Source organism: Zootermopsis nevadensis, unplaced genomic scaffold (assembly GCF_977971745.1).
Source record: "Zootermopsis nevadensis isolate Lab colony 2312 unplaced genomic scaffold, Znev_1.0 Znev_ptg000002l, whole genome shotgun sequence".
Classification (NCBI taxonomy): domain Eukaryota; kingdom Metazoa; phylum Arthropoda; class Insecta; order Blattodea; family Termopsidae; genus Zootermopsis; species Zootermopsis nevadensis.
Genome location: NW_028259134.1, coordinates 2,480 through 579,195, shown reverse-complemented (window position 1 = coordinate 579,195; position 576,716 = coordinate 2,480). Strand labels below are relative to the sequence as shown.

The 576,716-nt window shown below is 38.8% G+C and overlaps 18 protein-coding genes, 3 long non-coding RNA genes and 1 pseudogene across 79 annotated transcripts in view; 9 read left to right on the top strand and 13 right to left on the bottom strand.

The window, feature by feature from the left end:
• hppy (MAP4K3-like protein hppy) overlaps positions 1–45,640 on the top strand; it is a 58,346-nt gene extending 12,706 nt beyond the window's left edge. For 3 of the 13 annotated variants that reach the window (XM_087357360.1, XM_087357339.1, XM_087357348.1), the window contains exons 10-24: positions 974–1,095; positions 3,569–3,642; positions 9,611–9,760; positions 18,062–18,100; positions 22,068–22,118; positions 23,610–23,704; positions 29,453–29,587; positions 31,233–31,390; positions 35,502–35,706; positions 36,662–36,930; positions 37,518–37,710; positions 38,526–38,609; positions 39,438–39,530; positions 41,224–41,350; positions 41,691–45,640. In XM_087357360.1, the coding sequence (XP_087213486.1) occupies positions 974–1,095; positions 3,569–3,642; positions 9,611–9,760; positions 18,062–18,100; positions 22,068–22,118; positions 23,610–23,704; positions 29,453–29,587; positions 31,233–31,390; positions 35,502–35,706; positions 36,662–36,930; positions 37,518–37,710; positions 38,526–38,609; positions 39,438–39,530; positions 41,224–41,350; positions 41,691–41,799 (1,904 nt within the window). In that variant the 3' untranslated portion in view covers positions 41,800–45,640. The remainder of the gene's footprint in view (positions 1–973; positions 1,096–3,568; positions 3,643–9,610; positions 9,761–18,061; positions 18,101–22,067; positions 22,119–23,609; positions 23,705–29,452; positions 29,588–31,232; positions 31,391–35,501; positions 35,707–36,661; positions 36,931–37,517; positions 37,711–38,525; positions 38,610–39,437; positions 39,531–41,223; positions 41,351–41,690) is intronic. The other 10 variants (XM_087357351.1, XM_087357353.1, XM_087357354.1 and 7 more) reach the window with 10 other exon arrangements.
• LOC147875023 (uncharacterized) lies at positions 17,773–47,835 on the bottom strand. The gene is made up of 3 exons (XR_015537479.1): positions 46,406–47,835; positions 19,176–19,346; positions 17,773–18,976 (listed from the first exon to the last, which is right to left on the bottom strand). It is a non-coding gene; the product is annotated as an uncharacterized LOC147875023 (long non-coding RNA).
• Positions 47,836–48,158: 323 nt separating this feature from the next.
• On the top strand, positions 48,159–175,632 carry RyR (Ryanodine receptor). 5 transcript variants are annotated; one of them, XM_087357335.1, is made up of 104 exons: positions 48,159–48,466; positions 55,581–55,685; positions 56,031–56,129; positions 59,925–59,939; positions 64,147–64,224; positions 64,870–64,945; positions 65,531–65,643; positions 66,330–66,435; positions 67,108–67,201; positions 67,889–68,071; positions 68,910–69,081; positions 69,541–69,710; positions 70,742–70,866; positions 71,297–71,497; positions 72,198–72,367; positions 73,134–73,324; positions 73,715–73,855; positions 74,885–74,982; positions 76,495–76,690; positions 77,864–78,074; positions 79,033–79,241; positions 79,943–80,183; positions 81,472–81,545; positions 82,294–82,373; positions 82,740–82,827; positions 83,652–83,772; positions 87,249–87,348; positions 92,742–92,940; positions 94,044–94,268; positions 94,423–94,556; positions 95,650–95,838; positions 96,249–96,369; positions 97,366–97,525; positions 98,268–98,560; positions 99,037–99,211; positions 100,374–100,520; positions 101,118–101,329; positions 102,426–102,623; positions 103,719–103,856; positions 104,069–104,221; positions 104,884–104,999; positions 106,204–106,367; positions 107,139–107,237; positions 107,775–107,927; positions 108,031–108,154; positions 108,769–108,859; positions 109,784–109,966; positions 110,895–111,075; positions 111,896–112,110; positions 112,330–112,484; positions 113,029–113,153; positions 114,147–114,347; positions 116,237–116,515; positions 116,966–117,186; positions 118,166–118,256; positions 118,686–118,826; positions 119,717–119,886; positions 121,601–121,769; positions 122,135–122,272; positions 122,966–123,119; positions 124,435–124,558; positions 125,339–125,543; positions 126,189–126,307; positions 127,611–127,721; positions 128,894–128,996; positions 129,091–129,226; positions 129,783–129,864; positions 129,951–130,114; positions 130,962–131,151; positions 131,654–131,769; positions 131,947–132,104; positions 132,408–132,587; positions 133,034–133,162; positions 133,722–133,880; positions 134,397–134,606; positions 142,354–142,466; positions 143,949–144,042; positions 144,350–144,519; positions 145,625–145,694; positions 148,638–148,817; positions 149,634–149,865; positions 150,319–150,407; positions 151,821–151,990; positions 152,835–152,980; positions 153,805–153,875; positions 154,060–154,125; positions 155,572–155,651; positions 156,877–157,038; positions 158,212–158,368; positions 159,042–159,241; positions 159,386–159,589; positions 160,335–160,526; positions 161,549–161,701; positions 162,524–162,650; positions 163,571–163,690; positions 164,030–164,305; positions 165,281–165,411; positions 166,729–166,887; positions 167,791–167,851; positions 169,125–169,271; positions 170,427–170,558; positions 171,098–171,254; positions 172,139–172,304; positions 173,446–175,632. In XM_087357335.1, exons 1-104 carry the CDS (start codon positions 48,413–48,415, stop codon positions 173,600–173,602), a joined length of 15,393 nt encoding a protein of 5,130 aa, XP_087213461.1. In that variant the 5' UTR covers positions 48,159–48,412; the 3' UTR covers positions 173,603–175,632. The 5 variants fall into 5 exon arrangements, with proteins under 5 accessions (XP_087213461.1, XP_087213451.1, XP_087213442.1 ...); XM_087357325.1 differs by lacking the exon at positions 142,354–142,466 and adding an exon at positions 136,919–137,031 and having other exon boundaries at positions 48,162–48,466; XM_087357316.1 differs by lacking the exons at positions 87,249–87,348; positions 142,354–142,466 and adding exons at positions 85,105–85,204; positions 136,919–137,031 and having other exon boundaries at positions 48,162–48,466.
• Positions 175,633–176,939: 1,307 nt separating this feature from the next.
• LOC110838952 (glycosylated lysosomal membrane protein) lies at positions 176,940–185,930 on the top strand. 2 transcript variants are annotated; one of them, XM_022082650.2, is made up of 6 exons: positions 176,940–177,012; positions 177,803–178,060; positions 179,085–179,297; positions 181,138–181,368; positions 183,344–183,621; positions 183,949–185,930. In XM_022082650.2, the coding sequence occupies exons 1-6, from the start codon at positions 177,010–177,012 to the stop codon at positions 184,118–184,120; spliced, it is 1,155 nt and encodes a 384-aa protein (XP_021938342.1). In that variant the 5' UTR covers positions 176,940–177,009; the 3' UTR covers positions 184,121–185,930. The 2 variants fall into 2 exon arrangements, with proteins under 2 accessions (XP_021938342.1, XP_021938341.2); XM_022082649.2 differs by having other exon boundaries at positions 176,960–177,111.
• Positions 185,931–188,755: 2,825 nt separating this feature from the next.
• Cdc6 (Cell division cycle 6) lies at positions 188,756–206,772 on the top strand. Of its 2 annotated transcripts, none has more exons than XM_087357288.1 (10): positions 188,756–188,906; positions 191,428–191,780; positions 193,803–193,997; positions 195,535–195,734; positions 196,874–197,040; positions 197,230–197,476; positions 198,094–198,259; positions 198,715–198,935; positions 202,696–202,836; positions 206,386–206,772. In XM_087357288.1, the coding sequence occupies exons 2-10, from the start codon at positions 191,444–191,446 to the stop codon at positions 206,476–206,478; spliced, it is 1,767 nt and encodes a 588-aa protein (XP_087213414.1). In that variant the 5' UTR covers positions 188,756–188,906; positions 191,428–191,443; the 3' UTR covers positions 206,479–206,772. The 2 variants fall into 2 exon arrangements, with proteins under 2 accessions (XP_087213414.1, XP_087213420.1); XM_087357294.1 differs by having other exon boundaries at positions 188,771–188,906; positions 191,415–191,780.
• A 41,376-nt stretch (positions 206,773–248,148) lies between these two features.
• On the bottom strand, positions 248,149–256,118 carry Fam92 (CBY1 interacting BAR domain containing protein Fam92). 2 transcript variants are annotated; one of them, XM_022086298.2, is made up of 8 exons: positions 256,003–256,118; positions 255,242–255,294; positions 254,936–255,037; positions 253,199–253,327; positions 251,771–251,951; positions 250,129–250,353; positions 249,325–249,507; positions 248,149–248,604 (listed from the first exon to the last, which is right to left on the bottom strand). In XM_022086298.2, exons 1-8 carry the CDS (start codon positions 256,009–256,011, stop codon positions 248,476–248,478), a joined length of 1,011 nt encoding a protein of 336 aa, XP_021941990.1. In that variant the 5' UTR covers positions 256,012–256,118; the 3' UTR covers positions 248,149–248,475. The 2 variants fall into 2 exon arrangements, with proteins under 2 accessions (XP_021941990.1, XP_021941991.1); XM_022086299.2 differs by lacking the exon at positions 256,003–256,118 and adding an exon at positions 255,515–255,975.
• A 1,148-nt stretch (positions 256,119–257,266) lies between these two features.
• On the bottom strand, positions 257,267–271,102 carry Miox (Myo-inositol oxygenase). 2 transcript variants are annotated; one of them, XM_022086295.1, is made up of 7 exons: positions 270,954–271,102; positions 269,498–269,684; positions 267,053–267,261; positions 265,668–265,804; positions 264,329–264,463; positions 259,082–259,177; positions 257,267–257,715 (listed from the first exon to the last, which is right to left on the bottom strand). In XM_022086295.1, exons 1-7 carry the CDS (start codon positions 271,077–271,079, stop codon positions 257,607–257,609), a joined length of 999 nt encoding a protein of 332 aa, XP_021941987.1. In that variant the 5' UTR covers positions 271,080–271,102; the 3' UTR covers positions 257,267–257,606. The 2 variants fall into 2 exon arrangements, with proteins under 2 accessions (XP_021941987.1, XP_021941988.1); XM_022086296.2 differs by having other exon boundaries at positions 269,498–269,681; positions 270,954–270,980.
• Positions 269,545–305,242, bottom strand: su(w[a]) (suppressor of white-apricot). 9 transcript variants are annotated; one of them, XR_015537431.1, is made up of 17 exons: positions 304,994–305,240; positions 298,004–298,179; positions 296,629–296,825; positions 295,011–295,230; positions 294,125–294,198; positions 292,135–292,454; positions 290,861–291,024; positions 290,310–290,573; positions 288,581–288,898; positions 286,760–286,924; positions 285,362–285,485; positions 283,713–283,795; positions 282,291–282,441; positions 280,678–280,782; positions 278,633–278,832; positions 275,336–275,580; positions 271,882–272,428 (listed from the first exon to the last, which is right to left on the bottom strand). XR_015537431.1 is itself a non-coding variant. In XM_087357219.1 (16 exons), the coding sequence occupies exons 1-15, from the start codon at positions 305,179–305,181 to the stop codon at positions 278,637–278,639; spliced, it is 2,745 nt and encodes a 914-aa protein (XP_087213345.1). In that variant the 5' UTR covers positions 305,182–305,240; the 3' UTR covers positions 269,545–269,684; positions 278,633–278,636. The 9 variants fall into 9 exon arrangements, 8 of the variants coding, with proteins under 8 accessions (XP_087213345.1, XP_087213318.1, XP_087213328.1 ...); XM_087357219.1 differs by lacking the exons at positions 271,882–272,428; positions 275,336–275,580 and adding an exon at positions 269,545–269,684; XM_087357192.1 differs by having other exon boundaries at positions 271,882–275,580.
• A 627-nt stretch (positions 305,243–305,869) lies between these two features.
• beag (IC cytokine homolog beag) lies at positions 305,870–309,942 on the top strand. The gene has a single exon (XM_022084362.2). It carries the CDS (start codon positions 306,050–306,052, stop codon positions 307,640–307,642), a length of 1,593 nt encoding a protein of 530 aa, XP_021940054.1. The 5' UTR covers positions 305,870–306,049; the 3' UTR covers positions 307,643–309,942.
• LOC110839830 (protein I'm not dead yet) lies at positions 309,056–334,641 on the bottom strand. 2 transcript variants are annotated; one of them, XM_022084356.2, is made up of 13 exons: positions 334,429–334,641; positions 328,940–329,111; positions 326,275–326,368; positions 325,456–325,570; positions 321,974–322,092; positions 319,586–319,714; positions 316,244–316,366; positions 315,616–315,819; positions 314,679–314,770; positions 313,455–313,541; positions 312,301–312,494; positions 311,749–311,886; positions 309,056–310,605 (listed from the first exon to the last, which is right to left on the bottom strand). In XM_022084356.2, the coding sequence occupies exons 1-13, from the start codon at positions 334,525–334,527 to the stop codon at positions 310,462–310,464; spliced, it is 1,710 nt and encodes a 569-aa protein (XP_021940048.1). In that variant the 5' UTR covers positions 334,528–334,641; the 3' UTR covers positions 309,056–310,461. The 2 variants fall into 2 exon arrangements, with proteins under 2 accessions (XP_021940048.1, XP_021940049.1); XM_022084357.2 differs by lacking the exon at positions 334,429–334,641 and adding an exon at positions 329,445–332,963.
• A 4,554-nt stretch (positions 334,642–339,195) lies between these two features.
• PIG-S (phosphatidylinositol glycan anchor biosynthesis class S) lies at positions 339,196–352,325 on the bottom strand. Of its 3 annotated transcripts, none has more exons than XM_022084358.2 (10): positions 352,119–352,325; positions 350,367–350,432; positions 348,350–348,580; positions 348,061–348,267; positions 345,995–346,252; positions 344,997–345,188; positions 343,673–343,953; positions 342,381–342,503; positions 340,747–340,970; positions 339,196–340,518 (listed from the first exon to the last, which is right to left on the bottom strand). In XM_022084358.2, the coding sequence occupies exons 2-10, from the start codon at positions 350,422–350,424 to the stop codon at positions 340,398–340,400; spliced, it is 1,695 nt and encodes a 564-aa protein (XP_021940050.1). In that variant the 5' UTR covers positions 350,425–350,432; positions 352,119–352,325; the 3' UTR covers positions 339,196–340,397. The 3 variants fall into 3 exon arrangements, with proteins under 3 accessions (XP_021940050.1, XP_021940053.1, XP_021940051.1); XM_022084361.2 differs by having other exon boundaries at positions 345,995–346,213; positions 352,119–352,323; XM_022084359.2 differs by lacking the exon at positions 352,119–352,325 and adding an exon at positions 351,495–351,670.
• Positions 352,326–355,531: 3,206 nt separating this feature from the next.
• RFeSP (Rieske iron-sulfur protein) lies at positions 355,532–361,069 on the bottom strand. Its single transcript, XM_022084353.2, has 5 exons — positions 360,756–361,069; positions 360,285–360,428; positions 359,503–359,680; positions 357,877–358,025; positions 355,532–355,878 (listed from the first exon to the last, which is right to left on the bottom strand). Exons 1-5 carry the CDS (start codon positions 360,961–360,963, stop codon positions 355,739–355,741), a joined length of 819 nt encoding a protein of 272 aa, XP_021940045.1. The 5' UTR covers positions 360,964–361,069; the 3' UTR covers positions 355,532–355,738.
• A 2,953-nt stretch (positions 361,070–364,022) lies between these two features.
• Positions 364,023–388,508, bottom strand: chinmo (Chronologically inappropriate morphogenesis). 3 transcript variants are annotated; one of them, XR_015537421.1, is made up of 7 exons: positions 388,425–388,508; positions 387,577–387,720; positions 387,260–387,477; positions 386,271–386,976; positions 382,887–383,066; positions 365,594–378,676; positions 364,023–365,499 (listed from the first exon to the last, which is right to left on the bottom strand). XR_015537421.1 is itself a non-coding variant. In XM_022084350.2 (6 exons), exons 2-6 carry the CDS (start codon positions 387,692–387,694, stop codon positions 378,447–378,449), a joined length of 1,452 nt encoding a protein of 483 aa, XP_021940042.1. In that variant the 5' UTR covers positions 387,695–387,720; positions 388,189–388,508; the 3' UTR covers positions 364,023–378,446. The 3 variants fall into 3 exon arrangements, 2 of the variants coding, with proteins under 2 accessions (XP_021940042.1, XP_021940043.1); XM_022084350.2 differs by having other exon boundaries at positions 364,023–378,676; positions 388,189–388,508; XM_022084351.2 differs by having other exon boundaries at positions 364,023–378,676.
• Positions 388,509–400,728: 12,220 nt separating this feature from the next.
• spir (spire type actin nucleation factor) lies at positions 400,729–474,782 on the bottom strand. 5 transcript variants are annotated; one of them, XM_087357153.1, is made up of 15 exons: positions 474,459–474,781; positions 467,826–467,860; positions 461,047–461,164; positions 440,073–440,191; positions 438,368–438,559; positions 436,261–436,290; positions 432,681–432,923; positions 432,143–432,263; positions 417,175–417,266; positions 413,874–414,051; positions 412,224–412,453; positions 411,413–411,550; positions 408,676–408,777; positions 406,627–406,928; positions 400,729–404,230 (listed from the first exon to the last, which is right to left on the bottom strand). In XM_087357153.1, the coding sequence occupies exons 1-15, from the start codon at positions 474,727–474,729 to the stop codon at positions 404,050–404,052; spliced, it is 2,352 nt and encodes a 783-aa protein (XP_087213279.1). In that variant the 5' UTR covers positions 474,730–474,781; the 3' UTR covers positions 400,729–404,049. The 5 variants fall into 5 exon arrangements, with proteins under 5 accessions (XP_087213279.1, XP_087213281.1, XP_087213286.1 ...); XM_087357155.1 differs by having other exon boundaries at positions 417,175–417,263; XM_087357160.1 differs by having other exon boundaries at positions 413,922–414,051; positions 474,459–474,780.
• Positions 474,783–476,571: 1,789 nt separating this feature from the next.
• Positions 476,572–505,211, top strand: LOC110839133 (uncharacterized). 8 transcript variants are annotated; one of them, XR_015537402.1, is made up of 6 exons: positions 476,572–481,192; positions 482,669–489,881; positions 494,276–497,955; positions 498,197–498,464; positions 499,855–500,067; positions 504,552–505,206. It is a non-coding gene; the product is annotated as an uncharacterized LOC110839133 (long non-coding RNA). The 8 variants fall into 8 exon arrangements; XR_015537401.1 differs by having other exon boundaries at positions 476,575–477,274; positions 479,883–489,881; positions 504,552–505,204; XR_015537397.1 differs by having other exon boundaries at positions 476,575–477,274; positions 477,664–489,881; positions 504,552–505,204.
• Pcif1 (Phosphorylated CTD-interacting factor 1) lies at positions 486,428–514,433 on the bottom strand. Of its 4 annotated transcripts, none has more exons than XM_022083012.2 (12): positions 514,299–514,433; positions 513,655–513,895; positions 509,317–509,472; positions 504,063–504,199; positions 503,810–503,964; positions 503,491–503,722; positions 502,631–502,751; positions 501,103–501,244; positions 500,263–500,438; positions 497,199–497,470; positions 493,864–494,133; positions 486,428–489,811 (listed from the first exon to the last, which is right to left on the bottom strand). In XM_022083012.2, the coding sequence occupies exons 2-12, from the start codon at positions 513,853–513,855 to the stop codon at positions 489,550–489,552; spliced, it is 2,124 nt and encodes a 707-aa protein (XP_021938704.1). In that variant the 5' UTR covers positions 513,856–513,895; positions 514,299–514,433; the 3' UTR covers positions 486,428–489,549. The 4 variants fall into 4 exon arrangements, with proteins under 4 accessions (XP_021938704.1, XP_021938705.1, XP_021938706.1 ...); XM_022083013.2 differs by having other exon boundaries at positions 489,755–493,503; XM_022083014.2 differs by having other exon boundaries at positions 489,755–491,489.
• Positions 514,434–514,654: 221 nt separating this feature from the next.
• On the top strand, positions 514,655–531,242 carry LOC110839132 (uncharacterized). Of its 3 annotated transcripts, none has more exons than XR_015537392.1 (7): positions 514,655–514,941; positions 516,711–516,787; positions 518,771–518,852; positions 520,552–520,735; positions 523,489–523,607; positions 524,605–526,615; positions 529,340–531,242. XR_015537392.1 is itself a non-coding variant. In XM_022083017.2 (6 exons), exons 1-6 carry the CDS (start codon positions 514,882–514,884, stop codon positions 525,994–525,996), a joined length of 1,914 nt encoding a protein of 637 aa, XP_021938709.1. In that variant the 5' UTR covers positions 514,655–514,881; the 3' UTR covers positions 525,997–528,572. The 3 variants fall into 3 exon arrangements, 1 of the variants encoding a protein (XP_021938709.1); XR_015537391.1 differs by lacking the exon at positions 529,340–531,242 and adding an exon at positions 528,071–528,572; XM_022083017.2 differs by lacking the exon at positions 529,340–531,242 and having other exon boundaries at positions 524,605–528,572.
• On the bottom strand, positions 526,513–528,098 carry LOC147875022 (uncharacterized). The gene has a single exon (XM_087357138.1). It carries the CDS (start codon positions 528,096–528,098, stop codon positions 527,148–527,150), a length of 951 nt encoding a protein of 316 aa, XP_087213264.1. The 3' UTR covers positions 526,513–527,147.
• A 1,474-nt stretch (positions 531,243–532,716) lies between the features above and the next one.
• Positions 532,717–533,730, bottom strand: LOC147875021 (uncharacterized). The gene is made up of 2 exons (XR_015537390.1): positions 533,627–533,730; positions 532,717–533,045 (listed from the first exon to the last, which is right to left on the bottom strand). It is a non-coding gene; the product is annotated as an uncharacterized LOC147875021 (long non-coding RNA).
• A 3,406-nt stretch (positions 533,731–537,136) lies between these two features.
• LOC147875020 (uncharacterized) lies at positions 537,137–540,456 on the bottom strand. The gene is made up of 2 exons (XM_087357118.1): positions 539,710–540,456; positions 537,137–537,842 (listed from the first exon to the last, which is right to left on the bottom strand). The coding sequence occupies exon 2, from the start codon at positions 537,772–537,774 to the stop codon at positions 537,346–537,348; it is 429 nt and encodes a 142-aa protein (XP_087213244.1). The 5' UTR covers positions 537,775–537,842; positions 539,710–540,456; the 3' UTR covers positions 537,137–537,345.
• A 1,180-nt stretch (positions 540,457–541,636) lies between these two features.
• LOC147875019 (peroxisomal multifunctional enzyme type 2-like) lies at positions 541,637–564,385 on the top strand (annotated as a pseudogene). The gene is made up of 19 exons (XR_015537365.1): positions 541,637–541,883; positions 542,062–542,145; positions 542,668–542,805; positions 543,033–543,182; positions 543,656–543,800; positions 544,239–544,366; positions 544,608–544,724; positions 545,119–545,318; positions 545,707–545,767; positions 545,841–546,001; positions 547,324–547,442; positions 547,621–547,793; positions 548,196–548,372; positions 549,121–549,282; positions 551,710–551,851; positions 552,220–552,315; positions 552,839–553,001; positions 554,343–554,450; positions 564,235–564,385. The product of XR_015537365.1 is annotated as a peroxisomal multifunctional enzyme type 2-like (transcript).
• On the top strand, positions 560,248–570,689 carry LOC147875018 (transcription-associated protein 1-like). 9 transcript variants are annotated; one of them, XM_087357092.1, is made up of 8 exons: positions 560,915–563,429; positions 565,278–565,427; positions 565,912–566,009; positions 566,474–566,561; positions 566,806–567,026; positions 567,392–567,603; positions 568,138–568,351; positions 570,547–570,689. In XM_087357092.1, exons 4-6 carry the CDS (start codon positions 566,537–566,539, stop codon positions 567,452–567,454), a joined length of 309 nt encoding a protein of 102 aa, XP_087213218.1. In that variant the 5' UTR covers positions 560,915–563,429; positions 565,278–565,427; positions 565,912–566,009; positions 566,474–566,536; the 3' UTR covers positions 567,455–567,603; positions 568,138–568,351; positions 570,547–570,689. The 9 variants fall into 9 exon arrangements, 8 of the variants coding, with proteins under 8 accessions (XP_087213205.1, XP_087213215.1, XP_087213212.1 ...); XM_087357079.1 differs by lacking the exons at positions 567,392–567,603; positions 568,138–568,351; positions 570,547–570,689 and adding exons at positions 560,248–560,415; positions 564,540–564,677 and having other exon boundaries at positions 560,909–561,007; positions 566,806–567,016; XM_087357089.1 differs by lacking the exon at positions 566,474–566,561 and having other exon boundaries at positions 560,909–563,429; positions 566,832–567,026; positions 567,395–567,603.
• Positions 570,690–576,716: the final 6,027 nt, after the last annotated feature.

The following is a 576,716-nucleotide window of genomic DNA, read 5'->3' as shown; positions in this document are numbered from 1 at the left end:
ATTTGTAGTGATCCTGGTTTGATTACGTGAATGTTACATGTTCATTCAGAAGGTAATTGCTTGAAAGTTGAGAGATGTGCTTACAATGTAAGATTTGAGGTTTTCACAGCGGTGAGTATGAAGATTTCTGTCTTCTGGGTTGTTGCGCTGTGTAGTCTGGTCGATGTTAACCAACGTTTCAGAGGTCATACTGCCTCCGTCATCAGGGCGATGAGTATGAAGATTTCTGTCTTCTGGGTTGTTGCGCTGTGTAGTCTGGTCGATGTTAACCAACGTTTCAGAGGTCATACTGCCTCCGTCATCAGGGCGATGAAGGAGGCAGTTGGTTAACATCGACCAGTCTACACAGCGCAACAACCCAGAAGACAGAAATCTTCATGTGCTTACAAGCTTACAAATTTCTGCAGATTGTTCCATAGTGAGCTTACAAAGCCAATTGTGCATGAAAAGCTTAAAACACTAAAAAATTTCACATTCTTGTGCTGTCTGTTCAATTATAAAGGCAAAATTATCTAAAATGTGGTCACGGTTGTGCTTTAATATTGACAGTTATGAGGACATTATTCATGTACTCAGAAGGGAAGTAAACAATTGTATTTGCACTGGAACTGTTTTATACCATACAGCATTGAAGAAGAATGTCTATTTCACGGATTTATAACACGCTACATGAACGTGATGTACAAATTCACATCAGCCATGAAAATAAACTGGTGTGCATAAGTTTCTTGCTTATGTGTCTTTGAATGAAAAAGGAGATTTATTTTATAGGGATGCAATACGCAACCTTCTGTGGAGATAATGAAAGTATTAGAGACACTTTTGGAAGCACGTGGCTTTTGGCCGTAGAGAGGCACATTTTGGAAGAGTGACTTTGCAGAATGTGGGGCATAGAACACGTTTGTTGCTGCTGTTTGTCTCCCTGAATTTAAAGAATGATATAGTGATTGTGAAAAACCTATCTATGTTGCAGGGGTATGTTCACACAGTGATCAGACTCTTCAAAGAGACATTGATGCTGTGCAACCCATGACGTCTCATTATGCAGATGTCTCAAGAGCATGGGACATCATGGATATTATGAATAACATAGAGGTAACATTTGAGAGCATGAAACTGGGAGGAATATTTGGACCAAAGAGGGGGGTGGGGAAATAACAGGGGGCTAGAGAATATTGCAAAATGTTTATTTATACTCTTTATAAAATTAGATGATAAAATCAAGGAGGGTGAGATGGGTTTGGCGTGTAGGACGCATGGGCAAGATCAGAAATGTATATATATTTTTAGTTGAAAAACTGCTTTGAAGACCCAGGCTATAAAAAAATTACATTAAAATTGATCTTGATGTCAGGTAGTGAAGATGTGGATGGGATTTATCTGGGACTAAATGAGGATTGGTGGTGGGCTCACATTGTCACAGTAAAGAGCTTTTTGATTCCTTAAAGGGAAGGGGATTTCATAGGTAGCTTAGTGCCTATTAGCATCTTTTAATATCAATTTATTTTAGTATTGACAAGTTTAATTTGTGCATAGAACTGGATATATGAAAGAGATAATGCAAAGAAGTTTTGTATTTGTGTTCATATAAGCTGCACGTAGCTTATAAAGTAATTTATAAGCCATATCAAAGTTTAGATTAATTTTATGTCACATTGCATTCAAACTTAAAAAATAAAATTTACCAATCGTACTGCACATGGTGTCACACATTGCCTGCTGCATTTTCATGTAGAGAGGTTGGCATGACATCCGTGACGTCCTTGTTTGAATGTTTAACATCATTTTAATTATCTGAAGATAAACATATTGTATCTAGATTATACACTCCTCAAAACAATTAAGGGGTCAAGTTTTCAAATGGTTGTAAAGTTTCTTGGACTGAATTTGAAATAAACGCACTCTGCGGGGTTGTAAACAATGCTAATACAAGTGCAATTGTGAAAGGTGGGATCAGTTACGGTTGGTTATTTCAGGAAGAGAAACCTACGAGAGCAAAGGTATTGAAAACAGGAATGAAGGAGAGCAGTGCTTGTGTTTGTTATTGACGATACAGGTTTACTGTTGTTATGCAGCGCAATGTGCAAGTTAGGAAGGTGTAAGGAGACATTTGACAGCAATAGAAGCAACACAGGCTGTCATGCTTCTGCAAGAGGTCCAAACACAACGGTATGTTGCCGGACAGCTCATTGTGGTTCAATCCTTGATATGGCGACTAAGCCCCAGATACCAAGACACTGGAATGGTCATTCGACGTCGAGGACAGGGTTGTCACAGGGCAACAACTGCTAGGGATGATTGTTTTCTGCGTCTACAAGCCTTGAGGCACCGCAGAGATACCGCACTGACCTTGCAAAATGACCTTTCCCGAGCTACAGGTCGACAAGTGTCTGACCAAACAGTGATAAACCGTCTTTGAGAGGTGGATCTGATGTCCAGGCGTCCCGCTAGAGTGCCCCGATTGATGAGGGAGCATAAACGAGCGTGAAAAGTTCGCCCAGGAACATGAACATTGGCAACTGTGTCATTGGCGCAATGTCCTTTTCACCGACAAGTCCAGATTTCTGCTGCAGGGCAACAATGGACATGTCCGAGTTTGGCGACGGCCAGGAGAGTGTTTTCTACCAGTCACAGTCCAGGAAAATATCAGTTTTGGTGGTGGCTCCATAATGGTGTGGGCCGGTATTTCGATTGACGACAAAACCAACCTCGTCATCATCAGAACTGTGCGGCGTTACATTCATGAGGTGCTGGAACCTCATGTGCATCCCCATGCATTGGCATTTGGAGAAAATTTTCTCCGAATGCATGACAGTGCCCGCCCTCACGTTGCAGGAATCATCAGGGAGTACCTCCAAGAGCACAACATCGCCATTTTACCATGGCCAGCTCGCAGCCCAGACATGAACCCTATTGAGCATGTGTGGGACGTACTGGGAAGAAGCGTCAGAGACCGTCAGAACGCACGTACCACACTGCGGGACCTGGAAGATGCCCGTTTGGAGGAATGGGTGCAAATTTCCCAAATCGACATCCGGAGGATTGTCCGGAGTATGCCTCAACGCTGTATAGCTGTCCTTCGAGTTGAAGGGGGTCCAACTGCCTACTAAGCGCAAAAGAAGCTTGAAATTTTGTCACAAAAACTTGATGCAAATAAAAGTTCCATTCCTTTTTGTGACTAGTTCAAAACTGTTCAGTGTAACAAGGCTTTAGTTGTGTTTGCTGTTACAAAGAGGTCTGTTTTTGTTTAAATAAAGGTCTATTCTCTAAACTACCCACATTTCAATAAATTAACAAAGCCCAAGAAAATTTACGACCATTTGAAATCCTGACCCCTTGATTGTTTTGAGGAGTGTAATTTTGTTTCAAAATGACTAATCAGTTGAAATTATATATATTAGTCTTATTCTCTGTACTTAATGCCCATGTAATGATCAGACATGCAAGGCCCAAATGAAGTACAACGTTACATCTTTATTCACACTAGTGTTCAGTGTGTCCCCTAAATAAAAACACTAAAATATTATATTAGTGTGTATGTATAATGTTGTTTCTTTTTCTCTTGCAGACGGTACATAACTGTGATAATACGGATTGGATGAAAGAGAGTGTTTTTGAAGAAACTAGCCACACCCATGAAAAGTAAGTACCATGTCACTTCTTTCGAGCAGGGATATATTTTGTTAGTTATTTGAACATCACTTTTATTGAGATTTGCTTCCTGCCTCGTAGTTTCTGTGTCATATTGCAGTCTTTATTACTGCATTTTATCAATACTAGTATCCGTTTTTTGTGTCATTGTAGCCACATAAAAATCACAGATCTTTGAACCTAAAATGTATATGATTCTTTTACATTAAAATAATGGGTTTCTCAAATGCCCTTTAATATAGTGTTTTAGAATAATTCATATTGGTAGTGGTCTACAAAAGGTTTTGGGAGGAATAAATTACAGTTAGACCCCAATACAGTGTCCCTCTGTATACCACCACCCTTGTATTGTGTCTACAAAAACCTGAGAACAGAAATTCCATATGTAATTTCAGTGAGCATTCCCTGATAAAGCACCACCCCTGTACTTGCCATCCACCAATATTTGTGGAAATACAAATGTACTGTTAAGCGTTATGATCATATCCGATACAGCACCGCGCCATTTTGTCTTCACCAGCTGTACACACAAATCCCCGGATGATTCAGTTGTACAAATATGGCATGCCAACAATTTTGCATTACCAAATGAAACATATTCAGGTAAGAAACCACTTGCAGTGACTCAGGAAGGAAGAAGCATTGCTACGTGTGGTCAGTGGTACGCGTAATGACATTCCAAATCCAGGCAATTGCAATAAATGCACCAGCCATGGGAGGGGAATTAATTTGATAGTGGAAACAGTCGAGTATAATACACAAAAATAGAGGTGTTCTTTTGTGACATGGTGAAAGCCAGCAAAATATTGTCGGCTATTCATCTCATTTACTGATGCTATGTGTGAAAAGAAGAAAGGATGTAATGAAACATGTAGAAGTGTGAAATGGTTGAAGGCGCAAAAATTGATCTTGAGGATGTGCTAGTTATTTGGCAATTGAATGTGAAAAATGGAACAGCTGCTGATGAGAGAAAGTAGTTGGTCGGCAGATGAGGGTGACAAATTTTGTAATTTGCTCCAGAAATGAGAGTGTGGTAAAAATGATATACCCAAAGATAACAAATTCAGTTTGCTCTCAGCCCCACTTTAACACCAATAGTTCCTTAGAGACATGTTCCTACCCCAATGTAACAATACAACAAGTACTCATGTCTCACAAGTAGAACAAAGATAAAATCTTACCTTTTCTACAGGCTCTAGCATTTGTCATATACATTAAAAAATACAACATTAGGTAAATAAAATGTTAACACACTAACACAGAAAAGAGCAATTAATATATTTTTAAATTTTCATTTAAATATTTCTTAATTTGAAGTGTTAAGAATAATATAATTTTTCTTGACTCCAGGAAGTGATTTGTTTGTCTTTAAGAAGGTGATGGATATCTGCTGTAAAGCCATTCTATAAGTTGTATGATCTGAAGCTTTCACGGCAACGAAGTATAATGAATTATTTTTGGGCAACCAGCCATGTCGTGTGGTTTAATGGAGAAAACACCAACATTTTGAGAATCATCTTCATCCTCATCCTCAGGGTACTGAAGGTCCCAAAACGGTGGTGTTATCTCCATTAAACCACACGACATGGCTGGTAGCCCGAAAATAATTCATCATTCCATAACTTCTTCCTAAAAACTAAAAAGAGCTCATTTGTCTTGTTATATTGATGTTACCAAAGCTTACAAATACTGTTATAATTTGGGTTATGTTTTGATTGGAACCGCGTTTACAATTTTTGTTGTCCAGTGAGTAAACTTCTAAACTTTCTTCCAGTGATGTTTTACCCTGTAAATGTAGTTTGTATTATTTTAGTACATGGATGTGCTGCATCTGTCATCGTTTATCAGTGGTTTGAGCAATGAGTTCAGATTACCATTAATTATGCTCTTCACTCCTAAAGAGATTCCGTTATAGCGTATTAAAAACCAGTTATAATGCCAGTGCATGAACATTTTTACTTGTGTACTTAAAACATTTTCTTAAATTGCTTTAGCAAATGTATTTTAATTTCTGCATGAGTATACAGACAGGTGTGTGAAGTAGTAGATGTTTAACCTTGATCAGCCATGTGTAGCGTCTTGCATGCAATGCAGCTGGCCATGTCTGGCTTTGTGTTACAGTAGCATGCTGCTAAACTGTTAAATCCTAAAGTTACAGTCCAGCCAGCAGGTCCTTAATCCGGGTGTTAAAGTCCTCTATTCATATGTAAAAGTAAAGTAAAAAGTAAAGTTTGTCCCACTATACGCCATGTAGGCGCTTGGGGGGAGTGGAGGTATAGCTCCTCTCTTCCTTGACCCCGGCACTAGATGGGGGTGAGTGGTCAGCATCACGCCCCAACCGGCTTTACCCCCGGGAAAGGACCCAGGTACCCATTGTAGAGGAGGCTGGATGGGCCCCAGAGCCGGTCTGGACGCAGAGGCTAGAGGAAAAATCCTCTGCCCCTGTAGGGGATCGAACCCCGGTCGTCCAGCCCGTAGCTAGTCACTATACTGACTGAGCTATCCCGGCTCATTCTATTCTTATGTAATAAAGGATAACATCTTATAATAATGGAATAATGGTGTCCTATACATACATGCATGCGTGCACGTGCACATACACACATTTTTATTCTTGTGTCATTATTTGAAGTAAGGTGTCTTAATTTTCACTAATTTTAAATTAATACTCCCACTGTATAAGTCCTAAATATATTATCAGATACCCGTTTTCTATTATGGTCTAACATGCATAGTCCCGTCATCCCGGTTTGGATGAAATACTAGGTCTGCAGCATCTGATAAATCACTGTTTCATAACTTAAAAAAAAAGTTGATGAGAATAAAAAATCCATGGATGAAATCATGATGACTGTTTCGTTCAAGTTTTAATTCTTTTGACAGAAACATAATATGATAAGGTGAACTCAGGTGATGTGAATGGGATGCTGCCATAGACACATCCAAACCACAGCCCAGTTTCTGTAACAGTACGAACATGAAAATGGCTCTCACTCACAGAGATAATAAGGACACAAGATATTGTGAGAAGATGTAATGAATGTGTAATAAATTAGTTGATTCAAATAGTAAAGGAGGTCATGACACATAGACACACTGACAAATGACAGCTGTCAACACAAGTGTCGGTGGTGTCATTGAAAATTGAGTATGCAGTGTCTGAAGCAACGAGGCAGCAGCCAGAAGAGTGTAACAAGTACAAATAAGTATAAATTAAAAGCTGAGGCATATGAATAAAAAACCAGGGAAGTGACTGAACAAAATCCACAGGGGATGCTTTATCCAGAGGTGGGCTTAAACATAGGATTACAAGCGAGTTTTAAATACACAGACCAAATGGAATTTGGAATCCCTGCCTACCTTTCAAGCCAAAGTAAACCAACTGCAGTCTGGCCTAGTTTCCTTTTGCTGGCCCATTGATGTCGCTTCCAAAGCCAGAACACAGAATGAGGTCTTCATCTCTAGCATGCCAACAGCAAGCAACGTCAACAGAGAGAGTGAAGCGAAAATTCCACGTAGAAGGAACGAGAAGGGATCACAGTGTGGATAGGAAGTTGAGGAGGCACCAGATCAGTCATGATGAAGCTGAGGTGTAGCTTGCTGAAAGAAATTTCTGAAATGAGTATGCCGTTTCACAGAAGTTGTAACTAAGAATAAGTAGCCATGGAAATATTTCTCTAGACGTCAAACGTGGGGCAGACACGTCTTCACTGAGTATTTAGTACTTCTGTAATTGTCCTAGTCAATCACCTGGCTATTCCAGCTGTCCTTTCTTGACTCAGCTTCTGCCTAATTAATCCTTTAATTTCATAATTATGTTAACTTCAATTTTTAACTTTAGTTTTAAAATTAGCCATTGGGCAAACCCACACGGTGGTTTCCTGTTTATATTCTGATTCCTTAGCTTTTTAATACTTAACTTTTCAATGCTAGTACCAAGAGGCTTTCTACACAGAGGTACTTATGTATGCTTCTACTGCAGTTTATGTGGAAACTCCCTTAGGAACCATGCATGGATCCCAGCATCTTTTACCTTACTTAAAAGTACAGTTGATTCTCGTTAGTTGGGCCATCGGTTAATCGGGCAGCAGTTTATTTGGGACAAATCTTAAAGAACAAACCTTTTTTACCTTTTATGTGGAACTTCAGATAATCGGGGCAGGCGCTTAATTGGGCCGAAGTGTTCTAGTCCCGGTGTATCCCAATTAACCGGAATCCACTGCATATGTGCATACACATCAATGTATCGAGCTATTCACATATCAGAATAACCTGATTAGGCTAAAACATGTACGTAGCAAAATAATTGCTGCAGAAGAGTAAGACTTGTGTAGACAGTTATCATCTTAATACTGTTTATTAGCTTTTTGAGTAAACTGCTCTTCAGAAGGCCACACAGATAGAAGTTGGCAGGTATGAGATTGGGTGATCACGGAGGTCATAAAGCTGGTCCATTTCATCCCACCCATTGATTGGGGAGTGAGAATCCAAAAACTGCATTATGTCGTGGCTGAAATTAGCAAGAATTCTATCGTGCTTTGTACCATGCAGTTTGTTGCATCATCCGGTAGTTGAGGCAAATATTTTGTTAAAAAATGTAACAAAATAACTGTTATAGAATAACGATTGTGTAGACAGTTATTCTTATTATCCAAAATACAAAACAGGATGCAAATGCTAAATTTAATAAAAGGGAGTCAACATCTGAGATGAGTTTTGGCATTTGATTCAAGCGACTGCACTGACAATAGATCACATGCCTGGAATGTTTTGGCGTACTAGGGATTCTTGACATTACAGGGTTCATTTATGCATTCAAACTAATGCAGAAGATTTTAAGCAACTTCTGTAAACATTTTTTTACATTAAGATGCTGTTATGTTGAAGTCTAATATGTACATTTTCTCATAAAATAATGTTACTTGTCTGATTTGATTTCCAAATGCTTTTCATTTTCACTAACAAAGCATTTGTGACCATATGTTTAAGAACTAACTTGTTGGCTTGGTGTTAGACGTAGAACATGATCCTAACATTTATTGTGTGTACTCAAGAGTCACCCTGTATTGTAGACTGGCATAAGTTATGTACAGGAACACCTATCTTGCAGAAAATGTACGTTGCACTAATACTGGTAACGCTTACTTTGATAAAGGCTCATTTTAATGAAGAAAGTTATCACAGATATTTTGACTTGTTATATTTCCAGTAGCTGGGTCTTGCTTCGGAACTTTTATATTTGTGCATAATTACCTTTATAATCTTAACATACTTTTGTACTGTTTGCAGCTGGTAAAGTTTTTCAGATAACAATTATAGAGTTTCTTCTTTGGTCTTTCTTGTAATGCATTTTTCTTTATGTGGATTGTTTGGTATTCAGTGACTTCAATATAAATTTATTTAACATTATCTTTGGGTACATTGTATTTCTTTGGTACCTTTGTAGTGTAGACGAGTTTTCTGTAACGGTGTTGATAAGTACAAGAAGTAAGATGTATATTTTTAATGATTACTGCTATTATTTTTTATTACTTGCAATGTTGGAGGTTAATTTACCAATGAAAGTGATCTCTTTAGATAGAAAAGTGTGTCAGCTACACAAAACATTGTAGCTTTTACAAACTTGATATTCATTATGAGGACAAAGTTGTTCTTGGTTGTGATGCGGTGTAGACTCATGTACGAGTAGATACCAACATTTTCAAGAAACATGCTGTTTGTGTTTTATTAATACCTGTGAGGAATGTATTCTGTGATGGGCTGTTTGTCATAGGTTATCATATCTTACTACTTATGTGTGAAGCATTGTATTATTTGTCACAAAAAGAACAGGAACACTTAACTGTATTATTATTATTGTCTGTTCTTCTTCAACAGTGTTTGATGCAGAAGGAGGTTGCATTATATAGAGGTTTGTGTTTGTAGTCAGGGTGCTAGAGGTCGTAACATTTCACTGTAGTGTTGTTCTCGATATTGTTGTATTCAGAAGGCCCAGCTCTTCCGAACACTGTGCTAACCACTTAAATTGTGAGACGGAATGTCAGGGAGACTTGATGCATTCCTGCAAACCTCGTCTTACTGGGACAGCCATCTTTAGAATGTCTCTCAGGTAGGCGGGAATCACCTTTGGTGTGTCTGGTTTGGCCTTCCTGCATCAGTTAGTGTTTACCCTAACATAGTATTTACCAATTAATATTTAGTATTACAGTAGCAGGGGAGGGTTTGGTGGTTTATATTTGAATAATGTAAATAAAGTGGTTTTGCATTGACTGCATGTTAGACTGTATGTACTGTAAACATGAACTCATTTCATCTTATCTTATGTACATCATCATTTATAAAAGCTTTGATGCAGTGCGTGCAAAGCCATTGTCCGCGAGGCAAGGCTCGTATATCCTGGTTTGTGTAAACGCTTTTGAACTCCTGTTAACAGCTTTGTGCTGATGGGATTTGAATGTATGAAGGTCTAAATTTGTTGGTGGATTGGAAGGAGAACTTTTTCCCCTCTTGATGGGTAGCAGCTTCAGTCTTTTTGTTTGTACGGTGTTTTTTTGGCGATTGACGTGAAATTACGGAAGTAATGTGAAAGGTTCTTAATTATTTACTTACTTGAATTTACTGCGCAAATCTAATTTCTGTGAAGATTCAGGTAGTCGTATTTATTTCACTGTAGATTCTGCTGGCTGTCATGCCATGTCAAAATCATAATTACCAGCATTTTGGAGAAACTTGCTGCCTTCCTCCTTTGTGATATTGTAGACTTGTTAAGTATAAACAAGTTGCTCATTGTTTATAGAGCTAATTCCATATAAGGTTGTAAGCTTTACAAAATCGCCATGTGTTAAGTCTGCCTGACATTATAACTCAAACTGTTGATTCTGTCTCGGTAACATTTTGCAGTGCAAGTCACAGTTTGGCTTAGACCCTGTCCACATAAAGGAGACGTAAGACAGGGTGTTGTGTACAGAGGTTATTGTAAGAATGACGTGGGATTGGTGGTGTACCATAACTTCAGTAAATAATGGTGTCTTCTGCATTGTTGGTATATTTATTTATGTCAGTATTAAAATTAGGGACATGGATACGTATTTTCCCGGCCTCGTAATTCCAAAGACTATTTCGTGGTGAGATACAGATTTTATAAATAGCTGAGGTGACACTAGGATGTTACATGTCTTAGGTGGTGATCCTCTTGTATAAGATATTTGAGTTCATTATATGAATGTTGATTAAACTGTGGTGTAGTGAGACTTGGCATTTTTCATGTATTCAGTAGAGATAAAAAAATCTGACATTGTTTGGTAACCCGATTTGCGAATGGTAGGGGCAGAGTGAGGTAGTAAGGCACAAAGTCACGTTTGCCCAGTAACTTATATTGTAGGCTCCTCAGTACCAAATTGCTTCGTAATTTAAGGGTTTAATCTCATTTGTTAATCGGTAATGAGTAGTGAGTTTATTGTGTGCATTTTGTGCAGGGAACACATACAATATTCTACATGTATTTCAGCTGTGGCATCCATTTTATTTGAACTTTCAAGTAGTCACTAATTTTTCATTAATTGAGCTGCATTATTTTCAGTATCCTTAATGAAACTTCATATTAGGTAATCTTGTGTGGGCCAGGCTCTAGTTACAGGTTCTGAATGCAAAGCAGAAATGATATTGAATTTAATCAGTCTTTTGTGTTGGCGTTCTTATAGTAACAAGCGTGAGCGATGTATTCTTTTGTGTCTGTATTTGATGTTGTGTGATGTAGGCAGTGTAAGTCCACTTTGCCATGTGAAGCAAAAGTTTCTGTGGTCTTTCCAATGGTGAACCTGTGGAATTATGGTTAACAATGTGTGGTTTGAGATAACACATATGTGGGTGCATGTAGTTTGATTTTTCCTGCAAACCCTTTTTTATGCAAAATATCGCTATGCACAATGTTAAATTAGTAGACGGGTAATATTCTCATAGCCATAATAATGAAACTTGAATTTCAAACAGTTTGCTAACATTTATGTAAAGTAATGAACAGATTTTGTATTACAGTCATTTAATACGTTACATATGCATAAAAGGTTATATATAGTGTCCTTTCAGCAGTAAACTATAGAGAGATGTTTTGTGGAGGAGGGGTGTACGTATGATAAACCACTAGTAGTGCATAAGCAGTCCCCCAGAGCAAGCTGGTGCCTACAGTCTAATAGCAGTACAAAAATGATAACAATATGAAAGGAATGTGCTAATCATTTGTTATAATTTACGTTGTGTTTGGCTCAGGCAAGGTTTAATAATATGTTTTGATATTTGATAGATCTTCTGAGTTGTTGCACCTTGTACTTGTATGCCAGTGTTCCTCTGAAATGTTAGGGCACTTGGCCAAAATGCTACATGACACAACTACCCAGATCATCTTGTTCACATTGCCACGAAAATATAAAATCTTTTGTCGCTTTCTTTAAAAATTAGCGTTTATAATGATGGATAATTGTTGGAAATTGTACTTCTTTAATGTCTGACTGCAGTTTACTTTTAAAAAGAAATTTTTATTTATTATTTCATAAGGTTGGTATTTGTGAAAAGAGCATTCAGTATAATGTGCATGGGCTGTTGAGAAATTCCTGGCAACTCTGTTCCTGCAAGTGTGAATTCTGTGTTAAGCGTCATTTAGTGGTGTCGGGCATTCTTTACGTTGTGAAATTTCTGTAAAAACATGTTCAGTAAATTCACGCAACTTTTCTTTTTGAAAATCCGTGTTGTGTGAGCGCAGAATTTATGTCGTCGTTACAAAGGACTGCAAGAAACTCTATTTTATCACACTGTACCAAAATGGGCGCATGTTTTCAAGACGCTTTCACACCACTGTGCGACACTTAACAATGAACACACACTTGTGAAAACAGACTGGCAGATAACAGCAGAATTCAGTCTGTCACAGCTGTTATATATATATATGTTTAAAAGGTTTTGATTTTTGGTGTTCTTGTCTAAAGTAAGCCTAAGCCATTAAAAATTAAATTTTAAATTTAAGTGCCTTTAAGCAATACTAAAACATAATGTCTTAACTTGAAAATTATTATTTGAGTTTAGACTACATGATTTATGGGTAAATTAATTCTTACATACATAATAGGCACATGTATTCCAAGAACAAAACTTCAGCTGTGTCATGTCCCTGCATGTATGAATTGTGAGTTATTTAGGTGTTTCCCCTAGAAATGGATTTTAGGAATAATGTAAACCGTTAACAAAACTACGGCATCCAACTGCGGTTACACCATATCAGTGATTTTATACAATTTTTGTGTATCACATGCATTTTCTTTTCTGCAATTTCTCATTCTAATGGCATTGTCAAGATAATACGAGTTTATGTGGTGACTTGTGTTTAAGGGGAGATTCTTTATGGAGACGATGAAGTTATTTTGAGCTGGGGTATAGATTTGTGGTGTCGTCATACTTCACTGATAAGAAGATGTTTCTAACAGTACAAATGTTTTAAATTGTAGTTTCATTATTGTGGGTGTTGTGAGCATATAATTTTATTTGTGTCATTAAATAACAAATATCTGCTTCTCCCTACCAAAGTAAAATGGTAATGATTAATTTAGTGTGCTTCATTGTGAGTATCTATGAAACCATGTTATGTGATGTATGAATGCGATGCAAGCCAATGTGCCTCTCGTCCTTCGACTTTCAAGGCTGGAGTTCAGCGTATAACTTTGGCGTTTGGGTGTGAGCCATGCAGAATTTTAGCAAATATGGCATTTGCCTTCTTTTGGATGGAAGTGTTGTGGGACGAGTTCCGAAAACCTGGCCTGGCTTCCAGAACTTAGCTACACGTTTATCCTGAAGATGGCAACTGAATTGTTTGCCAAAATGTTGGTTAATACTCAACATTTCATGCACCTCACACTCAAAGGCCAAAGTTATGCAAGTCAGTGTATTGTTTACATGAACACTAATATACGTATATTTTTTAAGTATATGGCGCCAAGAATTGTTTTATTTGTAACTGAGATGCGTTTGTAGCTTGAATCTCTCTCTCTTTTTGCATGAGCTTGGTATGAACTGAAATAATGGAATATTCGGTCTGCTTAGTAGAGTATCTCTGAAATGGTGCTGAAGTGCAGGGGAAAATATTTATGTTAAGTACCTAAATTATTTGCATGTAATTTAATAGATTTGTGAACATTACACATTCCTTCCTTGGTCTTGCAATATATGACTTCTGTACATTACAGCGAATAGCAGGCATTGTGAAATACATGAATTACAAGATGACTGTGTCAAAAGTCTACAGCTGTAATTACACAAAAATAATATTTTTGATGAAGTTCTGTTTGTTGCTTGGAACAGCTCGGCCTCTCCTAACATGCCATAAAGATTTTCCCCACGCACGTCATCACCGTCATGTGAATTGGTGCACTTTGCAACTTGGACATTTCCCTTTACATTTATAAGGGCACCTGGTTGATTGAAATTCTCTGATTTGGCTTTGGTTCTGCAGTGGATAATGGACCCTCTGAATTCATGGCCAAAATATTAGGTGTCGACTCTCCACCGTTTCTCTGTAATACACAATTTTGTTTTCGACTTCACTGTTAGTTTGTCTCGTAACAGGACGGCAAGTACATTACCCACAATAATTCAGTTGGTACCACGTTTTCCTGTGCTGCGGGTGGCCAGGGTTAAGAGTGCTTATGTCTATGACACTTACAAAGCAAAAGTGGAAGAAGTTGAAATTAAAATTGTGCATTGCAAGGAAACAGTTGAGTGTTGACGCCTAATATTTTGGCCAGGTTGTCAGAGGAGTGTCCGCCGCCATTCTGCAGAACCTGAGCTGAATCGGAGCATTTGTCTACTGGGTCCCCTTGTCAAAGCTGCGGTGTGTGTTTTGTGCCCTTACACCATTGACAGACATTAGTAACATAAGGCCTGATGTGAAATCTTTATGATATTTTGAATTATGTTTGTGTGTTTTGAGTCTTGTGACTTATTCTGTGTCCTGTTGTCATTCTGACTAACTTTTGGATACATGAAATGTGTATGTGCGTGTATATTGTATTTCTTCCATGTTGTCTTTGGAAGCAACAGATGTTTATGGGGTGCCTGATTTGAAAATATGCATTTTCAAATTATTGTCCTGGTGCCGCGGTTGTGTCGTAGCTGCCTCCAAGGTTAATAAGGCTTCCAGCAGGAATTCCATTATTTCCAGTCAAATCTTTGGAATCTTTGGCGTGAATTTCTGGACACCTGTATGAGGGATATTCTTTTTTAAATTTTCAGCAAATGCCTTCTATAATTTTCCATTTATAGTCGGATAAATGCTGCAAAAAGCTACTCAATCTTCACCTGCATGTCTATAAAAATTTAGTGAAGTTTATCAACTTGAGCAACTGGAAAATATGTAGATTGTGATATTTAAAACAGAACGTGTAATTGTTTATTAATGAGTGAAAAGTTGTCACTATTATTATTCACATTATCAGCGAATTATTTCTGTTGCATTGGCAAGGCTGTAAATGCGAGAAGCAGATAATTCTATTATTTGTCCATTGGTTTTCTGATTTAAAGGTTATGTATAGAAATCTGGCTGCAGACAAACAGTTTTATTTGCAAAAAGCACGTACGTCTCATGAAAGCGCTGGAATATTCCATCATATAGAGTACACAGCTTCAATATAAGCTCGTCTTGAAGAATGTAATGGCGTTATCTGTGAGACTGCTGTATTCTAATGGAGTAATCCACTCCCAGCACGATCATTCCATTCAAGAATGCCTATCACACAGTCTGATGTCAGACCACCACGATCACCTGATATGTACCCCGTCGAGAATACGTGAAGTGGGGGTGAAGACCTCTGGCCCGAACTTCCTCCAAGAAATACGGATGCTCTTTGGACTCTTGGGAAGAAGATACTGCGTGGGATTTGAGGTTTCACAGCGCAACAGCCGAGAAGACGGCCATCTTAAGATACTTTGTCTCGACTTGTGTTTGGTCTCTACTCGAGTCATTGGATGAGATCTGTGGTTGAAGCTCAAGGACTTTGAAGGTGCCAGGTCTTGAAAGTAGCCCTCTCAAGGGATAATGTACATTTTGTGTAAGTAATTGGCATTTTTCGAGAAACAAATACGATTTTTCGCTCAAACGTTGCTGGACTGCGTGTGCTCTCTGTGTTATTTCTGATTGCTCTGTATGAGTTGCTGACAGAAATTTTGAAACGTGTACTTGAATAATGTACCGCCGCACAGTTTATATTTGTGGGATGTAAACCAGCAGTTAGTTGACTTTGTGCATTCTACATCTGGCTTTTGATTTACGAAGGGGTAAATCATAAACATTCCTGCAAATTCTGCATCAAATTTTAGTCACATGTCAACAGTCAACAGCTATTGCAAAACTGCGACACTGTTTTATGTAGCTGAATTCTGTACTAGTGAAAATTATGCGTATTATTAATGTTTTATAGTTATCAGTAACGAACATAGGCGTCAATAGTCCTTGAGTGTGAACTTTTGTGAATACAGGGTGCGCCAAAAATACCCGTAATTTCAAATTAGCGTCGTTTTTATGTTTACTGCGGGAAACAGATGTTTTAATTTTATTCTGTTTTGCACTTACTAATACCAAACATAATAACATTTTCATTTGATTTAGACTTTTCATACGGCAAAAGAAGGCCTCAAAACAGCTATAAATTTGTTTAAAAAAGGTTTTAAGGCAAAAACAATATCGAAGATGGTCAAAAGGTAACTTTAAACCGTCTACGATGCGATAAAACGTTTCAAGGAGCCTGGGAAAATGAGGATGTGGAAGGACGAGGACGAAAATCTTCCGCAGTTGCAAAGAGGAATATCCGGTACAGTCACAGCGAAAGATGACAAAAAATACCCGGTATCAGCGAACAATCAGTTCGAAGAATCACAAAAGAGAAGCTGAAACTCCGTTCTTACAAACTCGGAAGTGGTCATCGCCTCACGGACTCAAAAACGCCAAGAAACTTCGCCATCCAGCCGCTCCATCGTCAGTTGGCGCCACTAGGCTCAGGCAACTCGCCGAAACGTCTTTCGAGGTTTCTGTGATGGTCTGGGCCGGCATCAGCTCCTCCGGACCGCGGCGTCTACCAACAACGAGTCTTAAGAGATGAATTGGAGCCGTGGGCACGCAGGCGTTTCGGAAACAAACACTGGGTCCTTCAACAGGACTGGGCTCCTGCACATGCAGCGAAATCTTTAGTCAGACTCTGCAAAGAGCTGTTTCCGCAGATTTTGGACTCGCCTGATCTGAACGCTATGGACTTCGGAGTTTGGTCAATTCTGGAGCAAAATCTCCTCTTCAAGATGCGCTACGTGGATCAGCTGGAACGAGCTCTGCACAAACCCTGGAATGAAATAACCTTCGTCGATAATTTCATGAAACGTTTTGATGCTTCTATTAAATTTAAGGGTGGTCATTTTGAACATGGTTTGTAACCATTTGTTTTTGTTAAATAAAAAAGTTTGGTTTCAATTCGTTGATTATTCGTGGAGTTATGATCTCTTAACTATTCCGGGTATTTTTTGGCGCGCTCTGTATATGATATTTGCTAGTGTAAGAACATTGATCTGATGTTCCGCACTTGGAACAGTTTTATTATTTAACAGTGGATTTAAGCGATGTTACAGTTTTGAACACCAAATTTCATGTGAGAGCTACGCATGTCATATATCCGACGCGGCTGTCCCCTGAAAGCCGAAGTCACGCATTGAATTTCAAACCCCAAAAATGTACAGACAAGAAAATTAATGTTGCCTGTCGCGAAGGCCTCCATGAAATAGCCGTTGTACCTGCGTTTCAAAAGAATATTGTTGCCATTAAATTCCAGTATGGCTACACACATGGATTTTGTTTGTTTTTTGTGAGAACTGCTAAACAGGGAAGTTTTCACAATTACGAGCCATGTCATTTAAGTTGTTTGTTGGGTAATAATTCTTTAGGCAGAAACATGACCGTAGACTTGTAAACTTTGTTGTAATTTGAAATATTCAGAAGACTGATCAACCTTATTAGCTGCCAGCGAGGAAGGTGGTCATGTTTCATCGTTACACAACACGAAGAACTTATTATCATGCCTTGTGGTTTATTCTCGAGAACTGACATTTCGGTGTGTTAACTTTATTTGGTATTATGTGAAGTACTAAGCGTTTGCCACTTATGAAGCATTTATGTGACATAATTCACAAGCCTTGACAGATATTTATGCTAGAATATACATGAATCATTACTTTAAATTATCTAAATAAATACCTTGGTAAATTGCTTTTAAATTTTCAGTGTTTGCTTACAGATACATGTTCTATACTTAGTTTCTGGAAAGTTCTTGTAAATTCTCTGTTAATTCTGTGCTTAGAATTTCTTTTTTTCTTTTCTTTTTACCAACAGGAGTCTTTTGCAGTACATTGATGAAGAACTTATACTCAGGTACTGTAATAGATTTTTTAAAACTTATTCCTCTTGCTACTGTAAATATATTGGAATAGTTCAGAATTAAGATGAACATCATCCTGTGCGTTTGTGCGCGTGCATGCGCGCTACTCATGTATGAAGAGAGTGCATGTTGTAATTGCTTCAGAATGTGAGAAGAGTTTTCAGTGTCAGTTATCATGTAATATGTAACTTTAATTTAAGTCATTCATGATATCGGAAACAACATACAAACTTCGACAGTTGAAATAAGAATTCACATCTTTCTAAAGTAAAAATTATGCACTGAACTGAAAGTTAAATGTGTTTAAATACATTTCGAAAAGAATGTGATATTAATTCTTTGAATTGTGTACTCTGGAAGTTTCTTTAGAATATTCTCATTGTATTTTCCATTTTTGTGATATCAGTGAAGGAATGAGAGTTTCAATTTCATGTTGTTCTATCATGTTTACTTACTGTTTTATGAACATGTTCTTCTTGCGCTCGTCATCAAATCCCTGTCTTGTGTGCATTGTTAAGAGCCAACAAGTTGCATGTTGTATTTTCAAAAAAACAAAAACATTTATTCCTTCACTTTGCTATGTGAGTTTGTAGAAAAAGTTTTTATGACAAGACCATCTAATTAACCCAGCTACTGGAATCTTATTACTTGTGATCTCTACATGTCTCAATTTCTGTATTTGCTGAAACTTCTTTGGTCACCTTAGCTCCTCACACATGTGCCCCTTAAAATACATTTTCCTCAGTCACATCCTCATTGCCATTTTGATAGCTCACTGTTCTGCTGTACCAATCAGATCCATCACATTCCACTCATCGCCTACTGTCTTCCCCTTCTTAGGCTCTCACAGACCACCCAACCAACATATCCTGAAAATAGCAATCGCATTGTTTGCCAAAATTTTGGATAACTTTCACCGTTCAGAGTTTTACATTGATTCTGAATGTGAAATTTCAAGGTGAAGACCTAATAACAATTGTAGAATTTGGTTTTATACATAACTTTGGTCATTTATTGTAACTGGCATGTTATAAAAATGTGTATGTAATTTAGTATTGTGACACTAACCTTATCTATTTATGAAATGAAGCGTGTCCCTCGTTGATTTTGTGATTCTCTTCAGCTCCGAGACTTTAAATTCTTCCTGTAGCCGTGCACAACTCAACTTTCATCAATGCATCTTGCCTATGAACTTGCAGTGTGTCTAGTCTTGTAGGGTTCATGTTTGGTGGTGATGGCCTATTATAATGTAGGAATATTATTTATTTATTCTTCTGTCCTTAACACACGCCCATCCCTTCATTTGCAGTCATAGTCACATTCGAAAAATTCTGTAATGTTCTCGTAATCCATAAAATTGTATACTAAGATTATATTATCTTCCCTGTATCAGACTTTGAATTATATATGTTTGGATTGTCTGAGACAAGTGCATGAAGCCTTTTCATTCTAATTGCTGAATCACTAGTAGAAGCTGTTCTTTTCCTCATTTGTACTGCAGAGATGTTATGTACTCAAATGTTTTTTATCCACCAGTTATGTAACAGGAGTGGAGTTATGATTTGAATGAAGATTGTGTGGTCACAGTAAGCTAGCATGTGCGACTCCCTGTTAACTGTTTCGGCTGTACTATCACATGGGCCTTTCCTGTTGAATATTGCATAAACGTACCATTAAACAGTGACACGAAACTCACGGAATTGGGCTGATGAAATTCTTTCTGTTTTTATACTAAGCATCAGATCTGTCTGTAGGGGAAGTAACGTACAGTTTGGTTTGATTTGATAACTTTTATTAGGTGCTACTGATAAGAATGTGTAGCTGCTGTGTCATGAGACACATTTTCTGTGAAATTACCTCGTAACTAGCTTGGCTTGTTGAAAAAAATCACAAATTGGTGAATTGTGGCTTGGGAATTATTTCAGTGAAATGGCTGACTTCATCTGGCTGAATAAAAGAATATTTTCAGTAACATTGCAGGAATATGTTTATTTGTGTTAAGGGCTAACTTGAGTTAGTTTTGGAAAGTTCACTGTTGTGTTGCGATTAATGAGTGAATTGCATGGCAGAACCTATGATTCTTCAAAGAAAATGGCCAAAAATTCTTTTGTTCAATGAATAATAGTATCTAATGTTGATCTGTATATTGTTAACCATTGTTATATGTTACTTCGTCAATTGCATTTCATTCAAGCAAATCTGCAAGTTTTTGTTTCTCTCTCTCCCCCGCTGGGACAGTATTCACAGTAACTCAAGTGCCATTCTGGTACTTCAGAATTACATACGATAGGATATGATGGTCTTTGTAGGAAGTTATCCCAGTACTGGACACAGCTGTAAGTTCCTACACTTTGCTTTCTATTAACATTAATTTTGCATTTTGATGTGTGCTGCATGAGCACTGCATGCTCCAGGTGTAACTATATATTTGTTTACACTTTGAAAAACACTTAGTGCCAAATGCGTTTCGACCTCAAGAGGTCGTCATCAGTGGCAAAAACATTAATTCATTAGTCTGTCTATTAAATCGTACAATTCATAAGACAATGTTTTGTTGTAAGGCACTGAGCGTACTGTTGTATGAAATGCGAAATTATGATGAAAGTGGAGTAATTCTTGGGATGCCACGGAGAAACCGGGGAAACCCCGGAGGAAAACTCCCGTGTTCTCATTTAATAGAATTTGATTCTGTATTTGGTATAAACTTTACCAATTTGTTTCACAGTACTTATTAAATTTATCATCCACAGTTGAATGGGTCTTGAACTTTTTCCAACATGTGAATGTCTTTCTTCATTAAAATGATTATAACAAAAATCTTTTTACTCACACTTACCATTTGCTATAAAATATGATGCACTTCACATTTAAATAGAATGTATACTTATTGTTCAAGCATGTCAAAACAAATCTATTTCTGAAATTCAACACGCCATGTTCTGCATTTGTTTTGCTATCTGCGGGGAAACTAATTAGACTCTCTTTAAATTATTTAAACTTGTCCTACAATCTGTTGAGAGAAAGCCTAGCAAAATTTTCATGAAGCCCTACTTCTACATGCCATGTCCTGTGGGTTTTTTTTTTTTTGTAACCAGCTAACAAAATATTTAATTCTCTGAAATGTTTTAGAGGTCTGCTTTCAAAGTGCAATAGAACACTGATTATCTGGGGCCCACTTATACATGGCATGGATTATCTGCGATCTCGGATTGTCTCTAATATGTAATTATATTTTTATTGACTGCTCACAGAATCAAACGAACACTATGAACGTTCTGTAAAAGAAATTCTTCAAGACAGAATGTTTAGTTTTTCAACATGAATATGTATGTTTTTACATACAGATATGTAAAGTTCCTATTTTGCTTACATTTATGATGATAATACTAATAAAATATATTGTAGTATCTAAAACCTTCATTGTATGTGATGCAGGTATTAACATGTAACATTTATTTTTGGGGGGAATTTTTAAATTGCGGTTATCGGAAAATTTAAGGTCAAATTCAAAATTTAATGAGCTTGAACTGTTTTGTTATGGTAATGAAATTCTATCATACATCATTTTAAAGTTCATTGCTAGCGCTTCAAAACAAATCCAATTCCAGCTCTGCGTGTCAAAGTAGAACCAGTTAGGATCAGATTTATGAATGTTCGTAAGGCAAATTTTCTCAGTTTTTTAAAGTTTTAAATGGCAGTATCTTCTAAATAAGTGAAATAGAATTATGAAAGTTTGCACACATTTGTTTCTAATTGGTTATAGTACGTGACCTAAATTTAATTAAAATCAGAGTGGTTAAGGTTGTAAACTGTGTTGATTTGAGGTGGATGGTGCTACTCGTATGATCATATATGTGGTACTTCTGTTTTACTTTCCCCTCCCATAGTTTATGATTTACTGAAATAAAAGTGTAAAAATACTTTCATTTCATCTTATTTCCTTTTTTTTTCCTCAATTAGGGGAAACCGAGTACACCAACTGTCTGCACAGGAAGATTTGTATTCACAACAGTAAGTAGGTTATGTAAGATTTGAAGCGTAGATGATGAATAAATGAACCAGAATATGTTTGGGTGATAACCTAATCAGAGTTGAGTTGAAACCCTTGTTTTGAAGGCCTCCTGTCTCTTCATTGTCAGGGTTGAACATATACTGATGATTGGGACAGTGCATGTCTTTGAAACACTGACTTTAAATCAACTTGCATGTGGCTAAACACCCAAGAGGATTTCGGTTTAATAAGTAGGTTAATTACTTCCTGTGCACATCAGTTGATCTGCACAAAAGAGAGAGTTGGGCTCAATGTTATTGCCATCATAGTTTGGAATTTTGTAGACCTGTATATAGATTTTTTATTTATATGACTTAAATTTAAATTTAATGGGACAGTGGTGTTATAGAACAGAAGAATCATACTGTTACACACATGCGCACTCCCACACCCATGCGCGCACACCACACATACAGACACTTTTGTAATGGTATAAATACTAATACAAACAAAATAACAATAGCTTATACTTAAAAAATGTTTCCGAAACCTCTTTGGGATATTGCACCATGTACTCTTGTAGATATTAACCAGTGTTTTATAGCGTATTGCCTCCATCATCAACCATCTGCTTACTTGTCCCCATGTGAATCCCAAATCTTACCTGGATAATGAATTTGGTAACTTGTTCTCATATTCTTGTTTTTATGTTGTTTTTTTTGTTTTTTTTTGCATGCAGGTATTCTGCTGAAGTGGCATGTTCTGGATATTGTTGTTGGTGTGTCATTCATAGATGCAATTCAAGGAATTTGAATTATTTTAATGGTAGCCTTGCTAGTTCTGACCAGTTTCCCTTTAAACTTATGTTGCGTTCTATTCTACTGTATGTTTATATATAAATATCATATTTTCACAAAAAGACATCTGGGAACAAGATTTGTTCAATTTTTGTTTTGAAAATTGTAAAATGTTCACATAATATCCTGTTGCAAGTATTTTACCAGAGAAACATAACATTCTTCCTTACTCTAATTAGTGAGATATTGTCTTTCTCTGCACACATAGAAAATGTCATTATATTAGCCCAAGATGTGCTATTTGAATATCTGTATGCACAGTCAAGGGAAAGCAAATGTATTCTGATTTATTCAGTTACCATTGGCAAAAATCTTATCAAGGAACAAGGTCTAGGTCTCCCCAGCGGTCTCCTGCCATCAGGTTACTCATCCAATACCCGGTGCACACCTCTTGCCCCATCCATGCATGCCACATGCCCCGCCCATCTCATTCTTCTTGACTTAATCACCCTGACAATATTGGGGGAGGAGTACAGATTTTTATAATTACTTTTAATGTACAGTGTACACCCTTTTAGCAGCAAATATACTTCTGTTTTCTGATCTTTCAGAATCACTCTATATATGTTTTATCAATTTTTATTGTAGTCATGTGTGAATACTTGAAATAATTAAATTTTGGAAAGCATAATGCAGCATGTGCTGTTGTTTCAGGGCAACATTGCCAGTTGGGGACTCTGCAAATTCAACTAGTCATGAGCGCCAATGTGACATTCACAGAGGCATCAACTACTTCAGTCATGTTTCAGGTAATCATCTGCACAATGTTCATGTTATTAGAGCATAGACAAAGTGAGATAACTATTTTGTTTCTGTATCTGACCATGCACGAGAATAAGTAACATTTATTATGTATGGCAGTATACGTACATTTAATATTATAAAGGGAGATGAGTTTGTCATGTGTTACAGTGAATAGATATGTCAGTTTGATAGATAGTGTGTTGGGATCCACATTTGCACAGCTGTGAAATTGTCATATCTTATTCTGCTTTATTAGTAAAATTTATTCCTTTAAACTAACAAATATGTTTAGGCGATTAAGCACTTTGTATATGAAATCATATTTCTGCTGTTAATGGAGCTATTGTCACTTGGCATTATACAATCTGTATGTTTATTTGAATGTGAAAGAATGTTTAGTTTCAGAAGTTGAACTGTTTCAATGTCACTGTGTAGTGTATTTATCCCCGCTTTTGTTCGAATGTGAAGGCTCTTTACTATATTCACAAGAGCCCACTATCATTTCCCTTCCTCAACCACATGAATCCAGTCCACACCCTCCCCTCCCTTCCCACCCTTTTTCAGAGCATTCTTACATTATGGTGGGATTCTTAGTTAGGTTTACTGTGAACATGATCCTACTTTGGTGGTTTGCTCTGACTTGGTTAGTAATGTAATTCACAACCCAAATGCATGACATCCTGCTTCAGCAAAATGTGTGTTGCTGCACTTTGCTTGTCCATGGAAAATGTTAATGGTGCATGTGATAGAATCATCTGTCTGAATCCTCTCTGTTTGCTTGTGTATCATTTTGGAATTATGGGTTTGTGTAATACTTCTTTTTTTATTGTTCCAGTCCCATGAACACTAGAGTTTGGTAGTTGTCGTAATATCATGATAAAAAGTCTGTGGTATAAAAGAATAGGACATATCAATTTTATACATTATCAGAATTAATAAACACTGCAAAATATTCTTATGTCAATTTTTTGTTTTAGGAAAGTTTTTTTCCAATTGTTTCAAAATTTGTGGAATTAAATATGTCTTGGCTTTTTCGATGTCATTTTAATGTCAGAAACATAAAAGCACATACTGTTTTTATGACAATAATTAAATTATCTCAGTGCAGAATTTAGTTACACAAAGTGCTTAAAAATAATACTTGTTAAGTTTGTGACTATAAAAAATATATTTCTGTGGATTGTGGTCTTCTGGGTTATGAAACTTGTAGACTGCACAGTGTCACAACCCAGAAGTCCATCATTCACATTTTAAGTGCCGTGAAAGTCTGAAATTTCATCAATATGCTATATTCTTTTTTGAAGGACCTGTCTGTAGAGTTCACGTTTGGTACGAGGTTTCTACTGAACATATTTAATGTGGTGGGTGTGGTTTACTTGGGTTCCTACATAATTCAAAGTGTTATAAGAGCAGTTCTTATGAAAATGAAGCATGACAGCTTATATTAAACGATTACATTATGCCTAATAATATACAAGGCCTTGTAAATGTCAATGATGCCGCTAGCTTCCATGACAAGTGTTGCACCCTTCAAAGCACCAGCAATGCACCTCAGTTTTAAATTAATCAGCACACATGAATGTTAAACATACTGCATGGCAGGATGTTGATTATAAAAGTATGAAGACACATTAGTATATGGATTGGTATTTCATTTGAAAGTTCACTTATTTATCAGCTGCTTTTAATTAAACTCTTTGCTTTTGATTATGTATTGTGGTTAACAGCAATATTAGAGACTTTACCAGCACTCATTTACAGACATTCAGAAGCATTTGTGGAATTGAAAATCTTTGCTCTATCGGTCTCCTTTAATTAGACAAAGTAAAGAGAAGTAGAAAAAATATACTTGCTGAAACATTGTGACTGTGCTGAAAAGTAATGCCTCGATTGCTTCTCTAAGTGATGTGAACTAAAACTCATTCAGTTAGGCTTTCGTGCACTTTGTGTGAAGTTTCATACATCTGCAACTAGACGCCTCTGAATTACACATATGCAAATGGTGCGGTATAAGGAGAGTGTCAATGTGGACTAACCTTGTGTGAAATGATTCAGCTTTTGACTGCAGAAAATGTTCCACCGATTGACATTCATCAGTGCATACAAGTTGTTTGTGCAAATGATTATGTAGACATCGGTAATGTTTGATGCTGGGCTGCATGTGTCCTTGCTTCAAGCCTCGGACATCCCAACATGAATGACCGGCAGCATAGAGGGAGACCATGAATAGCAACCTGTGAAGCTCGCCTAAATTATGTTGATGAAATAATCAGTGTTTCTTGGTGTCAATAGCCACCAAAATTGCAGTTTCATTGTAGTTTCATTGTAGTGATTGCAGGGAGTAATTGCTAATCCTGAGTACCAAAAACTGTGTAACTGATAGATTCAGCGAGTGCTCACTGAGGAATTGAAACAGAAGTGGATGGACATTTTCCAATGGTTGCTACAATATAACTGTGAAGCCATCATATTCTTATAGAACATTGTCACCAGTGATAAAAACTAGTGCATGATTTGGCACCGAAAAACAATAGACAGACAATGTGATTCCATCACAAAGGTTCACTAGCGTAATTCTTCGTCTTCTATGGCGCAACAGCCCAAAGTCGAGCCTTGGCCTCCTCCCACGTGAAAGGTTTCTTTGTCTTTTGATGTGTGCATTTGTGAGTAGTGAGTGACCAGCCCACTGCCTCTGCACAATTTCTACTCAATCCTGATTTGTCTGCTAGAGCCATCTAGTAGTGAATCAGGAGAGGCTTGGGTGAGAAATGGCCGCTGGATTTTGCTTACGAAACATCTCGATCATGCTCAGGAGGTTCTTTTGCATGCCATAAATCTACGACATGGGACCACCGGCTTTACTTCCCCTCCGAAGGAAGTTGTGCAGCTGATTTTTAACACCTTTAAAAATCCATCGACCTCGGCCAGTTTTGAACCCGTGAACCTTGGGTCCAGTGTCAAGCACGCTAACCACTAATAGTCCACTGAGGGCGACCAGTAGCGTTTTGAAGTTCATAAGTACATCTTCTGCTGGAAAAGTCATGCCCTCTGCTTCCTGATGTGTTAACGATGTAGTGCATTCAGAATTTATGCCTCATACCACCACCATTAACTCTGAGCACTGAATTAGAATTATGCAAATAGTGTAGGCATGTTTTCAAAAAGTTCATGCTGACACATAGCAGGATTCTCTGTGACATGACAATGTAAGGTCTCGCACAAGCACACAAATTTCTGCAGAGATTCGCCACCGTGGATTCACTGCTTTGGACCATCCACCATAGAGCCCAAGTTTGGCTCCATCTGACTGCTGTCTCTTCGTGAAACTGATAAACCATTAAGAGGACTTCCATCACTTCTTTTCAAAGAATGAAGTCAAGACAGTAATGATGATGTGGTTCCATCAACAAGACACAGTTTTATCATGACAGACGCAGAAAACAACCGGAATTTTGGTGGAAGTGTGTGGACCACGGATGATTATGTAGAGAAGTAATTGTATAAAATTAAAGAAAATAAAATTAGGAGGCATTACTTTTCAGGATACCATTTTATGTTTTAAATCAAGGTGAATCAAGTTGTTGCGCTTGAACATAATAGTTTTGTTCATTGTATAAAATTATGATCCAGTTTGCTTTCTTTATTTCTTGATTTTATTTTCAACTTCAGCCATGAAACAATCCATGAAGACTTATTTTAACAGCTAAATTTCTTCAGTGTCTTTTGATAACTGGATTTTGATTTGTTGCTTGTGAAGATGCATGATATTCCTTATTTACCTTATTTACAAAGGATACAAATTTACTGTCAGTCTTTAGACATAATTAATTTAAATTAGTGTTACAAGAATAGGTATAATTTATTAAGGACAGAGTTTCTGTGGATGGTATTTCATGAAGTTCTTCTGCCAATTGAAGAAGCCCATGTATTTGTCCAAGCAAGTTCATGCTGAATGTTATGAATTATCTTCTGTATAATTGCTGCTTCTATAAACAAATTTTAAGACTGAATAAGTATTGGTCTTTATTCACTAAAACTTGTGTTTTAGTGGTACAGGGACTAGCTTCTATAGTTCATTAAAATCATTTGTGTTGAATCTAAGCAAATGGATCTCAAGTACCTTCACTGATAGCTCTGTCCTACAAAACATAAATTTAAAACTTGAAGAAGCTGTACAAAATACCTGATTCTTAAGTCACGTAGGTTATGTTCCTGCTGAGCAGTGTGTGTTGTGTCTTTGTAGAAGGTTAAATTGGACAGTATCAAATTTACAGACACTATTGAAATGTCAGATTGGAATGGTCTACTCTTTTCATATCTCATTTGTATTTTGCAATTAGTTACGATTTCTTTATGGGTTGACTGGCACAAGATATGTTTCTGATAGTATGAGTGACTGTTTCATCTGGACATTATTATGTGTGATCTTCTGATATACTCACAGTTTTAATTGGGTATTCTTTATGCTGAAACATGAGAAAAAACATGATATGGGCCTGTTCATGTCTGTCTGTCTGTCTTTATCTTTTATTACATTGTTAGAACAGTGATCTTGTCTCACACTCTTATAACAATTACCTTGGATAAAATTGTTGTCTTTGGTTGTCCTGCTGAGATCATTGACCATAATGTGGTGTAAAGAACACCTTTGGAATTTTAGTGCACTCCAAAATGTATACCTTTCCAATCCTGTTATCTTTTATGAATGTTTTCTTGATTATGCTCATTCAGAGCCAAAATGAGAAAGTTGTGCTATATTTACTCAACTTATTGTATTGTAAATATCTTAATTAGTTCATTTGGAAGACATTGTAATTTAACATGACTGAAGCTCCATAGATTTACTGTGTAGGATGTTATTTGCAGTCGACCTTAATCTAAACATGGATAAATGTACAAACATAGAATGAGTTAATTCTTCCACTTGGTTTTGAGGCTGAGTAGAGGTATAAGAAGTATACGTTGTGAAAGGGAAGGATTTGTGTTTGTGCTAGTTTTAGTACGCCTTATAATTTTGATTTTTAAAGTTAAACTTGTCTTTCAGTTTTCATTCATTTGACACGTGTTTGTATGTGGTCCATTCAGAAATTACTGGCAGTACTGCAACAGCCTGTCTTCACAAGTGTGTGCGTTAATTTTTTTATGGTGGTTTGAAGCTCTAAGTGTCGTGTGAAACTGTCCTAGAAACATGTTCATTCAGGAAGTATGCGCAACAGTGCTTCATCAAACTCCAGGTTGTATGAGGGCAAAATGCATGTCTGGTCTGTGTTAAATAAGATTGCAGGAAGTCTGTGGACCATAAGGCCATCCACACATACTGTGGCAAGATTAGGGGTGCCTATCCTTTTTGGCTTCATGCAATCTGGATTTTGATGAAGAAGTGTTGCTCGTACTTATCGTACGTGTTTATAGAGTCATTTTGCGTGATATGTAACGTCTCACATCGCTCAATATACTCGTAACAACACTTATCACACAATTGTCAAAGCAGATTGGTGCCTGTGGCATGGACGACCTCACAAGAGCTGCTTCCTGCTTATGGCATTATGGACACTGCACTATTGCAGTATTGGAAATAATTTTTGATGTGTCTCATATTGTATGTATATGATTTATGGATTTTTCTTGCAAGAGATGTTTGTGACACTTTCCCCTACAAATATTAGAAGTTTAAAATTGCTTCTCAACATCCTGCCTTCTCAAGAGGCTTAAATTATTACATAATTATATGTTAATTACCCTCCATTACTCAGGGGCGGGAGGTTCCCCAAGAAGGCATAGTTCAATGGATGAAATGTTTGGACTAGTGGCAACATTGACATTGAATGGCCAGCGTCAACGATCTCTTAGTGATAGTGGTGCAACCGGCAAGGACACTTGCACCAGTGGTAAGTGCAAGTATGAATTTACAACTGAACTGTCAAGTTAGGTACCAGTATGGCAATTAGGGGAGTGTAATATGTTAGTAGTCGTACTTTAGTTAAAATGACAGATAGAAATAAGTAATGCTCATGATTGCTGTCTTTTGAGTTGTTGCACTGTAGTCTGGTAGATGTTTACTTATGTATCAGAGGTACTTTCTACCTTCATCATCATTGCCCTAATGATGGAGGTGACAGGCACCTCTGAAACGCTGCTGAACTTCTATCAGACTACATGGCATAACAACCCAGATGACAACCGTCTTCGTACTTGCCACTGTGAAAACCTGAAATCTCATAAATAATCATGTTTTCTTTGTTTGAATGTTATTTCTTTCAAGGCAGTTGACACACAGATATACCATATAGCAGTAATGTGATGGAAATTTAAAGAAGTTGGAATTTTTTTTTTTTAAATGGTTGAGCGGTTAAGGAAGTACCAGTATATGTGCTGGGTCGGTTGGATAACTGTGAAGTCAAATTTAATTTTCTTCATTCTTGTCATTGTGTTCTTTTTGATATTAAAAACCAATCTCTGACATCCTTGAAATTAATTAATTTACTGTCTACCTGTCTAGTCCCAAAACATTTTCTGGTGTCTCAGTAAATTCCATAATGACTCACATATAAATGAAGGTTTTCATTATCATTGAACTTGTTCAAATTGTATGTAACTTTTTATATAATATTAATACATTTATATTATCATCTTAAAAACAAAATCTTATATTATGATATGACATTTCTCATAAATGGTTTTTTCAGCTGCTGCTAAATTTGATAGTAAAAGTTTATATTGTGGCAGAACGTGCTTCCTTTTCTAATATAAAGACATTTTAAATTAAGTATTTAAATGTGCATAAATTATAAATTCTGTACATTTTTATATGATTTCACAAAGTATTTTGATTTGCGTTATACGCTGGAACTTGCTATAGAAGTTTCTTAAATATTCCCAGTCTCGTGAAGAACACAGTTCCTCAGACTGGGACTTGAGTCCTTGTCAGTTGTTCATCTCTATAGCAATTATACACAGGTTCTATATCAGTAACTAATTGCATTGATGTACACATACATGAGTCAAGAAACTTGTACCATAATATACGCACTTTGATCTTAATCTGCATAGCTTGTAACTGGTACAAATTTGTCTTTAATTTATACCAGAAGGTGCTGAAAATGTGTGCCCTTAATGTGTAGACATTTTCAGTATGAGTTTTTAATGTGTTAAATTTTTCTGGCATTAATTTGACATAATGCTGTGATGAAACACAGCTTGTGCCTTTGTAGTTCTAGCTGTGTTCAGCATTCAGGTTTGCTGTCTCCTCTTTTGAGCACAACAGGTAGAAAGGGAGCAGCATGTATTAAGTATGCTGCTTCTGTGTTAAGTGATCCTTTCGAGTTTATCTACATTGAACATATGTATATAATAAAATATTGCCTCTGAACTGGGGGATTTTGTTAATTTGTGCTTCAGAAAATTGAAAAGTAGTAATACTGAAAACTGCAGAAAAAGTATGAAGATTTTGTAGGAAAGTTGAGACATTACTTTTAAAGTTAAAGTTCAGTCCAAGATCTGAGTTGCACTTTTAGATATGTAAATATCTTTCAGGTGATGGGTTGGGTTCTGGCCCAGAACCTGACCTTCTCTCTGACACTCCACCAGTACCGCCTAGACGAAGGGAGAAGAAACGGCATACTCCTCCACGGCCTGTCAGTAATGGACTTCCTCCAACCCCAAAAGTCCACATGGGGGCTTGCTTTTCCAAGGTAAATGATTTTGTTGCATGGCTAGATGATGGAAGGATTTTTCTTCTTTGTAAAGCCTAAGCAGGGCACGTGGTGTAGTGGTTTGGGGTACTTTCCTTCTGCCTCAGAGAGCTTCAAAGATTCCCAGGCCTTACAAAATATGTTGGAAGATATCTTCAGGATCCCATTGACTATTTACCATAAACTGCTACAGCACAGCCCTTAAAAAGAGTGGAGGTTCAACAGTTGTGGCCATGATGATAAATACTGAGAAGATTAAATGTTAACCCACATCATACATTATGCTATAAATTAAGTGTAAAATAATTGTTGTTGTAGTTATAAAGTCTCTAGTCACCCTCATGAGTAAATCATCTCAGAAATAAACATTGTTATAGTGTACAGTAATCCCCACTTAACATACCCCATACAAACCTTTTCCATTCATTGTACAAGAACCCATTATGGGTTGGTCATGTCTGTGTGTCCATCCGTCTGTCCAGTCAGTTCAACTTGAGAACCACTGGATGGATTTGGATGAAATGCGATTTGGAGGTTGTGCCATTCTGCATGACCTCTGAATCATACTTTTGAATATCCTATGAATGGTGACAACAAAATGGCAGATTAGAAAATTCATGAGGTTGACACTGAGGTGTTGTGATCTGGTGGCCATAGTGGGAATTTATTTACAATGGTTACTAATGGTGACCACTGTTATGCGATCTTTGAATGTTCACCATTTTTACTGTGGTAATCATGGATCATATTGATGTAAGGGAAATCAGCCAAAGTGTTTGTGTATGTTCATGTTTTTTGGGGTGAGGGCAGGTTAGGTTAGAAAAGGTTGGGAGACGTTAGTTTCAGTTATGTAAAGTTAGGTTAGGTTAGGTTAGGTTAGGTTAGGTTAGGTTAGGTTTGTTTAGTTTCAGTTAAGTATGTTTAGATTAGGATAGATGTTTAAATATGAATTTTAAATGTTGGATTTTCGAATGTGGGAATTGTAAATACAAATGTTCCCTGGTATTTGAATTTTATTGCATCTTTATATGTGTTTGTATTTTTTAAGTTTTCTTCCTTAGCACAGTGTATTATTTTTACAAATATTTCACACCAATATTTTTTCGTATTTGCATTGTGTTGGCTATGCTAATACCTGAATCAACTAAACAGCACTCTCAGAGTTTTCTTTTGATAAAATGGCAAAGCAGTTGAAGTGTATAAGATCCAAATTAACTGTCAGAAAGTTAGGACTATTAACTTCATTTCTTATGCATTTATTCTTTATTGTCGTAGGCATGACATACTTTTCAGTGGGTCATATTGGAACACCATCACCTAAATACAAATTTGTGCCATGGTGTGTACATTATTTCTACCTCTTTTCCTGCTGTTGAAGGATCTGCCTTGCTCCTGTAGTGTCGGACAGTCATGAGTTAAGACCAGGGCTTTGAATCAAACTGCATAGTTTTACCGTACCTGGACATAGAGTGAATCTTGAAAATTAATTAAAACTGAACCGTCAACCTGAACTAATAATATCTTAAGAACCAGTTTGGAATTTATCTAAAGCGCTTCATCTAACATTGTGATAAAAAAAAAAGTAACATGTCTCAATTCCTTCTTGGACCTGTTTCAGCTGGAAGTATTCAAGAAACATTGTAAAATAATGTAATCTCTGAAACACTCTTTTTCTGGTATCTCTGCTTATTGTTGATGCTGTTAGCAGCAATTGACTAGCCAAGGGAAGAGATGAGTCTTCTTTCAGAAAAGATTTGTAAGTGAGATGTTATGTTGGACAGATTTAGAATAGACTAATACAATAAATACAAATGTTCTGTGGAGTGTGGCAGTATTGGTTGACCGCAACATTAATGAATCGCTGTAGAAGTAGTGATTTGGGCAAAGCTTTGTGAGATGCTGAAATCAACAGTCCTTTTTTTCCCAGGTCCAACAAAGAATAGACTAAATGCAGTAAACATAAATGGTGGTATTTCTTGACTAATGATTAATGAATCGTTATTGTGACTGCCAGTGTCGTTAAATTTCTGTGTTAGGCTGCTTTTTTGTGCTAAGGAGTACCAGTGAGTTAAATCATTGTTTGTCAGTTGTAACCAAGTGAGTGACTAGTATTAAAAACAAAATATAGGAAATATCTTTTTAACATCATTGTTCAATTCTTTTGTAAACTGGGTTTAAATTTTGTGCCTCCACTTAAGCCTAGGAACAAGTTTTTTAACAAATTGTTAATATTTTTTAGGCAAATCTTGCATTGCTAGCAAATGTATTTGTGAGACTATGTGTATGCTAGTTTGACTAACCATGAGACTGGAAATTAAACTAATTAGCATTTCTAATAATTCCATTAGCTATGTTTTAACTATACAGTCACCCGGTTCAGCCCCCAATTTAGTATGATAGCTGTAAGCACTCCGGTTTGGTAGTATTTGTGAAACGATAAAATAATTGGATAATGCCAAAATTTGGCGTGGCTTTGTCTTGAAAATGGCTACACGTATTTACTAGCAAGCTGTGATATCAAAAACAGAGTTTTTGCTCTTTTAGTTGGTGTGTCAAATACTACAGTGTTGTTGTTGTTGTTATTTCTTTGTCTTGTTATCATAGCTTATTCTTTTCCTTGTTATGTGCGGTGTTCATGGTAAGGCTGTTTTTATGCAGAGAATTTATTGAATGCTTTCCTGATATGTTTTCAGATATTTTTTACTTATTTAGCTGCAATTCCCATGGCCTCAGTGATTCCTGGTGTGTCAAAGCATTTCATATTCCACATTTGCTGAATTCCCATACTTACATTTCTGTATCTAATTTATTTTTGGTCTCAATTACATTTCAATTCAATTCTATTGCTGTATGTATCCATAAGCAAATTTTACCTTTCTTGTTTTTATAAAAGATTTGTGATGAAATTAAAAGCAGAATTCATTCGGGGAACGCTTGTTTTTACTCAATTCAAAAACTGTTATCATCTCATTTACTGTCCAAAACTCTGAAGATCAGGATATGTAAAACAATAATTTTTCCTGTTGTTTGGTATGGCTATGAAACATGGTCTCTTACTTTGAAAATTACAGGTGTTTTGAAAACGGTGCTCAGGAAGGTATTTGGACCTAGGAGGGATGGAATAATCGGGGAATTTAGAATATTACATGACAAGGAGCAGTGTGAAGTGTACGGGTCACCTGGCATAGTGAGGAGGCAAGGGGTGCATATAGAATTTTGGTAGGGAATCATGGAAAATGACCACTGGGTAGACCAAGAAGGAAATCTAAGGATAACATCAAGATGGATCTTAGGTAGGCGGGATGTGAGGGTGGCAAATATAGTTGGCTCAGGATCGTGGCCGGTGGCGGGCTTTGGTGTTGTCGGTGTTGAATCTGCGGGTTCTGCTACCAGGGAGTTTGTTAGTTGTGTCTGGGGTATTTTCCATAACCCCTTGATTCCACTATACTGTTATATCGTCCTGTTCACATACTGACATCAGTATGAGTAGTATTTTTCTGTGTTTCAGTGCCCATTGTCTTGCGGGTTGAGTAATGTATATGCGTAGACTTTATTGTGTATTTCTATATATTCATTCTTAGCCAGAATAGGAGATCCTGGTGGTAGGTGTTCAATGGTTCCTTCGTATTCTTTTACACGGTTGGCATCTACGTCCAATTTCTTCTTTCACAATTTTTCTCTCAGTGTAATTTGTACCGATTGCCTGATCCCTGCCCTGTTTCTCCCTTAGTGTCTTCAGTATATTGATATTCAGTTGGTTTTCTGTCCTGTTTAACTGTAAGTAATAAATGTAATGCCCACAACTGACAAGCGTAATCCATGTTAAAACATTCCTATACTGATCAGGCTGAAATAGTAGTAACATGGCTGGCTTTTTCATGATTTTCGTCGGTCATTCTTGGCAAATGTTGGGTTAGTATTTTGAAATAGGCTACTACCATTTCATTCCCAGTCCATTCCTGTTTTTCTCCATAAATGATTGTCTTCTCATCGCATTTGACATTGTGTCCTCTTGCAGTTGGAACAGCACCATCATCAAATTTACAGATAAATTAGCACACAACATAATTGCAGTTGAAGTGAGCTCTAAGTATTCCATGTTACTCATTAGGTGTTCAATGGTTGTCCTCTACGTATCCACTGCACTGCAAGCTGGATCCACCCAGACACAAGAGACCAGCATATACTCATAGGTGCTGAGGAGGGTATCTACAACCTTAACCTCAATGAACTCCATGAAACTGCTATAGATCAACTTTATCCACGCAGAACAATATGGATGTATGTCATCAAGGACGTTTTGATGTCGCTCTCAGGTTAGTGATTTCCATCTAGGGTTTTAGGGATCCCTGGCACCTGAAGTATGTGGCGACTGTTTTTTCTGTCAAAAATTATCATTGACATGTTTAAACAGTGCTCTGCGGTGATGCAGGCAGCAAATAAAATTCATACCCCACGTTTCTGTTGCAGCAATTAAGAGTAGGTATTACAAGTCGAGGAATAAGTAAAGCTCAGTGCAGCTTTAATTTTCGTACGCATTGAGTCCCTTTCATTTAGTTCAGAGACAAAAATACGTGTTAATCTGTGATTTCGTATCTTTTGTGTGCTTTTTGAAATTTGTTTATCTGACACTTGTTATAATGTATTTGTATGATATGGATTACAGAGTTTTGGACATGATCTTCTGCCATGATAGTATGAAACTGAAAGGAAATAATTTAATAGTCTGAATATAGTTGTGTGTTTTTAAGCAGTGACATGAATGGTAGATTACAATGACTTTGTGGCATAACATCTTTAAAGTCTGGATGTATTAGTAGTGCTTTAGCAAATATGACATTCTTTCAGCGTTGCTTTGAAGGCCACATTCATCATAATGTAGCACATTAAGTGAGAATATCAGACCAAATACCTGTACACAGGACAGCACAACACAGAAAAACGCGGACAAACATCCATGGCTTGAGTGGGATTCGAACCCACGGTCCCAGCGACCAAGCGGCACAAGGCCCACGCCTCAGACCGCGCGGCCACTGCGGACCCCTACAGTGTCATAAACTTGATTATTATTACTTTTTGGACACTGTCCAGGAAGTGATAATAATGTCATCAAAAACATTCAGATTTAGTGTCACGGTCTGTTTAACTAATAGCGGCTGCCCAGGTGGTCTCACCTGCAGCAGCGAAGGTAAGTGCTGGTAAAAGCTTCTGCTCAGAACTTGGACATCGGAATCATCACACACTCAGTGAAGTGTTGTGTTTTGATTACAGGCAAAACACCTCAGCTCTACCGACATGACTTACTAGCATTACAAAGCAAGCAGACACACAGGTTCTCACTTCATATGAACAAAATTCCAGAAAGACTAGTACCCCGCAAGTTTGCGCTCACCACCAAAGTCCCTGATACTAAAGGATGTACAAAATGCTGTGTTGGCAGAAATCCTTATAATGGTTACAAGTACCTCTGTGGGGCTATGGCATCTGGAATTTTCCTTATGCAGTGGTATGATCCTCTCAACAAATTTATGCTTTTAAAGGTGAGTAATTTCATTGATGTATCTTAGTACAGTCCCATCTGAATTTGGTGATGTTTGAAGTGTGTGTGAAGTAACAATCCCCAGCACTGGCGGGGAAATTTATTTGCATTTGTCAGATCCTTGAGTATTGGATGGCGATACATGTTGTCACAAGCGTACACCAGAGTAAGCCAGGAAAATTATGGTATTTCAACAGAACTCACAAGTGTGGCTTTCGACCAATACTGTTAGAGGTGGATGGAAACTTGGTGGGACTAGTTCTTATCCAAGTTTGGCAATGTCAGACTCTGCGACTTACATAGATTCCTGTAGCCATAGCTTGAAATGTATGGGTTCTCATTCAGCTGAGTGAGTTTTGTTATTCTCTTCATTATAAAGTTCTCTCTAATTAAGGTTGAACTGGCATATTTTCACTTGATATCTCATTTTTTACGTACTTATGAAAAATTTTAGCAGAATATGAAATGGTGTATATTGCAGAAATTCTGTCTAAAAAATTAAAGATTATGATGATTACACTTTGAATTTTGAAACTGTGTTTACAAAAGTGAGGTTTTGTAAATTTCTCTCCCTGTTATTTGCTACAGCATTTTGAGTGTATTCTGCCAACACCACTCTCAGTATTTGAGATGGTCATCACCCCTGAAATGGAGTATCCTATGGTGTGTGTCAGTGTAAAACAGGCTTATGAGCAAAATAGACTGAAGCTTGATCTCATTAACATGAATTCGGGTGCTAGTTGGTTTCATAGCGATGAACTGGAAGACATGGACGGAACAGGTATGTTGAACTGCTGTTGTTTTTTGTAGGCTTAAGGGTTTCTGTCTTGCCGTGGTTTTAATTAGAACATCTCTGAAATTCTTACTTTTCTCTACACCACAACAAGAGACCGGCTGCGGAGCCCACTCAGTAAGTAGTGGGAGTACTTTCCTCAGGGGCAAGGCAGCTGGGACATGAATCTAACCACTCATCCCCATCTGTTGCCAAGTTTAAGACAGTGTGGAGCAACATCTGTATAGTGTGGTGCTTAATTAAGCAGCAGAGGCAACTTTATCTTACTTTTTACTTATGTGCTATGGCTGATAGTCATCAGTAAATTATTTGCTGTTAATAAAAGATAATTTAATGCAGTGTATTTACTCGCACCATGTTTTTATTTCACAAAGACATCTTCAAGGCTGAACGCATATGCATTTAAAGATTAACGTAGATAGTTTAAACCTTTCCAAACACATTCTTAATGTGGACATGAATGTGACCCCGTTGGTGAAAATTCCACCGAAACACGTAATTTGAACATTTTTAATTTGTTTCTCTCTCTCTCTGTCTTTGTTGTCATCTGAAATGCATGTGTGAGGTTATGTTGTGTGCGCGCACATTTGTATGCATATGCTCTGTAATACAGTTTTGAATAAAGTCTGATGGTATATTCTATTTATTCATGTGTGGTACAGGCTTATTGATGGTGCTTGGAAAGTGTACTATGCTAAATGTGGTCTTCCATCTTACTTTTGATGTGTATAAATTAGTGGTTGCATCTGTTTTGTTTATGCATATTCAGTGACTTAAAGTACAGTAATTTTATTCTTTTACAGCTACAGTTGTACCTCGACGAGAATACATAAATGTCATTAATGTTTCACAACTGGAGAAAGACGCCATCTTAGTTTGCTATGACAGTAAGTTATACAATGTGTAATTCATATTTTTGAGTGAATGTTTTCTGCTGATATTCAAACTCTGTGGTGGACCACCAAATTGTGGTATCGAAAAAGCAAATGCTAGTATTGGTGATTGATTTGTGGGAAATTAATGATGTTGTTTTGAGACTGATACACAAAATTCCTGTAAAATTACATTAAAGTTGTGAATTGATTAATTAAATAAATATAATTCTTAAAATTCTATGCAGAATAGCAGCTAAAAATTAAGGTCCCCTCAAAATTTTATGTTTTTGAAGCTTTACTTCATGAATTACTAGTATTATAATAGGAATTAATTTAATTTGTGGGATCAAATTACATGACTTACTACAAAAGTTTCAGATTTGTGAAATTCCTGAGACACACAGGGTGTACTTAGGTGAAGCACGTTGTTAAATTTTATGACAGTGAAAATTATGTTACAGATCCTTTAATTTTGACACATTGCATATGGAAAAATTGGTGCTATAATATGAACACATTTTGAATATGTGGCCTCACATCACACATACATCATATCTTAAGAAATTCTAGACTGCTATGACAGTCTAAACCAGCAAAACAAACTTTATTTTAAAATCAAATGCCTGTCTGTTTTAAGTGCTCTTTAATTTCTGTTAAAATTAAATTTACAAGGGAATGTCTTGAAAAATTAATAATGAAATTTAAGTATAATGTTTTGCTGTAAAATATATCCTAATTAAGTACATCCAGCTGTGTAATATGTTTTAATAATATCAATGATAGTATTTAATTTTATTAATATTATTACTGTAAAATAGCTCATTGGTTCTTGTTTTTCAGATATGGTTAAAATTGTGACACTTCAAGGTAGACCAAAGTCTAACAGAAAACAGATACCACAACTAAACTTTGATTTTGCAGTGGAATCAATTGGTAAGTTAGACTGTTTTATGTTGTCATTGTAACAGCTTCGACTGGAGCCACCTCTTACATATTTGTAGATTTTATTTCTCTCGAGTCATGATTGTGTCTGGTTTTTCTTCAGCCAAGATGTATGGTCTTCGTGGTGAATTAATTTAGATTATGTGTATGAATCTAAATTTGTTTAGTATTGTGTTGAATATCCAGTTCAAAGTTTGAACAGACATTGCCTAATGCAGCTTAAAAATACGGTGGTGTGGCGTTGTTCTGGCCCAAATCAACGCAGCAGTTGATATGACCACCTTGGACTTCATTGGAACTTTGTAAGCCTATTCTGATGTGTAAATGATAAATACAAAGTTCTTCCTTTCATTGTCATTTAATTTCAGAAATTTTTATTTTGAAATTCTCTACATTCTGATTCGCTTAAATGCTTATAACTGTGGTCCTAATTAAGGTAGCACATACTTTCTTCCAATTGAATGCTCTTATGTGGGACTTTCATTTGGCATTGCTTTCATATTTTAGGGCACATTAACACTTTGACCTTGATATTAATAAAAAACATCCTGGCTTAATTAAGTTTTCCCAAATACATTTTGTGGTTCTCGAAATGCATTTTTGGAAAATTTAATGGTAGGTCATGAATGGGTTGAGAGATATTTTATAACCACAGCTTACACACACATTGTTATTGATCACTTTTATTAAAGATTACAGTAAGCCACACAGTTAATAAGGAAGGGGAGAACATAAACCTTGCAGACTCATTCATTAAAATATTAAAATTAATTTTTCATTTCAGTAAGAAATATTGTCTGTAAGAGTAGTTGTTCACAGTTTGCATAATCTGGTTTCTAGTTCCTCAGTGGTACAACTGGAACCCACAAAGTGTCTGGTGGTGAAGGACACGTGAATTATTTAGTAGGGCCAGGGGGATGCAAAAATGTTGGTTGAATTTTGCTGTCATTTGGCTGTAACACAGCTGCAAGCCACCACTCTCTGTATTATTTGCAAGTCGCATATCGTTTAATGTCTTCCAGTAGATGCCCTTCATTTTGCAAATATGCTGTTTGCGTGGTGTTGAATGCATCTGTTTCCAAAAAAATTTGTTGTCTTCTGAATTTGGTTTTTTGAGGCAGGATGACGCAGAGGTGTTGGAGCTTTAGTCAAATATTTAAGTTTACCACAAAGAAAGCCGCACAGTCTCCTTTTAAACAAATGCGCAAGTTCAGTCTCAAGTTTAAACAATCTGATATAACGGCAAAACTGACGTTCTTTGTCGTTTTGTTCTGTGAATAGTAAGAGTAGTCCATAGTTTTTTTATGTGTTTCTTAAATCTTCGGCAGACAATATTAGATTAGTCAGTCACTCTCAATAAACAGTTGTTTGCAAATCTGTGCAATTTAACGTGTAACAAAATAATCTGACCATCTTCCACTTTACCATAACAAATAGCCTATCAGACCCTGATGCCCTGTGTCATATGATCAGTAACATTGCTGCAGATGATAACTAAATTAATACCTTTGAAGCTGAGAGCAATAAACGTAAGTAATGAAACTATCCCGAAGTTTCAAGTTCTTCTGAAGAGTGAGACATGAGAAACTGTTTATAAAGACAGTGATGCCAACACTAAGTTTAAATAATTTTTGTTCTTTTTTAAATATATTTGTAGTTGGTAAATGTTCCGGAATGTTTTCAGTCTGCCTGCCCGATAGTGTATTGGCGTTTCACAAGCATGGAATGCAGGGTCGCAGTTTTAAGAATGGAGAAGTAACGCAAGAAATCGTGGACCAGAGCAGAGTTTACAGGTTGCTCGGTTCAGATAAGTAAGTTGAAAGTGCATTTTATTAATTGCCTTGACAAGATTATGAAATATATAATGTAACATTTGGTGTGACTTTTACTGAAAAGTCAAGTTTTTTGTAATTTCAGCTAAAGGAGTGAGTCAATGTTATGATTCCTGAGTAGGAGTCGTGAGTCACGGCTTGTGTAGCGTCACACTCTGCTGTTAAGATACTCAGTTCGGTTGTCATGGATTTAAGAACCTTGCGCTGCTGCTATGTAACAGAAGAGTCTTTAGCCCTAAGGCGATTTAAGTGTGGTTGCAGAGCTGTCTTTCAAATTTGAGGTTGAGTGCATTATGTGTTATGTGCTTTCTTTATGTAGGATTGTAGTTCTGGAAAGTCACCTCTGTCAGGAAGTAACCAGAGGAGGCACACTGAGTGAAGAGGGTGCAGACCTCTATATCCTTGCAGGGCATGAGGCAAGCTACTGAATATGCTGCAAGGATGGTTGCCAGTGCCGCGTATTTTTAGTTGTGTCCTACTGGCTGTGTATGAAGTGCGCTACGGACAAAGGTTTGTTGGGAACACGAGCGTTTGGACCAGTAACATGGTAACTGGTACATGCAGCATACTCAAGGTCGGATTAACGTGAAACTGGAACACAGCATCAGAATATCATGCTAATTCTTATTTATTTCACTAGAACTATGTCACAGTTTGAGATATGAAGGATTTCCATTTTAGTGTGTTATTCAGTGTCACATCCTCGTAAGAAGACATTATTTATTTGTTTCTTTGTGTTACGTGTGGGAATTCCCGAGACTGCTATTAGAATGTGAGTTTGGAAGTGTGAGTGTGTGTCTGTGAGTGGCGTGAGAGTAATTACCAATTTACCCAACAGTGCAATAGATACGGTGATACATTGATGACCTGAGATTAGATAGGATGCTGCCAAAATTTCTGTTATTTTCTGTATAATAAGAAAATTAAACGTTTGTCATCATATTGCATGCTCTTGTAATAGCTCTGCTTTTAGCCCAATTTTGCTCAAAGAATGTTATATCAAAACGTTTGCGTAAGAAAATGCTTCCACTATCCGGTACTGGTACAGAAAAATACTCATCATGTCTGCCGAGTAGTTAAAACTTGTTTGTGCTTGTAAGATTTGAGGTTTTCACAGCGGTGAGTATGAAGATTTCTGTCTTCTGGGTTGTTGCGCTGTGTAGTATGGTTGATGTTTACCAACGTTTCAGAGGTCATACTGCCTCCATCATCAGGACGATGAGTGTGAAGATTTCTGTCTTCTGGGTTGTTGCGCTGTGTAGTATGGTTGATGTTTACCAACGTTTCAGAGGTCATACTGCCTCCATCATCAGGGCGATGAAGATTTCTGTCTCCTGGGTTGTTGCGCTGTGTAGTCTGGTCGATGTTAACCAACGTTTCAGAGGTCATACTGGGCCTGATGACGGTTGCAGTATGACCTCTGAAACGTTGGTTAACATCGACCAGACTACACAGCGCAACAACCCAGAAGACAGAAATCCTCTTGTTTGTGCTTTATTGCAGGAGATGTATTATTACCACTTCTTTAATATGATCCTTTATTGGAAGATAGACTGTTATCTGAATACAGGGTGTCCTGAAATGGTGTATTAACATTACAATAAGGAATCCTTTTATGATTTGCTGCATATTACTCTACTCCCCCAGAAAGAATAAATTATATTTTAAATCATGTCTGGCAATGCCATCAGTGTTCTCTGACCACAGTTCTGAAGTTAGTGAATAGGAGATACGAAATTTCATCTTACATGATCAAAAAGTCACACAACCCATCCTGACATGTTCTGTTTGTCAAAAAATAAATTTCATTGAAATCAGAAAACAAAAACAATGTCGTATTAAGTGCTGGAAATGTGTCCATTGCATTCAGTGATGTATTTGTTCACTGTTTTCCTCGTTTCATGTGTCCCTGAACTCATTCTGGCAAGTTTAGTGAGAACGAGATTCCAGGCAGTGTTTGACGATGAACATTCACTGCACTTGTGAAAAAGACATCATTGCAGTTCGACTGTTTGAAGACAGTTGATGGACTGGTGAGAACAGGTCACAGCATGACGTGACCTGCGTGGGCTCTTGTATGGTTGCAGCAATATTGTGTGTCTATGAATCCAGTTGCAACAATCCATAAATATTTTAATGTGGGTTGGCGTAACTTTTTCATCGCCTTGTAGTTTGAAAGGTAGTGTCTACGCAATAAATTAGAAGTCATGATTATTTTGTGACATGTTTCCAATTTCCTGCTGATCTGTTTCAGTTCACAGGAGAACCATGACATTATTTGTAAGCCTTGTCATTGTGAAGAAACCTGACAAAACTTGCGTATGTGCTCATTAGTTAGTTAAGCTCCTTTTACAGGCAACCAAAGAAAGTGCATTATCTTAAATAATTGTGGTTTATTAACTTGGTGTATGTGTGAACTTAATGTAGATCTGTGAATATTATGGGGTAGTTTTTGTGCATTATTTTAAGTAACATATACTTGCTGCATTCAAAGTTTTGAAAGGAGGATGATTTGGAAAGAAAATGCAGCTATTGCACGAGCATTCCATACGTTCTGTAGTGGTCCTCTTTCTATATATGTAATTTTTTATTCAACTAAATTTGACCTTCGGCTTTCTAGCATGCGGTTTTATGGTCTGTTCCTCGTTGGTGTTGCCCATTTGCAGTTAATCCGACCCTGAAAATACCTTACAAAAAGTTGTGAATAAAAAGCTTTATATTTTGCCAAAAAATATAAATGTTACATGTATATAAATATACTTTTAAATGATTACTTCTGTGGATTGTACAGTTTCTCTTATGTGAAAGTGTATTTAATTTGTTCTGATTAATAGAGGTAGTGACCAAAAGACTTCCTTTTATATTAGTTTGATTATATTAGAGAGACATTTATAAAATTGAGGGAGAATCAAAAGTTACATTTATTTTCCAATGTCAGATGTTTTGAAATTTAATTTAATTTAATTTGAAATGAATACCAAATCAGCACTTCCAAATTTCTCTCTAGAAGGACTGGCAATCCGAGAAAAATAAATTTATCTCTTGTGTGACTTGAAGTTTTCAAAATATTGTTCCAGCCAAAATTAAATTTATGTCCGCGTGGGATAATCTTGTGCATATTGAAGCACTTTGTTTACTGTAAAGTTTGTAGAAAATGTGGCAACACAATACTGCTCACTGCCATTATTTTTGACTGTCTTTTGATTTTTTTAATTAAAAAATATAAATTCCGAATTTGTAACACTGTATTTAAGAATTTAATTTTGTATTACATATTGGGTGGCAGTATATGCACAGATGCCAATTTCCTATTTACCTTTCAGCGATCACAGTGACATTTGATTTGCCACTGATCCAGTATATGATATACATTAATAGTATTTTATGTATGTATGAGACATATCTTGCTCAGACAAAGGGAAGAGATGGGATTAATAAGGTTTATTTATCACTTTATGTGCCTTTTATTTGGGGGGGGAGGGGGACAAGAGAAGCAAACTATTCTTTGGATAAAATCAAAGATAACTTTATACTGAGTTCGTTACTGAAAATGTAAGTTGGAATGACGACTTTCACTGGTGTTGATATTTATTTTTGTCACAAATAAATAGAATTTCCTTGATTTTCACCATTTAACACAACATTATAAGGCAAAACAGGACTTAATGATGCTAAATAGTACTGTCAGATGCAGTGGGATTATTTCAACTGTGACTTAAATAATTGTTATTTTTAATTTTCATTGTATGTAAGTGACTGACCACAGTTCTGAAGTTAGTGAATGGTATACAGAAATGATAAAACTGCAGGTGTGTATTATCACAATATAATACATTGTATTATTAGATATTAGCCATCCACCTAGAATTAGGTGTGGAACGTACAGTAATTCATTCAGCCTCTATAAAGAATTCTATCTTATTACATTTTGGGGCAATCTTTGTGTGTACTATTCGCCAAAGAACTGGCATACAGTGTACATATTGTATATTTAAAACTTAATAAAAACTAGAACATTGGTTGTAATTTTGACGAAGTAAAGACCGGATGAGTTTACATGCTAGTAGACTGTCATTCTTACATTTTTTCAGTTGGATCATTTTTTCCATGAGGCTTAGTTTCATATGTTGTCTTTTTAATGTACAGTATAAAATAAATGCTGTGATTATTATTTTCAATATATATATTTCATGAGATTGTTAATTTACCATGAGTGTATTAAATCGCCTTTCTTTACTCATCCTATGAATAAAAATTATTTCTATCTGAGTATTTGGTATTTCTTATCCGAGATAATATATCATGTACAGAAGAAAAAAAGTTCTGAACTGGTAAGTGTAACTCATATTTTTCGTGCAGTGAACATGGTGCAGAATTACTATACCATTATGACAAAAATAAATGTTGTCTCAATTGAAATAAAGTATAACACTTTCTCTGACTGATTACAGTGGCTGTGTTTTTTGAAGTGTGCATGGTTGTTGGCTGAACAAATGCTGGGGTTGTGGGTCCAAATCCCACTTATGACATAGACACACACACATACTTCATCACCATAATCATAAAGTTAGGTTAGGTTCTGCCATAATCTGGCTCCACATGCAGGTGAAACATTTTTTAACGTTTCTGGAAAACATTCTCCAGGACTAAGCAAAACAAGGAAATCTGAGAAAATAATTCTTGTGATTTAGATGTGACACTTTATTTCTAATCCCTTAATTTTTATTATTTATATTTAATAAATTTATTTTGCCATACGAGGCTGATATGCCTCTAAATTCAGGTTGCAAAGAACGCATGGGGGTTTGATCTGTATTCGGATGCAGAATCAAATTTTCCGAGCTTGTTATAACAACTTCTCGTCTAGTTCGGCAATTCCTCGACTTTTATGGAACCCCGAAGGCCATTATCGTTCACAAGATCTTGGAACTTGCCCTGTCGTAGGCCAGATGAATGTAATTCACAACTCCATCTCCTTGAAAGCCATTTTAATATTCTCTCATTTGCACCCAAGTATTCGAAACGGTGTCTTACCTTCATTATTTCAAATTAAAATTATATATTATGCATTTCTGATCTCCTATGCGTGCTTCATGCCCCGTTCATCACATCCTCCATGATCTGAGTACTTTTAAAACACGTATTGTACAGTACTTCGTAAATGTTATGTCGCCATGTTTGCTTGTGTTTATAAACACACAAACGTGCTTGTGTGTGACGCCACACGAGACGAAGCGCCTTGTGTTGGGTTTTTTGCTCCTTATAGTCTAGTCTGCTGGAAGTTTACCGACGTTTCAGAGGCCCTTGCTACCTCCATTAACACTCCAAGAACTAATTAATAATATTGAACATCGTACGTAACCATCACAGCCGATATTTCGGTGAACGTTTGTCACCCTGTCGTTTACTGCTGTCGGCGGATGCTAGAAGTCAAAGAGTGGTCGTTTCTGAACATCTGCAGTTATTTCCGCACGTACCAAAAAAGTGTTGCAGACACAAAATATCAACGTGACGGGTGTTTCTTCTTTATTAAAGTATATAAGCGTTTCGGGACACTCCCTATACGTGTCTATACGTTTTAATCCCTTTCGGAAGATTCTGTTGAAACTTGATGTACGGAACTTTTGTTCCGGAGAACGAACATTATCAAGCGCAAGTGTCATTTGAACTTAACCTAACTTACGTTATGAGGCTAAATATGCTGGATCTTTCGAGCCCTTCGATAGACTTAATGATATATTACAAGTATAAAGGACGTAAATGCACGTTTCGTCTTATTTCGCTTGTTCTGAGTGAAGGTCACAGGAATTCATTAGACGTGTGATATATGGCGTAGACCTCACAATATTTGCATCAAGGCCAATTCTTTGGAAGAATTGACGATACAGTGACCGTAAAATCTGAGTGACAAATGCGCACCATCGACCCTGATAACTGATTCAGTGTTCCACCGCTCACCCTACAGCGTTTCGCCTCATAAAAAGGGATTAAGAAACTATTTATGTATCTGCATGCAAATCCTTGTCCTATAAGGGAGCAGGCATATAACAATAAAACGTAACTCATATTGAATAAAAGTATCGACAATGAATCAGTGCGTGCGTGTTATGAGTCGTGTTACGGAAGATAAGATACTGCACTTTTCTAAATGACGTGCGATCATACAACTTTTGTTGTCAAAGCTTGCAGCACACGGCACTCCAGTTGCGGAACACCTGTCCATTTTCCTGCTACCGAACCACCACACAATCGAAACGCAACTTTCAGTGCCGTGCCAAGTGCATTTGTCAGATTTTGCTTGTAAGCAGAAAGCAAGTTTGGGAACCTTGTCTGAGAGAGACAGGCAGAGTTAGAGAATAGTTTCCTGGGATGAGTGTACAACAGCAAATATCGCCGCTGATGCTGCCTGAACCAAAAATAGCTCGCTCACCATCTTTCCTTATTCATTTCGCCGGCAGCACCTGATAGTTCTCCGCCAGGGGCTCTCTAAAGGCTGATCCCTTTACCTTCCCAACGTGCTTGCTGATTCTGAAGCTTAGAAGAGAAAACAGCAGGGAAAAATAGGGATTTTTGAATGATTTCAAGCCTTGTGTAAGTTTACTGGCAGCAATACGCAACTACCGTCCTCACGCATCAAGAATTATCAGTATTTTGCAGGGGGGCAGCGACACGCGCAACCGGCCGACGGCAACGAGCGAAGACTGCGTTCTGAGGGGGTAGGTGCACTGAACAGATCGGCGTTTCTGCAGTGGTGGCCCACTTCGACGCTGCAGTCGCGGGGAGGCGGTGGGGCTGGAAGCACGGGTGTTAGCAGATCATCATCGATCCCCTCTCGAACGTCTGATTCTCGAACTCTCGACCTCAGTCCGGACTAAAACAATTCCGATCACAGGAGAAAATTATTGGCGTAGGACAGTGGTTATTTTGTGAATCAAGATGCCGTTAATTGTGATAAACAGTGCTTATCCCTAGGACTCAAACCGAGTTTCACTTTAATACAAGAAAATCGTTTCTTCACTGAAGTAGAGGAGTTTCTTCAGGATGGCTGACAGCGAAGGAGGTTCTGAGCAAGATGATGTTTCATTTCTTCGTACTGTAAGTTGCATTCTTATTTTTTTAATTCAGTAGCCTGTTGAATCCAATCACATGGAGCGGTGAACACCTAGGTGACCAGATGTGGACAGGTCATGTGTTTTTCTTACTTTTTCGTTCAAGACGAAACATTCTTACGTCATTTCTTACTGTTCTGCCATTACTAATTTTCGTTGCTTCGGAACTGATTAATAAAATTATAATTTACTACTTTATTATCAGTTTTGACTTTAAGGTACTGAATCGTCAACAGCTATGATGCGAGTGTCTTATATTTCTAATATTGTGATCGTAGAAGAACTGCATTGGAGTTAGGTTAATATTCTCATACTTACCCTCATTTAAAAGAAAACATTTTCAGTACCCAGTCCATTTTCATTCTGCTATTACATTGTGTTTCGGACACATAACAGGCGAAACTGGTCAATGCGCAGACTGAGGTAAAATTTAACAATGGATTTTTACCTCGTCGTTACTTCCTACCTGTTGAATGATTCGTATCATTACACTTTCATGATGTTACTTACTCACCACATTCTCCCGAAGATTATGCAAAATTGCGAGTTGAGAACAATACAGTCACATAGTGGCTTTGGTGATTTGGGTTTATCTGTGTATCCTCTGAATGAATGTCGACGCCGACTGGTTAGCTCTAGTGCTTGTGTTTCATGAGGTGCCGGGTTCAAAACTTTGCCCGGGTGCCTCCTAGTCTGATTGAGGTTTTACGTAGTATTCCTCATTGTTAGATAGTTCCCACCTCTGGCACCAGAACAGAGCACCGATGTCCACCTCACGACCTTCATCGTCCCCTCGTAGGATACTCAAGAGGTCGTGCAGAGTAGAACAACTTCGACATCAAATTTAATCCAGATCCGTCCGAGTTGTTCTCGTGTTGAATCGATCGGACAAACGGGCGGACACGAGGTCCAACCCGCACTGCATTCCTCTATTCCACTTTTGCACGTGGCCTGTCCTTGGTGCGAGCAGTCTTGCTCTCTCGCCGCCACAAACGGACTCTGACTTCGAGCTGCGGCGAGCCCAGGTCTCAGCTGTATCGCCGTTCATATAAATAAACTGTTGCAGAATTTCCCTTACTTTTGTAATCTCATTAATATCGTCAGAGTCTTTTGACAGATTTTGATGGGGTTTGATGTAATACAGGTATTAACGTATACAGCGAACTCAAAAAAATTGAAATGTACTAATTTCAAGGCAGTTATAAACTCAATGATTTAACCTCGAAGAATGCGAAATCACATGCGCAAAGCAGGAAAAATATTGTAAATTTGAAGATTATTTTAGCCATGAATGGCGATGGTCCTTTCGAAGTGGGGGCTTGATCGCCATCAGGAGAGTGCACCATTGAAAATACCAGTGCCCCCCTCCCCCGGGAGGGGCAGAGTTACAAGCTCGCAAGTCTTTTCTGTTGCAACAGCGTAAAAGATGTAAAATAGCCTTACTGAGAGCCTCAGGCCAAGAGCAGCTGTTGAGGGGCGGGGGGGGTTCCTGCTCTGAATTTCATTCTCCCGAAATGATCGGGACACGTGTTCTGGTTATGACGACTTGTCATGTGCGCGGCCACGTGTGATGTGCGCTCACCGGCCATGTTCATTATCTTCGTATTAGAGTAACTCAAGGAGGACAGCAAATGGCCCATTATTTTTGCCTCGGAGACACGGCGCTGTAGAATCAAGATGTCTCCTTCCGGGACGTTATTTTGTGGACTTGCCAGGGAAGCCTCGAGAGTGCTTCGTGGTTGTTGCTTCTATTTTCTACCGTGGGCGTCTGTCCAACTAAATCGAACCGAATTTGTTGAAGCGATTCCACATTGTTGGATTTATGTTAAAAGTAAGCTGAGATTTTATTAAGCGTCTCATAATAATATACCAAAGCGGAAGGGAAGTAGGTTCAGACCGGAAGTTCATCTGATCCACGCATGGTACGTACTTTGCCCGCAAGAGTGCAGTAAAATCTGTTTCAAATTTTAAGCCCCAAGTGCCGTGATTTTCAAAGGTTTCGCTTTCCAGGCAGCCATAATAACGGACTGTAAATGTGAAGGTTATTATGCAAGTCACAACTCGTAATAATGTTAGACCACGCACATGAAACAAAATGCGAGATCATTTCTGTATAAAATAACAAACTGCTACATGATGATGATGATACCGGCGACTATGACGACGAGTGATGTGGCTCTCGGACAAATTCCCACCCCGAGAGCAGAGCACAGAAATTTCCTTTAGCGGCTAATCAAGAACTGACGTGTCTTTCGAAAACCTGTTTATTGTTCATGGCTGCAATTACTGAAGTCCCCTTACACTGGACGCTGTTCTGAGCAGACTCATTTTAAGTTTGTGTCATTACAAGATCCACCAGGATGAATAATTGGTGCATCTCCGTTGAACTTCATGTTCAGTGGAAGAATCTGACGGTGGATTAGGTTAGGTTAGGTTAGCTTAGGTTAGATTAGGTTAGATTACTTTAGGTTAGGTTAGGTTAGGTTAGGTTACTGTAGGTTAGGTTAGGTTAGGTTCTTACCACAAACTCTTACGAGCTATAGGGTGGGACCACAAAGTATTAACGCCTTTCCTCTCTTTATCCTGGGTTCGAGTACAGTTTTTGCTGAATTTTATTTGTGACAACACTGTTTTGGAGAAATGAGAGCTTTACTGTATCCGGAAGGTGCGTTAAGCCCCGCAGTCTTCGTCACGATATTAAGCGGAGGAACGTTCCATCAGGAGGCCCGAGTCGCGTGTCATGAATGCATTAATTTTGCTTCTGACAACACAAATTAGATCCTGCGCGTGTCGTCACTCGGAGCACCGAGCAGGAAGTTAATTCCCACGCGTGCAAACAACTTTGAAGTGCCTTAACTAAAGCCGATAGACAAGAACTATAATACAAAGACTAATATTATAATTAAACAAAACGTACACATTCAGGATTGTTTATAGCAATGAGGTTAGAGGCTCGAAGCATTATCAACTCGAACAATTTCGTCTGAAGTCGAAATGAGCACCTAATCGATGTCATTCGAGTTGCATCTTCGTGCCCGTCGACACCTGCGATTAACCGGAATAATTTGTATTATTTAAAAAAAAATATGGGCTTGATAATACATAAGCGACCTCTTCACTAGAAACGAAACTTGTCTTAATGTTCATTTCTGATGACTTTTCAGCGTTGATTCACGTTTCTCTGTCACTGCGTCGATCCACCGACGTCTAAGTGATTGGACACTCATGCGTGTGGGCGTGCCTGGTCTTGCACTAGAGAGGAATTATCAGTCGCGTCAGAAAGACGCACAGAAGAAGGAGTCGTGTGAACGCGGAGAAAGCTGATAATGTCTACAAAGCCACTCGACTGGCGCCTGCTTTTAGTTGCAATTGAACGGGACACATCGACTATCGGCATTTGCGGATGATGTTAATTTATTGGGGGACGACGTAAATACAATAGAGAGGAACGCAGAAGTTTTACTAGAGGCTAGTAGAAAGGTGGGGCTAGAAGGAAATTCAGAAAAAACTAAGTATCTCGTCGTCAGCAGACAGGCGGGAAAAATTCACTTAGGGTGGCTCCTCCCCTAGTATTGTCGGTGAATGAGATGGGCGGGGCATGCAGAGCGCATGGATGGGACAAGAGGTGTGCACCGGGTATTGGTTGGGAAGCCTGAGGGGAAGAGACCTCTGGGGAGACCTAGACGTAGATGGGAGGATAATCTCAGGCGGGATCTATGGGAGATAGGAGTTGAAGGAGACTGGATTTTGTTGGCCCAGGACAGGGTCCGGTGGAGGGCTTTGGTTAATTCGGTGATGAACCTTCGGGTTCGGTAAGCCATTTAGTTGGTTGGGTCCACTATTTGGGAAGCCTGAGGGGAAGAGACCTCTGGGGAGACCTAGACGTAGATGGGAGGATAATCTCAGGCGGGATCTACGGGAGATAGGAGTTGAAGGAGACTGGATTTTGTTGACCCAGGACAGGGTCCGGTGGAGGGCTTTGGTTAATTAGGCGATGAACCTTCGGGTTCGGTAAGCCATCTGGTTGGTTATGTTGCATCAGATGGCCAAAAGTGACGAGCTCCACAGAAGAAAGCCATAATTCTGCTACAAAAGGAAGGCAAAGAACATGTCGGGCGCACGAATTCTGTTTCACCTGTAAACACGTGGACGGATTGTGCATTTGTGTCTTGGCCTCTTGTTTTTTAAATAAAGACTACGTTAATTAATACGCGATTCACGAATCGAGTGGTGGCAAAATGAAACTGTCCTCGTTGCTTCCAGTCAGTGTTTTGTTTTTCTTCTGTTGTTCGCGTGTCTGCGTTAAATCTGATATCCACCGCACGTACTAATCAGTGCTCGAAACACTTTATAAACAGGCGGCGGTGGAAATGACATGCAAATTACCGCTTTTAAATCGATATTAAAATTGCGTCTCACGAAATCTTAATTTTCACACCAAACATTACTAAAGTCACTAATCGATTTTCGATGTCGAGTCGTTATCTCGATTCGAAGCCTCACATCGTACATTAAATAAAATTATTTTTAATTTCAGCCAATAACATTCATTGAACGAGAAGGCGTGGTTCATCAGACACTCAGTGAGTTCGCATTTTCGCTGCTCTCTTTTTATGTGTTAAAGATCGAAGTTTCTTCGAGTGTTAACTGGAATTAAGACGGAAAGAGAACTGCTCTCTGACAGTTGTTCAGATCTTCTTAACTTGACATAGACGCAGGGGAGATTCTGGAAAGAAATCATTTGGAAGACCTAGGTGTAGATGGATGGACAGTGTTGACATTAAGCTTGTAATTCTAAACACGGTGACACTGGTGTCGTGTAAATCGGGGAAGTTGTTGACCAGCTGAGCGAATATCAGCTTATGAAGAGAGAGAATTTTGTTTAGAGAAGTTGTGTCATGTAAATTATCGGCGAACGATCGTTTAATAGGCCATTTGAATTCTCAAAATGTAATTCTTTTTGTGTTATGCGTGTCGGATTCTTTAATACGCGACTACGATTGCCTACGATTTCCTGATCAGGTCTGTCGAGACCTCGGTCTTAAAAGACTTTGTTCAGATCAAGGAAGTCCATTCATGAGTTTCGATAGCGAGCATTATTAAATATGTCACAGCCTCTGCTTGGCAGATGCACTAAGGTCATCGGCCACAAATAGAACGCAGATGTGCTGGCGGTCACACTCTCGGTATGTGCTGTTACAAAACAACAAAGCGTCTCGACCTGGACTTTGGCTCAATCCGTGGTTCTCAGACTAATTTCCGTCCACCTGCACTTTCTTTCTTGGGTCCCCCACCCCCTGCCACCGCTTCGTAATGATTCCCAGTCTAACGAAGTTGTTTCATTAGTTTTTGCGTGCGTGAACTTGCGCCTGGAACATCTGTTTTGTTTTAGACAGTTTCCGAAGTTCCAGTATTACCAACTATACTCAGGGTTTTCTTAAAATTGCCTCTCCTGAACCTAAGGCGCGGGAAATTTCGGGCAATGTCTTTGTCTACGTTCGGTACGAACTTCGACGGAAGATTCAGCTGCCCTGACTAAGGCTTCATTTTCCCCTGCACATTCAAATGAATAACAGAGCAAAACCTCGAAATAAGTCACAACGCCATCTTGTATTTCCTACGGGGTCACTAGGCGTAATCATCTTTAAATCTAATTCTAAGTGAAAATTAACTCTGCAGTTGCCAAAAAATTAGGTCTACGAGGGAATTTGAGCAACAATTAATAAATCTACAGTTTCGACACTCATTTTGAACAGCCTTTTATTTCATCAGAACGCATTTTACGAGAAAACTTTTACGGTTCTAAGTAATTCTCCACAAATGCGCAACTCTCGTGGCTTCCCATCATGCATCACCGCGATCTTCACTCCAGGAATTACAAGTATTTCTCTGCTATCGCTTACGCGGTCGAGCCTAAGTCTTTGATAATAATGTGTTTTATGAGTTTAAACTAAACCACGAGTTCTGAACACATTTGCAGCCATTAAGAAGCACGCCACGCTGTCTCGTGCAATGTCAGATGCAGCAAAGTCGTTTTGGTCGAATTTACCGTCGAATTATCATTGTTTTTAGCTCAGGGTAATACGGTAAATGCTATTACAGAGTCAAAGTAATTTAACCCTTAAAGTATTTCTGCGTCTGTCAGTAATGTCCGCTCCTAAAATCCTCAATACCAATTCGTTATTAATACGAAGTGCACATGCGAGCCTCTGTAGTATTATTATTAGTGTTCTGTCTGACGACAGCCATTTTATTGTCCACGATATCGGTAATTTTGAAATGATTTTGCCACGTAGGAGTGCGTCACCAACAGCAAGGAAAATAAATGCCGAGGGATCAGACTCCATCTCCGAAATAAAATGAACGATATTGCACGGACGATTTAGAAACATTTGATTGGAACAAACCCTGACACAGAAGAGTGCAAACACCGTCTTTGTCCATGCGCCTTACGAAGTTGGAATACAAAACACTCGCGTAATAATTAAACAAAGAAGTTGGTCGCCTTGCAAAAACCGAACGAATTAAAAAAATAACAAACGGGAAAGAATAAATGTGTATGTTGGCACCAACAATGGCACTTGGTATCGAAAGTCGACAATGCGACCTGCAAAACGCGTTGCCTCTCGAATCAGATAATCAACAATGGACGAGTTAAACAAACCGGAAAGTGTCAAAGAAAGACAGATTTAAAAGTTAAATAATGTGAGGGATTTTACGAGTTTCAGAGGATGAAGACCTGACATCGCGTGTTACAAACGTGCGTGGGAATGTTATGGGGCTTCCTTGACGTCCATACACATTCTTGTTTCACTGTAACCTATACAGAACTATGAAGGACAAATACAAATTACAAGAAATATACGACTCGGTCCTGGTAATTCAGCAGCTCAAAATGAAATGCACACCCGAGACCGTTTGGTCCTAACTACAAGTTAGAACAGCAACAATTGCACACGTAATGCATTCGGAACATTGCATATATTCACAAGATACTCTTTATAAACAGGCAGTTTAATGTTTCAGTGCTTTTTTAAACATGCTCTGCTCATTCATTCCCCGTTTCCACTAACTCTATCTCTCTCTGTCTCTGTTCGTAGGAAGACATGGTGTGTCTGTCGTGCACTGCCACCGGCGAGCGAGTGTGCTTGGCGGCCGAGGGCTTCGGAAACAGACATTGCTACCTGGAAACGATCGCAGATAAGGCAAGTCCTCATTCGGCTTTCTCTCTCTGCATGCTATGATCCACAAAGCACTGGATTTCCCCTTCATGTTGATACGAAGGGCTGTTTTTAAAGTGACTAAACTTTGGGTGTTTGAACAGATAACGAAGTGACATAACCTCGTTGTTTGTCTCTGAAGTGACTGGCTAGAGTGTGGAATGCCGATGCTCGGTTTCCGGGAGATTTGAATTTGATTTTGTGGACGGTGACTGCACTTTTAGGGCCCCTGTGCCCTGTATTATCTCCAACTAACTTACGTGATTAGACACAGGCGTAAATGTGTTGGCTGCTTTCGTGGCCAATCAGCAATTTTCTTCCGTGTTCCAGAACATCCCACCGGACCTGTCGCAGTGCGTGTGTGTGATCGAGCAGGCCTTGTCCGTGCGAGCTCTCCAGGAACTGGTCACCGCTGCTGGGTCGGAGACGGTGAGTTGCCCTCTCGGCACCCCGAACTTTGAAAATTGCTTTTTTTGGGGACGATCGCCACGTGCATTAGAATTAATCTGGACGATTGTGTCGAGCAATTTATATATCGGCGTTAATCAAGAAGACTTTACTTATTTTAGAGGAACAAAATTATATTATAATTACAGTGTATCAGTGATTAACATTGCGGGTTCTCAAAGCGAAATATGAATTTATTAAACGCTCCCTATTACAGTTACGGCGGCGTAAACTAAGTTCCTCGCCTCGCTAACCGCGTAGCTGCAAGTTTCTAGCTTTGCCGTCGTTCCGCGATGTGTTCACTCGCCATGTTTCAAGGGTGTACGACTTTTCTGTGGCACTGAAGCTTGCCTAAACTCGCAGCCTTGACGAGTCCCCGTCTCTAATGCTCTGTGTGCCACTCTGCTGTATCTTATGCTGCAGTGGAATGTCCCAGTTCTTCGTCGTTGGAGCTCATCACTTTTCTGTTTTCTTTGGGGCTTTGAATCTGCCATAACAAATGCAGACCGTTCCTCCTCTGTCATCTGCTTCTGATAACCAAATATGCATTTGATACGACGTTTGGATTCAGTAACTGAATGTTTTACTGTTGTTAATTTACACACAAATACTTTTGGGTGTAATTTTCAATGTAATATTAAAAACGCATTATTAATTTTCAGTTCATATAATACATTATATCCCATATATTAAATAAATTCCACATATTCCACTGTAAGGATGAGTGCAAATTATGATTCTGATTGGATCGTAAATAAAAGCAAGACGTGTCGAAGGAAAAAAGATCATCTCAAAGCACGTAAAAATTTGTATGCTTGAAACAAATGTGAGTGAATTGTTTGCTGTAAGTTCACTGAATTTCAAGTCTGTCTGTAGTATACCATCCTCGTGTGCTAGGTTCAATTCTCGGTTTTCCGGCCTATCACTTTTCACTTGAACGTGCTTTGACCCAGTACAGCCATCGCCATGTTAAATTCTCTGCTTCAATGCTATTGTGCTAAGGATGTCCTCCCGAGTGCCCAGAAATGAGAACTGGTTATAGTTTAGTGAATTCGGTTAGAAATTAAAATCATAATTTTTTTTATCAAGCTGTTGCTTTGGGCACGGCCCGGTGAGTCTCGGTGTATTTTAGGTGCGTCATTGTGGAGTGATGAACCACAACACACAATTGACTAAATCATAAATTGTTTTTCTATATATTTATCATTATTTTTGGACATTAGGGAGGAGAGTCTTAGTGGCTCAACTCAAAGCATGTCGTGCTTAGTCTGCAAGCTGATTATTGAATTAAGATGACAGGGAGACAATAAAACAACTGCCTGCTAATCCTTGTGGTTTTCCATGCACCAGAAGTTGTATGAAGGTATTTTCCGTGTATTCACAATGTTATTTACTCCTCGTAACAGGCTTAGGAAGCTTTAGATTGACCTTTGTCGTTTAGGAAGAGGGGATTCGAACCCCTGTACTGTTGGATCGCCAGCTTGACTTTAATTCCTGGCTTAGTTGTTTGCTGGTGTTGCCAGCTGGATTGTGCGTAAGCCACAATACGAAGGCGATGTCCCCAGGGATGGTCTTCGATCAGCAGAGATCCTAGGCAAATCTTTAGTCGGCGTCTGAGGTGTGAGAATGTGTGCGGAGGATTATGATGCTAATTGTTGGCAGAGAGAACCTACAATGTAATGTGGGCTCTAAACCTCAATGGAGGCCTAGTAAGCATCCGTTCACATAATAATTTTTATCTTTCGTAAATACATAATGCATTGCTAAGTTAACTGATGAGAATTCTACAATATGAAAATTGCTTGAATACAAGTTTTATTAAGTAATTGGAGCTCTTCGTGATCTGAACGTTCTTTATTTATCCGCTCATACATAAACTAACTTCATCGGAGTACCAAACGCACAACGCAAGTGGCATTTGAGTGGCTGCATTGTCTAATTTACTGAGCAGTCTGTTTGTGATGAACTCATATAAAAAATGAGCGAGTGTGTTCTTTATTAATAAACAAATGGTAAAGATTATTTAAGCCATACATTTGTCAATATGTACACTTGTTTCAAAATGAATAAGATGGTTACATGTAAGACTTGAGGTTCTCACAGCGGTGAATATGAAGATTTCTGTCTTCTGGGTTGTTGCGCTGTGTAGTCTCGTCGATGTTTACCAACGTTTCAGAGGTCATACTGCCTCCGTCATCAGGGCGATTCATCGCCCTGATGACGGAGGCAGTATGACCTCTGAAACGTTGGTTAACATCGACCAGACTACACAGCGCAATAACCCAGAAGACAGAAATCTTCAAGATGGTTACAATTGGCTGTACTTAATACACCAGACCATTTACAACAACCAAATAACTTGGTACATGCACAGAAACACTTCAGGTTTGTTTACATGATAAATGTCCACCCACGTGAGCTGTTGCATTGCTACGTCGACTTGAGCAAATTTGTCTGGGTTCAAGTAAGGACTGTGTCATCGGTGGTCTGTAGATGACAACCCAGTAGAAGAAATTGAGAGGTGACAGGTCTGGGGATGATGACGATGGCTGTCTTCTGTAACGTCGGTAAACTTCTACCAGACTACACGGCGCAACAACCCAGAAGACAGCCATCTTCGGACTCACTGCCGTGGAATCTGCAGGTCTGGGCGTCTTTGTGACCAAGGTGTTGGTCTATCCAACTTTATGCAATTGATTATTTACAAATGCTGTCACGGTTAAGTGAAAAGATAGTGGTGTCCCATCCTGATGGAAGAGTGAACGGCCTGCAGCTGGGGTCACAGCCATCGCTCTTGCATATCTCTGTATGTAATACCAGTAACAGTAGCCTCAGCAAAGAGGAAATAACCATAAAAAATTTGGTTTGTATTGTGCGCACAAGACACACTCACCTTTGGTGAGTCAATCACAAATTCAACGCTAACATGAGCTTTCTCACTTCACTAGATGCACACATTCTTCCTGTTTACGAATCCGTTCAGGTGGAACGTGAGCTCATCGCTGATGACGATATACAAATTAAGTGCCTCATCTTCTTACAACTGCGCAATTGGTTCTCAAAGAACGCCACCTTTCTCACCTTGTCCTCTTCTGATAAGGACTGCAACATCTGTATCTTGAAGATCTGAACTGTGGAGGAATCACCAAACATTGATTCATGTTATTCTGAGTTCATTGCTGGCTTTTCTGGTTGACTTCTTGGAACTTTGAACAGTGCTCGGATCTCGACAGCATCATTCAGATACAACCAGCAGTCAAGAGGTTGTTATACTAACATCTGATAGTCTCTCTTGAAAGTGGATTCTTCCTGAATAATTTTTGGAGCCAGCGCTGAACTGCAATCACGGATTCTGAATCATGAAACCAAAACAACAAAAACCCTTCTGCTGTTATGACTCTTTTGTGTTAACTACAATGGCAGGCAGCGCTGCAGTGGAAAGTGAATGAACTACGTCATCTTCACGTGACTGATTTTGGAGTGTGTCTGTATGAACTAGGTTGTTGATTGTTGTAACCACTAAAGCGTCAATTGCAATCATTGCATTTATTTTGAAACACGCTGTATATTACTGCATTTTACACAGTGTTATGGTGGTCTGTGTAACACGGGAATAATTAATTTCACTCCCACTAAACCCCTAAAAATGACCCATTGTTTTGGTTGTGTTAATCTGTTGGTTGAAAATAAAAATGTGCTTCTATGAGTAATCTTCATTGTACAGGACGTGCTACCAAATAAGAATTTTTGTTCAACACACTATATTTTCTTTTTCAGGAACAGGATTCACTTGTAAGTATTTTTTCTGAGGATAGAAACATCAGTTGCAGTTTAATTTTTAACATGGGGCTTTTATTCCGTTTCTTTTGTTCTCTTTTTGATTTCTCACGCTGTTCTCAGAGACAGACATAATCATCCGTTTGGCATCTGAAAAACGTGGCTTAGATTTCGTGTCGAAACAGTCAGTTTAACAAAATTTAGGTCCAGTATGAACAGAAATGTACTAACCATTTTTTTTTCCATAAATGTTTTCACGCCAGGAACAAAATTTTCTAAACTTTTTTATAAGTGAGCATAAGCAAGATTAGTGAGAGTAAAAAGTTATTAAATTGAATCCATACAAAAATAATATAAAGAATTGGAACTTTCGAATTAAATATGACAAAACTGTCTCAGGCAATCAGTCGTCCGAATTAGCAGTTGACTTCTGCTACAGACTGGTACGACTAATTACCAAAAAATTCTTTAACACAAACAATATTCTCTTTTCTTGAAAGGATACCATATTTTAATTCACAACATCTTTCAGATTTCTACTAATGGCTGCAGAATATTACAAGTCTGTGAATGTGCAGTTCAAATTATTAATTTATTCCTTGTTTTGTATCGTCAGCATAACTTCTTAGAATCTTTTCGATTTTTATGGACCAGATTTTTGTTTTATTTTTTAAATCTGGTTGGCTCCAGTTTCAGAGATGTTTTCTAATGCAAACAGCATCAACTGTATTCAAAAGTTACCTGATTTCCTTGTCCATTGGACAGACCAGTCTTCTAGCTCTGAGAACCGTTCGTGCTGGGTAACGCAACTCACATTCCGCCTCCCATTATATTAGTAGTACTCTTTCCTACAGCAGTGCATGGCGAAAGTTAAATACGTTTGTATTTCCAATAACTTCCTTCAAAGCTAATAGTGTAATTTGCTCAGCCACTTCTAGTACGGTGATTTGTAAATATTCAGAGACGTGTTTCAAATCTTTGGGTGAATATTTATGAGTGAAACAGCGTGTAGTACCTCTGTTAATTCATAGGTTCTTTAATTTTCTCTGATACGCTGGGCTTTCATTGGACCCACACTAACAAGATCTCACATTTTCAGAGAAAACGAAATTTTACTCAATGTCTGGCTCTGAGTTGCCGTTTTCAGTGATACCCGATAATTATTTTTCTCTAGTAGTGTATGAGTACATGAAAGTATCCTAAAGAGTTCAAAGAAATAAGCAAGTACTTCTCTTCTCTAACCATTTTTCAAAACTAAACCGCTGTGTGGTTTGTATACTTAAATTTTGATGTGAACTGACAATATAAATAAGCTTCACTAATATTATATTTGCTTATATAAATCATTAACTGTTGTGCAGCTGTTGAATTATTGTACAGAGTGAATGTTCAGTGCTTTAGAATTATTTACGTTACGCAGTCCCACACAACCTGCTAAAGTACTCTTGTTATTGATTAATGAAGTATCGCAGTCTGTGCTGTCATTAACCATTCAAGAGCCACTTGCTGGTTTGAACACGTGCGGCCTTCATAAGAACAGTGTAATGGAGTATAGTGACACTCAGAAGTGAAGGCTTGTACAACTTTTGTTGTGTGGGGTTGCGTAACAAAAGAATTTGAAGGCACATTCATTCTATGTAACTTACACAGAGAAATTGCATGTCAGTCATACAGTGGCTTTGTGGTAAATATTGCTTCAAATTTTGCAACTTAGGAACCATATGGTTTAACTTTTGAAAATGTTTCTGTGCCATTGCAAAAAAAAAGCACTACCATAATAATTGTATATTCACATATTAATAAAAGATATACAACCTGTGTCCGTTCTACACTAGGGAAGAAACTCTTATAGCAGGCACGGTTAAAACTGTGGGAAGGCAGATTGTCGCTCTGTTAAAATTAACATAATGATCTGTAGGCGCACAGAATATGCTGGGAAATTTAGTTAATTTCTCAAATTCTTGTATCCTGATATCTGTTTTCAGCATGGATGAAGTCATACTATATTAGTAAATTATAAATACTTTCACCTCAAGGGAAATGTAAGACATTTATTTCGAGGAGGATTTGCCTGTTGGAGTGTCATCATTTTGGGTTAGAATTCTTTGTTAAATTGACACATACCTATTCCTGCAAAATATTTTCTAATTTTTCAAATATAACCTAGCAGTTTCAGATTCAATTCATATACTTACATTAGATCATTAAAATACATAAAATATATTGTTATATATTAAGACTTCCCTTTCTGACATAAACGAGCAAATAAAGTCTGAACCCAAGTACACATTACTGCAGTCACAGATGGCGTGGTTTTTGCTCTGTTTTTCGTGAGCTGGCACCAATTCTCGATTTCTATAGAACGTGCTAAAACTGAGATTGCAACTTACGTTCTGTCTTCATAGGAAGACCATACATCTGAACATCCGATGGAAGCATAAAACTGTTACCAGCTAACATTTTTAAAGCTGACACTTATAAAAAATTTGGCTTCTCTGTCACAAAGTACATTTCAGTTTGTCTTAAAATACAGTCTCTTAATTACACACAACTAGCTTTGGGGGATACTAATTATACTACAATGCTTCTAATTGTTTGGTATAGTAATCTGTAACAAATATTGGTTTCGTTTACTTCTGTATGGTTTTTCGTGTGTGTAGATGGAAGATTATGATGAGAAACTGAGTTTCTGTCACGTGGGTGTGGCAGAATAAAATTATTAATAATGATGTTTATAGGGCAGCTACTTGAATGAATGATGAAATGGAAAAGACATGGCCATGCCACAGTATCCTGACATTTGTCTGGAGGGACTGAGAAGAACCACTAAAACCTCAGTCCGAAAGAACGGCCATTCTTCAGGCTGAGATTCAGCTCAAGATATTCAATTTTCAAAGAAATATTTGTAAAAGCTACAGTGCAATGTTTGGTACAACTGTTTATAGGTTACAAAATATGATGCGTATAACTTTGTATTCTAAATAACTGAAAGAGCTTCATAATTCCCTCCAAAATTGATTTCTGCATTACATTCTCTTGACTCTTTCTTCCTGTTACCATTGTTCCAGATGGCACTCTGTCTTTCGCAACGTACCAAATTCCTCGATACATTGAACAAGTTGCTGAGTGTTGAGCCCAGTATCCAGCTTTATTATCATGGGCATTGATCCTCTTGCCACACTTGGGAGACCTAGGTGTAGATGAGATGATAATATTAAAATTGGTTATAAAGCATTAGGGTGTGGACTGGGTTCAAATGGCTCAGAGTAGGGTCCAATGGCAAACTTTCATGAAGAGAGGGGAATTTTTTTGGTAGCTGAGAGACTGCTAGGTCCTCAGGAAGGACTCTGATCCATGGAGTTGATTGTGACTAAGGATGACAGGACTATACTGCACTTTTGAAAGTGCCCTTTTGTGTTCTCATGGCACTGGAACTTCTTTAGGAACTGTAGGAGAAAATTGAAATCCTTGTGTCGATGCTTGCGGTAAATGTGTGCTCTTTAAAGGTCTGTCAGGTGCATTTGTAAACACCCTTTGAAACCAAGATTTGGTTTTGAAAGTTAATAAAGTATCCTGCTTCAGGTCATAAATCTTCTGTAACTATTTTTCTGGATTCATTGAGTTTGCATTTAAGTGCTTTATGTCATGACAGTTGAAAAGATTAAACCAAGACACAAAATGTCTCTCTTTTTTTTCTGATTGGTTAGAACACAACTCAGAGTTGGATTCTGGATTTACAAATTACATCATGTCACCATGTGTTTTGATCACGAGGTTTCAAATATTTTGTTTCAAGAAGTCGCGAAGTAATGACCTGAATAGACGTTCCCATCCGAATAAAGGCTCTCGGCTGACGGAATCGATTCTGATATGAAAACTCTGTCCCTGAAGTAATTCTTTATTTTGAGTTAAGTACGTAATTGAGAAGGAAAATCTCTGCTGAGGAGAAATTTGCACCACATTGTGAGCATTGTACTGTGGTTGTGGATGCAATTGGTGGAAAATACTGGTGTGTTTGCTGGATAGACATGTGGAGGCCATAATATTCAGTTATGGCTGTAAGAGTAATAGAACCCTTTGAAAGGAAAATCCATTGACCAAAATGTTTAACATTTTGTACTGTGTAATAACTTCTTGGAACATAAATTTCTTTTGTGTACTGAAAGTGAGATTCTGTAGCTTTGTCTTGTATAATTTATAATGACATTCTTGGCTTCCGCAGGGTAAAGGTACCGGATCAGGTCACAGAACTCTGCTCTATGGCAATGCCATTCTCCTGAGACATCAGAACAGTGATATGGTAAGAATCAAGCAATGACACTATTTTGTTATGAAATTAAGATTATTATAACAGAAAATCTTATACGCCATTTATTATAACATGAAATTGGGTAGTGGAAATGATTGCAGAAAATGCATTTTAATATCAAATGTATTTTCCTTATCAGTGTACAGCTTGAAAGTGAAGTGGTAAATGTGAGAATATGATACGGCTCGTATTTTGAAACATGAGAGATGAGTTGTGGTAAGGGCCATATGATGGGAGAAAGTGGTACATGAATCCACTTTTAAAAAGCAAACATGTGTAATAAAACCCATCCACAAAAAGTTCATGTGAACAAACTAATACAGGAATAGAAACAGCTGACAAGTGCATAGATTGGCCAGAAATTAATATAATCGTATGTTTAGGTATTTATTTTAGGTGACATGATTTCAGTATCAAAACCTGCATGGATGTAAGTCGACTTTTCACATATCACAGCAGAAAGTCGATTTTACTGGCCTGTGCTAGCAATCTGTCATGAAGACAAAAGCTACGAACAGTGATACAAATGATTACCGTGACATCCCAGTATCTCTTCTGCAACCAAAATTCTGTAGATTCATTTTGATTCTTGGAACAGTGCAGACTTTCCTGACAGTATTCATATTTCATTTGCAGTATTTGGCCTGTTTATCAACAAGCTCTTCCAATGACAAATTAGCCTTTGATGTGGGTCTCCAGGAACATTCCCAAGGTTTGTACTCGACAGTTTACATTTTAAGAGAAAGCACTCCTTTTAAGCACAAATTACAGAATTGTTCTCATACAAGGTATAATTATGCCTGACTAGAAAATTAACATGATTGCTGTTACAATAAGTACTTAAGTATTGGATAAGGCAAGAGGCTACATGGACCGCATCGTGAAGGAGGCAGTTTAGAAAAGTAAGTTTCATGTTAAGCCGGGCCTGGTATCCTGTGTTGAATATGTTGTCTAATCGGCAAGTTCGTGACGTCATCCAGCAGTCACACAGGGCCAGAGCAGGTGTATATGACAGGGTTTCTGAGGACAAGGACAGAGATGGACCTCGAAACGTCGGTCTCTTCATGTTTTAACCACTTTACGCGGCTGATAGTTCGAAAGGATTTTATTGTATAATAAAACTTGGTTATATAGATGCAGCAGGTGGTCTGATCATGTCACAGTAGCTGCTGGAGTTATTCTTAATTGTTTCAAATGAAGACTAAGAAAATTCTGTAATGATTTAATAGATCATTTGATGAATCAAATTGTATTATGTCAGCATATAAGCTAATTTCAAGTTTATTTTTTGACGTAGGTGAAGCGTGCTGGTGGACTGTACATCCTGCATCCAAACAAAGATCTGAGGGTGAGAAAGTGAGAGTTGGTGATGACCTTATTTTGGTGTCTGTAGCTACAGAGCGATATCTCGTAAGTTATTTTATTGTAGATCTTCTGTGACCATTTCTGTTGTATTTTGATGACTAATAATCAAACTGTCTTTTGAAATAACTGATACAGGAGACAGTGGTTACTTTAAATAGGAACCAAAGACAGTGGTCTTTGTTATAGAATCATTCTACGAGAATCGATTAATGTGATTCGTAGTGTATAAATCACATTTAAGAAGTACATTGCAGTAACCACCCATTACACCTTTTTACAGTAAAAGTGATTATCATTGGAGTTGTAAATATTTCAGAAGATGTAGTGGAATTAACCATTCACAGATTGGAATATTGCATTTCTTTTTGGTTTAAAACTTTGTACCATTTTTCTCATATGTATTTTCCTCCCTGTAGCAATCTTTAATTTACACATTTGCAGGTGTCGATGCATGTCACATTTTTGCAGCGCATTACAAAATATTTATATCTTCAAACGTCGATGGAATTTTAAATACTATTTCCACATTTACTTGACTTAATATGATTACATGTACGCTGGCATAAGAGTAATTTTTGACCACGTGGTGTTACTGGTAAAGGAAAAGCACACAACGTAATATGCAGATTGCTGAGGTCTTTATTCTGACGAAAGCTTCAAACTGGTAGCTTAAAACGTGGCCGTAATATTGGAATACAACCTGTAATTGTCTCATTCTTGCCATTTTAAAGCACACAGCTAAAGAAAATGACCTGTCTGTGGTGAACGCATCTTTTCATGTGACTCACTGGTCTGTGCAACCGTATGGAACTGGTATCAGCAGGATGAAGTATGTAGGTATGTATACAGCACTTACGCTCACTAGAGAGTAATTATAATTAGGCATACTATAAAGTATAGGTAGGAGATGATGGTGTTGTTCTTCCAAGTTGTGGTGCTCTGTGGATTTGGAGAAACTTCTTTGAAATTTGGTGTCTTCCTATGAGTCTTCATGATGTCACAACCCAGAAACACAACATTGTCACTTTCAAATCTATAGTAGCAACAAATGCTTCATTTTACTGCCAATTTTCAATTTTATACTTCAAATTCATCACTTCACTTAAGTTGGTAAATGTGATTTCAGTGACAATGTCAACGTTGTTACCTCAGTAGAGCACTGTCAAAAATAACTTCAAACTCTGATTCTTAACTTGAAGAAATTCTGTTTTATTATATTATGAACCTGCATTAAAATATAGTTGTATTTTACTGTGGACATGACAACTGTTATATATGTGTGTGTGTGTGGGGGGGGGGGGGGGGGTGCGCGCGCGCGCTCGCGCTTGTAATTACACAAAACTGACTGCTCAGTCTGAATGGTCTATAATTTACTACCTGCAGCATATACATTTAGATGATATTATTATAGGTTGTATTTGTTAACGGAAACTGAAGGCAGATACACGAATGGTTTAGTGCTATCTGAAGCAAGATGCGTAACTGAAACATTGCACATTCATATTTCAGGTTATGTCTTTGGTGGTGATGTGTTAAGGTTCTTCCATGGGGGTGATGAATGCCTCACGATTCCATCTACTTGGACCGATCAACCTGGACAAAAGTAAGATTTATGTTATTGGAAGGGATGAAATACAGTTATGAGGTATGGTCCTTTATATGTTTAGAAAGGAATTGTTTTTAAAGAAGATGGCTATCTGCTGGGATGTGGAGTCGTGTAGTCTGGCAGATATAGACGTGTGTTTCGGAGGAGCTTACCATCTCCGTCATCAGAGTGATGATGCAGGCATTAAGCTCCTCTGAAATGTTGGTTGATGCACACCATATTACATGGTGCTATATCCAAGAAACAACCATCTTCATACTCATCTTGAAAATATCAGATCTCACTGGAATATTTTTAATTTTTATAATTAAATTTTTTCATTCTAATTGTGTTAGAAATTGATTATTTAGGAAAACGGGATTTACCCTTCATGTCCAAAGTGTTAGGTTTGTGATGGTCAATTTAAATTTTTAAACAGCTGGTATGGTAATTCTGTGTAGCCAGTCATGGTACAAGTCTGTAACAGAAACCTGGGGTATGAAGACAAAGAGTGGCCACGTGATAGTTACTCCATTGGCAGACGCACGTGGAAATGAACACAGAAATTGTTTTTTTTTGTGTTATGTACTTAGAAACATGCTTCAACCTGAATTGAAACCTGTGATTCCAGTCTGAATGGTCCATATCATAGAACGCACAGCCATAGTGATCTGTTGTATGCAATTAATTGTTAATTTCTTTCAGCATTGTTGTTTATGAGGGTGGCAGTGTAATGAGTCAAGCTAGATCGCTGTGGCGACTGGAATTGGCAAGAACCAAATGGGCAGGCGGCTTCATCAACTGGTATCATCCGATGAGGATCCGCCACCTTACTACTGGTCGATACTTGGGAGTTAATGAGAACAATGAGCTCTACCTAGTAAGAAAGTATGTTAACTATGGAAGATAAATAGCATAACCGTAGAATAAGAGAAGTATGGATTTTACAGAAATAGGTTGTGAAGTTGGAACTGGCTCAGGGTTGTATCCAGTGCATTAACAGTGTTGAACCATTGGATTCTACTGCCAGTAGAGATGGCTGGCAACTGAGAAGTCACACAACCCATATTAAAGTATTTGCTGATGGTTGCAATTCGATACAATTTAACTGGATTAATAAAAACACAATACTGCTGTGACTGTACAAGGCCCACACATGGCACGTCATGTTTTAACCTCCTCGTACTAGTCCGTCAGTCGTCTTACAGCAGTTGAAGTGCAAGGATAATTTCTTCAGAAGTGCAAAAAGTGTTCGACCATTTCGTTCTTACTTAACATGGCCAGCATGAGTTTATGATTACATTTCCAGATTCTCCTGTGCCGAAGAAATTGACAATTTCTTGTTTGGTGAACTGTTTTTTCTGTAACAGGAACTCTACACTGCAGTTCATTAAATTTGAGCGAAAGCTTGAGTTCGTGCATCACCGAACACAGTGGACATTTGCAACATATAATATAAAATGTATTTTTGTTTGTTTTCTGATTTCAGCTTAATTTATTTTTTTTTAGAATAGAATGTGTGTCAGGAATGGGTTGCATGACTTTACAGTCGTTCTGTGCATATGCTCATATAAACAGAACTTGGCAGAGGTGGTAATGATGTTTTAGATTTTGTTCCTCAGAATCTGAAGCAGTTTCATTTCTGTATTACATGAAAGTCAGGATGAGAGTATATTCATCTCTGTATTGGAAAAATGCATGTAACATTTTACATTTTTGCACGCAGAGATGATGCTACACTTGCCACGTCCACTTTCTGCTTGCGACAAGAGAAGGATGACCTAAAAGTGGTCCTGGAAGAAAAGGATCTAGAAGTGATCGGAGCTCCCATCATCAAATATGGTGACAGTACTGTCATTGTGCAGCACTCAGATTCAGGGCTGTGGCTCTCGTACAAGGTCTGTATACGTATTGTCCGTCGACTAAATTGGGTCATAAAAGATATGGTTGAAAGTAAGGTGTTTACTTTTCAAGTTACCAGATTTGTAACATAAGAATTTGAAATTATTATATTATATTATTATTATATTAAATAAGTGTTGACAAAGAGAGTTGCAGTTTTACCTGACAGTCATTGCACAATGAATAATAATGCGGCATTGTAACATGCAATTATGGAGAAACTAAGTACTGTCTTACTGAAACTGTTCAGAAGCAAAATTTAAAATGTTTCTTCAAAGAAAAAAAATCTTGTTAAGGACACCATAGAATCATTGCACTAATATGAAGTTTAATAAAATAAATTACAATAAATTGTAAAATATTTATAGCAGATTCTGTCACAGCCTAGCATTCACACTAAGATAAATTAATTTTTATAAAATATTTATTTCAATACTGCACTTTCTTTCTTTCAGTCATATGAGACAAAAAAGAAAGGCGTCGGTAAAGTTGAGGAAAAGCAAGCTGTACTCCATGAGGAAGGAAAGATGGATGATGGTTTAGACTTCAGCCGTAGTCAAGAGGAAGAGTCTAGAACGGCCCGTGTGATTCGGAAGTGCAGTTCTCTTTTCACCAACTTCATTACGTATGTGTCTTCTGATATACTGCAACAAGGAAAAGGCGAAACAATTTAAATATACGGGAATCTAAATGAACATGTTAATGAATGAGTGAGGGAGAGTCTTAACCTTTATTGTCCTTGCATCATGGCTTATGCACAATTCATTTGGCCATGCATTGCAGTGGTACAATCATTGCTGAATCATCAAGCCAGTAATCTGATAATGCAACATTTAAATTCTGTATTCCTGTGGCTTTGAGATAGCTTTAACATTATATTTAATCGTATAATCTTTTTGTTGTTACTTTCTTATATTTATTATTGTGCTGTATCTGTAATTGGCCTTTTGGATGTTGATGCAGCACACAAATAATAAAGAACTTAATTAAAATGAGACCAAAGGGCTGTATTTCGTATTTAATTTTTATAGGATAGTCTGGACTTATACTGTACGTAAATGTCTGAATTAATGTCATCTTTATTCGATCAATAATTATTTATAAAAAAATGTACAAGCATTAATTTGCTGTGGTAAACTTCTGATTATCCAGGCTAATGAAGAGAAGATGCATGAATAATCAAAATACATGGATATTCAAAAATATTTCTTACTGCATTCACAGAACTTCACTAATTTCTTTACATTATTTTACATAAGATGCATTGTTTTGAGAATTAGTTTGTAATGGCCACTTGTTTCTGAGAACTGTTTAGACTCATAAAAGTACAAATGTCATTCTGATTCCCCGCAACTTCTTTTTCTCTGCCCTGTGTGGGTCTGGAAAATACTCGGCAATACATACGCACGCTTGCGCGTTCACAGAGAGAGAGAGACATGCACACACGTGCATGTGATATTCAAATGTAAATACGTGCATAGACAGGCAGGCAGACAGACTGACGCATGCCATTTTCAGTGTTTTTAAATTTAATTTACATCTAAGACATTGATGTCTTAGATTTCTTCTTACCTGAGGAATTTTCAAAACAAAAAAATTGGTGTGTGTATTTCCAGTCTGCGGCTTCCTATTGTAGCCGTTGTGCTTTTGTTCCAGGGGCCTGGAAACTCTGCAGGTTAACAGACGTGCGTCCTTGTTCTTCCAGTCTGTGAATCTAGGTGAAATGGTGATGTGCCTTGAAGACTTGATTAACTATTTTGCTCAGCCTGGAGAAGAAATGGGTAATTAAAGTTTATTATTAATAGTTCTATCCACTTTGTATTTTACAGATACAAGAACATGAAAGTACATAATTTCATATAAAATCAGTGGGAATTTTGTTGCATTGTTTTTCTACATAAATACTTCTGAGAGTTGGTGGTTGGCGAATTAAGGCTTGGTTATTTTATATTAGTAATTTATTTTCGTGCTTTGTTCATATCCAGTGGATACAGAAACACAGCACATTTCTATACAATTTTGAAGAAGAGGAGATTGGAATTATTTAATAATAAAGAATCTAAAAGCACTATTAATATTTAATGATTATTAATATAGATTATTGTTAACATATTGCACTATGAGGAGCTTTAAATTTAAGAAGCGGACTAAAGTATAATTGCATAATTCATACTTTGAATTTTATATATGTTTTTACATTCAAAATTCCAGAACATGAAGAGAAACAGAATCGTCTCCGTGCCCTAAGGAATCGGCAGGATCTGTTCCAGGAGGAAGGAATACTCAATCTAATTCTAGAAGCCATAGACAAAATTAACGTCATAACCTCTCAAGGTTTCCTAGTGTCTCTGGCAGGTGATGAAGCAGGCCAAAACTGGGATGTTATATCCGGCTACTTGTATCAGTTGCTCGGTGAGTCATCATGAATATTATATTTACATTATTATTATAAAAGTTCATAATATTATCTGAACACATGCACATTGTATTCTTAATTTATTGAATTTTTATTATGTAATAACTGTTATTCTTATTCTGTTTATGTATTTGTAGAAGTGTTCTCAGATGCGGGAGGTCTGATTTTGTATTAGCATTAATAATGCAAATATGTATTCCAGTAGTTTGATGACTGAACAGCTGCTTACACAGCATATTCATGTATTTTCATTTGAACTCACTATTGCATCATTTTTGTGCTCCATTTATCTGGCAACAGATTTTAGGGTGCTTTTACAGCGCTGACTGACTTGCTTTGTCTTTGAGTATCAGATGCCACATTTGGCATCTTGATGATTTGGTAAGGCCATTTTGTGATTGGTTTCTCATAATTTAAATAAGATTTAGATAATAAGACTGTTCAAAAAATGAGTGTTTTAAAGAGTGAGATACAAATCACAATACAATGTAATGTAATATTTTTCACCGCACAGAATATCAGTGCCCGTAACTACAAGAATAAGTATATTAAGAGTGCAAAACCAATATAGAACTACAAACTGCATTACGTGTCTTACAAATAAAATGTTGGTGCACACGTTTACTCCGATTCGGTATGCATTATGTGCGCAAAGTGATAAGCTAACACACTGACATTTGTTATTGCTTTGTGCAGCTGCGATCATCAAGGGGAATCACACTAATTGTACCCAGTTTGCCAACACAAACAGATTGAACTGGTTATTCAGTAGATTGGGCTCACAGGCTTCTGGGGAAGGCACCGGGATGCTGGATGTACTGCACTGTGTGCTGATTGATTCCCCTGAAGCTCTGAACATGATGAGGGTAAGCTTTGCTTGTGAACTGAGAATGCACAGATAGTCAGTAGGCTAATGCAGTAAGTCCTTGTCGTACGGAAGTAGTTAATGTAAATAGCATTTATTGAAGTGTTATACTCTGTACAACATTAGCATCATATGCAAAAACTTGTCAGTGAAAGGAGAAGTGTGCGTCAAGTATGGATCCCTGTACAAGTCAGATAATAGTAACTTATGTAGGTTTAAGGGGATTTTCATACTGTCCTGCCATTTCTGTAAGTGTTATGGTATTTTTAAGTTTCTGGATTTGCCATATATTCATCTCTGTTCTGGTGAAAATAAAAATTTATGCTCTTTCCTTCATACTTTTCTGTTTAAGAATTACAGGATGTAAAACTTAAATCACCTATTTATTAAGCCATTAACAAATTTTAATTGATTTTTTAAATGTACTTTTGAAGCACATTGTGGCTTAACTTTGCAAATTTGACAATTATGTTATTTTCTTGGTAGAGCTTGATGGATGTAAACATTTTTATATCTTGTCACTTTTCTCTGCAAATTAATGTTGAACTGTCCTATGGGTAAAACAGCAGTGTCAGTTATATCTTTGTCTGGACCAATTTTGCTTTTTCCATTTTTTCTCAAACTTCCTGTTTTTGAAGCGTGAAATTCAATATCAGAATTTTTCACTGTAATTGTAGTTATGTATATTTCTCACCACAATGACACAGAATAGATCTGTTTTTATATTATTGCACGTACTATTTGAAAGTATATTGCATTTATTTCAGGATGAGCACATTAAAGTCATCATTTCTCTGCTGGAGAAGCATGGCCGAGACCCCAAGGTTCTCGATGTATTGTGTTCACTATGTGTTGGTAATGGTGTTGCAGTCAGAAGTTCGCAGAACAATATCTGCGACTTCCTGCTTCCTGGCAAGAATCTGCTATTGCAGACACAACTGGTGGACCATGTTGCAAGGTCAGTCACAATTTCTTTGATTATATAAATGTGTTCTAATTGTTTAATTTAGTCACTAAATGTTATATCAGCAGCCTCTTATCAAAGCCCAACCTGGAAGGCCAGTGCTTTGATTTTGTGTTGGTTTTTCACCATTTCCTCCGACCAGAAATATGAGGGGTTTTTCAACAAGGCAGTGTAGAGGTTATGTAATATGAAGAAATATTTTGCATGCAAATGTGTGTACACACAGAAAAAACACAGAGACACATGCACAAGGACACGCAGAGATATTCTTCTATACATCCCAAGGATCAAAAAGTTAGACTTATAATTCCACATAAAATGTTTAATAATTGATAATTTTATGTTAAGGTTATGATACATAATTGAAAACTTTTGTACCTCCAGCGTGAGACCAAACATCTTTGTGGGAAGAGTGAAAGGATCTGCAATGTACCAGAAGTGGTATTTTGAAGTAACAGTGGACCATGTTGAACAGACAACCCATATGATGCCACACCTTAGGATTGGCTGGGCAAACACTGCCGGGTAAGAGAGAAAATTACTGTACGTCTTCCGTGTATTCTTAATACACATTGAAAATATAGATATCGTGTATTAGTCCATGAATTGACGTTCATCTGTGTGATGTTTGTGCTTTAATGTACGTTTCCTTTTGCGTATTTATATGTGTGTGGGAGATGGTCAGAAAATTCATATACTGTTTCCCATGTGGTCACACATTCAAAATAGTAGTGTCCTTTCATTGCCATAAATTTTTGTGAGTGACCGTGTCACTGCTGGAAGAATTCCTGTGACCTGATGTGCCAGCGTTGTAGCTGTCTCACCTCCTGTGCTTGATAGAACTTACATGTCTTCAAGAGGGTTTCATTCTTGAAAACAGTAACTTGCAGGGACTAGATCTGGAGAATAATGATGTTGTGGAAAAAGAAAAAGAAATGGTCAGAAACTCCGTATGAAAGCAGACTGATGAATTGGTCCGATGTTATTGTGAGGTAGTAGTTCCCAAATTCCAACGTGAGGGTGTTCGTGGTGGATGGTTCTTACAGACAGTAGAGAATATGTCCGCATATGGTATTGATGAAAAACCATCGTAGATACGTAGACGCGCGCAGCATCGCCTTCGTCTCTAGCAAGCTGCTCCCTGGGTGATAAGAGTTTCTTGCAGTTTCGGACTTGACATTTGGGTTGCGGACCACATTACGTTACATTTATTGTTCATTATATTATAACTCTGTTCAGAACACTTGGAGCAGTACCAGGTCTGTTAGAAGTCACATTTCCTCTAATGAGGCTCATTATTTTTGCTGATAATATGTTATAAGTTCAAATGATATGTAGAAATATAAATATAAAGTTATTATTTACTTGTTTTCACTACACTTGCTTTGTATTTGAACTTATTATGTGACAGCGGTTATGCATTTTGTACATGTTAATGTGGTTAATAAATAAATGAAACTAAATTCCATTATTTCTACAACCATTTGAAGGTCTCAGATGCATTTTGGTTCTTTAAATATTTAATTACGACTGTGGATTTTTTTTTATATACAGGTATATACCTTACCCAGGTGGCGGTGAGAAATGGGGTGGCAATGGTACTGGTGATGACTTGTATTCCTATGGATTTGATGGAGGAAGCCTTTGGATGGGTAAGAACACATAAATCATATTCCAGATTTCATACATCATGTTATATGAGGTCCACATACGTAAAGTAATGTGCATGTAGGTGAGATGGATTAATGGCTCGGTTTTAATAAAAATTAATATGAAAAGGCCAAAATGTAAGCTCTTGAAAGGATTTCTCGCATGTAGTTAAGAGTGTGAGACTGGTAAAAAGGGAAATTGAAAACAGCATTGAAACATTTTCTTTGTTCAGAGAATCCTGAGAGGAGGTAGACTTATTCAGGGACTTCAGTTTATCATGAGACCAAGAGCTTTGAAGTATGAGGTTGACAGGCTATCTGTTTCTTCCCAGAAAAATTACCACAAATTCAGAACGATGTACTACCGTTCTTTGAAATATGGATTCGTCTGTGCATATGATAAGAATGTAGTGTGATGAAATACAATGTTGAACAAAGGGTATTCATATAGAGTACATTTTTTTAAAGCATAAGCCAGAATGTTAAAGAAGGTTTCATAGAAATTTCTTTGAAGGTACAGTGCCTTCCACACCTATAATTTGCAGGATAATGGCAAAGTTTCATGTAATAGAATCAGTGTTGGACAAAACAAAAACCTGAAAAAGACATGTGACAACCAAAGAAACTCTTGATAATATTGTGCTGAATTATGAGCAAGCCTGGAAATGTCTTATCTCTTGGCTTTTAAATGTGAAATGTCAAGAAGTACGCTCCGTGTGGCAACAGATCTGTTAAACTTTGGACCCCACAGAACAACAACTACACACATTCTGCTTCCAGACTACGAAGCAAAAATTTGATACTGCAGGTTGTTTCAGGAATCGTCTTCATGACCTAGAACTTGCATTTTATTTTAATGAAGCAGTTATTCTGACTGTTATGTTACATTAATACTGACACCATTTTTTTTATCAATTGACTGAAAACAAAATAAAATGTATAGGTATGTTATGTAGGACAGCACTATGGCCTACATAGCTGCATAGAAGCAGCTCTTCAGGACTCTAATCTGAAATATACGCGATAAATTGATGGTAAATAATCAGCTTCTCATGCTCCAATATATGGAGAACTTGCCATAACATTATGGACTTGAACTCATGATAAGACTAGGATGCTGTATTAACCATCTCACATAAAAGAATGTGCACATGTTATTTTGAAATTTAGAAACACTCAAAATGAATGTTGTGTGTGCGCGCGCGCGCGTGCATGTGTGTCCCCCCCCCCCCAAGATTTCAATTTCCTTTCTGTAATCAAATTTCAAATTCTTGCAACTGAACTATATCCTTCTATAAACCTGAAATGTACGGTACTGGTTGACAGTTAATTTTTACATCATATTTTAAACTTATGTTAACAGCTGTCTGGCGTATGGCCAGAATGTGCAATGAACGTTTTCTGGGCTTGCATACGCACCTTTACTCTCTTACACACAAAGACCATTTATTATTGTCACTATAAAATATTCATAATTGTATACCAACAATTCTAACAAATATGTGTTCTGTACAGGTGGCCGAAATACGGTTGTGATACCAGAAGCAACGGAACCTTACATCAGGAAAGGCGATGTGATTGGCTGTGCACTGGATTTGACAGTTCCAGTCATAACATTCACATTCAATGGACGCATTGTGAAAGGGTCATTCAGGAATTTTAACTTGGATGGCATGTTCTTTCCAGTAATTAGCTGCTCTTCCAAACTTAGGTATATTTAATCTCAAAGTGTTGGACATTACTCTGTCACTGGTGTATTTCAAACATTCGCAGTTTCCTTGGTACTTACGTAGCACCAAACCATGAAAACATGTGGTAGTGGAGTTACGTAGCTCCACTCTTTTCTTGCCTTCAGCACCAGATGGAGGGGAGCAGTCAGCTTCGCGCTCTGGTGACTTTACCCCTAGGGAAAGGGCCGCAGGTACCAGAGTCTGTCTGGAAATGGAGACTAAGAGAAAATATCTTTTTCCCCTGCTGGAAATTGAACCCTGTTCATTCAGCTCGTAGTCAGTCACTACACTGACTAAGCTACCCCAGTTCTTTTAGAAGTGCAATGTTTTTGTAGTGCAGTCCAGGAGAAGGTTGAGAGCCGAGTTGATGTGTGTCTTCATTTACGGAAAAAGTGCAGAGTAATGCATAGATAATCTGCACGTGGATATTTGGGATTTTACTGTATTCTCATTTCTGTAATGGGAAATCTTTCTGCTCTTCATACAGAGAAAAGTATTTGCCCATATCTTCACATTAGTCTTAATGATCTTTCATTTGTGACTTGTCTATTTAATACCATGTCTGTGCTGTACAGTATTCAGAGACTATTTCTGCAGTATTTATAAACATGTTTATAGAAATTATTTACATATTAATCATTGTAGTTTTTATGTTACTGTGTATTTTCCATGCAATTTACCTTTCCATATTTTTAATGTCTAATTTAACTTCAATGGAATTTTAAGCTGTGTTTCTGTTACATACTAAATTTTACATTTGTGTTTTACAGAAAGAGATACATACGTTTATTACTATTAATGTAATAGACTCTATCAGAACTGTAAATTCATCTTTTAAATTGGGTTTATTCTTAAAATAAAAGTAATCCATTATGTAAAGAACAAAGATTAACACGCCCCAAGTCCCATATGCCAGAAAATAGGAAAATGTACATACTGTATTGTAAGTATTGTTGTGTTTTTAGGGCATACCACACAATAAATATAGGAATTATATCATTTTCCCTCCATTTGTAAGATGGATTCATAATTTTCATGTAACAATTATACAGAACAGCATTCATTTTTCCAGCGTATCTTCATTACCCATTGTTATAGATATTTGTCTTCAAGAACAGATCTTGGTAGTTGCACCATTTGTTCTCAATTTTTAGCTGCCGATTTCTTCTCGGTGGTGACCACGGCCGCTTGAAGTACTTTCCTCCTGAGGAATTCTCGCCACTGGTTGAAAGTTTACTGCCCCAGCAAGTGTTGTCAATTGATCCATGCTTTTACTTTGGAAACCTTAATAAGGTTGTTATTTCTGGACCTTGGCCTGTGGAAGATGATACTGCCTTTGTACCAACACCCGTTGACACTACAGCTGTAAGTGAACTGCTAGTTAATTACTAGATATTCGAATATTTCTGTGGTACATTTTCTGATTTCAGGTGTATTTTATTTTGAACTATTAGTACTTTAACATGTCTGATTTACAATATACACATTTTGGTACATTGAGCTATCAACAGTGCTTAATTATTTGTGTATTAGAAGAGGTTGTTGTTGTTGTTTGTGTTAGTACATTTCTCAATCTGTTACTTCACATGTCTTGTATGTAATAATTATTATTATGTAAGATTGCAGTTAAAAGTAGTAAAATATTCTATTGGCCATTGTCATCATAATTATATTTCTAAGACGCAGACAAACATCCATGCCTTGAGTGGGACTTGAACTCATGGTTGCAGCGGCCAGGCGCACGAGGTCCATGCCTCAGACCGCGTGGCCACTTCTAATAAAAAGAAAAGGATATATTTTGTCTGGTTTGCAAATGCTGTGAGGGAAGCTTTATTTTCTTTGTACAGAGAAACGTTTTGATGCTTTAAAAATAATAGTGCAAAAATTACAGGAACATTTAAAAATGTTACAATAGGCTGCATTCTAGAAGAATATTTAAATACCCATAAAAGTAGATTCTTCTGCGGGACATAGCATCATCCGTTATGTCCTGCTTTTCTGTCATATATGAGAACACACACTGTGCTGGGAATTTTTATTCTGTAGATAAATTTAGTATTCTAAAATATTACATTATATAGCTAAGGTGTGGACGCAGGCTAGAACAGATTGTAATTGAACTCTGTGTTGCAGTATACACAAGAAACTACTTCCTCTATTCATCCGTCAAATAAAATAAAGCTCTTTGTACTGTGCAGAAAGCTTGAAGTGTTTATACAGCTACATGTGATGGCAATTTGTGTGGCGATTTGTTATAGCGATTAAATTTTATTAGATAAAATTTTATGCATCTTTTTGTAAATCAATTTCCTTTCTGTTGTAGGTAACACTTCCAACTTACGTGGAGAGTATAAGAGACCATCTAGCAGAAAACATTCATGAAATGTGGGCTATGAACAAAATTGAAGCTGGCTGGCAATATGGTGAAAGACGAGATGATGTGAGAAAGATCCATCCGTGTCTCATTCAGTTTGAGAGGTTGCCACCAGCTGAGAAACGTTATGACTCCCAACTTGCTGTACAAACACTGAAGTAAGTTATCAAAAACTTATATTGATTTTACATTATACAGTACAATTTAGCTAGTTTAAAATTTAGGAGTTAAATTTTCCATTCAGGCCTGTAATTTAAAACTATGCAAGTTTGTAAAATAAGTCAATCCTGTTTATTATGATTTGCTCTCATAATGAATACATTCAGTAACCTAATAAGGGATACTGGAATATGTGCATAACAAAACATTCATGAGATTATTGAGTTTTGTGGTCATATACCAGGAGAACATGCTGCTGCCTCCATCTTTAGGGTTAAAATATAAGGAAGTCATTGTGTTATACTGAGGTAAGTGCAGGATTAGGCCAGAGAGAAAATTACTTTTTGGGCAGTCAGACTTGTTTGATCGATGGAGAGGTGGAGGAGGTTCCAGAACATTAGGAGTGGGGAACAAGAAATATTTCTTTTCTGAACCAGAAGAGGGAATGGCCAGGTCAAAATGTTGCATGTTTCTTATCCATAGATAGAACCTTGAAGATGCCTGTCTTCTGGATTGTAGCATTGTGTAGTCTGGTAGAAGATTACCGATGTTTCAGAAGTCCTTGCTACCTCCATCATCAGAGTGATCACCCTGACATATGTGAACATAAATATGATAATTTATGACAATGTACTTAATGAAAGTTGAAGTGTATTTGCAACAAATACATATGAATGTGTAAACGCTATTATTATTTTAGAACTGTAATGGCTTTGGGCTACTACATAACAATGGATAAGCCTCCATCTCGCATCAAGTCTGTTCGTCTTCCAAATGAACCATTTCTACAGTCAAATGGCTACAAGCCAGCTCCATTGGATCTTAGTGCTATAGCTCTCACTCCTAAGATGGAGGAATTGGTGGATCAACTGGCAGAAAATACCCATAATCTGTGGGCAAAGGAACGAATTCTGCAGGGGTGGACGTATGGCTTGAATGAGGTAATTATGCATCTTAACCTTTAAAATACAGCTATTTAATGTTTTTTGCGATGTCACTGAAAGAAACCCATGCCTCAAAGTTGATTATTCAATTACAAATAAATCTCTGACAGTCTTAGAAGCTCATAAAAGCATTTCAGACAAAAGAGTATCTTATTTTATATGTATATAAAGCTTTTAATAATGTCATGATGTAATGGGGCAGCAGTGCCCCATTTTCCCATTTGGATATTCCTACTGGGCCACATGTCCCATTTGGACTTCAGAGGTTAAGTTTGCCTACTTATTGCAGTGGGTTTATGAATTTTTATTTTGTTGTGTTTTCTGAAAACATGATTCTCTCATTAAATCTAATTTTGCATTCAGAGCGACACATTTATGTAAGATGCTGCACTGACGTACGTACATATTTTATTACATTCCATGGATCCATAAGAGTCAGATGACAATAGGATGTGGAAAAGGTCATAATAATAATACAATACATATTATAAAGTACAATTCATACTATTATATAAATTACAATACAAACAAAGGGTTCACCTAAAGAAATGATAAGTTACAAATAAATCCACCCATTATATATAATAGAATAGATAAATTATGACTTACTTGTAAACATTAGAAATTCATCGACAGAGTAAAAGGAGTGTGTAATTAAGTATCCTTTTAATGTTACCTTAAATTGCTCCTTCTTATTTACAAGACTGACTGGACTGAGACATAAAGAGTAATTTTAGTTTGAAGGTATTGAATTTTTATAAGTGTAATTTCAGTCGGGGTCACTAAATTCTTGGACTATGTCCATCACCTGTGTTTTTAAAAAGAACACCTACTCAGTTGGGTCTCATTGAAAGAGCTAACCTCAACAACTGTTTCTATTGGACCCAACTGAGTAAGTGTCCCTCCCCACCTTTTAACCTGAGGGCAGAAGATTCAGCTTCTGAAAGGTAGCAGTTTTTTTTTAAAAAAAAACATGATGGGCATAGTCCGAGAATTCATTGTTCTCGATTGTAAAACACCATCATCAGTACCCTTTAAAATTGACTTGTAATTTCAGTGTAGATCAATATTTAGCATACAGTGTGATCCAAAGTATTTTCTTTGTACAGTTTAAATAAGACAAAGTTTACCTGCTTTGTTCATTAAAATATATAAATGTGAAAATTATACCAATAAATAAAGTATAATCATTCTGCCTACATTACATGACTGATACAGTGTAAATGGCAGCTAGTTTTTTGCTTATGTGACCATAAATTTTTTAAAAAAATGTAATACCTTTCAGGATTCTGATATGAAGAGGAGTCCACATTTGGTTCCTTACAGTAAAGTGGATGATGCTATCAAGAAAGCAAACCGGTATGTATTAAATTGTAGCTGTGGCATTTGTGTTTTCTGTGTATGTAGTATGGCTGTAGCCCATTGTATTCTAATACTAAGCCTTACATCTCATATGAAGAGGCCAGAAAGTAACCACCATTGAATTTTGATTGTAATCTTAGCCACTTAACCTTAATGCTGCAGCATTCAACTATAGTTGAATGTCTGTGAATTACCATAATCTGTGAAAGACAACAAATAATAATTTTCTCTCAGTACCGTGATATTTTGCTTTGCTCCCTGAGTTATAAAAATGCATTTTTGATGGTGTGCATAGACACGCCATCTAATTTGAGAAATTTCAAATTGTGCATGTCACATGGCTGTAACCTAAACCACCTAAAGATTTCAGATTTTATCTTAAAATTACATTGTTTTAGGAAAGCATTGAAACAATAATTTTTAGCAAAAGGATGTTTGGAAACTTTCAAATCTATTGGCATTCTTGACCACGGTTTTTACATTTATTATTGGGTTTTCTTATTCTCTCTGTTTGTCCTTTGGAAACATTTGCCTTGCATAATACTTTCTAAATTTCTGTCTATGTTGTCATAATATGAGGTTACAGTGTGTCTGAATTTGGTTGGTAGAAGTTTCGATATGGCGGCAAAAGATTGAACTGATATTTATATTCCCACCAGTGAACGTGTTAGAAGGTAAGCTATGAAGCTCAGAAAATTTCCCGAAAGTTGTGGGTGTACATAACTTCACTATTTTGTATTATCAGGGACACAGCAAGTGAGACTGTTCGAACATTGCTGGTCTACGGATACAACCTTGATCCTCCAACTGGAGAGCAACATGAAGGTATGTTTTAAGGAATTGGTCGTTCAGAGGTGCGTTGGAAACAAAAATTTTAATTCTGTGTTGATTTCCATCATGTGCACTGTTCAACAGACTTTATATTTGGTTTCTTCTCTGTTCTTAATTATGCAAGGATTTTTTTCATATAGCTTTGGAACAACGGCTAAGTGACACTGAATTTAACGCCTTAAAGCCCTGACATTAAAATGTTCTAATTATGCCTTGTAACAGTCAAATGTTCAAAGATTATCCTGCACCATGGAGTGTGTGATGTTTCGAATTAGGAATATAGGCAGAGGAAGGAGGTTTAGAAGAGTTTAATTTGCGAGTTAGGAGAACAGAAAATGTAACAGCATCATTCTGTTTCAGCCTTACTTGCTGAAGCAGCAAGAAGTAAGCATATGGCATTCAGAACATACAGAGTAGAGAAGAATTATGCAGTCAGTACAGGAAAGTGGTAAGTTACTGTATAGCAACTGAAAAGCATGAATGAATCAAAATATAACATGTTATATTTTTGAGGATATCAAAATAACATGTATAGACAATTTTGACTCATGTTAATTTTATACAATATATTCATGATGACAGTAAAAGTAGATGATTCTAAAAAGGTTATCAACACACAGAAGTTTTCTTTTTTGATAATATTGTTTAGTTGCAAAAAACTGCTGCTTTTGATGGAATAAAAAAAAAGTGGTAACTTTTAAATGACATTTCTTGTTCCCCATAGAAAATTTTTTGATTTATAAGAATTGGTACTAAATATTATTACCCTTTCTACACAATTTTTACATGTAGTTTTGTCCTGTAAAATTACAGTATGTTTCATTCACATTCGTGTATTCAGTACATTTTTATATGATTTGGCAATAAAATATCCAATACAAATTATGCATATGCTAGTTCTATCAGTGGGCACACTGTGCTCTGTTATCATACGTGTTTATCCTGATTTTATAAATTATTACAAAATCTAATATCTACTGCACAGCTGTTATAGTTTTATTCCAAATAGTTCTTGCTTTTTTGGGATGTTCTACTATAAATTCATGGCCAAATTTTGTGTAGGGTGGTGGCCTCAAATGGCTCGTCATAATCTGAATTACTCTACCCCTGTTTCCCCTTTTATGTTGTGTCATGCTTTGTGTCACAACAGTATCGCCACTTTGTTCTGAGGTTGCTTGCATTCTATATCAGAGACATTTGAGGTACATTGTTTTTCAGAATCAGAATTAAATACCATAATCCATTACTTTTGTGTGGTCGTTAATCCGGCAGGTACTTTGAATTTGAGATTATGACTGCAGGCCCAATGCGCGTTGGTTGGGCACATGCTGATTGCAGCCCTGGATGTCAGCTTGGCAGTGATGAATACACTTGGGCATTTGATGGCTATAATGTAAGTACCTCGTTGTCCAATTTTTCTGAAGTTACATTAATAATTATTTTGAGACCCAAGATTCTCACAGCTGTGAAACATTGGTATTTATCTAAGATCCGACATAATGTGACAACCCAGAAGAACTACACTATCAATAATCATTGTGTTGCTAGATCTGTTACTGATACCACAGTAATCAGTGACATCTGATCTATAAATCTGGACTCATTTTGGTGAAGCTGCATTCAGTGTAATAGAAAAATAACGTGTCACATACAATATTGCATAAAAGTCACTGATCTAAAAAATATCAGTAATATAACAATTGTACCTGTTAAGTGTACAATGTCAAAAGCATTGTCCAACTTTCTGCTATCACTCTGCCATGTAGCTTATATGTGCTCAGTTTATGATGCATTGCACATAATTATCCAGCAGACAGATGTCTTGCAAAAATAAAATATGTATTCTTAGCGGCAACACAAAGGTGCACTTTGCGCAGTAAATTCTGGCATAATACTGTTGTTCTAATTAGTTTGACTATTCTTTTGGATAAACAGTTGGAATTATTAGTGTCCTTATCATATGTCTATGTAAATCAATTTTTAGGATACTCGTTCTTTTATTCATATAAAAATATGGTGATATCAATTACTTAACATTTAATTGGTAAAATTATCTTCACCATTCTAAATATTGTCTGTGATAGGCTTCTTAAAAAGATGCCTTTAAATTGCACTTATTGATAAAAAGGCTGAAATTGTATGTCTGTACTTAAGTACCATGAGGATAAAGAGTTATGCATTCATTAAAGCTGTTAAATGTGATCAGATTAAGTTTGCATGGCAGTGGATTTTATGAAGATGACTGTCTTCTGGGATGTTATAACGTGCAGAACTTGACTGATGTTTCAAAGGTACTGACTGCAACTATTATCATCACCATCCATTGCATTACCTGGTGATGGAGGCAATAAGTACCTCCAAAATGGTGAATTTCTTCCACACTACAGTGTGCAATATCTTAGTAGACAATCATCTTCACTATTATACTTTTCAATTCACGTGTTCTATAAAGTACCAAAATGTTTCATTCACTGAGCAACAAAATGACTATATACAAAATTTTGCAAGTGTTCAAGCACAGAGGATCAGTTATTCATATTCAGATTTATAAATCTGCGCTGAAAAATCAATATTATATTCCAATGTTACGATGTATAATGAAAGTATTGAATGACAGTGAAACTTTAATTTGACATCACTTAAACTGTGGTGACAATTTTTCACATGCAGTGTCTATGTTTTTTTTGTTTTTTTTGTTTCTTGGCGTCACTTGGTGATTACGTAGGCCATCAAGATACACTTTGGTGCTAGTGATCCATTTGGCAGGCAATATCAAGTAGGAGATGTAGTGGGCTGTTTCCTAGACTTGTTTGATAGAACTATCAGTAAGTAAATAAATGTCTTGTGTTAGGGACCTGATGTGGTGTGTGGGTTGCACGCAGCCCATATGAATCATTTAACATTATTAACTAGGTAACTGCATTTCAAATAGAATGTGACTTTCATGGATAATTCAAGGTATATCAGAGGTGATCCGTATGGATATAAATATGTATGCTTGCAATGTGAATTTTTTGTTATAATAACAAACGTAAGTATCTGCGTAATTGAGCTAAACGGTGCCTGAGTTTTGAATATGCCTTGTTTTATGTTTTAGTTTATATTATAATTTCTATTTTAGTATGCATTGCTGCCACCTTGAACCTAAGTAAATGAGCCTTTCAACTTGTGTGTAGTTAATTTATTTTGACATTTGTCTATCTTTGATTTATTTAGAAATAAATCTTAGATTGCAGACAAAAAATGATGATTTCTGAGAAACTGTAGAGTTTCACAAGTAATGTCACAAAATTATGAACCTCATTCTTAAACATCTTTCTTAATGATTTTATTTTGTGGTTATTCAGTTTTAAAGTGTAGGTCAGTGGCATTCAGTTCAGGCACACGAGTGCATGACCTAATTTATGTGTATATATCCACTGTTTGAGTGATGTGTTTAACACCACAACAGTTATCTTATTGTGAAACAATGTAAACAGTCGTGAAGTCCCTGTAAGAGAAGCTCGTGCAGCCCACCACCCATAGCAGTTTTGAGTAGCCCCATTACATGTAATCAACTATGCACCTCAAGGATTACCTGCATATGTGATTAATTTTCTTTACTCCAGTGACATTCTTCCGCCATTTGTTATAGAATTTGTTTGCCTATATGGATGCATATTTTAAGACGTTTATCCCTCCATATCCTTGTGAATTTGTTGTAATCAAATCTGTTTGTTGTGGCCTTTCTAAAGGGATATTTTATTTTAATATCACCGCAGTTAAATATTAAGTAGTTGAATGATTAAGAACAATTATAAATAAAATAGCAAACATTTAAACACAGTTATTTAACATTTAAGTCTAGAAACATACAAAAGATTGATTTTGAAACATGGCAGATGATTGCTGATATTCTGCAAATGATTTATTTAAACATGCTGTCATTGGCTCTGACTACGTAGCATTGAGTGATTGGATGATTAATGAATAATGAATTGGAAATGATATGGAAGTGATCCTGGTCTAATTTAAGTTACTATCCTCGCAATTCCTGGAAGGACCTCGCTCATGATTGTTTGGTCACCGGGCTGAGATTTAAACCTGGAACCTCCAAAATACAAATCAGGATTGTTATCCACTTGGCTGTAACATTCAGCAAATATTTCAAACAGGCAAAAGTATTTATTTTTATTATGAAATTCCTTTCTTACTGAGAAGGTATGCGAAAAGGATTATAAGTTTAACCCAGAACATGTAACAACTTTTTTCATTTACATAAAAGCAAAATTGAATGAAATGAAAACATTTTAAAATTGATATTTCTTACAGTTTTCTCATTGTTTAACTTTCTAAAATGAGTATATCAAACAGAATATTGACATATTGTAATTGAATGCCAGGTTGGTTCTTTAGTATGATTCATACATTTCCAATTCTTGTTCACTATTATCAGTTCTGTCATCCCTTAAGTGCCAGATCACATAAAAAACTTAAAAGGCCCCAAAACTTAGAAAAATTACATGAAACATTATCATCAGTATCATGCAATGCCTTCAATGATTGATCATTTTACACACAAATTACAAATGGTCATGGGGTTTGGGGGGGTGGAGTGCAGTTGGAGTACAAGGTTTGTTAACTGAGGATGCAGGTTTTCTTAAGGCTGGTCCTGATTACACTACTGTGCATTCTGAATGTCGGAGCATTGCGGTGTAAGAGTAATGCTGTGTTAATTGTTCAGGTCACTATAAAGTTGTCTGTGGCCATTAGTGAATACAATAGCAACTTATAAGAATGGCTTCCTTTACTGCACATAAAGGCAAATTTCAGTATGATAATTAGAAAATGTTAGTTTAGACGTGATTTGATATTCTCTTTGATTTAAAGGAAGAAAAGATTTGTTGTGGGGCAGCTGAGTCATTTGGCAAACAATGGCTAGTGGGAGATGTGGTCGGAGTATTCCTCGACTTAATTGATCGTACGATAAGTAAGTCAGGAAAATAAAGTAATTTGCCACGTGTGCCGTCATCAAGTAGTAATTCAGTTCATTTGAGTACAAATTATTTGAGTTTATTAGGGTTTTAATATCTGAAAACTTATAATTTGCACTCACAGGAACGCTATCTTTGGTTGACCATGCATTTGCTCATGAAAGTGGATGCAGTTTGTAAATTGTGGGCTGATGAATGCAGTAGTGATAGCCATTTGCCTGCTAGGTCACACTTGCTTCTGGTGCAGCCCACCAATGGATGTACGGTCAACTGGATAGAGGTGTTGGATTGAGATCGATTGAAATGTCAGAAATATTTATTGAAAGTTGTCAACACAGTTGCGAAGGTCATGCTGCACATGAGAATAACATGCCATGGTCAGCATCAAAGTGCAAGTGTAGATTGGGAATAAAATGCTGAAAACAGTTAAAGCAAGTCCTTTAACAGCATTTAATAAAGGCAACAGTGAGACATGTCTCCAATCCAAAGTTGAATTTTACTTTGTATTTACAAATGCGTCACATGTTTTGTGGATAGCATAACCAGGTTTCTTCCATGCAGAGAAACATACAAGCAGACTCTTACATGATCTCCAGCCTGCCTTATGTAAATTTTATACTGCTGAAGGAAGATGTTGTCCCGTGCCGTAGCTGCGCAGTCCGAGGCATCATGCTTCGGACTGGTGATACAGAATGCGCGCTGGTTCGAGTCTCGGGAAAGAAATTTCTCATGAGATTTTTGACCGGTGTATGGGACCGGACCGGTGCCAACCCAGCATCGTGAGGAAATTGGGGAGCTACAATGAGTAGCGTAAACCGGTCATGGAAACTAGCAATGGCTGGAGGTTCGTCGTGCTGACCACACGTCACCCTATATCTGGTTGGATGATCGTTCACCTCTGCTTAGGCATGTGAACGTGAGGCTAGCAGTCAAGCTAGCCGGCTTTGGCTCTCTGGAGCTGTTACGCCACGGATTTTTATTATTATTATTATGAAGGAAGAAGATGAACATATTTTGTTGTTCTCTCAGCAATGATTAACACATCAAAATATTTAATGGCTGAGTGAGTTTCGCTGTCTTTGGATCTCTGTGACCAGTCCAGGAAACAAGTGTAATCAAGGCTCTTTCATCAATATTTTCTCTACAGATGTGTTCATAAAATTGTTGCAAATGACTTTTTGTCATTTAATAGCTCGTGCTGGCTTTGATAAAAATATTTTTAAGCTGGATTCATGGGTCATTTGAACAGTGTTTTTCTCTGGATGATCCCTTCAAAACTTTCATGTTCTTGGAAGTAAATATATACTTTCTGGTGCAGTTTTTCTGCTATAGATGTAGCCATGTCAATGGCATATGGATGCATTAAACTGGTGGACGTGTGGGTAGTAGTGAAGGTCCTCGTTTTACTTGCATAATTAAAGTTCACTATTTATGAATCAGCTTTGGCACCTTCTCATGATACACATATATTACTTTTCATGGTCTGTAGAAGGCGTGAGAGTGACCTGGCAGGGAAACGGCTATCACCACTGCACTCAGCAACCCACAATTTGTCAAATGCACACGCTTTTGTGTGAAACTACATGGTTGACTGAAGATACTGCCCTCGTCAGTAAAGGAGTAAAAAAGCATATAGTGCTATACTAGAAATTATATGATCTGCTCATTTTTGTAGAGTTGAATTAATTAGCTATTCTAGACACATTAATTTTTATTTGTTTTGAAGGTAGTTAACTGTAGAAAGTACGCAGCTGAATAACACCATTACGTAGAGCATCTGCAAAATATTAATTTCTGGATTACAATCCCATTTAAGAAGTAGTGATATGAAGGCATTGGTTTGATGTTAAAATTTGAGCTATTATACTATTGTGTTATAATATGAAACCCTAAATATAAAACATAAAAATGTATCTGTTTTACAAAACTTTACACTTGACTTCCCTTTTTAGAATTTTTATTTAAAAGAAAAACCAAAGTGTCTGCTTTGTTAGTATTTACTTGGATTTAGTGACACTTGTTTATAGCACACACTTAAAATTAACATTTTTATTGCCTATATCACCACCTCTTTAACTGGTTCTCATGCATGAATTATGCCGTAGAACTTCAGCTATTGACCACTAAATCCAGACTGGTTTAGGGAGAATCTGAGTACAACTTGTTAATTGCATTTTTTCTGAGAAGAGGTAAAATTGTCTTATAATTACTTGTATATTCTTGAAGCAAGTATCCATGCAGCCAGCAGTCTACTATTCTGAAGTATATTCAAATGAAGGTGTCTCTGAAAATGTAGAATTTCCTTACCCACTGTTTCATCACAAATAAAGTGGATGGTATATGTAATGCATGTGCACATATATGCAGTACATATACACAAAATAATGTGTATGAATAACATGGACAGTCCATGACATTAAGACAATTCCAGGCTGAAGCTTATTTAGCAGTTGTAGTTCTCGTGTGAATTTTTATTTAGTGAAGATACTCGTTGTAAGTAGTCTCATGGATGGGACATGGACTAGGACAGCTTGGTTGTAGGACAAAAATACTGATAAGAAATATAAATTGATGTATTTACTCTGATTTGTGACTGTAAGGAAAGTTAATGAAAAGTATCTTGTTTGGTCCATTGTGGCATCTGTCAATCGTGAAACATCTTGTCAAGTAAAAAATAATTGGTTTGAGTACTTTTTATATATCTTGTATAAATTGTTGTATTGTGTAATTTAGTCACAACAGACAAAATGTATATTTACATGATTTTGATAGGTTCTGTTTATGTGGTTTATCAGTACAGGATAGGATGCAGCATGCCAAGGGAAGTGTTTATTACTACATTAAATTTTCAGTATAATGAACTCCACTGTAACAAAATATCAGTATAATGAAAATATTGGTCATTCCCTACGCAAGATGAACAATTATTTTTCCATTTGCAGATATTGTTACAAATACATGATGTGCCACTCATTTGAACAAAACACATTGACCTTTGTGTATTAAAATGTGATGTTATTAATTTATTTATTGCATTTCACTATAACAGAACTTTATTATTATGAATATAGTAAATTAATCCAACAAGATTATAGTAGGGTTTTCCTGTAAATTAAACTGACAACTTAATGAATATAAATAGCTTATAGAATCAGAGTTTTTATATTGATTATTCTGTGCGTTAGAATGTTATGGACCGAAATGCCCTAAGCACTCATATGAAATTATGTTACCTCTTGCTATATCTCTTCTGACAAATTGTGACTTCTATAATTTTTTTTGTGTTTTTTGAAGATGTTAAATGTGTTTTGACTTTAAATTGGGAAAATATATTATTATAACAGATACTTCATAGACTTGATCTAGAAACTATACATAAGGTATAAAGATTATGGATAAGAGACGAAGCCACAACCAATCTGTCCTCAGATGTGCCCTTAAAGTACCTTGACCAGTTCTAATTCTCCTTTTATCTCTATAAAGACATGAGTCTTAATGAATATCTCTTATATACAAAGAGTGTGAGATAAAATTGGAGAAATATATTATAATAATTAGGCATGGCTGAGCTTCACCATAAACCAGCTAGACATAACAGGTCAGTAGCATTCCTTGCGTAGATTGTAGTCTTCTGCTATGCTCCAGCTTCTCGTTCTACAAAGTTCTTTGTGTTTGCAGGAATGATTTATTGTCCATTTCTTCACTCTTCTCAACTTGTGGTAACTTTATTTTTTATTCATTTAAAACAAGCAAATGTGTACTTTAAAATTCTGTGTTAACATTATTATGTTATTATTTTTATTATATTTCAATACTTAAGTGTAGGTACAATGTTAATATTAATCAATATGTATTTTATCTAATGTTTACATGGCAACAATTTTTAGAAACCCACCGAATGTTTTAAGTTGCAGGAACAATTTCACTTGCAGCTTTTTTGATAAAAACTTGGGAAAGTTCAGATATTTGGGAATGTCAGTAAGGATCCAAAATTACATTTATGCAAAACTTAAGAGCAGATTAAATTCAGAAAGTTTAGAATTTTTAATCTTCCTGTCTTCTTTATGAAAGCGTATGAATTAAAATATACAGCACTACAAATGGGTCTTTTATTATGTACGGGTGTTTTAAACTCGATCTTTCACTCTGAGCGAGGTGCATTTTTTTGGTGTGTTTAAAACAAAGTGTTAGAATATTTGGAGTTAAGTGAAAGCAGTGGAAGAAAGTAGAAAATATCATTTATAGCAGTAGTGGTTTAGCATATCAGAGGAGAAAGGTTCAGTCTTTACCTTTTAACTCACCAATCACTCAGATTTTAGAATGCGAAGGATACTACAAAACACATTATGTGGAAGGATAGGAGAGAGGCGAAATTTAATCCACAAATACCTTGGTTGTATAAAGTTTCAATAATTCCAGCCACTGACAAAAATAATATACATTGTTAATACAAAAAGTAAATAATCTATACATGGAAAATTAGTGTATGTCATATTTAAAAAATAAGCAAATTCACCACTTATTTAATTCCATTCAGTAAGAGAATAACATACATTTATAAACATTTTTTATTTACATCGAACACTGGGTATAATGTATCATACTTTGTTATAAAATGCATTCAGGTGATCAGCCAATGTTTTGAAGATTAGGTCTGTCTCCATCATCAGGGTCTGTGTCCATGGGCATGGACACTTATGATGGAAACACTGAATTTTAATTCAACACAGACACCACTGATTGTGTGAGAGGATGTTATAAAATTAACACACTATGAAACTTTTAAATCTTACATATCAATTTTATTTTTCACACTGGAACTGCTAGACACATTACTTAACACTGAACTATGCAATTTTATGTGATCCTACTGTATGTTATTTTGTATGCATGGATGTTGTAGTGTGCCAATATAACTGTGACAAAACAGATTTCTGTAAATGATGCATGAAGTTTGGCATGCGTTTGTTGTTTGTATGTGAATGTCTGTAGTCATTGTAACTATGATGTAGATTTAGTAATGAATAGAGTAATGTGTATTTTAACAGTCTGATATGCTGTTTTGTATTTTAATGGAAGCAGAGAAACATTTATACATTTCATCCTAACACAATTTCCTATATTGAGATAATTTGTTATAATTATTGAGAATCTAGGATTTATATAGAAGGAGAAAGAGATTGATGTTGACTAAGTATTTAGTATTTGAGGTAAAGTGTAATGTATTCAGTATATTATAAAGCTTTTTATATAGTTTGTGAATTTTAAAATCTCTGATTGGCTGTTGACTATCAAAACAAATAATTTTTCAATGGCAGTAGATTTATTTTAGTTGTATTATAAGACACATTCATGTTTGACTAACATTTATGGATATTTGTAACTTCAGGCTTCTCACTAAATGGTGAGCTTTTGATGGATGCGTTGGGCGGTGAGACGTCGTTTGCAGATGTTCAAGGCGATTCTTTTGTTCCTGCCTTTACATTGGGAGTCGGTCAGAAAGGCAAGCTTACATTTGGTCAGGATGTAAACACGCTGAAGTTCTTCACTATGTGTGGTCTTCAAGAAGGATATGAACCTTTCTGTGTGTAAGTATCATAGCAAGACAGTAAGTATTTCAGGTTTTTGTGATGGTTTGTTGTTAATGTGGGTCCTGTTTCTGGGTGACGACACTGTATAGATGCAGGCTGCATGTTTTTGAGCATCTTCAAATTCAAGGCCTGAAAGTCAGATTATAGCAGCACAAGACCAGGCACTAAACACAAAATATTACGCAACAAAAATACTGAAAACAGATACAGGCAGCAAATGCAGACTATGTCAGCAATTTGATGAGACGACAGATCACGTTATGTCCGGATGCCCCGTGCTGGCAAAAGAGCAGTATATACAGCGACATGATCGTGTCTGTACTCAGTTACATTTTAACATATGCAGGAATGCTGGGGTAAAGCTAGAAGAGAAGTACATAAGAAGTTATAAAATAATTTAAACATTTATTTGTGGTAATTTCCGTTTGGATGGCACCCTCACTCCTCGTTTGTCCAATCAAGTTATTCACCTCCCACACATCAGTCACTGGATTTGACTTATCCCTGAAAGCTTAAGTTGCAAATTATATGACAAGAGTTACGTCTTTTTCTATGTGTGGTTCAAATGGTAACAGTAAGTAATTTAAATTTGCTTACTGTGCTTTAGATTGTCTACGCTTAAAGTGATGGACTCTTTGCCATTAATTTTGGAATATATCTTAGAATGATCTTAATAAAGAAGACACATTAGAAATAATGTTTATTTTTATTATGGAGTACATCTTAACATGCTCGTTAAACTTATTGTGTTCTGCTTCATATCCATCTGTAAAATGTCAAATTTTAAATTACTCCTGCACAAAAACATTACTTGAACAACTATAATGTATATTCACATGTGTCAAACTAATTTACTGAATTAAACATTCTTGTGTCCACAGATTCCCAGCAAACAGTCAACTTTTGGTGAAGTTCTCTAAGATCTCATTAAATCAGTTTTTGGTATTGACAATAAGTTCAGCAGAATACTATTAAATTATATCCACAATGTTCATACATTTGAATAATTACGTGAGATTGTTATGTGTAATATTTAAATTTTGTGATATTTTTAGTAAAACATTAGAGTTTTGAGACTAAGTGATTGATGTTTTCTCCAGCAATATGAAGAGACCTGTTACGTACTGGTACACAAAGGACCAACCAATATTTGAGAACACTGAAGATTTTGTTGACACAAGGATTGATGTGACGAGAATCCCAGCAGGCTCAGATACACCGCCTTGCTTGAAGATTAGCCATAATACTTTTGAGACAATGGAGAAGGCTAACTGGGAGTTTCTGAGGCTGTCATTACCTGTCATATGTCTACCAACATTCATAGAGTAAGTAATTGCTCGAGGTTCAACTCTAAGATCTGTTTATCCATTTTCATCGCTTATCATAAATCATTGTTTTAAAATATAATTTGAGGTGATTTTGAAGTATCTGAAATTGTGAATGAACAAATTCCATGTAGCGTCTTGTGTGTTTACATAGTGAAACAGAGAAAGTCAGGCGATGGCAGGAGATTAAGATTCGTCAGCATCGACTTCTAGCTGAGGCTGACCACAGTCAACCAGCACATATAGAACAAATCATGAAATCTGGTTTCACAATGAGTGATATTAAAGGTTGGTTTTCCTCTATAACATTTAGTAATATAAGCCATCTTGCACCATTGTTATCAGTAATTGTGCAACAGTGTTTTTTATCGGTTGCACAAACGTGTATTCCGACAATGAACCGACAGTCATGCAAGGTTTCCAACCCCTGTGGGAAGTACATGACAAACAATGGCCCTCTGTTGTGTTCTTTGCTCACACTAGAGCGTGAAGAATGCCTAAAAATATTTCTGGCCTCAGGTAGACATTCACTTTTACTGTTGTTTATTCAAAGCTTAAAAGGAGTGATCATGAATTGTTAGAGAAGCCTAGGGGTTACACTGAAAATCAACTCAAAACACGTGTCTTGAAATACTTGTAGGCATTTATCTGAAGTTTAATTACTACAATCCTAGCAGGCAATTTTCTTAAAGATTTGGTGATCAGAGATTGTGAATTATCTGACAGATTAACATTAAATATAAGATGTATACTTACCTTTGTCATTGGTTGTAACTTTCTGAAGTCTGTAGTGTTGCATCCTAGTGTGTTATATAGATTCTTGGTTTTTATTGGTCGTCTTGTTCTTTTTTATTATTATCCTTTGATATTGAGCGGAGAAAAAATGATCCCCAATGCATTGGCATAAAAGCAGGGAATTGAACCTGATGATGGCCACATTGGGCTGAAACATGCTGTTCTAGAGAAATTACATTGAACTGAGTGTGTGAAAAGTGACAAACAAGGAAAACCAAGGAGTGAAATCTCATCAACACGTGTTTCTTTATAGAGCTGAAAAGTTGTAAATTAAATCGGAATTAAATCGGCCAACATGTTGATCATTTTATAAATACAAATCAAGAAGTGATTTGCAACACATGAACTAACAGTGGTGCTGGGAATAAGAAACTGTCTTCACACTTGTCAGTAGTTACCAGTGCAGGAAGGAGGTTGCAGCACTCACCTTGTCCATTTATGGTATCTGTTTGTCCATTAATAAGACCTTCCTTTCTTTGTAACGAGTTTAATGACACACTCGTGGCTTCGGAACTATCCACATGGTCTTGTGTAATAACCCTGTAGTTAAGAGAGTCTTGGCTTACTTCAAGTCTGTTTCTATTAGGCCTCCAGCGTGGTTATTCAGAAGATGCTGTTGAAGCAGATGAACTTATAATGAATGGACCATCACCAGAACCTTCTGCAAGCAAACTGAAGCATAAACCATCCAGACCTCCGAGGAGAGGCTCGCTCTCACGAAATGTCACATACGACAAACTGGAAAATGCACAAATGAATGGTACATTAGAACGAGGTAGGTATTCGTGGTTCTTCTGAAAATAATTAAGAATTGGTTATTAAACATGGTTAAATTACATGTGCATTTGCAAAGGCAGTTGACTGAATTTCACACTTACTGCATATATTATCTGATTATTAGTAGCTACATGGCACCACAATCTAGAAGACATGATCAACCTAACATCTGTTACTTACAATTCAGTATTGTAATACAAAACATTAAGTACATATCTGTGTAAGCTGCCATGCATTATAAGCATATTCAATGCTACTGCTGTTTGTTTGTGTGTGTCAAATTTTTTAAAAGTACTGTGTTTTCAGTAGAAGCTTTCCTTTTTATGATTTTTATAAAAAGTAAAAAGTACATTTGAAAAGTAATCAATATCTATTCAATGCTTATCTCATCTACAGTCTCCGTTGTAGGTAAAATGCATCGGTCCACAAGTGATGTAGACTTAAATCAATATAATGGTGTGCAGGGAATGGTTAATAACCAGGATTCACTAAAAGACGACAAGAAGAAACGAGGACGTTCTCCTTTCAGGTTAGCGTATGTTGTCTGTCATAAATAAGTATTGACACACAAACTAACAAATTGTAATTTAACTTCATAATGCATTTGTTACTTAACACCATGGCTTTAAACCACTGAAATAAAGTCAGTTTGGAGAGAAATCTCATGCTCCAGTTCTGTTCCTATTCAGTGTTTTAGGAGCTGTTTTAAAAGGTTTGATAATTGATTCAAACCAGTCCACAAAATCTAGTAAATAACAGGGAAATGTCTTAATATAACTTTAATATTAAGGAACTAACTCCATGAAGTACAGTACTTGAGAAACTGATAGTCACTGAGGTGGTCAAATTTAGTGGCTTTTGTAGAAGCGAATGTTCATTACCATGTTGACAATAGCCCACCACCAGTCTCTGCTCTGAGCCAAATAATCCATCCCACAACTTCCCACCTTATTTTCTTAAGGATCCATTTTATAAACGAAAGACTGCAATACAAAAAATATGCACAGGTTGTTGTAGTGCATGTGTGGTAAAATTACTGCACAAGGACTTCCTAATAATAGTAGCAGATTACTTTTGCATCGCACTTCTGTTTTTTTATAAAGGCATAATTTTCATGAAAGTGTGTTAAAAGCCCACAATAATTAAATGTTATATTGTTACTAAAACGTGCTATTAAACATTAAGAGAATACTTAAAATATTCTCAGAGAAATAATTTGGTTCACATTGAACATTGTTTATATGATAGCTGGGAATATTGTACAATGACGTGACTGTGTCTCTGTGGGACTGTGGCTATTAACCGGCCCATTGGCCACCCCCAGATGATACATGAATGAAAATGGAGCATCAGTGAAATGATATTTGCAGGTAAAAACTGGAAAACTCGGGGAAAAACAAGTCCGAATGCGAATTTGTCCCCCACAAATCCCATATAGGCTGCCCTGGGCATGAATAAATTAGTTTATTAGAGTTACATGTAATTGGAACTGTCAAATTATTTTAAAATATAAATTTTATCATAGATTCTTCTCTCGTAAACGTGATGCAAGCAATGATCGTCTGAAGAAGGGAAGAACTCCAGAACCAGCTATGGATGGAGATGTCAGTCCTGAGAGAAAACCAGTTGGCATGGGCCGCACTAGTACACTACATGTGCGGACACCACAAGTGAGGGTCTCGCAGGTGAGCTTCTATACAATAAGGTTGTAATAAGAGGTACATGAAATATCCATTTGACTTCTATTTAATAAAAGGTTATGTTTTGGAACTGGAAGTAAGCTGTAAGTCCAAATGCTTTAGAACTGATAATGGACTAGGACTGGCTAACTCTTAAGAGGTGTGACAGTTAAGTTCCCAGAATGCCTGCATACATTTTACATCGAGTAGCGAGTGAGTAATAACTAAGCAGCGATATGTGTTTTTTTTGCTGGTGAAGGAAATAAGGCAGTTGTGGTGAAACAGTGGCTTAGTTACACAAGCGTGTGTTTTTGTCTTGGAAGAAAAACTAGTGATAGTTTGTTGGAGCAACACATTTACATCAAGTTTCATGTCAAGTTAAGCAGAAGTACGAGTGTCAACAGAGGCTTCTGGTGCTGTTGCTATGGAAAAGTCAGTAGAAACAGTTTGATTTTATTTCTCTAAAAAGAAGAATAATGGCTTCCTTATCCATCTTCAGGGCTTGTTACAGATGGTGTTTAATTTTGATATGACAGACTTTAAGACTTTTGTTCCTCTGTGCAGAAATTTCTCATGTACTTTCTTTAATTCTTTTGGCATTCTGCAGTTAGGGGCTAAGCAGAAAAACACTTCCATCTACGGTGTTGAATTTATGCCCTCTTATTCAGTTGCGTGTTACTTCATATTCTGCTAATTTTATTTTAGTAATAAATATAAATTAATTAGTGAGTAAACAAATTGCTTTCAGACGGACTTGAAAATTACTCCACCTACCATCCCAGACAGAAGTCCAAAGGTAATGTCTGTCCCAGCTGTCTCAGGAGTGGAATCTATTGGCAATGAGATATTCGATGCTGAATGTCTCAGACTCATCAATGAGTACTTCTATGGTATAAGGATCTTCCCTGGACAGGACCCAACTCATGTGTACGTGGGCTGGGTAACAACGCAGTATCACTTCTTCAGCAAGGATTTCAATCAGAGTAGTGTCCGCAAGGCTTCTGTTATGATTGTGGATGACCATGACAGAATTATTGAAAGGTGACAACATAATCCTCTGTGTTCTAATTTTCTTGCCACGTAATGTTAGAAGTAACTATTTAAGTTTATTCCAATTAAAACTTAGCTGTTACGCATACATAATTAAGTTTATAGTCTTTTGAATTTAAAAACATTGGAATGCCTTTTTTAGCCTGCTTTTATTTTTTGTAAGGAAAGGTGGTCTTATGTTATTATTACACTGTTTAGCTCACATGTGTACATCCCACTAATTATTTTAGATTCATTTTGTGATATCACTAAATTTGGTATGTCTGTCATGCAATTAAAAGCCATACCACCTTTATACCCTCTAATTTCCCACAACCAGTAATGCCGTCTTGGCTGCATTACAAACATATGAGGTGGGATTCATTTCCTTGTTCACAAGAGTCCTCCTCATTGTTCACTGGTATTAATACTTTTTATCTTTGAAATTATGAAATTTGAAAGCAAACTATTAAGTTTTGTTACGATAGCATTGATCGTCAGAGTTGCTACATGGTCCGAGCTGACGAACTCTACAATGAAGTAACTCATGATTCATCAGGCAAAGGGGCATCACAGGGAATGTTTGTTGGTTGCTTTGTTGACACAGCAACCGGCTGGATCACCTACACTTGTGAAGGAAAGGAAACCAGCCGCAGGTTCAAGGTAATGTTTTACTACGTGTATCTTAACCCTTATCATGTAGTAACAGGGAATTTAAATTACCATATTATAGGCTGCTGGCCTGACTTCATTCTGGGGTTAGTGGCTTGGTTAGGTTGCTAGGGCAACATGCAGCCAGCTGGATCATGTGTAAGCAGTGGCACAAGGACATATAAAGTTTTAGAGCAGAATTATGGCTTGATACATTACTGTTACGTGCAGTCCATGGCAATATCATGTGCTTTGGTACAGTGACAGTATTAACAGAAAATTTGTTTTAACAATTAATAACAACAAAATAGATCCTTGATGTATTACAGTTTCACACTTACGATTTCCCTTCATTTCCATAACAAATAAGGACATTTATTATTTCAGTAGAGTTTATTTTAAGAAAATTTGGGCAAAGTATAAGTATTTTTGATATTACTTGTATGTTTAAAGTTATGATTGTTCTTGTCATTACCCTTCAATTTTAAATTGCTCATTCTCATAATCTAATCTGAAATTATCAAAATCTAGCTTTATGTAGAGAAAGAAGGATTTTATTTCTCTTGGTAATGAAATTGTTTGGCGCCACGCCTTCAGACGTACGATACTTCTTTAATGTTCCGACATGTAGTGTTTTCTAGCATAGTATAAAAAGTATAAAATGTTGGTCCCTTTACAGTATTTTTCTCCCTTATTATGTGGTTTGGGGTGAGACATCCACAAACAAAATGGTGTCCCAGTGAGGTTGCCAAGATTGCAGCAGAAATAAATTATGTTTTTGAGGGAAATTGCCATATTTAATAAATTTTGTAACTATAACTCCCTTAACCTTTAAAGTGCTAGTTTAAATCTGTGTATCCCCAACTGGCCCAATTTAAAACCAACAGTGTTATGCTATGCTGTGCATGTATTTTGATAAAACAGTGTACATTTCTTAAAAACCCACACAGAACAGTGAAGTAAAATACACATTGATCAGGAAATTGTACTTTGTAACTTAGAACATTTCTCAAGATATTGTTCACAAGAATTCTTATAATTGGAAGGAATGTTACACGTATATTATGCTATTATTAGATTCATATTCTGAAAAATATTGTGAATTTATTGATGTGTTTAGTGGGAAATATGAACTTACTGTGTAAACGTCTCTTCTCCTATGTTGTTTTGATAGATGGAACCTGAAACAAAAGTTTTCCCTGCCATCTTTGTGGAAGCAACGAGCAAGGAAGTGTTGCAGATAGAGTTGGGCAGGACATCAACCACCCTGCCACTTTCAGCTGCACTGCTTCAGAACTCTGAGAGGCATGTTATACCACAGGTTAGGTTAGGTCTATATACACTTGTTGCTTTTAAGAGGTATCAAGTTTTAAGTCACATTACCAATTTCAAGTGATATGCTGCATAAAATGAGTCAGCACTGTAAGGAGATGCAGACAGAAATTTAGTTACAGAACAAAACCAAGTACAGAATTTTGCACTAACATTTTCATAATTTATTTATAAAATCTAGATTGTAGGGCATTTTTCAGATTCCTTCATTATTATTATATGTTTTGTGTGTTGTTACTTTAATACATACTGAGGAGATGGACAGGATTTTCTCTGAGTACAAATATACAGCTGGCTCTTCTTAATGTGATATTTAACAGATACATCATCCAATATTTTTTTCACCTGGCTAAATGCATTAAATTATTTTAATTCATAAAAGTCTGCAAAACATTATTATTTACCAAAGCAAAATAATGAATGTAATAATCATCAAACTCAAGAATGAAATCAGTCACTTTCAGGTCTTATTTTTATACAGTTCCTTCAGAACTTGCAACTACATGTGTCAGATGGCCAAAACTTTTGTGACCACATGCTTATTAAAATGCACCCTTTAATAAATCATTGTTTCTCTTTTATGCAGTTTCCACCAAGACTTAAAGTACAATGCTTGAAACCTCATCAGTGGGCACGAGTACCTAATCAATCTCTGCAAGTGCATGCCCTGAAGCTGTCAGACATTCGTGGTTGGAGTATGCTGTGTGAAGACGCTGTGTCCATGTTGGCACTTCACATTCCAGAAGAAGACAGATGTATCGATATTCTGGAATTAATTGAGATGGAACGATTGCTGAGGTAAATGTGAACACCTCGTGACAGACGATAAATATTCATGATACAGGACACACACAATCTTCCTTTCTGTTCACATTCGATACTATGACAGATAAAGGACTTCATGGCATGGAGAAAGGAAACCTGTGATTATGTAATGATTCCAAAACCATGCCTAGATGTTAACCACAGCAATGGAACCAACGATTTCTTTTGTCAACACTGCATCTCAATACACTCATCTTAGCTCTGGTGCTTTGTATTTAAACTCTTTGAGCAAGGCAGCTAAAGTCAGTATAGTGACTGACTACAGGCTGAATGATCAAGATTTAATTCCTAACAGGGACTCTGCATTGAGACTATCCGTGGGTCCCACCCGGCTTTCTGTCCAATGGGTACCAGGGGTCCTTTCCCCAGGAGTAAAGCGCGGCCAGGTCGTGACACTGACCACTTGCCTCCATCTAGTGCCAGAGTTGAGAACGAGTGGGAGCCACACCTCCTCTCCCCCCAAGCACCTACATGGCCCGTAGCAGTTTAGCTTTACTTTTAGTTTTACAAAATGTTTAGTCTAATAGTTTGAAAATACCCCAAGAAAACATTTCCTAAATTTGTCTGTCAAGAAATAACAATTTGAATTGAGCAATCTGAAAGCTGGCTAATTAAAAAAAAAAGACTGCTTTATCTTTCACAATCCACAATTTAGCAGTGAATGTGGTGTCATTAATTTTAGAGCCTGTTACTGCAGTTGAAGGAACTTACGCACTGGAGATGATATTCTGGAAAGTTTACAGAATGGATGAAATATTAAAGCCCCTTGCAGCATAATTGATTATGGGATGATCACTTTTCAAATTATAACCTGTACCTCAAGGAAAAACTTAATAGTCCGCCCAGTGTAACCCAGAAATCTGTAGCAAATAAGAGTCTTATTTGGCTAGAGAGCTCATTGCAGTTTCATTTTAAAGGTGACAGGATTACAGTTTCCTATGTAGAGAATCTGAGTATAAATATTGTAGTGTACTTGTTTCCAAAATATTTGCTTTAGCTAATTAATACCACTGGAATATAATAGAATTTCCTGCAAGGCTTTTGTCTAATTATTCTATTTGTCTTACAGTTTTCATTCCCACACTCTCACTTTGTACGCCGCGCTCTGCTACCAGTCCAATTATCGTGCAGCTCATGCCCTCTGTCTCCATGTGGACCAGAAACAACTATTATATGCCATTTGCTCAGAGTATATGTCGGGGCCCTTGCGACAGGGTTTCTATGATCTGCTCATAGCGCTTCACTTGGAATCACATGCTACAACGATGTGAGTAGTTCTTCCTGCTTTGTTCATCCTAATACTTATACAATATTAGTGCCATAATTAAATTTATAATTTTAAACTGTATTTTATAATAGTTTATGTAAACAAATTCTTCTCGTTGTTATTCAGATTATCAATTTTTAAGTGTTGTGTAAGGTTTTTGCATGCTTGTCTTAAATTCATTGACTCCCATTCTGCTGTAATTAAAATGAATTTTAATTCTCATCTGTAAATTTTATATCAGTTCTGACATGGTGCTTTATCCTCCTTATGCTTTTTGTTCATACATGTTACGTATTTTTACATACTTCAGACCTACAAATCATCTTCAAATATTTACGACAAAAAATCTGAACACAAGATGGAAGAGGAGGCACAGACCCCACAGCAGTAGAATCTTACTTCTGTAGTTTGACTTTGAAGACATTTTGTTGTGTTAAGTGTGCAAATAGGAATTAGAAGCAGCACAGCACATAATTATAAAACATAACTTTGCTAATCTGTTAACAAGAAGTTAAGTATGACTTTGAATTATAAGGTATTCAGGAAAAAAAAAACATGCAACAGGTAAAGTTGATTCAACACAATGTGGCTACAAAACACATCATGTAGGATATAAAAGATGACATTCACTGAATGAGGGTGTGCGCCATTCCACTGCCAACTTGCATAGTGCGCATTGTTTACTTGACTGCAAACTCCTGACATTTCCACATCCGGTGGTACCGCGTTTCAGTGATCCTACTACTTGTTCCGTAGTGGCACGCGTTTCAAACTGTTGCACATTTTTCTAATACCCTGTAAATGAAAGCAGTGAGGATTTCAACTGAACTATGCCTATGGGCTTTCAGAATGAACAGAATTGGCATTCACTGACTGCTTATTCAGTAAATGTGTTCTTCTGCAGTTGTCAAACTATTGTGTTTTTCCATAGCAGTCTTGTGTTTCCATATGATTTTTATTTTGTCAGTGTCGATTCTTAAAAAAATTGTGTTCATCTGTTTGGCCTAATTTGATTGTACATTCATAAGTTACTGTAGTATATGTTAATTAAATTTGAGTTTGGTAATCATCTGAAGTAATGATTTTGTCTTTCAGGGAGGTTTGTAAAAATGAATATATCATTCCGTTGGGTCCAGAGTTAAAAGAATTATATGAAGATCCTACAATGGACCATAGTCTATGCTGCCTAAAAACAGAATCAGTAAGACCGCAGATGAATATGACAGACATTGCGTAAGTACATTTTTAAATTATTGTAAGAAGAATAGAAATATTATTAGAATTCTGTTTTGCTAATAAAAGGTTGTTAAACTTGTTTAATGTAAGAGTGTATTAATTATTGACATACACATTTTGAAGTTATCTAATTATTTGTTGTAGTAGATCTAGGAACATTATTGAATGCAACATCTGTTTTTTAAAACTTTGTATTTTTCTTCTTACAGTGAGACAGTTGACAACATCAAGAGTTTGTACAGCCCCTACTTCCCTCTTGACGTGGTAAAGAATTTTGTAATGACAGCTCTAGATGAGGCTGTTCAGATCAATCAAGTACACAACAGGGATCCCATTGGAGGCAGTAATGAGAACCTATTCCTGTAAGTACAACTCTTTTTGTTGTGTTGTACTCTGTGAAAAAGGAGAAAATATGTACACACACACGCGCGCGTGCATGTAAAAACTTTATAATGCTGAATCAGGATTACATTTTTTTGATATTGGGAAGTTTTATTAAAATTTGTTGTCATTTTCCAATTTTGGTTACAATTGCATTATATTAATGGACACTTTACTGAAAGATATCCATGCATTTCTGCACATGAAAATGACTGGGTTGGGAACCCCCAGTCTACCTTCCTGATTTGAATTTATTGAAGTCTGTGATGTGATTGGTTCTTATTCTCGCAGTTACAGTTGAAACCTGTTTGTAGTAAAGCAACAAATTGGATAAAATATTTCTTAAACTGCATGTTTGAATACAAGTACAGTGATCCCTTGGTTCCACAGGGTCCAATTTTTATATTAATGATAAATTTTTAATAAATGATATGTATTGTATCATATGGCCAGTCAGATTGCTTCTAAGTCGAATATTTATGTATTCAATAAATTCAATTAAAGATAGTTTTTGTGGGACCAGTTACAAGAGACTACTGCATATAAATTGTATAAACTTGGGCATTTGTGGAATGGTTTGATTCAATTTATTCTTTATAAAGAGCTGTGCGTGTACTAATGAAAATGTTCAATGTTATTTCAGGCCCTTGCTGAAATTGGCGGACCGTTTGTTGCTGGTTGGTATGCTGACTGATGAGGATGTTGTTAAGTTGCTGATCATGATTGATCCAGGGACTTGGGATGAATCATTTCAGAAAGGTAATTTTTGTATGTGTATAATAATTTGAGATAAACGCTACCTTAACCATTCAGTGCTGGGAAGAGAGAGCATTTAAATATTAACCTTTCTTGGCCTTGCATTATGGCTTATGTGCATTCAAGCTGGCCACTAGCATACAACTAAACCATTAATGTTTTAGGTATGACCTTTAAATTCCCGTGGTCTACGCACATGTACCGGTTTAAATGGAATATAAACCATGTAAAAGTGATCCTTGTTACAAAATACAGTGTATTTATTGCATTTTTAAGCTTAGAATGTCAAATGAAAGCTATATTCTTGAGACTGAACCCATTTTCCTGAACATAAAGTTTTGTAAAAATCTGTCTTTATATACATAACTACTTTACATTTATTTTCAGTTATTTCAGGTTTCTTTAGCCCTGAACCCTCAGTTTTGTAGTCGTGTTGTATGACCTGACTGTTCTTGCCTCGACACAGGGTCTGTGAAGTTATTTTTAGACTGAGTTAGCTGTATGAATAACTTTTAATCTTTTCCTGTCAATTCAAGATACAAAAATTCCCACATTTTCCATGATGATTTGATATCTGAAATTAACTTTAATCACATTGGAGGGAGTGAAATGAAATTTATTTCCTCAGGTAGAAAGAAGGGCTTTGATTCAAATTCTGCGCAGGCTCCTGACACTAGCTGGAGCAGATTGAGTCACAGCTGAAATAATCTTTGATGAATCTTACTCATTCACATGACATGTGCCTGCGAAAGGGATACCTGTGTGCCTTGTGCCATTTTTACTTTTCTGATTTGAAACTACTCTTTGTTGATAAACTGTTCTGTAACCAGACCACTGACAAAGAACCCTGATAAAGACTAATCATTTTGCTGTGAGGCTTGGCAGGCCAAACATTATTACTTCTTCTTACATTCAGAGTTTGTTGTCCTGCTGCTGACAATATGACTGCATCTTGACAATTTATTGGTAAAAATTGTCTACATGATAAGTAAGTCACTGCAAACATAACAGTGAACAGAATTACTGTGTCACGACTGTTTAATATGGTCTTAAATAAATAAAAAAACCTACTTCAGTGGTACACTAAGCCAGAATTTATCTGGATGGATTGCTTGTAAGAATTTTGACAAAATTTAATTGTCTGTATGTACCTGCCTGTCCCAAATTTCAGTAAAAAATATGCTCATATATAAAATGTGCCTTGCAGATGGTAAGGATGAGCATAAGAAGGGCTTGTTACAAATGAAGATGGCTGAAGGAGCAAAACTTCAGATGTGTTACTTGCTTCATCACCTTTGTGATATTCAGCTTCGGCACAGAGTGGAATCCACCATCGCCTTCAGTCACGATTTTATTGGTGATCTTCAGACTGTAAGTTCTACTTCTAGACAGTAATAGCCAGAAAACTATAATTTATTCGAATTACATGCCATAGTTTGCTGGTTCAAATTTCTATTTAAAGCAAGAAATTTGCATTCTTTAAAATCATGAAAGATGTCAAGTTTTTTATGAACCTAGCGTATAAATTACAAACTACTCCATTTTCTAAATAATTGTCTAAACTTTGTACACAAAATACCGTTCTTAGTACTTGGAATTTAGAGTGAAAGAATGTTTCAAGCTTATATTGAAATGAAGTTTTAAAATTATCATAGAAACACTGACTAAACTAAACTGAAGTAATTTATCTTTCTGACTGATTAAGTAACTGCTTACAAGTTATCAAGATTACTGAAACCACGTAGTTTTTAAGGGGACCTTTCGTGAAAATGTCACAGAACGTTAAATATATTTTTCAGTGGGAAGAAAAATACTAAATTAATTATTTCTTCATTACTTGTTTGTTCTTTGTGTAGGTTTTACTATTATCCTGTTGTCGTTAAACTTTAGAATGATATTGAAGCTTCGTAGTTAAACAGAATAAGATGCAATTTGTTTGACTTAAGTGAGTGAGCCTTCAATAAATTTTTTAAGAGAATCGAATATTAGAATTATAATAAGAAACCTAACTCTCTGTTTCATCATATAGCTCAGTCTAAGAAGGGATGTTACTGTGGTTCTTACATAAGATTGGTCATAGCAAATCTTATGAGTAATGTGCTAGTTTCATTTTATTGTTTCCTATAATGTTTTTTATTATAGGATCAACTGAGAAGATACGTTGAAATCAAGCAGTCTGACTTGCCATCAGCTGTTGCAGCTAAGAAGACCAGAGAATTCAGATGCCCACCTCGAGAGCAAGTAAGTGCTTTCGTACTTTCAGTTTTTGCTGGAATTCTTTCTCTCTAACAATTCAGCATGAATTGTATAAAACAAGCTAGAACTGTTGGTCACTATGGATACTGTTCGGAAGTTAAACAAATCTTGTCTTGCAATATACTTTTTTTTCAGGACTAAGACATTATTCAGAAGGTTTGTTTTATTTTATGCCTTGTTTTAATTTTATATCCATTACTGATGGAAAGGTATGAACTTCAGTTGAATATACATAGCTGAAGTCTGTGAATTATAATTGCTACGTAAAACATTTATACATGACGCTAAACAGCGTATAGGACATGTTTCAACATCTGAGCTCATATTAATAAATAAAATATAGGATTACAATATAATGCCATTCATCCACTCACACACATCCCTTTCAGCCTTTGAAGATTAATCATAAAATTGGAGAACATAACTTGTACAAAAATCATTGTTAAAAAGATTCTTCATTTGACAGAATTCTAAATTTGTGGAAAAATTGCAGAATAATTGTGTTTTATTGATTTTTTGCAGATGAATGCAATTCTTGGCTTTAAGAACTTGGAGGGAGAAGAGAGGGAGAATTGCCCCTGTGGAGAAGAGCTGTCCGAGCGTCTGGCTAAGTTCCACGACAGGCTTATGTCCTATGTTTCACTAAGTGCTCTGCAGGAGCCTGAGGAACCTGAGGTGAGGTGAAGATGGTGTATTGTTTTGATGTAAGGGAAGTCCATATTGCTGTGATAAGCTGTCAAGAGTGGTCAACAGTTAAGAATTTTCATGTTTTCTTCAGGAACTCGCAGCAGATGTGGCGAAGTCTCGCCCATTCAAGCGTTTATTTAATTTTATCAACGCTGTGAAAGAACTGGAAATAGAACCCAAAGAAGTAGAAGAACCTTTAAAGAAATCACCAGAAGGTAAACTGTTAGTCCTAAGTCTTATTACATAATCCCAGCAATGTGTTAGGGACAGTTTTAATGCTTATCATGAGCTGTGATTGTTTTGGTATTTATCATTATTTATTATCCTGTTTAGGTGTGTTTGCAACTTTGAGGAACACCTTCTAAAACCATTTCAGTCCATTTGCCCATATTCATGAAACAACTCAAGAACAGAATAAGTGAATTTTGATTAAATTTGATAATTTCCACATTATGTAGCATCTTGAGATTAAATTTTTCCTTATCAAATATCCGCATGATGATAATTTGTAAAAGTGAAGTAGTCACTGTGATGTGTTGTGTTAACTAAAAAGAGGGGTTCGGTTATTACGAAGGATGGGAAGGTTCAAGGATACTGATATGTGAAAGGGATTGGAAATGAATACGAGTAAAAGAAGGAAAGAAGGTATGAAATGGTTTAAGGAAAGTAAGAAAGAGAGATGGGAGAAATGTTTGAAGAAGATACAAAAGGATAAAGGAGAAGAAGAGAGAGAGAGGGATTTGGATATGAAAGATTCCCCATTGAATTTAAATGGGCTTTTTACTAGTTTTATTATATCTTGTTTAACCATCTTATGTAACTGTTACAGAGGTTTTCAGAAAAATATTAATTAGTACAATTGTAAGGTGGGCTGAAGAGTCTCAGATTGAAACATCTAAGCTTGTACGAGAAATGTTCAGGTAAGTTGACAGTTATTGTTTCTTCAGACACTTTTCCTGTTGCCGGTTGCCTCCGTGACACAAACCCTCTTCCACGCGTCCCTCTTGTTCATGAATATTTCATTTTCATTTCATTTGTTTCCTCTGTTTTATTTTCTTTCTTTATTCCAAGAATTGCTTGCTTATAATGCAATTATGCTTAGTAACTTGATTCTTCTGTGAAAATTTTTTAACCTGCTAGTATAACTAGGCAGTTTATGCTCTTGGTTCTGCAAATGTGTTCCATTGGAAAGTGTTTAAATTGAAGTCAAAAAATTCTATAAATATTTTTATTCCTTAGACCAGTCCTTTGGTTCCGTGAATCAAGTTATTGTCACGCGAAATAATGAGACTTATAATACACTAGATGAATATTCTACTTACTGACACTGTCTTAATAGCCCATGGTTGATAACACTTAGTGTCAATTCGTAATTCATAAACTGAGTGGATGTCCAAGCAAACTTCAAAAAATGATTTTAACCTATTCACGGTATTGCAGTATAGCAATGACATAATGGCGAAAGTATGAAGTCAGAAGGCACGTACATCCTTTAAAATTTCCGTGTGGGAATACAGGATTTAAACCCCTGTACTGCAGGGCTGTTAGGCTTATTTCAGCTCCTGGGGTAATGATTTAGCGGTGTGTTAGCGTGACAAACGACCATCTGAATTGTACATAAGCTGAGACATACAGACAGTAGAGATTAATGTTGACGACATGACTAAAGGTTTCTGATCCCCCCCAGAATCAGTTATGGTAACTGTCATATGTGGTGTTACATAACACTCATTCTCCTAAAGTTCCTATTATTTGCAAGATACGTAACATTGTACTTTCATGTACACATAGCCATTTTTTTGAAAAAGTCTAAGCTATGAATTAAGCATTGTTTAATATTTCAGCTTGTTGGTGCGACAGTATGACAGCATTGGTGAGCTCATTAGATCATTACAGAAGACATACATAATTAACAGTAAGACAAAGGATGATGTCGCTCAAATGTGGGTTGGTTTGAGTCAGATAAGATCTCTGTTGCCTGTGCAGATGTCGCAAGAGGAGGAGGGCCTGATGAGAGAACGACTATGGTAAGTTGGTTTCACCAGTAATTATGGTGATTATTCTTATTGTTGTTTATTTTTTCTCAGTTTTTCTCCCGTAATTATACACAACAAGCCACGGTGGTCTAGCGGTTAGAACGCTGGCCTTGTAATCCTGGGGTCTCGGGTTAGATTCCCGGCGGTGCCCGAATTTATAACTTGCGTTGGGCAAGGCCGTGGTCTAGGCAACACGGAGTTTTCCTCCGTGGCATCCCAACAATTACTCCATTCACACACAGAAGAAGGCAATGGCAAACCACTTCTGGATCATCTGCCAAGAACGTATATGAACAGGTCCCAGTCCGAGAAAAGGATGGAAGGATCCTGTTCATATGGACCTGTCCTCAGACAGAACACTAAATAAATAAATAAAATAAATTATACACAACTAGTGGACCTGGCAGTTTCCAAATAATTTCAAGGGTTAAAAAGAGATATGATTGATTTTGTACAAAAGTAATGTAGTGTAATTAATATTCAGAAAACTAAAATTATATCTTTCACACTTGAGACTAAAAGTATAATTTTAATTACTATGTAAATGATGTTTCAATTTTCCATTTTGACTGTATAAAAGATTTTGGAGTTATGTTAGATAGTAAATTGTGTTTTTACTTTTATGTTGTCCCACAGTGGGAGTAGAGATAATTGTCGGAACACATTTTTGCACAGCAATGACACTGGGTTACGTTAGTGCAAGGATGACATAATGCCGTTATTGGAATGTGTGCAGCAATGACGCACTTGAAGTGGTGTGTAAAAATTATAATGAAAAGTTTATTATCTGTTATAAAAGATGCCACTGGGGTCGTATATTCTTTCCAGACTACTATTTGAACATTCGTAATACTGAATCCATTATTATGTTAACTACTGTACATTGTTCTAAATGCACTTAATATATATTATTTTTTAGGAAACTGGTGAACAACCATACATTCTTCCAGCATCCTGACCTGATTAGAATCCTACGTGTCCATGAAAATGTGATGGCAGTGATGATGAATACTCTTGGCAGACGAGCTCAGGCCCAGTCAGACACCCAGACACAAACTCAAGTCACGGGACAAGAAGGAGAATTGCCTCAAAAGGAGAAGGTTGAAATTCAGTACCACTTCTCAGTATTTGTTTAGCATGCAAAGGGAACGTATTTCATCCTTCTTTTAACCCTGTTATCAAGCTTCTCACGTCTGTCTACATATCCTATTATTCAGTGTGACCACTGCTGTTGTATACCACTGGAATCTGCACTGAACAGAACAAAGAGTGCTACCATGAAAACTTATGGGCCCTGATATATACACAGGTTGATCCTTTAAGGAAATGGAATATAACAATATGGCGGCCAACAGAATGTTTTGATTTGATGTTTTATTTCATCTAAATGATGACATGTAAACGCATCTAAACGTTTCTTATGAAATACTAGTGTCTGCCTACTAGAACTGCATGCGTATGATGTTGTTCATTACACTGTTCCATGTCATGTTGAAAATACTGCATTTACTCCCATAATTGACTTATTTGTTCATATCTACTTATTACATGTAACAGTTGATAAGACAATTGCATGTTTTTCCCATTTAATTATCAAAATGTCATACAAAAATGAATTATAACACTAATGGAATTGACGGTGGTCATCTTCTGGGTTGCTGAGTAATCATTGCCCTGATGATCGAGGCAGCACCACCTCTCAAACGTCAATGAACTTATGCCAGACTACATGGTGCAACAACCGATAAGACAGCCATCATCATGCTTGCTGCCATGAGAACCTCAAATCTCACTTAGTAATGGAATTGTAAAATATTTACTGGTGTTTTTTCTCTGTACAAATTAGTAAAGGACACTAATTTAATTTAATGTAAGTTTTATTTTATTTTTATCTTCACATTTTTGTATTGTTCAAATCAGGACACCTCTCACGAGATGGTCGTAGCTTGTTGCCGATTCCTGTGCTACTTCTGCAGGACTTCTCGTCAGAACCAGAAGGCTATGTTTGACCATTTTGCATTTCTTCTGGAGAATAGTAACATTCTTCTCTCGCGACCATCTCTGCGTGGCAGTACGCCTCTGGATGTGGCTTATTCCTCACTCATGGAAAATACTGAATTGGCTCTTGCACTTAGGTCAGTACTCTTGATTAGCCTTCTGCCTTAATCTTAAGTTCCCTTTCATGATACAGATTGTGCCATGAAATATGGCAGATACAGATTAATGTATTGCTTAGTGAATGATTTAGATTGTTTGGATTCCATAGACAGCATACTGTGACAGTTATTTGAATATAATTATTTGAAAATTTGCCATTCATATGATTCTATGTGAAGCATATACTTGTTTTTCAGAGAACATTACTTGGAGAAAATTGCCATCTATCTTTCCCGTTGTGGTTTGCAATCCAACTCTGAGCTTGTTGAGAAAGGATATCCAGACTTGGGATGGGATCCAGTGGAAGGAGAGAGATATTTAGATTTCTTGAGATTCTGTGTCTGGGTCAATGGTAATTAAAATTCTTATATCTTTTCTGTATGAGAAACATATGTAGAGCCCTATTCATAGATAAAAAGGTAAACTCTGATGACCTTAGTTAACATTATCTTCTCTTCCATTTGTATGCGAATTCTGTTTTTGCCTTCTTTTTACATACCGATTTATTTAATTGCATACTGTGAACGCATTTATTGCAAATATTAAAAGAGCATGATTCTGTTTAATTTTGATTAATTATACCAATGTATGATCTGAAGCTTTCATGGTGAGTTTGTATAATGAATTCTTCTTAGACCCTAGAAGAATTTATTATAATTTATGGATGTTTTCTACAGTTTCATTTCATAAAACTTCTTTATTACATATGACCAAATTAATATGAACAGACTTTCAAAATATGTTTTTAAGAATAATTTTTCCTGCATCTAGATATTACAATGTGGAATCCTGTAGATGTGCTAGCTGTACATAAAATAACTTACTGTAATATTCAATCATTCACAAACCCACAATACAAAGGTCAAAATTATATGAATAATGTATTTTATTTGTAGGTGAGAGTGTAGAAGAAAATGCTAACCTTGTAATCCGTCTTCTTATACGTCGACCAGAGTGCTTAGGTCCGGCGCTAAGAGGAGAAGGAGAAGGCTTGCTGAGAGCTATCATGGAAGCAAATAAGGTTTGCTCATAAGTTCATCATATCAAGCACATATACAGCAGTCAATGTTAAAGCATTAACAGTCTTTAACGCCCTTTAACTAGTAATATAGCTCTTTAAATCTGTTGTATTCTGGTGATACTTGACATTTGATTCAAATTACTTTATATACTGTTATAGTGTTACATGCAGCCACAGACATGATCTACTGCAGGGGTTCTCTACGTCTTGGTGCTTGCGGCATACTTGGGATATATTTTTTTAGGGGCACAATTTATAATAATTCTTTTCTTCAACAGAAATTGTTTTTAACAAAGTTCATTACCTTCAACCCAACCTGTGTAAGAACTGAAGCTGCAGAGTCTGAAATTTATTGTGGGGGTAGGAAGTGACAGGAAAAATTTTGAGTAACTTTGGTGTTTGTTGGTGGGTGTTCTAGCTGTTATTGTCCAAAAATGTAGAAATTTTCACAGTAGTTCTAGTCTTTCTCTCATTATGTTCCCAGAACCTGCTATAGCTATCACTCTTTTGATGTTGAAGGCTTATGAACATCATCAATGGGATGATATGATTTAATAGATTACAGCAGAGAGTAATGATCAGGTTTCAAAGTGAAGAAACGAAAAGAAAAGAAAGAGGGAGCAGAACGCTTACTTGAAAATCTGTAGTTTATTGAAAATTTGTATCATAGAGAGCAAAATGTTCTGTGCAGGGCTGTTTGTTGTAAGACCAGTATTCCAAGATGCTAATTATGAAATTATACAATTATCACATTTTGGGTGTTACAAACCAGAATTTACACAGTTTTTAAACATGAATATCCAGGAGTTAATAGGGCCTATTAAATATAATGACGACTGTTTTGTATGTGTGTACATGCTTGAAATATCACTCCCCTTGAGTGAATCAATATGTATACATTGAGAATGTTTATGAAAGAGAAGTGTCAGATTTGTTTTATATTTTGTTGGTATTGTGGTTCTTTTGGTAATCGGCGAGTTTCTGTCATTCCAGATGTCAGAGCGCATTGCTGATAGGAGGAAGCTGATGGATGAAGCAGAAGGAACGATGTCCATATTACAGTTTGAACATCCACTGCCTGAGAGCGATGAAGATGAAGACTACATTGACACTGGATCTGCCATTCTGAACTTCTACTGTACTTTGGTGGATTTGCTGGGGCGCTGTGCTCCAGATGTTTCTGTTATTGCGCAGGTTATTTAACAAAATTTATGCTCTTTTCATAAAATACATTAAATGCTCATTTCATGGTGTCCTGTTAAAAGTAGTTCTCTTGTGACCTGTTACGGAAAATTCAGTGTTTCTGCCTTTGTTGGTAAGCGTCCGTGAAACTCCTGTGCTTTCAGCTACACAATTTTTCTCTTAACAGAGTAATGTTAAACCTGTAACTTATCAGGTGGCTGATAGCACATAACACATTATTTCTAAATGATGCATCTTATATTTTTAAAAATGGAAAACAATTCAACAGATTGTATTATACCTTCATTAAGGAGAAATTTTTACAGACTAGTAGTGTCACCTTACAGCCAATCTGGAAATTTTTTTAATCACACGTTATAAACTGTAAGACCAGACACTCTTGTTTTGAATGTTTTACGTTGATACCTATGAGGATAGGAGATTAAAATGTCTGTCTGATGAAAGTTATATTTTCTGACAAAGCAGTATTCCATGCCTTTGACTGCAAATAGGCATAACTGTTAAATTTTTTGTCTAGTCCATTTAACATATACATACAACATGTAAAAGTTATTTGTGAGATATATATATGTAGTGAGCACTCACACGCACCAAAATGATAATTTTTCTTCACATGTAACATGAAACTGCATTTTGTATTAGAACACACTAGAAAGCTTTGCATCTACAAAGCTTGTGGGACAGGTTAACATATCTTTCAGTAAGATGGTGTACCCTCATGTTTTGATAACGTGCTCTGTAGCAAATACTGAATGCCAAGATACTAAATACCTGATTGTGAGAACCAAGGACCAATTTCTTGACTTCTCATTTCTTTTTCTTCTATGGCTCTCCGGTCCGTGTTCGGTCCATGGCCTCCTCAATTCACCTCTTCCATTCGGTCCTACTGTTAGGTCCATTCTATCCGAGGCTTTGATTGAGGTTTCGAAACATCTTCCTTTTTACGGTGCAAGGTTGTTAGCCTTGCGACCAACCCCCAACCTGGAGGACCAGGGTACCTGTCTTAGTCTGACCTCTCCCCCTCGACCAATCTGGCTAGGGAGGCCCTACCAGTAGCTCTGGGGGTCACTGAGGTACTCGAGCCCCACCACCACGAGAAGGTGCAGCTACCATTAAGTGAGGTGACTTCTCATTTACCTGATCTCAATCCATTAGGTTTCTTACTTTGAGATTGTGTACGGGATAAATGTTCTTCTCAAAACAATGTCTTTACAACAATTAAGAGGAAGAATAACAGAAGCTACAGTTACTATGCCAAGAGCAACTAACTGGCAGAAGTCAGCTCTTAGTTCAACATGGAATGAGTGTAACAAATACAGTGACATCTCTGTAAAAAACATGCCGTGACTTATTTACATTGTCGCAGTTGGTACCACGTGTCGTGCGCATTTTGTGGTATGAGAAGTGACAGATGCAAAGAAATAGAAACACCAATTACTTCGGTCTTAGAGTTAAAATGTGAAACCTTTGAAACAAACAAAATAAAGCTATAAGACAATTTTTTATATCTGATATATAATTTTGCTCAGAAACTGATAGTAATTGCTGAGTGATTACAGGATGTTGAAAGTTTTGTTTTGTTTCAGAGATATTGCTGTTTTTGATTAATAATGAAAATCAAAATACAATAGGACATACGTTGTTCTCTTCAGTCTTGGTCATGTTAGCCTTCCTTATCCCTTCCTGTCTGTCAGGTTGAAGAAATCTATTTCTGGAGTATCAGGATCAATGAGCGAAATTCCACTGCTTGCAGTGATAAGATGACAGTGAAAATTATGCCTAGCAGACACGACTTACAATTTAATATAGACAGTTGATGGTTTGGTGTGATAAAAAGGTGTGTATGTTGCTTAATCAGGTCTTTGCTTGTTAATGCCCAGGGCAAAAATGAGTCTCTCCGAGCAAGAGCCATTCTGCGGTCGCTGGTGCCTCTGGAAGACCTACAGGGGGTGCTGAGTCTGAGGTTCACCCTTACAAATCCTGCAGCAGGAGAGGAACGGCCTAAGAGTGATATGCCATCTGGTCTCATTCCTGGCAATAAACAAAGCATAGTACTCTTCCTGGAGAGAGTTTATGGTATTGAGACCCAAGAACTGTTCTACAAACTCCTGGAAGATGCATTCCTTCCTGATCTCCGTGCGGCGACTATGTTGGACAGAGTAAGCTGTTTGCTGTACAGTTAATTAATATATTTTATTTTTGAAATCGCAAATGATAGCATTTTTATTTGTTAATAAAGTTGTAAGTATTATAATTTTAGAAATGATTATGGAAAATTTTGTTCCCATAGCTCTTTCAATACTAAAATCTTAAAACCATTATTTGTAATTAATAAGTTTGTCATATATATTCCTGTTCTCTGTACTAAAAAGCGCCAATTCTCATGTCGTCTAACATCAACACTGATCCTTGTCCTTGAAAAACAGAAACATATAATTGGAATTATGGGTGCGGAAACAGTAACATTTCTTATGAAGTATATCATGATAATTCTATAATGAAAAGAATATTTGTAATTATGGCTGAGTTGCTGTTACAGTATACACCTTAACTGGTTTCAAAGATTTTCAGCTGTTAAACCATATTCATTAAGTTCTGCTTGATTTCAGAATGATGGCTATGAATCTGACATGGCACTGGCAATGAATCGTTACATTGGTAATTCCATCTTGCCACTCCTCATCAAACACTCCTCGTTCTACAATGAAGCTGATAATTATGCCAATTTGCTGGATGCCACTCTGCATACAGTGTACAGACTGTCCAAAAACAGAATGCTTACCAAGGGCCAGAGAGAAGCCGTGTCAGACTTCCTTGTGGCTCTTACCAGGTAAGTATCATAATTAAGTACGCTTATGACAGTCAGATTTAATTAAAATTGGGTGAAGTGGAAATTTGTAAGAATGATGCACGGCATGTTTCTGTTGCCTCGCCTTGTTGGTTGAGCCTTTCTTATGCAACCTACTTGTAACACAGCAAGAGCATACAGAGAAAGACGCTGTCAATGCAGATACATCGCTCTGAAGAACTACTGGAGAGAATTTAATTTTGTATAAGTGCAACCTGTTCACAGGCAAATATGTTTTAGAGGTGTTCTAGTAGTTAGCACTGACATAGTATTTAAATAGTCCTGGGTTCATTCCCAACCACTGTCACTAAGAATTAAAAAAGTTATTGAACATCTGTCTGCATAATCAGCTGAAGGTGGGAGTAGAGCCAACTACTGAAAAAATCACGTGTGTTGAGTGTACCTCAGGCATGACCAATGTCTAACACAGTATTCCTTTAGTATTTTAGCGGTATTAAACGTTCATTTCAAAGATATTTGGTGTACCATTTCCAAAGTTTTAGGAAGATTTTAATTTTAATGTTATTATACAAAATATGAAATGAACAAACCTGTGATTTTGGACTTTGCTTAGTGGCTGATACAGTGTTGATGTTGATAGCAAGGCAAATAACTCGTGCAGTCATACATATGAATGAACAGATTTTTTGAAATGGGAAGCACAATGTTACAAAGATGGTGCGGCGATGACAATTTGTCTTGATGCTGGCCAACAGCAAATACATTCTCAGTGTCACTGATAAAGAGGATTCTAGCTGCAAGTATGCTCTTGGGTTACCAGGTTCAAAGGTCGATAGGTATGGAACCTGAATTTTATACTGCTGTAGAAATGTCAGTCGTGGATTAACATTTGTTGCTGGAAGTATGCTGAAATTTTTAAACACTGTTTTCTTTATCAGACAGTGAACACTCCATTTCGTGTTTAAAACACCTATTTCTTACAATATAATTTCTATTACAGCCAAATGCAACCAAGCATGTTACTAAAGTTACTGAGGAAGCTTACCATTGACGTTTCCAAGCTGTCAGAGTACACCACTGTAGCCCTCAGAGTATGTATACATAGTGTGAAATGTTTTTTCTTCATCATCATATTTTGGGGAAGAACTTGTTAGTTATATGCAGATTCTTGACCATTTATGTTACTACTACATAAGAATTCCAGAGTGTAAATTCACGAAAAATTTATTTTTGAAGAAAAATATTTTTTATGTAAACTGAAGTCAAGTAAAATGAAATAAAATAAAATAGAATATACGTTATTTTAATACAACCATCAAAACTAATCTTTGTTGTCTTTCGTTGTTATAATAAAATAATTTATAATGAATATACAGTGAAAATGGATTTGGATATCAAGGTAATAAGTAATTTCTGCAACATATTTAAACAATTTTCTTCAAAATTTTATAAATTATATTTATCACAGTATTAAACAAAACTTAGACTCTTATAATTTTCAACTAACTTGTGTTTTCCAGTTGCTGATGCTGCATTATGACCGATGTGCCAAGTATTACGGTTCTACTTCAGGGCAAGGGATGTACGGCGCATCCAGTGATGAAGAGAAGAGGTTGACCATGATGCTGTTCAGCAACATCTTTGATTCTCTGTCCAAAATGGTAATTTATAGTTTCAGAATTTATCATCTGTCCATCATACTGTTGAGTGCATTCCAGTAGGATGTGTGTGTCACCCTACATAGGCCTTTACTTGGAGCCACTTTATAAAAGTTATGACACTGTTCACAGTCTTGTGCGTTATTCCTTCATGTTTTATGGCTGTTTTTTGTTTTGTAGTTATCAACCCTATATACTGAGAAGTTGTATCAGGCATTCAAAATCTTGTCAGTGGTATGTGAATGTAAGCCACAAAGAATATTAAAAGATGCCAGAACAAATAATAATCCACTCATGTGTTTGTAGTTTACCATTGGTTGGTGAGTTTGAGGTGGGTTAAACCAGAACATTATAATTTTTTAATATAGAGTCTGACCTATATTATGCATTTGTAGTTTGCTGCATGTAAAGTTTACAGTGGGTGAATTTGAGGGGTGGGAGTGGTCGTAGATGAGAATGCTATTGGAAATTTTGAATACAGGAACTGACCTATGTGATATGTTTGTAGTTTACCATATCTAGTGTCTGTAATCCGCTTGGTGGTGAGGAAATGAGGTGGTCTGTATATTTTGAGGGTAGTAGACCCATAATCTGATATATGTGTTCCAGTTATGCTAGTGAGAAGTAGCGTAAAACTGCATTTCTCTCAACAAAACACAGTTTTCTTCTTCCCATATTCGAGCAAATTTTGAGGAATAGAATAGCTACTGGTTGCGGAGCTAATTCAGAAGGTCAACTGTGATGAGTTGAGCTCATCTGACATTAGAAGGGAGCTTGTAGTCTAGACTGCATCCACTAGTATTTATTAGTATTTGTTTGACAGTATTTACATGCTGTGAAGATGTTACTCAGCTGTATCAATAGCAAATAGACAAAGTGTTTGTTTATCTTAGGATTATGATCCAGAGCTGTTTGGAAAAGCGCTTCCATGCTTGACTGCCATTGGTTGTGCCTTACCACCAGACTATTCTCTGTCCAAAAATTATGATGATGAATGGTACAGCTCAAAGACAGGAACAGATCCTGATGGTCCGTACAACCCACAGCCCATAAATACCAGCAGGTATCTATTGTTTTTGCAAGTTTCTGTTCCACAGTAACAACTGCAAAAGTTACATGTTTGGACACCATTGTAAATTATTAGACATTATTTTTTTACCTTAATTTTATACATTTCTACGACCCGTTACATTCTTTCGACACATGCAAGGGCAATGTGACAAATAGTTCTGTATCTTGGGGATTTCGGAAGATGAGCTAACGAATGCCATAAATAAGTGAAAATCTTATAAAACATTACTATAGAGAGAGTAAATAAAAAAGAATGTGATGGGTAAGGCATGTAGCTTGCATTATGTCAATACCGTATGCTTACAACATTTTTGTTGAAAATCTAAAATTCATAGACCACTTAGGAGACCTAGGGAAAGGTAGGAAGATTTTTTGAAAATAAATCATCAAGAAACAGGGTTTCAGGACATGGACTGGATCCATCTGGCTCAGGAGAGGGTTCAGTGGCAGACTGTTGACTGGTATGAACATGGTAATGAACCTTAAGGCTCCATAGAAGGTGTGGAAGTGGAACGAAGTGAGAATTAGTTTCTGAAGAAGGGCTTCCTTTCCTTGGGTTAATTAATTATGGAGACTTTTGTAAGTTATGTTTCCAACATCTTTGTTTCCACAAGTGGTCAATGTATAAAAAAGTAACTTTTTTATTAAATTTGTATCTTATATGCGTCATGTTTGTGTTTGATTAAATATATTTATTTTGTACAGTCTATACACAAACGTTTGAAGTTTATTGGTGTTGTAAAAATTATATAATATTAAAACATTTTATTGTGTAAAATCTAATAGTTTTTAAAATATTTTAAATTGATAAAAACCTGAAGACGACGGTATTACCCGTCGAAACATGTCGTTTTAATAAAAGCGCTAAAATCGTATTTACGATTAAGAGCGCTAATATAATATTTTACACAATAAAATGTTTTAATATTATATAATTTTTACAACACCAATAAACTTCAAACGTTTGTGTATAGACTGTACAAAATAAATATATTTTTTATTAAAGTTGTATACTTGGCCAAAAAGTAAATATAAACAAAACTATGGTCAGAAAATCTCAGAGACCAAATAACATATGAGACAACAATATTAAAACTGATCTTAAGGTAATCGGCTGTGATGTTGCAAAATATTGTGACGAGAATTTTCCACCTAATACGTGTGCCGCAAGATCTCCTCTCTCCCCACAACACATCTTGAGTGACATTCTGCCAGCTGGCAGAGCAATGCGCTTGCTTAGGTCTAGGCTTTTGTACCCCCCTCTGCTTTCTCAAAAATTGTAGTAAGTCCATTTGCAGAGTAGGGAGAAGTAAGTAGACCAGTAAGTAGTAACACCGTTTAATACTGAGAAACATTTCTAGTTGATGAAAAGTTATCTTGCAGTGGCATGAGCAAAGTAATATTGTTAAGTTAGTGCCAGATAAGATCATGAACATTTAGTGTAATGTCTTGAATCAGTGGTTCTTAGCTAGTACAGGCATCACATTGTGTTCATGATCAGATGGTTTGGGCAGGAACCACAAATTTAGATACTGTATTAGTTAATATGACTTTTCTTATAATCAGTTTGATTCTTTCTTATAATACATTACAGAAAACTGAGAATATGAATCATTCCTTGGCTAGGTTATTTTATATGCATTCTCACAATTTGATGGCATGGATTGAATTCTCTCATGTTATGTTTTGCTGTAACTTTGTTTCAGTGTGGTTTTGAACAATGATCTCAACAATATTGTCCAACAGTTCTCAGAACATTATCATGATGCATGGGGCAGTAAGAAATTGGATAATGGTTGGGTATATGGAGAGCAGTGGTCTGATGCGAATAAAGCTCACCCTCGCTTGAAACCATACAGCATGCTGAATGACTATGTAAGTAAAACTGTAATGGACGCTTCACTATGACATGTAAGATTATATTTCAGCTTCTAACAACAAAGAACTCCTACACTGGGAGCTTAGCCCAATCAGTCAGTTCCGTTACCTTCCATTCTGTCAACTTATCAGTTCTCCTAAAGGCCGTTTTCCAAGAGATGTCCGTACAAAAGTTCTGCATCCATTCTTTGCCTCACCAGCTGCCCAGAATTCACTTTTATAATGCAAGGTGACAAATATAAATCATTGTATTAATTCTAAACTAGTTGTACAGTTGATATCATGGAAACTTCTGAACACACATGAATCTGTGTATTATGTGGAAAATATTTTCTAAAATAAAGCTGTTGTCTTATATTCAGGAGAAAGAACGTTATAAGGAGCCAGTGAGAGAGTCCTTGAAAGCCCTGCTTGCTATTGGTTGGACTGTGGAACACTCAGATGTTGAAGTACCATCAAACAATAGAAATTCCACAAGAAGATCTTCCAAAACAAGCCCAGTAAGAATCACCTTTAAGTATTAATTCATTTATGATACAGTATGCGCTCTTATTTCACCTCTTCCAGTGCCCACAGAAGTGTGACAATTCAGCACTTGTTTTAGCCCTTAAAGCCAGTATTTATATATCCACTAAGCTAACACTGTGACAGTATTTAAATGGCCTGTCAGTAACAAATTTGTTACATACGAAGTGTCAAGTTTTTCCCTCTTCCAACCCTGCAGTTGTTTCAATAGAAAATTGCTCACTAACTTGTCTTTTGCGTCCCTCACAATATCTGCTTCACTCTGCTCACTATCTGGTGGTTTCTCAGCCACAACACTCTTTTCATCTTCAGCACTGTCTAATTCGCTCACACTACCACAAATCCTAATGTCTCTGTTAACGGGTTCCGTCATTTCCAAATTCAGGCGGGGTGAAAGGCCAGGATAGGCCGTGTTGCTTCCTGGTTTAAACAGCAGGAGTGTCAAGAAAGCAAAGAAAATGCCTCGTGTAAAGTCGTTTCTATGAACAAGCCGATGGAAGATTTGGGAAGTGCAATGTTTTGAGGACTCATGACCTAAATAGTATAACAGAAGTCAATAGAGAGATGATTTGTCATGGGCAATACAAGGTCTATTCAGAGCTTTAATAATAATAATAATAATAATATGTAATAATTTTCCATTGAACATTCAACTATGTTTCTTTAAGGTTGATAAAGCTACACCATTTAACTACCACCCACACCCAGTGGATATGACTAATCTGACACTAAGCAGAGAAATGCAGAACATGGCTGAGAGGCTGGCGGAAAATGCTCATGACATCTGGGCAAAGAAGAAAAAAGAGGAGCTAACAACTTGTGGTAAGAACTGACAAGCCAGTGTGAGATTGGATAGCCTGATTTATGAAACCGTATTACCCAGATTTCAAAAGTGCATCCTCTGCTGTTTGTAGATTGTTGAACGTCACAAGAAATTCACTTTTTGGTCAATCTCTGTTTACCCTTTTAAAGACTTGCCTGATATACTAAGTTTAAATGTCCCACATTAACTTACCTATCTTTTCTGTGATGCCAGAATAAATTTGGATTTGGTCCACGAGGCTTCATGAATTTTACATAGAACATATGGTCTTGACTTCCTTAAAAACTCCCGACCACCAATAGCCATTATACTCACAGGCGGTATATGAAGATATAATAATTTGAGATACCAGTATGTCTGAGAAAGATGTGGACAGTAAAGTAGTATCTATAGTGGCTGCCCTGGAATTTAATGGCTTGAAACATTGATAAACTTGAGTTCATTCTGCAAGTTCCTTATTTTTAATAAAAATTTGTTCTTCTTGGACATAAAAGAATGTAATGTTTTGTATGTTGCCTACCATAAAAGTCAAACTTCATGTTATTTTTCTGAATTGACACAGATACATGGAAATCTTAGTATTTCGTTAACTTTTTTCAAACTTAGAACTGTAGTTGTCTCCTACTATAACTATTTTATTTACTAACTGTTGCAGTATTAAATGTTATATATTTAATATTTTACTCCATAAATCATAAATAAAACAATACTGTTAAGTATTTGGTACTTTTATCTATATTTATATTTGAAGATTTTGGGTTTAATTACCTGAGGTCAGACTGTTCTTACATATATATTTTCTTGAAGTTCTATATAGTCCTTCCAGTTGAATCCTGTGACAGTTGCCTTAAAATTGGCCACAATCACTTTCTTCCATATCCTCCTCCTCAACTCATTATCCCATAACCTGTACAGCTGAGAAAAAACTATAAACTAAGAAGCAGAAATATCCAACAGGAATGCACTGTGACTTTGTTTCCAAATTACTATCCAAATTATAATTTTGAGGATGCAACTTGCACGTAAAGCCACTAGCATTATTGTTAGGAAGTGTAAATTAGCTTGAAACTTTTGTTCTAACAAGTCTTGAAATAAAAGACTTTAAATAAAATTTTAGGCATTATGCAAGAGATTCGAGATCTTTGTTCAACCTGTTCTGCAAATATATTTATCACCATAAAATAAAACTAAATTCAAGATATTCAGGTGCTACATGGACAGAAAAATATAGCATTTTTATTATATCTAGTCTCAGCTTTTAAATCCTAATGAAATGAATAACTGAACTAAATAAATAATTTTGCTGGCGTATAGGAGGGGCCGTCAGTCCACAGTTGGTGCCGTATGATTTACTGACTGACAAGGAGAAGAAAAAGGACAGAGAGCGTTCACAGGAATTTCTGAAGTACCTGCAGTACCAAGGCTATAAGTTACATAGGTAAGTAATTCACGGAACTTAATCTGGCAATTTACCACCTTTCTCTACCTTACTTTCAGGCTTGCATAGTATTAGGTATTTATTACTTAAAATTATTGTGTGAGACTGAAGTTGACCTGTCCCAAGTATTTTCTGTGTATATAAGAGAAATATTATTTGTTGAAAATTAAGATTTTTATAAAACATGCATAAAACTATTAAAAATAACTGAATTAGAAGGTGACTTATGGACCTGGAGTTTATCTTCTTGATGCTCCATTACCAGCAAATTACTTTCATAACATTATGCAGAAACTTTCATGTAATTATCCACTTGTGAAGATGACACACATCTCACTGCACTCTTAACGAACTATAGAGCAAAGGCCTTCTTGAGAAGATAACAGTTTTCTGAACTAATAAAGAAATTCCCTGTCTGTTTTCATGAAAGTGTTTTCCTTTTTCTTTAAACTTTCTGTTTTTAGTCACCAATCATTTATCATTTTTCAAGAATGTACAATATCATATTGCTAGTTGTGTTCTGTGTCAGTTTATTTTTCTATTTGTGATGGGAGCACATTTTTAATTTCTTTTTCTTCAAATGTTGTTCGAAAGAAAACAGTGTTTTGTGAAGACTTTTCTTAATTATTTAAACTGTACTTCGAGTTATTTCGTTTCTTGAAATGAATATGATATTACACAAAGAGTCATTGTTCTTTTTTCAAATAAATTCTTAAATTCTGTTTATATTGTATAAAAACTTTATATGACGTTAATATCACAAATGATTCTTCTGTTAAGGCCAATCCGTGGCGGTGGAACTGAATCAGAGCAGGCTGCTGCAGGAGCTTCTGTAGAATTGAGGTTTGCGTACAGCCTGCTTGAGAAACTTATTCAGTACCTGGACACGGCTTCCATCAATATGAAGCTTCTCAAACCATCAAGTACTTTCAGTAGAAGGAACAGCTTCAAAACTTCCACTAGAGACATTAAATTTTTCTCAAAGGTACTTAATAATTGTATAAAAGATACTTGTACCTACATATTTTATTTGTACTTTATTAATATTTTCAATAGCTAAGATTATATAGTATCTAACGAGAGGATTTGACTACACAGAAAACAAATTATACAACAACACAAGCAAAACAGTTCTCTTTCACAGTGGCAGACATTGGTTTCTAACAGCCTTAAATTTCCCAACCCCCTTCCATTCATCGCAGTTCCAGGGGTTGTTTTAGTGGCGCACAAAGTTTTAGCAAGAAAACCAGCCAGCTAGACTGCATCTGCTGATGGTAAATGACTGGCATAGTGGATTTTAATATGAAGAATACTTTTAGAAAATGCAGTTATATGTCTCAGCCTGACATCTATAACAATGTTTTGCTCTTTGCATTAAAATTAATCATGGATATCACATTCGGTATGTGCCCTAACTAATCCATGTAAGCCATGAAGTTCTATACTGCCTTGTTTCTATAATGTTACGTTAAAAAGTGTCTTCTCAGTTATTTTGTTTTGTAGCGTAAATGGTATGGTTATTATGACATAGATTATGAATTACTTACGACGTGGGAGGAGGTAGTCATCTGTCTTTAATATTTTGAAATTTTATTGGGGTTAAATATAAATTGTTCCTCTTTTTTTACAGGTAGTGCTCCCATTGATGGAAAAATATTTTAGCACTCACAGAAATTACTTCATTGCTGTAGCAACTGCTACCAACAATGTAGGGGCCGCATCTTTGAAGGAGAAAGAAATGGTGGCCAGGTAAATAAGGTGTTTCAAGAAAATTAGTTGAGGTACAGGTACATTGTGTTGATATGCAAGAGTTTGACTGACAAGGATTTAAGGTTTTATGAACTTTCAGTACCTTCATGTATTAACTTTACATGTGGTCAACTCTACTGGTATTTAAAATAATTTACTTACACATTACTTACCTGTTGCTTTATATCAGTATGAATCTTAGTCTCTGAAGGAAGAACATACCAAAAATGAAGTTCTGAGGGGATTATGTGCACCTGAGAGAGATGAGGTAACAAGGAATTATTAAGTATCACAGCCAAATAGGATTCCTGCTTCATATTTGGGAGATCCTACATTAAAATCTGAGCCTGGAGACCAGGTTCATGGGGTTTCTTTTAATCTTTCCTGGCAAATTATGTGGTGTTATGTGCGTCAAAAGCTGTGCGTTATGCCTTCCACATCTTCTTCATTGTAGTAATCGTCATTTCATTCAGTGTTTCCAAATGTAGCAAGTTCTTCACTTATTTGATTAAAACTTTTAAGACCCACCTGAAAATCCATCAGTCACTGTGATAAATAGACAAGTCTGTCTTCAGATACATTTGGATGCAGTGAAATGTTTAGTTTTTAAGTTTTTTTGCAATCATGTGGAGCACTACTAAAAGTTCCCTGTCTGTCTCTCTGTCTGTACACATGAAATAGCTCGATAATGGACAAACGAAGTTTTATTGAGTTTGACGTTTCAGAATTTTGTAATAAATTGTTGTGCCATATCAGTTTCCATTTAAGTCAGACTATTTTAATGACCACATTTTACAAGAGCATAAAATATTTTGTATTGTAATCTTATCAGAATAGATCAATAAATTGAAACACTTTCTTCGATTTTGTTAGCATCAAACCATAATAATAAATAAAATGTGAAGAAACGAAGTCTCAGATGAGCTGAGACTGCACTAAAATCAGATTTGTTTTATTTTTTTTAGTTTTGGTCCCTGTTAAAAAATGACTTTAAAACAGAAATTTAATTTTGTTTTAGTGTGTATAATAACAATAATTAGTGAAAATCTTAATATAGATTGTAATTTTGTATATAGTTCTGACTTCAGGAATTTGAATGGTTATAATCTAACAGTGAATAGTTTCATGTGAATTTAAGTCTGGAAAGATTTCATCATAGTTATAATTATTAAGTTTAGTTAACAGCTTTATTTTCGTGACTCATATCAATGTAAATGAGTTATCAGATAGTTTAATATTGTGTGTGTCCATATATACATACATATGTGATTCTACAAAACTGTTTTCCATTCTGATTTTGTAGTTTGTTTTGCAAACTCGCCAACCTACTGCGTTCCCGTCTGGCAGCATTTGGAGCCGATGTGCGTATTACTGTCAGATGTTTACAAGTATTAGTAAAGGGAATTGATGCCAAGTAAGTGTTTGATTTTATGCTAGTGTTTGATTTCATATGTCATTTCTTTTCTTACATTTAACACATATGACCTTATAAATGTAAAGGTTAATGAATGTTTTCATTCATTCCAGCATACCAGAAACAATCATTAGATTCATGCATTATTCATATTTCTGTTCTTATATGACTTTGATTTTTGACCAGACCTCTTCAGAGGGCTTTGCCAACAAGGCTTACTTGCTCCCTGTAGCATGATCCCCCCCCCCCGCCCCCCAACTTGCTCTCCGTACTGTTCTTTACTCCACTAACTTTCTTATCATGCTTACTTCCAACTACTTGGCCTCCTGGGATTGGCTACCTCCAGGCTTTTCCCTCATCCCCAAGGCTTTGCTTCCACTTCCAAAGACTTTGCTTCTCAGGCCTCCTTTTGTGTGCCTTGCCACCATGACCCCCCCCCCCCCTCCCCAGGCCCTGTCCTCCGTCCTAGGCTTTATCTTACTTTTTTCTGCTTACTGCCACTTAATTTAAAGTGGCATAGCTTCATAAGATTGCCCACATCTGGACACCACCCTCCTCCCAAGGCTTCCTCCCCTCCAAACATTCAAAATCCGTGGCTTTTCTCTCCCTTGGCTTTGAAACCCGAGTGCTTCCATCATCCTGGGTTGTCAGACCACCCTGGGCATGCCACTCTCAGAACTGCACCATTCACAGTGCTAGGCCACCTCCAAGCCTTGAATTTCTTGAGGACACACCTGAGCTTTCCCACTAGGTTTGACACCCCTGGGGTTTTAGCATATAATCTTTTCCCAGGGCTTAGGCCCTGTACTTTCTGCTCCCAGGGCTTGAATAGCAGACTTTATCCAATGATCTTGGCCCATACAGGGTTGCCACCAGTATTCAGTTTGTTGTTATCTATCGCATCTTTCAGCTTAGAATGTGCTACCATCTATCTGTGTTCTTACAAACTACATGTTCTTCTGTACGGTAACTCAAGAATGGCTAATAGTATTTTCATGTAATTTGTCATCATCATTATCTTCAGGGGCTGGGCCTTTGGGTCCATTCTGATCCCAGGATTAGTCGAACTGGTCCCTCCGTCTCTTCAGTGGTCAACATTTTTATGGGTGTTCTCCTTATCTCCCTCACAGATTTTGTGATCTTTTACTGTTATTGAACAATTTTTTACCCAGATCGCTGGTGAAGAACTGTCCCGAATTTATTCGAACCTCAATGTTGACATTCTTCAACAACACGGCAGAAGATTTGGGACATACTATACAGAATCTGCATGATGTAAGTTTAATTGAAGAAAATGCAGACCTCTTTTAATTTTTTCATAAAAATTATTGATCGTCTTTGACTGATATGTAATATTTGGTATGTCTAGGGCCGTTACAGCCATTTGCGGGGCGCCCACTTGAAAACGTCTACATCCCTTTTCTATATAAATGGCGTCATTTTGCCAGTCCTCACTTCTATGTTTGACCATCTAGCAGCCTGTGAATATGGAAGTGACCTATTACGTAAGTATTTAGAACACGTATGAAATTGAGAATCATGTGAGGAGGGAATTCTAAATTCTTTGTACAGTAGATTTGATCACTTACTAGAAGCATAAAAATGTACCAGAGAAGACAGCGAGTTGTGTCCAAGTGGATGAAAGAAAGATAATCTCCTCTTAAGAACGAAGAAATTTATTACATGGCCTTGTAATCCTGGGGTCTCGGGTTCGATTCCCGGCGGTGCCCGAATTTATAACTTGTGTTGGGCAAGGCCGTGGTCTAGGCAACACGGAGTTTTCCTCCGTGGCATCCCAACAATTACTCCATTCACACTCAGAAGAAGGCAATGGCAAACCACTTCTGGATCATCTGCCAAGAACGTATATGAACAGGTCCCAGTCCGAGAAAATGATGGAAGGATCCTGTTCATATGGACCTGTCGTCAGACAGAACACTAAATAAATAAAAAATAAAAGAACTAAAATAGTTACTGCAGTTCCATCTACAGGTGAATGTCGTGAGCATATCCACATATTTCAAGAGTAGTCCTCGTTAGTATAGTTCTCTTTTGTTACAGTGGATGAGATACAGGTTGCTTCTTATAAGATGCTCGGCAGTTTGTTTACCCTGGGTACTGATGGATCTTTGACAGGAGACAGGTAATTTGTTTTTGTTTATAAAAGCAAAGCATATGAAGATGTCATTTGAAATTGACATTTGTATGATGATGCGAAATTAATTTCAGGAAATATTTGAAGACCGAATTTGAGAGGCATCGTCCTGCTCTCGGAAGCTGCCTAGGAGCTTTTTCTTCAACATTCCCAGTGGCTTTTTTGGAGCCTCATCTCAACAAACACAACCAGTTCTCCCTTCTCAACCGCATTGCAGACCATTCCCTGGAGGCACAAGGTTAGTGGTTTTAAATTGTTAAAAACAACCCCTTTTCTGTATTAGGTGTATCAGAATATTTCCAGACATTAATATTTCTGTGCTTATTATATTTAGAGGCTTCTTCATGCTAACCTCTTGTAACCTTTTACATTGTTGGAAGGATTTATTAAAGTCCTGTGTTTTGAACTCCACAAGTGCAATATGCAAATTCCTTTGATTGTAATGACATCATCAACTATCTTCCCTTTGGGTAATAAGTTCAGTTTTGGGGCAAGAAATACATCAGACAAAGCTGGATCAAAGAAGTATGAAGGCTCTGGAACTACACGTATGCAGTTCCTGGCCAGAAATTCATGCACATGCAAAGCGGAGTGAGCTGGAGCACTGTGGTTTTGAGAAACCAGTCTCCATTTTGCCATTTTCAGGATAGTTTTACAACAAATCTTTCCACTGACACTAAGACTGCATGTAGGAATTTTGATTTACAGTTTGTCTTATGGGAGATGTTCATGATCAGTGTTGAGAAACAAAATATCAAAGGCCCTTCACACTGGAAGAAACATGTATCTGGCTTTCTCTGGTGTAGTGATACTGGCTGGACTATTACACTGTTTCGCTGCTTAGTTTAAGGGCTGTACCATAAACTCATGTTTCATGGATCACTGTGAAAATTGGAATTGCTGTATGTGGTTCAGTTTCCATATAAAACTGTAAATGTTGTACTAACAGTCACATCAAGTGACTGAGGAAAAATGTGAGGTATAATGTGAAAAACTGTTGAGCACTGTCTGGACTTCTAGTGTGTGACTGTTATACTATATTTCACAGATCAGACTCTTACATATCATACATTTCATTGCTTCAGATGTGATGGCAAAAATGGAGGCCAGCATGCCAACTCTAGAAGCTATTCTCACAGAGGTGGACCAGTTTACTGAATCAGAGAAGACTTATGCAGATGCTCCTCATATCATTGATGTCATTCTACCTTTACTGTGTTCATATCTTCCCTTCTGGTGGTCACAAGGACCAGACAATGTCAGTCCAACAGGAGGGTGAGTACTGCTATTTGAGGGTAACTTTTGTAATGCAACTGTTTGCAAAGACTATTTAAGCATCGCCTTCCACATTTTATTGCATGGTTTTAGCATAAACAAAGCACATCCTGTGGACCAATTAATGTCTGGTGGTCTTGTGTAATATATGTTTATGAGCTGGGAATGTCTGCATAGTTTTCATGAATGTTATGTCATTACGTCATTAGAGGCTAGTACAAACTCATACATATTCATTTTCTACAGAAAATTATTCTAGATATTGGCATTGCCTTCGATCAGGTAATTTCCCATGATGCTCTTCTGTACAGATGTTATTACTAGAGAATAGCTGGACAGATGTGTATGAAATCTGATGTTGGAGTTAAGCCATTAGAGGCAGATCCGAACTTGTACATTTTTGTTTCCAGAAGTTGATACTGTCATCATTAAAGATTAAAGATGAGGAGGTACTTTATGATCTAAATATGGGTAAGATTTAGTGATTAATTTTTTTGTCCAGAACTCATGTGTCCATGGTGACAAGTGAACATATGAACCAGTTACTGAAGAATGTTCTCAATCTTATCAAGAAGAACATTGGTAATGAAAATGCTCCTTGGATGACAAGAATTGCAGGTAAACATGTAAGCTATTGAATCATTTGTTAACAGTAGTGCCATATTTTCTTCATTCATTTGCTTTGATTTTATATATATATATATATATGCAGTTACCTACTGAGAAATGGATATTTTTAAGTTATTTAGCTTTGCATTATCCCAAGTTACATGTAACTTTTCTTATCTTATTTAGCATACACACAGCAAATTATCATCAATTCATCTGAAGAGCTGTTGAAAGAACCATTCCTACCATTGGCTGAACGTGTTAAGAAACGAACAGACAATATGTTCCACAAAGAGGAGTCTCTGAGAGGATTCATCAAGTCATCCTCTGATGACACTTCTCAGGTAAGGAGCTGGTGAGCCTTGTATTCTTGCCTATCTTAAGAGCTAAATGAACATAATTTTTCCTAGTCCTTGAGGCTTTCATCTATTCACCATTTTATAGGGTATTTACTTCTGTGTACCTGAGACAAACCTTGCCCCTGAGGTACATAGTGCAGCAGCTATTTATGAAATACATTTTGTTTCTAATACATGCTACGTGTATTATATACTTCTATTGTGAGGCGTGACTATATATTTTACATCAGTTATTATTATTAAGTCATTAAAATGCATTTTTAAAATTTGTTTTAATATTAACTTTAGATTGAGTCACAAATTCAAGAAGATTGGCACCTGCTAGTGAGAGACATCTATGCTTTCTATCCACTTCTTATTAAGTATGTTGATCAGCAACGCAACCACTGGCTGAAGAACAATGTGGTGGAAGCTGAAGACCTATACAACCATGTTGCATACATCTTTAACATTTGGTCTAAGTCACAGGTACTGAATTTTAATAGTTAACTCTTTTGAGTCTTATGTTTCACTGAAACAGTATATCCAGGGTGCAGCTGGCTGTGTGTCCTTGTAGTGTCATGCTATAGGGTGGCTCACAAAGAAATTTACCCATTTCATGTTGCACAAAATCTGAATTTGTAAAAAGATGTTACATATCACATATACCCTGAAGCACAAGAACATTGAATGTTACTTTTAGTGCACGTGTTCGTTATGATTCCCATTCTACTCCATGACCTCCTAAAGATGATTATGTGTATTTGTGATCACCTCATGGCATAAATCTTCTGAAACAGATATCCCTGATAATTCCCTGTTGTGATTTATCAATAATATTGACCCTAGAAGGATCATTGTTAGCAATAACGTATCAGTATCCAGTCACAAGCTGGAAAGTCATATAATGCAAAAACATATTTGTTTTGTTTTAGTACTTCATGCGTGAGGAACAGAATTTTATATCTGCCAATGAGATAGATAACATGGTGCTGATCATGCCTACGGCAACTCGTAGATCGGCCGTTGTGTCTGAAGGTGGACCAGTTGCTGGAGGTAGCAAGGTGAGTCTGTCTTATAACGAAATGTTAAGCTCTTAACATTTTGATCTTCTTTCTTTGATAGGTAGTGTAATGGCGTACTCCATGCTAAGAATGTAATATCTTCTATTCCAATCTGTTCTCATACAGGGGTCAGGTATTTAAAACCTTAATAAGAATACATATGGGAGAAGATTTTCTTTTCAGTTATATTTATTTATCCAACAGTTTTTGGTTCGTTAATTGCTGTTATGTTATATAAAGAAACATAAAGACATGCAAGATGTTTCAAAATGTGAGTGGTCATTTTATTATGACATTTAATTGCCTAATTATTTTATTATATTTATAATGATGGTTAATGAACTTCACAGAAAATCTGAAGTTATAAGCAGCACAATAATGCTGTTTCACACTGTAGATGTGTGTGTAGATGTTGCTGTGCTGTTATTACTTCAACACAAAATTCTAATCATGAAGGGTGTTATGTACTGTCTGAACAAAGAATGTGTTTGGCTTGTAAGTCAGATATATGAGAGTAATGCAACTCATAAACAATAAATTTCTTCATTTGGATGAACAGAAAAAGAAGAAACATCGAGATAAGAAGCGTGACAAAGATAAGGAGCTGCAGGCTAGTCTGATGGTTGCCTGCCTCAAAAGACTGTTACCAGTTGGTCTCAACCTGTTTGCTGGCAGAGAACAGGAATTGGTTCAGCACTGCAAGGATCGTTTCCTCAGGGTAATTACAATAATATTTTTAAGTAGGTTATCATATTACAGAAATAGAATTTTTGGAAGTAAATCAGATTTACCTGTCGGAGGACATCATACAGTTGTGGGCTTTTGTGAATACAGTAATGAATCTTTGGGTTGATCATACTATATGCAAGTGATTATGCAAAGCCAGTTAAAATCTAGAGGAAAAGTTTGTCTTGTTTCAGGGATTCTTTTCTCAATTTCTGGTCACATGGTTTGTGTAGCATTAACTGCTTATCAGCTCATTGCAGAGCTGTAAATCGGGGGTGGGGGAGATGATTGTAATTAGAATGATGATTGACAGCAGTGCAATTAATGTGAATATGCTTTTACTTAAGCCTGTGACAGCATGCCAGAAACTTTAGTGGCTATGCATTAATGTAATTCTTTTCCCCTCAGTTTTTGTTTACATTGTAATTTGTATTTCTCAAATTCTTGACATATACAGGGGACATTTTAATGCTTGTGATAAAATAAACTACTTACTACTGTATTTCAGAAACTGCCAGAGACTGACATAATGGAATTTGCCAAGATACAGCTCACTCTCCCTGATAAGATTGATCCAGCAGATGAAATGTCATGGCAACATTATCTTTACTCCAAGCTTGGACAGAAGAAGACTGATGAGGAAGGCAAACCCATGAAAATTGAAGATGTTGTTGAGAGGATTGTTGCGATGTCAAAAGTACTTTATGGGCTGCACATGGTGAGTCATGATTATGGTATATTAAATGGTATTATTATATGTACAATTTCTTATATGTTTATAATATTAGTAAATATGTTCACTTATGTGTGTAGGGAATATTATCTAGATGTAACATATTTCTTGTGTTCAGGTAGGCACATTTTTAAAATATCACTAAAGTAATTTGATAAAATGCTGACCTCAATAAAATACACAGATCTAATGTTTAAAAAATGCCTAATCTATTATTAATTTAATCAGCAATATTCATTAATTAATCTTTTATCTTTAAGAGATATAACAATTTTAAGAAGTTATATTTATATCTTACAAATAAACTTCTACTTAATTTTTGTCCTCCATATTTTATTGACATCATGATGAATATAATTTATAATTTTATATAACTTTTTGGCCCATGATAACAATTTGTGCAGAAATACTCATTCACTTCTGATTTAGAAGCCTGATGTGGTAAAGCAGGAGTATGTTATGGTGTCTCAAAGTGATCAGGACATGTTTCATTGAATGTGAGCCAAATCAATCAGATGTTTGTGTGCAGGTATATTATCTTTTATACATATACAGATTTATATAATAGATATCTTATGAAGGCAACATAATTAATAGAAATTTGATAAAGTGTGATGCTTATCTGAATCACAGATCAAAATATGTGGCAGATACAAAGAGAGATCGTAATCAAGTTCTACTTCAGTCAAATTTGTATTATTATGAAAATTTGTTAAGTTTTGCTTGCACTTGAACTTTTTATATTTTCTCATTGCTCTGTTTTATTAACACATTGAAGGTAATTGTAGGATGTCTAACATTTTTTACAAATGAAATTAACTAGAGAAATGGTGTGTTGAAATAAATGGGGCATAGTAATAAGAACTACTAATATCATATGTAGTATATCCAGTTCCAGAGGAACTTACTGCAAGTGTTATACAATTAAGAATGAAATCTTCTAGTCAGAAGAGTAAAGTTCAGATATTAGATGCAGTAAGTGGTGATTTAATTGTGTTTATTTAACTGACAACATGATTTCTATTCCAATAACTTGTAAGCACTGCAGTATCTGAAGACTGTTTGTATGTAATTGCTTCTACACATTATATTAATAAAACAATTGTATGGCAGGATCTGAGGTTCTTATGGCAGTGAGTATCAAGATGGCCGTCATCTGGGTTGTAGCACTGTGTAGTCAAGTTGAAATTTACCAGTGTTTCAGAGATACATGTTGCCTCCATCATCGCCTTAATGGTTGAGGCAGCAAGTTCCTCTGAAACATCTGTAAACTTGTACCAGACAACACATTGCACTGCAACCAAGAAGACAGCCATCTTCAGTTGCGTGGAAAATAAATAATGCTGCTGAAAGTTTCGGTGAATAAGTCTTGGCAGACAGGTTAACATGTATCCAAATGTAGACTTTACAGAAATAAATAATAAAGAAGACTTAGTTCCCATCTAGAATTTCAACTAATAGAGTATATAATATATTATGTTGTCGCAACGTATGATCAAAATTTGTAGGAGCCATATACAAATATATGATCTTCATGGAGATTACTGCAATTAAGCATTCATAAATATCATTAGTATTGTCTCTGTAATGTGTACATACCCAGTGGAACTGCATAGTCCTGCAAATGTCTTCACCCTATATATATCGTATTAAGAATATCAGGAATCTGTAGTAAGTGACAATGTTTCCTTCTTGTTACATATTTGAAGAAAATTTTTCAAATTTTTACAAACTGATTTGCAAAGCTGGTTGCTACCTGTTAATGCTCAGAAATGTATAGTGATCTACCCACAAGCAATTGAAATGTCCATTGTGCCAGTTAAGATGACACTGAGGCGTGGTTGAGCTTGTCCACTAGATTCCATAGCATAATTTCACAGGCTTTGTAAGTCTTATCACAAGAACTTTAACATCAGGGATACTAGTTTTAAAATGGGTGGTTTCACACCTCCATACCTTCTTTCAACCTCTCACAATTTCAGTTAGTAATAATTGCTTACAGAATTTTGTATGTAGGAATGTATTTATAAGTTCAAAATCAAATCTTCTTTTTGTATTTACAAAATATGTGTTTTATATAGTTCTGGGTGATACGCTTTTGAGTAAAATTTTTCAGTTCCCTAAATCTTTCATTTCTCTATAATTTTGCTTCTTATTTTATATTTCAATTTGTTATATTGTTCCCTTTCCTCCTATCATAGATGAACTTTGAGCTGACAACAGATGGATGAACTTACCCACAACTAAACATGTACTTATTTACAAACAAGGTCCCACTTTATTATTTCCTTGTGTAGATTGACCACCCCCAGCAACAAAGTAAGGGCAGCTATCGTTCAGTTGTTTCCACGCAGAGGAAGCGTGCTGTCATTGCCTGCTTTCGACAAACATCACTGCATTCTCTGCCAAGGTATAGCAATCAACCATGAGATGTTCTTGTGCCAGTGTAGATTTTGCCCTTGTATGTTATATGTTTTATATTTTTATCTGACTTAACAATATGTTTCAAGAAAGTGTTAATAGCAGGCAGTAGGAATGACACAAAACTAACTAACCTTATCATTTATTTCCATAATTTATTTCCATTTATAAGAATATTTACTTTTGTCCCCTTCTCCCCATCCATAGGCTATTTTTTTTAAAAATCTGAACAGTTAACATGTACTGACTAACATACGCATCTTTAAAAAATTATATGTTTAGAAGATACTATAATATACCACTAGAAATCAGTGAACATAACTGATAAAACTCATGAAAGAAACAGATATTTCAGTGAAGTAAACTATGATCTTAGTAAGAAATTAATCTCTTAAGGTAATCACAAAATGTGAATGTTTAAATATATGACAAAAACACTGGATCAGTTTAGGTGCAGTCAGAGCACTGTAAAATAAAATAGTTTGGCTGATAAATTGTTATCCCCTGTTTTCGTACAGTGTGACTTACCTTATTTTGTGTAAAGGATGATTTTCTGCACTCCATTAGTTATTATTTTGACTGTTTTCATAACCACTTGAACTACTCCTCATTAGAAATAAAATAGTATACAGGGAGAATTTTTATCACTGGTTTATTAAATCATTTGCAGTACTTCACAATCTTAGGGCATAAATTCCTTTTTCACTGTAGTTCTCTAGGGACACAGTTATTTTTCTGCCTAAGTTAATCTTCTAACATGTTACATTGACCATCCAAGAGGTGCAAAATATTTTTTGGACCTCCTTCTAATTGTGTTTCATTGCCACCCATTTTCTCTTTAGTCAAACATTATTTTCATGTTTTCTTTTGTATCCAGCACCGAATTTTCTGTATGAATCATTCCCTTATTCGTTCATGCTTCTGTGAGATCTGGGTATTTTCATTGACATTTTTGCCACAACAAATGCTATATGAAAATATAAAAATTCTTAGTTGGAACACTTCATTTAAACTAAACAATTTATTTATGATTATCTATTATGTAATCTGTGAATGACCTAATGTCTATGGAAGTCTCAAGTAAGAGGTCGACACTGTATTAGCACAGGACAACAGAAAGTATCAGGCATCTTTCAGCAGTAAGAAAGACACATTTATTTAATTTGCTTCATATCGCCTTATCAAGAACAAGAAAGAATAAGGACAGTTATAAAGTTTCTGTTATCATCAATCTTACAGTCTGTCATGATCCTTTGGGAAAAAGAGGGAGAAACTTAAAATATTGCTTGAGATCTGAGGTTCTTACGATGGCGAAGATGGAAATGGTGGCAGTGTTTTTCTCCAGACTGCTGGTATCTGTGTATCTGTCTTCAAAGTAAACACAATGTTCCTACCTAGAAGTCCAACACATTTGATATAATCATTCTAGTTCAGAGATTAGTATTTCTAAAATTGTATATGCAGTCTGGAATATAAAAAAAAATTAAGATGGTTCAAATGAAGTTTCATAATTGTGGCCCTAAGTATTCTATAAGACCATTATCTCTGTATGAAAATTTATATCAGCACTCAAGGATTAGACCTTATAATTCATTCTATGGGCATGATTAATCTTTGTTGGATAGTTTTAGACACACTGATATCTGGAATATAATTCCTGGGCTGCTGAGATTTAAGGAAGTATGTCAAGTTTTGCAGTGTGAAAGTCCCACTCTACGTTGTGTCTACTTTAAATAGTAACAAGTTGATTGAGGTATTATATCTGCCATTTCAGAAAAGATAAATACTACAGAAGTGTTGTTTGATGTAGTTCCTTTTTCTTGTCAGTAATCCATTCATCAATTTCATAATACTTGCATATGCATAAGCTTTCATTTGCACTTTCTGTACATTGCCTCTTGCTTTCCTGTGTTCATTTTGATTATGTTATTTCTTGTTTACTTTAAATCTAATATTTTTACAGATGTTTGCAGTAGTATTGTGCAGTAATTATTATATCTAGCATCCAAGTAATGAGATTGGTACCTAATCTGACCTCAGGCTTGGCTATATGTATGAACTTTAATGATTGCTGTTTTTGTTAGTCACAAAGGTTCTAGTGGAAGCCAGAAAGGAGTTTGTGATTCCACTTGTGTTCTGTATTAATAACCACTGTGAACACTTGTTAACTAATGCTAAACCACGCACACCCACACCCTCTATATTCAGTACATTTTATACATGTTTCTAAGTTCCTCTAACACAAGAGTTTTTCGATTTGCAACCTGTTGATAAGTCTGTGTAGCCCAGGTACACTTTTTAATAATCAATTAAAGCACAGTAGTTTACCAATTGTTTAGCATTCACTAATTGTGCATTTTTTTGTGAACAGTGCATATTTATGGGTTTTGTATGGCTTTTCAATAAATGTCCTAATTTCTATACCTACATGTCAGTGGGTTGATAAGAAATGGTTATTGTGGCCCCAGACCTCCAAATGACTGATAATCCTTGCTCTGATATATTCTTTGCCATTACACTTGATGTTATATTAAATTAAATGAACTTCATTATTCAGTTATAAGATAATAATATCAACAGTAGAATACACCAGTTTGAACATACCTGTCATACGTAAGTCGGTAAGACATCGCAGGTTGTGTAACAGAACATCTTAATAGCATATTAAAACATTACATTCAGTTTCAGATACACCCATACTCCTTATATAATTATGAATTAAATTCTTAGACATTATACAATTGGTATACAATATATATATATATATAGTATAGAATTTCAGCTGAAGTTTGAGGTTAGGGAAGACCAACAGTTTTTGTGAAATATACTCACCAAAAATAATATTTTTAAATAACCAATTTACTCTTCTGTGCACTGTGCAAAAGAAATGGAATATCGGTAATATTACAACATTTTTATAAACGAAAGCATTCATATTTTTTGTGGAGTATATTAATTAAAAGAGCCATAGTTCTTTATTATTTTTATACTCCTTTGACACACTTATAAAGGAGAATAAAAGTATAATAATGATATAAGAATATTAACAATTAAGTTTGTATTTTTCTTAGATGGCTTTTGTGCAGTGCATCTGGCCAATATATCACAGTTAGATACCTCTAAACCATCATCCTGCAAGCTAAAGTCTGGCCAAAAGTCCAACAGTCATGTAGATATTATGTTATATTATAGGTGTTATACCAGAGGAATATATTAATATGTACATTTTATTATCAAACTTATAACAAAAATGTCAAAAAAATCTTTTTTATTTTGTTTGCAGACAGACACATACATACTGACACTTGATAGACATAAGATATCAGTTCAAGTAGATTTCAATTAGTGAAATACATGTTTAGGATGGTGGAATTTTAGAATATTGTATGCCTGTTGCAATGAGATTTAAACTCACTACATCTAGTGTAAATCTCAAGATATGGGCTAAAAAGTTATTCTCAGGTATATATGATGTGAAATATAATTTTCACACAAATGTTCATAGATTCTGTTCTTTTTTTCCCTCTTATATATATATATATATATGTGTGTGTGTGTGTATGTGTGAAGGGAAAATGTTACTTTTACATGATGTGTTTTCATTGCAGCTCATGAATATATATGAATATATTACTCTAGTTTATTGGAATGTTTACAGCTTAATTTGTGACAGTATTTACTAACATGAATATAGGTTTGATTATGATAAGATAATAAATATTTATACTTTGTTGTACTACTTTGAAAACGTTGTACATTTGGTATGCTTTCTGTAATTCATGGGTTTAACAACATTTTATGCTAAGATTTGAAACACTTATTACACTATGTACAGAAAATCACCTGCTGGCAATACAACTATAAAACATAACCAAAATTTATACCACATATTTTGGTTTATGAACACTTGCACAGGACAACAATTTCCTGATTATATGGATTCAACACAGTGAAGCTTCAGTCTATAAAACATGAAGGCATTTCATGTCACTAAGCTGCTTTTGTTTAAACCTGTGAGCCTTATTTTGGTCTGTTATCTTATTTAATGATTTTTCATCAGCAGCACAAGTTATATAGTGTCCACTTTGAAGGTGGCAGTAAATGATGAATTGTGAAGGATATGTGGTCATGACCTGTTTTAAGATTCTGACCTTTCTTTAAGTGTAGGAAGCATACAAATGCTCATTCAGGACAACCAGCCTCCAGGCTCAGTTTTGAGCTTGTGACCTGCAACATACAAAGTGAGAATGCTAACTGCCCGACTGCAACGTTGAAACATGAAGGGGGAAAAAAGAAATAAAGAAATTAAACTAATGCTTTAAATGAGAGAAATGTACTAGGTGAAGTCTGTATTTGGTATATGAGATCTGAGGTTCTCATGACAGTTGCCTTCTGGGTTGTAATGCTTTGTAGTCTTGTTGGTGATAACCAACATTTAACAGGAATTAATTGCCTCCATAGTCAGGGTTCGGTGTATCACCTCCATCTTCATCTCTGCAGTTGTACGAGCAATACATTCCTCTTGAACACTGGTAATCATCTTCAAGGCCTCATGGCATCACCACCCAGAAGGCTACAATGGACATGCATTTTGGCATGTTCTTTGCATTGTATAATTTTACGTTTTCTGTGGTTCAAATTGATTATTTTTATTCTCTGAATTAAAGAATATTCTGTAATGGTGCACTACAACACGCGCGTCTCAGAAGAAGCTGTGCTAGAAAGCATTTAAAATTGGCATTTTAACTTGTAACTGACTTACGTAAATTTAAGGCATTTGTGGACATTGTGGATTAGATCCTTATTGCAGACACATAGAAGCAGGGAATTAAATTTAACGATGGCCACATTGGTTCAAAGTATGTTATTCAAGTGAACAGAGTGTGTGAAAAGCCACACGCAAAAACACCAAGAATTAAATAATATAACTAATATGAACCATAAGTTATTAAAAACATTGTTTAAGTTCTGATTTATTTGTTGAAACATTTCTTAGCATGGAAGAAATCTGAAGATATATTGTAGGTTACAGAAAACAATCTCTCCACTTTTTTAGAGCAATTCATAAGCATCTTCTTCCTCTATGTATATATTTTATTGTTCTGTAGGATCCTGTAGAAGATAAATAGTGCATAAGAGAGTGTGATGTGTCCCTTGGCTGTCACAAATTAAGCACTAATTGCTTTGTACTGAGAACAAAAAGTGTAACAAAATTGCCTTTGACTTTGCGTGCGTGCATGCGTGTGTGTGTGTGTGTGTGTCCTCTATTCTAACAAACATGTTCCTGTGTAACATTCATGCTCTATAACAGCAAGCAAACAAACCATCACCTAACCGTTCATGTTGGAAAAGAGTGTTGTCAGCAGCACGCAAAAGAGCAGCCATTGCCTGTCTTCGCAGTGAACCCCTCTACATGCTCAGGAGGTAAATCTATAACTTCTTGCATGTATTTAGTATAGAGGTGACTTTTTCTTCTACAAAATGTCTTGCTTTAACAGTAATATATATTGTAAGGCAGGGTACTATAAAAACAATTGCAGAGACTGGTAGTAAGTAGAAATTGTTCTATAAACCATGCTGTGATAAAGTGAATTATGTCAGCCTGTAGATATAAGTTGTATTTCCAAAGCCCTGTTAAGTACATAGACACAATTTTTATTATATTTAACATGTACACTGTTCGCTCCCAGCTGTGTAGTTGAGGCTGTAATTTGCACTGCTTATTGACTTATAAAACAAATAATGCTTGAGGGAGAAAAGAAGATGGTGCTGTATGACCATGCAACTCAGATGGTAACCAGTTTGAAATATGTGAGAGTTGAGCAGTGGACTATGATGATTCATATTTGAACTTTAAGAATTCAGACACAATTTTATTAAGGCCATTTTAAAATGGCTTCAAATCTAAGGTGTTAATGTTTACGTACACATGAGTGTACAAAGACGTGAAATGTACAAGCGATGCTGATATCTCTGAAAAATATTCTCCAATTTACACACAGATTAGGTTTCCATTGCATTTTGAGTCATGCTAATACTGTGTCATATTTAATGTGTCAGCATCATTGATAGACTGTTCCATAGATAGACAATAATGTGTGATCCAATTTCTGTCTCAGAGTATCGAAAACTAGTAAAATTTGTTAAAGAATTGCAGTTCAGTATTTTCATAATGGTGTATTAGTCAGAAGAAAGTTTAAGAATAGGTGGAAGATTTCAAAGAGGGCATACAGGTGTTGCTGATAATGTCCTTTCTGGATGGTCGTAGACTCCAACACATGTTGAATTTAAGAAGTAGATAAAGAGAGGAGCAGTGCAAAGGCAGCTTAGTGCCACAAAAGTAAACACATTATTGTGAGCAAATTAGGAAATTTTTGGGCTTTTGAAACAAATGTATTGAACAATAGGGTTATTAATTTCAAAATTGTTAAGCACTTTGTAATTTTTTTTCTCCAAAATTTATAGCAAAATTGTCTTACCTACATTCAAGTATTACTAAAACTAAATTTTTCTGCAGTTATTTTTGTTCCTTGCTGCCTGCAAGAAGTTTTCAAGTTCACCAACTGAGTTTATGAATATGAAGTGACGATACTTTTAATACATTTGTCCTTCTGAATTGTCCTCATTCCAGTTATGGAACCGTCCATAATAGATGGATGCTTGAGAGAATCATAACAAATTTTAGTTAGTATTTATGTGAGTCACTTGATATCATTAATGCAAATATCTATGAATCTCACTCTAAAGCACCAGATCTCTCATATTACATACCACTGAAAGTTTGTTTACATATTATGTAAGAAACACGCTCCTACATATGTTAGATAATAATTTGAAAATTTGAACAGTAATATTCACTAGTTATGAAGAGTTTATTTTAAACTCATTTTACATTTTTGTTCTTAGGCATCGAGCGATCAACATTTTCATTCGAACATATCATGAACTGTGGTTGCAAGATGAAAATGTGGGTCAGGAAGTCATGATTGAGGATCTCACAGTGAGTATCATGGATGCGCTTTCTTACATATGAATTTTCCTTTACATATGGCTGTAGTTCTTTCTTGATAATAAAGTTTAGAAATGAGTTTAAACTGTGTTTCTTTCTAAACAAATAAAGAATAATTTCTTGCTTGTATATCTCTTAGTAGGCCAGGAAATAAACTAACATATTCACCCTGCATGAACATTTGGGTGGATGTCCACATAAACATTTATACATGTAATATGACTTTCAATAAAAGTAGCTATAATGTTTGTAGTAAGTCAATAATATTATATTGAATGGTAATTACTGTATGTATTAGCAATCGTTTGAAGACTCAGAGTTGAAGAAAAGTGATGCAGTACAGGAAGAAGGGAAACCAGATCCCCTGAACCAACTGGTTACCACGTTCTGCCGAGGGGCAATGACGGAGCGCAGCGGAGCTTTGCAAGAGGACCCACTGTATATGTCGTATGCTGAAATCTCTGCTAAGTAAGTGTAAATGGCATTTGTTTTCTGAGATCTCTGTCCAAAAGCAAAGTCGGGGAATGCACGTATAATATACATTGTTTTGCTTAGTCTGCTTTCATTTGAATATAAATATAGATGCGTGCTCATCAAAGAATTAACTGACTTAACTATTTACTAAGAACTTTTTAGTATAGGTGTGAAATGTACGGTACCATTTTCAATAGTGGATCTCTCCATCCTTGCTATGTGCTTCTTGCCTTCCCCATCAAGGCACCGTCACTCTTACCTGTTATGAAAAGTTGGGTGAAATCAACAATTACCATCATCATCATCATCATCACAGGTTCTACAGCCTATTACAGGCCTTGACTGCCCCAATCAACAGTTACACAAGGAATAAAACTGGAAAGATTGCACTCTCTGGACTACACACAAATCCGAGTTTGTTCTTTATGCAATTATGTAAAATATTTACAGCATATTCTGCATATAATGAGTTCTCATTCCCATTGCTGTTAATCTTGTTTTTTTTGTCATTATTTATGTGAAACCAAATTTGATACTAAGTATGCATATATGTTTCCAAAATTTAAAAATATACAGTCTAAAATGTTTAAACATAGAGTTAATAAAATATTAACTAATATAAATGGATGATTTATAAGCATGTGAGGTTAGGTTATTGCTGTTTAGTATAGGACAAAACAGAGTTTATTATTTGACTTGGAAAAAATTGTGCCAATTTTTAACCTGTACTAAAAGCCACATTGAACAAACTGAAATCCCAGAAACTGCTCGTTAAGTAATTTCTAATAGTGTTTATATTTACGAAATGAGAGTGTGTGTTTTTACACACACACACACACACAATTTAAGAGCTTTTCCTAGTAGTTCTGTCATTTAAGTCACTTCATCTATTTATTTATTGTTGTGTGTTAAAAAATACCAACATGGTGGTAGTGTAAACCTTTGAGGCTTCATTTGACTTTTAGGCACTGAAAGCCAAAATGAAAGTAAATTTTGTAAAATATTTTCATTAAATTGTGTGCTGAGGCTTAAGTAAATCAGACAAATATATGAAGAAAATTGTTCACTTTAAAATTAATGTAATGATATTTGTCTTTAGGTCCTGTGGTGAGGAGGAAGAGGAAGGAGAAGAAGAAGGTGGTGATGAGGAAGGAGGTGCTTCTATCCACGTAAGTTTCCAGTTGAATTTACTTTGACTGATACTTGTTTGGTACAGTAGGCGTTGATACACTGGGTCCTTCATCACATAGCGCAGTGGGTCATATCATAAGCTTGTATTATAGTTGAGATTCTCTTCTGATGTTCTCCTTTCTTTGCTGATATTTTGGGAATCTGTATGAGCACGCATTATAAAATCTTTTGCGCTGATGAAAATTATGCACATTGTATTTTAATATTGGTGGAGGAAAAATAATATATAAATATGTATTAAATAGAAGCAGCATTTAGACAATCACAGAATATGAACGTTTTTGTTCATATTGTCTATGGCATTCATAGAAGTTAATATGGTTGATTGAAAACCTCGGATTCATCAGTTGATCCTCTGACTTTCTGGCCAGTTAGGTATCAATTCTCCACTGTTTCTTCATAATACACAATTTTATTTTATACTTTCTGTACTGTTATTTCATAAGTCTCATAAAAGGATCTGTACTTACATTAACCACAATAAATAGCTCATGATAGTGTGTTTGCCTATGGTATGGGTTGCTGGCTGGGGTTTGATTCCCAGTGAAGTGATTTTCTTTTAATTACTGTGTCTGTAATGGCTTCGGAGGCCATGATTTCTTTTAAGTCGTTGCTTTCATCTGTGTTTTTCTTTCTTTCTTTATTCTTTTTGTCCTGTATTCCTTTATTACATTTGAGAATGAAATTACTGCAGTTGCTTTCTCATCATGAATGGTTGAAAATACACCAATATTTTACATCAGTCACGCTTGACTCAATAGTATTTGCAGACAACATAAGTTTTTATCCCTTTGTGAGACTTATGAAGAAACCATAAAATAAAATCATGTATTACAAAGAAACAGTGGAGTGTCAACACCCAATATTTTGGCCAGAAAGTCAGAGGAGGGTCCATTATCATACTACAAAACCTGAGCTGAATCAGAGGCTTTAAGTTGAACCGGTCCCCTTGTTAGTTCTTATGTAATATTTTGTGCTGTAATATTAAAAGTGTTTTAGGAAAAAGAAGAAGGAGAATTTCTCAGATGAGATTTGTGCATATAGTTCTTGAAATGTTATTGCATCTTCAAATCAAACATGCATACTAATTTGTAATTGTTTACAATTTTAAAGAGAACAATGGATACATTAATGGTATGTATAATTCATTATTATTTTTTCCATGCACATTCATGAAGCAAGATTTTTCACTCTGTAATTATGCCAAGTTATTTTGTTATGATATTATATAATTATGGTTGCACAAAGAATAAGTTTAAAAAAGGGAGATAAAGCAGTTACATGTTTCTTGCTTCATGTAGGCTCATCTCTGTGGTGTACATAATCAAAACAACCTCCCCTAGCCTCACAATTCATATCATGGCAATAAAGTTATGTTTATAATAATTTTTAATAAATTAAATTTTAGTAGTTGATGAGTAGATGTTATTGGAAGCTACTAAACCATATGACTGAGAACATCATTGTGAAGATTTCTGTCTTCTGGGTTGTTGCGCTGTGTAGACTGGTCGATGTTAACCAACGTTTCAGAGGTCATACTGCCCTGATGACGGAGGCAGTATGACCTCTGAAACGTTGGTTAACATCTACCAGACTACACAGCGCAACAACCCAGAAGACAGAAATCTGAGTTTGTTGATCATCGCCCTGATGACGGAGGCAGTATGACCTCAGAAACGTTGGTTAACATCGACCAGACTACACAGCGCAACAACCCAGAAGACAGAAATCTTCATACTCACCGCTGTGAAAACCTCAAATCTTACAACATCATTGTGCATTTCATTATGCAAATGCAAATGAAATGTCCTTGCTAATTAAGGCGGACAAAAACTTTTAAGGCTTATTATGCGTTCTTTGCACAGTATGCATGAAATGAACACGTATGGTCATGGTCATGTCTGTCTGCATGATTTAACTTGAGAACTAGTGGACAGATTTGGATTAAATTTGGTGTAGATGTATGCCATTGGGGAATACCTTAAAAATTGTACTTTTTAATTTTCTGTGATCATTAATATTAACATCGTGGATGATCAAACTTGCGAGGTGGAATCAGCACTACTGCCACTTGCAATGCGGCCATACAATAATGTATGTTTATAGATTTTTTAAAAATACGCAATTTTGGTATGTTAATTTTTTACACAATGTAAAATGTCAAATGACAACTGCATGAAAAAAGATGTTTTGTCTTAACCAGGATTCAATCCTATGAACCCATATGCATGAATCCAGTGCTCTCTCACAGAGGTAACACATGTTGTGACATATTGGTATTGATTTACATTGTTTATAAAGACCTCAAGACTAGATGATTTGTATAATTGGAAACTAAAGTTGTCTAAGTAAGGATACAGACACAATTTTTTATTAATAATTTAGAATTTGAAAAGAATGTGCTTATCCTGCTACAGACTACAACCATATATTGTTTATATGTCATATGTCAATAGTCTGACAAAAAAGGATAAATAAATAAAATTAAAAGGAACAAAATATTCTTCATTTGTGGGAATGTAATACAGCTCCCTCATAATCAATCAGAATATTTATTTATCGTAGCAGTTTTGGAATGTAAATCATTTTATAGGGCATGAATGAAGATTAGAACACATTTGTATCTTTCTTAGTAATGAGGAAACAAGAATGAAGAAATATACACAATACAACATCACAATCTTTTGCGTTACAGCTAATTCGTAATTCACTATGAAACTTTTGAGGCTTTCCATCATGGTTCTTTTCTTATTGTACATGTTCCTTGTAGATGGGGAATCAGGTTAATAAATTAATACACGTTTGCTTCTACCAGACTACATAGCGCTACAACCCAGAAGATAGCCATCTTCGGACTTACCGCCATGGAAACCTCAAATCCTACTAAGTTAATAAACTAGCTACAATTTGTTGTATTACAGGAACAAGAAATGGAGAAGCAGAAGTTACTGTTCCACCAGGCAAGATTAGCAAATAGGGGTGTAGCTGAGATGGTACTCCTCCACATCTCAGCTTGCAAAGGTGTTCCTAGTGACATGGTTATGAAGACATTGCAACTGGGCATTGCAGTTCTTCGAGGAGGCAATGTTGACATTCAAATGGTAAGTTAGTTCATACATATATCATAAATCTTGTATAGTAAAATGTGCATGTGGTAGTGAAATTCTGTTGGTACGGTTTTAATTAAACAAGAAATAGAAGTTTTATTAGACCTTTGTTTTTGTACGAATGTAAAAACTTGTTACTGTCATTGTCCCTTGGAGAATTAAAAGAGTGTAGTTTTAGAAAAATAATTTTATCTCCTTTACTTTTAAGTTTTTTTTTATGAAACAAAAAATGGTATGAAAGAGGATACATATTCCTGCATGTTCCAGAAAGAAGTAGCCCAAATGTGTGCAGAGTCCAGAAATGTTTTCTTGTATTTTGAGTATTGTCACACTTTCCACAACTTTTGTCTTATATTTATATTGATAATGTTTTAATAACAATTCTCTATAACCAGTCGCAGAATAAATATTCTGATATTAAGTTATCAACTGCTGATTATATAAATTCTCCATCCATAAGATACAGTGAACAGTTTTGTGCATTAGAAATTCTCTGTACATAATTGTGAAAGGGTTTGTTTGAAGCAGAACTTATGCACACTTATTCTTTAAATCTATAATTTATTTTAAAAACCAAAGAAATTAAAGTTAAAATTGAAGATGACATTACACATAACCTTACAAACATTACCACTGAAATACACACACATTTGTTTCTAAACCAATGGTCAGAGGAGCTTCATACAAACTGTTTTAGCATGACCCTTTAAGGCAATCTGTCAGTTTAGACATGCATACCAAATTGCATTGCAGACTCCTGTAATATCAGCACTTTTCTTTTGCATAACCAAGTATCTATGCTTCTTTCAGGGAATGCTGAATCACCTCAAAGAAAAGAAAGATGTTGGCTTCTTCACTTCCATTGCTGGTCTCATGAATTCTTGCAGTGTGCTCGATCTGGACGCCTTTGAGCGCAATACCAAGGCAGAGGGATTGGGTGTGGGTTCGGAAGGAGCAGCTGGAGAGAAGAACATGCACGATGCCGAATTTACCTGTGCTCTTTTCAGGTTCATTCAACTGACCTGTGAAGGTCATAATCTTGGTAAGTTTATTTGTAGCCTTCATTTTGTACTAACCTTTAAATGATGGATATGTAAATCCCCCAGTCATGGGACCTATTTTACATCACATTTGTTTTAAAAACAACTGTTTTGTTTATACTGGTATTACAGTCTGTACAGGCATATGACATGTCTTACTCAGTCTCTCACCCATTCTCATTTACTCCTTGGCACAGGAAATTCTTTGAAAAGTCGATCGTATACTCAGCTTTCCAAAGAATAGCGACATATCTTACTGTGGTCTGGATTTCTTTGTTGTAGGGGACCTCAGGTACCTGATTCTAAAATGTTTTAAGTAAAATTCTTAGGAAATACTACCTGATTAATCTTTTAATACACTGATAACTAGTACAATAAGTATTCTGTAAAGTGTTATGTGAATAAAAGTTGTGAATATCTGAATGCCATGAATATTTGTATTTGTATGTTGACAGAGTGGCAGAATTACCTAAGAACACAGGCTGGAAACACGACTACAGTTAATGTTGTTATCTGCACAGTTGATTACTTGCTGAGACTTCAGGTATGGTCCATTTGTTGCTCTCAAAGGAAATATGAAAACATTTTCTATATGTTTTCCTGTAGTAACTGTATGAAGAGGTGTACCATCTTATTTGTTCTGTAGGTTATCATTTATATTATATTTGCTGATATGTCTATTTTACTGTGCCCTTCCATTATATATAGGATGAAAATAGCTTTATTCAGTGTCATGTTGATTACATTCTGTTGGATTTTCTGCCTGATTCTGAGTGGTCACTGTGCTGACTTTTGTCAGACTCTAGTTCAACGTAGTGCTCTGATTCAGATAAAAGTATACAGAAATTTTCAGAGCTTGAGTTCTGTTTAAAGGGTTATCTCGGTATATTTTATGGATCTTGGCATGGACCTCGTGCTACTAGTGACCATCCCATCTTAGTATGTCAGTAATATCTGCGTGGCATCCATATGAACTTCTGAAGTAAGAGTGGCATAGTAGCACTGTTCGTTATATTCTCCAATTCTGTGCAGTAACTGATCTTAAAGAAATATGCAACTTTTATTTTATAGAGTTAGGCATGTGAAATTTTGTCTCAAAATGTATACGTTCTTTATGAACCTTTTCCTGAGGATACATCTGACCAATTTAATGTCATGAAAATCTGTACTAGTATAAGTTATGTACAGAAAAGACATTTTAGTTATGCAGTTATTAATTAGTTTTTGCTAACTTCACCATCCATATTGAAGGAAAGTAGGTCTAATTAGTTTTTCTCTGAATCTCCTGTTTTCTGTCTTCCAAACTAACCTAAGATGCAAACGTCTGTTGACTAGAACTTTCAAGGCCTTTGACGAATTGGTGTTGGACAGTTTCAGATATTTCTTATTAGTTAAATCTGCAGAGACTTCAGTATTTTCTGCATTCTCTTTACATACGTATTTACAATCAAAACCATAGCAGATTCTTTCATGAAATAATAAAAATAATAACAACATTAATGTTACTTTTTAGACTTAAAGTTCTCATGACAGTGAAGATAAACTGTAATGCCATGTAGACTTGTAGCTACAAGTCCATAAATTCTTATAACCATGAATACCATCAGCTTTGTCCTTGTTTGTTTCCAAGTGCTATACATTAGTTCGTCATGTGTCTACAAGAATCCATGCAGTATATTTTTTATAAACATATTTATGAAGGACAAGCAAAGTAAACAACACACCTGTCACTATAAACTGCCAGCCTGAAGACTATTATTCTCCACTACATGGTACATACAGGCCATTAAATTTAGTTCACATATGTGAAAGTTAACAGTTAACCTTTGAAGACCCACCATAGACTTCAAGACATGGCAGGAGTTCAATCTGCTAGGAAAATTTTCAAGTGTATTTCTGTTTTATCATGCACAATGTACCTTGTACAATTTTATCAGCTGTGTTATACATGTTACAGGAATCTATCATGGACTTCTATTGGCATTATTCTAGTAAGGAGATTATTGATCCAGCTGGTAAAGCCAATTTCTTCAAAGCTATTGGTGTAGCAAGTCAAGTATTTAACACACTTACTGAAGTAATCCAGGGTCCTTGTACTCAGAATCAACAAGCATTAGCCCACTCAAGGTAAAGTAAAGAGGGCATTATTACAGTAAAATCTCGGTGTAATGAACTTTCGTGGACTGACAAATTATATTTGTGATGAAGATAACTGCTGTCTCAGATCTTGCACCATTTAGTTTGGTAGAAATCTATTGATGTTTCAGAGACTTCATCACCACCCTGCATTCTCACTGCTGTGAGAATATGAAGTCTCACACGCACGCGCACACAGACGTACTTACATATACATTAATTAAATGTGATTATAATGAAAGGCATTTTTAAATAACTTTTATTATTTTACATAGAAAAGTGGTACATTATGCGTTCATTATGATATTTGTGAAAGGAATAGTTTATCGTGCTTTTACAACATAAAGTAGAATGATCTATCTAACATTTATGTGATCATGTAAATGATCCTTCATTCAGCTTGCACTGCGCATCATGTAGCGTACTGGTAAACCACTTAGACCCAAAGTTAATATCTTGTTGGCAACCCTGATGGTAGATTTAAATCCCTTGTTTCTGTTTGATAATGATTAGCATGAATTATTTGTACAAGTGCATATACACAGACTATTTTGGTGATATTTGTTGTGGCTGTCATGCGATTAGCAGAGACCCAGGGGCCAGATTTTTTATTTGCCCTGTAATGTCATCCCAGAAACTAACAACTCGAGTCCCTTTCTAACCCATCATTCAATTCACTGTCTGATGTGCTGTTTTTGTAATCAGAGTCTTTATTTTCACCAATTTTATTACCACTGTCACTAAATTATATGTCTGAAAGATTTCCTTCACACACTCCAATTACAGAATCTATTTATAAACCATATTCTTCTTTATGCTCTGTTTCTTTTTGCAGGTTGTGGGATGCTGTTGGAGGTTTCTTGTTTCTGTTCTCTCACATGCAGGACAAACTATCGAAACATTCAAGTCAGGTTGACTTGCTGAAAGAACTTCTCAATCTTCAGAAGGACATGATCACTATGATGCTGTCCATGCTTGAAGGTACAGATATCTGTGATAAAATTATAATAAAATGTTTGTAACAAATATGAGAACAAGGACTTAATAAACTTGAATATGCACAATAAATAGAGGACATGATAAATTCAGAAAATGAGACATGAAAGAAAACTGTTGTATATGTTAAATTATAACAAGAGGAAGCTTATTTCATGAGAAGCACCAAACTTTTCAGACATCCTTTCACATTAGGAAAGAACTGTTTGGAATGTACGTTTTATCTGATTCATAAGAGAACTGAACTGAATATCTTGCAGGTGATGATATGTGGGAGCTGAAATAGTATTAGACAGGTACAAGGATTTATAAGATCCAGTGTTTGAGTTGGCTTGTAATACAGCACCCTATATTAAGGATTATTTTTAGTGCATTGCATACTCCAAATTCTTGGCCATAGTTCAACATTTTAGAGACCTTCTCTGCCTCGATCATCAGGGTATCATGATATGTGACTACTGCTTGCTTATATACATGATTGGTGCCCCTTCTTGTATGATCTTTGACCAATGGGGTTTGTGGATAAACCAATTTTGAAACCATTCACTCAAGAGTCACTGCATCTGGAACTTGGTGTCAGAGCGACCCAGTGATGGCTCTCTAGGAATAGCCAGTCATCTGTCTTCATTCAGGAGGTCCCATTATCTTTACCAGCAGTAACTCCCCCCCCCCCCCCCCCCCCCACATACACTTTTTCTTTTGAAGGTGACAGGGGTTCTTGAATGAAGACAGATGATTGGCTGTTCCTAGTTCCTTCACTTTGTGTGTGCTTAAAACAAAATTATTCAACTTTTATTTTTCATTTTCAGGCAATGTTGTGAATGGCACCATTGGAAAGCAGATGGTGGACACGTTAGTGGAGTCAGCATCTAATGTCGAGGTGAGTCTTTAGATGAGTATGGATATTGTTTTCTTACATGAAGTGCACAGTTATAGTGAAAGTTTGAGGGGCATTAAATGTAATGTATTGAATGCAGGAATACATTTTGAAGTACAGAATTAGAGTATTATAATGTGTTTTACACTCTCATAATTTAAAATCACATTTGTACTGTCTCTTACAGTTGATCCTGAAATACTTTGACATGTTCTTGAAGTTGAAAGATCTGACGTCATCAACTAGCTTCCAGGTGTGTAATCTAATATTATAAGCTGCATAATTCAGTTATTCATGCTCAAACTTCCAGTTACCCAGACTAATTTTGGATAGAAGATGCATGAACATTAAAAGAAAATGGTAACCCAAAATATTTCGTTTGGTGCTTTTATTGCAGTTTTGCAAAACTTCACAAATTACTTTACTTTCTTTGCATAATTGATATTTATTTTGGGAAATAGTTTGTAATGTTCCATTTGTATTTGTGAACTGGTTAGACTCCTCACGGCAGAGATCATTTCACTCTTACCCTTTGGACCCTCTTGTTCACACTCTTGTTTCACAGCACAGATATGTCTGTCTGTCTGTCTGTCAAGTGCTGGAAGGCCAGTTCACATACGTCACTTTGTAGTCATTCTTCAACATTATCTTTGTCAATGCTTTTAGACACACGCCATATCAAGAATTTTGGACTTACTGATTTCTTTGTTACAAGTACTTTACAAATCATGCTTTTCTACATCTGAAAGAAGTTTTCTCCATGGTTGAATTAGCATTACACGATTTATGGAAGAGCATACCAGAGATACACCATATCCAGTTCCATTATTTTATTCCTTAATACTGTTATGTTGTTATCTTGATCAGCAAGAGTTCTGAGCTCATGCTGGTAATGTAATTTCATGGACGCAATCACTCAACCCCTATGCCATAATCTTTGGCTAATTCTGTCACAAATTCTTCATCCTCAATTTTTTAAATTAATTCAAGCTTTGTTTTCTGTCAGTACAAATTTCTTATGATTTTCTACCATCTTACTTATGAAGATTTCTGTCTTCTGGGTTGTTGGAGGCAGTATGACCTCTGAAACGTTGGTAAACATCGACTAGTCGACACAGCGCAACAACCCAGAAGACAGAAATCTTCATACTCACCGCTGTGAAAACCTCAAAACTTACGTATCTTACTTATGATCCACAAGTATTAACCATAATTGTTAACTAGTCAAGTCAGTACATTGTAGCAGAAGCAATTGCAAACCACTAATATTTTGCAGAAAACATGCACACCTGTAGCATTCCACTTCTCCACCACCATGACCATTGGAATAAACCATCCCAACCCACCACCAATACTGACTGTAAAACACTGAAGAGAAAGGTATTGTCTGGCCATTACCTTGTGTAGCCAACCTACCTTCTCCCCACTGAACTGGGCAACGTGGCACAGAACGATATTGAAGCTAGTTTATACATGTCTGCATTTATGTAAAAGAAATCCTGCAAACCAGATAATCCATACACAAATAATAAGGAATTTGCTGTACTGACTTTAATTTTCGTATTATGTAATACTAAATAAAGGAAATTATTGTATATGTCATATATTTTACATTTTAATGAATGTGAAACAGTGTTTTTGTATGTAATATGTATAACGAAATGTTTGTTGCTTTATTTAGTATAATATTTTATTCTAGGAAATTGACATTAACCATGATGGATGGGTTCTGCCAAAGGATTTCAGAGAAAAAATGGAACAACAAAAGAGCTATACTCCGTAAGTTATGTCTGCACCAATGTTCCAATACTTACTGTAGTTTATAATGTTGAGGCATATTCTGAATAATAAGTCTTCTATATCATTTGGCCAAACTTCTGGAGAAAGTTTCATCACTATCTGTTATTTCAGTCTGTTATTGAAGTCTTTATTGCAGTTACATATTTATATGTAAATTATATTTTTATGCAATCTTTCACTTATAAGTGACTTTAAAATATTATTGTGTAAATAATAAAGTGTATACATATACACTGGTTCTTGTATAGAACATTATTAAACCAGCTGTAAAATAAGATACAACAGAATTTTAGAGAGTTTTCACTTCTTGCAAATTGAAGTGATAGTTGAAAAATAAATTAGTGTGAAAAGTGGAATACAAAAGGATTTAAGTTTCTGCTCACTTATTCCATTAACCATAATAGGATTATTGAATTAATAAAATTTGGCAGAGTGCCTCAAAAATATTAAAGCAAGATTATTTTATGTCCTAAATTATATGTAGGGCAGAAAGTGGAAGAGAATTAGAATGTCTGTTTTCAGATGCCCATACAATAAAACATAAGGTAATTTTTTAAATTCTCCACAGGTTGCCTCAAAAACATATCCACAAGAAACTTGTCAGTCATTAAACAAAAATAAAGGGTGACGGAGATTTACCTTAATGATACACACTGTTGAATTATTTTACCCATGGGTTTGCTAAATGTTAGAAGATTCCTGAAATGTTTTTGTGAAATATTTTACAGATCATGTATCAAAGACAAAAACAAATATAAGGAACAAATGTGCTTATATTTGTATTTATTTGAGAAAAAATGTTATTTTTAAAATTCTGACAGAAGATTCTTTACCTTTATTGCCCATGCATTGCTAGGATACTACTAAACCGTTCAGCCCTGAGCAGCAATGCAGTATGGGAATTTAAATCCTGTATTCACATATGACACAAGTTAAAACTGGGTCTGGTTCGCGTTTTATGCTTATTATGCTCTGTGATGCACATAAATGCAAAGTAGAGAAGCACAAACTGATTACTTTTTAACAGCCTTTAGAAGAAACATTATTACAGAAGTTGTAAAACCAAAGTTCTTAGTATCCTTATTTTTACAGTCACTGTTCTGACTCTATACACACACACACACATGTGCGCACATGCACAGACATGCACACACAGAGATATTTTCATATATTAATAAATAAACATTGTTTTTTGTATTTGCAGTGAAGAGATCAACTTCTTGTTGATGTGTTGTGACACAAACCATGATGGGAAGATAGATTATGTGGAATTTACAGATAGGTTCCATGATCCTGCCAAGGAAATTGGCTTCAACCTTGCTGTACTACTAACTAATTTGTCTGAGCATATGCCTAATGAGCCAAGGTAATGCTGCACTCTATTCCTGACATTTGTAGAAGTTAACAGAAAATATTTTGTGAATGGCATTGTATTATTTTACATTCAAAATTCGGTAACAACAACCCAGAAGATAGACATCTTCAGACTCGCTGACATTAAAACCTCAAATTGTGCTTAATTCATGATAAATCCAGATGTATGCCTATTAAAATGTAAGTAAGTAGAATCCTGAGTAGTTCATGAATGTGGGTGGTTTGATGAAGAACATTATATCTAAATAATTTTTCCGTGAACATATTCCTCTGAATACTTTACAAATGGAGGTAACTCAATGAGGCAAAACCAGAAAGTAAGATGAGACAGCATGTTCTTGCTGAAATTACCTTACATGTTACAAATACATGTAGTACACTAAATTTCGAATTAAAATTTAATAAATTATATATAAAAAGTGTTGAAAATGCTGAGTTGTGAAAGTGGGGGTCATTTTAAATTGGTTTCAATTTCTTGATTGCAATTGCACGAATGGTCCCCACCTGGTAGGTATTTACTGAAAGCTGTCTCCCAACTTAATTGGTTAAGTTAATATACACATGCATTATTTATTTCTTATTTAGAAATCTATCACACTCCTTTTATATTCTGTATTGCCTTGAAAGGCGGCCGCGCGGTCTGAGGCGTGGGCCTTGTGCCGCTTGGTTGCTGGGACCGTGGGTTCGAATCCCACTCAAGCCATGGATGTTTGTCTGCGTTTTTCTGTGTTGTGCTGTCCTGTGTACGAGTAGAGGTCTTGCGACGGGCCGATCCCTCATCCAAGGAGTCCTACCGAATGTCTATAGATCAAGCCAACGAAAAAGTTGGGACCCACAGTGCTTAAGCACTTGAAGAACGGGTAATTTCCAGTATCCCCCAGTATCCCAGTATTGCCTTAAAAACATTTAAAATCAATTTGGTCACAAATTTTAAAATACTTAGCTAGTTTACAGAGCTCCTGTTAATAACAAATTTATCAAATGGCCTATTCAGTGACTATGTGACTGGCCCTGTCCTCCAAAGAATTATGAATTAAAAATACGGTTTCTGTTCAAAATAAACTGATGCTACACTTTTGACAAATATATTTTCTTCATACTACCAACAGAATTAATGAAAATTTGTGATATTGGTGCCTTACATCAACATTCATTTATGTGTCAGGTTGGCCAGATTCTTAGAAACTGCTGGCAGTGTCCTCAACTATTTTGAACCATTCTTAGGACGTATTGAAATTCTTGGTGGTGGCAAGAGGATAGAAAGGGTGTACTTTGAAATCAAGGAATCCAACATTGAACAATGGGAAAAGCCACAAATTAAGGTATGACTAATCTCTTTACTTCAATTTTAACAGGGCCTCCTATCCAGTGAGTACAAGGGAGATCTTTCCCCGTAGATAAAGCAGTTGGTATAGATCATTACCTCCACTCTTCACTGTATCTTTATTATGTCATTCTTAAACAGAGAGGTGACACTTACAATTGTGTATTTATTTTCAAGGATACAGACGTAGAATGAAGAAAGAATAGAAAAAGAATGATTTAACATCCGATTTCCTTCTGACCATTTAACATTTATTTTTTGCTTCAAAACCAAGCTGATCAGATTTCCATGGTACCCTCACTTCCAATTGTCAGTTTTACAATATCTCTTCTCTTTACCTTTGCACTGAAATCTTGTAACAAATGTTTTGTGTGATACTGATAATGGTCAAAGGCATGGCTTAGTTACTCATAAAAGCTATAATTTTTATAATCACTTTTATTCTCAGATTGACTATGCACATTCAAAACAATATCACATCAATGATGTCTTGGTTTTGTATGTGTCATCCTGAGAGCGACAAACAAATCTGCTAATTACTGCTACGATTTCCTTACGCACAATTCTTACTGAAATGTACAGTTGCGTCTCAGTGCATTCTGTCCTGACATCACAGTAGTCTGGGTAATTAATTATACAGGCATTTACTTAATATGATTGTTTCCACACAGGAATCAAAGCGAGCATTCTTCTACTCCATTGTTACTGAGGGAGGTGACAAAGAAAAGTTGGAGGCATTTGTCAATTTCTGTGAAGATGCCATTTTTGAAATGACGCACGCCAGTGGATTGATGGCCGTGGTGGAAAGCTCTGGAGGAGGAAAGGCAAGGGAAGCTTCATACAGTTACATGACTGAAGAGGATGAAGAACGGTGAGCTCGTTGTTGTGTGCTCTGTTTCTGGAAATTAAATTAAATAATCCAGTTAGCAAATGGCATGATTGAGAGAAAGAATGAGGAAACATGGAAATTCATTTTTCTTATGAATTATTAACACTTCATTTGCTCTTATTCTAGAGCCGCTAGGGATCCCATCCAACGAGGCATCCAAGCTACGAAGGATGCTCTGTACTTTTGTATAACAATGTTGTCTCCATCACATATAAAAGCAAAGATCACTGAGCTGCAGCAGATGACAATACCAGAAATCTTCATTGCCTTTTTCAAGATGATCTTCTATGCTTTCTACTATTCTGGATTTGGTATCTCAATTGTCATACGGTAAGAATACATACTGTAATAGAAATTATTCATAATTATTATAGCTTAAATTAATCTTTATTTCTTTTACATTACCAAGCAATGGTTTTATACTAATGATGAGTAATATGTTCTTACAACTTTGCAGTACTCTTGGTTGCATTGTCATATCTTAATTTGTTATCAGAATATGACTATATTACTAAAGGTAATACGAAAAGACACATTTAATTCCATCCAGGTATTATGTGTGGGACACTCAACTTAGCATACTGCTGAGACAAGCTTTGCAGTATTTAGTGCGTCTTCAAGGAATAATACTAGATGTGTTCTCTGTGTATGGTGCAAATTAAATATATTTTAGACATCGGATTGATTAATCACACTTTTCTAACAAATATATACAGAAGTATATGTGGTGACCCATAAAACTTGTTTACAGTATGTATTAAATTTAAGATCCATTATTACTTTATAAAATATTCCTGACAGAAGAAAAATTCTGTGACATGCTCTTAGTTGTGTATTTTTATTTTTCTACATTAATTTTAAAAATTATCAAGTTTAATGTAATGTAAGAATACTTCAGATTTTGACCTTTATGGTAGTGTCTTTGAATTTCTAGCACTTATGAAAAATTAAATAGAACTATAGACAGAGTCAAGGAACTATGCAATTGATAACTACATCAGCACTGATTTATGGAAATATTGTTACAATGCAGTTGATAGACACAGGTTCATAGTTTTCTTGCGTTTCATTTCAGGTACTTTGTGGGAGTTCTGATGTCACTGATGCGAGGTCCACAAGTAGAAGAACCAGTGGAAGAAGTGAAAATGGAGGGAAAAATAGGTCCATTACGAGTGTTACCAGCATTACCAGCAACACCTGATGAAGCTTCTTCACCAACACAGTTACAGGCATTTGGACTTGATATAACCAAGGAGGACAATGGGCAGTAAGTTTGTGTACAAAAAAAAAAACCTTTCATTTACAGAAATCACTGGAAAATCACAGAACAAAATCATATGATTAGACTTTTCTTTTTTGCAAAACTCCTTGTATTTTTTACACTGATATATGCTGTTGAGATATGAAACTTTACTGTTTCAGTCCACAGATTAGTTATTCTGTGAAGCTGGTGCATTTATCATTTGAAATTATTTCCCCTTCATTTAACACTTTTTTATTATTGTCATCAGTATTACTGCCTCTATTAGGATGCATTACGATGCCAACTATTTTCCGTCTGTGAGTTGGAGGACTACTGGAGCATCATTATCTACATTCGAGATATACCTCAACAGCTTCTTCATCTGACAATTTCACTTCTTCAGATGTCAATTCTTTTGTGTTTTTCAACAAATTATTCACAGTTTGAGAAATAAAAAACTTCTAAAATCTGGTATCCTATTATCTTCATCATCTAAAAACCACAAAAAAATCTCACAACTTACGCGATCCACTCATTAGACAGACGCAAAGAAGCTACTTTCCGCTAGCAGTAAAATATCATTGACAGTGGTGCCTCTCGCACATGGTGGTGAGTTGAAGAACTGTGAAGTGCCGGTTTCAAACATAACAAGCGCAAGAAAATGCCGCCACAAAAAATTACTGGGAAAAATTCAATTTTTTTGTAATTTCTGATTTTTAGATGACTGTTATTATTTTCCACATTACTTCACAATTTTTAATTATTTGTTGTGTCTTCCTAATGTTTGAGAAGAAGCCTGGGAGTGACAAATATCTTAGCTTATGTTCAGGAAAAGGTAAATTCCGTTCAAAAGCAGTGATTTTTGTTATACTTCTTCACTTGCACAACATATCTTTTGCACTACATCATTGGTTTCTTCTTTTGTATAGTGTGACTATACCAGTGAATGATTCTTCAGTCTTATTTTGTTTTTGTCTTGATATTGTGATGGCAGCGATAATGATAATGATGATAGTGACAGACATAATAGTACAGTTGTTTGTCAGGTTTCACATGGCTCCCCATGAAAGTGCTCCACCATCACCACAGTCAAGTTTGGAAGAAGGTGGGGAGTCTACCCCAGAAGAAGGGGGAGAGGAGCATCTGAAGCCTGAGGGATCTGAAGGAGAACCACCGATGTCCTTGGTCGACCTACTCGGGTTAGTTAAGATATAAAATTTCATATTCATTTTGTTACAGTACATAATTATATTTCTTGTGTGACTTTGTATTTTTTTTCTCTGAAACATTGGTCATAACTTGCAACTGTAGAACTGCACGTGGTTGTACCGTTCTAATAATTTTGCTTCGGAAAGTATATAAAATATTTGTACAACTGTGCTGCATTCGGAAGGGAAAATAGTGACTGGCTATATCTGATAATTGATAGTAACAAAATGCAGAACATTGTCTCTGCAACCAAGTGTAAAATGAAGCAAGCATATACTTCTGAGTCGTAACTTGATGATACTACATAATAGTAAGGGTAAATAGGCCTAGACTGCTACAGTTGTGATGATGCTAATAACTGTTTGCATTCAGAGAAGCAGGTAGGAAAATTATTTGTATAATTAATTCTTCTCAGGCTACCAGATACGTCAGGTCGTTGAAAGGTGAAAACACTAACGGTTCAAGAATCATCTTTGTCCTTGTTCTCAGGGTACTGAAGTGGTTGGAGATTTCAGGTCACACTAATTATGTGTAGGTACAGCCTATAGTAACAAGAGGAGAAGGAAAACATAAAAAAGGATAAAATAAACTCTTGTGCTGGAAGCCCACTTCACATGCATAAGAGTGAAGCAAATGTGTGCAGTAATGTAATGTATTCATACACATTTTGACCACTTTCTTCCAGATTATAGATGAATAACTTGTAGACTCAGGACTGATATGATGGCTTCATGTAGGCTGTTGCACTGTTTGATACATTAATAACACGTGCCATTACTGATACTAAATTTTGCTCGGTTTCAATTTTGCAGGGGTGACGCGGCTCGTAAAGCTGCAGCCGCAACAGCTGAAGCAGCAGCTCAGCAGCAGGCGGTAATGGCAGCAGTGGAGGCAGAAACAAAGCAAGAAGTCGTCGTGGAACCATCTGCTGTGTCTCAGGTAGTTTCCATATTGATTGGTCTTTGTGCACAATTATAAAATTCGCAGATAACTTATTGGCAGTCTCATACGTACAAGATGCTCTCTTACAAGTTACATTGCAGTAGTCTCAGACTTGCTTGTCAGATGTACTTTTTGTGATGTTTTAGTTTGAATAATATTACTCAAGTATGGATTATAATTATCTTGTGTAACATTCACAACTCCGTTCTTTTCTGGATGTTCAGGTTTCAGGTTTATGTATGAATTAACAATTTACGTCATATAGGAGCCAGTTTGTTGCCACTCTGGGTTTTTGTCTGAAGGCAAGACTGGTTTATTCATGAAAACAGTTGTGATGTGTCTGCTACATCTTTGGCTTCAGATGTAGGCTACTGTTTCTTTTTCATTTGTAGCCAGTGTATGATATGAACTGTTTCTCATAAAACCAATAAAGAATTTTAAGAATAAATAAGAGTCTATGTTATGGACTTCTATGTTAATTAGAGCTGTCAGAATCAACAGGGAGTGAGAAAAGATGAGCATTTATGACTACATATATTATGTCATATTTTAAGCTGTGGTATAGGTGTCCCCAAAAGTTTCTCATACTCCAAATCAATTAATTTGTCAATATTTTGAAGAATACATAATTGAAATATGCAAAAATAATCATAATATTCATGAAGAAGCATAAACTATTGTGTGCACATAAAGACTGATTATTTTTAAATCTTGAATACAGAGAAATGAATTTGTTCTTATTAACCTAATATTATTTTTAAGATTCTAGCTTAAAATGCAACAAATACAATTTATGACTGTCTGTGCGTCAGGCATTTAAATTCCATTTTAATCCGACTGTGAGGTTGTGCAAGTAATTTAAGTTTCTATACCATACAGGTTAAAGACATTTTAAAACTAATGGTCACTGGTTTTAGATTAACTTCAATGAGTACACAGCAAGGGCTGTTAGTTTTCTGGCTCGGAATTTCTACAACCTGAAGTACGTGGCTTTAGTACTGGCTTTCTGCATCAACTTCATTCTTCTGTTCTATAAGGTTTGTAACTTTTATATTTTCTTAGTGTTACGAGAGGCGGTTTACTTTACAGTAGGGCATCTGTTTGGAATCAGATCTTCAGAACATGGGGTAATCCAGTTCTGTCCATTTCTTCTTTCAAATTCTTCGCCCAGCTCTGAGAGTCTTGTAATTTTGGAATCTATAATCAATATAAGAATGGGTATACTTCTGCTTATAATTATTTTATATTGTAAAAATCTATTTATTTATTTATTACTTTGTTGATGTATTTTTAGATTATTTATAATTCATCTTTAATGTAGGAACATACTATGTGCTAAGTATTACAGCTTTTATTGCATTTGTAATTTAAATTAGGTAACAACTCTTGGTGAGGATGGTGATGGCGATGACAATGGCAATGGCTCTGGTGGAGAAGAATTAGCTGATCTGATGGAAGAATTGTCCGCTGAAGTTAATTCAACAGAAATTCTGAGTGGAGAGGAAGGTGGAGGAGATGATGATGTGGAAGATCCTATAGAACTTGTTCATGTTGATGAAGATTTCTTCTACATGGCCCATGTTATGAGGTTGATGGCAGCGTTACATACTCTCGTGTCTTTGGCCATGCTTATTGCTTACTATCATCTCAAGGTGAGCTTAGAATTTTGTCCACAAATCAGTAGAACAGTAATTTATGGTGCTCTGCATTGAACTAGACAGATTGTATGTATGTGCTTCATGAATGATAAGCAAACTTTGGCAGATGACTCTGGCCAGCCGATGTCTGTAATAGCTAAATGAAATTTTGTTTGGCCTTGTTCTGTAACATTTAGCTATGTAGATACTGTACATGTTGCCCTGATGCCTAATTTATATGGTTTTGTGCTTAGAATTTGTATATTTCACTAAGCCTTTCTGCATATTCGTGTTTAAAATATTTGTAACACAGATATTTATGATGGAATCTTTTAACATTTTGAAAAAACTTTTAGCTTTAAAATGTACCAGAATGTCATCAAAAGATAAATGAGTTGGAATTACTTGCGGCAGTACTACAAGAACAAATCATTTTCCAACATTCTTAAGACAATTGATTCTCTGCATCATACAAGATCTCTACAAATAAAAATCAGTCACTGTGGCAAGACTGAACACAGAGAAGTGACATCATTGAGTCACAGCAGATAGGGGCCTTTTTCATAGCAAGGCCCACATTACATCAGATTTGTGATCATGCAGTGTGAAGCATGAATTATATAACTATTACAATAAAAAATACTAGTTATATTGTTTTGTATTTAGTACGATGCTTGTCTAGATGTAATTCTTTAATGTATGTATTTTATGCTTTTATACTTGAGTTTGTGACGTGTTCTATATCCACTATTGGATTTCTGGAACTTGTAAATAATAATAATAATAATATAAGTATATGTTTATAACTAACTCCATGGAGCAGAGAAATTTCCTACCATTTAAGAAACCTGGAGGTTGCCCCAATATTATTTGGTGAAGAATGTAAATTGTGAAGTTCCTTCATATATGATTATGGCATATGTATTTATATATACATGTATATACAGTAAGTATGATTTCCATATTTTTGATATGTAAACTGCTATATAGGTGCCACTGGCTATATTTAAGCGGGAGAAGGAGATAGCAAGGCGACTGGAATTTGATGGTTTATACATAGCAGAACAACCAGAGGATGATGATATCAAGTCACACTGGGATAAGCTAGTCATATCAGCAAAGTGAGTATTAGTTTGATGTCATACTACACACTATCATTGAGTTAGGGGGTGAATTGTGAATTACTGATGACTAGAGAAGAAAGTCATTAGAAACTAATATTAACAACTATATACAGATATAATCTTAGCTTATAATAGAATATATTTAACTTTTAAAAATGCTTTATACAGCAGCTTAAGACATTTATGTACTACAAAATTTATATATTTTTTTTAAACTTCTGTTTTGGCCGTGAGTAAAATATGATGAAGTTTTTTACATGCAAATGTATTTTTGAAGTGTTTATTTTGACTTGTCATATATTCTACCACTAATTTTTCCAGTCCAGAATCAACAAAGAACACCTTCATAACTGCTTGATATTTCATTATACTAGTCCTTATTTTTAAAAGGATCATTAATTTGTGCTCCATTTCCCCAGTCCAAATCAAGATAATGCAGAGTGAATATATTCAATGAGTAGCATTTTAATGTAACATTGCTCATGAACCAAAAGGCACAAGAATCAAGCTAAATGCATTTGAGTATGTCTGATCAAGGTTATGTTAATTAACATTACCTAATAAAATGGACCGTGACTTGATCACTGAAGAAAATTTTAACTGTAAAAAGTCTGTTGTTTTAAACCTAGAAAAAATAAAGTGGGAGCAAAATGTGTAGCGAACGTCTTTGTCTTGGGCAGTTACATGTTATAACAGTTGGTACTTATAACTTTTAAATGATTCCACAGAATTCTTTGCACTGTTGTATGTGGCATGTTTAATTGTCAGGCAGAATTCCTAGTTGATTTACATGGACTACGAATGATAGCCACGTGAACTGTATCCACCCAGGCTTCAGTGACTGGTCATCTTCCAGGTCTTTTTCCTTTACAAATGCAGTCAGTCGGATCAAACTGTTTACAGCACTGTAAATTAACATTTTTGTCAGCAGTCTGCTTCCAGACACCATACGAAATCTCCTTTGCATTGTAAGTGCAGACCCTGACTTAAGAAACCACCACACACACTTAGCTTTTTCTACTTTAGGCACAATTTTGACAACTATTTGTGTAGTGCTTCAGATGGAAAGATTTGGAAACTCAACTGGCATGAATTATGTACTTGATCATATAACATGTTCAAATGTGTTTAGTTTTCATTCCTCTTACTTTTGGTTCATGAGCAGTGTTAACATCCTGTATATAGAATGAATTTTAGTTACAATCTACAGTGATATGACAGTATTTTACAATATGCAAGGTTCAGTGGTTTTAAAAATATTTTTTGTCTTCTGTGTATGAGTATTTGACAAATATATTTACTTCATTAATTCAGGTCATTCCCTGTCAACTACTGGGATAAATTTGTGAAGAAGAAGGTACGCCAAAAGTACAGCGAGACTTACGATTTTGACTCAATCAGTAACATGCTGGGAATGGAGAAAACATCTTTCAGTGCTCAAGAGGAAGAGACAGGAAGTGGCTTTTTGCATTTGTAAGTACGAAAGCATTTTTTGTTTTCTGGCTGATGAAATTTCAAGTATTGCCAGCCTTCGAAAGCAGCTTATTGAGATCCAAAATGATGAGACACTTTTCAAAAACAAGGAGAAACACTGAGTGTGTTCTGGACCAAAGTGAAAAAAGAAAAACCAATTCTGGGAAATGAAACTCCTGAAGTTTTACTTCACTTTTCTACAACCTATTTATGTGAAGCAGGTTTTTAAACATTTACCTCCATGAAAACAAAGCTTCATAGCTGACTGAAACCAGAGAATAATTTAAAACCCAGCCTTTCAAATTTACAATCTTAGTTCGAAGAACTTTAAGAGCTTGTGCACAGCCAAGGTTCAAATTAATATACTGACATCTGTTCTAGTGTTCTACTGTTCTTCCAATAATATTTGTGCTTTTCTAAACTGCTGTGTACTACAAACTTATAAATTAAGTATTAATCATTTTGTTTTGTATAAGTACCTAATTTTGTAATCATAAATTATATTTTAATAACAATAATATACTTAATTTGCAGAGAAGAGTAACGTTATTAAAAGTAAATGCACTGTTAATTCAAAACTGAATCATGGGTTGTGAAGCTAACTCCCAAACTTATCGTAGGTCCTTGGTTGAAGAGGTTAAGAACTCCTATATTATATAAAATGGTTTCAACATTTCAAAATGAATGCCTGAAAATTGTCACAAAACTTTGTTTTAAATATACTACCATATGTGTGTTGTTAAATAAGCAAACTGTTTTCTACTTTTATCTAGTAAAATTTCAAACACTGTTAAAGTAACTTGACTCAAGCAGAAAGACAGCCTACAACCATCAAATTATGACAAAAGGTCAAGATTGAATTTTTGTATTAATTTGTGTGCTCTTTGTTTTATTTTTATGTAGTATCATAAATATTGACTGGAGGTATCAAGTATGGAAGTCGGGTGTCACAATCACAGACAATGTAAGTGCAGGTAACAGTATATTGTATGTGATATCTTTTCTTGTACATGTAGGATTTCAGGTTGTCACAGCAGTGAGTCTGAAGATGGCTGTCTTCTTGGTTATTGCACTGTGTAGTCTGATAGATTTCCACCAACATTTCAGAGGTCATATTGTCTCTGTCATCAGGATGATGAATGTGCCAATCTAGTGGAAAGGGCTAGGTTCATAGGGACCAGACAGTAACCGGAGTATCATGATCCTAGCCAATGGGAGCTGGTGTCAAATCAAATGTGGGTGGGGACCATAGGATTGCATGGGCGTGTCTTGGGGTGTGTGAGAGAGATGGAGAGAAAGGAGAGAGAGAGGTCCAAGAACCAGCCCTATTTGAGGGACTCAGGGAGTCTGTCCAGTGAGATACAGGACATCAGGAATTGGTTGGAGAGTGAAATCGAACACAGGCCCAGGGCGCTGAAAAGGGGGAGGTGGAAATCTAACAGACTACATGGCACAGTAACCCAGAAGACAGCAATCTTGTATTAATACCAGTTCAAGAAGTAGTAGTCATGATAGTGCCTTCTTGTTTTCCTTCCTCATCCAGTCTTGAGATAATTCATATCACCTAAACATACATTTTTTTACAAGAAATCATGAAAATTTATATAGATATAAAGGTTTGTATGCAAGGTGCCATCACAAGAAACAGCTGGAATCATACCAATCAGTATAGAATTCTTTACCTTACAGTCAAGAAGAAGTTTGTATGACTTTGTCAGTATAATCTCACAACTTCGTACACATGGAATGACAGACAAAAGCATCAGCTCAACAGATTACTGTTTAAGTACAGAAGATTATGTGTCACTTCTCAGGAATGGACACAGCAAGAATTACCTTAAAATTAAACATGCACGTACAACATAATGATATTCATATTTTGCTTTGCTTGGTTAAAAGAAAAAAAGTACACTATTAATAACTTTTTGCAAAATGTCAGCCAGTTTGGCACCTCCTTCATCTTGCACCCTCGGCAGCTGTCCAGTTCATCCACTCCTAAGGCTGGTCCTGCTCAAATATAAATATAATACAAACAATTGTCCTATTTCCATATTATCTAAATTTTGGAATGTATTTGGATCTTCTGTTTACAGATGTATTTAACTTACATTTTCACAGAAATTATTGACATTTATTGTAATAGTTAAATGTTATGAAAGGGAGCTTGATTTATCTTGTAACATACATAACATCCTATTATAACTATAGGCAATAAATTTTTTATTCTCTGTTTTCAGGCTTTCCTGTACAGTTTATGGTATTTCATATTCTCCATCCTTGGAAACTTCAATAATTTCTTCTTTGCAGCTCATTTACTTGATGTTGCTGTAGGTTTCAAGACGCTACGCACTATTTTACAGTCAGTAACCCACAATGGGAAACAGGTAAGATCTTAAGTTTTTGTGGCTGCTGTCTAATATGTGGCATTGGTCTCTTATATGTTGGTATATAGTGTTTTGGCAAACACCTTCTCTTTCATTTATTCATTCTTTTGTCAGTGAGTCATTTATCTATTGTGGTCAAACTACTGACACAGGACACATCAGTAAGGTACATGGTCCTAAATTTGCATGAATTCAAGGTTTCAACTAATTCTAATCAGACACAACATAATACAAAAGAAAATAAGTAGTCCTTCCAATATAAAGAGAGCAGAGCATCGCATGCTACTAATGAATAGTTAATTCATCTATAAAGTAGACTATGTGGTGTATTACAAATGATCTCTGCTCCCTCTTGGAATGTTGAATTTTCTCTAATTTGCTTGTTTGATTTGGTAATCAATTATACAGTTTAATTCCTTTGTTCACTACACTTCTTTTAAAATCATTCTGCAAAACTGATTATGGAGATCCAACCATTGATGTTTTTGAGGTTATGAATTTCTCTGTTTTGTTCCATCTTTTCTATATAATTTTTTATGGTGCACACCTTTCACTTATATACATGCAAGCTATTGGAAAGTTATCTAGTTCATTAGAGAGTTGCTGCTTAAAGGCTAGCCAGGGTATGTTGCTGGCCACTTATCCTCATCAAGTACCAAGGTTCAGAATAAGAAGTAGCTGTACCTCCTCTCCTCACAAGTACCTCCATGCTGTGTAGTGGGACAGCTTTCCTTTATACGACATAAAATTAAACCATACTTCAGATGCATGTGAAAATAAGTGAATAAATAGAATTGCTTCTTTTTAATGGACTCATGCATACACATATGCATGTTTGCACACATTACACACACTACACATTTGTGTATGCACATACACATGTTTAAACCATTCCACTGCACAGTTACAATGCCACAAATAACCTAACATAACCTGAATTTACATGCACTCAGAGAAAAACTAGATTAATTCAGTAATTACTTAGCTTAAAATATTTACACTTTATCTTTGAACAGGTCTATTTTAATTAAGGCACAGCTCACGGCATGCAGTTCCACACTAAAAATACTCAGAAACTAATTTAAATGTTTCACTCCCATCTCGGAGACAGAATTTCAGTGATGATGAAATAATTGTGTGCTTGTTATTTTTCAGCTTGTCCTGACTGTGATGCTGCTGACAATTATTGTGTATATATACACTGTTATTGCCTTCAACTTCTTCAGAAAATTTTATGTTCAAGAGGAAGATGAGGAGGTGGATAAGAAATGTCATGATATGTTAACTGTAAGTTTTGTCCTGCTTTATTACTAAATTAATTGCAATTTAAAAGTGCAGCGTCAGTCTTAAAATGTAACCAGAATGTTTTCATAGAAATTTGTATAACATAAAACATTAATCATATTGCGGGGGGGGGGGGGGGGGGGTGATCAAAGTGGTATATCCGAATCCACAGTATAACCGGGAATGTTAGACAAGGTCCTGTTGTACTTTCATTGGTAAATTTATAATACACGTCAAATCATTTTCCTCTTAATCCAAACAGAACATTTCTGTACTACACATAGATATAATATTTTGAGGTAAGTTTCTTGGATAAGTTATGCTCATAATATGTTTGTGTTACTATTTCTTTATAAAGAGTACTAAGGGACAAAGTTATTGACAATTACTTTGTAGTATAATTTTACACGCATATTATGTATGTATTTAGGCAAGAAGTTTGAACTAAACAACAGAATGTGCAGTATATTCTGAAAGAATACTGAATACTGTGATAAACATGTACAATGTGATGTGTTCTTATGAAGCTGTATTTGTTTCAGTGCTTTGTGTTCCATTTATACAAAGGAGTGCGTGCGGGTGGAGGTATCGGTGATGAAATTGGATCCCCAGATGGTGATGACTATGAAGTATATCGTATTCTCTTTGACATCACCTTCTTCTTCTTTGTCATTGTCATTTTGCTTGCCATCATCCAGGGTAAGAAATTAAATTAACTAGATAATATTAAAAATTCAGTACAAGAATTCAAATTAGATTTATTCTTTCATCATTATTTCAGAAATGTTTAGAAGCAGCTAATGTGCTTACATGTGCCTCTGCTATTTTATACAGAATGTTTCCTTATGTGATAAAATATTTTAATTTTAAAATCCTAATATTGGGATATTATGATCTGCAATTTCCACTTCCCTAATTGAGCCTGAAAGTATGAAGAGTGAAAAAAAAGTGACCACTGTCACTATCTCAAAAGAGATTTCTTTCCTGCATTATACTCAGTATTGCAGGGTAATAGTTATTACTCCTACTTCATATTTATGAGGTACTCAAATTTTAAATCTCTGGAAATCAGCCATCCTGGCTAAGAATTCCCATGGTTTTCCTCATTCCCTGCAGGAAAATGGTTTTGTTATACCTTAAAATAGTCCATGACATCTTCCATCCACATGTTTCTCATCCTCTGATTCATTGCTAGACAGTTAATAATATTTTGATTTCTAACAGCAAATGAGTACTGACTATTGGGGTTAATATATGTAATGTTGTTTACATACATTTCAATTTATTTCCTAAGTAATGTTCATGTTATATGAATTATTTATTCCTTGCTTCCAGTTTGCTCCTGACATCCCCTCTCACTTAGTCCATTCAAATGATATCTTGTGCCTTCCCAATAACTTCTTCCTGCACTCTTCTGCTTCTTTTCCAATGTTTGCCTAATTGCTATTGTCTGTGGTAGATAGCAGACTTGCACCACGTCAGTCTGATAATTCACACATTGGTATAATTGAAAGTTTCGGGTGGAGTTGAGCCTGGCAAGGGTTCTCACAAGAAAGAATCAAATAATGTGTCTACTATTTCAGGTTTGATCATCGATGCTTTTGGTGAGCTGAGAGATCAGCTGGATAGTGTGAAAGAAAACATGGAATCCAACTGTTTCATCTGCGGCATTGGTAAAGAATACTTTGATACAGTTCCACATGGTTTTGACACACATGTTGCAAAGGAGCACAATCTAGCCAATTATATGTGAGTACAATTTATTATACCTCAAATTAGATATCTGTAAAATAAGCATTTTACTGCAATGAGTCGTCACTATTATGCTGTTCATTAGATTGCATTCACATTCTTTAGTAAAAAAAATAAATGTGTCACAGAATGAATGAATGGAAATACATGAGATAACAAGAGATACGATATGTAAGACTTGAGGTTCTCACAGTGGTGAGTATGAAGATTTCCCTGATGACGGAGGCAGTATGACCTCTGAAACGTTGGTTAACATCAACCAGACTACACAGCGCAACAACCCAGAAGACGGAAATCTTCAAGAGATACGATGATTCTGGAAAGTTCTATCTTGGCAATGGAGCAGGTTGTTGCCCTAGAACGGGAGGGTGTACGAGGATGAAAACTTTTAAAAACTTTGTTTTGGCAGTAGTTACTTATAGTGGGTACACAAAATAATTTGTGCAGGAAAACCATGTTTAATCTCTTTATTCCAGTCTGTGCCTTGTTTTAATGCTTGTGTGACTACAACGCACGAAGTCTGAGCTGGTAACCTATGTCATCACTTTGATGGTACTTACTTACACTGCATTCCAAAAACATTATCCTTGGCCTAAATGTATAAGTGGCAGGTGCTGCACACTTTCTCTTTTTCAGAGCCTGTTTTAGAAGTTGTCATCCATTTGCATGTGAAATATACACAGGTGAACTATATCATTACTTGAGTGGAGGCATACACTGTGTTTCCAAAACATCATCAGCCAAACGTGCTTACGGAAGAGTATAGTGGTTTTGTTGCATAAAACGCTACTATTCTGATGGACATTGAGCAGAGAGCAGAGATTGTTCTCAAAACAATGGCAGAAGATATGGTTTAGTCACCGTTCAGCCACCTGACGCAGCTTGTAACCTGAGAGTCTTTCATCAAAAACTAACACTGTTACAGGTTTTGAATATTTGAAGAAAATACTAAAGCCTACAACAGTCAGAAATTGTGCTTTTAACCCAGTAAGACTGCAGTGCTTATTCAGTAATATTGTACTGCTCTAGCTGTCATGTGTTTATTGTGTCTTCTTGACAATATATATGTTTCTTTGAACTTTAAACGCTATCAAAATTGACATCCAAGAACTTACACTAAATTGTTTTTTGGTGACAGGTTCTTCCTCATGCATCTCATCAACAAACCAGATACAGAATACACAGGTCAAGAGACATATGTATGGAATATGTATCAACAGAGGTGTTGGGATTTCTTCCCAGTTGGTGACTGCTTCAGGAAGCAGTATGATGAATTAGGAGGTGGTGGCGGCTAAAATAAAATATAATTAATCTTCACTTCTCTGGAGTTCAAGCAGCATTGAGTTGCAGCTGTAGTCATGAACATTACTGACTGTATCCAATAATCTAGTGAAGAAAATTGATCATCACTGTTTGTCTTTTAACACTTACCTGTGTGCTACAATCTCAGAATTTATTTTGTTTTGTACTCCAGATCCTACATTTACAGTTTTTTTTATATTAAAAAAATGAACATCACTGCATACTTGCTCCAGGATAGGTTAGGTTAGTAGACAGAAAGAAGGAAACAAAGAGACAAAATAAAATGAGAGCCATCAGTTGTCTGTATTGAAGAGATTAAGAGTTAGAAAATAAAACATGGTAAATGCCCTGTCCCAACGTTACAGTACATGTGAATTTTTATGCAGTTTTCAGGACTTTTTCATGCTGTAAGAGCATTTACACATTTCTTCCACATAGAATTATCATATTTTTAGATTAAAAAGTTTAATATAAATATACTCTGTTTAATGTGAGACAGATTCTAATTCTGTCTTCACTGTGCGCACAAAGACATCATAAGAAGTGCATAGCTAAAACCAGTCATAACTTATACTGTTGCCTCTCTTTGTACTAAAGTGTGGTTTAAATTTTAAAAATAGTTTAATTTCTGTATTTTCAATCAGCTTTAATCACAAAGTGGAATTTTTGGGTTAGGTAATATCATGGAAATGAAAGTGTATCTGTGAAAAGTTTTACAGTGCAAATTATGCAGTATTGCTAAGTGTGTACTATGAAATAAGAAGTGATATATACATGAAAGATAGAAATATTTTAATAACTACAAGTAACCAGTGTCCACAAATCAAGTCAATGTTTCTTGTACATACAGTTTTTAACCTAAGATTACATTAACACTGAGCCTTAATGAAAACTGAGTTCATCTTAGGCTGGGGCCACACGACCGTACAAAGTACGTCCGTTGAAATGGACATATTTTTGTACTGACGTAGGTGAGAACACCACACAAGCGCAGTGTGATGCGTCAGTTGCCCCAATGGAGCCAGAAAAAGCTGTTGCGTTCTGTGGTCTTGCCCCTTCATAATTCTATGAAGGACGTCATGATGTGTGTTACAATGGATGTACTTTGTACGGTCGTGTGGCCCCAGCGTAACCAGCAGATTGAAAACACTTGAATAAAATATTATCCCTTTTAAATATGGAAAGACATGTATATTTCACTTTTCATACTGTAAGTTTTATTTCATGTTTGAATCCTAGATACATACATTTAATAATTCTTTATCTCCCAGTTGCATGCATGTGTATGCTTGCACAAATATTATGAGGAAACTGTGACTTCTTCAAGCTCTTGGATATTGAGAAATTGTGTTCCCAAAGGTGGAAAAACTTGCTCATCTTTTAGAGCCAGTTTTGAAATTAGACACCTCTTTCAAAACATGCAAAGTTGCTGAATGCAATTGAAATTTCACTCTTTCATCTTAAATACAATGGGATAATATGAAAAATTATTACTAGTTGTAAGATAGCCAAATGACTTCCCATTTTTGTTACCTGCATTAGATTCATGAAGAAGTTTGGTCCTAATGAAGGGAGACTTAGTGTTTACATGGCAATAAGAATTTAATCTATAAATAAAATAGTATTTTGGATGGTTACCATATTCATGACTGGTTTTGAATTTTGATACTAATGTGTTTATATCACGTTAGACGTTTGCTATCTAACCTGATCCTCAGTTTATCTTCAGTCGCTGACAGTTTATTCCATAAAATATGAGGAGTTTGAAAATTATATTTTTCCAGTACATATATAAACATAATTTTTACCACAGAAAGAATGCAGCTACTTTGGTTTTGAGCTTAAATATGTTGAGTATGAAGTTATTGTAATGTATTTGAGTGTCTTATTTAAGTTGCAATGGAGTTCCCAGGTAAATTAAAAAACAGAATTTTACATTGTGTCATCACAACTTTGGCATCTTGGTTTTTGTATCCCATGTACATCTAAACTTGTAGTTTAATAAAACGTTGTTTTAAAATAACAGTGGTTATGTATACTCTGTTATATGTTGGTACTAACAAATGTACCTTAGTTGTAACTCTTCTGAATAGTCTTTGTCATAGGTAACTTACACATTCATATGTAAAAACCAAATTCCCAAACTATGAGTATTCATATGTAACTAAGTTTTATAATTTATACCATGTGCTGGTATAATTTTTGCTCACAATCTCTGCTGAAAATAGTTTTAGGCTACACAAAAGAAATTCCTTTCTACACTCACCCAGTACCAGAATTGTGTGAGCAAAAACATCTTAAATTCCTCCCATGTAACAACTGCTATGCATGGTGCATTAGTTTAAAGCATGATGTACAATTTTTAAATACACTAAAGGCCTCCAAAAGCATATGACATCCATAGCATCACAGAAATGAGACTGAATGCCAGAGAGAAATTTTGAATAAGTCACCACACTTAGAATTAATTTATTCAACTACACTTGTTCATTGTAATGTTACTAGCTAGAAAGAAAAATCATGAAAGTCAATGCAGTTAACCTGTGTTAAAATGCAGCAAATTAATTGCTAATAACGTAATATAATTATTTATAATAATATAAATATAATATATTATATTTAATGCCTCTAAGTGAATTCCAGTATATAATTCGTTTTCTGAGTTTGTTTGTTTTATTTGAGTTGTGTCTGTGGAAGGGAGAAACATTGCATGTAGGTTAACTAACTTAACTTGATGGCTTACCAAACCCGAAGGTTCTTCACCGAATTAACCAAAGCCCTCCACTGGACCCTGTCCTGGGCCAACAAAATCCATGAAGATTTCCGTCTTCTGGGTTGTTGCGCTGTGTAGTCTGGTCGATATTAATGCATCCGTCATCAGGGCGATGAAACGTTGGTTAATATCGACCAGACTACACAGCGCACCAACCCAGAAGACGGAAATCTTCATACTCACCGCTGTGAGAACCTCAAGTCTTACAACAAAATCCAGTTTCCTTCAACTCCTATCTCCCAAAGATCCCACCTGACGTTATCCTCCCATCTACGTCTAGGTCTTCCCAGAGGTCTCTTCCCCTCAGGCTTCCCAACCAGTACCCGGTGCACACCTCTTGTCCCATCCATGCGCGCTACATGCCCTTCCCATCTCATTCTTCTTAACTTAATCACCCTGACAATATTGGGGGAGGAGTACAAAATTTTAAGCTCATCATTATGCAGTTTGCATGTCGGTTAAACAGAATGTAACGTTTTTACTGACTGAACAACGTTACCATCACTCCGTCACCTTGTGATTTTTATAATGGAAAATAGATGGCCAAACAGGCGTATACAAGGAATGTAAATTGTATCATCTGTGATTGGATCAGTATTTGATGGGTGATGAAGAAGGAAGGCTGCAATGGTGTGTGTTAAGAATAGTAGTTCATGTCGAATGATAGTGTCATGTATTACACTGTATTGTTTTATTTTATTAACGAATGCGAATGAATTTGTAAGAAAGGTATGATTTATTTTAAATTGTAATGCATGTGTCATCATTTACTTGAAATTTCTGTTGGTGTATATAATGTATGGGAATTCGCTGGAAGATCACTCGCCTTAGATTTTCGGACCAACAAAATACATTTAAAGTCATATTTAAGTGTGGTAAATGTAGGTCTGTTGCGATACGTTTTTCGTTTGCCGGTTACGTTTTTGTAAAAAAAACATTTATTTTTGCTGACGTTTATAGCTCGTTTGCTGTACACTGCGTTATGAGATAAAAGGTGATTCAGGCATTCCCAGCTTTACTGCCAACGTTTGGGGATCATACCGTCTAAATCTTTGTCAAAAGAGAATCAGTCATGAGTAAAAGGTGCAATATTGTTGATATTCATGTCACCATATAGTTGTATGAAAATGTGCAAGTAGAAAGAAAATGATCCCTATGGGCCTGAAAACTCTCAAAGAACTGATTGGTAAAATTTTATATTTCTTGAGGGAGGTCGTCATTGGACGTTGTAAGAAAATAACTGAGTGCAGTGAATGATTTAAGCATACCTTTTTTGACAATGTTCTGACCACAAATCTAATTTCATAATCATAGCTTTCACTTTATGTTTAACTTAAAGGGGGTTACAGCTCTCATTTCATCTTTCAGATAGTACTTGTGTTCAGATGTCTTTTGTAGTAACAAGATCTTGTATTTTCAGCTGAGTATGTTTCATAATCCAGGATGTGAACACCCAATAAATTGCAGCTCTTTTAAGGTAGGATATGTGAAAGCTGAAGGGCCAAATGACACCTTGCATTACTTGTGGGACTTCACACAAAAGCCATCAATTCTCGTGGCGGCAGCACCTGCAGGATCAAATTTGACCATTTCTTGGAGTCAGTTTAAAGCGGGAAATAACAAGTCCATAATGTTTAGTGAAGAGCCTGTATACAGTTTTGGTATTGTATTGGACAGGGTAAGCATAAGTTATGTTTCTTTAAAACAGTGAGGTCTCTTAGCACATTATTATGTTCTACACATGTTGGTGCATCCGATCATCATTGCAGTAATGCATACTGCTAGTAGTTTTCATTATCAGCAGTAAATGCCCTTTATTTTATGGATTGGTCTCATCTAGTATCATGGATTCATGGTTAAGTTTCAGAGGTTAAAGCATCATTCAGTGTGAACAATCACTCTTTATTGATGATGTAAAAACTGTATTGTTTATAAATTCTAAAAGTCTATACACAGACATGTTTCTGCACAGCATAGCATATAGTGACACTACTAGGTGACCTTACTTTGGAACATAGTTCAGTTATGTGCAATAAAATGTTGCCACAGCAGGAAAAACTGTAGGTCTATGTAATTAAATGATAAATTAAGTTTGTCATATTAATTCAACTTATGTTGTTTAAGTGTGTTACATTGAAGGTACAAGGTTGCTGAACTAAAGCTTGAAATTTAAAATAAAGGATCGATCATCTACTACCAAGAATAAGACTTGTTCATTTTGAATCAGCAGCTAACTGCCATTTCTGAAGTGTGTTTTTCATTGTGACTAGAAGACCTGGCTTGAGTAAATCTTGTAGCGCACTAGTTACCCCATTTGATTGTGACTAAGCATCTGAGTACATGTGTTGTATAACATTTTGGACATTTTTTTAACAAGGTAATCACACTACAGAGAGCTTGTATGTGATTTTTTCATTATATATATAAAATATTAATATAATTTCCTTTCATATAAATTTCTGTAAATGTTTCATGATATCTTGCAGACTTCCCATTAACAACTGTGCTTGCTGTAAGTAAGCTTGGTATTCTGTGACATACAACATGGTTGATCTAACATACCAACTCATTGCCCAATGAAAGTTTTACCTTTTCCTTCAATTTTGAAAATGTTGCTGTTCACTGAATATAAGGTCTGTCTCATCAGTTACAAACAGTTCAAAACTTTTTAGAATGTAATGTATATAAATATTTTATTTTAGATCTGGGAGTACAATGACGTAAATGACAGCGGTTTAATGGACCGTAAAAATAAAAACAGCAGTTATGTCAGAGCACTTGACATGGAGAACTTTAACTGGACCCTGTCAGATTTCGCAAATGAGAGTATGGACACTGTTGACCTTAAGGTTGAGTCGTCTTCATTCACTTCAAAGAATTCAAATGCTCTCATCAGTGGAAGCATCAGATTTGTGGTATATTGCATTATGTTAATATAAGTAAAATGCTTGACGATTCTCCAAGTGTTTTTAACATTCATTCATTCGTTATACTACAGTTATGTTTGTCATTATCCATTCCCCACTTGATATTTGAGAGTTTTCTTTGGGAAATTAAATGAGCTATATCATCTATCGCATGCATTGCTCAGAATAACAACATCTTGATTATTTTCTTTTAGCTTAGGCTAGCTAGACATTCCAAATTTTTTTTAAATAAAGTGATATTTTTCTGGCAATCAGAATATTTGTCTGGCTACCAGACCTTCAAAAATACTCTAAGCCCTCAACGAAAGAAAACATTGCATGTATATATTTGCTGAATTGCTGCGTATGAGAATATTCACACACGTGCATGCATGTACCAGTTTAACCCTAATGCTGTGGCCGTGAACTAGTAAAAAGTCCATGCGTTACTGTTTTCTGTGAAATTCATCTTTAGTGCACGTCAAAGAATATTCTCTTTTTGCTGCATAATTCATCTTTATTCTGTGATGTATAAAAATGCATTCTTATTGTTTTTCCTGGTGCTGCCATCTAGTTTAATGAATTTGTATGTAAATGTCACCATGCAAGTGACTCATGCTATCTTTTACAAGGTTAGTCTTGAGTGAAATCAACACAATCAACTTTACCTTCTTTGACGTCGGTGACATTTGGTGTATGTGCTGCCACATATCAGAAATAAGTGTATACAAAATTTTTGGTGTGTGTTTGACATATTTTAGAAGCTATTGCTGTCTCAAATTTTGAAATAACATTTTACTCATGGATTATCACAAATTTTATCATATATTTGGTTCTACCAGACGTACATAGCTGAACTTCACCACATTTTAAAGCTCATAAAATAAATTTTAAAATGATCTATCATACCACTGCATTAGCACAAAAAAGAAAACTGTTCCTGGTCATTAAAGGTACTCTGAGCTTGAATTTTTCAGAAATCTAAAATTTCAAAACTTTGACAAAATTGTGCGTCATAGTTGAGTACTTGCTTAATATACATTAAATTTGCAGATGGAACTGTTAATATGTTTAGAACTTCAAAACTATACTTCTTGGCCTCTTTTCGCAGAATTTCAAAAATTCAACATTTACGTTTGGATACACTGCGAAATAATGAGTATGCTTCATTCAAGTTGCATGGAAGTAACGATTTTTGTTTGTGAACTATTTTTCCATGTTTTTTCAGATGCAAAATCTTTTTTTCAGTGGCACATATCTGCTAATTTTGTCATCATAAAATTCAGGAACAGGCTTCATGGTATGATCTTTCAGCATCTTATCCGGTTTAGAGTTTGGAGTAGATAGTATTCCTGTAGCTTCTGTAAGTTCTTTAGTTTAGGAAATCAAGTAAATTATTAAATCTAAAACTTCTCGACGATGGTGAAGAGTCAATTGAATAAAAATTTCCTTGGATATTATCCATCGTCTAGTAAATATAAAACGTAAAACGACATTTCGGAGATGGGTCTCTATCTCCGTCTTCAGGTTCCTACGCAGTTGGGCCCACTAGATAGAGCTAATCCCTATCTCCGGACTTTCACTTTTTTACTTTGTTGTTTTTCCAGAACAACTTGGATTGTGACCTCTCATTCTACAATTCTGTGTAATCAACAAAGTTCACTGAATGTTGTTAAGTAAACCAAGAACTAACCAGCTGCATGTTTAATGCATAATCAGAAGAGGCTAGCTGGAATAGCTGTCAGTAAAGTGGTAGTGAACCTTTGGTTTCCCTAAAGTGTAGGGAATATCTTGATTATCTCTGCTCCCTGCCGTTACATTGATTGACTATATGACTTTATCTTTACAGCTGAGTGCGTTTAGCTTTCGTGATCATTTTGGAGAACTTCCTCACCTCTTGCATTCAGCAAACAGCACTCAGGTTGACCTGGTGCTTGACAAGCTGAAAACAAACTCCAGTTTCTCAAATTCTCGATTTGCTCTGGAGGTTCTAATTGCAAGCAGTGACAAGGTTAATAGTACAGCTTCCATTGTGTCACAAAAAAGCTTGGATGATGAATACAGCCCTGGAGTTTTTACGGTAAGAACCCTTTTAGTTAATTGCAAGGTGTGATGTTGAAGCAGAATTTGTAGGTGTGGGTACAGGTACCTTGGTTTCTCTGTTGTATGTTGGACCCATACACAACAATGATTTGGAACACTTATTATATTTAATTTGTTAATGTCTTTGCTCTTGCTGAATGAATTTTCATGAAATGAAATGTTATACTTTTTTAACTTGCATATTTATTTCTTCAGGTACTTTAGTTTCCAGTGCCATAACTTTAATTGTGAAGTTATGTAAAATCAGTGTAATTTAGATAATTTACAGAGCTCGAACTGTCAATCAGTCGTGTTACATTGGCATACTGATTAACTGGGAAACAGGATGAGAAACCGTTCACGCTTAGAACCATTTTCTTAGCGTTCAGGGTGCCCTCCTTGCCATATTTATATGGAGGTTGACAGAGCTGAAGAATTTGAGTGTGTCTGTCAGTAGTAGTACATCCATGTGGCTGGCAGTTGAAATTAAGTACTGCCATTTGTAAACTTGAAGGTGACTGACTGTGCTCTGAAATGGTAGGAATTATTCTTTATGTTAGTAGAGGAGAAATGAATAGGGTTCACAAAACTCCGGTGGTGAGTGAATGTGAACGTGGTCAGTTGTGCTATAGATATGTTTGTTGCTGGAAGAAGTATGACAACATATTTTCTGTGGTTTTGTAAAGTAATGAGTGTTAACTTTGTTCATAATTCATTCATCTTTGAGGTGTATGACTTAAAATGTAACAAAGGAATGATGATAATAATTTTGTATAATAAATATTACATTTCCATGTAGCAATTAGTGTATGAAATAAGATGGGGCATTCCAGAAAAAATAGTTTCTTGGGTGCACCTTGCAGTTTGGAGTTAGTCATTGAGCGTTTATTGCAAGTTACAATTGCAATTGGTCGCAACTGAGTTACAAATGCAACCAAATCATTTTATAGCTTCCAGTGATATAATGCAAGTTCTAAATTAATATTTAAGCTCTCAGTAACCACATGGCATTATTTCAATTTCAAATCCTGGCAACCGACCTACATCAAATAAGCCAGTTGTCTGACACAGGTCAGTCACTGTTTAAGCACTGAAACTGAAACATAAGTTCTGTGAATGTCAAATACCATTTAATATTAACAATAATTGTCACCAGATAACATCAGTACATTGTGTAATTTGTGGAACCAAGTGTGTCAGCTTTTCTGTACACCATCTGTGCAATGATTGAAGAACGGGTCATAGTTCATCGTCAGCGTACGTTGTTGAAGGAGCAGTGCCATGGCCACCTCCCAATATTGTCTTACTAACATGTTTGAAAACCAACCCACCAGCAAAGAAGGTTCCCCCAGTATCCACTGATATACAGGAACTCATACAACACCTGACTCCTACCCTCACATATCTAATCCAGTGCCCATCCATCATCTTTAGCCTCTAGCCAAGTTCAAGGTAACGTAAAAGCAACATCCGTTTCGTCACCCACTTACTTCAGCCTGGTCAGAGCTGTTGTGGGAGGGGGGTAGGAAGAAAAGAATACATCTGTACTTTAAATATAATGTTTTCTACTTTCTTCGGCTATCTACATTTTTACGCACTGTGGCTTGGCAGTCTTAGTGGGTATTTCAGATAATGGGTTGGCATGAAGAGGGTTAAGAACCAGACGAGCATTTCCAAGTATGAAGATGGCTGTCTTCTGGGTTAAAATGCTGCGTAGTCTGGTAGACGTTTGCCAACATTTCGGAGGTGACGCTGCAGCCCGGAAGACAGCCATCTTTATACTCGCCACTGTGGTCAGGGTAATTTTGTTCACTTCTGTGTCCTTTTGTGTGGATGTTCAGCTCATATATTTGCTGTTCCTCTATTATATCAAAGCCTGATTTTTGTATATGAGATATGAAATTCAAATGTATGAAATGAAAAGTAATTTGTTGAAAATATCAAAATGTTGTTAATGTATTCTTCCCTTTCAGTTGGTCCATCTTCAGACTCCAATGGCTGAGTTAGGGAAGGGTGGGTATTTGCAGTGGAGACCAGTGGCTTATGTTGCCAAGGAACGGGATATCTCATATTCCACTGAAACAAGCTCATATGGAGTGACAAATGTTAAGAATCGTAACGCACGTCTGAACCACACGCTTCTTTATGCCTACTACTGCTCTCATTTGGATAACCTCCTTGTGCAGTCAACCATAGTATCATTTGGTCTTAAAGAAGATGGCTTCTATAAGAAAACAAATTATACTTCATGGTAAGTATTACTCTGAATATTTGGCTACTCTCATAATTTATATTTTCTGATACTACATACATAAATTCGAGAAAGAATACTGCCTTATGAACTTTGCTGGCACATGGGGAAAAGTATCAAAAAATTTGTCAGCTGTGAAGCTGTGAATAATGAATCTCTGGGTTAATGTAAAGATATGGATTTCCTTAATGAGCCAAATATCTATAAACTTTTCAAGGAAGACCGTCTATGTTGGAGTTTTTTGATAGGTGCTCTCCAGTAACCATAAAACTTTCACAGTTGCCATATTTACCTTTGTTTCTATACTAAAAAATTAAAACATTACAGGACATTTGTGGTGGGTTATGGGACACCTCCTAATGAAGACTTCTCACTTCTCGTAATATTCGTCATCAGCATCGGTCTAGGCTTGCCTGCATTGCTGATTATCATCAGCGGAATAGTCGTGGCTGTACGAAGGATCTCTCAGAAGAAGGACGACCTCTTCCTAAACAGATAATTGTTGTGTTATATTTAGTTATCTTGCCAGTCTCCTGTGTGTTTTGATATACTCACTGTTGAACATTCCAGGATTAATTTCCAGGCTGAGGTGCAATATTTGATATACCTAGTCATAAAGTATGCAGCGGGAATTGTTTCCGTATGTGGCAAGAAAGAAGTACATGAAAGGAAATGCGAAAGGCATCATAAATGAAGGTATTTGCTTAAAACTGAAATAAGCATTTCGCTCCTTTAAATACTCATGCAGAATTTAAAAAAAAAACAGTACAGTGGATAGACAATGCGGTCACAGCATAATTCACTGCATATTAGGATTTGTTTCTGCTTTTGACGTTATAACCATGGGAGTGCACAGTATTTTTAGTTGTGTTGTAGAGATCAAAGACCAGGTGTCTCATGTATGTCCATATTTGTGATTACAGCTTATTATTTTAAAAATGTTGTTTCCCCCTACTGAAAGTTATGTGCTGCAATATATGTGTTATCTACAGAGACTGGTACAAGTTGCATTTAATTTGTAAGCATGTTATTATAAGGGATGAGTTTCCTAAAGGAAAGAAACAAACCAAACTGGAAACGGTACTGGATTAGCTGAAACAAGTCTTCTCCGTGAAGTGACACATTCATCTACTGCTGCCAAAATTCTGATTGATCTAAGTAGGTAAGTTAGACTGCGTGATGTTGTTCATATTCCATTTCAGAATGTTATAGATAATGACCTTGCTGGAAATCAGCCCTGATGATACCATTTATATTGCAGATTTTGATTAGGGAATTAAATGTGTGGAAAATACATATGCATTTACCTTATGTTTTAGCACAAATAAGAGAATAAATGTGTGTTGAGTATTTTAAGTAGTTTTAGGGACAATACATTGTGTAATGTTTGATTTTGTCTCAAGAGTATGTGGTCCACTGGCACATGTGAAGCAGTGCACAGACCCATGCATTGTCCAATAAGAAAGGCGTAAACTATGTGTTCAAAGTGCGTTCTGAAAGATGAATCATCATCTCACGGTGTTACTAGTCAAACTGTGTCAGATATGGCAGTCTGTAGATAACACTGGTAATGACCAAGCATGGATGTGAGAAATGTTGTAGGACTAAGGCTTTTGTTCACAATATTTAGTATGTGATTCATGTTCTTTGTTTTTATATTTGTCCATAAGTTTCCTGTTGGAAAATTAGGTCTCAGGATTGATAAGGCCTCTCATACTAGTGCAGTTAGTTAGTGAAGTGTGGTTTATTTTCAAGTCATGATTTCATTACATTCTCTTGATTTGATTTGGGGCATTAACAGAATATCTTAATTTTAATTTCCCGTTTTATGTACCATAAATAAGCTACCTTGTTCTGTCCTTTCTGTATATGCAACTGTTAATTTTGGCATTTTATTAGTTCCTCTGATTGTAAGAAGTAGAATATGTCATGTCTCAGTCTGCATGGTTTATTTCCCATATTAATTGCAAATTTTACACAAAGCTCATCTGTACAATTATATAGAGTGTACACTTTTCATGCACATTCAGCAGAAGTAATTATAAATGTCATGACACATTAATTCTGTTGAAGTTATTTATAAAAGAACTAAAACGAATGTGACAAAGGGAAGTGATTAGTTCTGGGGTGCCTTATTTTATAAAATGGATGGATCCTAGTGCAAAATATATGTAGAAAATTACTTCTGATGCACTAGTTTGGCCTTCAGTAGATTAAGATTACCTATATATAAACATGTATGTATAATTGTAAAATACATGCAACTAAGTGCATAGATTTTGATAATAAATAAAAAAACATTGCCCTTATAGCAGTAAAATATTTCCTTGTGATGCCAAGGTTGGGTGATATTTCTTTTTTCAGTTCATTGTAGATAATAATTGTGGTGGTACATTGGTTATAAACTTGGCAACTCATAAAGTGTATGTTATAAATGAGTGTATAACGTTTGTGATAACTGATCTAAGCTTCATAATCATGCTTCCACGTCAGTTACGTCAAGTGGCATCAGCTACTGTATTTTCATTTGTAGTTCATATGATGTAATCAGTGGATAATGCTGAAGTAATTCAGATTTAGGTTGAAGTCTCCAGCTTGAAAAAAGATAAGTCCAAGCAATATGCTCTTTAAAGTACATTCTGATGTTCATGGAGATAAAGTCAGTAACTAACTAACCAACCAACCAGATGGCTTACCAAACTCGAAGGTTCATCACCGAATTAACCAAAGTCCTCCACCGGACCCTGTCCTGGGCCAACAAAATCCAGTCTCCTTCAACTCCTATCTCCCGCAGATCCCGCCTGAGATTATCCTCCCATCTACGTCTAGGTCTCTCAAGAGGTCTCTTCCCTTCAGGCTTCCCAAATAGTGGACCCAACCAACCAGATGGCTTACTGAACCCGAAGGTTCATCACCGAATTAACCAAAGCCCTCCACCGGACCCTGTCCTGGGCCAACAAAATCCAGTCTCCTTCAACTCCTATCTCCCGCAGATCCCGCCTGAGATTATCCTCCCATCTACGTTTAGGTCTCTCAAGAGGTCTCTTCCCCTCAGGCTTCCCAAATAGTGGACCCAACCAACCAGATGGCTTAGCGAACACAAAGGTTCATCACCGCATTAACCAAAGCCCTCCACCGGACCCTGTCCTGGGCCAACAAAATCCAGTCTCCTTCAACTCCTATCTCCCGCAGATCCCGCCTGAGATTATCCTCCCATCTACGTCTAGGTCTCTCAAGAGGTCTCTTCCCCTCAGGCTTCCCAAATAGTGGACCCAACCAACCAGATGGCTTAGCGAACACAAAGGTTCATCACCGAATTAACCAAAGCCCTCCACCGGACCCTGTCCTGGGCCAACAAAATCCAGTCTCCTTCAACTCCTATCTCCCATAGATCCCGCCTGAGATTATCCTCTCATCTACGTCTAGGTCTCCCTAGCGGTCTCTTCCCCTCAGGCTTCCCAACCAATACCCGGTGCACACCTCTTGTCCCATCCACGCGCACTACATGCCCCGCCCATCTCATTCTTCTCGACTTAATCACCCAGACAATACTGGGGGAGGAGTACAAATTTTTAAGTTCATCATTATGCAGTTTTCTGCATTCCCCACACTGGAATTTTCTCTTCAATGTTTCTTGCTCATGTTGATGTTCTGTTTTCTGAGATGCTCTGGTTTTTACATTCTCCATTTTTTAATTTCTCTCGCTGAATGTCATAAGTTTTGGAACCCATAGGAAGAAACAAGAATTTCTGTAGTGCCACAAAAACGAAATTCTGTAGAACTCGTTTAGTTTTGGTTGAATTGTAACAACTGCATGTTTGAAGTTAGGAATAAAAGTACGCTAACCAGAATCCCTTACCAACCTTTAACCTGCTTTAGTAGTCGGTAACTATGCATTTTGCCCACAGAGTATATTTATGGGTTTTCAGTAACTATACTTCCCTAAATAGCATTAACCAGCTAGTCTTCATATTTATAAGTCCATGTGTTTTCTCTGTAGTCGGGATTGAATTGTTACATTACTTTGATGCTGTTTGGCTTCAGAGGATTAGAACAGAAGGAGCTATTGTTTGAGTGATCACTGCCATTGTACCATCTGAAGATGTTATGTTCTACATTTTATTACTCGTGCATAGATAGAACTAAGCTGACATAAAATTTGTTCACTTTGAGATGATCCATGAAAGTAAAGCTCTTCACTAAACTGAATAATTATGACTAGTGAACTCCTTTAAAATTAACAAACATTATATTCACATGCAACCACTCACTGTTGGCTATTTATTCAAACTGGCAAGAAGCCAGAACTATATTGTATGACTTAAGCAATCAATTCTAAGGCTTCGGTGTTCACCATTATAGCGAACATTAAAAGATAATTGTAAATATACCAGATGTCCCATCTGACAGTGCACAGCTTTACACCATGGATTATATAAGTAAAAAAGTTCCTATAAACAAAATGTCTCTGACTGAGAGATACAAGTGATTATTGCTATTTTGCAAATAAAATTACTGAGATGCAAACATTTTCCAGAACATTTTTATTGCAGGAAGATTCATTACACTTGACAAAACACTACAAACATCATATTACTAACACTAGTTTTTCTGTTAGGACCCTCTGAGTTCTGACCAAACCTCATTGTACAAACATTGCTTACAGGAACTGTATTCACCCTGAACTCCTGAGATGACTTGTCTTCTGGAATGTTGCGCCATGCAGACAAATAGAATTTTACGGATGTTTCAGGGAGGTGCTTACTACCTTAGTCATCAGGGCAATGAGTAGTTGCATGCAAGGAAACAGTTTGAGATGAGGTAATTGGTCAGACAATGGCGAAAGGGTGAGGTGAGGACAGAGCAAAACAGCTAAAGGGAGAAGGGGTGGGGGAGAAATAGACTAGGAAAGAGCAAAATAAAGGAAATGCAGGATACAGAACTGAACAAGGGTCAAGCAGAGGCCTTCTTCCCTGTCCATGTTACGGTGCAACCCAATATCAGTGGCCTCCCTGACACCTGGTCCATGTATATAGTTTACTATACTATCGGCATGAAAACCTCAAATCCTACACAGAAAAACAATTGTTTAGCGAACGGTTTACTGCTCTGTGGACTGCAAATTGTTATCTCTGTAACGTTGGTGAACCTAGCACATCCCGTGACGCCATACATTTCGCGCGTAAATTCAGCTGATTACTGTTTTCTGATATTGAATAAGTTGCTGTACTGTGCTACTTTAAAGAGTGAGAACGTATAATATTCACAATTTGTACTTCACGTTGGTAAGTTTCTTTATGTACGTGTAGGCCTTTAATTTTGTTGCAGGGTTGTGAGAAAGAAAGAAGTTGATCTTTTAAACCAAATTAACGAAAGTTACGTGATAAAATTTGTCGAGGCTGGAATGTTTCTAGCGCAGACCACCCAAGCTGAGTCCGATTTATTTAATCTGCTGGTGATAAGAAATTATAATTACTTGTTGGACGTAAATTTGATCACTATTGGAGTTCAGATATTTAATGACAGAATAACTACCAGTATTTATCTCGAATTAGAATAGAGGAATTGGGAAGGGTGGGAAAGGAAGCGGTCGTTGCTTTCGATGTCGTATACCGACTGAGGGCAACTGCGACGTCTGTGTCGGCCGGGATTTGAATAGGATGCATCGTAATGATGAGCCAGGCTTGTTAGCATTTAGTCATTTAGCTTGATCAAATGGTATGATGAAGCATATCTTTTCTGATTTATTATTATTATTAAGTGTTCTGTCTTACGACAGGTCCATTGCTCTGCTCAAAAAGAGCTCTCCAGTTGTCCCTATTCTCGGCTTCTCGCTTTAATTCCTGGAACGTCATCTTCTTTCCTTGTTTAAGGTCGTCAGTTAGCTGTATCAATCTTCTTCCTAGTCCTCTCTTTCCTTCAACCTGGCCTTCGATGATATCACTCAGTAACCCATTCCTTCTCATAATATGTCCCAGCCAGTTAGCTTTCCTTCGTGTAATCGCCTGCAGAATGTTTCTTTGCTCGTTGACTCTCCTCAATACTTCTTCGTTGGTCACTCGATCCGTCCACCTGATCTTCTCTATTCTTCTCCAACACCACATTTCGAAACTCTCCAGGTATTTCTGTTCCTTCTTCCTGAGTGTCCAAGTCTCTGCTCCATACGTAACACTTCACTAGTTTCTTCTTCATCTCCAAGCCCAACTTGCTAGTGAGAAGTATCCTCTTCTTGACGAAAGCTGCCTTGGCCATGGCTATCCTTGCTTTTACTTCCTTGGTGCATAGGGCGTCCGTCGTGACTATGCTTCCCAAGTACTTGAAATGCTCCACATTCTCCATCTGTTGGTTTCCAATTACAACGTTCAATGGTTCTGCTCTCGGTGCTATCCTCATCACCTTTGATTTTTCAATGTTGATTTCCATTCCATACTCTCTACCTGTTTCCACTAACTTGTCCATCATGTTCTGTAATTCCTCATCTTCCTTCGCCAATACTACCAAGTCGTCTGCATACTTTACAGTCGTTATGACTCTTCCTCCAATTTTGAAGTCTCCAGAGCTTCCTTGGCAAGCCAATCCCCGTACAGGTTAAAAATAATTGGTGATAAGCAGCATCCCTGTCTTACACCTCTATCTATCTCAACGCTGTTGGTGTCTCCTGAGTCCAGTCTCACTTTGACTTTTTGCTGCATGTACAGGTTTTTGATTTACAGAAATAAATACAGGTTATTTACCTTTGTAAAGCTAAACGTATTGCTTGTTCTCGAGGTGACCGTGATTGTAGAATAGTGGAAAGTAAACACTCACAGTGTCTTAATAATGTTTTGTAATTACTGGAAATAATCTCTTCAGACTGACAAATACATTGATTCATCCAACAGAGGTAAGCAGGATGTAGGACAAGTCAGAGTATATTACATCACATTCATAGAATACCTAGAAATGCATTACTCTTACAGAAACATACCTCAAGAAGAAAATAGGCTACAGTAGATAATTACATTAAATTATTAATACCATATCAGTTAAATCATATATTTTGAAATTTCTAAAATTACACTGTACTCAAAGTTTGTTCACTACCTAGGTATGTACCAAATAAATAAATATTTACATGTGGTTTATTTCCCATATGCTTAATGTAGAAATACGTACAGCCAAACATCGTTAGAGTGTTGCACTTTGTCCGACAATATTAGCATTGAAATGGGGGTGGCGGTAAATTGAAACTGTTCTTTCTCCTCCATCCCAGAATATCTCCAAAACAATGCCGACTGATGGGTTTACCCCATTGGTTCCCTCTGGAAAATTGTTTTTTGTAAGGCACCACCAGCACTTATCTATCATTGTGCTTTTGCCCAGGTAATAAGGTCATGATTATATAGTGTGCACTTGTATTTTTGTAGCACATAACTTTCTTACTGCGACTGGTCTGGCAATTTTATTCAAACTAAGGTGAGTAAGTATTATGGGATGTTGTTCCATGTAATCTTGTTGAAGTTACCTACATTTCAGAGGTGCAACATGTTCATACTTGCTGCCATGAGAACCTGAAATTTTACAAAAGTAGTCATGTTATCGTTATTGTGTATTGCGTTTACTTGTAGTTGCATTCAGATGCATTTTGATTCAACAAGAGTGTCATAGAGATATCGAATAAATAATAGCATTCATCATGGCCTCTCTTGTAACTGAATTGGCCTTTTAAGGAAATGTTTGCTGCATTTATGTCACTGGACACACTTACACTTAAAGAATTGAATGAATGGTAATGTTAGTTTAATAATTCTTAGATCTTTGTTTCAGGTCTTTATCATCACACATGGCAACAGTCCAGACAAGGCTTAACTTTAATGTTAGGAAGAAAAGACTGAATAGTTCTAAGTTAAACATTGGAAAAGAAAATGCAGATTTTGGGAACAAGAGATCCTCAGCAGTGAGTGCTTGTGTTGAACAAGGGAGGAAGTTTTGTAAAAGTAAAGATCAATCCAAATGTGAGGAATCATTATCAAGATCACATTTGTTGTCTGTTGATGACAGTGACAACAATTTAGATACAGAATGTGTTCTGAGTAAACAACATGGGAACAAAGCTGATGGAAGTTTTGCTTCTCAGTGCACAAAAAGATTACACATTGGAAATGGTGATAAACCCATAGGTTTGTTCATTTAATTTTACTGTAGTTTGTGGGTACCCACATTATCATATTTTTAATTGATGGTTAAGTGTCTAAAAAAATGAATGCCTTAATGTCAGCTAGAGTTAAATTTCATTAAAGTCAACTGCATTGGATTTCAATTTATTTGTAAAACTAATTTAATCTGTATGTAGAAAACTTACAAGAGGTTTGTAAATTGTGTATATACATTTACCATGTGCATCTGCATGGTACTGTTGGGCTTTTCAGGCTCATTTTACCAGTTTCCTTGGCCATGTCCACTCTTCTACCTCTACATACACGTATAACTGTGGTATTTCGTATTATGGAAATTTATGATACGTTGAAATTTACCAACAAAATGTTAACAGTTAAGGTTTGTTGGGACAACATTACATGGAGGCCAGTATACATTTTATTATAGTAAATGCATGGAGTAGAGCCCTTGAAGAACTGAAACTCAATCTGCTAGTCAGATTTTGTAACTGAAATTTTATATGCGTTTCTTATTTCCCCAATGTGTTTATGTGCCCCACCCGTCTCATGTCCCTTGATTTTATCGCTGTAATAATATTAGTGAAGAGTGCTACAAACTCTGGAGCTTATTTTGTGTTGAAGATTTGAAGATCCCACAATTGCAGGCTGATGCCATCAATTCTGGAAGAGGGGGGGGGGGGGCATTTCATTGCGGCCACCTCATGCTTTTAAAAAATCACAACATGCATCTGACAGAAATGACTCAGATGTTTAAGATTTATCCTGTAAAAGTGCTGGTCCCCTTGTTTGATAACTTTCAGACTAAATTGTACCAAAAAGGATGAAAACACCAGTCCTTTTTATAAACAGGTGGCTCTGGATGAAATCATTGGTAAGGCAAGGAATACATTGCAAGTGAAGAATGAGCTGCTGTTTTTGAGATATAAATGCACTTTTCATTCTACATAAATATTTTATCCCACTCTGACCAGCAGGTGACAGAACATTTTGTTTAGACTGACTTTTCATTTGAGGTAATTCTGATGATTAGCTTGAAATGATGTTCTCAGAACCAAAGTGGCGTAAACTCAAGTATAAGTCTGCGTGGGTTAGGCCACTTTTTCTTCATGGATTACCAGTCATTCAAATCAGAGCTTCAGTGTCGAAGGGTGTTTATCAGTGCACCAACAAAGAATTGTAAGACCAGATGCAAGAGCTTGCATTATTGGCATAACTTGACTAGTTGTGTTCTAGCTGTGAGTGTAAGAAGGTGGCCTGATTGTAATACAGCATAAGTTGCGTCATTCTGAGGCTGTGGTACAATGTGTTAAAGAATTTCTCCACTCCAACTCATCTATTTTCTAGTATTTCAAAAAATAAAGAAAAATGTAGGAACAAAATGAAAAATGTCTGATTATTTTGGGATATTGGTATGGGGAAAACTGATTCATCCTCAAAAGTATATATACACTTTATTTGAATGCTTTAGGTTAAAAATTTCAATGAATATCCTGCAATTTATTGTTGAGTATATAAATGCCAATTTAATTAGGCTACGAGGTGCGGGGAATTTTAAATTTCTGTGTTTTAAAGGTTAGTACATTATTTCCGAGCCGGGATAGCTCAGTCAATATAGTGACTAGCTACGGGCTGGACAGCCGGTGTTTGATCCCCGACGGGGGTAGAGGATTTTTCCTCTAGCCTCTGGGGCCCACCCAGCCTCCTCTACAATGGGTACCGGGGGTCCTTTCCTGGGGGTAAAGCCGGCCGGGGCGTGATGCTGGCCACTCACCCCAAGCGCCTGAATGGGACGTAGCGGGACAAACTTTACTTACGTTATTTCCGATGTGTTTTCCACTTCATGATGGCAGCAACTGACTTCATATTTATTCTTAATTTTAAAGGTGTCCTCTTACGTGATTTAACATTTGATATTTTGTGCATTATTCCTCAGTGCTTTGTTAATTATAAAACTGTATGTAGGTATGTGAAATTTGAGTCACGTTTTTCTTAGCATTTGTCTTTGATTATTAATTTTAATTTCAGATGAATTGGAGAATGTCTCATCTCCTCCAAAACGTGGTAAGATATTAAATGAAGATTGTGATGATGTAGGAGTTAGTGCTCCGTCACAGCACACACCATCTCAGCTTATAACACGCCTACATTTAAATAGTCCTCGTGGTTCAGCAGTCACATTTACTGAAAAACGCCTTGCTCCCAAACAGTTGTTTGTGTCAGGTATGTTAAGAAACAGTGTTATTAGTTTCTTATTTGCTTGAATGTTTGCAAAGTTTTAGTAATTATTGATGTAACACATCCCTACATTTTAATAATGTAATTAAATTTTCTTTGGAACTAGATATTTTTCATTTATTTTAAAACTGCTTAAATTTATTCACAATTAACATGTTAGTTTATTTCTGATCCTTTTCTTTGTGTCCCATCTTTTAGATTTTCTTCCTTGAGATATTCCCCATCCTTTTATAAATATTGTGTCCATCCCTTCCCGACTGGGGTTTGATTCCCGACACGGCTAGAGGATTTTTCCTCTGCGTCGAGACCGGCTCTGGGACCCATTTAGCCTCCTGTCCAGTGGGTACCGGAGTACTTTTCCAGGGGTAAAGTGCAGCCGGGGCATGATGGTGACCACTCACCCCTGTCTAGTGCTGAGATTAAGAATGAGTAGGAGCTATACCACCTCTCCTGCCAAGCGCCTACATGGCATATAATGGGCCAGCTTAATGTTGTGTCCATTCTTTTATTCATTTCACATTTATAGTTGCAGAATGTTTGTAGGTCTGCATTGGTTAAAATATTCCAGGCTTTGCTTGTCTTATAAAATCCAACAGAATGATAAAATTATCTACATTTTGTAAGCAAGCTTCATTCAACATTTACACGTTTTTCTTTATTTTCCTGCTTGGTGCATTGTATTCTTTCGTACATCCAGTTTCTTTGCTTTTTTCTCTCTTAACCCTTCAACCCCATAGCCCAAGAACATACTTGCAGCTAGAAGTCTCCTTTATCAGCAGCATCCTGAGTACATGCCGTTTGCAGGCACTGAGACAAATTATTGCTGCGCTATCTGTTGGATTTTTGTCATACTATTTAGATCATGAGTCCTCAAAACATTGCACTTTCCATTTCTTCCATCGGTTTGTTCATAGAAACGACTTTACACGAGGTATTTCCTTTGCTTTCTTGACACTCCTGCTGTTTAAACCAGGAAGCAACACGGCCTATCCTGGCCTTTCACCCCGCCTGAATTTGGAAATGACGGAACCCGTTAACAGAGACATTAGGATTTGTGGTAGTGTGAGCGAATTAGACTGTGCTGAAGACGAAAAGAGTGTTGTGGTTGAAAAACCACCAGATAGTGAGGAGAGTGAAGCAGATATTGTGAGGGACGCAGAAGACAAGTTAGTGAGCAATTTTCTATTGAAACAACTGCAGGGTGATCGGAAGAGGGAAAAACTTGACACTTCGTATGTCACAAATTTGTTACTGACAGGCCATTTAAATACCGTCACAGTGTTAGCTTAGTGGATATATAAATACTGGCTTTAAGGGCTAATATTCCCATATACTTTGACATAGTTCACATTTACTTTTGTCCTATTTCTGTTTGATTCTACATCTGTTTCATTGCAGAGAGGTGAGATAAATATGTGATCTGCCCTTTTCTAAATCCATTCTCTTCATCTACCAGTATTCTGTCCGTACATGCAAATTTTATATGCTCATAACATATTATTTTGTATGACTTTTTCATCAGGGTCAACTTATCAACAAGTCCGTCAAGCTCTCCAGAGTAATTCGCCAACAAGTCTGCCTGGTCGCGAGGAACACTTAAGCAGGATCCACGCATTTCTGCATGATCATTTAATAGCTGGCTCATCAGGCACTCTGTATATATCTGGACCCCCAGGCACTGGAAAAACAGCCTGTTTATCCAAAATTATGGAACTTCCAGAGGTGTAGTATGGAAATTAACTAATTTTAGTCTATTTCTGTAGATATATCTGCATCAGTGCATTAACAGAATACTGATTCAGAAGGAGAAATATTTTCACTGCTACTGTTTTAGGGTTTTCTGATGCAATAAGCAAGGATAATTAATTGTCATGATAAATGTATTTGTAACTACAGCCATATTAGTGTGGAGTAGATCTGTCTTGAGTAAGAACCCACTGTGTGATCAATGATTCCATCAGCGTGTTATTGGTTAGTAACAGTAGTTGATCTTTCGGAATTTTGTTTTGTGTTGTTTAACTGTTAAATTAAGTGTAGCATAATGTTACTTCCAGTGGTGACTTGTGAGTGGACGACTGAAGCTATCATGGCAGTCAGCTGCGTCAGCTGATAATAAAAAAAACCTACATTTTGAGAACTGTCTGGTCCTCATCATCAGGGATCCAGAAAGTCACATATTAATGGCTCCCTGGACCAGTTGCTGCAAGACTGAGTGGCTGTTGGGGCTAGTCGGCAGAGTCTGCTTGGCCTTGCTTTGGTGCATCTGTAGACCATTTGAGTAGATCGATTACTGGGTGCCGTGTGTGACGGAGTAAAACCTTTGTGACTGTTAAAGTTGCTGGGATGTAGATCAATCTCGATGGCTTCCCTCACGAGACGGTCCATGCACCTAGTAGCCATAACTTGATTGGAGAGACCATCAAAATTGATACAGTCCGCTGTATTGACCCAGTGTTTCCCCACTGCTGACTTTTCCAGTTATTTGAGGTGGACATGCCTCATATGCTGTGTCTAGCCTCGTTGGTTCTGCCGGTCTGCCCCACACACACTTTTCTGCATTCACAAGGGATGCGGTAGATACCGGTAGCTCTCAGACCTAGTTCGTCCTTAACCAGTCTGAGAAGATGGATATTTTTCTTGGCTGAAATGTAGATGGTCTGGATGTTTTATTTATCAAGCAGACTGCTGATCTTGTGATCTTGCTTTTTATAGCAAATTAAACTCTTGTTAGGGTGAAAGCATGTGAAGCTATGCATACTTTTTGTGACAGCCGACACATTATACCCCATTTATGTTTTGACCTACTTTAAACAAAGTGGCCAGTTTCATTGTTGATTAAAAAAAATTTCTTCTCATTTCAGTTTAAAAGTGGCTACAAAATCGTGAACGTTAATTGTACCTCCATGAAATCATCTGGTTCTATTTATGCAAGAATTGCTCAAGAACTTGCCTTGAAAGTGTCAAAACAAACTGAGAAAATCTGTTTGGCAAGTATTGAGCGATATTTGGCTTCAAATCATAAAATGATGTAAGTATATGTTTCGCACACATTTAAAACTTCTTGCTTTAAACCCTGTGAAGAAGAATAGTTCCATTATTTTTTGCAGATAAATATTTTTTTATGTGTAGAATTGTTCTTTTAGACTTTGTCCATTGTCTGAAGTATGTATAAGATGATAATGTGCCATTATAAACCTTCAGATATCTTTGCTTGCAGTTTATTGGTGCTCGATGAAATTGACCAACTTGATAGTCGGAAGCAGTCTGTTTTGTACACAGTTTTTGAATGGCCATCGGCACCCAATTCAAAGTTAGTCCTGATAGGAATTGCTAATGCACTAGATCTTACAGACAGGATATTACCTCGCCTACAAGCGCGACTTGATCTCAGACCTGAGCTCCTCCACTTTGCACCGTATACAAAGTTGGAGATTGTTAGTATCCTCACAGAGAGATTAAAGCAGGTAAATATTACAGTAAAGATTTGGTGTTACAGTACTGCCAATCTAGAAAACTTGGATTGCAAGGATTGTTACTGTATTTACTTGAACTATATGAGCACAGTTTAAAGTATGGCAAGGTTTATAGATTGCTTTTATTACTGTCCAATTTAAGGTTTTTGGGTGCTGTATTCCCCTCTAACTTTCAGTCAAGAAGGAAAGTGTTAGTTTGAATGAATAGAGGTCATAGCAACTAATAAGAGTATCTTGCAGTTGAGAGTAAATATAGACCTCTGTTCTTGTGTTTGCTTCTCAAGTTCTGAAGCATATTTTTTCTGTAAAGTTTACAGCATAGATTATACTGGTAAATGATAGGCTGTGCCGTACTGTTTGAGAGATGAATGTTTCCATAAATACTACAAATATAAATATATCAACTGTTATTTTTAAATCTTTTGATCAGTTAGGTGTGTTACTATTCATACTGTTTATCATTCTCCAGTTTATTAGATTCAAAATTGGGAAGATTGTTGTGTGGATGAAATATGGGCGAGAAAGTAAACAAATGGTTGGAAATCGATACATTTCCTTCACATAAAGTTTGTTCAATTCAAAAATTGTTTTTGAAACTTTATTTGTAGTCTGGTGTTTCTGCAATGTTCCCATCAGTTGCTCTTGAGCTGTTATCTGGGAAAATAGCATCTACTTGTGGAGATGTAAGGAGAGCGCTAGATATTGGCCGAAGAGTAATAGAATTGGCAGAGGTTCGGAATCAGACAGTGCCCCTGCAACCAACTGTGGATCATGGTATGTATATATGATATGGGGTTTTAATTATATCCATTATTTATATTGTCATCTGGGACCATGTATGAACTTAAAGGGATGTGTTTCCTTAATAAAATAACTCTGAATTTTTTTAAAAAAGTTGAAATATTTGTAGTTCTCCGCAGCCAATTTTTCTTTGTTCTGCCACAAAACGTCAAAATCAAACAAATATCTGAAAACACTTCAGAAAAGCATAAATTCACCTCATAATCCCTCTCATAAAATCCACACCCTCTTAGGCACCTTATTCCATCAATTGAAAAATATTGAAGTCTTACATGTGAAATTGGAATGATAGATATGTGCGAGAATGGATAAACGTATTTGCTCCAGACTTGGCATCCTTACATTGCCACCTTATAATTGAGGCTGACCACAGTTTTGCTTAACTTCGTTGTTCTCAGTCTCTGAATTTTATGCTTCTCAATTTTCAGCTTCCAACACATCAAGCCCCAGAAAATCACCTCGAAAGAATCCTTATGCAGGATGTGTGGCTCTCAAGGAAGTCATGGCAGTCCTGAACAGTGTGTATGGTACTTCACAGTCATTTGTCACTGACTCTGATGAAAGTTTTCCGTTACAACAAAAAGTCCTTGTTTCTACATTGCTTCTTATTCTCAAGAAGGGACACAACAAAGACGTCACTGTGGGGAAGGTACAGTAAATTAATTAGAGATTATGTTTTGTTTAGAGATCCCAGCTGTGATATACAAGTATATAACACACACACAGATGCACGGTGATCTTATATTAGACATACAAATTTTAGTGGTGAATTTCACATCCAAAAACAATTATGTAAGTTCATATAAACTTGATTCTGCAGATCATTGGCTTTTGAGCTGGGGCCAGAAGGTTGAATAAAGTAACTTAATGTATGCTGCGTATTCATTTTCCTTGTACACTTTGTGCATTAAAGGTAACAGCAATCATTTTATTAAAGCAAATGCTTAAAATGTTGACCACTCACTTCAACACAACACTTCGCACTTCGCATAAATGTCTGCCACACCAGTAAACGTCCTTGGAGTATTCTGAATGACCCAGCATCCATCTGCAGCAAACTGCTGTAGGTCTGCCACATCATTGCCTGTACTAGCATATGCCAAACATTTCGTATATCCCCACTCACAAAAAATAAATCCAGCAGATGAGTGCGAGGGAAGCGCGGGGGCCATGTGATTGTTCTGCTGTGTCCTGCCCGTCATTAAGTGAAGATGTTCTCTGGCTATGGTGGTGAAATGAGGTGGACCACCGCCATGCATAAACCACATCTGTACTCCAGCAGACTGTTGGCTTTGAAGTTGACATAAGAATGCCCTCTCGACCTTTGCGGCCAATCAATTTGTTTCCTAGTATTCCTGCCCACTGGTTTATTGAGAATTGATGCTCCTGTCTTGATTGGAAAGTGGCATGAGGATTCTATTCACTGTTGTTAATATATTAACCCTCATCAGTCTTATTTCTTACATCTCATGGGTCTCAGACCTTCATATGCAGATGGAAGGTAGTATAGTTAGATGATGACTGATTAGTGCCATCTGGTACACTTTTAATGCTGTGTACATACATTTTAATATTAATAGTATGCACCACCATTGTGTGCTGGGCAATTTGACATAGAGCTATGCTGTGCTGTGTGTGTGTGTGCAGGTACTATTTATGCTCTCTAGGAACTTTGTCCATCAAATTTCCAGCTTGTAAGCAGGGCCCTAACTCTGAAACCAAGTATTTATGGACCCATGTCTGTATGAAATTGTATCATTGTTTTTGCATGTGCAGTTCACCACTAAAACCTTTATGTGTAATATCGATTACATTGTGTTTAGGATTAGTTTGTGTTTAGCTTAGGGTGAAATAGGTTTAATTTGGAATTTGAGTCGCATGTGGTATGTGTTTAGTTAATTTTATAATGAATAGACCAGGCTCTGAAAACAATTATGAAGCCATTCTAGCAGCATTGTTGAAATTAATGTTTCCAACAAGTGGAAGAAATTTGCAACTTATTTTAAATTGGAGGGAATTGACCTTTAAAAAACAAGCAACCCATATGTTGGGCTTAAAATTCTAGTACCTCATCCTATGGGAGACGCATATACTGGGCCCCATGTATTTCAGTACTGATGTGTTTCAGTCAATGGAACACATTGTAAAATACATTAAATTTTCTTTGTGGCTTCAAAAGCTACTACGCACCTTCCACTGTTGTATGTGAACATCTATAACTAATGAAGCAAATGTTTATTTATTTATTTTATTATTTATCCCAGCCCTTTTGGTGAATGGTGTCATGGTCACTTCACAGGATGAGGTGGCTGAGTGTTCTAAAGTGAACACGTGCTACACCTCCATGGGACTGATACCATTCACAGTCAAATACTGAGACATCTACCTCCTTTATTGCTGAACATATACAACCAGATTTGTAGTTACGCCTTCTTTCCATCAGAATGAGGAGATGCGATCATAATCCGTACCTTAAAAGCGGGTGAAAATCGTTTGCTTTCTTCCAGCTTGCTCATTTCCTCAGTATGTCTCAGTAGCTGCGTCTGCAGGTTCAGCATGGCGATTCGTACGGGTTTCTCATAATCCTTGATCACTTGACAGCTAAAGGGCCAACTAAAATCATTTTACACAAGTTTGTCTCTTAGATAATATCAAATGCAATGTGATACAGTCCTGTCTCCTCCATGCTCACAGGAAAACTGCATCCCCTAGGGCTTAGTCCTCAGTGTTACCCTGTTTGCCATTGCTATCAGTGGCCTCACAGGTACGGAACGTTGTCATGTTCTCCATATATATCGGTGACTTCAACATTAATGACAGTTCCCAATTTCTGCCAGCCACTGAACAACTCCAGTTACTACATGAAATGGGAACCACACATACAACAACTCAGATTGCCAGCAGTCACTCATAATTTAAGTATTTTAACTAGAGCCATCTGGAGAGCAGGCAGAATGGCATTGCTTTGGTTTTATTGTTGCCTCATTCATTCAGCACTGAACTATGGGCCCTGTATCTATGCCTCTGCATTGAAGATAATTTTATTTTAACAGTCGTATCCACAATTCTTAAATACGTATCTGTTTAGGGTTCTTAGAACAAGCGGTGTTTGGTTGTGAATCCTTGTTCAAGACTACGTTGTTACAACCCAGAATAGAACAAATTGAATCTTTCTTTTGTTCCAAACTTTTATGTTACCCCAGAATTGTCCCATTTTATTACATGACCTGACACTATCCCCAGTTTGATTTTAATTCTATTTTTCTTGTATATTTAAATTGTTTGCAGTTTTTTGCGACTGAACTGGAGCCCAGTTACTAGTAAAACACACTGCCTTATAATTATGCCTATGCTGTTTACAAAATAGTAAATTAGTTACAGACTGACATTTTTTCTTGTGATAAAGATATTTATAGAGTAGGATGTAATAGTCTCTCTCTCTCTCTTTAAAAAGATAAATAACTTGTTCTACTGTAACTATGGGTTTGATTGTGTCTTCTCTTTGTTGGTCACATGTTGAAAAGTGTTTCAGAATTCACTTATGTGTAGTCATTTAAATATATTTCAAACTCTGACTGACTGACTATGGCGCACCAGCCCAAAGCCGAGCCTTGGCCTCCTCCCATGCGGGAGGTTTCTTTGTCTTTGAAGTGTGCATTTATGAATAGCGAGTGACAATCCCACTGCCTCAGCACGATTTCTACTCAATCCTGATTTATTTGCTAGAGCCATCTAGTGGTGAATCAGGACAGAATTGGGTGAGAAATGGCTGCTGAATTTTGCATACAAAACATCTCGTTAGGTTCTTTTACATGCCTTAAATCTACAACATGATACTGCTGGCTTTATTTGCCCTCCGAAGGAAGTTTTTATCACCCTCAAAAATCCATCGACCTCGGCCAGGTTTGAACCCGCTAACCTTGATTCCAGTGGCAAGGACGCTAACCACTGGTCCACTAAAGATGACATATTTCAAACTCACTATTTTTAAATGGTCAAAGCATGTTGACCTTCAGCAATTAAAGGTTTCTCATATCTCAGCCTCGTCAGTTATTTCATGAGTACTTACTGTTTTGTTGCTCTGTTCCAGTTTTCTTTAGTATATTCAGTCACTTCTAACTCAAAAGACATTAAACTGTTTTTGTGAACTGCTGTACCCATAAGCACTTTACTTGCAATACTACCAATAGGAGGCACGTTTGCAACTGACATTTGTGTGAGAAGTGACATGGATACTTTCCAAAAATAAACTTATGTTACAAGCACATTGGTCATTTACTGCAGCAATAGATTAGAAGTGAAGCTGTGACTTCACTTTGTATTATGAAGTCTGCGTGTGACATATATGCATGCATGCATACTTCTACTAGCTTATCTGTAACAAAACTTTCATATCTTTTTCTTGACAGCTTCATGAAGTTTATTGTCGTATTTGCAAGAAGAAAAATATACTTTCAGTGGACCAAGCAGAATTTATCAGTTTATGCCAGCTTGTTGAGACGAGGGGTATCCTGAAGGTCCAAGGACGCAAAGAAACAAGGCTGTCAAGAGTAAGTGTTTTCAGATTTTGTAAGTTATAAGTAACTAACTAGATGGCTTACTGAACCCGAAGGTTCATCACCGAATTAACCAAAGCCATCCACCGGACCCTGTCCTGGGCCAACAAAATCCAGTCGCCTTCAACTCCTATCTCCCATAGATCCTGCCTGACATTATCATCCCATCTACGTCTAGGTCTCCCCAGAGGTCTCTTCCCCTCAGGCTTCCCAACCAATACCCGGTGCACACCTCTTGTCCCATCCATGCGCTCTGCATGCCCCGCCCATCTCATTCACCGACAATACTAGGGGAGGAGCCACCCTAAGTGAATTTTTCCCGCCTGTCTGCTGACGACGAGATACTAAGAAGAACTTAGTTTTTTCTGAATTTACTTCTAGCCCCACAATTTCTACTAGCCTCTGGTAAAACTTCTGCGTTCCTCTTTATTGTATTTACGTCGTCCCCCAATAAATTAACATCATCAGCATATGCCAATAGCTGATGTGTCCCGTTCAATTGCAAACCCTCCTGCCTATCTTGGACTTTCCTGATAGCATATTCTAGCGCAAATTTAAAGAGCAATGGAGACAAAGCATCTCCTTGTTTCAGACCGTTCTTGGTGGAAAATGACTCAGATGAATATTTACCTACTCGAATTTTGCTACAGGTTTCATTTAAGCACATTTTTATTAGACTCACCAGCTTCTTTGGTTTGCCAGATTCAATGAGAATGTTATATAGCACTTCTCTCTTCACAGTCATAGTTTCTTTTTGAAATCAATAAATAACTGATGTACGGTCCCAATGAATTCCCATTTTTTCTCTAGTGCCTGACGAATGCAAAGGATCTGATCAATCGTTGATCTGTTACGTCTGAACCCACACTGATGATCCCTGATCATTTAATTCACATATGGAGTTAATTTTGCCAAAAGAATGATTGATATAATTTTGTATCAGGTTGATAGCACATAAATTCCTCAGTCTTTTCCCCCTTTTTATGAATAGGAATACAGTGAAACTTCTATCCATCGTTCCCGGAACTATCGTTTTCCCGGATGCATCGTCCGTTTTGTTCGGTCCCGGATACATCCCATATAAAATAATGTTACATTTTCCCGCTTCTATCGTTCCTCGAACTATCGTTTTATCGCATCGATCGTTCAAAAATCTTAGTCCCGGCCCACAATTTTCCCGCAATGATCGTTTCTGAGAAATTAAAATGCTGGGTTTTGAGATAAATTAATACCGAAAGACGCAGAATGTTTTTGGAATACACAGTAGCGGTAACCTGTTATGTCGCCCAACCAGCACAGATCCTTTTGGAATGAGGGGACAGTGGTGCAGGGGTGATAGTTGGAGTGAATGGCGGTGCTCATTGTCAGAAATTTTACGATTTTAATTAGGGTGCACTCATATTTCGTTCCAGCGATGCCAAATGGCATGTGCACTGTGAATTTCTTCACAAATGCTTTTATTACAAGTACAAAGGAAAGGCGAAAGTGCTGCTGTGGATGTGGAAATAACGGAGCTGTGGCTCGAGAGACTGCCAACACTGCTGGAGGGATATGAGCCGCGGGACATTTATAATGCGGATGAGACCGGACTTTTCTACAACGCCCTCCCGGATAGGACTCTGGCATTGAAAGGTGAATCTTGCCACGGGGGAATACGTGCAAAACACCGAATTACTGTTCTTCTGTGTGTTAACAGTGACGGTAGTGACAAACGGGTTCCGATTGTAGTTGGAAAATCACGAAAACCGCGTTGTTTCAAAAACATGAAAAAACTTCCGGTGAAATATCACGCCAACAAAAAGGCTTGGATGACAACAGACATCTTTACGGCGTTTTTAAGTTCTCTAGATGCCTCCATGGGCGCACAAGGCAGAAAGATTTTGCTGTTTGTTGATAATTGTGCCGCTCATCCGAAGGACACGACATTTCTACGAAATGTGAAAGTCGTGCAGTATCCAGCAAATTGCACGAGCGTCTTGCAACCGCTTGATTTGGGCATCATAAAATCTTTCAAGCAGTTGTATAGAAAGCGCCTTGTGCAAACAGCTGTATGTGCAATGGATGCTGGGAAGGATGTCAACATGAAAATTGACGTGCTACAAGCAATTCATTTCACAGTGGCAGCTTGGCGGCATGTCTCCCAACCAACTGTTCTGAATTGTTTTCACAAAGGTGGCTACGGGTGTGAACTTCGCGCAGAAGCAGACTCTAACGTCAGTGTGGATGAGCATGATGGCTTTCACGAAGACTGGAATAGATTTGGCGCCGTGAAAGACGTGGTTAAATTTGGTGACTACGCGGCAGTAGACAGCGAGCTTACTACATGCGGAGTCGACACGATTGATGAGTTGTGTGACGATCGCGAAAGGGGTGGGAGCGGTGAGGAAGACGACGAATGCGAGCCCGAAGCTGTGCCGAGTTTTGCCGAAGCACACGCTGCATTGGCAAAAGTGAAGTCGTTCTTTTATGCCCATAATATTAGCGAACGTGACGAGGAAAACATTTTGAACGTGGAAAGTACTCTGTTTGGTCTAAAACGTAAAGTTTCGACAAACCAGTTGTCCATTAAAGACTTTTTTGGTAAAAAGAAGTAACTTTGAAAGAGAAACATTGTTTTTTTTTAAATTTTTAATGCTTTCCCGCATCTATCGTTTTTATTTCCCACCCCCGCCGAAAACGATGCATCGAGGTTTCACTGTAATTATGGATTCCTTCTATTGAAGTGGCATCTCTTCCTTATCCCAAATTAACTGAATACGCGTATGGATCTTCAAATGCAACCTTTTGCCACCTGCTTTAATTAATTCTGCTAGAATTTGATCAATACCTGGAGATTTATAACTTTTCAACTTCCAAATGGCTAGTTTAACTTCTTCTAAACTAGGTTCTGGCACTGACAGTTTAGCTGTATGTATTTTAATCTATCTAACATCATCAGTCTCATGAACATTTAAGAGCTGGTCAAAGAAATTTTTCCACCTATTCAAAATTTTGATTGGATCTGCAAGCAAACTGCCATGATCATCCTTTACCAAATTGGTCTGGGATTGATATCCTTTCTTAAAATTATTTATGCCTCTGTACAGGTCTCTGATATTTTTTCCTTATTATTTTCCTCAAGTTCAACAATTCTGCCCTTCAGGTATTCTCTTTTCTTACTCCTAAAGGTTCTACTAGCTTCTTGTCTCACGTTACAAAGTTATTCTGAAGTAAATAGAAAGTTGACATAAGAATTCCATTAATATGGTAAATCCATATTAATTGCAGTTGAATAAGATATCACATGTTCAGGAAATTTACTTGCCTAATTAAGATATTAAGAACACAAAATTTGTAGGCCTGGGAGTCTGTGTAGTAGGTGATAGGAGTTCTGCTTGGAATGCCTTGTTGAAGTTATAAAGTTCCTCTGATGTGGGAAAGAGAGGAAATTGTTTCTGCTAAAATAGTGAAATATCCCACTTTTTACCCTCTTTTTATGTAGGCTTTAAGTTTCAGTGTGTTAGTGTCTATATTATACAGTGCTCGTTATTCTCAATTGAACAGGTGTGTCTGCAGTGGGATGAAGAGGAAGTGTGTGCAGCTCTCAAGGATAAGCAGTTACTGGCATCAATACTGAATGACACGTCATGTTTGTAATGATCTTGCATGGCTCGCAGGGAGGCCAAGGCTTGTGAACGGTGTCATGAGATGAAAACATATGACATTAGCTAGAAATTGTCATGTAAAAGAAGAGTGAGAGTTTTCTCAAGAGAAAGCGCATTTTATGAGAGGTATGGTTTAACTCTCACTTGTGTCTAGTAAGTGGTTGATCATATGTTTGGACATAATTATATATTTTATTCTGATCTGTTTTAAATGAGATGGTCCTGCATGGATCAGTACATTTTGCTGTTATGAAAGAACCAAATTAAAGCTAAATTGTAATGCAAAGCTCAAAACACTAAATTATTAAAGTCACCATATTTCACATTTCATACATACACTCCCCACCATCACCAAATTGTCTGGTGGAACGACTTTTAAAATTCTAAAATATTTCAAAGTTTTTCGAAAGTTTCATAAATGTCATAAAAACAAAACAATTCGAAATTTTCTTAATAAAAATTTAAGTCAAAATTTTTATCTGAACTTTTCAAAAAAATTTAAAAATTTTCAAATTTCTCCACACCCCGTCTGCCGAAACCAGTCTCTGCCGGCCCGGGTGTCTGGGTGAAAGACTTCCAAAATTCGAAAGGTTTTCAAAGTTTTGAAAATTTTTAAATATTTTCAAAATGTTCATAAATGTCATAGAAATAAAAATAATTGAAATTTTAGTCATTTTTCTGAATTTGAAGTCTCAAAAAAATTTAGTTTTATGCGATTTTTGAACATTTTCAAACATTTCTACTTTTTTCAAATTTTTTTAAGAATTGTTTTTAAAAATCTCCACACCGGGTCCCTGGTGGAGGCGGTCTCTGTCAGACCTAGTCACTGTTGGACCCAGTCTCTCTCGACCACTGCCAACCCGGTCTCTACCGGTACCGTCTCTGCCAGACGCGGTCTCAGGAGTACACTGTCTGCCTGACCAGACCTCTGCCATTCCTGTTCTCTGCCTCACAAGGTCTCCACCTGATATGGTCTCTGCTGTACGGAGTCCTTGTCAGTCTGGGAGTATGGTGGAACAACTTTCAAAATTCGAAAATTTTGTTAATTTTTAACAAATTTCAAGAAGTTCACAAATGCCATAAAAAACTAAATTAACTAAAAAAATTCGGAATTTTTGAAAAAAGTTTGATGTTGAAGTATTTAAATTTTTTTTTAGTTTTGTGCTCTTTTTGAACATTTTACAACAGTTTTCATTTTGAAAAATTTGAAGTTTTTCTTCAAAATCCACCGCACCAGGTCCCTGGTGGAGACGGTTTCTGCCGGATCAGGTCTCTGTAGGACCCAGACTCCCTTGTCCAGATTTCTGCCAGACCCTATCTCTACCGGACACGAACTCTGCCAATCACAATTTCTCTCGGATCCGGTCTCTACCGGAACCGTTTACTGCCAAACCCGGTCTCAGGTGTGTACGGTCTCTGCCTGTCCCGATCTCCATGTCGGACCCCTTCGCTGCCCAGGTCTATATAGAGACGACTTGTCTGTGCCTCACCTGCCTGTGTTGACAGTGTCTGTACTTCACACCTGTGCTCGACACGGCCTGTGTCACACAGGGACTCTCCTTGATGCGCTCTGTGCTTCACCCAGTCTCTGCCTCTCATGTTATCAGCTTGCCTCATTCTGTCGAACTAGGTCCTTGCAGAGACGGCCCGTTAGACGTCGGGGCACATTATGAACGATTCGTACAGAGAGAGTTCGGCAGAGGCCAGGTACATCGGAGATGGTGCAGCAGAGACAGCGTCATCTAGATACCGGTTCTGGCAGGTACCGATTGGGGATAACTTTGAAAAAAATTTCATATGTCGGGTGATACAGAGAACGTATCTTGCAGAGAGCGAGTCCGTTAGACACCGCGTCCGACAGAGAAAGGGATCGGCAGTGACAGGGTCGTCCAAGACAGGTCCTGGCCTGGATATTGTGGAAAAACTTTTGACGAAAAATATAAAATTTTTCGAAAAATCTAAAAACGTAGGACATCGTCCAGAAAGCGCACAAAACCAAAAATTTTTGAAACATTCCAAATTCAATTTTTTTTTCGAAAATGTCGAAAATTTTTAGTTTTCTATGCGTTTCATGGCATTTGCAGCCATTTTTATTTTTTTTAAAATTTCGAAGATTTTTGAAAATTTTCGAAAAATCAAAAAACGTGGGAAATCGTCCAAAACGCGCACAAAACTAAGAATTTTTGAAAATTTTCAACTTTTAATTTTTTTTCGAATTTTCCGAAAATTTTTGGTTTTGTGCGCATTTCAGAAGGTTTGCAGCGTTTTTTGATTTTTCGAAAAAATTGAAATTTTTTTCTTCTAAATTTGACACGGCCCATCCCTATCAGGACTAGACTCCGTCGGACTGTCTGCTTAACACAGTCTCAGCCGTACTCAGTCTGTGAGGCAACCGGTATCTGCTGTACACGGTGTGTGATTCACCAGGTCTGTGCTTGACTCTGTCTCTGGTTAACAAGGTCTCTGCGTCACTCGTCCTGTGCCTCACCGGTCTCTGCTTGATGCGGTGTGTGCATCAGCCTGTACGTGCTTGACTCGGTCTCTGCCTCACCCGATCTCTGCTTCCCATTTTCTGTGACTCACCACGTCTTCGCCTCTCTCTGTCTCACACCTCTCTGCTTGTTTCGGGCTGTGCCTCACCCGCTCTCTGCTGAACCAGGTCTGTGCACAGACGGCCCGGCATATGTCGGGTGATACAGAGAACGTATCTTGCAGAGAGCGAGTCCGTTAGACACCGCGTCCGACAGAGAAAGGGATCGGCAGTGACAGGGTCGTCCAAGACAGGTCCTGGCCTGGATATTGTGGAAAAACTTTTGACGAAAAATATAAAATTTTTCGAAAAATCTAAAAACGTAGGACATCGTCCAGAAAGCGCACAAAACCCAAAATTTTTGAAAAATTCCAAATTCAATTTTTTTTCGAAAATGTCGAAAATTCTTAGTTTTCTATGCGTTTCATGGCATTTGCAGCCATTTTTAATTTTTTTAAAATTTCGAAGATTTTTGAAAATTTTCAAAGGGGTACCCCTTTGAGAAATTTCAATTTTTTCGAAAATTTTCGAAAAATCAAAAAACGTGGGAAATCGTCCAAAACGCGCACAAAACTAAGAATTTTTGAAAATTTTCAACTTTTAATTTTTTTTCGAATTTTCCGAAAATTTTTGGTTTTGTGCGCATTTCAGAAGGTTTGCAGCGTTTTTTGATTTTTCGAAAAATTTGAAATTTTTTTCTTCTAAATTTGACACGGCCCATCCCTATCAGGACTAGACTCCGTCGGACTGTCTGCTTAACACAGTCTCAGCCGTACTCAGTCTGTGAGGCAACCGGTATCTGCTGTACACGGTGTGTGATTCACCAGGTCTGTGCTTGACTCCGTCTCTGGTTAACAAGGTCTCTGCGTCACTCGTCCTGTGCCTCACCGGTCTCTGCTTGATGCGGTGTGTGCATCAGCCTGTACGTGCTTGACTCGGTCTCTGCCTCACCCGATCTCTGCTTCCCATTTTCTGTGACTCACCACGTCTTCGCCTCTCTCTGTCTCACACCTCTCTGCTTGTTTCGGGCTGTGCCTCACCCGCTCTCTGCTGAACGAGGTCTGTGCACAGACGGCCCGGCATATGTCGGGTGATACAGAGAACGTATCTTGCAGAGAGCGAGTCCGTTAGACACCGCGTCCGACAGAGAAAGGGATCGGCAGTGACAGGGTCGTCCAAGACAGGTCCTGGCCTGGATATTGTGGAAAAACTTTTGACGAAAAATATAAAATTTTTCGAAAAATCTAAAAACGTAGGACATCGTCCAGAAAGCGCACAAAACCAAAAATTTTTGAAAAATTCCAAATTCAATTTTTTTTTCGAAAATGTCGAAAATTCTTAGTTTTCTATGCGTTTCATGGCATTTGCAGCCATTTTTAATTTTTTTAAAATTTCGAAGATTTTTGAAAATTTTCAAAGGGGTACCCCTTTGAGAAATTTCAATTTTTTCGAAAATTTTCGAAAAATCAAAAAACGTGGGAAATCGTCCAAAACGCGCACAAAACTAAGAATTTTTGAAAATTTTCAACTTTTAATTTTTTTTCGAATTTTCCGAAAATTTTTGGTTTTGTGCGCATTTCAGAAGGTTTGCAGCGTTTTTTGATTTTTCGAAAAATTTGAAATTTTTTTCTTCTAAATTTGACACGGCCCATCCCTATCAGGACTAGACTCCGTCGGACTGTCTGCTTAACACAGTCTCAGCCGTACTCAGTCTGTGAGGCAACCGGTATCTGCTGTACACGGTGTGTGATTCACCAGGTCTGTGCTTGACTCCGTCTCTGGTTAACAAGGTCTCTGCGTCACTCGTCCTGTGCCTCACCGGTCTCTGCTTGATGCGGTGTGTGCATCAGCCTGTACGTGCTTGACTCGGTCTCTGCCTCACCCGATCTCTGCTTCCCATTTTCTGTGACTCACCACGTCTTCGCCTCTCTCTGTCTCACACCTCTCTGCTTGTTTCGGGCTGTGCCTCACCCGCTCTCTGCTGAACCAGGTCTGTGCACAGACGGCCCGGCATATGTCGGGTGATACAGAGAACGTATCTTGCAGAGAGCGAGTCCGTTAGACACCGCGTCCGACAGAGAAAGGGATCGGCAGTGACAGGGTCGTCCAAGACAGGTCCTGGCCTGGATATTGTGGAAAAACTTTTGACGAAAAATATAATTTTTTTCGAAAAATCTAAAAACGTAGGACATCGTCCAGAAAGCGCACAAAACCAAAATTTTTTGAAAAATTACAAATTCAAATTTTTTTTCGAAAATGTCGAAAATTCTTAGTTTTCTATGCGTTTCATGGCATTTGCAGCCATTTTTAATTTTTTTAAAATTTCGAAGATTTTTGAAAATTTTCAAAGGGGTACCCCTTTGAGAAATTTCAATTTTTTCGAAAATTTTCGAAAAATCAAAAAACGTGGGAAATCGTCCAAAACGCGCACAAAACTAAGAATTTTTGAAAATTTTCAACTTTTAATTTTTTTTCGAATTTTCCGAAAATTTTTGGTTTTGTGCGCATTTCAGAAGGTTTGCAGCGTTTTTTGATTTTTCGAAAAATTTGAAATTTTTTTCTTCTAAATTTGACACCGCCCATCCCTATCAGGACTAGACTCCGTCGGACTGTCTGCTTAACACAGTCTCAGCCGTACTCAGTCTGTGAGGCAACCGGTATCTGCTGTACACGGTGTGTGATTCACCAGGTCTGTGCTTGACTCCGTCTCTGGTTAACAAGGTCTCTGCGTCACTCGTCCTGTGCCTCACCGGTCTCTGCTTGATGCGGTGTGTGCATCAGCCTGTACGTGCTTGACTCGGTCTCTGCCTCACCCGATCTCTGCTTCCCATTTTCTGTGACTCACCACGTCTTCGCCTCTCTCTGTCTCACACCTCTCTGCTTGTTTCGGGCTGTGCCTCACCCGCTCTCTGCTGAACCAGGTCTGTGCACAGACGGACCGGCATATGTCGGGTGATACAGAGAACGTATCTTGCAGAGAGCGAGTCCGTTAGACACCGCGTCCGACAGAGAAAGGGATCGGCAGTGACAGGGTCGTCCAAGACAGGTCCTGGCCTGGATATTGTGGAAAAACTTTTGACGAAAAATATAAAATTTTTCGAAAAATCTAAAAACGTAGGACATCGTCCAGAAAGCGCACAAAACCAAAATTTTTTGAAAAATTCAAAATTCAAAATTTTTTTCAAAAATGTCGAAAATTCTTAGTTTTCTATGCGTTTCATGGCATTTGCAGCCATTTTTAATTTTTTTAAAATTTCGAAGTTTTTTGAAAATTTTCAAAGGGGTACCCCTTTGAGAAATTTCAATTTTTTCGAAAAATCAAAAAACGTGGGAAATCGTCCAAAACGCGCACAAAACTAAGAATTTTTGAAAATTTTCAACTTTTAATTTTTTTTCGAATTTTCCGAAAATTTTTGGTTTTGTGCGCATTTCAGAAGGTTTGCAGCGTTTTTTGATTTTTCGAAAAATTTGAAATTTTTTTCTTCTAAATTTGACACGGCCCATCCCTATCAGGACTAGACTCCGTCGGACTGTCTGCTTAACACAGTCTCAGCCGTACTCAGTCTGTGAGGCAACCGGTATCTGCTGTACACGGTGTGTGATTCACCAGGTCTGTGCTTGACTCCGTCTCTGGTTAACAAGGTCTCTGCGTCACTCGTCCTGTGCCTCACCGGTCTCTGCTTGATGCGGTGTGTGCATCAGCCTGTACGTGCTTGACTCGGTCTCTGCCTCACCCGATCTCTGCTTCCCATTTTCTGTGACTCACCACGTCTTCGCCTCTCTCTGTCTCACACCTCTCTGCTTGTTTCGGGCTGTGCCTCACCCGCTCTCTGCTGAACGAGGTCTGTGCACAGACGGCCCGGCATATGTCGGGTGATACAGAGAACGTATCTTGCAGAGAGCGAGTCCGTTAGACACCGCGTCCGACAGAGAAAGGGATCGGCAGTGACAGGGTCGTCCAAGACAGGTCCTGGCCTGGATATTGTGGAAAAACTTTTGACGAAAAATATAAAATTTTTCGAAAAGTCTAAAAACGTAGGACATCGTCCAGAAAGCGCAAAAAACCAAAAATTTTTGAAAAATTCCAAATTCAATTTTTTTTTCGAAAATGTCGAAAATTCTTAGTTTTCTATGCGTTTCATGGCATTTGCAGCCATTTTTAATTTTTTTAAAATTTCGAAGATTTTTGAAAATTTTCAAAGGGGTACCCCTTTGAGAAATTTCAATTTTTTCGAAAATTTTCGAAAAATCAAAAAACGTGGGAAATCGTCCGAAACGCGCACAAAACTAAGAATTTTTGAAAATTTTCAACTTTTAATTTTTTTTCGAATTTTCCGAAAATTTTTGGTTTTGTGCGCATTTCAGAAGGTTTGCAGCGTTTTTTGATTTTTCGAAAAATTTGAAATTTTTTTCTTCTAAATTTGACACGGCCCATCCCTATCAGGACTAGACTCCGTCGGACTGTCTGCTTAACACAGTCTCAGCCGTACTCAGTCTGTGAGGCAACCGGTATCTGCTGTACACGGTGTGTGATTCACCAGGTCTGTGCTTGACTCCGTCTCTGGTTAACAAGGTCTCTGCGTCACTCGTCCTGTGCCTCACCGGTCTCTGCTTGATGCGGTGTGTGCATCAGCCTGTACGTGCTTGACTCGGTCTCTGCCTCACCCGATCTCTGCTTCCCATTTTCTGTGACTCACCACGTCTTCGCCTCTCTCTGTCTCACACCTCTCTGCTTGTTTCGGGCTGTGCCTCACCCGCTCTCTGCTGAACGAGGTCTGTGCACAGACGGCCCGGCATATGTCGGGTGATACAGAGAACGTATCTTGCAGAGAGCGAGTCCGTTAGACACCGCGTCCGACAGAGAAAGGGATCGGCAGTGACAGGGTCGTCCAAGACAGGTCCTGGCCTGGATATTGTGGAAAAACTTTTGACGAAAAATATAAAATTTTTCGAAAAATCTAAAAACGTAGGACATCGTCCAGAAAGCGCACAAAACCAAAAATTTTTGAAAAATTCCAAATTCAATTTTTTTTTCGAAAATGTCGAAAATTCTTAGTTTTCTATGCGTTTCATGGCATTTGCAGCCATTTTTAATTTTTTTAAAATTTCGAAGATTTTTGAAAATTTTCAAAGGGGCACCCCTTTGAGAAATTTCAATTTTTTCGAAAATTTTCGAAAAATCAAAAAACGTGGGAAATCGTCCGAAACGCGCACAAAACTAAGAATTTTTGAAAATTTTCAACTTTTAATTTTTTTTCGAATTTTCCGAAAATTTTTGGTTTTGTGCGCATTTCAGAAGGTTTGCAGCGTTTTTTGATTTTTCGAAAAATTTGAAATTTTTTTCTTCTAAATTTGACACGGCCCATCCCTATCAGGACTAGACTCCGTCGGACTGTCTGCTTAACACAGTCTCAGCCGTACTCAGTCTGTGAGGCAACCGGTATCTGCTGTACACGGTGTGTGATTCACCAGGTCTGTGCTTGACTCCGTCTCTGGTTAACAAGGTCTCTGCGTCACTCGTCCTGTGCCTCACCGGTCTCTGCTTGATGCGGTGTGTGCATCAGCCTGTACGTGCTTGACTCGGTCTCTGCCTCACCCGATCTCTGCTTCCCATTTTCTGTGACTCACCACGTCTTCGCCTCTCTCTGTCTCACACTTCTCTGCTTGTTTCGGGCTGTGCCTCACCCGCTCTCTGCTGAACCAGGTCTGTGCACAGACGGACCGGCATATGTCGGGTGATACAGAGAACGTATCTTGCAGAGAGCGAGTCCGTTAGACACCGCGTCCGACAGAGAAAGGGATCGGCAGTGACAGGGTCGTCCAAGACAGGTCCTGGCCTGGATATTGTGGAAAAACTTTTGACGAAAAATATAAAATTTTTCGAAAAATCTAAAAACGTAGGACATCGTCCAGAAAGCGCACAAAACCAAAAATTTTTGAAAAATTCCAAATTCAATTTTTTTTTCGAAAATGTCGAAAATTCTTAGTTTTCTATGCGTTTCATGGCATTTGCAGCCATTTTTAATTTTTTTAAAATTTCGAAGATTTTTGAAAATTTTCAAAGGGGTACCCCTTTGAGAAATTTCAATTTTTTCGAAAATTTTCGAAAAATCAAAAAACGTGGGAAATCGTCCGAAACGCGCACAAAACTAAGAATTTTTGAAAATTTTCAACTTTTAATTTTTTTTCGAATTTTCCGAAAATTTTTGGTTTTGTGCGCATTTCAGAAGGTTTGCAGCGTTTTTTGATTTTTCGAAAAATTTGAAATTTTTTTCTTCTAAATTTGACACGGCCCATCCCTATCAGGACTAGACTCCGTCGGACTGTCTGCTTAACACAGTCTCAGCCGTACTCAGTCTGTGAGGCAACCGGTATCTGCTGTACACGGTGTGTGATTCACCAGGTCTGTGCTTGACTCCGTCTCTGGTTAACAAGGTCTCTGCGTCACTCGTCCTGTGCCTCACCGGTCTCTGCTTGATGCGGTGTGTGCATCAGCCTGTACGTGCTTGACTCGGTCTCTGCCTCACCCGATCTCTGCTTCCCATTTTCTGTGACTCACCACGTCTTCGCCTCTCTCTGTCTCACACCTCTCTGCTTGTTTCGGGCTGTGCCTCACCCGCTCTCTGCTGAACGAGGTCTGTGCACAGACGGCCCGGCATATGTCGGGTGATACAGAGAACGTATCTTGCAGAGAGCGAGTCCGTTAGACACCGCGTCCGACAGAGAAAGGGATCGGCAGTGACAGGGTCGTCCAAGACAGGTCCTGGCCTGGATATTGTGGAAAAACTTTTGACGAAAAATATAAAATTTTTCGAAAAATCTAAAAACGTAGGACATCGTCCAGAAAGCGCACAAAACCAAAAATTTTTGAAAAATTCCAAATTCAATTTTTTTTTCGAAAATGTCGAAAATTCTTAGTTTTCTATGCGTTTCATGGCATTTGCAGCCATTTTTAATTTTTTTAAAATTTCGAAGATTTTTGAAAATTTTCAAAGGGGCACCCCTTTGAGAAATTTCAATTTTTTCGAAAATTTTCGAAAAATCAAAAAACGTGGGAAATCGTCCGAAACGCGCACAAAACTAAGAATTTTTGAAAATTTTCAACTTTTAATTTTTTTTCGAATTTTCCGAAAATTTTTGGTTTTGTGCGCATTTCAGAAGGTTTGCAGCGTTTTTTGATTTTTCGAAAAATTTGAAATTTTTTTCTTCTAAATTTGACACGGCCCATCCCTATCAGGACTAGACTCCGTCGGACTGTCTGCTTAACACAGTCTCAGCCGTACTCAGTCTGTGAGGCAACCGGTATCTGCTGTACACGGTGTGTGATTCACCAGGTCTGTGCTTGACTCCGTCTCTGGTTAACAAGGTCTCTGCGTCACTCGTCCTGTGCCTCACCGGTCTCTGCTTGATGCGGTGTGTGCATCAGCCTGTACGTGCTTGACTCGGTCTCTGCCTCACCCGATCTCTGCTTCCCATTTTCTGTGACTCACCACGTCTTCGCCTCTCTCTGTCTCACACTTCTCTGCTTGTTTCGGGCTGTGCCTCACCCGCTCTCTGCTGAACCAGGTCTGTGCACAGACGGACCGGCATATGTCGGGTGATACAGAGAACGTATCTTGCAGAGAGCGAGTCCGTTAGACACCGCGTCCGACAGAGAAAGGGATCGGCAGTGACAGGGTCGTCCAAGACAGGTCCTGGCCTGGATATTGTGGAAAAACTTTTGACGAAAAATATAAAATTTTTCGAAAAATCTAAAAACGTAGGACATCGTCCAGAAAGCGCACAAAACCAAAAATTTTTGAAAAATTCCAAATTCAATTTTTTTTCGAAAATGTCGAAAATTCTTAGTTTTCTATGCGTTTCATGGCATTTGCAGCCATTTTTAATTTTTTTAAAATTTCGAAGATTTTTGAAAATTTTCAAAGGGGTACCCCTTTGAGAAATTTCAATTTTTTCGAAAATTTTCGAAAAATCAAAAAACGTGGGAAATCGTCCAAAACGCGCACAAAACTAAGAATTTTTGAAAATTTTCAACTTTTAATTTTTTTTCGAATTTTCCGAAAATTTTTGGTTTTGTGCGCATTTCAGAAGGTTTGCAGCGTTTTTTGATTTTTCGAAAAATTTGAAATTTTTTTCTTCTAAATTTGACACGGCCCATCCCTATCAGGACTAGACTCCGTCGGACTGTCTGCTTAACACAGTCTCAGCCGTACTCAGTCTGTGAGGCAACCGGTATCTGCTGTACACGGTGTGTGATTCACCAGGTCTGTGCTTGACTCCGTCTCTGGTTAACAAGGTCTCTGCGTCACTCGTCCTGTGCCTCACCGGTCTCTGCTTGATGCGGTGTGTGCATCAGCCTGTACGTGCTTGACTCGGTCTCTGCCTCACCCGATCTCTGCTTCCCATTTTCTGTGACTCACCACGTCTTCGCCTCTCTCTGTCTCACACCTCTCTGCTTGTTTCGGGCTGTGCCTCACCCGCTCTCTGCTGAACCAGGTCTGTGCACAGACGGACCGGCATATGTCGGGTGATACAGAGAACGTATCTTGCAGAGAGCGAGTCCGTTAGACACCGCGTCCGACAGAGAAAGGGATCGGCAGTGACAGGGTCGTCCAAGACAGGTCCTGGCCTGGATATTGTGGAAAAACTTTTGACGAAAAATATAAAATTTTTCGAAAAATCTAAAAACGTAGGACATCGTCCAGAAAGCGCACAAAACCAAAATTTTTTGAAAAATTCAAAATTCAAATTTTTTTTCAAAAATGTCGAAAATTCTTAGTTTTCTATGCGTTTCATGGCATTTGCAGCCATTTTTAATTTTTTTAAAATTTCGAAGTTTTTTGAAAATTTTCAAAGGGGTACCCCTTTGAGAAATTTCAATTTTTTCGAAAATTTTCGAAAAATCAAAAAACGTGGGAAATCGTCCAAAACGCGCACAAAACTAAGAATTTTTGAAAATTTTCAACTTTTAATTTTTTTTCGAATTTTCCGAAAATTTTTGGTTTTGTGCGCATTTCAGAAGGTTTGCAGCGTTTTTTGATTTTTCGAAAAATTTGAAATTTTTTTCTTCTAAATTTGACACGGCCCATCCCTATCAGGACTAGACTCCGTCGGACTGTCTGCTTAACACAGTCTCAGCCGTACTCAGTCTGTGAGGCAACCGGTATCTGCTGTACACGGTGTGTGATTCACCAGGTCTGTGCTTGACTCCGTCTCTGGTTAACAAGGTCTCTGCGTCACTCGTCCTGTGCCTCACCGGTCTCTGCTTGATGCGGTGTGTGCATCAGCCTGTACGTGCTTGACTCGGTCTCTGCCTCACCCGATCTCTGCTTCCCATTTTCTGTGACTCACCACGTCTTCGCCTCTCTCTGTCTCACACCTCTCTGCTTGTTTCGGGCTGTGCCTCACCCGCTCTCTGCTGAACCAGGTCTGTGCACAGACGGACCGGCATATGTCGGGTGATACAGAGAACGTATCTTGCAGAGAGCGAGTCCGTTAGACACCGCGTCCGACAGAGAAAGGGATCGGCAGTGACAGGGTCGTCCAAGACAGGTCCTGGCCTGGATATTGTGGAAAAACTTTTGACGAAAAATATAAAATTTTTCGAAAAGTCTAAAAACGTAGGACATCGTCCAGAAAGCGCACAAAACCAAAAATTTTTGAAAAATTCCAAATTCAATTTTTTTTTCGAAAATGTCGAAAATTCTTAGTTTTCTATGCGTTTCATGGCATTTGCAGCCATTTTTAATTTTTTTAAAATTTCGAAGATTTTTGAAAATTTTCAAAGGGGTACCCCTTTGAGAAATTTCAATTTTTTCGAAAATTTTCGAAAAATCAAAAAACGTGGGAAATCGTCCGAAACGCGCACAAAACTAAGAATTTTTGAAAATTTTCAACTTTTAATTTTTTTTCGAATTTTCCGAAAATTTTTGGTTTTGTGCGCATTTCAGAAGGTTTGCAGCGTTTTTTGATTTTTCGAAAAATTTGAAATTTTTTTCTTCTAAATTTGACACGGCCCATCCCTATCAGGACTAGACTCCGTCGGACTGTCTGCTTAACACAGTCTCAGCCGTACTCAGTCTGTGAGGCAACCGGTATCTGCTGTACACGGTGTGTGATTCACCAGGTCTGTGCTTGACTCCGTCTCTGGTTAACAAGGTCTCTGCGTCACTCGTCCTGTGCCTCACCGGTCTCTGCTTGATGCGGTGTGTGCATCAGCCTGTACGTGCTTGACTCGGTCTCTGCCTCACCCGATCTCTGCTTCCCATTTTCTGTGACTCACCACGTCTTCGCCTCTCTCTGTCTCACACCTCTCTGCTTGTTTCGGGCTGTGCCTCACCCGCTCTCTGCTGAACGAGGTCTGTGCACAGACGGCCCGGCATATGTCGGGTGATACAGAGAACGTATCTTGCAGAGAGCGAGTCCGTTAGACACCGCGTCCGACAGAGAAAGGGATCGGCAGTGACAGGGTCGTCCAAGACAGGTCCTGGCCTGGATATTGTGGAAAAACTTTTGACGAAAAATATAAAATTTTTCGAAAAGTCTAAAAACGTAGGACATCGTCCAGAAAGCGCACAAAACCAAAAATTTTTGAAAAATTCCAAATTCAATTTTTTTTTCGAAAATGTCGAAAATTCTTAGTTTTCTATGCGTTTCATGGCATTTGCAGCCATTTTTAATTTTTTTAAAATTTCGAAGATTTTTGAAAATTTTCAAAGGGGTACCCCTTTGAGAAATTTCAATTTTTTCGAAAATTTTCGAAAAATCAAAAAACGTGGGAAATCGTCCGAAACGCGCACAAAACTAAGAATTTTTGAAAATTTTCAACTTTTAATTTTTTTTCGAATTTTCCGAAAATTTTTGGTTTTGTGCGCATTTCAGAAGGTTTGCAGCGTTTTTTGATTTTTCGAAAAATTTGAAATTTTTTTCTTCTAAATTTGACACGGCCCATCCCTATCAGGACTAGACTCCGTCGGACTGTCTGCTTAACACAGTCTCAGCCGTACTCAGTCTGTGAGGCAACCGGTATCTGCTGTACACGGTGTGTGATTCACCAGGTCTGTGCTTGACTCCGTCTCTGGTTAACAAGGTCTCTGCGTCACTCGTCCTGTGCCTCACCGGTCTCTGCTTGATGCGGTGTGTGCATCAGCCTGTACGTGCTTGACTCGGTCTCTGCCTCACCCGATCTCTGCTTCCCATTTTCTGTGACTCACCACGTCTTCGCCTCTCTCTGTCTCACACCTCTCTGCTTGTTTCGGGCTGTGCCTCACCCGCTCTCTGCTGAACGAGGTCTGTGCACAGACGGCCCGGCATATGTCGGGTGATACAGAGAACGTATCTTGCAGAGAGCGAGTCCGTTAGACACCGCGTCCGACAGAGAAAGGGATCGGCAGTGACAGGGTCGTCCAAGACAGGTCCTGGCCTGGATATTGTGGAAAAACTTTTGACGAAAAATATAAAATTTTTCGAAAAATCTAAAAACGTAGGACATCGTCCAGAAAGCGCACAAAACCAAAATTTTTTGAAAAATTCAAAATTCAAAATTTTTTTCAAAAATGTCGAAAATTCTTAGTTTTCTATGCGTTTCATGGCATTTGCAGCCATTTTTAATTTTTTTAAAATTTCGAAGTTTTTTGAAAATTTTCAAAGGGGTACCCCTTTGAGAAATTTCAATTTTTTCGAAAATTTTCGAAAAATCAAAAAACGTGGGAAATCGTCCAAAACGCGCACAAAACTAAGAATTTTTGAAAATTTTCAACTTTTAATTTTTTTTCGAATTTTCCGAAAATTTTTGGTTTTGTGCGCATTTCAGAAGGTTTGCAGCGTTTTTTGATTTTTCGAAAAATTTGAAATTTTTTTCTTCTAAATTTGACACGGCCCATCCCTATCAGGACTAGACTCCGTCGGACTGTCTGCTTAACACAGTCTCAGCCGTACTCAGTCTGTGAGGCAACCGGTATCTGCTGTACACGGTGTGTGATTCACCAGGTCTGTGCTTGACTCCGTCTCTGGTTAACAAGGTCTCTGCGTCACTCGTCCTGTGCCTCACCGGTCTCTGCTTGATGCGGTGTGTGCATCAGCCTGTACGTGCTTGACTCGGTCTCTGCCTCACCCGATCTCTGCTTCCCATTTTCTGTGACTCACCACGTCTTCGCCTCTCTCTGTCTCACACCTCTCTGCTTGTTTCGGGCTGTGCCTCACCCGCTCTCTGCTGAACGAGGTCTGTGCACAGACGGCCCGGCATATGTCGGGTGATACAGAGAACGTATCTTGCAGCGAGCGAGTCCGTTAGACACCGCGTCCGACAGAGAAAGGGATCGGCAGTGACAGGGTCGTCCAAGACAGGTCCTGGCCTGGATATTGTGGAAAAACTTTTGACGAAAAATATAAAATTTTTCGAAAAGTCTAAAAACGTAGGACATCGTCCAGAAAGCGCACAAAACCAAAAATTTTTGAAAAATTCCAAATTCAATTTTTTTTTCGAAAATGTCGAAAATTCTTAGTTTTCTATGCGTTTCATGGCATTTGCAGCCATTTTTAATTTTTTTAAAATTTCGAAGATTTTTGAAAATTTTCAAAGGGGTACCCCTTTGAGAAATTTCAATTTTTTCGAAAATTTTCGAAAAATCAAAAAACGTGGGAAATCGTCCAAAACGCGCACAAAACTAAGAATTTTTGAAAATTTTCAACTTTTAATTTTTTTTCGAATTTTCCGAAAATTTTTGGTTTTGTGCGCATTTCAGAAGGTTTGCAGCGTTTTTTGATTTTTCGAAAAATTTGAAATTTTTTTCTTCTAAATTTGACACGGCCCATCCCTATCAGGACTAGACTCCGTCGGACTGTCTGCTTAACACAGTCTCAGCCGTACTCAGTCTGTGAGGCAACCGGTATCTGCTGTACACGGTGTGTGATTCACCAGGTCTGTGCTTGACTCCGTCTCTGGTTAACAAGGTCTCTGCGTCACTCGTCCTGTGCCTCACCGGTCTCTGCTTGATGCGGTGTGTGCATCAGCCTGTACGTGCTTGACTCGGTCTCTGCCTCACCCGATCTCTGCTTCCCATTTTCTGTGACTCACCACGTCTTCGCCTCTCTCTGTCTCACACCTCTCTGCTTGTTTCGGGCTGTGCCTCACCCGCTCTCTGCTGAACGAGGTCTGTGCACAGACGGCCCGGCATATGTCGGGTGATACAGAGAACGTATCTTGCAGAGAGCGAGTCCGTTAGACACCGCGTCCGACAGAGAAAGGGATCGGCAGTGACAGGGTCGTCCAAGACAGGTCCTGGCCTGGATATTGTGGAAAAACTTTTGACGAAAAATATAAAATTTTTCGAAAAGTCTAAAAACGTAGGACATCGTCCAGAAAGCGCACAAAACCAAAAATTTTTGAAAAATTCCAAATTCAATTTTTTTTTCGAAAATGTCGAAAATTCTTAGTTTTCTATGCGTTTCATGGCATTTGTAGCCATTTTTAATTTTTTTAAAATTTCGAAGATTTTTGAAAATTTTCAAAGGGGTACCCCTTTGAGAAATTTCAATTTTTTCGAAAATTTTCGAAAAATCAAAAAACGTGGGAAATCGTCCGAAACGCGCACAAAACTAAGAATTTTTGAAAATTTTCAACTTTTAATTTTTTTTCGAATTTTCCGAAAATTTTTGGTTTTGTGCGCATTTCAGAAGGTTTGCAGCGTTTTTTGATTTTTCGAAAAATTTGAAATTTTTTTCTTCTAAATTTGACACGGCCCATCCCTATCAGGACTAGACTCCGTCGGACTGTCTGCTTAACACAGTCTCAGCCGTACTCAGTCTGTGAGGCAACCGGTATCTGCTGTACACGGTGTGTGATTCACCAGGTCTGTGCTTGACTCCGTCTCTGGTTAACAAGGTCTCTGCGTCACTCGTCCTGTGCCTCACCGGTCTCTGCTTGATGCGGTGTGTGCATCAGCCTGTACGTGCTTGACTCGGTCTCTGCCTCACCCGATCTCTGCTTCCCATTTTCTGTGACTCACCACGTCTTCGCCTCTCTCTGTCTCACACCTCTCTGCTTGTTTCGGGCTGTGCCTCACCCGCTCTCTGCTGAACGAGGTCTGTGCACAGACGGCCCGGCATATGTCGGGTGATACAGAGAACGTATCTTGCAGAGAGCGAGTCCGTTAGACACCGCGTCCGACAGAGAAAGGGATCGGCAGTGACAGGGTCGTCCAAGACAGGTCCTGGCCTGGATATTGTGGAAAAACTTTTGACGAAAAATATAAAATTTTTCGAAAAGTCTAAAAACGTAGGACATCGTCCAGAAAGCGCACAAAACCAAAAATTTTTGAAAAATTCCAAATTCAATTTTTTTTTCGAAAATGTCGAAAATTCTTAGTTTTCTATGCGTTTCATGGCATTTGCAGCCATTTTTAATTTTTTTAAAATTTCGAAGATTTTTGAAAATTTTCAAAGGGGTACCCCTTTGAGAAATTTCAATTTTTTCGAAAATTTTCGAAAAATCAAAAAACGTGGGAAATCGTCCGAAACGCGCACAAAACTAAGAATTTTTGAAAATTTTCAACTTTTAATTTTTTTTCGAATTTTCCGAAAATTTTTGGTTTTGTGCGCATTTCAGAAGGTTTGCAGCGTTTTTTGATTTTTCGAAAAATTTGAAATTTTTTTCTTCTAAATTTGACACGGCCCATCCCTATCAGGACTAGACTCCGTCGGACTGTCTGCTTAACACAGTCTCAGCCGTACTCAGTCTGTGAGGCAACCGGTATCTGCTGTACACGGTGTGTGATTCACCAGGTCTGTGCTTGACTCCGTCTCTGGTTAACAAGGTCTCTGCGTCACTCGTCCTGTGCCTCACCGGTCTCTGCTTGATGCGGTGTGTGCATCAGCCTGTACGTGCTTGACTCGGTCTCTGCCTCACCCGATCTCTGCTTCCCATTTTCTGTGACTCACCACGTCTTCGCCTCTCTCTGTCTCACACCTCTCTGCTTGTTTCGGGCTGTGCCTCACCCGCTCTCTGCTGAACGAGGTCTGTGCACAGACGGCCCGGCATATGTCGGGTGATACAGAGAACGTATCTTGCAGAGAGCGAGTCCGTTAGACACCGCGTCCGACAGAGAAAGGGATCGGCAGTGACAGGGTCGTCCAAGACAGGTCCTGGCCTGGATATTGTGGAAAAACTTTTGACGAAAAATATAAAATTTTTCGAAAAATCTAAAAACGTAGGACATCGTCCAGAAAGCGCACAAAACCAAAAATTTTTGAAAAATTCCAAATTCAATTTTTTTTTCGAAAATGTCGAAAATTCTTAGTTTTCTATGCGTTTCATGGCATTTGCAGCCATTTTTAATTTTTTTAAAATTTCGAAGATTTTTGAAAATTTTCAAAGGGGTACCCCTTTGAGAAATTTCAATTTTTTCGAAAATTTTCGAAAAATCAAAAAACGTGGGAAATCGTCCAAAACGCGCACAAAACTAAGAATTTTTGAAAATTTTCAACTTTTAATTTTTTTTCGAATTTTCCGAAAATTTTTGGTTTTGTGCGCATTTCAGAAGGTTTGCAGCGTTTTTTGATTTTTCGAAAAATTTGAAATTTTTTTCTTCTAAATTTGACACGGCCCATCCCTATCAGGACTAGACTCCGTCGGACTGTCTGCTTAACACAGTCTCAGCCGTACTCAGTCTGTGAGGCAACCGGTATCTGCTGTACACGGTGTGTGATTCACCAGGTCTGTGCTTGACTCCGTCTCTGGTTATCAAGGTCTCTGCGTCACTCGTCCTGTGCCTCACCGGTCTCTGCTTGATGCGGTGTGTGCATCAGCCTGTACGTGCTTGACTCGGTCTCTGCCTCACCCGATCTCTGCTTCCCATTTTCTGTGACTCACCACGTCTTCGCCTCTCTCTGTCTCACACCTCTCTGCTTGTTTCGGGCTGTGCCTCACCCGCTCTCTGCTGAACGAGGTCTGTGCACAGACGGCCCGGCATATGTCGGGTGATACAGAGAACGTATCTTGCAGAGAGCGAGTCCGTTAGACACCGCGTCCGACAGAGAAAGGGATCGGCAGTGACAGGGTCGTCCAAGACAGGTCCTGGCCTGGATATTGTGGAAAAACTTTTGACGAAAAATATAAAATTTTTCGAAAAGTCTAAAAACGTAGGACATCGTCCAGAAAGCGCACAAAACCAAAAATTTTTGAAAAATTCCAAATTCAATTTTTTTTTCGAAAATGTCGAAAATTCTTAGTTTTCTATGCGTTTCATGGCATTTGCAGCCATTTTTAATTTTTTAAAATTTCGAAGATTTTTGAAAATTTTCAAAGGGGTACCCCTTTGAGAAATTTCAATTTTTTCGAAAATTTTCGAAAAATCAAAAAACGTGGGAAATCGTCCGAAACGCGCACAAAACTAAGAATTTTTGAAAATTTTCAACTTTTAATTTTTTTTCGAATTTTCCGAAAATTTTTGGTTTTGTGCGCATTTCAGAAGGTTTGCAGCGTTTTTTGATTTTTCGAAAAATTTGAAATTTTTTTCTTCTAAATTTGACACGGCCCATCCCTATCAGGACTAGACTCCGTCGGACTGTCTGCTTAACACAGTCTCAGCCGTACTCAGTCTGTGAGGCAACCGGTATCTGCTGTACACGGTGTGTGATTCACCAGGTCTGTGCTTGACTCCGTCTCTGGTTAACAAGGTCTCTGCGTCACTCGTCCTGTGCCTCACCGGTCTCTGCTTGATGCGGTGTGTGCATCAGCCTGTACGTGCTTGACTCGGTCTCTGCCTCACCCGATCTCTGCTTCCCATTTTCTGTGACTCACCACGTCTTCGCCTCTCTCTGTCTCACACCTCTCTGCTTGTTTCGGGCTGTGCCTCACCCGCTCTCTGCTGAACGAGGTCTGTGCACAGACGGCCCGGCATATGTCGGGTGATACAGAGAACGTATCTTGCAGAGAGCGAGTCCGTTAGACACCGCGTCCGACAGAGAAAGGGATCGGCAGTGACAGGGTCGTCCAAGACAGGTCCTGGCCTGGATATTGTGGAAAAACTTTTGACGAAAAATATAAAATTTTTCGAAAAGTCTAAAAACGTAGGACATCGTCCAGAAAGCGCACAAAACCCAAAATTTTTGAAAAATTCCAAATTCAATTTTTTTTCGAAAATGTCGAAAATTCTTAGTTTTCTATGCGTTTCATGGCATTTGCAGCCATTTTTAATTTTTTTAAAATTTCGAAGATTTTTGAAAATTTTCAAAGGGGTACCCCTTTGAGAAATTTCAATTTTTTCGAAAATTTTCGAAAAATCAAAAAACGTGGGAAATCGTCCGAAACGCGCACAAAACTAAGAATTTTTGAAAATTTTCAACTTTTAATTTTTTTTCGAATTTTCCGAAAATTTTTGGTTTTGTGCGCATTTCAGAAGGTTTGCAGCGTTTTTTGATTTTTCGAAAAATTTGAAATTTTTTTCTTCTAAATTTGACACGGCCCATCCCTATCAGGACTAGACTCCGTCGGACTGTCTGCTTAACACAGTCTCAGCCGTACTCAGTCTGTGAGGCAACCGGTATCTGCTGTACACGGTGTGTGATTCACCAGGTCTGTGCTTGACTCCGTCTCTGGTTAACAAGGTCTCTGCGTCACTCGTCCTGTGCCTCACCGGTCTCTGCTTGATGCGGTGTGTGCATCAGCCTGTACGTGCTTGACTCGGTCTCTGCCTCACCCGATCTCTGCTTCCCATTTTCTGTGACTCACCACGTCTTCGCCTCTCTCTGTCTCACACCTCTCTGCTTGTTTCGGGCTGTGCCTCACCCGCTCTCTGCTGAACGAGGTCTGTGCACAGACGGCCCGGCATATGTCGGGTGATACAGAGAACGTATCTTGCAGAGAGCGAGTCCGTTAGACACCGCGTCCGACAGAGAAAGGGATCGGCAGTGACAGGGTCGTCCAAGACAGGTCCTGGCCTGGATATTGTGGAAAAACTTTTGACGAAAAATATAAAATTTTTCGAAAAGTCTAAAAACGTAGGACATCGTCCAGAAAGCGCACAAAACCCAAAATTTTTGAAAAATTCCAAATTCAATTTTTTTTCGAAAATGTCGAAAATTCTTAGTTTTCTATGCGTTTCATGGCATTTGCAGCCATTTTTAATTTTTTTAAAATTTCGAAGATTTTTGAAAATTTTCAAAGGGGTACCCCTTTGAGAAATTTCAATTTTTTCGAAAATTTTCGAAAAATCAAAAAACGTGGGAAATCGTCCAAAACGCGCACAAAACTAAGAATTTTTGAAAATTTTCAACTTTTAATTTTTTTTCGAATTTTCCGAAAATTTTTGGTTTTGTGCGCATTTCAGAAGGTTTGCAGCGTTTTTTGATTTTTCGAAAAATTTGAAATTTTTTTCTTCTAAATTTGACACGGCCCATCCCTATCAGGACTAGACTCCGTCGGACTGTCTGCTTAACACAGTCTCAGCCGTACTCAGTCTGTGAGGCAACCGGTATCTGCTGTACACGGTGTGTGATTCACCAGGTCTGTGCTTGACTCCGTCTCTGGTTAACAAGGTCTCTGCGTCACTCGTCCTGTGCCTCACCGGTCTCTGCTTGATGCGGTGTGTGCATCAGCCTGTACGTGCTTGACTCGGTCTCTGCCTCACCCGATCTCTGCTTCCCATTTTCTGTGACTCACCACGTCTTCGCCTCTCTCTGTCTCACACCTCTCTGCTTGTTTCGGGCTGTGCCTCACCCGCTCTCTGCTGAACGAGGTCTGTGCACAGACGGCCCGGCATATGTCGGGTGATACAGAGAACGTATCTTGCAGAGAGCGAGTCCGTTAGACACCGCGTCCGACAGAGAAAGGGATCGGCAGTGACAGGGTCGTCCAAGACAGGTCCTGGCCTGGATATTGTGGAAAAACTTTTGACGAAAAATATAAAATTTTTCGAAAAATCTAAAAACGTAGGACATCGTCCAGAAAGCGCACAAAACCAAAAATTTTTGAAAAATTCCGAATTCAATTTTTTTTTCGAAAATGTCGAAAATTCTTAGTTTTCTATGCGTTTCATGGCATTTGCAGCCATTTTTAATTTTTTTAAAATTTCGAAGATTTTTGAAAATTTTCAAAGGGGTACCCCTTTGAGAAATTTCAATTTTTTCGAAAATTTTCGAAAAATCAAAAAACGTGGGAAATCGTCCAAAACGCGCACAAAACTAAGAATTTTTGAAAATTTTCAACTTTTAATTTTTTTTCGAATTTTCCGAAAATTTTTGGTTTTGTGCGCATTTCAGAAGGTTTGCAGCGTTTTTTGATTTTTCGAAAAATTTGAAATTTTTTTCTTCTAAATTTGACACGGCCCATCCCTATCAGGACTAGACTCCGTCGGACTGTCTGCTTAACACAGTCTCAGCCGTACTCAGTCTGTGAGGCAACCGGTATCTGCTGTACACGGTGTGTGATTCACCAGGTCTGTGCTTGACTCCGTCTCTGGTTAACAAGGTCTCTGCGTCACTCGTCCTGTGCCTCACCGGTCTCTGCTTGATGCGGTGTGTGCATCAGCCTGTACGTGCTTGACTCGGTCTCTGCCTCACCCGATCTCTGCTTCCCATTTTCTGTGACTCACCACGTCTTCGCCTCTCTCTGTCTCACACCTCTCTGCTTGTTTCGGGCTGTGCCTCACCCGCTCTCTGCTGAACGAGGTCTGTGCACAGACGGCCCGGCATATGTCGGGTGATACAGAGAACGTATCTTGCAGAGAGCGAGTCCGTTAGACACCGCGTCCGACAGAGAAAGGGATCGGCAGTGACAGGGTCGTCCAAGACAGGTCCTGGCCTGGATATTGTGGAAAAACTTTTGACGAAAAATATAAAATTTTTCGAAAAATCTAAAAACGTAGGACATCGTCCAGAAAGCGCACAAAACCAAAATTTTTTGAAAAATTCCAAATTCAAATTTTTTTTAGAAAATGTCAAAAATTCTTAGTTTTCTATGCGTTTCATGGCATTTGCAGCCATTTTTAATTTTTTTAAAATTTCGAAGTTTTTTGAAAATTTTCAAAGGGGTACCCCTTTGAGAAATTTCAATTTTTTCGAAAATTTTCGAAAAATCAAAAAACGTGGGAAATCGTCCAAAACGCGCACAAAACTAAGAATTTTTGAAAATTTTCAACTTTTAATTTTTTTTCGAATTTTCCGAAAATTTTTGGTTTTGTGCGCATTTCAGAAGGTTTGCAGCGTTTTTTGATTTTTCGAAAAATTTGAAATTTTTTTCTTCTAAATTTGACACGGCCCATCCCTATCAGGACTAGACTCCGTCGGACTGTCTGCTTAACACAGTCTCAGCCGTACTCAGTCTGTGAGGCAACCGGTATCTGCTGTACACGGTGTGTGATTCACCAGGTCTGTGCTTGACTCCGTCTCTGGTTAACAAGGTCTCTGCGTCACTCGTCCTGTGCCTCACCGGTCTCTGCTTGATGCGGTGTGTGCATCAGCCTGTACGTGCTTGACTCGGTCTCTGCCTCACCCGATCTCTGCTTCCCATTTTCTGTGACTCACCACGTCTTCGCCTCTCTCTGTCTCACACCTCTCTGCTTGTTTCGGGCTGTGCCTCACCCGCTCTCTGCTGAACGAGGTCTGTGCACAGACGGCCCGGCATATGTCGGGTGATACAGAGAACGTATCTTGCAGAGAGCGAGTCCGTTAGACACCGCGTCCGACAGAGAAAGGGATCGGCAGTGACAGGGTCGTCCAAGACAGGTCCTGGCCTGGATATTGTGGAAAAACTTTTGACGAAAAATATAAAATTTTTCGAAAAATCTAAAAACGTAGGACATCGTCCAGAAAGCGCACAAAACCAAAAATTTTTGAAAAATTCCAAATTCAATTTTTTTTTCGAAAATGTCGAAAATTCTTAGTTTTCTATGCGTTTCATGGCATTTGCAGCCATTTTTAATTTTTTTAAAATTTCGAAGATTTTTGAAAATTTTCAAAGGGCTACCCCTTTGAGAAATTTCAATTTTTTCGAAAATTTTCGAAAAATCAAAAAACGTGGGAAATCGTCCGAAACGCGCACAAAACTAAGAATTTTTGAAAATTTTCAACTTTTAATTTTTTTTCGAATTTTCCGAAAATTTTTGGTTTTGTGCGCATTTCAGAAGGTTTGCAGCGTTTTTTGATTTTTCGAAAAATTTGAAATTTTTTTCTTCTAAATTTGACACGGCCCATCCCTATCAGGACTAGACTCCGTCGGACTGTCTGCTTAACACAGTCTCAGCCGTACTCAGTCTGTGAGGCAACCGGTATCTGCTGTACACGGTGTGTGATTCACCAGGTCTGTGCTTGACTCCGTCTCTGGTTAACAAGGTCTCTGCGTCACTCGTCCTGTGCCTCACCGGTCTCTGCTTGATGCGGTGTGTGCATCAGCCTGTACGTGCTTGACTCGGTCTCTGCCTCACCCGATCTCTGCTTCCCATTTTCTGTGACTCACCACGTCTTCGCCTCTCTCTGTCTCACACCTCTCTGCTTGTTTCGGGCTGTGCCTCACCCGCTCTCTGCTGAACGAGGTCTGTGCACAGACGGCCCGGCATATGTCGGGTGATACAGAGAACGTATCTTGCAGAGAGCGAGTCCGTTAGACACCGCGTCCGACAGAGAAAGGGATCGGCAGTGACAGGGTCGTCCAAGACAGGTCCTGGCCTGGATATTGTGGAAAAACTTTTGACGAAAAATATAAAATTTTTCGAAAAATCTAAAAACGTAGGACATCGTCCAGAAAGCGCACAAAACCAAAAATTTTTGAAAAATTCCGAATTCAATTTTTTTTTCGAAAATGTCGAAAATTCTTAGTTTTCTATGCGTTTCATGGCATTTGCAGCCATTTTTAATTTTTTTAAAATTTCGAAGATTTTTGAAAATTTTCAAAGGGGTACCCCTTTGAGAAATTTCAATTTTTTCGAAAATTTTCGAAAAATCAAAAAACGTGGGAAATCGTCCAAAACGCGCACAAAACTAAGAATTTTTGAAAATTTTCAACTTTTAATTTTTTTTCGAATTTTCCGAAAATTTTTGGTTTTGTGCGCATTTCAGAAGGTTTGCAGCGTTTTTTGATTTTTCGAAAAATTTGAAATTTTTTTCTTCTAAATTTGACACGGCCCATCCCTATCAGGACTAGACTCCGTCGGACTGTCTGCTTAACACAGTCTCAGCCGTACTCAGTCTGTGAGGCAACCGGTATCTGCTGTACACGGTGTGTGATTCACCAGGTCTGTGCTTGACTCCGTCTCTGGTTAACAAGGTCTCTGCGTCACTCGTCCTGTGCCTCACCGGTCTCTGCTTGATGCGGTGTGTGCATCAGCCTGTACGTGCTTGACTCGGTCTCTGCCTCACCCGATCTCTGCTTCCCATTTTCTGTGACTCACCACGTCTTCGCCTCTCTCTGTCTCACACCTCTCTGCTTGTTTCGGGCTGTGCCTCACCCGCTCTCTGCTGAACGAGGTCTGTGCACAGACGGCCCGGCATATGTCGGGTGATACAGAGAACGTATCTTGCAGAGAGCGAGTCCGTTAGACACCGCGTCCGACAGAGAAAGGGATCGGCAGTGACAGGGTCGTCCAAGACAGGTCCTGGCCTGGATATTGTGGAAAAACTTTTGACGAAAAATATAAAATTTTTCGAAAAATCTAAAAACGTAGGACATCGTCCAGAAAGCGCACAAAACCAAAAATTTTTGAAAAATTCCAAATTCAATTTTTTTTTCGAAAATGTCGAAAATTCTTAGTTTTCTATGCGTTTCATGGCATTTGCAGCCATTTTTAATTTTTTTAAAATTTCGAAGATTTTTGAAAATTTTCAAAGGGCTACCCCTTTGAGAAATTTCAATTTTTTCGAAAATTTTCGAAAAATCAAAAAACGTGGGAAATCGTCCGAAACGCGCACAAAACTAAGAATTTTTGAAAATTTTCAACTTTTAATTTTTTTTCGAATTTTCCGAAAATTTTTGGTTTTGTGCGCATTTCAGAAGGTTTGCAGCGTTTTTTGATTTTTCGAAAAATTTGAAATTTTTTTCTTCTAAATTTGACACGGCCCATCCCTATCAGGACTAGACTCCGTCGGACTGTCTGCTTAACACAGTCTCAGCCGTACTCAGTCTGTGAGGCAACCGGTATCTGCTGTACACGGTGTGTGATTCACCAGGTCTGTGCTTGACTCCGTCTCTGGTTAACAAGGTCTCTGCGTCACTCGTCCTGTGCCTCACCGGTCTCTGCTTGATGCGGTGTGTGCATCAGCCTGTACGTGCTTGACTCGGTCTCTGCCTCACCCGATCTCTGCTTCCCATTTTCTGTGACTCACCACGTCTTCGCCTCTCTCTGTCTCACACCTCTCTGCTTGTTTCGGGCTGTGCCTCACCCGCTCTCTGCTGAACGAGGTCTGTGCACAGACGGCCCGGCATATGTCGGGTGATACAGAGAACGTATCTTGCACAGAGCGAGTCCGTTAGACACCGCGTCCGACAGAGAAAGGGATCGGCAGTGACAGGGTCGTCCAAGACAGGTCCTGGCCTGGATATTGTGGAAAAACTTTTGACGAAAAATATAAAATTTTTCGAAAAGTCTAAAAACGTAGGACATCGTCCAGAAAGCGCACAAAACCAAAAATTTTTGAAAAATTCCAAATTCAATTTTTTTTTCGAAAATGTCGAAAATTCTTAGTTTTCTATGCGTTTCATGGCATTTGCAGCCATTTTTAATTTTTTTAAAATTTCGAAGATTTTTGAAAATTTTCAAAGGGGTACCCCTTTGAGTAATTTCAATTTTTTCGAAAATTTTCGAAAAATCAAAAAACGTGGGAAATCGTCCAAAACGCGCACAAAACTAAGAATTTTTGAAAATTTTCAACTTTTAATTTTTTTTCGAATTTTCCGAAAATTTTTGGTTTTGTGCGCATTTCAGAAGGTTTGCAGCGTTTTTTGATTTTTCGAAAAATTTGAAATTTTTTTCTTCTAAATTTGACACGGCCCATCCCTATCAGGACTAGACTCCGTCGGACTGTCTGCTTAACACAGTCTCAGCCGTACTCAGTCTGTGAGGCAACCGGTATCTGCTGTACACGGTGTGTGATTCACCAGGTCTGTGCTTGACTCCGTCTCTGGTTAACAAGGTCTCTGCGTCACTCGTCCTGTGCCTCACCGGTCTCTGCTTGATGCGGTGTGTGCATCAGCCTGTACGTGCTTGACTCGGTCTCTGCCTCACCCGATCTCTGCTTCCCATTTTCTGTGACTCACCACGTCTTCGCCTCTCTCTGTCTCACACCTCTCTGCTTGTTTCGGGCTGTGCCTCACCCGCTCTCTGCTGAACGAGGTCTGTGCACAGACGGCCCGGCATATGTCGGGTGATACAGAGAACGTATCTTGCAGAGAGCGAGTCCGTTAGACACCGCGTCCGACAGAGAAAGGGATCGGCAGTGACAGGGTCGTCCAAGACAGGTCCTGGCCTGGATATTGTGGAAAAACTTTTGACGAAAAATATAAAATTTTTCGAAAAGTCTAAAAACGTAGGACATCGTCCAGAAAGCGCACAAAACCAAAAATTTTTGAAAAATTCCGAATTCAATTTTTTTTTCGAAAATGTCGAAAATTCTTAGTTTTCTATGCGTTTCATGGCATTTGCAGCCATTTTTAATTTTCTTAAAATTTCGAAGATTTTTGAAAATTTTCAAAGGGGTACCCCTTTGAGAAATTTCAATTTTTTCGAAAATTTTCGAAAAATCAAAAAACGTGGGAAATCGTCCAAAACGCGCACAAAACTAAGAATTTTTGAAAATTTTCAACTTTTAATTTTTTTTCGAATTTTCCGAAAATTTTTGGTTTTGTGCGCATTTCAGAAGGTTTGCAGCGTTTTTTGATTTTTCGAAAAATTTGAAATTTTTTTCTTCTAAATTTGACACGGCCCATCCCTATCAGGACTAGACTCCGTCGGACTGTCTGCTTAACACAGTCTCAGCCGTACTCAGTCTGTGAGGCAACCGGTATCTGCTGTACACGGTGTGTGATTCACCAGGTCTGTGCTTGACTCCGTCTCTGGTTAACAAGGTCTCTGCGTCACTCGTCCTGTGCCTCACCGGTCTCTGCTTGATGCGGTGTGTGCATCAGCCTGTACGTGCTTGACTCGGTCTCTGCCTCACCCGATCTCTGCTTCCCATTTTCTGTGACTCACCACGTCTTCGCCTCTCTCTGTCTCACACCTCTCTGCTTGTTTCGGGCTGTGCCTCACCCGCTCTCTGCTGAACCAGGTCTGTGCACAGACGGCCCGGCATATGTCGGGTGATACAGAGAACGTATCTTGCAGAGAGCGAGTCCGTTAGACACCGCGTCCGACAGAGAAAGGGATCGGCAGTGACAGGGTCGTCCAAGACAGGTCCTGGCCTGGATATTGTGGAAAAACTTTTGACGAAAAATATAAATTTTTTCGAAAAATCTAAAAACGTAGGACATCGTCCAGAAAGCGCACAAAACCAAAATTTTTTGAAAAATTACAAATTCAAATTTTTTTTCGAAAATGTCGAAAATTCTTAGTTTTCTATGCGTTTCATGGCATTTGCAGCCATTTTTAATTTTTTTTAAAATTTCGAAGATTTTTGAAAATTTTCAAAGGGGTACCCCTTTGAGAAATTTCAATTTTTTCGAAAATTTTCGAAAAATCAAAAAACGTGGGAAATCGTCCAAAACGCGCACAAAACTAAGAATTTTTGAAAATTTTCAACTTTTAATTTTTTTTCGAATTTTCCGAAAATTTTTGGTTTTGTGCGCATTTCAGAAGGTTTGCAGCGTTTTTTGATTTTTCGAAAAATTTGAAATTTTTTTCTTCTAAATTTGACACGGCCCATCCCTATCAGGACTAGACTCCGTCGGACTGTCTGCTTAACACAGTCTCAGCCGTACTCAGTCTGTGAGGCAACCGGTATCTGCTGTACACGGTGTGTGATTCACCAGGTCTGTGCTTGAATCCGTCTCTGGTTAACAAGGTCTCTGCGTCACTCGTCCTGTGCCTCACCGGTCTCTGCTTGATGCGGTGTGTGCATCAGCCTGTACGTGCTTGACTCGGTCTCTGCCTCACAGATCTCTGCTTCCCATTTTCTGTGACTCACCACGTCTTCGCCTCTCTCTGTCTCACACCTCTCTGCTTGTTTCGGGCTGTGCCTCACCCGCTCTCTGCTGAACCAGGTCTGTGCACAGACGGACCGGCATATGTCGGGTGATACAGAGAACGTATCTTGCAGAGAGCGAGTCCGTTAGACACCGCGTCCGACAGAGAAAGGGATCGGCAGTGACAGGGTCGTCCAAGACAGGTCCTGGCCTGGATATTGTGGAAAAACTTTTGACGAAAAATATAAAATTTTTCGAAAAATCTAAAAACGTAGGACATCGTCCAGAAAGCGCACAAAACCAAAAATTTTTGAAAAATTCCAAATTCAATTTTTTTTTCGAAAATGTCGAAAATTCTTAGTTTTCTATGCGTTTCATGGCATTTGCAGCCATTTTTAATTTTTTTAAAATTTCGAAGATTTTTGAAAATTTTCAAAGGGCTACCCCTTTGAGAAATTTCAATTTTTTCGAAAATTTTCGAAAAATCAAAAAACGTGGGAAATCGTCCGAAACGCGCACAAAACTAAGAATTTTTGAAAATTTTCAACTTTTAATTTTTTTTCGAATTTTCCGAAAATTTTTGGTTTTGTGCGCATTTCAGAAGGTTTGCAGCGTTTTTTGATTTTTCGAAAAATTTGAAATTTTTTTCTTCTAAATTTGACACGGCCCATCCCTATCAGGACTAGACTCCGTCGGACTGTCTGCTTAACACAGTCTCAGCCGTACTCAGTCTGTGAGGCAACCGGTATCTGCTGTACACGGTGTGTGATTCACCAGGTCTGTGCTTGACTCCGTCTCTGGTTAACAAGGTCTCTGCGTCACTCGTCCTGTGCCTCACCGGTCTCTGCTTGATGCGGTGTGTGCATCAGCCTGTACGTGCTTGACTCGGTCTCTGCCTCACCCGATCTCTGCTTCCCATTTTCTGTGACTCACCACGTCTTCGCCTCTCTCTGTCTCACACCTCTCTGCTTGTTTCGGGCTGTGCCTCACCCGCTCTCTGCTGAACGAGGTCTGTGCACAGACGGCCCGGCATATGTCGGGTGATACAGAGAACGTATCTTGCAGAGAGCGAGTCCGTTAGACACCGCGTCCGACAGAGAAAGGGATCGGCAGTGACAGGGTCGTCCAAGACAGGTCCTGGCCTGGATATTGTGGAAAAACTTTTGACGAAAAATATAAAATTTTTCGAAAAGTCTAAAAACGTAGGACATCGTCCAGAAAGCGCACAAAACCAAAAATTTTTGAAAAATTCCAAATTCAATTTTTTTTTCGAAAATGTCGAAAATTCTTAGTTTTCTATGCGTTTCATGGCATTTGCAGCCATTTTAAATTTTTTTAAAATTTCGAAGATTTTTGAAAATTTTCAAAGGGCTACCCCTTTGAGAAATTTCAATTTTTTCGAAAATTTTCGAAAAATCAAAAAACGTGGGAAATCGTCCGAAACGCGCACAAAACTAAGAATTTTTGAAAATTTTCAACTTTTAATTTTTTTTCGAATTTTCCGAAAATTTTTGGTTTTGTGCGCATTTCAGAAGGTTTGCAGCGTTTTTTGATTTTTCGAAAAATTTGAAATTTTTTTCTTCTAAATTTGACACGGCCCATCCCTATCAGGACTAGACTCCGTCGGACTGTCTGCTTAACACAGTCTCAGCCGTACTCAGTCTGTGAGGCAACCGGTATCTGCTGTACACGGTGTGTGATTCACCAGGTCTGTGCTTGACTCCGTCTCTGGTTAACAAGGTCTCTGCGTCACTCGTCCTGTGCCTCACCGGTCTCTGCTTGATGCGGTGTGTGCATCAGCCTGTACGTGCTTGACTCGGTCTCTGCCTCACCCGATCTCTGCTTCCCATTTTCTGTGACTCACCACGTCTTCGCCTCTCTCTGTCTCACACCTCTCTGCTTGTTTCGGGCTGTGCCTCACCCGCTCTCTGCTGAACGAGGTCTGTGCACAGACGGCCCGGCATATGTCGGGTGATACAGAGAACGTATCTTGCACAGAGCGAGTCCGTTAGACACCGCGTCCGACAGAGAAAGGGATCGGCAGTGACAGGGTCGTCCAAGACAGGTCCTGGCCTGGATATTGTGGAAAAACTTTTGACGAAAAATATAAAATTTTTCGAAAAGTCTAAAAACGTAGGACATCGTCCAGAAAGCGCACAAAACCAAAAATTTTTGAAAAATTCCAAATTCAATTTTTTTTTCGAAAATGTCGAAAATTCTTAGTTTTCTATGCGTTTCATGGCATTTGCAGCCATTTTTAATTTTTTTAAAATTTCGAAGATTTTTGAAAATTTTCAAAGGGGTACCCCTTTGAGAAATTTCAATTTTTTCGAAAATTTTCGAAAAATCAAAAAACGTGGGAAATCGTCCAAAACGCGCACAAAACTAAGAATTTTTGAAAATTTTCAACTTTTAATTTTTTTTCGAATTTTCCGAAAATTTTTGGTTTTGTGCGCATTTCAGAAGGTTTGCAGCGTTTTTTGATTTTTCGAAAAATTTGAAATTTTTTTCTTCTAAATTTGACACGGCCCATCCCTATCAGGACTAGACTCCGTCGGACTGTCTGCTTAACACAGTCTCAGCCGTACTCAGTCTGTGAGGCAACCGGTATCTGCTGTACACGGTGTGTGATTCACCAGGTCTGTGCTTGACTCCGTCTCTGGTTAACAAGGTCTCTGCGTCACTCGTCCTGTGCCTCACCGGTCTCTGCTTGATGCGGTGTGTGCATCAGCCTGTACGTGCTTGACTCGGTCTCTGCCTCACCCGATCTCTGCTTCCCATTTTCTGTGACTCACCACGTCTTCGCCTCTCTCTGTCTCACACCTCTCTGCTTGTTTCGGGCTGTGCCTCACCCGCTCTCTGCTGAACGAGGTCTGTGCACAGACGGCCCGGCATATGTCGGGTGATACAGAGAACGTATCTTGCAGAGAGCGAGTCCGTTAGACACCGCGTCCGACAGAGAAAGGGATCGGCAGTGACAGGGTCGTCCAAGACAGGTCCTGGCCTGGATATTGTGGAAAAACTTTTGACGAAAAATATAAAATTTTTCGAAAAGTCTAAAAACGTAGGACATCGTCCAGAAAGCGCACAAAACCAAAAATTTTTGAAAAATTCCGAATTCAATTTTTTTTTCGAAAATGTCGAAAATTCTTAGTTTTCTATGCGTTTCATGGCATTTGCAGCCATTTTTAATTTTCTTAAAATTTCGAAGATTTTTGAAAATTTTCAAAGGGGTACCCCTTTGAGAAATTTCAATTTTTTCGAAAATTTTCGAAAAATCAAAAAACGTGGGAAATCGTCCAAAACGCGCACAAAACTAAGAATTTTTGAAAATTTTCAACTTTTAATTTTTTTTCGAATTTTCCGAAAATTTTTGGTTTTGTGCGCATTTCAGAAGGTTTGCAGCGTTTTTTGATTTTTCGAAAAATTTGAAATTTTTTTCTTCTAAATTTGACACGGCCCATCCCTATCAGGACTAGACTCCGTCGGACTGTCTGCTTAACACAGTCTCAGCCGTACTCAGTCTGTGAGGCAACCGGTATCTGCTGTACACGGTGTGTGATTCACCAGGTCTGTGCTTGACTCCGTCTCTGGTTAACAAGGTCTCTGCGTCACTCGTCCTGTGCCTCACCGGTCTCTGCTTGATGCGGTGTGTGCATCAGCCTGTACGTGCTTGACTCGGTCTCTGCCTCACCCGATCTCTGCTTCCCATTTTCTGTGACTCACCACGTCTTCGCCTCTCTCTGTCTCACACCTCTCTGCTTGTTTCGGGCTGTGCCTCACCCGCTCTCTGCTGAACCAGGTCTGTGCACAGACGGCCCGGCATATGTCGGGTGATACAGAGAACGTATCTTGCAGAGAGCGAGTCCGTTAGACACCGCGTCCGACAGAGAAAGGGATCGGCAGTGACAGGGTCGTCCAAGACAGGTCCTGGCCTGGATATTGTGGAAAAACTTTTGACGAAAAATATAAATTTTTTCGAAAAATCTAAAAACGTAGGACATCGTCCAGAAAGCGCACAAAACCAAAATTTTTTGAAAAATTACAAATTCAAATTTTTTTTCGAAAATGTCGAAAATTCTTAGTTTTCTATGCGTTTCATGGCATTTGCAGCCATTTTTAATTTTTTTTAAAATTTCGAAGATTTTTGAAAATTTTCAAAGGGGTACCCCTTTGAGAAATTTCAATTTTTTCGAAAATTTTCGAAAAATCAAAAAACGTGGGAAATCGTCCAAAACGCGCACAAAACTAAGAATTTTTGAAAATTTTCAACTTTTAATTTTTTTTCGAATTTTCCGAAAATTTTTGGTTTTGTGCGCATTTCAGAAGGTTTGCAGCGTTTTTTGATTTTTCGAAAAATTTGAAATTTTTTTCTTCTAAATTTGACACGGCCCATCCCTATCAGGACTAGACTCCGTCGGACTGTCTGCTTAACACAGTCTCAGCCGTACTCAGTCTGTGAGGCAACCGGTATCTGCTGTACACGGTGTGTGATTCACCAGGTCTGTGCTTGAATCCGTCTCTGGTTAACAAGGTCTCTGCGTCACTCGTCCTGTGCCTCACCGGTCTCTGCTTGATGCGGTGTGTGCATCAGCCTGTACGTGCTTGACTCGGTCTCTGCCTCACAGATCTCTGCTTCCCATTTTCTGTGACTCACCACGTCTTCGCCTCTCTCTGTCTCACACCTCTCTGCTTGTTTCGGGCTGTGCCTCACCCGCTCTCTGCTGAACCAGGTCTGTGCACAGACGGACCGGCATATGTCGGGTGATACAGAGAACGTATCTTGCAGAGAGCGAGTCCGTTAGACACCGCGTCCGACAGAGAAAGGGATCGGCAGTGACAGGGTCGTCCAAGACAGGTCCTGGCCTGGATATTGTGGAAAAACTTTTGACGAAAAATATAAAAATTTTCGAAAAATCTAAAAACGTAGGACATCGTCCAGAAAGCGCACAAAACCAAAATTTTTTTAAAAATTCAAATTTTTTTTCAAAAATGTCGAAAATTCTTAGTTTTCTATGCGTTTCATGGCATTTGCAGCCATTTTTAATTTTTTTAAAATTTCGAAGTTTTTTGAAAATTTTCAAAGGGGTACCCCTTTGAGAAATTTCAATTTTTTCGAAAATTTTCGAAAAATCAAAAAACGTGGGAAATCGTCCAAAACGCGCACAAAACTAAGAATTTTTGAAAATTTTCAACTTTTAATTTTTTTTCGAATTTTCCGAAAATTTTTGGTTTTGTGCGCATTTCAGAAGGTTTGCAGCGTTTTTTGATTTTTCGAAAAATTTGAAATTTTTTTCTTCTAAATTTGACACGGCCCATCCCTATCAGGACTAGACTCCGTCGGACTGTCTGCTTAACACAGTCTCAGCCGTACTCAGTCTGTGAGGCAACCGGTATCTGCTGTACACGGTGTGTGATTCACCAGGTCTGTGCTTGACTCCGTCTCTGGTTAACAAGGTCTCTGCGTCACTCGTCCTGTGCCTCACCGGTCTCTGCTTGATGCGGTGTGTGCATCAGCCTGTACGTGCTTGACTCGGTCTCTGCCTCACCCGATCTCTGCTTCCCATTTTCTGTGACTCACCACGTCTTCGCCTCTCTCTGTCTCACACCTCTCTGCTTGTTTCGGGCTGTGCCTCACCCGCTCTCTGCTGAACGAGGTCTGTGCACAGACGGCCCGGCATATGTCGGGTGATACAGAGAACGTATCTTGCAGAGAGCGAGTCCGTTAGACACCGCGTCCGACAGAGAAAGGGATCGGCAGTGACAGGGTCGTCCAAGACAGGTCCTGGCCTGGATATTGTGGAAAAACTTTTGACGAAAAATATAAAATTTTTCGAAAAGTCTAAAAACGTAGGACATCGTCCAGAAAGCGCACAAAACCAAAAATTTTTGAAAAATTCCAAATTCAATTTTTTTTTCGAAAATGTCGAAAATTCTTAGTTTTCTATGCGTTTCATGGCATTTGCAGCCATTTTTAATTTTTTTAAAATTTCGAAGATTTTTGAAAATTTTCAAAGGGGTACCCTTTGAGAAATTTCAATTTTTTCGAAAATTTTCGAAAAATCAAAAAACGTGGGAAATCGTCCAAAACGCGCAGAAAACTAAGAATTTTTGAAAATTTTCAACTTTTAATTTTTTTTCGAATTTTCCGAAAATTTTTGGTTTTGTGCGCATTTCAGAAGGTTTGCAGCGTTTTTTGATTTTTCGAAAAATTTGAAATTTTTTTCTTCTAAATTTGACACGGCCCATCCCTATCAGGACTAGACTCCGTCGGACTGTCTGCTTAACACAGTCTCAGCCGTACTCAGTCTGTGAGGCAACCGGTATCTGCTGTACACGGTGTGTGATTCACCAGGTCTGTGCTTGACTCCGTCTCTGGTTAACAAGGTCTCTGCGTCACTCGTCCTGTGCCTCACCGGTCTCTGCTTGATGCGGTGTGTGCATCAGCCTGTACGTGCTTGACTCGGTCTCTGCCTCACCCGATCTCTGCTTCCCATTTTCTGTGACTCACCACGTCTTCGCCTCTCTCTGTCTCACACCTCTCTGCTTGTTTCGGGCTGTGCCTCACCCGCTCTCTGCTGAACCAGGTCTGTGCACAGACGGCCCGGCATATGTCGGGTGATACAGAGAACGTATCTTGCAGAGAGCGAGTCCGTTAGACACCGCGTCCGACAGAGAAAGGGATCGGCAGTGACAGGGTCGTCCAAGACAGGTCCTGGCCTGGATATTGTGGAAAAACTTTTGACGAAAAATATAAAATTTTTCGAAAAGTCTAAAAACGTAGGACATCGTCCAGAAAGCGCACAAAACCAAAAATTTTTGAAAAATTCCAAATTCAATTTTTTTTTCGAAAATGTCGAAAATTCTTAGTTTTCTATGCGTTTCATGGCATTTGCAGCCATTTTTAATTTTTTTAAAATTTCGAAGATTTTTGAAAATTTTCAAAGGGGTACCCCTTTGAGAAATTTCAATTTTTTCGAAAATTTTCGAAAAATCAAAAAACGTGGGAAATCGTCCAAAACGCGCACAAAACTAAGAATTTTTGAAAATTTTCAACTTTTAATTTTTTTTCGAATTTTCCGAAAATTTTTGGTTTTGTGCGCATTTCAGAAGGTTTGCAGCGTTTTTTGATTTTTCGAAAAATTTGAAATTTTTTTCTTCTAAATTTGACACGGCCCATCCCTATCAGGACTAGACTCCGTCGGACTGTCTGCTTAACACAGTCTCAGCCGTACTCAGTCTGTGAGGCAACCGGTATCTGCTGTACACGGTGTGTGATTCACCAGGTCTGTGCTTGACTCCGTCTCTGGTTAACAAGGTCTCTGCGTCACTCGTCCTGTGCCTCACCGGTCTCTGCTTGATGCGGTGTGTGCATCAGCCTGTACGTGCTTGACTCGGTCTCTGCCTCACCCGATCTCTGCTTCCCATTTTCTGTGACTCACCACGTCTTCGCCTCTCTCTGTCTCACACCTCTCTGCTTGTTTCGGGCTGTGCCTCACCCGCTCTCTGCTGAACCAGGTCTGTGCACAGACGGCCCGGCATATGTCGGGTGATACAGAGAACGTATCTCGCAGAGAGCGAGTCCGTTAGACACCGCGTCCGACAGAGAAAGGGATCGGCAGTGACAGGGTCGTCCAAGACAGGTCCTGGCCTGGATATTGTGGAAAAACTTTTGACGAAAAATATAAATTTTTTCGAAAAATCTAAAAACGTAGGACATCGTCCAGAAAGCGCACAAAACCAAAATTTTTTGAAAAATTACAAATTCAAATTTTTTTTCGAAAATGTCGAAAATTCTTAGTTTTCTATGCGTTTCATGGCATTTGCAGCCATTTTTAATTTTTTTAAAATTTCGAAGATTTTTGAAAATTTTCAAAGGGGTACCCCTTTGAGAAATTTCAATTTTTTCGAAAATTTTCGAAAAATCAAAAAACGTGGGAAATCGTCCAAAACGCGCACAAAACTAAGAATTTTTGAAAATTTTCAACTTTTAATTTTTTTTCGAATTTTCCGAAAATTTTTGGTTTTGTGCGCATTTCAGAAGGTTTGCAGCGTTTTTTGATTTTTCGAAAAATTTGAAATTTTTTTCTTCTAAATTTGACACGGCCCATCCCTATCAGGACTAGACTCCGTCGGACTGTCTGCTTAACACAGTCTCAGCCGTACTCAGTCTGTGAGGCAACCGGTATCTGCTGTACACGGTGTGTGATTCACCAGGTCTGTGCTTGACTCCGTCTCTGGTTAACAAGGTCTCTGCGTCACTCGTCCTGTGCCTCGCCGGTCTCTGCTTGATGCGGTGTGTGCATCAGCCTGTACGTGCTTGACTCGGTCTCTGCCTCACCCGATCTCTGCTTCCCATTTTCTGTGACTCACCACGTCTTCGCCTCTCTCTGTCTCACACCTCTCTGCTTGTTTCGGGCTGTGCCTCACCCGCTCTCTGCTGAACGAGGTCTGTGCACAGACGGCCCGGCATATGTCGGGTGATACAGAGAACGTATCTCGCAGAGAGCGAGTCCGTTAGACACCGCGTCCGACAGAGAAAGGTATCGGCAGTGACAGGGTCGTCCAAGACAGGTCCTGGCCTGGATATTGTGGAAAAACTTTTGACGAAAAATATAAAATTTTTCGAAAAATCTAAAAACGTAGGACATCGTCCAGAAAGCGCACAAAACCAAAATTTTTTGAAAAATTCCAAATTCAAATTTTTTTTAGAAAATGTCAAAAATTCTTAGTTTTCTATGCGTTTCATGGCATTTGCAGCCATTTTTAATTTTTTTAAAATTTCGAAGTTTTTTGAAAATTTTCAAAGGGGTACCCCTTTGAGAAATTTCAATTTTTTCGAAAATTTTCGAAAAATCAAAAAACGTGGGAAATCGTCCAAAACGCGCACAAAACTAAGAATTTTTGAAAATTTTCAACTTTTAATTTTTTTTCGAATTTTCCGAAAATTTTTGGTTTTGTTCGCATTTCAGAAGGTTTGCAGCGTTTTTTGATTTTTCGAAAAATTTGAAATTTTTTTCTTCTAAATTTGACACGGCCCATCCCTATCAGGACTAGACTCCGTCGGACTGTCTGCTTAACACAGTCTCAGCCGTACTCAGTCTGTGAGGCAACCGGTATCTGCTGTACACGGTGTGTGATTCACCAGGTCTGTGCTTGACTCCGTCTCTGGTTAACAAGGTCTCTGCGTCACTCGTCCTGTGCCTCACCGGTCTCTGCTTGATGCGGTGTGTGCATCAGCCTGTACGTGCTTGACTCGGTCTCTGCCTCACCCGATCTCTGCTTCCCATTTTCTGTGACTCACCACGTCTTCGCCTCTCTCTGTCTCACACCTCTCTGCTTGTTTCGGGCTGTGCCTCACCCGCTCTCTGCTGAACCAGGTCTGTGCACAGACGGCCCGGCATATGTCGGGTGATACAGAGAACGTATCTTGCAGAGAGCGAGTCCGTTAGACACCGCGTCCGACAGAGAAAGGGATCGGCAGTGACAGGGTCGTCCAAGACAGGTCCTGGCCTGGATATTGTGGAAAAACTTTTGACGAAAAATATAAATTTTTTCGAAAAATCTAAAAACGTAGGACATCGTCCAGAAAGCGCACAAAACCAAAATTTTTTGAAAAATTACAAATTCAAATTTTTTTTCGAAAATGTCGAAAATTCTTAGTTTTCTATGCGTTTCATGGCATTTGCAGCCATTTTTAATTTTTTTAAAATTTCGAAGATTTTTGAAAATTTTCAAAGGGGTACCCCTTTGAGAAATTTCAATTTTTTCGAAAATTTTCGAAAAATCAAAAAACGTGGGAAATCGTCCAAAACGCGCACAAAACTAAGAATTTTTGAAAATTTTCAACTTTTAATTTTTTTTCGAATTTTCCGAAAATTTTTGGTTTTGTGCGCATTTCAGAAGGTTTGCAGCGTTTTTTGATTTTTCGAAAAATTTGAAATTTTTTTCTTCTAAATTTGACACGGCCCATCCCTATCAGGACTAGACTCCGTCGGACTGTCTGCTTAACACAGTCTCAGCCGTACTCAGTCTGTGAGGCAACCGGTATCTGCTGTACACGGTGTGTGATTCACCAGGTCTGTGCTTGACTCCGTCTCTGGTTAACAAGGTCTCTGCGTCACTCGTCCTGTGCCTCGCCGGTCTCTGCTTGATGCGGTGTGTGCATCAGCCTGTACGTGCTTGACTCGGTCTCTGCCTCACCCGATCTCTGCTTCCCATTTTCTGTGACTCACCACGTCTTCGCCTCTCTCTGTCTCACACCTCTCTGCTTGTTTCGGGCTGTGCCTCACCCGCTCTCTGCTGAACGAGGTCTGTGCACAGACGGCCCGGCATATGTCGGGTGATACAGAGAACGTATCTCGCAGAGAGCGAGTCCGTTAGACACCGCGTCCGACAGAGAAAGGTATCGGCAGTGACAGGGTCGTCCAAGACAGGTCCTGGCCTGGATATTGTGGAAAAACTTTTGACGAAAAATATAAAATTTTTCGAAAAATCTAAAAACGTAGGACATCGTCCAGAAAGCGCACAAAACCAAAATTTTTTGAAAAATTCCAAATTCAAATTTTTTTTAGAAAATGTCAAAAATTCTTAGTTTTCTATGCGTTTCATGGCATTTGCAGCCATTTTTAATTTTTTTAAAATTTCGAAGTTTTTTGAAAATTTTCAAAGGGGTACCCCTTTGAGAAATTTCAATTTTTTCGAAAATTTTCGAAAAATCAAAAAACGTGGGAAATCGTCCAAAACGCGCACAAAACTAAGAATTTTTGAAAATTTTCAACTTTTAATTTTTTTTCGAATTTTCCGAAAATTTTTGGTTTTGTGCGCATTTCAGAAGGTTTGCAGCGTTTTTTGATTTTTCGAAAAATTTGAAATTTTTTTCTTCTAAATTTGACACGGCCCATCCCTATCAGGACTAGACTCCGTCGGACTGTCTGCTTAACACAGTCTCAGCCGTACTCAGTCTGTGAGGCAACCGGTATCTGCTGTACACGGTGTGTGATTCACCAGGTCTGTGCTTGACTCCGTCTCTGGTTAACAAGGTCTCTGCGTCACTCGTCCTGTGCCTCACCGGTCTCTGCTTGATGCGGTGTGTGCATCAGCCTGTACGTGCTTGACTCGGTCTCTGCCTCACCCGATCTCTGCTTCCCATTTTCTGTGACTCACCACGTCTTCGCCTCTCTCTGTCTCACACCTCTCTGCTTGTTTCGGGCTGTGCCTCACCCGCTCTCTGCTGAACCAGGTCTGTGCACAGACGGCCCGGCATATGTCGGGTGATACAGAGAACGTATCTTGCAGAGAGCGAGTCCGTTAGACACCGCGTCCGACAGAGAAAGGGATCGGCAGTGACAGGGTCGTCCAAGACAGGTCCTGGCCTGGATATTGTGGAAAAACTTTTGACGAAAAATATAAATTTTTTCGAAAAATCTAAAAACGTAGGACATCGTCCAGAAAGCGCACAAAACCAAAATTTTTTGAAAAATTACAAATTCAAATTTTTTTTCGAAAATGTCGAAAATTCTTAGTTTTCTATGCGTTTCATGGCATTTGCAGCCATTTTTAATTTTTTTAAAATTTCGAAGATTTTTGAAAATTTTCAAAGGGGTACCCCTTTGAGAAATTTCAATTTTTTCGAAAATTTTCGAAAAATCAAAAAACGTGGGAAATCGTCCAAAACGCGCAGAAAACTAAGAATTTTTGAAAATTTTCAACTTTTAATTTTTTTTCGAATTTTCCGAAAATTTTTGGTTTTGTGCGCATTTCAGAAGGTTTGCAGCCCCTGGCAGTCTCCACCAACCAACCAACCAAAATGTTAACTAATTTGGGAGTCCTGCGAAAGAGCAAGGAAATCGTTCCTTGCTAGGTAACACCATTCCTGCATACGAAATGCATTGCTGGAAATGGTAAACAGAGCCTTGAAACTAAAACGGGAGTTTGCTTACGCTAATGGGGGTTTTGTTGTGGCGGGTGCCTCGACCATTCAAACTAGGGTCTGTTGCTGCTGATGGGAGGTTATCCCATCAGGCAACTTGTCCAAAAGAATTTGGTTGGTTGGTTGGTTCTCTGGGCTTAGGGGGGAAATCACTTCAGCTGAAGGCCTCCATGATTGGGGGGTGGCAGGCCATGCCCCTCTTGAATTATAACCTGGCATTCGCCTTACAACTGAGGAAAAGCATGGAAAACATCAGTTACTGTAGCCGAGTAGACAGACCACGCATTGCGCTCCACCTGACTCTCCGGTACACCTGGTTGTTGAGGCACCAGCTTGCCAGAACTCCACCAATGCATTACACTGGCATTTCGAGGTACTTTCTCGCTAAGACACAAGCTTACTGAGAGAAAAACATGCCGATTCAACGTGTCCCCGGTACTCGACCCGGAGCGGCTTGCTAAGACACTGGCTCGCCAGGATACCGGCTCGCCGAGACACCGACTGCCCGAAGTACGGGGTGGCCGAGATGGCGGCTCTTAGTGAAATCGCCTCTCCGAGAGACTGGCTCGCCGAAACATGGGCATGCCAAGACCGGCATGGCGAGACACCATCTTGTCGAAACATCGGCATGCCAAGACGCCGGGTAGCTGACACACCTGCTTGTCGAAATATCGGCTTGCCCGACCCCGACTGTAACAGGCACCAGCTGTCGGAGGCCCTGACTGGCCAAGAAACCGGCTCACCGAGAAACCGGATATTGATGTTGTTACCTGTTATAAATAGTACATTAATGGCCTGTAGTAAAAATCCTACATGCTCTATGATATGGCAATGGAAACCTTACCCAACAGAATCATCTGAGTATCTTTGTATTTTAGGTTTATTGTTTGGCATATCTGGGGTTTTCCCCATGCTACTAAAAAACTGGTGGCACCTGAACAGCTGTCCTTAGGAAGAGGTTTGTCTTTGGGGCCAAAACTGGTTCTATGACCACCTGAACTACACAGATCTTCCATTATATTACTGTGTTATCCCATAAGACTACCAAAAATATGAGATCCAAAAGAAGGAACTGGCAAAAACTAAAAAAAAAAGATATAGTCAGAAGAGATTTAATTGTTGGGTCAAACATACACACACAGTGGAAACGTCATAGAATTATGAGAGTAATGATAACTTTGTTCACAACTCAGATACTGGCAAAGTGATGAGTCACTTCCATATTAAGTCCATAGTACTCTGCTTTTCCTCTTTTGCTCTAAGACAACGTATAAGAAAAAATATCATGTAAATATGACAATGAAACTCTGGGCAAAACATGAAATAAGGCACTTTACAAAGAAATAGCAGTGGACTTAATTTTAAAGCCATTACAGCAATAATTGTAATGATATATAAATAACAAATAAGTACAATTAATAATTCACTTGAACTGGATTCTTACATGTTTCTGTTCTTCAACTTCAGAAGCAAATGATGAAGATCTATCTTCTGCATAATCTTCTGTGTGCACAGAGTCCACAGAATCCTCTACAACAGTTTTCTGTGATTCCTGAAAAATGGATAACAATTTTAATCTATGTTACAGTTACAATGTAGCAAGTGACTAAGCATCTCCACTGTTAACTGTTATAAATTGATTGAGATTTCAGAAGTAATTATAGCCCTGAAGATGGAGACAATGAGCACCTGTGAATCATTAGTAAATTTACCAAATGACATGGCACATTGCAGAAGATAGCCACCTTCAAATTGTACAATCATCAATTTACAGTTCCCACTAGCCTTACAACATGGACTGAAGTATTTTCAGGAAGTTGGTGTCATAAGTTATCAGAGTTTTTGTTGGCTCACTTTCCAAATTCCAGTTTCATAAAGGAATAGATGTGTAACGTTTTGTATAATTTTCATCCTGAAAGCATTTGAACCAAATTACATTTTCATTTATTTATTGAAGAGTACCAACATGTGCTACAGTTCCGCTACTTTTACACTTCATTGGTAAATGTAGTAAGGTTTGCAAACTTACTTAATCTTGAAAAAATGAATATTTGTGATAAAAGAATATAATTTACTCAGAAACCTCATGTTTTCAAACTACAAATAATGATAAATCAAGATCAGTAAGCAGAGTCAGAGCTACTTCACTTATAAAATTTTAGCTTTCGGCAATAGAGAATATGATTAACATAATTTCCAATTCAAGCTGATTTCCTTCCACTGTTAAAATGCTAGTTCAGAAACAATATAACTAACCAACAGGGCAACTCACCAGTGTATCACTAGTAGTAGGAGTTCTAGAAGCTAGGTGAGGAATTCCTTCATTCGGTTTTCTAAAGCCATGCGGTGTTGCAAATAAACTGGCAAGAGAGAAGGAGCTGCTTCGAAATGAGGTTCGCTTGACAGTGTCAAGCCGAGACACTGAATGAGGAATTTGTAGAGTACTCCGGAACTCCTACAAACAAAGTTCTAATTTGTCAGTAACTGTAACACATATAGGATTTTAGGATTTGACGGCAGTGAGTCTGAAGATTACTATCTTGTGGGTTGTTGCGCCTTGCAGCCTGAAACGTCAGTAAACATCTACCAGACTACATGGCTTAACAACCTAGAAGACAGTAATTTTCAGCTTTAGCACAATTTTCATAAACAAATTACAGAGCACAATGATATACTTCTGAGTTGTGGTGCCACGTGGACTCTAGTGGAATCAGAGTAACACGGAAAATTTTTTTTGGCAAAGATCTCCTGCTGACTTTGTGAGGAATGAACTACTTTTCTGAAACATGTCATTCCAAAATTCTAATGATATGTACTGAATCAGATATGATAAGATTGCCAGTATTGGAAAACAGCAGAAAACTATCAGCAAATATGATCCTTTTGGGATGAAGTAAGGAATAATCACCATATGGAACAGAAGTCATTCACAACACATGATGACATTTCACTATATTGAGATTTTATAATAGTCTGACCAGGGAAACACATTTAAGGACAGAATATATTTAATGTGTAATATTATTAGTATGCTATTTGCAATTAATATTGGATACTTATACTTAAAACACTGTACCTCTAAGTCCTCATCTTCATTTATATCTGCTATATCCTGATAAGCCTTAGTGAAGAGCTCGATTGCTTTTGAGTGAAAACCTAACTCAATAGTGACGAAACCTAGAAGCAACGACTTTACGTCTTGAAGCTTTTTCTTCTCAAACACATCAACCTGCTCTTCAAGGGCTTTTGCAGTTCGAGAGACATCGGCACTTGCTTTCAGTAACTCTGCCTCAGCAAGAGACTTGGAGGCTGATAAGGATCTGACATAACCAAGTTTTCACATGTTGGTATTTTAAAATTTACCCCTTGCACAGCATTTTTCAGCAGAATAGGTGGCTGAGTCCAGTTCTGTTCTCTGTGAGTGACCAGTCACCAAAAAGGGAGCCTGCCAACATGTAGCAGGAGCTCAGTCTGTTTGGAAGCTGCATGATAGAAGCATCAGTAGCTAAAATGCATTGTTGCAAGTTTGCACCTATTCCTTGCATTGTGTTGTGACATTCTGTTCTGATGGAGAAGAAAGGTGCAGATTTGTATTGCTAAGCTTACAGATTAACTCACAGTATTCACACGTACTGATTCACTGCATGCAAATACATCAAACAAAACAATCTGCATTCACTGGAATCCAACCTATGATTTATTCATGTCTCAGTCACCAACAGCACTAAAAACACTATAAGGAACGTGAACAAAAGTGCTGAGTAGGGACAGCTCAGTTAGTACAGTGTCTAGGCTATGGATTGGAAGACAGGGTTTAGTTCTCAGCACAGCATGAAGCTAACCAATTACATCCATCTAGGGCCCAGGTTAACAGGCGTGTTATCACAACAGAAAAAACATTACAATATACTAAACCAAATACAAATTTAGTATCAGTCAGCAAAGCATGAAGTGCTGAATTGTATTTGGTACATGCTGATTTTTTGTAATGCTGTATTACACTTTTGTAGCAATCTTGTTCTGAAATTTTGTGTTCCAGCAGATATATGCAAGATGTATCATTTGAAATTCACCCAACAACGATCACCATACTATGGTACAAAGAAAAATAACTGAAGTAGGTCCATCCCCTGTAACAGACTCCCCCACTTAAGTTTCTGCTTTTTTTTAAGCATTTCATAATGTAAAACTTGACAACAAAGCATCAAAAACAATGATGCACAGAATAGTAATCAACATTTGGGACACAGAAGTACTTGCCCATGACAAACGCTCATTGAGTAATCAAACAACTGAAATTATGGCCAAACTGATTTCAAGCAGTGCAGCCACTCCAACAATGGGACAGGGCTGCAAGAATTCAATATTGCTATTGGTTTGTCATTTTTGCATTAAGGGGTTCAGTGTGCACTAATTAGGGCTGCATTCTAAATGGAACACCCCCTGTATTACCAATCCAATTCAGTTTAGCCTGTTCATGGAATTAGAACAAAATTCACATAAGCCAAGAATTTCACATTCTTGCTTATAAACCTTTCAACTTCTTTTGCACATGAATACATGTCACTATCCCACAATATGGTAACACACATTACTACTGGAAGTGCATCTGTGTATAAGCAAATAAAACAAATTTTACAACTAAAATTATTTATATTAGATGCTGCACATGGCTCTAGAAAAGTTTCTTTTCATGCTGGCATTTGACGAAAGGATACTATTTGCTGCCTGTTTCGAGGATTTCTCTCCCTGACTCGATCAAGATGTTTCCTTCGAGCCAATACATGATTGCAGGCAACGAACGCATTCTTGACTTCTTTTTTAGCATGTCTGCAAATGTCTTCATACTGTGAGAGCTCCGATACTATTTTGGAATCTATACGTTGAACTTGGGCATCCCTGTGATATAAAACTATATTTTTACTTAGTGGAATACATACAGCAAGGTCAATAAATATTAGGTAGTCAAGGAAAACATAAGCTCTTCCAATGAGAGTCAAAGGCCAACACTTTTTCAACAATGTAAAATCTTCTACATACACTGACTGTCTTATGGATCCATGGAATGTAAATAAATTATTATTATTATTATTATTATTATCATCATACATTCACTAATAAAGCTCATAATGTTCTAAAAAAAGCAGAATTTTCCTTTCATGAACACGTTTCCCTCCTATGGGAAGTAGTCTTCATTTGTCTTCACCACTCGAATAAATAGTTGAAACCAAGCATTTTCTGTTATGGAAAATGCATTCAGCCACAGTGGTGTTTTTTCATGTTTTTCAGTGAGGCAATGATAATTCCAGCTGTCTACGAATTTTAATATTAACAGTTCAAAATGTATAAAAGGAAAGGATAGTCACTCACCTGTGCAAATTTAAAACTACTTAACTTCCTGATTACAAACTGGCAATGCTAACCAATACATAACCGTCATCTCCAGAAATAAAAACGTATTTACGAAAGCGTAGAAATCTCTATCATAAAACAAGACCGGAAAACTGTAATCCATATCAGAATACACAGTTCTGACACGTGTTCTTTGCTATTTTGCATTTTGAATGTTCCTACCTAACAAAAACTATACCATATTATTTATATTACACAAGCATTATCATAAGTATCAGTCATAAAAGCATAGCAGTAAATTGCAGCACACGCACAAACACTTACTCCACCAAAGTTACTTACCTTTAAAAGCTCTACTACCACAAATTATAGTGCTGCTCCTACTGCACGAGTTCATCCAGCCAGCAAGTTTGTGTAACCCATTGCAGGAAATTGAGTAAGTACGTGTTTAGATGACAGGACATAATGTGCGTACCAGTTTCATCAGCATCTATCAAGTAGTTCTAAAACTGAATCACATGGACAGACAGACAGACAGAGACTGCTCTATATACGTTCATTTCATGTACACTGTGCAAAGAACACAAAATAACAAACACAATAATCAACAGGAAATGAATTTCTTAGTTAAAATATCCTGTGACCTGAGGGTACTCAGCCAACCAAAAAAAAAGATGCGCTTCAGGGTTGAGTGCTACTGGGCACTTATTTATCTCTAAGAAGATACTTTTAGAATGGACCCCCCAATTATTGAGGTCCTATACTGTTGTTTGTAATCAGAAACAAGGAAGCACCTGTAGTCTCCTATAGCCAGTAATGTAGAGGAAAACTGAAGTAGACCATTTCTTAAGGATCTGTTCACATTTTCAGCTTCTGCATAATCTTGTATTACCTTTACTATTTCATCAGACGTATCTCTTAACCTGAAAATAAGAGTCACATGAAAGAAAGGAGTTACCTAAAGTCAAAATTAAGAAATTATAGACACATGACTTACAAAAATCAAGAAAGGTAAAAATGAAAGATGTCACTTCTCAAGAAGCTTAATTATTTTAAAATAACTGCCATAATCTCAAGAGTCAATACAAATGCATAAACATGTCAGGTGGATCACAGTTTTGGTGTTTTGAGCTGTACTCTAAAATACAAAATTTATTCTCTGGAGCCTTGTAATTATGGTAGAAGAATCAAAATATTCATTGCCAATGGACACGATTCTTAGTCATTCCCATCTCCAGTTGGTAAGGTTTCACGAGAAAATGCCCATGCAAGGAATGGAGGGGTCTGATGTAAACACAGTGATATGCTACTACTGTTCAGATTCCAACATATGTTATGATTAAACATTTTACAGCTGTTTTATTTTAGTCCCTTCTTGTAAAATAAACATGAGTAGTTATTTGCATGTTAGCTGAGTTATTTGATTTTATGATGCTGTACTATTATAAATATACCAGAAGTTCTTGTTGTTTTAACTGTGAATTATAAATAATATAAAATATTCAAATTTAATAAACTTTCTACCATGTAAGGATACACAGTTTGCCTATTACTGTCTTCAATTCAATAACTCAGAGAGTCTATTCCCCTAATTTCTCCACTGCTGGTTAAGTCAGGGTTAATGGACCTGTTATTGTCTTCTTATAGGTTAACTATACACTTCTACTTTCAGACAATCTTCTTCAATTTTCATCAAGTGCATGAATCAGGCTGCCCATTTCTCTCTGCATACAAAACCAAATTTCTCTCCAACTATTTTCATTGATATTCCCTTCCAAAATACAACTCTTGGTGTTCTTGTCACGGGGGGGGGGGGGGGGTAATATATTGTCTTTGGATAGATAACAGAACTCTGGTCCACTGAAACCAAGATGTGAGGAATTGTGTGGAACACTGCACAGCACTGGGGTGGTGACAGCAGTGTCACTAACGACCCCTTTGGGGCACCAGGTAGCACATCATGTTCCTGCCTTCCATCCATATGAGGCTCCGTAGGCAGTGACTGTGTGCTCCATTTCTTGTGGAACAAAATGGAACACAAGAAATAAAAGAAAAAAGGCAGAAGACATACAAGGGGGCTCTGTAACACAGAGGTTCCACCTGAAAGTTGATTCACCTCAGTATGGAACCAGCAGCTCCGGCATTTGACAGTACCAGCAAATGCGGGTTAAGCTGAGAAAATAACCAAGGCAAGGGACTCGTCTGTTGCCAGCCAGCAGTTCTAGCATACAACCATGAAGTATTTACACAAGTGATAACATCTTAATTCAGCTAAAGCCTCACATCATATGAGATATGTGAGGCTTTCTATTTCATCAGCCTCTCTGTAGGTCCCTGGTCTCAGAGTGTCTCTTCCAAACAATTTGTTCTTTGCCAGCTGAAGCCTGCCTGCTTGCCTCGGAGGCTACATTTTGTAGGTCACCTTCATCCACAGTTTGCTAGAACCACTAGTTATTTGTTACAGAATTCTACAAATTTTTAACATATTAAAAACTGAAATATGGAAAATTAAATAATTTTAGAACACGCACCCTGCACTCTTCCGTGTGTAAGCTGCAAATATGGTACACAGTTCTGCAAAATGCTTCTCAACTGTGGCTATCCTCTCCTGGATAAATTCAGCTTGCTGTTCACTAGAAAATAGATTACTAAATGAGAATGTGCCAAATTCTACAACTTCCCAACATTTTAGGTACAATATAAAATAAGCAAACAAACAAACAAACATGCCAGAAAACCAAAGTTATACATGTATCATCTGCTGGCCTGACTTCATGGAAAGAGTCCAATTATTTTGACCAAGTGCATGTTTGCAGAAAAGTGTACTTTAAACTTACCAGGCAAAATGCTGTGGACGGCTGGCTCTGATCATGATAGATATTTGACAATACTGAAACAGTGAAATATTAAAAGTATATCACAAAGATGCCAACATATGACCTGTAAATAAGTAACATGTACCCAAATGTGCATTTTAATTGAAATTACGGAAGAAAACAAGTGAATTTTGGTTGGCAGATTGGAATAATTGAAACTATTAAGAAGCAATATAAATAATGCATTAACAAAAATTAACAGAATTTTGTGTAGCTAGACATGCTAAGACTCACCGGAAGGAAGGTCTTACAAGATTAATGACAGAAGGTTAAACCTCATCCTTCTGAGAGCTCACAAATTTACGGACTTTCTCACAATGTTATGCACAGTATTTTACTCTTTAGTTGATGCTACATGTTCAGTGATGATAAACATGAACAATAAATTACACAAGTGAAATGTGGTTACAGCCGAGTGTTCCGCAACTGGTACATATTGTAAATATTCATGCAAATAACTGCAATAACTATGTTCTCATTTATATTGGTATTATTTACTGCACTTGTGCTAAGTATTGCATTTGTGTTGATATGATCCTCATATCTGGCTCGTACTATGGAGTATCTACGGATCTATCAGTTCTATTTTGTGTTTGGATCATCATAGTTTCCGAAGCAAGTGGAAACAATCATCCGTAATATTTCTGTTGCGGCGATAAATAAGTTTGTATTCGTAAACATAACCAATATTGGGAAACGTAACATACAACATAAACACCTACCAACTGCATCCACCACCAGCTACCAGCAGTACTGAGATTCGTTGATCAACGATCAAAAATGAGTAATTCTTTGTTACAATTACATGGATAATAATTCATTCATACAAATTCATTGCGCTCCCATCTATCCGCAGCTGTAGTGAGGAAGTGCAGTACAATCTGGCGGTACCACCTAGCATTAAGCCTTGGCAGCAGCCACCGCCAAGAGCTCAGTCGTTAACAACGTTAAATGCAAACCGACTTAATCAATAATGAACGTCCCCAAACCATAATGCAGGCGTTAATTTTAAAAATCGAATATAGCTATCTTCGGATTACACAGTGTACTATCCCCGACGGCAGTTATTTTCATGTTTGCCATCGTAAGACACTGAAATCTCACTTCTATAAAACTTGGTCCCTGTTACCACAAAGGTATTTACTCTGCTTTTGAAAACAAATGTATATGAACTGATTTAACTACGATCTCTGCACCCATATCCATCAGGAGAAAGTATCTCAGCAATTCCTTTATTAATCATGTACAGGATTGTACATTTGATTTTCTATTGAATGTAAAATTTATTTTACTGTCTGTTGAATTTCCAGACTTCTTCTCGTTATTTAACTATTTATGTGGGTGATGCAACTACTCATAACAAAGCATGCTGAACATGGTATATGTATAATATATTCATTGTGTACTTTCCAGTTCAAGCCACTGTCAATTTGTTGACCAGCATATTTAGTTAATCACACAACTTACATTGACAATACTAGATATCTGTCTTGTCAAAAGGAATTATTCATAACCTATTTGTTTGTATTTTAATATTGTAATGATAATGCACCATATACAGAGACAAGCAAAAGTAGGATGATCTGTATAAACTGAGAAGTGTATGTACCTAAATTTGTGATACATCAGGGTGAACTACCTTCAATGACCTCTAAAACATGAAAATTGTTTATTGTAACACTGTTTGGCATAACAGAAAGAATTCCCAAGAAATTTGATTCTAGGGCCGTACATAGAAAGAAATGGGATATTCTAAGTAGAGATGATTACAACATTATTGCAGTCCTGGAAAGACAACAGAGGCATGTACAGCTGTAGCCAAGAGGAATTTTGGGTGAAAATAATGTTCTGAATAATATCACAATATTTTACAAAATAAGGATCTCATGTTAGAAGAAAATGTAAATAAATGTGATATTCCTTTCAATTAGAAGTAATCTTGTGGAGCAAGAGCTTGAGGAACAGTTTCAAGGATAAAGTAAGCCCTTCTGAACAACGTGTAATTTATTTTTGTGTTTTATGTAGGTTTTTAAGAAAGATACATTGTTTTATCAGAAAACATGCACAGCGTAGCATAACTGTGAGATTAAAATCAGGCCAGCAGGCAATACAGGGATTGCTGGTAACACCTCTTTCTTAGCAAAATAAATAATAAATTATTCTTTATAAATAATGAACTGATCAAAATCTGTCCACAGTCCACAAAAAAATCATGAAGCTTATTATATTACTTATATACAACTAAATTGTCCTCTGAATCATGTAATGTCAGTTTCCCCCTCACATTTCCTGTGTTTACATTTTGTAGTGCCTTGCTGGTTACTGTCTACCACTCAATCTCTCCTGGGATGTACTTGTCAATAAGAGACTGGTAGTATGGCATGAGAGACTCAACATCAGGCACATCTGCACTCTTCGTGTACAGATCATATTTGCTGCAAAAGAAAACGAGTAGAATGTTACTTTTATATATTTATCTGTGACTTGAGGTTCTCAATGTATTGAAGATGTCAACTTTGATCTTCTGGCTGTAATTCCATGTGATCTTGCAGGCCATTACAATGTCTGTTCCTCTGAAATGTGGTTATCAATATTTTGGGGAAACTTCAGTATCCATCAATACTACATGGTGTTACAACCCAGAAGACCATGATACAGATAAAAGTTTTAAAATTCTCTTCTGACAAACATTTCCTAATAACTACTTGTGTCTCATACATGGACAGTATGATAAAAAAATATGATAAACTTCAGTAAATACAATTTAGCATGCTTACTATTAATGAAGTGCACCTGTCACTCCTTTTTTAATTCATAAAACTGTAGGCAGGCATTCATTCCTGCTCCATGTTTCTACCAGCCGTTCGTATTGTCAGGGGATGCATTCGCATTCAACTTTATTTGTAAATGCACTGTATAATATTGAAGTGGAAGATGGGTCGTAGAAGGGGCCTACAGATTAAATGAGGTTCACACAAAGGATGGGGCCCAATATTCCTTTAACAAAAGTTGGGGGAAGGGAAAACATGTAAAAAATTGATTTTAAACCCATGACCCATAAAACAAATATACATTGCCTACCTGAAGGCTACCAAGTTTCGAGGTATGTTTATAATCGATCATCACTTTCAATGTATCATTTGTGACTGCATGGTTCATCAGTTACAGATATAAAAACAAAAAATAAATACTCATTTCTCACTTATTCTACTAAAAATGGCCTAACAGATAGCACACATTTTTAAAGGTCTGCATAACTGTCTTATTCATGTTACACAGATAAAGAAAGCATACAGCCTTCCTCAAACAGCACAAGGTTCATTCTGAGTTTTGTGTAAAAATTATTAAGGGGATGGACATGCACTTTCTTGAACAAACAAAATACATTCCTTCTCCCTGAAACCCTTGTACAGCTGGGGTAGTCATTATTACTGAATCATGCTCCTCCACATCACAAAAAATTACAGTATTATCACCAGAGGCAGTCAAATCACCACACACAAGCCATCATGTGAATTAACTTCTAAAACCACATTTCTGCTTATCACACTGTAATTTGAGACATACAAACTTGCCATCTTGTAAAGTGGCCATGTGGAAAATGTGGTATTAAAAGCAGAAATGATGGCATTCAGACTAAAAATGTTCAATATTTCAATTAATTTTTCCTTCATCTATGGTCTCCATTTGTAAGACAGAACGGTGAACATCAATGTGGAGAATATGGTAGTCGCAACAGACAGGCTACTTATGTGGCTCTGAATGTGGTGATAAAGCAAATTGCTTCACAGTATCACTTACTTAAATTCATGAACCCAATGCAGCATTTTCTTATCCTTCTCATCACAAAGATGCACGTAGTCACCACCAGCATGCCATGGGTAGAATGAGTGGAATCTGCATAGTAAAGTTCATATTAATCCACACATATAACTCCATGGAGCAGAGCCCTTGAGAACCTAATAATACACTCAGCTAGTCAAAACAAAATTGTGGTTTATTTTGTGTCTAACCACAGTCTTGTTGGCTCTCATTGGAAAGTAATATATACAAACAATGTTACCTTCACATGTCCATCAATTGTAAAGATACATCATTTTCTTAAATTTTCCCCTTATTCTGACACACTAAAATGCTTATAAGTCTGGTTCTAATTAAGATAGAGAACTTATTCTTATACCAATTGCAAGCTCTTAAGTTGTGGCTTTCATACGGCCTCCCACTCATATTTTAAGGCACATTAACATTTTTACTTTAACCTTTGACATCTATTATAAAAATATATTGCCAGATTTATGCAAGTTTTCCCACAACAATTACTGATATTTCATTACATCTTTGGGAAACACCATGTTGGGACATGAAAGTGATGAGAAGATATGTGCCATCTTCTTCTGGTGATCTTACGCTACACTGAATGGTTAGGCATGATGAGCCACGTTGTAACCTGCAGAGACAAGCTGCATGGCAACACGACTCTTCCGACCTTTCAGTTCACACCTGATTCCAGTAGAGTTAAGTTGTATCCCCTTGTGTGGCAAGTTCTGTGGTGCTTCTGTCAAGTACATAAAAAAAATCCTCCCAGCTAAGACTGAATCTTCCAATTAGCTACTTCCCTTCCTTTAGGCCAACCAAAATTTTGTATGCATTTTTAATCTTCCCATGCATGCTACATGCCCCACCCAAATCATCATCCTTTTACTCCATTTGATCACCATACCAATATCTGGCAAAGAATGTAAATTATAAAGTGTCTCATTATGCAGTATTCTCCAGCCTTTACATTTCCAGATAGCAGCCAGGAAGACAAAAGATTGTAACAAATTTTTGGTTTATCTGCATGTCAATTTTCACACACTATGTTCAGGCCTAACGATGGCCAGATTTGTTTGAAACATGTTGTTCAAGTGAACAGACAGTGAACAGTGTGTGTAAAAAGTGACACACAGAAAAACCGAGAATTAATTTGTTCATAAGATCTTTTTGAATAAAACTTTGTTCTGTTATTATCATTTCCAAAAAATGGCTGTCTTTTTATGATTTTGTCTTGCAGTGTGGTAATGACATGAGCATATATTTAATTTTCTCTGCTCTTACTTTAAACCAACCTTCTTATTAGCATATAACACAGCTTTAATGTTTTTTTTTCCATTATACTTTTTACCAATAAATTAAAATCATCACCATAGACCAGAAGCTGACGAATCCCATTCAATTGTATTTCCACCAGGTTTTCTAGGAATTTCCTGATGGTGTGTTCTTACACAAAGTTGAAGAACAACGGCAATAAAGTATCTCCTTGTTTCAGACTATTTAGAAAAGGAAATGCATCAGTCAAATATTTATGTAGGCATTACTATAGGTTTAATTTAAACATATTTCAATTAATCTAAATATTTACATGGGTATACCAAATTCATTGAGAATGTTGTCAATACTTCCCTCCTAATTGAATCACAGGTCATCTTCAAGTGTATAGGTAGCTGATATAATAGCCCACTGTACTCTCCTAATTTTTCTGTTTCTGATGAAAGCAGCTACAGTATTACAGTAATACAGAAACTGTTTAAAAGTAGTTGTTATCATACGTCGAATGTGGTCTTCTGGGTTGTGACACTATGTGGTCCTACAGGTAGTCACCAACTTTTAGAAGAACATTTTATCTCCATCTTCACATGGAATCACAACTGAGAAGACCATGATCAAAATCTTCTTCACCACTAGAAGACGAAATTTTAAATGGTTTAACATGTGCATCTTTCACCATCTTCAGTATCAGGACAAAATGATAACTGGATTCTTTGAAAATGTTTCAGAGTTCAAATACTTGGGACCAAATACAACAAATCAAAATATTTATGTAATTAATAGCACATTAAATTTGATAAATGCTTACTACCATTAGTTCAGAATAGTTCAGAATCTTTTATCCATAACACTAGGATAAAAGTGTACAGAACTATAATTTTGCCTGTTCTCTGAAACTATTATATATAAATATCAGGGAGAATATCTGTTTGTCCTATCCAGGCATGGCGTATCCTACAATGTGCAATCACTATGTTCACTGCCATGAGTCCATGTGAGTCAGCAGTGATGGGGTAGGAGGAAGTGGTACATATTTCTATGTGACGTTCGTGCATGAGTCAGTGTCATTCAAGATCCCTTCGTATATAAGTTTATACTGCAGCACGGACCTTATGTGAAGTGTAACTCACTAGGAAGAGTCAGAGGAAATTCAAAAGAAAGTTTCCCAGGGTTTGATTTCCCAACAGAAATATTATTCATATGATCTTTGCAATAAAGTAAGAAATGACATGTTAATGAACAGGAAACTGACATTTTGTTGTCAAGTACTGATAGAAGAAAGGTTAGATGAAAACTTTTAAATACAAGTTAGCTGATCGAAAGGAAATTTAACAAAATTTATGATACCTTCTTTACACTGTCTCAAAATGCATGTGCGCCTACATATATGTTGTTGAGACCTTCCGGTACAGCCCTACTCTTCATTGTCAGTTTAACCATGGTGTGAACTTCAAGGTCGAGATGCATGACAGACAGTGATAGTGTGATGGATTCAGATGAAAGTAATGATAATGAAAAAGAAAATGTATTTTCTTTATTTGTTGTCTAGTTAAAGAAAAATTTTCAATAGCTCAGACTATACAGTGCCAAATGATAGGATGACAGTAAATTGGGAAGGATGTGGAGGGAAGCAGTTGGGGCCTAATTTAAGGTACTATCCTGGCACCTGCCTGGAGGGACTGAGGAAAACCATAAAAAACCTGGTGAGGATAACCAGTCTCCAGGCCAAGATTGGAACCCGTGACCTCCTGAATACGAAGCAGGAGTGTTAACCACTCGATCACGATGTTCAGTAAGAGAATGTAATTAGTGTTCAAGATGATAATAGTCATTCTGATGGAACCAGTGTTAGCAAAGATGTGTGGGAAGATGATAAATAATATTGGGAAAAGGGAAATGTTTGCAGGAATTAGTGGACCTCAAGATAGTGCACAGAATGTGACTAAAATTGTGGACATTTTTACATTATTTTTAGCAAAACATACGCTGGACAGACTGTAGCAGAAATAAACCACTGTGCTCAGCAAAATGAAAATTTCAAAGGAAACTTATTTTCTGAAAGATCAAGGGTGAATGAATGGAAGTCTGTTATAGAGAATAAATATATGTCATTCTAACTTGCATTATTCAAAATCCAAGCTTGAAGATATTTTCATGTTATCAGCTGGTAGCCATATTTACCACTGTCATTTCTCTGGAGTGATCTGAATCAATTTGCAAGTTTTTACGTTTCACAGATAACAGTGCCAAAATTAAGATGAAGGTCCCCTAAAATTGTAAAAATCAATTCTAAAGCCTCTTTGTGTTATTGATTGTAACAAACACACACTAAGTCCTCACAAGCAGGATAAGCTGTTACATATGCACATCATAGAAAGAAATATAATGAATAAGCAGCATACGGAGCTCCTCCATAGAGTACTAAATGTGACAGTGTTGAATGCAAAGACAATATTCAGATAAAATGTAGACAGAAAGATGGACTTCCTGAAATTTAAAGTTTATTTAGTGCAGGGTCTTTTTTAGTAAAGAATTACAAAGAGCACAAAGTGACAAGTCCCAAGCAGATGACAACACAATAAGGACAGTAAGGACAGTGCAACATTTCCAAAGGAGAACACTTTCAACACAAAAGAAGTCAAAACCAATGAAATGGTGTTTTATGTGTACAAAGCATTGAAAAAGATGCGAAACTGTGGATGAGTGCCCCAGTTGTGAAGTGGCTTTGTGTGTGGATGAGTTTCAAGGTTATCTTTCGAAGCAATTTTTCTACAGTAATATGACTTGCATTTTTAATTCATTTTGCTTATATTTATTTATTAAAATAAATAGTAAAGATTTATTTAGTTCCCCTATGTAAAAAAGCAATCTGTATATATTTACAAAAAAATATTAAAATTCAATTAAAAAACAGAGAATGTGTGGCAATTTAAAAATCTTGTAATTTTCTAATTATTATTTCCCAAGACTAAATGTCCAGCAGAAAATTATCCTGCATCAGGCTCTGGACACAGATTAAATGCCTCCACAGTTAACAGTTTAAAAAAATATAAACAACACTAACCACAAAACCCACAAAATTATGCACTCTGGCAGCTGTCGGAAACAGTGCTAAATATGTTACGTTTGTGAGGAACTGTCTGCATTGATAATTTGTGGATTCCCATTAATAAAACGCAGTTCAGTGGATCAGTACATAAACTATTTATAGACTTTATATAAAGAGTGTAATTTAGCATATGCCGTACGATCTCAGGCTTTCATGGGACTAACATTAATATTATTATTGGCCATGTCAGTTGGTCAAAAATCATCATTTCAAGAAGCAGCCGATCCAAATTATCAGAACATGAAGCACTGATCCTTTAATCAACTGACATGGCAGATAACCTGAGAAGATTTTATTAAGTTAGTACCATGCTACTGAACATGTGCTTCCCTCAAAAGAATATAATAACCTAACAAAGTAGAGACTAGTCAATATTTCTAAATATAAGAAAATAATATGGAGGTGATAACAACAAATGTTTTTATATGGTTACTCAGTTACTTCATGACATTTTATCAACTGCCGAGGTTATGTAATGAATATCATATTGGGAGGTGCATGGGTCAAAATGGTCAGTGTCTCTTTTTTTCCTAGTATAAGACACAGAAATGTAGGAACACCTCAGACAAGATAGCCAATTGCCAACCAAGATTCAAACTGGGTACCTCTTCAATGGAGGTCAAACATATTCACCTCTTTCCCAATAAATTCTAATACTGTTCAGTTGTGTAGAGAATTACCACTAGACCAGAAGGAAACAGAATATGAATTTATGAACAGTGTTAATGAAAATAAAACAAGTCATGATTCAGAAATTATTCATCCCAAATCACATGATGAAAGTTTTTCATCCCTTCAACCTACAAAGTTAGAAACTAAGGATCAAGTTGCAACCAGAAGGTGATGTTTACCTGATCATATACAGTGCTTCTTCAGGAAGAGTTGTCTTATTGTGTTTGAGCACTTGATACATATACTCATCATGGCCCCATGACATGATTATGTTCTCCAGACCACAGTTTGGTTTGTAGATACCAAACTTCGTGCTGAAAATAACAACAATAATAAAGAATTAAAATCAACTCTGAATCACCATATTGTAGGGTTAAATATGGTTGTGAACTGGTTATACAGGGCATACATAAATTATCCAACTTTGCTTGTAAACAAAAACCTTTATGAGAAGGCATACACATGCTGTCTGAGCATCTTCTGTAAGAGAAACTCTAAAAGTTTGTTCTGAACATTACATGCATTCAGCATGGGCACCATTTGTCACACATTCAATGTCCAAACAATATTCAAGCTCCATCCATTTATGCTGTAGCACATCAAGATCAACTGTTGCAACGGCAGATGCAATTCTAACCTTCAGATCATTGAAGTTGGCCACTAGAGTTCAGTATGCACAATTTTTTACATATCCCCACAGAAAAAACTGAAAGAGTGAGATAACCAGTAAACTGGCTGGCCAAGAGATGGGACCAGCACGGCCAATCCATCGGTTTGGGAAATGCTGATGAGGAGACACGTGCACCATCTTGCTGGAAAAACACGGCAGGCTGAAGTTCTTGTAACTGTTTACAGAAAAAGTTTTCCAGCACATTTAGGTAATTGCTGGATGTCACAGTCAAATGTGTCATTTGCAACTCATGTCGACTTACGTGGACCTGTACCTTACTTGTGCAAAACACTTCTGGTATCCTGAAACTGTTTGTACCAGGCATGTACACATGATCTTGGTGGAGGCATCTTGTGATGATACGTTGTTCTGAAACATCTTTGGACCTGTATATCTTATTTCATTTTGATATACCATTCCACGCACTGTGCCTTCTCCTGAAAGTTATGGCGACTGACCTGATTCACAAAGATGGATGCAGTGCAGTAGAAAATAACAAGTGCTACCTTCTACTGGGAACTCAGTGGAACTCTGAGAGTTTCTGTCACAGATGATGCTCAAACAGCATGTCTATGTCTTCTCATAAAGGTTTCATTCATATGTAAAGTTGTAAAGACAATCTGTACTTCTCAAACAGTAAATTAAGCTGTGGGTTTCCTGTACTAACACATTTAGATTGCAGATGTACATTCCTGATGTAGAAGTGGGTTCCACATAACTTCATGTAGTTTGTGCCATAGTCAGTTGATGGATTTAATAATACTGAGGTATTGGTATGGAATACTTCAGCTAGTACGTGAGGAAAGGAAGTATTGACATTTCAACACATAAAACACAGGCTGACTTACTTGTACAGCAAGTTGTTCCCATCTGGATTGTTCTTAAAGCTGGTCTGTCTGTACACAATAGAATTTCCCCAAGCACAGCCCACAGGAAATGTGTCCCCCACCACTGCCCATTGTGGTTCACCATAGAACGCCATAATCTACCATTAAAACAGTTACACACGAACTACTGCATAGGAACTGTTCACAACACACCACTAACAGCACAGAATAAATTGTTATTTTATTAAATGCATATATAAAATACCCTGAAGTGTAAAGGAAGAGGTGTACATCAAGGACATTAGAAAACAAGATACTAAGGATAAACAAGGAAATTAAAAAATTGTGCTTTTCACCAAATACTATCAGAGTATGAGATGGGTGGAAAATGCAGTATGCATGGGAGAGATGTGAAATGTATACAAAGAAAAAGAAAGTCACTTCAGAGATGTAAATTTAGATGATGGGACAATATTAAGAAGTAGGGTGTGAACTGTATTCATCTAGCTTAAGGAGTATACAGTGGTGACCAACTGAAAATTATAATGAAACCTCACGTTCCATGTAAGATAGGAACACTCTTGACCAGATGAGTAACCACCAGATTCAAAAACTTTGCCAAATATAATTAGTTTCAAAGGCATAGTTGTGAGGATAATATTAAAATAAATCCTAGGAAAAGGTTGTCTTAAGTGAACAAGACTGAACTGGCTCATAGTGGATTTTGTAAATATGGTGACCAATCTTCAAGTTCTGTAAAAGCAGAAGATTTTTTGACCATCTCAATAAGGCTCTATTCACAGTAACGTTATGTAGTGTACATGAATGAGTTAGTTAAATTTTCTGTCCCTGTATTTTTTACGCGTATATGAAGAAGCATAATACAGTTTGAATTATGTAACGAGGGACAGAAACAGAATAGTACAGCTTGTCTACATTTTAAATGAAAACAGAGCATATTTACACAGAATTACACCAACTTCTTAGAAAGAAAGCTGCAATTTAAATTGATATTTTGTAACAATTACTTGGGCAACATTTGTACACACAGAATAATGCCTAGGTAAGATATTCATTATTAATGTCACCAAAGTTTGAAATATCATCATAAAGAGTGTGGTATGAAATAAATATGTATTTCCTCAGTCTCCAGTGTCTCTACTATTTACGTACTTCGCAATGTACTTGGTTATAATAAAGCTCCACCCAAATTGCCTGGGTACATCAATAGCAAATTTCATTATGATTAACTTAAAAAGTGATTTTCTATCAACAATATGCTCTTGAAAATTTTCTGCTCCTTTAAGATTCAATGTATGGTATTCTATACAACCAGGTTTCAGAACAAAACATGTGTTGGATGCACAGTTTCAAAACTGTGTCAACCAGCAAGCCAAATGTCATACCTTTCCGAGATCATGTAAAAGTCCCGTGAGATGAAACCAGTCCTCCTGTGGATAATCTGCACGAATACGTTCTGCCGTCTGAAAGGCATGCACTAAGTTTGGAATGTCTACATCTGGGTCACTCTCATCCACAAGATCATTAAGCTTCACAAGTGCATCCATAACTGTTGATTGGAACTTGTCAAACCTGAGCCAGTAGTCCATCTTTCCTGAAAAGGATAGAGTATAATTTATTGACTGTAATAAAACATGTTTGTGGTTGCACTAGAAGAGAAGAAATGCTAAACATTTCCAACACATGATTTGAATAAAAATTTCGCTTACCTTGATTTAAGTTCTATTTTAGATGTTCTGCTTGGAAATCCCATAAAAGTTATAAAGAAAAGAAATTAAAACTGCAATCTGCAGGTAGGACTGATATTCAGTGATATAATTTAGCATAAACCTAAGTTAATTTGTAAAACAAGATTAAACACGGAACAAAACGAAGATGGAAAGTTTTTGTAGTATATACCAGAATGCAGACCCCACATTCCTGAAAGAATTTAAAATAAAAAATATTTTAAAAACATGCATTAATTAAAATTAGCTGGCAATTAAAAGACAGTATTCATCAAGACTCCTAACATGGAATTAATTCATGCAAAACTTATTAATGATCCACAAGTGTGTTGCAAAATAATTCAATTCAATTCTTTATTATTAGTGTGCTGTATCAACAGCCAGAAGGCCAATTACAGACACAGCACAGAGAAGAGCACACAAACACAATAAAAACATAAAAGGTAAAACAAGCAGAATATAAAATACATTAATTATATAAATAATTACTTGTTTTCTTTGCTTCAAAAAAAGCAATGGGAAAACTGTGATGCCCTTCTTGCCTTTAGATCCTTATAAACATGCACAGAAGCCAGAGGAATGGTGTACCCTACAGAGTATGCAAAACTTACAATTGCATTCCGTATGCCATATCTGAAGGATGGGATAATCTTTCCTAAGGTAACTGATAAAGGGCAGCATGGGTGATTATGTCACCAGTCGTTGCAAAGAATCATGAGTAATAACATCATGGAGAATAATCTTCCCACCTCATAACTTCAAATATCCATCATCCATGTTGGTATTGCACAAAATTATAACATGAGTTTGAAATAGACTCCAATGGGACATCCATACTAAATTTTACAAAAATGTGTCAAGCCGTTCTGAAGTTATTGCTATCATGGGCAATAACGTAACAGACAATGATTTCATCATTGGTGATGTCATCAGTTATCATAGAGTATCATGGTTAATGGCATTATAGGGGATTTCAAGTATCTACCACATTAGTAATATTGACTGTAGAAAATTAAAAAGAATGAGTTTGGACTAGATTCCAATGGCATAACCTCCATACCTAATTTCATGAAAATCCTTTAGATATTCTCATAAAGTCAATTCATTGAAAATTATTATTGGCTATTATTTCAAAAATTAAACATTTGCGTCCCCATGTTCATAGGAACATTTTTTCTTATTTTTGATCCTGGAACATGCACATGAAGTTTGTAAACATACTTCTGACTCATCCTGTGTGTGTGTGTGTAGAGAGGTAGAGAGAGAGAGAGAGAGAGAGAGAATTAGTAGTTCATAAAACCTCTTACAGATGGCAGCACAATATCTGCTGAAAGGCAGAACGTACCCATAAAGTGTTCTTTGCTTACACTAAAGTGTAAAGAACAGTTACATAATTCTTCGACACAAAAAGTTTCACATAAACCTGTAAATATTTTTTTAACTTGTAATCACATACTTAGGTGCCTAACAATTTATCACTTAGTCATTAAACAATAAATACATTTTACTCAGTAATAATTATGTTATGTTTGCAATATCTTTAATACAAGATTTGTATTTTTCAAAGACTTTTCAATAAACAAAATTTTAATGTTCTACTGCACTTCCCACCCAAACATTTGTATTATTTTAGGGAAATGATCATGTTAATGGCATAGAATGAGAGGTTAGTGCTTTCATAGTAGGTTTTATGAAAATTACTACTTAGTTCAGAAGTTACTAGGTAGTCACACATGAACAGACACATAAAACTCCTTTTACTGCCAATGTTACAAACGCATGGAACTATGTCCACTGCTCCATAAATCTACATGGCATGGTGCTTACAATTAGTTAAACACCAGAGACAATTTTACCTTTTGTGTGTGTGCATATAAGCACCAGTAGGTAAAAAATATTTAAATATTTGTCCTCCACAGGACCCCTTCCAGTTCAATCAGAATCTGTGTAACTGAATTACAGTTATGTAAATCAAGTAAAACAATTCTGATTTTTATTTTTGATAGGCATACTTTAGAATTTCATTTTAAACAATGACTGTATTAAAATTTTTAGTGCATACACTTCCTCTTTCCAGTCACCTTAGTTATGCTTTTTGCTTACCTCTGACAAAGTCAACAGTCTGATAGGTGTGCATCTTGTGATATGTAACACGGACCCTCTCCTTGATAGGATCTTCTGGGTCCACTGAATAATCTCTGAACATACCAATGGGCTTCGTGGCAAATATGGGCTCAGGCCGCAGCAGGAGCGAAGGATCCATCACATCCACAGGTTCACAAGCTCCCTGCTACATATTACAATGATTCAAAATAGTTCACATGATGAAATTATTAATTAGAAAACTAAAGCAGAGACTTCACTCACATTAATGTTCTCACAAGGTAAAAACAAAGTTCTGTCATATACATGGAAAAGAAATAATATGGCTGTCTTATGGGTTCTTGCGCTGTGTAGTCTGGTAGTTAAACAATCGCCCTGATGATGGAGGCAGCAAGGACCTCTGAAATGTCTGTAAACTTCTACCAGACTACATTTCACAAACCAGAAGACAACCATCTTCAGACTCACCACCACAAAAACCTCAAATCCTACATGGCAAATAAATGTTTCATAGGTGAGATTTTAGGTTCTCATGGTGACATTTATGAAAACCACTGTTGTGGGATGTTGCAGCGTAGTCTGGTAGAAGTTTACTGACATTTCAGAGGTGTCTGTTGTATCCATCCTCAAGGTGATGAGCAGGTGGTTACCTTCCATGTCACATCTTTCAGCAGGGATTGTGCTGCTGTTTTCTGAACTACATATTCTGCCATGTAACTTGAAAATAACTGAAGGAATTTTAATTTTTGGTGTAGAGCTTATGCCACTGGAAACTAGTCCAAACTTGTATCATACATAGGTTTTAATGGCTGGAGTTCAAGGTATAACTTCGGCTTTCGGGCGACAGCCACGTGGAATATTTGGTGTTAACCAACATTTCAACAAACACTGCAGTTGCCATTTTCAAGATGGATACAGGATGGGGTCAGCTCAGAAGGCCAGATTTTTGATGCAGCTCTCAACCAAAAGCCAAGTTATACATTGTATCATACATGTAATTTACTACAATCAGTGATACTAATGACAGATACTTGAAGTCATGAAGATGGAGAATGATTGTCCCTTATAATGCCATTATTCATTATCCTCTTCAACAAACTGTCCTGATGATGGAGGCAGCAAGCACCTCTGAAACCCTAGTAAACTTCTATCAGACTAGATGGTGCAACATCCCAGACGACAGTTATCATCCAAATATACAGCATGTTCCTGTTTCTTTATGAACTAACGCTTTGGTAAAATTTTCCTCTTTCACCTTAATTACTGGTTTCTTTTAAATTACGGCAGGTCTTAATAAAACTAAATACGAAAATGTTCACACCTTCACAAAGTAGAAGTGATTACTATTAAAAAAAGCCTGCACCTAAATAAAAGCAGCCAACTACCAACCAAATCAACCATCAAATTAGTAAAATATATGGAATATCAAAATCTGATAATTAAATTTAATACTCACCACTACCTTCATGACTGCACTGTACCAGTAAATATCTGAAATACTGTTAATACATGATGTTTTATATTCACTTCTAATCAGCTGAACTTTGGACAGGAGAAGGGGAAGGGGAGGAGCTGAAAACATTTCAATCCGCTCTCTTCCGTCATTACTTACGCACATTCATGTAGCTGCAAAAGAGATAAATGTTCGACATGTGCAACAGGGATGTGATATGTATCACAGTTTCAATTCCAAATTAAACATAAGAAGGCACATTCTTTACAGCGCAACTTCACCTTATCTTTTGTGAATCACTGTGCAATAGGCACTGTCAACTTTCATGACCTCATGAGGTCAAAGGTGAGCACTCTAATCAATAAGTTGCAGGGGGTGGGGAGCTAAATATAAATATTTATATTTAATGTCATCAGTTATTTCAAAAGACAGACAGACAATGTCACAAGTTTAGAAAATTAATCATGAGTGTGGAGGCACCAGACAGCACATTATGAACATACTTTATCACATGCAGAATAATTCATACAACAGATTATTTTTTGAGGATTTATATGATCAAAAAATGGCAGTAGTAGAGAACAGCATACATTAACTTGACAACCTAAGAGGCATGATTTGAGGTTTTCGTGGTGGTTAGTCTGGAGATAGCCGTCTTCTGGGTTGTGAAATGTAGTCTGGTAGAAGTTTACTGATGTTTCAGAGGTCCCTGCTGCCTCAACCATCACCCTGATAATGGAGGCAGCAAGGACCTCTGAAACAATAGTAAACTTCTACCAGACTACATGATACAACCACCCAGAAGACAATCATCTTCAACCTAAGAGGTGTTTCAAGGTAAAACAACAGGCACACTTTGGAAAAAAAAAGAGGGGGGAGAAGAACAAGATATATTGTATATACTATATGCCAAACTATAAGGAGATTGGTGTAGCATTTCTCAACCAGTTTATTCAAGAGTTTCAGTTATTACAGAATACAGGGAAATGTTTCAATCAATGTCAGGAGTTTGCAGTGCACAGTCAAGAACAAACATCAGACATTCCCAGAAATGCACTGATGGTTGAGTTATCCTGGCTGGTAATCCCACAGCAAGAAACATCATGACTGAACTTTTTCATGCTGCATGCCGGCCTGCTCCATCACTACCTTCATTAAGAGTACAAAAATTATAAAATGCTAAAATTTGTGTTTCTACCACTAGATGTCAGATGCATGCAACATGTAATCTGCCAGGTCCTGTCATTTAATTTCAAGTGTGATTTCTATTAAAAAAAGATCAGTCCTAGAATTTATTGTATACTCCACCTATTTTAATGAACAATTTGCAACTCATAAACAATGCAGTGGAATCTTGTACAAACTAACGCATATTTTCTAAGATAGTAACTCATTTTGTCATCATTAGAGAATGCTGGTCCCAAATAAAAACATGTGGCAGTGATCTGAACTGGGAGCTTGCAGCGTTACCTCGTGATCTGTAAAAGGAACAGAACAACAGTTCTGATAAAGCTGACAAAATCAGCTGGAAACAAAGCAAATGTTTTGTAACATTTGTATTGATTCATGACTTATTTCTACAGACTTGGAATCAACGTAACATTTGGTGTTGAAACAGTCATAATGAATGCAAATATGTTGCACATCATTGGGAATCCTTGGATCCCACTGCTGTGCAATAATGGATCTCGAGTTTTAACCATTGTGAAAAACATTAGACAGATAGAAAGACATGGATGGGCCCATGTGTTCCTTGCTCATGTTGGAGTTTGAAGAATGCCAAAAATGTGAAGTATTTCTAGAAAATGGTAATGATGCCTATTCATAGCAGGAAGGAGTAAATCAGGAGTTCTCAACTTTTTCCAGATAAAGGGCCAAATTCACACTTGCCTATCATCTCGTGGAATGCAGGCTTATAAATCAGAACAATTTATTGAAACTTCATGGATATAAATTACAAGTGTTACTTAGTTCTTATTATAAACAGATTAATTTATCACTTGAATGTTCTCTTCAAAATTAGTCATTAGTGAGATACCTCACAATACTTTTACTTGATTAATGTCCCAATGTCGGATTAAATTTCTGTTGTAATTCGCACGCATCCCTCGAAGCGTCTGTCAGTAAGACATCCTAGTTCTTGACTGCAATGGAGTGCCTATTACCAAGTACATTAACAAGACCTTTTCTCTCATACCAGGGATCTATTCTTCATCATACAGGTTAACACTGCAGGTCTTACAAAAATGTACACTGGCTGCACAAAACTCATCAAAGGGCTGTGGGCTGAGAACCCCTGGAGTAGACACACCACAAGAAGAGCAGCGGCAATGGCCACCTCAGACTTGAGACAGCAGCAATGTCCATACATAACACCTTAATTGCACCGACTGTTTCCGAGTTTTCAGCAGAAGTTATAAAACTGCTAGAGATGGAGACAACCATTACTAGCTCAGAGCAGCAACAACAGCAACCATTCTCTAATGAGGGTCTGCCATCTCGGACTAGAAACATCAGAGGTGTCCAAAAATCTACAGAAGGTCCTTGTGGAAAGAATATCACTGATGCACCATACATAAATAACAATTCAAGTTCACTGACTCTTTTCATGTTTTATTTTTTTGTTTTGTCACCCCCCCCCCCAAAAAAAAATAACTGCTGATGGTGAAAACCAAACAGTGTTATCAACAGACTCGCACACTCAACAAAGGGGATTTTGCCATTTTCTGATGTCAATGAATCTGAAATGATTCTCTTTCTGGAAGTAATCATACAAATACATACTTATGAATCAGACTAATGGACTATCGCATCACAACGTAACAATTGTATGTGCCCATTTATAGCAACATTATAAAGAAAGGTAAGTCCTCCAGTATCGCACTTTGGCGATAAGAGCTTGGAGGCTTATGGAAAAATAGGCATGAATTTACAGAAATGTGTGGACAAAAATTACTTCTTGTACTACTACATGAAGGTGCAGTTATGGAAATACCAAAAACCTAATTTTCAAACAACAAAAATTATGCAATCTAATTATAAAGCTATATTAACATTTAAAATGTTCATTCTGTAATTTCTTTAGATAAAAATGCAATTGATTTAATGAATTTTACTTGTAACAATACTTATGTTTCTGTTACTGCTTGCATTACTTTTAAACATCCCACCAGAAAGAGCATTTACAACTAGAACTACTAATTAATTAAAATCCCGTTGCTTGAAGGTTCATGTGCGAAATTAATCTTCTGACTGTCCTTTAGTGCCTTAGCTGTTTGACCCCTTTATAATAAGCACTATGTCTATGTTCCATAACATAATTTTCTTATCTTAATCTGTTGAGTTTTGGTGCCAGATGATACACTGAACTGAGAGTTTAAGTACCTACAACATATTTTATCATAAAACGAGCCTTGAACGTCACATGAGTAGTTCAATTCACATGTCAAAGTCATAATCTCTCTTTTTCCTAAAGTAATCTTCAAAAGAGTGTAAATAAAACCATGCATGGAAGTCTGTACAAGCAATCCTTACACTATAAAGTGGGGGCAAATAATAACAGGCTGGAGCATGATGTGGGAGCAGTGCTCAGAATATTTAAATTTTACTCAATCAAGGGCAAAAATTGCATGAATTTTGAAATGGAATAACTTCCATGCTTTTCGGTGAACTGGAACAAAATTTGGAATGTGAATTCCCTATAGATTCTAGATTATAAATATGCAATTTACATTAACCCAAAAATGTTTTTTGTGTGGTAGACTTCAAGACACAGAGTTACATCAGTATACAGTTTCTCTTCTCGTCATGCTTGCTGCAGACAACACACCAATCTGTTGGCTTAGATTTCTTTCCTGTGATAGGCATTCTTCTAGGAAAACAACATATTGTTTATTCTGAAGGTTTCTGATGAAGGTATAATACAATCTGGATTGTTGGGTTTTTGGACATTGTACATTGTCTGATGTTACAAAATTACACAACATTCTGAGAACCGCATGTCTTCATCCTCAGGTGTGGTGTATGGGAAGGGAAGCAGTGCACTGGTGCCCTGCCCTACGCAAAGATATCCTGGTCATCACCACCCAACAGCATCTTCATTCACAAACTGCTGCCTGATAAATTCCATTTGAGGGGCACAAAGTGGTTAAAATTTGAGACTGCCAACTTGGGACTGTGCAGAACGCTGCAACACCTCCCACTCACGCTGCCGGAAGCGTTGGTGGGTAATACATCTCATCACTACATCTATGAAACTCTCCAGTCTTGCTGCCACTTCAGTTTAGTGTTCACACAAAGACCTAGCATGCTCTTATCGCTGTTCAAATAAGTATTCATAGGCCTCTACAACTGCTGGTAAAATGCTTCCACTTATGAACACGTACCTTGTGCTAGGCCTGCATACATCTTACTTTTTTAACAACTCTCACGATCATGTTCTCCTTGTCAGGTCATTTCACTTCAAGACGCATGATAGCTCTATAATTCTGCAGTCCTGTTCTCTCACTTTCTTGGATATACTCTTCCAGTCTGAGATTATCACAGTGGTGAAGACGCCAATGTCGGTCTTCTGCAATGTAACACCATGTAGACTTGCAGGTAGGCATCAATGTACCAGAGGAACTTAATACTGGAGAAAACGGGATACAATAAAATTGTACAACAGTTACAAATTCAAGGCCAATTATTCAGTTAAAAGTGACATATACAACGTTCTCATTGAATTATGCCCATGGCACCAGTAAGGCTAATTAAAATGTGTTCAAATTCTCTAAAATGTGCCATTAGGAACGTTTGAGAAAATAAATAGGGATCGGAATCGAATGAAAAATATCAGCTCTTTTCTGATGATGTTGATTTATCACCTAAGTAACTAACTAGATGGCTTACGGAACCTGAAGGTTCATCGCCGAATTAACCAAAGCCCTCCACCGGTCCCTGTCCTGGCCCAACAAAATCCAGTTTCCTTCAACTCCTATCTCCCATAGATCCTGCTTGATATTACCCTCCCATCTATGTCTAGGTCTCCCAAGAGATCTCTTTTCCTCACGCATCCAATACCCAGTGCTCACCTCTTGACCCATCAACGCATGCCACATGACCTGCCCATCTCATTTGGTTAACTATGGTATAGCTGGATTCAGCGTTTTTGGTCGCTGAACTTTGTGAATTGGAACCTCAGAGCAAGTAACTTAACAGAAGTTAGCTGGAAGGGATGGCAGCAGGCCACGTACAGTACATTCCAAATAAAATGAAACACCACCATGGTATACAACACACGAAAGTCGATTTCATTACACTACGCATCACTAGAAAATTAACACTGCAGAGAGTATTAGACAATTTTATCTTCTTCACAACTCTTTAGTCCTCTTCCAATTCTTCCAGTCCTGACAGACCTTCACTTTCTGACATATCACTCGATTCATCACTGCCGCCGCTACTATCCACTCCATTACCTTCAATTATAATATGTTCGATGTCTTCGATTATGCCTTCCTGCTCATAATATAATAATTTTTACTGTCCATTTAATTGTGATAATCTCTGGTTTTCTGCCTAGATTTATATATGAGAAGTGCGTTTGAAATAAAGCTTGCTCTTCCTACAGCATGAACAATGACAAGTCTCTCGCCTTTTGATGTTGGCGCCAACAAACCGGAATCACAATCGTCAGTCCAATTCTTCGGTCTGGTATGGCTGCCATGAATATAAGTCTCGTCTTCAAATATGATTGGATGTCCACTGGCTTTGTACTTTCTGAGTGCAGTCAAGTATGATACGCACATAGATCGTATATTGTGCCTTTCAATGAGCACCCCTCTGTTTAACCTGGTCTTCTTCCACCTAAAACCAAGGTCCCTAATAATTCTTCTGAGGCTTGAACAATTTCCTTTAAAATCAGTGCTCTCTTTGAGCTTTACAAGTAATTTAGCAACTGTTGGAACAGTTCCCTCCTGTGCATAGAAATTATGGATGCTGCACCGAACAACACATTTATCAAAGTCTTCTGTTTCGGTTATTCGCCTAGGGACGTCGTGCTTCTTGCCAGGCATTCCAAATGAAGTGCTTTGTTCCTCTTGCTCTTTCAGAATCCTTCTAATTGTCCTTTCAGACACTCCAGTAGCTTCTGACACTCTTTTCTGCACTTTCTGTATTTCTTTAAAGTATACTGGCAAAGTCACTTTATCCTTACTTCTTGCCTCCCTTTTCATAAAATTGCAGGCAATCGTGACAATTTCTCGGCTCTGACTGCGTAATGTTTCAGAACCTAACTTGGAGCAAACAGGTGGCATGTTGTTAACACAGCACAGTCACAAGACAACAATATCAATCTTCCACACTGCTGCACTGACACTGACTGTATTGACTGACTGAAACAAGTGGCAATCTTAATTGCTTACTTTCCTTCTCCTTCCTTCAATGAGTGGTCCGCATACTGGGCTCTCCCAACAAGGTCAGCGGCCAAAAACAGTGAATCCAGCTATAATGAAGCCAACCCTGGGAGCTAAGGTAATCATGGTAACCAAGGGTTAGTTTAGGTTAGGTTAGGCCAGGTTATGAAAGACTGGGGTATATATGGCAAGACAATGTTCGGTAAGACAAGGTCTCACTAGGCTGGGGCAGGTTTGGCTACATATTTAAAATCCAAAATTTGTAACAAATGCACATAGAGACTGTATTCCTGTATTGATTACACCTTTGTAGTCTTATTACTTACAGTAACTTGTACAGCATTAACTGCTTTTTAATTGTCACTTTCAAATCAAGCAACTTGCTTTCACAAATGAGAACTCGGTAAAACAAACATGGTGTAACACTACATATAGTGCAGTGAAAACATCACTCCAATGCTTGAGTAGAATCTTTTGAGTCTCACATATCAACCTTAAAATTCAGCTGACTCTAGATGTGTCATGCATTCTCATACATACTGACCAACATTTCAGAGGCGTTTATTGCTTCCATCATCAGAGCGATGATGATGATGATATGAGGCACTAAAAACGTTTGAAATGTCAGTTTCTACAAGGCTACAAGGCAGTCATCTTTGAGCTGGTTCTAACTGGAGGATGTGCATGTATGAAGGAAAACCTAAAAGTAAAGACAATATTAGCCACCTCAGAAGAGATGTTGGCAGCATTGAAAAAGTGGCACCTAGGTAATTTTCACGATCTTTAGTTTATCGATAATACTATGACTCATTAACATGTCTGCTCAGTGCAATATAGTCTCCATATGTGAATTTCAAGACACACTTGATTTTTCAGGCAGACGGATAGAAAAAAAGCTGTAATGTCAATTAATCCAGTTCATTCTTTAATGAAGGATCACTTTTTTTGAACAATCAACCAGTTATGATACATGATTTTCTGTCACTAACATTTTAACCTTTGAATTCAAAACTTAGATCAAACCATTCTACACATTTACTGGTAGTAAGCTTGTTACTGCCATTTCTAAATCCAAAACTCAACATTACTTACTTGAAACATGGCACATGTTCCCTTATCACACCTGATCTTACCATTTAAATTACGGATCCTCGAAACCAACGACAAGGTCATTTAAAGAAGATTCCAACAGATTAATAGTAGACTGGTAACTTAATATTGTGGGAAAGTGCATTTTTAATACTTGGTAAGTATCTTTCCATGTCAACAAGATTATGTGCCTCTTACCTCATTACGAGCTGCCACTAGCACCAGAACTAGATCTCCTTTCAGAAACCCTTGAGCCCTTCTTGTTCTTCTTGTGGCGTACCTTCTTACTGAAATGTGCTTGTGACCTTGAGCCAGACTTTTCTCTGCTGTGGTGGTGGAACTTGGAATGATGAGAGGTGGATCGAGATCGGGATCTGGCAAGACAACCATACCTGTTACTGAGGGAATGAGTTTAAGTAGCTGAAACAAGGCATGGTATTTTAATATCACTGGAATTAAGTCTAGCATGAGGTCAGTGAAACTCATCTCCTTCCATTAAGACCAAAATACAAGATGCACATGTTCTTTATTAGCCCCCTGATTCAAAATTTCTTGATGTCATCTGGAGTAGGGAGTGAGGCTTTAGTCACATTTTATATAAACAAAAATTTAATCCACAATACACCATCCATTTAATTATAAAACATGTCTGAAATAGGTACGTTTCACAACTGTGTACAGCAATAAGAGTACGCCATTTCCTTCTCACTGCTGTGGCTACAGCCAGACTGGGCTAACAGTTTCATTACTGTAAACTCCACAGACAGCAGCAAGTCCTTAACCCTTTGCGGTCCTATGTCGGACTGAGTCCGCCACGTGGTTTACGAATTTTATACATGATCTGGAGTCAAGCTGAGGCTGGCAAACAGCGTCAGCATTCAAGCCTTTATCTGTGCACTAGTTCTATCCAAGTTTTCCTGGTAAGACTTTGTGACCCTTATAATGGTGTAATAGTGAAAGCAGGCAGGAGAGAAACGTCGTTTTATCGTGACACATGTAAGGAAGCCGGGACTCCACCCCAAGTGTTTTGCCATATATCACACAGTGAAGAAATACCATCGAGTGTGTGTAGCTGTCATATTTACTTAGAAGAGAAATATTTTATATCTGATAAAGTTATAAAACAAATATCCCATTTTCCTAGTAGGAAATTCTATTTTTTAAATTCTTTTTGATGCATAGAGCAATCCGCAACTGATATATGTATATTCATTTGTCTTCTTATCAAGCATTCTTTATGTGTACTGACTTAATCATTCACACTTCACGTTCTGTTTCACTTTTATGGTCTTGAACTTACGAACACAAACAGCAAAAAAAGAAGCACAGCTCTGAGATTATGAAATCCAATGCTTATACATCGTATATCTGCACGCAATAAGATATGTTTAGATGTTGCCAAAGTCACATCTATCGACTTGGTCATCCTTTATTCTCTGCCGAATGACAGCAAGCAGATAGGCACCATTTACTACACATCTCATTAGCGACAGTGGTACAGTCCGTGAAAAATATTCACACAGACAGTATTCAAACAGTAGGAACTGTTATCCTTTCAGAACATATTTTCATCACATTTAGCAAAGTTTCTTCCATTTTATGCAAGTTATAAAAGAAAATCAAACCAGTTCATAATAGTAGTTTATTTTCCTTACCTTAGCGGTATTTAAATTGGACCGCAAAGGGTTAAACCACCTCCACCAAAAAACTGCATGTACAGTCATACATTAAAGCCGACTTTCATTTACACAAATGTATAGAATATCTCACCTGACAGCTTTCAAAAATTAAACCACCAGAGCAAAATCTTGACATACACAGTTTTGTAGGTAGAAGAGAATTCAGATATTGATAACAGAATTTACAAATACATTAGTCACAGTCATATATTTCAATGAAAATCTCAACAAGAAAGAAACCTTGTTGAACAAAGTGTGTTTTTATCTTACCAGTGATGGACGCAAAAATTAAATGAATGTTAGCAGCTAACTTGCCACAAGAACATATGACACGTTCAGTAACTCAGTTATCACAGCAAGCTGTTTCATCTGTCTTCTGCATGTACCACCTACTGACCAGTTAAGCGCACGGAAGCACAGAATGGTGTTAACTGCTAATTGAGACGCTCTGCGTATCAGTTAGCTCATCATGGGGTATAAAGTAGGAAATGACAGATTCAGTAAAAACCAACGTGTGCTGTTAAAAGGAAACACAGCGTTTTTGGAAACAAAATGCATTCATACCTTGAATGAGTCTTTTGCTTCGACTTCCTTGACTTCGAGCGTTCATCTTCCTTCTTATGTCTGAGAGACCGAAAATGTGAATGAGAAGGGGGTGATGCATGACATCTGGAATTTATAAACATAAAGAAATTTTAGAATACTAAATTCAATTACAGTTACCTAATAACATACCTACATCCTTTGAAAATGTGGTGTGAAGTTCACACATCTGGGAACAACATCAACAAATAAGAAAGCAACATGCAAAATCTAAGAGCAGAATAAATTGATACCACACAGTTTGTTTTCCCATCTATCTAAAAATGCATGGAATAAAAATATATATAACCCTGTAATTTTATTGGTTGGTTCTTGTGTGAAACAGTTTCCCAATGCCCAATAAAGAACACAGCTTGCTTGAGAACAGGGTACTTAGGACCTATTTGGACATAAAAAGGATGAAGTGACGAGAGGCTGGAAAAATGTGTATAATGAGGAGCTCTGTAGTTGGTACTCTTCAAAAATATTATTAGCTCAATCAAATAGAAGAGGATGTAAGGAATGGGGAATGTTGCACAAATGGGGAAATGAGAAATGCGTACAAAACTTTTGTAGGAAAGTCTGAAGGGAAGAGACCACTCACAAGACATACATGGATGTGGAGAGAGAACTAAATGGATTTTTGGGAAACAGGGTTTGGGAGAATGAATTGGATTTATCTGGCTTTGGAAAGGGACCAGTGAACACAGTAATGAAGAAACAATATGTGAGGAATTTCTTCACTACTATACGCCATGTAGGCACTTGGGGGTGGGGAGGAAGTATAACTCCTACTCATTCTTAATATCAGCACTAGATGGGGTGAGCGAACAGTGTCACGCCACGGCAGTGCTTTACCCCCAGGAAAGGACCCCAGTACCCCTGGACAGGAGGCTGGCTGGGCCCCAGAACCAGTCTGGACACAGAGGCTAGAGGAAAAAATCTCTGCTCCCATTATGGACCAAACCATGGTCATCCAGTCTGTAGCCAGTAACTATACTGACATTTTAAGCCCTTAGAATTGTCATAACAAATACAAAATGTTTACAGTGAAATACACAACTTAGGCCAGTGGACAAAAAGCTAAGTAACTCAATTTAGATAATACATCAACTCTTGTGCAGTTAATGTCCAGTGTGGTATTTCATAAAGTGTGACCTTTTATGCTTTATAACAAACCATCATGTTATGAATTTATGGTTAATATGAATTAATTTTTTTGCCACTGATGATGACCTCTTGAGGTCAAAACGTGTTTGGCACCAAGTGTCTTTTCAAAGTGCAAACATTTTGATTGCATGCAAGATTTTAAGATGAACCCTCTTACCGCCAAGCTGTTTCATATACATTAACACTCAATGTTCCCCCTAAAAGAAGCAGGAAGTGTTTAGCATCATATATTTCACATACATGCTGGAGCACACACCCACCCACCCAAGCCCACACGTGCTTGCACGCACACACACACTCAACTGGTCATAAAATTTTCTCAACTTTCCTATAAGCAGCACTGAAGTTGCCTGGCACAAAAAATGTTCAATAGCAATTTTAAAAAAAATCAGAACAGAAAAGACATTACAATGTTGATCATGTACTTTTTATGTAAGCCTGATATTTTCTTCTTCTTCTTCTTGTGTCTGTGCTTGTCAGTCACATGACCGTGATTCTGACCCTTCAAACTACTCGTGCTGTGGTCACTGTTACTGCTTGAACTTGCATTCCTTCGCTTCACCCCTTGTGTCAAAGCTTCAACAGAGAAAACACAAACAGGACTTGTACTACAATGTTTTGTAGGCTGGAGTTTCCTATGATAACAGCATTTTAAATAAAAGCTAAGCAAGTGCTTCCAGCAGTGTTCAATGTTTCTGAACATGTTAAACAAAATCTTCCTTCCCAATCCTGCCCAAATTAAGGAACTTCAAGACCCATGGCCAAATGAAAGACCACAACCCTTTTCATACTGACATACATGAATTCAGCATTTCAGCTACCCAGGTCAAGGTACATATACAAAGATTTGTATTTTCCAACACAATCAAATATTGAAAACACTATTATCATATTACAGGCACAAAAAATTATTCAGCAGATCATTAGAGAGTCCAACTATGTCCACTGAACAAAACAATTGAGCAGAAGTGAACTGCATGAAAAGATGTACAAATGCAAAGGAATTACCCTACTTTTAATTTGGCAAATTCTGGCACATTTTGATCAAAAGATAATTTACATGTTAAACAACTGCTGACAAAATCATCAATGTGCTCAATTTATTTTCACCCAAAACACCAGTCTTTTTTTTTGTATGTGAGGGGGGGGGGGGGCACTTACCTTACCTTTGAAAAGACTACTCTGATGAAGTCATTCACAGGAACGGTTAAGGTGTAATTTGTGATATACATAGCTGTGAGAACATCCATTAACATTTTATTAAAGTAGCCACACTGACAACAGATTCTTCAGATACCAAATGCTCTATGTTAGCGTGATATGCTTAAAAAAGATCTTCTATTTCCTTTCATGTGATACAGTCATCGGCATTGGTGGCGTCTCTGCTTCTTGTAAGGACTCTAAATCTTATGCAAACTTCACTATAGGTCAAAATTATTTAACCAACTTGTGCTTAAACTTTATCCAGTATCACATTTAAGGCTTTAATCTGAAACATTTTGCTTAAAAATCTGTGGAAAACAAAGATTCTTGCTAATTCAATAGTGTCTTCTCTCTTTTTCATCCCCATAGTTCAAGAATTTCATCCCCCTACTGCTTGATAATATTTATTTTGAACATTCTTGCAAGGCACTCTGCAGCTGTTACAAATTCAATCACTTTTTAAACAGAAAATGAAGTTGAAAATAAACAGTTTTTTTCTAAAAATTAGACTCTCACTGCTTGGAAAAGACATTTCTCATAAATGTGTTCTTGGTGTATACTCTGTGGTTCAATCAACATCAAACATTTTATAGTTTACTGGGGATATGACAGGACATAAGAGGACAGTACGAAGAAAGTCTTACCTTGTACTCGAGCATACAAGGAAGTTGTCTGAGACTGCGCATTGCCATTGTGTTTTGGATTGAGACGATCTTCCAATTCCTGACTGAAAAAAAATTTTTTACATAAAAACAATATGTGCTACAAATGACATGAAACTGCATATAAATTTTAAGTCAATTACACTATCCTTTATTAGACAATTCCATAGTATTTAATGATTCTATATCAATTCTAAAGGTCATGCAGCATCTAATAATATGATATGATGAATTGTCAAAATTAAAAAAAAATAGAAAAATAAAATCAACGAATATGAGATAGATGGGGCATGCAGCTTGCAGGGAGAGGTGAGAAATGTCTACTTAAGTAGAAAACAAAATGATTCAGGCCACTTCATACACATAGGTATAGATGGGAGGACATTAAAGAAATAAGGTATGAGAAACTGGGTAAATGGGTGACTGGATTCAGCTGGCTCAGAATATGGCCAACTGGTTGTATTCTTTTGAGCAATGTAATGAACAAGATTATTCATTACCATGGAACCTAATTTCAGGTTCCATAAAAGAACCTCTTGACTAGCTGAGTGACTATCAGCTTCTCAAGAAGAATGGTTTCATGCACTTAGTTATAAACAGAACAGGTTAGACACAGTGTAGTTTGACGTACTGACTAACCCAATGTTCAAGATATTTTGAAGGTAAAATATCTTATATAACCTTTGTGTTTCAACATACTTCAAGAGCATAACCATGTTCCAGTACTGGACAGATCTGAAGAAGTTAATTTCTGGACAATCAAGCACAGATGCACAACTACTTAACGTAAAAACTACTGTCTGAGTAATGAAGGCAGATGGTAGCTTCCACCACTTTGTCTACCAGCAGTGATCTACCTCTTCTGGAATCCTCCCACCTATCACCATTGGCCTTCAGAACTCAGTCAACCAGTAAATTCCACTTCTAGGACTAAGACAGATTCTCAACCAACTACACACACAACGAAGTTGTTCAGGCCCACCACTTACTGGTACACAATTCCACGCACTTCATATTTAACCTTTAACATCTGATAATTTTAAAGCAAAAATCAGTAACTGCAAATTAATATCAATGCATGTGGGCATATAGTCAATAAATGAAATAAATAAACTTGAAAACTATACTGAACCTACAGTGTAACAAATGGAATGCTTAGCTTCCTACACTGCTGTCAGAAACAGTGCTAAAAGAAGTCTGGAAAGCTAGATGACATTTAAGAATTCAGAAACTGAACCAATAATGTGTAATGATACAACAGAATTTCCACGTAATTTCTTCCACGTGTAGGAAAAAAGTAAACATAAACTGAAATTTTCTACTCTGAAATAAGTTTCAAAATATAATACTTTGGTAAACAGCATGATACTTTTGAAGACATGACACTACTGACAACATTTCTGAATGCATTTAATCCTTTGACACAATTATCTAAACCTCTAAATCAGGTAACAAGCAGAATAATTTTCATATGTTTTCAGTTTTTTGTAGGAAGAATTAAAACCGTTCATAATATTTGGTCACTGCTATGACAGTTAATAACAGAAAAAAACCCAAGCTCGCTTTACAAATAAAGGGCTATAAACAGAAACATCACGAGATTGAGAAAAAGTATATAAAACTTGCCTCACCTCCCATTACCTATGTGCTGTGGTGAAGATACGTCATAGAGAGACGCTGGAGAAGGAACAGACGATACTTCTCCTTCATCACCACTAACTCTCTGCACTGGTGCACCATCAGGAAGCTGGGGACCTACAAAAGAGACTCTAAATATCTTCAAGAATACAAACTTTCATCATAACACAGAGGGTCAAGATAATAAACTCTACAAAGCAGGATCCTTCTTGAGAAGCTGATAGTTGCTCAGCTAGCAAAGAACCCAAAGTTTCTAAACCATGTTCACAAAAGCCTGCCACTTACCCCTACCACAAACAAGATGGATCCATTCCACAACCTAACACCTCATTCTTGTAAGAGCCACCTTAACGTTGCCCTCCCATATACGCACAGGCTTCCAAAGTGAAATCTCTGATCGAAATTTAGAGATGCCAGCTGATATCAATAAATCAACTCATCATAGAAGGAAATTTGATATTGTCATAAGCTATGAGAGGTATAAAATTTTAAATTATTCAAAAATACTGTGAAGAATGGAACTCAGTCCACTGCATAAAATTTGGGAGGGCTTGATAAGTTACTGGAGAAACAAAATGTACCCATTCTCTTTTGTGTATGTCTTACAGAGGCAACAGACAACAGTGCTACCTGTACATTCATTCTCCAAATTCAGGTATACTGAAAGCCACAGCTGTGTCCGTCATATCACAGCCTGATCATGTGATCTTCAGCTTTGTGATTCTGCTCTTATATGAAGAAACAACACCTAAACACCTTCCCATTTTTCTTCATAGATCAGAATAAGTGCAGGAAGAGTAGAAGTTCTCCAAAATCAAGTGGAAAAGTGCTTTGCTGATGCCATCATTTTGAGGGTATTTTATGGTCCACTAGCATGCTCTTGTGAACACAATAAAAATTTTCAGGTTCTTTAGCATAAAACATCCAGCAGGGATATTCAATGGCAATATGGTGAATGGTAAAACAAAAAAGTACCAACACAGAGATGCAGTAAGGCAACAGCCAGAAGAAAGAAAGAAAATTCACAAGCCAAATACAGGAAACCAGATTGTGCTGGAGACATAAATCAAATGAAATATTTGCTTTGGGTTTATAAATGTTACAGTGCAATACTACTTATCAAAAACTATGGATTCAAACATTGAAAAGTCATCAAATGAATAAAAGCAAACTGGTGGTCTCTTAAATCAGTTTAAGAGTAAATTAGAAATTATTTCCGATGAAAAGAATCAACAACTTGTAATGTGTCACAACAACAGACAGAGATCAATTTTAACAGTTGTGCAAGGGCATTTCATTCTGACATATACGTTTTCTTCTTGTGCCTTTATAAAGTACATCATGCAATAAACCATACATTTCAGGATATGTATAAAACATTCTATGGTTACCTATGATAGGAGGATCAAGGGCTCCCAGTGGATGATCTTTGCGTATCATATTTATAAAGGCAGCAGCTCTTCTCTTTCGCTCCAACTGCAGTTGCTTCTCCCGAGCCGCAGCTGCAATTTTTTCCCGAGCTGCAGCTGCTAACTTATCCTTCACTCGTTCTTCGGCTATAAAAAGAATGCTTTTTAAGGAACAGATTTCAATACGCTGTAACATTTAACAAAACTAAAATACCAAAACTCAGCTTTCAAACAAATAATGTGTGGTAACTACAGCATGGTTTCAAACCTTTAACCCATGACAGAAAGTGACATTGGTGCTACTAATTGCCTTATCACAATTTCCAAAGCATTCATGTGTGTTATCCATCGAATGACAAAATGTCATTTTAACGAATGCCATAGAAACTAAATATTCGGTATGAAAATTTTTTCTGGACCCCACCATTTACTACATTCTTCAGGTAAAAATGTTTTCCTTTAATGAATATCAATGCAAGAAAAACATCAGTTTAACGCAATAAAAATCCACCCCACAACAAAAAAATATAACCAGTATAACAAAGTTTGTAAGCACAAAATAATTAAATAATATGGCGCACACTTTACGAAATCAGCAACTGCATATGAGTGACAGAGACGGGAAAAAAACAGGAAGGAGTAACAAAGGATCACAAAGGTAGGCTCGTTACAGAAAACTACAAAAATGCGCACAGTGGCCGTCACGACATTTCATGGGAGAACCCCCATGAATAGAAACCACAAATAAAAACCATCCCCCATCTCAACCGCAACCCAAGAACACTAGTCAAGCAATGCATTCCACCCTGCTACTGCAGAACAGCATCACTTAAGAAGGGTTTACGTTGGCCGATCGCATGACTTCAGCAGCATGACCAAAACTGAACACTGAAACTGTTTTAACACGATCATTCAGTGAGCGTTTCGACTTAAGTATAAAAGGCGCATTTACATTGGCCAATGAGTCAAATGATGCCGTGCTTCGATGCCATCAATTGGCGAGCACTTTGATTCAACTCAAGTAGAAAGACTCCCCTTTCATTCTATTCGATTGTCGCCACATGACTAAATCACCTGTGTAAACATCCACAATCTAAACTTTCAATTATCCTGCAAATTGTATCTATTACGTTGTTAATTTATAAAAATTGAGTACAGATCCAGCTGCTATGCATAGCATAACAGTGGAAATGAACTTCACAATGACTGGAAGTAACTTAAAAATAGAGACACGCTCAAAACCTGGAAGCTGCACAAATGAGATTCCCCGAGACCATTATTAGGCCTTACAAGATTGGACCACCAGAGAAATCCTGACATTCGCAATAGGTAAAAGTGAGCAACGTAATAGAATATATAAAATTACATCAAAGGAGCTGGTTAGACCACCCAGAAAGAATGGACAGAAGCCGCTTACCCAAACGACAGGCTGCTGAAGACCCAAGAAAAGATGGAAGAGAACAGTAAAATTTTCAGAAAGTTTACTGAGAAATCACTACTAAAACAGGCTGTGCAGAAAAAAATTAGGGACTTTTCTATGGAGTAAACATGGTAAGGCTGTCCGTCCGTCCGTCCGTCCGTCCTCCTCTCCCCCCCATATACCTATCACTCCAATATTTTTAATGTGTTTGAATGTAACAAAACTTCATTATGAATATAATTTCTTAACCTGCACAGTTTCATTATACAGACATTTCACTGTAGTATTAACTGGAGGTTTCTATATTTGTAATTTTCAGTTTAGTTACTTGGAAGAGGAGGCAGTCATTCTTAGTCTGAACACAAACAACAACATCCACATACCCCATTTGGCCTTGTCTGTACTTCCTCTTTTTTCCCTGCTGCTACTGTTTTCATCAACTGTCACAATGCTTCCTGATGATGGTTGTGCTGTAGGCGTACTCTCTGTGAGATCAATTGTCTCAATCTCATTTTTTATTTCCTTCTCTTCTTTAACAGAATTCTCTTCTACCTTTTTCTTTTCCTCAACCTTCACTTTGTCTTTATCTCTCTCCTGACCTTCTTCTTCGTCTGAACTCTCTTCCACTGGCAAGGCACTACGCTTCTCCAACAGCAAAGCTTCGGAATCTTTTGGTTTCTTTATTGAGAAGCATACGGGCGCTGCAAAATAAATCCCAAAACACATACAATCTGAATTGTGATACAGGAATGCCTAATGCAGCACAAGACAACCTGAGGAAAGTACAACAAAGTACTACTCTTCAACAAATGCAGATAACATTTAAAAATTCACAGAAAATTATTATAAAAGTAAAGTATAAAAATGCATGGTACAGAATTGTAATATATAATAACAGCACTTCCTGCTCTATTTGCTGTCAGTCACACTGAACAAAGTAACACTCAGTTGTGGCATGGATCTATTATTTGCAAAAAATTGCATACGTGATGTACAGGTAGCCCTCGATTTACGCTGGGGATGCGTTCCTGAACGAACCGGCATAAATTGAAACTCTTTTATAATGTAAATCAATGGGAAGTCAATGACATGCGTTCCCAGCACCCAAACATGGACGAGTAATATAATGGAATTACATTTAAAGCTCTGAAATAATGTAAATAAAATAAGGGGAATTTAAAAAATATATTTTATACACTTACAATCGGCAATTCGTTGGTCCCCGCGATTGACTGCGAATCTTTCATGTGACTGATGTGTACAGTCATCTCTGCTGTTATGCGACAGTTGCATTCATGTAAGACGCCGACCCATAGAAAATCGCGTAGTAAAAATAGCCTTGGTACCTCCGCAGAGATTAAATTAGTCGGACTTGAGGTTCTCACAGCGGTGAATATGAAGATTTCTGTCTTCTGGGTTATTGCGCTGTGTAGTCTGGTCGATCGACCAGACTACACAGCGCAATAACCCAGAAGACAGAAATCTTCATTAAATTAGTCCTTTGAAAGTTTAAAGCGCCAGGAATTAAATTGCATAAGAGCAAACTCGCATATGCAAAAGTTTGCATTTCACAAACAATTTTTACCGATTCATCGATCTCATTGGAGCAAATTCGCGTTAACAAAACATATGAAATTCCAGAGATGACTGTAAGTATAATTTTTATTCAAGATCAGCAATGTAAGAATTACGATTTAGTATAAGAATTAGTACGAGAAACATTGTAAAACGTTATAAATAATAGTAAAACACATTTTCTTCACTTTTTGACTTGCTGGTTTCAAAATCGGCGATATCCTGGATCGGCACAAATCGAGGGCTACCTGTATACAATTTATTGTGGAAGCACCTGGTGTTTTGTAAATAATAAACTGTACATAATTCAGTATTGTAGTTAATGTAGGATTTAAGTATCTTATTTAAACATTGCAATCTGAAATTGACACAGAACCTGATCCTAAGACTCCATGTTGTGCCACACCAAAGAAAAGGTCTCCCTGAGTCACACAGTCAAACAAAAGTGTGGAAATGACACGAGGAGGAGGAGGAGGAGGAAGACTTAGCGTATAACGCATTATGTAATACCACAATAATATCAGGTGAATGGTTTACCTGGTTTGGGCCTTTGATTACAGTTGTCATGTCTGCTCCCATCACTGCTTTTATCAGAGCTGTCATGGCTGTCTTCACCAGCACCAGCAGTCACATTGATATCCTGACTTGAATCGTCCACTTCCATCCTTGCTGAAGTGCTGCCAACTGAAGCTACAGAAGGGGCAACAGCAGGAACTTCCAATTTCTCATAAATCCCCACTTTATGCTGATAATATAGGAAGAACGGATGATTCACATCAAGGAACGAAAAACGGCTATCACCTGAAAAGAGCCATGCAACTAATGTTCCCAGTAATTCAGTACAGGAAGAAACATAACACCACATACTAATGAGGAATAAACTGAGATCTGTATATAAACACAGCTCAGCATGCAATATTATTCAAAGGCAAAGCTTAAATGCACAAAACAGTTACAGAAAAATTATAACAGCACACAAATAATAAATTATAAATTACACCAAGTTCTTGTTCTGCGTAAGAGTTGAAGTATCAATGTTTCATTTCTTATTTTTCACATTGTCACAGGTATGCATGCTTTCCACTTACCTTTGCTTCTCACAATGGCTTCAAAATCCCTGCCATTCTTGGCAACATAGCTGGCCATTTTGTCTATTATGAGTTGCATGTCTGATGGAGGAAGAGTGAACATTTCAGGAGAATCTGATCTTGAACTGCTATGGCCTCCACTACAAACAGAACCTACTTGTCCCCTGAAATCAGAATTCAGAGTAGTAAATAGATCTTGAAAGAACATAGTAATACTACATGTAACCAATTCTGTTCTAAAATCCAACACTCGGTGCCCTCGTTCCAGAGGGGGTATCTTTGGATTGCATACAGGGCTCTTGTCCACCAAAGCCAATGTATGAGGTATCAAGCTGAGGGCCATATGGCACTACGGTGGTGACGGCAGTGTCGCTACGATCCCTTCAGGGCACCAGGCACCACCCCGTCATAACTGTGCCTTCCACCCGCACTGGGCCCCATGGACGGTGCCTGTTAGTTCCCTGGTCCTCAAGGAACATGGGAAGCTCACGGCAGCAGCCAACCCAGGGAAGCTGAGAAGTAAACTGGAGGGCAGGGACTCACCAGTTGTGAGAAACCTAACCTCACTACAAAAGTCCATCTCCTTGGTTGCCAGCAGTTCTGGCATAACACAACAGGGAGCCGAGAAAACAACTACAAGATCATGTTATATGGAATACAGAGAGGTGCGTGACTGCTAATGGATTAAGTGAACAGGAATGCATAAACCAATTTACATCCATTTCATTTCATTCGTATGTTCGCTAATGTATATATTCCCATAAATAATACTTGATTCAAAGTAAAATCCTACCAACCCATTCACTGCTTGCAACATGATTTAATATGGCAAGCTGCTAAAACCTGTTACGATATTGTAATCTCATTACTTCATCACAACTTTCTGCACAGCACTCTGGGTATTTACTGCTAAGTGAATAACCTGGGAACACGAAACAAATATTCATTCAAATAATCGTTGCTTTGAAACCTCTCTGACTACACCCATAAATAATTATTGCAACCCAGTTTATTCTCTTATGGATCAAAATGGAGTATCATGACTGTAAAGTGTGTAAAGCTTCATAAAGTTTAATTCTAACCATGTTTGGAATTTTCTTGTATGACAGCTCCCTGCACAACAAATGAAATGAATAAATGAGACAGTGAAACATCGACATACATTTTGCATCTCAGAGACGAACACCCCCCTTCTTATAACTTGCAGCATTAAACTAAATATTTAGAACAATTTTATTAGTGAATACATAATACACACTATATATGAAGCTTACCTATAAACATCATCATCAGAAGAGTCTCCATTACGTGAAGTTTTCTGTATGGTAACATGATGACGCACAGTGGAACCCAGCGCTGTAGTCTCTTTAGAAACAGGATCTTGCCTGTAGAGAACTGGTGATGCCTGGATAATGTGATCAGGTTCAACCTGGTGATATTGGACTTGCAGAACGTGGTGGGATGTGCCAGGAGCAGGAGGCTGCTGCAGTGGGTTCAAAGATAATGACGCCTGCCTGTTCTTGATTTTGTTAACTAGCATGGAGTAAGCACAGTCAGCTGATGGCTTGTAGCTAATACTTGGAATTGAGGGAGCCTGCAGATAAAAATGTAAAATGCGAGTAAATATCAAATGTTACATCACGCCCTGCATATATATCAAGTGTATGAAAATAGCAGGTTCTAAATGGAGGTACAATGAATTACATTTTTTGGCCACAGTTATCCTAGGTGCCCGGTATTATAACTTGCTTCAACAAACACACACTGACTTCAATAAAAAAAGTCTATGTGCTTACAAATGATGTGTAAGGTATAATTTTAAGTTTAATTAAAGGAAAAGCACTTGCAATGCAAGATGCACATAGGAAAATGTACTACTAAGATTTACAGTGTTTGAAACACCCACTTCCCTAAAGCTAGTACATTTTTTCCTCCCACAATCTCATCTCAAGAACCAAAAAACTGAGTTACTACAAATTGTTTTCTCTTTCTTCCAACACATCTTTTGCTGAGAACCATTGGTTTCTTTATAGATATGTGAGATAGCAAAAATTTCAAGAACCAAATGAAAACACCTAACAACTTCCAAAAGTTATGTAACTGATATTAACCAGCGTGACATACATTTTAAAATGTTTATATCAATGGCTATTCAGAAGTTTCAAACTCCATGGATACACAGATGGCAATAATTAGTAATGACATGTGGATAACTGCTGCTGCTGAAACTGAAAATCCAATTCTCATTGCTGAATTCCTCCTTCCCATTCCTCCTATAATACTGTCCACATCTGAATAATAACCTCACTGAGTAATATTTTACTGTTTCAGGAAATGCTGATGTACCCTTGTAAAGTACAAAAAAGAGGTATGATATTGGGGCACTGTTTATAGAGATGTGACAATCGCTTGTACTCGCAATCTGGAACGGGACAGACTTAATTCTTCCGCAGTCTCTTGACGGAGGCGATCGCCAACACTCCACATCCTCTCGTCTCTTGGACATCAGTACAAAGTAATCTTATGTATATGTAAATAAATGAAGTATTTTAAGGGTAAAACATATAACAAATTGTACCTTATGAGACTGCTTTACCATTTACTTAAGTTCATACAGAAAAAATAAACAACGAAAACAAAAACAAAAAAGATGTCCATTTTACCCCAAGATAACAGATTTAGAACTTCCATCCAAATTCAAACTGTAAACCAGTCCTGGAAATAGAAATAGGCGTTTGATTATCATCACAAATCAAAATATGGTCAACAAACACAGACACACAACACACATGATCAACAGAGTGTTACATCCAAAAATACAAAGGTGAACAAAGATGAAAAGTTTCAGACTACTATTAAATGGTACTTTCAAAACTTAACTGTGTCTATCAGGAGAGGGCAGTGCATAGCGAAGAAAATAACCACTAAATATAAAAAATACAGAAATTTATTCCCTGAGAGATTGCTGTTGAACACAGGACAGTTTTGTTCACATATAAACACTTTCAATGGTAGTGGATTGAAGTTTCATATTAAGCACATGTAATGTTTTGGGTTACTGCTTTTACACAAGTCATGAAATCTTTCAGGTTAACTAAACAATTAAACAATCTGTAATCAATGGTTACAAAAAAAAACTTTACCAAGCATTAAAGACTTAACAATCTAGTAAACTTTATAACATAAAGCAGAATACTGTTATAAAATTCTATACAGCTGATATCACAGTTTTGATGCGAAGAATGTCCTAGGAGGTTAACCTACCAATTCAACACGTGAACTTCCAGGGGCCAGGCTAGGATGTAAGTAGTGGTCATCACTGCTATCATCCTGATCACCTAGAAAACCCAATTAAATCAATACAGTAAACTAAAAAAAATTAACATTAATTTTACATGACTTTCATATATACATTTATACTAAAATGCCTTGTGAATTATTTTCTTGGGACCGGCTGGAAAAAAAGTTGTAAGAGCAAGAACTTAGTTCATGAATACAATAATCAATCTTAATCTGAAGCATGGAAAGCAAAAATTATTAACCCTAATACCACTTGCTGAGTATTGAAGTTTTAGATCAAGACCAACGAATCCACTTCTCTTTAAATTCTTCCAATAGCATACAGGGTGGAGTAGATATTTCAGACAAATAATGACACAGCTTGGTGATCTGTTACTCTGGATAATTTCTGCTAATACATATTTTCATTACCTAAAAGCTGTCAGATGTAATACGGAAGGTTCCACACAGTTGTCACGCTTGTCCATTTAGTATATGAAAAAGTGCTTCATAAAAATCTTGGTGTATTTCTGACATAAACCAATATCAAAGTTCACATGACCACCATTTCATTGCACATTCTACAATAATACCTTACATAAAATAGCATAATTTTTGGAAGAACCAGATTCTGTATTAAATGGTACTGAACTCATCTGCACACCTGCCACATTAGTGTTAAGTGATGGCAGGAAATTGAAATGCATGATGGCCTCCAGTGGCTAAACATTCACGCCAAGCACGACATAAATCTGCGCACTGGATCAAAGGTTAATAGGGAAGACTGGCCTATGCGAGCAGGCAGACAGACAGACAAATCAGATGTTACACAAGCCCATCTTCCTTTACAAAACACAAAACATGTACAAACCCTCTTTTTCTTGTTCTTGTGTCTTTGGTCGGTAACGCCCAGTCTTAATGGCCATGAGAAGGTGACGATAGTACGGGTGAAGTTGTGAATCAAAAGAAAGGAACTGAAACTGCGGATTGTTTGCCTGCTTCATTTTCAGCAATATCTCCATCTGTGCTCCTTGCTGGCTGATGAACAGAGCAGTCTTCTCAATAATTGCATTCAATTTAACAGAGTCAGGCTGGAAACAGGTACAAATCAAACACTTGGTGATAACCTTCCCATAAAAATTAGTCACCCTATTTAATTTCATAAACACAGACAAAGCCAATGCCAAAGTAATTTGTTTCTTTCCCATTAAAGGATTTCCCCCCAAATATAATCTGAAATTCTCAACATGAACATCAATATCTGGTTTCAATGTAATGCACATTACATTACATAATACTGAATATGAGGTGTGCTCCATGGAGTACTGATGATTTCTCTTCTAACAAGCAGTATGTTACTAGACTAGGCTTAGGGTAGAATCAAGTTGTATCAGCCAACAATAATAATTTCTGAAACAAGTGATTAATTTTCATTTAAATTCATATAGACATCTTGCAAGTAACCATACCACTGTGCCATTTAATTTCCTACTAACACCAATATCAACATGGCAGCTGCAAAAACTTGTGAGTGAACTGTGAGCGACACTATATCCCATCTGACCATAGATTGACGATTTCATTGGAGGGCATCCGTGAATGTTCGGATCATATGAAGGTTCCAAAGGGGAGCAGAGGAGGTGAAGGAGAGGTGTATATATAGTAGTACAACACAACAGCTTACATCACAAGCCAAGAAGGCAGAGTTTCAAAAGTTTGCAACTAGTAATCCTTGGACAGGGATATAATAGCAAACTAGTTGAATTCAATCCTGAAATTTTGTGGAACCAAATGCAATTATGATTACAGGAATTTTTTACACAGTGTCTATGAGAAGTCTGTATTTAGCTTTACCATTTGATGGTGATAACTACTGAGCTGCCAGACCTGAATACGTGATATTTTGTAGGCACATGTTCATAAACATACCAATAAGTTCTGTATGTATATTCTTGATTTATTAACAAATGACAATGGCACAAAACTCTGATATACTGTCAGGCAAATTTAATGTATATGGAATCTATAGCAGAAATAATGCACATACGTCAATTACTACACTCTACACTTATTAACTTACAATTCTTCCTAGCATTCCCATCATCGACTTAAATATTCAAAGGAATGTAGGCAGCATCAATTTTATACACAACTTCTGAAACACAAACCTTTCAGTATGATTTCAGGTTTTCACAGCACTGAATCTGAAGATGGCTGTCTTCTGGGTTGTAACACAGTGTAGTCTAATAGAAGTTCGCCTGTGTTTCTGAGGTCCTTGCTGCCTCCATCATCAGGGCAACGAGAGGCATCGAGGACCTCTGAAATGTCGGTAAACTTCTACCAGACTACACTGTGTTACAACCCAGAAGACAGCCATCTACAGAGCTTTCAGAATTGGTTTTGGGTGTGGACAGTATTTTCCAAAACAAAAAAGTTCCACAAACAATTAAGTTTGGTAAAAACTACTGCGTATCAAATGGGATGCATACCAATGCCATGTTAATAGGTACATCCAGTTCTGGTGGCACTACAAAAGGTTCGTCTCCTCCTTCCACTTCCTCCTCTGTAGGTTCTCCCTGTTCTTTCTCTTCAAGTTTCCCTGAGCCTGGATCTTCTTCATAATTGAATGCAACTTCACCATATGATTTTGAGCCCAGTGCCTTATGGAGCCGCTTCAACTCTTCTTCTACAGAAAAAATTAAAGTTACACAATACACACAGACTGCTTACACAGGCCACAAATGACAAATTTATTTTCAGCTAATATGGTACATCCAGCAATAAAATTAGACAGTGTTGTCTTATGGGTTTTTACTTCTGATGCTGAAACCCATATGAATTAAAATTTTGCATATGTTCTTATAATGGACTATAATGCAGTTATATTTTTCTGTAAGGAAGTGTTCAAAGTACATTATAGTTTACTTGCCCTTACAAAACTTTCATATTTGCCTTGCATCACGATCATGAACATTAACATTAGGTCCATTATTAATTGTTGTTGTTTATTTATGTATTTATTTATAGTTTATTTAATGACTCTTCCAGTAGCTCAGACTTTTTCGCACTGACTGTTGCTGTCACAATAATAGTGACGGGAGGAGTGACGACAGCAGCAGCTCACTAAAACCAACAGCATTTGCTCCCTTTATCACCAGATTTTCTGGCAAACAATTTTTCTCACTTCTCTGTGTTATTAAGGTATTATGAAGTGTGTGTTGCTAGAGAATGATTAAGGCTGGCTTCCTTATCACTGGTGGAACCCTAGAGCAACTCATGCTCTCATACACGAGGCATGTCCATGCCAAGACTCACTGGAAGGCTTGCCTTCCTAGATTAGGTCAGAAGGTAAGCCTCAACTCTTTGAAAGCCCTTATAGAAACAATTTTTTGCAGTTTTAAGATCAGTCTGTTACTGTTCAGTTGATGCTGTAACATGTTAAGTAAAGAGGAAGCAATTTTAATTGGTCTTGCTCTTACTTTAACAAAAACCAAACAAATAAGCAAAAAAAGGAATAAAATGTTCTAAAGTTTACCAAAAGCTGACTACATAGGTCAGAACTTTACCATGTAAAACTAATTAACAAAGTGAATTTAAAAGCAATGGACTGACAAAACTACCTGTGAAAAATAACAGGAGGGACACACACATATTTGAAACCAGTTTCTCCAATTATCAAGAAGGAAGACATCATAATAAGTACCACAACGTTCTTGCATAAATGGCTGTACACCCTCAGGTTATGGCCAAAGGAAGAAACTAGCACAAGCACTAAGAAAATTCATTCCACAATGCACATGCTAAAAAGCATATCAATAGTGAGATGATGAAAGAAAACACTTAATAATTTTAATATTATCTTACCTTGGTACAATGCTTCTTCTTCCTCATTATGGTGTAAGGATCGATATCGTTCCTCATCACAAAGCTGTTCTGCGCGACGTTCGGCATCAGACAGACCAACCCACCGATTTGCATCATGACCACCCGGCTGTGCCTCATACTGCTTTAAATCATACAAGGCCCCACGTCCATCATACCTGCATGACAAACCAACCAGGCAATCAGCAAGCACAAATATGGATCGTCCTCTCATAAAACATTCAACTATACATGACAAGCTATGATGAAGTCTTTGGAGAATTTACATGACCTGAAAAAAAATTCAGTGGAAACAGATTCATTATTATAGCCTTTTGTCTTCTGCTCTGCTCAAATATGCTACTAATGCCTTACATGCTCTAATGCAAACAGTAACAGAAGTAGAATTCAAGACACATTCATCTCACTGCCAACCTTGTACACCACTTCAAGATGTGAACAGATTCTTACAAAGCGTTTCTGAACCCTGACAGCTCCGGTATAATAAAGAATATGGCAGATTCTGCAAATAAACTACACCATTCCTCAGAATTGAAAGGGGTTCCTCTAGATTAAAAGGAGTAAATATGCATACATATAAATTAAGTGTTTACAGATACTACTGTACTTGTGCAGGAAGACTTCAGTTACAATAAAATACAGTTCCGTGGATCAGTGATATCACATGCATTCTTCACAACAAAGGATGAATTTATTTCCCCACTATTACAACTGATGTATTTTCCTCTTCATTGCACTTAGAACACCCGAAATAATAACACTTAAATATTTGTTCTCAATCAGTCGCTATTCACATCTCTAAGTTTACTGGTCTCTAAATCACACTTGTTCTCTTGACCAATCTTCACTCTCAATTCATGTCACATTTTGCTCCCTGCCCTAATGACTCAATTACTATAATAAGCTCTGGCTCCGTCATTCAGTTGCCTCACTGGTCACGGCACATGGTGTAACTTAAAACCATTACTGTGTATGTGTGTCTACTGATAACATGGAACAGCCAGTTCATGTTTAACCAAAGAAAAGCTTTTGTGAGTTTTAAGTTCATGTGAGGTTTTGGTACACAGAACTTGAAGTGTGAATAATATAGAGTACATTCTCTTACAGTCTTAATAACCTCAGAAAATGCAAAGTGTTGTGATCAGGATAAACATTCATACAAAATAATAAAAAATTCTGTATCTTAACATGTCAAAATTTACGCTGCAAAGACAAAACAATCACTCGAAAAAATATGATGACCAAATTTATCACATGTTTAGACATTCCAGACCACACTGAAAACACTAAAAGGTGTGGTGAATTTTTAACAAGATACATAAAACAGGGATAGTTCATTGGTTTTACAGCTGTTTTGTACTCTCCAAAGCAGAACCCTGATTAGCCACTAACTTTAGCCTTCAACTGGCAGGTCAAAATGTTGTCAGACTCTAGAATGTAAGGCGTCCATACATAAATAGCTCCGTACTCAAGATTGTGCTTGTATTCAGTTCAACTCTATAATAAAAAGTAGCACTGAACAATTTTTCTTATACAATCTTTCCGTAAAATACCATCATGGAGAAAGTGCCAACCCAAGTTTTGACAAAAATATCCTAGTTTTAGAGCACTATGTAAAGCAACAATACACAAAATATTGTGAAAATGTTGTATAAGTTATGTTTTACTGAAGAATCCTTGGACAATAATTGTTCTCGACTAGAAGCTATATTTTTGACATTACTTTTGCCAATGCTCAGATAACAAAAATCTATACAGCACCAAAGCAAATTATGCATTGAAATCCAATAATTGCAGTTGCTAATTTATAACTTTTACTGGCATATCTGGACTCACAGATGCACTCAAGGAATGGAAGTATCATAAGCTCTTCCTAGAACATCATATTAACACTAAAACATAAAGTCAGTAATAATGCAGATAATGAATACCTCTGAATTTTACTTGTGTTACTGTTTCTTAAACACAGAAGGCATTTTTGTAGCTCATTAGTTATACACAATGTCATACACAAGTTCTTATTATTAGACTTAGTATTAATTCACATCAATATCACTATACATTTATAAATATGATCATTTCTATGTAATCTTTAACACACATTATCCAATGTTGGGGAAACAGGACATAGAAAAGTCATGGGAGGCAAGATTGTATTCTCCTTCAATCTTACCACAACAGGGAAATGCCTAGTGTAAAGCTGGCTTTCCATCTCACCTTCACGGCAAACTTGCGAAGGTGGTCAACATCTTAGCCACCACGGTGATACCCTTGGCAGAGGCCAGGGGAGAGACAAGCTATAGCAAAAATCTCACGAAAGCTGTCCAACCTGTGGAAATCTTAAACACGTTAATTCAAGAACTCAAATAAACTTAAAATCAAATCTAAGACATGAAATACACAATTTACACTTGACTTTTAAATTATGTATTTTGGCCAGGTTACTATTCCACTAGAATTTTAAAATAATCCTTAACTTCCATGTAATTCTATCAATCATAAATGTGAGTACAAATGTAAGATTACAGGCTCTCATAAAAACATCAATGTCCACTGACAAAGTTAAATGCAATTGTCACTTTCGTGCTCCCAGCAAGAACTGCATGACTCACCACCAAATGCTACAAGAATTTCCTGGTATGATTCAAGAATAACTCCACAAAAACAATAGAATCAACTAACCAATGTTATAATATGTGCTGAAAACAATGTCTGTTCAAGCACACACTTTACACCATTTAAATTGGTTTCAATTACATAACAAGGAACTTCAGAGATTAAACTCTGGTACCAAATATTTTGGAAGGAAATAACCATGAAAACAAAACAATGCTATACACACACTAAAAAGAGGGAGAATGAGGATCAACTTCACCATCATGAAGTGACAGCAAAATCCAGCTAAAGAAATTAATCCTGCTAGCTGAGTCACATGATCACCTTGCATGGCCAAAGTTTAAGCAGTTTTCTCTCTTTAGCTGCTGATGATTTCAAGACGCAGGACTCCTACGCAAGGCGTCTTGGTGGTGTGTTCTAACCCAACTCCTATTTCATCTAATTTTATTTCAGTAAGCACGTGACATTTTTAGCAGGTTTCTTGTCCAGATCTGACCCAGCAGAACAGATTTCATCAGTAAGTATATGGATGCTTGTTGTGCCTAGAACTGTGATTCTGGGGAATTTACAGCTAAATTTTCTGACACTTTCTAGCAATACCATACTTCACATACAATTCACACAGAAAAACATGCTGTTCAACAGCATAATGAACATACCCATACATACAACAGTAACTAGTACTTAACACAATGTCAGACACAGTTGCACTGTTGTGTGAATAATTTTAGCAGCAACTGCTGTTGGCTCTTGGTGGCGAGTCGTGCACTTCTTGCTGGGAGCCAGAAAGTGACAACTGCATTTAACATTGTCAATAACTCTGTCAATGGCCCCACTGTATTATAAGCTAACAGAAATACCTGTCAAAGCATAATGAAAGAAATTTATTTATTTATTTATGTACATATGTATTTATTTGCGGATTATTTAACAACTGTCAGTAGCTCAGACTACACAGCATCAGATAAGAGGATGATTAATGAACAAAGCAGAGGAAAGAATATGTAACAAAGTGGTCATGAACTACAAAGGAAATAAAAATTTGCAACATTTCATAATTTTCAAGTTAAAATTATAATACTAAGTGAATCAAACACAAAGGAGGTTAATCTGTTTTTTCTTCCAAAGCTTATAATACATTTTGCTCCAAATTCACTACTCTTCAGATGTTCAAAATCATTTTCAGACTTTGTTACTCAACATTTTCTTTTGGCGAATACACTAGGCTCTCAATCAGCCATGACCGAATTAACTGCAATGCTTTTAGTAATGTTAACAGCCTAAATCAGAGAAAAAACCTTATACACATTGTGACCATCTTTAGATGTCTGAATGTATTAAGTGTGATCACTGTGCCACACCACTTCAAACTTCATCTTTTAAGAATTTTATGAACATGACAGCCAACCTAACCTAAGAACCTCTCCCTTCTTTCCAACCTCAAAATATGTTTTGCAGCCAATTCTTAATAGATGATCCACGTATCAGTGAAAGTACTGCTCAGTGTGCAACATGGTTCAGTGACATTGTACATAAGTGGCATAGGTTATTGAATCATTGAAGATTTTATAGTGGGTTCCTGCTACAGGCAATAAGCAATAAGCTGGGGTAACTCAGTCACTACAGTGTCTGATTACAGACTGAACAACTGTGGTTTGATTCCTGGCAGGGGCAAAGGAGTTTTCTTCTAGCTTCAGCATTCAGATTGGCTTTTGAGCCCACCCAGCCTTCCACCCAATGCATACCAAGGATACTTTCTCTGAGGGAAATGTATGACCAGGGCACGACACTTATCACTCACCCCAATCTAGTGCCAAGATCATGAATTAGTAGGACCTGTATCTACTCCCCCCTCCAAGCATCTCCATAGCATATAGTGGAAAAGCTTTCCCTAATTTAAAAGCAAATTATATAAGTTATTTAATGATTCATGCCATTTCTCTCTTCCATTCAGGTGGATAACCAAGAACGTGCTATAGTAATTTCATGTTCAGTTTGGTTTAAATAATTAACTGTTCAAAAACACTGAAAATGCCTTACACAAACAAAAAGCATATTTCTGGCTTCACCTGAACCAGTTACAAGCATTTACAATTACAACATTGATTTATGCATAATTAATTACTTCATCACAGGGTTCATATGTATTAACTAACTAACTTTGTAGTTGACAATAGCGATATTTTTTAAAAGTTACTTCTGTCATTACATTATTTAGGAGTGTCATGATACAGATTTATATTACAGTTAACGATGCATTTTTCCAAAAACAACAAACTGCCGACGAACAAAATATAAAATGGATAGAAGACATAGAATTGTCACAATTTTCAATGCATCTGGCGCGTTAAGCGCCCGCCTCTCAAAAACCGTAAGAGATGGATCTGGACATATTGCATATGAAATACGTATTACCTCTTCAGCTTTCCATATCTGTTTTCAGATTTTACATATCACAAATGGTTTAGGTTCTACAAACATTTATTTATACAAATAAAGGTGCATCGCACTTCACGCTACTGCTGCGTTTGTGTATTTATGTCAGATTCTCCGGAACCGTGGTTCCATTGTCAATTTTTTAACATACTGACTATAATAAATGGCTAAAATTATGTAAAGAACAAAATTTTACAATACTTACATTAGCACCATACACAATACAACATTTAATAGCTTTCAATATATTGACAGTTCCACCTCCAAATTTACACTGAACGTTTGTTCATACTTAACTTTGACAAGCAATTTTTTCAGAAGTTGAACATTGTAGTTTCTTGAAAAATCAAAGGTCAAAAGACCTTTAATGGCCTCTACTTCTTAATAACACAATGGTACAATAGATAATTTTAAAGCTTGATGAGCTTTAAAACAAGCCCAACTGCAGCTCTACACTTTAGGCTGAACCACATTAGAACAAATTTATGATCTGAGTCTAAATTTCCAGTTATTTCAAATTTTAAAATGCTAATAGCTTAAAAAATATTTAAAATACACATCTGACACTTTACATATGTTCATTTATGTGTGGAAGCATGCAAACCAAATAAGATTTGAGGTTCTCATGGTATCGAGTATGAAGACAGATGTCTTCTGCGTTGTAGAGCTATGTAGTGTGGTATAAGTTTACCAGTATTTCAGAGGTCCTTGCTGCTTCCATCATCAGGACACTCTGAACTGCTGGTAAACTTCTACCATACTACGTGGCACAACCCAGAAAACAGCCATTCTTAATAACACAATCCTTCCACTCCTCTGGCAATTCTTCCTTGTTCTAAATGTAATTAAGTAATTAATAAGTCATATGTAAGCTTCCTTTTGTGGTTCATATAAAACATTATCTTCAGTAGTCCATCAACACACATCAATAATACTTATCACATCACTGTTAACATCAACTTTATTAAAGTTACTGCTGATGCAAAACAAGTATTTATGATTACATATTTTGAACTCTACAGGCCTTCTTCATGTAGCAATAAACTTAATGTAATGTATGTAAAATATCACATGTAGTCACTAACAGTAAGTAATATTGTATTAGATGTAACTCTAAATTTTTAAAATATAAGAACCCTATTAAAACTAATTAAAATATAGTAAGCACCAATATGAAATGTGAAAGAAAATCAAAAATAAGAATTATATATTGAGATATGAGTTATATACTTTAGGTCTGAAACATGTCATAACCACATAAACTTATTTTTCATCAACAGTGATTCTAATAAGTATGAAATGAATTACTGACAAACGATGAAGATAACGTACAATTAATAAGTTTCATCGATTCTTCTCATATTTGATCAATACCCACCACATTATAACTTTTCAGCTTCTCAACAGGCACAAGTACCTATATCTCAGCCATACATAATTCACTCCCCCAAACATTATTAACTCCACGAGCATTCAATTTATGACAAAAGTAATTCCTCTACCTATTCAAAATTGGTAGAAAATTTATTGCAAATCATCACTTGCTGAATGTTACAACTACCCTAACATCCATAAGCCACCTGGTTACAACAAAGGACACAGTGGAATTCTGTGATGCCTATAACATCCACAATGCAAAATGAAAACCTGTTTGATAATTGGTCACCACACAGGGCCAACGAATGGCACCACATAACTAACACAAAATTCTACAAGTTACCTAACAAACCATTCTCACTGAAATATGAGTTCATTTTATTAAAGAATAAATTTCCATTTGGAACTTGCCAAAATAACATGAACAAGCCATAGTTGCACATAACAAAATAAACAATCAATAAATGATTAAAATGTGAAATCTATATTAAACACAAATTTTCCTTACAAAATAAAATGAGACTTACTAGATCATACACAGACCTGTCAATTTTTAATGATTCATCGCCCATCCATGGAATTAAATGTTTTCCCTGATCAATGAAAAGGGCCTTTTCATCGTCACGGAAAAGTTTGCAGGAATATCCAAACACTAGGAGTTCATCTTCTTCTTCTTTTTTGCGAAGTATCCCGGAATCATTATTCAACCAAATCTGCCTACAACCAGCCATTTTAATTTTTCCGAATATTTACACCACGCATGCGTCTTAGCCGAGGGACACTGAATACAAAATTATTTTCCATCACAGAAAAAGAATTCAAGGATGGGTAAGAACTGGTCAGTTTCTGAACGGTTGCTACATATATATCTATGGAAACTATCGCTGCTTACATACCACTGTCCTACGATGTCAGAATTAATCTTTCTCCACACACAGTGCTACTACTACCAAAAATTTATTAAAATCCACTTCTGAAAAAACAAATTGGCCCTAATTACCTGCCAGGAAGTAGTTTGCACATAAATACACTTTTCCCAAAGTTAATTACGTAATTATCAATAGTTAGTGGTTTGGTCTATTATGGTGTAATTTGTTTTTGGGATATGTATTCTTTCAACATTGTTCTCAATTGTGCCCTCACTTAATCCACAAATTGCTTAAAATAATAGTATATTTCATCAGGCACTTTTATAATTTCGGAAACTATAATTATTTCTGTAATACAAGCTGGGGTAGTGAAATCTTTGAAAGTAAGATGTTAAGTGTATACAAACAAAATTAACATTTCGAATAAAAATACGAATTCTACGGAAAATCAGAGACACCAGTGGAATATAAGGAAATTTAATTACGGAAGAGGGAATAAGCGCTGAGGAAGGAACATATGCCCTATCAAGTTACTTATCCTGCAGTGTGTGTGTGTAGGTTGGTACACTGTGTTGTGTAATATTGCGAATGTGGTGATGAAAATAGTAATACCTGTGCTCAGTTGTCGCGATAAAGTAGTTGAAATTTCAATTTGAGGTGGTGAACTGATTTTGTATTGCAAAAATAATTACAAGAATTAACAGTAACCGTGTAAAGGGAAGTATTAATCATGCCTGAGAATGAATACAGTGCAGGTGGAAATGCAGGTGACAGCAGAGAAGAGCCTGGTGACAGATCCCAACGACTTACAAATGACGATTTTAGGAGGTTATTAATGACACCTAGGTCTTCAGTTCCATCGTCACTGCCGTCATCATTAGCCCCAACTAGAGATACCGTCACTGTTCCTCCAGATGCAGAAGGTGATGACAGAGCTGAGAGACGACGTAAGAAAAAAAGTTTTTATGCCAAACTTAAGAAGCAGGAAGATGATAAAATGGCAGAACTTGCAAAGAAGTACCGTGATCGAGCAGGTGAGAGGCGAGATGGGGCTAACCCAGACTATCAAGCAGAAGATCCTCTTTCGACAGCAAGTGGTTACCGTGCTGTGGCTCCAGATCTGAAATCTGGTATGGATGCAGCAGAAAGACGTCGTCAGATGATTCAAGAATCAAAGTTCTTGGGAGGTGACATGGAGCATACTCATTTAGTGAAAGGGCTGGACTATGCTTTACTGCAGAAGGTTCGCAGTGAAATCCAAGCAAAAGAGCAAGAACAGGAGGAAGAAATGGAAAAGCTTGTAAAAACAAAAAAAGAAAAAAAAGATGATGAAGAGGAAATGAATTTCAAAACAAAATTGGGACGGAATGTCTACAGAGCACTTTTCAAGTCCAGGGCTTCTGAGAAAAATGAGCTGTTTGCACCAGGTAGAATGGCTTATGTGATAGATCTTGAGGATGAACTGGCTGAGAGTGATATCCCAACAACTCTGATTAGGAGTCGTTCTGATGTACCAAGTCTTGAGGCTACTGCTACCCTTACTACAAATGATATAGTTATCAACAAGTTGGCTCAAATTCTGTCATATCTACGACAAGGAGGTCGCCACAGTAAGAAATCAAGGAAGAAGGATAAAGGTCGGGCAGGTGGCGATATTAAGGGTGGGAGTAAAGGTTTGGTGGATGAAAGCATATATGGTGAGATTGGAGATTATGTTCCTGCAGTGTCCAGAAGGGATGGTGGCAATGATGGGGACAAAGAACAAGAGAAACGACGGGCCCCATACTTTGAGAAACCATCAGAGGAAACAGCTGCTTGGGGTGCTTCTGGAGGGAAACCCAAAACAGAACCACGTGTTACTAGTAAACTGGAACCAGTAGACAAAATTTCAGCAATACCAAAGAGAGAAATGGGACAGAACCAAAGTCGTGCTCAGCAGTTGTTGACGAGACTGGCTGCAGAACCAGAGGGATATGCTGAATGTTATCCAGGTCTGGAAGAAATGCAGGATGCTATTGACGATTCCGATGATGAAGTAGATTATACCAAAATGGACCTTGGAAACAAGAAGGGGCCAATAGGAAGATGGGACTTTGACACTCAAGAAGAATATAGTGATTACATGAATAACAAAGAGGCCTTACCTAAGGCTGCTTTTCAGTATGGGGTCAAAATGGCAGATGGGCGACGTACAAGGAAATATCACAAAGAGAAGAATGAGAAGGCAGAACTTGATAGAGAATGGCAGAAGATTCAAAATATCATTCAGAAACGCAAGATTCCAGCACCAGCAGAGTCAGAATTCAAGAAGCCTAAATATTAAAAGAAATATATTATTGCAGTATGGTTCAGAAGAAGATTTGACTGCAAGTTTTCTTTGTCAATTAAAAGAAATATTATTTACTTTCTATTTTAGATACATTGTATAAGTTACTTGTTCATCATGTATCTTACTAATATCTATAATCTGTGTTACATGATTTAAACATGATCTAGCTGACCATGTGTGACACTAGCGTACTGCTAAATCCCAGAGTTAACGTCTGGCTGGCAGTCCAGTAGTATGAGGACTTAAACTTCCTATTCCTGTACAATAAATATTAAAGATATTTCTGATTTTATATTATTTCATGTAATCATTAAAGTTGTATGAAGTAAATAACAGTGCACAGTTTTTATCAGCAGAATAAAAAATGTAGTTTAAATTGGATATTGAAAAATAATTTTACTAGCATTAGCAAATATACAGAAGATAGATGTTTCATTATTTACGATAAAAGGTATTACTAGGGCAACATGTTTCAACCCCATTGGTTCATCTCCATGCCCTTATAGATACATGCATATAATCTGAGGCAAAATCACACGTAATTTGAGTGTGTTTGGAATTTATATTAAAATATATGATTATTTTCTAAAGATTCTCTATATTTGCTAATAATAATCGCAGTAGAATGCATAAAATGGATAAGGCATCGTGCAGAAATTAACAATAATTTGAAGTAATTTAACTTTGGTATCTGAAGGTAGCACTCCTATAATAGCATCAATTGATATAATGTATCAGTTCTCAAAGAGGAAAAATTCAGGAATAAAAATGCAGTCTTCATGGGTGCAAACATGTTTCAACAGCAATTTTTTATCGCCAATTAATGTGCTTGGATGAACACCTGTCTCTCTGGACATTTTTTTTTCGAACTGCCTGCATGCTCATCATTCATTCCAGTCATTTGTCACAGTTCATCCTCAAGCAGCTGATATTTCCATTATGAGAAGAAGGGGAGGTAAACTAAGTATGTCCCTTATATGGAGTTTGGCAAAAGATGAAGAAATGAAAATGGAAGTGTTCTGACAGATAGTCGGAATACAGGAAATACACTGTCGTGCATTATTTCCAACAAATCCACTGAATATTCTCTGTACTTCCATCTTAATGTACTTAATGGTTTTCCTGTTTCAGTGAATGTTGGGACATACCTTCAAGCAGGCAAATCATTATCTGCTTATTATATTATCTTATCATAACATTAGGTATTACATAGCCTGTACAAGGAAGAACGCTTGCCCTGTGAAGGCATACCATTACAATGACCAAGAGGTATTATTAAAATGGATATTAGCAAAATACATTTTGAAGATGTAATCTGTTGTGTCCACACCAGTGGAAATTTCATTGATATTAACTGCTAAAGAAATATTTTGTACCAAGGAGTTCGTTGGCTATAGAAATAACACATTAGAGTAGTTCAGCTTTATTACACTATTTTCATATTTAATTATGTCAACATGTCTGCATTTTGCCATAGGCACAGTACTTATTCTGTATCTTTTGGTGACTACAGCTTCTGGAGTGTCAGTATATTTAATTCTGATGTTTCCTAGTCATAAATTGTTCCTTTCTGACATGATTAGGATTTGAATACTTTCTGTGATTATTAACTTTGTGTTAATTTCATACTGCATATTGTGAACAAGTTAATGTCATCATAACAACCAGAATTCCTCTGCAGTGAACTCTGGGATTATTCAAATTTTTATGATTTGTTCAATTTCTTCATGAAAATAGATTCAAACAAAACATGACTCACTTTGCTTTACTTTTAATCCCAATAAAATTTTCTCAGCAATAAGGCTTGATGCCCGATACAATGTCACCGAGTTCAGTTGCCATGAAAGTTTAAAGACTTATAATTACTAATAATGTTCATCTGTCTTCCACCACTGTTGTTTCAACGTCGATGGTTAGTCTATGTTTCTCAGAATCATTCCTACTCAAATTACCATCCAGTACCCACATGACAAAGGTATTGAGTGGATAGCTGAAGGTTTATGTGTCAAGTATGTGTGTTGTAAAATTCCTTTGTTCCTACATGAATAATTTTTGTAAATACTTTAACTTTTTATGTAAGAAAAATAGGTAATTATGAAATGTGTGACTTTTGGTCATGCATTCTTTCTTTTTTCAGTGAATATGAGTGGAATTATACCATATTAATGACCTAACACTTACACAGTAAAACTATTTTTGTGACATTATCACAAGCTTGATTATATGAGAAAATTATATGCTTTATGTTTCTGTACCATATTCTGTACAAGTATCACAAAAATAAGTGTCATGAATTTTGTATTTTCTCTTTACAATACCTTGATACCATGGAATTCCATTTGACAGTGTGCCTACTAAATCATCAAGTTCTGTAGTGTATTTCTGCTGTCAAGTCTTCAGAACAAAATTCCACTGACAAGAAATCAGTCTGAACATTTAGCACTTTTGATATGTATAAGAATGAGCCAGTCTCAGAAGTTAATGATGTAAAGAAAACCATACTCATACACTGAATCATATTTTGTCCTCTGTGAGGAAAAATCTCTATAGCACATTTTTTTCCCCAACTGTAGTTAGGTTGTGAAATTTGGAATGACTTTGGACATTCAAAATAGGTTAGATGATTAGGCAATGGCTTCTCAGTTCTTCAGGACAGGTTGATGTAAACATGCACATGAGGGGTTATAACAACATGATACAAGTGTTTCTGAAAATACAACGAAAAGTATCAATGACAGTACAAGTAAAGATGATAACTTAATAACTATAACTGGAGGATGAAGATGTATTAGTATTATACAGCATATTGGCATCTACAGCCTTGTAACATTTGTTGCATTATTTACAAACAGATATTCTTGATAATCTTCTAAGTCATACACAAGTGAACCATACGTGAGGAAGAAAATGCACAAAATGATGAGGCAGATTATATTCATTCCAATGCCAGCTTTCATCTACAAACAAACAGAAGGAGCATTAAAACACGTACAATGTATGTAAATGGAGGTCGTCATAGTTGTAACATCTGGAATCCTGGTTGGCTATCGAGTTGATCTTTATGGTGTCCTTCCTTTCTGCAGGAAAATCCTGGTCTAGTTTCTTTACTTATGTATTTGTGGTATATTTACCAATGCTGTTTGCTCAGACTATACAGGTTGATTCTATATTCTCCAAATTTTAATGGTGAATTACACATCCAATAGTAATTATAAAGAAAGTTTTCAACTTCTTGGATGCTACAATTTGACAAAGCACTTGGTGAGCATAACTAGTAGCTGTACACATTGCATGGCTGTACATCAAATTGTCTATCTCAGTGGTGGCATTAAAATGGAAATTTCATATGAAAACAGAGCAATAGTTGTGCACCAGATGGCACTGGTGACGGTGAAGCTGTAAATGCACTAATGTCTATGCACAGTTCTGTTGGTCTAGCACTTGTGTTGATAATTCTGTTTACCCTCACAGCTTGCTAGCCAGCCATCATATGCAGATGGGAAGAAAGCGCAGTTAGATGTTCACTGTGACTAGCATCGTCTGGTACAATTCTGATGCCCTGTACATGACATCTCAATAATAACAGTAATTATCTCCACTCTGTGGTAGGCAGTTTGACGTACAGCCACACAACTCTTATGCTCATCAGGTGCTTTCTCTATCAAACTACACCGTGTAAGAAAACTTGAAAACTAAAGATTTGTGGACCCATGTTTATATAAACATTAATTGTTTTTGGGATGCACAACTCACCACTAAAGTTTGTATGTTTAATATAGAATCACCCAGTATAGCACTGAATGTTAAGATCACTAATAATTAATGAACTGAAAAAAATATGGAAGGAGGTTGTCATGACCTAAGTTAAGGTACTATCCCGGATGTGCCAGGAGGAAGTGAGGAGGCCACAAAAAGCCTCTGTTAGGATAACCAGTCTTAAAGCCAAGACTGTGCTAATACATTAAAACAGTACATGACTACTGTCTCCACACATCACCCATCTCATCATACTGTGTGCCCGTGCATATTAAATACCAAGACATTAAATGTTGGTCTGCTCTGTAAAGACGAAAAGTAATAACATTTTATCCGTAACTCACCATGTCTGTTGTCTTCATGTTAGAGGCTGCAAGAACAATAGCATTGGGAGGAGTTGCCACTGGTAACATGAAGGCATAAGAACAACACAGAGTTGCTGGGATCATAAAGTACAGAGGATGGATTTTCATTGCCACAGCCTGCAAGAAACAATATTCATGCATCTAAACAGCCTTGATAGAAGATTGCAACAAATTCATACTCCTCACAGCTCATGATTCAGAAACCATTGAATATACAGAACTCCATATAATACAAAAATAATGGAAGAATTAGATAACTGAGAAAGTAACACTGAGTGTGTAACATGTATTGATGTAAAGGGCATCTAACTGATTGGTCTGCCAGCATGAAATTTATTACTTCCAGCTTTCTCAGCACCATACAAACAACTTTCTTTTTGTGCGCTATTCATGCTTATTAAACACCAGCTTCCTGCTAGGCTGCCAAAAATATGGCAATTGACTAACCAAAGAAAATTTGTGCCATCATTCAAAGCACCATTCCAGATCTGAACACCTTGAACTTCATAATACTAGTATGATTCACTTTACCATTTGGGCTAACACAGGCAAGGTGATATTGGCAATTGCTGTATTCGATGACACTTCAGTAAGGAAAGTAGTTGCAGTTGCAACAATGATGAGGATTAAGAATGGGGGCAGCACTTCTAGGTACACCAGTTCTTTACCCAGGTAAGTTGACAGACCTGATTCATTGCTAGCAGCTGCCATTGCAAAACCTCCACCTAAAATGAAACAGTAATAAAAATTCAGTTTGCCTAACCAGTACTATGTACACAATTTCATTTAGGCAGGGTTACAAAATTAATTTATAAAAGTTGAATTTATTACCTAAATTCATTAAAAGTAGCTGCATTACTCTTGACTTATGTTGGTAATATCATCACCAAATAATTCCTTCCTCTACTAAAGTTTGCCAAGAAAAAGAAGTAATCGAAAGAATGGTATATACTTCCCTTCACATACTTCAATCTATGCGGAAAGAATTATAAATTTATACTTACAACATTTGGTGACACTTGTTTGTACATCACTTCCACAAGTACATATTTTGATGATGTTAAATTTCTCAGACATAACCTTAAAGTTTTGTACTGTCACTATGTTGGCATGAAAGGAATGTTTCATACAGTATTTGATAGTAAATTTCTGACATCCATGCAAAACTTCACATCCCTATTTACAGTGGTATTATTAGTTATCTCCATTATACCTACAACTAAAGTTAATATAAGAAATTGAAGAGACATTTCTATCAGAGAGGGAGGGTTTCAAGCCACAAATACTCCTCTAAGAAACTGCCTGACTGAACATGTGACATTTTTAGAAAGCATGAGTAACAACAGAATATATGGAAATTGAATAAAGATTTAATCAAACAGCCTAAAACTGCACTTTGAAGAATCTTAATAACAGAAAAGAAAGTCATAAATGCAAGGAGCAACTCTGAAATGAATCGCATGCCACTATTTACCTTTAGTTACAAATATAAATTTATTTCATGTATTCTGACAGTGCAAATTTGAAAGAAGGAATTCAGAGCCTCACCTACTGAAACTGAATTTCTTGTAGCATGTCTAACTTGAAAAGAATGAAAACTGAATCAAATGTGTTCCAGTGTATCTAAGTCTAAACTCATATATTTTTAATACTGCTACACTTACAAAAGTACTACATATACCAACCAAGGAGACAGACGAGGCCCCAGGGCACCTTTTCATGAACAACTTTCCATGTGAGTAGAGCCGGTGCAGCTTTTGCTGGTCGCCTCTCTGCAAAACAAAACCTGTGTTGCAATACTAAATAAAAACATAGGCTACAAATTTACTTAAGGTTGGCCAATGAAGTTCAATTCTGTGGGAAAGCTCATTATAAGGAATGACACAAACCAACTATGCTGTTGATACACATTCAGATATTTCCAGCATACAACTTTTTTTTTACAGCTAAAGTGCTCACTAAAGGTGTTTTAAGCTATATTCTGAAAGCAACTGTAAGATCAATTTGGTTAGTATAAATGCATTTACAAATGTTTATGAAATTATTTTTGTGCTGAAAAATTCCACCATGACAGCAGTGTAAACCATGAAAAAGAATTAAGAGATCAGTCTTCACTACCATCTCTACTTGCTTCATACTTTAGTTGGAGGTTGATTAATCCCATTTCTGCATACACTGCTGGATCATGTGAGGCCAGTGGATGCATTTTGTTATCTGGATGAACGCTTCTAGTACAGCCCTATTCATGAAATTGTGTGCCATTATAAGATGACCCCCAATTTTTTAGACAATGAATTAGGAAAAATTTTCGTCTTATATTCGGATAAATATGGCATGTCATTTGTACAGCCCACCTACTACTGTTATGGTAGTTAAAACAAGAAGGGATGAGGCAAATGTGAATAATGCAACAGAGAAATAGGATTACATATATACAAGATCTTGGTGAGGAAACTGCTTGGAAAGCAGTCATTTGGAAGACTCAAATGTATTTTATTTATACACCTATTTATGGTTTATTTGATTTTGTTTGCAGTTGCTGAGATAATACTGATTCAAACGATTAACTCGAAACAGTGTGGAAGGAAGCAGTCATGCCCTAATGTAATGCACTATACTGGCATTTGTCTGAAGGGACTGAGATGAACCATGAAAAAAACAGTCTGAATAGCCAGTCTCTGGACTTAGACCTGAATTAAAGACCACCCAAAAACAAAGCAGGCATGCTGTCTACATCTTCAGCTATCAGTGGTCATCTTCACTGCTATAAGAACTTCAACTCTCACATGGACTGAACTGAATTATTGGCTGGTCTTGAATTTTCAAGTCCTGTTACCAGAGTTGGTTATTTCCTTTATTACTTACTTACTTAACAAGACAAACAGAGAATGCTCTTCAAACAGACTTACCATTAGAGTCAAACCGCAGGAAGTCAAGGTTTGCTGGAAGCACGAACAACAGGAATACAATTAGCATGACTGGAGTAGCATCATCAATTTCACTGCAAAATAACAACACATTCATCTAGAATTACCTTTAAAGTTAAACTTGAGCAATAAACAGATTTTTTCTTATTTTAAGTATCATTGCTTTACTGTTATTGGCCTTACCTGGCAAGCACTTATATAAATTAGTTGAATTGAATTATATCTGTTCACCTTTGTGCTTTTAAATTCCCTGCCAACATAGCAACCATGTGCCTTTCATAAATGACTTGAGACTTTATGGGATGCAAAATGCAGAAGGTGTGTGATAAGAACTGGAATGATTTGCACTTTGGCTTGATCCTCAGATGTGTATACAAATAATGACAAGGGCTAAGGGATCTTAGTATCACTGGCAAGCCAATATATTTCACATTGGTAACAGCTCATTACATCGAACAGACTGACCAAAACCAAGAATTACACTAAATAGGATTAGGTTTTCATGGCAGCAAGTCTGGAGATGGCTGTCTTCTAGGTTGTAGCACTGTGTAGTCTGGTAGGATCTTACCAACGTTTCAGAGGTCGTTGATACCTCCACTTACTGCCTCCACCGTGATGATGGAGGCAGGAGAAACACGTTGGTAAATTTTTACAGACTACATGGTGCTACAACCAAGAAGACAACTATCTTCAAAGAATTCCACTGTTTGCATACCAAGCAAACTGTACTGAAGCATTGGTGTAAAGATTTGTAGTGAGATAATGCTTCCAAAGGCTTTGGAGGAAAAAAAAAAACTATGGCTGACAAAATGGATAATTCACCTGCATAAAACCAAAAGCCTACTGTAGTGAAAATAAACCTGCAAACTGTGATCTGTTTCTGAAATAAGTTTTCAGTCCTTTAAATTAAAATACTCACACAGTTGCAACAAATTCGGCCCATCCTGGTATAAACTCTGGTTTTCGGAAGAACCAAAGGATCACGACAATAATAAAGAGTATTAGGACTGAGCCTTCATGGAAAGTCATTGGTCCTAATTCTTCATACTTCACACTGATAACTTCTCGAACTATCTTAGCTTCTTCTTCATTTGATTTCCTTTTGTCTTCTTCCTTCTTTTTTCTGAAAAAGTAAAGTACAGAACAAAATCAAATATCAACACTTGCTGCAAGAACTGCATAGTACTTCATTTCTATACTGATGACTCACAGAACACTATTGTTTCAGAACATACATTCCCAGTTTACTAAATACTTCTCTTGTCATGTAAGGAAATAAGATTTTCATGATTTAAAGTTCTGAACTATTATTGATATTTTGAACTTCAACAAAATCCTAACATACTCCTTCAACTTATCACAGTCTCTAACTAGCCATGACATTTCTAGGAGATACTGTATAACAAAGAAATATTTTAAATGCATGCTCCCTGAAAGATCAGGCATCAAGTACACATGAAGCTGTCTCCTATCTATCAAAATGTGTACTTTCATAACTAAGGGACTGGTGACAAGTTGTATGAAGAACATGGATATTAAACATTTACCTGAACAATCCCATAAACAGAATCTGAAGCCATATCCAAGCAGCCAACATATTTATTAACATTAATGGCGTACAAAAAATAAACCAACTCGCAAAGTTCACTCCACCAGCCTCTGGAAATGTTCTGAAATAACGAATGCAAAGAAATATAAAATACAATTTCTAACGTTTCATTAAGCAAACACTGAGAAACAGTAATAAATGTTATGTATGTAACCATGTTATTATATACAAAGTCATGCCTAGCATTTATTATAATAATAAATCCCATCTGGGGATCCCGGAAATCAAGTCATACAAAAATGGAATAGATAGAAAGAAGTGAATATAAGACGGAAACCTGACAAGACATGTCAGTCACATTACATCTATTCTATAAGACAAGTGTCATGTGAGTTTGGGCTACCCCAACATACTTCACAACTCTCTCCCAATTGTTACCTACACACAACAACTCACAAATGTCCATCTGTCTGCCATGCTGTCCTATGCATGCCCTGTACAAACACAAACAAATTCCCAGAAATACTCAAAGTTAAATAATAGTGGTGTGGATTAAAGTTCCGTTGTTATTCTGAGGATACTTTCCTCCTGTCAAACCATGCTGATTGACAAGGTTACTTAGAAAAATAATTATTGTTACCAAGATAAGATGGCAAAGATGAAATTCTGGTGAATGCATCACGATTATTACACTATGTGTACATATTCTACCTTATTAAATTTTAGCAGTGGATGAATTTTTAAAACTTCAAATATACTTGTTTCCACATTAATCAGTCTTCTATGCCTGCTATGATAATACTGCAGAATTAAGTTCTGCTACGTCAGTGATTTCAGCAACATTTGTATTTATCTAATAATAAATCTCTTGTAAAAAATGTTTGGTTCAAGAGCTATGGAACTTCCTTGTTTTGGAATACAGACTGCATTTTATGGTTATGAATATTCAATGTTGAAGACAAATGTTATGGTTGCCAGAGTTCAAGGAAATACACTATAAAACTATAGCAATTTTAAAAACAGACATAAAAATATATTTTTATGGAACACATTTTATGCTCTTAAGGGTTACATATTATTCTAATGAAATGTCCATACTTCATTTACTTGTCTAACTTCAGTTTTTGGGTGAGAGCCATGTCAAATGTTTGGTGTTAATCAATATTTTGGCAAACATAGCAGTTACCATTTTCAAGGTGGGCAGGCAGTGAGTGGCAAGATAAATTTGATGGTGTTGACTGGTTAAGTGGAGCAGTGGGATGCTATCCAATGGATGAGGAGCAATTGGTTAGGCTGGAGGTGATGGAATTTTGGCAGCATGTGACAAAGACGTTCCGGTGACCATGTTGGATGGGAAAGGATATGCAGCGACTAAGTGGAAGGGAGTAGCGGCTGTTCATTGACCACGAGGTTCAGAGAGGTGATGGTGGACCTGTCTTTTGAGGGCCCAGTAGAGTCAATGGTTTGAGAGAAAACAGGCATTGCTTAGCCTGTAGCCACCTTTGCAGTTGAAGTTGTGTGAGTGCTTGGACATCTTGATTACCTCCCTGATTGTGTGGGGACAGTAGCTGCCGATGTTCATAATGACTTTATTTTGTCAAAGTCAATGCCGTGTCTAGCGGTTGTAAAATACTTGGTTACCACTGATCATTGGTTCCCTATTATGGTCTCTCTGATGTGTTCCATAATCCTGGTGGAGATGTGTCAGCTGGTACGTCTGATGTAAACCTCGACAAAGGAACGCAGGATCCTGCACACACCTGATTTTTGAGTTGGGAGTTGCTGGTCTTCAGTGAAATTAAATTATGAAGCCATTATGTTAATTGGTTTCTATATTGTGTGAATATTGTGTTTTAGCAGTAGCCTGGAGATACAATCAGTGGTCCCTTGGATATATGGTAGGTATGCCCTGTGGTTACGATTTTTTCTGATATTCCTCCTGTTCAATCTGGGTTTGAGCATTCTGTCAAGATACTGCAGGGAGTTCAAAGAACAGACATGACATGTTGTAGTTCTGAGGACCGGCTGGCCTTGTCACAAATAGTATTCATTCTGTCTCTCAGGGTGGTGATGACAGACTTCTTGCAAGCCCGTGGGTGGTGCAATGCTGTCTGCAAGTATCTGCCTGAATGGGTGGCTACCCTGTTGACAGTGCACCCCAGTGAACTGTCCAGGCATCGGTTGACCAAGGCATCCAGAAAGGTTAGTCGACAATCCCTTTTAGTTCCATGGAAAACATGATGTTTGGGTGCCTGGAGTTTAGATGCCTCAGGAAGTCCTTGAGGGAAGCTAGTCCATGTGCTCAAATTGCAAAAACATCATCCACATATCTATGCCAGCATTGTTTATCCATTTGGCTGGAGTCAGTGGGTTCTACTTTCAGAGCTGTCATGAATTGGACTTGCTGGTAGAATGAAGAGTTGACACAGTGTTCTATAAGGCTGCAGAGATTTTGTGGGAGGTCTGCCGCTGTTGTATGCTCCCAGACTATCTCCAGTGTGCTCTGTATAAGAACCTTTATGAAAAGTGATTCCATGTCAAAGCTAATGAGGATGTTACAATCTGCAAGTGTGAATTGAATCAGAAGTTGCTTAAGTGTTGCAAGTTCTGTACGTAGGATGCTGGGCATGGGATGGTTGGAAGGAGTATTTTGTGTAAGTTTGTGGGTTTGGGAGCCTGTAGCACTGACTATGGGTCGTAGAGGAGCATCGAGTTTGTGAAATTTGGGGAGGCCATGGAAGGTAGGAGATCTGGTTTCTTCTGGGGTCAGGAGTTTTTATGTTTTGACTGGAATGGAGGATGGTTGGATCAGTTTCTTGGTTTGTCTTTCCATCCATTTCATCAGGGTGCAGTTGGTGGGTTTGTAAGTCGGATCAGATGGAATAGTATAAATCTTTTTGGAGTAGTCCAAGGAGTTCAGAATGACAGCGGTGGTCCCCTTGTCTGCCAGTACAATGTAGATGTCGTTGTTCGCCTGGGACTTTCTTGTTTCTACTACCAAATGATAATTTTGTACAGCAACAAATATGGCTGATATGTTTTACTGAGAGTTTACCTAACTAATGCTGACATTACATACAATGTAACCTGTTGCCAATTTAATAAATTTTGGCCCCAGGTGATTAATTTCAACACCAAGGATAATTATAATCCCTAAATCACTCAAGTCAAATGGAGGGACATATATCTGCAATGTTCAAATCCAGAAGAAATGTGTTTCTATATAGTTGGAATAATTCTACCAATATTAAGAAAACAGAATACTCTCAATTTAATAAACTGATCATCAGACCTTTCATGCCCCAGATGGGAAATCATTCAACAAGGGCCGCAGACTCACGTGTCCCATATCCCCTTGAAGGTGAGATTGGTTCCTGTCCCAGTCAGCGTGCCAGCTCCACCCAAGTTTGATGCATATGCCACTCCTAGGTAGTAGCAGATGTCAGTTTTTTCTGGACGATCATTTTGCCTGGAATTAACATGTGAGGCTCTGTTTCTTCAATTACACTTCTTCAGGTGAGGAAACTGTTAAAATATTATTCAACATAAGTTTTACCACTAAACATTGTCACTGATCAGTATAAACTGAGTAGAACATCATTCACCCAACATATTCAGGACAGAGTTGCAGTTCCAATTTGAGTGATTCACGACATTCCAAAGCTAACCATGCTACCAACTGGTACAGCAATGGTAGTCTTCGACCTGAAAATCTCCTGCAATGACCTACAGCAAACAATCTATAGAAGGTGGACAGCACAAAAGCCATGTTTCAGCAAAGAGCACTGTGCATCTCAACATAAGCATCGAGCAGACACATAATACCCCAGAAATCATCCCATACCAGAGAACACTACGAGAGAGACATGAAAGGCAATCGCTGTCCCAGAAAAGTTCTACTGTATGGATACCTTATTAACGGATGACTGGAAGGGACCATATTTCAAACTTCGACATACCTACAAACGATTTGCTGTTGACAGTTTCACAGAAGGATCAGCATGAACAGGGACTACTACACACCTGGTCCAGCTTGCAGATGTATACTACGTGGCAACAGGCGCACATGATATCATCTAAGGAACTGCGGCAACAGAACGCGATCCCTGAACTCACTCACAGCAGACTGATGAGAACAGAGCAAGGCAACAGAATGCGATCCCTCAACTCGCTCACAGCAGACTATAGTGATGACACAGCGAGGCACCTTGCAACCTGACATGCACCACATTAACGTACATAACGTTGTGCACATTGTGTTCATTCCTAATCAATAAAAAATTCCTTGGCATCTATTCTAACTAAATGTGGTCATAAAAAGTACCTTCATATACATTACTCCACATATTTCAGAGAAGCTGAACCTCAAATTTTGTCCCTCAGATATAAATTTATACTGTGCAAACATAAATAAATCCCACTTTTCTGTCATAATGTATGGGTACTGCCTAAATTTTTAAATAATTTTGTTGTGTTCTACTTTAGAGTTACATTGGTTTCATTTTTATATTTAATTTTTGTTCATTAGTGTTTCAATATATTTTTTCTTCAAGGCCTGTGGGAAATGAACTGGGGCAGGAAAATTAAATAAAAATGTCCCCATAAAAATAACATGCTTTCAAAAGTCTTGTAATATGAACTTTTGTAAAGCCACTAAGGAATATACTTATTTTTTAATTGTTATTATATTTGAGATTGAGAATTTCCTCAGGAAACTTATTTTTCTTGAGTTCAGAAATATCAATTGTCAGAAGAAGATACTGCCAGAGTTGCAATCATGGTTTAACACTAACATCCTAAAGATAAATTCAGAAATAGCCATGTCTTTTCACACTAGTCAAAAAGAACTCCATTAAAACTACAAGTCAAATTTGACAGTTTGGATACTGCGTATAAATCAGAAATAAAATTCTTAGGCATACACATCAGAGAAAATATGAAAAGGAACACGCATGTTAAATCACTGAACTCCAAACTCAGTAAAATTTGCTACACGATCTCTAAAGAATCTAATGAGACCACATGTTACAAAGAGAATTTATTATGAATATTTTCATGCTTATTCAAGGTATGGTTTAATCTTCTGGGGTGGGGGTATTGAAAGTGGAAGCATCTTCAAATTACAAAAGTGTCTTATATAAATAGTCACTGGGGTGGGGAACATACAGAAAATTCTTTAGTGGCCTACATACATACATCTTTATATACATATATAGCTGACCTGTTTACGAACACCTGAAATATTCTTTTATCTACAAGTAAATACAGAGAAGGTGAAACAGAAGACAGAAATTCACAGTCACACTAAAAGTGACATCTTCATGTCCAGTTTTGTGGGAATTTTTTTTTTTGAGAGTAGTGTTGTGAATACAGGTATTAAATTATTCAGCAACTTAACAAATTAAATTGGGAAACTGGAAAGAATTCAGCATTTCTGGAGGGAGCTCAGTCAGACCCTTCCTATTATTAGACCATACGTTGTACTCCGTAGCTGAACATATGACTCATGAGTCATGACATATGTTGACATGTACATGTTTTTATGAAGGAAATCATTTGTTTTATGGTACATCTTGCTCCATAATAGTTTAAATGGAATGGTAAATTTACGTAAGTTTAAAGCCACGTACGCTACTGACCTCACATGAGCTATGTAAGTAGCTTGGAAATGAAAAAAGAAAATAATACAGAAGGAAAGAATAAAAGAAATTCAGCAATCAGGACTTACTCATAATCACATTGGTAGACTGATTTTCGACGTGTCTCAGGGTCAAATGCACCACTTGCATGCTCAGAATCTGCTGTGTTTAATGAAGACGTTCGATGTCTGCTCTCCACATCTTTGTTCTAAAATAAATTATGACAAAGCTGTGAACATTAATATGTAAATCTGACAAACATACACGAAAAATATTAATATTATACGGGCAAATGTTTAAGCTCCAAAATAAATCACATATTTATGGAACTATAATTACAGTACTTAAGTTTGTGAATATTTACAAAGTAAACTTAACTTCTTGTCCTACCGAATTACAAACAAATTAAAGGCATCCAGTGAAGCAAGACTTCTAGTTTAAAGATGCTACATATTATCAGGGACAGTGGGACAAATCACTTAGTACAGTGACTAGGTTGCAGGCCGGATGGCCGGGCTTCAGGGAGACGGAGATTTCTCTTTTTTTCCATTACAGTCCAGACCAGCTCTGGTCCCCACTTAACCTCCTATTAGATGGGAACTAGAGGCTCTTCCTCTGGACATAAAGTGACCAGTGCATCAAGCTGACCACTTACTTCCATCTAGTGAAATGATCGAGCATGTACATACTGTACATTACCATGAAGCTGATATCTGTACTGCTGGCATAAGCAAGGAGGAAAATAGCCTGTTAGTTTAACAGGAAGTTTGGTCATTCCAGTATAATACAGGGAAGTACAGTCCTTTTTACACTAAAAATGCAGGGACACTACCTCAAATGATTCCAAAACTATTTCCTTTCATTTCCTTACCAATTCATTATTTAATTATCAATTTGTTATCTGATGCTATATGGTCTGTGCTATCCAAAGCATCGTTCAATAAACTACAAAGTAAGTAACATACATGATCAACTGAACATACAGCACTCAGATTGACTGATAGACCATATCAAGTTACACACACAACACCCCATTCTTATTAGAATTGATAACAAGAGGAAGAACAAGATGTCCTTCCACACAAATAACCTGCTTGGGGAAATCAGATGTAGATGACAAACTTGTTATTATTAGTACACATCACTTTGCTGTAAGCATAGGATTTTAAAGCAAAAAGCAGACTTAAAGGTAAAGATCCTCAGGTCTATGTAGTACGTGAATTGTGTTGTCTGTATGTAGACAGCTTAGGTGAAATTGGATAGCATAAGGCCCACAACATTCACTGGATTTTTGTTTTCATAAAAAGTTTTTGAGAACGAGCATGTATCTTTGTAGTGATCTTAGGCAACATATAACTAGCAAGAACAACAATAAGGATATCATGAAGAAGTTATTTCTTTGGTACTTCTGAACAAGAAATCTGCAGCAACTAATGAATGACTCAATTTTGTGACAGGTAGTAAAATGCCTGATGTATAAACAGAGTTGTTATATGAAGTATCACCTCTTATTTCACTGCCTTGTCCTAATGTCTGTCAGAGCTCCTCAGAGGTTATAGAATTGCCCCGTGATTAATCATAACATGATGACTTACATCATCTAGGCCTGCCACTGTTTCAACATGACCTATTCTTCTATGAACTGAATATCAGAAACAGTTTGCTAAATTACTACTAATCAATCAATTTACATCCAGCATTCTTGTGCTCTTTCACATTAAGGACCATCCATAAAGGGAAGAGGGGGACTGACCGGACACATCTACTGAACGGTGTTTAGTTAACAATGAACGTCATGTGCGACCATATCAAGAAGTAGTTTCTCAGACAAGTACAACTTTAAAAACTAACAACAACTCTCTGGCTTACTTTCCTAAGTACAGGTTTGTCTATATTAAATTTGTTGGTTGTAACTGCAAAGATTCACAGTGCTGCCATGTTTGTAATTGGTAACCAATAAACAATAATTCATACAAATCTGTATGAATATTTCTAATCAGTCTTCATACCAAACTCCAAACACCCAGTAGTTATCACTATCAAACTTAAAGCTAGTGATTATTTAATGCTTTACATTCTACAAAATATTTATGATTAAATCCCGCGACAGCCCACACAAAAGCACGGCTACCTTAACTCATGAAATAGATTTCATTTTACATTTTCTACATACAATATTAACAATACTAGATTTGGAAGTATGTGCAGAGCGGACGTCACGAGTTCTGTCTGAACTCCTTGTTCTAAAGCTGTTATTGATTCTCCAAACAATGGTTAATAATTATTTATTCTTCTCTCACTTCCTCCTAGGGTTGCAGCATTCATGTTGTGTTAGCTGGACCAACATAACTAACATGGCTAACATGAACATTCTACTCCTGCTCATCCAAATACTGTAGAGCAATACACATTTTTAAATGACAATCTGGGATCCTTGGATAGGACAGTCGCCACACTAAAATCATGTCCTGAACCTATTGTGCCACTTGGATGATACTGGGTCTTCATGAGACCTCACACACGCTTGTACAACAAAACTCAAGTGACGTAAGCGTACAGCTGGTGTTATAATTTGAGTAATTCATAATCTCCTAGTATTTGTCCATCTGAGGCTTTCCTACACTTTCCATTAACTACAATGATTTATGCCAGACACCTGTTAAACAAAGACAGCAATATGTCCGCCTAATTTGAAGAAAAACATAAATTGCTGCTAAAGATTTTCATGTCTCTGAAGGCAAAACAGAGGTGAAAGTTATTCACCAGGTTGTCCACGCTCCCTTGCAGGGGATTGCTATTGAATTGTAGATCACATTCGCAAGTTCAAATTAAATCTGCACATGTACGTCACTTCTGGCTTGGGACTTGGAAAATTTCAAAAGCTTGGTTCTTGCTGTACAGAGTGTACAATCTAAAGTCTGCTAGCTGTCCAGTGCTGTACCTCATTAAAATTAAGCTGAAAAAACAACTGATCAAGTGTTTTCTTGCCACGTATTAACAGACTTCTCATTACTTTCATCATCAAAAGACTAAAATGAGGTCTTCCTTTTTGGTAATAGGGAAAATACGCTTGATTACTCAGATCCAAAATTCATAGCATTGTAGACCACAAGCTCGGATGTTTGTACTGTGTAAGAAACAAGAACGATTTATTTTATTTAAAAGATGGTGTCTTTGTAAAAGAGTTTCAGTTCAAATGGTTCAATAATTCATTAAATCCATTGGCATATTTAAGCAGTCTGCTTATTAATACGACTCACTACCATAAAATCCACTGCACTACAGACTTGGCTCCAGATAGATAATGTTAACTGTCCAGATATAATTTTATAATCTCCAGCTTATAAAAGGTTCCCTATGCTCAAGCATTAGTCTCTGCAGTACCTACATATTTCTAAATCAAGAAAATCCACAAAAAACTTCAGAGTAATCATATTTATAGCTGAAATATAAGTCAGGTTATTTATGCAATTATCTACCGTGCCCACTACAAGTGTGTGTGTGTGTGTGTGTGTACAGTATGCATGAAAGACAACCTTACAAAAGGAATGACAACAGTATTCTTTCTTACTTGTTTCAATTCATCTAGAACAGCCTTTACAATGGGCGTCATCATTGCAGTGGTGGCCGTGTTGGAGATCCACATGGATAACACCATTGTGGTGATCATGAACCCTAGTAACAATCTGAAATTATGAAGTACATGCACTAAATGTCTCAGTCTCTCATGTAATAAGCCTACATGAATGGAAGCATTATATAATGGTCAAATTTATTTAAAATAAAATACCCTTCAGCATCGCATTAAGGTTGAACATGCTATTCCCAAGAACATATTACGAGGTAATATCAGAGGGAAAAGCCTGTACCTATAGGATAAACTTAGTATGGATAACGTCTGTGACAACTTTACTTCCCAGCAACCACTGACAGAAACGTATCACCTGAATTCTGAGTCAGAGAAAAATATGCTCGTGACAATATTGTTTTTCTGGGTTACGATGCCAAATGCACTTGCAGATAGATACAAATGTTTCAGAGTAACATACTGTCTGGAGTTACAGCCCAGAACAAGACAACCGACTGTAAAACGTAAAATATTACAAAAAATACTTGCATGTAGTTATGAGTAAGTTCACAAAAGGAATTATACCTCTGAAAATGACTGGATTAAGAACTTAAATTCATGACCCGGAGCAACAGATACTGTGCACATAGCCCGAGAAGAATTTATTATACTTAGTCATCATGAAAGCTTCAGATCGTACAAATACTGTGCACACTTCATACAACACAAATCTCCCATGCATCCTGCAAGTCCTACCAATCTTCTTGAGGCTACTTTGAAACTGATAAAATTATCAGTTCATAACTGACTGGGTTTACGTACCGCACTTGGCTTGTTCCAATGGTGAGAATCACCTTCAGAGCAATGCGCTTGTGTAAGTTGCAATGTTCCACTGCTATTGCTGCAATGAGGCCACCTGCACAACAGTTGTTTAACATTGCTGATTAGTCAGGTAAGCCAAAATCACACAGTGCTATGTCAATGGTTTCATTGAAAACTCAGCACAGATTTTCATGTTGATTTCAATATCAGAAGTTACTTCAAAATTTTCACTAATAATTCTTTTTCTACAACACTATACAAAAGAATCGAAAAAAAAAGTTTAAATAACAAACCCTGACATAACCCCACTAAAATACCATATAGTATCAGCCTAGAGTAATTAGATGTTAAGAAGATTCCTGGAAACTAGGTTGTTCTGTTATATAAAACCCACAACCAGCCAGGCATAATATTTGGAGGAATTAAAGTGTTTGCCAACAGCAACAAACCAGTAGCAGGCAAACACTGATAATTGGTACATCAACAAGAAACAAACAGACTAGACTAAATAATAAATCAAACAAACATTTCACCATATTGAGCAGACATGGATTATGCTAATTAAGTTATGATCATGGTGATAATGACAATAATGATTAAAGGTAGTCATCTTCATGATTCTCTCAGCATCACGTGAAAGGAGGAGACCTAATGAGCAAAAGTCCTTGACTCTCTTCAGTAACTGAACGCTGCATTACATGAGATGGACTTGCAGTATGAGCAAACAGTTTCAGATTGTGGGTATTTATTTTACATGGCCGCTTCCTCATAAGGAAGCAATCTTCAAAATGTTTGTAGAAACTCTACAAAGAACAATAGTGAATAGCATGGCCAGTAATTGAATCTATGTAAAAATTACAAAAACTAATTAATATTTTATCCCATTCTGTGCTAGTGATGGAACATTTCTTGGAACATGTGGACTGTAAGTTCTGGGTTGTGATAACCATGTATCTTGTGGGTGGTTGTCAGTATTCCTCTGAAATGTTTGTAACAACCTACAAGACTACATGGTATCACAACTAACAATAAGAAGCCTACAACTGACAATTTTATTGCTGTAAAAACCTGAAATCTTGTATTTGTTAATAGCATGACAGCATGTTGGTATTAGTGACAAGGCACTTTATTCTACAACAAATTTGTTAAAAAAATAAGTGCCAAAACTCTGCATGAAAAAAGACGACACTAGCATTGAAAGGACTGAAGACACTATAACTCATGCAGAATAACAATTCAAGCATTTTATTACCTTGTAAGTTATTAGCAGGTTTCAATTATACAAAAAAGATTGGAGAGATATATGGATAAATCTGATTGTAAAAGTGTTTAAAAACAGTCCAACACACTCCAAACAAACTAACTTACTGAGCAGAGCCCTTCTACCTTTTTATGGAACTCTCATTACCAGATTATAAAGGGCATGATAAAGAACCCTTTCCTGAGCCATGTATATTCAGTCTACACCTTCAAAACCTATTTCCTTAAGATCCTCAACAACCACCAACAGACGACACGTGGTTTCTTTCCTCCTGTGTTTGCGACAGAAATTTTGTTTGCGGTTCTCACCTCTCACTAATTCTCTAAATTGTTATTGGTCAATAAAGAGTGAAATAAGTAGCGAAGTTTATTTATGTATTCAAGTTTAATGACAGTCCTGGTTATGCATAATGGTGCAGAAAATTTCACAAATCACTGCCAATAATAAATCATGAATGTACAGGTTAATGGACATAACCTCTCCGTAATGCATCATACAGTGAACTATGCACAAAGAATGTCTAAAATTTCAGTTACTACTATTAGTTATTCTTTTGCGAATTTAAACAACAGCATGCCAATGTAGAGGTCACAGCTGTCTGCCCACTGTGACCTAGTACCTCCTCCTTGTGTGGTGAGTAACTGCTTCATATTACACTTGGTTTAAAGTATGTTGATTCCTGTTGCACAACAGGGCATATGCCCATAAACACAGAATGTTCCAAAAAGAAGTATACACATTTAACACGGAATATTAACCTTGTTATCAATCTCCATGTGTTGTGATTACAAGGGGAGCCTAGTGTGGTCTACACTTAACAGATGGCACAGCAGTACCTTTTCCCATGATTCAGAATGATGGATGGGACTCAAGATCTGCTGAGTACCCCCAGTGATCACTAGATTTAACCCCACCTGAGTTCTTCTTGTGTGGTTCTTGAAGGACACGGCGTACAGCAACAGTTCATGAACTCAGGCAAGAAACTGAATGATCTTGGGCAACCGTCCCAGCAGCAACTTTGGTGGCCGCTTGTCAGACAGTTTCTCACTGATGTCAACTGTGCCATGAAGCTAACTTTGGCCATTTTAAACATCTACACTAGATTTGCTAATTCACTAAGTACCAATGCTGATGTATGTAATAGTTTAGTTCATTAAAATGTCTTTATTTCAATAACTGAATGTGTGTGTTCAACCTTTTGGAATATTTTGAACCGGCTTTACCAAAGTCTGATGTTTTATTCACAAAAGAAGATCTGGTATTGATGCTAGGCAAATGATGACCACAGTATTAGCCACCAAAATTAAGTCAGTTTAGTTCATGTTAACATTCTAGTGATATTTAAAGCCATACAATATCAACACCCTGAGGAGTGGCGATAAGCAAATAATTTAAAATATTCACCTATGAACATCATGTTGGTCTCCTTGAGGTATGCATTGCATACTCTTTCAGTGTTTAGGACATCCAAAAGTGGAAATAAAATCACCGGAATGAACGACGTCACGGCCAGGGGAACTGCCTCTGTCATCCAGTATACTGACATCAGCATGACAACATACCCACATTTTGCTTCCTAGAAAGAAATTAGGCTTTACAGTGATGCCGTCATTGTATGACCTTACCTAAAAGGGAACCCACAAATGAAATTCGACATTATTACAAATGCCTGAACATCATTGTCTGTTCATCACTTTCACAAGAAGTCGAAGATTACAGTTTGTTCAACACTCTCATAAATACATATGTATTGTGGATTTCTCAACTCACTCACTCTCACACAAACTGGGCATTATAGTTCATGCAACACTGACACATACTTGAACATGATGATTTCTGTAAGAAAGGATTATGTTCAAAATATCATTATCAAGTCATCTCCTACGCCAAATTCACCCAAAAAACTTACGTCGAGTCGATCTGGGAAATGAACACGGCTTCTCCGTCATCTCGAAAAGGAGACGGAGTTTGAAGCCACGCGATCTCGTGCACAGAACCAGCAGTTGAAGTTCCCACTAGAGCGGACAGTCACGACGCCAAGGTCAAATCTTGACCTGTGTGACGTCACGGTTGAACATCACCCTCCAAATTGACCCGCAAAGATCGACGTCCCCTCCCATCCGACTATTTCTTCTCTGAATTGTTTTAATTGATGGGAATGAGTCGAAGATTCCACAGAGAAATTCCACGACCATAACCTCCGCACTTTTCTGATATTCTCGGCCCATTAAACCACGAAGGCTGGCATGGGGATGGACACAAAAGTTTGGTAGGAAAACCTCAAGGGAAGTGCCACGTTTCCAGAAAGGACTCTGGTTCTTGGAAATAATTACCGGACTCCAAACGACCTCCTTTCTCCTGCATTTTCAAACAGATTCTGTCGATCTAAGTCATTGCAACTTTGTTTAACTTTTCCACCACGTGCCCGCACAATTCTCTTTTGGATCACGCGAAATTCAGCCCAATCTTCTTTTATTTAATTTTCCACTCACGTCGGTTTCTCTGTCACAATGTTTTGCTACTTGGCACGTGCCTTTTTCAAACCGGAGACTGGAAACAATCCGATAGTCAAATCGTCAACATTCAGCGCAAAATATTAAGCAAACAAACAGAGACTCGGACCACAGCCTCGCCTTGCCCCTGGCATCGGCGCACACTCGCTGGGCATACACAAATGTGCCCAAAAACTCTTCTCTCGTCCGTGGTCCGACCACACAGTACAAAGCTCAGCTTCGGTTTGTTGCCCAGAAAATCTTTCGTGCAGGTGAGACGTCGGATCGACTGCAGAGACGGAGACTTTTTGTGACATTTCAGCAACTGAACTCTTTCGATATCGTAAAAATACCGCGCGTCTCGAAGACTGCAATGGCACGAGTCCTTATCGACGGAGCCCAACAGAGTCCAGCCCCCGAAACGTCGTACTTGTTGACAAAAATGTCCAGAGATCACCACGATGAAAAGATTGTTCGCAACATTTCATTGTTGCATTGCATTTACGAGACGCAAATCAACTGAAAGAGATATTGAAATAAACGGACAAATGTTCCTGACTTCGGAAAGGTAGGCGACGTCCGCGAGTCCTTCCTTCCAGGTTCGTGTCGTGCGCTGATGTCAACAACGAGCACGTGCGGACGTGTTGAAGTTTTGTTTCAAAGGCCAATGACTGATAAAAATGCGAGAAGCAGTTCACAGGTGCACGAGGAAAGCAAACGAGAGAGACCGAACACCTCACAGCAATTGTTCTTCCGGGAACCACTGACAACCGGAAACCCAAACGCGGCTTCTGTGCGACTTTGAATGAAATCCAAAGTTATTGAAGATCCAAAGTACGAATTCAAGGAACTATCTAGACCGCTCAAAACAACTAACTTTTTGGACATTGTACGACGTTTCGGAGACCGGAGTGTGTATCCGTCCTCATACTCCAACCTCCGAAACGACGTGTTTATAACAAATAATCAAGATGATGAATGACATGAGGGCGATGAGTGAGCCGCACGCGGTTTGCTTATCGCCCTGATGATGGAGGCAAGAAGGACTTCTGAAACGCCGGTAACCTTCAACCCAGAAGACAGTCGTCTTCAGACTCACCGCCGCGAAAACCTCAAATCCTGCCTCCCTGATGATGGAAACAGGCAGTGTCTTTGAAACGGACTACGATTCCATTTTGCGTGTTTCTATCGTACTCATCTGTACCTAAATGTCAGTAATCCTTGGATGACTGTTTGATGACGCTTTAGGAACATCTGAGGTTGTTTTGAAATTTGAAGCGCCGACCGGGGATTCCCATTGCAACTGACAGATTCACGTCTCTCCGCGCCACTTCTTAATTCTGAAAAAAGTTTGACTGCGCCCGAAATCCAAAAACCATCTGTGCTACCTGGCCCAGGGCCTCGAGTTGCATACTCGCAGGGGCAGGAAGACTCCACTCAGCCTTGTTTTTCCAGGTTCTTCCCGCTGGAGAGACAGGAATTCGACGAGCACGAAGAGGCGTTTATGGGGACGACGCAGACGGCGCTCGGCATGAGAAGGGACCAGCCGATAAGGCGAAAGACACTATCGCAGATACGCATCAGAATGGTAGAAGTCAAGGGTCTGCGGACCGCGTCTTGAAAAACTCAGCGACGCCCGAATGAACGTGTGGATCGGCGACACCGAACGATGGTTCGCATTCCTCCGTTCTGTCCAGGAGATTCTGGGTTCAAATCTCAATCAAGGTAGGGATATCCTGAGCACATGTCACGATTCAGAACCATCTGGCATCTGACCTACGCAGCTGTAAAAGCGTAGTTAAACAAACAAGGGAGTTCGTAACGTTCAATAAAGGAGCCATTCCGTGCAGGCCTTGACAATTTAACCTCACTCCAGTGGCATTTTGCCAGCGACACTAATCAGGAACTCGGAGCCTCTCGGGCCGTTGCCAATTTTATCGGGTAAATAATTTCTGGTGTCTTGTGTTTCTGTTGGCCTCTGCTCAGGGACGGTCGTCCTCGAGCAGAGGCGTCTGATTTGCGTGACCCAAATTTACTCGAAGCAGCGACGAATTTGTATTCCGTTCCGCAAGACGCCACGTGGCCTTGGGGACCCACGGATTCCACTAAGACATCTGCACTCCAAAATGTTCGTATCTGAGAGCGACAGCCGAGGAGTCGCTGTGGAAACGAGAGAGACGACCTCGGATTTGCCGCGTATCGTCGCAAGCATGAACTCAACATCGACTTTTGCTCGTGCCTTTTTGGTTTGGTTTGGTCTGCTGTGGGGTTCCGTCAGTAATTTTCGTGGCCAGACGGATTCCTCGCCTCGCAAAGCGGAGCCCGCCTGAACATCTTCCGGGAACGCACTACAACAACGCCTTCTGGGAAGTGCTTCAGGCAACTACTTTCGTCGTAAAGCTCGTCTTCTGGGCCTCGTTCATCGCTCTGCATTCTGAAAACAGAGCTCTATGTTTCGGCAGCTGGGTCTGCTGCCGTCTTCACGTGAAAGGCTAGTCCGTTAGAGAGACGGGAGCAGAGACAATTCCCGAAACGTGGGATTTTGTTCGATGAGATGTTTTTACCCCGCATTCTTTGGTGTTATTGTTATCACAGCACGTCGAATTATTTGTTCACCGCGTACGTGAACTCCTACGAATTTCCGCCCCGTGCACTCTGTCGCGTGCGGGTCTTGATTCTGCGCTGTTATCAGACGCGTCCGCTGGCATTCGCTGTGCTTTGTGGAGATTTATGTTGTCAAGACGACGAGTTACGCACTCCTCTCGTTCTGACTTCTCCATTTACCCCGCCTTGCTGACGTAACAGCCGAGTGATCTTCCACAATCACAATCCAACAATTTAACGCAAGACACGGATTCTGTGCACTTGCGAAAAACAAACAACATTGAGACTCACAGCACAACGGCGAGTGCCGTTGAATGAACACGTGACCGCTGGCTTATTAGTGGAGACATCTGGCGGCAGCTTTAACAGCTGCGTCTTGAGAGGGGTGGGGGCAGGAGACGCTCCTAACGCGGCCTTGTGGCTGCTTCACATTTGCGCGATGGACACATTCGGATGATCGCAGTTTCTCAGCATACAAAAATGTTTCGTGCATTCTGCGAGTATGTCGTCGTGTCGGTATTATTGACTCACAAGTTAAAAAGTTCAAAGGCGGGAGCTCACCCACGTGACATAATTATCGCGCCACGTTTTATAAAAAATCTGCCCTTAATCTTTTCCGGAAGTCAGCCGCTTCAGTTCAAAGCACTCCCTGATGACGGACACAGACATGGTCTCCGAAACGTTCCGAATTAGTACTGAAGATGGCCCGAGAAGATTTTATCAGTCGCTGCCGCCGTCTCAAAGTACAAGGCCGCAGCTCGTGACACCAAGAGGTCATCCGACGTCACGGCCGAGTGGGAAACACTCCGGCTTCGTATTTCGGAGGTCCGGGGTTCACGTCACGGCCTAAAGATCAGTTGTTCCGAGGCGCACTGCAATTTTCTCGGCCCCCGGCTGCAGAGTGAAAGTCGATTCTTCTGTCTTCTTCGCCAAAGCAGATCACAACTGAAACGCATCCTACAACATCAACAACTGCTTTGTGACGTCACTGGTCTATTGACAGAAGAAGGCAGAGCGCGACAAAGCTTCTATAAAACAGAGACATTCTTTCTGGGTTCAGCAAGGCTCGTGGATGGCTGTTTGCTGTTTCTTTGTTCAAAATAAAATTGGGCACGTATCCACAGGGAAAGTCGGTGGGAAATCATGGACAATATTCAATTGAGGTATTGGACTGGTTTCAGAACACGCGTAGGAGTTAGTTTGGAGACCACCAGAACGGCCTCGCCGTGCGTCGACTGGCATCTGCAGCCAGACGGATATTCTAATGCGAAGGTTGGGACAATGTCACGTGAACAGAGGACGCAGGGCACTGACCACACGTTCGTTATAACAGGAGTAATAATAAGAACACCAAGCGATAAAGCGTCAGACTTGTTATCGGGAGTAACCTGGTTCGTATCTCGGCTCGGAAACCGACTGATTCTTTTCGCGGTCTTCTCCGTTGTTCCAGGCAACCGAAATCAATAACTATTCCACTTGCGAACCACCTGAGCTACTCGACGCCAACACAAGCAAAGCCCGGAGCATTACCGTTTCCTGACACATCCCTACTCGTTCATCATCGCACGCGTAACCTCGGTTGCTGAGGCAACGAATCGAAGCACACAAGTCCACCGACAAACACGAAACAGGAGCGTCTGTTTTGCCACACCTCAGCCTCTTTGCTCAACGACTCGATTCGTGATTTCCTTCTCACGCGATGTTCAAATGTTTCGCCAAACAGAAAAGCATCTGCGCCCAACGCCCTTCAACTTTCTTCCGCCTTACAAACATAACAAATACATTTTGTATACCAACCTTATTTCCTAATGCAATGAGTGGCGAGAGGGCCAAAGGAACGAGAACTATGACCAAGGACCTCCAGTGCACCAGCAGCCTATCAAACGGCACAGTCATTTTTATCCAAAATCCGTCGCTCACAGCGCCCTTTTAATTTCGCGGCAAGAATCACAAAACTTTATCTACGACAACAAAACAGTTGAAAGACGTTACACGTCACAGCTGCTCCGTTCCCTTTTATATACGACCAGCGCATTAAGGCGCTGATACGTCATTGGTCGACCGTCAATTGCGCGGTTAATACAATGAACTTTATTGGAGTATGCGAGAGTGACGTCAAAATCCCGCCGGGTTAATGGGTTTACACGCGTCACGTGTCGCGAGGAATAAAACTTCGAACGTTTCTTGTAAACTGACGTCGACGATTTTATGTAGGGCAACGGAGCTGAGGCGGAACGGACGTGAATTTGGGGCGAAAATGTTCAGCTCAGGGGATGACGGGCGGGTCACAAAGCAGTGACCTTATAAATTATTTCAGCGATGCTTAAGAAGACCGCAAATTTCGAAGCCAGTTAGTGCGTGTGTCCGTACGTATTTTAATTCTGTGCGAAACTTTTCGCTTTTCTGCGAACTCAGAAATTCGGCAATACTCGACACGGCGTCGAGTGCACAACCACTAACAGACTCACGGGGCCGCCATGTTGGTGAGAATCTACAACCGCGATGCATTAATTCCTCCTCGCGGACTACGGCAACTAGGCTGACAATTAAGGAAAGTGCGACAACGTGATTCGACGCATTACGAAAAGAACGCCAACCCCACTCTGAATAAAAACGCTCGTTACGCAATGAACATTCCTTCGCGCTGATGACATTAAAATGACGATGTGTCAACATTAGGGCCTCGTATTCTGTTTCTGTCGTCCAGAAAGAGGACACTCCTCTGCAGGGAATTAGAATTACAGTGGGACTTTTTGTTCCAGTTTTGTTGAAGATGAACACAGGCAAATGCCTCTTCCGTGCTATGCTCGAGTTATCTTGTTTTCGGTCCTCGTGGTTCTGTTGTTCGTCAAGCGAAGTCGCGGCTCTCTGCAGGAGGAAGCAAGTGCGATGTTCTGAACGCGTTATCTCTTTCACCAGGAGGAGCGGCCCCTGTGAACGAACCCAATGCATGGGCTCCTACAAAGTTTTCTGCCAAGTAATTACTCAGTGTTATTGTATTTTTCCCATTACCTTATCGACACAACAATTAGGTCGGAACCTAACCTAAAACCCACGTATTCTCCGATATATCGACAGCCGTGCAATTCGACTCTCAGACAAGATATCGAGGCTTCTCTGAACAACTATCGCTCTCACCTTACGACATCTCAGGGCAGCGACTCCCGTTGATAAGAGGCAGTTAGAGAGTATCAAGATAAGTTGTCCTCCAATGACACGAGCTCCGGCTATTAGTGGACCGAAAATATGGATTCTTAATTTGAAAAGTGACAGACGGACGCACACTAATGAGTGCCATAAGCGATCTTAGAAATAAAACTCTAACGGGGAGCCTTCAACAGGCACGGGCTGTCTATTCCCAACCTCAGACATCGAAATGTACCGCTCGGACTGCACTTACGAAGATGTTTACAGAACATCTGGGCAGAATGACACCAAAACACCCGCCAACACCCACAAGGAAGACAAGCGAATGGACGCGGTCAGTTCGTGGTCTCGCACGCCCAGAACAGATCCAGTATTTAGACGAAATATTAGATCAGGAAGGAAAAAATGGGGCGTAATCCTGAAGAAGAGGATTGCTCGCGCGAACAGCTCCCGTTGGAACTGAGATCGGCCACGGGCGGGCGGGCAGACAAATTCCTTTAAAAGTGCGAGCGAAGAGTTTTTCGATGATGTGGTGACAATTGCAGAAGTGATCGTAGCGCCAACGAAATTGTTCTGGCGCGGGGCGCGAATCCGAGGTCAGAAAATGGTCGGTGCACTTTTCGTTTCGATGGGAATCCTCCCCTGACCCAGACTTCGGCCACAATTACGGAGCGCTCAGGAGGGATCAAACACACAAACAAAAGATTCAGAAGTCTCAGGCCAAAACATTACAAGTGACGAATCTGTCTCGCTGTCGTAGCCTTGAGGTGCTTCTAGGGTACAGAACCACAGCCTTCTTAAGGCTCCGACATCGAACCAAAACATTTCGCCCTGTCGCCTTCGAGACATCAGATACAGACGCATCTCTGAAAACATCCGAAGACCCCACACAGAATGACGCCAATGTTTCTCTGCTGAAGAAGGGGTCAGTGGCCTTCCACTGCATTAATCCGGCCCGCATCAACGATTGCACATCATTAAGAACGTGGTCCATTCGCTCATGCGTTGAGCTACGACTAAGAACCACAGTCGAAGTTACGCAACAACCAAGCCCGTTTATGACCCAAGGGCCCCGGAACGTTTAGTTCCAGGCACAATCATTTCACGATGCACCAGACATAAAGTTAAATGTTTATTACTGATTTTCTTTGTTGGACTTTCCTCTTCCTTGATTTCACGTCAAAAACTTGCGACTCGTGAATGTTTCTCGGTTCCGATGATTCGGACACTGCGGAGTTCCTACTCAGAAAGGGCGCACCTCAGTCACTGGACCTTAAGCGGAACTCACTTCAAATCTAGTTCTTCGGAACTCCAAAAGACTGAAAAGCTGATGGTGTCTTTTGCTGCCCGGACCAAGTTTTAAATTCTCGATTTTCGATGAACACAACGAAACGCGTGGACCGACTTAGTGAGTGCAGTCACGGGTGACGTGACGCTCCTTCAGATTCGAAACGATTAAATTTGCTTTATTTGAAAATTGCTCTGTAACAGCCCCTAAAGTGGGCGGTTTGATTGGAGCCCGACGTCTCGAGAAGGCGCGTGAGACTGTCATGCTCTCAACCTCGCAATGTTCTGTTTACTTCAGATGCAAGCGATTTCATGGGCACTTCAACGTTTCTAGTTCAAACCGCTACTTCGTCGCACTAACTGACGTGCGTCAGATGTCGACTTCAAGGATATTCTTATTGTGAGTCGTCTCCACCCATAATTTGCGAAATTAGTCAGCATTAAGCACTTGGCTCGTCCCGGGGAAGACAATTGCGACAGGCCACTCGTTCCAGCTTTTTGTCCGACGTCCGTGGAACGAATCTCCTGCACTCCGAAGAACCAACCAATTCGGTCATCGATTCTTGGGCGTATTTCCCAAGAATGCGGATTCTGCACTGACACCATTGCCGTCATACAAAATGTGCCGAATGCCGACTTCATCCCACGTGTCTAAAAACTCCCCAGCGTTACCATAAAACGGTTAGCAAGATGGCGCCAAGCGTCAATTGACCCGCTGCTTGGCAACAAGTGAACGCACGATGCAGCGCTTGAAAGACAAACAACTGTCGCGGCCCTAGTTCGAGTCTTCCACTGGCACTGATTCTGCGGTCAGCCTGACACAAATCTTCCTTTCTAGATGACCTCGGGGCAACGGCTTCCGGTGCCATGAATTGGTCGGACGAGGCCGTTACTGGCCTCGACACTGAATGGCAAACCAAGGTCCCCGTCCTCCAGCTCGTGAGGAAACACACGAGGAGCAGTGTTCAACTTTCTTCGCCAGTCTCACGCCCACAACTTGCACTCACAAATAACTATCGTATCAAAGCCACTATAAACTGAAATGCCTTCGTAAACTGCAATTTTTGTCACCCTATGACGCACGAATTTGTCTGAAAAGTTTGCTGTTTACTCGACTTGTCAAAGAATATCCCACTTTCTTTACGGAACCCAAAGGCTCATCACCGTGTTTACAAAAGCCAACCACCGGACCATATCCTGAGCCAGCTGCATCCAGTTCGCTTCGATTCCAATCTCCCACAGCTCCATCTTGAGGTTATTCTCCCACCTCCACCCCTCCCCCCCCCCCATGCGTGCCGCACGCCAATCACCCTAACAATATCAGGTGTGAGTAAAGGTCATTATGCAATTTTCCCCACGACCCGTCTTCCCATCATCCTCAACTCTGTTCTCAAAGACCCTCAGTCCGTGCTCCTCCCTCGAAGTGAGAGGCCAAGTTTCGCACCCACACGGCACAACTGGCAAAATTGCACTTTTGTGCATTTTAATCTTTGGTTTTTTGACATGAGACGGACGGACAAAAGATTTTAGGCCATTTTGAATAGGAAACATGTCAGACAAATGTTTGCCGTAGTTTTCATTCATCAGCGTTTTGGTCGAAAATGAAAACATCCGTCAGAACACGCATCCACAGAGCCAGAGTTGATGTGGAGACATCGGACGGATGCTGCGCAGATGTGAATTTTAGGATCCCTGCAATACAGCCTACACTGAATGGATCTTTCTACTGCTCATGTAGCGTGTAATATTCTGGCACCTACTGACACTGTTCAGCAGGTTCTAATCTGTACTACACACTGCAGAACTCTAGCGTGGCTTACGTAGCTTGAATAGCTGTACGACGGGGGAGTGTTGTATGTTTGTTTCGATATAAGTGGTACAAAGTGTCAACCACAGGTTTAGAGCATAATTTAGATAAACGTTTTGCTGGTGGCAACAGTATCATATATATATCTTTCATAAATATCATTCCTCATCTTGGAATCCGTTGTTGCAAAACGCAACTGGAAATTTCTATTTCAGGTGTTCATGATGGTTTCAGACTAAATGCATTATTATTTTGAGATATGTGATTTTTCACTGTGGTATTAGAAAATCCCATACATGACGGGTACACTGGAATAAAATATATTCATATTCATAAAATGTATTCTCATTCTAAAAATTCCATTTTACAATGGAATCTGATCTTAATATTATATTCACATCATCAACAGTGCTACATGACTCACCTGCCTAGATTTAATCACTCTAGCAACACCAGAGTAAGGGCAAAAACTGAAAACTTTTTAATTTTGTAATATCCTCCATTCTTCTGTCTCTTTAACCCTTTGCGGTCCAATTTAAATACCGCTAAGGTAAGGAAAAAAAACTACTATTATGAACTGGTTTGATTTTCTTTTATAACTTGCATAAAACGGAAGAAACTTTGCTAAATGTGATTAAAATATGTTCTGAAAGGAAAACAGTTCCTACTGGTTGAATACTGTACATTTTTCACGGACTGTACCACTGTCGCTAGTGAGATGTGTAGTAAGTGACGCCTTTCTGCGTCCTGTCGTTCGGCAGAGAATAAAGGATGACCAAGTCGATAGATGTGACTTTGGCAACATCTAAACATATCTTATTGCGTGCAGATATACGATGTATAAGCATTGGATTTCATAATCTCAGAGCTGTGCTTCTTTTTTTGCTGTTTGTGTTCGTAAGTTCAAGACCATAAAAGTGAAACAGAACGTGAAGTGTGAATGATTAAGTCAGTACACATAAAGAATGCTTGATAAGAAGACAAATGAATATACATATATCAGTTGCGGATTGCTCTATGCATCAAAAAGAATTTAAAAAATAGAATTTCCTACTAGGAAAATGGGATATTTGTTTTATAACTTTATCAGATATAAAATATTTCTCTTCTAAGTAAATATGACAGCTACACACACTCGATGGTATTTCTTCACTGTGTGATATATGGCAAAACACTTGGGGTGGAGTCCCGGCTTCCTTACATGTGTCACGATAAAACGACGTTTCTCTCCTGCCTGCTTTCACTATTACACCATTATAAGGGTCACAAAGTCTTACCAGGAAAACTTGGATAGAACTAGTGCACAGATAAAGGCTTGAATGCTGACGCTGTTTGCCAGCCTCAGCTTGACTCCAGATCATGTATAAAATTCGTAAACCACGTGGCGGACTCAGTCCGACATAGGACCGCAAAGGGTTAAAGTCCAAATTACAACATAAAAACAGATCATTATTTATATATGTTAAAAAGTTGCAGCAAAATGTAAATGAACCAGGAAACAAACACTAACAGTTGAAGAATTAAATCATTCTTTCTTCAGCTTGTGTTTGGAACACATTCTGCCCGAAAACCAAGCACAGATATTCTTCAGTGACATGACGACCGGAATCATCACTGGCAGGAACAATGGGATATACACTGCGTACCTGAAATATGACAAAACACCGCAACATTAAGTTATTTTCTGTTATGAATTGAGAATGCACGACAGTTAATTAATTTAAGACTTCACAAAGGACTATACAGAAACGAAGTACAGCACAACATTGCTGCCATAAGCAGAAAGTGTTTTTTATGTAAGGCAGCGCTAGTCTAAGTCATCAGACAACATGAGACAAACAACCTATTAAAAAATATATATATTATTGACCTACTTCTGATCATCAGGGAAATAGAGCAATGCCAGAAGAGATGGATCTGTAAACGCAGCTTCAGCAGACAAAAATGCTTTTTTTGATTCATTAAATGCTTCGTCCAGCTGTCCGATCTTGAGCAAATGAGCTGCACGTTCAACACAGTCCACAACTTGGTATATAGAGTTACCAACAGCATCATTAATGACAATGTTGCTGATTTTTCCAAGAAGTTGTGACAGAGACTGTGAACAAATGAAAGATAGTTGATAAGTGTCTATAATGAGCTTAAAAAATACTTATTGAAGATTACACAATATATGTACAAACTAACCAACAAAGCAACCAACCAACCTAACAGAGAGTTCAATTTGAGAAGCAGATCAATGCTAACGTATAAAGTGAGGCTTTCGTGGCGACTGCAGTTGATGAAAGACTCTCGGGTTACAAGCCGCGACAGGTGGCTGAACGGTGAATAGACCATATCTTCTGCCAACGTTTAGACAACGATCTCTGTTCTCATCCTCAGGGCTGCTTGGTAACCAGTCTGAGCCTTTGTTACACGCTCGCTGCTGGGAACTGGTGGCCGATGGCAGGTAGTAAGATGTTGCTGGTAGCCTGTCTCTTGCTTTGTTTCATGCTGGCCAAGGCGAATTGGCAGTTGGGGTTATGTGCTCGCACTGGCTGGCTTTGGCCTTCTGGGCGGACAGCAGTTTTGTTACAGGAAACCAGGCCCGGCCCAGAGTGAAACCATCATCCCTGTCCAATGGCTTCTTTTAAAACCCAGTCCATATATCCTGATGCCATGTCCAACACAGAGGTCCTACGGAAGTCTATGCAGTGCCCTGTATTTATGCTATGTTCCGCCACAGCAGACTTTTAAGGTTGTTCAAGCCTGATATGCCTCATATGCTCCTTGCAGCTGGTCTCAAAGTTTGCTCAGCCGGTAAAAAGGATTTGGTTTTCATTAATCATAATACCTTTCCTTTTCCAGATCACTCGTCTACTTACATATGCATCAACACTGTCTTTATCGTCCAGTTCTTTCGCATTGTTAATCCAGCACACCACAAAATACTGTGAAATGTTTTTTCTCTGTTACTGTGGAGATGTGAAATGTGTGCTTCCAAAGGTTTTCTTCGCATGTCGGCCGTTGCTGTACTAATGTGGACTGTGACACTGCAGCATTTTCCAACAATAAAACAATTACGCTGGTCAAGCAAGCTGCCCACCTCCCAGGGAAACATGATATAGACAGATGTGTGCAGGCCCATACGGTGTTCAACTGTTCACCAGAGCACGAAGCACGCCTGAAGAGTGAAGTAGTGCTTAGAAGCAGAGAAAGACGAGCCGTTTTCATTATGTAAAGCAGAAGTTACAAGAAAAATGTAAGTTGGATTGTAAGAGAAACTCCTAAAACTATAGGCATTTTGAAAGTATCACACCAGGTTGACAACATTAGAACGCTTGGTTGCACACTGGCTGTGCGCTTAACCTGTGCATCCTGCATTGTTTCGCCTTTCATCGCAATTCTGTTGCCACAAGAACAGCGGCCTGTCACGGTCATTTTCCGTTCAAAAATTATTTTGAAGTTCTCCGCACAAGTATTTAATCGCTGGTATTTGCTCTTTTACTACGCTAACACTCATATTTACCTGAAGTGTCAGCTTGGCAGAAGTGAGCTGTTCCAGGGTTCTCATTCTGAGCAAAGAGTCAAACTCCCACTGACGCAAACTCACTGTTGATAATGGAAGCTGACCTACTCTTGAAATTCCTTCCTACACAAGAAAGATCACAACAATATTTAGAATAAAATAACGTGTATACGAATATGCCCGTGTAACAACGGAATCACATGGAAATGGGGCATAAAACAGAAACGGAAGAACACATAAGAAGATATAGAGTGTTCACGTTCAACCCTTTACGCGGGGAGACAGCTCTCAAATTTTAAATTTTGTTTGAGCAAGAATGTGCCAAGTCTCATTTCAGGGTCTGGTTTTACCTGACTGAGTCTGAATGCATGTAAAATTTTACCGTACCAAATTGTACTGCCATTCTTTCCTTCTGCAGACATCTTCCAATAAACTTATTTCCCTTGAGGAGTGTGATAAATGGAGAACCAGAGAACTGGACAAAGTAAAACATTACGATCTCTACACCTTTATTCTGTATTACTTCTGTCATCCTTTTGCATGCACACCACACGTTTCTTGCTGGCATGCTTCCTTGTTCCTGTGGGTTGCTGGAGATCAGGGAAATGCCTCCCTAAAAATGTTCTGGCAAGATCGAAAGGTACGGATCTCAGTTGTGTGACTTCAAGGGGTTTTGCTCCTTTGCACTTCTGAAAGAGCTTTTTAATTATTTCCATATAAAAATGAAGGGTGCTGATATGCCATCATGTATCCGGCAACACAATCTCTGCTGACTGGGGCAACAGAGAGACAGAACTGGCCCATAAGATGTTCTTCACTTATGACAGAATGTAAAGAACAGTTTAACGCTGATAATACTACATGATATTTACAAATACACGGGAGGTTCCATTTCCTTGCTGAAACAACATGGTTTATCAGCATCAATTCTGAATACAATAATTAAAAACTGTCATGTCATTTAATAAAATGCAGAACAGTGTGAAAGATAACGGATTATTTTTGGAAGAAGACAAAACAAAAAATGTCATAGTGTAGCATCATCCATAACTTGTATCATGATACTGCATGATTTTAGTTTCCGGGAATCATATGCTGTAAAAATGTTCGTATGTGCTTTATTTTCTGAGCATTCTGATAAAAGTTTATGATGAAGCATACAATTTCTGCATTTCCTGCAATTTACATTTCCCATGATTTACACCATCTTTCATCAATCCCCAGAAAAGTGCAAATAAGGAGTTGCATTGCATATATTGAACAGATACAATGTAAGTACATTATTTAATTACCAGTTCTGGGATACCCATCAACAGTCTCAACTGGGCAAGAAAAACTCCCATGATCGCAACTGTGTCTGGTGAATATTCCTTTGGTTCAGGAACAGATGAGTTGTGACAGACCATGTGGGATGGGTTGTGAATTACTATGCCTCCCCATCGCGGGGACAGAAATGCATCCACTCCACCCTTCACTCTCACGCCTTGTCGGGTGTAGATGTGAAGAGGAGCGGCTTCACATGGAGGTATATATACGACGAAGTTAAGACATGGGTTTCGTGACACGCGTGACGCTGTAATTAAAAAATACATGATCATACGAAAATATTTATGGACTTCCAGTGAAATCACAGAATAAAATATTTCAGTCACTTCAATGGTACACAATATCGTGGTTGAGTGGTTAGCCTTCCTACTTCATATTCGGGAGGCGCCGGGTTCTGATCTCGACTGAGGTCTGTCATGGTTTTCCTCAGTACCTCCAGGAAAATAGCGCTATATTACCTTAAACTAGGCAATGACCACTTCCTTCGGTTGGGATGACGAGTCGTGCACGGAATGAAACCGACTATTGCCCGGATATCCGCCATGTTAATATGAAAGTCCACGTGAAAATTTACGAACAAGAACACTTTTGAAATAAGCTGACATCTCAGATGTGTTCCAAGAGAAAATATGAAGCTATTTTGAAATGACAGTGCAAAATGGTATAAAATATCCACTGCTAGGCCAAAAGGCATGATTTAACACCAGCATTTCGAAAACGGTCGGTAGCCCGAGGAGAATTCTTCATCATTAATAACTGATTTTGTTAAAGAAAATTATTGAGTAATATGTCAACCTTTCTGCTACAGATGGTCTAATTTAGTAGCAATTTCAATAAACTGTCACGGTATTTCAATAAGATGTCTTCATTTATATCCCTGCAGCTTGTAAACTGAAAATAAGCAATGAATGTGATCCTCAGGCTTGAAGAGTCTGAGGACCCCTGTCCTTCCACCTACGCCTCATACATTTTCAGTTTTCCAACCTACATCTTTTATTAATACTTCATTATCTACAAAAACGCTCATGTGTCGGCCATCTCGACCACCTAACGATGCTATGTGAAGAACAGAAACATGCATTTCCACATTTCCACCTGAAAAATCATTAATATAACTAACTAGTTCATGGGAAGTAAGAAATTAGAGGTCACAGCCTACTTGAGAACTCCACATTTGAAGAAAGTAAATAAAATCTCTGACTTGTAAAAGAAAGTTCCTACGATTCTTTCAAACATAAATATTCCAAAAGATGTTTTATTTTCAGGAAAAGGACTAAGAAAAACACACACCAAGTTTCTTCTCTAAAGGTGTTATGATCTGCGGCAGTAAGTCCTCTGCAAGGGCATAGTGCTGATGTCCAAACCCCGAGGTGTCAATTACAAGTTTGGGTTGAACATTTAGTGTAACAAAGTATAGCCACTGCGACTTGACAGTGTAGCCTGCAAGTGGTGACAGCTCGTACAGAAATGGTTCCAAGTAGTCTGAAAATGAAACTACAATTAAAAATACACTGCAGGTAACAATATAAAAAGGCAAATACCAGAACACTAATATTTACAGATGAATAAGTTATCATCTACAGCTTCAGAGGATAACAGCACCATTCAGATACCACCTGCCACAGTTCTACAAACACGAGAAGCCTACTCACTTCACGGGGACAACGGCCACATCTAGGCAGGAAAATAACACTGCTGACCCACCACCTTCACATTAGCTACTGATCTTACCACTGTATACCACACTCTGCTTACAACCTTGCGCCAGACCCATGGGTCTTACAAAATGTTGGTTTCACGTTAAACAGAAGACAGCGTGTGCCCTCATAAACTGATGGATGCCAAGAACCAAAACTCTGGCTCATGCCATTTTCCAAGGACTACTCACCACCTATAATCAACAGCCCGAATATAAATTGTGAGTTGGCAGTAATGTCTACCTCCCCTCAATTCCTCACACTCCACGTACAACACCATAAATGGATCTCAAACATCTCCATGGGTTTGACCTCTAAAAGCTGCACCACATACGCACATCAACAAATTCTAGTAAGTTATGTATTTCCAATTCTTCATAAACAAGCAAATCCACCAAGATTAGATGGGCCTATATCAAAATGTTTCTGCATACTGGCTGTGCACTTAACTTGTGGTCTGTACTGTACCTGCAGTGCCTATATTACCTTCCGTACGTTACAACACTGTTGCCATTAAGAGCAATAGTCTGTTTTACAGGTCAGGAAGATATGTGACAAATATTATGAACTAATCCAATATAATAAAATTACCTTGTACAGCCTCTGGCAGATCCCAGTCTATCTGCAACTTCTCAGGTTCTGGATTTACCACTGTCATCATGATATCATACTCTTCGGCTGCAGGCATTCGGCGGCGTCCTGAACGATCCTGATCTGTCTCTGTAGGTGTTGTCATGGCTGCCACCATTTGCCTTAGTGACTTTTCTCGTAATAACAGCAATTCCAAGACTTCACTTAACTTTACAGCCGCTAGAAAAAAAATGGGGAATATCGTGGTTCGCTCCTGCCCTAATAAAACCGCAACATTGAGCCATCAATTCAGTGTTTATAACTATAACTTACACTTATATTATCTCCAAGTTATGCTTCATTATCCGAATGACCTTTTTCCAAACTTTTGACACATACTGTACATGTATGTTTCCCAAGACATGCTACATGTGGAGCCCTTTATAACCTTGTAACAGCTGATAAAAATTATGAAACACAAATTTTCATATTATGTGAGAATTGATCAAACATAATTTTCTCTACATCTTCCTTAAGATTACATAACCAAATTTCACAATTCCATTTTCACACAGTGAAATTCTGAGGATTTATTGTGTTAGAGTTCTTGACTTAGAGATGCCTAAATTATGAATTGTACATCTATGCAATACAGACTCTTCTTTAATACTGCACGCGTGATACAGAGGCTGTACCGCGCACATATCCAAATGACAACTGTCACTTCCAGCGATCCCAAAGACATTTCCAGATCCTAGCCTAAAGTGAGATGGATCAAAACTGATTTGTTGTTCTCCTTAATTGCAGCCTTTACTTGAAGTGCATGAAATGAACACACACTGGCATGTCATGTCGTCTGTCTGTCTACAAGCATAGTCTCCAGATTTCATTTAAGTCAGATATGGTGCATACTAAAAGTTGTTGGGGGAAAATTCATTTTGGTCCTTACTAGTCTAACATAACCCAAAAATGTTATCTAAAGCCCAATCACACTTCATGCAGTATCTCAAATACAGCTCGCCAACTTTCGTTCGTTTGTGTGTGTATGTATAAAGGAATATGTAATAAAATGTGAGGAAAAGTGGTCTAAATAATAAGTTAACTTAAAATATCTTTCAATATTGTTAATATTTAATTAAATAACATTTAACAGTAGTGTCCCTGTTGCTGATTAGTTTAATGAACAACATAATTTGTTTCTAAGCAACACAGTTCCTGTACTTCTAGGTCTACAAATTCTGACTATGGTGAACACACTACGGATTCTGGTTCTCTCCTCAGATGTAGTACTGAACAGTACGGCAGATCCTTACCAACATATCGAAGGAACTTACTGCCTTCATCATCAGGCAGTAACCTCCTCTGAAACATCAATCATTTTACACAAGACTGCACGGCACAACGTCCCAGAAGGCAGCGTCACACTTTTTGCTATGGAAACCTCAAATCTCACCGTGTAACACACAATTTGACTCACTTCTGGGCTTCGTCAATCATCCCAGTTTTTGAATCCACAGCATTTCATAAATCTGTTTTATTTCCTTCATCAGGAAAGAAAACCAATTTTGTTGGGCCCAAGGCTAGAGCTAGTCTCAAACACTGGAGAAATAAAAGAAAGGACCTATTTCCTAAACACCGTAGGTCTCAAAAACCGAGGCCATGGACAAAACCAAAGAGTTCAGTCATAAACAATCAGTACTTTTGTTTAGCACAATTATCTGAAATAAATTAACATTGAGACTATTTCTGGTTGCTGTAATATATTTATTAAGTAATTTATTCATTAATAGTTTATTTGGCAATGCTGTTAGCAGCTCAGACTATACAGCAACAACAGAATATATAATTAACCTTTTATCATCTGTGTGACGCAGCTTACGCATGATCCAGCTGGCCATGTGGTGCACCAACATATTGGTAAACTGTTAACATCAGAGCTAAATCGTCTGGCAGCCCTGAAATATGGGAATTTAAAGCCAGAATTCCCATAAGATTACGGTTAAGTTATTACTGAAGTGAAAAGCGGTCAGACAGAATTTGAGAACTTGGCTGAGGAGAATTTCCAATTTGTTTAGACTCTTACTCACTGGCCTCAGACGAGAAATAAACGGTTCTCTTCAGTCCCACCATAACATGATTTGGGGTAAATCTCGTCAGTCCCGGAACTTCCAAGAGGAACAGCTCCCCAGACTTTCTCGGGTGGAAGGAACCACTTTCTAAGCCTTCAGGACTGTGTGCAAGAGCGAAATGCTTCTTCTCCAGTGGCAGTGCACGGAAGGTGAACTGAAACAATTCTAAGTACAAACATCCCTGTTCAATTATCTTATTTCAATCAACACAAAATTGAATATATGGTTTATGTATTTTAACACTTACTTGAAGTTTTAAGGATATCTTTTAAATCTTCTATCAATTTGTCTCCTCGAGCAGCATCTAAAGTTGTAATGCTGATGTTCATTGCCAGGGTCACATCTAAACTATCAAGAGCGGCAATTCTGGAGTAAGGCAAGGGAACACGATACACATCTGTTGTTTCCCACCAGAGTGGCAACCCAATCACAATGAGGACAACAACAAATGATATGGCTGCATAAACTCTGCGTGCATCTGAAAATAAATGATGTCATTATGACATGATCTCAGGAAACTGGTAAAATACAGCACTTTCATTTCTGTTTTGACTTGTTATTTCTGAAATGACCATCTTCTACGTAATCACTGCCCTGATGACAGGGGCAGAAAATATATCTGAAATGTTGGTAAACTTCTACCAGACAACATGGCACTTGAACTCAGAAGACAGCTATCTTCATGCTTGCCACTGTGAGAAAATCAAATTCTATTTGTTTCTTTGTGTTGAAGGCATGAACCTTTGAGGTGATGCCTTTCAACAAAATAAAAACTAACGATTACTAAGTTACAACCATTTTGATCTACGTGTTAGTTCTTAACAAAGAGCGTGTCATAAAATGGCACACGTATAGGAAGATCATCCATTGGGTCCACTGAATGTTTCAGTCTCAGGAACAAGACCACCGAAGAAAAAGACTTGTAACAATATTTATATTTCTGACACCACAACTACAGTCTACTTTTGTAACGTAGCAATGTTTCCACTATAGCGTCACCAGAACAGCTCTATTCGTATCATGCAGCATTCATTACATAATCAAAATCAAACTTTGACTTGTACAATATTACAATGGAGCCACAGTTTACTTTCTTTGCTAATGTGGACACCAAACTTCCCAATTATATGGATTAATGCTGGGGAGAACACACATGAATAACTGAAAAACACAGATAAACCCACATTTTGTTTGGTGCATTCACAGAACTTTGTACAGTATTTTACTTTTTTTAAACTGATGTTTATTTTGAGAAACAGTTTGTAATGTTTGCTTGTATTTTCAAACTGTTTAGCCTCTTCATGGCAAATGAATTTCACTCTTATCCTCCCCACCCTCTTCTTCTCTTAGCTTAGTTCAAGGAACTGAATTACAATTTTGCAATAAAATCAAATATCCCATATAAAATGCATGGCAGGGGAGTATACTTACATTCCTCAGCTACAAACAATGACATAATCTACAACAAAAACAATCTTCACTTCCCTGTTAAAAGACTGACAAGATCTGTGAAGCTGTCTCATTCAGGACATGCAAGTTCAATTCAGAGAATGTAGTGAAAATCCAGCTCTGTTCTGGTTTCATAGATTAAGAAGAATTCAGAGTCCCTGCTTCATGTAGGTTGGTTAAATGTGATATAGAGAATATCTGTAAACTCATGTTGAAGATCTTAAAAATAAGATGAAAATGGTCTAAGATGAAATGCCAGTTTATGTTTCTGAATGTCATAAATGTGGAAATATCTCATCTTTACATTTGTAACCATTCACTGACAAAGTCAACAGAATTTCTGTATTCTTAAATGAACCCTGATTTCATATTAACACACACAAAAAGCAGTTGCCTGATTATAAACAATACCTAGCTTTACCTCTACCATGCAAAAGAAAAAAAACACTTTGCACAAACCTGGTACAGTAATGCTATCGTAATGTTTATATAGATGCTACTTACGGTGATGCACGTGTATTATATGTGACTACCATAGTTCTCTGTTTCATCTAAAAGGATTCAGAATTCAGAAGAGAAAAGAATGCTCATGGAGACTTTTTCCAGCACTGTTTACAACTTTCCAATCATGTTACTGTGCCAATGCTTTTAAAGTTTTTAAGATGGATCATGGGACAAAGGTTGTGAGGATGAGATGTGCATAGAAATAGTTCAAGATCAAGGCCAACAGGAAGGTCTTATATTAACTGTGTTGAAGCTTTAAGTTGTGTTTACCACAGCGAAAAGTAACTGTTACTCATAATGCAATATGTTACCATTATTATCTTCCACCTTGGCAAAATCATCTGATGTTTCTTCTTTTTTTAATGCCATATCTGCACCTAAAGAAACGAAAGGTAAAAATGTTATTAACGTTTAGGCTGTGTAAAAAACTAATAATTACAATAATACAGAAGTCAGTAGTGTTTGGGAGAAGTTTATTACAGATATAAATGTCTACAATGAAAAAAGATTACTGGAAAGACGGATAATTCAGTAAGAAAGTACTGTCACTGTGACATATCTGATACATCACATTACTTTTAAACAGAGGATAAGAGATGATCACTAAGAACACCTGTACCATCACTGTACCAGTTCCACAGCCTTCCAGATTGTCATAAGCTATGTAGACTACATTAGAGTCCCTGTAACTCATCTTTGCAATCAATCAATGTTAGTAGGAGTTTCTCCTGAATGACTTGAATATTCAAAAGGCAAACCTGCATACACAAAATGTGAAAAATCATGCATATCTAACTAGAGACCAATTTTATTAGTAACAGCTTTTTCTAAAATGCTTGAGAAAGTCATGAATAAGAGAGGAAGAATGTTTGGTAGAATTTTGTACGAGGTTGATAGCAGAGAAATTCCTCGGTAATTACCAAACTGTCTTGTCCCCCTTCTTATGAATAGGAATAATTATGGATTCCTTCCATTGTAGTGGCATCTCTTCCTTATCCCAAATTAACTGAATATGCGTATGGATCTTCAAATGCAACCTTTTGCCACCTGCTTTAATTAATTCTGCTAGAATTTGATCAATACCTGGAGATTTATAACTTTTCAACTTCCAAATGGCTAGTTTAACTTCATCTAAACTAGGTTCTGGCACTGACAGTTTAGCTGTATGTATTTTAATCTATCTAACATCATCAGTCTCATGAACATTTAAGAGCTCGTCAAAGAAATTTTTCCACCTATTCAAAATTTTGATTGGATCTGCAAGCAGTTTCTGACATTTTCCCACTCCATGTGATATCCACACTTTAATTATCTTTATCTGTCTCTAAAATATGAAACCTATTTGAGATTTAAATTTGATATAGTTCCTTTACTTCTCACTCACTTATTTTTTCAAATCAAATCTTTGTGTAGAAATTTTGCTTTGTCCACCTACTTACTGAAAGCCACTCCTCACTCTTGCCACTACCAGATAGATAATGGTCAGTGTCACAATCTACTCCTCTGAATGACCTCACATCAATTATATTTGTCGCCTTTTATTATCTACTAAAACATGATCTATTTGATTGTGTATGCTACCATCTGGGGAAGTCCAAGTGTATTTGTGAAAGTTATAGAGCATGTAAATAAATTTTGTTGTTCCAATTAAAACTGACTGAAGGAGGCAACTGAAATCCGATTGAACACCGCAAATATCAACAGAGACGGAGTTTTATGTAAAGCCGGGCCTGGTTTCCTGTGTTGAATATGTTGTCTAACCGGTAAGCTGAGCATAACAACGCGAGATCGTGACGTCATCCAGCAGTCAAACGGGGCTGGAGTAGGTACATATATGATACTGTGGAGTACCCTGAGGACGAGGGCAGAGATGGACCTCGAAACGTTCGTCTTTTCATGTTTTAACCACTTGACACGGCTGATAGCCCGAGAGGATTTTATTGTACATAGTCGCCGTGAAAACTCAATATCATATAAAACTGACTTATTCCGTTACGTTATCTTTATACATTTCTAAGCAAATTGCTTTCCTTTTTATTAATCAAATTTGTAGACCGAAGTACCTTATATCCAAACGTCGCTCGCCGACTTCTTATAACTGCTTGGTCATTTGCAGCTAATCCCTGCAGTTTGTATACAATGCTACGCATAACTACAAATTGTGACAATTTTCAAAAGATGTTATCTACCACTTCAAACTTCAAAATCTCTCCTTCGTGGCGAACACCAACATCTGAACTAGTGATAGTAGACAACGAACATCCTATTGCATTCAATATAAGTCGAGGGGCAACAAACATTCGCGACATCTATTAGTATCTATCTAGAGTTGCTTGGACAAGGTACACACGAAATACACGCTACATACGATTGATGTTGCCGGTAAGAGCAGTGCTCACTCGTAGGAACCAATCAGGAAGCAGCCACGTACTTGATTTTGAGTTCAGGCGGTAAAAACAAATAAGATTTGAATTTTGTTATGCTCTGATACTGAATCATAATCTAAGGCAAGTTCTGATTATATATCATTGTTAGTGTCTGGCCTACTTTTAAGCACAAAGTGTTCTTGTAGAATACGAGGTTTTCACATCAGTAAGTCTGAAAATTGCTGTTTTCTGGGTTCTTGCACAATGTAATTTGGTAGAGGTCCTTGGTGCCCCAATCAGAGTGATGATGGAGGCAGCAAGGACCTCTGACACACAGGTAAACTTCTACCAGACTACAGAAGACAAAGCATTCTTTTTATATACATGACTGTTGTGTGATTCATACATTGCTATTGCATTACATGGGTGTAAATCAGATGATGATCAAACAGCTTAAATTCTTCAGCTTTCCTCGGAATTCGGCATGAATTATATTTTATTTTATTCACAAATGTAATTGCTTCATTTTTGGTCTTGCATGAACATTTCTTAAGATAATTCCTTGTATAATGATCATAATAACCAGTTTCATAACACCAAACAGCCTATAATTGGGAGTACTGTAAAATGCTCACAAAGACAAAACAAGATGTTCCATGTAGAACTCACAAAGCTTACTTTCCTGTTAAAGATTTCCAGGACTACAAATCTGTTGTTACTATCGTAATTCAATTTAGCTTTCTCTACATTAAATTTCTTGAACATTACCTCAAAACTCCACAACACTGACAAGTTTGTTTTTCTTGCCAAATGAACGATTTTGTTTAGTTGTAATACAGAATTTATTACTTTTACAGTGCCATGTAATGGGCAGGAAGCTTTCAAAAATGCTGCTCAAGAAGTACTAGTGTAGCAGTCACTTTCTGGAAGGTGATTTTGTAAGGATTCACCAGAACAAACGCAATGAGCCACACAGTTTCCGCAGGCCTCAGCACTGGTGTCTGCAGTTAAGGAACACTGTTGCATTCAGTCAGTTTTAGTACTTTGTTAATAAAGCAGTGTTTATTGGTTTAATGAGGTCATAGCCCCCAGAATCTAGTTTTGATCAGTTTTGTTGTTTATTAATCCTGCATAGGATGTAGGATAAGCCACAGAAATAATGTATTTGTATATTTAGAAAAAACATAATTCAAAAAGCAGATCACTGTATCTATTGTGAAAACTTTTCCATTAGACAAAATTCTAAAATACTGAAACAAAAATCCCTGTTATTTGTGTTAGAATATGTACAGCAGTGGATGCCCCTTGATTCTCTTTATATGGTTTCAGGAGGGGGCTGCACCAAGTACCTGGTTGCAGCTCAGTGTGTCAAGGAGGGTGATAGTTTCAATACTTTTAGTGGAGGTATAGGTTTCCGGATCAAAGCAAATTTTGGGGTAAGCAGCTGCACACCAACTGTTAACGTACCTGTCATGTGACATCACACCATGTTGTCAAAATGGCTCCTGAAAGTGAGTAAAGAGCAGTTACTCAATTAATGGAAGAATGTCTGTGGTAACCGTGTGTATGAGCATCACAAGACGTTACATGACCTCAAGAAGGGCATCATCTTGCAGCTACATGCATATATCTTTAGAAGGGACCGATATTCAGCAACTTATCTCGACAGAATTATACCACAGTTGGGGATTATATGGAGAACCTACGAAATTTTTGTTTGACACAGTTTTGATCATTTATAGATAAACGTTAACTGCCATTTCATTTTCATTGACTCTTGCAATGTTCAGGTTTCAGCAGACGTGTTTTCTTGGGTCATTGCAGTTGCTTAAGACCAGATTGCATGAAGATCTTAAGGCACTTTACATGTATTCTAGTTTCAAGGATTAATTTTTCCTAGTTTATTTACATTGGTTTTTCTCATGTAAAAGCAGTAAACCTGAATAACATATGTAAACTTTAGTATTATTGCTTGTTACACATCATTTAAAATAAATTACAGTGACTTTCAAGTGTAAGTTATGAATTAAAGTCATGAGGTTATATACAAATGTTTTTAATGGAAAATTTTTTTTATTCAAGTTCACCTAACTTTACCTGTCCAGAATGCTAATGAATATTTTTGAAAGGAACTGCTAGTGTATGTTCTCCTCATCTTTAGAAACACAGTGGTACTAGATTTAACGAAATCTCATACAGTAACTTATAAAAGTGTAGTTGTTTCTCATCAGAATCATGGACAAAGCTTATAAAGCTGAGACATCGGGTTCTCACGTCACTTACTTTGGTAGAGATTGTCTGACATTTCAAAAGTGTTTACTGAAGTGAGCACCTCTGAAATGTCATGAAAACATTCTTGAGAAGTACCTTTTAGTCTTGTGGATAAAGCAGCTCTAATATGTGAAAAATCATGCTCTTTTTTATAAGAGTATTTTTCATGAGAAGAAACATGGGAGATGGCCATTCCATGTTGAGAAGCATGAAGTTATGATTGTTACATTTTTCTGCTCTGTCATTAAAATCTGGAGAAGCTCACTATGTCATGGATGGAACACTTCTCTTCAATGTGGAAAAGCACATTAAAGTTAAGAGAACCATGTTACAAATGATGTATGGAAATCATGAGCGTAAGAAATATCTAAGAACAGGCACCTAATATTTAAGTTTTAAATATACTCAAAAGCACACTATAAACTAAAATCTCACAATGAAATCAAAACTTACCATTGTGAAATTATTAAATCAACACACAGTAAGACATGTTGCACTCCATGACTTAAAATATGTTTGATTCCTGCCAAGATAAATCATGTTAGCCATGATTATGATCCACGCAGACTGTCATGGGCTTGGCGATTGTGTCACATGTCGACGAAGAAAAGAAATTACTTTGATGTACTGAGTTCAAGAAAATATTTCAACTGATCAAACTGTCAACTTTCTTGTAAATCTTTCCAACACGCACGTACTAGACAGGGCAATCATTCATTACAACGCACATCTGAATCATACTTTAAAACAATGATATGCACAAATTTAAATTCGTATACAATATGAGAAATAAGTGTTACAAACAGGAAAGGTACGCCAAGTATATAATCAACGCCAACTCATGGTATAATACATTTAATTTTATTATCTACTGTACAGATTTACTTACAGGCAAATGGTTTATTCTATTCACTTTAATACACAAGTATATCAACATCTTGGGTAAAAACATTGCACCACGTGATGTCAGCCACACAATAATTCATAACATGTCCTCTGGACAAAAATCTCTGCCTGCTAAATAGTTCTTTAAACTGTATCTACATTTAACCCACAATTATGGTTCCATCACCAGGGAACTCATAATGTGGAACTTCAAGGTTAAGAGGCGCAGGTCCTTTTCGAATACGGCCAGACGAGTCATAATGTGAACCGTGACACGGGCAGTAATAACCACCAAAATCACCTGCACAAGAACAAGTCAAATTATTAATTAGCTCCCAATGAAGATACAAAGATATGAAGTGAATTAAAACGCAGTGTTAGTAGGTGAACATAGTGTTCTAAATATGCTTGCTCATAACCAAACCATAAAAGCATGCAGTTCTATAATGTAAACACTCTGCAACAAACTCATGCACTTAATATCCACTAAATCCTAGGGTGGAAAAGATGTACGTGTACAGCTGATATCATAAGTCCAATCAATTCCATTTTCCTTTTACTTATCCACATGTGGCTTTTCACTACCTTCCATTAATTACAAATACAGTAAAGCCTCTCAAGTTGGACACCCCTTTTGCTGCAAGTTGGACAGGTTCATGCACTTAGCTTCGATGCTTTTCAGGAAAACTTTTTCAGTTACATATTTTGTTATTTTGAATTTCTGACTGTTGAATGCCTCCTCTCTGGAGGATTATCTTATGGACATTAAAACCATAATTGGAAAGTATTGCAAGTGTTTAACTATTCTTTTGCTGAACCCTTAACTGGTCGACAGTACTGCAGAAGACACAGTTTTAACTCCACTTGCATTTGAGTTCAGACTGTGTTAACAGAAATGGAATTTTTCTCTTTGCGATGGGGAAGCGAAAATTGGTGGAATAAACTTTAGAAAATGTTATTGAGGCTGGGGTGTAATGTCCAATGCATGGGAATGGACTTCAAAAGATTATTATCAATACTATTGTCATTAATTCTTAATTAAAGTAAGCCTACAGTGGTTAGTTTATGTAAGTAAATAGATTATATTGTCATTAGACCACAATCTGATTTCTCTATTTCCCTATATCTTGGACACATTTTCGTGGAACCCCAAGTGTCCAACTTAGAGAGGTTTTACTGTACTTATGCCAGATGTCTATTACGCAGACACACCAGTATACCTACACACTTCGAAAAAAACATAAATCAATGTTGATGACTTTTCAAAGACACGTATCTACTATCACAGGACAACTAAGATGAAGAGATGATACTTCCCTTGGGACACCCACGTTCCTTGGTAGATAAATTGGGAACGTTCACTAATGTTTACGACTTATCTGCGACTAAATTCTACAGCAAAACTAAGGCGAAGAGTATTCTTCACATCAACATCCATGTTCACAGATAGACAAATTTGGAAAGACTAACACTGATGCTTAGGTCAAATTTATAAGATTGAGTCATGATGTTAGCACAAAAACTCATTTAAAGTGTGCAGATTTAAATTATTGAACTACGTGTTTAAAAATGTCCCTGTGGAAATCATATGAAGAGCAACTGGAAATGGATACCGAAATATGTGGATTGTAATATTCGAATGCGTGATTATCATCTGTCTATGACGCATACAAAGTCTAGTAATTTTTGTCAGTGAATAAAAAGCAATCCTCAGTATTATCATCCATGGCGAGACAAATGAGATCTGTGGTTCAAGCTCAGTCTTTTGGACATCTCTTTAAAAATGACAGGTCTGGAAACAGCTCTTTCAGGCACTAATATACTAATACATATTTTATGTAAGTAAATGGTATACCACAAGAAACAAAAATGCTTCTGCATACAAAATCAGACAACATTCGAATTTGAACACGAACCCATTAAATCAAAATGTCAATAACAAATCACAAAAAAAAAATAAAAAATTGTTTCCTTTGCAGAAATGATAAAGCGCTAATATGGATGATGACGATAACTGACTTTTGCTTGTTAATAAAAGTTACTGGACTTGTGTATTCTTTACAGACAAACATCTGCATCTGCTTTTGAACATCACAATCTATAGAACTGCACAGTTTGAATCAATATTTGTGTGTGTACAGCAACAACCCAATTCAATTCTTCATTATTGTGCTGCATCAACAGCCAGAAGGCCACTTACAGACCCTCCCAAAGTCCAGCCCCATTGTCCTTGTCGTGGGAGGGGGCAGCGTCAAGTAGAGGACTGAAATAAATACCAAAGTCAAAGCGTGAACTGTACCTGCATTTGCAATAGGCACACAGCCCAAATGCGTGCACACACCAATGATCACTAGCCACTCAGCTTCTTGCACTCTGTCAGCGTCATGTTGAGGGTCACGGAGAGACGGTACGTCAACACTCCTCTCTGTCTGAATTTCACTTGGTGTTCTACACAACAATAATTCAGAGTTGGAATTCCAGTGAGACAAGTAGGATTTTGATCTGGCAGAAATTTACCAATGTTCAGGGTGATCCACCAACATTCTGGTGATGGAGGCAGCAAGGAGCTCTGAAATGTCAGTAAATTTCTACCATACTACACAGTGATTATGGATCACCGAAATGATGCTGCCAAAGCAAGGAACCATGAAACACTGGTAAAATTCTACCAGATTACATGGCACTAATATCCAAAGACAGCCATCTCCCAGTAGGACAGTATATAACACCACTAATACGGTACACAGCCTTTAAACATGCAGGGCATTCCACGTCAAAACAACGGAGGAATGTGCAAAATTCAACAGATTTTAATAAACTTTGGTGAGGTACGACCATTCACAGAAATGAGATACCATCCCACAACTCAGGCCTGTAGGTGTAGATAGTCCGTTGTTAATTCATATTTGAATTTATAAAAAACATCACTTTATGGCATTACCACGTGTTTTTGAACTGTTGTAACTCTGTTCCTAATTGTGATGGTTCAAATTAGTCCCATCATGTTTGAACTCTGACCTTTGATTTCTCAAGGTTTAAAAAATGTTTCATATGCACTGTTCAGATTTCAGGTTGGAAATGCCGTGAGTACAGATAGTATAAAATTGTACATCCAGGCACGTGATAGAAACTGAAGTAATATTGTATGACAAACATTTTACAAATAAAGTTTCATGCTGAAATAAATTCTGTTGGCTTTAAGCAGTTCACTGCTGGAATTTGTGTGTTGCTGACATGTTTTCAGGATGTCACATTACAGATGTGTCTTATTCACCTTCATTAACAACGCTGATTCCTGAATTCACAAAATAATACCTGAATAAGATGGAAAAATGTATGACGGAGAATGACCACTGACGATGAGGATTTTTTTAAGTTCTTCAGTGATTTCATTTGTAGACAGTACATATCTCATCAAAAGTTACAATAACACATAGCAAACATTTATATTTTAAATGCCATTTTGCTTGGATTCCACAATTTTTACTGTGGAAAGTTGAGATTTAAAAAAATGTCCTGATTCATACTGAGCAGCTGACACATCTGAGAAAAGAATTACGTTAGATATAATGACATTTGCAAACTTGTACTTTAGGAACTGTATCAAATAACACTGGAAGAGATAGCTAAGTGTTGCGTTAAGCTTTAGACAACTTGAGATAACGATCAAATTGTTGTGAACAGAAACCATTCTAGTGGATTTGCTGAAGTAGATGGGAAAGAAATGGATTGTATATTATTTAAGTGAAAATCCTGAGTTTCAACATGCAAAACAAGTTATTTTCCTCAAAATCACATAACACAATAACCTCTCCCTGCTGTACAATACATTTCAGCTGTTTTAAGAATGCCACTGAACTGGAATGATGAATTGAAACACTCAAACTTTTCAAACTGTAAGTTAATAAAATTCCACAGCCTTTACCTGTGTCTGATAAACAATGGCTTGCCACGCCACTTAAAGGTAACACTCTTGCCTTCAGGTATGTCACCCAGTTTGACCTCAATCTTTGCAAGTGCGAGGACATCTGCAGTTGCACTCATTGAACTTATAAATTCACCCACTAATGTTTTGGCTGCATATGCTCCAACAACAGCACCACCTAAGAAAATCAGACCATGTCACAGGCACAACATGAGATTAATGCATGGGTACACAGCTGCTCTCACCCCCCATCCACAGCACTCCCAAATGCACGTAGTACCCTGCCAAATTTCTCAATTAAACCTAACCATAAGATCATTCCAGAAAGTAGAAATACTTGCAGGACTTAAAAAATGTTTCTCATTTCTTGTGTTCCATGTTGGCACCGTCACTCCATCCGATATAGCTCATTCTTATTCAGCATAGCTAGTTATGTCATAATGCAGTGAAAGCTTCAAAGGAGGGAGTTGGCAGGCTTATTGACTGACAGAGCTAATATTAAATAAGTACCTGCAAGTTATCACAAAAAGTGAATTCACTTTGTTATCACTTATGAAACTAGCACATTACTGATGTGTGTCCTCAGTAAGATAATTTGGATACTGAAGGCAGTGTGGTCACTTTTCATTTAAAGTTCTCCTTGTATAGTTCTACAAGTCACTACTAGTAAATATAACTCTCTTCTATGCCACAACAAGTACAATTTTATACACCATCAAGTACGGGAAAGCTAGCAATATTATATTCATAAAGTTTTCAGGGCAAACTAATTATCAACCAACCTCCAACAACAAGATATGAGAAGGATTTACGTGCATCTTCACTTCTTCTAGTGACTGCAGTAATATCTTGTACATCTTTCCTTCTATATGCAGAAAAATCTGGAATCTGTATATCCGTATGAGCAAATCTTACTTGCGTTGTCACTGAAATAAAACAAACCGCATGGTTAGGTGTAAAATAAGATCCAACTTGCAACATCAAACCACACTATGCATTACCTTGATGAGTTAAATATCAGATTACATTCCTAGAACTTGTTCACATTTGTTGGCTTACTTTTTCCAAATGAAATGTCCAACAGATTTAGATCGAACTGAATTTTATAAATACGAATTAAGTTACAGGTGTAAACATCAATGCAATTTCAGGACTAACTGTAACCATCATAAAAGGTCATACCAAACAAGCCAAGTACTTTGTGAAAAAGTCTTATGGAACATGTGAATTTATAGAACAAATTCTGCATATACCTCCTGGACCAGACAATGCTCGGACTGGAGCAGAAGGTAAGGAATTACTTAAGGAAAAACTTGTGAGCAATTCTAAAGCTGGTGGAACGACAATCTTCACTGGTGATGGAACAGCAGGGTTCAGCTGCTTTATGTGAGACGCAACAGCCTGTGTTGACGCTTTCAAGTATGGTGCCAAGTTCGCAGACCTGGAAACTATGTTAATCATCTTTTAAAAATATGTCCTCGACGAGTCCTAACCAAATATATACATAAACTTGCAAATGGTGACCACTTCTGACTAATGAGTAGGATAAAAGAAGCAAGAACTGTGTTTTGGATTTCGTCCGCCAGGGAGTTATGAAAACTTTTTGAGTCGAAGATTTTATAATAAATCGTATTTTAATGTCTTCAAGTTCTCTTTAATGCTGTTCATTTATTTATTTTTGAAAAATATATTAATATTATCTTGAAAACAATACATACACTATGCTATGTGAAAAGAGCAAGAAAATGGAGCTAAAGTTCTATTAAATTTCTGAGGAATGTATGCTTTATCCTCCATACCACACACAGATAATACATGGATTTGTGGTGTATTCTATGGATATTACCAACATAACATATGTCCTACTGATTCCAGCAGTAGCCTGTTGTTATACCAATTCTTTTCGTATACGTTTTAGATATTGAGTTATTTATAAATACCAAATGAACCTATATTGGATATTGTTTTAACGCTCGTCACGTGAATTACAATAATACAATTATTGTAGTAGTATATGAAATACAATTTAAAGTACTACTTAAAGGCTCATTCGCGATAGTTACAGGTTTACACATAGCTTGTTAAATTGGTGATGCATGAATCATGTCAAAATGTATAACTTCGGCTTTCGGGTGAGAGCCGTGTCGTATGTTCAGTGTTAACATTACGGCAAACATCCCAGTTATCATTTTCATGGTATGCATGAGGTGGGAAAATCAACCATAAAGCAAAGGGCGGTTATACCATTCTTGCATCAGCAGTTTTGTCACTATGATACATAAACCGCGCACTACCGTCTGCCTTGAAGTGGACGGAGTCAGTTTCGACCACCTAACGTTAACTACGAGGCGTCCCAGGGTTTTGTCATTTGATAGCTTGCGCCATTTGACAGTGACGTGCACCATGCAAATAGAACGTCACAGCTCACATGCCTAAAACTTCCGACCTTTTAAGAAAAGGAACCACAATGGAGACCTTTCGTTTCAACCTGTATATGGTGAATGTCGCTCTTCTATATCACGACTTTAAATCACTTATTTAATGCGAAGTACCAATTAAATTATTTAAAGTCATTACTAACAACCTCAAAATGAATAATTCGGGCTTTGTAAAGAGAAAAAATAAACAGGAATGTTTGCAGCAAAAAGTAGCATTTGTTAATATTTAAACTAATATTTATGGAGAATATATCATGAGAAAAAGTCTGGAGGGTTGGAATGGTGGAGTTAAAGTTGGGGGGTGACAAATCAACAACCTGAGATTTGCTGATGACACCACACTTTGTGCAGAATCAGAAGCTGAAATGAAAGAACTGTTGGAGATGGTTGAGGAGGAAAGTGAGAAGCTTGGCTTATCAATTAATAAGGAAAAGACAAAGATTATGAAAATATACAGAGCTGAGTCCCTGCCACAAACGGACTTACTGCCAGAGTATGAAAAAAGTGGGTCGTTTTATCTATCTAGGTTCCATGGTTGGAAAAGGTAGTGGCTCTACTGAGGAAATACGTCGAAGAATAGTACTAGCTAGAGATGCTGTATCAAAACCGACTGTCATTTGGAAGGATCGCAGTATAAGTAGACGCACTAAAACTGAGACTGTTGAAGACTCTGGTGTTTCCAATTTTCCTGTATGGTGCGGAAACGTGGACAATTAAGGCAGAAGCCAGAAGAATCGAATCTTTTGAGATGTGGGCATACAGGAGGATGCTGAGAGTATCATGGATGGAGAAAAGAACCAATAACTCGATACTCAACAAACTCGATGTGCAGAAGAGACTGCCCTCCATATGCTATCAGTGATTCCTATAGTTCTTTGGGCATATTGTATGGCAACAGGAAAAAATTGTCCAGGTAAAGGTTGAAGGGAAAAGATTGCGCAGAAAATCCCCAAGGCAATGGGTGGACCAGGTGGAAGAGAAATCGAATCTGCCACTGGGCCTCCTACTCAGAGAGGTAGAAGATCGGGACCGACAAAGACAGATTGTGGAACGTGCCTAATGATGGGTCACCAACTTTCAACATTGAAAGCTGGACTGATGATGAAGATGGGACTAGTGTCAGCTGCATACTGCAAATTTAAACACAGTAATATTTTTGAAATAAGGGGAAAAGGGGCGGAGATGCACAGCGCTCATCAGCTTGATCTTCACCCCATGCGAGAACTTGCAAATATAGTTCCTACAGCAGACACTACTCACACAAAAGGCATACGTTATTTAAAACATCACTATTTATGCTCAACAGGGATCCAAAGTAGTATGAAATGGATTGCTGGGTTTTGATCTGTTACCCTCTGCATCCAGACTGGTGGGGGTCAACTAGCCTCCTGGGGATCTATTGCTCAGAGGCAAAGCAACTTGTGCAATTTAGTGCTAAAGTCAACAGTGGAGCTACACCTACATTACTCTGTATTCATAGTGTGATGCTTAATAAGTACCAGGGACATTACCTCCACCATTTTTTTTAGCTGTCCCGCTACATGCCATACAGGCGCTTGGGGGGAGTGGAGGTATAGCTAATACTCTTTCTTGACCTCAGCACTGGATGGGGGTGAGTGGTCAGCATCACGCCCTGACCTCCACTATTTACCCACAAATTATGTGACATTAAGTAACAAGTATGATTAGTTAGTAATCAATAAACTAAAACATTTCACAAGGTCCCCACATTCCTAAAAACTGCCAATAAAATCTGTCTACCTTTAAGAGCTCCATTGCGACACAACATTATTTGACATCTGTGGTGCTCCTACCTTATGTTATAGAATTACTAAATTGGCATAACAGGGAACTAAAAGTAAAAATATTACACCATGTGAAGGGATCCAACGGAATGATATTCATACAAAATTCAATGAAAATTGATCAGTTTGTATCTACATTAATGATGCCTGCAGTTGAATCAGGAGAAACACTGATGAATACAAACACACATGCTGTTTGTACTTCTAATAAGTGTATTGATAATTTTTCAAAGGGTATGATGGTGCTGCAACACAAAACAAATAAGTATGGACGATATTAGCAACAAATTTAGTTTTTTAGTAATCTGTGAAATCTTTCAAACTGAATTTTCAAACATCCATTTTGTTGTATTACAGTAATTATTACATGTGTGTGCAAATTACGTTCCACCAAATGTATGTAAGGCATGATCACCATGAGCATAACATCCTAGTACAAAGCAACACAACTATCTGATACCAAACATTAAAAAACCACATTTTAACAAGAAAATGTTCTAAAAACAGTTTATGCTCACTCCATTTCTTTTTTTGTATTTTTAATCATGTCTTCATTATTTCATATTAATATCAATTCAAAAATTTCTTAACCTGTATTTGTGTCCAATAAATCATCACAAAGTCATAACAAAACAAATATTGACCACTGATAACAAGGTGAAACAAAAAATGACAAGAAAACAAAACTGAAATATTTTTGACAGCTAATAAAATTTTCCACTTCAACAATCAACCCATTTTCACATACTACATATGGTTCTGCAAGAGCTTATTGAATAATTACTGGAATGAAACACCACACTAGTTCAACGTGTTTCCTCCAGGAATTATCCTGATACACGATCGGTACGAAAAGGCACCGAAAGCTCCATGCATTGCAGACATATCTCGACTACCAAATGTGCATCACTTGTTCAGGTACATCACTCATAGCTTTTGTGTTATGGCTAAAACCAGTTTAAGACCTGAGAATCGTAGGGAAGTCAGCCTTGATTTCGTGGGAAACCCATTTGTAAAGGCAAATGAATTACTAAGTTCCTTGCACTTATCACAGATTAATCAAGAACGCAGTGTAAGTGGAAACAGTTCCACTGTGAGGTAGATACTAAAAAGATGAGTTACATAATTTAATTTAAAATAAAAATATTATTCCAGAACTCTGATGGCACCTGTATGTGGCAAAATGGGACTGTGACTACATGAAGCATGTTGCACAACTATTCATGAAAAGGAATTAGACTACTCAAACCAGAAACACACACCAGTGGGGTGAGGACCTGGCTGAACCTGGCAACACTAAAAATGACGAAAGTCTTACTGAAGAAGAGTATCAGACACTTCCTTATACCTGTTTTAGGACAGGGGGGTTTCTTATTCCTGAGAACAAAATTCATCCATAAGACATGACAAAATAAAAAAAAATAGAAGTTTAATGTGTTTAACATTCTGCCACTAGATGAATAAGTTGAAAAGTTCATCTAACTGACATTTCAGATACATTATAGCAACTTCCTTTAATTTTAAGTTCCTGTCAAGTTTACCCATAGCCATATATCATATTATGCCTACTGAAGAATGTGAACTGTAATCATCATAACAAATTTAACCCAAAAGCTACACTCATGAGATATGGCTGTAATGAACGTAACATTTCAAATTCCTCTCTCGCACCCTTGCTACACCAACTACAACCATAACGTAACCTGAGAAACACATCATCACATGATCTAAACCAGTCAGTATAAATACTTAACCTACCATCTGCAAACAACCCAATCTTTGTTATTTTCCTGACCTAACTTTGTTAACATCTGTAGATATCACAATATCCTCAGGCAAGATGTGAACAGTTTTGCAAAAAGCATGTACAGCAGATTCCAAACAATAAATATTTGTGGGCCTTCCCCTTTTGCCTAACATGTGAATACTTATTTTTATACTGCATTACTTGCCCCTATTAGAAGCATGATGAAAAGGTGAGTTACACTCAACAGTCAGTAAAACTAGCTATGAAAAAAGGACAATGTGACTCGACAGTCTAGAATTTGATAAGAAGTATGAAAACAAATTATACCCAATATTTGTAATGCACAATAAATATTCTCAAATCAACAGCGGTTTGGAACTAAATCTATAAAACCATCTGAAAACTTTCCTCTTATATGAAATGTGTCAATGGGAATATGATTGTGCTTCAAATTGAAGTGATTCAGCAAACCACACAAAATTTGTATCATAGAGTGAATGATACAAATGCACGTATATTGTGAAATATTTTTGGAAACAAAACATTTCCACAATCGTCCACTTGTAGGAAATGAGAACGTTTTGATTCATTCTCTGTATTTCAATTCATAAGATTAAAATACAAACTGTTCACATAACCTTTCATGCATTAATTACTCCAAAGATTAAAAAACATGCAAGTTTTGCTGAAGCCACTTCAATCTCACATGCTCGATCCCCACAGTAAAACAATTGTAACTCACCTTTAATAAAATGTTTAATTAGTCCACACAACACTTTTTATCAGGGCTCACCAGGTCCTGAAATCAACTTCAACTACTTGTCACACAGTGCTGAAATCTGTAACATTTTTACCAGTCTCTGATTTCATACAGCCAAGATAGGACACAACACAACACATAACAGTACTTTTAAATACACAGAATGTCACAAAAGTCTATCAGCATGAAACTACAACACTAAATTTACTAATAATCTATGTAAATTTGTCTCACACAGAAGAATTAGTGACATTCTTACATTACAAAGAGTTAAAGCAATTAACAACTTCCTAGAATGTAGAGAAACATAACAGCTATAGTGGTATATCTTTGGGTGATAATGCAGTTTTAGACTGGTAAACTGTCCTGTTAAACAGGCAAAACATCTAATCACATATAGTTCACATTAAATGAAGTTAGATTCAAGCACTGGTTGAGCCACTAACCGAAAGCTTCCAATACAGAACCATGTCTCACTGGCCAGACCTTCAGAAAGGAGAATGGACAGCTGACAATGTTTCTGTATGTGTAACATACTGGAACCCACTGCTTAAATTATGTTAACGTGGTCAATAAAGGATAAAATATAGTTTCCGATGCTGATGGACTTGCACTACATTACAGAAAACCACTTAGTGGCATATATTGATACACTAAAATAACCTGAAGTGGTAGAGGTAAAGAATGTCATCACTGAAAAACATTCACAATCTGATGAAGCATAAAAATTAAAGTTTCATCAAGTGAAACAATTTTTACCACAAGATCAACGGACAACATTAATTTTTGTTTCTAGTAACTTAGAAAGGTTGACTTTTTTTGTACTGTTTAATGTATTACAACATACTAGCCATCCAATCATGAAATGACATTGTAAATAAACCAAAATGGCAATATTACTTTATCTTGCACAGCAAGCCAACCCTTTTATGTTACATGCATAGAGATTTAGAACACTAACCAACCCCCTAGCCTACAAAGTAAACACTATCTTGGGCTTGCACAATATCTACACACTTTCAGCTACAAACATCAACATTTAGCCACTTCACTGCAGAGCCTGAAAGCACATTTCTTGTCTTCAAAGACAAGAATAGTAGACATAAAATATACTTAGAACATTAAAGAATGTGAATCAAGCAGATTTTGAATCAAGTTATCCCAGGCAAGACGAATCATTGGCTACATCACTGATGATGAACCAGAACGATTCACTGCACTTAGAACTCCAAAATGCCATCTACATGTTTCTCCTTTACAAGTATTCAAAATCACCTGAACAGATACAACTGAAAAGGTTCACAGTTCAATAAAAACAAACAGCACTACAAATATAAAAAAATCTCAATTCATAATTTGAGAATGTACATGTTACCAAATTCCTTCAAAACAATATTAATAGCATCATATGAATGATCAGTGGGTAGACATTGTGCAAAATCTACATCAACATGACCAAACCTGACTGGAAATCCATGAGCATAACCTGAAATGTTCATTATATTCAAATGAATGCAATTAGTAACAATATTATCATCATTTTCCACCCCATCTGGAAAATAATTATATTTAGCCTTGCTGCTGTCTGCAAGACATTTTTGAATGGAAAAAACACTGAAGAGCAGCACATTTCCTACAAAACAGTGAATATAATTTGGTTCACTTTAAAATGCCAAACATTTTAATATTATTTTTGAATTGTTAATGCAAAAACATAACAAATATACAGCTCACGTGGTTTGTACATGAAAGCATTCCAGCTGCAATTTTGTTTTTGTTTCAATGTTTATAAATACAAGGAAAAGTAATCTGATTACATCATTTGCCTATAGTCGATGAATTTAAACTCAGAATTCAATTTCACTTTATGTTAAACATTAAATCAACCACCACAACTGTCCAACCTTAAAACAATTAATTAGCTCCTGAAGACAGGATGATCAACACGTCAAGTTTAGGTTTAAATTAACTGAAAAGAGCGTGAATTTATTTTTAACATTTTCCTGCAAAGTTAGGCACCAAGACAGACACATACAAACAGCACAAGCATCCCTAAAAGTGATGTTGCCCAACAGACAGTGCCAGGTGAAATTCCATGACTGGAAGTGCCTAGTGGAAAACTTCTTGAAGCAAATCAAACTTAAGACAATGACCAGCTGCTGTTGCACATTCAAAAGGACTGTAACACACCTGGTACACAGAATACCAAGAAAATAGTACGTTCGCCATATTGCCAACGTTATCTGAATTTACCGATAAGAAAACTCGTCTCGAACAATGTCGCTACTGATGGCTAAGCCAAGAGCTGTGGCAACATGCTCTATGATTATTTTGTTCCAGGCAGAACTGTCTTTTAAAGGAAAGAAGATGGGTCATTTCTGGAAATTACCACCTTCTAAAACTTAATTTGGTAATGAAGTAGAGAAACATGATGTGCAAAAACAAACACACATCAGCCTTAAAACCCTTCACGCAGTAATGTACACAAATATTACAAGAACCAACTACTTTTACTCGTGAATTGTTGGTCTTTGTACAAGTGGTGTGCAGTGGTGATGTAGCTGCATTGGCAAACAAGTCACCAATGAAGCCAAATCAAGGATGCACATCACATATACAACGGACAACAAGGAAAACAAACGAACCAACTGCAATAACTAAGGGGGTTGTGAGATTAATGATAATTTACAACAAGAGGAAGTGAAACAGTGCATCAAACATGTGGAAGAGATAAAAGTTGTATGAAGACATACTGGCATAGTAATATTAACATTAAGGTGGGGACTGGACAACGTTGTGGAATACATAAATTTGGTGTAATGTGCATGTGTTAAGCCAGTACTGTATATCATATAATGTGCAGTACTACCTCAACATATTTAAATGTAATTTTAATGTTTTATACAACTGACTCAGTTGATGTTTATTTTGACTCTATGGTCACAGTAAATTTATTATGTATTTTTTAAACAAATACATATGTAAACACCAAAGCACTGATAATGGCCCTACAGCAGCCATTTGGTGATGTAAATAAAAGCAAGCAAATAATGAATCACTGTAGTTGGTCCTCATAATATCTGTAAACACACATAATTTATAACATTTATAAAAAAAATCGAGATAAAATGGCCTACTGCAATCTCAATCATAAGGCCTCTAAAATCACCATTTTCCAAAAGATGTGAAAATTAATAGAATGTTTTTCTCATAATACTGTAAGTGAATGCTAAACTAAAACTCCAAGAAATATTAATGAAAGTTGTGCTATACTATAAACATTAAAATGCTACCAAATGCACCAATTATCTTTTCATTAACACCTTAAAAGATAAAAGATGTAAATAGCAGTGCAACTGGCCACGTCAAACTTTTGAAAGCTAATTACGTGAAGTTATTAATCCAATGCTTCATTTGGAAGTGTCTTGAGATATTAACAGTTTTTATAACCTTCGTACTTGTAAAACAGATGTCACTCTAAATTACACAGGCAATTCCCCCCCAAGTTTACACCTGGAAATATATGCCATTTACTGAAACAGTTATCATAGTATGCTAGATGAACACAGCATTTTATGAAATCCCACACTATTCTAAGGTAACCCACCACTTCCTGCAAACAAAAAGCTTAATGCGACAAGACCTAGGTACTGTACCCAACTGTCTTAATTGAATATGCATTTCCAATGTATTCCATTTTCAATCAGTGCAAACATTGATAAAATTTAGACAGCAAGATCAAATACTTCACAAAATGTACGAACAACCTTTATGCCACTATCTGAAATATTAAAAACATTAATTTGTAACCAATAGCAAACGACAAAGTCCACATACATGAAATTTTGATATCATAAAATTCATATGTAACACTCTGCAAGATATACACTAAAAATAACAAAACAATTAAAATATGGTACTATAACATATGATGCAAGTTTATACATTCCACAGCACCAAAGCGCATCCTTCATCTAATTACTGCACCCTTACCACACACAAGTCTGTACTGCTTTGGCAAAATACCAAATAAAGCAGATTTTATTTAGGGTTCTTGAAATTAGCACAAATCAAACATAGAACACCATCCCTAAGAAACAAGTAGTTACATGTAAATCACTGACACATTTAAGACCACAATCAGCAATCTTTATATTCTCTATGTTCTTCAGAGCATTTTAAGCAGACCTTTATGAAAATCCTGCCCTCATCTTATCTTTTATTCAAATGTACTATGAGGAAAGGTAATTAGCAATTCTGCCTTACAAAATGAAGACAAATATTTAATAACACCCAAATCAATGCCTTTCAATACTAATGAGCAGAAAAGTATCACTTTCTTGTTATATACGTAAATATTCATCAGTTATTCAGAAGACAGCTTTACACAATTTTCTTGAAATATTAAGAATAGATTTCCCTTTCTTGAATGTTAACTATTCAATCTGTAGCAGAAGAATTAATGATTAAAAATGTATGCTGCTGGCAGCGTAGGATGCACCAACATCACCAGAAACACACGTTTTGAATTTCCTGAGAAAACAATATTTTTTAGAAGCTGTACTATGCAATGTGACATCACCTAATGATACATGTCATTTATACCACTGGTGGCCTATAAATATCAGTGTTAGCACTGATACCAAAAATTACAGTCAGGTACCCAAACTACAATGCAGAGAAACTGGATATCAATTCATTTCAAGAAAATGTTAAACTTTGTGTTTGAGTGTTTTTAAAAATTATATTTCTCACTGGATGTATTTAACTGGTTTACACCTCACAATAAGAGACCAAACAACCCAAATAATTACCATGGGAACAATTCCTTAGGTATTTTGGAATCTTTTCCTATCAGTGAGAATCTTAAGCCAAGAGCTGTAAATTTATAAGAACTTGTTCAAAACAGATTAATATAACAATTTTACTTCTCTCACAAGTACCGAGTTGTTTCACTCGGATGTTGGGGGACAAAACAAAAAATCACATGAAAATTAATTAAAAACCTTTTATGTGTACTATAATCTTCCAAGATCCCGTCATTGGGTTTGTCAGCATGTCAATGAAGGAATATTTAACAGATATGGCCCTGAAAAGAAAGTTGTACATACATGGATGACAGTGACATACAACTTTTATTTTGAAGATTGTCAACTATAAGTCATAAAATACTTGGACCTGTGGTGTTCATTTCTTATGGTATGGTAGCAGCACAACGAGAAACATCGCTCTCATGTTTCTGGGAGCCATGTTTAACAAAGGAGCACAAACATACTGTGGTCTCATATAATCTTGCATGAACACATGGTCTGTGATACTTTAACAGATATTTCCATAACATCACAACATAAAACACTAGGACCTTCCACATGCCCACTTCCAAATATTAGTTGGTAATTTAAAAGTTTACAATGACTGTGGGAGAGAAATTTTACAAACTGTGCCTTGTGTAATATGACTACAATCACGTTGCTTTACAAGGAACCATACAAAAAAGTTTCTAATGTTTCAATTCTGTACTACATAAAAATGCAGACAAAAATTGTACAAGATGATAAGTTTATACATTTCCCATGTATGGTCAAAATATCTCCCACAATACAATGCTGTAGTAAAGTCACAATATTTCATTAACCAACATTTGGTTACGGTGAGCATAGAACATTGCAACAAGTGACTGCCAAACAATGATAACATGTATTGTGGCCAGCAAATTCACAGATCCAAAACACCCAAGAACAACCCAATTAGAAATTCACAAAAAGTCATTCAATAACAATAGCTTTGCTTCATGTCTCACATGTCCTGAAATATTTTTCCACAGAAATGCCAATTTCATTTTACCAATGAGTACATGGCGTTGCAATTATAATGTTGCGGTCTCTGAACACACGCCAGATCTAAGTACGAGTGTTTGGGAACTCCAAACACTGTTCTAATGGACTGTGCATCACAGCTGAAGATCTGCTCCAGTGAAATGATTCTGAACATGATACACATCACACACACTGAGATATTAAATGTTTTGAGACATTATACTCAATTTTATACATAAAATTTTACCATCAAGACGTGAGAGGAATTTCATCCACTCAACCAATGTTTCAGATGGTCTACTTGTTGACTTGGATAAAATTAGACCCCATCTTCAGTTTATGTAATTCACACTCCATTATCGCTATAACAATTAAATTTGTGTAAATATACATGGACTTTTTTGTTATTTTCTACAGTTATGCAGAGCATCAATAATTATGATTATACAACACAATATTACCCATAAACATATAATTCAAATAAAAAAACAAGTACATATATTACATCTGAAACTAAATATACCGGTATAAAAATCACTTCAGATACATAGACAATTATGACTGGGTTCACTCCCTGTGGGAACATGTATTACGATCTTAAAATTTCTTAAAAAGAACAGTAGCTTGATTGTAAAAGTGATTAAATTTGGGGGGAAAAGGAACACACACTCATGTACACACATACACCCACACACACATCCATAATAACGTTAATTATCGTGACAGCATACAACATTGGTGGATGGGACGGGCATGCAAGTCCCCCACAATCACAGGACCGACACAATTTCAAGTGTCACGCCACGAATCGAGGTGCAACACCTTTTGAACAAGTTTGAGCGACTTAAAAATCTCCCTTGGGGAAGAGAAAAATGTATGTACACGGCTAAATGCTCGTATATCGAGCATACTGTACATGCGACCCACCAGGCAGTGGCGGTCGCCCATAATAATATCTGTAGTGTGAATACCCTAGCTAACCTCCTAGTGGCTCGCCACAGCTGAACACTGGGTATCAGAACATGAGGACTGAGTTACAGGTGCAAACTACACTGTTACTTTGTAATGTCGGACTCTGCGAAAAAGATTAGATTATGCATCATAACACACATTTCAATTTTCAACACATATACTGCAGCAAATGTGCACCACACATACTGAATGTAATAATATTAAAGGCCCTTAATTTTGTTTCAAAAAGGTCATCGGTTTGTCTTATGCATTTTGAACTCACAGGTACTAAGATTTTGAATGAGCACACTCTTACCACAGCTGCATGTCGATAACAGTGACAGTCTCTGTTATCAGTGAAAAACAACGTAAGATTGCACACTCTACAGCACGAAAGTCCGACTACAAAGAAACCTGGAGTTTTGCAGGCGATCAGCAAACTAAACATACACACTCACACATGCATACACACATTTTATAACTACTATTTTGCTTAATTTGTACAGCAATATCTTGTACTTGTTCACAGATATATCTGGATATCTGTATTTATTTTAGTGAGGTTTTCTTCTTTACTTATTTACTGACAACTTTCCTTCACACTGCTATAGACAATGGGGGTAAAATGGGAAGCAACACACGGACATGCTGAGAGTTACTGAAACCTGAGTGCTTCAGATGCACAACACTTGGACTTAAAATATCTGGCAGTGCCAACAAGAGAGCTTGTTCAATTGTGGCAAGGAAACACTGTTACTTTCAAACTGAAAGACAGCCGCAGGTACACAAGCATAAGCTTATAATTGATATTTTGAATCAAATTTGTACTTTCATCACCTACCTAGTTCTTATGTAATCAAACATGTTTTAAATTTACCTACAGCAGTGCTTATCAATGCCCCAATACAAGGAAAACAACACACAGATTTAGAGCACTTAATGAAAATGAATCCACAAACACTCGCACTAACACTTGGACCCGGTTGCATTAATGTGGACATCAATATTGCCCTAAAGTGAACGGCAATGCACACACACTGAATAGTGCATTCTCATTAAATAAATCCCTCAAAGAGATTACCTAATGACACAGTACGCATGAGGTAATTAAATGTAATACTACATTAATCCTGTTCTGAGGTAGCACGGTATTTATGCAACTTATTACTACTGCTTGTATTATATACATATGTATATATAAACGAATTCTGGAACTTCCTGAGTAAATTACAGTTACATGATAGGATAAATATGTTGTGGGATTTTAAGATTAAAAATATTTATCTGTGGAGGCTTCAAAATTCACGACAAGGCTGTACAACAGATAATTTATTCTTCAGCAAAGCGACACTGTGTTCATACCAGCCTAGGAAACATCTGTCAATGGCACAAATGCCTATAACTTAATGGTATTTGCTTAATATACTATGGTATGGGCTGTAGTTAAAATACATATGGGTTCTGCTTCAGAACCCGTATGTTGAAACTCAGCATAAAGCACAGACACAATAGTTCAACTGTGTGCAATATGAGGTAGAAGGTAGCCTTGCACTATTGCATCTGGCTTCACTGAGCCCTGAGACAGAAAGCAAACGAGGTAAAAAAACATGGAGCAAGTGTTTGCAGAATTATTTCATTAAAATACAATGTGGAAAAAACTGGCCAATGTTAACTACAGTGAACCTGAATTGTTATGAGATGTACTAAAAACAAAGTTCTAATAATTTCACATTTCCAAGTTAATCACCAAATTCCACCTTTTCCAATAATACCATTGTAATACTATTTTATCTTCTTCTTCTTCTTTAGCACTACGGCCCTTTCAGGGTAGCCTTGGCTTCTCTTATACTATGTTATAACACAAGTTAAAAACCAACCAAAATTTTCTACAACATTCACAATTCGACGGGACTTAGGTAAACTTTAATTCCCAATTTTGTACTCTGAGGAAAAGTCTCATGCACTTATTCTTCTTTTCCTTTTTGCAAACGTGAATTGCAAATGTATGATCTAAAGTCACTACTGAACATACTACATACTGAATAGTGCAAAAAATGGTTTAGTCCCTGAAATAAATTCCTGAGATTGTTCTGTCAAATGATGCAAAGATAATACAACTAATAACATGCATCAGAACATCAAATTGAAGCAAGTTTAAACAAGCGTGTGGAAACCAATAACCCCAATTCTGAACCATGTGGTACGAAGCCTTATTTTTGTTTCAACTACTATGAGGTTTATTCTTTCAACAGCTGCTCACTACAAACAGTAACTATATGATGGGCCCTACCGTAAAACAAATATATATATACACACACAAATAAAACAGCTTGGACACCCCCTCCATAGCAGCACACAAAAAAATATGAAGGCTTCCTGATCCAACCACCTGAATTACAGCAGAATCTTGAGTTGTTTAAACGCTTTCCACACCTTCCAAAATCAAACAATAACAACACGACAAATACTGTTGTTGAGACAGAGACTACTGTAAGAATAACAACTGAACATCCTACGACGCCAGTCTAAGCAGCAGCAAATGGCACTGCTGTTACAATTAATTCATCTCGCTTCAGTTCTGCTTCCCATTATAACGGGGATAGTCAATGCAACAGCCCAATTGACAAACTCCTTGCCCTTGCCATAACTATAAGTCTCCAAGCATTGCACACTGCGTATTCTCTAGAGATTTAAAGTATAGCAAAAATGTTGGAGTTACTCTAGTTCTTTATGCAAAAATGACTTGACAAATCTCGTAAACCATGTTTTACCCGTTTAGTAGTCAAGCGCAAAGTGCGTCTAATTATGAAATACACGTAACATTCTAATTACAACAAAGAGGCAGTAAAGATAATTTGATGGGTAAAATCATTAGTAAATAAATGACCTGATCACGAAGTGCTTAATATAACCACGACCTTAAGAGCTACTTTTGTTATTTAAACTAATAACCAATTGCCCAAAAAATAAAGAAGCACCAGATAAACCAACATAACCTCTAAAGATTCTCTCAAATATTTCAAACAAAGAATATAGTAAAAAATACTAAACAAGTGCAAAAGTACCCATACACCAATTTCCATCCCCCACATGCATTAAAACAATACATCAAATGCCTTGCAATGCCACATCAGGTTGATTCCAATCAACAGAGGCTGCAACGCAATGTAAGTCATACTCAAACGATAACAAGATCTCTGCACTAAAGTTGGCATGGTGTGTGCCAAAGACACTTGAGTGAGAGAAGCCACTTGGTGGTGGCCTTCTTGTACTGTCAATTTATCATCAAAGGTCTTCACATAAGAATTCTTTACATACAAGAACATAAAAAAAAAAAACCCACACTGAACACTCATCACATAGCACTCTTCCACTCAAACATATCAAGTATAATTGCAATGGTGCATAACACAATGCCAACCCAATTAAACACACAGTATCATAACCAAGTGTCTATAAATAACGCCTATCCTTTGTGCACACTGCCAAATGTGCACGGCCTTCACTCCGGAAGCAACTCCATCACATACTTTGCATCTTACAATATTTTAACAACAATAACAAAACTTTACAGCAAGCAACAAAACTCAATTGGAAATAAAACAATATTAAAATTTTAAGAAGTCAATCCAACTTCAATACACTTACTCAAACAATAAAAAAGTTGCTATGACCCTAAATTCCATGACATCGTACACCGTCCGACTACCTGAGATTGCATAGGGGAAACCTATCATAAATGATGCGAACGTGACTGTGAAATAAGCAATGGCTTTTTCCTCCGTGAGGAAAAGTATCGGTAAAAAGTATCTCCTAGAAAATGCAGTATTTCAAAATGGCTGTATAAAACAAGAGTTTAGCACGCTCGTGATGCTGGGTCCTGAGTTTAGTTACAAACATGTCATGTAATGTATCGCCTCAGATCTGAATCAACACTGCCCAGTTGAAGACAATGACCGACAAATACTGGAATCTAAAATGTGTACAAATAATGAATGCAACTACAACTGTATTTACTGACAAATATCTATATACTAAGGGAAATACATTGACTAGGAGCAGATAGCATTATGAATATAAATATTTCCTTACGTATGTAGAAAACTACTACAGCACAACAGAATATGAAGGGAGGAAGAAAGAGAAACCAAGGATGATAACGCAGCAGGAACAGCAGTTTGGAGGTAATCTAACAGTAGCTTCTGTCGTGCCAACTGTATGACACCGGCTGTAAGTTGTCCTCAAACGATCAGCTCACATATTAAACTTTAAAAATTTCTTTACAAAATAAAATACTTTACAGGCTGTGTATAGCTGTGATTTGGCACTAGGATGTTTTGAACAATTGTCCCTGATTTCCCCTGTTGCATATGGGGTGAGATAAACAAAATATGGTCATCTGCTACTGATTCCTGAGATGTAAAAAGATGTAATCTGTTGCACTTTCAATGACTAGTTTTCTAACAGGAGAGTAACGGTTTTGATGCTGATAATATTCACGTCAAATAAAAACATATATAATAAAATAGTGTGTACAGCTTTTTCGTTGAGTTATTCAGCATACTGTAAATGCCTCAAACTGGGTGACACTTCAGTATTTACTTTCACCACAGGCAACTTACACACATTACCACTTTTATACCTGGCCAAAAAGAAAACACCAAGACTGGGACATTTAGAGTATGAATCAATAACTTTTTTTTTTGCTAAACACACAATAGTACAACTGGTGAAAACCAACTCACAGATTCAACAGCATAATTTCAAGAATTTCTTAAACCTCGAAATATATCAAATTGCTTGCCAGAAACTGTGTTGCCAAACACATTATTACTCCAGAAAACAACCACAAAATTTCACCGCCAATTACCAAAATCTAAAGCCTTTCATTTGAGAGATGGTCTGAGCACCAGCTGTATTCAAACAATTTGTGTTTTGTAGCTTTTCAGTGAGGCACCATCTTAAGATAAAATACTGCCCTCTGGGCATGACGAGAAGACGTGGATAAAAGAGTGAAGTACATAGAGCCCTTGTCTTGACTGTACAAGTTGGAGGTCTTCATATTCATTATGTACAACCTATATCCCACATAAAATCTTGCCTAAACCTCAGAGATAAGAGAGCTACAAGTGTTTGTTCTTACACAGACATCCAGAAAAAAAGTGCTTTAAGAAAGAACAAAAACAAAAACAAAAATCATAATAAAGAAAAATAAGACACACAATAACTTGTTAACAGGACATCGTTCTTGCTTGTCCTTTAACAATGTCATATATATATATATATTTTATATATATAATATTTCTATATATATCAAGTAATAATTATGTATTTATATATAAGATCCTTTGAGGTATTTCTGTTACTATCCTGATTGATTTTGTTTCTCTGTGAAGAACTTCTTTGTGAGGCTTGGCTTCATTTTGCTTACTGGTTGTTGTGGTTGTGAACCTGAGCTTGTGGTTGAAATGCCTTGAGGCTGTACTCCGTCTTGTGCTCACGAGCAATATGCCGCCGCACAGTGTTGTTGCGTGTGAAGGTACGGCTACAAAAGGGGCACGGCACACGTATCCCTTGATGGCGCTGGCGAATGTGAGCACGCAAGTTGGTTTCATACCCGTAAAGTCGCTCGCAGAACGGACATTTGAGTTTCTTACCTGTGGATTAATGGACAGTCACATATTAACAGGCACCACCATGGCTATCTGAATGAAACTCTGGTCCAGTCTAAATGGAAAATAAGTTTAAAAACAAAATATAAAGGATCAATTTGACATGCAAGAATGGAGAGGTCTTTCTAAATATGCTGGTCCTGACATCAGCAATGAATCCTCTTCTGTAACTCATTTTGTGCAGAAATGCAATATTATGAAATCATCCTACAAATAGCACCACAATGTTAAGGTATTTTAGTAATAACAACAAAGATAAAATACGCTTACTGATAGAAGTAGCCATGCCACTGGATAGCAATGTAATACAGAAGAAGTACCAAAAAAAAAATTAAAATAAAAACTCAAAGTATAGAAATTCAGTGAATGTGGAATGCTTTATCCTATGAGTAATCATCAGGGTCATGGGAATTGCGGCTATATAAAAAAAATTAAAAAACGCAACAGGACCCCCCCCCCCCCCAAAAGACGTACTACAAATATTGCACATAATAAGAAAAGTAACTCAAAGCCCGAGTGTTGAGGTTCACCACTGGTTCAAGAGAAGTACCAGGAAAAGAAAAGACAAGACCCATGGTAAGATGATTATACGCCACTGCTTATACATAGTGAAACATTTCTTTTAAACTCCTCCAGTTTTAGTGGCCTGGCAGTGAACTCCTAGACAGATTGGAGCAATTGCCAGAGCATGGCATCCATTTACTGCTGATTCTGCTAATGAACAATATATACAACACTGCAAAGAGAATTAAGTTATGCAAAAATATTTTAAAGCTATTCTGAGATATCTGATTGGATGCTTGATAAAAGTTTCATGAACAGTAGGCATTACAGCATAAAAGTGGCTAACAAACTGTTTACCCCTTCAGAATAAATTTGGTAATATAATATTTTTGTGGAACTTTTAAAACAAACTTATGTACACAAATTTTAACCTAATTACATACACTCCATATTTAAGGAAACACTTTATACTGTCCTTACGAAATGTGACAGGTGCATTTACTTAGTGGTAACAAGAGAGTTAAAATCAGGTACAATTTTGGAAAGCTATATCCTCATGTAAATTTCTGCACTAAGCCTATTTCAAATTGCATTTCTATTGATGTACATCTTGAGAACGCTGCTTTATACGTAGATTAAAACAGAAATAGCTTCTCTACGGCCACATGTGAAATATGTGTACACCACTCCCTTGGACCAGCACAGAAATTAATTAGATGGATGTTCGTGAGCATATCTTTCAAACCCATATCCATTTAAATGTCAATTAATTTGTCATATAGTTTTGTTTCTAATCCTTTTTCTGTGAGATGGAACATAAACAGGTTTTATAACCAACAGAAATGTTCTACCACAGGCAGAAAATACTCTTTCATTGTAACCTGTAGGCCTTGCAAATGCTTCATCATGTCTGAAAGATCATCAGTAATACAGTTCTCAAGCATGACAAGTCTTTCTGTCCATATCCCCAAAACTATATTGCAAAAGAAGGGCTCAGTTTTACAAGTGCAATTTATGAACAAACAAACCTAAATTCATGTGCAACAGTAGAATTGTGCAATTGCTACCCATTTCATCATAATGCACACAAATTCTTGAATTCAATGGCTCTGATTTTATCAAAAGATTACAATGGACTGTAATGCAGTGATAAATATTACAAGCTCTAGCACACATTAAATGGATAGGCATTTGTATGTTAAATACATGGAATTAATTACACTCAATCCATTACAGATTCAGTCTGTGACAATAAGAATGGTGCTTGTGCAGCAGTCTTCACTAAACAAAGACACAGCCATACCCTTCTATATGCGCTGCAACAGAATGAGTACAAAGAACTTCAGGCCAAGCCCAAGGCACTACAACAAAGTATAACATCATACAAACAAAATCAAGAACTCATCTTTCCAAACTACGAATTTGGACTTCAGTGCATTGTAATGTAACACAATACCACACATCACAAAAAACTTTGAACTCAACAGGCACATCATCACAATTTTAATACAACAGATTAATGGAGTGATTGAGTTTTAACTATATTAACTTATTTTAAAATATGTTATGTTACACATAACATTTAATCTTAATTTTAATTTAACTCTAATTCAACAATTAGAGTTCAATTTAACCATAGCTCAGTCACTATAGTGACCGACAACAGACGGGATGATCGGGATTCAATCCCCGACAGGGATGCAGGATCTTTCCTCCAGCCTCTGTATCCAGACCAGCTCTGGCCTTATCCAGCCTCTTGTCCATTGGACAACAGGGTCCTTTGCTGGAGGTAAAGCATAACCAGGGCGTGACGCTGATGACTTGCCCCTATCTAGCGCAGAGGTCAAGAATGAGGAGTTATACCTCCTCCCCCTCTAAGCACCTACATGGCACACAGCAAGACAGCTTTACTTCTTGATTTAACCGATCAAATGAACATGACTTAAGTGTGATACCGTGTGACAAAGGTAAAGAGTATTTTTTTTACATGGTTTTAGACACATTATTCAAGCTTGTATATCAATATTAAAGCATGACATATTTGTGTAGGCAGTTACTTGATGATGGACCATGTGTCTGAAACACGACATTAAAATAAAAATACCTTGACATGTAATTGAATGCTATATCCTGTAATACTGATTTGTTGCGTGAAGACAACCAATGAAAATATTCTTTAATTTTATCAAATTCACAACCTAACCTAACACCATTCTTTGTATTTGGAATCTTCCTCACAGCAAGAGCATGGCAAAGAGTCACACAGTGGCTACTTGTGCTTTTTGGTGCAATATCTTCCAATTGTGCAGTAAAACCACACAATTTTCCAACCATCAATCACACTCGACCTGCACCATTGCCCTGATCATGGAGTTAACAGTGACCTCTGAAACGTTGGTGGACTTCTACCAGAGTACATTCAGGTAGATTTACATCTGGATACATGAAGCACAAATCAGAAATTGTATGACATACTTGTCTATTAATAAAATGTGAGACATCATTCCATACAAATTCTCATACATTTTTATATGCAATTTATGTACGGTTGCTTAACCACTGACTTGACAAGTCAATACACTGACGTAGTTTCTACATTCAAACGGCTTTAATCAGCTCAACTTCACCTTTCTTTTTAATTGTAATACAGAAGTGGACACTGTAATTACTTGTGTTTTCATGTTTTGTGTAGTGGATGCCCGATGAATTTCTCTTCTTAAAAACCCACACTGCCACCGCCTACATTTTGTGTTCTGTGGTTTAGCCCAACATACTACACGTGCCCTCAAATTTTTGTAACAGAACTCGATGAATTTCTTATAAACCTACCTTCAGAAGAACAGATCTGAAAGAAATATGGCATGAGGTTATCTACTGGATTCAAGGGTTCTGCACAGGGTTCAGTGGTGGGCTTTTGCGCACATGGTAATGTATCTGCAAGTTCCACAAAGGCAGGGAAATTTTTTGCACAATGGGAGACTATCAGACTCCGAGCTGTGGACTTGGGTTATACACCATCACAAATTCCCACAACTTAACTTGTGCTGCATATACCAAATTGCCCACTTTACATTCAATTTCTAACGCTAAGCCATCAGATATGAATTTTAAGTATATAGTGCAATAAACCAAAAGCACACCAGGAACTAGACAAAGATCAGAAGTCTGTTCCCTACTCTAAACAGAACACAACTATTATAAAACATTTCAAATGTGAAGAATGCAAAAACCAGGCAAACTACATATAGTATGTAGAAACTACATATAAAGTTCCACAACAGAGAAGTGCATTGCAGCCGTTATTAAATTCCACTATTTCAAATCAGGTCGACTGATTTATATCAATACTGTTGCAAAGCACAACTTCAATCTAGTTAAAAAGACTACAATGCTATTCCCAATAACAACGTAGGAACTCGGTATAGCAAATGTAAATTGCCAATAAAAATCTCCAAAAACGTAACTTTAAGTTACATGTCAGTCATGTAAGAAAAGCGAAGTGAAAGTAGTAAAATCTCAGTCAAGACAGCTGTCTAGCAGAGAAAATACCACACGTAAGTCTCTGCACACTGCAAAACAACTTCATACAGTTTATACAAAATTAGAAAATTTCAAATTAAATCTGCCACTTGCTTGCATGCTACACTGCTCAATCCCATACCAACACAACAGGAGAACTCAACTACTTTACCGTCAGCTGTAGTAATACTGCCCCCTTTATGGACAGCCAGTTTTGTACTTGCACTCGAGTTCCAGGGATTGGATGGAATTATCTCGGGTACTTTGTCAGCGCTCATCTCTTTATATGGTGCAGCATTTGCCACGTGATGGTCTTCTGGGCGGCCGGAGAGCTCGAGTTTCACCCGCAAATCTGCACAAAAAGAGGTTAAACTTGTTCAGAAAAAAATATAAGACATAAATTTACTCAAATATGAAGTAGCCACATACAAGTACTTACAAAATACAAATGATTACAAATTCAGTAATAAGAGCCATTACTAATCACAAAGGAAAAGAATGTGATGAGGGCTGCAGCACACAAAAAGCAAATCCTTTATGTTTTCAGTGGTAAATATAAAACATCCTACTCTATCCAAGTACATGGACAGTTGAAAGCTTGAGATAAATTTATGTAATTGTATTTATATTCTGTTTACCTACTTTATTTATACTGCAAAAAATTAACTCTCCACATTTTATAGCAAATACATCTAAAACTCTTCAGCCTTTAGACAAGACTCAAATATTCATTTTATTCTTTTCCCTATAAACAAGGTGTTAAAATAGAAGTCACTTATAACTATGTATTTTTACTTTTTCTTTTACTCCTAATTCCTTGCATTTAAAAGAAGAAGAAAACATCTGGACTTACTACTCAGTGTAAAACTTCTGGCAAGAAAAATAACACTGTGGCCAAGTACAGATTAATAATTACAGAATTCACACAATTTACAGAATTAATGGTTTGCATTGGTGGTTATCAGGATTCATGACCCATCAGTACATGGGTTCGATCAGGACAGCGACATTTAACGCTCTTGCTGGGACCCCCCTTATTGCGAAATGATGATGAAAGTGGAGTAATTGTTGGGATGCCACGGAGAAACCGGGGAAACCTCTGTGATGCCTGGACCACGGCTTTGCCCAACACAAGTTGTAAATCTGAGCACCGCCGGGAATCGAACCTGGGACCCCAGTATTACAAGCCTAGCATCTAACCGCTAGACCACCGTGGCAGTTAATTCTTAATTCAAGTAAGCCTACAGTGGTTAGTTTACGTAAGTAAATAGATTACATTGTCATTACACCACAATCTGAAAGGATGATTTTTCCCTTTCCCTCTTTCTTGGACACCTCTGAAAGTTGGACACATCTTTGTGGAACAGCAGGTGTCCAACTTAGAGAGGTTTTACTGTATATCTTTTACTGGACAATCAGTTCAAGACTGTCTTGCACCCCACTCTTTTGCAGTTTATATATGCCACAGATGGTAACTGGACTTACCAATCATTTTCAGAATAAGCTATGCTAATCAAGATGTTTCTAGAATGACATTGATAGATCATGCAGTTTGCAGCATAGCCAGAGATTTCCAGAGGCATTGCACACAGCACATTGGCATCAGTGAAGGTGGGAGTGATGGGGGAGGTGTGGCCAGGTAAATAACATCTATCAAAAAGTCCAGAACAATAAGTTTCAAGAATACTTTGTGGCATTAACAGCCTGTTTTAAAATTACCACACCATTTTAATCAAAGAACATTTCTTTCTAAACAGCAATGTCAAACAACATTCACATTTTAAAAGGGGAAAAACACAAATGACACCTTTTTCATATGGTGGTATATGAAAATGTGGTCAACCCTTCTGAACTGTCTTTTGCCTCAAATTAGTTTTTAAGCTGCAATTTTTAAAATATATTCAGAACACACTCCTGACTCCATAACGTCATTTTATCATAATTTGACAACACATATTTATTTCTCTTCCAGTTAGTTATGATGCAGTAAATGATTCAAACTATTTAAACCCTGAAAAGAACCACATCACATGGTGTGAACAGTGCATACCAGCATCTGAAACCCTTCTAAATTAACATATCTACCATCATTTCCTCTGAAACCTGAGACACTTACTATTGGTGAGGAGATAACATGCAAAGTCGTGTCATATATTTAGATGTTCGCTTCAGTTTAGACACTACTTCTGACATACAGTTATTGCTCTGTGTTGTTCTGAACGTATATCCCGTTCAGTTTAATACTTGCTGCACTTTCTGGCTGTTACTTAATGATGATAGCAGATTTACCAGGAAATCAAATAGAACTTCCACTGAATGTTTCTGATAAAAACGAGGTTGTGCAAAATGAAGACTGATGGAAATTATTCCTTGTTATTTGAGACACAGCCGGCCTTTCTGAATAGAAGGCGAATATTGTTTAAATTAAAGAAAATGGTAGTAACAGACAAGTATGTCATTCAGAATGTTTCTCACCTCACTCCAGGCTCAACAAGATATGCTTTTCCTTAAATTCAAGATGAGCCCTGTGTTCAGACTGTTTATTCTGAAGTCAGTTGAAAATATCACACTAATTCAAATATGGAAGGAAATCACTTGAGTGGTATTACTTTGAATGTAATACAGTATTGATTTATGGACGTTAGGTAATAAAAAACAGGCATAGGAGCCAATTGCAAGTTTATGGATTGCACATAAAGGAAGCGGCTGTTTAAAGCCAGCATCTTTAGAAAATATCTGCAATTATGTTTCAGTTATAATCAAAATGGTGTGAACGAAAATTTTCAGTCATTAGAGATCCCTGGAAAAAACTGGTTACAATTCAAGTATGTCACAGCACATAAGCAGCCTGTAGCACTCGGAGATGAGCTGTATTTCAGCAAGTAAGCTTACTATACACATTACTTCAAATTTCTTCATTCATTAATTATCCTGTAAAGTGACACTGTCATAAACCAGAATTACAATAAACCATTTACTGTACAGCATAAAATGTACTTTGAGATAAAACTGACTTGTGCGGAATATTCTGCTGTACAGTGGAAGATAGGCAGCCTGGGACTGCACTTACTTCACGTTACTAATACAAATGCTACTGAACCAACCATATGGATAAGCAAACGCAGCAGTTAATTTAAAGGTTTCTGTGTTTATTTCCTTCGTCTTTATTCAGCGTCAAGGTCTGAGACTACCTCAACACGGGAACACAAAAGAGGTTTCCACGGCAGTGAGTTTTAAGATGGCTTTATTCTGGGTTGTTGCACCATGTAGTCTGGTAGATGTTTACCAACGTTTCGGAGTTTGTTGCTGCCTCCATCATCAGGGCAATGAGTAACTAATCACCCTGATGATGGAGGTAGCAAGGACCTCCGAAGTGTCTGTAAACTTGTTATAACGGTAACCACTGTGATGTATGTTCTTGATTACAGAATTAAGAAAACAACAAAATTATACATACAATTCCTAATATTAACTTTGATACATGGCATGGAAAAACAAAGAAATCGATAGTCAAAGACTGAAACTTGTAAAATACTGATAATGCCAAACTTCTTACCTTCTGGACAGCTACTTCCAGGGTCCACCGATGATCGCCGACTTTCTGGCGCAGCCTTGCTGTTGCCATCAACTTCCACAGCAACAGCTCTGTCATAAGTCACAGTAGTGGCAGCATTGGCAGGGGCATTAGCAGCAGCATTATCTCTGACATCAGGTCCCCCTTCATACCTCAAGAGATGTTGAGACGCGGATGAGCTCGGGGTGTAACCTTTGTCATCAGCCTTCAGGTCAGGATCCTGAGGTTGTTGTGGTAGAGGACGGTATGCCAAGGATATAGGGGAGTGTTTTTCAGATTCGGTAGCAGTACGGGACTTGCTGCCGTCTCGCAGAACTGAGGCACGAACAGCAGAGTCCTGAATAGCTTCGGAAGAACTGCGGTGATGCCTTTTTCGAGGAGACGCGTCATAATGAGTCGGGGGTGGCGCTGAGGCAGGCACACATTGCTCATACGCTGGACGGTAATGGGAAGGGAGCATGTATGGAGACACGACTGCAGAGTATGATGAGGTAGATGGATGATGCTGTCGGAGTTGGTCACCTGAGCCTCCTTCCAAGTTTTCCTTTGTACCACTATTACTGTTGCTATTTATCTTGGTTTGTTTACGACCTGTAGGCGAGTCCAGTTGGCTGTCCTGGCCCAATAAACTGGTATGCTGCCCCTGTACCACAGCAAGCTTCTCATGCTCTACTGACAAGCCTTTGACCTAGTGAATGGAATGAATAACAATGTAAAAAATCAACTTCTATAATAAAATATTATCACTGTTACACATTTATTTTACAACAATGAAAACAACTGGCATACATGTAGCATCTGCTAAATGTAAGCACATATGCACTCTGAGACAATCAACAGATCAAATACAAATTTTTCCAACATGATATCATCACTATAATGTTCAATAACCATCAATTTCATGATTATGATTAACACATTGAAGCCATTAACATAATAAACAAAAGTTTTACACAGTTTTAAGCTCCTACCTGCAAGCATTCTGCAGCCTTCAGGAAACTTGAGAGGCTTTCCTGAGACACATGAACTTCTCCTTTGTACATAAATTCTAATAAGGCGGACATGTTAGATGATGATGTACCATCCAAAATGACCAGCACACTTGGGCAGAGAGGTGCTGTTTCAAATAAATCCTGGAAGTGTTTGCTACATGCTGCCAGGATAAGCCTGTGGGCCTTAAATGTCACACCTACAATGAACAATCCATAAAAATTATTATCCACATTAAAAACCAAGCACTACTTAACAATAATGGCAAAATCATGTAATTCTAACATAAATAATTTACCTTCACAAAATAACGTGACATCTGTTAGACTCTCTGATTTGAATAAATTCCCAAATGCTGTCGCCAAATTGCTGCCAAAACTGTTCCACTTAAGACAAAACTGCTGCTGTGAATCCATTCCAGATGTTGATTGGAATGTATTCGCTGAAAAGTTAAATGGCTGTCAATTCAACTACATATTGTGAATGTCAATGACAGGCATGTCCAATATTAAGATCAGTTGGAAAAACAGGTACGACATAATCAATTAATTTCATCAACATAATCAATGTCATCTTCAATCTGAACCACAAGATATTAACCAGTACCTTTAGCATTTATCCACATATGAAATGCAATTTCCTATCTGTTCCATATGCATGAGTGACATATTCTGAATTGTTATATTTTACGATTGCAATAAAAGTAAGAACATGTCTCAAGCACCTCCTACCATGTGTCATGTACCATGATTGAAATGTAGTGGCCTACAACTGTATTTAACAAAATGCAGTGAATGCACTTACATTCACGGGAATGTAATTATAAGAGACCAAACTATAAACAATATAAATTAAAACTGTAAGATAATGTCACGAATATGATAACGAATTAATCAAAACAAAAACCTACATAATAATCCTCACAAAGCACCACTCAAGGTACGCTCTCCGCCAAATCATTCGCATGCAACCATCTTGACACGATTCATGCAACACCAATTTAACAATCCATGTCCGCTGTATGGAGACACCCGCAAATTTCGCGAATGCGCCGTTAATTAGTATATCTATGCTTTAAATTACATTTCATACGCTACTACAATAATTGTATCATTGTAGTTTACATAAAGAGCGTTAGAATAATACCTGAGATAGGTCCGTTTGCTATTTATAAATAACTTAATTTCTCTAACCCGTACATAAAAAGAAATGTTGGTGTAGGCTACTGCCGGAAACAGTTCTGCATGTACTATGCAAGTTACAGCATCCATTCCGCAATTTACCATTGGAGCTTTAGTTCCATTTCATTGCTTTTCTGACATATCCTACTGTATATATTGTTAGGAATATTACGTGTATATATTTTTTCAACATAAATAAATCCACGGTACGAAAGAGGACTTGAAAACATTCAAATATAATTCCTCCTTCAATGTTCGATTCAGATATTTTTCATAACACCCTGGTGGACAAAATGTAAAATACTAATTTCAGCAATACTTCATATCCTCTCCATTAGTCCTAAAAGTGGTGTCCATTTGCAAGTTTGTGATTATATTCTGGTAGAACTCTTTGGAATCGTAATTTTTCAAGATGAATCACAAAATTTCTAGGTCTGAAAACTTGGCACCATATTTGAATGCAACGATATGGACAGTTGTGGCGCAAATTAAGTCGCTGAGCCGTGTTGTTCTGTCATTAGAATTAGAATTTATTTACGCTCCGTAGATCGATCCTTCATACTACAAGACAATTAATATGAATTATTTGTACACTAAGAATCAGAACAAAATTATAAATGCTTACTTATCACAGCTATTTATTTAAATACAGTTTTAATAATTTTCAATTAAAGTTAATTTACAGATTAGAGTGAGAAGAAAAACAATCTTTCAATGCTGGCTTAAAATACTTTGGAATTTAAAATTGTAATGCTTTTTACAAGAGTACTGAAAATTTTGATTCATGTATTGTGATCACCTTCCTGATAACAAGTGAGGTTAGCACTGGGCTGCTGGTGATCATGTTTGTGCCATATATTTATCATGTCGGTCTTTGGAACGTCTATATGTTGTACACAATGAAGTAGAGTAATGAAAGTAGGAATTCATTTGCAGAGCATAGTATATTTAATTTCTTAAAAACTTTAATGCAGTATACTCTTGTTTTAATACCTGTCATTACTCTAATGATTTTCTTTTGGGTGATAAATACTCTTGCTGCCTGTTGTATTTCCCCAGAAGAAAACTACATATGACATGATTGAATTGAAATGGGCAAAGTAAATTAATTTTAATGTATTGTCTACTGTCAACAGTTATGTGACTGTTTTCATGGAAAGCATGCAGAACTTTATTTAGGGATATGCACCATGTGCTTTTTGTACTGTTGTTATCACTTTGTAAACCAAAGAATTTAGTTTCAATACTTCATCAGTTTATAGTTTTTATATAATAATAAGAAGACCAAAGAAAACACCCACAATAGTAATCTACAATCTACAATCAACGAAAAGCTTGCATTAATAAATATAGAATAGTTTTAAATATAAAAACCTGAAGATGATGCTATGACATCGAAACATATAGAAGTATTAAAGCGCAACATTGTAACCTCGAGATAACGATGAATGGCGCAGAATATCAATTTTAAATTAAATTTTAACATCAATATTTAAAAGTTTGTGTATATGACTTGAATAATAAATATATATGTGAACTTCATCAGTTGTTTTATTGTCATAACCTATATTAAAATCGATACATGTTTCATTGCTGTTGTGAACTCCATGAAGTTTCTCTTGTCAAAATTTAAGGTAAGTTCACTGGTTCTGAACTAGTTGTTCAGGTCCTCAAAGGCACCATTAATGGAAAGTAGTTCATATCAAGATGATAAATAATAATACTAGTGTCATCAGCAATAACTGATTGAGAATTTATTATGTGTTGGATCATTGGTATTTAAGTGGAAAAAAACATGATCATGAACTGAACTCCATATTTTACACTGTCCCAGTTGGAAAATGAGTTAAAATGTGAATTAGAAGATTAATTTCAACTTTTTATTTTCTGCTCTTGGGATATGATTTAAACCATTGTCCAGATTTACCTTTTATTCCATAAAAACGTTTGATATTAATATGTAAAGTAGTACCTTGAAAGGTCACAAAATGTTTTACCTACATGCATTTTATCATTAAGGGCACTCAGTATTTCATCTAAGAACTTGTACAAGGCATTGTCACTTGAAGGGCATATTTTTAAATTCAGATTGTTCCTCTTTGATGATACTGTTGGAGTTACAGAAACCGATTACTCATTTACACATAACCTCAAATATTTTGGGAAATGTCAGTAGCAAAATTCATCTGTTGTAGTAGCAGGATTTTTCACGTTTTTATACGGAGGTTTAGCTTTTGAATATTTAAGTTATCCTGGGAAGGTTCCTTTGATAAGTGATTGATTACAGAGCTAACTTAAAGGCACACTAATGAAGATTGAGCATGTATTGAGTAGTGGGGTTGTCACTCACTACTCATAAAAAATGCACACTTCAAAGACAAAGAAACCTACATGGGAGGAGGCCAAGGCTTGACTTAGGGCTGTTGTGCCATAGAAGAAGAAGATGTACTGAGTAATTTTGTTGTTATTCCATCATAACTTAATGAGTTTTTTACTTCAGAGAATTGCATTATTTATTTCATTTGCCATTTTAGGCAAAATATTCTTATCTGCAGGTGTTCTAGGGATTATTTTGGCCATGTATCATATGGCCTCTTGTGTCCTTATTCAGTTTTTCTACAAATAGGGAATAAGTATTGAATGAGTCTGCTGTATAAGTTTAGGATTGTTACAGCACTGTTATTTACATATACTGATGGCCTTTCTTCTGCTGTGGTATGTTTATCCATTTCATCTGTTACAATATTCCAAATAATTCTTTATTAGAATTATTTTCTGGGAAAACTCAACAGACAGCAAGAAAGTTAAGAAAAATATTAGAATAATGGCAGACACTAAAAGGAGAGCCTTATGTAGGGAACTGTTTAAGATGTTTAATATTCTTCCACTAACCAGAAAATTCTTGCTCTCATTATTATCATTTTTAGCGAACAACATAGAAAAATGTCAAACTCAGATATCCAAAATATAAGAACAAGATACAGATATAATCTTCGTGTGCCAAACACAAAACTCAGTAAATATAAAAAAGGAGTTTACTAAACTGGAATTCAGCTATACACTGATATTTCCCCCACTACAAGAAGTCTGAACTGCATGCATACCATTCTTTCCACCCTATACAACAATTTATTTGCTCTGTCTGCAAACTTTGAAAAACCAAACAACTTCTCAGGCATCTTTTCCTTTGTACTTAAGTAGGCTTCATTTGCATTACACAGAATGTAATATCTTGTCCCTGGCACAAAACTGTTTCACTATTTTAGGTGTCAGAATGCAACACTGCCTTGTTTTACATTTGGGCTTGACAAAATCCCATTCTCAGCCACTAATTTCATGGATGCCTGTACCATGTAATTTGAGGCTTTGAACTCTTGTTGAACTTTCCTAATTTACCAGCTCTTTAGAAGAACTGTCAGAATCTTGAGCCTTTTTGATTTATTTTCCAAGGACCACACCTATAATGTTACTGGGAACAACTCATTCTTCAAGTGCCTGAGCACTGCGGGTCCCAATTTTTCATTGGCTTGATCTATAGACATTCGGTAGGACTCCTTGGACAAGGGATCTGCCCGTCGCAAGGCCTCTACCCGTATACAGGACAGCACAATGCAGAAGAACGCGGACAAACATCCATGGCTTGAGTGAGATTCGAACCCACGGTCCCAGCGACTAAGCGGCACAAGGCCCACGCCTCAGACCGCGCGGCCAATGCGGACCCCCTATAATGTTACTGATGCTGAAAACTTGTCTGCAACACACAAATTCCAGCAGCAAACTGCTGAGAAGTGATTTCTCGTACATGAGCATGGACGAGAACTTAATGCAACTTCTTGAACTTTATTTACAAAAAAACATGTTGTGGAATATTATGTTAGTTCCCATCACATGCATAGTTATGCATGTACAATTTTGTAATAGCAAATCCAGCTTGAAAACTGGTGATATATTTGAGTTTAACAATGTGCATAAAAAATACTTTTTTAGAAACCCATGAATCTTCACTTTTTGATAAATTAAAGGCCAACTGTCAAACTAGATGTTACAAATCTGAACTATCTCAATTAGGAACAGATAACATTTTTAAAGATCCAAATTATAAATAAATAAAACCATAACACCTACAGGTTTAAACGTCACGGCCAAGTGGTTAGCTCTCCCACTTCGTATTCAGGAGACCTGGCTATCCTGACTTGGGTTTTTCGTGGTCTCTCCAGGCTGAGATAGTGCCTTAAATTAGGCCACAACTGCTTCTTTCCACATTTTGTCTCGTTCAACGTTATATAGTGTGCACTACTGAAAAAGCGCCATTAAGTAAACAAACTAGTAATGGGGGTGATGCTGCTGGAAATCCTATTCGTCTCGTGCCATCTCGTCCTCTCCATCCAAGGATTGCAGTTTAACACTCCACTGTTTGTTCTTTTCCCTCATACAGCTGATAAGTTACTGACCTCTGGTGGCAGTTGACCTGAGCTTTTACAGCAGGTCTCATGTGACTTACCTCCACCCTTCAACCATTGTTCAGGCATATTTTATCCTACATACTAGTGGGTAAAAAGGCCAGAGGTCACCAAGTGGTCAATGTTTGGGAGCAGATGCTGCTACAGCCTGTGGCTAGGTTATGGGATTAGGGTTGGTGTGAAGATCATCTTTCTAAGTACCAGGTCCCGTGTCTGCATACTTTTCTAATGATTGTGTTGTATTTGCAAAAATACCCAATAAAATTGTACCCTTATACATTATTCTATTACATGTTTTGAAACTTCCATGTGTGTTTCAGTTCTTCTTTGGGATGAACATCAGCATAGCTGATTTATGTACCAGAGACTTGGAGAGGGTTTCACATAGCCTACTTTGATGATGCAAAGATTTATAAAAATAACTGAATTTGTATGACCTCCAAAGTCATCATAAACACAGTGATTAAAAAGTCACCTTATTGGGAATCAAACCCCAGTTGTCTGCACTGTAGACAAACTTGCTACCAACTGAATTGCTGATGACAGTGTAAGTGCATCTACTTGTATGAGACTTGGGAAGAATGTGGAAATATTTTGTATTAAAAAGGAACACTGTAGTGTTGATACCAGATAGTTTGGCCAGGACCGTCCACTGCCATCCTGCAAAACCACACCTGAATTGGAGGGCTTCAGTTGATGGTCACATTTTAAGGTGAATATAACTTGCTGATACACTTTCAAACACAAAAAGAAAAAAACAACAAGAGATTACTGTGACACTTGAGACACTCCACTTCAGTAAATGGGTACAAGGGACTTCAAATATGATGACATTACAGCCATGTCAAAAATTCAATCTGTCATGACCAGTGCAAACAAATGTTAAAATTTATTAAAATAAATATAGTAAGAGCCAGTGTAAATTTAAGTAATTTGTGACATGGCATGAGAGCAAAACGTAAAGTATCTTGGATTATCCACAAACTGGTTACCTACAAGAGCACACTGTAGCTTTCAGATGGCAATGAAGGTTGAGTCATTACAGTACACAGCATTAAGGGTTGTACAGAGTGACTGGAAGTTCACATGACCCACGCAATGTTAAAATATTTATTGATGGTTGCAATTCAATACAATTTAGTTGGCTTAACAAACACACATCACTGTGATTACACAAGAGCCCATGTAACCTGCTTGCACCAGCCCATCAGTTACCTTAAGTCCAAGGATGTCCTTTTCAAAAGTGCAATGAGTGTTCATTGTTCAACACTATGTGGTATCTTGTTCTTACTTAATTTGTCAGAATGCGTTTCCCGATTCTCCTGTGCCAAACAAATCGGTACATCTTGTCTGGTGAACTGTTTCTGGTCACTGCTCAAACTCTTCACCGGGTTGCATCAAATATGAAGAGTGAATGCAAGCAGTGCAGAACGCGGCAGACATTTCCAACACCGAATAATTTTTTTTCTGATTTCAATTAAATTTTTTTTTAAAATGGAACGTGTCAGGAATGGGTTGTGACTTCTTGATCACCCTGTAATACCTTGTTTAGGAAGACACTCATGCCAAACCTACATGGTGTTTCAAACCCAAAGGACTCAACAGTTAACTTCAAAGATCCTTAGATTCATTACAATGGGACAATCTGGTTGCTGAAACAAGAGACTGAGTGAAAAGCAAAACACACACATCAGTACATTAAATGATACATACAGTTTGTAAGCATCTCACTTTTAATCCTGTTCAGTTTTCCCACTGTTTTCTGACAGAGACATCATCATAATTTCGTAACATAATTCCGAGAGTAGCGGCACTATCCAAGACTACGTGATTGCCAAGTCACCACAAACTACAAGCTTGATTAACAGACCATGTGGCAAGTAGCACACCGTACGTACGAGCTCTTATTTCCCTCGCATAACTTACAGTGATTCAGCAATCAGCATAATTCTCCATTTCAATGAGGATCAAAAATTATCTTGTACGCAAGTACATTCTGGTACTGGCATGACATGTTTATGGTGGCAAAATAGTACTCTGCCATGTGCAGGATTGTTTTCCGATTACATCACCAACTGGCTGTCTCTTTAAAGAATGCATCCTGCTGGACAATTCACATTTTCTCCCTTCCTCCACCCCTTCCCTGCCTTAGATCCACATCCTGTTTGTTATAAGGCACAGTATACATATATTTATGCCAAACCTACGTCACGTTTCAAAGCCAAAGGACTCGACAGTTATATATGCCTCTGTCACATATTATGAACAAGCGTCATTTTTATATGAACTTTGAAATAATACTCTAATATAATATAATATTTGTATGTATGAAAAATGAAAGTCAAAAAAATGTTAAACAGAATTAGATATTGTGAGATATCATATTCTCACAGCAGCGAGTATGAAGACAACTATCTTCTGGGGTGCTGTGCTATGTAGTCTGTTGGAAGATTACAGATATTTGAGAAGTGCTTACCGCCTCCATTATCAAGGCAATGTGGCCTCTTCATCCTCATAGCAGAGGCAGTAAGCACTGCTGAAATGTGAATGAACTTCTACCAGGCATGGTGTAGCATCCTAGAAGACACTGCATCTGAGCGATTCAGGAACAAATGAAGTACAAATTTCTTCTGCATACTGCCATGTTTTCAAACGTTCATATACTCATGCTTCAGATATTTCTAGCATGTGCCTGTTTTGTTTCCCAATAAAAGCAACATTTCAGTCAAACTGTATCTGTATGTCTCAAGCGAACGGATTTCAAGTTCTCGCCTCAAGTCTGTGTCAAGTTCTCCAGGAAATATGGCGTTTTTTATGTTTCAGAAATTATTTGTTGAAACTGACTTTCTGGTAGTAAAATAAAACATGTTAGAGAAAAGTGTGACACTGAACTGAATTCTAGGTTAATTACATTTTGTAATGACAAATATGTAATTTTATGAAAATGATATGATTGTATTGTACACTTCCACTTTTTTTAAACAAACCTGAGTTTTCATAAATTGTTATTACTTAGGATAATTAGAAATGTTTTTCTGCATAAGATGATGTACTGAAATCACTCTCTAAATATGCACCGGGAAGCACAGGCTTACTAATACTTACTGAATCTGGATATATCTAAGAAACAGTAACATGTTTTAAACCAACTGATACAACTGTAGGATAATATACACTAATCATTATTATTTCCTACTGTATAATTTATACATACAGTTGATATTAATTTGTACTTACATGCTAAGTGGCTACTTATGTTCTACAGATAATGTATTTTACACAAACTCTTAATAGTTAAAGTAAGGTCCTTCATATTGTGGTCTATAGGGTGGTATGCCATTTTCAACAGTGTGTTGATACGACAACTGACAACACATTTTCCTGAACTGAGAGTAACACTTTTTACAAGCTGAAAACTTTATACAGAATTATAGACTGGGCAGTTTATTAATGTTGAGTGATATCTGTACAACAACTGGAAATGTTTTAAGTACATTTACAATACAATAGGCCCTACAGTTTGATGTCCTATCAGAATAACATTTTTCTTTTTAGCAAGTTTTAAAATTGTAATCTTAAGAGTTGCTCTGCTGTCTAATATTTTTACTTCAAAATTTTGCAATTCTGAATATTAAAAGATGAAAATAGTATGTATACAATGACAAAGAAATTAAACCTGACATTTCATATCAGTTTATTGAATAATTATTATTTTATGGAAGAACACAAACATTCAATGATTTCACTTTGCTAAAATTGTCTGTAACATTTTTTTTATAATTTCTGAAAAGGATTTGGTTACAAATGTAAGTTTCTACTGTCAACTAAAATCTCATACACAAAATGCAATATTTAAAATTAAATTTTTAAAGACTAATATGACTAGATTGTCCCATATAGTAATTATTTAAGAAGTTAATACTTTACAGTGTTAAATCTGCACACATATATATTATCTGTCTTTAATAATTGTCTGGTAATCATAATTTTTTTGGAGACAAGAACAGACAAACAAACAACATTTTGCTTCTGAGTAATGTCTACTAGCTAACTCAAGAATGATTTTATAATTTTAAATCATATTTAGTACAGTTTCGGAATAAGTATACAAATGTCATTTTCATGTAACATTGACCATTAAAGCATAAATAATTTCCAAGGAAGGAAACATTACAACATTACATCATCACAGTTACTGGGTTTGGCAATGGTACAATGAATCTGACTACTTCATACACAGAAAAGGAATCTCATTTTGCTATTTTACTTCAAGAGACAAGATAAAAACTTAACCTCTGCGTTACAACTAGGACTTACAGATTCTCCGAAGTAAGTGACAATTTAAAATAACTTAGCCTTTCTTATAGAAGTACGGTGAAATTCATCCCTTACCAGAATGTGTCCCTACAATGCACAAAGCTTCAGGAAACTAACTTCAGTCAGTATAATGTTGCTGCTTGTGTAGGCTGATGCACAAAGACACTGCAGTTGTGTTTTGGTGCATAATTATATCACTGTAACTTATGAAAAAATCATACTCAGTTGAGTAACCATGCTAGGGTAGAGCAAACTTATGAAATCATAATTTACTAAATATGTCAATATTAAAAACTAAAGCTTCTGATAATTCAGATAATATGGTGTGGACCAGGACACTATAAACTAACGAATGACATGCAATTTTCTTTTAAATAATATCTGAATGAAAACTGATAACAAAAATTTATTATCCAGTTGTAAACAGTTTTACCTCTGCATACAGTTTATCTTCCGTCTTACAGTAATTCATAATAATCACCAATTAATAATATGTTCTCTCACAGATTCATTAGTGTGATTTTATGAAATGGAAATGTATAAATGTAGTGGTTAAAGAACTCTCAAACTTTGGAATATTTCAATTACTATTTAATGACTTTATGTTCGAACTTTACTGAAACCATAATTTAGAGGGGGGGAAAACGTTATTGTGCGAGATTTGAGGTTCTGGTGTTGGTGTTTTGGGTTTCTGTGCCATGTACACTCATAACTAGCTGTCACTGTTCGGAGATACATGTTGCCCTGAAGATGGAGGCAGTATGTTTCTCCAAAATGTTGGCATCTACCTATGAATCTACCTGGCACCAAAATTCAGATTATCATCATGATCAAAATTGGTACTTCCCACAGATGTTTCATTTTAGCAACAATAAACAAAATCACCAGAATAAAATTACTGCCATGCAATATCTGAAATCTGAGGAAGGCCGTGAAGACGTCAGTTATATCATGACTGACATGCAGTGAACTGTTAAGTGTATATATGCAAGAGAAACTGCAATTTCTAATGTCTGTTCATCATATCATTTGTTATCTTAATGACAGTCCCATTCTGGCATCTGACTAAAACACCCTTTGAAGTTGTGTGCACATAAAAATGTTTTATTGTTTTAAAATTAATTTTGAGTTCTGTGTTGCTGCATTTTCTACTTTTTCATGGACTAGAAGAGGGGCAGCGGATTTTTCGTCTAGCCTCTGGTCCAGGCCAGCTCTGGGGCCCACCCAGCCTCCTATCTAATGGGTACCAGCGTCCTTTCCATGGTGTAAAGTGTGGCCAGGGCATGGCGCTGACCACTCACCCCTATCTAGTGCTAAGGTTAAGAGTGAGTAGGAGCTATACCCCCCCACCCGCCTACATGGCGAATAGTGGGACAGTTTTACTTTAGAAGAAAAATCCAGTATATTTTGTAATGCAATATTATTTTTTGCAATTAAATTAAATTAACAGAGTTGAACTGATGCATCATGTGCCTGTATGAAAATTATTAAAATTAAATACTTAAATTACTCTAGAGATTCAAATAATTTGTGTTTGGTAAATTACTGTGCACTTAGTAAGGCATTATTTCCATAGTTAATTACTGAAAATATTTCATACTTCACTTTCCTTCTTACAGATATAAATTATTTCAGTAATGAAGCATGAATTACACAAGGTGAATAAGTACAGTAAAACATACATGAATATGGTAAGAATGGCTTGATGTATGTTTATTTGAGGAAAGTATTGATAACTTAGGAATTTGTCTCTGTCAGGATGTCAGATATTTGAAGAAAATATATGACATAAAATGTGTTTCTTTTCTTATTTGGATTATTCCCCACATCAGTTTTCTACTTCCCTGTATTATATTATTTACATCTTTTAACAAGATAACAAACATCTTTCCACTTTGAGTAAGGAAATTACTTTATTTTTATACATCATGAGATTTTAAATTCACAAATGAGAATATGAAGAGGATGATAAAATATGATGTTTTTAAATTCACTAATTCCACTGCATTTCTCCTTTCTTATTAGGACTCCATGCATTCAGGGATGAGATTATATGCCAGGAACCTTAGTATCCTGTACACTCTATAAAAGGTAGTTCATAGACCTCAAATGGCTTCAGTGGAATATATTAGTACAGAGTATTTACAAGTACTGACAGGCTTCTTCCTTCTTAATAAACAGGAGAAAGGTTGAGGGTGAGATTGCGGATAGCATTGGTGCGGTTTGCACGTGAAGACTTGATAATCTGGATAAACTGACGTAGATGATTTTGGTGTGTAATTCAAAGAATTATTGACAAATTTCACACTACAGAAGGTGAGCTTCCTACTTTACAATCATTGCTACCTGTATCCAAGAAAAAAATTAATTTCAATGGCAAAAAACATGGCTCTTTGGAAAACTAGGGGTTTAGTCTCCTGGTGAAGAAAAGAAAATTTCTCAGCAAAAAGGATGATATTCATGCAGAAATATTGGCAAACTTGAGAAATGTAAGTCATTACAGAAACGATGGGTGCCCTATCATCTACACAAATGAAATGTATAATTCACTCCTCACACAAAAAAGATCATGCCTGGATTGACGATAAGAGCGCAGTTTACTGGTACCTGTTTCCAAAGGACAGAGAGTCGTCATCGTACATGCTGGCAGTGAAAGTTTTGTTAATGTTTAAATTGGGGACAAGATCTGGAGATTATCATCATGAAATAAATTTTGATAACTGTAAAACATGGCTCAAAATAGAGTTAATTCCAAACTTTCTACTAAATCTGGTACTAGCAGTGGACAACACAGCTTACCACAATGTACAACTCGTCTGTCTCCAACTGTCTTCATCCTCATAGCAGAGGCAGTAAGCACTGCTGAAATGTGAATGAACTTCTACCAGGCATGGTGTAGCATCCTAGAAGACACTGCATCTGAGCGATTCAGGAACAAATGAAGTACAAATTTCTTCTGCATACTGCCATGTTTTCAAACGTTCATATACTCATGCTTCAGATATTTCTAGCATGTGCCTGTTTTGTTTCCCAATAAAAGCAACATTTCAGTCAAACTGTATCTGTATGTCTCAAGCGAACGGATTTCAAGTTCTCGCCTCAAGTCTGTGTCAAGTTCTCCAGGAAATATGGCGTTTTTTATGTTTCAGAAATTATTTGTTGAAACTGACTTTCTGGTAGTAAAATAAAACATGTTAGAGAAAAGTGTGACACTGAACTGAATTCTAGGTTAATTACATTTTGTAATGACAAATATGTAATTTTATGAAAATGATATGATTGTATTGTACACTTCCACTTTTTTTAAACAAACCTGAGTTTTCATAAATTGTTATTACTTAGGATAATTAGAAATGTTTTTCTGCATAAGATGATGTACTGAAATCACTCTCTAAATATGCACCGGGAAGCACAGGCTTACTAATACTTACTGAATCTGGATATATCTAAGAAACAGTAACATGTTTTAAACCAACTGATACAACTGTAGGATAATATACACTAATCATTATTATTTCCTACTGTATAATTTATACATACAGTTGATATTAATTTGTACTTACATGCTAAGTGGCTACTTATGTTCTACAGATAATGTATTTTACACAAACTCTTAATAGTTAAAGTAAGGTCCTTCATATTGTGGTCTATAGGGTGGTATGCCATTTTCAACAGTGTGTTGATACGACAACTGACAACACATTTTCCTGAACTGAGAGTAACACTTTTTACAAGCTGAAAACTTTATACAGAATTATAGACTGGGCAGTTTATTAATGTTGAGTGATATCTGTACAACAACTGGAAATGTTTTAAGTACATTTACAATACAATAGGCCCTACAGTTTGATGTCCTATCAGAATAACATTTTTCTTTTTAGCAAGTTTTAAAATTGTAATCTTAAGAGTTGCTCTGCTGTCTAATATTTTTACTTCAAAATTTTGCAATTCTGAATATTAAAAGATGAAAATAGTATGTATACAATGACAAAGAAATTAAACCTGACATTTCATATCAGTTTATTGAATAATTATTATTTTATGGAAGAACACAAACATTCAATGATTTCACTTTGCTAAAATTGTCTGTAACATTTTTTTTATAATTTCTGAAAAGGATTTGGTTACAAATGTAAGTTTCTACTGTCAACTAAAATCTCATACACAAAATGCAATATTTAAAATTAAATTTTTAAAGACTAATATGACTAGATTGTCCCATATAGTAATTATTTAAGAAGTTAATACTTTACAGTGTTAAATCTGCACACATATATATTATCTGTCTTTAATAATTGTCTGGTAATCATAATTTTTTTGGAGACAAGAACAGACAAACAAACAACATTTTGCTTCTGAGTAATGTCTACTAGCTAACTCAAGAATGATTTTATAATTTTAAATCATATTTAGTACAGTTTCGGAATAAGTATACAAATGTCATTTTCATGTAACATTGACCATTAAAGCATAAATAATTTCCAAGGAAGGAAACATTACAACATTACATCATCACAGTTACTGGGTTTGGCAATGGTACAATGAATCTGACTACTTCATACACAGAAAAGGAATCTCATTTTGCTATTTTACTTCAAGAGACAAGATAAAAACTTAACCTCTGCGTTACAACTAGGACTTACAGATTCTCCGAAGTAAGTGACAATTTAAAATAACTTAGCCTTTCTTATAGAAGTACGGTGAAATTCATCCCTTACCAGAATGTGTCCCTACAATGCACAAAGCTTCAGGAAACTAACTTCAGTCAGTATAATGTTGCTGCTTGTGTAGGCTGATGCACAAAGACACTGCAGTTGTGTTTTGGTGCATAATTATATCACTGTAACTTATGAAAAAATCATACTCAGTTGAGTAACCATGCTAGGGTAGAGCAAACTTATGAAATCATAATTTACTAAATATGTCAATATTAAAAACTAAAGCTTCTGATAATTCAGATAATATGGTGTGGACCAGGACACTATAAACTAACGAATGACATGCAATTTTCTTTTAAATAATATCTGAATGAAAACTGATAACAAAAATTTATTATCCAGTTGTAAACAGTTTTACCTCTGCATACAGTTTATCTTCCGTCTTACAGTAATTCATAATAATCACCAATTAATAATATGTTCTCTCACAGATTCATTAGTGTGATTTTATGAAATGGAAATGTATAAATGTAGTGGTTAAAGAACTCTCAAACTTTGGAATATTTCAATTACTATTTAATGACTTTATGTTCGAACTTTACTGAAACCATAATTTAGAGGGGGGGAAAACGTTATTGTGCGAGATTTGAGGTTCTGGTGTTGGTGTTTTGGGTTTCTGTGCCATGTACACTCATAACTAGCTGTCACTGTTCGGAGATACATGTTGCCCTGAAGATGGAGGCAGTATGTTTCTCCAAAATGTTGGCATCTACCTATGAATCTACCTGGCACCAAAATTCAGATTATCATCATGATCAAAATTGGTACTTCCCACAGATGTTTCATTTTAGCAACAATAAACAAAATCACCAGAATAAAATTACTGCCATGCAATATCTGAAATCTGAGGAAGGCCGTGAAGACGTCAGTTATATCATGACTGACATGCAGTGAACTGTTAAGTGTATATATGCAAGAGAAACTGCAATTTCTAATGTCTGTTCATCATATCATTTGTTATCTTAATGACAGTCCCATTCTGGCATCTGACTAAAACACCCTTTGAAGTTGTGTGCACATAAAAATGTTTTATTGTTTTAAAATTAATTTTGAGTTCTGTGTTGCTGCATTTTCTACTTTTTCATGGACTAGAAGAGGGGCAGCGGATTTTTCGTCTAGCCTCTGGTCCAGGCCAGCTCTGGGGCCCACCCAGCCTCCTATCTAATGGGTACCAGCGTCCTTTCCATGGTGTAAAGTGTGGCCAGGGCATGGCGCTGACCACTCACCCCTATCTAGTGCTAAGGTTAAGAGTGAGTAGGAGCTATACCCCCCCACCCGCCTACATGGCGAATAGTGGGACAGTTTTACTTTAGAAGAAAAATCCAGTATATTTTGTAATGCAATATTATTTTTTGCAATTAAATTAAATTAACAGAGTTGAACTGATGCATCATGTGCCTGTATGAAAATTATTAAAATTAAATACTTAAATTACTCTAGAGATTCAAATAATTTGTGTTTGGTAAATTACTGTGCACTTAGTAAGGCATTATTTCCATAGTTAATTACTGAAAATATTTCATACTTCACTTTCCTTCTTACAGATATAAATTATTTCAGTAATGAAGCATGAATTACACAAGGTGAATAAGTACAGTAAAACATACATGAATATGGTAAGAATGGCTTGATGTATGTTTATTTGAGGAAAGTATTGATAACTTAGGAATTTGTCTCTGTCAGGATGTCAGATATTTGAAGAAAATATATGACATAAAATGTGTTTCTTTTCTTATTTGGATTATTCCCCACATCAGTTTTCTACTTCCCTGTATTATATTATTTACATCTTTTAACAAGATAACAAACATCTTTCCACTTTGAGTAAGGAAATTACTTTATTTTTATACATCATGAGATTTTAAATTCACAAATGAGAATATGAAGAGGATGATAAAATATGATGTTTTTAAATTCACTAATTCCACTGCATTTCTCCTTTCTTATTAGGACTCCATGCATTCAGGGATGAGATTATATGCCAGGAACCTTAGTATCCTGTACACTCTATAAAAGGTAGTTCATAGACCTCAAATGGCTTCAGTGGAATATATTAGTACAGAGTATTTACAAGTACTGACAGGCTTCTTCCTTCTTAATAAACAGGAGAAAGGTTGAGGGTGAGATTGCGGATAGCATTGGTGCGGTTTGCACGTGAAGACTTGATAATCTGGATCACCATCGTCTTGCAGTCATGACACACATTCATTTGCAGCCCCTTCAACTTCTTTTTTGTGTCCGGTCTCCCGACAGTCTTCGAACGATTGAGCCTACTCCTGACGGAAAACATCAGTCAAATCAAAATATTTTTTTTATTCCATTGTTCATGCAAATATCAGAAGGTTTATGGTGATAATTCATTACAAGTTTGAGAGATTCGAGAAGGAAGCAGTCATGATAATTTTTAGGCATTTTTATAAAATTTCCTAAAAGGACAAAAAAAAAACTCCATTTGAAGCAGGGTTCTTAACCATTTCACAGCATAGAGCCGCCTTCTCCTTTTTCATGAACTCATGGGCGGAAAGGTTATAAATGGCAATTTACTGAAACTTCATGGTAGTTTATTATTAAAAATGCTACCAACTTACAGGTCCACACATGTTGGGAATTGCATGCATTCCTTCAAGTGTTCATAAGTTAGGTGTACCCTATTTCGTAATTTCATGTTCTCATTTTGCTGAACAATTTCTGCCAAACACATAACATCAATAAAGCAAGTTTTATGATTTCAGAATAGTTTGGGGGAAAAACATATTTTGAACACAAATCAGTGAGTCACATGATGCTTCTTTTGGCATTAAGGCAAACTTAAAATCAGTAAATTCCAGTTCCAGTTCTGTTTAAGAGGCATCATTTTTTATCTAGAAAGGAGAAGAAAACGTTGTTCCTTGTACTTTACTTGCTCATATGTTGGAACTCTTGTCATTAGATTCCACAGTCAAGGTCCTGATGAAGTTAATAAAGATGGAAAGTGAGAATAATATTTGCTTTCAGTTGGTGTTCCTGTAAGGCCAGTTTCATATGAAAAGCTTCAATGAATTTGAGAAGAGTCTGATTGAGTTGGTCTTTGCCTTGAAGATGACAAATTTGTTCAAGGAATCCAAAGTGACATCCACTGTGAATCCTGAAACTCATGAATAAACAAACTTTCTTTTGATTCCATGAACTCCTGGAATTTTTCCTCAAAGAAAATATGCACTTCAACAATTTGCTGCAACTCAGTCACTGAACTTGAGAATAACAGACCAGATCACTAAAATGAGCTCCTAATTCAATGAGGAAATTTTGGAGTTGCCTGTGGTTGAGGCCTACAATTTACAACCTTGGTAGTGATACTCATCACATGTTGATAGCCAGGGAAGGATTTTGCACACAGATTTTCTTGGTACATTATATAGTTAAATGTCGTAATATCACTGTTCCTGGATTCGTCTGCATCTTTTTTTAATCATCACTGTTGTTGTTGCCAAATAGTGCTGGGGCAGCATCTGTAGTTAGGGCAGACCTGTTAATTTTTAACCAGTGCATGTTAAGGTCTGTTGCAAAGATGTGTACAAATCAGTGGCCTTTAAGTGTTCTTAGGGGGCAGCAAAGCAGCCTATTTCTCCATAATTCCAAAATTTTTGTTAACCCCGTGAACAAAAGAGGCTAATTAGTGTCTGTGGCATATGTGCTTTCATCCGTGACTACAGAACAGAAAACAAAGCTCAAACACTTTTACTTGAAGGTACTGGAAATAAGTCTGGCTAAATCTTCTATTAGCCTCACAATCGTGTCTTTTGACAAACTGATGCCTGACACCATAAAGGACAAACACCCTGGAGAACAGACTTCTTCTCAAATTGTGCTTGAACTGCCAGACAATCTAGCAGATAAAGGAAATTGCCTTTATCTAGACAACCGGTACACCGGCCTCAAACTTGGTGACATGCTTCCTGCCATAAATACAGACATTGATGGCGCAATATGGAGGAACAGAAAAGAATTTCCAGAATGTGTTGACAAGCAAGGCTACATACGGTTGAACTAGAGATGACATTCCAGAGCAAACAAATGATCCTCAAACTGAGTGATAAGCGAAATGTAATAATCGTGAGTTTCTTCCATGATGGGGCACTTCAGTACGTCACTGCAAAGCCCATCGCTACACTTGATTACAATAACAACATGGGGGAATGGGCTGGAATAACTCCCAACTTCAAAATTACACGTGAAAGGCCATGTAAATATTGCCAGAAGTTATTTAGAGATACGCTGGACATGGTATGCCTGAATGCACACATACTATATATAAGAAAAAAAGGAGGGAGAATGTCTTGGCTAGAGTTCCAGCTGACCGATTGAAAGTTGTCGGTGAATGGAGGGACAGCAGAACCACCAGCAAAGGGGTGGCCACCAAAAACTCCAAACCCACCAGACTTATAGGATGCTGCTTTCCAGATCCTGTTTAAGGCACATAAAAATATCCCTGAAGAATATGTGATTCTGCTGGTCACAGGGGAAGAGGAAGAAAAACAACTCCTGGTGCCTGAATACAAGAACGCTCTTAGAGTCTTCTTGTGTTTCTCGGTCTACAGAGATCAATTTGCCTAATATGTGAAACTAAAGAGGGTTTGGGTGCATCAAGGAACTTTAAAGTCACTGAGAAGCATTTAGTGTTTAAGCAATGTACCTCCTTTCACTTGTGGTAGTGGTAGTAGAGGCAGGGCTGATGGCAGGCAGTGACTGTGGACCCTCCATGCTATCTGCCATGCTGGAGCCAACTGCAGAACACGGGGCTGACATGGATTCTCCACGAGTTAAGTTAGGACTTGAAGGTGCACTCCCCACACTGTTGCGTACCATGTCGGGTACCATCAGACGTGACATTAGTGATCTAGGGAATGACTCCTTTGTCTCTTCCTCAGGTGATGATAGTCCAGGACTCAGCGCGAACACTGGTACTCGTGAGAAATGCTCCGTTGGGATTCGCATCTGTCGGGAAAAATTCTGAAAATTAAATGCTACATATATGACGTAACCCTCATACTTAATTGAAAAGTGAATAATGTGCACCGCTCAATTTGTGTTCAAAGATCACGGATATAATTTAATTGTTCCAAATTCAGGAAAAAATCAGAGAGGTAAATGGATAAATTCATTTCTTGAAACCTGATATTAACAGCACTCCACTAGATGTCACCTACCTTTGCATGTATAATTTTATATTGTGAATAATATCAACATCGCAGTAACAGCAGTAACTTCATGCAGGTTTCTGAAATTTGGTGTGAAAGTTTTAAGAAAGTATCAAGAGCTGCAGTTATAAATGCAATACATTTTGACAATGTACAATGTGGGACATGAGCTATGCGGAATTAATTCAGAATTCAGAACACTTAAAAAAAAACAGCCATGAAGGAAAATTAAAACTGACGTAGATGATTTTGGTGTGTAATTCAAAGAATTATTGACAAATTTCACACTACAGAAGGTGAGCTTCCTACTTTACAATCATTGCTACCTGTATCCAAGAAAAAAATTAATTTCAATGGCAAAAAACATGGCTCTTTGGAAAACTAGGGGTTTAGTCTCCTGGTGAAGAAAAGAAAATTTCTCAGCAAAAAGGATGATATTCATGCAGAAATATTGGCAAACTTGAGAAATGTAAGTCATTACAGAAACGATGGGTGCCCTATCATCTACACAAATGAAATGTATAATTCACTCCTCACACAAAAAAGATCATGCCTGGATTGACGATAAGAGCGCAGTTTACTGGTACCTGTTTCCAAAGGACAGAGAGTCGTCATCGTACATGCTGGCAGTGAAAGTTTTGTTAATGTTTAAATTGGGGACAAGATCTGGAGATTATCATCATGAAATAAATTTTGATAACTGTAAAACATGGCTCAAAATAGAGTTAATTCCAAACTTTCTACTAAATCTGGTACTAGCAGTGGACAACACAGCTTACCACAATGTACAACTCGTCTGTCTCCAACTTTTTCACCTCAAGAAAGTGCTATGATATCGACTGGCTTTCAGATATTAACATTCCTTTCAGTGACCAAATGTGTCGGCCTGAATTGTATTCTTTAATTAAACTGCACCTAGAACGTATTACTGACGACATATCAGAACAAACTGCAGTTAACTTACAATGCATCAGTGATAGCAGTAGTGAGGAAGAGGAAGAAGATGATGATGGGGAATTGAGTAGAATATAACCCTCGTATAATGTACACCAGCCACAAGAGGTACTTAGGTTTAGAGAGAAAGCCCATCCCATACCTGTGTCACTGGTACCCTACCTCTCACGCACCTTGCAGGTAATGTCATCTAGAGCCAATGCTTTGTACTAGTCTGCCCTCAGAGTCAGTGCAATTTAAGTTTCCAATTTCAGTCTGTTTTTCCGCAATATTATTTTGCAGAGTAACATCATCCACTTCTGCTAGTGTAATGTTAGTTATGGCAAATTGGTCTGCGTTGTTCGTCTCATACTCTGAAGAGGCACGCAGTAACTGACGTGAAAAATCACTGAACAAGTTAATCAGTACGTTCGAGTACTTTCGAAACAATGAACAATTTTTTTCAACATCAGGGTCATATTATCTTTCATGCAAGTAGTTTACCTACATTTTCAATGAACAGAAAAGCTTACAAGGAGTTGCTGCAGTTAATTCCTCTTACATTTGTTCAACTATGTAGTTTATAAGAACAAAGTTTTTCAAAGCCTTACCTTCGAATAACACTTGGCACACACAGTTCTTTTGCAGAGTTTGCACAGTTGGCCCCATGGACCAAATATTCCAAATCTCGTCTTTAAACACAAGAAGCAAACCTGAAAACACAAGAAATTTTCTTACATAACTTTAGAGACAATATGTGAAAATTAGGTCACTGTGACTTGCGCGCGTACAGCCCACCTGACCATCTATCAATCTAGTGTACCACCAAACCATTAACCATGGCAATAACATCTGGTGCTATGGAGGTTCTAAAACCCCTATAGCCATAAGTCATGTAAAAATAACCAAATTATCTTACACTTCACAGAAACAGGACTTGGTGTAAGCCTTCAGACTTTAACACAAGTGTCCATTGTGACTGTCTCTGTTTGGAACTTAATCCACTGTCAGTTTTATAAGTATTAAAATTCTGAAGACATTAAATATCACTTTGTTTCAAAGGATGAATTTTCCTTCCTCTTCAGATAAAAACGGGGGGGGTAAATTATACTATTATAGAATGTGAAGAAGTGTGACAATTTTCTTCTCGAATATGTCCAAGTCCCTGCAGATGACATTAGCAGCTGATGCGCATCTAGCAGAAGGACTGTTTTTGATGAAAGGGCTAAAACTGAACACAGAAAAATCTTTCAGATTCCGAGCAGTGATGCGGAGACCGACATCTTCCAGAAGGGAAGGACAGCATTTAAAGCCGCGGTAAACCTGCGCAAGGAACAGTGCATCACTGCAATGCCTTCTCTTACGCAGGGTATGGAGTTTTAAATACTCTAAAGCATCAGCGTAGCTGTAATGCACTTGGGGGAGGAGATGATAGCAGCAAAGGGCTGCAAACTTCTGCTGGATACGTTCCAGTTTGTTGGCATCAGTAGTCGTAATAGAATTCCAAACGACCGAGGCGTACTCGAGCTTGGATCTAACTAAGGTTACATATAACACATACAGGCAATCGAGAGAAGAGAACGAAAAGGTTAATGTGCGAACAAGACCCAGCAACTTGATACAATGTGAAAATATGTGGTCAACATGGTTGTGAAATCGTACCTTAGAGTCGATAAATATTATTTATAACGTTTTACAATGTATCTCATACTGATTCGTATTCTAAATCATAATTCTTACATCGCTGATTTTGAATAAATATTATACTTACAGTCATCTCTGCAGTTTCCTGTTTTTCGTTAACGTGAATTTGCTCCAATGAGATTGATGAATAGGTAAAAGCTGTTTGTGAAATGCAAACTTTTGCATATGCGAGTTTGGTCTTATGCTTTAAACTTTCATCTCTGCGGAGTTACCGGGGTTATTTTTACTACGCGATTTTCTATGGGTCGGCGTCTTACATGAATGCAACTGTCGCATAACACCAGAGATGACTGTACACATCAGTCACATGAAAGATTTGCTGTCAATCGCGGGGACCAACGAATTGCCGATTGTAAGTGTATAAAATATATTTTTTAAATTCCCCTTATTTTATTTACGTTATTTCAGAGCTTTAAATGTAATTCCATTATATTACTTGTCAATGTTTGGGTGCTGGGAACTTCCCACTGATTTACGTTATAAAAGAGTTTCAATTTACGCCAGTTCGTCCAGGAACGCATCCCCGGCGTAAATCGAGGGCTACCTGTATAATCAGTTAGGATGACTTTTCATCTGTAAGAGATTATATTAACTTCATTCTTAAAAGTACAGGGGCATTCTGAGCCCAAATAAGGGTTTTGAAATAGTAAGACTGGACATGGCTGATAGCTGCCTCAATGAAACAGTAAGAGAATAATTACAATAGGTCAAAAGTAAAAAGTAATAACAAAATTTTTACTGAAGCACTGTACAGTTGTATAATACGGCATCTTATGTGCTGGTCTGTTATTACCATCACTTTCAAAGTGCTTGTTGAACTACGCATTTTGGCCACATGCAGCCATCATCAGCTTTGATGTGACCACATGGTCAATGCTTTCATTCTTGATTCAATCCAAAACAATATTTTTTCTAAAATATACTAAATTTTAAGCAGTTAAACTTCTAAAATGTTTAAAACTTTTAAAACATTGTAGCACAGATGGATGAGACTTGTTGTGCCCTGACGTACTGACAGGCGACAGCTCCATTTCACAGCTTCTTAATTTTGTATGTAGCGGACAGTTACAATGAAAATGTCCGGCATGGGAGGGTTTTGTGTAAACTGTTTCTTGTCTTGTTATGAAGACATCATAAAATTGGAGAGTATTATCCATTTTTGTTTCCATTCTAAGTAAGTGGGTACATGGTCCCGCATTGTTGAGATAGTTTAGAAATTCATGCAATTTGTCAGTCCTGTGGCCAAATCAAAAACGTCAGACGCACGTCAGAAATATGATAAGTATTTGTTGTGCTGTGGTTAATGCTAAGTTTTCCAAATTTCTATAAAACTGCTACTAATGGAGAGGGGGAGGGGGGGAGAGAGACAGACAGAAAAAGGGGGGGGGGGTCTTCCCATGGCAAACCTTTTGTTTTTATCACAAGATCCATCTTGAAATTTGGTGATTTTTGAGGCTTTATGATTTTTAAGAACAACAAAAACAGACAATGTGTGAAATCCAAAACAAAGAAGGTAGCATCACCAAATGCATTCAGAGGATAACAGCAAATGTCCACATTTGAGAGCAGAAATATCAAACAAAGAGAAAATATTCTGAAAATTTGTTGCACTCTATACAAATAGGCAAAGTAAAAATGTCTCACCTTTCGTTTCTCTACGTCTTCTTTCACGTGACCTTCCACAGGAAGGCTTTCTAGTTCTGCCTTTGTCAGCACACTGCGAATATGAACAATTTCTTCGAGAGTGAGCGACAGGCATTCCATTGCTTGCTGCCAGTTTTTCTGCAAATTGACAAACATATTGGAAGGTTTCCTCAGGTAAAATAGGATACACGCCAAGTAAACCTTAAGCACATTTAACTGTGCAAATTTTTAGAAAAGAGTGAATTGGATGCAGGGCACAGCTGACTTTTCAAACATGTATTTAAGTATTATTCTCCCACTTGTTACCTGCAAATCCAAAGTTAAATCAAAATAATGTATTCTGTAATTCCCCCATGTATTTTACATGTTCCATCTCTACCATTGTCTGAACAATATTAGACAAAGAGCATTTCATTTCTAAATTGATTCTGAAGAACATTTAACAGAGTGGTGAAGAATTTGTTTCTGAGAAGGGATAATCCATGAGATGCAGTCGGCCACTCTCAGTCCAAGAAAAATTAGATTTTCAGCACAATACGGACTCTGAATAATAATGGGGTCTGATGTTCTCTATAGCTAAGCTTTGGCAGAGACGTACACAAAACAAATCTGCATATAGATCTGATTAGTTATTGAATAATGAGCGTAAATTAAAATCAGATCATGAAAGAAATATAAAAATGGAGATGAGATTTCAAGAAAGTAAAAACTGAGGAGAGAATAATGAGGCGGGAGGAGGCAAAATCTATGGCATTACAGAAAATTTTCTGTCTACAACTTTCTGACACCGCTGTCAATTCTGCATACATACCGACTGTAGCAGTTCATCCTGCAATGAGCTGCGTGACCAAGACATTTCTGGCAAAGTGCAACCCAAGTTTCCAGAGTCCGTTTCTGAGCTCGCGGAGGAAAGAGTAGGGCCTCGAGACTGTGGTCGTGAATGTGGCAGGGACTGACTTCCACTTTCGCTGTTACAAACCACGATCGTGTGCCTGCGAATTGAAGCTCTCCTACTAGGACACTGTGTTGCCAGGTCATATGCTAAAAACACAGAACCAAATACTGTAAAATTGTGGTCCTGTTATAATTGGAGGGATGTAGCTCACATTTGTGAAATACTGCAAAATATGATTCCTTAAAGATACTGTTCATACAAAATTTCATCAAGATCCAAATAGTGTTTCTTGAGTTGAATCATGCAAGCAAACAGACAGACAGATACGCCCAGCATCATATGCCTCATTTCATGCATACCATGCAAAAAACAGAACAGCTCAGCAGCCATCAAATTAGACAATGGCACTTATGCGGACATCCCTTCAGATTGCAGATTAATAGAATGGGAAGGCACAGAAGATCAGCACTGGTAGTGACGCACGCCTAACCATGTGCGCACGCTCTTTGGTATCTGTACTTCTGTTTCCCAACATGTGCACAGAGTATTTGGCAGAAACACAAAGTGTGAAGAGCACAGCTAAACCACAGTAAGCGTACTTAGAGTGGGGCACTCCACCGCATGTTTCAGCCCTGGCAGTCATCATCAGATCAATGCACAGTCATTATGGCATTGGGCTTGGTCCATTTGCATAGGTCGTGCAGTTTGTGATAAACAACAAAGTATATGAAGTCAATTGCACATATAAACATTAAAAATGTTACAAAATTAAAAATAAGGATCCAATTTCTGTTAGGTTACAGTATTCAGTGAACGACTTGCAATGTAATCACTGGTCACAGAAGCAGATTTACTCGACATGTGTCAATTACTTCCTTGCTTATTGTGTCACTGAAAATCTTTCGTCTTCACTACTTTCTCTTTCTGTCCTCCGCATCGCACGTCAGACACAACGCTGCGTGCACTGCTCTCGCAATGTCGCTCAACTGATCTCTGTTCCTCCACACCGACTTCCCACTTCTTGGACACTTTAACGCTGCGCTCTTGCATGAGCGCAAGATTACCTTCTTCTCCCTAGTTCATCACCAGTCTCATTGCATTCATATTTCCATCTCCAGGCAGGGGGCAGAAGGCCTAGACATTGCTTTGGCGGCTAGTTACTCAAAACTCACAATGCAGGGCTGCGGGGGGAAGGGGGAGTGCATGTGTGACACTCAGTTGACTAACAAATATATATACCACTACCAATACAGTAGCGACACATTAAAATATGGGTCAACATTTCATTAACACAATCAACAGTTAAAATGTAAAAAATGTGAATCTTTACTATGAAATGCGCAAATTTCTATTTACCTTCTCTTGCTGTTAACAATTTATCACAAACTTTACGACCTATGAAATGGATCCACTCGAATAATCTTCAATCTGACCAGGAAAGAAACTGGAATCTAAAATTGTTGTGTGAATAAAGATTCTGGTCACCCCAGAGCCGACGCTACGAGCATGACAAGCCATGCACGCACACAACACCAAGACAGAATCAGTTCACTGATTGACGCCTACACTCCAACGTGGTGTCGACGTAGCTGTGATACTCGTCATGTGTGATACCTGTCCGGTGCCACGGGTTACTCCTACTCTTTCGGCGTCGCGAGGCTCCGCAGCCACCGCTCTCAATGTCACCTGCTGCACTGGGACCAGACGCCTGGTCATCTTCGTCGTCTTCTTCGTCATCGTCCATCTGCAATGAGAGGAAATTGATCCTGCAAGTGAGACTTTGGCTAATTGGACAGCCCGAGTTCAGTTGCATGAAGTTTTAAATTCATTTCCTGATTCTTTCATCTGTGCTACGTACAAAATAATAAAATACTTTACTTTTACTGTTTAATTAATAACACGTGTTTCCAAAACAACTGTCATGACAAAAAGCAGACCAAGGCAATGGAGTAAATGCACTCCATCTGGATCATTTTGGACAAAATTTCAAAATGTACTTAATGCCCAAACTCTTAAATCAGAATGTCCCCTTAAAGTGTACCCAGCCTCGTGTCCAATGGGTACCGAGGTCCTTACGGGGCGTGACGCTGACCACTCCCCCCATCTAGCGCCGAGGTCAAGAATGAGTAGGAGCTACACCGCCTCTCCCCCCAAGCGCCTACATGGCGTACAGTGGAACAGCTTTGCTGTTTACTAATTAGGAACGCAGTTTTCATCTTCTTTCCCTGGTGCTTTGGAAATAGAGTTGCATGGTCTCCCCCCGAAAGTCTTGAAGAAAATAACGCTTTTGTTGAAACCCCCAATTAAAGCTAACGAGACTCCCCTTCGAAATTCCGGGGTGGATCGGCAATTCTTCGCTTGTTTCGAGGGCGCCACCAAAAATCCCAACAGCGGAGTCCAGGCGGAGGAGGGGGCAGAGCCTCCCTTCACTAATGAGGAGAGTTGGCCAAAATGTTAGCACGGCTAGGTGGGCCGAATTTCAATGATGACCTTGGAGAGTGAAAGGTCAATTATGATGGCCGTTTTCAATGCATTCACAGACGTCTCTGAGACTTAACCACAAACAAGAGCGGAGTTGGTGAACGCAAATCATCAGCAGCGGAGGGCGAAGTCGAAGGTAGAAGGCTACCGACGTTTCAGAGGTCCTTGGTGCCTCCATCATCGGGGCGCTATCTTCGAATTCTCCTTAAAACGACGATCATGAACGCGGAGTTTACTTTATACTTTTTTGGTTTACTGGCGGCCTCCGTCGTCAGGTTAGACTGTGAGTTGGTCGTGTGACAGAATTAAGGGTATAATTTGGAAGGGAGCGGTCGGGGTGTAATTTAAAAGAACGCCCCGAGGTTTTCATGGAGGGACTAATGAAAAACGCGGAAATTCTGCCGGTCGATATTTGAAAGTTCGACGTCCATTAATACGAAGCAGGTGGCGTGCTTAAAGGCGTTAATCAAATATTAACCGAGGCCCTGAGGCAACCCACGAACACCCTCGCGGTCTTAGTGTCCCTGTCTGGATTCGAATCGAATATCTCGCATTTCAGTTACGGACGTCAGCGCCAAACGAAGGCGCCGGACCAATAAAGAAACTCGAAGACAGAAGAAACAGAGAAAAATCATCTCTTTAACTCCGTTGCATTGCTCGGTCCGAAACAAGTGACGCTACGGGGCGTGGTCGGTCAGCTGGCATCTGTAAGGTCTTTCATACGGAACTCGGAACGAGCTTCAAGGCTGTTCGAGTCACGCAGCCGAGTTCCGCTTCAAACGCGAACCCGGAGTCGTGAACTGCCCACCAAATGCACCTAGCGCCAAATCGACGCAGCGACTACAAAGACAATCAATTCCCCGGAATATTAGGTCGTAGACCAACGAAATCTATTCAGGGGAAGAAGAAGAAGACAGCACGAACATCGACTCTCGGACAGACTGCGTTGTTAGTTGGGGTCACCGGAGTCAACTGCAGTTGCTACTGGCAGGGCTGCCGACTTTGAAAAGGAAAATTACCCAGCACAGAGGAGCGGGGAACGTCCCAAGAAGATGGAGGCCTACTATTTATTATTCGCACGCCTGTTTCTCCGCAAAGATCCTGCCTTCAGCGGTTCGCTTTCACACAAAAATAAATAAAAATGCGGCCTGAAATGAATTTCGACATACGGACGCCCCGTTTTAACGCCAAAATGTGTCGTGGACAAATAATTTTTGCTAGGAGCAAGAGAATTGGGACTGGAGAATGAATTTCCTATCAAAAAACAGCTCGTTCTGGGTAAAAAACTGGACGTGTTTAACAAATATTTTCGCACCAGACAATTAAGATTTTTATTAAAAGATCCGTGTGTTTACGTGCAAATGCTTGAGGGACTCGTGTTCCGACACTTCGCGTGTCGGCCAGCAGACAGCGCTACACGTAATGGCTTCTTCTCGCTTAATCGTCACAGATGACAGATTTAAAACCTCAAATTATCAAAAACACAGGTCAACTTTCTACAAGCGCAATTATTGGCGATTCTAGTGTCTCTGGATTTCACTTGGCCAATTTAAACTTATGGTGCAAGCTTTTTCTTTTGTTTTTCAGCAAGTCAGCTCAGCCGCCTAGAGCCACAGCCGAAACTTTTAAGTGTTGCAATCCGAGTTTCTTCGCATTGCGACTGGCGGGCCTTAATACGTTGGCAACAGGCAAATTCACGAGGACCGGGGGACTCCATTCCACGTTGACCACATCAGAGCTTCGACTCGAAGTTCGCTGATGCGCGGAACCCCTTGGTTCCGGAAGTGGGAAGGCACTTGTGCCGATCCAGGGCCGACTGAGGTCACCCACGGGCAACCGAGGGGGCAAGCCGGCCAAGTCGGCGCAACGAGTGGTCTAACTAGCTATCCTGATTGGGGGTCTTCCGTGTTTTTCCTCAGTTGTAATGCCAGGTTATGATCCAGAAGGGGCACCGCCCGCCTTCGCCAATCTTGGAGGCATTCAGCCAAAGCGATTCCCGCCAATTCTGGGTTCAAATCCCAGACAGCCGTCCAACAGAGGACAAGTTGCCTGACGCGATAATCTCCCAATGAAAAGCCGAGGCCTTCGGCCACGACAAAACCCCCGTAACAGTTTTCCATTTCAAGGAAGTGCGTTTCGTAAGCAGAAATGGCGTCTCGCGCTTGCGCAGAACTCCGCCCTGTACTGTTGCCGTGAATAGACCGGAAATAGCTCGGTCGACGAGTCCAACAGAATCGATACCTGAACACGGAGGACGACAGAGCCTTCGAAACGCACTGATATTTCAAGCTTTACAAGACTTTTTGAGAGAGCGGGAAACCAGGCAACGAAAGTAGCAACATCCAACGCGTCACTGCCGCTTACAATTTTAACTGGAACGACTTACCTGCAGCTTCGAGAAATCGACTTTAATGAGCCTCCGAGTGGATTTGCTGCTACTCGAGGAATCTTCTCGTGGGTGGGCGTCAACTGGAACTACTGCAACAGAACACAACGAGTGTCAAGGCGGACAAGAACTGGACCGGAGGCTGGGTTCATCTGCAGTAAACCGGAAACTAATGCTAACACAGCGATCGAATTCTGGACGGCGATGTTCACAAACAACAACTGCAGAAGTTCAAGGATTCCCGGTTTGCCTCAAGCAGATTCAATCCACAATTTACGAGCAACTCTCTTAACAACAGCCTCCATTAACACTGGACCGCGCAGTAGTCTCTTCAATGGCCGTCGGATTTCCTTCTAAAACATCTTCGTCAGCAATTTGACATTCGATACGAATTGAAACTCAGGCGGACTTCGAAAGAACATAAAAATTGCATGATGAAGAACCTCATTAACTGTATTCTCCACTAAATATTATTAAAGTTTCAAAATCAAGACCAAGCCGATGGGCGGAACGTGTAGCATGCAACTGCTCCAGCATCAGTGGCGATCTCTTGTGAAAACGACAGTGAACCTGTAAGATCTGCATTCCATCTTATTCTAGTTCCAAGAAACGAGGGGAATTTATTCGGTGTCAGAACAACTTTTCCCTCGCTCGGGCCAGAATAGTTTTCCTGTTGGACCCAAGGGCCAAGAAACCCCAGTGTCATTATCAGGAATGACGAAGTACCATTGCAAACGCTGAAATATAAACTCCATTTAAATGCGTACAAACTACGATAATGTTGTATGACATTTTAAATCTGCTCCTGCAAGTAGAACGTAAATCTTAACGACGATGGCTTTAGTGAGAAAGTTCTCTTACCAGTGACGGAATTTCAATTTCGAAATAAAAACTTTGTACTGAACAAATACTTTCGCGGAATAATTAATATCGCAAAATTACGAAAGCAAAATTTAAACTGGAAATTCGTTCAAATCTCGCCGGCACGCGGTGGCTCTAAACAAAGGCTGCAGAAACTCCGAAACGTCCCTCTCAAGAGCACCTCCTGTAGTCGAGGCAGCACTATCGATCCGGCGACCGTCGAGATTCGGGTAGGTCAGGGGAGACAAAGATGGCGGTCGGGCGACACGCGGTGGCCACGTGACGCCTTCCTTCAATCGAACCCAAACACACGGCGAGTCCTGTGAAGACCGAGTCACGCAAAGTTGGAAAATGTGTCCTAGGGGCAGATGCGAGAGTCAGAGTAAAGGAAACGAGCGATTGGATTCAGTAGCACGTGGGAAGTTTCTCGACTAAACGGCTATTGGCTTTAAAGAACGCCTGTTCCTAGAGTCGCGTGGCGATTGTGACCGAGGGCAGACACGTAATTGGATTGCCCTGCGACGCCAACGCGAGGTCAGGCACGTCGTCTCGTCCAACTTCGGACTGATTAAAGAGCGCGCAAGTCACACCAGGGGTAACCGGTTCGAATCTTGACTAGGGTTTAATTTTATGTTCAAAAGTCGCTCTAACATTTTCAACTGTTCGCCCCATCACACAGGGCGAAAGAAACAGATGACAGCCTAATCTGAGGCAGCGACCAGAAATCTGCCCGGAGTGACCGAAGATCGTGCAAGTATTCCCACTCAGCACTTCGAGGTCATTCTTATTTCGGAATGAACATCTTTAAGGGAACTTCCCAGTGATTACAAACGAAGATCAATATTAAAGCCAATTAAATAAACGCTCATTTCGTAATTGGCCAAATACTGTACATGAGCAACGCCTGCGTGTCCCGTGTTGCACGCACATAAACACAAAACAAGAAATATCCGCGTGTTCTGTAAGGACACGCGCAAAACCGTGTTCGATTATAACCTCACAAACGGTTGTACGCTGATCTTTGGCACAGAGACAGACGAGATGCCGTTATCCCATTCGACCATCAGAATGACCCAAAATCCTGCTCTAACCGCGGAGGAGACCAACAGCAGACCTAGTCACGATCTTGTGCTTCGATCTTTATTAATCCGCATCTCTACAAAACGGCTTGTTATTTGGATAGGCCAAAGGAGAAGATTTGTCCTCTTTCGACTGTCGGTCTGCCATTCCTAACCTAAACTGAAATCGGCGAAACACCTGCAAAAGTGTCCATTTAAAATGCAAGCCTCGGCATCATCAGTAGAAGACAGGCGAGAGGAGTCCACCCTCGGTCTCCGACCGACTCGCGGACGCTTCGAAGGCTCCGAAGCGAAGAACAACTTCCTTGTTCTCGCCAAAGTGTCTGTCGGCCAATCTGCGTCAGAAGCGTGACTCCTCGTCTGCATGAGGACCCCTAAAAATGAACAGAGTCCAGCAGACTGAACGGGTCGCCATGGGCTCTTCGATGGCGCTGGTCAGATTCGATTGTCTCTTCGTCCATATTCGAACACGAAATCCCCCCGCCCCCTGTTCTCGAGGCTAGCCCAGAAAGCGGTTCCGTGGATTTTCAAAGGATGTCGATCGCCCGAGGGCAGAAATTACAGCCAGGCGAATCGTTACGACGAGGCCATTACCGAGAAGTCGCGGGCATCGGGGGATTGAAGAGGGGGGGGGGGGGGTCGCAATGGGTTCATATGGAACCCTAGTAAGAGAGTGAGGCCCACGCAGCCCTGCCTTTTGCATTAGGAGGACCCGTGGTCTCGAGGCGCTTCAGACCCGAGACTGGAACAGCGTAGTCATTGATGTCTGGAACGCCGTTCCTTCTCAGTCGGCGGAAGGTCTCGTCAGGTGGCAAATTTGGTTTGCCAACTGATCCAAGTCCAGCCGCGCCGCGCTGAGAATCCAAATGGCGCCTTGTTCGATGAGGAACTTGCAATCTTCCAGCTCTCTGGCTCGGTCCAATACATCTCGTCCTTGGCCGCGCTGCCATAATCGGGTACGGCCGATAAGAGTCCTCAGACGAAACAGAAAGGCAACGAGGTGGCCAGAGTTTCCAGGGGTCTTAAACCGACTGTCGAAGCTGATGCTCTGGTGCGATTTGTGGTCTGAAGCTTTCACGGTGACTGAATATAATGAATTCTTCCCAGGCTAAGAGCCGTATCAGGTGGTTGAACGGAGAAAACGCCGTCTTCCGGAGACTCGAGCTCACCTGGGTGGACCGAGGAGCGAGCTCCGACTCTAAGCTCCTGATGCTTTAGGACGACGCACTTCGCGGCGACGCTGAAGTATGACGAATCGCATTCATGAATAAAACGGGGCCTTTTGGGGGGCACCAAAATGGGCAGCTTCGTAATTTTTAGCCCACTCTTCCCCAAGTGCAATGGAGTCAACTCATCAAGAGAAATGAGACTGGCAGGACTTGCATAGCTAGCACGGTGAAATAAGACATGCGTACAGAATTTTAATAAAGAAAATAAGGCGGATTTACGCTTAAAACGGATCACACACAGGCCGGAAGCGTGAGTGGAAGTTGGCCGAGATCACGTGACTCGGGACAGAAGAGGACGAATTTCTTGACGACCGTCGAGGATGAAGTTGCAGTTGCCGTTCTGAACTTTGAACTATGAATAGACTGCAGACCTCGTGAAACGACCGCAGCGACGGACCGATAATCAATACTTGGTGCGACGGGCGTCTCGGCGCACACGGCGCGAATGCGTCCCGCTCCTACACACAGCTGACCGCCAGATGTCTCCGCGTTCCGGACAACCGGAGAGAAAACTCAAACCCGGGCGTCCAGCTCGCAGTTGTAACTTTGCTGACCAAACTCCCCCTCCTTATCCCCTCTTACAACTCCCTCGTTCGTCATTTCGGGTGTTCGGGATGAAATTATTAATAAAGCAATTAAGTTTTACTGCAGAAAAACGTTAACAGGCGGTTAGCGGTTTTCGGTCAGCACTAGAAGCCCAACCGCCCGACACTTCCGTGGAATACAAATTTATTTGTGGTTTGTTTCGCAGCGACAGAGATCGGATGATTAATGAACAGCCATTCGGAAAACACACGGAACGAAGCGCCAAGAAAACACGACATCGGGTCTCAGGCCGTGATTTCAACCGGGAACTCCAGAAAGAGCGGCAACCACTCGACCGGCGCGCACTGGCAACGAGACACGGCCCCTAACCACATTGCTGGCCACAAGGATTTGCTTTTGTTGGGACGTACTCGGTTTCCCCATCGCCCGTCGCTGACGCAGTGGAAGACGGAGGAGGAGGAGGAGGATTATCTGAGCGACTCGTGTAATCTCTGTTATCGAAATATTTCTCCTTCAGAAGCTGGTATCAGCCCCAACACCAATTTGTACGTGCCTCTAAAAATGCTGTAATATACCGATATTAAATCGACTTCCGACATTCAAATTTCTAACCATTCAATGGTGAAGTCCGCCGAGTGACTACGTCTGTGCTCTGCAATGAACCTTCGTCTCAACTAAGCAGACACAAATCTGAGGGCGGGAAATGAACTCAAGCCTTGCCTCTCCGCTACACCAGACACAGATTTTCCACACCCCTGGCGACGGAAATCGAGGTTCGTGCAGTCACTTAGAGGGCGGCGACCTCAGAAGGAAAACAGGAGAGCCGAACGCGGGACTTTTGCCTCACGTTTCCTCACGGAAATCATCGGCATCAGTACATGAAGATCGGGAAACACATCAATGCTGGCACCAGAGAGCCCTTCCAACAGAATGTACAGAAGCTGGACGATACGCAATTATTGCGGGCGGTTGTTAGAAGCAAACGTTTCAACATCGCTGCAGGAGAAAGCAGCCTCTGAGCACGAACCGAAGTCACAGTCCATTCCCTCGACCTACTTCCCCGAGATCGATCCCGTAACGACTTTCCTGTTGGCCTAAAATCATGATTACCCGTCGCCTCGAGTTCTGCATTCAGTTCTCGTGCGGCGACATGTTTCGGGAGAAAAAAACCGTCTTCAGGGCATCACTTTTCCGAATCTGTCGTGACCTAGCGGCACGCAGTTCGCTTTATCGAGTGAAATGGACATCAAAAGTCTCTCCGCTTCGCTCCTCGCACGCGTTGCAGAAGGCAGAGCAAACGGAGACTCGCCTCGGAAGCAGCCATCTTCATGTCGGACATTGTTTGCTCGGTGTGTGATTTGCAGGGGCGAAAACAGCAACCCGCCGGTCTTACGAACTACGTCGGACAGGCTTCAAGGCGAAACGAGTGTCTGAAGACGCAATGCACTGGGGGTTGTGGTGAAAACGCTCACCACCACGAAACAGAAGACTTCCGTCCCGTCGCACAATAAATTTCGAGAAGTTACAACGAGCGAAACAAATGCCGTCTGCGTTGCGTCTCATGCTCGAGACCTCGGCGTTCGTGTGGTCTAACTCCGAAACGCGACTCACTACGGCAGACCACATATTTCACTAAATACGAGTACAAGGAATAATCCAGTGGAAAAGCTTTGTCAACAAAGCCCAGAGCGCTGGTTTCCTCACGAGAAAACCAAACGCACGGTCCATTTTGCCAGGATGATCCAACTGAGAGGCTGCTTTCACTCGTAATTATTATTAAACAATTCAGTCCGCACCACAAAGAAAACACAACGCAACAGACCAGTTTGCTATGAACAGTTAAGGACGACACAGCCACCCTTCGTGAAAAATTTAGATATGGGAATGGCTGCTTTACAGAACGCGAAATCGGAGACAACCGACACTTACTGGCGGCGTCCCAGTATTCCCGTTCCTGAACGACATCGTGGACCTCGTCGTCTTCTTCCGGCGAAGTTCCGGAGGCGAGATCGAAAAGTCTGGTGGGACACACTTCACCGGGTACCAAGCCAACAACTGTCCTAGGATTGCCACCCACTGCTAGCAACATTTCACTGGCGCCCGCGCAACCGATCGCAGGAGACTGGCAGCGCCGCACAGCTTCGGCTACCGGGCGCACAGCGCCGACAACCGACGCATGCGCAGAGAGTTTCGCAAATCGGTAATACGCGATTGTCCGTTTTCAGAGCCGATTTGAGAAAATGATCGGCCTTCCGGAACGCGTGGTCTCGGAACACGTCCCTCGCCATTTCCAAAGACGCCCCCCCCCCCCCACAACCGCCACTCTTCGGGGCCAACTACGTCGGTGGTTCCAGGACTCAAACGGGTCCTAACGCCTTTTATAATTGTGAATGACCATGAAAAGTACAGAATGCCCTCTTCAAGCCCGGGGGGGGATTCTCGGTGTGCTTATGGAAGTGGGGGCTGACTGCAGCTGAGAGGTGTTGGATCATAATTTTCAACGCCAACTGTGACTTGGTGGTCCCCAACTGATTTCTTCTTCCTGCGCCGGGCCTAAGACGCCCTTAGCTTCCGCCTTCAAAGCATTAGGACCCCACGAACTAACCTCGGAGCGAGCGCCCGAGTCGTCGGTGTCCGTGGACCTCCATCCGATCTAAGTTTTGCAACAGCGACTCAGAAACTGCTTTCACTTATTCGTCGGCACTGACTCATGTTTAAGCCAGGAGTTGCACTGACCTGCATTTGGCAAATCCACTCAACAACATTTTTCACCGGGTTGTTCGGGTTTATCGAGGCTGCAGGTTCAACTCAAACAGTGGAGATTCAATTCCTATAAGAATCCTTTAAAACTGTCAAGATATGTTTCAATGTGTTCGCTGGATCTACAATTTTTCACCATTTCGCCAGCTGCATCAACATACGAGACAGACCTCAAACATCGACACTTGCATTCCCCTGATGAGTTTATATTTCCCTGATTTCCTAATTAATACTGTGTCAAATATAACGAAACAAAGGAGACGAGCTAAATTTTTGTACGATTTTATTGTTCATCACATGAAAGTAAGCGTTTAATTTAGGTGGAAACTATTTTCAATTTTACAGACTGAAAAAAAAACTACGAAAATATACGCGGGCCACGTGTTACGAACTCCTGCTTCAAGCAGTTTCGTTTCCGTAAGAATAATGTATTCAGCTCATCATATAAATTAAGACATTGTTCCCCATTTAACATTCTTTTGTAAAAAAAAAAAAGGGGGACGGACGTGGACTCGAATATTCAAACCACTGAAGAAGAAACAGCGCGCGATGCCGAGGCGAAACGCGTTTCTCTCTCGGCTTCACTTTCGCTGCGCCGAGGCCCATTCAACCGCGGCGCGCGATCCGAGCAGCTCCGGATGTGACATTAGTCCGCGCTTTTCTTCAAATTAGGCAGACATTTTAGTGTCTTCATTTCAGTTATTGTGGTTCGTGCAACGAAGAAGACAAGATCACGACACTCAGTGGTACAGAGAACAAGCGATCGTGGCCTATTTTAAAGCACCACGTGCCTGGACTTCAAGATATTTTGAAGTGCTGCCAACTTATCACAGGTAAAACCTAGAATTCCTGATTCATAACCGCCACTGATCCTCTGCGTCTCCGTTCCCTCCTTCGTGCAGAAAATAAATCAGTTCCGCAGGAACTCGTACGCCACTGTCAACTTGGCTTTCGCGTTGTTTTACTGCGCGATGGCGAGTCAAATGAACCCTTGCAGACTGCGAACAGGTTCGTCTTTCAATGCGCTCCACCGATTCACCGAAGCCCGGATTCCTGTTGACAGAAAAAATGTCCACTGCCCTCGCTGGTGGCGACTTCTCCGCCTGCAACTGCAAACGGATGGTTTGTTTGTTTGTTTGTTTGTTAAAGTTTCCATTTGACTCGTCCCCGTCCTAATACGACGACGTCTGCAAGCGGGAATTATACACACGCGTTTCGGATGCAAATCGAATAAAGATCCGTCTCCGGTGGAGCTTCAACCCTAATTTCAAGTGACGGCGTCTCAGCGACTGTAACTGCAAAGAGGCAAAGTTAATTGCTTCGAGGAGGAAATTACGTTCGAGCCCTAGCGAGGACGGCTTCCGTACAAAGAACAAAACTGTCCTTGGTTCTAGTCTCGGCGAAGATGAAGCTTTCAAGGAAAATAATTTTGAACAACATTAAACGACACTTCGTGATGAAAAATGTCAGCGCTTGTTGATTTCTAGGAGAAACACAACGGACGCTCCGCTAGTCTGAATAACATTTTCAAGTTCAGATCCATCCTCAGAGAAAACGCAATGCGGCGACTGGGCCACGATGTGGACGTCTCTTGCTTCTACACGAAGCGCGGACAAGGCGCGATGTAGGAAGAACGAGGACCAGGGACCATTTTACCTTTGCTCCATTAAATTACAATGATTAAATAAAAAACACTGTCGCAAACTCATGCAGAATGAATAAAACCGGAGAAGTTCCTTAGAGCTATTAGAGGCCCCTGCCGTCTGCATCCTCTACCAACATCTTCGTACGTCGCGAACACGAACGGCTGTGGACTGCAACGGTGGCGCGTTAAGCCTTTTTAAAGAGCAGTCTTTGTCGTTTTCGTGGGAAGTGACAAGCCGGAACAGAAAACACTTTCTAAACTTACCTCCAGGGTCTGAGTTTAGTTTCATCTTCGTCTTCATGATTTCACATTCACAAAAGCTTCACTCACAACAAACAAAACATATCTGAAAAAGCAGCGGTTTCTTTTGAATGACGAAGAACGAACAAACCGACACTGCACAAGTTCGAATGCTAACAAACACAAGACGTGTTGCGCTCTGCCCCGCTTTCCTACTACTCTGAGCCGCCGCTCGTCGCTTGCAGCGCCTTCCCAGGTGAACTAACTCTCGCTCCTCTGCGCCTGTGCGAACTGGCGCCCGCGAAATGAGAAACAAAAGAACACAGCCGCTCGCCACGGACGTAACCTACTTCCGTGATTCTGCTTCGGTAGTGAAATACCTCCACACAAAACAACGATTCTTTTAGCAATTATAAACACTGCTTTTTTAACAATTCGTACGGAAACAAGAAATTACATCAAAATAGCTCAGGATACGGTTCGGTGGCAGAATCTTCGATTTACGTAAAATAAGAAATTTACGATTCGACCCAAGTGTTCGTCACGCAAACTCCTGCGTAAATCACGAAAATTTACGAGTGTCAAAGGCCCTCGAACTTGCTTAGAAACTGAAATAAGTAACGCTCCTGAGGGATCGAGGCTACTCAGTGGACACGAACAGAATTACGATACCCCGAGCACGAAAGAAAACGCATCTAGAAGACGATGGCCTATCGTGATGATATCGAAAAGGTACGATTTGAGTTGACAAAAATTAAAATTAAATAAGGAAGAGAATCTGAACACCACGCAAGTACCAACATTACCGTCACACACACAACTAATGTCAGCACTGAAGCCAACATTTTCCGCCATTTATGGTCATCTTCAGGGCGAAATCAAAACTTCTTCACTAGAAACCAATGTTCGTATTTGTACATGGCATCAAAACGTGTGGTTAATGTAATTAAATAACTTCGAAGTTGGAGATACATTTCATTGTCTAATTTTAATTATTAAAAATGCTAATTTTAACTTGTGACCGGATCTCTTGTTGCCACGTGGAAGGCCAAATATTGTTGGAGACACGAGCGTTAACTTATTCGTTCGATAAATGGCCTAGCGGACTTTCCGGTTCCATAAAACGGGGGAGGGGGGACGTTCTGACGACGTGAGCAACCATCAGCTTCTGCAAAAGGACAAACACACGGAAGGCTTACTGAATAGCAGAACGAAAGCAGTTGATGAAGCATCAGCACGTCTTTTTAAAGGGAATTAAGGAGAAGATGATGACGACAATTCTCACAGGTTCCGCTTAGTTTACTGGGTTAATGAAATTAAATTCGGCAATTTAACAAACATCTCATCGCGCTAGACAATCGTCTTCGAAACATCGGAACCAATGAAATGAATTAAAAGTGCACACAAGAGCAGACGAAACAAAATCGTACACTGGGAACTTGGTTTGGCTTCGAGGGCCCTGCCATTTTCGGGCAGGCAAATGTCAGTAAATATCTGCGGTTACCAGAGACTCGAGTTACTGCAACCACTCGCCAGATTTCGCTCTAACCCCCGAGTCCGAAGCTTAATCGACATTTTAGACGCCAAGACGAATCTGCGCTCCCACAGCCTGGAATTTTGCTTCGTGCATTGAAAACAAAAGGTCCGGATAGAGTTTCCAGTGTCACTAAAATAAAACCATTCTGAAGTCACCTAAGAAACGTGACGAAACGTTTCCCTTCTGTGAAAGTCGCCAAACGATGTCGCACGACCCAAAATCCGACATTGCAAATTCTGCAGGAGGAAAGTCCACAACTTTCCTACCAAATCGCCTGTACGAGATTGAGGCTTTCTTTCCTGAAGAGGTCACGCGGGAAGCAGTCGAAGCATGTGGCGGAACGCATACTCGACCACTCGTCGCTCGAACAATAAACAGAGGCCCGTGGAGGGCGGTTCATTGCATTTATTCATAGCTGCAACTCAAACAGTTTTGGGCCCGGTGGGTTACGCCCCACACAAAAACCAAGACGAGTCTGACGTTCAGAAATTATTTTTCCGTTCGTCTGGAAAAAATCATTCACTTTCAGCCAAATGAGTAATGCGTAGAATTCATTAGTGAGCTGTAACGCCACTGAAGACAAAATTCACGAAACTCCTTCCTAGCGGCTACAAAAACACTCAGAACCGAGACCAAACAAAATTCTTGGCTTGTCACAGCCTTTGCACGTGTTCATATTTACGACGTTTTTGAGACGCACTGGAAATCAGTGGCGTAACACGCGCCGAGTAAATCTGCTCCGTTCGACGTGATTTGGTACAAAACTGTTTCGGGAAATAACGCAGAAGATGCCGCCATAATAATCGAATCGGCGTGACGCTCGGTCAACGAGTGTTGAGGCATCAGTCAGTCAGTCACAAACTCTGAAGCGTGAATGAGACGATGAAAATAAAATCGATCTTGAATAGGACGTGAAGCCGTCGACTGCCCCAGCACCGCGCGTTTGTCAGCAATCTTCGACCAGCTGAGTGACTATCAGATTGTCGCGAAGGACTCCGGTTCACGGAATTGGTTTCTCATCCGACAGTAAACACGTGCAGCACTTGATTCGAAGTCGTTAAATAAGATACGACATCCACGAACGATTTAATTAACTTTTACGTTCGCGTGTTTATTCGTGCTCAATCCAGTTGGCTGTGAACACCGACGCCTCGTCGCCCCGCGCTCCTGCAGTGGAGCCCTCGTGACCTACTTCCACGATTACGAGGCAACGACGGAAATGTTTCGAGATTCCGGTACGACATCTGCGAGGTCTGCGAGACTAATCACGCTGTCAGCAATTAATCAAGACCGCCGGCTGACAGTGTCAGAATCTGAGCAGACTTTCTTAAGGTGAAAGCGCACTGCGCCGGTCGCCGGACAAAACAGTCCTCTTTAGCATTAACGATGGCGAACTCCGCGACAATAATTCAATTTAGGAGAACGAATCTCTTGCTTTGGACTCTGAATCACAATTTCCAACCAGCGCATCGCAGGAATCCAGCCGACTGATTTGCAACAAGCAGCGTATCAGATGCGATTTGCGGCCTCGGTCACAAAGCAGGAATGGAACCCAAAGCGCCCCATTTCCGAAATACTGATTTTGATATTGTCTAATCCAAGCAGCCGGTCCAAACACACAAACCACGCACACTCTGGCCACCAGATCGCATCACCTCAGGGTCCGTCATTTTGTTCTCATCGACGTCCAGAAGAGGAAAAGTCCCACATCAGATTTCATCCCATTCGGTCCAGTGGTTCTCGCTATGAGCCTTGTGCGAAGAGCTCAGAAGAAGCCGAATTTCATTGCCCAACTGAACCGCTCCTTCATGCATTAAGTTCGTCGTCGTTAGTGAACGTAACTAAGGCTAAGGCACGTCTCTACGTCCACACGAAGGACAGAATTAACTCCCCACACTTCTTTCCTTCTTGCGCGCAAGAAATGAACCACTGGGCAGGGGCAGCGCGACGTCCCTGCAGCACAAATCTTACCGGCGTCACCCATCGTCCTTCGGCCAAACGGGGGTGGCCTCGAGACCAATCGCCTTTCATCACGCAGCTCGTCTTGCGATAAAAAAGAATCGGCCGAGGCCCTGGAGCTCGTAACGCCGATGCTCGCACTGCGTCTGCGCCCGGAGGCACCCAGCATGCTGTGACGTCATCGCCCAATGGGGATCGATTCCGAGGCAAACGGACCGCGTGCACTACTGCAGAGTGCGCGTTTCCAATCTTGTTATTTTTTGGAAACTCTGTCAGGTTACATGATTGCACTTTAAGGGAACTCAAACCAAAACGAACTTTGCATCAGTCCAACCTGAGAAACAGCAAATTTCGTTCTGATAAACGGATGACATTTTCAAGTTTAAAAAAAAAAACACCATTCCCCAGAAGAACACGATAACGGTTTTAAATCGTGAAGATTGTGACGAACTGACAAGCCACGTTTCAGCTACAGATTCCGTGCATTGAGCGCGGCACAGCGGAGGATTTGAAAAGTATTCGACCGTAAACATGCCAACTACACCACGGTCCTACAATCTAGCGGCAGAAGCTTCAACTACTACCACTGCGCACGTTTACAACACGACCAGAACTTTTCGCCGAGTCATCGTATTTCATCTACATTTTTTTCCCTCTTGGGGTTAGGAAATTCCGGTTGCAAAGAAATTAACAAAACAGAAATGTTGTCTTCCACGCCAACTCTAACCGGTCCCTGAAAATTCATTACGCAAACGTTCCTTCGTAAATTAGCGATTAAAAGACGCGAAGGATGGGCGGAGGGCGAGCCTTGAAAGGGAAATTTGCTTTCATGGGATGTGCTAAATCGTCTTGAGAACTTGACATTCATTAGCTTATCATTTAGTTATCCCAAAGGTTCATAACCGTATCAGAAAAGTCCGCCACTGCACGCCTTAGCGAGCCAGATTAATCCAATCTGCAGAGAGCCATCACTCTTTGCCTGCCATACATTTCCAAGGTAGGATTTGACGAATCCGAAGTCTGCCGACGTTTCAGAGGTCATACTGCCTCCATCATCGGCATCCGTATCCACCGAGCGGTTCCTTCCCTGCAAATATCTCGGCTGAAATCTTCTGCATTTGACACTTGCTTGATCGTCCCAGGTGAGAGTCGGCGGAGAGAACGAATTACGAAGACGCCTTTCGTTATGCAACTTTCTCCGTCCTCTGTCCGACTCTTCCCTTCAGCTCGCCGCTTCAAACATCTCAAATACATTTTTGTTCGTCTGTAGACATGAAAGCAGGCTCTGAATTTAATCGGCCAGACGTGATAATAAGTTGAACGCCAGACTGTAAATGCACAGCGAACCAATTACCACTTCAGTGGCACAAAAACAGCCTTCGAACGCAATTCTCTCGAGAGTGACTTCAAGGAATTTCATGAAACAGCTAACGGGGATTTTTTAAACCTGTAGATAAATATTAAACTTGGTCGAAATAGGAAAACTGTGTTTGTGCGCGAATATCAAACACACGCCCGTAAAAATTTATCAGACGCAAATTTTTTTGAACAAAAATCAAAGACGCGATTTGCGCCAGGCACATTCTCCCGCACGGGCAGGGAAGGAATCGCTCGAGACATAACCTCACTGAGGATAAGTGATGTCAGGGCCGAGATTTTGACTCACGACCTCGTGAATACGAAGCAGCCCTGGAAGTTTTCATCCCCGAGCGCCAGAATCTTCACTTTTACACCACGAAATTCTGTGACAGTCTGGAATACGTCGTAACCGCGGAATCTGCACGGCGGTAAGAAGTGTCTCTAATTTCGCGGCGTGCAAGCAAGGTCAGCGAAGTTGACCTTTCGCTCGGCCCATTTGGGTGGAAATCAATACTGCGGCTGAAAACTCCGCGTTCCGACGTCTGTCCCAGTCACACGCAGGGCAGAACCGCGAGCTATTATCGGCGTCCCCTTCCTGAGACACCGCGACCATCGCAATTATTACCAGTCCGCTGTTTACTCATCTCTTATTCATTATTCTGCATCGTAAGGACGGTCTTATCAACGGCTTATTTAATTTTCCTCTCACGACAAAATTCTTCTGGCCACAGCCAATCTCATGACCCCTAATGTCATGAAAACCAAAGTTCATTCTTAAACAAGGAAGACAAGTACAAATAGCCCTGATGATGGAAGCAGCAAATACCTCTGAAACGTTGGTAAACTTCGCATTCACCGCCGTCAGAACCTCGAATCCCGCACGGCGTAAAAGAGCGACGTTCAAGGTTTCCGTAAGACAATTATTTTAAAAGTTACTTGCACATAAAATTACGTTTGGCCTCTAAACCTCTGATGTTCCAATAAGACAGCAAAATTCGCAGGGGTTAGGAGCCATATTTTTTATTATTACTGAGATCTTCAGGTTCAATTCCTGAAGGCTTTATCTTCGTGAATCAAGATTTTATATTCATAATTGTCTTATCGTCTCAGGAACACGAACCAACAGACGCCTGCTCCGAGGAAAAGGCCCTTCTTCCTACGAGGGCGATCTCGCCACGCCCTGATCACCTGAACCCAAGACGGCGTTGCAATGAACGCGAGCAGGCGATCGAAGTTACGAAACGTCGAGACATTTTCAGTTTCTGCCACCAGAGCGCGGCATCAGCTTCAGAGACGCTGATCCGTGGACCCAGTGACCTAGAGAACAACCCCGCCGTCTTCCGGACGGGCGGGCGGGCGGGAGGAAGTCGATAGATCGAATCAGGGGCTGCGAAGGGAGAGCAGTCGTACCAACAACAGTGACGGCGAGCGGAACGAGGATCGGAGTCCGCTCCTACTTCATTGTCAGTGCCACTTCTGGCGACCGCTCGAGCCGGTGGAACCGCGTCTCAAAATTGGAATATGGACGTGGTTTTTCGCGATTTCAAATGCCGGGCCTGCGGCTTGGAGGCAGAACTCCGTCTTCCCTGGCGTCGGCACTGCAAGGCAATCATTAGCTTCACGCCCCGGCCAGGGCGAAGTTCTTTGTTTCGCCGAGGAAACGCACAAACGGCATCTGGTAAAATTGCGAGCCTCAAAGCTTTTACTCAGTCACTCCCGTTCTGCGTTGCGTCAGAGGAATTCAAGTACTCACATTTCTTCTTGAGCGGGTTGAGGGAGGGCTTCAGTCTCCGTCCTTGTTTGATGGACTCCATGAGCAGCTCTCGGGGGGTGGAGGCCCTGCTACGGGGCGGCGCCAGTTTGCGCTCAGACGCCTGCAACACAAACGGAATCGACCGGAAGTGCGGTTGAATAAACAAATAACAGACGGCCGCTGATCAATCTGTCATGTCCTCACGCCCTGATTTTTAATAGCCCACGTCCATTCTCCGTTGCTAAGGGTACGCGTCGTTCTCAGTCCTTCCGCCGCCGACTCTCCGTATCCAGGGGCGGGGGGCCCTCGAATCCACAGGCCCAGGAAACACACCGCCCTACTTTTGCAGCCCAGAAGCATCTCACGCCGTTTGAGGAACTCTTTTTTTCAAATCCAAATTGGCCTGAATACAATGAATTCTTCTGGGGCCGCCTGCCGACGTTTCGAGAACCGTCTTCAGACGCTGACGCGGCGGTGGCCCGAGAAGAATTCGCTGCACCAAGTCGCGCAGTTTCCCCTGCAGATCGCGCTCACGAACCTTGCGCAAAGGAGGTCGGGAGCGGATGAACTCGAGGATGATGGCGTGGGCGTCCTTCTTGATGCGGTGGGGGATGTCGCCGTCCACCATGACTTTGTTCAGCTTGTAGCGCCGAGACCGGATGTCGTCCATCAGAATCTCGTAAGGGGTGAGTTCGTACTCGATGGGGGTGCGACTGAAGTCCACCTTCTTCAGCTTCACGCCGTGACGCAGCTCGTGGATCACCTGGACCCAGAGCCGCGCCTGCAACACAGAAACACACGTCTCTTTTGCTCGGAACCGCTTGCAAAATTAAAATATATTAAAATAGACGCTATAAATTACGCCTGACATCGTTTGATTGGAAATAATTCCAGTGAATTTATTACTCGAAATAACTCTATCCTGAGGATGGCAGTCTTGAGAACCTCAAATCCTGCAAGAATCGTCCAGTGCTCGCGGGCGTCAAAGGAACGTCGTTGTGTTCACAAGAGATCGCAGCCAGGAAAGAAGACATTCAGCTTTTATTTAAGATTCATTAACGCCTCGGTCTCCCAAGTGGCCTTCTCTCCTCAGGTTTTCCAAGCAAACTTCATTACGCCCTCAAAATGTGTAAGAACACGCCGTCTTCTGGGCTGTAGTGCCGTGTAGTCTGTAGAAGTTGGCCGACGTTTCAGACGCGTCTCCGGCCATCATCAAAGCGATGAGTAAGCCGCGTGCTACAAGTCTGTTACTTCTCCCAATGGCTCCCTCTCTCTCTCTGTCTCCCGCGACCCTCTCCCGCCTCCGCATTGGTCCAGCGAAGTTCCTACCTTGACGACCCCCCACCCCCCGCACCTCAGACCAATTTCACGCGCTTAGTGATGGAGGCAGTGAGCACCTCCGAAACGTCGCAACATCCCAGAAGACAGTCAACTTCACACTTGCAGCCGTGAAAAAAGAAGCTGTCACCTGCGCCAAACCCGTCAATGGTTTTGTGCACCCCTGAGTCAGCCTAAGAACGGAAATTGCGCTTTGCGATTTGTTGATCTCGTACGAAACGAAGTTTTGTTCTTTTAGCGAATCGTCTTATGGCGCTGACTCCCGAACGAGACAACGAATGAATCGGAGCAGCCGCGGTTGCAGGCCCTCCCTTTGCCACGGCGGGACGGAGGATAACGATTCTGTTGCCCGTTCAAACATCACCACAGTCGGGCGAGATGCAGGCAACAAGCACTACCTTTCATGGCAATCGAGAAATTCAGTAACAACGCAAAACCTTCGGAAGAATTAAAGGCGGTCATCGAGGAACACAAATCAGAAGGAAAAAGTGACTCCAAAGAGCACGAAATGCGGCACTCGGAATGTTACGGGGCTTCGACGATGACGACGCACGGAGCGAGAACAAACGCCTTCGAAGACAACGGACACTCCTGGAAGCTTCGGAGATAAAACTGAAAGAAGGAGAAGGGAAAAGGTGAGAAATAACTTCGCACTTTGGCCGTCTTGGCTTGAGGCAGGCCAACCAACTGCACTTCGCCACACTGCCTGGCCAATTACATTTTCCTACCTGAAGAAAGACGAATAATTTTCGAATGTTTTGTGTCTAGTGTCGCCGGATCCGTTCGAGCCGCTCCTGTGACGTGTCCGGTTTACTGCGTCAGAACACACCGGAACATTGCCAGTCAGTTTCCGTTCGCGGGCGCCCCACTGCTCTCTGCTGGCACTACGCCCTCCTCTCACACTTCACGACCCTCGAGGGGGCCGAAGTCAACGCGAGCAATTTCCAAAAACGGCGAAAACAAAGGCGCTCAGGACGACACTTCAAAATTTGCTGCCATTACAAGAAGAAATGAAATGGAGTTTTTAAATTTGGAGAATGCATTGAACACGGCAATACAACTCCACTGACAGCTACGTTCTTGTTCTTGTTCTTGGCTGCCGAAGTTCCCGGGTCGAGAGGCCGGGACCACCGCTGCGACCTTTCCTGTCCTCCGCCTCTGCTACTGCAGACGCGTCTGAATGTCCTTCGGACATTTTGGGGTCAACATTCAACTCAGGGTGCAAGCCTCGTCTTTTCAGGACTTCCCTGAATTGGTTCCGTTTTAAGGCAGTGAGTGCACTGATGTTCCCACGTAGGGCCGATGGCATGGGGTGTGTGTGTGTGTGTGTGTGTGTGTGTGTGTGTGTGTGTGTGTGTGTGTGTGTGTGTGTGTGCCATGATCCCGGTGGTTTCCAGTCAGACACCGGACAATTACTTCCCAGCATTTCCTGTTCTATTCGAGAATTTTCGGAATCTACGTCTCAGGAGGAACGACGAATTGGCCCGGGAGCTTAGAGGGAGGGAGGGAGGTTATCTTTCTGCATAAAACTGAGTGTAACAAAGTCAGGTCTTATCTCCTCAAGATAAGAAATGCCTTTGCACTATTTTACTAGCTATGACGTACGATCTGTTTGAATTTGTATATCCCGACCCCTGGAGCACACGTCTGTCCCAGGACGTCCAAATTTCTTCAAACTGAACCCTCCGTGACTTTGCCCACTTCCACATCCGAATTGTGCAATAATGAGCTTCAATGCATTTGAATTTTACTTATTTCTCCACATTTAATCGCCTCTGCCTTCTGTCTGGGGCCCTCTGGTCTCCACAAATCCTTCTGGCGACAGACACCTAACCTAACCTCGGAAAGTCTTTTCACACGCGGGACTGACATAAAATTTAGTCTGTGAAGGGTCGGAGCTGCACTTCGAAAAAACCATCTCCTTTGTGGTTTCACGTTGGAAGCTGGAACTTGCATGAAAAGATCCCGTTAGAAATCAGCAGTCGTCACCGACAACTCAAAGCCTCGCGCTTGCAAAACCAAAAATCGAACGAAAATAATTTTGCTGGCTACATTCCTCCTGGACGTCTTTCGACGCCCGACGCCTCTGTTGGCGATTCAAACAAAAATCCCTCCGCCTTGTCGTCCACTCGGCCAGCTGACACAGAGCGGAAACTTTGAAACCTCTGCTTCATGCTGACCTCTGACCTCTGGCCTCTGCCCAGCGCGAGAGGGGACGAAGCGATGACAACGCAGTTATACAGAGGGTTCTACGGCAAGAGGAACAAACGGCTTCTTGGACGCTTCGTGTTTGAGACACGGCCGATTTTAATAAGAACCCAGAAGACCGGATCCCGAAATGGAAAGCGCTTGTTTACAAACAGCTGATTCCGGTGTTACTGAAACAAAAACAACTCAAAGTACGGTCCTTGCGTCTTTTCTCTACCGAAGGGCAGCATCGGATATTCTCCGTCAGAACGCAGGTTGCCGACCTCTGTGTTGCATTTCAAAATGGCCCCAGACATAAAATTCCTGCGGAACGAAGTCACGGGCAACGGCTCGTGGCGTTTCTTTGGAAACAAACATCCGAGATTTATTCATGCATCATGCAGAAATTTTACTGGACTATATTGTGGCCCGCAGGAGGCCTGGAGTTCGACACTAGACTCCTCCTCGTCCGAGGCCACGGAAGTATCTCGCGCAGGCAAAGCAGCAGTGCGCATGCGCAATACGGAAGCGTAAGCGTAAGCATTCGGCAAACATGCAACCACACAGACAGAGAGCATTCGGTCAATACCTACTTGCAGCTCCCTCCAAATCCTAAGGCCCGTCTAGAACAGAGAGGACACAAAGAACTTCAGACACAAACGACTGAGCGTGCGTGCTACATGCGTTCATTCATCTCCAATCACACTTAATTCAATTCGGTCCTTTGTAAAAAGAATAATTTCCTTCTTTATTACAGAATTCGTGCATTTGCAGTGGCAGTTTTTAAAACGACGACTTCATACGGAACACGTGACAGGGTTTTTGAGACGATCAACGCATTTTGAGGACTTTCGTCTTCGTCGTCAGTTTCGGGCGGAGGAAAATCCCCGCGGCGTAGTCCAAAACTTCGCCACGTGCAACGAAAACGGCGCTGCGATAGGTCGTGGAGCTTAAACAACGGGCGAGGGTAAGAGGAAAGACGCACAAACCACGCCTCCGCATGGGACAGGAAGGAGACGCGACTCAGCGAACACGCGACTTCATATAAGCGTTTATTCGCTGTTGAAGCCGACATCATTTTTGCGAGGGGATTCGAGTTCTGGGCGACTGGTGGCTTAACTAAGACACGCTCATTCCCTTGGCTTCACGCCCCGGCCGCCTTAACTCCGGCGCCCTCCGCGTAAGGGGCCGAATGGGCCCGAAAGTCAACTTGGAAAAAGAACTGAACCGGGCACGACGGCAACTGCGTGCAAAATACGAAGGAAGCGGAAGACTTGAGGAGTCGAGTGAGTTTAGGTCGAATGGCGGGTCGACTTATCGACCAGCTAAAATCGACCCTTCGCTTCTCACGTTCTCTGCCCCAGGAAGTGAGTGTTTCAGTTAATTTTATTTGGGGCTTTCAAGGAGAAATGTACCCGATTTTGCAAGTATAATTATTCGTTCGTTCTCATTACGATTTCTACAACCGACTTGAATTCGTCCGCACAATTTTTAAAGCGGTTTTTTTTCAAAAAGGTGCCACGTGTCCATTATCTAAACGAGATTTATGCTATGAATTTATGTTTCTATGTGCTAACTAACGGACGTTCTACTTCTCGATGGCCAGAAATTCATTGCTGCTTATATCAGCGCCAACACGTGTTTGTCATTGCACTCTGTTCAATAATAAAAGTAACGAAAAATGTGTGTCTCGCGATGACACAGTATTCTTCAGTGTTCTAAATAATGTCTTTGCTTCATGCAAGGTCGAGTACATTTAGTAAGAACTGCATCCGCCGGCGAATATAAGGCGCAGATTTCGAGAATAAAATTCAATCGAAGTCTTCTCACCCGGAGCGAAAAGCGAATAAAACGCATTTAATCCGGCAGTTAGTCAAGAGCCGGGCTGAAAGTGGAAACTGGCACAACCTAATGAGGGGCAAACGCCCGCTCCGGCCCCGTTCGCATGACAGCGAGAATCCGCTGTCCCAGTGACTTAACCGCACACCACATCTGCTCCTCACACACATCGCCGTCGGCCTACTTGCCAGACCACAGTCCCGCGGAGAAGCTGACAGTCGCTGCGGTAGTCAAAATCCACTAACCTAATAACACCGCAGTTTTCCTTAACAAAATCAGTCATTCGTGGTTTTCTCTGGGCCACCCTTGAATGCGGTACTCGACTCACCGCTGCCATCCACGTGCATCCCCCGAGCGCGCGCGCGCGTTTTCTGACGCCTCGCAAATGGCGCTTCGAGGACGCGGTTCTCGTTGAGGCTGAGGTCCGCGAGGTAAAACGTGCAACACATTTAGGAAAATAATTGGGAAAGCGATGTTTGAATAACAAACAGTATTGTTAAGGATGTGGATTTCTGTCTGCTTTGTGTGTTAAAGATTGCTCAACCTCGTCTCCTCATAAAGACAGCTTTCGTCTGTCACCTGCGTAAATAACAACATGTGTGTTCATCATCTTGGACGCTGAACACAAGACGACGAAAGCCTCGTTTTAAAAAAAGGAAGCTGGCTGAGTCAACATTCGCAGTTCTCTCAGCACGTAACCTACGTGGCTGATACAGGAAACCTCTGCACTCCACCATCGGACGATACCTCGCACGTACAACGCGTAGAAGAGAGTTCCAGCTAGCCTGGCTTCATCTCTCGCGTGTGTTCCCCGGAAAAGAAAAAAAGAAAGAAGGAATATATCGTGGCGAGACAACTCACCCAGTCGGAGAACTGGAGCTTGTCGAGATCCGTCGAGGCCTCCGCCTTCGCCCGTAGCTCGTGCGTCCCCTGGGAGACTCTCTCGAGGAAAGACGACAGTTCGAGCGCCTCGGCGACCAGCGCCCTGCACACGGCTCGGTAGTGCGCGTCGGCTTGTTGGGGCGTCGGGGCTCCGAGGTGGTTACAACAGCGCTGCAGGCACAACAAATTGCAATCGAAACACCAGCAAACGCTCGTCTCTCAAGTCGGATTTCTTGCATGTCTACGGCAAGGAAACACGACGACTTTCCTAGAAATACAAACTGTAACACGTTAACTGACCACGACACGGAATCGAGGTCTTCTTTTGAAGACGCCTGTCTTCTGGGGTGTCTGTAGCGCCGTGTACTAACTTTTCGGAGGTCCTTACTGCTTCCGTCAGCAGGGCGACGACGATGGAGGCAGCAAGGACCTCTACCAGAATACACGGCGCTAACCCAGAAGACGGACATCTTCAGACCGTCCGCCGTGAAAACAAAAAACTCTACAAGGCTTTTTTTACCAAATAAAAAGACCACCTAAGTCCCGGGTAAGAGAAGATAGACTTAAAAAAATCAAGCAAACTGAATTAAAAAACTGGGAGTGACTGGAAACTTGTCCCCTAATCAGGAAAATTTATCAATGCATTCCTAGCACAGCGTCCAGATTCTCCTAATGAAAGATACAGCATTCCCATTAGAAAGTTAGAAATCTCGTGGAGGAAAGTGTCGCCCATGTTCATTGATGTTATTCATCACAGCAAGAGAGTGATTTCAAGAACTGTGAAACACGCGTGACGGTTAGTGTACCGTCGAAGAACTCTTACTTCGTCTGCTGTGTTCTTATTACAATATTCGACGGAACCACGAAGTCGGCCATCTCTGGGTCCCTGCGGCGTGCAGTCTGGTTGAAATCTGCCGACGTTTCAGGGGCGGTTGCTGCTGCAGGAGACATACTCGGCGCCCGGAGAAACTGGAACCAGCCAGGGTCATTTCCCCCTCTTCCAAGTCACTCACCACTCACAGAGCGCCGTATTTCCAAACGAAGTTGTGAGGGACATTCACGCTTCCCCCCCCCCCCCCCGTTCAAGAGAATTTGATCAATTCCTCAAAATGTCTACTGGCTCAACTGCCCAGCTGCGTTTTTCTTTCTGTGTTCTACAAAAGTGAGGATGGCATCGAAGCCTTCGTGCAATCTCCATACGTCAGTTCCGCACTCCGCACAATTCCAATAAATTTTCATAAATTCTATTCCCACTTCAAAAGTTACAAAGTCCAAAATAATAAGACAATTAAAATGACAGACACGGAAATAGCCGTACGAAGGTGTTTCGCGCGGGTTTCAAGATTCCTTGTGGTTGGTTACAAATACTGAGGATTACCATCAGAACTTCAGACGACCTAACAAAGACTTGAGTTGATTTACATCGAATTTTGGGCACCTGAGGTGACTTTGCCACAAATATTTGTACTAATACTACGATCTTCTTGTAAAAGTTTCTAGAAAGACGTATCTGTTCCACGTGAAGTCGCCTGCAGTCAGAAGTAGGATTTGAGGTTGTCAGGGCGGCGTCGAGTTTGGTAAACGTTTGCAGCCATCTTGCTTGTAGTAATTTAACCCTTGCTTTATTTTGCCAGAAAGGACGCGAGTCAGTGCCTTAGAAATAATAAGGACGTGCGTCACTCACGTCGATGACCCTGGAAAGAGTGACGTGACGCTGAGAACTGGTGGACTCCTCGTCTCCCTCGCTCGAGTCCCGCTCGATTCCTTCATCGTCCGTCTCCGGTAGCCGCTCCGGGACGTTGTCTGCAACACGTCACACATCACATTACGCGGCGTCACATTAACTGCCCTCCTGAAATTCCTGACATTTATTCTATTGTTCCATTTGAATTCGAAATCTGAATTAGTTTTCATTTAAAGCAGCCTCTCTCTCATTCGACGCTAAATAAACTCAGCTACTGAAAAGCGTCGTTAAATAAGTATAAATCAAGGTGAATATTAAGGCTTCCTGCAAACTCCGAATGCCAATTGCGTAATCGCATTGGCTCTTCCAGTCTCAAGGAAGGCGTCGCAAATCTAACTCTCGTCTCGTCTCGGGACGTCGCTGTGGCAGTCGAGTGTCGATGGCAATGAACAGCAAATCGGTGATGTGGCGCACTTCCTTACCGACACAAAGGTAACCGGTATGATCACTTTGTTTAATTAATTACTTCCTCTACCCGAATACTAAAGTTAATTTCGAAATTGTGTTGAATTCTTGCCAACAGTTAAATGGAGTTCCTTTGTTTCTAACATGGCTGAGTCTACACACAGCAAAGCCAATCTCACTCACCACAACAAAGAATCAGATCGGACGCCGCAAGCAATCCCCGAAGTGCCTTGAGCCAACGCGTCCTACCGCGCACAAGCTACCGACGGCAGCTTGGTCCAAACTCTGAATTCGGAGCAACCACCCACTCGAGCACATTTATCATCGGGGACAGAACAAAAATTCATCGCTTCGCCTGACCACGTGACCCGAATCGCAGTGAAATACTGGGGCAGCAACTGCTCCTCCGCAGAGAAATTTCTACGCCCGCGGCGCCACTGAGTCTGGCGAGACCCGGACTTATCTAAAACAATGAATGAAAACTCGATCATATATTCTGATGAAGAAAGGTTCGCAACGAAGCAGGTGTTAAATGTCCCGTTTATGTTCATCTCAGGATCGAACTCAGAACTGACTGGCACACCACGGAGGACGAAGTTCCTGCCATCGCACGCACCACTGGATGGACGGACAGCTCTTCACGTGAGGCAACACAGAGAGAGCCCCTTCCGTTGGCTATCGACGAGAAGACATCACGGGATTGCATTTGACGTGTTTCAAAATTAGCTGCTGCATTTCGTCTATTCATGGTGAGTAATCAGTAACACTCAACTGCAAAGTTAGTTTAAGATTACGAAATTACACAGATCCCTCGGAATTAACTATTTATTTGTGGTTTCTGATAGTGACCCACGAACCGCCAGCGACTAGTGGGGGAATTTTTGACAATATTTCTTCAGTGATGGAAAATACTTGAAATTCTCTGTAGCAAGATCTCTACAGAAGACTCAAAGAGATTTTCTTGAAAGCTGTTTATCGTTTTATTAGTACGCTCTACAGTCTCTTAAAGTGGGGTAAACCCATTAAATCTCTCAACCGATTCATTTCCAATAAGTTCTGCAAACTCTTGCTACTTTTCCGTTAGAAAAACAACTTCGTCCAACATTTAAATAAAGCAATCAAATTCCGTGACTCCGACTTACACAACGGACAGTGTTCGGCGCAGGGAGTCGGGGACACCGAGCCTGAAGCTCGTCGAACAGTTAGGCAAACGATCGGTTGCTAAGAGCACGGGCTGCCACCAAGCGAACACTTTCCACCTTCTTCAAGCCTGTTTTTGCAGATACCAGACGCCAACCAGACTGACTGGATTTCTTTGGCACGCGAGTAAACAAACGAAACGGAAGGATATTCTCTGCTCCGCCAATTACTACAGAAATAAACCCCTTTTAAAATTAATGTTCTTTTAGGTTTCGTTCATGACAACCTGTCCAGTAGCTTCACTGGATAAAATAATTTTACTAGTTCTCCTTTCGAAATGTTGTCGCAGATGCCACATCAGCACTTTCATCCTCTGGGTTTAGCTTTTACTCCTTAAATGTAGAAAACACGCGCGCCACTAAATTCAATTCACAAAAACCGCGGCTGGCACTGGCGTCTGCTTACGTCTGTCAGATTTCATGGGCGCTTGAAGGCCCCAGTGAAACGCACATCAGCTGTCTTACTTACGCACCGGAAACGATTATTACGCTAACATGGCGCATTCTTTCAGCAGCGAGTAATGAAACAGACGGAGACGCACTCGGGACTGAAACTCGGATGAGGACACTTCTCGACTGGACGGACGGGTTCTGAACCGATGCTCGACGGCAGGTGAATGATCCCAGAACACACCACGAGGAAGTCGTCAACCGCTACGCCACTTAGGATATCCGGTTTCGAATTGCGTTGGATGAGACTGGACGTTCTCTTCGCGTCATCAGGCTGGAACAAACAACTGCGTGTGGTGAACGCGGAATTCCAGTTCTCCAGTGCTCAGCGCAAGCACCCCGCCACTTCCGAATTCATCAAATGAAGAGCGCAGATCGGCAAGCAGCTTCGCTGGCACATTTGCTGATGCCAGGCGTGTTGTCCACGAAGTCATCACTGGCCTAAGTACACGAGGTCCGAAGCAGACTTAAGAGCTGGTCCGTCTTGTCTCAAGAATCGACTGGCACTCTGAAGAGATGAGGCGAAGGTCATGAGATCCACAGACCTGCCATCCTGTTGTTTAAAATAGTTTCCTCGGGCCTTCACTCCCAGACATTTCAACGTCACCGATGGCAGGCAGGCTGTCTCTAGGGTCTGCCATAATCTGCTACCCAGAGCGTTTCCGTACCTCCTCCCACCAACTGAACCACTCCCTGACTTGAGTCAACAAAATCCTGCAGCTGAACGTTTGTCTCGTGTGCCGCCGCCTCTCCACCTCGCCCTGCTCGTGCCATCGTTTCCAGCCCAGCTCTGACGGCGTTCGTCGATAAGTCGAACAAAATCATTTCACCTGCCGGACGAGGGCTCCACGTGACTCAGCTTTCTTCGTTATTCGATACCGAATTATGAAGTCTTTCACGCCGTTCTCATACCGAGCACTTCACTCGTCATGCAACTGTCGTCACCTTTCGTAACACCCCCCAAAAAAGGGCCCCATGCGCAGCGACGGAAAAATGTTTCTAAAGCAACGTTCTTGGCAGGAAAGAGCCCGGAAGAGTTACTCGTCGATGAGCGAGCGAACGGGTTCGGTCGGATGGCGGGCATTGCCGTCCAACATTCTGAATGCACCGAAAGAGACGGGCAACGGCGTCTGCGGTCGTAGAAGTCGCGATGTCCGGAACTGTCAGTTGAACCACGCACAATTCCGGCCGCTATTTCAGGATAGGCGTGTGAATTTCGAAGAGGACGGGTAATTCGTTACGCAATGAGGCACTGGTCTTCGACGCCGCAGACATCACCGCTTCATTGTGGGACGACAAACCTAACCCAAGGGCCCTCGGTCTTGCTGCTGGGAGTTTAGAGAAATTTTAACATTTCAGTAACAATCTTCCACGCCCAAAAACGCAACTCACGACTGATTATCTAAACCCAAGGACATCTGGCATCTGTCGAGCCATTTGTCCTTCAGTCACCTCACAGCATCTTTGGCTTCTGAAGCGGAGAGAAACAAGGATGACCTCCTCAACTCCAACACAGGGCAGTTTTCAGGTTTCTGACCTGCAACTGAGCCGTCGCACCATTGGCCCCCCTCCCCAAAAGAATAAAAACCCTGTCAGGACTCGAATATACAGAACACGTTTTCTGACGTCGTAATTCCCGGTAACGAAGATGTTATCCAACCGGACGTCACTCCGAATACCAGGCCCCCGATTGGCTAACGTGCAGCCAACAGCATGAAACTGGGTCAGTGCCCTGAGGACGAGGGCAAATATGGTTGTCGAAACATTGGCGTTTTCTTCATTAAGCCACCGAGAAGAATTTCAGATGTTCGTAATATCCTCTCAGGACCTGGCGCCGTTCATCTACTGTGGTTAATTTCCGGAAACAGAACGCAGAGGCGCTTTGGCCCTCGATGAAGCAACCTCCTGTTCGGGGAGACGACTTTGATGTCTGCCGTGCTTGGTTTCCCAGGTACAGGCCAGTCATCGCTGGAAAACGGAGTGAGAACGTTTTTCCCGGAGTGAGAATCGCCTTCTCGTCCTGCTCTCGAGGTTCAAGCGAACGAACTTCATAGTTGCATGAGATAATATTTTGCAGTAATTATACGCTCAACTGCGTCTGTAGTTTTCCACTGGATGCCAGTGGCTTCGAACGCCTCGTAATCTGAACAGCTGCCATGTCTGCACGGAACTACGTCACGATGATTTTAAAAAGCGGGAACAGGCACGCAGTTATTCGCCAGTTATCATCGGCGTCGTCAGACGACGCCTTGCACTCGGAAGTTGAGCTTGTAGATTCATTTAACGACGCTTTTCAAGTAGCTCAGCCTATACAGCGTCGAATGATAGGATGACAGTGAATTGGAAAGGACGTGGAAGGAAACTGTCGTGGCTTCGTTTTGACGAAACATTCCGACACTTGCCTTCGGTCAACATTGCCGGCCTCGAAACACGAAGCACACTCGGTCGCTGCGTCAGGTAACAAACAAACAAACTTACAATGCATTTCGTGTAACCCACTTCAAGTTCTGCCTGCACCGCGGATAATAACGGTGCCACATTACATGCAACACGTACAATATATTGTTCTACTCCTCGAGTCGTCATTACACAGACCTGACTCGCCCCACCGCAGAAGCCCCTAAATTTGATCAGAACGTTGTTGGGAAGAACGGCTTGCGGAAGGGATCGCCGGTGACGCAGGTAAGAAGGCCGCTTCTCGAGTTACAGGCACAAAATCCCAATCTGATCAAGTTCGAGGACCAAATGAGGGCAGTGAGCACCCGGAAACGTCGGTCGCCTTCTCCGAGAATAACAGAGGAGGCTTTCATCCGCGCCCTCGCCGCCGTGCAGGCCTTAAAAATCTCCCGTAGTCTGAAATACGCGTGCACCGACGTCCTATTTTCTGAATTAAATTAAAGGTGAAATGTCCAGAGGAACGGAAAAAATCGTGAGCTCTGAATGAAGAAACCAAGGCGTTTTTCACGTACCCCACCCCAAAAGCCACTTCTTTTAGTCGACCCAACGAGACTCCCTTCATCGTCAACGACGCACTTGGAGTACGCGAGGAGAACAGGCGCCTCCGCCACTCGCCTCGATCTTCGCAATGCTCGTCTGCCAACACAGCACAGCTCGAACTCGAACATGCCTCGAGTGGGACCCGAACCAACGACCGCGGCAATCGAGCGACGAAATCCGCGCGTCCGCCGTGGAAATTGCGTTGGAAAGTTCTGACTCTTCTTCTGGACGGATTAAACATTTAAAAATGTACAATCGTGACGCAGTGCGCGACTTTCAACGACAGAATCCCATTGCGGTAGGCGGTTGGGCTGACAGTCAGTGTTTATTAAAACCCACTACTTGTTTCGACATTAATAGCGCATCTTCAGGTGGTCGAAACTAACAGATATGAATTCTAAACTGTGTACACACTTTTCAGATAACATTCGCAGTTAATACAACCACCTGAAGATGAGCTACTAAGGTCGAAACTTATAGCGGATTTTAATAAACACTGACATTATAATCATAAAACTTGGTGTGTAGACTGACTGTCAACCTAACGCCAGTGCGTAACAGAAATTTTGAGAAAGCCTGTTTAACACGATACTTTTTTTCGCAGAATCGGCCATTTTACGAAAGGCCTAGTACCAGCTACGTCAGTTCCATCTGACATCCTCAAACGATCCGTCAATACTAAAACAAACGAGAAGGTAAAAGGTCCCAATTAACTGTCCTCCGAAAACGTCAGATCAGCCGAAAGATGTTCGTTTTGTACCGAACGACGGTCAAGTCAGCCTGGAGCAACTTCTCAGATGTCCCGCCATGGCTCCTGAAAAGTGCGAATTGCCGGCGTCACTTGCGTACTGAAGTGTGTCCGTGTGGGCGTTTGGAAAAAATTGCGTAAAGATAAGAATCACAACTGGAGACTTGGAGGAAAATACGCAAAATTACCAGAAGACGAAAAGAGAAAAATGGGTTTTGTTCGATCAGAAACTTGAACGAATTCTTCTCGGGCCACCGCCGCGTCAGGGTCTGAAGATGGTTCTCGAAACGTCGGCCTCTTCTCCGTTCAACCGCCTGACACGGCAGGCGGCCCCAGAAGAAATGATTATGAAAACAGGTTCATTTATTTTTTGATATCATTAATTTCAATTCTAGCAAACAAATAACACATCGTCACATCCTACGTAACAACGCCACAACGCACTCCGGCGACCGGCCAAGGAACTGAACCATCACATACAAAATGCTCGGAAACGAGTTCCTAATTCGATCGGCTGTCACTCGCCCAAGACGCAAGTTCCTTGAACCAGCTGCCGGAATGTCTCGTTCTCTAACAAAATTACGAAGCTCTTAAGATGCAGGCAGCGAAACGCCAAATGAAATATTCTGGCGCATTCGACTTTATCTTCTCGATCGGCTGAAACCACTTCGGTGGGTCCGCCGATACATTAATTAAACGTACCGCGAGTGCAGATTCGCAGATTTTTAGCCGATCTGCTGAGAAAAGAAATAAAGAAACGTATCGTGTGAAAGTGGCCTAAGGCGCCTGTGGAAATGGCGACCGGAGACTAAGAAAACAAGGCGATGTTTGCCTCAGCAGCCGCAATGCTAAGGCCACGCGGTCTGTCAGTCACACTGCCGTTATGCAACGTTCTCTCTTCTCAGTTCGGATCAGTTATAAAATACTTCGTGCTTGGCTAACTGATCTTGTCGGACAGCTTAAGAAATGTCGGTCACGTTTCATCCCAAGACAGAGGAGAAAATCCTCCTTCCTCTTTGTGTTCACGTGCTCAATTCCACCTGATCCTCGTGTTTCGCTTTACATGCAAGACGAAAATACTCTCCTGCCGGCTACGATCCTTTACGACAGGAACTCGACGGAAGAACGCAAATCCTCCCGAACGACGCTGTATCAAAGCACACGCAAAGGAGAGTCGATCTCACAAAAGCGCAGAATTACTTGCGCTGCGTTCAAGACGGAAGTCGACACCAGCGAACGTCATGAAGGCGCAGTATTTGGCCGAAGTGGTCGCAGGATGCGGCAATTCGACGAACCTTAATGTAGCAAAGGCTGTGAAACAGCAGATATCAATTCAGCAATGAGAACTGTCAAGGCGTTAACATGCGCCTCCAACCGGCGCCTAAAATGTGAAATTTAGAAGCGCCGGTACATTATTTATTGCAAGAAAAAGTATAAAACGTCAGCTCCCAAATCACAAAAACCATTTCCGGTGCAGACGGAAAAAAAAATCAAAATAAAGTAAAAAACTGGATCCCACCTCTCGAGACTTGCCCAAATTTGAAAATTGGCAATTATGACGAAAATCAACACAGAAACGTTCGTCTGCTAATCGTCAGTATCAATGACTTATAGAAGTGCCTGAAACTGCTGATAAGACCAAACTGACTCCACTCAAAGCGGAAACTGCGTGTTTCTTTCTTCAGGCGCGAACTACTTTCTCTCCTCAGCATGGCGTCTTCCTTCTACAATCCAAGTATGAAATAATTCTTGTAGGCGAGAATGTTACAGAGACGGCACATTCCATTAGAAGCATTATGTGAGCCCAGTTTCTGACAACAGCGAATTCCTAGTACGAGAGAGTGAAGACATCCTCAGGGCGGCCCATCATAATCTGCAGTAGGAATGAGCAGTGTCAACGCTACGTCGAGTAGCAAATCAAGTCAACTTTGACTTCTTAGAGCTACAGTTTCTTCGGACAACAACGAAAAGCAATCTCCAGTGTCATGTTAGAAACTCGCCCACAGTTCTGATGAGCTAGTCTCAAAAAAATCTGAATATGTCGGCCACTTCGTTTCATCAGCTCGGCGAGCTCGGATTCGCCTTCAGTGCAATCAGCGCGCAAGCTTGTTGCCGGCTTTCTGGCATTTAGCTTTTGACAGAGGTTCCCGAGGAATCGGCGTTCCCCCGTGCCTTGGAAAATCCCTGGAGCACAGGAATTCAGAGCTTCATGAAGACGCTGTCCCAGACTGTAGCACGTCGACTCAGATTGCAGACGAGTGATTTCTAAAAGGTCCCTTGCAGTCTCTATTTGAGCAATTACCAGCGGTCTCGAGGCGACTATGATCATGCCAAGGCACTCCCAGCAGATGTCAAAATGCATTAAGATTTAAACTCACGAAACGAGCACTCTCTCAGTTCGGGCACGTTTCATAATTATTCTTTCTCGTGAATCCGAATACAAACTGGCCACTTTGTAAATGAAACGTTTCAATGATTTCCCACGCACCCGACGTCTGTCATAAGAGGATGAAGTGTCAGCAGACAACGCGGTTCTCCTCCAACATCTTGGCAAGCAACGTCAGTAATCGATGGAGATCGCACGAGACGAGACGAGACGAGAGGCAGTCAGCACAACTAATATTGCTGTACCACCTTCTTCATTTTAATATCAAGTAACAAAGGAATCTTTAAATAGTCGATTGAAGATCGTTCTTGGGCTTTCGCCCTTAAACGCTGCCCTACTCAACAGCTCCAAGGCCACCAGATACGACTGCATCCGCTCGGCAGATCTGCAGTTCGTATCCTGACACGGGGAGCCAAGGGCCCAACGATTCCCTGACAGGGACAAAGATGCCGAAGGAGGCATGACCAGTCTGGCGCAGAGATCCCCTGACCTCGTCGCATTACTAATTACAGACAGACGGGCAGAAAATTTCGGACTACGGCGTTCAAACGCATCGACCGCCGGGGTATTTGGTGCGGAATTCTTTCGGGACGCAGTTACAGCCATCGGAGAGCACTGGCGTCATAAAACAGAACGAGCAAACAGCCTCGTGGGATCTGACGGCCGGGTCAACAACACGAGACCATGAACGTGTGATGGATAGACCACATGGCGGAAGGTCGGTAACTAAGGTTAACGATTCTTCGACCGAAGATACAAAAGCAATGGCAGAAATCTTGCTCAGGTGATGTTTTTTGAAGATACTCGTAATCTCTGTGTGGTTGCTGCACGTCTTTAGAAACTTCCAAAGACCAAATGGATTACATTTTCAATAAAATTATTTATAAGTTGAAAAGAAACCACGACGTTTCGGAAACTGCCTCTGTTTTCATCTTCAGGCGAGAGGTACCTGCTCGGCTGTGATGGGGACTAGCTCTACCGGACGGGCCCAGCTGAGTAGGTACGTCTCGCCTGAAGACGAAAACAGAGATACTTTCCGAAACGTCGGGGTTTCTTTCTCTTAAACAAGGACGATGGAAAAAGTCCAGATGGTGGGAAACTGAAAGTGCTGACTCCATCACGACGCACCGTTTCTAAGTGATCACTCACTGACAGTCACAAAGCCCAACGTCTGGAAAGAAACAAAACAAAAACGTTCCATTTTCGGAGACACTTTTTAGGGAGCCCTGAGGCAAGAGAAGACAAAGGCTCCGAAACGGTGTGCTTCAAGTGCCTTGACTTATGTTTGATGTCTGCAAGGCGATTCTATTCCACGTCAATAACCCTCAATCAAGAGACGTGACATATACGACCTAGTAATACATTCGTGCTTCTCAGGTAAACATTTGCAAAGCTGGGCGTGGATTAAGGTAGCCAGTGTTAGCGAACGAAGCACACGATGTTTTATTTTTAAGGTCTATTTGTTACGAACAATTCTTCCAAATATTAGTATTTTGAGAACACCGTTCGTGTGAATATTCAAAGTTCCCAAGCACAGGGATAACCTTCAAAGCGATCAGTGTCGGTGTTCGCTCCGTTAAAAGAATCTCAAATAAACTCGATGTTACCTCAAGAAAAATAAATGTATTGATTTCTATGTAGTTTTAATCTTCAGCGGAGAAACACAGTTCCCTCATGAAATATTATAATTCTGCAGTATATTCGCATCTTCAATCGTGTGGCCCAAAGAAAAATTTTAAATTTAAGAAGAGTAAGAAGACTTGTGTGACTGTTTGTGGAATGTCACACCAAAGGCTTGCAAAAATCACACCGAGTGTCTGACAATCTGAATTTTTGACAAATTATATGTTTCTTAAATAACCCTTCTCTGCGACAATTCGGCAGAAATAATTAAGAAGGCTTTTGTTCCGGCACAAATATTCTCGTGAATTAGCATCCTTTCCAGAAACAAATGCTCCGATACAGAGACAGAGGTACGCTCCGGGGGACGACAGATTAACGTCAGACTCAGTTGAAAACTGAAAAACTCCGAGAGATCCGAAGGGCAAAACAGTTGTACCAGAGATCTTCTTGCATAACTCAGGATTTTTCAGAAACTTAGTGGGAACGAACCTTCCTTGCGCGAGCCAAAAATCTTTTACCTCCGGAAAATCTCCCCCAAAACTCGCTTCTGTTACTGGACAACGGTCCTCCGAATCCTCCCGTGGCACAGGCACAACCCTTGGGGCAGGATGCACCTGAAACCACGAGGGGATTGAGAAGCCACTAACGATTAAAGATGATGTTTGAACCATGTCTGCAACTTGGAGGGGAGTCAAGAGTAAATGGATTTCAAAAGTCGTTAAAAAGATTCCTGATAACCGTTTCATTGCTGAACTCAATTTTGAAGTGTGAAAGAAAGCGCGACTCGGATTTTCAGGTCATCGAAATACAACAAAGAGGGGTGGGAAGATGAGGACGAAGCCGATGTTCGCGTGGACACCAGAGAATAATCGAGGACGCGAATTGTTCCAAACTGCGCCAGAGACGCCAGAAGCCGACGACGACGAGGATCCGCTTCGAAAACCAAGTGACACGCTGCTTCACCCCATGGAAAATCAAGATGGACCTTCCACAAACTAGTGTGCAACTGAGGAAAAATAAGAAAAACAGGCGCGCAGAAAAATTGCAGATTTTCTGATAAAATGACTTCAAAAAAGAATCCCGAGTTTGCAATGTTTCTACAGGCACATAAGAACACACTGCTATTTTGCTAGCATTGATAATTCTAATAACATTTAATTTTTGCTAAAAGGTTTTCAGATTATTCCGTCCCCTCCTTCCCCAGTTACCCGGAACAATCGCTGTTTCACTGCATTTCAAGAAAGGCTTTCAAAATTAGATTGTTCTAATTTTGGCATTTTTTCGCAAGCAAAATAATTTCGTCTGTTGAATTAGTACTCAATAGAAAGATGTTTGATTTTCCGAATAAATATTTATTGTCAATCACTCCCTTTTTCACCTCGGATGACTTTCCAAAGATTTTGAGAAGCCGTCCGTTACACCACAAAACACACAAAGCGGTGAAATATGCAAATATTACGAAAGACACCAACATTTAGTATCGGTCTCAGGAAAGCTTTTGAAACGCACAGATTAATAACCTAACCACGAAGTTTCCATGACCCCATTGTCTACGATGATTTTGCGAACGGCAAGACGTCACGGCCAGTAAAATCCTCAGACCACGACGATGAACTCCGAACCTGTTACACGGTGTACGGTGGTCGTGACGACCGAGCCCCTTCGAAGGTGAACTGTTTTGAAAATGATCATTTTACAAACGCAGCCGCTGGTCTGCAACAGCGCGCGGTCGGATGTACCTGCAGCCACCTTACTGGTTCATCGTACTCAGTACAACCATGGCTCGGTTAGGTCAGGTTCCCAGTCTTGTTTGTATCAAACACAGAGTGTTCAAAACAGCAGCACAATCATTCGGGACGAGCACAGATCAACCAACCAAGAGGGTGGCAACATTTGCCCCAGGTTCCACGCCAATGCAGCCCCGCCCAACAGATTGAACCCAAGTGCAACTTCGAGTTCATGACCACTGAAGAGCGGGCGGTTGACGCTTCGACGACGAAGCCACACGCACCAGAATCAGAAAGCAGGACAAGTTTCGTTTTTCTGAGATAAAACACGGACTCCTGAAGGAGGCAGCGGTTTCAAGATTGCTGTTACAACAGCCGACGGAATTAGTACACTTCATCTCGCAGCTGAACTTTGGTTTATTGGAAGTTATCAGAATTACGCGACGAGCAACGCCAGAGAATATGAGGGCAGTCAAATGAAGAAGTGGAAATTGCCTCGATGTGATTCGCCGATTGGAGCTTGGAGTAGACGTCATCTCGCAAAAAGGAAAGATTACATCGGCGTGGGTGACGGATGAAGACGGCGGACGCCAGCGGCGTCACTTTCACGTTATCTGTGAGCCCAGAAGTACTACGACATAACCACGAAAATCTAATTTCACACTCGAGTGACTGCGACCTCAAACGACGACTGCTCGCTTTTCAGCTTTACCTTAAGTGGTAACTGCGTCCGATTCTTAGGCGCCAGTAACCGATCCAACTGGATGCGAGAAAAACAATTTTGTTAAAATACTGGACAACTTGGGTGTAGTTAAACAACTACAAGCTTCTGGTCTGTAGGACGGCACACACGTGAAAGTGTACGGAGGAAAATTTTACTGGAAGCCAACGGCTTGAGGAGGAGAGGGGCGGGAGCTCGGAAGGGCTTAGATTCGGTGTGTGTATGTGAATGGAACCCCAAATGTCAAGTCGAGGTTCTACGTTAATGTTATTCTGTCGATTTAATTTCTCGTTTCCTTCAATGCAACACCAAACACGAACCTCTCACACAACACAAAGGCCACATCTAAGGGCCCCACAGAGTAGCCCCCCCCCCCCCCCCATAACAAACCTGAAGACGAGAACTGGTCCAGTCCCAGAAACGGTGTGTAATTTTGTAAGACCTGAAGATGGACAAAGCCCGGAACCTAATAATCCAGATTGTCAGAATCTTTCAGAATCGATTTTACCTGATCTCATCTCCAAGACTCGAGATGCGCTGTGCCTGCATTAATTACACCTCTCTCTGGTCCAGAGCAGAACAGAGAGACGCAGGCCTCGCATCACAAACACCTGTTGTCTGTTGCGCTACGTTTAACAGCTCCAAGTTGCGTCGTTAATTTAAGTCGCTACTTCCTTTTAGAACACGTGTTTACTCGGCAGTAACAGGACTCGGAAAGTGCATTACAGTTTAGAGCACAAGCAGCTTCCAAATCCCTCTTTTGCAATTTTACACGTGGCACTGACGTTAATTTCTGGTTGGCCTCTGACGAGGACGAGTGTTTCATGCAGCCAGACATTAATCAGCTCTAGCTTCTGGTTCTTCACACGCCACTGCCGCTCTTATCACACGTGTGGGCAAAGTCCCACGCGAGACGCGCGGCTCTTCATATGTGGCCCACACGAACAAACGTTTGTTGTGGACTTCCAACATTAAATTTAATCTAAACCAAGAAGCAGTTACGCAGACAAAACAGCTCGCCCTTTCAAGAGAATAAAGCACATGGTCGCTCCACATTTCTCACCGGAATTTCCTCCTACAACCAGTTTAGGGACAAAGTTCTCCTGCGTCTCCCACAAACAACAGGCGCAAAGCACAGAAATCGTTTCCGGTGTTAAGTGCCGATATCCACGAGCGTCGCTGGAAAAAGAATTATATTCAGGCTGGGGTATCCAATGGAAGAGCCACCAGGGCTAAGCTGTTCTTAAAACTTCGTCCAAACCGTGTACAAACATGCACGAGCTTAAGTAACCTGATAAGGTAAAGCTACGTAAGTAGGGCAGTTGGTTCACACACTTCATTCGAGGCGAAGTATGGAATGCCCAAAACCCGCAAACCTTCAACGGAAGACGCCACACTCCTTAGAATTAGGAGCACGCCATTTTCTTTCGACGAAGAATAATTTCGCTTTACAAGCTTAAAGTTGCCAGGAATTGATTATGGAAGTTAAAGAACACGGTTGCAGGAAGATGGCGCCGTTATGCACACAGCAAATTAAACAATTCGAGGTCGCATTATTTCTGGAACTTGTGGCCCCCTCGACCATCGGATCGACCGCCCTGGAGTTCGATCTTCTGCGGTTTTTGAACGACAACACGCGCATGATAAGAACTGAGCAACTGCTGACTGCAGTCTTCTGGGTTGTAACGTGTGTAGTCTTGCCACTGGTTACCAATGCTTCGGAGGAACACATAACTCCCATCTTCATGACCCTAACGATTAAGCAAACTAAAAAAAAATACATCAAATCCTCTGTTAAGTCGCCTTCAAAGGCTTCAGCGTGGCTTTGATTTGTTTTTAAAATCCACAAGCCAATGGGAATAGACTTAAAAGTAATCCTTAACCACAGCGCAAGATTCAACTTCATTTTCCTGCAGTGTGAATACGGGACTCGAATTTGAGTAGATGAACGAGTCTCACGAAATCGAACACTCTTACAACCAAGACAAATTTCACTCGACTTGAGCAAAAGAGTTGATGCAGTAACAGAGACTCAAATTTTGTTGGTGCAGGAGGGAAGAGTTGATCGAGTGATGTTCAACAGCGCACTGGGTCGCCATTATAAATGTAATTACGACCACATGCATCGCAGCGCAGCGTCTGTTAACATCTGCGTCAGGTCTTCGCCCCAATGACCATCTTTTCCAAACCGGTATGCCCGGCGCACTACGACGACGTATCAGTTTGAGAGCGCGTGTCTTGTTACGTTCCTCTGACGTTTCAGACAGAACATCAAACCTTCGCTGCATCACTGAGCACAAGATCTCGTCCCGCGGATTTTACACGACGCGAAAACGACTAAAACACGGAAGGAATGGAACAAAATTCCAATTACAAGACCAACGCAGTGAAATGAATAAAGTGGCACAAAGCAAGAAATGTCATGAGAAAACTGAATGCTTACACTCAGACGTCATTTGAATTGTCCCTTCAAACGCACAGACTGACATCGAGCAACATTACTCTAACCTATTTCAGAACACGTAGAAATCCTCGCAGCAAAATTCGTTCAAATAATCCAGTAAGAAACCACCATCACAGCGAGCAATTAGCTTTTCAGATTATATTCAGACGGCAGTTCATCGTCACACGACATACAATTTTCGGAGACAACAAAAATTCTAAAAATGCGGAAGAAATGAGCATCGACAAAATGACACAGCACTCATTAGGCACGGCTTATTTTAAAGTTTCCAACGCACTTGCCCAACGGTCCACCACCAAGATCTGCACCGGCGGCGGCTTATCAGTGTTTGTTCTTTGGCTGTCCTAAATCGTGCCACTGGACGAGGACCGCTCGCTCGTCAACCGACCACACATTGAACACGCGATCAGGACGCATGGAAACAAATGAAATTTAGAATTGCCCCTATCAAGGACGCTGATTTCTGTCTGGGTTCAAGCAATGCCAATTTATTTTCCGACGCCCTATACCGGGCCGGACAGGACGAAACTGTTTAGATGGTGAAAACAAAGACCGAGCAACAACTGAAGATCTGCCACTGCCTGGAAGAACTTCAACGCGCAAAAACACTTGTCACGCTGAGTCACAAACCGGAAACACTTGAATTAAGTCGCTTGTACGACAAAAGAACCTAAACAAATTAAACTGACGCCAATCATCGCAGCCAGGCAAAGCAAACGAGCTTTCAGACGTGGTCAGGTTGCCACTTCAACGCCTTCGCGATGTCCTCGTTCTGACAAGTGACCAACATAACTGCACGGTCATCCGAAACAGCCCTCAACTCTGTTTCACAAAATTCTGCTGGATGCAACGCGCGACCTCATTAACCCGAAAAACGCCTTTCGAGTTCGAGCTTGTGACCCTCGTCCGGTCACAGGCCGAGACCCTCAGAAGAAACGAAGACAGATCCCATATTGAACACAACATCGAAACATTCGAGCGATCGGATTAAATGTGTGGGCAGTATCCGCTGTTTAATGCGGAGAAGGAAAACCCCAGACCGCAAACTGTTTTCCTGCGGGCAGAAACATAATTCTCAACAGTCTTTTGAAAACTTCGGTACGCGCCTGTTACAAGTCTCCCTTCTGCGGTTAAACGCCCAGCGCCAAGCACATCTTTTGGAGGAAGTATCGACTATTTCGAGTTTCTGTTTCCACAAGGAGAGGGGGAGGGGGGGCGGACTTTGCTTCACAAACACCGGATTACCTCACACAGGGCCAAGGAGCCTGCTATCGCAATGGATCAGTTTGGCCAACGCTGTACACGCAGCGAGAAGCTGAAGGGGAGGCTTTGTTTACAAATCGCACGCTAATACAAACATTCGACGACCTCACACGCGAGGCTGTTTGACGAGGTCAGTTCGTGGTCTCGCACGCCCAGAACAGATCCAGTATTTAGACGAAATATTAGATCAGGAAGGAAAAAATGGGGCGTAATCCTGAACAGCGAACAGCTCCCGTTGGAACTGAGATCGGCCACGGGCGGGCGGGCAGGCGAAGAGTTTTTCGATGATGTGGTGACAATTTCAGAAGTGATCGTAGCGCCAACGAAATCGTTCTGGCGCGGGGCGCAAATCCGAGGTCAGAAAATGGTCGGTGCACTTTTCGTTTCGATGGGAATCCTCCCCTGACCCAGACTTCGGCCACAATTACGGAGCGCTCAAACACACAAACAAAAGATTCAGAAGTCTCAGGCCAAAACATTACAACTGACGAATCTGTCTTGCTCTTGAAATGTCGAATTTAATTCAAATGCATTGCTCTGAAAGATGCTAAATTTGGTACAAAACAGGATATCTGTGGTCCTTCTTTGGGTACACTGGGGCGAAGATGAACTGCCAAGCAAAAGTTACCGCCGTCCCCTTGCCTGTGAACAGATAAGCCCCCCCCCCCCCCCCCCCCTCTCGTCAGGACAGTCGTCGACAGTGGCGTTTATTTGAACCTGCCACAGTCGAGGGACAATAAGTGCCATTTCAAAGCAAGGGGAAGAAATAGTGAAGCCCTCGGTGGCCTCGGATTACAATTACAACATGAGCGGCGTCGATCAGAAACACGAAATGGCCTCAGAGCACTTCGCCCCCGTGAAAGGAGCGAACAGATCTTATAGGTTCCTGCATCTTAAGAGGGACGAAAGAATCGAAGAGGTTGTCGACGAACATTCGAAGGCCTGGCACACAAAGTTAAACTAGAAACACAAACAATTGACGAAGACGCCGCGTCGTCCGGCAGACGTGTTTCGTCCTGATGATGGAGGCAGCAAGGACCCCTAAAACTGCGGTGAACTCGTTCGAGACTACAAGGCGCTACGACCCAGAAGGCAGTCATCTTCGTACTCGCCGCCGTGAGCACATCAAATCTTACGAAGGAAAAATTGTCTCTCGACCGAACGAAGCGATAAAGAATGAGGAGCTTCACGGGTCTGCACAGCTTCCGATAGAAGGACCAAACCAAAGAGAACGAGACTGCCGGAAAATGCCAGACGACATGTGCTTTTCGGAAAACCTGGGCGCAGATGTGATAACAGCACTGACATGGCGTTTATGGTGGAGGGTTTGAATTCCACTCGTGAGGAAATACCAGCTTCTCAGGAGGATTTTGCTACACGTCGCGTGTTAGAAACGGTATTTAAGCAGACTTCCCCGCCGGCATTACATTCGACCCGAGTTCCTACCGTCCTGCAACGCAGAATCAACATTTCGGAACAAGAAATTGAATTAACGACCTGTTCCGACTGATTTTTTAGAAGCAAATTAATCACAGAAATGCACTGTGAACGTGCACGTGGCGTTGCAGATCGCCAACCACAAACATTTTATCCACGGTCAGAACCAAAAATTTTCACACTGAGTACGGCTTCTTAAGTTCCCAGCACTGCAGAAAGCGAAATAATAAATTCTTGATCAAGACCACGTCAAATGCGGCGTCCGCTGGTTCGCGTATAAAACGACTTCATATCCTAAGCCGGGATTGACGTGATGAGGTCGTTGCTATGACAACAAGGTTGTCAATAAACCCAGCGGGTCGGTTCTGCCTGCGACCTCGATGGTAAGGAGAAATTGCCACGCGAGCGTATCACTTTCAGTAAAATCTTCGAAAGGAATATATTTCACAAACTCGAAGCATTTCATTGCAAGGAGAAGTATTTTATACTTCGCTAAAATATTAACAGGATACAAAACACCGAAAACAAAAAGCCTCAACTAGAATCCAATGGACTAAGTAACTGGATTCTTTTGCGACACGATCTCCCATTTCAGTAAATAATTATATTCGTCCCTCCTCCAACTTCACGACCTTCTTATTCTTCTTCTTCTTCATGAACTCGGGACTTCCCGAATTCGCGCTGCGAGTGTTGACCACTCTCCCGTGGTCTTCGGCGGAGAGTTAATCAATGCCAAGAATTTCTAGCTCCTCTGGAGCTGCACAAGAAGGCGCAGGACGTGCAATGCTCTCTCTGACTGGCTGACGTTCTCACTGCATGCAAGTTCGGGCTGTTCCAATTGCGATCTGCCAAATGCTCGTTCTATCTAGACGCCTTTCAAATTTCGTCGACCGCATTTCCACGAAGCCAACTTGAAGCACGAATCGGGCAAAAGTAGCGAATGCTCGGCTTTCGGGACCAGCGTCATCGAAACCCGCCAAGTAGTTTCGGCGACAAACATGCGAACAGACCGACCAAAGTTTTGTGGCAGTCCTCATCGAAAAGCACGAGGGATGCAAAGTATTTGCATTTGTAGGCCTTACATTTCTTGCAGAAGCCCAGAACGGAAGTCCCTTCTGACTTCGTATTCTTACAAAGAATTACATTTGTTTAACGACGCTGCCACTAGGTCAGACCCGCTCCTACCGCCGCACAAAACATCTGTAGTGAGCCCTAATCGAAAATCTTCGCACCCACAGCGGGTTCAGGGCCGACAATCTCCGGGCGTCCTATTGATTTTCAGACCGAGACGAAATGACTGGCGCCACTAGGACGCGTAACAGCCCTGGCCGATCTTCCTCGTCAGATTTCTATGTGCAGACTCCGAAGATTAAATAAACCCCTCGCCTTACACTCGACAACAGATTGAGGTTGTTACATCGCGATGAGTTTTCTCTATTCTGGAAGATTCCATCTCGAAACTGACCTCAGAATCCAGGTGCTTACAGATCAACCGGAAACTCTATTCACAACAGCTGTTTCAAAATAGTTTGCAGGTGAGTTAAGATGCATGCAACCTCGTCTTCCGGTTCCTAAACAGACGCCACCTGCACAAGATTTGTCTCAACTCATTCACAAAATGTGTTTCAACCCGAGGGAAGATGGACGGAAACAAGGCAAAAGGGATTTATGTGCCTCCATGAACGCTATTACCCCGGACACGAACAACCGGAAAACGTTCCGGACTTCTGCATTAACTTTTGTGTACATCAGATTCAAAACAAACTTCTCGTTAGATGAAGCGAAAACCCGCAATTTGTGAAATTAACAAACGAAAGGTAAGAATGCACGTGTTCACTATTCAGATAATATCGCAAAAATATTTCTTGACAAAACAGAAGTACAAACGCCTTGAAGCTGCAGGGTTCGTGCTACCTTCAAACAACTTTATTTCCCCTTAAAAACAATAGACATGTGAAACAGGAAAATGTTCACACAAAACTCAAGTTTGTGTGCGACGGCGCAGAGACGTCATATCAACCCACAAGGATTCAAAAGAGGGGGTGCAACTATTACTCCCAAAAAAACGACTTGTTTCAGAAACAGTCATGAAGAACCGAACCACTGCGATGTTCTACTTTCGACAGTTGGCGTTCTTGTGTACACGAACGAACTCGAAACTCTCTGCGGCACATCTCGTAATTGTTTCAAAAGCTAGAAAATGTTCCCAGTTATTTTCAGAACCAGCCATGAGCAACGAGAAACGTCTCGAGGGTGCGCGCGCAGAGGCCGTGGCTGACGTCATCCGAGGCTGGCCGGGGGGGGGGGGGGGGGGGGGGTGCTTGGTGACAATATTACTACCTCCAATCGATCTTCGAACTGCGTAAATAAATTCATATGTGAACGGTTTCGCGACTGCATATCCGTCATTCATTGCCGTTCAACAAGTGGCCGGCTGTCAACAGACACGAAGTCTCACTGGCCCGAATGTTCCCGAAGACAGTTCTTCGACGTCCACCGACAAGCAAAACTGTTTCCAGCATTGCCCTGAGATCATTCCTCCGAAATTAATGGCTCCTTTCCCTGGCAATGAAAACGATACCAAGATGCTTGGCTCGTCGCCTAGAAGAAGACAGTGCCTAACCACGCGAAACAACTTTGAAGCGGGACTGCGGTTCTGGGGGCTGGAGGAAGTGTCGCTGAATCTCGACCTCCGACCGGAAGTTCCTCTCCGAACGACTTCCTCTGTGCCACAGCGACTTCGCATGAGCGGCGATGCGTGTAGTACGCACAATGCGATAAAAACGATTGTCAGACGACAGACGCGACTTCAAGCCTTTCCGCTGTCGGACGCCAGTCGCAGAGACGTCTCAATGAGACGCCTGGCGTTGCATTTGTCTGCGCAGTTCCGCGTTCCCTGGCTTACGCGCACATGTTTTGAGAAAGTTGCGCTCCGCCTGGGATCTGCGGCTGAAACTCGATGATCCGGACATCTGATTGAAGACCAACAAAACAGTAATTGACATTTTTAAAGTTATCAGTACACAATTCTAATTTTCCTGTGCTTTCGGAGGACCGGGAGAGGCTTTTCTTAAAGTGGGGCAATCATTTTCGCGTCTTACTTTAAAATACGTCCGGCACAGATCGTCGTGGGTGAGAGTAACTGAATAAAAGCGACAAAACGCAATCTGTAATGAGAGGCTGAACATAAGACGTCGATCTTACTCGGACAGCATCGAACCAAGGGGAGAGTCGTTTGAAGTTTCTTATTCTCAATTCTTTCTCGAAGGCCACGAAACAACAGAAATTCGCTCTGGTTCCACGAAGTTGGTCATCTCCGTATACCAGGCCAGGACAGGTTCCTGGATTACCTTAGGTCAAGGAACGTGAAGAGAAACCACCGATAAGGGAAGTAACTCACAGAAATTAAATTAAACACGTGCAAGTGCGTACCTTATTTTAAAGTCGAGTCCGGAGTAAAAGAAAGAAAGAAAGAAAGTGGTGCTCAAACTCACCGGCAGCTGTCATCATGTCTATGAGCCTCTCCAAGTCAGGACTCAGATGTCGTTCTTCCTCTTCGCTCAACCCGAAGTCCAGGGCGCGAAATATGACGATGCCCAGGTACGACACCAGCTGAAACGAAGACAGAGTGCGTGAGGAGGGAACAAGTCCTCTGGGTGCAGTCTGCCAGAAGTTTACCGAAGAGGGAGGCGATACAAATCGTCACGAGGCCCACCGCCCCATCTCCCGCGACTGCCAACCTAACCTAACGAAAAGCAGCCACAGAGCAAAGCAGGATGATTATGTTTCATATTTCTGAACAGACCTGAAGAACGAAGGAAAATAAAGGCACGTCTTTACAATACGTTAGAGTAGTACTTATATAGGCTTTTAATTTTCCAGAAGGTTGGGTTAGGTTGGTTATTCATTTTTGTGTGTGACTGAAATTCCGTCGAACAAGTGCCTTCCCACTTCCGGAACCAAGGGGTTCCGCGCATCAGCGAACTTCGAGTCGAAGCTCTGATGTGGTCGGCGTGGAATGGAGTCCCCAGGTCCTCGTGAATTTGCCTGTTGCCAACGTATTAAGGCCCGCCAGTCGCAATGCGAAGAAACTCGGATTGCAACACTTAAAAGTTTCGGGGCCTCCAGAACGGACATGCATAATCCATCTCAGGGCGGCTGAGCTGCTTGACGGACAGGTCCCTTCTCCCTCAGGAGCTGCGATGATCTGGGTTCCTGGACGCCTTAACGCAAAACAGAGGCGCCGACCGAGACGGTGACAGCTGTCTGCACTGATTTCAGTTTTGTCGGCATGTGAACACGTACGACGGCAGTGCCACAGCTCAGGCGGTTATCTGCGAGGCACGAAACGTCGGATTTGCGGCGGACAAAGTGGGACAGGTTCTTCTCCGCTCTTCCGGCGTCACTACAAATTGTGTCGGCTTGGCAGTGGCTAAAATGCCTAGTTCCACACACTCTCGGCCATCGTCGGTAACAGCCACAACATTTCAGAAAAATCAGGAATATTTTGTTTCAACATTGATCGACTCTTTAAGGCAGCGGTTACAAGAAGTGCCCTTGTCGAGGCAATTCCATTCTTTAGGTGGCATCCAGCGACCTGCATAAGCAACTTGCTTGACTAGTGTGAACGAGGCTAACGCGGAAGTTGGCTCCATTCACGCGGTCCCCCAATTCCGAGCGAACCATCCACGTTCTTTGAACTCGTCACCTGCACAGCTGAACATTCTAAGCCCTCGCTCAAACCGGTCCAGCAGGTGAACAGCACAATGGAGTTCTGCTGACCTAGAGACGCCTCCACGCACCTCCTACTCCTCCGCAAAGCCTTGGTTCGCGTATCTCAGCTGCGTTTGCAATGTTTAGTCCTGGAGGCGTTTAGTCACGTCACAAGCAAAGAAATTAAGACTTGTTTTTAAAGAAACGCATTTCATTAACGAACTGTTTCATCGCGAAATTGTTTCCACTAAAACTTGTGTTTGCAGTCAATCACAATGACCAAGAGAAACCAATAATCCGCTTCCCACCATCTCTGCAGCGCGTTTTAGGAAACCATGAAGGCGGCCCACAAGGCAGGAAGAACGTTCCGCCCTGATAATCGTCACAAACACCTTGATCTGCGCTCGATCTATACGCGCGTTCACACGCACCGAACTGGCATCCATCCGTGCTAATTAGTGCGTAAGACATCGAACTTCGTGGCATCCGCGCAACGCGGGACTTCAGCTGAAATTATTTTCCGACGTACGTTTTTAGTCTGTCTATCTGTTCCGGTCAGTGTGGCACGTGGAAAGACGACTGAAAATCGGTTCTTCGAAATTCTGAACGTTCTCCTTGCAAACGTCCCCTTCAGGCGATGTAAAAATGTAAGCGTACCTGCAAGCCTATTTCAATAGGATGCGTTCGTTTCCGAAACGTCCACAGTAACACGCGAGGGAACGTGTTTAACGTTCTTGTCTACTAATTCGGTTGTCGATAAAAAAGCATACATTCAGGGGCCCTCTAATTTGTACTGAAACGCATTTCAATCACGTGGTCTGGTGGTTCCAGCAGCAGCATCACAGATGTCGGCGAAGATGGAGGCGGTACGTACACCTGAGAAGACCGGCGCCAATTTACTTGCACACAATCAGGGCTTTAACGACGTTCCACAAAGCGTTCAGTTGCAATCGCGTGAAATGAAGCCTTGCGTTTCCGTTGCAAATGCCACAGCAATTAGAAGTAGGGCTTTAGCATTGCAACAGTTGCCACACCTGCTGAAGAGTGAAGCGAACGCAGTTAATCGCACTTAAGACGAATGATGGGGGTAGAAACGACTGCTCCCGTAATTTGACGTGCTCTGAGTTCATAAAAGACCACGGACCGTCTTCCTCCACTCTCAAAAGAAACAACTTCGGACAAATGCACGTGACTTCTTTTATCGTGACAACTCCGAATCCTCCGGAATGTAAGATTCCTACGGTGACTTCTTTGACTGTGGCAGAGTTAGACGACGTTTCGACACAGACAATACAACGAAATCTGGTGAACGGCCGGACATCAACACAGTTTAAACTTCTGTCTTCTGAGATGTTACAACGTGCAGTCTGGTAGAAGGTTACCGACGTTTCAGAGGTACTTGCTGCCTCCAGGAACACGGCGATGTTTGCCGCTGCTGAGTATTGCCACTTAAAACTTTACTAAGTGAAGCTTGAGTTCTTTACTCACGAGAATTCCCAGTGCGCTTCGCCCTCCGAATTTCTAATCCGAATTAGTTATTTTTACGTTTGCTTTTGTGAAAGCATCTCACGCTTAGTTTTTGCAATTTAACCGTAAGCTGCCTTTCTACCTTGCAAACTGGAACCCCGGGGGGGGGGGGGGGGGGTTTAGTTGGTCGCCTGCTAATTTGAACTCACAGTTAACATCGGTGGAATTCTGATCGCGATATGACGCGATTAGCAAAATAATTCAGTACACAATGCAGTATGTTAATTAAGGTAACGGAACAAGATTAATTCTACCGCTAGTTTCAACTACAACTGTGAGACGTTTCAGACGTTTTGCATTAACTGAATAAAGAATGGAACTGGTCATGGGAAAGTTCACCGTCTGCAGACAATACCAGCGGCTATCTCGAATCGGTCTCTGGGTCAGCAATTCCGAACGGCTCCTGCTATTTCAGACAGAAAGTGTCGACGTGTGGCTTTTTATACGCAGTCACAGATCACGGCATAACGAATAAAAGCCGCCCCCTTTCGACGATGTCGTCCTTGGTGGTCGTGACCGGAGAAACGCACTCTATCCGTCTCGAGGCCCGAAAGGTTTTCCACTGCACGGCGCCACACCGCAGATGAAGAACTTCGCCGTCTTGCGCCTGTAAAGAACACTTCACGCCGCTCCTTTCTGCAGCCAGCATCCGCATCTGAAGAATTAATTAAAACTCCGTTCTCGAGTCGTTGATGTTTTGAGACGAGTGGGCCTGAGGGACAAAGAAGACGCATGCATATCTGCACCTTCCTCGTTCCTGAAGTTGGTTCATTCTGCAGGGACCACCAATCCTTCCTTGTTCGCAGCTGCGAAACACCGCAACAAACCACAGCTCATTAGAACAGCGCCGAGGACCTCTCAGCATTTGCCACCTACAAACTTCAACACGTTGAATCTCAAAGTCAGAGGAGAAACAGTTTCCGGCTGAAGGAAATCTAATGCAATAATATCGTTTCGTGAGGACGGACTTCTGCAAACGCCACGGATTTCAGAGCTCGCCACTGGAGATCCCTGGCCGACAGCGGAGGAAAGTGAACGAACTCTGAACAATACGTCGGTGCTGAGAAACTGGCACCGAGTCCAAGAGCGTCTTGGGCAGTCACGCGACTACGGAAAAGTAAAAATTGCCCTAAGGGCGTGCAATTTTTACTGCACGTCGATTTCGGATTTTCGGGTTCCAAAGCAGCACAAACAATTGTACGTAAATACCAAGTCGCAAACACTGCCTCCATGTTCAGCCCCGATGATGGAAACAGCACGTTCCTCAGAATCTCCGATGTCTTTGCAATGCAAGGCGTCCTGCTCCAATAACTGACGCGTTTATTCGGAACAGAACGTGAGATGTCTTTCGACCTCCAAAAGAGCACACGTTGCAGACTCACGCAACTGCACTGACTTGGGCGAATAATTCAATAATCTCTTACATTCGGCGTGAGTTAGCATCAACAGAAACACCGAACCTCCACCTCCTCAAAACGGATCTCTTTCAAGATTCAGGTTGCTCAAACCGACCGAGGTTGGTAACCGAGTGTGACGGAAATTTCTGTTCACATTAGCCCCCAAGTAGAAATTGTGGTGCCCCGACAGTTTCCAAAATTACACAGTCCGCCTTTATCCCGTGCAGTGGCGGATTTTCGCCTGCCTCCAAGGACTCGCTGTTCGACCATGAAATGGGCGAAGTCAAAATCCGATTACCAATTAGAGCTTGTCAATTTAACTTTTTCGTGTAGGCGTCGTCTTAGGGGGAAGAACAAAGTTTTCCTCGGAGCCGGTAACATCACGCGCTCTCGGGCGTACGTCACATCGCCCAGCATAAAACTTCCGAATCCGGGTTGCAATTTATATTGTGCGTTATACAACAGGGCACAAGAAGACGAGACGGCTAACCTGGTTTTTTAAATTAACGTCACCTGGCTTTCGCAGTCGCCGGGTCAGTGCTTAACAACTTGTTCGGTGTTGCGGAGTCCTGCTACTTTACTTAGAACAAATACCACTGCAATCACCAGCAGCAGTCACGAATCCCGCGAGACGATCTCAGCCCGAACTGTACCACCCTGCTTCGCCCATCTTCGCCGTAACTTCTTCGCGTCGATATTCCGACATAACAATCGATCCAACTCGATAGCAGCAACAGCAATTATATTAATGCAAAACAGCGCGGAGTTCGGCTGTGCCATCCAGCGTCCTTCGCCATCGTCGGATTTTCCCACGCCGCCGACTTCAACGACCAACTAGAAGCCGAAACCGTTATCACCATCACCGCAGTCAGAGCACCAGCGAGCGACCCAGTGACTGAAAATCAGGTCGCAGGACTTCGAGATGAAGAGACGTCCAAGGTCAGAGAGCAGATTGAACAAATGCCTTCGTTGATTGGAGTTCGCTTCCCGGAATGAGCAGACGGTCATCTGGAGTGATGGGAATCGCCGACTTCGACAGTCAAAAGAATCCCGTTTCTACACGGCAACAAAAGTGAACCAACTACGGATCAGAAATTCTGTTCCGCATTTCAAATTTACTGGATCGTCAGAGGCAGCTTCAAGCAAGTTTTGAAAATGTCTGGCCCCGAATCAACCCAATGATTTTTGTTTTTGCTAACTTTCCTCGTTCTTTTTAGAATACAACGGCCCAGAATAAACGGGGGTTGTAACAACTGGTTGGTTCCTGTGCGGGACTGGGCGAGGCATTTTAGGCGATTTTAGTCGACGACCTCTCCAGAGCGGAAGTCTTCCTTCTCTCCGGCTGCAAATCTTAACGCGGGTAATTACTGCAACGACGGATTTGAGACTGAGAGGCAGTGACCACGCTTTCGCAGTAGTGCTTTCATTATTCTTGTTGTCAAGCTGTGGCGAAGTCCCTTGGAAGGAGGAAGTGATAACATTATTAGTGCGTCTCTTGAAGGAGGGAGACCAAATTTAAATTATAAGCGAGTTTCTCTGTGAAATGAACTACTAAATAAATAAACTTTATTCTACGTTCGATCGCCGTGAGCGACTCTGAGTTCGCTGGAGCAGCACATCTTCGGGAACCTGCCTTCCGACAAGCACTGAAGACGATTCATACGCAGTCTGGCAAACTACTGAAGCATAAATGAAATTTTAACTCAGCCCTCATTATACTCTTAAGACAAATACGAACATCAACATCGGTGCATGGAAGGCGTTTACTAAGTGGTCGTTTATTGTCCACAGACGCCGTGAAAGCTCCATCAGAGTTCTCAGATCTGTATCAATCACTGCAGGAGATCTCTCCCGTTCATTAACTCTGCAGGAATGCAGAAAACCAATTCCAAGTTCTCGGCTCGCGACGTAAAGTCGATGGTACCTTCGGACTCAGTCGCCCGCCATTTTCTTCGCGACGCAATTACGTCATAGTTTTAGGTCGACAGCCACCGCGTGCATCGGACGTCGTCAAACAGCTGTTTCGCAGTCACCACAGAACACGGCGCAAATACGGGACTATTTGGCTTTGTAATCCACCGCTGAATCAACTTAAAGACACGAAAACAAACGCAGGTCGAAGATTCCTACTAACAACTTTTCCGCAATATTTTAAAAGACGAAAAATGTAGGCACGAGCCCCTCGATAAAAGAAGAGGGGCACGTGGGATACTCGAAAATGTGTATCAGAAAACTCTGCATTAGTGAAAGGCCCACGCACAATTTAATTCCGTAGAGTGCACAGAACTTCACGGGCGAAGGAGTCGGCATTCTTACACAATTTGAGAACCGAGGCAGAAAGTGGTAGGGCGTAGGCCAACTGGAAGCATCAGAACGACCAAAGACCACGAGTTTTAAGTCGGAACGCAACTAAGCGGTTATTAACAACATTCAAATTAAACAGTGCACAGAAAACGAAACTGAGATTTCTAAATATGTACACATTACGTATCCCTGAAGATAGGACTGCAGAGCCGAAACATGCTTCTAACGTTTGTAATTGTAAATTAAATGTGTAAGATGCGTGTGGCGTGTGATTATTAATCGGGCAACCACCACAGGAAGAGGACGAGGGGGCAACGTCTTCCTGGCCTTACCTTGTGCTCTGATGAAAATGGTTTCCGCGGGGAGTCTGAAACAAAAGAAACACAAAGTTACTTCTATTGCAATACAGACCCTCAAATGCACTTCATCAACGTCAACTTTCCAGACAGTTTTTGGAAAACAATGCAAAGTGCGACCCAAGAACGGAAAACTTTCGGCCAGATCGAGGATTGGACACGGGTGCGACGTTCTTCTACGGAATGCGGAATGCCGATCATCATACAGGGAAGTCTGTCAGTGGTGGAACGCCGATTAATATGAAGAAGGTTCCACGAGGAATTAACAAGCACCCCATAAGATTTCAGTCCAAAGTTCGAAACGTCCCAGATCCTTAAATGCAAATGGAAAGACGCAGTGAGACAGACGGTGAAAATAACGGGCGAAACAGTTGTTTGAAGAGATTTAAGGCTGAAGGACACAGCGACGACACGAACGAACGAAAGAGCTCGAGAAAAATACGCGACAGCCGTGCAGGGCGCAGATGCATTTAAAAAGGGTTTCCAACCTACAACTTTTTGGCATGAGATGACAATGAACATCCCACAGCATTCGGAGGAGGGCGAAATTATTTTTGTTAACTACATTTGGCAAAAAGGACTCGCCGACGAATCGCTCAGAGACCACCAAGGTCGTCCCCTCCTTCGGACACCGACAAAAACCACGTGCTCCAGACACAGCCTCTTCTCTGTGCATTCGTCTCGCCGCTTCAGACGCGTCTGAACAACAATTTTAAGGACACTATTTGTTCGAAATATTTTCATCACTTCCTGGACCCAAAGTGACTCACGCCTCGTTAACGGCCAGACCTCGACCTGTTGTTCAGTTAGACACGAACAACAAGAAACGACTCTGATGCGACGTTCCGTTCCAGAATGTACGAGGATGACCTTGGCTCGACCCAAGTCCATCTGAAGAAATCAAAGATAATTCAATGGAGCAAATGTTGGCAGCTTGCTTGCTTGGTAGTCATTCCCAGTTGAGGGATATTAGGCCTTACGTGACAATATTTACAACTATCGCCCTGACGATGGAGGCAGCAAAGACCTCTGAAACGTTTGTATGCTTATACGAGACTAGACGACGCTATAACTCAGAAGACAGCCATCTTCGTATTCACCGACGTTGGACGTTCATCGTAAAAACGGGAACATAAAATATAACGTACGTATTCCAGCTCCTGATCTGATCTCGTGGATTAATAAAGACAATTCCTTTGCCGATGATCAAACCTGTTTTGATGGCGGAAAGACGATTGCTTAAGGCGGCGGCGTCGTCGAATCTACCTTGCTACCAGCGTCAGTCCCGGAAACTTAATTTGCCACGTGCTTCGTTCTTTTATTAATTTAGTTTTGCGGAAATTCTGATATGACGACTCCAGTAGCAAGAAATCCGGCTTCAGTCGCTGTAAACATATTTTCGCACTTATAAAGGCATTCTATTGGCGTTATATTTTTCCCACGTGATTTGCGAAGATAAAGCTGTATTACTTTTCCACACAAACGGAACATTGCCGCCAACTTTGGCGGGTAAAACTACAGATAATCCGGTAAATAATGGAGAAGTCAAAATCAATTTCTCAATCAAAATAAAAATTACGAAACTGCATTCACTACAGCGTTATAACCAATCAGGTGCAGCAATTCTTTGGGAAAATGCGGAACAACACGACTACCGCACAAAACAATGAAAGGAAGTTGTCTGGACGAAGTTCCGATCCCACGACCACCTACGTCTGAGACCAGCAGCTACTCGATGACGCACGATCACTGCAGTTGTTCAAGTGAGACATCCGAAGCTAATGCAAATGTTGGCGGTGAGAACAGAACGGCTTTTCCTTACACGAACTGCAAGGGAGAATTTTAAACCAAACGCCTGGGGGATGTTGAGGATTTCGTCCTGCTTTTTTACACTTTCAATAACTCCAAGACCCCTGAAGTGTGGCTCCTGTATTTCAAGAAAAGTGAAAGGCTTATTGATTCACGACATAAATAAACAGGTTATAAACTGTTTTTTGAGTTCCGTCTTCCGCAAGCCTTGAGGCCTAGGACACTTTTCCGACCTCACGCAAAACCTCGCTTTCATCCAACCCAAATTTTAGGTATTCCTCAGAACATCCACTCATCTCGTGGAAATCCACGATTTGGTTCTTACGTCATCAGAACACAGGCGAAAACTAAACTGACGCCAAACATTTCTGATCTGCACGATTTTCCGACTGTCCGAAAGGCGCAACGCGTGCCTGAGTACACTCACGCGTTCTTCGCAGACGACTTTATTTTCCAACTACACAAACCACGGGATGTTAAGGCCCTGAATAAGTACCATAGATCAATGCCGCTATGCGAAAGAGACACAGCTCTCGTATGCATGGGGTCGCAGTATCGAATCCAATCACGTTGATATTTTACACAAAACAAATAATTTCTGCACCAAAGTTCTGTGTCCCCCCCCCCAAATCCCCACCACCGCACAGCCCCGCCTCACTCAGTTGGTACTGCCGATTTCGAGCAAAGAACGCCACAGACGCAGACCAATCCACGACCCTGAGATCGCGCGCGCACGTGTGACCAGAGACGGCCGTCTCACTGAAATTTGCTGCAGAGATTCGCTTACGCGTTGCTTTGAGGACGAAGGCTAGGCTGCCCACCGGGAGGGTCTGCTCGCTCGCACTCCGACGCAGCACGAGACTGGGGCTAATACGAACGCATTAGTTGGGAAAGACGAACGAGTCTCCTCCGTGGGCAAACCCGCGTTCAGTCAGTGCCACGAGGTCGCCTTTCGCCTTCGCCTGTGCTGCAGTAAGAGGGGGGCATCGCCGGCGACTGTTGAGTCTGAGAGCAACGGAGTCACAAACACCTCAAAACGCAAAAGAACAGAATTCGAGGGCCTTCGACAGAAAATATTCGTGTCACGTGGCACTGCAGCAATTCTGTCCAAAAGTCAACTAATCCGCGCCGGCGTCTTGATGGACGACCCTCCGCTACGCCACATGATGTCATCACCATTAAAGGACCCGATGGGATGCCAGGAGGTTCGAACTGTGGACATACGTCGATCTGAAACTCTTGTGCCGTCTCTGACAGCGATCGCGCCACGAAATTCAGATTTAAACTCCAATTCACTCGCGACATAATCAAAAACTCCGAGCGTATTGGAGTTTGTCGCAACTTCGGCCAAGGAGAGGATGCACCACCCACCGCTCCTACCCAGTCCTTGCCCACATTCGCTCCTTCCGCAGCCCAGGAGCTCTCAGCCTTGTCTGATTCACCAACCGGTTTTCCGAGAACCAGTTCTCAGATCGTCTCAGACCGCAGATCACAGCCGAAAACGTGCTCCAAGTTCGCGCTGTCACTGCGAAGTAATGAAGGCACGTCCTTGCATTTCTAAAATTCCGTGTCCTCTTCCTCAAAACACCACAAATTGCCCGAAGAAAGTGATTTTTGGTACGAACCAGTTTGCTCACAAAGGCAAACGGAAAAGAACAGAATTGCTTCTTGCAAGAAATGCAGTTGGGAGGACCTGGGGCCGAATTCTGCTTCCTGATTACCGAGTTCCTGCACACGACGTCCGGTGTGGCTTAAATTCAGTTTCCAATTTACCTTCTCGACTATGATTTGTTGTCAGTCGCACTCTAACAAAATGGCCGGCCTACAGACAATTCGCTGTGGCTATTAGAATGGAAGGCGTGGAGATTAAACTGATTTCGGAACGAGGATTTGCAGACTCCAACGACTGACGACACGTAAACGGGGTTCGATTCCCGGAGGCTGCTTGCCTGGAGGGACGCCCTGAAGAGGACGTCGGCTTCCTCACACGGGCGACTTTACTCGCAGAACACGGACAGCGATAAGAACTAGGCGCTCGCACGTTATGAAAACCGCGCGAAGCTGAACTTTTCTGTGACCCTCGGCCCCGATTTCGTGGCTTTGGCTGATGTCCTCCGAGTTGCACGACCAAAGGACGGACAGACATTAGACTTTAAAAAGCTGCAGTCCATGGACCCTGAGGTTCGGGAAACAACGCATTAATCGTCTGCAGTTCTGTTCCTCGATCCCGGGAGTCCAAAAACATAAACAGCAGTGAAGGAAAAGCCCTGGCCAAAACTGCGGAGGGAGAAGAGAAATATTTCACAATGGCTCATCATCATCGGAATAGCTTATTTCCGCGTGATCCGGCTTCTGAAAGAGGTTTCGCCACTGACGAATGATTACACACACAGACAAGGCAGATTACAATAAATCCCTCGTACATTAATAAACACACGGGAAACTGCATAACTAACCAACCAACCAGACGGCTTACGGAACCCGAAGGTTCATCACCGAACTAACCAAAGCCCTCCACCGGACCCTGTCCTGGGCCAACAAAATCCAGTCTCCTTCAACTCCTATCTCCCATAGATCCTGCCTGACATTATTATCCCATCTACGTCTAGGTCTCCCCAGAGGTCTCTTCCCCTCAGGCTTCCCAACCAATACCCGGTGCACACCTCTTGTCCCATCCATGCGCTCTGCATGCCTTGCCCATCTCATTCACCGACAATACTAGGGGAGGAGCCAACCTAAGTGAATTTTTCCCGCCTGTCTGCTGATGACGAGATACTAAGAAGAACTTAGTTTTTTCTGAATTTACTTCTAGCCCCACAATTTCTACTAGCCTCTGGTAAAACTTCTGCGTTCCTCTTTATTGTATTTACGTCGTCCCCCAATAATTTAACATCATCAGCAAATGCCGATAGCTGATGTGTCCCGTTCAATTGCAAACCCTCCTGCCTATCTTGGACTTTCCTGATAGCATATTCTAGCGCAAATTTAAAGAGCAAGATAGACAAAGCATCTCCTTGTTTTAGACCGTTCTTGGTGGAAAATGACTCAGATGAATATTTACCTACTCGAATTTTGCTACAGGTTTCATTTAAGCACATTTTTATTAGACTCACCAGCTTCTTTGGTTTGCCAGATTCAATGAGAATGTTATATAGCACTTCTCTCTTCACAGTCATAGTTTCTTTTTGAAATCTATAAATAACTGATGTACGGTCCCACCGAACTCCCATTTTTTCTCTAGTGCCTGACGAATGCAAAGGATCTGATCAATCGTTGATCTGTTACGTCTGAACCCACACTGATGATCCCTGATCATTTAATTCACATATGGAGTTAATTTTGCCAAAAGAATGATTGATATAATTTTGTATCAGGTTGATAGCACATAAATTCCTCAGTCTTTTCCCCCTTTTTTATGAATAGGAATAATTATGGATTCCTTCCATTGTAGTGGCATCTCTTCCTTATCCCAAATTAACTGAATATGCGTATGGATCTTCAAATGCAACCTTTTGCCACCTGCTTTAATTAATTCTGCTAGAATTTGATCATTACCTGGAGATTTATAACTTTTCAACTTCCAAATGGCTAGTTTAACTTCATCTAAACTAGGTTCTGGCACTGACAGTTTAGCTGTATGTATTTTAATCTATCTAACATCATCAGTCTCATGAACATTTAAGAGCTCGTCAAAGAAATTTTTCCACCTATTCAAAGTTTTGATTGGATCTGCAAGCAGTTTCTGACATTTTCCCACTCCCTGTGATATCCACACTTTAATTATCTTTATCTGTCTCTAAAATATGAAACCTATTTGAGATTTAAATTTGATATAGTTCCTTTACTTCTCACTCACTTATTTTTTCAGACCAAATCTTTGTGTAGAAATTTTGCTTTGTCCACCTACTTACTGAAAGCCACTCCTCACTCTTGCCACTACCAGATAGATAATGGTCAGTGTCGCAATCTACTCCTCTGAATGACCTCACATCAATTATATTTGTCTGCCTTTTATTATCTACTAAAACATGATCTATTTGATTGTGCGGGAAACTACAAATGGATTTATAATTAAACATTTAACTACCTTTTGTTAAATGTGGACAAAGCAGAGAGTGTGTTCTTTCTTGCATGGTTAAATTTTTCATGCAGAACAGAAAAGAAGTTTATTCATTTTCTTAAAGTACACCCCTTATCATAGAAAGAGGGTCGCCAATCTCAGCTGGAATGTTTTCGCGAAACATCTTTTTGTTTATTCTGATGTTGCATCAGCAGATTTGCATTCATACAGAACAAAGCAGAAATCAAATCTCGCGCCAATAAAATCGCAATGTCCAGAACGCTCGCGAAGCCTGTACGAAAATGTAAGGATAATTGGCAAATGTGGGCTAACTAAACCAAACTCAAATAAAAATGTAAGAAACATGTACGTACAATATTAAAGAATAATGAATGCCACAAAGAAACAAATGATCAACAGTAAAGTGGTTTCCTGCACAAAAAAGTGTAAACTGAAATTGTAGGAGCACTTATCGGACCGCTGAGACGATGAGAAACTCAACAAAATTATTTTTATTATAACTACACTCGTTCAAGTTGGGTTTCCTCAAAGAAAATATTTATTTCCCCGAGGTGGGCGATCGTATGTCAGTAGTAACAATTAAACCATTCCAGGTAAAACGAATTGAGGCAGGCAAACGATATATAAACATAAAATAAATTCTTCGTTATGGCTTCATGTTTGACCGGTTCATAAACAGTACACCACATCAACAGAACAACACAATCTTCCATATTTACCTATATCGCTGCTCCCTCCTTGTACAAGCACTGTGTTGAAATGCACCTGCCCTTCTCTATGAATTAAGATATGATCCAATTTAGACACTACACGACACCTTTCTCTATCAATCTCAATAGCGTTTTTGAAACACTTCGCACACTGATGACACAGGGCCCACGCATGTTGCTCTGTGATTGGTGCATTGAAAGAGATTAAAATATTTTGAAGAGTTACACAATCATTAGAATCTAAACTACACTTTGGTGTCACTTTGACATCGGCTGCCATGACACAAGGTGCTCCGACTCACGTCTGCAGGCATTCCACTGTAACTGAATTGTGCTCAGAACGAGCACAGCGCGTGACCGGCCGTTGCGCATCTCCATTACCAACCTATGAGATAGAAATTCGCTACAGAACGAAATGAACCACCGATGGACAATTGTCACTGTCTCTGAAGCCCTGCTTAGACGACGAAATTCAACCCATCTCTAGTGACTTCAGTACTAGACCAATTCAATCGGTTTTGTTAAAGTCTCGCAAAAAGTGACAGTGGAACCACGGTTCCGGAGAATTTGACGTAAATACGTCTATACGGAAAGGAAGTTTATATATTGGCTTTATTCTAAATATTTCCTTTATACATGCTTTACAATTGAGATAAGTTTGATTAAGACTGATTATTCAACTTGAATTAGTTACGCTTAAAATGGGTCTGTGGTAGCTGAATGTAATGTAATGTTTTATAGGTAACAACACTGCTAAGTAAACAGATTACGCTACCATAAATCCTACCATCGCACAACTGCTATCGAAACTGTACCAAAATGTTTATGTGTAGAGAAGAAATATCCACTGTCGACTGACTTCATTTTTACAATATCATTTTCCAGCCTCCACAGTTCGTAAATTATACCCGATTTCCAAGTTCTTCAGTCGTTCTTGTAAACTAATGTATAATAACGTATTTACTAAACGATTATGAAATATAATTAATTGAAATCATATTTCATTGGACGTTTCTGTTCTTTGTCACAGTGGCCTCTAGGTCATGGGATCTTGGGTTCGAATCCCGCTCAAGGTACGGATGTTTGTCCGCGACTTTCTGTGTCGTGCTGTCCTTGCGATGGGCTGATCCCTCGACCAAGGAGTCCTACTAATGTCGAAACAGATCAAGAAACCTCCCCACATGTGGGTCGGCCAAGGTCCTTCAAGGACTGCGGAGCCACTGTCTAGGTCACTGACGAGTTAGTTCATTTGCAAGGCGAAGGAAAGGCAAGACATTACAGGAAAAGCGAGAACGAATTTGATTCCGTCCAAAAAACTTTGTCGAATGAACGAAAACCTAGGAAATGTTTTGCGCTGCTGACTTCGAAACAAACGAGTTTGTATTATCTTCAGCAGCCGTGGAAAGATTGCGACGATCTCAGAAGACGAATATCAGAATTCACGACGGATGTCTTCTGGGTTGGTGCGCCGTGCCAACGTTTCAGAGTTTCCTGCTGCCTCCATCATCAGGGCGATTAGTAAGCCTCAGGTTCCTGGGTTCCTGGACGCCTTAACGCCGACCGAGAACTTAACCTCCCATTTAGACGAAACTGTTCGCTTTAAGACAGGCGCAGATGCTGAAACGTGTCTGGTGAAGGTCAGTCACGTGGAACTTCGACCTGAAGTTTGAGTGTTTTGAAGAACTTGGAAGGCAGGCAAGGACTTGCAACATTGCGAATCATACGCTGGTGCTTATGGTCTGTGGGCTGCATAGAAAGTGGAGATTGCTGTGCATATTTTGTGGAGCAAATAATGCTAAGAAACTTTCCCCTGACTGAATGCCGTGATTCTGATCTTAAATAGCACACGCATATTTAATTTTAAAAGCAGAGAAGTTCCTCTGCACAATCAGGGTGATAATTATGGTTATCAGTGGCTGGAATGAAGCTGACTAAATTCTGCGATGTTGTACCACGCACTACGGTAGAAAGTGACTGATGTTTCAGACATGCTCGATCCATCCATCCAACCATAATGGCATCGCCATGATGATTGAGGTAGTAAGCACCTCTGAAACGTCCGTTAATTTTTACCAGACGACATGGTGCAATATCCCAGAAGACAGTCATCTTCAGACTTTTAAAATTAACTGTTTTAGGGAGGGGGTGGTTAATTTTGATGGAAGGTAACGTTATTACCGACTGAACACTATGGAAATGGCTGGAATCATGTTCCAAAGCAATTTTTACCAACAGATCGGTCTCACAGTAGTTTCATGATATGCCGACAGTTGGCAGCACAATACACATTGGCGTCATAGGCCGTAACCGTTGCCAACTGATAACATTTACTTACCGATGTGCATGTTAGTTTTGTCTGTGCCCCTAAAATAAAAGTAAAGCTGTCCCGTTAAACGCCACCTTGGCCTTTGGAGAAAGTATAACTCCTACTCACTTTTAACCTCGGCAATAGATACAGTTGAGTGGTTAGGGTCACGCCCCGGCCACGCTTTACGCCGGGAAAGGGCCCCGGTACCCATGACAAAAGGCTGGGTGGGCCCCAAAGCAGAAGGTACAAGAAAAATTCTCTAACCCGTCATCCAGTCCTTAGTCTGTCACTATACTAACTGAACTAACCCGGCTACTTTGAGAATTTGGACGCCAACGACACGTGGTTGTCCGAAGTGGTCCTCCGATGATACCAACATGGATTATTATGTAGAATACAACACAACCAACTTTTTTCAGCAAACATTTATTCCCGCGATGCCAATTTTTGGCAGTACTGTTCTAATATTTATGTATGGATATGATGACTTACATAAAGTCTTGTTATGTAACACAAAGTACGTACTTCACAGTTCGTAATCTCAGTTTATTTATAGTGTTACAAACTTGTCTGCTTTTAAGAGAAATGTGAACTTGTATTAATTTTAGTTATAGCGGTAGGTAATGTAGTTTCCCTTGCAAATCTACATCTGTGCTAATGTGTTTATATTTAACAGACTTCATGAGAACATGTAAAATGGCATGTCCTAGTACTGAAAGAATATAATGTAACCACTGCTAATTTTGACATGCACCCTAAAGCTCGGTGGTAAAATTCGGAATGCTTTGGTCTGGCAACACACTACAATCTAAATCACAGTAGTGATTGATTGCTCTTATGTGCTACTAAAATTGGTAGAATATTAATAAATTAAAACGCCTTTGTATTGTGGTGTGATTGTTGCAGGAATTTAAAATTGCATTTTTGCATGACCTGACACAAGACCAGTGTTCTGCAACCCTCTTTCACCAGCAGCACACCCTGATTTGTCAAAGACATCACAAATTGTCACGTTACAAGGGGTACTATACATGGCCATAAGCATATATCAATATACAAATACTTGCCATGAAAGAACGTAGGCATACGAAAACAAATCATTCCACACGTTGCATAAAGCTACTGATGCTGAAAGTACTGAATACCTGAGATTGCCATTTCCAAAGGAAAAGGTGACATTGGATTAAAAACATGTCCAAACTTATTAACTGTTTAACTTCTGACGATTTTGATAGAATCCTCCCATGCACGTGCCTCTCTTACCACAAACAAAGAGTTGGCAAACATTTTCCTCATGCTGCTATAAGATGGAATAATACAGATCATTTTAATGCCTTTGAATTGTATTTTCTTATAATCTGAAACACTGATTGTAATGCCCACCATCAGTTGGATTGCAGAGTGAGATACTGGTTATAACAAGACTGCACACGTGATGAACAGTAATCTTTCACTGTAAACCATTTGCCCAGAAGTGAATATAAGGCATTTATATTTCATTTCCTCAGTCCAGCATATGACCAAAAGTCATATTTTAGGCCTTGGGCTAAAGCAATGGTTTTCAAATTTAATTTGTGGGAAAGTTCTATGCAGGAAAAAGTTTGGTATATAGATCTAATATGAGATCTGAGGTTTACAACACTGGTTCTCAAGCATGCATCCTTCCAAGTGTTCATTAGTAAGTCGCATACCTGAATGCATGAAGTGATTTGTGTAACACAACATTTCTTTAAAACACTATTTTATTACTGATCTTAATTTTTTCAAACAAAAATTTCATTCTAAACAGATAAAATTCTAGAACCTATTGCAAATGTACATATATACATACAATAAAAATCTATAATTTATATTATACAATAAAGTTATCATAAGTGATCTCTGGTATTATTGCATAACTTCAATACCAATATGACTTTAAATCCTGAATTTGAAATGAGGTGGTCCAGACATGGTAGCTGCCAAACAAATGTACATGTTCTTCAATGGAATTAACATTAACAGATCTTTTTATGCAGTGAACAAAATGGACAAACAATGTTGATATGTTACTGATTTTATAGTGTTACATGTACTCATATTTTGAATTTTGGTACCTAAGAGAAGTTTCCAAATTCCACAACACAAAATTAAATTTTACAAACATTTATTTATATGCGAGGAACTGAAAATATGGCAGACTCTCAGCACTGTAACCAAAATTCCAAATAAACTATGAAAAAATATGGTATTACTTAATCTGTACATTTAGTATGTTAACTTCTGAATGTTTTCAATGTGCAGTTCCTGTGGAATAGTTCACAAATCCTTGACTGTTTTTGCTTCTCGGCTCTACAACCCTCGACTATCATGATGAAATATCAGATCTTGCTCTATAACCTTATTAACAATAATATGCAATTTCTGAAATAAAATAGTTTATACTCGATTTGCTCAGTCACACACAATTTTTATAATATAAATAAATTAGGACATGAAAGGTGAAAAAGTAATAATGAACATTTCCATCCAATGTCAACATTTGCATTTTACAAAGGTTTCTACCTCCATGATGTTGTGTTTAAACATGGGAAGAACTTTACCTTTTATTTATCTGATACATTAACTATACTGAAATTTCACATAATTTAAAACTGGAAGACAAGTAGTAAGTCTGTGACAAGTAAAAAATTATACAAAGGGAAAATGTTGTTTCTGGCTGAGTTTGACATTTTCCTTTATCATTATTTGGGACATACTTAATTTAGACAGTTTACTGTGGAACCATTATTATATATGACTGTTATAAAGGGCCATTAATATAAGAAAAATTAGGATACAGTAAATACTGTTTATTAATTATACAATGGATATATGTAGCAAATGCTGCAAGTACTGGAAAACAATATGTACATATATTTGTAACTCAGTATCTCTTGTATGTTGTCTCTGACAATGTTTAACTAGAGTGGTTGAAGTACAAGTAAACTTGACTCTGAATGGTTCAAAGTACGCTATGCCAGACCAGCTGCATATGTCACGTGGAAACATAAGGAAATACCAATTAGAATAGTGACCTGTGTTTGTTAAACTAAGGAATATTCCAGAGCTGGTCCATTTGCTGATACAAATAAATAACCCCACAGATAAAAACCTACAGAAGCTCTTCTTCAAGTAGTCTTGAACAAAGAAGTGTCCAGGACAGATGCACCCACTCCCTAGGCCTGACCATCTGAATCAAGGGTTTGACTGCTGTTACTCATCATTTTGGTTAAAAAACTGTTTGTTAGTCCCGCGCCATAGCCGCGTGGTCTGAGGCATCATGCTTCGGACCGGCAATATGGAATGCGCGCTGGTTCAAGTCTCGGGGGAGAAGAAATTTTCTCACAAGCTTTCGACCAGTGTATGGGACCGGTGCCAACCAAGCATCGTGAGGAAATTGGGGAGCAACGATAAGTAGCGTAATCCGGTCAGGAAAACAAGCAATGGCTGGGGGTTCGTCGTGCTGACCACACGTCACCCTAGATCTGGTTGGATGATCGTTCACCTCTGCTTAGGCGTGTGAACGTGAGGCCAGCAGTCAAGGTAGTCGGCTTTGGCTCTCTGGAGCTGTTACGCCACGGATTTAATTTAAACTGTTTGTTAAGTACATCTTTCCTGTACTTGCTTGCGACTGCCACCAGAGAACTCACCAACCTGTACGCTTGCCCAGTCCAGGATCATCATCCAAACTTCAAAGCAGTGTCCATATCCATGATATGACACCACAGGGCTTCAGGTGGGAGTTGGAGATACAACCTCATGCTAGCATCTTGGTATATTCATTTGGTTGTTGGCTCCACTGCCCGATGATGATCACGCTGGCAACTGACTCTACAGTGGTGTATTAATTATACTTTGTCTACAGGACTGGAGAAAATTCTCCATTCCCCTGAGAATTTGCAATCTATGTACATATGTTGAATTGAAACAAAGGTGAACAGAGGCCATGGCCGCATGCTCTGATGGGTGCCATCGGCCAAAAATCTGGCTCACCCTCTGTCCCTAGGTGTGCTTGCTCCATTTTTTTGGTCGTCAATCCTAGGATTGGTTGGCACCCCATTACGGGGATTTACTAGCAAAATACCACTGTGGTTTCGCCTTGCCTGCCTGCTCCATAGAAAGAGCCAAACTAGCTATAAAAGATGGGGTGCACCTGGGACTCTGGGTAAGTCAGAAAGGTGGGCAACTGGGATCTCACGCATTATTTTTTTAATAAAAAATATGTTGTTACATCTACTTTGGACTGCAAGCACCAACACAATAATCTTGCTATATGACCAGAGGGCATACACCCAGTATGAGCATCTGGCAGCCTCTCCAGTGACCACTCTAATGCTAATGGCTTTGAAAAGGAATATAATACAACATGGGAATAAGTGCTTGGCATTGACTCTATTGATTTTATCACATACAGGTGGGTGAATTTAATGCAGCGTTGTTAATGTGTAAGCTAACATATTTGCCACTGATATTTTAATGGGCAATCCCAAGCCAGTGTCAAGTGGAAGGAAAATGTTACTGGTACTGCTTTAAGTTGGATAGATTTTGATGCGATTCCTTTCTTTCCAGTTTTACATGGCTCACACAATTTTGTATCTTTTACGACTATTAGAGACATAATCCAAAACTGGACAGACTGATGTGACCCCCCCCCCCCCAAATTATGGGTTCATGTTATGCACTTAATGCAAGGAACACATGAAAAGGCAAAATGGTTTCTTAATTGTTCAGTAATATCACCTGTATGTAGAAGAATAAATAGGTTCAAAAACATTAATACAACCCATGTTCATGTTTTAAATTTCTCACATTTCACATCCAGGTTCAAACTATGAAAATAATGAGAATATATCCGAATCACCATTATACATATTTTAAGGAAAGAATATACCACCCAACAGAAAGCATACACAATCAAGTATTTTAAAAAGCCCATTACAGAAAATAAAATGGTGATACCATTAAGTGGTAATGAATATCAAAATCTAATACCATATGAATTACCTGTTTTCTTTGCAAACTGAAATTATGACAATACTACTGTTAAATTTTTACACAGCACTGAAGTACCATAATGTACAGCAATTAGGAAGAAAATTTCTAAATTTAGGAGATACAATTCACAAATGAGCACTTGGAATTCAGATTTTCAAAGAATTAAATGAGTATTTGACTGCAGCTGATATCAGAAAATGGGCTTGCTTTAGCAACCACAATGAAGGAGAAACATGTCCTAAAACAGTGTAGGCCACATAAAGTAAGTACAGATGGCAAATACAAACTATGTGAAGACAAATAAAGGCAATATCATTATAAACTATTATTATTATTACTATAGTGTGACACATTTACTATGCTTTTCAATGTATCTGGCCCACTGATTCACAAGTTTCCTGATTTCATCAGAATGAAATACATTCAGACAGGCTTGAAGGTATGAATATGCTAATCAATCTGCTATTTAACCCTAATAATTTCAGTCAGTGGCCACCCAGAACATGTTATCATCAACACATGTTACCCCTCTTTTGAATCCTCTGGCTTATGCAAATTTTTGTTCTTTGATGCATTCTAACTAATGAAGACATTTTAGATGAACTCTACACGGAACCACTAGAAAATAAACTCACCACATACAGAAACAATTTTGAAACATTTTCAAATTATGTTCAGCTGTTTATTGTGTTCTTCTGAGTTGTGATACCATGGTATCACCAATGTTTTGGAAGAAAGTAATGCCTCCATCTGCACCCTGGAGATGGAGGTAGCATGTTCCTCCAAAATGTATGGTACCACCTATGAAACCAAACATCACATCCCACAAGACAATAACTAACATATTCACTGCCATGAGAATCTCAAATTGCAAGTCTTACTGTATAATTTCTAGAAAAGAGAGTGTAAAAAAAACTGTGTGAAGACGAATGCAAACACAGGCAGAAGGAAGTCAGAAAGACCAGGACAAATGCTGAACACTGCAAAGTGTAAGTAACAACAGACTCAATAAATTTTGATATATAATTTATAGAAAAATATTAAAGTGACTTGACTTTATGACTCTATTTGTTATATAATCCAATTATTTAGTTTTATTCTGCATTTATAACATTCAATCCTGTGGAGCATGGCACGTATATTGAACTGGTTGAGTTTTCTTACTGGTTCAAATTTTTTTTAGAGAAACTTCTTAATATCATTACAAATATGAGAATAACATATTACACAAGTACAATTCAGGTGAATAATTGGCTTTCATCTTCCTGTCTTACAGTCAGAAATGTAATTAAATATAAAAGTAATATTAATGTTAGCATAAACTTGTGGAAGATCAAACAACTTTTAAGTAAAACCTTCTGCAGCAATTGTTCACTTGCTTTCATTATATGCCGAGAGTTTGCCGCAAAACAATCTTTACTGTGAAACCATAGCGTGTATGGTATAATTAGTCTTTTAAAATACTAAATCAAGAGTCAAGTATTGGGTTTGAAGATGGACTTTTATTGTATTGTGTTCTGCATGTACCAGACTGTGACAGAGTGAGGTGGTGCCAGTGTATCAACATTTGTTACATGGTACTGACTTACATGAACTCTGTTGAAACATGAAACATTCACACAGACATTAAATTTATGATGTAATATGGTTTTATTAGGAGGCTAATGAATTTCATAAATGTAGTCTTTCACACATGCCATGCATGAAGGGGCCAGTAAGGTCAAAAAGAACATAATTAACCTTTCATTGTAATATGCAGGACAAGTGTTCCATGTATGAATGAAAATAAAAGTTTCACCAACAGGACATAAAGTGGTCACAACATTGTTTGTAAGGTTTCAGGTTCTGATGGCAGTGGACATGAAGATGGTTGTCTTCTGGGTTGTTGTGTTGTGTCAGAGTTTACTGACATTTCAGAGGGGCTACTGCCTCCATCATCAGGATGATCACTATCTTTGCCCTGATGATGGAGGCTAGTAAACACCTATGAAATTGTAAAAATCCATTTGACTACAAAGAACAACTCATAATAAAGCCATTTTCACATTTTCTAAGTTCATATGTATACTATTTTAAAGACAACTCTCTCCTGGGATGTTGTGCCATGTAGTCTGATGTTTCAAAGGTGCTTGCTGTCTCCATCATCAGGATGACCATCACCCTGATGATAGAAGCACCTCTGAAACACTGGTAAAATTTCTACCAAACTACATGGCACAAAATCTCACACTCACTACCATGAGAACATGAAATCTCACACATACTGTTTTGTTTACCAGTATCATCTTCCATAAATGTCCAACATTAAAAATATTAATCCATGGCTGTGACAGGTCAAAGTGAAGGATTGAGGAAAAGTTGCTGGTGGTTTCAACAATTTCTTTCTAACGACCACATAACATTTAAATTTACATCAAACAGAGAAACAAGATGCAATCTCACTTTTAAAAATATTAATTTCCCAAACAATTCCCTGCAATTAAACTTATTTCTACCATTGAAGCTGAGATAAAAAGTACAATTCGTTCCCTCATATAAAAAAAAAACCCTATCAAGTTGTGATAAAATAACAACTAAAATTCTGAAGGCATGTTCATTTCAAATTAGTCTCCTGTCAAAGTCTTTTTCTAACCACTCACCGCACACAAGCTTCTTCCCTGTCCTAAAATCCCAACAGTAAAACCACTACTCAAAAATTACACATCTTGTATTACTAATTACAGGCCTGTCTCAATGTTGAACAATGTCTCTAAAACATTAGAGATGATCATGTAAAACAGGTTCTGTCATTACAGAACATCATATCAGTCCCCGAACAGTTTGGCTTTTGGAAAGATTTATTCACTAATAATGTAGCATTCAAGGTAACTAAGAATATAAAAATGCATGTAGGAATACTCTGTGATCTAGCAAAAGCTTTTGACTGCATAAATCATGAAATCTTAATGACTTTTATAGCATTCCAGAAACTTCTGCAAAATGGTTAACATGCAATCTTACAATCAGAAAACAAAAGGTGGGGGACAGTACAAGTCCAAAATGGGGGACGACACATGGAGTTATGCAAGGGTCAGTTTTTGAGTAATTCATGAATGATAACAATTTCAATGCATGCTATCACCAAATAAACATTTAGAATAATATGCTTAATTTAAAGTTTTACTATATTAATCCTAGATATGATTTTGACCTAAGTAAGCCAATGTAACATTAGAAGGAAAGGGTGTCATATGTTTGATTATGAATTTGAGTCAAAAAATCATTCAAGAGAAAACTGAAGAATCAAACTGGAAGTTATCAATTCAGAGATAACAAAGAGTAGAGCCAGTGAATGAAGTGATTATTTCAATTCTCCAGCAGACTCTGAACAAAACATACTAATATCCAACAGATGGAATTATATTTGCCAATAACAATTCCACATCTTTCTTTCATTCAAATAATCGACATTGTATAAAAGAATGTGGAGGTGTGAGTAGTAATGTAGTGATGCATTACAAACCATGATATATACAGTGGGGTTTTTGTTTTGGATGAGGGAAGCCATTTGCAGGGATGTCTGGCCAAATTTTGAGGTACTTTGCAATAACTGATTTATAGACACCCTAACCTAACAAATTAAAATAACTGTGGTTGTCCTTCCTTGCTCTCTTTTCTTTCCTTCTACACCACCAGGGTCAAATACTGCAAATGTTTTTAAGCAACTCCCTGCATTTGAAGAAGTTCGTGTTAAGCCCCACAAATGTAACATTAGTAGAGGACAGAGTTTCAGCTAAAATGTTTCTAATTCAGTACAAATGAAATACAATAACAACACTGGACTGGAAGGCAGTTGTTGTAGTGCTGCTGTTCTGCTATGAGGGGAAATGGGGGGGGGGGTCCCCCCTACTTAAGTTGCAGCCAGTGGGACTGTTGGTCAGAAAATTAATTTAACATAAATGTTATTGGACACAAAAATTCAGAGTACAAAATAACAGCACCTAAAACAGACCGGACTTTTATTTCACCGAACAGAGGGAAAGTGGGTGAAAATGTCTGAGACCAAAGCGACTACAGTTGAAACAACACTCTTCTGAAAATATTTGCTCACTGAATGTAACAAGCAAACTGATCAAAACCACTAAATTAAACAACTTTACCCACTGTGCTGTCAATGCATGAGACCCAGATTCGGTAAACTGCAGAAATGATCCTCGCTTTGGACATACATGAACTTCACAAAAGGAAAGAGATGATGAAAATAAACAATAATAGGCAGTATTAACAGTGCTTCAACCATTACTTATAAAGAAAGATATGTCATATACTAATATGGCAATATTTGATCTTGCAAAGTGGTATGAGACTAGGTGATCGAAACTGGTTTCAGAAAAGTACCAGAACTAAAATAAAAAAAAAAAATTAGGTACTACATGCTGAAAATATATCAGTCTCCTAAATTGATCATAATGACATAACAACTATAGCTTACACACATTAAAAATAATGTGGAATTTTATGTCCCAAATTCAAAATTCAGATGGAAACCACAAAAGAGATTCATTTTGTAAAAATAATTGTGGATGTTATTGTTATTACACAACCAGTCCAGATTGTCAAAACATGCAACTCTGAATGTGGAATTAATTAATCTGAGAGTAATCACGTGCAGCTGTACTTTGAACAAGCATGTAATTTATTGTAATATACTGACTTGTACATAGACATGTCATTACTGCTCCTGAAACCAAATTACATCTGCTTGTGCAATCTTAATATCATTTACTTACACCAGCATTGTACTAACATGTAGGATTTGAGGTTTTCACGGCAGTGAGTCTGAAGATGGCTGTCTTCCAGGTTGTTGTGCCGTGTAATCTGGTAGACGTTTAACAACGTTTCACAGGTTGTAGTTGCCTCCATCATCAGGACAATGAGTAACTAAACACCCTTATGATGGAGGCAGCAAGGACTTCTGAAGTGTCAGTAAACTTCTACCAGACTACACGGCACAACAACCCGGAAAACAGCCACCTTGTACCAACTTCATTAAACTTTGAGCTGTTTGTTAGAACTGTTATTATAAATTTAATTGCAAAGATACTTAAGACTCTGAGATTACTTTCATCTTTTCATGTACGAATTGCATTCCGATGACTCAGTGCCTGTTTAACACCATCACATTTCTTTGCAATCCAAATTTAATCTTAAAAATACTCTACTTCCAAGTTGCTTCACTATCAGGTTATCAGCTAAAACATTTGCTATATACAAATAAATATAACTATATTTTGCTATGGCAAACTGATTCCATATACATAAAATGGAAACAAGTTATAAACTATGCAGTTATGTGTGTAAAATCTGTTCCCTATAATACACAATAAAATATATACAATATAAAATTTCAAGAGAACTGTATAGTATGTAAGTGTCTAAGTGACAGGTTGAAAGAAACACACACAGATTCATTAAAAATCTGTCACTAAACTCTTGCAGATAAAAAGATTCACACTAGTTTGTTTACTTCACTGGAAACACTACAGATGAAAAGTGCATGGGTGAAGCAGTAGCAGTTAGTGAAAAGAGCAAGAATTTTCCAACTCACAAAGGAAATGTTCCACAATTATATGCTTTTGTGTTTAATTTATCACATATTTTTAAAAAAATGTTCTCTTTGTTTCAGGTACAAGTATGATGGATCTGGATTAGAAGAATGGACCATGAGATGATAGCTTCTTGTTGCTTAGGAGCATATTGAAAAATGAAACAGATGAAAAGTGTTGTCTAACCACAGAACAACAGAGTAACGTTCTGTAGTTTTATGTAGAACTGAAAAATGTCACCCTAATGCGAAGATGTATCAAGGCTCATTTTAACACAAACTGGGCACTGTGCAGGACATAGCTCTGAAATTGCGCAAGTGATTTTCATTAGAAGAAACCATTTTTGAATGAAAATGGTAAGGAGCCCTACAAAACCAATGGAAAGCAAGTCAGCACCTGCAAATCTGAAGAACATCAGTTGAATGCTAACAACTGATATGTCCTTATTCTTCTACAACATTCAGTACCCACAGCTTACTAAACAGAATTAACACAGCTGTCTTCAGCTTACAGAGGCTGAAATACTGCATAACACATGATTAAAAGATGAAGCACACATTGTTCATTCAAATGGTGTAATGAATACACAAAACTGCAGATTTTTCGTTGTGGGAAACCCTCATCAACTGCAGGAAGTACTGTTTCATGGTGAAAAAGTTATGACGTGGTGTGCTCTCTCAAGTCATGGGCTGATTAGTCCCATACGTTTTTTTAAAAAAACAAAACATGAATACAGAAGATATCACAATATACTGGAAAATTACTTTTTGCCTCACTTATTGGAAAAAGGGTTTATACACGAACACACCGTGATTATGGAGAGCACCTGGACTTTCTTCGTGAGACATTTCAGGATGTCATAATTTTGTAAATTTCCTGAAATGTCAATTGTGGGCATTCATGACAACCTTGCAGTCTGATTTACACCCATATGATCATTTTATGCTGGGGTTCCTGAAGAACATCTTTGCAAACTGACCACAAAACAAGTTACAACACAGAGCGAAAAACACGCAATTGTACAAGTCCATTCATGACGGCCCTTGTCACAGAGTTGTAACTGATCTGGTGCAATGTTTGTAATTAGCTGAAGAACCTAATGGTGAAAACATTTAACATGTTTCTAATGACTAAATGCAGAGTGATCAAAAAGTCATGCAACCCATTTCTGACACGTCATATCTGTCCCCCCCCCCAAACCCCTGAAATAAAAAAGAAACAACAAAACAACAACCAGTATTACAGTCAGTGTCCACTGCATTCACTGTTTTCCTCAAGTATGATGCAACCTGGTGAGAGTTCCTGTGCCATGGAAACAGTTCACCAGGTGAGATACTGTCTATTTGTTTGGCACAGGAGAATCACGACACGTATACCTAAACTCATTCTGACAAGTTACATAAGAACAAGATATCAGCTAGTGTTTGATAAAGAAATTCACTGTATTTGTGAAAAACATCCTTGTACTTCACCTGTTGAAATAAAACTGACAGGCTGGCACGAGCAGGCTACAACATGACGTGACCTGTGTGGGCTCTACCAAAGTCACAGAGATACGTGTGTTTATTAGTTATGTGATTTTCTGACCACCTTGTATTTTACATTTTCTAAGACATGTCAGAAAATAATGTAGCCTAATCTTTTTTTAAAAAAAATCACCTCATATATCTTCAAACACTAAATAAAACTGCCCTCATTTCATGGTCCACTCTTTACAAACCAAATTAAAAAATACTCTCTCTAAAGGTATGTTTTAAAAACATGTGACATCTACATAAAGTATGAGCTACAGTTACTTACAAAATGAGTTCAAAGTGTAGTACTACCTAAAAGTAATTCTAAAACACCACTCACCTGGTATGGTAAAAGGACTATTGCAGGTATACCTTTCCCATAAAAGAAACATATAAGTATCTCAAATTTGCAAAATTTAGATTCATATTCCCACACAGACATTCCAGGTTCTAGGCTGCCAAAAGTAAAAGCATTGGCTTTTAACCAATTCATAAAAAATACAAAAACTATCATCAAGTAAGCGCAGGATTTAGATCCTATGATAGAGAGATCATATTTTAAGTTTCACAACTGGTCCAAACATTCATTCTCACATTATGGCCTCTCATAAAGGTCTTTGCTGCCAGAGGGTCACAATTTTGTACAGATTCACAGTTCACATTTATCTCAAAGCACTCTACACTTGCCTTTCAGGTACAGGTAATTTGTTATCTGGAGGAGTTTGGGGGTTTGGAACAGGGGTGGAGACAGCATCACCTGCATCATTTCTCTGAGGTGAGAGTAATTCCTGACGATCTCGTTCTCGCTCTCGACCTGGCCTGAATGCTTCCAGTAGCGCTTCTACTCGATCATCAGTGGGTCCCCAGCGCTGGTACCCTGCATTATTTTGCAGCCAAACTACCAGAGTCCCATGTGCTGACCTCACATTCAATTCACTCCTATAATAATAATTGAATGGTGATAAAAACATGAATGTTATATGGTGTGCGTGCACGTGTACATATACTGGTAAGACTGCACACAACAATCTTTGTAACCATTACATTAGCAACTTAAGGTGAGCAAAATCTCTGCTCTCTTAATGCTCCATGGATTTAGCTAAACACTGGATATCAGAATTCCCCCTCCCCATAAAAAGAAAGGTAATGTGATAATACTCTTCTAATTTTCTAAACAATGTCTTTATTATATAACAGTGACAAGACATAATGCAACTGAACTTGTGATTGTGCAAACATTATTAAGCCACATTTTCCTTAAAATCAAGTAAATGGCTGAAATGTGTTCTATGAAGGCACACACTTTGCGCAGAAACTAAGCAAGTTCCATTAAACCCAGGGCCTTCCAAACAAGAAAAGAGTCACAAGCCATTGACTAATGCTGTTTCTGCTCCTATTGTGAGCTGGCAGAACTGGCAAACAGGATGGGTAATTTCAGGTGGCATTTGCAAAGGTAAAATGTCATATTTTGATGGAACAGTTTTCCATCTCACCATACACTACCGATATAACAGCATTCATGCGGCGGTTAAGTGTGACTTTTTAAAAAGTGTTAGCCAAATCTCGAGGAAGGTGGAGGAGAGTGGGGTGTGTTAAATGTCAGCCACTGAGTATATACACCACACTTCAGCTTTCAGATACACAGTCACAAGTTACAACATGGTGCATGTGCACAATTAAAATCAAGAGAAATGTGATGCAGCACTCCATATGCAACAAAGCATGCAAACATGTGAGCTTAGAATGTCCCTCCTCCTCAAGCTTATACTGTATCATGTCTCTTCTGATTATATTTGCGTGAACAGACTGTAAACATAAGCCTCAAGCCTCAGTTAGGTGGCTCACAACGCACTTTATCTGACTGGTTCGTCTGTCTACCAGTGTATGGAGTACCAATGAATGACAAAAGTAAGAATTCTTAAGTTTCATTTTTCAAAGTGTTTGTTGAGCCAAATGATTAACATTCACGCTGTTCCTGCATTCATAAATTTAAATGTGGAGGCAAGAACAGAAAAAATGCACCAGAATTCTTATGCTCCACCTAAATTTCTTTACTTATTCATTTTAAATATATATTTTACATAAAAATTGTCATGCTTATTTAAAAACTGAATCTTATACATTATATACACATCAATCTTATTTTATTACTTGCATTTTTTGCACTGCTTACAGTTGCAATAATAATGTACTATATTATTGTTATGTAATCTGCCATTATACAGTAGGTTCTTTATTTAAAACCATAAAATGGATTAATTTCACACTGTCACAACTGTTTACTTCACAAACCACAGGCCTGATTATCTTTATATACAAATGTTCTCTTCTATTTGTCATAATAATCCCTGTACTGAACTCTCTTTGTCACTCAACCGGACACACTACAGCGGTTATTTTGCCTACAATTCACTTGGCACTCCATCTTCGTCTAACTCCGCACACTGAAACATCGTGTCTCTCCACACCAGTTGCCTTTTAAAGTGCCACTGTTAAGTTCATGAGAGGGCATCCTGGTTCCACACCATTTCTATAAGCTGGTCGAACATGGTAGATAGACAGAATGTGAGTGTGTGCACAAGCTGTGATGTCACCAGTCTCTCAAGGTTTGCCAAACCTTGGCAACAATAAAGATATTGGGGTTGGGCATGCATGGCATAATTCTAATGTAAAGTATGTGTGTAACACAGTCATGTATTACTACAATATGAAATACAAAGAATGCATAGAAAGTTCATTTTCCTGAAGCATTAATGGCATAACAAAGTAACAAAAATGTATTTTATGGAAGATTATTTTTTTGCCTCTCAAGTAATTAGTCTTTTCTGACTTCTGCTGTTTCTGAAAACATGGATTGAATTGCAGAAGATGAACAAGAAGCATTTTCTTGGGGGGGGGGGAATGCTGCTACCAGAAATCAAATGCTTGCTTCATTTGATCTGAACGGTTACTGTAAGAGTTCTGAAACCTTATGAAGCTATAAGATTGAATATAATTTCTTGCAAGCTAATATAAAGGATGAGTTTTTCTTTACAATTTAACAGGGCATTACATTAGGCTGCATTTCATAAGTTTTTGTACATATGCTAGTACAAAAATGATACATGGATGTGACTCATTTGTAACAAAGTAGGCTTACTTATGTTGTCAGCAATAGTTCAGTTCATAGTATGTTTTCCTATGGTGCAAGCAGCTGGGGTTCAATTACCAGTGAAGTGATTTCCTTAATCAAGTGTATAATGACTTTTGAGGTCATAAAATTTAATTTATTTTTAAATATTTGCAGTGAAAATGTGAATGATACAATGACATTCAATTTTGCTCATTAACAAGGGTTACTGTGTGTATGCTTTAGAGACAAACAAATTTACATATTCTCTTTCAGATATTACAAGCTACAAAATTTAATATTCATTTCCAATTTATTTCGGTATGAGTTCCACACGGGTTTTTCAAGCACCATCAATTAAGAGAGAAAACCTCACATTGTGGCTAAGAATTACTGGAAGAGTATCACAGAAATTACTAGAGGATTTCAAAATGGAACTATTGTGGCTCACTTCAAACCTCATCACACAATGGTGAACAATGAGAGTAATTCAAAATTTAAAATTAATACTGAGTCATTCAGGTGGAAAGTGGAAGGGGAGTCATGAACCATCACTGCAGCTGGACACTAGTAGTCTCTGAGATCAAGTGGTTTTTGGGCTGAGTATAGTGAATTATGAAGAAGATTAATTGTGGCAGATGAAGATTAATAATGCTGCATGTGTAACTGCTATAATCAAGTCAAAGTCATGTTCTGATAAATTTGTAATCAACAGCCCTGTGTTAACAGTGAAAGACCAGGTTAGCCATGTCATATTTATTATCTGACCGAGTTTAATTATTCTTATTTTATAGTTGTCGCCTTTTCCTTCAGTAAAAAGTGTCTAAGTGATTCTAAATAAACCCATGAATCTGGAGATTCTAACACATGAACCAAAGCAAAGCTGTGGTGTTTTGCAGTGCTTCCAAAAGCTCCTTGAATCTAATAACTGTTAGACTTGAGGGCAATCAATTTAGTAGTGTAACTGCACAGTTGTATGTTTCCCCAGGCAGTGCCGGTTGAAATAAGTAAAATGTTCAGTAATCGCTGAAATTTTGTCCAAAATTATCGAATGTGTGGTTTCCATGTCACGTCTGCCTAAAACCAACCCTAGAAATATCAAAGTCTATACTAATGGAAGAGGACTGTTATCCACAAAAAGGTTAGGGTGAGGAAATACACCTCGGAGTCTGCTGAAGTGGAGAAATGTGGTCTTTGCGACAGAAAATTTAAAACCATTATCTTCACTTCACCAAGACAACTGATTGATGGTTAGCAGCAGATGTCGTTCTATGGCTGGGAGAGATTTGGATCTACAGTATATGGCGAAGTCGTCAACATATAAGCATCACAAGACGGGACGATGTACTTTGCTCGCGATTCCAAATAGGAAAGCACTCAGGACTGATCCCTGCAGGATGTCATTTTCTTGTGTGAGTGGGGGCGATAGGCCAGTACCAAGTTGAACTCGATTGTCTGTTGGGCTTAAAATTGTGTAGAAACCTTGGAAGATGACCTTTCGCATTCGGAAAATTGATTCAGCCTAAACAGTATACATTCAATTACAAGATTGTAGATTTAAAATGTCAATGATCAGACTATGATTTATTTTATGACTCTGCACTTTTCAGCATTTAAATACAAATTTAATCCAGCTGCAAAGAGTCGGGACGAAATTTAAATTCTCCATATTCTAAAGGTTAACTCTCAGGTGGAACATTTTCCCATATGCTAGATATTAATGTTAAAGGTTACAAACATAAGTTATACATTTTCTGAACTTGTGAAGAAAAGATGAATCATACCTGTTTAATTCTAGTACAGCACCGTTACATAAAATGGCAATAGTAAGCATATAAAGATATGAAACAAGTGCAATATATTTAACAAACTGTAAACTTACTTTGAAATCAGATGCTGAAAGCCATGCCGATACTCATGCTCATATGCTGGAACAACAACTTGCTTTCTTTTAAAGTGACTGGTCTCGAGTCTGAGGAGAGCATTTGGTGCAGGGTCGCGCCACTCCGGAATAAATACAATGAATGAAAGTGCCTCTGGCGAATCAGATAGAAGTTGTTCAAAGTGATTAACCATTGCTTCCATTAATTCTTCACAGAATGGAGGATTTGCTTCAAATGAACCACTTACTGCTTTGAAGTCCAAAACAGGCCTGAAAATAATCACAAAGCTTACAGTCATGTAATTTCCTAAGTCATATTAATACTTCCTTCTTTCTTAGTTGATCCTCTTCTACCCGGAGGTGTCAAGATTTTACTTTTTATTTTTCACTTAATCTATTAGACATTTTGCAGGACTCCTTGGACGAGTGATCAGGCCATCACAAGGCCTCTACCTGTATACAGGACGGCACAACATGGAAAGCTGCGGACAAACATCCACGCCTTGAGTGGGATTCGAACCCATGATCCCAGTGTCCAAGTGTTCAAGGCCCACGCCTCAGACCGCGTGGCCACTGTGGCTGGCATGTCATGTTGATACACAAACAAAAAATGTGGGGAAGGTGCTACTGACCGATGTTCTGGAATAAAGAAACTGAAGTGTTTGTAGAATCAAGCAATGGCATTTCACTTAATGAATTTTCATATTTGCACAGATGAAAGATCATATAAAAAACTGGAATAATGAAGAATATGCACATGTGACAAACAGGAAAATAAATGCTTTCTATATGACATTTCTAATTATATATAGGTATATGTATGGATAACATTACCTCATGCACAGCCTTTGCAGTCTAAAAGACAAAGTGGGATAGTATGTAAACATAGAGCAGCCATCCATACCATTTCATATAACCAGTTTACAGCAACACGATCTTACCACAAATGTAATACACTTTTAACTTAATATTAATTTGCTTTTCCTTCACAATCCTAAAGAATTTAATCTCAGAAAAAGAAACAACTCTGTACATTTCACTACTTCAGGAACAACTTCTTACAGAAGAAAAACCCAGAAGATAATCAATTCCCCAACATTTTGGAATCCAAATATTTATTACTGCAATAACAAGATTGTGGCACTCTATTATACCATACGGACGAGAATACAATCAATATCTCTACAACATGGATACTAAATATTAATTTTACTGCTAATAACAGATTATACATTAGGTAGGATGTGCCCTATCCAAATTAATTTAGTAACTCAAACTCACGACCAACTAGAGCATTCTGGAACACAAGAAGAGTTTTCATGCAATGAAGAAGTTATTTATAAACTGTGTTTGTGAATTATTTTTAAAATGGCATGTGAATGATAAGGAAAGTTCAACATGTCTTTCACTTCTCACTGGCTACCTTTCATGCAGACTGTCAAAGTCTAAACAAATTACCTTATTTTTAAGCAACAGAACAGACAGTTCCATCTATATTAACTTTATATACAACAAAGATAAAAAGTAGATGTCACTATATACTGGTAATTTCACACTTTAATTACCACTTCAACTTATTTAAAAACATTTATGCTTTTCAACTATAGACACAACTCTATGTATATACTGTTGTTAATTGTCACCCTGCAAGAACAAAAAAGAACACAGAATTACAGTAATTAAAAAATAAATACATGCAGCTGCATAGTGACTGTTGCTTCACTCCGCACATTAAAATCCTCATTTAATGTTCTTCTGTGGGATATTAAATCAAGGAAGTCTAACGCTCAGATTATTTGGCTGGGACGACAGAAACTACGGAGTGTCCAGGCTAAAGGTATCAGGGATAAAAATTAATTCTGAGAAGACATACACGTTTATTAGTGAAAAGAAATATGTGGAATAGTGATAAAACTCTCCAAGTTTATATTACTGGTCAGTATAACTCAATTTTGCAACCCTTGGTGCTCAGCAGATATCCAAATGATATACGATCTCTTGCAAAGTGTGTTCTGAGCATGTTAGGGGTGATCCTTGCCACTGAATTTGTAATGAATTCCCACAGTTCCTGAAAATTTTGCACACTCTATTAGTAAATAATGGGCTTCATGCATGCCCACAAAAAGACGTCTAGTAGGGTAAGATATGGTGACTTTGGTTGCCAGGTAATGGGCCCTCCTATCTGCATCCAATAGGTCAGGAAATGCTTCGTTCAAGAAAACGGGCACTTCACTGTGGTAATGTGGGGAAGCGCCATTATGCTAAAACATTGACATGTGAGAAACTTGGTCTACAACAGCACAATTCTTAGTCATGTCCAGATACAAAATTCTGGTCAATGACATTTCTTGGAAGGGACCAATGAATGACATCATCTTACATCAACTCACAAGCATAATTTTCAGTGTATCCCTTTCATGTTGCAGCACAACATGAAAGGGGTTTCATACTCCCACGTGCAGCAGATGTACTTGTTGACTTTGCTGCACAGGTGAAATTTGAATTGCCAGAGAAGCAGAGTATCTAGCTCATACTCGTCATCAATGCATGACGGCATTTCAATTACAAATTCTGCCTAAAACAATGACTGCTAGGTGTAATGTGCTGACAAATCCAGTTACAGTATGTGTGTAAATGCAGGTGCTTATGGACAATGTCATGGACAGATAAATGGGGAAACTGCAATCTCCAACTTGCCCTTTTTATTGACCTATGCAGGCTCCAGGTACCTGTAGTTTTGACACGTTCAACCACCTCCTCATGTATTACCCATTTAATTTAGGATTTGAGGTTCTCACAGCAGTGAGTACAAAGATGGCTGTCTTCTGGGTTGTAGCATCGTTTAGTCTCGTAGAAGTTTATCAACGTTCGGAAGGCCTTGCTGCCTCCATCATCACCCTGATGACAGCCATCTTTGGACTCACTTCATGTTTTCTAGTATGTGCAACCAGAGTTCCTCAGTGTTCTGTCCCACTGCAGAATTGATTTATGTGTGGGTGAATCGTACTGAACTTATGTTGAATACCGCTGCTGTACTCAAGAAACAGATTTAAGTTCTGTTGATCACAACACATACTGTACCTTCACCTGTGGTGTCCATATGCTGCACTGTATCAGTTATACCACTCAACTTGTCACACTGCCTCATTTTTCATAACCAAGTCTTCTGCACATGCACACAGATGCAGATGACCTTGCATGTTGGAATTAATAACTTGGACAGTTCCTGTATTACCCAAGAAGATATTTCTTTTTTCTTTGAAATGGGGAACTTTATTTATTGATACCTGTAGCCTGGACACACTGCATACATTCCATGTAAACGTACAACTTACCCCCTTGATCCAAAATAGGAGTCAGTATCAGGGAATGCAGAACAAAACTGTTTGAAGTAACAATTTAGTGGGGAAGCAAAACACTCAAATGATACTCCAAACATTTTGTTGAGACACTCAAACACAGAGACTGGAAGGGCTCCTTGAGTTCCCTGGCCTTCATTCTGTCCACTTCCAAAGAAGGTCTTATAACGTTTCAGCAAGCTCCACACTCGAGGCAGAAAAAGTTCAAACTTTTTGTCATCAAAGCAACTGTACCTGTACAACTGTTCCTGAAATGTAAAATAATTTGTTAAATAACACAGTTTCTTAATATTACGCTAAGTAATAATAAGCACTTGAAATAACTTACTGGAAGAGTTATAAAATTAAAAATTAAATCTGTGGCGTAACAGCTCCAGAGAGCCAAAGCCGACTAGCTTGACTGCTGGCCTCACGTTCACATGCCTAAGCAGAGGTGAACGATCATCCAACCAGATATAGGGTGATGTGTGGTCAGCACGACGAACCCCCAGCCATTGCTAGTTTTCCTGACCGGATTACGCTACTTATTGTAGCTCCCCAATTTCCTCACGATGCTTGGTTGGCACTGGTCCCATACACTGGTCGAAAGCTCATGAGAAAATTTCTTCTCCCCAGATCCGAACCAGCGCGCATTCCGTATCACCGGTCAGAAGCATGATGCCTCAGACCGAACGGCTATGGCGAAAGTTATGGCCTTGACAACTAACCCCTACACAAAGGATTGGTGTCTCAGGTCAGTTCTTCTTCCATCTTCTGAACAATACTATGGATGACATAAAGTTGGCAGACCAAGAAAAATGTATGATAGGTTCATATGGGGGTGGGGGGATTAAGAAAGAAGATTCTTCTAATCAAGAAAAATGTTATTGTTTTTTTAGTTTAGTTACCTATCAGCATCTTTAAAAAAACTAGGATACAGTGGTTACAGTCAAAACCTACATGTGAATAATGTATTGTCTTTCTGACCATTGCAGTTACAGTTACATTGCTATACACTTGGACATGGCCTTCAGCTTCATGCGAACAGCTGCACTGTTTGACTTATGAGCACAACACATTTTGAACTTCTGTGCACACAAGATCATGTGTTTCCTACAGAAATACATCTATACTTTTCCATGTTTCAAGGAAGATGTAGAAAAAGCTGAACAGTGTATTAGATAGAATACACTAATAGTACAGTGGATGTTAAAGAAACATGGTTTGAGGATGTGGACTGGATTCATCTGGCTTATGAACATGGTAATAAACTTTTAAAAGCTATAAAGAGCAATGAATCTGATTAGTTGAGTGACTATCAGCTTATAATACTCTAACAACAAAACTGGTCTTGTAAACCAAAAACATGGTTTAATCTTTTAAAATTTCACAGAAAAGAAAACCTTATCATGATCCCTTCAAGTGTGGATTTAACCCCCCAAAAAGATCTTCCTACAGGTACAATAATGACTCCCTTTCTTTTTAACAATTAGTCACATGCACAGATGCATTATCTTAAAATGACCTACAATTGCCACTAAAAATTCTGTATTCTGTCTGTGGATAAATGTGTATGTGGAAAAGTTCAATGTACATTATAATAAACTATATGCTGTAATCACTGAACAAATTTATGAAATCAGGGATCAATTTCACTCTATACTCAGCCTTTACAGCAATCTAGAACATTATTGCAATGATGACAAACAAAGAGGTGTGGTTTTTAAAGGTTATGCTTTAAGGTAATACACATCTGTTTTTATTTCAACTGAATGAAATTTCTCAGAAGTCAATGGGGAGATTTTCAATGGCATGATTCTCATATAACATTTCACGTAAATCACTCAGAAATCCTGACACATAATTGATATGACAGCTGCTAATTACTGTTATCGGTCAATTCTGAAAACTCTCTAAGTATGACAATATCCTGAAGAATATATTTCAGCCTGATTTTCCTAGACAGGTAAGACACAGAAATTAAAGACTGTACTAATGTATATTTCCAAACTTTCAATGCCCTTCTGTTATGGTTTGTATCACTTTCTTTGGCACCTGCACTCATTACAAATTTCTCGCTTAGTTTATTATGGCTTGGTTCATACTAATGGATAGCAAAGCAGGCATTCACCAGTCAAATAAAACCAAACATTGTGGTCGAGTGGTTAGCACTTTTGCTTAGTACTTGGGAGATCCCAGGTTGAAATCTCAGCCCACAGACCAGGCATTCTGACCGAGGCTTTTCTGGGTTTTTTTAGTCCGTCCATGCAAATGCTGGGACAATGCTTTATATTAGGCCATAACCACTTCCTTCCACATTCTTTCCAATTCATTATTCACTACCATCTTCTCATTTGATGATACTTTAAGAAACTAAATGTTTCGTAAAATAAACCATATGTAAACCAGTCAAATAACATTTTGCATAGAGGTGTTAGGCCACACTACTCATAATACATATACAATGGATTCTCATGCAAAAGGCAAGATAAATGCTGCAATATTGTCTTAATATACTGTATCCAGAATCAAGTGAACAGCAATTAGCTTACCATTTAGCCAAAATATTAACTCCAAGATCCTCAGGACAAATATGACCAAATTTAACACCAAGCACTAACATAATTATATTACTTTGTTTCTATTGTTCCAGCATTTGTCTTTATTGAATTTCTTACTCCAGAAGAGAACAGATGGTAGAATAATTAAGAGTGGTGAATCAAGTTGTAATGGGAGGAAGAACTGAAATGTTATAAGGAACAACATTGGTATTCTTGGCAAAACTGAAAGGAATATGCCAGAATAATCAACCTAAAGATATAAACAGTGCAACTTCCAAAAACAAATCAGCTCAAACACACAAGAGGTATGGACCATATATGTTAAACAGTAAGTTTCCGTAACAATAACGCTGGTATCTGACTAACTACACAATATGGATGGTCATATCTTTACCAGTTAAACAGCAGCATTTATAGCAAAAATATTAAAACATTCAATTTAAAAGCAAAATTACAGAAGACAAACCACAAGTTGTCATGGTTAGCACTATGGTACATACCAGTTTCTGAAGATGAGTGGTATTGATGTACATGGTGTCACCATGAAACCTAAGCAAGGTTTGATCCCGCTCAGGTAAGTAATCAACCTGAGGCAGTCGTGGACAAGGCATGGCAAACTGCATGGGGTAACACCAAACCTTGCGTATGGCAGGCATCTGAACTGGTGTCATCACTTCTGTAGAATGATATCAACTGTTTGAACACAGTACTGTTCGTATGTATTATAACAAGAGAACACACTTCAGAAATTTCCACTGTCTACGGAAAACATAGGGCAGAAATATGTATATAAAAAAAGTTTTCTCATAAACTCTCAACTTATTCAAAATATTTTACCATTTCTTATACAGTGCTCTGTTGACTGTTAACCTTCTGGTATACTGAAGATCTGGTCAGATCACAACTGATTTCATTAAAAAAATTCAGCTAAAGGGAAGGAGATTTGAGACGATAGAAGAGATTCAGGCAGAATCACAGATGGTGCTTGACAGGCTGACAAAGAAAGCTTTCCAGGGATGCTTCCAGGCTTGGCAGCGGCGCTGGGATCGTTGTGTTCACTCCCAGGGGAACTACTTCGAGGGTGTTGGATGAATTTAATACCTGAGATAAGTGTACGGGTTTTTATACGCGCAGTCTGGAAACCTTTCGATCGCACCTCGTATATGAAATGGCTACTGACATCAATAGATCTTCTTACAAGAAACTAAGAAGTTACAATTGCTAAGGGCAAGGCACATACACATAACGTGGCCAGATATTGGAAGAAATATGCACAGCACAAGAACATGCAACATGCAATATTCACCAAGTGGTATAAAATGCACATTAATTCTAGATACCTGATATACCACTTTCCTTTAGGACTTCGGTGTGTTTTTCTTTTATTTTCTTTGCATAATCAGCAGAGAGGTGGTAGATCTTTAAACAAATTCCTTCTACTGATTCCTTGACTGTCTCCGTAAGATGCGGCTGACACTGACGCTGAAACACAATATCTAAGTTTTAAAATGGAAGTCCAGCTGAAAAATATAATCTAGCAAACTCATTTTAACAAATTAAGGGCCAGTGCAATATTAACAGATCATGGAATTTCACTACTCAAGTTTCTGTGTTTGTATGCATTCATTTAATATATCCATTATTCAAAGTCAAGTGAATATCAGGATATTTTGTTATATTTTCTAAATAGGTCATGAACATGTTCACAAGCAATTGCTCCTAAAACCTGCAGTTTGGCAAGCAGAATATTTTCCTGAAAATATATGCACTGTTTTGTGTATGCCTGTAGTCTAAGTAAACACAAATATTATCATGCTGTCCCAGTGGTATCGCGTTGTGGGAAGCAGTGATACAAAGTGGGCGAGAACTTGAGTACCCTGGCAACATTGGTGCTGCCTGTTTCAGGCTACAACCTATCATCTACCAAGCTTCATTTCCTTAAGCAAGTTAATGTATGGATCAGGATATTTCTGGAATTCTGCAAAATGAGGCTGATGTACTTACACGTTACATAAGAGATAGGGTTATTTCAGAGTATATTAGGAGTGCAACACTGAGTTTTAAGTACATTGTTTACTATATGCCAATGTATCTTTGGTATAGATGACAAATGTGTGTGAACCATCGTACGTCAACAAATGAGATATGAAAATTTACATTGTTTGCAATATAATGAACTTGCACCTTATTGTACCTCAATTATCTGATGACTGCCTGAAGCTACAACTTCAATATTAATATTCTTCAGTGTCCTCCTTTAGGCAGTAATGTGTAAAGACTTTCATATTTGCATGTATGAATAGTTCTTAGATATGTAACATCATAAATCTCAATTTTTGGCCAGTTTATAAAAACCAGAGAACATTTTGGTAAGTTATGACCTGAAATATGCCATCAAACTGGCTCACAAGGGCAATAAGGCATATATGCCCTACAAGTACTCCAAAGGTCTATAATTTGATGGTAAGAACATGTGCTTGCAACTAATGGTTATTGCAGTCCAAACCTGGGAAAAATTACACACAGAAATATGTGTACCTTCAAATCTAATTCACAAAACAATCTCAAAATGCACATGCTAAATCTGAAGGGACTACAATTTTTGCATAGTAAGTTGTACAGAATTTGGTGCAACTGATTTTTCAAAAAATTGTTGAACTGAGGTGGAATGACCCATAAGTATCATACAATCCAATGAGCTTCCATAAGAAGTATGCATGTTCAGAATAAATATAGGAAGAAACAAATTAGGGTTCAGGACTTACTTCTTTAAACTATATAACAAAATCTAACAGAAAGTAGAGATATCCTGACAACAAAATTGAAAACCAGAACATTCAACCGAAAACACAAAAACATAATCAGTACCTTCAGATGTCCCAACCGATCTTGGAAATCATCATATGTTGCACCAACTGTCCTCCTTAACCACTGAAATGTCTCTTCAACATTCCACTTAACGACTTTCCGACTTTCTGAAGTAGCATTCCTTAAAATATAGAAGTATGCAAATTAAGACCACATCTCAGATATTAAAATAAAATTATGCAAGATACTAAGTACACTGAAAGTCACAGATGAGTAGTTATTACTCCTGCTTTGTATTCAAGAAGTCCTGGGTTTTAATCTTGGCCTAGAAACTGGCTATCTTAACTAAGATTTCCATGGCTTTCTCACTCCCTCCAGACAGATGCTGAGATAGTACCCTAAATTAGGCCACAATCACTTCCTTCCATATCGTTCCCAACTGATTATTCATCAGAACATCTGAAGATAGTCTGAGCCAGTGCAATAATAAATGAGCCACAAATAATTAAAAAGTATAATAAAATGCTCATATAGCCTACTTTCATATTGCATAAGAGTTCCAGTCCTATAAATGTAATTGTTAATGTATTATTTAAGTCACATAAGTTTATAATTCAACAACAAAATTCAATTTAGCTTATGGACTAGCAAGCATGACCAGATAAAAGAACAAACACTGCCTCCACCTTCAAGTCTACACAACATTACTATCTAAAAGACCAACATTAGCATTTTCACTGCCATGACAACCTTGAATCTCACAGGCATTTTGCGCACCAATCCTGAAATATAACACAATGCTATTCTTCATACTTCTCATATTAACCTGTTTCTATGTTAAAATACCTACTCTTGCAAGAAGAGCCCCTGTCTCTGTTAATGTAACATACACATGAAATCTAAAGAAAAACCAGTCTCACCTCGACTCTATCATTTTTTTTGCAGCTTCTGCATATCTAGACAGCTGTTTTCTGGCATCACCAGTGAACTTCGGTCTTACCAGCTTGATTGGAATATCATTCATAATTTCTCTATACATTGACATGGATATTTCTGGGAAACAATTACTTGGCAGCAACGGATCACTTCCTGTATCAATCACCTTTCTTTCCATCAGCCAACGATTGAAAGAATCTTTTGGTGCATCAATAGCTGAAAGGGAAAAGGTTAATTTTTTAAGCGTTTCTCTGTATTTCTATGCCAACAATTCATGACATATGATTTACATTACTTCTATACCTTCCCTGGAATGACAGAGCTCCTGGTAGCACTGTCTTAGTTTGGCAGCCAAAGAGCATCTGTAGGTCTCAATGTCTGGGTGGGGATGAGGTAAAATTGTAGGTGGTCTCTCATAAATTACTACATTTGTTTGAATCTCCAGATCCCAGGGACCTCTGTTAACAAAATAACAAGAATTTTAATGATAAAGAAAAGAAGGGATCCTCAGGCTTTATCATTGTCAAATGAATAATAAAGCAAGATTGATACGCACGTCAAAATAAATTTTTTAGCGACCGGACTTCCAACACCTTCCTCGGAGGCTCGTCTCTTGATTGCAATAGGACCAGGTGGACCATTCACAATGGCTGGAGTGTTGCATATGCCTAATGGATCTGTTATTGGATCAAACTAGAAAACAAAACAAAACAAGGCATCATAATAATCATATCATGTGCCACACTAACAACTCTCAATAATTTGTAAGCCCATTATTCATGCTGCATGTTATCCATGTGTAAAAATATCTAATTAAACCCTGCAAGTAAATAAGAATTGCACAGTATTACTTTCAGAACTTAAAACAATGCAAATATTATCAATGACACTTGCAACAGAAATGTAATTTGAACATATTTCATAACACGGCTAGACGAGTCAGCAAATGGATCTGGGAAACAACATTAGCAACAGCAATGTCTGAAAACAAGGCTGCTCAGATTATGTCTGGATTTTACACTGTAACTTATATTCGTGATTACAGAGTGGATTCTTTAAAATACAAGAAAGGGATAAATTTCTGGCACGCGTCATGACAGGAGACAATGTGACTGCACCACACTGAACCAGAAGCAAAGAGACAGTGAATGAATGGAGCGGCATCATGCAAATTCTCCACGGAACTTCAGGGCTGCACCTTCTATGAATAAGGTGATCAGAATTAATGAACAATTTTTACAAACAGTGTTTCTCATATTAATGTGTGATGAATCTTTCATGTAAACATTTAGTAGTCAATGAACACTGTGTGAACATTTGATGTCCTGTTGCAGAGCAGTAAGGTACAAAGCAAATTGTGTTTATCTACTTACCATGTGCATGCTTTGTTTATAAACAAAAATAAACATCTATAATAAATATATCTGATATTTTACTAATAAGAAAAGGTAATGTATTGATATCTCATTAATTGCTTTATGTAGTTTCAATTTTCAGTTAATAAATACAGTTTTACCATTAAAGACTTAAATTATGTAGCCTATTTATATTTTCATTTACGCATAGATTTAGAGTGGCCCAAAGAAAAAATGTTAAATTTAACAGAGAAATAGAAGTTGTGGAAATGGTTTATGAAATGTCATGTCAGAAGATTATAAAAATCAAACTGTGTCTAACTAAATGTGTGGCAGATTAAATATTTCTGAAAATAATTGTTTTCCTTCTCGAAGGTATCACCACCTTGTCGAAGGCAATCTGCCGGGTGAGGAGGCTTGCGTGCTCAAATGACCCTTAGGGCTATGCCGGCCTGAGCTTCGGCTCATGGTAGGGTCACCCAAGCCGGACAGGTCTAAGGAGATGCGCTAGACTAAGAGTGATACCCTGGTCCTCCAGGTTGGGGGTTGGGTGTAGGGCTAACAACCTTTCACCTTTAAAAAAAATATGTGTTACGAAAAAATCAACCAAGCCTCGGATCAGGACGGACTCTTTGGCACGACCACGGCAATTGAAAAAGGACATGAGATTTGGTACCTGGAACATTAGGAGCCTCTATAGGGCTGGGGCACTGAAATCAGTGTGTAGGGAATTAGGGAATTATAAGTTAGACTTAGTGGCAGTGCAGGAAGTGCGATGGGAGGGGGAGGGCACGATCCCAGTGGACAATTTTACATTTTTCTATGGAAAGGGGAATGACAATCATCAGCTAGGGACGGGTTTTTTTGTTCATAGCAGAATTAGGGCAGCAGTTAAGAGAGTAGAATTTGTTAGTGACAGGTTGTCTTACGTAATTTTGGAAGGACGTTGGTGCGACATCATTGTCCTTAATGTTCATGCCCCAACTGAAGACAAAAGCGATGATATCAAGGATAGCTTTTATGAAGAATTGGAATCAGTATTTGATACATTTGGCAAGTATCACATGAAAATTCTGCTAGGAGATTTCAATGCAAAAATTGGGAGGGAGGATGTCTTCAAACCCACAATAGGCAGCGAGAGTCTCCATGCACTTAGTAATGATAATGGCGTCAGAGCAGTGACCTTCGCTACGTCAAAAGATTTAATTGTAAAAAGTACAAAATTTCCACACCGTGATGTTCATAAATACACTTGGACTTCCCCAGATGGCAGAACACACAATCAAATAGATCATGTTTTAGTAGATAAGAGAAGGCAGACAAATGTAATTGATGTGAGATCATTCAGAGGAGCAGATTGCGACACTGATCATTATCTGGTGGTAGCAAAAGTGAGGGAGCGGCTTTCAGTAAGTAGACGAACTAAACAAAATTTTGACACAGAAAGATTTGATTTGAAAAAATTAAGTGAGGGAGAGGCAAAGGAACAATATCAAGTTGAAATTTCGAATAGGTTTCAAATTTTAGAGACAAATGAGGATAATGAAAGTGTGGACATCAACAGGGAGTGGGAAAATGTCAGAAACTGCATCAAAATTTCAGCAAAAGAGAAACTAGGATACTACAGGAGAAAGCAAAATAAACCGTGGTTTGATGAAGAATGTTCAAAATTAATAGATCGAAGGAAGCAAACAAAATTTCAATGGTTGCAGAACCCAAACAAAACAAATGCGGATAATCTATGTAACGTGAGACGTGAGGCTAGTAGAACCTTTAGGACTAAGAAAAGGGAATACCTGAAGGGCAAAATTGCTGAACTTGAGACAAATAATAAGGAAAAAAACATCAGAGACCTGTACAGAGGCATTAATAACTTTAAGAAAGGATATCAACCCCAGACTAATTTGGTAAAGGATGATAGTGGCAATTTGCTTGCAGATCCAATAAAAATTGTGAATAGGTGGAAAAATTTCTTTAGCGAGCTCTTAAATGTTCATAATACTGGTGATATTAGACAGATTAAAATGCATACAGCTGAACTGTTGGTGCCAGAACCTAGCTTAGATGAAGTGGAACTAGCCATTGGGAAGTTGAAAAGTTATAAATCTCCAGGAATTGATCAGATTCCGGCCGAATTAATTAAAGCAGGTGGCAAAGGGTTGCATATGAGGATCCATAAGCTTATTCAGTTAATTTTGGATAAGGAAGAGATGCCACATCAATGGAAGGAATCCATAATTATTCCTATTTATAAGAAGGGGGACAAGACTGAGTGTGGTAATTACCGAGGAATATCGCTGCTATCAACCTCATACAAAATTCTATCCAACATTCTTTTGGCAAGATTAACCCCATATGCGAATGAAACTATTGGGGATCATCAGTGTGGGTTCAGACGAAACAGATCAACGATTGATCAGATCTTTTGCATTCGTCAGATACTAGAGAAAAAATGGGAGTTCGGTGGGACTGTACATCAGTTATTTATAGATTTCAAAAAAGCCTATGACTCTGTGAAGAGAGAAGTGCTATATAATATTCTTATTGAATTTGGTATACCAAAGAAGCTAGTGGGTCTAATAAAAATGTGCTTAAATGAAACCTGCAGCAAAATTCGAGTAGGTAAATATGTATCTGAGACATTCCTCATCAAGAACGGTCTAAAACAAGGAGATGCTTTGTCTCCCTTGCTCTTTAACTTTGCGCTAGAATACGCCATCAGGAAGGTCCAAGGTAGGCAGGAGGGTTTGCAATTGAACGGGACACATCAGCTATTGGCATATGCTGATGATGTTAATTTATTGGGGGACGATATAAATACAATAAAGAGGAACGCAGAAGTTTTACTAGAGGCTGGTAGACAAGTGGGGCTGGAAGTAAATTCAGAAAAAACTAAGTACATGTTAGTATCTCGTCATCAGAAGACAGGCGGGCAAAATTATCTTAGGGTAGCTAATAAATCCTTTGAAAGGGTTACAAAGTTCAAATATTTGGGAACAACAATAACAAATCAAAATGATACTTGTGAGGAAGTTAGGAGGAGACTAAATTCCGGAAATGCTTGCTACTTCTCAGTCCAAAATATTTTGTCTTCCCGTCTGATTTCTAAGAACCTGAAAATTAAAGTATACAAAACAATAATCTTGCCTGTTGTTTTGTATGGGTGCGAAACATGGTCTCTCACTCAGAGGGAGGAACACAGATTGCAGGTGTTTGAGAATCGGGTGTTGAGGAGGATATTTGGGCCTAAGAGGGAAGACGATGGGGCGTGGAGAAAACTGCACAATGACGAGCTTAAAAATCTGTACTGCTCCCCCAGTATTGTGAGGGTGATTAAGTCGAGAAGAGTGAGATGGGCGGGACATGTAGCGCGCATGGATGGGACAAGAGGTGTGCACCGGGTACTGGTTGGGAAACCTGAAGGGAAGAGACCGCTGGGGAGACCTAGACGTAGATGGGAGGATAATCTCAGGCGGGATCTATGGGAGATAGGAGTTGAAGGAAACTGGATTTTGTTGGCCCAGGACAGGGTCCGGTGGAGGGCTTTGGTTAATTCGGTGATGAACCTTCGGGTTCGGTAAGCCATCTAGTTAGTTAGTTAGAAAATAATTGTTTTATATGGATTTCAAGTGTTTGTCAACATCACTTCAATAAACTTTGTTTACAAACATTGTCGGCTAACACTGTTTGCCTTGGTGTGTACCCAGCTTAGCATACATACATTTATGAGTGAAAATAAACATTTGAAGAAATGCAAAATTATTTATTTTTAGCAATATAGATAAGAATGATTCCTGTGACATTGAGACACCATACCAAAAAATTTTCAGCCATATAATGCAGGGTAGAAATGTTAGCAAATTCTTTATTTTAAGTGACTGCAGTCTTGGATCATATATCTACCCAATTTCTGATATCTATAAAGTGAAATTAAGTGACAACAAATATCACTTTTCAGATAAAAACAAAACAGGAGAATGACCAACACACATTATACAAGGAATTATTGACAATGCAGATTTGGAAATTTGTTCTTATATGCCTGTCACTGCTGTGAATAATATTTGTTGTCTATGGCACTACAAGGATTTCACTAAAAGATTTGCTCTGGAACTAAGTATACAGCATATATATGCACCTTTGCCCATTTTCAGCCCCTAAGTGATAGATATAAGAACTGAAGGAAATAAAATCTCATTACTATACAGAACTTTCCTTCCAAAACTTGCAACTTGATACTTATATTAAACGTATGCTTTTTTATTTTAGCTAACAGGTTACAATATCTGCTGCAAACTGTAACAAAGATATAAAAAATACAAAAAAGAAATAAAAGAGCCTAATTCTTGGATCATGTTCAAAAATTCCTAAGAAACAACATTAATTATCTGTGTTAAAAAAACATGCCAATTAATGCAAAAGATCATAATCTTAGTAAGACAAACCTAACCTAACCTGTGACTTTAACTGGGGCATCTCCCACAATGATTCGCCAGTCAACTTGTTCCAGAAATATGGGCGATTTTCCCTTTTACTCCAAAACTTGCGCCAACCTTGCTGAAGTAATTCTGGTGGCAACTCAGGTTCCAGGTATATCCCAGGTGGCATTCCCTAAAAAACAACAAAAGAACTGTGCTTTACTTTTCAAAACCAAGACATGAAAGAGATAAATGAGCATAGCAGCTAATGACACAGAACTGAAACAAGAAAACAGACGCTTTAAGTAGATTATCACTGTTCCTCTCATATGTTTGTTTTATGTACAATATCTTATTTGTTGAGGGGGGGGGAGTTACATTGTCAAGAAATTCCCTGTTATTACATAACTCAAAGATCAACACTATAATCACAAAATCCAACCACTTCACCTTCACCATAACAACTTCAAGGACTCCATCGCATTGGCCAGTATTGCACAGTGAAAGAGGCTACTGGGATCTGGCAACAACTTCGACATACACAAGATTCTCTGTAAGCTGATCCTGGAACCCGGCCACCAGTACGCTAACAATGCGGGCCACTAAGAAATGGGATCAACAACAGCCAGTAGTCCAGGGTAAGTAACGCAGACCATGTGAAGACTTACTGACTCCACCCACTATTCCTATTGGTTCACCTGCGGCCAGTACAAATGTAATGGGCGGTTGTGTCACTCATCACACTAAGTTGGATGTTGGAGGCTGAGACAGTCTCCAAAATACTGGCTTGTAACTGCAAACTAGAAGCTCAAGCTTAAGAAGACTCTTGTAAACACAAAGGAACGTACCAAAATTAGCCGCGTTAACTTTTTACCGTAGTACACCAACGTTTCAGGAACATATTCCATAGTAAACTATTATAGCGGTTTACTACGGAATGTGTACTACGATAAAAAGTTAACGCGGCTGATTGCCCGAGAAGATTGTATTAAACATTTTCCCGAAACGTCGGTTTACTACAGAATGTGTACTACGGCAAAAAGTTAATGCGGCTGATTGCAGGAGAAGATTTTATTGAATTTGATCCCGAAACGTCGGTTAACTACGGAATATGTTCCCGAAACGTCGGCGTACTACGGTAAAAAGTTAACGCGGCTGATTGCCCGAGAATATTTTATTGAATTTGATTCCAAAACGTCGGTTTACTACGGTAACCAGTTAACGCTTCTGATTGCTTATAGTATTGTGAATATGGGCATTCGTCCATGTGAGCATTTGTCCGTGTGAGTAATTTTCGTGTGAGCATTTATGACAGTGAGCTTCTTTCTGTGCGCAATTTTCATGTACGGTTTTGTCTGATCACCTACCAGACCACATGATGCAACAACCTACAAGACAACCATCTTCATATTCACTGCTATGAGAAAGAAAAATCATGTATGCCCTGCATAAACTTCATCATAATCATGAATAAGGTACAACAGAAAATACAACTGACACAACAAAAGTGTCATAAAAAGAAAAACTTACGACATACTAGAAAGATTTTATATTTATAAAGCCATTAAAATCAAACCTATATAAAAACAAGAGCAAGTCACTGACTCAAATGTGTTATTCAATGTAACCACTGACACGAACAAAAATGCGGCAATAGCAGGAACGATGGTACGACTGATTACCAGTAGAAATGAGTTTGTGATTGAAAACTGTGATAACTAAATGGATCGTGAGGTTATCGATAATTTACAACAAAAGTAAGTGAAATAGCGCATCAAACATACCACTTGAGGAGTGGACAAAAAAAGGTACAATGCACAGCAATATGTGCACCATGTAGTCTAGACCAGTGGTATTCAACCTTTTTTTGTTCGCATACCCCCAGATATAATTTCTCTTCAATTTTGAACCCCCAAAGTTGTTGGTGTATAATTCAAGTTATACATAGTACATACAGGTAACCCTCGATTTGTGCCGGTTCAATTTGCACAGATTCAGAATAATGCCGATTTTGAAATCTGAAAGTAAAAAAGTGAAAAAATATATTTTACTATTATTTATAACGTTTTACAATTACATCGCTGATTTTGAATAAAAATTATAAATACAGTCATCTCTGCAATTAAGCATGCAAGTGTATAAAATATATTTTTAAAATTCCCTTTATTTTATTTACATTATTTCAGAGCTTTAAATGTAATGCCATTATATTACTCGTCAATGTTTGGGTGCTGGGAACGCATGTCATTGACTTCCCATTGATTTACATTATAAAAGAGTTTCAATTTACACCGGTTCGTCCAGGAACGCATCCCGGGCGTAAATCGAGGGCTACCTGTAATCTACATCTAAAATAAATTATATTACTAATTATTCAGTGTTTATCATAAAATAATATATATATTTTTTAAATTTCACGCACCCCCTAGGGTGTCTTCGCCTACCCAGGTTGAATACCACTGGTCTAGATAAAAGAAGTCCTGGAATGTAGAAATATGATGTAGCATTATCTAATTTTCAGTACTACTTTAACACACTTAAAGGGATTTTAATGTTTCATATAACTGATTCAGTCTATATTAATAATGACATTATTTATTTTGACACAATTGTCGCAGTGAATTTCTCATGAATTTTTCAACCAAACACATAAACATCGAACCACTGATGATAATACTATAGGAGTCAAAATGCATCTGATGATGTAAATATAGTGTAACAAATAGTGATTCTTGTAATATTTGAATTCATATTTAAATTAAATGTTGTAATGCGATAAACTTGTTTTGGAGAATTAAATTTCATTATTTGCCAAGTTCCAAAATTTGATTTGTTTCTTCTATTGCCAACAGACAAAGTACATACTTCCACTATGATGATTAAAGAACCTGGTTATGTTTTTTCGTATTTGTAATATTGTAAAATCACACACAACACATTACGAAACTACATGTACTGTGATACAGAGGATGAATAGGAAGAACATGAGCCAGTCAGTGCTTCAGATCAGTCAGTATAAAGGTGCCTTTTTGCCTTAAGGTAGGATCCATGATCTGTGTGGAGATCCTGATCACACTGTGGCAATTCCAATAGACTGTACGAGGTGCGATCGGAAAGTTTCCAGACTGCGCCTATAAAAACCCGTACACTTATCTCAGGTATTAAATTCATCCATCACTCTCGAAGTAGTTCCCCTGGGAGTGAACACAACGATCCCAGCGCCAGCGCCGCTGCCAAGCCTGGAAATCTTTCTTTGTCAGCCTGTCAAGCACCATCTGCGATTCTGCCTGAATCTCTTCTATCGTCTCAAATCTCCTTCCCTTTAGCTGAATTTTCATCTTTGGGAAGAGGAAGAAGTCACACGGCGAATAAGGAGGGTGCGGGATGACGGCCATGGTGTTTGAGGCCAAAAACTGCCGAACTTTGAGGGCGGTGTGCGCTGGCGCGTTGTCATGATGCGTCGCATGTGGAGTTCTTCCTTTAGAATCAGCTGACAAGTCCCATAGCCTATCCCAACAATGTCGCACAAGTCGTTGATGGTACGACGTCGGTCTTCGTGAATGGCTTGCCGAATCTTCGTAACATTTTCGGGCGTTGTGCTCGAAGACGGTCGTCCAGAACGCTCGTCATCATCGACAGAGGTTCGGCCATTTTTAAAACATGAATGCCACACAAAAGTTTGTGCACGACCCATTGCGGACTCCCCAAATGCTTGCTTTAGCATTTCATAGGTTTCCGTAGCCGTTTTGGCGAGTCTTTGGCAAAATTTGATGCACACGCCATTCCGAAATCGCAGGAGGGTCAGTGTAATGCACTACCAAAACGCCCGTAACTAAGAAACAAATGCTAATTCGATGATGCCGGCTGGCACACTGATTCAATATGAATGTAGGCCGCACCCCCTAGCGGCAGAAGCTCGTACTACATCCGGTTCGCCCTCTATTGACACAATCTGGAAACTTTCCGATCGCACCTCGTATAATAGGAGGTAACTATCTGTTTTTGTAAATCTTACTCTAAAACCTAACACTTCAGCACATCAGTGAACAAAAGCAACAGTGTCATGAAATAAAGCAAATCGGTTTTATCATCAGGGAACTGAAGATTTTCAAAGAGGATTTACAAAGCAGCATCTCAACACAACAGCCAATACAGTAGAAATAGACACAAAAAATAAAAACATTGAGATAAACAGTGAAACCTGGAAATAAAAGTAAATTGGAAAGACAATGTGTAGTCACTTGTATGGCAAATAAATTCCACTGATAAGCACTTCAAATTGCTGAAATACAATCACCATATTCTTAAGTTGTTTCCCATTTTCTATTCAAGAAGCATGCAATGATCAGACTTATTTTGTCTGTTACAAACTTACATGTGGTGTTTGGGGCAGTTGAGGTCCTGGTGAAGGATGGGGAATTACACCATCAAGCCCAACGGAGTGAGAAATTTTTATTGGCGTAGGCACCAAAACTGCCATGTCATTGTGGTGTGTATGGGGAAGAGATGAAACTTGTGAGACGACATCCCAGGATGAAGTACTAGCAAGTTCTTGTTTTCCACTGATCTCATTCATTATGAAAATATTGCTTCCTTAGTCAACAAACCTTGAAATTCTAGAAACATAATTTTTACAAAATAATGTAAGGAACCGGAAATTCACTATGATTTACTTCAAAATATAAATCATTTAGCAAAGAAAATTACTAAAAAAATCAATCCACCCTGCACGTAATATCTAATGCTCAATCTGGAAGACTTGGCAGGTATAACATGCAATCAATGTTCAAAGTCTTAACTCGATATTAAAATAATTTATAGGGAATATAAATAATTATTATAAGCTTATGATGTTTACAATAACACTGCATTCCTGCCTAACGTTTAATTTCTATCATGTCATGTAATACTGTAATTTGTTTACTAAACTTATGTACACGTGAAATTCATTCTAATGTAACGGTACAAGCAGAAGTAACGTACATATACAGTATTCACAGTTTAATTCCTCATACTTACAATTCATTGTTTTGTGAAAAATATTTCACTTTTGCCTTCTCTGAAACGAATTCATTCATGATTTTAAAAACACAGTAAATCAATCCCCACCCAATACGACGCCATTTACTCTCAGCTGAAGCTTATCACGTGACAAAATACTGAAGCCTGGCGGTAGCGGTTGTGGTTGGTTAAAAACTTTATTATTTTACACAGAAATTCAGAAGGTTCATCTGTATTTGTTTCAAGGAATATTATTGTAATTATTATTATAATCATGTTGCTTAAGTTAAATATTTACTTGCAAATCTGCACTGACATGTAGTATTAAATCAGAGTGTTCAGATAATATCTACCATATCCCGGAAATATGAAACACTTCATATGTTGGCAGCAATGAATGGCGAAAGAAAATTGATAGGAGTGATGGTGATGTGTGCGTCTGTAGTATTTTGGTAAAAAGTTGTTTGTCATTGAGGTGTTCTAAAATATTGTGTAGACTTGTGTAACATTGTTGACTTGAAGATAATACGCATAAAGAAGTATTTTTATTTTCAATTTATATTTGAAAAGTCTACTGTTGAAGACGAGACAGTCAGTTGCAATGTCGGTGGCATTTGTACAACGAGGAAGACAACCACCCAATCCTGCTCAGATCCAGAAAGTTAGCATTGCTTGATCTTATGTTTAAATTTCGTTGTCGTAAGCGTATTCTGTTGTTAGAGTTCTGGCTAACCTTTAGAATAGTGACAAGTATACGTAAGACGTTGCTCCAAATGCCCCAAAGAGTATATAATAAATTATATAAAATGTAGTGTATTTCACAGTAATTCGAAGTTGGTATAGCACCATTCAACCATTTAATATTGAACGAGTTCTGTTGTAGCGAAATTTATATATGTGGTGTGTCGTAGAATGGAATTCTACAATGATTCACTGTGACTCGCCAGCCTGTGATAAAAATAGTATTGTTAATCAATTTTGGCATTTTAACTTTTAACCATTTTAACTAAATTATAAACTTCAATTTTAATATATAGTTTTATCATTATTTCTAGACATAATCGAGGAGATCCTTATTACAGTGACATAGAAGCAATGAATTAAATCTGATGATGGTCACGTTGTTCTGAAACATGCTTTTCAAGTGAACTGAGTGTGTGAAAAGTGATGTACAGGGAAAACCAAGATCAGCTTAACACAACACAATGTTACAGTACAGATTTCTTTGAACCATTTGTTCAGTCTAGCAAAGACATCATTAATGGTACTTTTTAAAGTAGTCTGTGTCATGATGATAAATGATAATACTAGTATCATCAGCAAAGAATATAGGTGTTAATTGTGAATTGGTGGTTGGGGTAGATCAATAATACATAAGAGGAAAGGCAGAGAACCGTATAATGAACATAGAGTTTAAGAAATCAATTGTTCTCTTGTATGCAGCTTCTCAGCTCTTGGAAAATGCTGTTAATAATGAAACTGGCCTATAGTTGGAGATGCAAGGTTCTTTATATCCTTTTTATACAGAAGTTTCAGTTTTCAATAACTTTGTTGTCCTGGGATAGTTCCTTTGTTAATTGATTGCAGGGATAACTTAAAGCAGCCAAGACAGATTTTATCTCAATGCAGGATTGATATAATTTTTATAGTACGTTACTTACAGAAGATAGAACTGAATTTATAGAAGAGGAAGAATGGAAAATGGAAAGCACAAATTTAACAGTTTCAGATGTAGAAGTAGATATAGTAATAAATATTATGAAAAGCAGGAAATCTCCTGGACCTGGGTATATTAATTTAGAATTAATAAAATATGGTGGAAGAAAGGTTTTAACATTGGTAACTAACTAACCAACCAGATGGCTTACCGAACCCCGAAGGTTCATCACCGAATTAACCAAAGCCCTCCACCGGACCCTGTCCTGGGCCAACAAAATCCAGTCTCCTTTGACTCCTATCTCCCATAGATCCCGCCTGACATTATCCTCCCATCTATGTCTAGGTCTTTCAAGAGGTCTCTTCCCCTCAGGTTTCCCAACCAATACCCGGTGCACACCTCTTGTCCCATCCATGCGCGCTACATGCCCAGCCCATCTCATTCTTCTCTACTTAATCAGCTGACAATACTGGGGGAGGAGTGCAGACTTGTGTATTAAAATATAATAGGCAGAAATATTCACTCTTTTTTCACGCTTTGAGAAGATTGTGTTAGATTTAACCTAACTCATAATTTAAGTGGAAAGGATTTTAAGTTTAAAAAAGTTTGAAAAAACGTGTTTCTAAAATTTGCATTTCCTTGTAACTCAGTTCTAGATTTCAAAGGGTGGATGTATTCTCAGTGATCTCTATTGGTGTCAGGTTGCAATTTGAGAGTTATTTTTTTCTGTTTCTTGTTCAGCTGTCTGAACGGTTTAATTTTTTTTGTCACAGATGCTGGATGAAAACAGTCATCTGATTCAAACAATTCAAGAATATCAGAGTAAAGGGAAAGCACAGGAATGCATGCAGTGAGTATTTAAATGAGTGTACAATATTAATGTTAAGTGTATTATTTTACATATGGTAATTTGTCATATTTGTTTAAAGTTCATGAATATTAAATGGGAATGTATTGAAAGACAATTTTAAGTGGTTAAAAGAGTGAGGCCTGCTTTAGTATGACCTACCAGTCAGGCTTTAAATTAGTGAGATTTTAGGTTCTCACAGCAGGGACTATGAAGATGACTGTCTTGTGGGTTGTTTCACCATGTAGTCTAGTATAAGTTACTGACATTTCAGAGGTGCTTGCTACCTCAATCATCAGGGTGATGAGTAAACCATTCATGAGGATTTGTTGATATAAATATAGTATTTGCTTTTGAAAATTTAGGAATAAATTAAGAGGAAATTACATATAGAAAATGCACGCTATCATTCAGTTTACAATCTTTTGGCTTCCTTCCCGTCTAAAAATACAAAGATTAGAATATGTACCAGGAGTGTGAAACCTATTCAAATTGTAGGCCACATTGAAAAATATGAAGCTTAATGGATACCAAATTGGAACTTAAGTGCCCAGTGATGTAATTACAATTATATCATTAGCAATCAGTTTAATGAATTGAATTAATTGCATCATTTATGCTCATACTGCCTTACACACAAGGAATATATTCTTGAATACTAGCAGATTTTGAAATTCAGTTTATTTTTTTGTTCCTATACCCTTTTCAAAATCCTTGCCTTTAAATATGGTTGTACATAAAGATAAACATTGCTATAAGAACAACAAATGGAAGTGACAGTAAAAATCAAAATAAATATTAATCTTCTACAAAGTAGTCTTTTGTACTATAATATCAACTGACTTCGCTGTTAGGGTGGCCATATACGCTATGGCTTACGTCTCTGAAGGCAAACCTTCCAGCAAACTGGAGCATCTGTGGTGAATTTGGCCGGAAACTGAGCCTCCGATAAATCTGCAGTCGCTTGATTTTTTGCCTCGAGGTTTACTGAATGTTTACAAGTCGTAACGTGTGTGGGTAGAGACGAGGGTAAAGGCAAGGTTTGTAGCATTTAGTCTTCTCAGCCAGACGTCGAGAACTTCAGATCCGTAGTTTAACTAAGTTAAACTAAGTTTGACAGTTCCAAATATGTGTCCTCATCCATTTGCAAGTAGTTATGCCAGTCCGTCGGCTCTAATCAAATTTCATTCAACAAATTTATGTGAGAATGTTTTGATGCATCTAACCAACTTCTGGCCCACTTACAACATTTCAACTTTCTTTTCTTTTTCAACATTAAAGTAGCAGCAAGACCGATTAAAATCGCATCGTCTTCACTGAACATGTTGTAGCATCGACTGAAGAATAAAAAGACTGAGCACAAACTTGCCACAAAGTCTGTATGTGTGTGGACTCTCAGAGGTTTGAGGCTTACCTTCCGGCTTTAACTTGGAAGGCAGGCCTTACAGTGAGCCGTAGCATGTGTGGCCACCCTTAGACTTTGTTGCAGCAGTTTAATTCATGCATCCACAAGACAAATGACAATTGAGGCATCCCATGTCAACAAGGGCTAGACTCCATACAACTCTTTCGTGTTGTACTTTGCATCAATTATTGCTCTGCTGGTAGAGGAGATCAACATATATTACCACCAATACTTAGACAACAAGTGGAATAGGAAGGCAAAATTTAAATGATAGTTTCCATTCTGTTGTTATTTTTTTTATAAACTGTTGAATTGAAGGAATGGAATGCAGTCTCTTTATTGTTTGCTTGAAGCTATCATTCCACTGGTAATGCCATCTCTTCTTCATGGGAATGTTGTATAAGTAAGTTTGCCAGATGTTAAATACAATGGTTTTAAGGGCCTTTAGGTGCCAGTAAAATAGTGTTACATCTTGCAGTTAAGGTTTGGATTTGCATTACAGAAGAGTAAGAATTCCAGCACTGCATGATGAGATGCAGCTACTAAGATCACATTTAGATGATTAACCATTTTGGTTTCAGGTATCAGCAAATATTACATCGCAATTTAGTATATCTTGCCTCCATTGCAGATTCAAATCAAAATATACAAGCACTCCTACCAGTAAGTATAGAAACAATACTTCCTTCAGCTTTCTCTTATATGTGCAGAAAATTATTTATTTTATTTCTAGTTTGCTTTTTATAATTATTGATGGATTGCAGTATTTTAAGTTTATTTCTAGATTTATGACTTGGAATACCTGTATTAACTCGCTCTGTAGACAGTTCTTAGGTAAGTATGCTTAGAACTCTAGCCGTCACCAATACTCTTGTCAGTCGTAATATTCATCTGGCTACAGGAGAGTCAAGGATGAGAGTAATGAAGTTACTTCTGCTATTGTTGAAGGTGATTCTTTAAAATTGTTGTGTTTGCCTAAACCTTATATTCTGCATTTTTCTTTTCAACCAGTTTTCCTAAACATATATAATTTAAGATAAAAGCCAGAATATTTATAAATCTTGCTTGTCATGTGTTTTCAGATTTGATAATGTGGATCCTGTTTCTGCGTGATGGCATCAAGTAGCTGTAGACTACTGCCAGTGTTCTGAATCTACAGTATGTTGCCATCACTCACAAACAAGATCTTTGAAAGCATGAAATATTCTGTAACACACATTTAATGTCTGGTAGTGTTATTGCATTCTAGTTAAATAAAATATTGGCTACTGTTGACCTATGTAGGAGATACTGTTTTGATTTAGCATCAGAGTATCAAGTTGGAGTGCAAGTTGTATGGAATCTTAACTACGCTTTACTACTGTGTATGTGCTGTACATTGAGACTTTATGTCTTTGATATAAATTATAATTTTAATTGAACATTGACTTACCAGAGCTGTATTTTTGAAGTTGCAGCTGGCAGTTTTCCACTGAAGTCCCATCTCTTTTAGAATGTACCTTCAGGTTCAATTAGTCTTATTTTCTCCTTTAAGATGGATTGAATCTTCTTACAAGTTGGAACTGTTTTCAGATTCACCTAAAATTCCTGCATTACATTTTTGGTAGTATGTCGGTCAAAGTCATTTAAAACAGTTTTCTGATTCTCTGATCTTTTCCGCGTCTTTGCTGGCATCCTGAGAAATTCATTTGAGTGCGCCTTGCCCTCCTTCTGATTTTATTTATTGTGCACCAAGAAACTTCACAATATTTTGCTGCCCTGTTAATTGCTTTACTGACAGGAATTAGTGAAGTATTATTTTGTGCTTCAGAGTCACAACATCCAATCATATGCCTAATCAGCACTTTGATAGTGGCACTGCACTTACAAACTTCATTCATTGTAAATATCAATCAAATAAAGCATCTAAAATATATGGTTATTTAGAATGTATCCATTAAATCTGACTTACAACTGCAACAGATTTTTTTAAACAGTGATTTTAGGTAAGGAATACATTAGTAGCACACGCAGTTTCTCCCTACCATCACAGGCAACAACATATGCGACTACATCTACTCTCATGCCTCACTAACTATAAATACCTGTCATCTCTGAAGTGAACTGTATCTAGGAAAACATGCTAAACTAAACATTGAAGTGCTTTGTTTATAATACTGCTTCATTTGTAGATTCAGTTAATTGACAGACATGAATAAAATCTTCTTGGGCCATCAGCCATGCCAATTAAATACTGACTTTGATAGGTGGAGAAGATTTTATTAATGTTAGTCACCATGGAAGCTTCAGGTCATACATTGACAGACATTAGTTTTCACTTTTAGTGTCTTTGTAACTTCAGGATTTTCATAATTTGGTTTAGCCCCCAGGAGGTCCACAGCATGGAATGCATGGTCCGGCAGGACAGGCTGGTGGCCCACCCGGGTCAACATCAGCACCCACTAGTGATCTTCCTCCTGTTTCTCAGGGAGCCATGGCTTCCTTTGGGCAACAACAGGGAGGTTACAGAGGTCAAATGATGCAAGGGCAACAGAACATGCCACAACGTAAGTACTGAGTTTAAGTCCATTTTTAATATGTACAACTGTTTTCTAAGATTAAGTGATTCTGTAAATATAATGTCTGTGTACGTATCAGTTCCCTTGTCTGCACTGCCAGGATTTGGTTTCCTTACTCCCAAAGGATAAGGAAAAGCTCTTAAGTTTTTATCTTCCAAACTAAACACAGATTATATATCGAAATACAGGTAGCCCTCGATTTACGCCTGGGATGCGTTCCTGGACGAACCGGCATAAATTGAAACTCTTTTTATAATGTAAATCAATGGAAAGTCAATGACATGCGTTCCCAGCACCCAAACATTGACGAGAAATATAATGGCATTACATTTAAAGCTCCGAAATAACGTAAATAAAATAAAGGGAATTTTAAAATATATTTTATACACTTGCAATCAGCAATTCGTTGGTCCCAGCAATTGACTGTGATTCTTTCATGTGTTTGATGTGTACAGTCATCTCTGGTGTTATGCGATTGTTGCGTTCATGTAAGACACCGACCTATAGAAAATCGCGTAGTAAAAATAACCCCGGTAACTCCGCAGAGATGAAATTAGTCCTTTGAAAGTTTAAAGTGCCAGGAATGAAATTGCATAAGACCAAACTCGCATATGCAAAAGTTTGCATTTCACAAACAGATTTTACCGATTCATCGATCTCATTGGAGCAAATTCGCGTTAACGAAACACACGTAATTGCAGAGATGACTATTTATAATTTTTATTCAAAATCACTGTTGTAAGAATTACGATTTATTATAAGAATCAGTATGAGATACATTGTAAAATGTTATAAATAATAGTAAAATTTATTTTTTTCACTTTTTACTTTCAGGTTTCAAAATCGGCGTTATTCTGAATCGGCACAAATCGAGGGCTACCTGTAAAAGTTTCCTTTGCATACATTGAATCTTTCGCGGTGACTGAAGTTGATGAAAGATTCCTGGGTTACAAGCTGCGTCAGGTGGCAGAACGGTGAATAAACCATATCTTCTGCCAATGTTCTGAGAACAATCTCTGCTGTCATTCTCAAGGCTGCTGGGCAACAAATCTGATCCTTTGTTTCATGCTGGCCAATGGGAACTGGCAGTTGAGGTCACATGTTCGCACTAGCTGGCTCAGCTTTCTAGGCAGACAGCAGTTTTGTTACAGGATACCAGGCCCAGCTCAGAGTGAAACCATCATCCCTGTTGAAGTAGTTGTCATTCAGGCAGATCTCAGTGGCTTCTTTTACGAGCCAGTCCATATATCCTGATGACTTGTTCAACATCGAGGTCCTACAGAAGTCGATGAGGTTCCCTGTATTTATGTTATGTTCTGCTACTGCGGACTTCTCATCACAACAAAGGATCAAATTTGTTTCCCAGCAACCATGAGGGTGAGAGCAGAGGTTGTTCTCGAAATGTTGGCGGAAGATGTGGTTTATTCACCATTCAGCCACTTGATGTGGCTTGTAACCCAGGAATCTTTCTTCAAACGTTTCCTTTATTATTTCACCTCTTTTGGATTAAAATAAGTTCAACTACAGCTGTACATGTCATGCAGAACCAGAGTTATAATTAAGGTTGTGATCATGTATGATGCAAATTTTTCCAGTTTTTAAAAAATTTAATAATAGCATCTCCTTGAATAATTTGAACAGAATTATGAAAGATTGCATGTGCTCTTTTCCAATGGGTTATAATGCATGACCAAAATTTCATTAAAATCAGATTAGGTGATGTTTTGAACTCATGTTGATTTGACATGTTTTAACTGCTGGGAGACCAGATAAGCATGCAAGAACACTCAAAATTATTTGCTATCTGTACTTTTTCCATCGTCTTTGTTTAAAAGGAAAACCACAATGTTTCGGAAACTGGCTGTTTTCATTTTCAGGTGAGAAGGAAGGTACCTACTTAGTTAGGTCCATCAGAAAGAGCTAGTCTCTATCACTGACTAGTGATAGAGACTACCATCCTTTCCAATTCATTATTCACTGTTGTCCTCTCATTGGTACTATGTAGTTGGGTTTGTTGGGTTTTAGGACTTTGTCCACTGTCCAAGGTTAAAATGTTTACAGAAACCGTTGTTAAACGATATGTATATTTATGTGTGTGCGTGCGTGCACATGTGCAGGTGTTCTGGTTTTAATGCAAAGACTGCCACAACACTTTGGTTACTTTTCTCACGAATGGACTTTGCACCCAAACATTTGACATCTTATTTTATACTTCTAGTAGTCATTCATCACAGTCTGCAAATATTCTACCCCACCCCAGAAAATGTGAGTTCTGGTGGCATAATTTAGAACCCAGTAGATGCTCCCAGAAGTTGGCACATACGTCTAGTAGGAAAAGGCACTACACAAAGAAGATGAATCTATGGCAGTCTAAGAAGCCTACAGATGCTATTTTTGTGAATATATACAATTTATAATAATATTGTGATGTATCCAGACAGTATAGACCAGTTCAGTCAACCATAAGCATATTCCACAGGACATGGGTGTTTCTACCCTGTTGTAAGGCAAGAGGGTAACATGTAACATTTTATTAGTAAGATTGATAAATTTGTCCCCGATGACTTAACGAAACACTACACATACGGATATGCGGTGGAGTGCAGGTTTAGCTCTACACACATTGGCACTAGATGGAGGTGAATGGTTAGCTTCACTTCCAGATCACTTTAACACCAGGTAATTGGATGAACTTGTTCTGCAGGTAGAAGCATATTTTTCTTACCTTGAATTAATTTCAGGTCCTGGTGCAGGTTCAGGAAACCAGCAATACAGAGGTGGTCCCCAGAATTATCCACAACCGGGACCTCAGCAGAGTTACCCTGGACAGTATCCTAATCAGAACCAGACATCTGCACAGGTACTGCATTATACAAAGTTCAGTTTCACTTAATACAATGAAATTTCAGTGTAAGAAACTCAGTCAAAATACGAGGTCTGCCACAGAAATAACGAGCCTGATGCTGTAAATAGGCAAACAATAATGGTGAGGGCGAAATAAGGAGACCATATTTGACCCTGATCTGTCCTCTACCAGTGACGCAAGTGTCAACTTGTTTGCTTCACTCAGTAGCAGTGTACGAGTGTTTTTGTACAGACATGTTTTTAATCCAACATCCCTGAGGCCCAAAAAAGCATGACAGGTTCGGAGCAATGTGAAGGTGATACTGGCTGTTTTTTTCGATTACTGGGGTGTTGTGCATCATGAGTACGCACCACTAGGCCAAACTGTCAATAGGGAGTTCTACCAAGAAGTCCTCCGTCATCTTCGTGATGCAGTTCAGCGCAAGAGACCGGAGCTGTGGGACACACGCAACTGGCAGCTGCATCATGACAACGCCCCAGCTCATTCATCACACCTGATCCAGGGTTTCCTGGCCAAACACGGCATTCCGCAGGTTCACCAGGCTCCCTACTCTCCTGACATGGCTCCTTGTGATTTCTGGCTGTTCCCGAAGATGAAGACACTGCTAAAAGGCTCCCATTTGACAGCCGCGAGGACATCATACAGAACGCGATGGTGCAGCTGCACACCATTCAAAAACAAGCCTTCCAGAATTGCTTCCAGCAATGGAAGGACCGCTGGGCTAAGTGTGTCGAGTCACAAGGGGCCTACTTTGAAGGGGATTGGGTATTGTAACCCCCCAGATACAGAACTTTGTTTTCCCGGCCCAGGGTCGGATACTTTTTTGTACAGACAGTTATGATTATGAGCACTTTGCCACATTGCAGCAGTATGATGAAATTTTACCAGTCACATTTGGTGGCATTTAATGTGGCGACCTCTTTTCTTTTTTCAGTCCAGAAAACTATGATTTGAGAAACCAATTAAAGAAAATTGTTTTTGTATTTTACAGACATATATTCCCCCACTTCAACAACAATCAAACCAACAGCCAGTTCCAGCACAGCAGCAGAGTAGTTATCCAAACTCAACTCAACCAGGCAGCTATGGAGGACCTACATCCACCCAATCTCAGGGCTATGGTGGGCCACCTCCATCATCACAACCAAACTATGGGCCCCCTCCAAACCCAGCTTCACAGGTCAGTACAGGTGCTGTGTATGGTGGTCCAGCCCCAACACAGCAAGCTGGTGGTTATGGTAATGGTCCTGCAGGTCCAGGTCAACAACCTGGCTATGGACCACCTCCTCCAGCACAGCAGGCAGTCTACCCTCCACCAGCTGCCACAGGACCACAGCAAAGCACTTATGGTCCAGGAACAGGACAGCCTGGCTATGGCTCTTCTGGATCTCAGACAAGTTATGGACCAGTGGTCCAGTCAGCTACACAAACTGGACAAGGTTATAATGCTACTGCCAGCAATGGAAGTGGAAGCAGTAGTTACCAACCCCCGCAGCAGCAGCAACCAGGATATGGAGGAGCAAATGCAGGAAGTGGTGGAAATACTTCATCTACTACTAGTGGAGGTGGTGGCAGCAGTGGTGGAGGAGCCCCCAGCACAGTATCTCAGCCTGGTACATATGTGCCTCCAACAACACAAGGACAGTCCCAGCAACCACCGTCGCAACCAAATCAAAGCAGTTACAGCAACCAAACTAGCCCTGGACCAGGACCTACTGGATATGGACCTTCAAATGCTGCATCACCACCCTTTACTGGAGGTCCACCTCAGCCTAGTCCGCAGAACTCTTACTCACAGACAGCAGTCTCTACTAGTATGGCTCCATCAGCGTCAACACAGACATATCCACAAGGACCTGGCGGTGCTCCACCGCAACAGAGTTACCCTCCTTCTACACAGGCAGGTGGGGGTTACCCTCCACCACAACCACAAGCGCAACAGCAGCCTCAGCAGCAACAGCCATCACCACAGAGTACTACATCAGCTCAAACAGGATTTCAGCCAGCACAGGTCCAGTCTGGCCCTCAGGGACCCCCATCATCTGGTCCTCAACCTCAGCAACCAGGTGGTTATGGTCTCCCACCACCTCAGTCTCTTCCTGCTACAACTCAGACTTATGTACCACCACCTCCAGGAGGTCCACAAGGTCAACCTCAGACCTATCCTCCACATCCTCCTGGATCACAGCATTCTTATCCTGGACATACTCACCAAGCCTATGGACCTCAGACATACCCTCCACCATCACAAGCTGCATATCAATATCCACGACCCCCAACTTCGCAAATGCCACCTCCTGGGCCACAGGGTCCTCCACCCCAAGGCCAGTATGGAGCTTATGATCAGAGTCGGTTTCCTGGGTATCAACCGCCACCGCAATAATCGGTTCTTTCATCTGGTCTGATTTTAAACACTATCAGGGAGCACTTTTCATGTTTGGGTCTACATAATTTGTTGAAAAAGTCAAAAAATACCTGTGTTAACATTCCATAGATGCTCTGTGGCTTCTTATTGTTATAAATGCTCCTACCTCTCTTGTATATTTGATCTGCATGTGTGTACTATCTTCCAGCAAAGAGATGACAATTCAGTTAACAAAGCCTGCTCATGTATACTGCAATGTTGACATGGTTTTCAGACAGTTCTTGCCATGCCATTCTGCAGTCAGTTAAAATAATGGAATGATATTCATTTAATTTATTATTGTCTAGAAATATACCAGTCACAGTGAGCAGAGTGTCTAGAGCATGGGTCTTGAATTGCTTAAACAAAATACCGTGAATAAATACATCTGTTAACTGAAAGCATCGCCTGTATCTTGATGGCATTTGTAAAGGTTGGTGCTTCCCCAGGGACATGGCACAATTAGACTTGGTTCCAGCATTTTCGGCCGCTGCGTTTTGTGAATTGGAACCTTGGAGCGAGTCACTTACCAGAATGGATGGCAGGAGGCCGCATACAGTACACTCCAAATAAAATATCACCACGATATGTAACACAGGTAAGTCGATTTCACTACACTACGCATCACTAGAAAATTAACACTGCAGAGAGTATTAGACAATTTTATCTTCTTCACAACTCTTTAGTCCTCTTCCAATTCTTCCACTCCTGACAGACCTTCACCTTCTGACATATCACCCGATTCATCACTGCTGCCGCTGCTGTCCACTGCATTATTTTCAATTATAATGCGTTCAATAGCGTCTTTGATTATGCCTCCTTGCTCATAATAAATTTGTTCTAGTTTTTCCACATGCCGACATACATTCTCCCATTCTTCTTGTCCAATTCCTTTGAATCTCTGGCGACACAGTTGCTCGACGTCCTTTATTTTAAATGTTGTGTTCTTGTTTGCAACCCATTGTTTTACATTTGCCCAAATAAGTTCAACGGGGTTTAAATCGGGATGGTAGGGCGGAAGTCTCAGCACAATATGCCCTTTGTCTGCCAAAATCTGATCAATCACATAACATTTGTGCTTTGACTTATTTAATTTGATTAAATCATACAGTTGAGCTTTCAACATGTTGTCAAAAAATGGGATGATTGTTTCCAATAGCCAGGCTTTCATTTCGTTCGTCCTTTGAGTTAGATGTCGGTGGTTTGTTTATCTGAGTGTTATGATATGAGGCGTTATCAATGACCAGAATGGAGTTTGGTGTTAAATTTGGTATTAGCATTGTTTTTAACCAACGGGCATAATTTTTACTGCCCATTACATTGTGATAATCTCTGGTTTTCTGCCTAGATTTATATATGAGAAGTGCGTTTGAAATAAAGCTTGCTCTTCCTCCAGCATGAACAATGACAAGTCTCTTGCCTTTTGATGTTGGCGCCAACAAACTGGAATCACTATCGTCAGTCCAATTCTTCGGTCTGGTATGGCTGCCATGAATATAAGTCTCGTCTTCAAATATGATTGGATGTCCACTGGCTTTGTACTTTCTGAGTGCAGTCAAGTATGATACGCACATAGATCGTATATTGTGCCTTTCAATGAGCACCCCTCTGTTTAACCTGGTCTTCTTCCACCTAAAACCAAGGTCCCTAATAATTCTTCTGAGGCTTGAACAATTTCCTTTAAAATCAGTGCTCTCTTTGAGCTTTACAAGTAATTTAGCAACTGTTGGAACAGTTCCCTCCTGTGCATAGAAATTATGGATGCTGCACCGAACAACACATTTATCAAAGTCTTCTGTTTCGGTTATTCGCCTAGGGACGTCGTGCTTCTTGCCAGGCATTCCAAATGAAGTGCTTTGTTCCTCTTGCTCTTTCAGAATCCTTCTAATTGTCCTTTCAGACACTCCAGTAGCTTCTGACACTCTTTTCTGCACTTTCTGTATTTCTTTAAAGTATACTGGCAAAGTCACTTTATCCTTACTTCTTGCCTCCCTTTTCATAAAATTGCAGGCAATCGTGACAATTACTCTGCTCTGACTGCGTAATGTTTCAGAACCTAACTTGGAGAAAACAGGTGGCATGTTAACACAGCACAATTGCAAGACAACAATATGAGGCTTCTACACTGCTGCACTGACTGACTGAAACAAGTGGCAATCTTGATTGCTTACTTTCCTCCCCCCTACTGCTTCTTATCATTAAGTGGTCCCCATACTGGGCTCTCCCTACAAGGTCAGAAGCCATAAATGCTGAATAATACAATACCTGGTATATCGGGGCAACTCAGCCAAATGTACTTTTGCAATTTTTTTTTCAATACCACACGTAGATCAGAAATCAATACAAAATTGTCAGTGTTTTGCCTTCTTAATGATGACTTTGTAAGTTATGTTCATGAAGCAAAACATTTAATCTTTCCCTAATATCATGAAGACGGTTTTGTAACTCGAAACATGTCGCCACAAAAGGATTTAATGCAAAAGACAATGAGAATCTGCTATGTGTTAATGGAGAGTAATATTTTGAATAAAATTAAACGTTTTTAAAATAATTAATTTCAGTGAGACTTCCTCAGCAGAAAATAATTTATCCTTTGCTGCAAATAATATTTCTCTTCAGTTTTCTTTTTAGCTCCTACATCAATTCCCAGTTATCGTCATTATTTTCCTAAGGAAAGTAATTAAAGTTAATGTGTTCGTCGTGGTTGTAATCAACTGCAAACTACTGATTTTCCCATTCCAACATTTTTTTATGTTTCTGCAGCATTAATTTGTCTCTGTGTTTGTAGGCGTAATCTCCTGCATTCCGTAGGTTCTTGACAAGTCGACAGAGAGGAACTACAAACATTCATGTTTGTCACCTTGTACCTTGCAATTTGAAATATTAAAAGTGAAAACAAATCCTCTTTCATCATCCATCAGTATTATCTACACACAAGACAATTTTTATCACATTTCACTGACAGTTACAGAAAATGTGTAGCTCAACATGAGATGATGTAACTCATGAAGGAAGGGGTCTTCTACCATAAATAATGTATTTAATAGAAATGTAATTTGAATGTCAGTGCACCTATGTAAAGAAATTATCCGTTTTCTTAAATATATATATATATATATACTTTTTTTGGGGGGTTCTAAAATTTCAGAAATTTCGGTGTAGAGTAAGTATAAGAGAATTATATTTGTGAGTAGTTGTAAAATGTGTTGACCTAAAAATATTCATGTCTGATGGGCTGACTCTGTCTTTGGGTAGAATGGAAAACTGCTTAAAGCTAAGGGTAAAGGCTTCCACCGAAATGTTGCTTGTAATTTGTTTCTAGACAAGGACATCTACTTCAGCCCTTGTGTCGTTAGATGGCAGAAGAGTTCCTCTGGGTGCGCATATAACGATCATTGAATTTCCCTAGTTCACCGGCGGTGGCGAGTTGTGTTCGCTGTTTTTTTAGACGTTGCCGTCCCTGCGTATTAGGAAATGGCGTGGACTTTCTGCGGTCGGCATGATTGTAAGATGCGTTCTGAGTCTGGTGCAGGTTTACATTCATATATATTGCCAGGGCGTGCAAGTTAATTTGATGTTATTTGATCATGTGTTGAATTGATGTGTGTCATCTTTTCCCTGTGTGAAGGACGTAAAGTGGGAAATATTTTGGTTGCATTGAAGGTCGGTTTAGTTGGCCAGTTGATCATTAATGAGTTGTAGAGTGCGTTCGTAGTAATAATTACGACTGGTGTCATAATGAAATGTCACAAATTAGAAGCTACAATTCAAGAATTTACAGCAACTGAAACCCCAAATCCTAACAAAACAATTCTAACACGAGAGAAAGAAGTTACAATTCAATTAATCCCTCCTTATTGTGTTAAATCAGATAATGAAATAACTAATTTAACAATAAAGAGACAAAAATATCTTACATAAGGTCAGAAAAAAGTTGACTTTTCATTTAAAGAACAAAAGAAAATGCTTAAGTGCGTATATTTTAAGAAAACTTCAGAACATTTTTGGCTTTCTAGTTTAGGTTACTTTTACGACTTGGGCACAAATTATGACCCTTTACTTAAAATATTACTCACCAGCGCGCGCTGTTGCATTTATTGACTTCCAACCTTTTATCAGAATTGCAAAAAAAATTGCAGGTGGATACACCAGTTTGATAAGGCTGAGCAGTTCTCGGACAGTATCCGTACGATCTCCAATATATAAATACCAAAAGAATGCTCCATTTTGGAGCCACCACACTTTAACTCCAGGGAAAGGACCACCTGAAACCCATCTATTAGGAGGTAGGGTGGACCTACTCAGCAACTGCTATTTTAGCGTTGCTGTCAATGATAAGCTCTGAGAGAGCCGGAGGCAGATTGCCCAAGTTGTCTGATATAAAGTTATTCTCATTCAAAATATTCTGCAACGCCACCTTCCGCTCCTGGATACAAAAAAGATGGTAGTTTTTGTCACTAGTTTATATATCCTTTACACAGTTTAACTGTAACATAATGTCTTCAGCATCTACCCTACGGATCTCTGCATTAGGCCTGGTTTTCCCGACAGCGGAATACTGTACTCTGGTATGGCTTAATAGCCCACATGTCTATAAATTAGACTCACAGCTCAACAATACAATGAGGACTATAACAGGCTGCCTCAGAACAAGCCCCACCCACTGGCTACCAATACTGAGCAGAATTCTACCACCAGCAATACGTAGACAAGATGCCTTGTTACGTGAATTTAAGAAACTGCAAAGAAATTCTAACCTCCCAGTTCACGACGACATCCCTCATCTTAATCTCGAAAGACTGAGATCCAGGCGACCCCCAATAGTTACTGCAGAACGCCTTCAAGCTGGCAATTTTAAAAGCAAAATTGCCTGGGCAGCAAAACTCCTGATGTAAACAGCCATAGAAACCCTCAGAAATTACCAACGGGACAAGACCTCCCTCGACAAACATGGAAAACCCTCAACAGGATCCGCATTGGCCATGGTGTATGCGCAGACGTCCTTAACAAATGGGGGAAAATTCAAACAGCCGACTGTGACTGTGGTGCGAGTCATCAGACCATCAAACATATTGTACAGGAATGCCACCTGAGCCTCTCCACCAGAACTTGAATGGATTGCCAATCTTATAGTATTATTATATTTGTAATGTCCATCGTATTCTTGTATTTCATGTGTTGTAATATAGCCTTAAGATAAATAAATCATGGCCTTAAAAGACTGATTTCTCTCACTGAGATTATTTACTGCTAATGCAAACACATGCCGTCTGTTACTCGTAAGAAAATACCAAAGTACCAAATCACTTCTGATACAATCACCTGAAAAATTTTCAGTAAACCAAAGAGAAAACTGTAGTGTGAGGAAATCATCAGTTCATTGAACTCCTTACTACGAACAATTAATCTGATCACAAGGAACATTCTAACCTTCTCCATCCCCAGCTGCTTTGGCAGCCATCTTGGCCTGCTTCTGTTGCTGCGATTTGAGGTAACGAATGGGCAAGACCGTCTCGCCTTTCGCTTTTTCTAATTCTGATTCTGATTCTAATTCTGACTCCTGTATTGGAGAAAACAAAGTATCTACCTAATTAAAAATACGTAATGAACATGTTAAAACAATATACAAAATCAACATTTAGGGTATCCTCTATATATTACAGAGAATGAGTAATAAATTAAAAGATGTTTATTTATTAACATAGCCCTGATGATAAAGGCAGCAAGAACCTTTTTAAATGGCGGCAAACGTCTACCGGACTACATGACGCTACAACCCAGAAGACGGCTATCTTCATGTGTACAGTGCTCAACATGTTTTGAAGAAAGAGCTTCAATATGTCAGGAAGGATTGGAAAATAACTGGTATGAAGTATTCAAAGACAAAAAACAAACTAAACTTAAATCCATACCTCAAATAAATGTCTCTCTTTCTGCTGAAACTAAATTCTGGAACCCTGGTCTTAAAAGGCAAAATGCTGATATTGAGATTAGTCAACATAACCTTCATGCTGAACATAAACCAGACCATTACAGGTGGTGATGGAAGATTATTCAGATGATGTAAAAATCGTACTGCGTTTATGTCGAACCTCTCCCACCTATCTCATCTGTCAAAGTTAGCCGCTTGATCTTAACACTGTACCATTTCTAAAACAGAAAAATCACTCATGTTCTCAAGGTATGAGAATAACGCTTACCTGAAATGTATTACGAGATTTAAGTTGGGGTTTTAGAGCATCACCGATCCACCTATAAATTTCAGTCACCAAAGTTTTCCATCCTCCTCTTACACATTCATCTGTGTCTTTTATTAATGGTTTTATTTTTACAACCTTTGAGCCAAAATTCTTGCAAAGAAAATGTCGGACATATTATTAGTGTTATGTAAACGTACAACAGCGCACGAGGAAGACTTTCACACGCTTACAAAGACCAGCGTCAAATACAGGGACCGTAACATTGTAAAAGCACAACCGAGTAAAATCAATTCCTTCGTCGGTAATTAGATTAGTTGATAAAGTTGCATAAATGCAGTTCTGCAGCAATCAATGTGAGAAAATATGTAGTTACCATCACTGTTATTTTGTGATGCCATATCAGCTGTCAAGGTTATTGCTGGAACAACATATATGATAACGTGGGAGAGATGTGGAGTTGAAATGTTAAAGATAGGAGGACAGAAGAAATCCAAAAGAATCACAGAATTATCTCACGTTTATTACAAACAGACAGTCCCATTAACAACACATGGTAAAGTGGAATTACTTACTGAAAGGGATTGGGGGGGGGGGAGCTGAAAGATGCTATCACGTGTAACATCCTTCAAGAATAAAGAAACTGAGAGCCTGTGTAACTGCTGAAACAATGTTTGGATTTTTATGTTCAATTCCTTTCAGAAGTTCCTCCTGAACAGCTTCAAATTTCTCTTTTCCTATGAGCGTAATCTGAACAGCAGTTGCCTTGTTCTTGATTTTGGTGCAGCAAAACACTTGGAAATAATTCCAGGCATCACTTCTCCAACAGTTCTGTAACCAAACAAAAACAAAATGCTCAACTTATTACCACACACACAAAGTATGATGATCGAACACCCTGTAAGTTTCTTTAAGAAAGGAAAATAGGCTGAAAATCATACAGAATAAAAAATTATTTTATTATTATACGCTGCATCTATGTGTACTCTATTGAAATGTATTAAATTAAATTAAATCCGTGGCATAACAGCTCCAGAGAGCCAAAGCAGACTAGCTTGACTGCTGGCCTCACGTTCACACGCCTAAGCAGAGGTGAACGATCATCCAACCAGATCTAGGGTGACGTGTGGTCAGCACGACGAACCCCCAGCCATTGCTGGCTTTCCTGACCGGATTGTAGCTCCCCAATTTCCTCACGATGCTGGGTTGGCACTGGTTGAAAGCTCATGAGAAAATTTCTCCTCCCCCCGAGACTCGAACCAGCGCACATTCCGTCTCCGAAGCACGATGCCTCAGACCGCGCGGCTACGGCGCGGGACATTGAAATGCATATGGGAAAACATGGCTACAGCAGCAGAGCGACAGTTTTCGTCAGCGTCTGTAGAAATAACTTTGACAAAGGTCAGTTTTACCTTGACAAAGATGGCTTACTACATCGGCGAGCGGGAGGTCGTTGCCCCGATCAGGTGGTAATACCACGTGCGTTAGTAAATGACGTCATAGCCTTGAATCGCAGTCTCACCCAGGACAGAACATGACTCTGAAGCCACGGATGAACCGAGCGATACGATCCAATGTCAGCAGATGCGAGTCGAGAGACCGACGGAAACAAGGCCATGAGAATAAAGCCCCAGTGGATCATAAAGCATCAAGGATTGGACTGCGAGACGCGGGATCAACATTTCTAGATCAACGATCACGCAGGTTATGAATTGGCCGTGACGTCGAATGAGACTCGAGTCCATGCCTACCGATTCTCTAAGCTAATTAAGAATCCCTGAGACAACCCATCAAAACCCCTAAAAATCCCACCAGCTACGTCACTCTCCGGGGTGGGACGCAATGTGCGACCAGCCATGTCGTAGCGGACACCGCGATGTACGCGACAGACATTAAGGTGGCTCATAAATCCTTTGAAAGTGTGACAAAGTTCAAATACTTGGGAAAAACAATAACGATTCAAAATGATGCTCATGAGGAAGTTAGGAGGAGATTAAATTCGGGAAATGCTCGCTACTTCTCAGTTCAAAATATTTTGTCTTTGCGTCTGATTTCTAAGAACCTGAAAATTAAAGTACTCAAAACAATAATTTTGCCTGTTGTTTTGTATGGGTGCGAAACATGGTCAATTTCGTTGACATTACTGTGTTAAAAATTTCGGGCACAAACCTGGGTCCACATTTTCGCGTTCCGCTGTTATGTTATGGCAGTGCGCGTCGGTGTGGACCGGCTTTAAGAGGCCGAGAAGTGAAAATCAAACTTCAAGATAAAAAGAAGAAGAAGAAGAAGGCAGAACTAAGACTCGAGAACAAGTGTCCATATGCAGAAAATCATTCCGTACCGAGCATATTTTATTAGCCACGTGATCTAATTAGAGGTTTGTGGCGACTATTACCGATTGGGTACAAGATTGCTTTGTGGGGTGGAGTTATTTTATCACATCCTCGTGACTGATTTTCAAAAGACATGCGTAATTTAGAATTTAAAAAGAGCCGGTTATGACGACAGGCGTTTTACTTCTGTACGCTGTCAGAATTTTCGTTCACTGTTTAACGTTCGAATGCGGCAAGCAAACTTTTTAAATTTTGAGACTTTACTGAGTTACGATGCAACTGACCATGAATGCAGAATGCAACGTGCGTGTTATTTCAACAATTTTAGCGTTCCTGAATTTCTTGTCACAGTGAACTTACTAAAACTGCAGCTGTGGTTGCTTGCTTGGTGACACACGCTATGCGACTCCACCCCCATTTAAAAGAAGGTTGAGCTGAAACAGGGTGTTTCATGTTAATTGTCGTTGAAATAAAATTTACTGTGCGTTAGATGTATAACACACCTCTTTCGATCTTTACTTTTTATGTATTAGGGGATGGTTATTCATGTAATAAATGTTTCGAACCCCCTCTGAGCTTAAGATTATGGCAGAGCAGATCTCTATCTATCTACCTGTCCGAAAGTCCATCCACCTGTCTTTATTATCCAGAGTTTCCGCATAAAACACAGTAACTAAGTACAACAGCAGAGCATACAGGCTTGGATTCAAACCAGTAACCTGCCGAGTACGAACCCCATTCCACAGCGCCCAGTTCCCAAGCCGCGCGTCGATGCCTGTTCGTTGCTTGGTTCTCAGCGTCAATAACAAATATAATGCTCCATGCGCTGTGATCTAATAGGGCAAACCACGGAAGTCTAGAATACTTTTCCAGAAGTCAGATTTCTTGAATAGCCCAGCGACTATTACGTTGTCAAGAAGCATTCTGTTCTATAGTTTCTTTCGCAGTCAAATCTAGAGCTCATAACGTGACGAGAACAGTCCTACTGTATTTGAATACATTTATACAAAGACTGAATAATGGCTACAGAATTTCATGAAGCTAAACCTACGATGGCTCAATTTTGTGGGCCCTCAGATTTTAATTGGGAAACTTGGATGTTTCCAAGTTAATGTATGTTCAATAATTCTCTTGTGTTTGGATTATTTGATTATTTACGACGCGAAACTTGGTCAGTGGCATTTATGCAGTGTCACAAACGCCTACATTTTGCGTTTTGGACGAATGCTTTGTGTTGAAAAGCTTGAAACATTGGGCACTTGGCATAAAATGAATTAATGGTTTCATCATCGCACTCAGCTGTGCTGATGCAGTGAAAGGTTTCGACGGACTGGACTCGTAGGTCGATTGAATCTGGTGTCAGAGTTGCAATATTAAGACGAAAATTCTCCGGGATGTCGCGCCGTATAATACAGTAGAAACTGACCGACGTTTCAGAGGTGCTTACTTCCTGCATCATTGGGCACTCATCGCCCTGATGATGGTAGGTAATAAGCACCTCTGAAACGTCGGCCAGTTTCTACTAGATTACTTGCCGCTGTGAGAAGCTGAAATCTCACTTACAGCAAGGATGTTTCTGGCAAAGTGACAACTTGCAAGATCAAGAAGGAGATGGGGGATACCATTGAGGTTGGTTTTATGGAAATAAGTTGCGAGTACGTGGACTAGATCCGTGTGGCTTGGCACTGGGACAGACGGAGGATTCTGTTGATCCTCGGGGTTCTGTTAAAGGCCTGCTTCGTGTTCGGCAGGTCCCGGGTTAAAATCTCGGCTCAGAGCCCGGCTACCTCAGCCCCTTCAGGCAAATTCCGGGATGGTACCGTAAATTAGGCCACGACCGCTTCCTTCCACATCCTTTCTAATTCATTATTCATTGTCTTCCTCTCATTCGACGCTGTGTAATCCGTTGAATTGTAAAAAGATAATCACGAGGAGGTTTTATCATTATCGCAGCTGCGTCGTCTCACGCACGGCTCTGCCTGATTTCCGCTGGCCTTGACCTAAGTAATTGGTTCACGCGGCGATTTCTTGCTTCAGGCAGGATCCGGTACGAGAGCTCGTGGCAGAATTTCCTGAAGAGGACGTCTGCATTTTATGGCTGTCGACACGATCACTGTGATGGAAAAGTTCTCTTATCACGGAATGTTAAACTGCAGGTCGTGTCTCAAATATTTTTAGATGCATTTAACTCTTTGAAGCACAGTGGTAACTATATGTACCACCTGTAGTTATATTAATGGGTCTTCTTAAGGTACAATTTGGCTGCACGCGACAGAGACGGGAGACGGACTCATCGCAGCTTCCCGCCACTCACTTTTGAGGTGACGACCGAGACATGCGGCAAAGTGTTTGTTTTGTTGAGACGCGTGCACATATTCTGTGAAAAATGAGTATAAAAATGCTTCTAAAAAGGTTACTCGAAGAAGAAGAAGAAGAAGAAGATGTGTTGCTGTGTTATTTGTTGCGAAAGAAAGAAAGAAAGAAAGAAAACCTACGAGTTCAATATTCAAAACCAGACGCGAAGAAGGGTCTTTCTGTCTGTTAATAAAGAATCATTTATCATTAGAAGAAGAAAGTTTCAGGAGTTATTTCAGATTGAATCAAAAGCAGTTTGGTTACGCACTGAGTTTAATAGGAAAAACATACAAACAACAAAAACTGTCGCTCACGTTACGGTTAAGTTTCTTATATTGTATTATTACTAATTATGTCACAAATGTAATGACAATTGTCTTCATTCTGTGATGTTGGTTGGTTCGGGGGTCGAGGCAGTTCTTATAGGAGAATGTGCTGATACCTCAGATGAACTTGGGTTGGACATCCCATGTTGCTCCTCGCATATCCATCTGAATCAATTCATAGTGACTTAAAATGTTAGCTTGTATTTTCAAACGTGGAGCCTTTACGTGGTTCCCAAATGAAGCAATTTCGTCTTCAATTTCTGTATCAGTGTTGGCACTTAACTGTTGCACGAGATTATCAAGAATATCATCATGATTGTTGTTGCGTCTTTTTCGTCGTGGAGGCTGTGGTACAGAGGACTGCGATGCTTCATCTGGACAACCTTCGCTGTTTTCAGTCCGAGTCTCAAACTGTGCGTTTGCCGCTGAATCTGACTCAACATTAGATGCAGTAGGTCTTTCTGTTGAAACCGGTTCTAAGAATTGGAGTCTCTTGAAAAAATCCCACTTAGAATTTTTCGGTGGTGCAGCTGATCCGGTTGACATTTTTCTTTTGCGTTTAAATCGATTGTATGAATCCCGTATATACTTCCAGCGTTTTCTACAGTCTCCATCTGAAATGAGAAAATACGCCCATTTTCGTGTGCGTGTTCTTTGTGTACGATATCACTTATTGAGTGATTGACAATTTTTTCCCTTCAGATTTATGGCGACTGGCGAAAGTTACGCTTCACTATCGTTTGCTTACCGTATATCAGCGCGTCATATTTCACCAATCGTGAAAGAGGTTCTTAGGTGTCTAAGAAACAAGTTGGTACCTCAACTCATGCCTGAACCTACGCAACGAGAGTTTCAACGCATTTCAAACGAATTTTGGATAAAATGGAATTTTCCGAACGCCGTTGGAGCCAATCTCTTTCAACTACAAAGCTTTCTTTTCTATCGTTCTTTTAGCCATCGTGGACGCTAATTACAAGTTTATTGCGGTCGACGTCGGTGCATATGGCAAAGAAGGTGATTATTGGAAATAACTTTAATCTTCCGGGTCCTGAGTGCCTTCCGGGAACCATTTCTAACTTTCAGGCGAAGCATCGGGTCTCGACGCGTATCTGATGAAGTTGCAAAGAATGACGTAACTGAACAGACATTCAATTATCGCCTTTGTCGTGCCGGAAGGGTATCGGAAAATGCATTTGGGTTGATTTGCCAAGTATTTTGAGTGTTTTATACACACATAAACATTTTGCCGGAGACATGTGATGATTTGATATTAGTCGCCTGTTACGCGATGGATTCCTAGTAAAAATCTGGAAAAACTTTCTATCACTTCAGTAATGACGTGGAAACAACGCCACCAAACACGCACTCCTTATCTCGAGCAGGAGGCGAGATAAGAGAAGAGTTGAGAAAATATCTCATGTCAGACGCTGGTGCAGTTTCTAGGGAAGTAGATCGCAAAAACCTGGTAATAATCCATTCATTGCATGACGTGTTTAAATCTAGAAGACGTTATATTGTATTATAAAAACGCAAACAACTAACCACTTTTGTCTAATTAGGCGAGCTTCGGGATTTAGAGGGTTAAGTCTGGCATTTATGAAAGCGACAGTGAACTTATGAGTCCTGCAAATTTCGTGACTGTCAGGCATCGAGCAGGACCCCGTTCCTTGGCGTATAAAAATGTATTCTGTGAAAGTTAAGTTGCCACCACGCCCCGCAGTAAAGCTGACAACCGATTTCAGACTACGTTGCCGATAACTGGGTTACACCGAACGCCTATTGATTGCAGCATCCTTGGCGATGTAAAAGTCTGACCAGAACGAGCTGCATGGAGCAGAGTCCATCTTCAGCCCTCGGTCGGTCGGCTAGTTAAATTCTGAACGAAATTCTTATCTCCTTATAACGCAGTTTTCTCCTCGCTCTTGTCACTTCATCCATCTCGGGTCCAGATATTACCCTCAGCGCTCTCTTCTCAGACACCCCGAGTCTGTGTTTTCGCTTGAAGTGAAAGACCGGGTTTTACACCCATACAAAACAGTAGGAAACATTCGTTGTTAGAGAGGAGACGGGAAACAGAAGATTGTGAACTGCGGGCGGGAGAATGTGAAGGTGCGTCGTGCAGTTGTAATACGCTTGGAAGTGCCTGAGGTAAAGTTGGTAATCGGCTTCCTCAGACGTTGGTAGTATTTCGTAGGATTGGCGGGCAGATTGAAATAGCTGAAGGTTGTCAGTTTGTAGATAATAATATGAAGAGTTTTATTCAGTCTCAAGACAAGATCAAGTTCACGCGCCCTGGGACCATGAAGATTATGTATAATATCGAAGAAGGTGGCGTGATGTCATTCTCTTTATGAGTGCGACCTCACACGTGATCTCGTTACAGGCGATGACATCATAAGGAAACTGTTATCACAGGAGGCGTTGCGAGCTGTGAGGGCGCTCTCATATTACATCTGCTTAATCTCAATACGTGGAACTTACACAGTGTCTGAATTTAATTCGGATGGAGTTCGGACCTCAGCTTCTGGGGAATGCGGTGATGATCCTTCGCGGAAGTGTAGGCAACTGTCAGCTGCTCGAGAGACGTGCTAATTCCTTTCTTGTAGCTCCTGAGAAATGCCGCCAGTCGTTTTTCTGGGTCTCTCCGACTGTCGGTTGTTTCCATGGAGACGGTTCCCTGACCTTGACCGCTATTTGTGATCTGGCCTTCGGCGTTGTGCGAGGGCTGGGCCTGCCAAAGAATTACGGAATGTTGGTCGTTCGCTTAATAACTCGCCCTGCTCGATTAATCCAGACCCGGGGACTAACAGGAATCTTTACTCGAATTTACCGCGGGCCGGCGAGGGAAGTAGGTTGTGTGGATAAAGCTGGCTCAGGAGGAGAATGCCCCGCGTAGCGAACTTTCGGGTTGCTGCCCTCAACAGCGCTGAACGGATTTTGATGAAACTGAACGCGAACTGGCGTCGGTAGGCATCGCTTCGGGAAATTCTCCGCTCCACATTTAGCTCATCTCTGGTTTTCAGAGTTCACTTGGCAAATGTTCACATTCGCTGGCTTCATATTTTAGGGTAACAAGTTTGAATCCACGAAGTCATTGTCATTATCGGAGATAGAATTGAAGTTGCTCAAAATCTGCCACCACGCGAGATCCGACATACAGACAATTGTCTCAGTTCCTTGCCCACGTAAAACCGACGTTTCGGGAACAAACCCTGAAGATGGGGACAGAGTCTGTTCCCGAAACGTCGGTTTACTACGGTAACCAGTTGATTATGTGTAATAAAATTGTTTGTATCTTGTGAATCACACAAAACATCATAGTTGAATGGTTAGTACTCCTGCTACATGTTTGGCAGGTCCTGGGTTCAGATCTTGGCCTGCAGACTGGCTATCGTGACGAAGGCTTGTTGTGGTTTTCCTCAGTCCCTCCAGAAAATGCTTGGATAGTTCCTTAAATTAGGCCATGATCACTTCTGTCCACATGTTTTCCAATTCTCTGTTTACTATCATCCTCTCACTCGACATTATAAAGTCTCAGCTAGTGACAGCATCGTTAAATAAAGTATAAATAAATTGTGAGTCACATGAAGATGGCTGCCTTCTGGGTTGTAGCATTACAACACAGAAAACGAGTCATATTCGTACTCGCCACTGTGAGAACCTCAATTCTTACTGTGACTCGCATGCTTTTGTTGTGCTGTAACTTTGTGTGCCTGAAACTCGGGACTGTCAGTGTGATGGTATGAGATAAGAAATTCATGAACATGTGTCTGCACGACCTTGAATTTTAAGATATCCCATCTTACTAGTGACATCTTATAAATTGATCTGAAGTTGTCACTGACATGAAATCCCACAGTCTTGGACTGGGGACATTAAAATATTATAGTAATTTATAAAAAATACATTTAACACTGCTTTAGCTTTATTCAGCTTTCAGTATCACATTTAATTTTCATTGTTGCAATTTGCATGCTCTTTCCTAATGTTCTTCAGTAAGACACATCCTAATTGCTGATTTAACTTCCTTGTGTAGAGCAGATGCTCATGGGAAAAGAGTGTGAAGGTGACAGCGTTGTGGGATATTGCGCAGTGTAGTGTAATATAAATTGACACCATTATTAGGCGATCTCTCTGGTGATGAAGGCAGTAAGCATATTCCCCTTGTTACTTCATGCTTTTAAGTTAGTCATGTTTCTTTTCTGTATTAATAACATAGGCAGGAAAACTGTGACATGAGTTAAGAAAAATAAAAGCAGTAAGTACAGTTTCTATGGGATATTATGATACAATGTATAAAATGTGAAAGTAGGGCAAGGAAATATCTCAATTTGGGAACTCTACATTCAGACAGGTAAAATGCCATTTGTTGCTTTCGAACATTTTCGCTAGATCTACTGATACTATTGGTAGCACTGCATTAATCTAAATATATCGATATGGGAAAGAATGACTAGCGAAATTGCGTCGATCACTTTCGTAACCTGTTTTGAAGTACAGTACATATTTCTTGTACAGAGGTTTTGCAGTTATGTCAGACAGCAGACTGGCCGTATCTGATGCGAAGGTCTGAAAAAACAAGCACACAAACTGTGATGATCTCGTGGTAGTGGATTGTGTCTTGGAGTCTACGACTAGACAGCGGCGGATTTATCGTACGTAGTAAGATTTAGCAATTTGTGCGTTGTATTATAATTTTAACGGTTACATTATTTCTTGACGATGACTTCGCAGTTATACACACGAAAGTAAACAAGGTACGAAGTACTGGTTAATCTTGCACTTGTACTACCTTATCCGTGTGTTTGGTCACGTAACTTCGTCTTGTTTCAGGTTCGGACTTCTGTAGGGCCCTATTAAGCATGACAGATCTGCGATTCGATGGCCGAGTGGTTGTAGTTACAGGAGCTGGTGCAGGTGATTATCGTACACGAAAATAATGTTTGTGCCTGATCGCTTTTCTAGTATGCAAGACTTTCTTTCGGAAATATTTAATTCTTGTCGAAATTATTTTAGGTTATCGTTCTTGTCTTCGCGGTTTCAGCTTCATTAATGACTATATTGTACAAAAAAAATATAGTTCTTTCCCTCATTTGTTAAGACAAAAATATGAAATTGAAGGGTGTGGGCTGCTACAACAGTATGTTTCCAGTTTTAATTGTACCAGTTTGTGTGTGTCCATTTCCATGGATAAAAGTTGTCATGATAATATTAAAGTATGATGAGACTCCACATGCCATGTGATGTGTGCACTGCAGAGGTGAGTTAATACCCTTCTCTTTTATCATTTGTCTGTTTCCATTGTCTCATAATCGTATTAATCATGGCATTTGCTTACAACTTCTTGCAATGAACAGTTCTGTGTGTCGTTTCAGCCACTTATCATTTCTTGTGTGCCAGTTCCTCATAATTCTGACCAGCCATGACTTTATGTTTCAGGCCTGGGTAAAGCATATGCCCTGCTGTTTGCGGAGCGTGGAGCATCAGTTGTGGTGAATGACCTTGGTGGTGGTCGCCATGGCGATGGGAAGAGTAGCAGTGCAGCAGACAGTGTTGTAGAAGAGATCCGGCACAAAGGTGGGTTTAGTGCATTATGATGCTTGTTGGCTGCTACTGCATTCGCATGTAAGTTTCTTGTTTGTCCTCTCACCTCTTCTCTTTCTCCTTCCTTCTTACAAACTGCTTCCTTGTGTCCCTCTCTACCACCTCCATCTGATTCCCTTTCCTTTCCAACTTCTGTTTTACGGTGAAGTCACAGCACCGCGGGATTGCATTTGTATCGTAGATTGTTTTGTTTCTGGTAGGTGGCAAGGCTGTAGCCAACTATGATTGTGTGGTGAATGGAGAGAAGATTATATAGACGGCTCTGGAAGAGTTTGGACGAGTAGATGTGGTAGTGAACAATGCTGGGATCCTGGACAAGTCATTCTCCAGGATTAGTGACGCAGACTGGAGTATGTTTGAGATTAAATCTTATTCTTGGCCATAATATCAGATTGTGGGGTACTTTCAGTGTATTTGGACTGCTACAGTCAGTCAGTCAGAAAACTAAGAGCGCCAGTGACTGGATATTATGTAGCTGTCCCAGGGGCCATTTTACCTTAAAGTCTGATAGTTCAGTGAAATTGGAATATCATTTTTCTGCAGAGACTAATTCTGAAAGAGTTAAAATTCACAAGCGTCTATTCTCATTGTGGTTCTGACCAGTTTCAAGAGACTGTCCATGGCATTTGCCTAGAGAGGCTGAGGAAAACCTTGACAAATACTGTCTGCTATGCTGAGCTGGTTTGACTGTTATTGATATTGTATAGGAGGCCAAAAGAAAAGGGTCTATGGTAGATTTCTTGAGTTCAGGGATGGTTTTGCATGCTTTTTTGTCTAGTTACTAGTGCTGTTGAGGTTTAATGATCATTTGTTACTGTTGCAGGCTTAATTCAGGACGTACACCTAACAGGTGCTTTCAAGGCAACTCGAGCCGCGTGGCCTCACTTCCGTAAACAAAAGTATGGACGTGTCATTGTGACATCCTCCAATTCTGGTCTATATGGGAACTTTGGGCAGGCAAACTACAGGTCGGTGTTAGTGACACTTCAGTATATTTATCTTTCATAGGATTGATCATTTGTATAATGTGTGCGTGATATCTTGGACATTAATCTGTTCTGCTTTGAATATCTTTGGGATTTAAAAGTATTAATTACAATACACCCCTCCCCCCGCCTATGAAATATTGATTTAACATTCTGGTTATTTATAAAAATAAAAGTTTGTCTTTGGTTGCCAGAAATGGTAGAAACTGTTTTCCCCCACAGTTCCTCAAGACAGATGCTGGGTTAGTGTGTTATATAACCGAGGGTCACTTCTACATCCTCTCCAGTTCGCTCTTCCTTTCAGGACTGTGTAATTCGTGCGGCTGAAAAGTTGTTCTCAAATAAGAAAGTTGGTGTGAGTGATGGCCGCTTTATGCATTTCTTGGGAGGAGTCCATGTATGTTTTTTTTATGGTTGCAGTGCTGCCAAGATGGGGCTGGTTGGTCTGAACAATACGTTAGCGATAGAGGGCAGGAAGGACAACATCCACTGCAATGTGATTGTGCCAACTGCGGCATCCCGGCTTACTGAAGACATCCTGCCACCTGGTGGGTCTGAACTTTTAATGCTGCTGATACTAAAGCCTGACAGTGTGTCACTTCTGTTTACAATAAATGAACATCAAAATGATGCAAACAGTGCATTTTGGAAGTATATTCACCCTTTTGTCATATTATCAGTTGTAATAAATAGTTCATGTTTTGGAGATCTGTTATCAGCAGTTTTTAATATTGTCTCATGATTATAAACACTAATGTGATACTGATAAGTCACTTGTTTGTTGCACAGATTTCTTTGCGCAGCTGCGCCCAGAGCTGATTGCGCCAGTCGTCGCGTGGCTGTGTCACGAATCCTGTGAGGAGACTGGCTCCATCATCGAGTCTGCTGCTGGCTGGGCAGGAAAATGTAAGGGTCAGTGGCACCCCTGTTCGGAATATGCTCGATGCCTGTAACGACACCACTGGTTCTGAGTCATGTGATGCCGTCCAAAACAGGACTGCATTTCATTAGGGTCATGAAGGTTGGGTCTGTTGTTGCTCTTTCAGTGAAATGCAGAAATGATTTTTTCACTGCAAATCACAATCGTAGATAAGTCGCAGAATCTGCATGTGGACTTCCGTAGATGTGTCAACAGCGGTAGAATGACCGGATTCATGTTTCAAGGGTCCTGATTTCAGTGAGACAGCTTGGAATAGCCATGAAGCGCAGTAATGATAGACAAGCAGAGAACCGTTTACCTCCCGTGCTGAGTGTCGGCAGAACTTTCCATCAGGATGCGTTCTTGTCTGACAACCTTCAGGTTATCTGGTGCGTTCACCGGGCGGCCTGCTGCGTGCACAGATGAATGAGCTGGTGACGCCAGAGGCTGTACGTGAGAACTGGGGCAAGGTGACAGATATGTCTGCTGCCGTTAAATTGGAGTCCATCCAGGAGGCATCTGGTACCCTGATGACCGTTCTGGAGCAGATGAAGTCGAACTCTGGGCTTTCTTCTGATGGCGTGAGTTATGACTCGATGTAGTTTTTTGCATATGCTTTCAGATAGTAATTCTTCAAGTTACCCCAGTGTCTAAGCACCATCCAGTGGAGGTGTATAGAGGGAGTGTAGTATAAGACGTATGAATGAGCAGAATTAATTTTGTTTATTGTGTACAGGATTTTAGCCCGTCGCCATAATTGTAGTACGTGGTTTACGTTACTTCAGTTGTGGCTTACGCCACTGGAGGTCCAGTATTTTGTTAAATGAGGTGTACATTAGTTTTGGCAATGGCTGGTGCTGCCATCCAAGTATTGATGGTGGCTAATCTTTGTGCAGACTTGAACTTCTTTTGTCTTCTTGGTGACACTTATTCTGTGAACATGGTTTAAGGTCCTGATTTCCTTTCCAGAAGAGTGTTGTGACAAAGTTCCAATACACTCCTCATGACCTGATCCTGTATGCACTGGGAGGTGAGTAATGTGCCATTATGTGCGTGTGTTTGTGACAGTGTGACAGACAAGTAATGTGTTTGTTTTATTGCAGTTGGTAGCACTGTGACCAACCCAAGTGACCTGAGATTCCTGTATGAAGGCCACGCAGACTTCTCTGCGTTGCCGACGTTCCTCGTGTTGCAAGGCGTGTCTGCCGTGATGGAGTCTAGTGTTACTGCTGAGGTGTTCAGTGGCAGGGATTTCAATCCTGCCAGGGTAAGTGAGGTTATGTCTTGATAAGCAGACTCTTTTGAGGATAACCGCAAGGTTCAGCATCGGGCATTTCGAAGCCTGCCTTCGGATGCAACCCTGAGCCACCTCACAATCTTCTTGCTGTGTTTTCATCTCTGTATGTGCATTTCTTGCCTTCGCAGCTGAACATGTCCATATATCTTAACGCAAGGCACATTTTACTGCCTGTGCTTTGTCTATTACGAATATAATAGCCAGTCTCCATCGCACTTGACTTGTTTAGTTCACTGTACATGCAGTGAGGAAGAAATTAAAAGTCTGCTGGTCCTCATGGAATGAAAGCAGATCCAGCTTCTGCAAAAATAATACTGCAGTGAGTTGTTTTTCTGTTCAGTGCAACGGAGGATCATTCAGGTCGTATTCTATGCTAGTGAAGTTGTAATTGAGCAGTGTGGTGTGGACTCGGGGAATGCTTGCTATCATTCAGTCCAAAATGTTTTGTCCTCTCATCTCACATCAAGAAAACTAAAGATACAAAAGTTGTGCTGTATGGGTGTTAAACTTGGTCTCCCACTTTGAGGGAGGAACATAGATTGAGGGTCTTTGAGAACAGAGTGTTTAGGATATTTCGACCTAAGAGGCAGGAAGAAAATTGCATTATGAGCTTCACGGACTGTACCCCTCACTTGATACTGTTAGGGCGATTAAATCGAGGAGGATAAGACGGGCGGGACATGCGGAACGCATTGTTAAGGGGTGGGGTGTTTACAAGATATTGGTTAGAAGGCCTGAAGGGAGGAGATTGTGGGTGAGACATTGGCGTAGGTGGGATGGCGTTAAGATGGACCTTTGGGAGATAGGAATCTATGGAGCAAACTGGATGCAGCTGGCTCAGGTTAGTCTTATGGCAGGCTTTTGTGAACTCAGTGATGAACCTTTGGCTTCTATAAAGAAAGTGTTCTAATTTTTGAGAAGCCAAGTATACAGTCAGTTTTTCAAAGAATATCCTGCACCATAGAGAGAGTGAGGATAGAATTCACACTGATTCAGTGAGCTGCACAGAGTGTAGATGCTTCCCACTGGCATGCCACTCGGTCATGTAAACAAATGACAGTATTCAGTTGTTTTTGCAGATATATCATAAAGTATTTCTTTCTTTCTTTCCACTAAATGGATTTGAGAAGTTCTGCTAACTTAAAGATAGTTCAGTGGTTTCGACATAGAGACTGATTGGATTATGAACCTTAGGGTTGCTGATGAGGCACAAAGGAATGAGAAACGATTGAGTACATAATTGGAGTTGACTGAGGAGGATCGTGTTGCTGCTATGTTGCCAGATGTTGCATGGTGAGCAGTACTTGGAGGTTCTGCGTCCCATCAACAGTTGAAGGGACTCTTGAGGTGCACTGCAAGGTGGTGGATATGTTGGACAAGGGATCCGGGACTGTTGTGCTGGTGGAAGGTGAGATAAAATTGTGCAGTATGATCATTCCATTTGTAACTTCTGTCAACTTGGTTCGTGCAGTTGTAACGTGTCTCTTTTTCTTTGATCTGTCTAGGCTAGGGGGAATATAAGTGGTTTAAAAGTCTAGTCTTCAAGGTGATACAAATTCAGTTGCTGTCTGTTGTCATTATTGCAGTGGAGACATTTGATGAAAGTGGTGAGAAGGTGGCACAGTCCCTGCTGACAACATTTGCTGTTGGAATGAAGGGTGTTACAGACAAGCGTACTTCACCCTATGATGTGCCAACAGCAGAACCACCAAAGCGGATTCCTGATTTGTCTGTTGAGCAACACACGTCTCTTGATCAGGTCAGAATAGAGGGAAGCATGTGTTACGTGTGAGGCTCTTTGGTTATTTTTCTTTGAGGGGCGGGGGGGGGGGGGGTGAATGTAACTTTTCTTATTCTGTGTATGTATTTTTAGTTTCTTCTGTCAGTAGTACTAACATGTAAAATATGGAGAAGAAGCACAATCTAATTAAGATCTTGACATATTTGTGGTGATAGAGCTTTGTAAAATGTGCATCCTTAAGATTATTTGATGTAGACTGAAAATGCTGACTGCTTTGAATCTGCACTTATTGCTGTGTGTGAAAATTATGACTAATGAAACACTGCAGCTAAGTCTGTAGAATTTAGTATGGAGAGAGATCATAAACACACCTACAAATTAATTGTCAATGTTTCTTCACTTCAACATTATTTCCTGCAGGCTGCACTCTACCGACTGTCTGGAGACCGCAACCCACTTCACATTGACCCGAATGTGGCTGCATTTGGTGGATTTGATCGGCCCATCCTGCACGGTCTGTGTTCGCTGGGCTTCTCAGCCCGCCATGTCCTACAGCAGTATGCGGATAATGATCCAACCAAATTCAAAGCCATAAAGGTGTGTAATAGAAACATCTCTTTTTGGGGCTTTCCTATTTTCACATTCTCATGATAACATTCCAGCACCCTCTTTCTGTTGTTCTATGGATTGTTTGTGTTCACAGCATTTTTCACTTGCCTCTTCCGTGTCTGATGTACAGTTCAGTTGATGTCAGTCATTGTACTTTCTTATTCTTTCCACATGCTTTCCTATTTTCTCGCATATGTGTTGGAATACTTCATAACCGTGACTCCCATTCACAGTGGATACGTTAAGGGAGGCCTATGGTAAGTAAAAAAAATATTCATGTGAAGCATGGTGCAATGGTGTGGCTTGATAGTAGATTTCTAAGTTGTAATTCCGGAGGACTGTTCATAACATTTTACCATTTCAGTCTCTTTTTTTTAATTTTATCATCTTGTTGCTTTGTAAGTTCTTTGTACTTTTTTTCCATCAGAGAGATTGTTAAATATGATGTTATTTCATGAATGTGTTTAATTTTCAGAGGTTATATAGCATCAGATAGAATGAGAGGATAATGAATGGGTATGAATTTGGAAAGGGGCAGTAATATTAATTTTCATGTTACTATGCTGGAAGTTCTTTGGAGGGACTGAGGAGAACTCTGATTAGCCTGAGAAGGATAGTCAGAAACTGGACTGAGATGCAACCTGATATCCCCATTAATATGGTTTAGATCGTTGCACTACACAGGCCATCAGAGTGCGAGGGTACGAAGAAAATGATGACTGTCACTGGTTTACAGGCTCGGTTCAGCAAGCCGGTTATCCCTGGGCAGACACTACAGACTGACATGTGGCAACAGGGGAACCGTATCCACTTTCAGACCAAGGTGAAAGAGACGGGGAGCGTGGTGATATCTGGCGCATATGTCGATCTCACCGAGGCATCCGTCCCGCAGCACAAGGTACGTTTTTGTGGCTGACTGATGGGCCAAGATCATCTTTGATGATGGTTGTTCTGCTGGTGAGAAATTTCGTTGCTGCTGGCCTTTCACCACGTTCACATAATTCTGCCCTTATGCTCTGTCATGAGCTGGTTGAGTCTATCTATTTCTTCACATCATATTTCTCTAAGGTGCATTTTAGTAATGTCTGTGTGTGTGTAGATCTCCCAAGTACTGTTTTCCTTTCAGCTTTTCCAATGAAATTTTTGTGTTAAATTTCATGTCTACGCAGTGGAAATAAAAAGTCACACATATTGCAGGTTCCTCACAGAAAAATGCAATTTGATTATGCAGTACACTGCTACTAAACAAGACGAAGTATTTGAGCTGTGTTGTTTGCATGTAAAGCTTACTTAATATAAATGTACATTTTGATGTAAATTCTGTAATTGTGTGTTGGAGAATGTTTAATTTAGTGTGGGTTTAATGAGCCAAATATAAGATTTAATTCTGGATTTTTAGTAAAATGATAAGAAAGCTCTGATGGGCAGGGCATACAGCATGCATGAGCAAGACCTGAAATGAGTACAGAATTTTGTGTGGAAAACCTGAGGGAAGAGATGGCTTCAGAGACCAACTCATAGATGGGAGTGTAATATTAAAATGGATCTTTAAAATACTGGGTGTTAGGTTGTGGATTGTGTTCAAGTGGTTCAAGATAAGTCCATGAGGCAGGCCTGAGCTGTGTGGTGTTTGTTCCTACAGATTGCAAGTTGTGTTTATAATCGATATAAAGTGTAACTGATATTCTGTTATCTTGTGATAACCTGCATTGTTCAGCCTAGCAATTTCTTACTCTCAGTGACAAGGTTATGTTTCCTTTTTGTTAAGATCCCAAACATTACAGCATTGCTAGTATCACATCTTCAGTAAGATCCATTTTAACCCTTTACAGCTGAGTTGTAACTGTATGTACCACCTGCTGTAACAGTCATTATCTCTGCATTTTGCCCACAGAATATATAATGTGGGTTTTATATTGATCTCAGAATAAACAGTAATTTATTTCTCTAAGCAGCATTAACTATTTTAGTGTTGTCGTGGAGACATGTTGTGTTTTCTTTGAGGTAACAATGGATTGATAGAATATTATGCACCTTCACTGTGGCTGAAGGGGTTAATTATTTTCTTTAATTATCTAGTTGGTCTTCAGAGGTTACTCAAAAGCTCTATGGAATTTCTTTGTTTTCTCTTTCCTAGTTACATTTCCAGCTTATGGTAAATATCTGCAAATCAATTTCTCAGGATATTTGCATCTTCAGTGGGCAAAGTGAGGAAGAAACTTCACGATTTGTACAGTTCACTTAGTGCTTTGTGAATAGTGAACTGTGGGAGACAAAGAGAAGTTGTCACATGAATACATTGTTTCACTACACTTGTTTATGTAAAATGTCATTAGGTCAGAAATTGGCTTAGACTTGGAAAAAAAGTTTGGCATGAAGCTGGGGGTGGAGCCAAGTCATGATATGGCCATTTGTGTGTGTTTTGTCTAACAGAATAATGAACCTTTGTTTTGTAAAAGCAGTAAGTTTTTTGACTAGCTGAGTCACTGTCAAGGAGGCAGGAAAGACTTTGCACTTTAGCCTACATGTACAGTACAGTACAGTACAGTAGCTGTGTTAAAGGTCATGGAAGAAACACAAGTGAGTAGCTCTGATGTATGCTGGTTGCATCAGTCAGTCACTATGCCTGCTGTGATGAGGTCCACCAAGGTGAGGGAAGTGAAAACTGGAATTTGTAGTTCAGAGGCACATCTCATGTCCTGACATAGAATGAAAATATGAACATGGTTTTGCATTTGTTTTTAAGCTAAAAATATAGTATTCATAAATATTTAACACGTTCAGGAAGTACTCATTATTGATTACAGAGTGTGTAACCATCGAAACTACTCTCAGTAATGCTAAAGATCAAGTTACATCATATCCATATTTTTCCACTTTTGTATGGTTGTAAAATATGGTTTCTTTCTTTGTGTGAAGAACCTAAATTGTGTTTGAAAACAACCAAATATTATTTGGGATCTTGAAGGATCAAATAAGTGGATTCTTAGGATAGTGAACTAAAGGACTAAATGTGTTGTTCATAAGATGAAAACACATAATGTATGCATAGTTTGGTGGGAATCCTGTTAAAAAAATTGGACATAAGTAAGACTGAGAATTTAAGGGGAGGATAATATTAAGCTGGATCTTAGACAAATACAGATGTGTTTGAACTGTGCCAAAGTGGCTTGGTCCTGCAGCTAGTGACACTGTTTGGTATTGGCAATGTTCGACCTTCGTTTTCTATCACCAGAGAGTTAACAGGTTCCTAGAGACATGCAGAAATGGTGTATGATGTTGGTGGCTTTGTAAACTGTAATGTGAGGTTGCATTGTTGGTGCAGGCATCCACATCAGTGCTGGATTCGGATGGTGTGTTTGACTTGCTGAAAAAGCGGGTTGCGGCAAACCCAGAGCGTGCCAAGAAGATCGGTGGTGTGTTCCAGTACAACATCACCAAAGATGGCAATACTGTTGCCACCTGGAGTATGTATCACACAGTTGTCATGGATTTACAGCACTGTTAGAGAGTAAATTTTATACAGACTAACTTAAAACTTTCATCTGTTAAACGTTTTGTCTGTGCGGTTAACTCTCCTACTTCATATCTGGCAGATCTTGGGTTTGTATCTCATTTGAGAGACAGGGTTTTCTTATCATAGTCACGGAAGGCAATGATGAGACCCTCGCCGGGTTCGCTTGTCACGGCCACTTGCAGCTGAAACGGAAAGACTTGTTATGCATTTCTGTTGCGTCCTACAGGAGCAGTTTCTAAGACAGAACTCTGTGACGATGTTAACAGAAACCCAAAAAACAAAACAAGAGATAAACTTAGGAATTTTACATGATTACAGGCTTTGTGGCATATGTATTTGTCAAGAAGTTCTGGAAAAATGAAATGTATGCAGAAATTTGATGGTGAAACCTGAGGAACACCACTTGGAAGACTTGTAAGAAGTTTGGAGATTCATATTCAATTTTAGCTTTGATGTTAGCTATATTCAGTCCTCAGTTCATTTTAATTATGAGCTTTGAATATCAGAGAAGCAGACAGAAACAAGTATGGTGTCCATAGATGGATTTTCCAAGTAATATTTAAATGTAAGACTTGAGGTTCTCACAGCGGTGAGTATGAAGATTTCTGTCTTCTGGGTTATTGCGCAATAACCCAGAAGACAGAAATCTTAATATTTAAATGTTTCAAAATGAAAATCATTTTATCAATCTGAAGAATTTGTGTTTTATGCTCATTATTTTACAATGGCTTCCTGTACATTCTAAATATATAATTTAGGACCAGCACAATGGAAATTACAAACATTTCTATAAATTTTGACCACGGTCCATGCAAGTGATAACTCACTTCAGAGGCATCCTCTGTTGGTCTGTAGTTGACTTCTGCAGCTGTGAAGTTGAAGTATCCATATTTCCTTGGTCTGACAACTACTACATGAGATACATTTGTCCCTGCAGGGATCCTGTCAATCTTGATGTTGAGCTGACCACCCACCAAAGTGAAGGCCTCTTTGTGAAAGCTACTGTCACTCAGCTTAACACCAAGAGCAGTACTTGTGCCAACATTATATAGTGTGTACTGCAAAGAATGTTGTGTGTTATAATCAAACAAGTTTATGAGGTATGTTGGTATTATATGGGTACTAAATACAATATTATCATGAGATGCTCCATATTCTTTGGCTTGTAACATAAACGGCCTATGATATGTAAAAATTTCTATTCTGCAAAAACAACCGGACGATAATTTTTCTGAAACAATATGACATCTAAATATCCCAGCTACTATGTCCATGTCTTCAACCAGATATCTATTCAGTATCTGTTTCGAAATTAGCAATCTGGCACCCGTTTCTTCTTCCTCATTACCATCTACATAAGCAGCTAGGGCTGCGAGAACAAAAATACTTAGAAATTTCATTCTTTCAATACTTTTAACGAAATATTAATTTATACACTCCCCAACGTGTTGTACGCACGAGTACTTCGAATCTTTCCCAACGGAATGGCACTTCTTTATCAAAACTTCCAACTCGTTGCCAACTCACAAGCAACAAAGCATGTAATTCGACTCCTACTGGCAATGACCGCACTTAAAAATTAGTTCCGGTTCCCTTCATTGTCACCAATTTAAAAGTTAATGACGATAAAATATACCGTTCCAGCCGTTGCCAATGTTAAAATGAAACTGTTTTGGCTTCACTGTTAAACACGGAAGTTTAGAAGTTCCATAGTTTGTAACATGCTTTGTAACTCAGAACTGTAGTTTGTTAATCGGCTGTACTTCGTATGCGATTATTTGGAATAATTATTAGGCACATATGGATGTGCTTTGTTATCGGTAATATAACGTAACTGTGTTGAGAATCATGTCGATGTCTCTGTCATCAGACCCGGAATTGGAAATGAAAGTTAAAAAAGGTTTGAAAACGTGTCAAACATGGATTGAGTTGTTTATGTTGAACTTATATACGTAACATTGCAAAGCACTGCCCCCGATGGTGGAGAAGAGGATAGAAGTTACCAGACTGCATCATGAGTTGCAGGGACGTTGCTACGATGTGGAGTATGCCGTTGGGTAAGGTTTAAAGGAAATTCTGTTAGTTCACTAGTATTCAAGAGGAACCTTGTTCCCAAGTGAATACTTTTCCACAGGCTTGTAGCAGCATCTTGCTCATTTCTAGTTGACATTTTGAATTATGTGAAGTGTAATTTCTTTATGTTACAAGGAAAGCTTATTATTTAATCAATTAACTTAGTGATTTTAGACCTTCATTCATTTGACATTTCTGCCTGGCAAAGGAATAAGATCCTGAGTCCTGACACAAAGTCGCCAAATATGGGGTGTGTGCGTGTGTCTATCTATCTATATATATATATATATGATTTGGAAGAAAAGTGAGAATCACAAGACCTTCCCAGAACTTTGTGTAGTTTTTTCAGCAGTTGTATTGTTCTCCAGGGCAGTGAAGTCTATGGAGGGGGCAGAGGATAACCTTGGTAACATACAGGAACTGCTGAAGAATGCGGTGTTCTTGCGACAGCAGATTAAGTACGAAGAAGCTCGCAGGTGAGTGTTATTGTGAATGTTGTTGACGTGATTTCTGTGGTCTGTCTGTGCCTTCTCTCAGGGTTCTTCCCATTTTATTCATATGTGAACTGAATGTAAGATGAGCAAATGTGTTTCAGTTGGAAAAGAATGTACTATAGCAAGTACAGAATGCTAAATTTGTGGGTTACCTGTGTTTTAGAATACATGAAGGAAATAGGGTTTGGGGAATTTGGGACACAAACTTGTTTTATAGCAACAGGAAGGAAGTCTGTCACTAGTGTAAATCCCCCATAAATAAATATCTCCTATGCGTAAGGAAAAAATGATCTGAATTGTTGTGTAGTACATGGACAAAACTATTCTGTGCAAATCCTCGTTTGGGAAGGAGTGATTCTACCAGTAAATTATAGCAGTGTGGTGTTAGCACTCCTGTTTCTCAAATGAATTACGTCCTATGCACAAGTCTCAGCAGGGGATTTGCTGTCCTGACTGAAGAGGGTTTTTTTTGTCAGTTTCCTCAGATCTTCCAGTTGAATCTGATCATAGTGTATCAGAATATGCCAGTTGATCCAGTGGTTTTTGAATGACTTATAAAGCAGTCTTATTAATTAAGTAAGCTGCATGTGTATGTCCATCTAGCCTGATTCAGTTACACAGCAGTTGACTGGTTTTTGTGAAATTTGGTGTGAATATCTACCATTTCAGTTCTCTTGATCTTCTGTTCATTTTAACTTTGTCATCTGCCATTACTGAATTGGGTTTTGAGGTTCTTATGATAGTGAATATGGAGGTGGCTGTCTTGCAGGTTGTTGCACCATTTAATGTAAAAATCAGTCTGTGCAACGTCGCAGGCAACCATCTTTGTAATGAGTTGTTTTGTAGGACACTAAATTAATTTTATTGCTCTGTGGATCACTGTTTCATTCACAGTAGTGTAGAATACCGGTCAGACAGTGTGTTAGTGATTTTTCACCTTTATGTAGCTTGCTGTGATTCTTCATGTGTGTTAGAATTGTGTTTTGTTCTTGTGTGCTGATCCAAGAACATTTGGATTGGCATGCGCATATGCGCAACGCATGTGATTTATGTTGCATGTCTTGTCTGTGTAGGCTCCCCCACTAATGCTGTGAGATGCCAGGTAATTGCTGTTTATTATGTTGGTAGTATATTATGGTAAGCAGTCACTACATGATCATGATGAAATTGGGGATATCACATGGCCTTAGAATTGTTACTGTGTAGGAGAAAGAGTGCATGGTCACATGGACATAATGTTTCATTGATACAGAGGACACTACAGAACAAGGGAACTGTGGTCCTATAAGTGGGAAATATTAACCTGTCAGTGTGGGCTGTGTCGAATGGACGTCTTTGCACGGTGTGATAGGTGCCATGTATGTTTCCAACATCAGAGTGAAAGAAATGACTATATTTATTCAATTGTGAGGTGATACTGAACTGTGCAATATCGTTATACTAAGAGACAGTATATTTAAGACATTTATTTCCTCTATTAGGTTGAAGACCAGTTCATGCTTCATTGTTCAAAGTTCCTGCTTTTGGAAAAGTTCTTAATTACAGATAATAATGGCTACTTATTTCACCTGCTGTTTTGTGTGGGTGTTAAACTTGGTGTCTTGCACTGATGTCTGTGATGAGCAGAATACATGTAACTAAGAGAAACATACAGGCAGCGAGAGAAAATTACATAATGAGGAGCTTCATGAATTGTGCTGTTTTTTTGGGAAAGTGTTCAAATCAAGAAACCAGTGGGTGGTTGGTGTTGCCCAAGGAATGTAGTGTCACTTCAGTATTAGCAGTGGATAGTTATATAATCAATACTGTTTGTGCATGTTTTTTTTCCTTCAAATTAGCCATTTAATTACTATGTATTTGCATCGCTGTTTGTTTAATTTTGTTCAGATTACAATTTCATGTCTTGGATCCTCCATTCACAATAATCCTAATCCCATTTAGTATTAAGTAATTTGTACGGTTGAAATATAATTATTAAATAGCCTACGAATCAATTAGTCAGTTCAATCACCCTTTTAGCCACTTGATCTCTTAATCACAGTCAGGCGGCTAAGCAACCAGTGGGTCAATCAACTGCTCATTCTGTTCAAAGATATTTGTTCGTACAGGAACAAGAAGGAGTCATACTAAATTAAGGGTTTGGTGCAGTCTTTACTGTATGATCTACTATTAGCTTCTCAAGGACTCTGCTTCATGAAAATTTTATTTACAATCACAAAATCATGTTTAGATCTTCAAGGACACTGGTTGACCACAGTTTGTTGGGAACAATACTGGTGATTCATGGTTAGGATCATTTTGGTTATATTTTGAGGATAAAATTCATATTTTGGGTATGAAATTCTTGCTTGAAACTACATTTCTCGGGCATTTACAGTGAATCCTTCATTTAGTTCAGATGCCAAAAGTGGTGTTCTGAAAGTGCAAAGTTAAGAGCTTTCATTAAAGATTTCGGTGAGGAATATTTTAGTTCTGATGGAACAATTCTGTTCTGTAAACTTTGTGAAGTTAATGTTACAGCTGGTAAGGGATTTAATGTGCAACAACATTGTGATACGGCAAAACATAAAAATAAATTTAGCAAGCAGTAGGCAGGTCAGGTTTCTGTTGCGATATGAAGTGAGCCTGCCAAGTGTACTGAACATACTGCACTGATTTCCTGGCAAGCAGTAGGCTGGTCAGGTGACAGACAGCTTTTCCCCGAGTAAAATCCCAAGGATCAATTAAGCTTCTTCTCTCAGCTATTCCCAGAAAGACAAAATGCATTCACTTTTAACTAACACAAATGCAAAAATAAACAGCATTCTGATGACGCAGTTGATTGAACATGTACTTTTGTTCTTGTGGAGGGGGGCACACCACACACACTTCTGAGTATATAAATGTCACTTATCAATGCCGTAAACGCCTCATGGCGTTTATTTATTTGATTCCTCGGGAATCATCGACACACAACCTCAACCGTTAAACGAGAACACCCTATCATTCCGTAACCTGATGACAGCCCACCTAGATCGCTGTTCGCACACATAAACTTACAGCACCTCCAAGACTCCGAAGACTAGATTCACGCAACAAATTTTACCAACTCTCTCTCTATCTCTATCTATCTCTGCGCGAACTTGACCACAGCGAATTCTAGTAGCGAACCCAGTAAACTACGTAGTGAGCGGGAAACAGCAGGGCATGGATATATCAGGAAGATCCAGAATCGTAATCTTGTAGGAGCCTGGTAGCCGAATGGATAGCGTGCTGGCGTGCGGAGGACGACATCGGCGGTTCGAGACCCAGCGGATTCTTACAGTAGTATTAATTCTTACTTAAGTATTAAGTTCTAAATATAAAACAAGGGCAGGACTCAGGACTCAAAACGATTTCTGATTTCTGATTTCTGATTTCTGCCCTCTAAAAAATAATTGTGGGTTAACGGGAGGGTGGGGCGCCTAATATGATAGAATGAGGGGGGTTATGCACAAATATATAAAAGGGGGCTCAGTTGGGGGTATACCAACAACATACAGACATCAAAGCATATGAGTCGAAAAAGAAACAATACAATCCAGCGAAATAAATCAAACCTGCATGCTTGTCATGTAAGCTGTTGAGTGTGTTCGCAGACTGACTTGATATCTGAATGACTTGATATCTGAACAGGAAACCTGATGGGACAATGAATGAAGTGTGTAATTACCTGACCTATAGGATGTACTTTAAATGTTGTGTTTGTTATGAATTTGGATTTGCTTGCAAAAATCTCATGCCCAGTAGATGACATATTTGTTTATTTATTTGGCTGGATTTTTTCTTTCGACTCAAGTGCTTTGAACATATTTTGGTTAAAGATTGTTGATTGATATGATGTCTGTTTGGACCACCTTTGGCTGCTCCCTCATAAATATATTTTTGCATAACCCCCTCATTCTCTCATCTTCGGCTCCCCACCCACCCGTTAACTCTCAATTATTTTTTTAGAGGGCAGAAATCGGTTCAGTCGTGCCCTCGTTTTATATTTAGAACTTAATACTACACTTAATACTACTGTAAGAATCCGCTGGGTCTCGAACTGATGTCGTCCTCCGCACTCTAGCCATTCGGCTACGAGGCGCCTAGAAGATTACGATTCTGGATCTTCCTGTTATGTCGATGCCCTTATCTTTCCCGCTCAATACGTAGTTTACTGGGTTCGCTACTAGAATTCGCTGTGGTCAAGTTAGAGAGAGAGAGAGAGAGAGAGAGAGAGAGAGAGAGAGAGAGAGAGAGAGAGAGAGAGAGCGCGAGTTGGTAAAATTTGTTGCGTGAGTCTAGTAAGTTTATGTGTGCGTACGGAATGATGGGGTGTTCTCGTTTAACGGTTGAGGTTATGTGTCGATGATTCCCGAGAAATCAAATAAATAAACGCCATGAGGCGTTTACGGCATTGATAAGTGACATTTATATACTCAGAAGTGTGTGGTGTGTTCAATCAACTGCGTCATCAGAATGCTGTTTATTTTTGCATTTGTGTTAGTTAAAAGTGAATGCATTTTGTCTTTCTGGGAATAGCTGAGAGAAGAAGCTTAATTGATCCTTGGGATTGTACTGAGTGGAAAGCTGTCTGTCACCTGACCAGCCTCTGCTTGCCAGGAAATCAGTGGAGTATGTTCAGTACACTTGGCAGGCTCACTTCTTATCGCAACAGGAATTTGGCTGTGATCACGAAGGTCACTCCTGTCGGCTACAGATTTATCTGTCTCAACTTCACGTGCATTGTAAGTACATGAGCAATATGATGTATTAGATGTGCTTGTCATGTGATAGAGTTAAGTCTGTCCAAGAATATGTGTCACTGTTTATCATTACAGTGCCGTTTGCAAGATTGAAGAGCTCTTTATCAGTTGAGAGATTTTTTCTAACACCGTTGGTAATGAAACTGGTCTGTAAGTAGACATAACCTGGCAATTTAGGTAAAGATCTTGTTTATGTTTACAAGATGTTTTGATATCTGCATTGTAACAAGTTTCACAGTTTGAAGGACAGTATTATGGTGTGGTATGGAGTACTGGCAGGCCTAATAATATAAGGTTGCTTCACTGTCTTAACCTAAAATAGACCCATGACAAAAAATGTCTTCTCAAAATGGAATGTGAATTTATTTGCTTTACATGAGGTGTAGGGGCCGTCAAAGACATGGATTTCTGTAATTGGTTGGTGTCATGATAGCAACCAGTGATACTAGTATCAGGAGTGAGGAGAGTAGACTTACTTAGACTGAAAATGAATTTCTTGTAGATTATTGATGGGAATGAGGGTAGGTAGAGGACCAACTGTGCTTCATGGTTTGTGTAGTGTTCATGACCAATCAGGGATTTGAGGTTTACACGGTGGTGACTCTTGTGGGTGGTTGTACTTTGTAGTCTGGTAGAAATTCACGGACGTTTCAGATGTCCATGTTGCTGCCATCAGGGCGATGAATAAACTTGTACCAGACTACAGGGTGCAACAACGCAGGAGACAGGCATCTTCGACATGATGAATCTTGCCTCTTTAGTAATGAAAGTAAAGATCCTTGATGTCATTTATTTTTGGCACAAGTGTCTGTGTTTCCACATCCTGCGATTTGTATTGTGATTTGGAAACTTTGATAAAATCTCGTGAGCGGTAGTGCGTGTGTGTGAAGATGTAGGTAATTAAGTGCTGAGAATTTGAAAGAGTGTGCATATCCAGTAAATCCCAGTGTCACGTACAAAGGACTGTGCTCTACGATCTGCCGTTGTGTGTTACGAGGTTAATGGGTGACCTTAGCGGTGGGTGAGGTCGTTGCCATTCGTTCTGCTGCGCTGGCGTTCTAGGGGCGTTGATTGCGCAGGAAGGGATGATGTCTCGCGCATGCGCAGTACTCTGCTATGACGTATTAGGTTGGTTGGACGGGTATAGCCGACGATTCACTCTCTCTTGGGATGGTAGTTGGGTAAGTTATGTGATGTCTCTATACTACCGCGATTTCCGTTGGGGTAGCTCTGCCTTCATTTTATGTGTTTGGCATTGGTATTTTAATTTGGCCAAGAAAGAGGCTTTCTAGGATAGGTAAGGTACCTGCCCTATCTCTCGGTGAGAGACTGAGGCCGAGTTTCTGTTTTTGAGAGTGTGTTTTATTTATTTCTTGTGAGAGGTTGAGATATCGCTTGAGTAAGATTGGTTGAGTCTTCGTTGTCGTGGTTTTGAACTTTGTAAATGTATGCTCATGTTTGATTCTTTTGAAATTGATATTGTATTTATATCTCCTTATCATTGTTCATTTACATCCAGTTTACGTAAAATGGGATTGCCGGTGGATGTAATGACACCAAGAACCTCCCCCTTTTAACTTCAGAAAGGCCGATACGGTTAAAAGGTTTGTTTTCTTTCCATCGCTGGTTGGTATGTTTGACTTATATTCTGTGTTTGTTTTTCATGTACGCCAGCGCATCGGACACGTACCAGCGGCCTGTTCTGGAGGGGACTCGAGGCAAATGCATGAATTGTTGAGGGTGCGCTGCGTCCGTAGTTGGCTACGATCTCAGGTACACACTTTCGTTCGGCTATCCCGCATCTGCAGGGCTTAAGAAGTCTGGGTTAGAGTGCGTCAGTAGCTGGCCATCAGGCTAGTGGTCGACATGTATAGTTTTGTTGGGCGATGCTTCGTCCGTGCCAGGCGACTGGTTGACGTGAATACCTTGCTTAGCCTAGGCTGCGTCTGTAGCCGTGTGCCTTGTCAGTTGTATGGGTTTGTTTGGTAATGCTGCATGTGCAGTGCTGTACCAGTTAGGTTTATGTTTGCTTGCCTACTTTGTGTCTGAAATAGGCCACCACTGTAGAGGTTTGTTATTAGGCCTACGTTGCTGCGGTAGCATTAAATCTTTTCACGTGCTTAGTTTGGCCCAGCTGTGGCCGTAGAAGGCAACAAGACCACAGGCAAACATTGGTCAGTCTGGGTTGCGTACTTAGATTCCTAGTGGCTGAATAAATCACAGGTTGGGTTGACAAGGCTCCGTCCGAAGAGATCGACTGTGTTCAAGGCCGCGTCCATAGCAGCTTACTGCCTTACTTGCATAGGTTTGTTGTGTCAGGCTGCGTCCAGAGGAGGATAATTTGTAACGTGGATATTACGATAGTACTAGGCAGTGTCCTTTGCTATGCTGCGTCCGTAGCTGGCTAATTGCTCACTATAATTGATATCTTAGGAAGTCTATCACAAGAATGATTGAAAGAAAGTGATTTAAGAAGAACTGGAGTGCAGGGAAGCACAGAAAAGAATGTTTAAGAGCACATGAAATTTTGAAATATAATAAATTGTTTCAAATACAGAAAAATTGAATTAAATTAATTCTTAACGTTTTACTTTAGACAGAAGAAAAATAAAGAAATTTATTTAACTTGTTCACTTTACTATGGTAATCTTTAAGCGTTAAAACATTTGTGGCAAACACTTATTAAAGTTGAAGTAGTACATTATGTTCATGAGATGGGAAGCCATAAATGCAACAGATGATGCTTACATACACATTAACAGATCACCCTTATAGATATTGTGTGTCTATTAACCGACTAACAAAGTTCTAATTCTTCCTTCTACTGGTGATGGGTTCCTTCTGTTGCTTATGCATGGCCGGCGCACTGTAGCAGTAACATTAAGTGATCTGTAAATGTGTTTGTATTGTCATTGCTTCTTGTTTGTGCGAGGAAGCAGACAGGCAACTTATTTAAGAACATACAGGATGATTTATAGTACAATGAAGTGTTACATACAACTGATAAAGATACAGAAGGAAAGATGCAATTAAGTAAAACTGAATTTAAAATTGTAGTATCATACAGTTGATATGTAGTTATGATAAAGTGAGGTCTGATGACAACTCCCTAAAATGCTACATTCTTAGAGGCATAGGTTGGTGTGGCTAGGCTACGTCCACAGCAAGGTACTTTCTCGAGTGTATTGGGTGATTGGGCTATGCTGTGTCTAAAACAGGCTACCACCTGATTGGCATAGGTTGTTTACTTTAGTGTGCGTCCAAAGCATGGGATATTTTTTATTCTGTGATTTCAAATATTATAGATGTGACACTTTTAAATTTGTTGATAAAATTTCTAGATTTCATAATGTGATTATCGTCGAAGATAAGCCATTCATCGTTATAACGACCAACATGTAACGTGGCGATCCAACGAACGACGAGTTTTTCTTCTTTTCTTTTGCAAGTTTGCTTTCAAACTGCTGCTCTTACGATCTACACGTTTACGTCGTTGGTGTTGGTACTTTTCACGTTTCAGTGTCAACGGAATATTGTTAGCTACACTTAATTAAAAGATTCGATATGTATTAAAGGAGGTATAATAGTTAGAGAGAGGTGTTCTGCCTAATGTAGGGAAGAAAATTAACTCAATTTGCCGAGTAAACAAATGACGCGAGTGGATTGCGCCTTTGTTTGTATAAATAAATGTTTGTAGAACCTAAACCGTTTGTGTTACGTAAAATCTGAAAACAGATATGGAAAGCTCAAAAGGTATTACGTATTTCGTCTGCAATATGTCCAGATCCGTGTCTTAGGTTTTCGAGAGGCGGGCGCCTAACGCGCCAGATGCATTGAAAATTGTAGGCATTGGTTTATTAAAGTTACAATAAATGTATAAACAATTATAATTACAATAAAATACATTACAGATTCTTAAAGATCCTTATTTACTGATCATTTTACATATAGGTTGCATTACACTTTTACCATTCCTGAGGAATGAACATTTAAAAGTGACTCAGCGCTGGATCTTACACGCTGTTTGATGACGTCATTGTTTGGCGACGCCCGGGAATTACGTATTTCGGTGTAAAGAATGATAACATAATCTGTGTTTGTGTTTCATGTACGCGAGTGCATCGGACACGTACCAGTGGACGCGGCCTGTTACGTTGAATGTGGTAGGGTGTAGGACTTGGTGCAACGTGCAAAGGTAGGTGATTTTTCCGATCATGTAGAATTACTGTTGTCTCTCACGGAGTCCGACGAACGCAAAGGAATTTTGAAATTTTATTGTGATATGACATGTGCCCTCTGTTGGCTGTTTAGAACGGTCAGAGATGTAGGCAGTGTGGGCCGTTGGATATTGCGTCTAGCCCCATTAAATCTAGTGTATGACACACTCAGAGTAGGTAAGGTATTTGAGTTTGGTTGACCACGAGGATCACCACGGCAGGTGTCAGCCTCAAGGAGAGACTGAGGCCGAGAGTTCTTTTTTAATTTATTTTAAGAAGCAGAGATATGGATGGAGGCAAATTGGTTGCATTGTGCATTTCGCTCTGTTGACTTGCCCCCTGGACCACCACCACGAGGCACGTGGAAGATTGTTTTTTGTCCAACAGTTCTCAGACTTTTCCTGCGTAAGACGTAGTTTACTACTACTCTGCTATGACAAGGAGGTCGGATGAGTTCGCTGTTTTTCAGACGTTGCCGTCCCTGCCTATGATAAAATGGCGTGGGCGTTCTGCCCCTCTGTATTTCTTTGGTTGCTAGGATGCATTCTGAGTCCAGTGCAGATTTACTCTCATATATATTGCCAGGGCGTGGAAGTTAATTTGAATTGATGTGTGTCATCTTTCCCTTGTGTGAAGGACGTAATGTGTGAAATATTTTGGTTGCATGGAGGGTTGGTTTAGTTGGCCAGTTGATTATTGATGAGGTGTAGAGTGCATTCGTAGTAGCAGTTATGACTGGTGTCACAATGCGGATATTTATTTTGGTATTTGGTATTGTTTCAGGTAGGAGTGCCTGCAAGCATGTGGGATACTATAGCCGTTGCCCACTTTTGATTCCTAGTGACCAAGTATGGGGTGTTCGTAGCATGCCTCACAATGCCACAAGGAAGACCTCAGGCCCTCGTGCGATTACCTTGCTTTCCGAGGAGGTGTACTGTTATAGATTTAGTGGGAGTGCCTAGTCTGTCTCAAAGAGTAGTTTGAGATCAGGGGATGTACTGAGTAGCAACTTTCATGTGAACTGTAGCTGTAGTGTGTGTTTACTGGTATCAACGAAGACATGGAGGACTAATTTGTCTGAATATCAGCGTTTCAGAAGATCAATTGTGTGCGTGATGGGGAAGCAGCTTTTTTGGAGTTGGAGATGTGAAGAACCAGACAGAAGAACCAGACAGAACGAAGCACCTGTAGTGTTTGTGACTTGGATAAGGAATTGCATTGTTCAGGTATGTTAGAGAGTAGAGTTTATTTACATTCCATAGATCCTTCTTAGGACTAAACCAAAGGATGGAGAACAAATCATTTCATACAATACATATAAACTTCAGTACTTTTGACACAATTACAAGGATGTGTTTCACATGTGAATGTACATAACCTTCAGATTCTGCAATTCAAGTATGAAAAATAATTTAAATGCAGGCTTGAACACGTTTAAATCATTTAGAGTTTTAATTGTTGGTGGAAGATCATTAAATGACTTGATACGCGTATAATACGTTCCTTTTTGACGCTTATTACGGTTAGCATAGACTATAGAAAAATTATATACTGGTAATTAATTTTTATTTTATTGTTGAGATTTGTCAAACTTGTTTCCACTTACAAAATAAAAGTCTAGTCAATGATATGTTGGTGTCCATGAAACCCAAAGGTTCTGGAAATAAATATGACATGCGCCCTGATGTGGAGAAAAGGTGTTTAGAGTATTACAGTAAGTGCAGTACTTGAAAGTTACTGTAACTAAAACATTTGACTTCCCTTACCAGTGAATCTGGCCTGCGTTGTCACTCGTTATAACTTGAAACTGTTGCTTGGTTTTCCAGGTCGTGGAGACAGCATATATTGCTCTGAAGTCAAGCACGACAGATCCGTTACCGTCGTCAGTGCTGGGAAATAATTTGCTGTTTCTTGGTGGCATCCCTGAATTTTAATGAAGATGAGAATACAGTGCAGCAGCTTTTCTCCTGTCCAAGGTATATAAGAGCAGTTGGAGGCAGAAGAATATTGTAAAACTAACCTCATTCTTGATATTAAAAAAGTGTACAAAATAAAAGATGTTTTTCCAGCCTGATGGTACTAACATGACATAACAGATTGTTAATCACTGGCTTTTCAACGCAGAATTGTAAGCGAGTCCCATGGCAGTCTATGAGGCACTGGTATAGATCTTTCTCTGAGCACCCAGAACTCATTATTTACTGGTACAGTGAGCCTGTTAGAGGCTGTATCACAATTAGTTTGTGTTTAGTATCCTGCCAGTACCAGGAGGCATCTGCACGTAATGTATTTCTTTCTCATATCATAAACCCAGATTTCCCATTTTCTCTGTCCCTTTTACATCAGTTGCTGATTTAGGAAGCAGCTACTGCATTGGCCACTGTTGTGACCAACATTTTGTACACTGAACATTAGGATGTGAGTGTAATTATCTGTACTCATTGTGATTCGCCGTTGCAGTTCTGATGATCCACATGTGGAGATCTCCGCAGTCCATGGGATTGCGTGCAGATTGCAGGACAAGCAAGCCAGAGCCACTCACCAGATGGCAGTCACAGGCAAGTTCATCCATTTGAGTAAATTGTTTAATAAACTTATTTTCTGAATTGCAATGCCATTATTGAAAGAAGAAGACCTTTTTTCCTGAAAAGTAGTAAATGGTTGAGACTACAAAGAAACAATGAAGAACGTGATTTTTCTTTGCCAGTTTAAGGAACCACATTTTGAGGCTGACCTCCACATTGTTCTATAATTGAGAATGCATGGAGTGTACCTCCATGCTCCCACTGCCTCATGGCATTGCACTTAGTCACAAGGATAACTGCAGCTGATATAGCGAACCATTAAATGTTTAAAAATCATAATCTGTGTTGGTTTTCTGTAAGTCCAAGTGGTGTTAGAACCCAAAGACCACTGTGAGAACCTGAAATCTCTCTTAAAACCACATTTAGTATGTGAACTTGTTGAAAGCGTCTGCTTCATATCTGGAAAAGCCAGTAAGGCCTGTTGTGTATGTTGGTAGGAGTGTTTGTTGCTGCAGCCATGAAAGAGTTACGACGGTGTGTTCCTTGTTTGTCACTACACAATGGTGGCGATATCTCAGGTAGCTGGTGAGTTCAGTTTTATAAATTTAGATTGTTCAACATTGAAACAATTTATATTACTGATGGTGAAGTTTCCACCTTTGCTTCCAGAAGGTATGATAAAGTGGCATTACTGATGGTGATATGGAAAAAAAATCTAATTGCTACGGCTACCTCTTGCCCCTTGTCGGTTGAATTCACCTTAGTAGTAGAAGTGCTACAGATGTTGGCTGTGTTGTAGTGGCTTGCCATTTCTTAATCTTTCATTTAGGTCCTTTCTCCATGACATCAAAACAGGCGAACCTGAGGGGCATGGACCGACTGGTGCTTGTAGACTCCCTTGCTGTCATAATGGGGCACGAGGAGAGGGAGCCGTGTATCTTGGAGACAGCGATCAACATCCTCGGCTCCAAACAGACGGCAAGCGAACTGTTCGTTAAATATCCACTGAATCAGTGGCAACAGAAGTTGCGTGGGACTGACGTGATGTGTGTGAGTTGTAGAGTTTGTAGTTGCAGTATTATGACGTGTGGAATAATGGCCCACTTGGCGAATGCTTTAAATTTGCTGGGGGGGGGGGGGGGAGGAAAGAAAGGCTCCAGTATGAATCTGTGAGTGAGGGAGTTCAGAATTTGTCAGGTCGCTGGTTGTGACACTGTCGTGACCCGTATTTAAAGTTAACTTGTGAATGGGTTTGTAATGAACTTGACAGAATTTGTCTTCTGAAAATGGAAGGTGCTTGTTCATTGGCTAAGGTAGGAGTGTTAACTGCTTGGTGAAGTAAAACTGTGTGCTCTTAGAAGAGTGTGATGTCTTGATTTCTTGAATGTGACTGTATTTTCTCTTTCTGGGAGTAGCAGATTACGAGAAACAGAATGATCCTTCAGATTCTACTGAGCACCATGCTGTTTGTCACGTGACCTGCGTACTGCCAGCCAGACAAGCATTGAAGTACGTGCGGCAACAGTTGGCAGACCGACTTGATGTCAGAAGATTAAACCTGCTGGGACAAAGAAGGAACATCGTATCCGCAAGAAACTGATATCAGTCTGAACGAGGCATTCGTTGTGTGAGTACATGAGCATTAGAATGTATTTGATGTGGTTGTCGTGTGAGAGAGATGAGTCTGTCCAATTTTATTAGGTACTTCAGATGTTGTGAACTTAAATGTGAGATTTGATATGTTGAAAGACCTATGTGCGGTGAGAGATTGGCATAATTGCAGTATCTGTGGTATGCTAGAGGCATTCATGATTCTCTAGTGAATATATTGTTCATAGGACATCAAAATTGGAGGTTAGGTATAGCTTGTAGACGAGGGTGGTGACTATTTGTGATAAGGTTTTGTTAATGAGTGGTTTTGTTACATGTGTGATGTGTGTAGTGCTGTGGAGCCTTTAATGTGATGTGTTTACTAATTAATAAGTGAGTAATTGCCAAGGTGAGGAATTTAGTTTTGTTGACGTGTGAGTATTGTGCACAGTGACCGGAGCTGCTGGGATATTTTCTGTGCTTTTGGTTAATTTTGAGCAAGGGGATCGGTTATGAAACCTTTAAATTAGGTGATGTGTTGAATGTGATTGCATTTTTTTTCTGGTAATAGCTGCAGAGAAGAAGCTTGATTGATCCATGGGACTTTACTGAGGTTGAAGGATGCGTCACCTGACATGACTACTGCTTGCCAGGAAAAGAGTGGAGTATGTGCAGAAACACTATGGTGGCTCACTGATATGACGACAGGAAATCAATCGGCTGTTATCACGAAGGACCTCATGTCTGCGAGAGATTTATCTCTGTGTCAACTTGACATGCATTGTGTAAGTATACGAGAAATATGATTATCAGATGTGCTAATTCATGATTCACACAATCAAATTCTTTGGCAAGATAGCGAAATATTCCACCAACATGCTCTTCATTATTTAGTTCACTTAAGATTTTGTGTGTAAAATTCAATAGCACGTTGTTGCATGTCTTTTTGAAAATTTTTTAGAGAATGCCGTTGGTAATGAAACTGGTCTGTAAGTAGAAATACCTGTCAATTTAGGTAAAGATCTTGTTTATGTTTACAAGATGTTTTGATATCTGCATTGGAACAAGTTTCACAGTTTGAAGGACAGTATTAGGGTGTGGTGTGGAGTACTGGCAGACCTAATAATATAAGGTTGCTTCACTGTCTTAACCTAAAATAGACCCATGACAAAAAATGTCTTCTCAAAATGGAATGTGAATTTATTTGCTTTACATGAGGTGTAGGGGCCGTCAAAGACATGTATTTCTTTAATTATTTGATGTTAGTATTCTACCATACTGACTAAAAGACTAGAAAAGAAGAGTGATGGGAGACGACCAATTTGGATTCAGGAGAGGAAGAGGAACCAGAGATGCCATCGGAGTTATGAGAATAATTTCAGAGAGAGTTCTCGATGTCAAGGAAGAAGTATGTGCCTGCTTCATCGACAGGAAGAAGGCTTTCGATCGAGTAAAATGGAAGAAATTAATGAGGATCCTACAGAGAATTGGAATTGATTGGAGAGATAGAAGACTAATGGAAAACCTATACATGCAGCAGAAAGTCAACGTGAGACTGGACTCAGGAGACACCAACAGCGTTGAGGTAGGTAGAGGTGTAAGACAGGGATGCTGCGTATCACCACTTATTTTTAACCTATACGGGGAATGGCTTGCCAAGGAAGCTCTGGAGACTTCAAAATTGGAGGAAGATGATAATGACTGTAAAGTATGCAGACGACTTGGTAGTATTGGCGAAGGAAGAGGAGGAATTACAGAACATGATGGACAAGTTAGTGGTAACAGGTAGAGAGTATGGAATGGAAATCAACATTGAAAAATCAAAGGTAATGAGGATGGCACCGAGAGCAGAACCATTGAACGTTGTAGTTGGAAACCAACGGCTGGAGAATGTGGAGAATTTCAAGTACTTGGGAAGCATAATCACGACGGACGCCCTATGCACCAAGGAAGTAAAAGCAAGGATAGCCATGGCCAAGGCAGTTTTCCGTCAAGAAGAGGATACTTCTCACTAGCAAGTTGGGATTGGAGATGAAGAAGAAACTAGTGAAGTGTTACGTATGGAGCAGAGACCTGGACACTCAGGATGAAGGAACAGAAATACCTGGAGAGTTTTGAAATGTGGTGTTGGAGAAGAATAGAGAAGATCAGGTGGACGGATGGAGTTACCAACGAAGAAGTATTGAGGAGAGTCGACGAGCAAAGAAACATTCTGCAGGCGATTACACGAAGGAAAGCTAACTGGCTCGGACATTATGAGAAGGAATGGGTTACTGAGTGACATCATCGAAGGTCAGGTTGAAGGAAAGCGAGGACTGGGAAGAAGACTGATACAGCTAACCGACGATCTGAAACAAGGAAAGAAGATGAAGTTCCAGGAATTAAAATGAGAAGCTGAGAATAGGGAAAACTGGAGAGCTCTTTTTGGGCAAAGCAATGGACCTGTTGTAAGACAGAACACTGAATAATAATAATAATAATAATAGTATTCTACCATGTTTTCCATTGGAGGTAGCTCTGCCTTCATTTTATGAGTTTGGCATTGGTATTTTAATTTGGTCAAGAAAGGGGCTTTCTAGGATAGGTAAGATAGCTGCCCTATCTCTCGATGAGAGACTGAGGCCGAGTTTCTCTTTTTTGAGAGAGTGTTTTATTTATTTCTTGTGAGAGGTTGAGATGTCGTTTGAGTCTTCGTTGTCGTGGTTTTGAACTTTGTAAATGTTTGCTCATGTTTGATTCTTTTGAAATTGATATTGTATTTATATCTCCTTATCATTGTTCATTTACATCCAGTTTACATAAAATGGGATTGCCGGTGGATGTAATGACACCAAGAACCTCCCCCTTTTAACTTCAGAAAGGCCGATACTGTTAAAAGGTTTTGTTTTCTTTCCATTTTATCGATCCAAGTTCTGAGCGTTGGCGATTTCTGGTTGGTATGTTTGACTTATATTCTGTGTTTGTGTTTCATGTACGCCAGCGCATCGGACACGTACCAGTGGACGCGGCCTGTTCTGGAGGGGACTCGAAGCGAAGGGCTCTTTGTGCGTGTGTTGCGGTATCGTTCATTAGCTTACTTTGAATGGCGTATGGTGCAGTACTTGGTGCAACGTGCAAAGGTAGTTGATTTTTTCGATCACGTAGAGTTATTATTGTCTCTAACGGAGTCCGACGAACGCAAAGGAATTTTGAAATTTCATTCTGATTTGAAATCAGACATTGACATGTGCCCTCTGTTGGCTGTTTAGAACGGTCAAAGATGTAGGCAGATTGCGTGTAGCCCCATTAAATGTAGAGTATGACACACTCTGAGTAGGTAAAGTATTTGAGTTTGGTTGACCACGAGGCTCACCACGGCAAGTGTCAGCCTCAAGGAGAGACTGAGGCAGAGTGACTTATTTTTTAATTTATTTTAAGAAGCAGAGATATGGATGGAAGCAAATTGGTTGCATTGTGCATTTCGCTCTGTTTACTTGCCCCCTGGACCACCACCATGAGGCACGTGGAAGATTGTGCTGTCAATTTTGTTTTTTGGCGAACACTTCTCAGACATTTACTGCATAAGACATAGTTTACTACTACTCTACTATGACAAGGAGGTCGGAAGCGTAGGCATGTATCCATCAGCCTTTAGTCTTTTCTGCTTGCGAAGAGGCACACCTACTTTCTCACATGTCACGCCACCTGTACCGAAATGTTCACTAGCATATGTATGTTTTTATTGTGGATTCGTTTGAATCAGGCCACCCGAAAAGGGTCACCGTGTAGTTTGCGTATGCTGCGTCTTCGAGATTTTCAGCTCTTGGAGGATAGCTTGGATTTACTAGGAGTAGGAGTAGCTGCGTTGGAATCAGGCTAAAAGAAAATGGTGATACATCATGTTCTGTAGGTTATAGAAACAGCAAGGTACGTGCTCTGCGTGAATAGGTAGCTGCGTCCGAAGCAGGATGCTGGCTCACTTGCATGAATTGTTGAGGGTGCGCTGTGTCCGTAGTTGGCTACGATGTGAGGTACACACTTTCGTTCGGCTATCCCGCATCTGCAGGGCTTAATAAGTCTGGGTTAGAGTGCGTCAGTAGCTGGCCATCAGGCTAGTGGTTGACATGTATAGTTTTGTTGGGCGATGCTTCGTCCGTGCCAGGCGACTGGTTGACGTGAATATCTTGCTTAGTCTAGGCTGCGTCTGTAGCCGTGTGCCTTGTCAGTTGTATGGGTTTGTTTGGTAATGCTGCATGTGCAGTGCTGTACCAGTTAGGTTTATGTTTGCTTGCCTACTTTGTGTCTGAAATAGGCCACCAATGTAGAGGTTTGTTATTAATCGTAGGTTGCTGCGGTAGCAATAAATCTTTTCACGTGCTTAGTTTGGCCCAGCTGTGGCCGTAGAAGGCAACAAGACCACAGGCAAACATTGGTCAGTCTGGGTTGCGTACATAGATTCCTAGTGGCTGAATAAATCACAGGTTGGGTTGACAAGGCTCTGTCCGAAGAGATCGACTGTGTTGAAGGCCTCGTCCATAGCAGCTTACTGCCTTACTTGCATAGGTTTGTTGTGTCAGGCTTCGTCCAGAGGAGGATAATTTGTAACGTGGATATTACGATAGTACTAGGCAGTGTCCTTTGCTATGCTGCGTCCGTAGCTGGCTAATTGCTCACTATAATTGATATCTTAGGAAGTCTATCACAAGAATGATTGAAAGAAAGTGATTTAAGAAGAACTGGAGTGCAGGGAAGCACAGAAAAGAATGTTTAAGAGCACATGAAATTTTGAAATATAATAAATTGTTTCAAATACAGAAAAATTGAATTAAATTAATTCTTAACGTTTAATTTAGACAGAAGAAAAATAAAGAAATTTATTTAACTTGTTCACTTTACTATGGTAATCTTTAAGCGTTAAAACATTTGTGGCAAACACTTATTAAAGTTGAAGTAGTACATTATGTTGATGAGATGGGAAGCCATAAATGCAACAGATGATGCTTACATACACATTAACAGATCACCCTTATAGATATTGTGTGTCTATTAACCGACTAACAAAGTTCTAATTCTTCCTTCTACTGGTGATGGGTTCCTTCTGTTGCTTATGCATGGCCGGCGCATTGTAGCAGTAACATTAAGTGATCTGTAAATGTGTTTGTATTGTCATTGCTTCTTGTTTGTGCGAGGAAGCAGACAGGCAACTTATTTAAGAAGATACAAGATGATTTATAGTACAATACAACTGATAAAGATACAGAAGGAAAGATGCAATTAAGTAAAACTGAATTTAAAATTGTAGTATCATACAGTTGATATGTAGTTATGATAAAGTGAGGTCTGATGACAACTCCCTAAAATGCTACATTCTTAGAGGCATAGGTTGGTGTGGCTAGGCTACGTCCACAGCAAGGTACTTTCTCGAGTGTATTAGGTGATTGGGCTATGCTTTGTCTAAAACAGGCTACCACCTGATTGGCATAGGTTGTTTACTTTAGTGTGCGTCCAAAGCGTGAATAGGTTATTTAGCCGAGGCTGCATCAAGTACCTGGGAGCCGTATGTTGGTCAAGGCTGCATCTGAAGCAGGTTTAGGCTATCGGTAATTTTTGCGAGGCAAGCGAGCTACATCCTAGCGTGTTTAATTTTCTGATAGTTGGCTGCGTTCTAAGTAGGATACAGGCCGAATTGCATAGATTGGTTGGAGTAGGCTACGTCCGTCGCAGGTTACGTGCTCAGTTCCAGATATGTTTGGCCATACTTTTTGACGTGAAAACGTTCGAACATTCGAACTAGAATATAATAGTGACGAAAATTTAGAACTCTGATGTGCGTACCTTCAGAAATTCTTTAAACTTGAACTAGTGAATAATTTGGACAAACCAACCACGCAAGGGAAAACTTGTATAGATTTGACATTTGCAAGAGGTATTCAAATAATTTCAAAGCCATATGTATCCTACTTCTCATACCACTACCCTGTATTCAATAAATGTAAGTTGCAAATGAATTAAACGATTGAAAACAAAAATTTTGTTTAATTTCAATATACACGATTGACGTTTCCACGAAAATAACTGCGGCAGTGTCCGACACTTCCTATCAATTTTTTCTGCAGCGATCTGATCTGTTATGGGCATAATTTAGTTTGGCTGTGCTCTATGCTCAGGAGGCTTCTTACACATACTTCACAGGTCACCACCATTCACCGACCTCACTACGAACACATGTTGGTTAGGCAAGGCTTTGCTCGAAGCAGAGTTATTTTCCGTAAACCGCGTACGAAACAGGCTACAAGATTGTGTGTGTAGATTACTGGGAGATGGCCGCGTCCGAAACGGGATACTACTGCATACGCTTTATTTAGTTGGGCTAGGCTGCGTCCACAGTTCTCTTCATTCGTTCGTCTAATCCGCCTCAGGTTGGTTGGGCTAGGCTGTGTCCATAACAGCATACGTCCTTAGTAACTTTGGTTTGTTGGGTTTGGTTGCGTCCAAAGCAGGGTACTTTCTCATGTGGATGAGTTGATTTGGCTTGTCTGTGTTCTTAGCTAGCTACCAGTTCAGTGGCATAGATATTGTTTGACTAGGGTGCATCTGTAGGTGGCTACTTGCTCACTGAATTTAATATCTCAGGTGGTTTATCACAAAATGATGGATAGAAAATGATTGCCATCGATTACTAGCTAAGACTCTGTATATTTGTTGTGCTAAATAAAAGCCATATATCCATTTCGTTACTTTTATTTCATTCCCATATCGCAAAGAAAATGTTACCCGCAAACGCAGACACATTCATGTGAAAACCCATGGGTGTGTCCCTGACACAGCTACACCCTGACTTTCCCCTTCACTTTGGATGTGTTACCTTTATTTTCTGCCTCGGACATTGATGTTCATAATGCTATAAAGCGTTGCACTTGATGGTGTACCAAGTGTTATTATTAAGGGTTCTGAAATCCTTGCTACTATTGTTAAATTTATTTTAAATTTTAGCTTCTCTCAGCAACAATTTCCCCACTTTGTGGAAACAAGCAGCTATTGTTCCAGTTTTCAAAAAGAAGACAAAACTGCTTCTGTTATAAAGTATAGACCTACTACCATAATTAATAATGTTTCCAAAGTATTTGAAATTATTGTACATACCATGTTTCTTATCATTTTAATTCTAAATGAATCCCTTGTCAACATGGTTTTAGTAAATCCACCACTTCTAATCTGGTTACGTTTTTGGATTTATTTACCCCTTTCGCTTGTTCCCAGTCTCAAGGTGATGCCTTTTATGTTGATTTTATCAGTGTTGTTTCGCATGTCTTACGTTTGCACAAACTTGGTGACTATGAACTGTCTGCTGGTTATATGATTGATAATAATAATGATAATAATACACAAAACAACACGACGTTTATTGATACAAGAAACCACGCAATCAAAAATACGTACTTTTATAAGTACAATTATTATTACTCAAGTGGGAAGTTAGTGTGATGTTTGGCACTGCATTTCAGCGGCCAGTTTTTCAAATTTGGGAGAGTAGGATGATGTTGCTGCTCGCAATCGTCAAGATGGGCATTGGTACGTAGAGAACTGTGCTTTGATTTTATAATGTTCATGGTTGAACGGCCTTTATTATTCAGTATAACCTCTTTCCGTATCAACGCGGGCACCGCGTTGGGCACCACTGTTGTACATTATTTCGCCCTCACATCTTCATCAGTTATCAGAGTGATTATTCTCTTGTAACATTGATGTCACTGTTAGGTCAAGGTCATGACAAAGTCAAGACAAGATCGCAACAATAGTTTGCCAGATAGAGGTCTTTAAAATTCTCAAGGTCATAAGTTTCACGCGTATTTATGCCAAACGGTAAATACCTGATTGACCATACTCATGTCAAAATGAGGTCACGTATTGGTCAGAAAACTATGAAGGCGTAATTTATAACAGTTATAATTACTCTTCGCTAATAAAAATTGCAGTTTTGTGGACTTTCAGTTTATTCTGTGTATAGTAATATAAAATATCGTCAAATTGAGTACCTGATCTATTTTCCTAATCAATGAAATTCCTCTGTTATGGAAACTGAAGGCAGGGGTTTGTTTTAGCAATGACGTACGAGATTTACCACAGACACTACCACTTCCAAGACAAGGCAGGGGTTTCTTTTAGCAATGACGTGCGTGATTCAACCGAGACACTACCACTTTTAATACAAGGCAGAGGTTTGTTTTGGCAATTACGTACAAGATTCACACACGAGATTACCTCTTCCAAGATAAGGCAGGGGTTTCTTTTAGGAATGACGTGCGTGATTCACACAAGACACTACTACCACTTTTAATAGAAGGCAAAGGTTTCTTTTGGCAATTACGTACGAGATTCACACACGATACTACCATTTTTAATTCAAGGCAGAGGTTTCTTTTAGCAATGACGTACGTGATTCACACAAGACACTACCACTTTTAATACAAGGCAAAGGTTTCTTTTGGCAATGACGTACGAGATTCACACACGAGATTACCTCTTCCAAGTTTATGCAGGGGTTTCTTTTAGGAATGACGTGCGTGATTCACACGAGACACTACCACTTCTAATACAAGGCAGAGGTTTCTTTTGGCAATGACGTGCGTGATTCACACAAGACACTACCACTTTTAATACAAGGCAAAGGTTTCTTTTGGGAATTACGTACGAGATTCACACACACGACTACCACTTCCATGATAATGCAGGGGTTTGTTTTAGCAATGACTTGCGTGATTTACACACATACATTGACGGTTCTGCTGCGTGAGCAGGAACCGGGTACGTGGACCATGGCGCCCGAGGAGCCAGCGTGTGTCCAGTGGGGGTGTTACGGGCCGACGTGTAGGAGAAGAGTGTGAAGAGCGAAGCTCGGGGACCAGATAGACTCGATGGGCATTGCGAGAGAATGTGTGTGTTTGTGCGCGCGTGCACAGATACTCGAGTGTGTTGTAGAGAGTTGACTGATGTGCAGAACTCTGTAACTGATTTAATTTGACGTGAATAATCAGGGTTGACAATCCAGGTCGCAACGCCGATCCAGGCTACAATATATGAATATATATAATGTAAAAAGAGTGTATGCTACATGGACGTGAGAATAAAATATATGTATATATTTTATGTATGTTTCTGGAGTTTTTATTA

Excerpts from the sequence above, each read along its gene's own strand:
- RyR (XM_087357335.1), top strand. The coding sequence starts at position 48,413 with ATGGCTGACAGCGAAGGAGGTTCTGAGCAAGATGATGTTTCATTTCTT. Across the intron at positions 79,242-79,942 it reads CTTGCTGTACAAACACTGAA|AACTGTAATGGCTTTGGGCT; the intron begins GTAAGTTATCAA and ends TTATTATTTTAG. Across the intron at positions 129,227-129,782 it reads ATATGGAAGTGACCTATTAC|TGGATGAGATACAGGTTGCT; the intron begins GTAAGTATTTAG and ends CTTTTGTTACAG.
- LOC110838952 (XM_022082649.2), top strand. The coding sequence starts at position 177,010 with ATGGTGTGTGTTAAGAATAGTAGTTCATGTCGAATGATAGTGTCATGT. Across the intron at positions 178,061-179,084 it reads TTGGTATTGTATTGGACAGG|ATCTGGGAGTACAATGACGT; the intron begins GTAAGCATAAGT and ends ATTTTATTTTAG. Across the intron at positions 181,369-183,343 it reads ACAGCCCTGGAGTTTTTACG|TTGGTCCATCTTCAGACTCC; the intron begins GTAAGAACCCTT and ends CTTCCCTTTCAG.
- Cdc6 (XM_087357288.1), top strand. The coding sequence starts at position 191,444 with ATGGCAACAGTCCAGACAAGGCTTAACTTTAATGTTAGGAAGAAAAGA. Across the intron at positions 191,781-193,802 it reads AAATGGTGATAAACCCATAG|ATGAATTGGAGAATGTCTCA; the intron begins GTTTGTTCATTT and ends TTTTAATTTCAG. Across the intron at positions 197,041-197,229 it reads GCTTCAAATCATAAAATGAT|TTTATTGGTGCTCGATGAAA; the intron begins GTAAGTATATGT and ends CTTTGCTTGCAG.
- Fam92 (XM_022086298.2), bottom strand. Across the intron at positions 250,354-251,770 it reads CTCGAAACAGGCAGCAAATA|TCTCTTGCTGAGGCAGAGTT; the intron begins GTATCCTTTCGT and ends TCAGCCTCCAAG. Across the intron at positions 249,508-250,128 it reads ATGAAGATGAGGACTTAGAG|GAGTTCCGGAGTACTCTACA; the intron begins GTACAGTGTTTT and ends CTTTGTTTGTAG.
- Miox (XM_022086295.1), bottom strand. The coding sequence starts at position 271,079 with ATGTTTTCAGCTCCTCCCCTTCCCCTTCTCCTGTCCAAAGTTCAGCTG. Across the intron at positions 269,685-270,953 it reads GTGCAGTCATGAAGGTAGTG|CAGGGAGCTTGTGAACCTGT; the intron begins GTGAGTATTAAA and ends TGTAATATGTAG. Across the intron at positions 265,805-267,052 it reads TTTTACATGATCTCGGAAAG|ATTATGGCGTTCTATGGTGA; the intron begins GTATGACATTTG and ends TTTTAATGGTAG.
- beag (XM_022084362.2), top strand. The coding sequence starts at position 306,050 with ATGCCTGAGAATGAATACAGTGCAGGTGGAAATGCAGGTGACAGCAGA.
- LOC110839830 (XM_022084356.2), bottom strand. The coding sequence starts at position 334,527 with ATGACTGTGCCGTTTGATAGGCTGCTGGTGCACTGGAGGTCCTTGGTC. Across the intron at positions 315,820-316,243 it reads CTGTTTATGGGATTGTTCAG|AAAAAAGAAGGAAGAAGACA; the intron begins GTAAATGTTTAA and ends TTACTTTTTCAG. Across the intron at positions 313,542-314,678 it reads CCTGCGGTTTGACTCTAATG|AGAGGCGACCAGCAAAAGCT; the intron begins GTAAGTCTGTTT and ends TTTGTTTTGCAG.
- PIG-S (XM_022084358.2), bottom strand. The coding sequence starts at position 350,424 with ATGGCATTAAAAAAAGAAGAAACATCAGATGATTTTGCCAAGGTGGAA. Across the intron at positions 342,504-343,672 it reads TGATGGGTATCCCAGAACTG|GAAGGAATTTCAAGAGTAGG; the intron begins GTAATTAAATAA and ends TTTCTTGTGTAG. Across the intron at positions 340,519-340,746 it reads TATTTCCCTGATGATCAGAA|GTACGCAGTGTATATCCCAT; the intron begins GTAGGTCAATAA and ends GTCATATTTCAG.
- RFeSP (XM_022084353.2), bottom strand. The coding sequence starts at position 360,963 with ATGATTAACATAGTTTCCAGGTCTGCGAACTTGGCACCATACTTGAAA. Across the intron at positions 359,681-360,284 it reads CTCATATCTTGTTGTTGGAG|GTGGTGCTGTTGTTGGAGCA; the intron begins GTTGGTTGATAA and ends TGATTTTCTTAG. Across the intron at positions 355,879-357,876 it reads TGTGCCTATTGCAAATGCAG|GTGATTTTGGTGGTTATTAC; the intron begins GTACAGTTCACG and ends GTTCTTGTGCAG.
- chinmo (XM_022084350.2), bottom strand. The coding sequence starts at position 387,694 with ATGGATTCACAGCAGCAGTTTTGTCTTAAGTGGAACAGTTTTGGCAGC. Across the intron at positions 386,977-387,259 it reads AGGCTGCAGAATGCTTGCAG|GTCAAAGGCTTGTCAGTAGA; the intron begins GTAGGAGCTTAA and ends TCCATTCACTAG. Across the intron at positions 378,677-382,886 it reads CAGTATTACTACAGCTGACG|GTAAGAAACTCAAATGTCCG; the intron begins GTAAAGTAGTTG and ends ATTAATCCACAG.
- spir (XM_087357153.1), bottom strand. The coding sequence starts at position 474,729 with ATGGCAGCCGATGTCAAAGTGACACCAAAGTGTAGTTTAGATTCTAAT. Across the intron at positions 438,560-440,072 it reads CTCTTTCCAGGGTCATCGAC|CGCTGTTGTAACCACCTCGG; the intron begins GTGAGTGACGCA and ends TTGTGCCTGCAG. Across the intron at positions 412,454-413,873 it reads CGTCGACACCACGTTGGAGT|CATATGACCTGGCAACACAG; the intron begins GTAGGCGTCAAT and ends CTGTGTTTTTAG.
- Pcif1 (XM_022083012.2), bottom strand. The coding sequence starts at position 513,855 with ATGAATGAGATCAGTGGAAAACAAGAACTTGCTAGTACTTCATCCTGG. Across the intron at positions 501,245-502,630 it reads ATCGGTTGGGACATCTGAAG|CGTCAGTGTCAGCCGCATCT; the intron begins GTACTGATTATG and ends ATTGTGTTTCAG. Across the intron at positions 489,812-493,863 it reads TTTCAGCATCTGATTTCAAA|GAGTGAATTGAATGTGAGGT; the intron begins GTAAGTTTACAG and ends TTATTATTATAG.
- LOC110839132 (XM_022083017.2), top strand. The coding sequence starts at position 514,882 with ATGTCGGTGGCATTTGTACAACGAGGAAGACAACCACCCAATCCTGCT. Across the intron at positions 520,736-523,488 it reads GCAACAGAACATGCCACAAC|GTCCTGGTGCAGGTTCAGGA; the intron begins GTAAGTACTGAG and ends AATTAATTTCAG. Across the intron at positions 523,608-524,604 it reads AGAACCAGACATCTGCACAG|ACATATATTCCCCCACTTCA; the intron begins GTACTGCATTAT and ends TGTATTTTACAG.
- LOC147875022 (XM_087357138.1), bottom strand. The coding sequence starts at position 528,098 with ATGCCACCTGTTTTCTCCAAGTTAGGTTCTGAAACATTACGCAGTCAG.
- LOC147875020 (XM_087357118.1), bottom strand. The coding sequence starts at position 537,774 with ATGTCAACCGGATCAGCTGCACCACCGAAAAATTCTAAGTGGGATTTT.
- LOC147875018 (XM_087357079.1), top strand. The coding sequence starts at position 560,320 with ATGATGTCTCGCGCATGCGCAGTACTCTGCTATGACGTATTAGGTTGG. Across the intron at positions 560,416-560,908 it reads TCTCTTGGGATGGTAGTTGG|CGCATCGGACACGTACCAGC; the intron begins GTAAGTTATGTG and ends CATGTACGCCAG. Across the intron at positions 564,678-565,277 it reads TAAGGAATTGCATTGTTCAG|GTCGTGGAGACAGCATATAT; the intron begins GTATGTTAGAGA and ends TTGGTTTTCCAG.